The sequence below is a fragment of the Podarcis vaucheri genome, assembly GCF_965113315.1.
Source record: "Podarcis vaucheri genome assembly, chromosome: 5".
NCBI classification, from domain to species: Eukaryota; Metazoa; Chordata; class Lepidosauria; order Squamata; family Lacertidae; genus Podarcis; species Podarcis vaucheri.
Genome location: NC_138763.1, coordinates 16,573,697 through 17,150,412, shown reverse-complemented (window position 1 = coordinate 17,150,412; position 576,716 = coordinate 16,573,697). Strand labels below are relative to the sequence as shown.

General features: G+C 43.5%; 16 protein-coding genes, 4 long non-coding RNA genes and 1 pseudogene across 67 annotated transcripts in view; 12 read left to right on the top strand and 9 right to left on the bottom strand.

Annotated features, from left to right (window-relative positions):
• MECOM (MDS1 and EVI1 complex locus) overlaps positions 1–76,658 on the bottom strand; it is a 495,241-nt gene extending 418,583 nt beyond the window's left edge. For 4 of the 13 annotated variants that reach the window (XM_082223910.1, XM_082223909.1, XM_082223914.1 and 1 more), the window contains exon 1: positions 76,575–76,656. In XM_082223910.1, coding sequence (XP_082080036.1) covers positions 76,575–76,611 — 37 coding nt within the window. In that variant the 5' untranslated portion in view covers positions 76,612–76,656. Of the gene's footprint in view, positions 1–76,574 lie in introns of all 13 variants that reach the window. The other 9 variants (XM_082223897.1, XM_082223911.1, XM_082223907.1 and 6 more) reach the window with 5 other exon arrangements.
• Positions 5,193–66,190, top strand: LOC309533372. The gene is made up of 3 exons (XR_014220181.1): positions 5,193–5,341; positions 5,959–6,046; positions 65,954–66,190. It is a non-coding gene; the product is annotated as an uncharacterized lncRNA (long non-coding RNA).
• On the top strand, positions 72,689–73,954 carry LOC309532808. Its single transcript, XR_014220031.1, has 3 exons — positions 72,689–72,889; positions 73,430–73,532; positions 73,640–73,954. It is a non-coding gene; the product is annotated as an uncharacterized lncRNA (long non-coding RNA).
• Positions 76,659–96,361: 19,703 nt separating the features above from the next.
• On the bottom strand, positions 96,362–109,065 carry LOC309532990 (coiled-coil domain-containing protein 112-like). 4 transcript variants are annotated; one of them, XM_082223771.1, is made up of 5 exons: positions 107,503–109,065; positions 104,432–104,816; positions 102,115–102,223; positions 98,711–98,801; positions 96,362–97,838 (listed from the first exon to the last, which is right to left on the bottom strand). In XM_082223771.1, exons 2-5 carry the CDS (start codon positions 104,696–104,698, stop codon positions 97,727–97,729), a joined length of 579 nt encoding a protein of 192 aa, XP_082079897.1. In that variant the 5' UTR covers positions 104,699–104,816; positions 107,503–109,065; the 3' UTR covers positions 96,362–97,726. The 4 variants fall into 4 exon arrangements, with proteins under 4 accessions (XP_082079897.1, XP_082079896.1, XP_082079895.1 ...); XM_082223770.1 differs by lacking the exon at positions 107,503–109,065 and having other exon boundaries at positions 96,362–96,472; positions 97,714–97,838; positions 104,432–106,535; XM_082223769.1 differs by lacking the exon at positions 107,503–109,065 and having other exon boundaries at positions 104,432–106,535.
• Positions 102,422–103,420, bottom strand: LOC309532991. Its single transcript, XR_014220086.1, has 2 exons — positions 103,285–103,420; positions 102,422–103,211 (listed from the first exon to the last, which is right to left on the bottom strand). It is a non-coding gene; the product is annotated as an uncharacterized lncRNA (long non-coding RNA).
• An 80-nt stretch (positions 109,066–109,145) lies between the features above and the next one.
• On the bottom strand, positions 109,146–113,593 carry ACTRT3 (actin related protein T3). Of its 2 annotated transcripts, none has more exons than XM_082223767.1 (2): positions 113,249–113,593; positions 109,146–110,192 (listed from the first exon to the last, which is right to left on the bottom strand). In XM_082223767.1, exons 1-2 carry the CDS (start codon positions 113,449–113,451, stop codon positions 109,274–109,276), a joined length of 1,122 nt encoding a protein of 373 aa, XP_082079893.1. In that variant the 5' UTR covers positions 113,452–113,593; the 3' UTR covers positions 109,146–109,273. The 2 variants fall into 2 exon arrangements, with proteins under 2 accessions (XP_082079893.1, XP_082079894.1); XM_082223768.1 differs by having other exon boundaries at positions 113,448–113,587.
• Positions 113,594–117,108: 3,515 nt separating this feature from the next.
• MYNN (myoneurin) lies at positions 117,109–130,249 on the top strand. 3 transcript variants are annotated; one of them, XM_082224227.1, is made up of 8 exons: positions 117,109–117,207; positions 119,368–119,667; positions 121,377–122,179; positions 124,118–124,277; positions 124,785–124,963; positions 125,597–125,680; positions 126,344–126,430; positions 127,107–130,249. In XM_082224227.1, the coding sequence occupies exons 2-8, from the start codon at positions 119,402–119,404 to the stop codon at positions 127,367–127,369; spliced, it is 1,842 nt and encodes a 613-aa protein (XP_082080353.1). In that variant the 5' UTR covers positions 117,109–117,207; positions 119,368–119,401; the 3' UTR covers positions 127,370–130,249. The 3 variants fall into 3 exon arrangements, with proteins under 3 accessions (XP_082080353.1, XP_082080354.1, XP_082080355.1); XM_082224228.1 differs by having other exon boundaries at positions 117,182–117,261; XM_082224229.1 differs by lacking the exon at positions 117,109–117,207 and having other exon boundaries at positions 119,368–119,458.
• Positions 130,250–133,662: 3,413 nt separating this feature from the next.
• On the bottom strand, positions 133,663–159,376 carry LRRC34 (leucine rich repeat containing 34). 4 transcript variants are annotated; one of them, XM_082224460.1, is made up of 11 exons: positions 159,355–159,376; positions 144,617–144,741; positions 143,066–143,187; positions 139,841–139,905; positions 139,265–139,348; positions 138,688–138,816; positions 138,411–138,506; positions 136,722–136,876; positions 135,396–135,551; positions 134,522–134,648; positions 133,663–134,306 (listed from the first exon to the last, which is right to left on the bottom strand). In XM_082224460.1, the coding sequence occupies exons 2-11, from the start codon at positions 144,730–144,732 to the stop codon at positions 134,103–134,105; spliced, it is 1,254 nt and encodes a 417-aa protein (XP_082080586.1). In that variant the 5' UTR covers positions 144,733–144,741; positions 159,355–159,376; the 3' UTR covers positions 133,663–134,102. The 4 variants fall into 4 exon arrangements, with proteins under 4 accessions (XP_082080586.1, XP_082080583.1, XP_082080584.1 ...); XM_082224457.1 differs by lacking the exon at positions 159,355–159,376 and adding an exon at positions 151,845–151,986; XM_082224458.1 differs by lacking the exon at positions 159,355–159,376 and adding an exon at positions 146,899–146,985.
• Positions 151,936–163,924, top strand: LRRIQ4 (leucine rich repeats and IQ motif containing 4). Its single transcript, XM_082224226.1, has 6 exons — positions 151,936–152,036; positions 153,870–155,038; positions 156,916–157,089; positions 159,583–159,721; positions 162,251–162,447; positions 163,730–163,924. The coding sequence occupies exons 2-6, from the start codon at positions 153,887–153,889 to the stop codon at positions 163,919–163,921; spliced, it is 1,854 nt and encodes a 617-aa protein (XP_082080352.1). The 5' UTR covers positions 151,936–152,036; positions 153,870–153,886; the 3' UTR covers positions 163,922–163,924.
• Positions 163,925–164,268: 344 nt separating this feature from the next.
• On the bottom strand, positions 164,269–208,334 carry LRRC31 (leucine rich repeat containing 31). Of its 17 annotated transcripts, XM_082224219.1 has the most exons (14): positions 199,985–200,089; positions 194,724–194,833; positions 190,770–190,858; positions 181,569–181,663; positions 179,669–179,832; positions 176,787–177,026; positions 175,820–175,939; positions 174,862–175,029; positions 174,034–174,201; positions 171,529–171,696; positions 170,577–170,744; positions 168,959–169,126; positions 166,214–166,381; positions 164,269–164,601 (listed from the first exon to the last, which is right to left on the bottom strand). In XM_082224219.1, the coding sequence occupies exons 4-14, from the start codon at positions 181,592–181,594 to the stop codon at positions 164,270–164,272; spliced, it is 1,890 nt and encodes a 629-aa protein (XP_082080345.1). In that variant the 5' UTR covers positions 181,595–181,663; positions 190,770–190,858; positions 194,724–194,833; positions 199,985–200,089; the 3' UTR covers position 164,269. The 17 variants fall into 17 exon arrangements, 13 of the variants coding, with proteins under 13 accessions (XP_082080345.1, XP_082080347.1, XP_082080340.1 ...); XM_082224221.1 differs by lacking the exons at positions 194,724–194,833; positions 199,985–200,089 and adding an exon at positions 203,525–203,620; XM_082224214.1 differs by lacking the exon at positions 181,569–181,663.
• SAMD7 (sterile alpha motif domain containing 7) lies at positions 192,083–204,578 on the top strand (the record flags this gene model as incomplete). The annotated part of the gene is made up of 8 exons (XM_082224709.1): positions 192,083–192,185; positions 193,344–193,470; positions 194,491–194,627; positions 196,580–196,658; positions 197,710–198,392; positions 200,022–200,143; positions 201,622–201,732; positions 203,548–204,578. 8 exons carry the CDS (start codon positions 192,083–192,085, stop codon positions 203,818–203,820), a joined length of 1,635 nt encoding a protein of 544 aa, XP_082080835.1. The 3' UTR covers positions 203,821–204,578.
• A 165-nt stretch (positions 208,335–208,499) lies between the features above and the next one.
• Positions 208,500–233,167, top strand: SEC62 (SEC62 homolog, preprotein translocation factor). 2 transcript variants are annotated; one of them, XM_082224475.1, is made up of 8 exons: positions 208,500–208,689; positions 217,810–217,918; positions 219,069–219,174; positions 220,070–220,286; positions 227,049–227,141; positions 228,965–229,025; positions 229,346–229,465; positions 231,194–233,167. In XM_082224475.1, the coding sequence occupies exons 1-8, from the start codon at positions 208,654–208,656 to the stop codon at positions 231,664–231,666; spliced, it is 1,215 nt and encodes a 404-aa protein (XP_082080601.1). In that variant the 5' UTR covers positions 208,500–208,653; the 3' UTR covers positions 231,667–233,167. The 2 variants fall into 2 exon arrangements, with proteins under 2 accessions (XP_082080601.1, XP_082080600.1); XM_082224474.1 differs by lacking the exon at positions 208,500–208,689 and adding an exon at positions 214,147–214,335.
• Positions 233,168–253,064: 19,897 nt separating this feature from the next.
• GPR160 (G protein-coupled receptor 160) lies at positions 253,065–287,333 on the top strand. 2 transcript variants are annotated; one of them, XM_082224582.1, is made up of 2 exons: positions 253,065–253,268; positions 285,488–287,333. In XM_082224582.1, the coding sequence occupies exon 2, from the start codon at positions 285,536–285,538 to the stop codon at positions 286,556–286,558; it is 1,023 nt and encodes a 340-aa protein (XP_082080708.1). In that variant the 5' UTR covers positions 253,065–253,268; positions 285,488–285,535; the 3' UTR covers positions 286,559–287,333. The 2 variants fall into 2 exon arrangements, with proteins under 2 accessions (XP_082080708.1, XP_082080707.1); XM_082224581.1 differs by lacking the exon at positions 253,065–253,268 and adding an exon at positions 277,288–277,459.
• An 8,220-nt stretch (positions 287,334–295,553) lies between these two features.
• Positions 295,554–356,279, bottom strand: PHC3 (polyhomeotic homolog 3). Of its 8 annotated transcripts, none has more exons than XM_082224018.1 (15): positions 355,910–356,279; positions 350,094–350,244; positions 348,982–349,140; positions 347,851–347,928; positions 346,758–346,916; positions 338,333–338,431; positions 318,004–318,244; positions 312,653–313,527; positions 311,760–311,910; positions 306,729–306,982; positions 304,961–305,120; positions 300,646–300,760; positions 297,699–297,834; positions 297,371–297,602; positions 295,554–295,779 (listed from the first exon to the last, which is right to left on the bottom strand). In XM_082224018.1, exons 2-15 carry the CDS (start codon positions 350,220–350,222, stop codon positions 295,625–295,627), a joined length of 2,943 nt encoding a protein of 980 aa, XP_082080144.1. In that variant the 5' UTR covers positions 350,223–350,244; positions 355,910–356,279; the 3' UTR covers positions 295,554–295,624. The 8 variants fall into 8 exon arrangements, with proteins under 8 accessions (XP_082080144.1, XP_082080143.1, XP_082080142.1 ...); XM_082224017.1 differs by lacking the exon at positions 355,910–356,279 and adding an exon at positions 353,925–353,962; XM_082224016.1 differs by lacking the exon at positions 355,910–356,279 and adding an exon at positions 353,772–353,918.
• Positions 321,649–324,450, top strand: LOC309533102 (A-kinase anchor protein 4-like). Its single transcript, XM_082224188.1, has one exon. The coding sequence runs from the start codon at positions 321,793–321,795 to the stop codon at positions 323,839–323,841; it is 2,049 nt and encodes a 682-aa protein (XP_082080314.1). The 5' UTR covers positions 321,649–321,792; the 3' UTR covers positions 323,842–324,450.
• Positions 331,946–334,629, top strand: LOC309533070 (A-kinase anchor protein 4 pseudogene; annotated as a pseudogene). The gene has a single exon. The product of its transcript is annotated as an A-kinase anchor protein 4 pseudogene (transcript).
• A 276-nt stretch (positions 356,280–356,555) lies between the features above and the next one.
• PRKCI (protein kinase C iota) lies at positions 356,556–386,710 on the top strand. The gene is made up of 18 exons (XM_082224243.1): positions 356,556–356,719; positions 367,263–367,384; positions 370,040–370,129; positions 371,643–371,693; positions 372,439–372,524; positions 373,889–374,029; positions 374,937–374,982; positions 375,581–375,639; positions 375,845–376,021; positions 376,733–376,830; positions 378,120–378,206; positions 379,165–379,300; positions 380,531–380,618; positions 381,445–381,570; positions 382,071–382,150; positions 382,402–382,491; positions 383,995–384,110; positions 386,520–386,710. Exons 1-18 carry the CDS (start codon positions 356,571–356,573, stop codon positions 386,605–386,607), a joined length of 1,830 nt encoding a protein of 609 aa, XP_082080369.1. The 5' UTR covers positions 356,556–356,570; the 3' UTR covers positions 386,608–386,710.
• A 1,180-nt stretch (positions 386,711–387,890) lies between these two features.
• Positions 387,891–391,632, bottom strand: LOC309533411. The gene is made up of 2 exons (XR_014220225.1): positions 390,763–391,632; positions 387,891–390,345 (listed from the first exon to the last, which is right to left on the bottom strand). It is a non-coding gene; the product is annotated as an uncharacterized lncRNA (long non-coding RNA).
• A 5,557-nt stretch (positions 391,633–397,189) lies between these two features.
• SKIL (SKI like proto-oncogene) lies at positions 397,190–430,750 on the top strand. The gene is made up of 7 exons (XM_082224174.1): positions 397,190–397,419; positions 401,689–403,476; positions 408,859–408,956; positions 412,790–413,037; positions 413,151–413,389; positions 418,136–418,360; positions 422,991–430,750. The coding sequence occupies exons 2-7, from the start codon at positions 402,382–402,384 to the stop codon at positions 423,150–423,152; spliced, it is 2,067 nt and encodes a 688-aa protein (XP_082080300.1). The 5' UTR covers positions 397,190–397,419; positions 401,689–402,381; the 3' UTR covers positions 423,153–430,750.
• Positions 430,751–439,841: 9,091 nt separating this feature from the next.
• Positions 439,842–454,124, top strand: CLDN11 (claudin 11). The gene is made up of 3 exons (XM_082224670.1): positions 439,842–440,243; positions 447,282–447,446; positions 452,976–454,124. The coding sequence occupies exons 1-3, from the start codon at positions 440,018–440,020 to the stop codon at positions 453,206–453,208; spliced, it is 624 nt and encodes a 207-aa protein (XP_082080796.1). The 5' UTR covers positions 439,842–440,017; the 3' UTR covers positions 453,209–454,124.
• A 13,772-nt stretch (positions 454,125–467,896) lies between these two features.
• SLC7A14 (solute carrier family 7 member 14) lies at positions 467,897–521,051 on the bottom strand. The gene is made up of 8 exons (XM_082224120.1): positions 520,405–521,051; positions 497,325–497,825; positions 479,600–479,836; positions 478,202–478,419; positions 475,387–475,533; positions 473,145–473,353; positions 471,025–471,902; positions 467,897–468,923 (listed from the first exon to the last, which is right to left on the bottom strand). Exons 2-8 carry the CDS (start codon positions 497,626–497,628, stop codon positions 468,604–468,606), a joined length of 2,313 nt encoding a protein of 770 aa, XP_082080246.1. The 5' UTR covers positions 497,629–497,825; positions 520,405–521,051; the 3' UTR covers positions 467,897–468,603.
• Positions 521,052–576,716: the final 55,665 nt, after the last annotated feature.

Here is a 576,716-nt window from a genome sequence, read left to right as displayed (position 1 = left end):
GCCTTGTAATGAGCTGCCTGTGGCTATCCTTCCCTTGTTCGGCAACTACTTTTGCCAAAGGGTTACACTGCAAATGAGGCAGGGGTGGGAAGGGAGGGTGGCAGGCCAAGTCCCCACCCTTCAAGAATGTCTGCAGCCAGGCCCCATTGCCATAGATGTTGTTCCCTCGCATTCTTCTTTGGAAACTGGGTTTAATGATTGAGATGCCAGACAGTACTAGTCCACTGGGCTGAATATGGTTTTGCGGGACAGCAGTTATTGACCTGCACCATACACTCCTCTCATCTGCTTTTCCAGGGCTATGTTACTATTTCAACCAATTATCCATGCAGTTAGAGCCAACAGGTAAGGTATCTATAGGTCAATGCTTGAGGACACGCCTAGCTTGCATACAAAACCCCAGATTGAGTCTCTGCATCTGCAGTTGAAAAAGGAGCCTCAGATAAAAGGGCTGAGAAAGGCCTCTGTCTGGGATATAGAACAGAGACTGCTAGTCAGAGTAAACAGTGGCAGGGTAGATAAATGAACCAATTCCCTGTTGGAAGTGCAACAGCAGGAATCATTCAGTTGGAATTTAAGGGGTTAATTCTGATCTCAGCATTAGTTAGCTACTGGGGGTGGGAGTGCAGGTATTGCTTAGCAACCAGGCAGAGTGACGTGATCTTTATTGAAGTAGTGTGTGCTCTGATTGGTTGTGTAGTTCTGAGGGAGTTCTTTCTGCCTATTTGGTTGAATGTCTTCCTGCTGTGTACAAGGCCTGAACTAAGGAAGACAAAACCTCTCTACTCCTTCCTCCTCAAATTATACACACTATCAAAACTTTATACAAATTATCAGGACTTATACAAATTAACAGGACTTTCCCTCTGGACTCTGTTTCCATTATTTAAGTAATTTTGCACAGTCAGAGGCAGCGTAAGATAATTTAGTATGTTTATACTGCTAGTGACTGCACAATTTTCCTTCCCCCTGCACAGTGCTCAACCAAGGCATGTTTGGCAATTCCTTCCCCAATAAGCCAGGCAACATCAAGCCAAAGATTGGAGTTCTGAAGGTTGATGAAAAAACCAAAGTCTCCACAAATTGTGCCACCTGCTGTAGAAAATAACAGACTTTCCACAGATAGAAAACAAAAGGAAGTAAAGGTCCACTTGTAACCACAAAACCTAAAACCAGTAACTACTTATGAATAATGTTTATACACATGTGGATCTACAAAAAAAAAACAGTTTGTAGTACATCAAATGTTAAGTCTGCAGTGCCTTCTTTTCAGTGGAACATGTGGCCATCAAGGTATGTGTTCCACTGAAATCAGTGCAGTTTGGATACACCATTCAATTTACTTAGGATACGTCCCTTGGATGGAGGGAGCGGGACTTGGATTTTGGATGTGCCTAAAGGGGTACATATAGACCTATATATTTATGCCCCATGGGACAAACATGGGGAGCCTGTAGCTCTTTAGATGTTGTTAGACTACAGCTCGCATCAGCCCTGACCTTGGGCATGCTGGCTGGTGCTGATGGGAGCATATTTAAATAGCGGTGAAGAGCCATAGCTCTGTGGTAGAATGCCCAACTTACACACCATATCTTTAAAGCACATGGATTGAAATTGTAGTTTTTAAGGGTGTTGGAACTTGTAGCTCTGTGAGGGGTAAACTATCATTCTCCGGATTTTTGAGGAAGACATGACTGTTAAAGTGACATAACAGTGCTTCAAATGTAAGATGTGGACATGACACTATCATCTCAAGTTATGGCTGGGAAGGACTTCAGAATGAAAAGCTGGATAGCCATTTCCAGTTAGTGTACAGTTACTGAACTAGATGGGCCAATGCTATGAGTCGGCTTCCTATGTCCCAATGAATACAATCAAAGCAACAACAAAAAATGAAAGCAAAATAGCAACAATACCTAGTGTAAAGCAATTATTATACAGCAGAATTAAACACAGAGCAGTAATTAATATTAATCTTAGCTAAAATTAGAGAAGTTTAAAGAAGACCTGGGAAAATAAAGAGAGTTTTGCCTGGTACCAAAATGATTTAGAAGGAAGCACCAGCCAGGCAAGCCTCCCAAAGGAGAGCACTTCTTCAATGGGGTATCATAGTTGAAAAGATCCTCTCAGTAGTTTTCAGCTGCTTAATGCAGAGACACATGGAGATGGGCCTCTGACCTTTGTGAATTCCAATATGAGCTGACTTGATCTGCACCTAGACTAATGTGCTGATGAGAAAGCAATTATCCTTTGATAACTGCAATGTAGTTCTCAGATAAATAGATAGAAATACACAAACACACACATTTTAAAATGTGTATTTTGAGAGAAAATACATTCAAAATATGTATTTAAATGCAAAATGTTCATACACAGCTTAAAAAGTTTGCAGATTAATGTGGAAATGGGATGGAATGTACAAAAATGACCACATGAATCACATATAAACTCATCCAGACATTCCTTAGTGTGTGTTTTTCTTGTATATTTTTAACCCAAATAATAGATGCCTTCTTGGTTTTCTAAAATCAGTGCAGAACATTATTGCAATGCAAGTGCTTATAACAGATAGACTAAGCCTTCAGGAATGGAAGAAACGTGGGAGAACTCGAGCAGCAATGGATCCTTGCAGCAGGAAGACAAGTACAGTATGTCCATAGTTCCTCCTGTGAAATATTGGCAGGCATAGCAATATCATCCGCAGATTTATTTATAAAATTTAGGAGAGCCATGCTGTACAAACCCAGCTACCATAGATATGGTTTGTTGTCACTTTCTATCTTCCAGCTTCATGCTTCGCCTGTGTAACTGCACCTCTTCAGTGAATGGCCTTTTGTTATTCTTATCTCAGGGCCTCCGCATTCCTCAAAACACATCTGTCACAGCACAGCGTGATAACCAGTTGCTAACAACTCCTGTGCATCAACTTCCCTATCTCACTGAAAGACACTGACCTCCCAGGAAGAGACAAGGCAAGCCAAGGAAATGTTCTGTGTATCAGAGTCTGCCTTATTTACCTAGTCAGCACCCTGCTATTTACAGTATTTTGTTTGCCAGCTGCAGTCACAGACCCTAATGTTGATTTTTTTTAAAAAACAAACCATAGAAGCCTTAATAGTATTGTCTTGAGAAGTTATATCTCACTACAGGAAATGGTGCTACAGACATAGCAAACAGGTTTTTGGTTGTTTCAATCATTCCCTCATTATAAAGTCCAGCCAGTTAAGAATCCTATTCATTTGCTCACCCTGTCATCTTGATCGCATTTGAATGTCTGGGGAGCAGGAGGTGCTTAGCGGGCCATGGTTTTCAAAAGTGGGGGCAGAAAAGTCTAGGCAATGTGTTGGAGACACTGAAAGTTTTCATTTTGACTCCTTAATGAGGCCGACCTTTGACCAAAGCTGATGAGTTCCATACCTGTCCTGGTGTGTTTTCTGAAAACATTTGACATGGGTTGAAGCTTTGACGGGGGGTGGGGGTGGATATGACTAATGAAGTCTAGGTATAAAAATAATGGGCTGCAATTGCAAGTCATTTGCGTGAAACCAAACTCCTTAAAAAGTTGTCTCTGCTCACTTTCTGTTTTCTAAATGAGTCAATAATACGAATCAGATGGCTCCAAGGACTAGACCTCCAAATATTTCCTCTCTCAGTCTCCTTTCTATAAATTAGCTGCCATTTTGTGCAATTTTGCTTGCCTCCGGGCATGCCTTAAATTGGTCTGTAGCTACTAAATGGCTGGAGCTATTGCAAAACATGTAGGCTAATACATAATGCCTCATTTTTTGTTAAATGTAGAGTAACAGCTCTTCTTGTGAGGTCAAGAGGCCCATTTTGCTACTACTCAGAAATACACGACAATTATATGCAAAGTGGTGGTAGGAAAAATATTGAGTATATGATTTCTGCTAGAAGTTAAAGAAGATCAAAAGGTAACACAGACTTTTCACCATCTCATTCTGCTTCCTTTGAGGGAAATTATCCCAGCCTCCATTTGCTGGGTTGACCCTTTCACATCTGCGTATCTCCTTCTGAAAGTCATACAAGGGGGAGGGGACCCTAGTTAGTGATTTGAGCAAGACATTAGAGGCCCCACATACAATGAGCCACATCCTAGCCAGTTCATCCCTCCGCCACTTACAGAGATTACGTGATCTTCCTTCTTATAAACCTAATGTATAAATGATTTCCTGTTGCAAAAGACAGGGAATCACTTCTCAGAAGAAATCATAGACCATTTTAGAAATGAGTTGATCTCCTACAAGCCAATGGAGAAATAACTTACTTTAAGAGGCAAAAATAGTGTGAGTTCCTGTACTGGGTTTCTTAAAACATATATGCAAAAGGTTTTTTTATGATGTCAAGGAAGCCAGAGTCTTATGGTTTGTGTTTGATGTCATAGTTTTATGTATTTAGCACAAAGGCACACTTTTGTCCTTTTGTCCTTCTCATAATATTAGAACCTGGGATTATTGAGTGAAATGAAAAGGTTTTCGATTTAGGAAGGCAAAAGGAAGTACATATTCAAATAATGTGTACTGTATTTGATTGTGGTGACGAATCCTATAGTTTAACCCAAATTAATATGGATTTGGGACGCGGGTGGCGCTGTGGGCTAAAGCCTCAACGCCTAGGGCTTGCCGATCGAAAGGTCGGCAGTTCGAATCCCCGCGGCGGGGTGCGCTCCCGCTGTTCGGTCCCAGCGCCTGCCCACCTAGCAGTTCGAAAGCACCCCCGGGTGCAAGTAGATAAATAGGTACCGCTTACCAGCGGGAAGGTAAACGGCGTTCCGTGTGCGGCTCTGGCTCGCCAGAGCAGCGATGTCACGCTGGCCACGTGACCCGGAAGTGTCCCCGGACAGCGCTGGCCCCCGGCCAATAAATGTGAGATGGGCGCACAAACCCCACAGTCTGTCAAGACTGGCCCGTTCGGGCAGGGGTACCTTTACCTTTACCTTTAATATGGATTTGGTGAACAACTGTTCTCCACCTTCTCCTGTCCCCAGGATCAATTAGAAAAATTTACTTATATTCCTATGCCCTGGATACGCTTTTTGGATGATTTTGTCTCAAAAAACACATTTTTAAAATGCATTGTGGTGTGTGTGTGTGTTTGAGCCAAAAAATGCATTGTGGTGTGTGTGTGTGTTTGCAGAATGTGAAGAAGTGTGTAACTACATTCTCATCAGCACATTAGTCCAGGAAGTATGGATCAGCTCAATTTTGCACTGAAATTCACATATCTCAAAGGCCCATCTTCAAATGACCCTGAAATACGTAGCTAGAAACCAGTGAGAGAGCCTTTTCAGCTATGATGCCCCAATTATGAAGTGCTCCCTTTTGTGAGTACTGTGCCCATTTCTGGGTACCACAGTTTAATAATGACACCAACAAACTGGAGTGAATCCAAGGGAGAGCAACAAAAATAGTGAGGATTCTGGAGACAAAATTTTATGAGAAAAGACTGAAGGAGTTGGGCATGTTTAGTAAAGAAGAGGCAATTAAGAAACAACATAGCAGAGCTGTCACACAGACTATGTACCAAATTTACTTTCTGTTGAGCCAGAGGGTAGGACCCATATCAATGGGTTCAGAGAGGCTGATGTCTGTTTGGACTAGTGGGGCAGAAAGCGGGGGCAAGCCCATAGCTGTCAACGCTTCCCTTTTTTAAAGAGAAATTCCCTTATTCCGAATAGGATTCCTCACAAGAAAAGGGAAAGGTTGACAGCTATGGACAAGCCAGACCGGGGGGGGGGGGCACAATTGGCATGGGCCTACAATTTTGAGGAGGATTTCTGAGTTCCCTTGATAGAGGCTAAGGGTGACCCTTTGGTAAAAATTATTGAAATGGGGTCTAGCCTACTACCAGCTTCGCATGGCACTAAAGAGGGAGATCCACAGCAGGTGGAGCCAAAGCCAGTGATAGGCAGAGCCAACTAATTCTAGTTTTGTCCTCCAGCTCCTGCCTGCAGAGTTCTACAATGGCAACACTGAGATTAAGGAGGAATAAGCTGACCAAAACTACCCCCTGGACTGGAGGAAGCCAGGTAGGCAAGTACTGACTTAGGGTTGGTGAACAGAGGTTGGTGGAACAGCACCCCATTAGTCCTAATGGACCAGCCTCCTCTGAATGGGTTCAAATTACACACAGAGAGAGAGGGGGGGGGTTAAATAAACATTCAGAAGAATTTCCTGGTGATATGAAGTGCTCAAGAGGGAAGTAGACCACCTCAGAAGATGGTGGGCTCTCCTTCGCTAGAAGTTTTTAATCAAAGGCTAGATGACCACCTATGCTGTAGTAATGGATTTCCTGCACTAGCAGGAGATTGGACTATATGACTTTTGTGGCTCCTTCCTGCTCTAAGATCCTCTGCATCCATTGTAGGTAATTGTGAGGAGGTGGGTTGTCTGGATTCACAAGAACATAGGGACTGCTTTCCGGGAACAGAGAAAGGTGCAAAGGTCCATTTGAGTGCAAACCTAGCCAGCTAGATGTCTCTGGATGTTCAGAGCTAAAATGAGAATAGCCACTTCCCCACATGTTATAAAAACTGGGGGTTAAAATGTAGAAAGGATAGGTGGGCTAAACCATCTTCACCTGCTCACCATAGTGTAGTGGCAAATTCAGAAGGATCCCTTCATGATAGTTTTAGTCCTGCCCTTCACAGCTATGCCCCTTCTAAGATTATACAATCTTCTATGACTATATAATAATTTTATATTTATACAATAATAATAATTGGAGCTGCATTGCAATGATTGCTACTCATCTCAATGTACAGTACTGCATTTCACCTAGACCTACTATTTTCTATATACATACCCTGAGCAAATGATTTAAAGAGCTCCAGCATCTCTTATTGGAGTGGCTTAAGTTGTGTTTTCTGAGAAGTTCCATTGTAAGTAACAGAACTTGCACACCATTTTCTTGAAATTGAAGCACCTTGTGTTTTCAGTACTCCAAAATGCTTAGCTTTGAATCACACGGTGACTAAAAGCCTCTCCTTTCATGCTGATTGGGTGACTCTAGGATGCTGGAGACAGGAACACTGCAGAGATCCTGCTGCAGAAATAGTAATGTGTATTCAACCCCATGTGACCCCAGACCACAACACCCCTACTCTCCACAAACTGTCTCCCCATGCCATTTCTCACCTAGGGCTACAAGACTAGATAAAGGAAAATATGAAAACTGGAGGAGCTTGGACAGGAAAAAACATAATGGATCAGGCCCTTCTAATCAAGCATCCTGTTCTCACAGTCACCAACCAGATGCCCATGGGAAGCACATGTGTCTCTTCTGTGCTTTAAGCTACCCCTGCCCTTCCCTGCTTTGAAGGTATTTAGCACAAGCTACATGCCAACACATTGGTTATGCTGCCATGCGATTAGAGACCCTCAAGCAATGCATGACAGTCACGCCTCATTCCCTGCCCCTTGACTCTTCAACAGGACTTCTCAGCAAGGCCAAGTTTGCACTGAGGAGGAGGATCAGTCACTTATGCTGTTAATAAATGAGAAGAAGGGGAACAATGTAGAAGGCTGTGGCTCAACTATGTTCAAGTCAACATGCCCTCCTAAATGGAACGGCAAAAGTGTCTACAAAAAGGTGCACATTTTAATTCAATTTTGCACTGGACCAGATATGTTTGACCAGATATGTTGAATGTGACAAATTGTGTACATATGCACTTTAAATTTCTGCATTTACTGTCGTTAGTATTTAAGCTTTATTGACAGTAAGTCAACAGCAATGTTGTGTAAAACTCATATAACTCCACATGGCTGGCTCAAACATTTTACTGCCTAGGTTTCAAGCAACTCAGAAATGTTGCTTTGATCATGTCCCGTCCCCCCCCCCCTTGATTCATTTTGTTTATTTCCAGCAAATTCTGGGCATTTTTCCATAGGACACTACAAATAGCATTTTTTTGCTGTTATAACCAGGGATTGCTTTCTAAAAAGAACAGTGTTAGGGCTGACCTGTGCTTCTGTCTCCTAGAGCATACGCACACAGCCAAATCAACATATAATAATAATAATAATAATAATAATAATAATAATAATAATAATAATAATAATAATTTATTATTTGTACCCCGCCCATCTGGCTGGGTTTCCCCAGCCACTCTGGGCGGCTTCCATAGAAACCAAAAATACAGTAAAATATCACAGATTAAAAACTTCCCTGAACAGGGCTGCCTTAAGATGTCTTCTGAATGTCAGGTAGTTATTTATCGCTTTGACATCTGATGGGAGGGCGTTCCACAGGGCGGGCGCCACTACCGAGAAGGCCCTCTGTCTGGTTCCCTGTAGCTTTGCTTCTCGCAATGAGGGAACCCCCAGAAGGCCCTCGGCGCTGGACCTCAGCATCCGGGCAGAACGATGCGGGTGGAGACGCTCCTTCAGGTATACTGGGCCAAGGCCGTTTAGGGCTTTAAAGGTCAACACCAGCACTTTGAATTGTGCTCGGAAACGTACTGGGAGCCAATGTAGGTCTTTCAAGACCGGTGTTATGTGGTCTCGGCGGCCGCCCCCAATCACCAGTCTAGCTGCCGCATTCTAGATTAGTTGTAGTTTCCGAGTCACCTTCAAAGGTAGCCCCACGTAGAGCGCATTGCAGTAGTCCAAGCGGGAGATAACTAGAGCATGCACCACTCTGGCGAGACAGTCCGCGGGCAGGTAGGGTCTCAGCCTGCGTTCCAGGTGGAGTTGGTAGACAGCTGCCCTGGATACAGAATTGACCTGCGCCTCCATGGACAGCTGTGAGTCCAAAATGACTCCCAGGCTGCGCAGCTGGTCCTTCAGGGGCACAGTTACCCTATTCAGGACCAGGGAGTCCTCCACACCAACCCGCCCCCTGTCTCCCAAAAACAGTACTTCTGTCTTATCAGGATTCAACCTCAATCCATTAGCCGCCATCCATCCTCCAACCGCCTCCAGGCACTCACACAGGACCTTCACCGCCTTCACTGGTTCTGATTTGAAAGAGAGGTAGACCCAGTCCAAACCCCCTGATGATCTCTCCCAGCGGCTTCATATAGATGTTAAAAAGCATGGGGGAGAGGACGGAACCCTGAGGCACCCCACAAGTGAGGGCCCAGGGGTCTGAACACACATCCCCCACACCACTTTCTGAACATGGCCCAGGAGGAAGGAGCGAAACCACTGTATTACAGTGCCTCTAGCTCCCAGCCCCTCTAGACGGTCCAGAAGGATGTTATGGTCGATTGTATCAAAGGCCGCTGAGAGATCCAGCAGAACCAGGAAACAACTCTCACCTTTGTCCCTAGCTCGCCAGAGATCATCAACCAGCGCGACCAAGGCAGTTTCAGTCCCATGGTGAGGCCTGAATCCCGATTGGAAGGGATCCAAATGGTCCGCATCCTCCAGGCGTGCCTGGAGTTGTTCAGCAACCACGCGCTCAATCACCTTGCCCAAGAATGGAAGATTTGAGACTGGGCGATAGTTGGCCATACTGGCCGGGTCTAAAGATGGTTTTTTAAGAAGCGGTTTAATGACTGCCTCTTTCAGCGGATCTGGGAATGTTCCCTCACAGAGGGAAGCATTCACCACCCCGCAGAGCCCATCGCCCAGTCCTTCCCGGCTTGCTTTTATTAGCCAGGATGGGCAAGGATCAAGGAGACAGGTGGTTGGTTTCACGCGTCCAAGCAGCCTGTCCACATCCTCGGGGGTAACGGATTGAACATATACTTGGCAAACACAGACTGAGCTGCTTGTGTCGGACTGGTAATCCTGGAATTGATTTGCTATTTGCAATTCAATCCAAATTTACTATAGCACTGAAAAGTTCACTGAAGTGGGATGATTATGATAGGTATAAGGAAAGACGGGCACATGGCAAATAAATTACGGTACACAGCATCTTCAGCACAAGTAGAAAGCTCACATTTCGTCAACCCATATCACCATGTGCCCACATCTCCAATACAGAAAGAGAACCTTAGCGAAGTAAGCAGCTGAACTAACCTAAAACTGGCTCAAAAATTTGACATGTTAGTTTTAATTTTGAGTAAAAAAACTAAAGATCCAACATGCTCGTTTTGTAGGAGGAAAAGCACATTCCATAGTGATGTCTGTGTAATAGATGAGACTCTTGAATAAATCAGAATTATTTATGTATTTGTTCATCCAGTCATTTGTGTGGCTTTTGAAGAGCAATGGAGAGAGACCTAAAAGTCTAGGTACACATATATATGCATACATGTGCACACATACACAGATTACACAAACATTTTTTAAGAGGAGGTTTGGCTTACTCACCCTTGTTTTTCAGGCACTTTAAATGGAAAGGCTAAGAAAACTCACAATTTCCATTGCAGGTACATTTTCCATAGTTAATTAAACACTTCCCTACCCCTATACCCCACATAAGTAATAGACTTTTCTCTTGGAAAGGACATGATTGCAAATGAGGATCAAGTCAAAGAGGGCATTCTTTGTGATTACATGTAAAAAAATAATAATCCATGTTTTTCCAGTTTAAGAATAAATTATTTACCACATCCTAAGGCAAAGAGCAATATATGTATGCTCAATCTTGGTGAGTTTTCCATACCTGCTTGGTCTCGGTCAGCAGAATAAACAGTGAGCAAGTGAGTAGAGAAATCACAGTTGTGAAGAGTCCTATTTAATTGAGAAATTTAAAGGTATATCCTCACAAAGGGTCACCTTCCAGTATATACCTTCATAGTAAATCAGTTACCTCATCCTGCCAAGAGGACCTTCCTTTTCATTCCATTCTCACATATTGATAAGAATTATTCAAAAGTGTCCAAAGCATGACTCATCATGTTGTATGACTTTTAAAAAATAAAAGTAATAATGAAAAGCCATTATCTTTTTCCTGTTTAGTCTGAGGGTGAGTTTACATAATCAGTTCCACAGAGAAATGTCACAAGGTCCTTGTAATTGTGGTTACATTCATTTGAGGTGAAACAGAAATACAGCCAAACAAACACTAGGACTACTTTTCAGTGCGACAAATTTTCAAATACTTTCCAGGGTAATGGATGCTCTTCCAGTGATGAGTGCAATGCAATATGTGCAATGTAAGAGTCTAACATGATGCACTCCAGATGTTGTCTTGGACTGCAACTGACCATTGGCCATATTTGCTGGAGATGAGTGGAGATGGAGCCCAACACATCTGGAAGCCACCATGATAGCTATCCCCGATATGTCTGGTATGAAAACTCTATACCTTAGGCCAAAATGGAGCAGAACCAAACTGTTCAGTTCTTCTCCTTTAAAAAAAAAGGTGGGGGACTAGAGGACACATCGAGAAGACCATCTTCAGGTGTTCCATTTAAGCTCATGATGAGAAGAAACACATGGAGCTAACCCCTCAGTGACACTGCACTCACCATACCCACTCCCGAGCTACTGTGTAAACATTAATATCAGCATTAATATCTCAAGGACCACCTCCTCATATGAACCAACCTGGAATCTGTGCTCGCCATCTGAGACCCTTCTTCGTGTGCCCTCTCCACTAGAGGTCCAGAGGGTGGCAACACAAGAATGGGCTTTTTCCAAGGTGGCTCCCCACTTGTGGAATGCTCTCCCCAGGGAGGCTCGCCTGGCACCTTCCAAGGCCTTTGGCTAATTAAACAATCTATGGCCTTTTAAAGTGGTGGGGTGTTTTTGTTTGCTTTATGTTATGTATTTTTTGTGTTTTGAATTTTAAACCACTCTATGAGCCTTGGATGAAAGGCGGTATAAAATTATTATTATTATTATTATTATTATTATTATTATTATTATTATTATTATTATCATCATCATTGAAAGCTGCCTTAGTTGTGCAGTGTTTCCAGTTATCGATGAATGTGTATTTAGCATATGCATATCTCATCTTTAAGAAAGATTTCCTAACAAGGTGACAAACACAAATATACAATCTAAGCATACAACAGGAACATATAACGTAATGACCCATACTGTTAAAATATCTAATAAGGGTTCCTGTTCTCCTGTTGGAGAAACTCTAAGGGTAGGTAAAGCAGCTCCCTTCAGACTAATGCTGATTATACTCTAGTCAGGGGGTGCATCTGATGTACACTGTGTCATTGAGAAGGTAGCTGTTCTCCTCTGAAGATGCTTTGCTAAGGTGAAATAGTATATGGTGCTACTATGAGAGATTAAAGCAAGAGTTCACTCTTTGATATGAGAGTTCTAAGCAGAACCTGGGAATTTTGAAGCCTAAAGACAAGAATTGCAACCTGATCATCTGGCAGCAATGAAGAAGATCATCATAAACTCGATGGATGACTACCAGGATGTTTGGCAGGATACATTGTATTTTCAAGAATTAGAGAGTGGGGTATATGTGCCATAAACCTTTCCTTAGAAAGAAGACTAAAAGAAGAATATTTAACTGAATTATTTAAAACTGATCGCTCAGGAGTTCTTATTCATGTGAGTAGCCCTGCTAAAATTCATTCCACCAATAAGGACTACTTCTCTGATTAAACGGTTTCAGGATCAGGCCCTTAATTACTTTTTTAAAAGTACACTACCCACCAACAGTTACCTAATTTAGCAGAATATATTAGCTCTCTGCTGTATAAATCATAATTAAAGCTGTTACCTTACCTATTATACCCTCAAGAAATGCCCCATTAAAGTTAAATAGTTTCTACAAGCAATTTTATACATTATATAAGAGAGCATGTACATGTATATACAGTGTGGTTTAGAATTAGTTTGCATGTTCTTTAAAGAACTATCTATTAAATCAAACTGGTGCAGAATTTCATTACTGTAAGATGTTTTTTAATGTCCCAAAAGCTCAGGCTGTCCCCTAGGAATGTATCTGCTAGAGGCTGCCTTCTTATAATACAATTTATTGCTTACAATCACAACTAAAGTATTTAAGCATTTGCAGAGGTTGTCATAAGTGCTTTTGTTATTTTCTGTCAAATTCAAGGCTACACTTAATACAGTTAACTGTAGTCATTTCATTTCAAAACTCAAGAATCCAATTCTCAAACATTTACAACAATATATAAATTCAGTTACTTTGGTATAGGGTATGTATGCCGCTGAGAAAACCCTATTTCAACAAAAAGGGTGCAATGTGGAGGAGGCCAAATAGAAGCTGCTTTCAAAAGTAAGCTTTATTTCTAATAAAACTAGCCTGGTTTCAAATAATATTTTCTGCTGGATTCTTCAATGGACATATCATTTCATATGTTATGTTTTAACAGATGCCAAATGCTTCCATCTCTGGGGTTCCATTTATATCTTTCCTTATACTTTGTCAAACCTTTTGTAAATGCAAAACAATGGTTCATTTGGATTACTCACAGAGGACAGAACTGCATTAAACAAATACACACTCTCTCTCTCTCTCTCTCTCTCTCTACACACACACACACACACACACACACACACCAGACATCCCTTTAGATTTTGTAGCAAATCTAAAGGGGAGAAATGGAAAAACTGAACATATTCTGCATTTATTGTTCTAACACTGTTAACAAGCAAATAGCAGATGCAAATGTCACAAGTAAAAAAAGAAAAACATATTAAATGGGAAAATACCCTGCTTTCACTGAATGTTGATCTTGTGCATTAAAAAAGAGAGAGTAAAAGAAATAAAGCTGACAATCCAAAGTCTAGCAATGTTTATTATCACCCTTGACAATATATTATGAATTAAAACACTAAGATTGTATTGCGGCAGCAATCAAAATACGGTAATCTCCTGTTTCTCATATGTAAAAAATATTTCAAAATATTAAAAGTCACTGGCAAGTAGATGCAAAAAAGTCACTGGCAAGTAGATGCAAAACCACGCATTTACTGAGCATGCCTTCTGATACATTTACAATTAAGTTATAGTGAAGATGTCGAAAAGATTAAAAACAGTAGCAAGCGTTATTCTCAAACAATGGATAGTGGAGGCATTTTGTTTGTTTTTTTTCTGAATTAAAAATGGAGACATGTTTCACTCTTACACATCCCAGAATACACATTACATGTCTAGAGCAGAAACACATGAAAAGTTCCATGGGGATCCTATGAGGGTGGTATTTTGGCAACACCTCTACATTGAGTGTGATTAGCATAACCACTGACACTTCACAGGTAAAAATAGGAGCTCATTTGCAAGGATGGGCAAATCTCTCAATTTCTCTCAGTTTCTCCGTTTACCAATCTTAAATTCATTTCTCCACATTTCAACTTTTTATAATAAAAAGGTTCTCATGAAAATGCAACAGCATTTTAATGTACATTTATCCCAACATACATATTTTATGTGCAATTTTCTTTCAATATCATGCATTTTTGTATGTTATTTTTATTAATATATGCATGAAATGCACACTTTAATACAGTAATATGTGATGTCTGTACACATTACTTCTCTTCAGAGAAGAGTGAATATTGAAGGTTGACCATTTCAGTTCACATCTGTTTCAGAAGGGGCAAATTACGTAAGTTTGTCTTTAAATACAAACAGAAACTAATTTCTCCCACATCCCTACTCATTTGTAATATCCCTATCCTCACTCCAAGGATCTCTATCTAAGGGCCTTTGCCTTTAATTCCCTGAAAGTGCTCCTCTCTCTCTGCATTCATTATTGCAATAATGAACCATCCTGAACTTCTCTAAACTCTTTTGTCAACCATTCAAAATAAGCCTCATGTTTCTGTGAAATTGCAAATTACGTACATGTCCTACTACATAACACCTCAGTGTTCATACAGGTGTATTTACTTTTATGCACAGTTATTTATTTATTTAAAGTTTGTATATACTCCCTTCAAGGGCATAGCTCTAACAAGGTGACATACAACAATGAGCGGGGATCAATAAATATATATTTGAATGGTCAAACCATAAAACACAGTATTGTAAGGAAGCACATAGCCTCAGGAATTAGCATCATACAAACATTGTGAAAGAAATGCAGTCTGGAACAAATGAGCTCTCAAGGGACATTCAAAGGCTTGTATTGAATGGGCCATGCATAGTACTGCAGGAAGGGAGTTCAACAACCATGCGGCCACCACTGAAAAGGCCCTATCCCCTTGCTCTCACCAACCTAGCTGGCACTTAAGAATGACCTCTGTAGCTAATCTTAATAAACAAGGCACACACAGCACAGAGCACAATCCTATACCTGTTTACTTGGAAATCAGTTATTTTATGCTCAATAGGGTTCAATCCTTATTGTAAGTATATTTAGGATTGCTGCCTTAATCAGAGGTTTTCAGAGATCTCAGAATAGGAGCTAGATCCTGAATAATAACTATGTTAGCAACTCACCCTAACAAAATTGTAACAATATATCCCCAGAAAGCAACATAGAGACAAAATAGGGAAAATTATTACCTGGGACAGTTGCCAGAAAAAAATAGATGGTCACTCTCAGATAGGGATAGTGGGAGCTTATGGATTAGATCAGTCACGCCCAATACCAAGATACAACAGATCTATGTGCCGTCATGGGAGGCACACGCAGGATGTCAGAATCCTTACATTACTGTACTGTATTAGCTTTTTCCGGCAAACACACTTGTGATTCTCTCAAGTCATCCTAGCGTGCCCCAGAATGGTTGCCCTATATTGGCACAAAAATGGATTCAAAAATAGCAGCTAGCATTTCCTTGTTTGATTATTAATATTTTCTTCTCTGTTTTTAATTTTTAAACAGCTGTATAGCTACATAAACAGGAGTATTTCCTGGCATCCTCTACACATCAAACCAAATGTATTTTCCAATATTAAACTTCTACATTCCACTCCATCATTATGGCTCTGAATAAGCTGCAAGTTCACAGAAATGGTCGTTTTTATAGCAATGTGTGATATATATATATATATATATATATATATATATATATATATATATATGCTTTCGTAGATTTTCACGGGTACAGGAATGCAGGTTTTGGTGTCTTCGGGTGTCTTCCCGTGTAAGAGTAGGGGTGTCTGGGCGACGTTTCAACGAGGTCTCACTCGTCATCTTCAGGCTGGTGCTTTCGGCTTCTTGTTACTGGAACAGAGCTCTGTTCCAGTAACAAGAAGCCGAAAGCACCAGCCTGAAGATGACGAGTGAGACCTCGTCGAAACGTCGCCCAGACACCCCTACTCTTACACGGGAAGACACCCGAAGACACCAAAACCTGCATATATATATATATATATATATATATATATATATATATATATATATATATCACACTTTATTAATACAAAGCCACCCTTCTAAAACATTAGCACATTACATGTTCAAGTACAGTATATCGAATTGCAGGTGCTTAAAAGCTGCCAAGACAAATGGAAGGTTTTCTGCCAGCTTCTTTTTTTTCATTCCCCCCCAGGAGGGATTAAATTTCTTACTAAACTTGTGGCAATGAACATAAAATATAATAATAATTGGTTGACATTCCTATCATGGCTTTTTGTCCTAGACCTTATGCCAGTGAAATAAGGAGTTAAAAGACTTTTCAAATGTGCACTACTACAGGAAAAAAAGAAGTTGGTTGATTACTGATACACTTTTAAAAGAATGATAGATTCCAAAGCAAACTGATCAACTTAACTTGAAGTAAGAGAAAGGAAGAAAGAGAAAGGTCTCTACAACCAATCAAACTGAAATGCCAGAGCAGAGGGCAAAGGGGTATGGAAACTGAGAAGATAGACTTCCAAGTCCTTTCCTGAAAGTGCTTGGATTTTGAGGAGAGTCCAACCTCGGCTGACAAAAGTGTCTTTGTATTGCGACACTGGGGAGAATGAAGGAGAGCTCAGGAAACCCAATGAAAACAGGCCAGGCCTTGTACATTAGACCCCATGGAGAATTTTGAATCATAGGAGCTGCAGACAAGCACAGTGTATGTAATGCCAAATTAAAGACCACCAAATATGGGCAGCATCAGAGCAACTGAGGGTCAGATGTGCTCGCCACGTTCAGGAGACAGCTTTGTGTTGCTACTCAAATCACCTTTCTTGTCTACAACTTGAGCTTATAAAATGCTTTTGGGGAGGGGCAGGGGAGAGGGGGGGAAGCAAGAGCCAAGGGGCCTTCATTTTATAGCATTTACTGGCTTCACAGTTTGAGGATCTTTTTCTCAGTTAAAAGAAATGATTCTTTAAAAGGACTTCTTCCTCTTTGTTGCTATTCAGACACGACAGGTCTTTGAAACCGAAGCTGGAGATCTGGTCAATCTGATGTATAGATAAAGTAATCTAAGCAAGTGTGTGCAGTCACTTATAAACTGCACTGGCAGGAAAAGAAGGCTTCTCTTTGTATAATTATGTCTTAGATGAGTAGTTTCATTATTTAATTATTGACTGAAAAATATGGTTAGTATTATTTGCTCAGTATATTAAAAAAAAAACCCCAAAAAATCAATAATCAAAACTTTTAAAAAAACCTTGTGGTCTCATAATCTGTTACACTAATAAAAAGAGAGTACCGGTATATACTAAAATATAGCCAAGAGTTGTCAAGTAAGAGCTTTACCCTTGAGGATTTGACCACTCTCTGTTCCAACATTTCTTTCTGCTGTTGGCAAATTAAAATCCCTTATCATTTGTCTTAATGCGGAGATGGAGAGCCTGTGGTCTCATAGATGTTGTTGGAATCCCACTCCCATAGGCTTCAGCCAAGCATGCCCAACAGTCAAGGTTGATAGGAGAATTTGGGGGACCTCAGCATCTCATTCTATGCTGATCAGCATTAAAGCTCATTAAATTATCAAGAGTTGACTGTGTTACTCTTTTCTCATTTTCAAATGTTGAGATTTCTTCCTTATATATACATCTTGATGTTTTATGGGGCTTCCAGTGGTTTCTCATCCAAACTACTGATCAGGTCTATACCCACCTAACATAAGAATGTAACAGCCCTAATGGGTTAAACTAGTAGTTTTCAACCAGTGTGCCGTGGCACCTGGGGTGCCTTGAATGATGCTCAGGGGTGCCGCAGGGGTGCCTTCCTTCCCTCCCTTCTTTGATGCCCTCTCATGTCTCTGCCTCCCAAAGGCTTGCACAGCTGTTTGTTTCAGCAGCCCTGGCTACTCCGCAGTCAAATGGTGCCTCTGGGGCTGGCCAGGGGGTGCTTCCCAGGCCCTTATGGAGCAGTGTGAGGAGGCACCTCTCTTTGGGGTGTGGCGGGGGCAGCTCAAAGACCAGGCGTGGCAGCTGCACCTGCCTAGAGGACTCCCAGAGATAAGGGAGAGAATATGAAGCTGAGGGCACACTCCACAAGGGAGGGTTTTTGAAAAAAGTTGACAGGCTGCCAGCTCTACAGGCAAGGGGTGACATAACTGGGCTCCTGAGCCCACAGGGGTGCCGCAGAACAAAGGTAGTTGGTCAAGGGAGCACTGGACCCAAAAAGGTTAAAAACCTCTGGGTTAGACCAAAGGCCCATCTAGTTCTGCATGCTGTTCTCATGGTAGTCAACCAGATTTCTATAGGAAGCCCGTAAGCAGAATCCGGGTGCAACAGTACTCTTGCTGCTGCTGATACACAGCAATTCACATTTAGATATTTGTCTAATCCTCTTTTAAAGCCATCCAGGTTGGTAGCCATCCTTATATTTTGTGGGAGCAAAATTGTCCATCGTTTAACCTTGCATTATATGCCCTCTCCATTTGTGCATGTGCTTCTTTTGTTTGGAGATCATTTTCTGAGTCTGTTCATTTTCATGTTTAACATCTGCCGCTTCATCCCTCATTGCACCATTTCACTCCAGCCAACATTCAAAAATGAATGCTCTCATGATAGTAACAGTGATGGCCACCCATACCCATTATGTATCATAAACAAAAGTTAGCTTTGCGCATTAGTGCTAAGCACTCAAGAGACTGCAACATTAAGAGAGAAACGTATGTGTGAAAATGATCAAGATACTAACAAGGATTTCATAAAGTTGTCTGTCAGAGAAGCTTATCTGCTATTCCTGATTTCTTCACTGATAACCCTACACTTCCACCTACAGCAGTACTGTACATTCGACCACCTCATTCTGCTAGTTTATAGTCCAGACTTATCTGTATGCCTCTCTTTTTAGTTTGTATGGCTTTTTGGCTCATTTATCTTATTTTTTATTTATGCATACAGTCTGAATCTCTCAGCATACACCCATACTTCATCTATAATGCCACATTAATTCTTTGCAAAACAGTTCTAAACATTGTTAAACTAAATAATATGTTAGATCCTTTGAGTAATTCAGGGAAATACTATATAAGATAGATAGATGATAGATAGATAGATAGATAGATAGATAGATAGATAGATAGATAGATGATAGATAGATGAATACTAAGAATTCATTCATTGTTACATTTATATCCCACATTTCCCCAAGGAGTTCAAAGTAACATACACTGTTCTCCCCCTTTCCATTTTATCCCCACAACAATCCAGTGCTGAGAGGTGGAGACTGACCTAAGATCACCCAGTAAGTTTCATGACCAAGTGGGGATTTGAGGCCTCCTAAGTTCTAGTCCAGCACTCTAAGCACTGCACCACATTGGAATTGGAATTTCTTTTGCTCTTGAACAATGTGTGTGGAGCCAAGAAAATGGCCCAGATGAGGAGACTATGGACTCTGCTATTCCTTGTAGTATTGTAGTTTGGAATAGAGCAATTTTTAAGGATAGATGCATTTTGGTTCTAGTACTGTCTTAAGACGTGCAAATTAGGTTGGTCTATAATAACTGAGGGGGACGCGGGTGGCGCTGTGGGTAAAAGCCTCAGCGCCTAGGGCTTGCCGATCGAAAGGTCGGCGGTTCGAATCCCCGCGGCGGGGTGCGCTCCTGTTGTTCGGTCCCAGCGCCTGCCAACCTAGCAGTTCGAAAGCACCCTCGGGTGCAAGTAGATAAATAGGGACCGCTTACTAGCGGGAAGGTAAACGGTGTTTCCGTGTGCGGCTCTGGCTCGCCAGAGCAGCGATGTCACGCTAGCCACGTGACCCGGAAGTGTCTGCGGACAGCGCTGGCCCCCGGCCTCTTGAGTGAGATGGGCGCACAACCCTAGAGTCTGTCAAGACTGGCCCGTACGGGCAGGGGTACCTTTACCTTTATAATAACTGAACCAAATTTCTCCCCATCCCTAGGCACCACAGTCAAAAGAGCCCTGTCACTGGTAGCTACACACCTAACTTATCCAGGTGGAAGTACCCACGGCAACCTCTCTTATGATTGCATGGTAGAAATTGGTTCTTCAGATACTATTGGTGATACCCAATGAAGTGCTTCTGCTTGGAACTTCTCCCTCTCCTCTTCCTAAGCACTCACCACATCCTTCCCCAATCTGCTCCAGGTGGGTTAGGAGAACCCCAGAACAAATTTAGAGGATGCATGGTGGGCTCATAGGGAGTTGAGAGGGAAGGGAAGCTCAGTTGCACAGCTAAAGGTCCTTGTGCTACTGGAAGCATTTCATTGGACACTGTCCCTTGTTTGCAAGCCACTTTAGCGCTCTTCTGCCTCAGGATTGGTCTTTGAGGGAAGCATGTGGTTGTACTTGTTGTTAGCCCTGGGTATCTAGTAGCTGATCTCTAATTTACAATCTTAAATTGTAAATATAGCAAAGATTTTTCACTATTACGTTCCCCACATTAAGTTTAAAAAATGTTCATGGGTACCAAATGTACACTGATGCTAATGGTGCTAACAATGCTTTACATCGGTTATAGAATTGGCCCCTTGAAAACTCAAAAGCTCATATTCAAGAAAATATTTCACACTCATTGCTGGCATGTCACTGACACACACTCACACACAAGCACAGTCTTTCAATGCCCAGAAGGCCATCTCCAATTTCAAACATTAGCAAGCATAAATTGCCCCAACTTCATGATTAACATGTCATATCCGTATAAAGGGGGGAAGCAAGCTGGACTAGGTAATATACTGTTGCTCCACAGGCCCACTGCAGCAAAGAGTCCCACAGCATTTCCATCATAAACCACATTTTTCAAGGGTTTACTACTTGGATGTATTTAAATCCCATTGGGTTCAAAGGGAGCACATTAAGTTCTTAGATTGGAAATGCAAAGGGCTTTTGTTTTTTTCTTTGCCCAATTGCCTTTAATCAGTTTGGCTACCTTGCACAAAACCCATAAAGTTCTCATGATACCAGGCGATTATGTACACACACACACACCTCTCATACATGTATATATATGTATATATATCTGCAGAACAATAATGGCCAAATTTTGTGGAAGAGAGTGAAAACAAAAGCTATAGCTAGAAAAAAAGAAAAGTCACTTTTTCTCTTTGAATAATGAACATAAAATTCCATTTATTTAGCATAACGGCAAAGATCTTTCAGATAGAAAAATGGCCGCACTCGCTGCTAAGTCAAATTGTACCTTAAGTTAAAACAATCAGTTCTACCATATTCCGAGAATCGTGATGTGAGATGGGATTGTTGTAAAGGTCAACACCTCACACTGTGGAAAATAGCCTACATGTCTTGGATTAACCAGCTCTTTTCTTCCACATGTTTAGGGTGCCTCCTTATGCATCGCCCCCCCCCAAAAAGAGGACATAGTTTTGTGCACACACACATATGCAAACTAAGAAATAATTACACCAAGTTAAATAGAAATGCCATACATCTCATGGTGGTAAGGGAAACTGTGACCAGGTGACCTATGTGCCTGCTAAGTCTTCCATCTAGGTGCTAATTGCTCCTCCTCCTCTTCCTTCTTATGGTTCTTGTATCTTTAATCTGAACTTACATCACACTTGGACCCAGTGACCAATCAAAAAGAGAACTCCTTCAAAACAGACTGTCCTCAGTAAATCAGAAGACATGGTCAACTGACATATGTCCCAGTCATCCCATATATGAATTTACATGGACTATCACTGTTGGGCAATTACAGATAGAGAAGAAAGAGGGGGCTGGCAACAACCCAAAGAAAAGAAATATAAGAGGCAAAACTTTAGAAAGATTCTCATGGCTGCAATTCTGTGAACTCTTACCTGGAAGCAATCTCCACTAACAACAGCAGGACTTCTGAATTGTGTTGCAATATACTTGGGTGTGAACTCCATCAAACTCCATGGAACTCAATTCAATGTAAGCATGCATAGGACTGCACTGTGCAAATTAGCCATGCATTATTGTTTGAAGATTTAGAAGCTTCAGTTGCTGCTGGAATTCTAATTGACACGGCCCTTTTGGCTCACGTTATGCCAATTCACTTCTAAGTCCAGTTTTAAGTGCTGGCCCTTACCTTTAAAGCCCTTAATGACTCCTTTTTAAGATCATCTGCCAAAGCCCTTCTCCATATACTTCTTTCAACTGAGATGTGCCAGACATCAACTAGGAAGAGGGCTGTTTTTGGAAACATGTCCCTGCTATGAAATGGCCTCCCCAAAGAGGTTTGCCTGGCACCAACATTGCTATTATTTAGGCACCAGGCAAAAACATCTACATCTACCTGAGCATTTTAATTAATGTGTTACCAATAAAGTCTGTTTTTAAGGTTCCACTTGCTGCTTTCATCCTCTATTTTCTGTCATTTTACTGTATGTTTTCCTTTTATGATTTCACACCTCCCAGGATTCTAATATGATGAAGGGCAGTGCATACATATGTTCAATAAATAAACAATTTCGTATATTTCCAGAATGAGTTACTTTACACCAAGGATGGGGAACCTTTTTCATGCCAAGGGACTTGCCCACTTGTGTGGAACCTTAGCGGGGGCCACATGCCAGTGACTGATGGGGCTGGAAGCAAAAATGGGTAGGGTCAGATAAATGGAAGTGACTCCTCCCTTTGTATGGTAGACTACATTCCAGCCATGCCAAAGCCAGAGGTTTCTACACACATACCTCCATTCTCTTATTCCAGCAAGTAAAACTGCTTAGAGATTCCTTTGGTAAACTGAAGCTGTATAGAAATGATTTAAATAAATAACTAAAATAGAAGACAAGAGAACATTTAAGCCTCGCAAAAGTGCATGAAAGAGGGATGGCATAAAGAGTGCAGCCCATGGAGGGGTGTGATGAGCCAGACAGAGAGGACTAGAGGAACACATCCTACTTCTGGAGGCTTTATGTGCAAGTTAGAAGCCTGAGTAGAGTCTCCGTATCACAGAGGTTTGCTTTCCAGAAAGGGCAGACCCAACAGGTTTATTCCCGGTACCTTCCTGCATGCATGGGGTAGTACACCCAGAGAGAGCTTCAGAAATGGAACAGCCCCCATCCATTCCCAGTGGTATTTCCCCTCCCCCTACTGTCCCCATAGGGGCTTCTGAAGGACAATCTTGCCCCAAATGGTGGGAAGAAGCAATTACAACTTGTTCTAAAAACAACCATTCTGCTTCCCTTTTATTATGACATTTTAAAGGGGGGGGGGCGGCTTAGGGAGCACTCCTATGCACAAGAAGCTGCCATAAAGTAAGACAGTGTAAATTAAGCCATCTTAAAATTACACCTACTGAAAACCCCATTCAGCAGCTAGGCTGCCACTTATCTGCCTAAACCTGGCAAGGAAAACAAGACTTTAAATAGTGTTTTTAAAATAGAGCTAAATGGGCTAAGGATCCAGCCTAAGTCCCAGCTCTCAGGCCCTGGCTCTGTCACACACCCCTTTTTGGAATTATACAAGCCTTAGATCAGCTGGCTCCTTTGCATGAGCAAATTATGCTTACATATCTTCAACTGAGCCAGGGTGGGGACAAGTACCCGGTAATCAGCCAGCTGAGCTGGATACCTGGTACATCCTAATCTCATCCTGACAGAACTTTTCATTGTTGCAATAGTCTTTTGTAATACAGTGGTACCTCAGGTTACATACGCTTCAGGTTACAGATGCTTCAGGTTACAGACTCCGCTAACCCAGAAATAGTACCATGGGTTAAGAACTTTGCTTCAGGATGAGAACAGAAATTGTGCAGCGGTGGCACGGCAGCAGCAGGAGGCCCCATTAGCTAAAGTGGTGCTTCAGGTTAAGAACAGTTTCAGGTTAAGAACGGACTTCCAGAACGAATTAAGTTCCTAACCCGAGGTACCACTGTAGTCTTTTGTAAACCACTTTGTGAAGTCCAGCTGAGAAGCGGTATATAATACATACAAGCATGATTGCAAATGCAAGCAAATGCAATATATTCCAAGACAGAAGTTGCATAATTTTAGCATTTCTATGAACTGAAGATATTTCCTGAATGGAACTGTGAACCATCTGGGGGCACAGATCCACTTCTCCTTTCCTTTTTGATATACAGTAGTCAATGTTTATTTATTTATTTATTGAACATGTTTTGGCAAGAGTCTCTTAAAGTTATGAATCTGAAGCAAATTAGCACATGTTATGCGGCCCAATGCTGCCAAACATAGCACTAAGCCAAATTCTCTTTCTTTGTAACACCGTGCTTATTCCATATCCTACCAGCATCATTATTTGAAAGACATGGAGCTAATAATTACAGTCTGTTAGGATGTGGCTTCTTATTTTGTAAAATCCAGACCTACATAGGAAGCTGCCCTATATCAAGTCAGACCATTTGCCCTTCCAGCTCACTATCCACACCGACTAAATGTGGCTCTCCAGTGTTTCAGTCAGGGCTATTTCCCAGCCCTGCCTGAAGACTCTGGGGATTGAACCGGGGACCTTCTGCATGCAAAGCAGATGCTTCACCACTGAGCTACAGTCCTTCCCCACTCCTTCCCACAGGGTCCCAATGTCATGAGATGTTTGTGACTCTGCCCATGCTCCACATCTCTGGCTGCTACTTGCACACAACGTAACAGCTACAGGGCAGAGGGGTAAGTAGTATTAGTTGTTTCAGAAGGAAAAGGAGTGAAATTGCCATGGGACTGCCATTTTCGGTGGTTTAATAACATCTAGTTCCTTCTTAAAAGCAGCACTACCGTTTTATCCCAGAACACCTGCATGTCTCCTTACAAAATGGCATCCTGCCTTTAATTAAAACAAAACCTCTTAAGCACCTATATGTCTCTGTGTCACAAAATGAATAACTGTAGTGGAATTATTTTTTAAAAAATCAGATCCCTACATCTGTTAACATTTGTTTAGCAACAACACCCCATTCCACCACTCCCCTTCAAAGCAGGACCTTTTTCTTTCTTCTCCCTTTGAAAACATGCGTTGTATTTTATAACGCGCAGCCAGCTCTCTGGCAATTCTCCATTCCTTTCGACCTGACAGACTGTTTGTCAGTTAAACTCCCCTTGTCATGTATCCCTACCACTGCCAACTCATGCACGGAGACCTTCACTTTTACAGCTACCACTTGCACCCTCTGCAACCTTTGTCATTGATCACTGATCCAATCCAGTGCCCACATGTTCTTCAAGTGCCTACACAAGTAATGAGGTACTTGTGGTGTAAAATTAAACTGTCAACTGTCAGCGATTGATAACCACAGCGAGAGCTGACCTAGAACACCTGAACTAGTGGCCAAGACAGGTGTGACACGTTTGATCACTGAGGCCTACCAGTCAGTCTGACCCAACAGTGTCCCTTTCATGGATTTTTACTGATGACAAGAGATGGTGGATGGATTTCAGGGCTGGATCTGAAATGTACTAGGCACAGATTGCTGTAAAACTTGGAATGTGTCTGATCAGCAGCAGGCTGGGAGCTAGGAGGAGGAAGGGACCTAAGCTCTACAATCTTCTCAAGACCATCACGGGATATTTGTCCCAGGGCTGCAGTTGCACAGAAGGAGTAAACAACCAACCATGAAAGAAGGAAGGGATGACAGGAACACCCACCACTGCCCCCACCAACCCAGTTGCCTCTGTATTGGTTACAACAACAGATGCCAAACAAAAAGAGGTAGAGGGAGAAGAACTAGCCCTCGAGGAGGGCAGCCATTTTTGGAGTCGAGAGATGAAGGAAGTAACATCATTCTAGGGGCTACTTTGTGTATATTTTTAGATATATAACCGAAATGTTTCAAGTGTATGCTAAAAATGTGAAGAGTGAACACAACAAACAAATGCTGCATTGTAGCCACATACACATTGGGGAGTCACAATTTGCTTAAACCTCTTGTGGAGAGGGCATTTGGTCACAAATCTGGGTTTGCTACAACATAATGTTTGGGGTCGGGGGTGTTTGAATGATCTCTCATGGAGCTCACACGCCTCCAGCTCAGTGACACTGACTAGAAAAAGACCCAGGATTAGCAAGAGCACAGGTACTGGTCCAGCAAGACTTTAGCCCAGTCATGCCTGGGCATGTCCTTGCATTACTAGTGCAGCTGCTACATTTGTGAATGGGCAAAGGTGTGTGTTATGTGTGGGGGGAATGACTCACTGTTTTGTCCTCTGCCTGGCCAGGGAGAGGAAACAAGTTAGCTTGCAGTTTGGGATACAGTCTTGAGGCTGGAGCTGGAAAAAGAGACACAGAGAGACTGGCCTTGCTCTCCGTAAAAATCCAAAGCTATGGCATGGGCATGCGTATAGGCATGGGGGAGTCCCTTTTTTGCTTCACTCAGGCCTGGGAAGTGGATCATAGCTTGCCTGACTATTTAGCCAATGGTAGGCAGGCTACAGCGCTTACCCCACCCCTGGGTCGGGGCGGACTAAGCCAGCAGGCTTCACTCTGGTCCACCCCATAGTGACTTCTTAATCTTTCTTTACTATAGTGTAGGACGTAGGTAGAACTATAGATACATAAAAGAACACAAATTTGTCACTGCATATTTCCGTTTGTTTGTTTAAAGAAGGTAGATTTCCAGGGAGGCGCTGAGTTGTTGGTTTTTTTCTGAAAAGGTGGTAAGCCAAATAAGTCTGGGAACCTCTGCTCCATACGTCTCACCTTCCTTCCACACCCCCACCCCACCCCGCTAGTATCTTTTCCATTCATCAGCATGTTCACCCCTTGTGTCAATGTTTTTGGTGAAATTTGCCAACTCTCACCTGGGGCCCCAGCTTCTTCATGCATGCAAGTGCAAAAAGAAACAAACACTGAGCCTCTGGTTCTGCTTCTGTTTCACACAAGGTAGCATAGCAGCAGCAGAGCGCTCATCATTTCTTTGGCACTGCTTAAGTAAATTGACTTGCTTTTGTTGAAAGCTCCGCCGAAGAGCTCTCTCATTCTTTTGCTTTGTTATATATACCAGCCACAGAAAAGAAAATGATAGGCTCTCTCCCATATATAACAAAATCCTTATTTGGCTAGAGATTATATGAGATTGGTGTAGAGAATCTTGTGAGAATATCTTTGGGCTGGGCCATGCCACGTGTCAGGGAACTGACATCAGAGGAAAGGGAGGTGGTAGGGCTCCCAGAGGCTGGGAGGGAGTCAGCAGCTAAAGCAGGGACCAGCAGGGGGAGAGAGGGTACTCTGGAGGAGGATCTCATGAATGCTGAGAGAGACGCAGCAGCCAAGGCAGGAACTAGCAGGGAAGAGGGAGGGGTGAGAGACACGTCCAGCGAGAACAGCGGGGAGGTGTCAGAAGCAACCATAGGGAGACCCATGCTTCGCCGGAAGCTGCCACGTCGTGAGTCCAGGAGACGCGTTTCCGTTAAGGAGCTTCTTTGCTGGAAGCGCTTCCGCAGACAGCCACTGTCAGACTCTACGAGTGACTAGAGCAGACATGTTTGAGGGGCTCTGTCACACACAGAGGTTTGTGGAGCCGCACAAACTCTGAGGGAGCACGATTTTACGCACAAGCAGCTAATCATCCCATCATAGCAGTCTGACAGTCTCTGTACGCTGCCTGTGCAGGAGAAAGCATCATGAGCGACCCAGCCGGAACCGGAGGAGCAGGGGTTGGAGCTGGTCCAAGCTTGGAAGAAAGGTACCGAGCGTTGGAAGTCCAACTTGCGCTGCAGACGGCGAGGCTTGAGGAGAGAAGGGCTCAGGATGCAGACAAGAAGGGGAGAACCACTCAGTTCCCCAGAAAGGTACCAGGATTGGTGCAGAAGTTTGGGGGGGACCCCAAGGATTACCATGCCTTTAGGACAGAGATGCAATATGCCCTTAATGTGCAGTTTGATGAGTTCCCTGATGAGGAATCGCGAGTTGCTTTCGTAATTGGGCATCTTGAGAAGGGGGCGCGGGACTGGGTTCGACCCCTGATGGCAACGCACAATGACATCCTAAAGGACACTATGAAGTTCTTTCGTGCAATGGATATCATGTTTTCCAGCGATATTGAGGAAGGGGTGGTGCGCAGACAGCTAATGGCTTGCAAGCAGGGAAGCCGATCTGTCCGTGAGTACTGGACTGAATTTACCATGCTGGTTCACAGATTGGGGTGGGATTTATCGGCGGCCCCCATTCAGATGCTATTTGAAGAAGGTCTTTCTTCGGCTGTGAAAGACGAACTGTCCCGGAGCCCCAGGGCGGTGTCTATGGATCAGCTGACCAAATCTGCGCTGACCATAGGAGCGCGCCAGGAGGCAAGAGCCTTGGAGAGGCGGGAAGGGAGAGGGGAACGTTGGAAGGAGTTCCGCATTCCAGACATTCCTGAGCCAGCTTTCCCGCCGGCAGAGCCGATGGAAATCGGAACAGCGCGTGCGCGCGCAGTTTCAAAGCCCAGTGAGGGGGCTAAGAAGGAGGGAAAGGGCGCCCGGAAATGCTATCTCTGCCAACAGCCAGGCCACTTTGCCAGAGTCTGCCCCCAGAGGAAGGAATGGCAAGGGATGGTGGGAGCTGTTGAGGGAGGAGAGCAGGGAGAAACGGAGCAGGTAAAAGCCAACGCCTGGTTGCCACAGTCGGGGCACTGCAGCCAGGCCAAAGAGCAGTGAAAGTGCCCGTGCCAGAAGCTCCTCAACCTGCTCTAGTGATTGAAGTGTCGCTAGAGCTGCAAAATGGACACCCCCTAAAAATAAAGGCGCTGTTGGACTCAGGCAGCTCCTGCAATTTTATGAGCAAGGAGTTTGCTGCTGAACACCAGATACAGACGATCCCTTTAAGCAACCCCCTGCAGGTGACCACGATCGATGGCAGGGAGCTGTTGGGAGGAGGAGTCAGCTTGCAGACCGTCCCAATGATAATGAGGGTGGCAAGGCACACAGAACTGATAGCGTTTAATGTGGCCACCTTGGGAGGCGCTCCCATTATTTTGGGAATGAGCTGGCTAGCCCTACATGATCCGCTGGTGGGCTGGCATCAAAGAGTGGTTTCCTTCGGTTCAGCACATTGCTTAGAACACTGCAAGGGGGAAAAGGGTTCAGCAGGGGCCCAAGCCACCCTAGCAGGGACTGAAGTAATGGAGAAGGTGAAGGTACCACCACAGTATGCAGATCTCAGCGACGTGTTCAGCGAGAAGGAAGCTGACCAACTACCCCCGCATAGGCCCTTTGATTGCCAGATCAATTTACTCCCTGGAGCACAGCTTCCTGTAGGCAAGTTGTATGCCATGTCAGACAGGGAAATGCAGGAGTTGCGAGAGTTCATTGACAAGAACCTGAAGAGAGGCTTCATCAGAGAGTCCAAAGCAGCGGGGGGTAGCCCAGTGTTTTTTGTGGATAAAAAGCACACGGACAAGCCGAGACTTGTATGTGATTTCAGGCGGTTAAATGCAGTGACAGAACCGGTGGCTTTCCCTATGCCCAGGATTGATGATATTTTGACCAGGGTGCGGAAGGGAAAGATTTTTACAAAGCTGGACCTAAGGGGGGCGTACAACCTAATACGTATAAGGAAAGGGGATGAATGGAAAACCACCATGTTCACCCCTTTGGGGGCATTTGAATATCTCGTGATGCCTTTTGGATTACAAGCAGGCTCCGCGTGTTTTCAATCGTTCATGAACCACGTACTGGGGCCTTTGCTCTACAAGAATTGCGTGGCCTTCCTAGATGATGTGTTGGTATATTCGGAGAATGAGGAGCAACATGTGAGAGACGTCAGAGAAGTGTTGAGCAGGCTGCAAGCCAACAGGCTGTGGGTGAAACTGGAGAAGTGTCAGTTTCATACCAAGGAGGTGGAATTCCTGGGGTACCGCCTGTCAGACAAGGGATTGTCCATGGATCCCGGCAAGGTTCAAGCAGTGCTGGAATGGAAAACACCCAAAACCAAGAAGGATGTGCAGAGGTTCCTAGGGTTTGGAAACTTTTATCGTAAGTTCATCCGAAACTTCGCCCACCTGACGGCGCCCATTACGGACTGTCTCAGCAGTAAAAAGAAGTTTGTTTGGACGGCGGAGGCGGAGCGAGCGTTTGAGGAACTGAAAAGGGCCTTCGCCTCTGAAGGACAACTTCTGCATGTGGATTTACAAAAAAAGCTGAGGGTCGAAACAGACGCATCTGACAGAGCCATAGGGGCGGTGCTTCTTCTTCTGCAGCCGGGGAAGGAGGAGTCAGAGTGGCGACCGTGTGCCTTCTTTTCGCGAAAGCTGAACAAATCCGAGAGGAACTACACGGTGTACGACCGGGAACTTCTTGCTATTCATGAGGCTTTCCGGAGATGGAGGCACCTGCTAATTGGTGCACAACATAAGGTGCAAGTGTGCACGGACCATAAGAATCTAGAGTATTGGAGAACTGCGCGAGTGCTCAACCAACGGCAGTTGAGATGGGCCCAGGAGTTCTCCAAATTTAACTTTGAGATTTGTTACGTGCCAGGCCCAGAGAACGTTAGGGCGGACGCTCTCTCACGCAAACCTGAATATTTGGAGGGGGAGGGAGCACCCGAAGAGACCCATGTCATTCCAGAGGACCGCTGGGTGTGTGGGGCGGCATTGGTGGGGCAAAGGGAACTGGTAGAGGGAACGGTGCATACGCCCAGGACAAACTCAGGGGTCTCAGGAGGGAGGGAGACAAACCCGGGGGTTTTGAGGAGAGAAACGGGGCGTTGTACTACAAGGGAGCGTTATATATACCTGAAGGGGAATTGAGGGAAAAGGTACTCAAGCAACTGCACGATAGCCCCACAGCAGGGCATTTTGGGCAACACAAAACCATGTGGCTGGTTACCAGGGAATTCTGGTGGCCCAAGGTCAGGGAAGATGTGCGGGAGTATGTGAGAGGGTGTGACCAATGCCAACGAGCCAAGGGGGAGAGGCGGGCACCGGCAGGTTTATTAGAACCACTACCCACACCTGAAAGACCATGGGAAACAGTGGCAATAGATTTCATGACCGATCTGCCAAGGTCTAGAGGGAAAACAGCCATCATGGTTGTGGTAGACCTGTTAACCAAGATGGCCCACTTTATAGCCTGCTCACATGCGGTCACAGCAGAAGAAACCGCTAAATTGTTTGTAGAAAATGTGTTTAGGTTGCATGGCGCCCCCTTGAGGGTGGTTTCAGACCGAGGGAAACAATTTACTTCCAGGTTCTGGAGGAAGCTCATGAGCTTACTGCATGTAGAGGTTAATTTCTCAACTGCCCGTCATCCAGAAACCAACGGGCAGGCGGAAAGAGCTAATGGTGTCCTCCAGCAATATTTGAGGTGTTATGTGAATGACAGAGAGAATGATTGGGTGGAGAAGCTGGCGTTGGCAGAATTTGCCTACAACAATGCAGAGAACGTGTCCACGGGGATGAGCCCCTTTTTGGCTAATCACGGGTGCCATCCCCGAGCCTTCCCAGGGGGGGAAGGGGAGAACTGGAGCGTTCCAGCTGCAGAACAGTTCGTTGAAGAAATGGAAGCGATCCATCGCCAGCTCCAACTTAACTTAAACAGGGCTAAGGAGGAATATAAGAGGCAGGCAGACAAAAACAGAAGGGAAGGTGAAAGCATTAGGGTGGGGGACCAGGTGTGGCTGTCTACCCAAGGGTTACCATTCAAAGGGGGTTGTAAGAAGTTAAGACCCAAAAGGCTGGGCCCATTTGAAGTCACGCAGCAGGTCAACCCAGTGGCTTTCAGACTCCGGTTACCGAACCACATGAAGCTGCACCCAGTTTTCCACAGGTCGTTGCTGTCACCGTATAAAGGGGACAGAGAAGGGAGGGTCAATAGGGGACCAGCAATGGAGGAAAAGGAACACAGCTACCATGTAGCGGAGATTCTCGATTCCAGGTGGAAGGGAGATCAAGTAGAGTATTTGGTAATGTGGGAAGGGGAGCCGGAGTCGGAAAACACCTGGGTCATGGCAGAGGATGTAGATGACGAGGTTTTAATAGAAACTTTTCATCAGAGATTCCCTCGTAAACCTCAGCCAGTGGCGAGGTTCCGGAGGGAATACTTTGCCACCACCGACGAAGAAGAAGAGTTGGAGGGGTTCTCTGATTCCGAGGCGGAGGAGGATTCAGCGAGCCGGAACGAAGACCGATGGAGGGAAATGTTCGAGACGTCTGAAGATGAAGAGGATTCTTTTCGGGGTTTTATCTCCTCACCGCCCAGAGGAGAGAGTATGGGCGGGGGGGAAGGGGGCCCTGGAGGGGAGGTGGATGTCAGGGAACTGACATCAGAGGAAAGGGAGGTGGTAGGGCTCCCAGAGGCTGGGAGGGAGTCAGCAGCTAAAGCAGGGACCAGCAGGGGGAGAGAGGGTACTCTGGAGGAGGATCTCATGAATGCTGAGAGAGACGCAGCAGCCAAGGCAGGAACTAGCAGGGAAGAGGGAGGGGTGAGAGACACGTCCAGCGAGAACAGCGGGGAGGTGTCAGAAGCAACCATAGGGAGACCCATGCTTCGCCGGAAGCTGCCACGTCGTGAGTCCAGGAGACGCGTTTCCGTTAAGGAGCTTCTTTGCTGGAAGCGCTTCCGCAGACAGCCACTGTCAGACTCTACGAGTGACTAGAGCAGACATGTTTGAGGGGCTCTGTCACACACAGAGGTTTGTGGAGCCGCACAAACTCTGAGGGAGCACGATTTTACGCACAAGCAGCTAATCATCCCATCATACCACGGCTGTGTAGGGAAGCCACAGAACTCACCAGCCCTAGAATCTCTCTCTCATTTAAAACAAGAATTAACTTTCTAGTCCTCATGGTTGAGAAATGTGCTTTTAAGCATGTGGACTACTTGGTGAAGTCACAGAATACAGAAAGGTACATAAAAGTGAAAGCAGGCAGACATTTTTAGATTAAAAATATCCTACACAGTTGGACTGAAAGGGGTGCACAAGGGGGTTCTGGGGCACGCACGCTCAACCCATCCTGCACTGTGCAACCATCTGCATGGTTGGTGATACCAGCAATCTGACAAGAAAAAGAACCAGGTTTGCCCTTTAGGCAGAGCAGGGGGAACCTTCACCAATCCCCTTCCCTCACATTCAAATCTCTACTCATGGGTGATGTTGTGTCATGTGTCCTCTCTCTCTCTCTCTCTCTCTCTCTCTCTCTCTCTTCCTCTCAGCCTAATCTACCTGACATGACTGCTGTGCAAATAAAGTAGGGAAGAGAAAGAATCAGGGATACTGTCCTGAATCACTTGGAGAAAGGATGAGAAATATATAAAGTAAACAAATATCTTAGCTTTTGGATTTGGTTTAGTTTTTAAACAAACCAACATGTTATAATACTATTACTATGCTTATTTAAAAAGCCGTCACAGCAAATGTTGCTGTTGGTTTGCTTGTTTGAAACATACCCTTTATGGGCCCATCTGTACAATACATTTAAAGCAGGGAGCGAGTGGCACTGTGATCTAAACCACTGAGCCTCTTGGGCTTGTTGATCGGAAGGTTGGCGGTTCGAATCTGCGTGATGGGGTGAGTTCCCATTGCTGTGTCCCAGCTTCTGGCAACATAGTAGTTTGAAAGCACATCAGTGCAAGTAGATAAATAGGTGTTTCCATGTGCTCTACCACTTGTCACGGTATCCCGTTGCACCAGAAGCGGTTTAGTCATGCTGGCCACATGACCTGGAAAGCTGTCTGTGCACAAACGCCGGCTCCCTCGGCCTAAAGCGAGATGAGCACTGCACCCCATAGTTGCCTCAACTGTCCAGGGGTCCCTTTACCTTTACCCTTACCTTTAAAGCAGTATTGTGTCACTTTAAGCAGTCATGGCTTCCCCAAAGAATCCTGGGAAGTGTGGTTTGTTAAGAGTGCTGAGAGTTGTTAGAAGACCCTATTTACCGGTACCTCACAGCTACAGTTCTCAGAGTGGTTTAACAGTTAATGCCTCTTCCCGGGGAACTCTAGGAATTGTAGTTCTGTGAGAGGAATAGGGCTCTCCTAACATATCTCAGCACCTTAACAATGTACACTTCTGAGAATTCTTTGGGGGAAGCCATGGCTGTTTAAAGTGGCATTATAGTGCTTTAAATGTATAGTGCAGACAGGGTCTATATGAAAGTGGTTCTTTAAGACTACTTAAAAGTCTTGCCTTTGCCAGACTGAAACCTGAAAAGCTCTCCCTGAAGAAAACCTAATTAAAGGAGGCAGAGCTTGTTATTATAATTGTTAAACACTATCTATAAAGTACATATGAGTTATAAACTTGTCTGTCTACCAACAGTTCATTATTCATGTCCCAATAGGTGTAAATGTCTTGACAGTTATTAGCATTTAAGTCTAACAATGCAATCCTATGCATGTCTACTCAGAAGTAAGGCCCACAGAGTTCTATCAGTTTTACCTAAAAGTAAGTGTGTATAGGACTGCAACGTAAGTTAATTTTGCCTGAATCAAAATACAATATGAAGAAATAACTTTTTTTAACGTGGACCCTAAATGTATTGGGAAACAATGGCAAGAGGGAGAAATTGGTGGGGTGGTTTTCTCCCCTCACACAGTTACACTATATTAAGTTCATGTGATGAGAAGATAAAAATCTATTAACTTGCTGCTGACCTTATCGACACAAGAATCTCCGCAGACATTACAGTAGCCATATCTCTTCTGACTTTACATCCATAACCTCACGCACCAGAGTCCCAAACCAAATGTAAACTCTTCATGATGAGTGAAACAGTGACACCAATTCAGATTCTAGCTCGGCTGGCTGGCAGTAGATGGAAGGTCCTAGGGGGACTGAGGCTGGCCTGTACTTTCAATTTGACTTTAGGGGCGGTTTTTTATGCCATATGCTACTACAGGCGCTGAATCAAAACAGTTTCTGTAGAACCATATGCTACCAGGTACGTAAGCTGAAAAGCGAAAGGCATAAACGTCGCCCGTATCACTATGATGTATTGCAAACATAATTATATCTGAGTAATGTGCAGCCACATTTCAGCTAATCAACACTTATTCCTTTCCCCTAGCCCCACCCTCCACTCTCCCTTTTCAAATTTAAACTAGTGTGAAGCAGACCAATTTTCATGCCATTTCCTAAATTACAGGGACATTCTGCATTTGCATGGATTCTAATTAAATAATTCTGAAAAGCATCCTTGGAAATTCAGCCATATAGTAGGAATAAATCAAAAGCTATGTTTGTTTGTTTTTTTAAAAAGGACATAATTGTATACTAATAGTGATCATTCTCAATTGTTCATGTTCTGGCCTTTATAGAATCATAGAATTGTAGTTAGAAGGCGCCACAAGGGTCACACCCCCCCATCCAATCTGAAACCATACCAGACCCTGATTAACTTTGCAGATGTGCTTAGCAGTTTTATTGCTGCACCACTAGGAGGTACCATAGAGTGATCAGACGGTGGGTCTCTGTGGTATGCAGAACTGTACTTAAGTTTTTTCAAAACCCTCAAGGAGGAACCACCTTCCACCCCCACCCCCAAATCCTACTATGGACCGAGGACGTTCTATGAGCAAAGAATATGGACTGACAGTTGCAGGGAGGGCAGAAAAGAATGGAGAGAGAGTGGCGTGTCTGGAATCTGGAACAGAAGCACTCCACACTGCAACATTTTGTTGCAGGTCCAGTTCTGTTGTAGTGGCCAGGGCTGAAGCCAGGTTTGAGGAGTACTGGGCAGTACATCCTCCAGCACCACCTTGCTGGGCCCTCTCCAAAGTAAGCTTGCTATAGGGCAAAAGGATGGGCACTGGGGATAGGCATTGGCAGGGAGTATTTAGGGATGGTATTTGCATCTCAGTCCAGTGCTATGAAGGTAAGCGTAAGGCCAAGCAGCTGAAACTGCCACCATCTTCATTTCCACAGAATGCCTCTTGGTCCTGATACAGTGTATGTTGGAGGCGGGTCCAAGGAATTGAAGGTCATGCAGATGGCGGCTGCAGATTGGGGCTTCTCTTTACAATTCTAGGCTGTAAATACATTTTTCACAATTGCTGAGACTGAGGAGCTAGCACTGAAGCCAGCGCCTTATAGGGCCGGGGTGTGTTTGCATTGGCCTGTGGCAGATCAGTTGATTGGTTGCCCAGGCAGGCTGGTACTGCAACTAGATGGCACCTTTGATGCCCAGAGCTCCTTCTGCAAGGCTCAGGAACAGAATCATGGTTGTTCAACAGGGGAGCTGGAGCTAGGGGAGCAAAGCCTAAAACTGCACTGTTGCCCAGGCAAGGCCTCAAGCCTGCCTTGGAAACATTTACTGGTGTGCCAGGACAAGGAGCACCAATAGACTTTATGGGGGTGGAGACTGAATAGGATAGTATTGCTCAGGCTTCATCAGGCAGGTTAACTGTTGCCCATTTTTTGATTTACAAAATATGGGGAAAATAGGTTCCAATAACAGTGTAACAATGGTTGGGAGGGAGGGGGGAATCCAGTTCTGTTTGATCAGCAACTGGGCCCTAGTTAGGAAGTAACTAAAACAAAGTAATTTATATGAAACCAAGCCACAATGCAAGCACCTTTAGCGTTACCAAAAAAATACCTATAAGGAAAAGCAAACAACCAAGCTCCCAGTTGTCCCTTCAGACAAAGTCATCTGGAGGTATCACATCAAAAGCAGAGTTGTTTACACATTTCAGAAACCTGCCTGTGTGTTTCTTACCACTGGCTTTTGCAGTATGAAAATATTATTTCAGAGGCAAGGATGTAAAACCTGACTCAAAACAGGATTTCAACCATATCCTGAGAGTGAGGCATCTCTTAGATAGCCTTCCCATGTATGTGGCACTGTGAAGACCTGCTGATTTTAGCTTGCAGCATTTGTTAAGGGGGTCACAATATCAGGAAGCAGGAGATGGCTCATCAAAGAAGGCTTGCTTGCCTCTACCACTCATCAACTGGACAGTAGCTTGTTTTTTAAAAAGTGCAGCGGAAATGCATCTCCAGTGACCCATTGTTAAGAACTTCCTTTTGTCTTCGAGTTTGCTGGAAGACGTGTTGGGGCCCCTTTTTAGACTCTCTTTTTTCCAATAGGTAATTTTCCCTAATTAGGGCTCTGATTACAAGAAAGAATGTGTTTCAAGCATCACAAGAAAGGCATCTTATCTCTTTCCTTTCACCTCTTCAGAGGCATGTTCCAGTTTCCCAGATATATACTGAATCTTCAGATCACAGGAAGAAACAGTCTGGTGTTGTCAGATTTGAATGTGGATATGCACCCAGATTAGAAGCTAGTATGGTTCAGAAGAAAAATAGTGTCAGTTATAGGTAAGGAAAACCTGGGTTCAAACAGCAGTTCTGCCATGCAGTCACTTTGTGTGCCTGTTTGCAAAATTCCTCAGTTACAGATCCTTTCTGTAAAATTGGGAAAGCAGCAACCTCATTCACAGGTGTGCTGTGACAAGGTACATACCCTTTCCTCTTCAAACTCTTTCAAGGAGGAACTCGTCAACAGAGAAGAGCAATTTTTGCCTACCTGTGCCAACAGAGATCTCCATTGCTAACAGCAGTAGGCTTAGAGGTCAACAACTGGAGGAAGTGGCTCAAAAACCTGTCTTCCCTAGAGCCCTACGTTTATCCTGTAGAAAAATTAAAGAACTAGCACCTCTAAGAACTTCTGCAGTTATGAAAATAAGACATAAGGAGCAAGCCTATACTATATACAAGAAGCTGCCCTAAAGCAAACTGGTATAAATTAAGCCAGCGGAAACTCAAGCTGGATCCAAACCCTGTCCAGCAGTAGGGCTGCTGTTGTTCTGCCTAAACCTGGCAGAGGTTGCCACGTCATGTGATCAAGGTGAATGGCATTAGGAGCCAGCCTAAATACCGCTCTCTGGTACCACCCCCGAAGTTTCCCTTTGGAGTTCAGCCAACTTCAGCTAAGCCAGGATGAGCAAGTTACTCCAGAATATCTTTGGCTGAGCTGGGGTTAGGGACTTGAGTCTGGCTGAGCCAGAAATCCACTGTATCCTACCTAAGCTGCTTATCCCAGCACATCTTGCCACAGGAATGCCCCCAGATTTTCCCTCCAAATAATGATGATGATAATAATAATAATAATAATAATAATAATAATAATAATAATAATAATAATAATACCGCCCATCTGGCTGGGTTTCCCCGGCCACTCTGGGCAGCTCCCAACAGAACACTAAAAACAGAATAAAACTTCAAAAATTTAAAACTTCCCTAAACAGGGCTGCCTTCAGATGTCTTCTAAAGGTCAGATATGTGTTTATTTCCTTGGAATCTGATGGGAGGGTGTTCCACAGGGTGGGCGCCACTACAAAGAAAGCCCTCTGCCTGGTTCCATGTAACCTCACTTCTCACAGTGACGGAACCGCCAGAAGGCCCTCAGAACTGGACCTCAGTGTCCAGGCTGATCAATGTTGGTGGAGATGCTCCTTCAGATATACTGGGCCAAGGTCAATTAGGGCTTTAAAGGTCAGCACCAACACTTTGAATTGTGCTCGGAAACATACTTATTATTATAACCATTAGTTCAGAGTTCACAGATCTGCTGACTCTGGCTGTGTACACACTTCTGTTTACTCTGCATCAAGTACACTCCCACTACTGGTTTAGGAAGCAGTGTGCACAAAACATTAGCCACAATCTATCCCTTATTTAGCCTGCTGTTTCTTATGAAATACAGGTGACTCCCCACTTATACAAGGGTTACATTCTGGGCCCCCGCAGGCATGGGTGTAATTACGCAAAGTGGAGAGCACCCTCTAAACGCCCTCTCTTCTGCTCTTTCTTCAATCCATACCAAAAATACTGTATCCAAAAATATCCAAACTAGAATTGAAGCTCTGGAGCCAAGAGGAGGGTGGGGGACATGCAGGAGAGCAGTGATTGCAGCTGTACTACCCTGCACATCAGCTGTTAGGTGGGGAGGCTGAGCAGCATAAACAAAGCATCTCTGGTCTCTTTGGAGCTTCCTCCACCCTCATTGACGTTGTCTTCGGGCTCCAGAGAGGGTCTCCTTGCAAGCCACAAGGACTTTCCAGCCATTTCCGGGTCTGAATTGAATTATTTAACTATTTTCCAGGACCGCACATATATATGGTCACGCACAAGTTGATCACACATAAGTAGAAGGATAGTTGTATTGCATTTTGATGCATTTAATGATGGCCCATCAACAGCGCCTTGACAGGAAACCTGAAGTGGTTATAGTCAGTCAGCATTTCATTTATATTTAAATTATAGTGATTAATTCTAAATTTGCATCTTATACATATAAATTAGGGCATGCAGAATTTATGCAAGTTTGTGTCCTTTTTGTTGATGCATTCTATTTAAATTTTTGTTTCTATTTGCCAGTGCATAAATGGCTACCCTACCATTGTGAAGGCATTCATACAAATTCTGGCTATACCTAGTCCTGATTGGGTCACAAGCCCAGTACTGGCCCTGTGTACAGTCAGAGGCAAATTTAAGAGAGATGCCAGATGTATGAACTGTAAATCTACTAGGAGAATCTTGTCAGTTTCATTATTGTGTTATTCCCAGTACATATTAAATGATGGTAATAATCAGCAGTGGCCAATGTGGTAGGCTGGTGTGGTACTGGTGCACAGATGCACCAGCAGATTGAATCCAGCAGTCATACCAGTACATTCATGCAGCCATGGCCATAACCTTAACAATGCCTTGCTCCATCCTTGCCCCACCCCAGCCCTACCCATGTAACCTGCAGAGACAGTGGTGACAGGAAGGCAGCCCATCCCATCACATTAGCTGCTTCTAGTGATATTTATCTGAATCAGGTGTGCAAAAGCCATGAGTACTGATATATTTAAATTCTGCACTAATCTCCTGTCTGTGAAGTTTGTAATAAAAGAAAAGCTTGCCTATTTTTTTAATATTTAGCTAACCCAAAGCTTCTTAATTGTATTGTTTTTATTATTACAATAGTTTCTGAGTAGCTAATCAATTTGATATTAGATGAATGCCCACGGTTTTAAAAATATGTACAAATATTTTCTAAGAATTTAACTTGCTCAGATTTAGCACAAAAATATCATTATGTAACACATTTTCACTTGTCTTTTATTTGATTTTATTTATTTTCAAAATTCAGAAAGGTTTGTTGCTGAGACAGATAAGATCAAACCTGAATTTTACTTTCCCCATATAATGTTAATCAAGAGCTAAAAAGATAATTTCCTTCAACCAGAAAGCAATTCCATCACGGTGGAACAAACTGTTATCTTAAGTTTCACAGAGCAATTGTTCAATAATTCCTGTTTGTGGCTCCCTTCCAGCTCCTTGAAAATAGCACGGACTGCCAACCCTGGAATAATAATGTATTTAAAAAAGAAGTAAAGGTTCAAACACAGAAATCAACAAGCATTTTCTGTCAGTCAGTAGTTTAGCTGTGCTGTATTTGACTATATTCCTCTGTACTGTCTGTTTGGAAACAATTGCCTGGAAAGTTGCAGGCTCAACGACTGTAAATATGTCAAAGCACAATCATTTGGAGAGGTGTTGCCGTTGGCTGGTGCATTAAACGAAAAGAGAGCTTTAAGGTGGAAAAAATAATAAAGATACTTGATGCTTATGCAAGGCTACATGTGTCTAAATGAAACCTAAAAAGCTATAACTTTTTAATGGGAAAGCATGGAAGAGCATATTTGTTTTTCAGGGATAGACCTCCAGAGGGTGCCTTGCATAGAGGTTCCCATTTTATAGGCCCAGCAAAGAATCCACAACATGAAGAAAAGGAGAGAGCTATCCATAGGTGTCATTTTAAGTGTAGGATGGCCACATATGCATTGTCAAAAAAAGAAAAAGGGTGCAAAATAGGGTTCTGGTTTGCATAACATTTGCATATGCTACTTTACAGGTACAGATGCACATTTAGAATTAAGTACTATAATGTAAATAAAAATGCAATGCATCACACCACCTGTGACCCAGTGGCCTGTTTGGATGCTCAGTCTGCTGCCCAGGTCCTAAATACCAATGAGCATCTCCAAGATAACCTGCTTCTCCTGGTTCTTTATTTTTCATCTGGACTTAAATTGGACTTGGACCCAGCAGCCCTTCAATTGAAAAACTCTTTCAAAGGGAGAACTGCCCTCTGCAAAGCAAGAAACATGCCCACCCTATTTGAGGGTCAGGCTAGACATTATACACAAACACACGTAGTGCTATCCCCAAAGACCCCTTTTCAACAGGAAAACCCAATTCCGGAAGGGTAGTCAGGATCAAAACAGTGTTGAAAACTCCCATTGTTCTAGGCGCATTTTGCGACAGGGAATTTATTTCTAAGCTCTGGGCACAGTACTGCGCCAAAGATTTCAGATTAAAACTGCAGAGTGGAAGGAAAGGGGACCTTTTTCTCCCTCCCCACTTCCAGCTACTCTCTGAAGACTGGAGAAGAGACCCTCTTAAGATTATTAGGGGGTGGGCAGGGGAAGGACTAGACCATGTGAAAAATGAACATAATAATTTAGCTGCAGTTCATTCATTTTCAGCTTTGTATTCTTGTTATAAAATGCGCACCTAGACATTCCGTTGTTGTATCCATAACCTAGGTTTAAGGTGCCATTTAGCTCCTAGCTTTCATATCTCTGTTTCTAACACTGGATCGAAGTGGTAGGAAGGAAGGAGGTACCAAACTTTCTATAACCATGTTCCTCCTCAAAATAAGAACATAAGAGCACTGATGGATTGGGCCAATGGCCCATCTAGTCCAGCATCCTTTTCTCACAATAGTCAATAATAGCCTGTGGGAAACCTGCTAGCAGGATTTGAACATTAGAACTCTCTCTCCTCCTGTAGCTTCTGGCAACTGGTATTCAGAAGCATTGCTATTTCCAACCATAGAGGCACAGCATAGCCATCAACCATTGATAACCTTATGCTCCATGAATTTGTCCAATCCTCTTTTAAAACCATCCAAGTTGGTGGCTATCAGTTTCCCTAGGGGGGCCACCATGTCATGCTGGTTGTTCCCTAGCTCCCACTGCCCTGCCCACAACTGCTTTCTCTCTCCACCACTCCCTGGCACCGCTGCTGCTGTTTCCCTGCTTTGTTTTTTATCTTAGGAGCAGCTACGCAACTCTCCTTTCTCCCTCCCTCCTGCTATCACCACTGCTGTTGTTGCCCTGGGTCACCTTGGGCCCAGTCACTAGCTATCAGGCTAACAGTGGCTATGAGGTTAAATTGAGTGGGGAGAACCATGTATGCCACCTTGAGCTCCCTGGAGGAAGGGCAAGACATAAACGTAGCAAAATAAATGAGCAAATTGCTGCATTTGCCAACTCTAGCTACCTCCCCCCACTTTCATTTCCCAGAATGCCTCTGGGGTATTCTTGGTGAAGCCTAGCCAGCACAACACTTGACTTGGTAGCACCTGCCAAACACTGTTCACACCCACCATCTGCGACTCATCCTCTGCTGATGTTTGCCCCCCCCCATAAGTCCACGCTTAATGGAGCTACACTGACCAAATAGTTATTTCAGTTCATGCAAGGGGGTTGTGCCATGTGCTTTTCCCTTGGAATCTCTAGCTCATGTACAGGTTGCCAGATTCATATACCTTTATGTACAGTAAGCTTTTACACACACATTCACACACCCCTCCTGATCCTTCAACCAGAGAAGCAAGGGCATTATTGGAATTCAAGGCGCATTCCAGTCTGGCAAAAACACTCAGGATGCAAAGCAGGACCAGTGAGGGGTGTGGCTTGGGGAGACAGAAAGGCCCAAAGGGCCAGAGGCGTTCAGTGGGCGCTATCTGCCCTGGGTGTCGTGACTGAGGGGGGGTGACAAAATGGCAGGTGAGTGGGCAGCACACCTCGCGCCCGGCAACAGCAGCTCTTCTGACCCGGTGGCAGAGAGCAGCCATCCTCAGCCATGGCGAGGCACACCCAGCCACAGCAACTCCGATGCCGGGTAATGTCTGACCCGGCTGCGGAGAGCAGGAGGAAAGTGAGCAGCAGCTTTCCCGCCCCTTTCCTACCCTGAACTGTGGCACGTGGGAAGGCACCCCCCCCCGCACCCCTCAGGAGTGCGCCCGCTCTGGGCAGCGCAGGCATATGCTCCACCGCTGCAAGGGCTGCATTCACTCCCTGGGACCGGAGGTTCTCCGCCCTTAGAGTATGGGGGAGAGCTGCTTTTCTTGAAAATCATCAGTAGCTCCATTGGGGCTATGGGACTGGTTTTACAGTTATTTGGATCTTGCTGCCTGCCTGTTGCAGAAACACCAGGAAAGGGTCTGAAAGAATTATCCTTTCTTACTCTGCAACTTTGGGCCTTCCCAATTCAAAAAAGTAAATAAAGACTGTGCATTTCCAGAGAACAATAGCCGGTACTTGTGAAAATGGGAACAGCACCTGTTCAGCAGACATACCAATAAACAATTGGTTTGTTTTTGCTGTGCCTCCAAGCTGATGCAGGCCAGTTTCCTGAAGCCAAAAACTGGGAAACTTATTCTTAGAAGGGCATCACAATTTTTTTTTCAAGAAAGTTCAGGGATGCTGAAGACGGTCATCTTCCTTCCTTCTTTTGTGCTTCATCGGTATGCATCTTTAAAAGCTTTCAACAGCTTTATTTCCATCATAGTTCCAAAAAGCCATCACCCATTCTCATCTGGCAAGGAGGCCCTGTTTTCTCCTTCCTATCACTGAACATCACAAGCTCTTGGCCATTTCAAGTGGGTTTTCAAAAGATTCTCAAGCTATTGAAATAGACTGCACAGAGCTGGAGCCAAAGGAACTTTTTTTTTTCTTTGCCAAACGTTCAATCATCACTAATTCATTTTGTTCTTGCTGGAGCAGGTTAATTATGATGTCTGTTTCAAGTTTATTTATCTTTGCTCAATGCTTGTTTATTGATCAAGCCAGGGCCTTTCTAGAGGAGTTATTTTGCTCAAATAAGGTGCTCTCAAGTGATTGAAATGGGGGGGGGGGTATTTAAAGAGATGAGCCAGGAGCGCAAGAAACAATAAAAGTTTAGTAGAAAAACGTGCAGGAGATATTGATGCCACAGAGCCTGTACTGGTTTCTGCAAGAAATATGTCCATTGATATTAATGAAGCAAGTTCATAAATTAACCAGGACAAAGTTGCCACACAGAGAGGCTTGTCTAGGGCATTACATAAATTTACTTCCTTTACTTCCTTGTCTATTATTCAGGATAATTCTTCTCTCGGACATACAGGTCTGCAGTACAAGGATCTTTGCAGAGATATGAGCTGAGCCTACACAACACAAGTGAAGATCTAGGCTGGCCAGCTGCACATTTACCAAGAAAGGGACTGCATTACCAAAAGAGGACAAAAAGGACCACAGATGTAGTAAACACTATCAAGAACATGCATACTCTCCAACTCCTGTAAATGGGAACTATTTGTCCACAGGGTCTCCATCTTATCAGGATTCGGATTCATCTTATTGGCCCTCATTCAGCCCACCACTGTGTCTTGGCATTAGTCCAGGGCTTGTAGGGCCACACCTAATTAAGATGTAAGAGAGAAACAGAGCTGAGTATCAACAGTAAACTGATGACACTGTGCTCCATCTCCTTAATACCCATTCTCAATTACTTATATAGTTGTTAAACAGCACTGGACCCCACGGCATAACTGTCAGGGAGCCAAAAAACAATCACCCCGTGCTACTATCCAAGACTGGCCCCATAGTTAGGCAGAAACAGACCCACAGTGCCTCCAGCTCTCAGCTCATGGAGATGGTTCAGGAGGATACCATGGTCCATGGCATCAAAAGCCACTGCAAGATCAAGCAAGACTTACCAGTGTTGCACTCCCCCTATTCTGCACCCTCCCATGCAGTCCTGCACTTTCAAGTTCTGTTCTCAACCTTACATCAGGAAATTTACGTATAGCCTCAATCAAATGGTCAGCAATTTCAGCACCAATCACCTTGGGTGGGGGGAGCACTGGGATAAACATGCAACAGAATGAAGTGGGGATGGACTGGGAGAATCCTGAGATGTTAGAAAGAACTGTGTAATCTTTTCTTTTTAAAACTATTTATATTCTCTTATACTGCTTATTAGTATTGGGCTGTATATTTTTAATGATACTGGGTTTTCTTTTTAAAGAAAGAAATGTACATACACCACTTAAGATTTTTAAAATATCAAGCGGTTTATACATGCTTCAAAATAAATAATGAAAATAAATAGAAAGATATTAATTAATGCGTGCAGATTTCATGCATATCAGTGCCCTCTTTTGACCTTGTTTTTGGTGACTGTGGAGGGATGTGTAAGCAGCTACCCTATATGCAACCTACCATCCACTGTTGCATATAGATCTGCCTGAAACAGAGTCTGTAGCAATATACCTACACAGATATGGTCCTGGCCAGTAACTGGTGCAACTGACAGATGCAACTACCAACCGGGAACTGCTTTCCCTTTCAGGAACGTTTGCTGTATTCTGAAGCAGCCCAGTTCTGCAGATGGTGACTGAATGCTGCTCTTCCAGCTGCAACCACAACTCTCTCCAGCACCTGTTCTAACCACTAGAGAGCTCTTCCTACCCTTATTATCAGCCAGCCTCATTGATTGAATGCTATCAATTGACAGGTTTAAAGCGGAAGGAATTGTATAAATTAAAGAGAGTCGGCAGCAAATATACCGAGAAGCTAAAATTTATATACATTCTAGATATGAGAGCCCATAGTTATTACCCACTTAAGACTGTGTCACTGATGAATGATAAGCCCAACCTATCCCTGAAGGCACTTTTCATTATCGCTAGCATAGGAATATGGAGAGAGCATGGATCAGGCAAGGCTGCTCATTTCCATAGTTCTCCATCGGGTTTGCATTTCAGTTTATAACATAAAAAATTACTCTTTGGACATTTTTCACTCAGTCCTGAATCTTCTCTCTCTCTAGTGCTCGCACTCTCTTTCACACACACACACACCCCAAATGCTTCTGGGAGAAGAGGGAGGCACAAGTCAGAAAAATCAATGAGCTGCATAGAAGGACTGCAGCACCTGCTTTGCACCCAGAATGTTCCAGGTTCAACCTCTGGCATCTCCCATTAAAATCAGCCTTCCTCTATCTGCAGCCTTGCAGAGATGTTGAACTATCATTCCCATCATCCCTGACCATTAGCCATACTGGCTGGGACTGGTAGGAATTGTAGTTCAAAACTTCTAGAAGGCACCAGGGTTGGGGAAGCCTAGATTAGACAACACTGGGCTAGAGGGACAATAAATCTGACCTAGAATAAGGCAGCTTTCTACTTATAAGGCACCCAGATATCATCATCATAATCATTTATTACGGTCAAAGACCAGCTCGAAAAGCTTTCACAAGAATAAAATATACATGTAAAGCAGTGTACAACAACAGCTTAAAGATTAAAATCTAAGATAAGACCATATACACATAAAGACCTAAAAATTTGGGCTACCATACAAATTGGCCCTAACACCCTGCAGACCGATTTCAACTGTTTTCCTAGCGAAATAATTTGTTTTGGGGGGTGGTCTGTGCCTGCCAATCTGCACGCAGAATCTGGCGACCATCCAGGTCATCTTATGGTCTTTGCCTAAGAGGAGAAAATTGAGTTTAGAATTATCCGGAAGGTCAGCAAGCCTCATCAGCTGGGGGTCAATGGTATCTCTGCGTACCTCCTCATAAAAAGAACATCTAAAAAATAAATGTTTGGGGCCTCCTATTTCCCCTAATGGGCAGGCACAAAGTCTCTGAGCATACGGGACTTTTCTAAATGCTCCTTCCAAAACCAGCAAGGGCAAGGCCGAGCTTCTGGCGAGAGTAAAGGCCCTTCTTATGTTTCTTGATACGAGAAAAGAGAGGTATGCTGCTGGGGCACCCAGATATAAAGAGCTCCTGCATCTTTAATGACCATGTAGAATGACTACCAGTATGCAGAAGAGGGAGTTTCGCCCTTCCTCCAAAGAGCTCAGGCTGGCATGGATGGTCTCCACTTTAGCCTTGCAATATCCCCGTGAGGGAGGTTAGGTACCCCAACAACATCTGGAAGACAGCAGGTTCTCCATCACTGCATTAAGAGCATAGCTTGGCCCAGGGGCTGCTAACTACCGATGCCTACCATTCACATTCTCTCCCAAGCCATTTCCATTCCTCTTATGAACCCCATTTCTCTATATAGCAGATGCTTCTAGGTCCAATGACTCTTATTGACTGAAACCACTTAATGATTGCCAGTACACAACAATGTGAACTTTAGCCTTGACTGATCCATCTGATCCCATTTTCACTGATGACCTTTAATGGACAACACATCTAAGTCATGTTGGTCACCTCACTCTGGAGCTGACAGGCGCCCAGGTCACAATGATAAAGATGTTGGGACGCTAATCGACTATGTTAATCTGCCCATTGTTTTAATACCTTCTCTCAATCAGTTTTGATAACTGGGCAAAAAGCCAGCCTTCCCTGTCTCGTTTGGGTCTGAAAACTTCTTTCCTTGGCAATAAATCACAATGGAAGGTTCTGAATAGCTCCCAGTTAACATAATTGGTGCCTCAGACAGCTCAATATACTTCTCTTTGATGTAGGGACAAGGAGAGGAATTTAGGAATTCAATTCCAGACACAAGAAGGCCAAGCACTCTCTGTATTCCCCATCTTGGAGGGCCCATCTCTAAAGGGAGCTTAATTAGGGAAAGTAAAAAAACAACTTGAGATTCACCAAGGTAACACTCTGACAAGTACATGGCTTTTTCTGAATAAAGCTCAAGTCCTGGACATGCCATCTTCGTTTCTTTCTAAAAGCAGTTTGTAACCTGTTCCCCCCACCTCAAAAAAAGGCAAAATGTAACTCAGCTTTTGAAATGGAAACAGAACCATCTCGAAGGAGGAAAAATATTGATTTAAATAATGATCTGTGCAGCTTAATATCACATCCATATCATACATTTAAATCAATCTTATGTCATTTTAACAGTCATGGTTTCCCCCCAAGAATACTGGGGACTGCAGTTTGTTAAAGGTACTAAGAATTGTAGCTCTATGACAAACTACAGTTCCCAGAATTCTTTGGGGGAAGCCATGACTGTTACAGTGGTATAAGTACTTTAAACATACAGTGTAGCTGTAACCATGGGTTTAGGTCAGGTCATCATTATTTCAATATGCCCATCATTATGATAGGTGGTTTATGTGCAAAGGCAGGTTTTGCATAATTCAAGAGCCATACCCTGACAAATCCAATATCCTTAAGAGGCCTTCTTCTCTTCTATACCACCATCATGACCTATTTGATCAATCACCTCTGGAACTCCATTTGAGGTTCCTCGATGCCCAAACTCAGACTTCTTCTGGAAACAATGTAAGACTTTTATGCTCATACAGTACAAGTATTTAATGGTGAGAGCAGATAAAATGCCGGATTAAGAGTTCTGGAGAACTAGAAAGTTTGTGCATTATTTTGTGGCACTTTGGTTGCTCTAATAATGGATTTACCCTAACTCAGAATTTGAGGATCCTTTTTTAAGGGGCCAACACAGCTCCCTTTACTTTCTGTGTGTCTTCACACAGTGTATGAGTACTGTAATGTGTTCCATACATAAAGTGTTTCCTTTCGCATTTACACTAAGCCATGTACCTGCCATACACCACAGGTTTAGGGGAAAGTGCGCTCTTCATTCATTAACTTGGGAACCAAAAAGCTTAAGCATTCCAGCAGAGAAGTTTTTAACTCTCCCCTCCCTTGATCTTTGGTATGCAGACACACACCCCAATGTTGTATCACAAACTGCTTTTGAGAGTCTCCCCAGTTTCCAACCCATTTTGCCATATGGTAAGTAGGGTTGCTGTTTGGCAAATACAAGCCCAAAGCCCCACTGGGCATGTAGAATGACTTGCAGGTTCTTTCAAACCTGTCCGTTTGTTACCACAATCACGTAAGATTTATATTGTGCTTAACTAGTCAATCAAGCAAAGAACTGGCAGTTAATTGGCTAAATAGGATCCTATTTAAAATCTATACTTTACTATGTGATTGATTATTTGATTTGAGCAATCAATCTGTCAAGCCCCCATTTCAGTACTACTTGTGAGCCAGTGTGGTGTAGTGGTTAAGAGCGGTAGTCACGTAATCTGGGTAACCGGGTTCGCGTCTCCGCTCCTCCACATGCAGCTGCTGGGTGACCTTGGGCCAGTCACGCTTCTTTGTAGTCTCTCAGCCCCACTCACCTCACAGAGTGTTTGTTGTGGGGGAGGAAGGGAAAGGAGATTGTTAGCCGCTTTGAGACTCCTGAAGGGGAGTGAAAGGCGGGATATCAAATCCAAACTCTTCTTCTTCTCTTCTTCTTGTCAAATCAGTAACTTGTCCACAGGAATGTAAGAAGAGACTGGTCAGAAGGTCTGTGGGTTTCGGTTAGGGGACAGGATTATAGCTCAGCAGCAAAGCATCTGCTCTGCATGCAGAATGTCCAAATTTCAATTCCCAGCATCTCCTGCTAAGGCTGTGAGAGACTGCTGTTCAAAACTGTGGAGAGTTGCTGCCAGTTAGTGTAGACAGTCCTAAGGCAGTATCCTGAGCTTTCATGCCTACCAAGTCCAGCACCCTGCTTCCTATAATAGCCATCTGAATGCTTTTGTGAAGTCCAGAAGCAGACTGTGGATCTCTTTTGATCTATAGTCAGAGGCATTCAAAGGCATTCTGCCTCTGATCCCAGATGTTCTGATCCCATATAGCCATCTTGACCAATAGCCAAGGTGGTCTGATCCTTCCTGAGCTTGTCTAATCCCCATTTAAACAAGTAGCCATCACCACAAGTTATGGCAGAAAAATTCTATAAATTAAGCATTCTGTGACAAAGAACTTTCTTTTGTCACTCCTGAATGAATCTCGTTGGGCAAAATCCCAAGGGAATTAGAGATGATCCAGTCCCACTTAAAATAATGGGACATGCCTAGGATATCAGCAATATAGTTCAGTCCCAGTGGGATTAGGCAGCATGTCTGACTTTCTCCAGAAAGGGCTAAAACTCAGTGGCAGAACATTTGCTTTGCATGCTGGTGATTCCAGATTCAATCCCTGGAATATCAAGGTAGGGCTGACAAGGACTCCCTGTCTTTGAGACCCACTGTCAGTCAGTGTGAACAATACTGAGCTACATGGACCTAGTGATCTGACTCAGTATAAAGCAGCTTCCTGTACTTACGACTATGCCCAATAACTTTAGCCATTGCATAGAAGAAGCTTATCTAGGTCCAGTTGTTGTTTGTGGTGAAATGCATTCTTAAAATTGCTGATGCTAGCGAGTGCTTATGCCACCTTTTAAAAGGTCTGATCAATTAACCCTTTTACGTTTATCTTGCCAAGAGTTACGACAGTCAGGGAGGGGAGGGAACAGAAAAAACCACAACCTTTTAAACCATGCTAATGTATTTTTGTAAAACAATTCACTGGCAGCTTAAAAAGCCCATCGAGTCTATGGATATAAAACACAAGCCAGTTTGTACAAGGAAGAGCCTGCATTAAGGATAGTTTCCAAGCTTTGGGTGGGTTGGACATATTCAGTTTCCATCACTTGTCAATAGCACTGCAATCCTCTAAATATCTGCTCAGAATTAAGTCCTATTGGAGATCAATAGGGTTTACTCCTAGGTCAGTGTAGGCAAGTAGGACTGAACTCAATGAGACTTGCTTCTGAGAAGGCAGGTATAGGGTTGCATTGTGAATGTGTTAATTTTGTCCAATACCCAATGAAAAAATATGATTTGAATCCAAAAAGGGACCCACACATTTAATATATAGTATCATCTTTTCTGCATGATGTATTTGGTTCCTATATTGATTTTACTCTACTTTTATCATCTGAAAAATGTTCAAGAACACTTTTAACATTTAAATTAAAAAATTAAATTTAAACATGCCCATAAAGCTTGCACAGCATAGTAGCTAAGAACAGAACTCTACATCATACAGGACTGTCCCATACTATCTAGTTCAATGTTCCTACATAATGGTCTCATCATGATGTGCTTCTTTCTGGCTGCTTCTTCATATAACTGTGTCCTGTAACTGGTGATGGGGAAACTTCCTTTGTGTTTATGTTGGTACTTGGTACCTGAGTTAAATTGAACTAGAGAAGGGAGGAATCTGATATTTTCAGAACGGACCTCAGAAGGGCTCTGAATCCCAGTGAAGAGCTCACCAGGTGTTTTCTGAAGACAAGAGAACTCCTGGGGTCCTGAAGACATGAAGAGGGTGGAAGCTCTTGCAACCACCTTGACCTCCATGGAGAAAAGGCAAGATGAAAACGTAGTCAGGGAACAAAAGAATATTATTGTATGGGGGGGGGGGGAGCCATTTTAGTAAATGATTTTATTTTTTGCAGTTCTGGAACCGAAACAAAAAGTTTAGCTGCCGTACTAAACTGTAAGAATTCAAAATTTGAATTTATGTGTGTATTTTAGTCTCACTCACACTCTGTTCCAGCATGTAGATGGGGCACAGTAATTGAGGGCCCAAACTGGCAAGGTAACAAGGGCCTCCACAAATCTAAATCAGAGTCTGCCTTCAGCTGCTGAACTGGGCAAGGATTTATCTTCTTATGTAATATTAAAAGAGAGGAAACTAATGGCCTCCTCCTAATGATTGGTAATGTAAGCCACTCTTGAACAAGTGTCATTAGCAAACGGGGAAAGACCTCGTAAATTAATTTGTGTTTATAAGAAAAAGCATTAAACAAACACACAATTTGCAACTGAAATTTCAAATGACAAGCCACTGGCAGGACGGAGGTCAAATGGCATGTTTTTAACATACATGCACTGCGTGTTTAGCAGGTTGACATCACAAGTTGAGCTCTTCCCTGCAGAGAAATATGTTGAGTTCCTTGCTGCAGGCAAATATGTCAGAGGGAGGGTGGGGAAAAGCAGAGATCACATCAGGACACCATAGCCAAAATAATATCCCTGTTTATACAGTACTCTGCTACTGATGGCTAATGCTCAAAATATTTCACATTAAAAAATGCAACAGAGAATGTGATAAAGAGAAAATGAAGTATACCCCGTTTTTCAGAAGAGGAAAAGCACAGTATGAATTCTCTAAAACTCTCTGGGCTAGAACATTTGACAGAGGGAATGTTTTGTGTTTTGCTTCCTTTTTTTTTTAAGCCAACGACTGGGGGATCTGTAATCCCCAAGATGATGTTGACCTACAGTACATTTTCCATCATCCCTGGCCATTGGCCATGCTGTCTAGAAGTGACAATGTATGAAGGAAAACAACTTCCGTATTCCTGTTTGAAGCAGAGATTCACTTTTTGAACACTAGCTTGTTAAATTTAAAAGCTTCTTCCGATGCCTTTGGGGTAGAATGTTTTCACAGAATTTTTGAAATATTAGCTTCAAGACCTATCTAGTATATTTAGAGATCATAGATTTGTATATAGTACCCAATGCCTCTCTCACAAAATAAAACAACAACAACAACAACAACAACAACAACAACAACAACAACAGGTTCAGAATTCCAAAATACAGTACACAATCTGACAAAATTGTAAAATTCAGTCCTCCAGACAGAAAAGTATCATGTCAGCCAAATAGGCAGGACAACAAGAACAAACACAGCAAATGCCTTTAGGAAAACTTACCAGGTAAGCTCCAATATTAGGTACCAGTTCAGTACACGCAAATCACCTGAACTCTACGATGCTACTAAGCCAGTGGTTCTCAAACATTTCTTCCTAGCGACCACTTGGAAGCTGCTGAGAATCTTGACAGAACACTTAATGCTTTTCTTGCCAGTTGTAGCAATTAATGTGCTGAGCAATACGCTGTATGATTTTAATTGTATTTTTACCATTTATTTTATTTCTTATATAATGTGTTTTACTGTATTCCATAGAATTTAAATTGAAATACAATAAAATACAGTATAAGAAATTAAAGAAGCAATTAAAAGGCAATTAAAAATATATATGAATATTTAATGCAATTGATGTGCTGCTACCATTTTCAACCACAAATCAACAGACATGCCATAGACCACCTGAATGAAGCTTGCAGACCACTGATACTCCATGGACCAGTTTAGGAACCCCAGTGCTAAGCTTTAAAAGTTCAGTGACAGTCTTACTTTTGGGGACACCCCAAATGCTGGGTTATAATTAAAGTCTCCACCACTGACTGACATTGTAAGCGAATGCACCAACCATCACCACTGACCTGTGTCAATCTATACGACATCCCCCCCCCCAAGAGAAATGAATAATGCTATCAACCTTTGGCAGTGAAGTGGAAAGAATCAGAGAGCATCCTTAGGGTCAGGAAGAGAAAATGAGAGTAAGAGATCTGTCACTCAGTCCTGTGACAGAGATGTAGGAGGAGAAGTGGTGAACAGTGAGTTGACAAAGGCATTGGTGGGAGCAACAAAATCTGTGTTCCGCCTAAGTCTCAAGAGGCAGTAATTCAAAGGCAGAATCCCAAAATCATATTTAAACAAACAAACAAACCAGCTTATTTCCATATGCTGTTTTTCCTTCAACTTTTCCAACTCAAGAAGGAGATTAACCTAGATTCTGGCATACGTGCATCAAACATAGGTCCTGTCCTTGACATCTCCACTTAAGGATCTCAGATAGAATTTTTCCAAGGCATTTGGTCACTTTTTAAAATGCTATAACCAAATTTTGTTCCTGAGATCAAGGAGCAAGTTTTTGTCTATGTTTGGATGCAACTGGACACCATGTTGAATCAAGGTGGTGGACAGAACCCTTTAAAACTGCAATAATTTTAACCACTTATTTCAAAGCTGTATACTGATTTTTTATTTTGTAGAATTCCTGAGCAACGCCAGACAAGAGGCTACTGGTTAATTATAAAATTAAGATTTCTGTTGTTTGCTACATATCATACAACAGCCATGATCTGTCTTCACCAGTTTGGTAATAAGTTGGCACAGGGACTATGAGCTTGATGTACAACAAAAATGGATTACAATGAATAATGCAGTCATCAGCTTTTCTTTACCTCAAGAAGTATTTCTTATCTTTGGATTTGAGTTCAAACTAGATGTCTTTTTAGGCAGTTGGTTCAAAACCATGCTTTGGCTGATCACTTCTCTTTGCTGACAAAAAGCTGCCATGGGTACTCCCCATCCTGGTACAAGGGAGAAAGATTATTTTTTTCTGCATGCTGGTCTCCCAATTTCTAATTAAAAAAAAAAAAAAAATAAGGCAGCTGCCCTCAGCTTCCCTTCCCATGTTACATTGGCATAATGTTGTACAATGTGTAATTGGTTTCCACGTTTTGAAAACTCCTTAGAAGCCATCTGGGCACTAAGTGCCATATAAATTCAGAAATAGTAATAATAATATGACTAATTTTGGTTTCTGAGAGATAGAAAACTGGTAGTCCTGAAGCAGTTTCCCTTAGCCTTAGTGGTCCTAATTTAATTTAAGGAGAAATTATTTAAAGTTTTTAAGCAAAACAAATATTGTTTATTAGGTCCACTCATAAGGAAAAGAACCATGCTTTTCATATTGTAACATATTGAGATAGGAAACCCAGCAGAGGGATGTAGAAAAAGAAGGTTGTGTCAAGGACTGGCTCCTCAAAATCCTGGGCCCAGACTCTGGTGTTACAGTCAGGACTACTATTCAGGATCTAACACCAACCCTGCAAGGACGCCCCTAAGATTCAAAAGAAAAAAAAAGAGCTAGAAACAGGTTTCTCTGCGCCCTGAGCCTCAGGTTTACCACTTACACAATAGTAAGCAACCAAGAGGTTAGGAAATGGAGTCAGCACCAAGGCTTTACCCAAATAAACAGACCCCAATTCTGTAGACTTATTAAGAAATAAATAAATAAAAAGAGGGGAAATTAAGAGCATAAAACAGAACCCAAAATACACATTAAAAAGTACAGATATTCCAATTATCAACATAGCTGGGAATTATAAATCAAATTATAATTAGCAAAGCCACCTCATCCTGTACATACCATGGAGCTTTGAATCGATCATCTACAATCCGTAGTGCAAAAGCTGAGGTGTCCCAGGTGTCGCGAAGAAACAGGGTGTGTGAAAGAAAAAGAAGAGGCACAAAAAATGGGCCAGCTTTGGAGTAAAAAAGCATAGCCACTGGGATGAATCCCCTGAACCAGCCAGAAGGCATCTAGAAGCTTCTTAGTACCTTGAAGGGCCTACTTTTTCCACACAGCTGAAAGCGCTTCCCACTCTTCAGGCCTCACTCCCTCCTCCTCCGGCCTTGAGGCAAAGTCAACCTAGATTACCTCAGCCCAATGCATTCATTATAAATGCTGAGAAGCAGCTACTCTCCCAGAAGCCCAGCTTTTATCCAGCGTAGCCTGAGAGAAGGAGCCGTCTTCTTGTCAGCACGTGTACATCGAAGGCCTTTCTGCCAATCCCCTCCACCATCTGAGGAAAAGCCGGGACCTTTCCTGTGGTGGCACCCTAACCTTTGCAGCGTACCAGTGTGGTTTAAACGCGTCAGGCCAGGACTGGGGAAACCCAGGTTCAAATTCACACATGGCTCTATGAAGGACACTGCGGAACTTTGTGCCACTCATTTTCTCTGAGCCTAACCTACCCTCACAAGGTGGTTGTGAAGATGAAAGCAGGAGGGGGCATGCATGCCTCCTTGAGCTCATTGGAAGAAAGGGAGGAGAATCCAGAACTGAAATACCATGATCCAAAGGGAGACTTGCGTAACCCTGGCTTCATTAGGCTTCCTATGCCAGATGAAGACCTTCTTATGCACTCAACCTCATTATGTTCCACAAAGGGAAGGGCTCTCTGCTTTCACTGAAGGCAGCAAGATCCATTGGAAGATCCCAAAGGAGAGATTATTCACAAATTCCTCTTTCCCTCTGCAGTCCCCAGCACTACCTGCCCCACTGTTCTGGAGGGTCAGGAGCATCTTGGGTGGGAGGATATAGATATCTGAATTTATTTCAAATTATTTTCTATTTGAAATTGTAAATTACTTTTATTGCATTGTGAAATTACTTCAAAATGCTTCATCGGAAGCGATTCACAAATGAAATAAACAATAGTAATACAAGGAAGGAGAAGGGGAAAATAAAATAGAAATCACCTCCCCTACTTCTTCCAGTGAATGGGTCCCGTGGGTAGAGTTCTGCCCCCAAGCTGTCTAAATCCAACCCTATATTTTAACTTTACACCTATTTGGCTTTTATAGCAGTTCTCTCCACCGCCCACCATTAGTAGCCTTTTTATTGTATGCATTTATGCATTTATAACTGATGTTCTCCTTGTATACTAGTTCTGTATACCACTTTCAGAGGCTGCCAGGACCAACTGAAGACATTTTCCAAAAGCAAAAGTAGCAAATGAAAACACACACCTTAAGCCAAGGCCCCACAGTACTTGAGGCCTTGTCAAGTTATTTTGGCACCTGGGACCAGAAGTCTCACAAGCACCTCTCCCCTTCCTTGATAGTAAAATAGTAATAATAACAATAATTAAAAAGCAAACAAATAAAAATTTGATGCCTTTTCATGACACTCATACTCAGCTGCCAAAGGCCTGGAATTGGTTCCATACCTCCTCGTCCTGTAATCTGAAAGGCCTTTAAGACACCCTGTTCATTGGGTGGGTGGGTGGGTGGGTGAGTGAGTGGGTGGGTGTATATATATATATATATATATCCATCTTATAATTACAATAAAATAAAATAAAAACCAGCTGCCTGAGGTGGCTGCCTCACTCTACCTAATTGCAGGGCCGGCTCTCTTATACAGTCGTACCTCCATTTACGTAATCCTCTGGTTACATAAACTTTGGGATGCACGCGCAGCAAACCCGGAATTATTTTATTGGGTTTTGCCACATGCGCAGAAGCGGTCCTCAGGTTGCGGAAACCTCGGGATCCAATCGGACCTCCGGAAAGGATCCCGTCCGCAACCAGAGGTACCACTGTACTAGAAAAGTGGTAGTGGAGTACATCTATGTATACGTATGTGATAGATATAGATATAGATGATATAGTTATAGATATACACACACGTATCAGGAATAGGGAACCTTGTGATCTGGATCTGAATGTGGCCCTCCAAGCCTTTCTCTCTGGCCCTCAGGACTCTCCCCATGCCACACCCCTTCTCTCGAGGCCACATACTTCATCAGTCCTCCCTATTACCCTCCCTTGAGTGTCTTTGCCAAGCTAAAACCTGTCCTTTAACTCTGAACATGCTTCTCGCTTGCTTGGATGGTGGATACTGATGGGTGTGTGAATAAATTAATACTTGCAGTTCCACCCACTTTTGCTTCTAGCCCTGCCCGCCACTGGCATATGGCCCCTGGAAGGTTTTCTAAAGAACTGTGAGCTTCAAACTGAAAACAAAAACAAAAACCAACCATCGTACACACGCCCCACACCATGTTAAATAAATAAATACACGGACATTTAGCTCTTTGTATGCAGTGAATATGCTCCATATGTAGTGTAATGGTCAGAGTGTTGGATAAGGACCTGGGAGACCAGGGTTCAAGTTCCTATTCAGCTATGAAGCTCTCTGGGTGATCTTGGGCTGGTCACAGTCTCTCAGGCTACCTTCCAGGGGTGTTGTGAGAATAAAATGAGGAGTGGGGATGAGAACAACATATGCCACCTCAAGCTCCTTGGAGGAAAGGCGGGATATAAATGTAATAAATACATTAAATAACTAATATTTAAGCTGCTAGATAGCACCAATAGGAAGCCCAAGGGTTTAGAATGTGGCAAGAAAAGACACCACTTCCACCCCCTCCCATTATTTAGAAAAGCAAAGAGAGCCCTCACCCCTACACAAAGGAAAGAAAAGCTTACCATCCCTGCTTTAGCTCATAATTTCACCACCACAGTGTTTGATAGGGTTGGCCGTTGCTGCTCAAAAGTGGCCAGGCCCGGAATTAGCAGGGGTTTGGCCGCTGCAGTTTGTGGTTGGCAAATCTCGGCAGGGAAACTTGCATAATGTCAGTTCCCATTATGCCTGGTTGGTTTTGATCAATGCTCCCTGTCCCTCATTCTTGGAAGCAGAGCAATGTTCAAAATAAAAGCAAGCCAGTTATGGCTGAAGGTATCAGGTACAGCCAAGGAATGTGCCCTATCCTGCAGGAAAATGGTAATAGGGCATCCTAACACTTCACTGCATGCAATTAGGTTAGCAAGTTGGGAGGAGAAGAGACTTAAAAGGCAGGGAACAGAATGTGAGTGGAAGGGTATTAATTCAATAAAGATGAAGATTAATCTACAGGGAGGGCGGGGGGCGGAACCTCTGCAACACATCTAATAAAAATTGGCCTGGGCACCTGCAGTGCTTTTAAGGTGCTTTTCTTAATGTAATCATTTTAAGTTTAATTGTATTTTTTACCCAAGTGATTAACTTTCTTCTTTCCACTTGAAACCTTCTTGCAGTTCCACCTTGATGTGGTCACTTTCTATCATTTCCCTTTAATTGCACTTTTTTGATGAATTAAGCCATCATTTTGGTGGTTCCAATCTCTTTGTAGCCAAAGGGGCAAAAGAGGGGAGGAAAAATTGGCTTGAAAGGTGGCTGGAAACTGCATTTCTCTTTGTGAAACACTTCTTGGGATTTTTGGGATCGAAGGAGCTGCCATGGAAGTCACACTAATCACGTGCAATGCCAGAAAACATACTGGATGCTTTGCAGATTTACTTCAGTAGTTGGCAAAAAGCCAGCAAGCTGCAGTGGTTAGAGTAGTGGACTATGGCCTGGAAGGCCAGGGTTAACATCACCCCACTTAGCCATGAAGCTCAGTCAGAATCTCTTAGCCTAACCAACCTCACAGGCTTGTCGTGAGGATGAAATGAGGAGGAGAACCATGTGAAGCACCTTGAGCTCCTTGGAAGAAAAAGGTAGTATACAAATGTAATAAATAAATAGTAAAACTATAAACACAATTGCAATAAAATACCATAGTTGAAAACAATAGTGTACAAGTCTAGCCACCCCAAAATCTATCAAACCTTTAATGGCTCACTTCTTTAAATACAATAGAAAATCCCCACCAGTAGAAAATAATCCAAGGCCAGCCTAAAGAGAAAGCTTCTCAGCTAATCACAGTCTGAAATAAACGTGTTTTCAGAGGCTGTTTGGAAGCCATAACTCAGAGGTCAGTAAGGGAGTTCTGCAAAATGAGGGGTCATAACTGAAAAGGCCCAAGCTCTAGTGCCTACAGGTCATAGCTGCACCTGCATAAGACTTTTATTCTTTTTGCTGAACAGACTAAAAATTGCTACCTATCAGACTTCTAGAGCCCTCCAGATGATGTCAGACTCCAATTCCCATCAGCCCCAGGCAGCATCAGGAATGATGGGAATTGCATTCCAAGGGCTTCAGGTGGGGAAAGCCTGGGCTCGAAGGACCAGTGGTCTGACACAGTGTGAGGATGCTCCACAATACAGCATATTTATCTGTGCCCCTCCACTACTCCATTCCCTTCTGTTATTCTGTCCCATGGCCAAGTGTCCCAAAAAACTATGAAAAGAATCAAAACAGAATAAACTATTCAAATTAAATAAATGTATGTGATGATTATGTTTAATTTGAATAATTCATTCTGGTCACAGGATCTGTGTTTCTTTGATAAAGAATTTGGACTATTGGCAGGCAGAGATTGCCCACAGCCCTGAAGTATGCTATATATTTATTTGCTTTACATTTTCCATCATCTTGTACCAAATATTTTTGTACTAAAACTGGAACATATGCCTATAAATTATTGCACTCTATGGATTAGGTTTATGGTTTATAAACAAAAAAGAATGTTCAGTGACTTTTTATTCTACTGTTTTATGTTTAATGCTCAGCACATTAGCAAAGTAATAATCAATAGTAGACAAAACGACCAGATATTCTAATGTTCCACACTCCTGTCAACTTCTCTGCAATTAAAGTGGGAAAACTAAATATTTTGAAATGCTATGCATAATTGGAGACTCATTCACCCAAAGCAACCACTTTGCAAAGGTCTCTCCTTTTTGGTTTACAACCGATTACAATCAAAAATTGGCACTCGGCATCGTACTGATATGCTGTTTTGTGGGATGCAAGATTATGTTATGAAGCTATAAAATGAAAGGTTGGTTTTATTCCCGTCATAAATATGATTTGTCATGGTTTTCCAGTCATTGAGAAGGTTTAGAATTTACGCTAAAGCTCTGGAAACCAGTTCAATGGAAATAATATCTCCTTCCCAAAAAATTAGAATTAAATAGAGCCGTAATAGCTTTGGTTTATGTATGATATGAAGTGGAGGAATTGCCTTTTGGTTTTGGGTAGGGCAGAATTTGCAACTAGTTGATTATGGCAATCTAAGCTGCATCAGAGAAAGGAGTCCTTAAACCCTCTGTTGTCCTCACCAACAATGCAAAGTGATGGAGGGTCAGCTCCTTTGCTGCTCTAAGCAAATTCAACTTGTGCTGGGCTGTGTTTTAATCAATTTGGCTATGTACACATTACTTACTGGCTTAGAACACAGCTAGGTCATTATTTTTCTAAATTTGGAACTCACTGGCATCCATGGATTTGGTGCAACTTTTGAGAGGAGGAACCTATGCAGTTGTAGCTTGTATGCTTTTCTTTTAAGATGCTGCACTGAACATGCAGACAATGGTGGTAGAGAGGCCAGGAAGTGTGGTCCCCCTTAATACATTCAGTAAACATGGGTGTGTGGGTGAAGAGAGAAGAAGCAAAAAAAGAAGACGCAAAAGAGGATGTAGAAGACAGAATAAATTAGGATGACAGCAGACGCATATTGCAGAATCAGATCATCACCAAATCCCATAATGAGTGTGTATGTGACTTAAACCTTATATTGGGTAGTGGGGGGGGGTGTTACTGTATATTTCCCCTTATAATAATAATAAGAATTCATTTTTTATATCCCGCCCATCTGGCTGGGTTTCCTCAGTCACTCTGGGCAGCTCCCAACAGAATATTAAAAACACAACAAAACATCAAATTTTGGAAACTTCCCTAAACAGGGCTGCCTTCAGATGTCTTCTAAAAGTCAGATATCTGTTTATTTCCTTGACATCTGATGGCAGGTGCCACTACCGAGAAGGCCCTCTACCTGGTTCCCTGTAACCTCACTTATTGCAGTGAGGGAGCTGCCAGGAGGCCCTCGGAGCTGGACCTCAGTGTTCAGGCTGATCAATGGGGGTGGAGACTCTCCTTCAGGCATACTGGGCCAAGACCATTTAGGGCTTTAAAGGTGCTCAGAAACTTACTGGGAGCCAATGTAGGTCTTTCAGGACCGGTGTTATATGGTCTCAGCAGCCACTCCCAGTCACCAGTCTAGCTGCCTCATTCTGGATCAGTTGTAGTTTCTGGGTCACCTTCAAAGGTAGCACCACGTAGAGTGCATTGCAGTAGTCCAAGCGGGAGATAACTAGAGCATGCACCACTCTGGCGAGACAGTCTGCAGGCAGGTAGGGTCTCAGCCTGCATACCAGATGGAGCTGGTAGACACAGAATTGATTGGTACTTTCCTTCAACACCAACATTCACTGCCTCTCTCCCCTTGTTTTTCTTTCCTTTGGACTCTTAGAACAGAAGTACCCTCTACTGTGAGACATCAATGTGGCATAGTGATTAGAGTGTTTGATTAGGACCTAGGAGACCATAGTGCAAATCCCCAATCAGCAATGAAGCTCATGAGATTATCATTGTCTCTCAGCCTAACCAATCTCACAGGCTTGTTGTAAGAATACAGTGAGGAGGGAAAGAAGCATGTGCATTACTTGAACTCTTCTGATGAAATGTGGGATAGAAATATAATACATAAATAAAATGAAATGAAAATAGATGTGAGGAAGCAGCTCAAAAAGGCATCCTTAACCATGATTACTGAGCACTGAATTGCCCAGTCACTTGCTTTATAGCAGGCTTCCTCAACCTTGGCCCTCCAGATGTTTTGAGACTACAATTCCCATCATCCCTCAACACTGGTCCTGCTAGCTAGGGATCATGGGAGTTGTAGGCTGAAAACATCTGGAGGGCAGAGATTGAGGAAGTCTGCTTTATAAGGATTCATCAATATCACTGTTACATCTAGTTTGGGTTTGAACCCTTATCTTGTGACCACTGAATATATTATTCAGCAGCCCATCTAATTAGTGAGATTTCACTGCCCACTGTGCAAGGCTATACACAGCCTTGCATTTTACGCACTTTGAAAAATGCATCACATTTCTCAGGAAACAGGATTCTGCAACCAACATCACAGCCTGCACTTGCATAGAATTGCAGCATATCAAAAGTAACCTCTTTCACATCACAATGTACTGACCAGAAACACAATTAAGAGAAAGAACAGTTTGTTACTACAACTGAGTCCGTCTTCCGACATGACCTCTCCCTGTCCCACCTCATAGTTGTTGTTCAGAAAGGAAATATATACAAAGCCTTTCCATGGTGTGCTTAGAAGTAGCAGTTAATAAACTTGTTGAATATAAAATACAATGAGTTGGACAGTTATTTTGTGGAGTTATTGTCACCACTATTATAATTACTGCAGTGACTCTTGTGTTTAAAGTCCTGGCCATTTTGCAAATTAGCACACATAGGATTGCACCATAGACAACTGATGTTTCAGTGGATGGAGTTTGCACAGGAGAACTTCCCAGTGATATATTGGGATTTCACACAGTGTAAGAAATCTTAACAAATTGTGTTTTAATTCATTATGAATATGAATGCATATAAATTAAAGTACTCATCCTGAAGGGGAGGGGATCTCCTTTCTTTTGAATAGAACTGAAACTTTTAACTGATTCATCTATTTGACCAATCTGTTTTTGTTTTTTCAACTTTTTAATTGACTTAACAAAGGTTTTTCTGGTGGGGTTTACTTCAAAACTATTACTTTGGTAATCTGCAAATAAATGAAGATTACATTTATTACTTGACTGACTGAAGAAAACTGATTTGATTAGCTAGTTTTGTTTGTTTATAAAGGGCATCAGCCATAGTTTTTAGAACATTATAATAGGAACACAGTGCTGCAATATTTTATGGTCATTCTGAAACCAAGATGTCAAGCCAATTTGCTCACAAAGTGGTGTGTTGTTTTTTAAGGAAGAAGGAAGAGCAGCTTGTCTGTCTGTGCTTGCTGTTGCTGCTGGAATCACTCCTGTTATCCATAAAACACTCCCTCTCTTGAGTACTCAGGAGCAGGCTAAGCCAGGGCCTTGAGTATCTTGGATGATGTGGGAGCAGAACCTCTACCCCTTTGCTGCTGATACCTTTCCTGCCACAACAAACATAATATACTCACACACTGCTACTCAGGTGAAGTTTTAGAAGAAGGAGTGCCTCTTTTAACAGTTACCTGCCATTTGTTTAGAAGGATGGCTGGTGTGTTTCATCCATGCATGGCATCACAGCAGGCACAGTCTTTTCTCTCTGGGTTTTTTTTTAAAGTGTTTTTCCCCTTCTTTCACACATGACAGAATGCCTCTTCTAATACTCTCATGCAGTGCCCGCCTGGCCCTAACCGTATGTTAGGGGGTGCAATACTTGCCTTGCCCTGGGTGCTGGCAACCCACGTTACGACACTGCACACACCACACAAACATCTCTCCATCTTCTATCCAGGCAAGAAAGCTTTCAAAGACCCATCCCAGCCATGGGGGGGGGGGGGACAATTGCAGAGAATCCAGAGCAGGGTCATTCAGGGGTGTGTAGCCTGGGAATGGGCACGGCCCAGGAAGAGTCCCAAGGAGAGGTAGATCTGAAGGGGCACTTTTGGCCACCGGAACCTGTGATTCCCCCACCCCATTGCAGCCTGACTGTTCCGATCAAATAGTTTTGAGAGGATGGTTTTGAGAAAAGAATTACGCTGACTCTGGTAACAACCTCAGCATTCCCACTTTGTATCAGCAACTCCTGAGCTTGAAACAACAAGAGTGAAACGGACACCAATCACCATTTATGGCAATAGGAATGAACACTACCCACAGGGCCTGCCTCTTGTTCAGTTATCTGCGGGGTCATGCCAGAGAGATGGCAGGCACACAGGTCTCCTTTTCCAAAGGATTAATATTTAACTGACTTTCTGAACCTGTCTCTGGTGTTAGCTCTGACTAGATATGCATCTGACAGCCACACACTGCCCATCCCTCTCTTCACTTCCCACCCTATGCAGTTACAGGTTGCGTTTAAGTGTATATCTGCTGCGATTCTCTTTGTTTAGAAAGAGCCTGGAAGAAAAAGCCAGGCGGCAAAGCCAGTGTAATAGGACTCCGTCACTTTTTTATTTTTTTTATTTTTACAAAAGAGGTGAAATAATTTTAAAACACAGACAGACAATGAGTTTATTTATTTAGAAACTTGTTAAATAGAGTCTGGGAATTCAAATAGTCAGTGTGGACATTGTACAGAACTGGCGGGGAGCCAAATATTCAATTCCCAAGGGAGAACCTATAAGCAAGAGCCTTCTCCTCTCCCACAAGTGGGGGAATATATTGCAATTAGTTACACGCACAAGCAATATCTAAATCGGAGCCCAACCCTGTTGCTTCAGCCAGAGAACTTCAAATGCCTGTAAGAGTGTTTAGCTTTTTAGTGCTGGAACTAGAGCAATATGTCACACTTTTCAAAGGCCTGTGTAAACAGTTCTTTCCCTTTTGTAGAAACATTTCTTAAGTTTTCCGTACCCCTGTGTAAACAGCATCCATTTACAAGCCTGCCATGTTTCATCTGAAGATAGCGTGATGGGGAGAAGCTATCCCTGAGCCTTCCTCCTCCCCCCCCCCCCGCTTCACCATAAAGGTCATTCCAACTTAAAACGAATGTAAAAGAACAATCTCACATTAAGGAGGATGATTGACAGTAGGCAGCCAAGGCTGGAAGGGGAATCTTGGGGAAAGAACATAGGAAGCTGGCTTGTACCAAGTATGAACATTGGTCCGTCCATTCAGCTCACTACTGTCTATGTTTACTGGCAGTGGCTCTCCAGGGATTCAGGTGGGAGTCTTTGCCAACCATACCTGAAGATGCCAGAGATGGAACCTGGGACCTTTTGCAAGCAAATCACTTGCAAATCACTTTCCACAAAAGGAAAGATGTTGGCAAGGTAATTCAAGGTTTAACGTCTGGGAAAATTTACACACACACAGAGAGAGAGAGAGAGAGAGAGAGAGAGAGAGAGAGAGAGAGAGAGATTAGTGTAGAATATATAGGGATATTAGTGTAGAATTAAAAGAGCTATGTCAGCCTCAATTTGTTCTAGGTGTCTCTGAAAACATACACCAAACCTTTCCACATAGTAGTAGAAAGGTTTATTGCCAAGAGCCTTGCAAAAAATGCACTAATAATAATAATAATAACAATAATATAATAGTGAATAATAATAATAATAATAATAATAATAATAATAATAATAATAATAATAATAATAATTTAAAAATATATAATAACAGGGCTTTTTCGGCTGTGGCTCCGATCTGGTGGAACACTCTGTCACAAGAGACTAGGGCCCTGCGGGACTTGACATCTTTCCGCAGGGCCTGCAAGACAGAGCTGTTCCACCAGGCCTTTGGCTAGGGCACAGCCTGACTCCCTCCCTCGGCAATCTTCGCGGAGCTCTGGCCCAATGGTTGCCAGTGGCTTGATTTGAATTTATTTTATAATGAATGATTTTAGAGTGTTGTTTGTGCTGTACTTTTGTACTGTTTTATTGTTGTTAGCCGCCCTGAGCCCGGCTTCAGCTGGGGAGGGCGGGATATAAATAAATTTATTATTATTATTATTATTATTATTATTATCAACAACATTGGTCTTTATTATGTTTAATTAATTAATTAATTAAACAAAATGTGTATACTGCTTAATTTTGACTAAAAATTCTAAATGGCTTACAGATGCTCTCCCTTTTTCATTCAGATACAAAGTTTGCCATGAGAAAAAGAGAGGCAGCCAAGGTCAGGGATGGGGGTACCCATAGCTTTCTAGATGCTGGTGGCTGACATCTCCCATCACCCCTGCCCAGTGGCCATTCTGGCTAAGAACTAATGGGAACTGGAGTCCAATACCTGATGGGCCAAAGATTCCCCACTCCTGACTAGAGATGAAGGGGCAGTAAAAGAGAGAGAGAGTGAGACTGTTCTGTTACATCTATCATTCTAGTGTGCAGTAGATTGTGAATCTATGAAATATTAAACTTTCTCTTCCAATAACTCTACACTGTATATGTCTGTTACAATATGCCCATTAAAAAGTACAATAGATCATACAAACAGGAAAAGTTACTTGTAATATAATTACAAATGCATTCATGGATCAAGAAGATAATTTTATTCGAGTTTCTATGTTTTACACACATACTTCAGAAACACAGTGTGGTACTACTTGTACTCTTCAATGTTATCTGACTTTCATGAGTCATTTATTCCAAATACCCATGTATGTGTGCAGACCCGTATTATTGTTTCTCAATAAAGTATATGTAACGCAGATGTGTATTTTACGACAGAATAGCTTGCCATGTATTGTATAGTACATTTGCTATATATAGCGTATATAGTTCTAATATATGTTATAGGATATAACATCTACCAGGAGGAAGGAAGTCCCAGGGGTGTTTAAAGGGTCAGTTTCCTTGGGAGAATAGAGCACTGGAGATTTGCGGTATTTTTGGCTGTGCCTATTTATTTACAAAGATGCAGGTAGAGCAGATGGGGAGCAAGGCAGCAAATGCAAGGCATGGCTAATGTTAAAACAACAATAACTTATCAAAAGTTATAGCATACCCCTAAGGCTCCTCAAGGCTGCTTCTTGCCAGGCAGCTCCGAAACTTTTTAAAATTTAATTCAGCATACTTACTGTTTTCCTAGGATAAAAGTCTAGCCTGTTTCAACTTGCACCCAGACAAGTGGGTCTGATCCATGCCTGGCTTTGATGCCTGGCATTCATTATTAGTGGGCAATGCTCGGTCTAAAAGCAGACTTTGAAGAGAAGGACAGCATGGTCCATAACAGCTTATATTAATGCACCGCTGTGTTTCAGAGCACATGCGATTATTGTTCAGAAACGAATGTCCCTTGGCCAGCTCACTAGTTCTACACTCTCATAAACAATGAAACAGATCTGTGTTCTACCTATGCATGTCAAAGGCATACGCCTTTTTGCTTACAGTAAGCTTATTGCTTGGAGAAGAGCCATAGCTCAATGCAGAGCACACACTTTGTATGCAAATGGCATCAGCTTCAGTCCCTGGCATCTCCTAGTAGGACTGCGAAGAACTCTTGTCCAAAATCCTAGAGAGGCACCGTAAGTCAGTGTAAAATACATACAGTACAGAGATGGATTGGTCAGAATGCTGGATTTATCAGTAGCCTGTTTCAGTATAAGGCAGCTTCTTGTGTTCCTAATAATAATAATAATAATAATAATAATAATAATAATTTATTATTTATTCCCCAGCCACTCTGGGCGGCTTCCAAAAGAATATTAAAATACTATGATACATCAAACATTAAAAGCTTCCCTAAACAGGGTTGCCTTCAGATGTCTTCTAAAAGTCTGGTAGTTGTTGTTCTCTTATCATTGCATACTTAAAAATGAGTCACAGCAAATACTCTTCCAACATACTACTTTCTTTTGCAGTTTAATATTGAACGTATCCAACAGCAAGCCTTTGAATCTTATTGCAAATATTGATCCTCCCCTCCTGCAATCTCACTTTAACCTCAAATGCCACTCCTGAATTCACACAAGCTAATCTTGCATGGGCCAGGTTACAACTTTAACAAACGTTGAACCATCTAAAAGACCATGTTGAAATGCATGTATATCATGTTCATCAGAATGAATTTTAAAATGTTATACAAGTCAGCCCTTGTATCAGACATGTGCTAACCTTTCTCTGGGACAAAAGAGGCTTCCCTGTTGCTCAGACTGATTGCTGTCTCACAAACATTACTATTTGAGTGGTTCTTCACATACCAAAAGCAAATGCCAAATCCTGTTAGATCGCAACTCTCTAGTCATCTCTGATTCCTGGTACCACCCAATCTAATCTAATCTCGCAGCAAAGTGGAAAAAATCAAGGGGACAGGCTGAGGATCAGTGGTAGAGCATCTGTTTTGCATGAGGAAAATCCCAGGTTCAGTCCCTGGCATCTCTGGGTAGGGCTGAAAGAGATCCCTGCCTGGAACCCTGAGGAGCTGCTGCCAGTCAGTGTAGACAATACTGAGCTGGATAGACCAGTGACCTGGATTCAGTACAGTGGATGCTCGGGTTGCGAATGTGATCCGTGTGGGATGCACGTTCGCAACCCGCAGCGTCCGCAACCTGCAGCGGCACATCTGTGCATGTGGAAGTTGCGATTTGGCGCTTCTGCGCATGCACAAAGCGCAATTTAGCGCATGCACGGCCGCTGAAACCCGAAAGTAACCCGTTCCAGTACTTCCAGGTTTTGGCGGTCCGCAACCCAAAAAAATGCAACCTGAAGCGTCTGTAACCTGAGGTATGACTATATATATCAACTTCCTATGTGTCTATGTGAATACTGTGTCCCTGGGCCCAGTGACTTTGAGCAATGGATGCAACCTATGTCCCACTGAACCCTCTATAATGTTTATGATTCTGAATTGCAACAGATGCCATCTACTGGAATCCTGGGAATAAATTGCCATTTTACCCTAAGCATGAGCATTCATACTCTGTTCCTTAGGTTGTTTTCATGGCCCCTTCACTGACTATATTTCTCTATCCACTTTTCCTTGCAGGCTCCTAAGCTATATAGTGCACCTGCCCATGTGAATATTCCAGCGCATTCCAGATTTAGGAAAAGGTAGTCCATGCTCACTTCTGGTCTGTAGGGAGAGCATCATGTACATAAACTGGATAGCTCAGTTGGTTACAGTGTTTGGCCAAGGTTGCAGGTTTGATCCCCGTATGGGACAGCTGCATACTGTATTCCTGCATTGCAGAGGACTGGACTAGATGATCCCCATGGTCCCTTCCAACTCTACAATTCTCTGATTCCATGATTCTGACCATAGCTTTATATAATATGCCCTTGCTAAGCCATATTTCCAGTGGCTTACAGTGTGGGATCAAAAGCCAAATCCACTATTTGCCAATGTATGTTCATTCACATGCTCAATGTAGCAGCTATACATATTAAAAAATACTGCTTAACTACCTATCACTGAAACATGCCGGAGTAGCATGCAAAAGTGTGCATAAAACTTATTTGCAACATAAAAAATTTTAAATCGGCATATAATGAAATACAGCATAGCAGGGGGTAAATACAAACCTGAAAAACTACAAAAAAACAGAAGAAAGCAAAATTCCAACAATTATTTTTAAATGCCTGGGCAGATAGGAAGGTGCTTAAAAACTTGTAAAGTCAGCACCAGACTTGCCTCCTTGGGAAGGACATTCCAAAGTCAGGCCACCACTTCTGAAAAGGCCCTCTCCCTTTTGGAAGGACTGTAGCTGAGTGGAAGGACAGATGTGTTGCATGTAGAAAGTCCCAGGTTCAATGCCCTGGGGTTTCCACGTAGGGCTGGGGAAAGTTCCTGCCCAAAATCCTGGAGAGCCACTGCTGGTCAGAGTAGATGGATGAATGATCTGACTCAGTATAAGGCAGCTTTTTTATATTCCTAATAATATTGTCCCTCAACTAGAGGAGGGAAAGCAGAGCAGGTCTCCATTGTGCTTGGGAACGCAGGCCAAGCAAAGTTTCTCCCCATGGCTGTCTTGAACCAAATAGGTCATAAAAATAGCCCCAGCAATATCAGAATCTGTTTTCAGGTGCTGTCCCTACACAGATCCTGAAAACTCCCAGCCCTCACCTCCCAGCATGGCCCTTAAAGGTAAAGGTAAAGGTAAAGGGACCCCTGACCATTAGGTCCAGTCGTGACATTAGTTAGATAGAGTCTTGGTGTTCCTTATTGTTAGTTCCTTCCACTGAAGGTATTCTGCCTTCTCTTGTTTGTAGGGCTTCTCTGCTACCCCTTATTTTAAGGCCCTGGGCTGGAGAGGTTATTAAACTTGTTCCTTAGTTCTCCAAAGACTTTACATAAGGGATCCATGCATGCAGCAGTTGTATGTGTGGGATTAAAAGCAGAATGATCTTGCATATGCAAGTCCACTGGCTCAATTCATAGTCACTCATAGTCAGCCCCACAACCACCAGCATAATTTATCTGCAATTAATTCAAGATCACTTAACGAAGATGAATTATTTCCTAACAGGCTCAATATTCTGCCATATTCAAATAGGAGCAGCTGGAAAAGGTGGATTCTGCACAAACTCATTCAATGCATTCTTATGTGGTTACTATGGCTACTGGGCAAATGCACTTGGGGAAGTAGTTATTCTGGGTTATGGTAATTAAAGTGGAATACAAGAATAGGATTTTACAATATTTTTTGCCATTTTTAAAATTTGGAATAAAAGGTAGATGTTCCTGAAGGCAACTGGTTGGCATGAAGAGATCTTAAATACAGTGGTACCTCGGGTTAAGTACTTAATTTGCTCCAGAGGTCCGTACTTAACCTGAAACTGTTCTTAACCTAAAGCACCACTTTAGCTAATGGGGCCTCCTGCTGCCGTCGCGCCGCCAGAACCCAATTTCTGTTCTCATCCTGAAGCAAAGTTCTTAACCTGAAGCACTATTTCTGGGTTAGCGGAGTCTGTAACCTGAAGTGTATATAACCTGAGGTACCACTGTATGTTCTGCTGTTGCACCTGGGATTTGTGTAGTTTCACCTCCATCTGCCTCTCTTCTGCTCTTCCTTTGAGTTACGCATTGCACTAGTAGCTATACACAGAGAAACAGGCAAACAATAAACCAACACAGATTCAGGTCTGTGCCTCACGGATCATACAGTCTGAACGACCAGAAAGCAGCAATAGGGAACCTTTTTCAACCCTGAAGGCCAGGGACAGAAGTAAAAGCTGGCAGAACGAGGAATGCAAATGCTACCTTTCGTAGTAGGCTGATTTCTACACATTCATGCAGTGGCGTAGCGTGGGGGGTGCAGGGGGGCCCGGCCGCACAGGGCGCAACATCTGGGGGTTAGGGTTAGGGGGCGCAAATCCACGGGTTAGGGGGCGCAAATTACTTGCCTTGCCCCGGGTGCTGACAACCCACGCTACGCCACTGCATTCATGCATTCCTCTTTACTCAGGCAAGCAAGAGGCATTACAGTATCAGAGTTCATGGACACCTCCCAGCCAGGCAGACCCATGTATGAAGGGTGCAGAGCAGAGCCAACGAGGGGCGTGGCTGGCGGAGAGAGTCCCAAGGGCCGCAGAGGAAGCCCTGAAGGACCACATTTGCCCCTGCCGCCCTGTGCCTAGGGGTTGCCCACCACACCGCCATGGAGGAAGAGGAAAGAAAAGAAAATGGAAGGCAAGGAATCCCAAGGGGAAGAATTCCCAGGAAATGAGGGGTTTGAGGATAGCTTTGAGGGAAGAGACAGCCCATCATGCGATCTGGGCAGAAGGAGAAGAGAGGGAGAATAAGCAGGTCCCAGAGCTTCCAAGCAGTCTCAGCTGGGCTAAGGGGGCGGGGGAGGGCGGAGGCGGATGGTTAAGCTAAGTTCTCGCCCAGTGTGCAAACTAGCGATGATGCGCGCTGCGGGCGCGAGGTCTTCACGCTAGACGCCTATTGACTGAACGCCTTGGCATCTTGCTAAGCGATGTTGACACGGAGGGATGCGCCTCTGACTAGGGACCAAGTTCTCCGTCAGCGTGGGAGCCGGCGGTGGCGAAAACACGGGACGCACCCCTCCCTGTCTCGGTGTCTCTCCGCCCCACCAACACCGCCCGCGGTCCATCTTTTGGCCAAGCTCCGCTTCCAAACAGAAAGAGACCTCCGTCCCCACTTCCCAGCGGCGAAAACCAATAGCAACGCCGGACTGTGTTGTTGCTGCTGCTGCTCGATTTTGTTTGCACGAAAGGAGGTTATTTGCGCCCAAGGTGGCCAATGCAAAAATAAAAAAATTAAGCTTGAGAGGATAGTAATGGCAAATAAACAAGCCTTTCCATAAAAAGCACCTCGCGTGTTTGGGACTCATCAGATAGCCCAATATGAGGAGTCCTAACAAAGCGAGGAAATAAAGTCTGGTTCGTCTGCTTTGCTTTTTTACTCAAGCGAGGTGTGTTTTTTTCCTTCTCTTACCCTTTCCTCTTAAAAAAAAGCAAACCCTCACAGGCAGAGGGCAAACTCACAAGCGTCGGAGCGGGAGTGGGGGGGGGACTTGTTGAAACTTGGTAAAGTGTTATCTTACTCTCTCAAAGGGTTGGAGAGACCTGGATCCATCGCGGCTTGCTCCAATTGCCTGGTTTTTTTGGTGGTGTGTTGTGTTTTTTTGTGTGTTTTTTTAGACTGGTGATAAAGTGTAAAAGTACAAGTAACTCCTTTTATAAGGCACGGGTGTTCGCCTAATCTGATCACCTTCTGCTTCTTTACGGGGCTATAGGGTGTCTCTAACCACTACCAGCGGGGTTTGCGCCGGCCGCCTAGTTCGCTTGCGCGGAGTGGGATTTTCTTCTGCAGAAAGTCGCTCTCTCCTCCGTAGGGGATTTTAGGCCCGGGCGGGTGGCGGGTGGGGAGAAGAAGTGGGGGAGAGCCCTAACCCTCCCTGAGCATCCCCTAGAGCCCGAGCAAGAGCGTCGATTCCAGCTGGTTCTCACGTGCGAGCAGAGGCGCCAGAATAGCCCGCGGGGAGAGCCCGATCCAGCCCAAGTGAGACGCGTTCAAAGTCCCACTTATTATTATTTTCATGGGGGAAGAGATCTGAACACGTGCTGAACTCTGCCGTCGAAGTCAAGACGTCCTACTCTTTGCTTCGCTAGTAAGTGCGTTATGTGGATTGGCACCTTGCAATCGGAGTAAATTACGCGGACACATAAGTGCGCCCCACTCTTGTTTGCTTGCTCCCGGGTAAAGTGTAGGCTTGCGACCCCCAAAAGCGCTTCTCTTTGCTCGGATCGTGACCACGTAACGGTAAATGTCACACATAGGCTGCACATTCTGTGGAACTGTTACAGTCTCAGAGTGGCTAGCATGTTGCGAGTTCATTTTTCAGCGACTTAAAATTATGTTTTTCCAAATAATGCGGCCGTTTCCAACTTGCCCCATCATCCACAAGCTTTGTCGCTTTTCTGTTGCTTTTAATTTTTTTAATTAAAAACAGCGAATATCTTTAATATGATCAAGGTTAAAATCAGGCCACATAACCTTAAACTTGCTTTGCTTTCTAAGAACAAACCATTTATCACCTAAAGTGTCTCGCTTTGCTTAAGGAACAGGCCGGACTTGACTGAATTTGGGCATAGACAGCTCTGTTTACTTAGAAATAAGTTTCACGGGTTTCAATTGAACTTGCTTCCAGGTAAAGCGTGCGTATCTTCCAACCTAAGAATCACATTTACAGAACAGCCTGATCGTGGTTTCTCCCGCCCCCAGGCAACCTCATATAACTTCGTAAATGAATAGTAAGTTTATTTGATGGGGGGGGGGTGTAGGGAGGTGCGCAAAAGGGGAAAAGGGAGAAAGCTGGAGACATTTTTAATAAATAAAAATCAACGATTTAATTCTGCAGGCGCCAGCGAAATTGACGTGGTGATCGAAGGCGAAAAGAAACAGGGTTTGTAAACGTGGGAAAGCGGTTTCTGCTGCACTTATTCTCTCCGTTTGCAACCTATGGGTTGCAGAAGGCGGACCACGCAGCTTCCTAAGTGTGCATCTGCACTGCCTTGTACATCTCAAGGCACGTCAGAAAGTTTTGGCGAATGCTCTGCGCCGTATCTAAAGGCAGCAACAGACTATCTCACAGCTGCGATGAACATCAGCCACGGACCGCGCCAGAAATAAGATCCCTGCTGGGTTTGCTACTGGACTTAACTCGGTGCCTTTAGATAAGGGAATCTTTACGCATCTGCTGCGATCGGCGCATCTGCAACTTTCCTTTTTTTATTAAATGAATAACGGATCTGTTTTCAAATTGTGTCGACTGGATACATCTGCTTTTGGGGGAACAAAAACCAGCTAATCAAACGCAGGCGAGGTGGAGGAAGAGGGGGGGGGTTGGTCTGTTTCACAGAAAATTAGACAGTAATCCAATGAGATCTTGTGCTTTCCTCTTTCCTCCCTCCTTCCTCCCCCTCCCCGCGCGCGATTTTCTCCCCAAACAAGCAAATAATCGGCCTTTTAAAAATGTCACACAACGTCTGCACCGTTTTTGCCTGCCCTTCTCGCCGCCACCTTTCTCTCTCTCTCTCCCCACCCCCAGTTGGAAATCAAAGTATCAGTGCAGGGAAACAAACACAAAAATAGCATGAAATAAATAAAGAGGACTTGTCCAGGGGCTAGATAGATGGGTTGAGGAGACAGGACGCACAAGAAATCAGCTCCCTTGCAAAAAACGAAGCAAGGCTGCATCTGTTGCACTGCGGGTTGCAGTCAAGAAAACGTAAAAGAGGTAAACTTGAAATTACTGCGCGGTTTGCATTCGCACAAAGCCCGATGGTGCTTTGAACGTTTGCTAGGAAGTGAATCCCAATTCCCAACATGTTCAAGTGAGTCTCAAGCCCAAGCTAAAGTACAGGAGTGCAGCCCTGAGCACATTTTGTATGTAAGTTTCCATAGCGGTGGAGTCAATGGAAATTTCAGTAAGTTGTATGTATGGCCGGCTGTGCGAGGGGAGGAGGAGAGATGGAGAATCGCACACATAATGTTTGATCGGCTCGTAAGGATAGACGGAGACTCCGGCCCCAATATTGCCAGCCGCCACTGCAGTCTGTAGCAAACTGTTAGAGGAGGACGCGTGAAATTGACAAGATCATCGTGGGTCTCCAAAGATGCCAGAGCAAAAAAAGAAAAGTGCGGCCCAATCGCTTCCACCTCACCGAGCTCGCACTTCAAAACATGCCTTGTAACTGCATCAAGTTAAAATTGAAACCGCCCAGCTCTAGCTGCTTCTTGAGTGGATATTATTATTATTAGTTTTTTTTAATATGTGAAATAAACAGACAGGAAAATAAGGAGATCCAGCTGGGAGCTGCCGCTGAGAATCTCAGGCAGCCCAGTTTGGCCACCTCAACCGAGGACTACCAAGCGGAAAGAGCCGGAACTCCCAAGCGAAGGAAAACTTTGTAAGTCTCCCTTCCGCGACGGAACATATTCCTTTTATTATTGCTGCTGTTATTATTATTTTACGCTTTCAACAAGGAAAAGGAGGCCGCTACTGGTAGGGAAGCCGAGATCGCTCGTTCCTGCTTTGTTATGTAACTCACACACTTGCCCCCACTTAAAAAATATAAATAATAGCACCAGAACTAGAAAAGGAGGACTCGTCGTTGTTTAGGCAACCTTTCCTGGAACAATATTCCAGCCTGTACACGTGTATGCTGCGGGTTGTTCCTTTTGCACGTGCCACAGGAACGGGAGACGCGTGTGCACGGGTCGGGGGGGGGAGGCAGTTGCACACGTGCGCGCGCCGAAGAAGCAGCGCTCACACGCGCAGAGCGCGAATTTGTTTGGCTAAGTTGCGTGTACCGGGGGGGGGGGTGTCTTTCCGCGCTGACCAGAGCGACCCGAGCCAAGGAGGTTCTCCCAAAAGCCCGGAGCGGCTGGATCTTGCCCTGGTGTTGGGGGGGGGAGGCTCAGCTTGAAATGGACAACCCCCAACTCGAGGAGGAAAAACAAAAAATCCCCGTCAGCTGGCGAGGAGTCCCCTGCTGCTGCTGCGTTAAGTGCATGCCTGCTTTCTCCTCTGCACCCAACCTGTCCCAGCAAAGCCATCGCTCCAACTCCTGGGCTGCAGGTTGCCACCATCGTCTCCTCCTCCTGCGGCTGCTTTCGCGGCCTCCCCTCCTTCCCTTCCCCACACGCTTGTTTTTAATGTTTATTTCACAGAGCCGGCAGCGCCCACTAGGGGCGCTCGGCGTCCTTGCAGCCTCTGGCTCCCTCCCTCCCTCGGCGGAGCGAGCGAGCGAGCGAGCAACTTGCGGCGCTCTTCTTCGGCGCGGCTGAACTTTTCCTCAACTCTTTCGCCGCCTCGGCTGAAGTTCACCAGCGATCCTTCCCCGCCCCCCCTCCTCCCTCTCCCTCTCGCCGCCACCCCGGCAGACAAACACACAAACAGCGCCGGGCACAGCCAAGCCAAGCCAGGGAGCCCAGCCGGGACCTCTCCACCCCCCCCCCGGCCCGGCTCCCCGCGTCCGAGGCGAGGAAGTGGGGAGAAAAGAGAGGGGAGAGAAACGCAACGCGCCGCCGCGCACCATCTCTCTCTCTCTCTCCAGCAAACCAGCCGCGAGGTGGATGGATGTTGGGCAGCGGAGGCTCTCGGGGGCCAGTTCTGCGCCGGGGGCGGGCCGGATCTGTGGGGCCAGTGGCTGACCCCCACCCTCCCCGCCCTCTCCATCCCACCCCACGGACCCACATCTTTCCCGGACGCCTAGTGGGGCACAGAAGGGAGCGCGGGGGGCGCAGGGGGGGCGCGGGGGGCGCGCAACAGAAAGAGCGATTGCACCTACTTGCGGCCAGTTTCCTCGCTCTGCCTTTGGATCGCATTGCTGCCAAATCCCGCGGACGCTGCTTGGATGGTTGCTTGTGTGGGGGGGTATCTGGGGTCGGGATGGGGGGGTGGGGAGGGAAATCAATGGAGGGGCTTTCCCCCCGCTATCTCTCTCTCTCCCCCTCTCTCTGTTGTTTTTTCTCTTTTCCTTCCTGCTTCCCCCACTCTTTTCTTTCTCTCTTTCTCACTCACTCTGTTTCTCTCTCTCTCTCCCAACCCCAAAGCTTGCTATCTTCTCCAGCATTGTCAGTTTGGACACCTTCGCACATGCGCAAGGGCGGCTTCTCCCTCTCGCTCTCCTCTCGCTCGCCCTCCCCCCGCGCAATTCCCCCCCCCCCCACTTTCAACATCTCCCGGGCGCCGCCAAAAAGAAAGAAAAAAAGTTTGGAGCGATCTTTCACTTTTGGATTTAAGGGATCTTGGGCAGAAGATCGCAGGAAAGGGACTAAGGCGCGGGGCGGGGGATGTGTGGAGATCTCTCTTTTGCTCGCTTGGGGGAATCTAAGCCAGGCAGAGAAAACCAATTGACATGAGCGCCCATGCAGACTTTTTAAGAGATGCCGGATGATGAGCTGATACGACCTGCGATTTCTTAATTGTGCACGGCGATTCTTCTTCGTGCGCCCTTGGCCGGTGCGCTCCCCCCACCCGCAGACACACACACACACACTTTTCTCACCAGCACAACAATTATTTCGCTTATGTGCAGTGGACCAACCCGGCGTCCCCTGGATCCACCCACCCACCCATAGAGACAGAGAGGTTGGGGGTTGCGGGGGCCCCCTCTCCGATGTTGAGGCTCGCAGCCTCGTCTTTTCAGACGGACACGGGACCTGCCCGAGTTTCCCCGAGGGAGTCTGAGTCTCTCCTCCCCGCACCGCGCGCGCCCCGCCGCCATCCCGGAGAGGCAGAGAGAGAGGGGAGCCTAGTTTTGTATAACCGCAAAGCCGCTTCCTTCTGACACCTATATATCTAAGCGGAGAGGGAGGAGAATAAATATTTATGATTCTCGGTTATCCCTATAGGCCTGGCGATGCAAACTCCCGGGCTCTGAGATACTGCACTGACACTTTCCTGTTAGTGTTTGCAGAAGGCACCGTGAGACGCGCTAAGTGGTCGCACCGTGACTCCAGAGGAGACCCATTGACGCCAATGGGTTCCCCCCTCTGTCCTTTAGCCAAGTACAAACGAAGAGGGTTGTGTGGGGAAGAGTTGATCGGCAGGACTATCCCTTCCAGGCACATTTCTGGCTCTGATCCTCCGCTCCCCTTACTCTAGAGTAGCCCCTCTCTTATCTCATCCCGGTGGGACTTGCGGTGGTTTCCGCGACCTTGCTTCTCTCGGGTTGCAATGCCGTCCGTCGCATCCCAGCGCTCGGGACCCTTAGGTCCCGATCCTAATCTCGTTTACTTGAAAGTAAGCCCCCTTTTGCTTCAGTCGGACTCGCAGTGGAACGCCGCCTCACTCTGGAAGTCAATTCGGGTCGAACTAAGCCAGGAGTAGCCTGATCCTAACCATATTTACTCAGAAATGTTGTGAGGTTTACTCCCAAGTAAGCGTGCATAGGGACTGTAGGAGAAGTCAGCCTTGTTTAGGGCCAAAGGTTCATTCAGTTCCCCGATGAATATACAATTCATAGATGCATTAATATTAAAGCTTACTAGGAGGAAAGTCCCATTGAATTCAGTGGTCTTACTTCCGAGTAAACGTGTTTAGGCTTGGGCTGCGCGGCTGCAGTCCCGAGCACCCTTATACCTCCAAGAAAACGTGCAGGATCGCGCAGCAGTGCAATTCTGCAATATAAACAACACACCCAGGATGTTAAAACAAATTAAAATAAGGGGGTGCATTTAAATCACCTGAAGATACTTCAAAAGTAATACAATAGATGTAGGATCGGGGCAATGGATGCAGATTGGAGCGGGGTGTATTTGCACACCCCTCCTAACCCTTGTTTTTTCACAGGGATCCTATCATATCTTTAATCTTCCCCTGGATACATATTTAACTAGATGGCGATCATGAAATCAGATTCCTTTCACTCGCTTTAATGACAAGGGATGGTTGAAGCGGGGAGCGGCGGCGGGGGCGGGGTGCACATCTATCGAAAACATCTATCGAAAACATGCTTGGGAGAAACTGGCTCCTGTTTGGGGAATGAATCAACCCAAGCTACATAATGATTTTTGCAAAAAAATAAAAAATAAAATAAAAAATTGCTCCAGAACAACCTCCTTGCACTAAACAGTTTTGTTCAATACCTTCTCGGCGCTATTTATGTTCCCATTAATATCTGTAGCAAAATCCTGCCAGACGCCATAAAAGAAAATTACGGTCTCTCAGCCCCGATGCTGAGCCAGTTCTGCGCGAGCAAATTGTTCCGGATTTGGGGGTGCACCTTCTCCTCTGGATTCCCCGTCTCTCCACCCGCCTGGGGGTGGCCCCTGCCTGAACCCTGGGACAGGAGAGGCATCCGATCCTAAACACAATGAATGGAAGCCAGTCGCTGGAATTTGCTTCTGAATTGATGGTCACAGCCCAGCGTCGGAGTCAGTCGCTTTCAAGCTCCATTTCCATACGATTTAGAGCCACATCGATTTAACGCAGATTGGATCATTTGTGGCCAGCATTAGCATCCTCTGCATTCTTGATTTGCAGACAAGTGGGACTTGCCTCGGAGTAAGCACACTTAGAGTCAGGTGCATTGGCAGCTAATCTAAGCACTTGCATGGGCCTAGGTTTCATTGAAATCAGTGGAATTGATTTTTGAGCCATTTTCATCGGATCTAGCTGTAAAAGTGGGAGAGACCCAGGGTCGGGGGTTTTCACTTGTAGCAGCGACCAGCTCGGCAAAAGCGCGAGATCAAAAGCCGAGGGACGCTTGCTAGGAAAGCCCAAGTTTTCTACATTCTTTCCTGAGCGACCTTTGTTGTTTGCTAGCATGGAGACGGCCAAGCGCGCTTCCTAACCCTCAAAGAGGCCGTGGAATATGGGAATGGTGCGAAATATACATTACTAAAATCCCTGAGAGGTGTTGCTTTTTAAAAAATTGAGAACAGGTGGTCTTGCGGGGGGGAAACGAGAGTTCTTTTTTTTTAAAAGTAATAATCCCCTTCTCATAAAAAGGAAAAAAATGCATTGGAATTGAAGCCTATTTGTGTACATTAAAAAAAAAAAAATCTAAAGGGAGAAAATTAAATGAATTGGCAACTCCCTCTAAAGCGTATTAATTTGAAGTGAAACAAATAGGTCGAGAATAACTCGACCAACGGGGGTTGGTGAGAGGTTGAACTAAGTAAAACCTACATATACAGGGGCAGTCTACCTCCGAATAGCAACAACGGGAGGGCTACTGCCTTTAAGCAGGTGAGAGGTGAGTTTCTCAGCGGCATATGGCCTGGCTGCTTTTGAAAAGAGTCTGCTGGGCGTGATCTGTCGAAATATGTTAAAGACCACAGCAGGAAAGACGCAAAAAGCATTGGAAAGGGATCCCCTACAAAGGGAATTATTGGGGGGGGGCTGTTCTAGGTAGACCGAGGGTCCCTTTGGTGGTCCGCCCAAGTTCTAGCCTGAGCTGACCTGCGAGGAAAATATTTCCGTTTGGAAAGGCTGGACTTCGTGTCATAATTAACTTTACAATGCAAGTTTTTGTGCTGATGTCAAATACTACCCGCCCTAACTTCCAGAACAGAGTTTATTTATTTATTTATTTATTTATTGGTTGTTGTTTTTAAAGAGCTAGATGAGACAGAAATCTACACACCGATTCAGTTAGGGTAAAAAGAGAGGGAGGAAAGGGAGAGGGCATGGTCTCCATCTCGGAAGAAATGGGTGGCGACTAAGGTGAGGAGGAGCAAGGAAACAGTTAACTGTGCCCCTCCCTGGCACATCAAAATGCACCTTCTGCTTATGTCTCTCCCCCCCCCCGCCATTTTTTCATTTTTCATTTTTTTTATATGCAAGGGATGCCATTGCCACCTTTCAGATTCTGCGAGCGGGGCTCGCGTGCCTTTTAACAGCCCAGGGCAGGATGGAGAGAGAGTCAAACAGGTGAGATGTTTCTCTCCATTTCTGCCCTACCAGGATTCCTGGAGCTGCTTCACCTGTTGAATGTGCAGCTCTTAAAGGGACAGGAGGCCAGCCGAAGAGGAGGAGGGGCGGCGACGGAGGCGGAGAGGATGGCCGTCTTTCTTCTGCCTGAGCCGCCACCTGTTGGCTTCCCCCGTCGCCTGTGTAAACGGAGGCAGACTTCCAGGATTATCACCTTGAAAGCCTCCTCTCGCAGCGCCTCTTCCGTTCGCCTCCCTTTCTCTCTCGCTCTCTCCAGGCCCGGGCAGACTTTTGGCTGGAGTCTGCTGCGTGGCCGAGAGAGTGGGGCAGGATCCGTCCACTGAAAGCCCCTCTCTCCTCGCTCTCCTGCGTGCTTTAGCTGCCCAAGCCCATGTTGTCCACCCGGAGGTCTCCTTTGTGGAGAGCGCTTGCCCGGAACGAACCTTATAGACTTCCAGCCTGCGGCGTTCCCGATGTTCCCAAGCGCTGCGCAATAACGCAGTCTGGTTTACGCACCCAGCAAAACGGGTGGCGGCTGGCGGGCGCGCGTTAGCGGATCGTGGGAGCCGGAGGCAGTCGGGCATAGTGGGCAGCGTCTTTGGTCTTGACCTAGGACACTCGGTGCTTACACGGGAGGCGGGGTGTGGGAGAGATCCGGGTTCAAAGCCCGGTTCAGGCACGAAGCTCACTTGGGCAAGTCGCTCCCGCGGCGCTCGAACAGACCTACCTCGCCGGGTTGTTGCGAGGATCAAAATGGGGAGGGGGAAAGGCGGGGTGGGCGGGCTCTCTGCCTTGAGCTTCTGGGAATCCAAGACTCGGATGAAAGGAGGGACATAGATTCAATAAAATAAAATTTATGCAGAGAGTCTGACACCTTCTTGGGTGCCCTTGGCAAACGGGCATTGCCTTTCTTTTGACCACGATAGCAAAAGGCTGCAATCTAAGTGCACTGACAGTCCTCACCCAGACGTAAGTCCCGTTCAGTTCAGTGGGCTTACTCGCAAGTAAATGTGCAGGATGGTGGGCAAACCCTGTAGTGGGCACCCTTCCTTACTTGGAAGTTAGACCGACTGAACTGGAGGGGGCATATTTCTGAGTAATCGTGCACAGGATCTGGCTTTTAGAACCCAATCCTAATCATTCTACTCAAGCTCCGTTGAGCTCAATGGGCTTTGCTGTCAGGCGAATTTTCTCACAAATTTAGCTTTCCTTTGTAGTATATGTCACTGAGACCAGTGGGACTTGCATTCTAGTAAACGTGGTTTGCCCCCGGTGCGGGGTTTTACTCTGCAGAAATGATTGCGAATATTCTTCCCCCTTAGGCATACTCCAGATACTGTACTTGGGAGTTTTTTAAAAATAAATATGAACATGTCCTCTTGGTTGTGTCCTTAACTATACAGCAACTACGTTTGCAACCGTTGCCGCGTGAGCTACCTAAGCCGACGCCGGCCGAGCCTCCTATTGTTCTGTCATATGGCACTTATGCACTTATCCACAGCGCTTTTCCTCGAATTTAAGCCCCACTGAATTCAGCTGAGGTTCATACCCGAGTAAGTGTTCACAGGAGTGCAGCACTGGGGCGTGATTTTCAATATATTTAATCCGGAGAGTAAATCCCATTCAATTCAATGGGACTTGTAGCGCCTGCAAGACTGGGTTCCTTAGCCCAAAGGGCAGTGCCCACCCAATATCAAGTACGGTATATACATTATACTTTTGCCTCACTGATTCGACTTCGTGTTTGAAGTTCCCATTGAAATCAATGGGGCGTGCACCTACTAACACCGAGAATGTTTTACTCAGCAAAAAAAGAAGAAAAACAAAACTCTCAATAAGACTTCCTTGCACGTGGAGCATAAGAAGGTAGCATAAGAAAGTTGGCAAAGGTGTCCTCCTTATACTCTCGGGTTTTCTGAACTACCCTTGTGAGCGTTACACTCTTCCCATTTCATAGATGAGGCAACTGAGGCTGGGAGAAAAGTCGCTCGCCGGGGGAGTTTCCGACTTGACAGAGGGGGCCACCTTGCAAAACGTCAAAGGAGGAGGTGGGAGGGGAGCGGGCCTTGAAAGTCCACCCACCTTCCTTTCTCTTCCCAATCCAAGATCAAAGGCGAGGGGAGGTTGGTGTGGCAGCGCATGCGACGCATTTGTAAAGCGTTTCTTCCGACGGACGAAACACCCAATGCAAGGGTTATATATATATATATATATATATATATATATATATATATATATATATATATATAAACTGTCTCAGCTAAATGCGCAAACCCTTGACCTTTCCCCTCGCCCACCCGCTTCCCGGTCCCCCGGGCAGTAAATTCGGGTCCATCTCCAGGCCCCCTGCGCCTGGTCACTTTCACCTGCTCCGAATCTCAAGCGATTTGCAAGCCAGGGAGCCCCAACCAGACGTCGGGGAACCCCTCCCTCTCCCCTGCGCGACTCTCCCTTTCGATTACAGAGCCATCAGGCGGACCGCTCCGGTCTGCATTTATTTCTCGCGCGCCAGAGCCCTATCCTGACGCCTCGAGAGATCCCCAAGCCCTGAGGAACGCGAGGAGGGCGCCGTCCAGGGCTTTTCTACCCATCCTTCCAATCTCACCGACCACGAATCCGTTTCCATGCCGCTTTTAGGGCAAGAGAGGCGGCGTGGGTTTTTCTGTTTGTTGTTTGCTTTTAAGAATAATATAATATACATATATGGCTTATGACGCTCCTTCTCAAACGTCCGAATTTGAGAGGGGTGGTAGGGCGGGTGCAAGGAAAGGATCGATGGCGGCGGTCATAAAGGCTGGGCGCGTTTATTGCCCGACCGAAGGAGACACCCCCCTCCCGCCTCCTGGCTTGTAAAATAAAAAAAAAATACTCCGCCACGTGGCTTAAAGAACGGTGCGCCGTCTCCGGCGTTATAATCCCAGGTTGTTGGAATTGCGGGCACTGGCATGCTTTTAAATGCCTGTTACAGGGAAATGGCCCGACGTCCAGAGTTTTCAATGCCTTCTGCTATGGAACAGGAAATTTTTCTTTTCCTCACATTGAACTTAATTGAACATGCCCCGCAGTCTGTTTGAAAAGCGCGGCGGAGAGAAAGCGAGAGAGAGAGCCGGTTCTTTTCTGCTCTTTCTTTCTTCCTTTCCTCCCCTTGATCATGGCGTTTGTAGCCCCCATTGTTTTTGTGCAATGAACTCTACCTGCTGCTATTCAATCTCGTATAGATATATATTCTCCTAGCTACCAACGCAGGGAGATTAATTTAATCGTTGTAAGGCAATTATTAGTACTGTTTACCCAATGCTTGATTTCAGGTTTTTGCTGTTAAGAAATTAAATCTCTCGCGGGCTGATCGCAGCTGATACTGGGAAGCTCCCCCCAGCCCGGGCAGAAAAGAAACTTTTTATTTTTTAAAAAAATGTTTTTATTATTAATATTAATATTAAAAGTCTCGGGACTCCCAGCATTCAGCCATGGGGCTCAATTAGGCAAAATGGAAACAATTTCCAGCCGTTGCAGCAACTCAGTCTCCTACAGATCGCTTTCAAAATACACACTTTTATTATGATATGCTGACCTCAGTGGCGTGAAGTGGCATTGGCTCGGGAGGGGTGGGTGGGAAGGAACTCTCCCGCCCCCAAGCCCCCTTGGGCTATAATTATTAGAAATTAATTGGGTTCAGGACCCTGGGTTGCATTGGGTAAATTAATAGCGTGTCTGGTTGCTTACAGTTGAATGTGCAGACCACAGGAGAGAGGGAGAGAGAGTCACAAATGGGCCATTCAGACAACACTTTCACCTCCCCCAGGCTCTGGGGTGGTTAAAAGATTTTTTTTTTAAGGTGGTATCTTTTTCCTTTACAAGACCCTCCTCTGTTTTAACTTTACTGATCTGCTTCAATGGGCGTAGAGGGCTGGTGAGGAAGCGGGGTATGAAATGGACCTTAGCTGGCTTTATTTACCTCTGATTTTTCTGCCTCTGCATTGTGGGCTTTTCTCTCTCTCTCTCTCTCCCCTCCCTCCCTCCCCCCTACTCTTTTCTCCTCCTTCTTCAGGGGGCTACTTAGGGGTTAAAATCAAAGCGAAGGCCCCTGTATAGTTGGAACTGTCGCGCTCAGAGTCAAAGTGGGAAAAGGGAGCCCTGGGCGAAAGGAAATTACTGCGAGCTTGCGTGACCTTTCCGAGAGGTAATCAATCAAGTGATCAACAGGGATATTTATCATTTCTCGATGGGGCTACTTTACAAATGCACAAGGAAGGGGTGGGGGGAACGAGAAAGGAGTGAGGCGGACGGGGGGGGGGCGAAAGAGAGAGAGAGAGACACGGGAAAGTTTGAATAAACCCCAGATGCCTAAAGACAAATATGGAGATTTTAATCAATGGGAGGAGGACTCCCCCTCCCTCCGTCCGCCGCCATCACCCACATCACTCTGGAAACTTTTGGAGTGCCAAAAACCTCCCGGAATATATGTTGAATCTCCTGCTCCTCCCACCCCGGGGAGCAAACCGGCCTGGTAAAGCCTATAAAAGGATGGAGGCGAGAATGCGATCGGCTGATTCCGCTTTCGCTTCAGACGTTATAAGGAAGGACCGGGGCAATGCGAAAAGATGCTGCCCTCTAAATACATGCATTTTTCAAAACAAACATATATTTATATACGGTATATTAAAGATCCAGGGGCACGATCCCCTCGATCTGAATGGGCAGCCAGGCCCTGGGTTCAAAAGAGCGCTTCGCACCCCGGGAGAAAGCGCGCGTGTGCAGGAAGGGGGTGGCCAGAAGCGCACGCTCCCCTCCTCCGGAAGCAGAGGCCATTAAACAGCCCGATCCTCCTGCCTGCTCAGATAGTACTCAGTGGGGCTTATTCCCAGGTAGACCAGAGAGCGCACGCTTCCCTCGGAGCCAAGCCCCTTTGAATGGAGCGGGACCTACTCCCGCGTAAACAGCGTGCTCCGCCATCCTGTGCGCGGTGCAGCGTCTCTCGAATTGTGGCTGGTTGGTGTGTGTTTGTTTTTAAGGTAAAGGTACCCCTGCCCGAACGGGCCAGTCTTGACAGACTGTGGGGTTTGTGCGCCCATCTCACATTTATTGGCCGGGGGCCAGCGCTGTCCGGGGACACTTCCGGGTCACGTGGCCAGCGTGACATCGCTGCTCTGGCGAGCCAGAGCCGCACACGGAACGCCGTTTACCTTCCCGCTGGTAAGCGGTACCTATTTATCTACTTGCACCCGGAGGTGCTTTCGAACTGCTAGGTGGGCAGGCGCTGGGACCGAACAGCGGGAGCGCACCCCGCCGCGGGGATTCGAACCGCCGACCTTTCGATCGGCAAGCCCTAGGCGTTGAGGCTTTAGCCCACAGCGCCACTCCCCAGTAAAGCCCGTGCCTGGGCTCGCGTGCACGTGCTTGACTTCGGCTGGATTGCGGCCTTCAACCTCTCCTCTCCCGCGGAGAGAGAGAGAGAGAGCTTTCATTTGTTCTTGGAGAGCATTGCCTAATCCGGGTTTTAGGCGTTCCTGCTTTCTTTCTCCGCCGCGTGTTTCGCCGGCGCCGAAACAACGCCTCCGGATTCGCACCCGCGGCCCTCCAGTCCCCGGGAAGCTGGTCACTCCCTGCCGTGCCAGCAGCGCCCCTTCGGCGGAAAGCGGCGCCTCGCCCCGCGCGGTCGCAGGGAAGCCAAACCCGCCAACTGCTTCTTCCTCCGGCTGCGCAAGAAGGGGCCTTCCTTGAAGCTGCCCGCCCTTCGCCTGGCTTCCTCTTCGCCCAGGGCCTTCCAATCCCGCCTCACCTTCGGGCGAGCCCCACGCCGCTTGTGGTGGCGCAGAATTCGGCGCCCCCTTCCCGGGGCTGATTTTAAAGGTGGAATGAAATAGATGGAGGCTCTGGCGAGGGCAGGTTCCCCCACAGCTTCCCTTGGGCTTCGCGCCAGGCAAATCAGGGGGAGGCTAGGCTTGCAGGCGCGCAATGGTGCCCGAGGTTGGTTTCCTCAACGGCATAGGAGCCAACTCCCCCAATAAAATCTTTGAGGGTACGCCCCCCCCAAAGTTGATGGGCACTGCCATTCAAACGATGCATCATGTGATCAGTTTGCAGGCCGGGGCTTACCTGGGCCACCCCAATATTTTATTCAAGTTGGCACACACACCCCACAGTCAAGTTGCACGTGGTCCCTGCACGACGCCTGCTCCCGAGTAAGTGCGCGCAGGTTTTACACCTTCGATTCGTACACGTGGCTCGCCGCGTAACAGAAGACGGCCGACGGTCGAGATGTTTCTGCTGGACCTTTGGCGAGTCTTGGGCCCAAGGAGAGGGCGATAGTTAAAAGGGTAAAAGGCGGATCCAGCTGATTTTAAACGGATCCTCATGAATTCATATGATTTTTTTTCATGCAAATTAAATAAAACCACCCTGATACTGTAGACCATGTTTTACTCTGTAGGCAGCATCCAAAAAACCATGCATCCACTGTTTCGTGGGGCCGCAGTGGCGCAAAAACATTGTTAAAAAACACGGATCCGTTAAAAGCGCCTCCATAGGCTCTCTCTTACAAGACAGCTTTTCCTGGATCTCGTTTAAAACAAAAACAAAAAAAGCAGGGGCACTTACTCCCAAGTAACAGTACTTATATTCTGGCCTTGTCTGCTCTAATTGTTCGAGGTGGGGGGGGAATACCTCCGATCGCGATGGTGATTTAGGAATCTCGCCTCCCCCCCCCCCCTCTTTAAGGCGAATGAATAAATCTCGGGCTAAATTATTATGAGAAACGCCCTGTGTACGATTTGCGGCCAAAATTCAATCAACTGGATATCAGTGCGGGAGAGATTTCAGCTCGTGCTTTAACTCTTCCCCTGGAAGTATAAGAAGCTGAAAAGACCATCCAGAGACCTGGGTTCTTCCCGTGTGTGTGTGTAGACAGAGCGAGAGAGAGATTTCGGGAGCCTCTGTATAATTCGAAGGAAAATAGAGCCCTTCTGATTCGCGGCGCTCGGGATCTGCGCATCCTAGATAGCGAGAAGAGAAGCTCGTCCTGTCTGCCCGCCGTGGGAATGATGCCTCGTTGCCAAGTCTGCAATGGATCCCGCCAGATGCGGTTGCGTGGCCCGACTTATTTTCCTTTCCTTTTGCAAGAAACAGAACCGTCTCGACTTCACACGCTACTGGTTGAGCGCAAACGGGTTGGTCTGCGCTGCCCCCTCCCGGCCACAACGCGGAACTGCAGGTGGAGGGATGGCAGAAGCGTGAGACTTGGCGAGGGACAGTCTCTCGCCAGGAAGGGTGTGATTTCTACCCTGTTCCGGTGGCTCTTTCCAGAATGTAATTTCTAAAATGTGTGATGCTGGAGGCTTCCTAGGGTGGGGGCCAGATGTGTGCGCATTCACAGACGTTATCTTATTTACATTTGCTTCTCGGGTGCTAAAAGGAGGTTTGGAGACAAGATGGGTGTCTGGACTAATCCTGATTTGTGGCTCTGATAAACCCAACAGTGTCTTTGCATTGTCCCTGCCATGTTTTTCGTCTTAGGAACTGTCTTTTATGTATACAGGGGGAATGGGGGCACATTTCACACATTTTCACACCAGTGCTTTAATTCACACTTAATTTGTGCCAGGGGCATTGCAAAATAAACCAAAAATGGAGAGTGGGGCAACCCAACTAGTTACTATGTCAGAACATTTTCTCTAAAGGATAATATCGCTGGGGCTTTTGTTTTCTTCAGAATTTTTTTTTACAAAGGCAGAGGGACGGAGTTTAAAAAGCGATGTGTGTTGCAGTGCATTGGCATTTATGCACCGCTTTCCCTACGCTTCATGTCAAAAGACACTGGAGAGCAATAAATTGAACTCCTTTCCTGATGAAATTCAGTGTTAAGCACATGATAGAAGCTAGACCTGTCCTCTACCCCGTGTTATGAACGTGGTGTGATGCACAGGGCATTTGTGTCAAGTATTCTGCAAAGGTTATTTCTCCCGAGCCCAAATGATGGTGACGTTCACTCTTGGAGCACATTTAAGAATCTATATTAAGCCAAAGAATTGATGCTTTTGAATTATGGTGCTGGAGGAGACTCTTGAGAGTCCCATGGACTGCAAGAAGATCAAAACTATCCATTCTGAAGGAAATCAGCCCTGAGTGCTCACTGGAAGGACAGATCGTGAAGCTGAGGCTCCAATACTTTGGCCAACTCATGAGAAGAGAAGTCTCCCTGGAAAAGACCCTGATGTTGGGAAAGATTGAGGGCACAAGGAGAAGGGGACGACAAAGGACGAGATGGTTGGACAGTGTTTTCAAAGCTAGGGACATGAGTTTGACCAAACTGCGGGAGGCAGTGGAAGACAGGAGTGACTGGCGTTCTCTGGTCTATGGGGTCACGAAGAATCGGACACGACTAAACGACAACAAATTAAGCCTATCAGTCCACCATGCTCACCTGTTAACCTCTTGAGTTTGTCTACAAAGCGATGTAAGTCCCAAAGGTCCCTGGGAAGTGGGATCGGCTGCTATACCAGTCTGGAACTTGTAGCTCTGTGAGGGAAATAGGGGTCTCCTAACAATTCTCAGCACCCTTGAAAGACTACCCTTCCCAGGATTCATTGTGAGAAGGCATGGCTCTTTAAAGTGGTATGATACTTCTTGAAGTGCACAGTGTATATGGGGCCTTTGGTCTAATTCCTTAAAAAAACAAAACATCCCATGTAAGTCTCCAGCTATCACCACATCTTGAGGCAGTGAGTTCCATAGTTTACTTTTATGTCTCTGAATAAGAATGTTCCAGGTTTAGTTTCTGACATCTCCTGTTAAGATGATTGAGTAGCAAGTAACCGGAGTGTTTGCCAGGCATTTGCAAGACATGGTTTCTAGGGACACAGGTGGCGCTGTGGGTTAAATCACAGAGCCTAGGACTTGCCGATCAGAAGGTCGGCAGTTCGAATCCCCACAACCGGGTGAGCTCCTGCTGCTCGGTCCCTGCTTCTGCCAACCTAGCAGTTCAAAAGCACGTCCAAGTGCAAGTAGATAAATAGGTACCGCTCCGGCGGGAAAGTAAACAGCATTTCCGTGCGCTGCTCTGGTTCGCCAGAAGTGGCTTAGTCATGCTGGCCACATGATCCAGAAGCTGTACGCCGGCTCCCTCAGCCAATAAGGTGAGATGAGCGCTGCAACCCCAGAGTCGGTCACGACTGGACCTAATGGTCAGGGGTCCCTTTACCTTTACCTAAGACATGGTTTAGGGGGGCTTCACATCAAACTGCAGGCCTCAAACCATGCGAGCTGGTTAGGGTTAGGTGACTAACAGTTTCTCTTTCATTTCTCCAGTATTAAATTCATTTTTCCATATTTCCACTTCAGTTTGCATTAACAACAAAAATCCTCATGAAAATTCAGCAGCATTTTACCGCAAAATTCTCCTGACATACACAATTTTGTAGTATTAAATTCATTTTTCCATATTTCCACTTCAGTTTGCATTAACAACAAAAATCCTCATGAAAATTCAGCAGCATTTTACCGCAAAATTCTCCTGACATACACAATTTTGTTTGCAATTCTGCCAAATACAGGGAGTTTTGCAACGCAGTTTTTCATAATGTAACACATTTCTCCATGTTATTTTCACTAATATATACACGTACACTTTCTCTTAGTATCGGCGCCAGATTTAGGGTGTTTCCCCCATACAGGTTGCCAAGTCAAGGGGGAGCAAAATTGAGGCGATCCATAATTGAGAAGATGCATTAGGGAGCACCATATTATGAAAGATGGTCAGAGTCTGCCTCTGCTAGTATATGCATTTTGTACACATTAGTTGACTAGAAAAGACTACTGAAAATTCAGAGGACATGCAAATTACAACAGTTGTCCGTGTTTCAGTCCTTATTGTTTCAGAAAGTGTGACTTGGCGTAGGTTTGCATTTAAATGTGAACCAAGTTGAATTTCTCCCCCATTGCTACTTATGTCCTTAAACTCATCTGGAAGCCAAATAATGTCTCTGACCAGAATGCCCGTTTGAGAATATCACTATTACAGGCCAAGTAATAGCTTGGTGTATTGCAGTCCACCAGGCATTACACCTATACCTACAACTTCCATCATCCCCAGCCATTGGCCATGCTTGCTTCAACTGGTAGCAGTTGTAGTTAAGCAACATCTGTAGGGCTGAAGGTCCAGGGGCGAATGAAGGCGTCATGACACCCGGGGCGGGCGTTGCTACATAAGGCACATGTGTGGTGTCGCTATGTACGATGCATGTGCTGTACGAAGCCTCCGTTCGATCCTCCGTTTGTGGCTGTAGCGGCGACGGAGGGATCCTGGCACCGTCTGTACAGCGCTGGAGTGCCGCCGCCGGCAAACTGCTAAGTACAATGCATGTGCGGCGTCACTACGTACAGCGCATGCATGCGATGCTGCACATGCGCTGTACATAGAGGTTTGCCGCCAGTGCAGGGATCCTCTGCTTGTGGCTGCAGCCACGAACGGAGGACCCTCCACATGTAGCTGCGGCGGCACAATGGCTGCTCGCGAGCCCCTGTGGGGTGCCGCCTTGTCACCCCTGCAGACATGGCACCCGGGGCGCACCACCCCAATTGCGATGCTACTGCAAAGGTCCCCTAGACCTGTAATATATGAAGAAGACATTGTACTAATAAGCACAATCTCAGGGGAAGGCATGCGGACCATATACAGCTTAACAAGAAATGCACTCTTACTGCACAACAGTGGAGAAAAGCATGGAGTGTCTCCATCTATCCTCCAGTTTCTTTCAGCAGAAGATGAGGGCACTCGGCACCTCTCAAGAAACCATCAGCACCTAATAGATGGGGAGGGTGCAATTACCCAGTACTGTCTCTGCAGAGTTAGCCCGCTCTTTTTCCCTTCTCTTTTCTTAAATACAGCTAGCCCCAAACTCATTTCACCAGAGGTCAAATTCACATATGTGACCCAGGTGCCCTTTGCTGCTCTCTGGTGATAACATCTAACATAACATAAGTTGAACTCCTGATCCCTCGGCTGTCCGTGAGTCATCTAACAGTTGCAGGAAAGCTCCATAAATAATACAAATGCATAAAGCTTCATGAGATGGATGACAATGGTAATTAAAATGGTCTTGCCACTGGTGGACACCATTAGCCCAGCAACAGCTGTAGGTAAATTGTTAACTGTAGTCAACGTATTAGAGTTTGTCAAATATATTCCTTGTGGCACTAATACATTCTGGAGATTAAGTAGTACCAAATGAGGGTTAATAATCGGGAACATGCTCCAGTCGGTGTTAGTTACGACTTTTCTTCTTCATATTTTGTTCCTGAGGTCTCTCTTATTTTCTTTAAAAATCCGCTCTTCTGTATGAAAAGAGAAAAACACTTGGAATTCAGCTTACAAATGTAAATTGTAATTTTCAGGGGTGACGTACCCCTATTCATCTCTTGAGGCAAAATGGAAAGTGCTGTCCTGTCTTGCTCTGCTGCCGCCGCCGCCGCTGCCACCATACCTGCCGCCGCCAATGCTGCTCTCCACTTGTCCTGCTGCCTCTTGCTGCTGGTGGAGAAGTGGTGGCCAAAATCAATTTTGGCCAACATCAGTGCCACCTTGGCGGCTTCTGCCACCTGAGGCAGGCGCCTCAGTCTGCCTAATGGCTGAAGCGGCTTGGATACTTCCCAGAATAAGTTGAGAAGCATTCATTGGAGTGGGTAAGAAGTGCTGAATTTCAGAAGCGGAGACCAGGGACCAAATCATCTATAGGGTTTATTAAGTTTTGGGCGAAAGGAGAGTAAGGGGGAACATGATAGAAGTGTTGAGAAAGTGGTTAGAGAGAACTCCCCCCACACCGCCAGTAATAGAACCTGCGACCAGCCAAGAAAGTGGAGTATTGGAAGGTTCAGAACAGTTATAAGTATTTTGTCACATAGCATTGAGTCAAATTAGGGACTCCGCTACCAGAAGACGGACAACAGCTTGTGGCTCTAAAAGGAGGTTGATGATGATGATGATGATGATGTCTCTATCTTGGCTGAACCACTAAGTTCATTGAGTGGCCTTGCGCAAATCCCAGTCTTACAGCCTTATCAGCCACAGAGGATTGTGGCAATTCTCTAACTCATTGTCTTCAGCCATCAATATGCATATCAGAGGCAGGATATAGATAAAGCGTCTTAAACTATACCCAGCGCTTAATCTCGGTACAATCCTAACAAAACAAAAGATGGACCCAACTTTTTACAAACCCGTTCTTGCTCCACTGGAGCCAAAAGAAGCATTAACTGCTTGCTTCAACAACCAGCTGTTATTTTGAAAACAATAGCGCTTTGTTTTTTATTCTTTTCAATAGCATTTCTTTTCAGATGCATTTTTTTTCATATTTATTTTCTGCTTCAAAGGCTAAATTCCAGCCTTGCATAATGTTCATCACTGGAAAAACACACTCAATAGTTGTGATGTGGTTGAAATTGTGTCCATGGTTCATTTAGCATGATCGCTATTTTTTCAGATGAAATAAGTGGTCATAATTAATTACATATCCTTTAGTGCCATGGCATTATTTACTCTCCTAAATCCATTGAGGCTACTTTGAAGCCACACCTTTTACTGTCGCATTGGGAAGCATAAGCAGGATGAGATGGGAGGGGTCTGCTGGCTTTCTTTGAAGAATAAGTCATGTCTACGGTCCTTTACATGCTTTTGACATAATTTGATGTTATTTTGGCACTCAGATACCAGTCACATTTAGAAACATAGGAAGCTGCCTTATGCTGAGTCAGGTCATTGGTCCATCTAACTCAGTATTGTCCACACTGACTGGCAGCAGCTCTCCAGGATTTCAGATTGGAAGTATTTTCCTGCCCTACCTGGGGTTGTTCCTGGGACCTTCCATATGTAAAGCAGATGCTCTACCACCAAGCTATGGTCCTTCATGTTATAGAATCATAGAGTTGGAAGGGACCCTAGTCCAACCCAATGCAGGAATCTCAGCTAAAGCATCCATGACAGATGGCCACCCAACCTCTGCTTAAAAACCTCCAAGGAAGGAGAGTCCACAACCTCTCAAGTGAGACCGTTCCACCGGCAAGCAGCTCTTACTGTCAGAAAGTTCTTCCTGGTTTTATCCAGAATCTCCTTTCTTGTAACTTGAAGCCATTGGTTTGTGTCCTACCCTCCAGAGCAGGAGGAAACAATCTTACCCGTCTTCCATGAGATAGCCCTTGAGATAGTTGAAGATGGTTATCATATCTCCTCTCAGTTTCCTCTTTTCCATTCTAAACAAACCCAGCTCCCTCAACCATTCCTCATAAGGCTTGGTTTCCAGACCTTTGATCATCTTGGTTGCCCTTCTGTGCACACTTTCCAGCTTGTCAACATCTTTATTAAATTGTGGCGCCCAGAACTGGGCACAGCACTCTAGCTGTGGTCTTACCAAGGCAGAGTAGAGTGGTACTATTACTTCCCTTGATCTGGACTTCTGTTGATGCAGCCTAGAATAGCAGACTTATGGAACAGACTGATGATTAAGTCAGTGCTACAAGATTTCAGTGGAAGTGACTCCCACAAAGGCTTGACCTCCCCATGACCAATAGCTGAAAATTCATTTCAGGTCATTGGTAAACAGTGGTTCATTACTGAATCTAATCTAACAGATTCTCACATTTCCCTCCCTGCCCTCACAACACACTCCTTTTAGTCAGTATGGTGTTGGTGTTAGAATTTGAACAAAGAGGCCCTATTGAACATGAAGCTTACTGGATGACAGAGCTGGCCCAGAGTATTTTTTCCTGCCTGAGGCAAAGGACAGGATGGCAACCACCTCCTTCACATTCCATGAACAGCAGCCAAAGTCAACAGGGTTGACTTTGACAGGACAGCATCCTCCACTGCACCTGATGGCAGCAGGATAGCTGTCTTCCAACAGTGGAAGACAGTGTTGACCCACAACACCTGCTACCTGAGGTGCTTGCCTCATAATGTCTAATGGCAGGGCCAGCCCTACTGGGTGACATTAGAATCTTCAGCTTACCTTAACTCATGGGTTGGTGCTAAGCATGAAGAACGAGGAAGCCTGACATACAGTCTTATTGGGGGAATAGTGGGGTTTCAATTTGATAAACATGAATTGATTTTAAAAGGGGGGGGAGGGCTGAATATGGGCAAACTGGCTATTCACTGGATCAAACCAGAGCCCACTGGGCTACCATCTGATGGGCTGCAGTGGGACAGAAAATTGAATCCATACCTCAAAGGAAAGGACACATCAATTGTGCATGGTATTATTTTTTTTGTCCCTTAAAAGGGTAATCAAAATATTTTTATATTTGAAAGCAGCTGGGATCTTATAAAACTATTGTCCCAATAATTATAAACTTATAAAACTATTATAATTATAAAACTATTGATACCAATGGAACAGCTTACTTGCAAATAACTTTAACCCCTTTATTTTCAAATAGTCTTACTACAGCAAGATTTGGGCTCAAAGCTATCATTGTAATTTGCGGGGGTGGGGTGGGGATGTGTGTGAGGATATATATTGCATATATTCTATGCAACAGAAGCCTGCCAAGCTGGAATGTTAGTCAAGGAGAAATAGGGGATAATGTTTTCATAAAAACAAATAAATAAATAAATCTTTCCCTGGTTGCTATATAAAATTCAGTTTTATTAGTCTGAATCTTCTGGGAAGGATCTATTTTAATAAGGCATAAAAGAACTGTCTAGTAGTTGACTCTTGGCATTTGCTTGATACTTAATGTAATCTGTAATTACTCTAGTTGTTTCAGTGTTGGGTAGCAAGCTGAGGTCATTGGCAAGCTATACTATGTAGTACTTGACGTACAAGAACATCCTTACATTGATTAATGTTTAGGCTTTACTGAAGTGCTTTGATTTTGTCCTTGAAGTATGTCTTAAGAAATGCTCTCAGTGTGCATCCTTTCCTATCAAATACTGCACAGTACTTGGAAATCTGAAAACAGATTATGAACTATGAGTGCTCCCGCAAGAAAATCAGGATGAATTGCTCTGTGCTGTAAAATTAGAAGAAAATGCTAAGTTAAGACCTCTAACTGCACATAAGCTTTGTACAAGGAAATCAGGATGGATATAATAGATAGGCCATCTGGAAGGGACCTCAGGTCTAGCAGTGTTAGTACATGCTACAGTGTACAATACTAGAATTTACAAGACTTTTAAATAAATCAGCAAAGTATACAGCAATCTTTTCCCCTTTAATGTTTGAGAACATGAGGCCCATATCTTTCCATTTCATAAAATTAGAATATGGTTATTGTTTAACCCAACTAAATCAGTGGTTCTCACTGTTCATTAATCAGGAGCAAAATGTATGGGGCTGGTCCTCAGAACTTCCATAGTACCTCAAACACAATGGTGTTAATTCTAGTCAGTTTTCACATGTCCAGGAGTTAGTTGTCAAATGAACAAGTAATCAGAGAAACCACCAAATAAATTCACAAGGTATTTCAAGGATAATTGACTAACCATTTTCTTTCCTTGTTTCCGGATACCAATGATAAAATCTTTCCTATTCTGAATTTCAGAACAATTCTAGTTCTCTTACACCTTGGAAATAAATACCTCAGTCTGGTGAAGGGTTAAACACTTTTTTTTTTTTTACACACACAGCTGAATATGTTTTACACACACCCTAATATACCATGACACAGGATGGATGTTTAAGGAGGGTATCTGTGTTTAAACTGTACTTATAAGCAAAGAGTTTATTAGAACAGCAATCAATTAATCTTAGGCCTTATCTTAAGCCTGGACTTGATGCAAGGCCAACACAGATGGAAACAAAATATATTCTTGGTCACCTGTAATGAAAGAGCAGCCCGTGTTTACACAATGCTCTATTTAACTTCTAACTAACAATTCTGTGCATGGAAAGCCAACAAGCTTCTGCCCTTGAAGGAACCGTTTGACGGTCTTTGCTGAAAAATGTGTTTTGTTCTGCCTGTCAGCTGTGTTGCATCATTCTCTTCAGGAACTGTGACAGCACCAAGAACAGGCACATCAAAATAATGACATACAATCTCTAGTTAACAGGATCAAGATCAGACATGTCCAAGACTGAAAGATTGCCCATTTTAACACAAAGAAAAATATACTAAAATCAAGGTAATTACAGGAGGGGCGACTTCTACTCAACCCAGCACCGAAGATCTCTCTACTTATCTGTTAAGATTCCTGCTGTAATCCCAGATAATTTTTTGGAACAGGATCAAAGATGTACACCACTCACTACCAAACGGCCAGGGAAAATATATATTGAAAAAAATGAAAAAATAAATTTTCTTATGTTTGTTTTAGAAGTGCTCAATTAGCACATGAAAAGATCCAGCACAATTTGTCTTACTATTTGAACACTCTCTTGTAAACATGCAGATAAAGACATTTACCTAAGGGAATTGGCTATGGGGCGGGGGAAACAAAATTAGGAGATTTCAGTTTGTTCCTTTAATTTCACTTTTGCAATGCCCTGCTTGTTAAAAGTTGATAATAAAAAGCATAGTATGAAGCATTTGCTAGATTGTAATATAATATAATTTTGGATAATATTTACACATACTTGTCTTTAACCACAGCTACACCTTCCTAGGCAGCACAACAGAGACATTGTGAAATAAGGCAAGAACATTTACTTCACAATTTCTAAATTACTCTGGCTGCTTCCTGCAGAGAACATGCATCTTGTAAATAAACTGCAAGTAAATATTAATAATATTTGAGTGGTTACCTCTTTGGTCTTGAATACAAGCATACACTGGGTTGGACTCAGACATAGTCATGCTTAAATTCATGACCCACTGAGATCAATGAGTTCTATCTACACTTAAGCATGATGAAGTCTAGATCTAACCTATTACCATTATTTTTTTTTTAGTTAGGGGGTTAGCATGTTCTATTTTTCAATTATATATCCCAGTGCAACATATCCACACCTTTTCTGAGACAGCAGCAGCAGATCATCACATTGTTCTTTTAGGACGAGACACCTGTTATTTGACAGCTCAAAAAAACCAAAGGCAATGTTTATATGTCAATACATGCCTACCAGAGCTGCTTTATTAAGACAGACATATTGCAGCTGTCCAGTTTTTCACTGAAGATGAACTCCACCCAGCAGTGTTTTTCAATGATGAAATAATGCATTCCACAGTACAATCAATATCTTTATAGCTGTGGCAAAAAAAAAATCATGCCAAAATCTGCTCACTGACATTGTTCAAAGTACCTACTTTTCTGAAGTAAATAAAGTAAATAACTGGGATGGGGTGGGGGAATCAGCAACAAATTCAATTACTCTGCTGTTTATATGTCAGGCCATTCATATAAGCACAACAGAAGTACAGTGGTACCTCGGGTTACATATGCTTCAGGTTACACACGCTTCAGGTTGCAGACTCCACTAACCCAGAAATAGTGCTTCAGGTTAAGAACTTTGCTTCAGGAAGAGAACAGAAATCGTGCTCCGGCGGCGTGGCGGCAGCAGGAAGCCCCATTAGCTAAAGTGGTGCTTCAGGTTAAGAACAGTTTCAGGTTAAGAACGGACCTCCGGAACGAATTAAGTACTTAACCCGAGGTACCACTGTATTTAGACAAGCACTCTTACTATAAAAGCCAGCCTTCACCAAGCTGGTGCCCTCCAGATGTTCTGGAGTACAGCTCCCTTCAGCTTTGAGAGTTGTAGCTCCAAACATCTGGAGGGCATCAGATTGGCCAGTGCATCTGCCTGCCATACCCTGCACTTTGGAAAGTCTGTCTTGCACACAGACTTGTAAATTCCAAATAACTGGTTGATAATGGACAAGTACAGGCACACAAAATGGAATCCATAGCTCAGAAAACTAGATCAGCAGCGGATCACACTAATTTGACTTTGCCAAGGTCAGTGCTAGAGATTAAGGTCTGGATATGCTGTTCTAATCCAAGTAAGGAATATGTTATATGCAATTCTCTTAAAAGTAAAACACAACTTCTGATTAACTATCATGCTTGCTTCCTCAAGGAAGCAATCCTGCACTATTACACATAGAGTAAGGTGGACTTACTATTGCATGATACAATCTAAGGCGGGCAGCTGGAAATAACTGTGCATACATGGAGCAGTCGTGTGACCATAGTTCTTAATCCCACTGCAGTCTATGGTTTTTAAGAACAATTTAGCAGGTGCTTCCTTAAGCATGTTATCCTGATATTCACTTAGAATGCATTTATTATTTCTTTTCTGACACTTATATCCTGCCCTTCTTCCTTTATGGAACAAAAATGTGCTTCCCAAGAGGTTAACCATCATTGGCCAGACTCAGAATGGCTTAGCTTTAACAAGGGTGTGTGTCTTGTACAGTGTATTTTCATCTCACTTGTTTTGGAACAGGAGACATAGCAATTATTTTATTATTTGTAGTCTGCAAAAAATCCCCCCCAAATCTGAGCTCTCCATAGTTTGCATTAGCAACTACGTAAAAGTTTAGAGGGAAATGTGCTATCATGATCATAGAACTGTATTTTAAATGTTTAACTGTTTTAAGTACTGTACTGTACCTTCAGTCTTGCGAGTTCTGTGAGATCTACACTTTATTTCTACTTCTAGTGAAAGTATGTTGCCATCTGCTGTTGGGGAAAAAAACACGCTCATTCAAAACAGACTGAGTTGAACTTAGTTACCATTGAAATCAACAGGAACAAAATCAATTCGTAACTTGTCCCATTGGTTCAAGGGGAACTAAGAGCAACTAGTCTTCTGGCTCCAACCCAATGGCATATGAGTGTGATTCTGTTTGCAGGATGGTGTTTCCCCTTCCTCTCCTCCACTCTGTGCACTACCAAAAACTGCTTCCATCCTTCTGAAGCTGATTTTTACGGGCACATACAGGGTGGTCCAAAAGTAAGTATACTGCTTTAGAATCCACTTTGTTTTTGACTCAAGTTCGCTGTCATCATTTATGATATCAGTAAAGAAAAATAATCATTTTATCTGACTCCACTATTCTTTCCAAAAGTGAGCCTGAAATTTAACTGCCACTTTGTTGTGTGTCAGTTATGTGTACCCTTTTCATCAGCTGCTGATGAATTTCGTTGATTCAACTGTATACCTACTTTTGGGCCACCCTGTATAGGAGATTGCAGGAGGTGGTGAGAAATCAGTTATGTCAATAGTATTTCATTTCACTGGCATATTGGCACTATTGGATTTCACCCATTTTTTAAAAAATGCAGTGTTCCATCATTTCATTAATAGCTATTCCTGTGTTGTTTCATGAATACATAGTAACCGTTAAGAACGGTTTCAGGTTAAGAACGGACCTCTGGAACGAATTAAGTACTTAACCCAAGATACCACTGTACCATCTTACACTGTCTCAAACCAGTTGTAGCCCAACATCATTTATAGAGTGGAAGCAAGTCCTGGGCCTCAGGCAAAGATCTTCTCCAACCCAATTCCACCCTCTCCAACTGGAGATGCCAGACTGAATCTGGACCCTTCTGCTCAGCTGTTGTCTGACACCATGTCCTGAAATAATGCTAGAGCAGAATGCATCCTCTTAAGTTGTTAAACTATTATACTTGCACATGGTATGCCAATCATGGGGTATTCTACTATAAAAGTGCTGTGGTTTTTAGATGAAAGCTAGGCAGACTATGCATAGTGGATATTTACTAAGAAACACAAGGGCCTTGCCCTAAGTTCTTTGATGATTAATTTGCACAGTAAATCAGCAGCTTTGCCAAACAAACTTATACACCAGCAGCACAATTCTGTACCTGCTTCCATGGGAGTAAGCTCCACAGGGGTTGATTGAGTGAACACATGCAGGACTGACTTGGACAGCACTCAGATGTTTTAGACCAGGCTTCCTCAACCTGGTGCCGTTCCAATGCTTTGGACTATAACCCCCATCTTCCCCAGCCAGCAGTCAAACACAATGATGGAAGTTGCGGATCAAAAATATAGAGGGCACTGTATGGTTTTCGAATTGAGATAAATGTTTATCATTGCCAAAACAGACTATATCTTCCTTGGTATGGCATAACTCTTCACATGCAAAAGTCAACAGGATTGCTGCTCAGACTCTGTGCCTCACATCTCACCTGTAAAAACAGACAATGGATAATTGAATCGCAGATGTCCCTCCCCCCACTTATGTGTGATTGACTAACACACGGCACTGGGAAATAAATCTGGTGAAGCTCACCGCATGTACTTTGTTAAAGGAAAATATTATGAAAATGATGTATAGATGGTATTTGACCCCTGTAAAATTAGCAAAGATGTATCATAATTGTGATAATACATGTTGGAAATGTAAAGAAAAGGAAGGAACATTCTTTCATATGTGGTGGACCTGCTCCAAGGTGAAAGACTTCTGGGAAAAGATTTATAATGAATTGAAAAAAATGTTGAAATATACATTTATAAAGAAACCAGAGGCCTTTCTTCTTGGAATAACAGGTTCGGAATTGCCCAAGAAAGATGTTAATCTATTTTTGTATGTCACAACTGCGGCTCATATTTTGTTAGCTAAAAAGTGGAAAACTCAAGAATTACCAACAGTAGAAGAGTGGCAGATGAAGATGGATTATATGGAGCTAGCCGATCTAACTGGAAGAGTCCGCGACCAGAAGGAGGAACACCACGAAGAATGGAAGAAATTTAATGATTAGTTAAATTTGTTAAGCTAAAATAACTGGAAATAGCATCCAGATACTTAAAGGGCTTAGGATTGTATCTATGTTAATTGATAAAATAATATGTTTAATACAAGAAGGAGAAGATTTAAAGATGTTAATGTTTAATTTAAAGGGTATTAAATTTGGGATTTGGAAAACCGTTATAAGGATACGCAATGAAATTCAACTAAGGTGAAACGAGGAAGTCGTTTTACAAAGTAAATAACTGTTATTTTCAATAAGGTTATGATTTATGTTTGTTATGTTTTGTTTGTTTTATGTTTTTGTTTGTCATTGATATTGTAAAAACTAATATTTTTTTTTGCAAAAAAAGGGGGGGGGAATAAATCTAACCAGGAAATGGAGAAAGAGAGCTGGAGGGTCCTTGTGGCTCACAAGACGACCCTCTCCAGAGCCTAGAGAGGACTTCAGTGAAGGTGGGAAATGGCTGAAAGGGACTGGAGGTGCAATGAGGCTTTGTTTAGGCTGCTCAGCTGCCCCGCCTAGCAGCAGCCACTTTCCCGTGTGTCCTCCAGCTGGCTCTTCCAGGGCTTGAATAATCAGGATGTTCATTTTGAAATGTACAGCTACAACATCAGAGTTGGAATTGAACTCAAACATCATTTGGACTAATCACCTGCAAAAGCAGAAAATCTACAACAGAACCTCGGTTAGGATGCTTTCCAGCCTAGAATTAAAACCAACGAATGAGGTTGCCTGTTCCACTGTCTCCAGTCACTTACGGATTCAATGTTAAGACTGTGTTCATGGAAGACAATCTTACTTGGCTTCGAGTGATCGCCAAAGAAGAAGTAGTCAGTCAACAAGTACATTCTTTCATTAGCTGAAATTCCCTTCTTGTAATTTGAACCCACTGGGTTGAGTGCCACCCTCTAGAACAGAAAACTAATATAATCCAGCATGTGACAGAAACTTAGAAGAAAATATACACATATTTGGTCTCATTTTCTTTAAGTAAAGTGGTTTCCACCTCTTTACTTGTGTTAATATTATAGTATACCACTAGATGACAGCATACTCAAGAGCATACTCCTTGCAATTAGTTGTATTTGATTTTTGATTTTTTTAAAAAAATACAACAAGTTAAAGGTGTTGAGACATTAAGTTTGGTATCTTCTAAATAAAATAACACTTTCCTAACTTAAACCAGCACCATTCCTAATCGTTCTTAAATCTAAAAGTAGCAATTTTTATAAAGACTGTCTTTCTCCAAATTTTCATATTGATAAATTGGCTGCCAGTATGTCAATGCAACTTTATAATGCATTACACCAGTAGCTTATCGTAGCTGACAAGCAGCAAAGTCATTAGGAAAAATCACATGAGCCCATAGGGAATTAAGTTTTAGTACTGGTCTGCAGGATCTTGATATACTGTGAAAGAAGTATTCCAACAAGTATCAGACACGGCACAATTTTATATGCATGCACAGCTGTTTAAGCACACAATTCACAAGAGCTAATGCCATTTTAACAAACAAAGAGGAACAAACATCAGAAGTGCAGAGAAACAAGTTACAAGTTGGGGCAACAAGGGGACTGAGAATTGACGAAACAGCTCTGGTTTGTTTTTTTAAAATGATTTTATAAAATTCAAAATATATAAATACATTTGCATAGACTTACAATTTGGTTACATATGAACATATAGCATAAGAAATAAAATTTCAAAATAGCATCATTTTTAACTTGTAGACTGAATAAAAAGCTCTGTTCTACAGAGATCAGAGGAAGAGAAGGGGCAGGAGAGAGATAAAAATGTATCGTATTTTTCGCTCTATAGGATCCAACCATAGGACGCATCTTGTTTTAGAGGGGGAGAACAAGAAACAAAAATTCTCCCCCTCTCTGCTCAGCGCCCCTTCAGCGAAGCCGCAGGAGAAATGGAGCCCCTTCCATTTCTCCTCCTGCTTGGCCGAAGGGGCGCTGCGCACTCTTCCTCTCTGCTGAAGCCAGGAGAGTCTTGCTCTCCCGACTTCAGCAAAAGGAACCTGAAGCCTCCGGAGCGCAGCGTGAGTTCCTGCTGCACTCCGGAGGCTTCAAGCGCCTATCCCTGAAGCCTGGAGAGCGAGAGGGGTTGATGCACACCGACCCCTCTCGCTCTCCAGGCTTCAGCGAAAGCAACATGAAGCCTCCGGAGCGCTCCCCAACCCATCAACGCGCTTCCTATTTAAACGACGGCAAGTTTTCTGAAGTCGCCTCTGATTGGCGCTCATGCCGGCTGGCCCCACCCTTTAGCCGCAAGCAGAGCGTGCTCGCTCTCCGTGTCACGGGCCTCACGTCGTCCAAAGGCAACGGTGATACGTCAACAATACAGCCCCACCCTGTTTGAGGGCTTGTCACAATGGCTGCCCTAGCATTAGGGGCGGTAACCAGGAGCAACCAGGTAAATACTCCCCATTACCCTCAAACTATATCGAGCTTCGTCTCTGCGTGAGGTTCTGCTTGTGGCCGCGGGAGGAAAGTTGGAGACTGAGGGTTACATGGGACTTTGCTGGTTTCATACACATGTCTGAAAACTACCACCGTTGCTCGATATGCCACCTGGGCCTTGATTAACGTGTCTATTATTCCCGCAAATAAAGGGATCCGGTACCATCAGGACCAGCTCAGCCATGGTGCAGCGGGGATTGGGACCCTTGGAAGGCGGCGGATCTGCAACCGCCCAGCTTATGGGCCTTGTTCGCAGGAACTATTATGTGCGTGAAAGTTCTGGTGTGCTCTGAGTTTGTGAAATTGCAAATAGATAAATAGGTACCGCCCTGGTGGGAAGGTAAACAGCGTTTCTGTGCACTGCTCTGGTTCGCCAGAAGCATCTTAGTCACGCTGGCCACATGACCCAAAAGCTGTACGCTGGCTCCCTCGGCCAATAAAGCGAGATGAGCGCTGCAACCCCAGAGTCGGCCACGACTGGACCTAATGGTCGGGGGTCCCTTTACCTTTAGCATGTCCTGTTTACCAGCAAAGGAAAAGAAAGCCATAGCAGCAGAGCTAGAGATGAAGAAAAGAGGGTGAACTGTCTCATCGCTTTTGACACAAAGTTGTTAAAATGGCAAACGCTAATTAGCAACATTATCTCACCTCCTTTTTTTGTGCTTCTAAAATCAGAAATTCTTGATACCATTTCTCATGCTGCAGAATATCCTCCCTTGTTCTGTCAGGAAGATGATCAAGGACTTCATCAATGTATGATGGTTTTCCTTTATGCTTTGTCCACAGTTTCAAAAATTCTTGGTGATCATATACATCCCAACCTCCTTGCTTCCCCCCTGCCTGTTGAAGGAATTTATCAAGCTCAACTACTCCAGGAGGCAGGTGATTTCGTGTCTTTTTATCCACTACAAGCATGCCTTGATAAAGCCTATTTCCTGTTGCTGAAGTACTTAATGGCCAGAGCTCAATTTTTTTCTCCAATGAATTAATCTCATTAGTAGCTGTCTTCTCCTCTCTCAGAAGCTCCTCAGATCTTAAATAAAAGCATAATTAATAAACCATTAACAATTAGCAAAATAATTATCCAACAATCCTAAAGACAGTCAGATCTGGATAACTATGTACCAACCATGCTTGCCTGGAAAAATATGTTTGAAACTGAGTAGATTTGTAAAAGTAGTTTTGGAAGGCATGCTGTGATCAAAGTCAAAAATCCCACTGAGGATTCCTACATTACTGGATGTGTTCAACAATTGGAGCCTGACAGTGGCAGCAAAACGTTGGAATAGTAAGTTTTCAGACAGTATTTATGCCAAAAGGTCATATAAACACTCTCTTGTCTATGTAGATGTAGGGCGGCATGCATTCCTGAAAACTGGGAAATACCGTTTAAAAATCACCAACAATACAATCCTATCCATAGCTACTCAGAAGTCCTACTGAATTCAAACGGACTTACTCCCAGGTAAGTGTGAATAGGACTGCAGCCTTAAAATCTTAGGTAAGGAACCAAATAATAAACAAACAGTTCTTTTAAAAAACCTATTTAAATACATTTCAATCTTTACAAGATGGTACCAGGTACTGTATTTTTGCTCCATAAGACGCACCTGACCATAAGACGCACCTAGTTTTTAGAGAAGAAAAAAATATTCTGAATCAAATGTTATTGAAGAGGCTTTGCGCAACTATCCCTGAAGCCAGAACAGCAAGAGGAATTGCTGCGCAGCAATCCCTCTTGCTGTTCTGGCCTCAGCGAAAGCAACGCAAAGCCTCTTCAGGGAAGCGGGAGAATGTTCCCGCTGTGCTGAAGAGGCTTCACGCGGCTATACCTGATCACGGGCTGTGCAGCCTGCATTTGCTCCATAAGACGCATACACATTTCCCCTTACTTTTTAGGAGGGAAAAAGTGTGTCTTATAGAGCGAAAAATATGGTAAGTATTATTCTTAATTAAATTTATATACTGCTTTTCATCTTAAGATCAAGTATGGTTTACAGTATAAAAAGGGTGGTTTACAGTATATGTTAAGAATACAGAAATTGAAAAAGGAAAACCAGTCCTTCCACTGCCTTCAGGCTATATTCATTCTTGAGAAAGGCTTTGGGAACAAACCCCAATAACCATACCTTCTGCTATGTGGGACATCTTTGGGAAAAGAAAAGGCTCAGGAGCAAACCCTACACAAATCCAGAGTGAAGCCCCTAAGGGAGTTGGATGGCATATTGTATGCCTCCTTCCAGCAACTCCTGCAGCCATGCTGCTGCCAGATGTATTTCCTTATACCACATGAGCAAGGCCAAGAGGGGGGTGGGTCTTGTGTTTTGGGCTGCTCAGGAGTCAGGACCTCTATACACATTGCCCAGGCTTACACTCCGGAGAGGTGGCAACACAGGAGGCAGCAGTTATGAGCAAATAACAAAACACAGGAATAATGAAATAATAACAATGCACAAAAGAGAAGACTTACTGGAATTAAGGCAAAACACCACATAGGCCAGGCTTCCTCAACCTCGGCCCTCCACATGTTTTTGGCCTACAACTCCCATGATCCCAGCTAGCAGGACCAGTGGTCAGGGATGATGGGAACATCTGAGGGCCGAGGTTGAGGAAGCCTGACATAGGAAGCTGTTAAAACTTGCCTAAAACATATAGAACACAGGCGGAAGAATGGCAAGAAAATGAGAATAACTCTCAGGGGCTTGATGACTCCCAAGTATGTTATAATGCTTTTTTTCTCTCTTTGCAGATTTAAACCCACCAGCATTTAGGAAGGATCAGAAGGTCAGCAGTTCGAATCCCTGCAACGGGGTGAGCTCCCGTTGTTCAGTCCCAGCTCCTGCCCACCTAGCAGTTTGAAAGCACATCAAGTGCAAATAGATAAATACGTACTGCTCCAGCGGGAAGGTAAACGGCGTTTCCATGTGCTGCTCTGGTTTGCCAGAAGCGGCTTAAACATGCTGGCCACATGACCCGGAAGCTGTCTACGGACAAACGCTGACTGCCTCGGCCTATAGAGCAAGATGAGCATGCAACCCCCAGTCATCTGCAACTGGACCTAACGATCAGGGGTACCTTTACCTTTAGGGCAGGCCCAGTTATACAAAAGTCCAACCGGGCAAAATATGAAATTTCAAGGAAGCTTACCCTGCAGTCAGCATGCGTGGGAACCCAGCCAATTGCTACCACCTACATTGGGTAAAAGCCTCAGCGCCTAGGGCTTGCCGATCGAAAGGTCGGCGGTTCGAATCCCCGCGGCGGGGTGCGCTCCCGCTGCTCGGTCCCAGTGCCTGCCAACCTAGCAGTTCGAAAGCACCCCCGGGTGCAAGTAGATAAATAGGTACCGCTTACCAGCGGGAAGGTAAATGGCGTTCCATGTGCTGCGCTGGCTCGCCAGATGCAGCTTTGTCACGCTGGCCACGTGATCCGGAAGTGTCTCCGGACAGCACTGGCCCCCGGCCTCTAGAGTGAGATGGGCGCACAAACCCCAGAGTCTGTCAAGACTGGCCCATTCGGGCAGGGGTACCTTTACATTGAAATTTGTCACTTTAGCAACTTTTAGTGAAAAACTTGCTCTCGAGAACAAGATCTGGGGTGAGCAGAACCAGCAAGGCACTCCCTTGCCCGTAGACTTGCTGACAAAGATACAAAAGAAAAGGAGGAGGGAAGAGAAAAGCTACCAGCAGAGAGCTGCACCTGTACCAAACTTGTCTTCTTACCATCGTGCACCAACAGAGCCTCCCTCCCTTAAGCTCTACAGTCCCCCCCCCATGGTGGGCGTGGGGCTTCTTTTAAGCCAAACTTGAGGGGCCAAGGACACAACTTTCTCCCCGCATTGCTCCTTAAGGCGTATTTATTCCGCGCTCGCCTCCACCACCAGCTCCTCCCCTCCTCCCCTTTCGAGTAGGTGAGGTGGGGTGGGGAAGAGGGCAGATCATAGCAACAGCAACAGCTTTGTGTGTCCGGGCGGCGTTGGCCGCGCGCCCCACTGCTCAGGAGCGCGCGGCACCGGCTCGCGGGGACCCGCAGCACCGCCCGGTCGGTTTGTTTTGCTCTCGCGCCGGTCCCCGCCCCCAAGCTCCTCGACCGCCCTTCAGCCGGCCGCGCCGCTCCCCAAGGCTGACAGGGCCGAACCCTTCGCGGCAGCAGCGGCCCAGGGCCAGGCTGACCGCGGCCTCTTCACCGGGGGTCGGGCTCTGGCCGCTTCAGGAGAAAGGAGTTGGGCGAGAAGGCGCGGCAGGCGGAGGAGGAGGCGCCTCCCCATTGCACGGGTGACGTTTTTTGAAAAAAGAATTCGAATCGCTGAAAGTCAACGGTCAAAACAGCGAATGTGAGCGCGAGCCGTTAACGGCTAATTAGGGTTAGAACAGTGGGGGGGAGGAGCCCCACCCGGGGGAGAGAACCTTTCGGCCGCCTGCGGAGCGAATGTTGCCGACATGCGGTTTTATATAGTCGGTCCGCTTGCCCCGCCTTTCCGGCGTTTGATTGGCTTCTTCCGGCGCTTGCGCGGCCTCCGCGGCGCTTGATTGGTTAGCAGGCGTAGCGTGCGCTGCCTCTCATTGGCTGCGGGTCGTGGGCGGGAACATCATCTGGCGGAAGTTCATGGTGAGGTCGCTCTGCCTTGTAGCAGCATGCCAGGACATGCTTGCTTGCTAGTTTACTGTGTGGAGTTGCTCCAATTTTAAAGGTCCCGCCCCGCCCGTCCCGCCCCCCCCCCGTTTTCGTAGGCTTTGCCTTTGGGGCCCTTATTCGAACTGTTCAGACATGCACGGAGGCATGTTGCAGCACGCCCGTCTTTATACCACTGTTCTCCCATTTCCTTCACAAGCAGGCATGGGTTGTGTGAACACAATTTAAAGTCTAACAAGTGTATCGCAGTATAAGCTTTCCGGACACAAGGCTAGTTCATCTGATACTTTAATGTTAACCTTGATTTGTAGGTATATATACACATCGTTGAAGGCTTCGTCTGCCCTCTTGATTTATCCCCTCCCCTCCCCTCATTTAAAAGCCATGTGGATGGTTCTTTTCGTTCAACAACAACAAACATAAAAAGCCACTGTTGTTGCCGAAAGTATTTTGCTTTGCAGTGCTTCATGGTAAGTCCATTCTGGCTTAATGGTAAAACATGCCAAACTGGGATCTTATGCTGAATGAGGTTGTAAGAAAGGACCTGGTGAACTATATGAAAGAAACATTTAATTAAACCTATACTTGAAACAAAAAACTAGTGCCTTAGTTTGCTTTTTACAACCTTACTCCAAGTCATTTTTTTCCTTATAGATTGCAAGCATGTCATTTTTCATCAATAAACAAGTAGTCTATTCTACAGACAATCCCAAATTTGTACCCTCAACAAGTATGCATGGAAGTGTTACCTTTATTCATCTTTCAGAAAGCTGTGAGGCTAAAAGCCTCACCAAGGATGCCATGAATTTGTGTTTCTTCCCCACAGCTTTTTAAATAAAAATGTTTCAATACAACAGGAATCTAGAAGCACTTCCTGTGTACTATATTGGCCCCAACTTCAGCATATTCTTCCTTGGATATCCACATCTCCTGGAAGGCAGAGAGAGAAGCAAGGATAGATCCTCCCATCCAGACAGAGATCTTCCTGTCAGAAGGTGCTTGGACCATCACCTCCGTGTCCTTGGGAGCCATACGAATCAACTCCTTTGTGAGGCGATCAGAAATGCCAGGAAAGAGACTTGAACCACCAGAAAGGAGTATGTTGGCATACAAAGTGGTCCTCAAATCAATATCACATTTCATTATAGTGTTGAACAGCAGTTTATCAATACCTGGGGCTTCCATGCCAATGTTAGATGGGCGAAAGAGGGTTTCAGGGCAGCGGAACAATTGGTTGTGGATTTTAATGATTTGCCCATCAGGCAATTTCCAGGTTTTCTCAATTGAAGTAGGTTTTTTAGCCATCTCTTCCTCAGGGTTCAAGCACACGTAACACAGAGCCTCCTTGATGATTCGGACAATTTCCCTCTCAGCTGTGCTCACCAACGCAATGCCGCTTTCCCTCAGGATCCTCATGAGATATTCTGTAAGATCCCGGCCTGCCAGGTCAAGCCGAAGAACAGCATGAGGCAAGCAGTAGCCCTCAAATATCGGGACAGTGTGGGTGACGCCGTCGCCAGAATCCATCACACAACCTGTTGTGAGGCCTGCTGCGTAGAGTGCCAAGACAGCCTGGATGGCCACGTAGAGAGCTGGTGCCTCAAATTTTTCAAAGAGCAGCTTTGTCATTTGTTCACGGTTGGCCAGTGGGTTGAGTGGTGCCTCTGTTATCAGAGCTGGTCTTGTGCAAGAGTTTAACCTTAATTCATTATCATAAACGTGCTTCCATATTTTCTCCATGTCAGGCCAGGAAGTGACAATTCCATGTTCCACTGGATATCTATAGAAGAATAAAAGAAGATGGTGGTATTATATTATCATAATCTGTCAAGCCCAAAACCTTTAGCATTCCCAGCTTTAAAATGCAGCATGCCTATGTACCATTGTGAAAGCACATAGCAAACTTCTTGTACTACTAAATTTGCCAGCATCTTATGTACTCTCTATGTATTTCATGTGCAAGTGTATGTAAAAACACATTGAATCAGAAAATAACCAAAGTGCTAAGTGTGTCTAGTGTTGCACTTGAATCTGGAACATCAGGTTTCAAATTCTTTATCAGCTGTGGAGTTCATTGGGTGACCTTGGGCCAGTCACTAACTCTCCACCTAAACTACCTCTTAGGGTTGTTGTGTGGATGAAATGGAAGGGAAGGAGGAACAATATATGCTGCCTTGAGGATAACTGTAGTAAATGAAAATAAATCCCTCATGAAGAATGTGGCTCCATGCTGAATCAGAAGCAGTTTCAAACTTTTTTTTTACTGTCATGGATTTAAGGATTCATTTCTAGATTGATTGATTTTACTTATACACCACTTTCTCACAACAAACTATGCTCAAAGCAGCTTACAACAAACATTCAAAACATTAAATACACAACATATGGAACATGTCAGTTAATTCAAAATACAAAAATCAGTTTAGCAAACACAGAATAAATTCAGCATTCCCCCCCAATACCCCAATTTAGGCTCAAAGCAAACACAAAAGTTAACAAACAATAAAATTTCTGGTAGTGGTCTTGCTACTTTCCAAAGGAGCCTGACTTAAATATGGTTCAGAGTGGGGATATAGATGACATACAAGCAGGGCTCCCACAGAGGAGGCTGACGGCACCAAAAGGTTATTGTCAGGCCGAGCAATGGTGGCAAGTCTCTTCTCCAGCCTCCTGGAAGTGCCAACTGCAGTTGCAGGTCTTATTGCACTTCAATGTACACATCAGCAGCCTGCCATAAATGCTGTTCAGTAGGGAAGAGTCCTCTGACCAGGTTAGATGACATATAGCTGAATCACATATCCTTACTCCAGAGGAGACTCATAGCAGCAATGCACTAAAATGCTGAATGCATTTACCATACATGAGAACTTCATTTTTTTTTAAAAATGCCAACTGATGTAGAAATGTGGGAAACTGAATTTAAGATTGGAAAAACTAAAAACTGAGCAAAACCAACATTGATAGATTCACCCATCCCTCATGGGCCCTAGCTAATAAACCTTGGGAACTGTACCTGTGCCAGGGTGCTTCTCGATGGGGTGAGGTATCCATGACTGTTAAACCAATTTCATTTGTAATATAGATGTGTACCAAAGTCTTTAAAGTGCCAGCCCTTCTACCACCATTTTAAACACAGTATGAGAAAACAAAGCCAAACTGATTTTAGCTACCTTATGTCTATCTTGTATGTGTGGTGGAGTTGAGGTGAAAAGTTCAGTGTGAAACTGGATACACTGCAAACCATAGAGGAATGCTCCAGATAACCATCAATCCATTATAAGCTTTGAAACTCACTCTACCCTGTTACTAGGCATTGCATTGATGGGACCATGACATTTCCAGAACAAATTGCACCCGGACTGTAGATTGCAAAATTGGCTCTTTCCCCCCTGAGTCTGGCCATTTTGAATTTGACTATGAATCTTCTGCAAATAAGTCAATTTGAATGTCAGATGCTTTTACCTGTGAACTAGTCCTATTCATTTATGTTGACCTAATTTGCTAATTAGTGCAGTTAGATGACAGCCTAAATTTTGAATCCTAAACACGTTAACAGAAGCCATGTTGATGTAGGGCTTCCACACACTGGCTTCAGCCTACAAAATTTGGTTAAACCTATAGCAGTGGGACTTTTCATAATTTACCAGACTCATGCACTTGAATAAAATTTCAGGACAACTCTTTGGATCTGGACCATTGTGTTTCTTATTATGAAACCCTCCCAAAACCTGTTTATCCAAATAAGACTATTTTGGCTTCGTTAATTTGGAAAAAGATTTCACACTGCTCCTGTATAGGATATAGAAGATATAGAAACATGATTAGTTGCACCAACAGGGTAAAGAACAGCTTCTATCCGTGGGCTGTTAGGCTGCTGAATGAAAAGATAACAACAGGGCAACTGACTTTCGGGTTTGGTGGGTGTGCGTCAGTAAATGAGGGGAATTAAGACTAAGAGAGCTGAGTGGGGGGTGCTTGTGTAATCTCACTGCATACAAGTTGTACAAGTGACAATAAAGTATTTCAATTTCAATTATATGTAAAAAATAAAAATAAGAAAGTACCAATCAGTGAATAACCTTAAGATTTTACAAAATGTAGTCTTTGTCAAAAAGGGAAATGTAAATTTCAGTTGTATTGGGAGGCTAAGTATTTACAATTGAGCAGATATCCTGACGTAATAATCACTGATCCATTTTGACCTCTAATTTGTTCGTTTTCAAGAGTGACTCACAGCTGCAGATAAAGGGATGCAGCTGTTTCAGCTGGTGGGCGCAGCCCCTCTCTCATTGCTCTTAAACCCCTCCTCCTGGCCATTTCCCCTAATGCCACTGTCCTCCTCCCTGGGCTGCTCCTATCCTTTTTTTTTTTTTGTAACCTTCCATGGGCCACATGCTATTTGTGACTGGAAGAAAAGACAAAAGTGGGTGGAGCAATAAATGCAAACATTTGCCTTTGGCTAGTTTCTGCGCACATTGACACACCTTCTCTCAGGAAAGCAAGAGGCATTATCAGAGTTAAAGGGCACATTCCAGCCAGGCAAAAACACTCAATGCCTGTGTGCAGCAGGGCCAGGGCAAAGTCCCAGGGGCCAGATAATAGAGACTTGGAGGGCTGCATTTGGCCTCCAAGCCTGAAATCACCACCACCGTTCTACCCTATTGTGACCCTATAGCCTTCATGAACCTGAATCACTTTTGGCATGATCTCGCTACTCCCCTTCTGTGTACCATCCCAGGCCACTTGTTTCCCTAGACACCTCCACTCCTAAGAAACTAGCGTAGCCAATATGTATTGCTTCCCTACGGTTCGAAATCCCCCATGTCTTCCAAGCACCTGAGGGAGAGGATCCCTCTCTTGGCTTGCGCTTCATCTCCAATGTAGAAGTCCTTCTGGCCAGCGCCCAACATCACAGACTTGGCCTTGGGGCGGCCTATTAGGTTGGTGAAGATGACACGCGGTTCCTTGTCCCCAGCCACGCCAGCCTTGAGCAGACCTGAGCCATTGTCTATCACCACAGCTGGTGGCAGCTCACCCATCCCTGAGAGTTGGTTCTGCTTCTGCCTAGTTCCTGAGTGGTGGTTCCCTGAGTGATGGTTCTGCTGCTGCCTGTTTCTGCTCAGGGCACTTGACTCTCAGTGGGCTTGTCTTATTTTGGGGGAAGAGTAAGGCTAACAATCTTCCCAGGCATGTGTGGCTGGCTCTATTGTGACTTAGATGTTGCTATGATACCTTCTCCTGAAGCTTTGTAAGGCTGTGAATATCTATATGACTAGGAAATGGGGAAGGATTTTTGTTTTGTTTTGCTTTCTGTGCACATACCGTGAATCATTATTCCAAGCCTCAAGAACCCAGTGGGAGCTGATACATACAATAAGGGAATAAGGGTGAACAGGGCACTACCCCACCAAGTTGTCAATAATTATAATTATAATTATAATTATAATTATTTATTATTTATACCCCACCTATCTGCCTGGGTTTCCCCAGCCACTCTGGGCTGCTACCTTCAGCCAGCCCCCATTATGCAATATAAGCAAAAACAAGACTATGTTCTTAACTGTTAATGATTGTTTGTTGCAAACTGCTATACGTAGTTCTGTAGTGTCAAGCATGAAGCTTCTGGGACAAAAGGGATTCCTATGCCTGGGACTACTTAGAGAGTAACAAATACCAGTACATTTGAAATCGTGTCAGGCCCTGTTTAGCTTTGCAAATGTGCTAGCAGTTTTATTGCTGCACCACTAGGAGGCAGCATGAGCATACTTCGTGTTATTTGAACAACATGTCCTGTCCCCATAATTCAGCTATTCTTGGGGCAGAAATAAAGTTACAGTGATCCATGTTAAGTTGTGGGCGAACATAGCAGATGACACAGTGATTTCTCCAGAGAAGCTCTTTATTGTAAGCTGGACAGAACTGAACAGCAAACAGCTCAGCCGGCCTGCTTTTATAGGCAGCCGGCTATCAACATTGTAGCAACAACAACCCAGGGTTTCCCACCTAAAATAACTGACGTGGACCTGAGTGAAAACTATCTACACTATCCCCCTGCTGGCTCAGGGTGAGAACTTTAGTACATAACAATCCAGATTTGCGTTTTGTTTTATGCATCTGTTTACTTATTTGTAGATTTTTCTATGAATGAGAGAGCTGTAAAGGTGTTAGGGGAAGGTTCATCTGCTGACTAACATGCTCAGCATATAATGCAGATTTTCATGACCCACAAAGGAGAAAAGAAATGAACAAGGTGTGACATGATGAAGGAAGGACAACCAACCAACAGTTCCGCACAGAAGAACCCTAAATTTACATAGTCATAATTAAGTTCCAGTGAGTTCAATTAGAAGCTCTGTAGTCTCGAAATTTGCTGAGTGTTTGTCAGGCTTCTGGGTGCAAGCCTCTACCTTGGTCCACTGCAATGTTCACCTGCTAATTTCTTAAGGGGCTTGCAGTAGGTTATGCCTAGCTACCTGTAGTTGGATAAAATCACCTTGTGAATGTGTTCTTCACGGCTGCCCAAAACTGCACAAATTCCTCTATCCTGGAGGGTCACCTCCTTCCTGGTCACAGTGCCTTAATTTCTTTGAATGTTTGTGATTTATGCAGTAGTTCTTAAAATAATTTATTAGCTGCTTTTCAAGTCCTCAGAGAAGAGAGGCACCCCAGGAGAATTTCAATAACGTTTTTCAAAACCGTGAATTTGGTACAGTATATTTTTAAAGAACAATGCAGTTTTGGAGATCAAGGTCAATTCAGGCTACTGTCTATGCACACTTAACTGGGAGCAAGCCCAACACAGAATGCATCTGAGAGTATAACTCACGAGGAAACATACCGAAGATTGAGATGTCAAATCTTCCTGCATGGACATGGGTGACTGATCTCCAATGATTTCAAGGAAGAAGTTCTTTTTAAAAAAAGTTTGTTTCCGCCCGGTTTCGAACCGGGGACCTTTCGCGTGTTAGGCGAACGTGATAACCACTACACTACGGAAACCTGAATACGAGGACATCTGCTTCCTCTTCCTCCAGTAAGTACAATTGCTGTTAATTTCAGATGTGCGTCCTAAACAAATAGAGCAGATTTAATTTAATTAAAGTGGGGGTTTTGTTATGGGAGAGCTAATAAGCACAATTTCCACAATTAAGATCCCTGGCAAGGTTTTACCTTCTCATTCTGCTTGTGGAGATATATACGTATAAATTAGCATACATCAGGCAACCGCTGGATGGTGGGGTCTGCCGTAGCAATCCCCTGACAAATGCATTGGTCGTTAAAGCTAGAAAAGAGACAAGAGCAACCTTAGTTTTAACTGTAACCCAGCCTCCCCCCACTCCCGGCATGCTGGCCGGCACAGACAGGAGTTGTAATAAGCCCTTTAGAAATATATGCAATCATAAGTAGAAGGGAAAAAACCTCAAAAGCTGCCATTGCAATGATCTGCTCTTTTCATTTAGAGCGCACACCTGAGATTACAGCAATGGTACTTACTAGGGAAAGAGGAGGCGTGGTAAGCTGTATGCAAGTTTCCGTAGTGTAGTGGTTATCACGTTCGCCTAACACGCGAAAGGTCCCCGGTTCGAAACCGGGCGGAAACAGAAAAGGTTTTTTTTTAAAATATGTATACACTATTGGACATCAGCATATGTCCACGGAAGGAACATCTGACAGCTCAGTCTTTGGCATGTTTCCTAGGGAGTTGTAATCTCATTGCGTTCTGTGTGGGGCTTGCTCCCCATATGTTTCGGAGTTCCGCGCATATCTGTCTTTGGGCTTGACTATTGAGCATTATAAATATACTTTGGGAATTCAGTATTAAGTACCATGTATTGTGCTGATGTTTCTATTCATTCGCCCGTTGAGCCACAGGCATATATATAGAATAATTTCAAAGGTTTTCATATAGAGGTTTCCGTAGTGTAGTGGTTATCACGTTCGCCTAACACGCGAAAGGTCCCCGGTTCGAAACCGGGCGGAAACACGCAATGTTTCTTTTTCTTGATTTTATTTTGACCCGTTTATACTGTATTACGGATTTGGGATTACACTTTATTCGCTGCCAAAAGGTGTTTTATTTAGTTCAATATGAAATTGCCTAATACTGGATTGTGGAGGGAGGGGGCAGAACTGGCTGGTAAATCTATTTCAGCTTAATCCAAGTGTGCATTTGTAACCGAACTTTCAACATATCACTTTACATCTGCAGCCATTAGGGCCACATTGGAATCACATTTCCTGCAAAACAGCATTTAAGTGGCCGTTATGTATCTTGATGGCAGTCCAGTCTCGGGATTTTCATTTATTTATTTCCCTCTTCTGCCCAGCATTGCAGTGCCTTCAGCATAAAAACCGCAATAAATGTTGAGAAAAATTATCTTATGCAGCTTTGCGGGTGAGGGGACATTCCTTTGCGTGCTCTGCTGATACAACCTACTTCCTAACAAAGCCTATTCCGATCCGTTCTCATTTCATTCTGTCCTTGGCACCCAAGCAGTTAACCTCGGCGAGGCCCTTAGGAACTACATTTCCCCTCACGCTGAGAGGAAAAACTCGGCCGCTGGCAGAGTTCATTTTTGGTGCTAGGCATCATGGGAAAGGTAGTTTTGTCAGGGGAGGTGGGAGGGAAGAACTTCCCGGCCGGAACCTAATTCGGCCCCTCCCTCCATTTCCACCTTATTTCCCCCCCCCCTCCCCTCCCGCCGCCACTCTTTAGTTGCCGGAGTTCATTTGAGAACGGAAGTGAGATTTCGGCCGCCGGTGCGGGTCGCGTCATCATAAAATGGCGGACTGAGGTGAACAAGGTTCCGCGTCCCCCATCCCCCCACCCCACCCCTGCCCCTTTCCAGGTGTGTTTCCCCCTAGTAGTTCTGAGGGGAGGGAAGAATGGGCGGTTGGACGGGACCAATCTGGCGCGCGGGGGGGGGGGTTCGGGTAGTGGAGAGAAAGGGTGTTTTTTATGTGAGGAAAGATATACAGGAGGTGTATAGGAAGGGCTGCCTCGACGAAGTGCAGGAGGAATGGGGCAGGGCTGGGCCAGTAAATGTGCGGAGTGGTCCTCAGACAGTCAAATCTGGGGGGCGGGTGGAAAGGGGCGCCCCTCGCCCGCAGTCACTTCGTTGGCAAGCCTCTGTCCCGAGCCTGGGGTAGATCAGTCGGTAGAGCGTGATATATGTACTGTATATAGATAATTGGGTAAAGGGTCCCATCAGGGAAGTGATATCTTTAAAAAGGTGGTCTGAAGGACAGGTTTTACTGTACTTTAATAGGCTTATAGATTAATATAAATCTTAATATTCATAATCTTTAACATCCTTTTCCTCAATATTCAGTCCATCTATATATCTTTATCTTAGGGTTATGTTTTGAACCCCATGTTGGACAAAAAGACTCCTGCCTCCATTTGAAGGGGGTTGGACTAGGTGACCGTCGGGGTCCCTTTCAGCTCTGTGATTCTAGGAAGTAGAGCTGCCATCCTAAGCACGATTATATCTTTTTATTTCATCCAATTTATAACCGGAGGATTGGTCAGACAGACAAACAAACCCGCCAAACCCCTCCGAGTGATTTGCAAAAAGAATTAATAAGGAACCGGAGCCACTGAACACAATGGTGTCTGTTGCCCCCAAAGCGCGGAGTGAGCTTGTTGGGAAGAGGCATATTTGGTGTAAGATTACAACATGCAAGTGCAGTTGTGTACACGCTTAGGGTATAGCCGCCAACTTTCCCCTTTTCTTGCGAGGAATCCTATTCGGAATAAGGGAATTTCCCTTTAAAAAAGGGAAACATTGACAGCTATGGCTTGGGGTCATCTAAGCAAGCTGGGAGGAATTTACCTGCTAGCTGAGCAGGCTGAAATTTACAGTTCAGTTGTGATGGTGACTGGATTGGGCCATGTTGCTCTCCACTCTACAGTATGGGAGCAAAATGATGTGCTAAATGGGTGGTAGAATTGATGTAGGTTTTCAGGAGTAGGCTGGCTGAGGTTATTTGGGGGTGTCGGTAACCATCCTTGACAGACTTGCGCTTGGTTGGACTGAAGGGTGGAAGGTTGGTGATAATGATATATGTACTGTATATAGATAATTGGGTAAAGGGAGAGCGATTTATAGGGATTCTTCTCCCCCCCCCCCAATTGATATAAGTGATTGTGTATACTGAAGGAGAGTTAAATTATCCGTGGTGGTTTGAGTGTGTAGTTTCAGACAAAGGCAGTGGTCTGTGAACACTCCAGAATAGTTACATACTGGATTTATTTTTGTCTTTGGGGATTGTTGAATTGGAGCCCAATTCATATTTTACAAAGGTTCTATTTAGGAAGTACTTAAGATTATTTATTTTGAGCATTTGTACCCCACTGTTCAGCTGAAAAGGCTCCCAGAGTAGCTTACCTACAGTCAGTTATTCCAGACTGGAAACTACATAGTTCTAGTTACAGGTAGGTAGCTGTGTTGGTCTGCTGTAGTCGAAACAAAATAAAAAAAATCCTTCCAGTAGCACCTTAGAGACCAACTAAGTTTCTTATTGGTATGAGCTTTCATGTGCATGCACACAAAAGCTCATAACCAATAACTCTTGAGGTGCTACTGGAAGGAAATTTATAATATGGAAAAATAGCTATGAGATACTAATCTTTCATTCTTGTCAGAGTATACAAAGCCTACATGATGCAGTCTGGGACAAAAAAACCCCCACTGAAATGAGGGACATCAAATTTTCAATAAGCTATCATATAAAAATGATAGTTGTGACCCAAACCAGTCTGTAAAATTTAATAATCTGGTTTTAGTGGCAAGTAACAGGAAAACTCACTGCATGTGATGCTATTCATATAATTTGTCCTTAAGTGCAGGATTGCTTAAAAGTTTAAGATCGTTGAGTGGGAACTATAGTACATCTATATTCTATTCTGAGCCTGGCATACTGATACTAAATATGTTCCTTTGCCTTCTCAGAACAAAGCAAGGAAGCTGTGTCTCAATACCCAAAATGCAGTATTCCCATCACTGTGAGCACCTACTGGAGAGACTGAACAAACAGCGAGAGGTGGGCTTCCTTTGTGACTGCACCATCGTTATTGGTGAATGCCAGTTTAAAGCTCACCGAAATGTTCTGGCTTCCTTTAGCGAGTACTTTGGGGCTTTTTACAGGGATACTTCGGAGAGTAACATATTTTTGGATCAGAATCAAGTGAAGGCTGATGGATTTCAGAAACTTCTGGAGTTCATATATACAGGAGATTTAAACCTTGACAGGTAATACAATAAGGCTGGGCATTTGTCTGCAGAGTATTCAAAATAAGACATTCACAGAGAACTAAAAAGACAGGTTGCTGCCTGACGGCTTGCAATTTAAGTAGACATGTCACAAATGGAGCGAGGACAAAGAAGTCAGAAAATACAACTAGGATATGCTAGGATAATACCACCCACCTGATAGTTGATGTCGCTGTGGTTTCAGGCTCCTCATTCAAGGGAGTAACAATTTCATAGGCCAATATTATAACATAAAAAGAGGCAAACACTAATTATAGTTTTGCCAGAGATTATTTACGGGAACAGTTTCTCACCCTAGCGCTTCCTTGCCCCCCCAGAGGGGTATAAATAGCAAATGGAAGGGAACTGAGGGCTAAACTATAAGTGATGCCCTTGAGTGCATTATTTTACTTTCAGAAATGACCAGCATGATCCACCAGACCCAGATCATGACCCTGGTTTAAGGGGGCTTCAGCTCTGTGCCTGCAATTTACACAGAATACAGTTCTCATTGGACTGTGATCATCTTGGGCCTGCACTGCCTCTGTTTTAGTATTATACCGCAGCCTCAGTTGTTGCATTGCAAGCAGCTGCTTAAAGACGTTCCCTATTTCCACACCCTCCCTCCCTAGGGACACAGGTGGCGCTGTGGTCTAAACCACTGAGCCTCTTGGGCCTGCTGATCAGAAGGTTGGCGGTTTGAATCCACACTGTGGCGGGAAGGTAAACGGCGTTTCCATGCACTCTGGCTTCTTTCACGGTGTTCTGTTGCCTCAGAAGCAGTTTAGTCATGCTGGCCACATGATTTGGAATGCCAGCACCCTCAGCCTGAAGCAAGATGGGTGCTGCACCCCATAGTCGCCTTTGACTGGACTTAACCATCCAGGGGTCATTGACCTTACCTTTTTTATTACCCTCCCTCCACTATGCATATCAGCCATTTCCTTCCATGCATCCTGAGGCAAAGGCAAAAGTTATAAGAAGTAAGGGGTCACTGAGGTGACAGAAAAGGTAAGCAGAATTAGAGGCTTTTGCAAAGACTATTCTTGCCTGAGTCAAGACACAGGGAAATTGTGAAAGGAGGGGTGGGGCTTTTCGTGAATTTCAGTAGATTTCCTGGTTGTGAAGGAAATGGGCTTAAGGGGACTTTTGTGCAGCAGCAACGAACCTGTGGGTGAGACCAGTGTTACTTGTCCTTTGGTTTTGACCAGTTTCAAAATACAAACACTTGATCATTTTCAAAATATTAGCATTACTGACTGGTCTTGAGATGTGGTGGCTCATACCTAACACCTTTCCTACGATTTAATATATTTATTTAAATCGAGTTCTTTAGTTCTCATGTTTTATTATGGAAATCTTATGTTTCTAATAACCTGGTTATAAACTGCATCTGAAGGGCACCTTTTGGATAGTGGGATCTGAACCTGAGTCTCTGTTGTGCAAATTAGATGTTCAATCACAGCACCACACTGGAAAAGAGCAGTGGTTGATGAACTCTATTAAATTCAGCTTTTAAACTAGATTATTTTTAAAGGAATATGTAATACATTTGAATTATTTAAAAATATGAAAAAATTCCAATCTAAATTATAAAAATCTAATTGCAAGCTTCATCAGTTTCTATCCACTTAGTATTTATACTAATTCTATAAGACAGCCTGTTTTCTTCAGTTGGTACATTCCCATTTAACCTTTTTCCCTTGCAGCTGGAATGTTAAAGAAATACATCAGGCTGCCGACTATCTCAAAGTGGAGGAGGTGGTCACTAAATGTAAAATAAAGATGGAAGACTTTGCTTTTATTGCTAATCCCTCTTCTACAGAAATCTCTAGTATCACTGGGAATATTGCATTGAACCAGCAGACTTGCCTGCTAACCCTTCGTGACTATAACAGCCAAGAGAGATTGGATGCCCCTTCAGTGGACACGGTGCAGTCCCCAGTCTTAATAGCAACCGCAGGGGAAAAATCTGTTCAAACCAAAAAGCGAAAGAAGGCCTTCAGCTCTCCCAAAAACCTGCCAAACAAGCCAGCACAATATCCAAGTGATGCTGCAGAGAACTCTGCAGTGGAGATGTTTTTAGATGCAAATAAGCTCGCCACAGAGATCACGGAGCAAGCTGCCCAAGGTGGGGATAATTCTGAGCTGCAGCTTACACCTGTGGTGGAGAGTGAAACCTTTGCTGCGCAGGAGATCCTTGTCCAGACGATGACTATGAAGTCCAAACGGGGTAAAGCGCAGCAGGATTGTGCTTTGAAGGAGCACTGCTTGTCCAACATCGCCAGTGACAAGAACTCTTACCAGCTGGAAAGCTCGGGAGAGGAACTGGATCCGAAATACCCCAAGGCCAAGCCAGTGTGTAACACCTGTGGCAAGGTGTTTTCCGAAGCTAGCAGTCTGAGACGGCACATGAGGATCCACAAAGGAGTCAAACCGTACGTGTGCCAGCTCTGTGGGAAGGCCTTTACGCAGTGCAACCAACTGAAAACACATGTAAGAACCCATACAGGTAGGCTCCTTGCTTTGTGTTGGGAGTTGCCTCTTGTGCAAGTCATCAGAAAGACCCTCATTCTCTCCCAGAGAAGTTGCTTTCCCTTCTTCAGTATTGTGGGTTGATAGTTACTTTTGAATGATTATGGCAATATTGTGAGTGGAATATTCTTTACTGCCAGTGTTTTATTTTTAGCTGTTATCAAATTTGTACAATTACCATTTCTTAAGATTTTTTTTTCTACACTGGCATTGCAGGGGACTATTTTCTTCCACATCAAGTTACAAATACCCATAGCTTGCTCATTTATTCAAACCATAAAGAGCCATATCTGTGTGATAGAGCACATGCTCTGCCTGCATAAGGTCGATTCCTGACATATCTAAGTAGGGCTATGGAATACTCCGTTCTGAAACCTAGGTGAGCCAGGGTCCATCAGTGTACAGTAACAGATGAAACAATGCTCAGTATAGGTCAGTTTCATATGTTCATTAACCATATTAGGCATGGATTGTGTGGTTGTACACCATAAACCATATTCATTTTCTTTTGCCTATAGTACAAGCCTGCAGACTTGTGACCAAGCAGCCATGTGTGGCACGTTACTGCTGCTGGCTTGATAAACACCATTTCTTGGTGCCCAGCTGCAACTACAAAGGCAGCAGTGTTAACATACCTCTGCCAGGCGGCATGTTGATGTGCTCAGCTTGGTGACACACAAGTTATGTTGGCAGGCTCTGGTTTAAGCATTAAGTTTACCATTTACCACAAAAGAATTTAAGAGACAATCGGTTTTTTGTGTTTACCTTTTTGGTAGTCTTTTTAAACTGTTTGTTGTGGGAGCTTCATCATCATCATCATTTATACCCTGCCCATCTGGCTGGGTTTCCCCAGCTACTCTGGGTGGCTCCCAACAGAATATCATTATTAATAATAAAAGCAACAACATCAAACATTAAAAACAGGGCTGCCTTCAGATGTCTTCTAAAAGTCAAATAGTTGTCTTATTTCCTTGACATCTGATGGGAGGGCGTTCCACAGGGTGGGCACCACTACTGAGAAGACCTTACCGAGAATATGTAGTCTCTACTTCCATACTTTCCTCATATACACTTAGAATAAAAATAATAATGAGAACTTCCTACATTTCCTTTCATCCTGTGGTAACCACTGATGACATTTGCTTTTGAACAGGTATTTCTGGTGGAATTATCAATAAGCTAATAAGCCCATCAAAGCAGACTCTTTCTTTGTTTCTTTTTAGTCTTGGGAGAACATGGTGCATTTTAGTAATTCAAATGTGGCAGTGATTATTTATTAAATTTATATCTTGCTGATTCTCCCAAAGGCTATATTTATATGCCATTTAATTGGGGAAACAACTGCTTATGAAATTAATGGAACACTTAGATAGCTGCCATATATACATTGATGGTGACTCTGAGACACCATGGGGTAAATGTGTTATCTGAAAATGGTCAAAATGGGAAGGATTCTAACTTAAAAAGACAGTACCTAGAGCTCCTGAACATTTGCCATTGTTTATTTTGTGTGTGTGTGTGTCAAGAAGTCTCCTAGCATCTACATTATTTTTTCAGCCATTCAGAGTAATACCAGCATTTCATCTGTCACCAGTGATAGATGTCGATTTCCAATTGTTTGCTAAACATTGAAAAAAGGCTACTTAGTGAGTTCATGGCTGAGGTGAGTCTTGAACCAGGGACATCCTGAGATGCCAGCTGCTGTGCCACACTAGCTAACATTAATGTTGGCTGGTTTGGAATAGTTATTTAGGGCCCTACCAGCTTAAATTTAGACACGGTCGAGTAGTCTTTGACATACTTTCCCTTTATTCCGAACTTTGCCCCCATCCTCTGGTTTGCTGTCACTTCTCATCTGAAAAACCTCATCCTTCACAAGACACTGCTAAAGCAAGCAGCTCAATTCTCTACACAGGTGAAAAGCCATACAAATGTGAACTCTGCGACAAAGGCTTTGCTCAAAAATGCCAGCTGGTTTTCCACAGCCGCATGCATCACGGGGAGGAGAAACCGTACAAGTGTGATGCCTGCAACCTGCAGTTTGCAACCTCTAGCAATCTGAAGATTCATGCCAGGTGAGTAAAAGGACCTCATCTGAAACTGACCGCTTAAGTTAGGGAGATTAGTTCTCCCCCCCATGCATTCCGAGAATGCATACGGGTATACAATGTGAAGGGGGCACAGGCTGTGTGCATGCACACCATCTGTACCCGTAGTTTCCTTGTCCCCTCTCTGACCTTCCCACATTGAATGGGAAAGTCTGAAGGCGGATACTTCCTGCTTTCAGCTGAGTGTGTGGATAATCCTTCCCATGGTCACAAATCCTGATAATGCAAGGGTTCCCATTCAAGGGGAGGACTCTTAAGTACATTCACCTGAGCACACAATCCCCCTTCAGACCTTCCTGGTCAATGCAGGAAAGTTGGGGGTAGAGCCAACTGGAACATGGAACATTGGAGCGTAGCCTGACATCCCTTTTGCTATTTATGCCTGCATGTGTTCTTTGACGGTTTTAATAAGGCTGTTGTCCAGGGAAACCGATTGGTGCACCAATAGAATCTAACCAGCTCCTTTCCTTTAAGGAAGCACAGTGGAGAAAAGCCATATGTCTGCGATAGATGTGGGCAGCGATTTGCACAGGCAAGCACACTGACATATCATGTGCGGCGACATACAGGAGAAAAGCCGTATGTATGTGACACCTGTGGGAAAGCCTTTGCAGTCTCGAGTTCACTCATCACTCATTCAAGAAAGCATACAGGTGAGATCCAGAGTGGAAGACATGAGAGAGGTGTCGCAACCAAGTTTGCATGGAGTGCTATAGATATGGAATAGGAAGAGTATGGCTTTGTAGAGCAGTGCAACAGGCAAGAAAATCTGCAAATTGTAAATGAGTTGACCTGTTCTTGCCTGCTTTATTGCCTGCTGAGCAGAACACCGTGATAAGCCCAGCTTTCAGTTGGCAACCATTCCACTTTGAACACACCTGATATTAAAAGCTAAGGCGGGGTGGAGATAGTTAGACTGTTTGAGAATACCAGATGCTTTAAATGTTAAATGAGGTGCTTGAGGTCAACAGCAGAGCTCAGCAAAAGAACGCATGCTTTGCATGCATGATTTCCTAGAAATCTCCCGTGAATGAAGCTTAGGCAAAATCTCAGAGATGCTTTAGAACTGCTGCTAGTCTGGGTGGATGTATGTGTGATGTATATGAATCAGATCTTCCAACTGGTGAGCCCAAGGGGCTCAGTGGTTTAGACCACAGCGCTACCTGCATCCGTGCCTACTAATAGGGGAGACTGAAGTGCATCCATACACTTGAGATTTCATGATGTCTTCACATGCATTGTTGCTAGGTCGTGTACTGAGTTCATCCACTTCTTTTTCTCTATAGGAGAGAAACCTTATATATGTGGAATTTGTAGCAAAAGCTTCATTTCTTCAGGAGAGCTCAGCAAGCATTTTCGGTCCCATACAGGTTAGTTTTCAGGCGTGCTCCTCCCTCTTACCTTTTCCATGCCTTGTATGCAGGTATGTGCATACTCAAAGTCATTTAATATCAAATAGTTAAACGATAGTATACTACACATAATCTAGTTTCAATTAGCATGATCCTCCTACCTGCCTTTCTAATTGTCTGCCTGTATTAGAAGGGCCTTGCAAGGAGGAGGTGCTAGGTTCAATTCCTGGCATCTCCAGGCAGGGTTGGGAGAAACTTCTGCCTGAAATCCTGGAGCTTCTGCCAGTCAGTGCAGACAATTCTGAGCTAGATGGACCAACAGTCTGACTTTGTATAAGGGAGCTGCCTATATGTATGTGAACTGGGGATTATGATCTTTATATGCAATTCTCTAATAAAGAATTGTGAAATGATAGCATTTCCACATTAAATGTGCTCTTGTCCTCTGATATTGGACACCAATTTTGAAGGAGCCGAAAAGCTTTATGCCTGAGGATCAAAGTCACTTTGTGACTTGTTATTTCCCAAACATGTAGAACAGCCTTAAGCAACTTTGCCATAAAAACCTGGGTGGAGTTTGAGATGCAGTGGCTATAGAAACTTGTTTTTGGTTGTGGGAAGCCCTGGTTCAGATCCTAGGATTGCAGATCCATGAAGTCTAATTGACAATTTTTGTTGAAGGTGAAAGACCATTTATCTGTGAGCTGTGTGGAAACTCCTACACAGATATAAAAAACCTAAAGAAACACAAAGCAAAGGTTCATGCGGGTAAGTGCTGGTTATTTAAGAACTAATATCTACTACTCATAGAATCATAGGTAAAAAGGTTAGCTGTTCAGCAGTGCTATCCAAAGACAAACTTAGCCACACTAAAATGGTGGATTCTTTGGACTGTGCCTCAGTATGCTCTGTGGTTAACCTAGGCTCCTAAGTGCTGCCAATGGGAGACCCGCTACCCTTTGTCAAGAGTGCCAACTGTGTACGTTAGTAAAGTGATGAAAGAATGGCATTGCTGAACCTGCCTAGGTACATGTTTAGGTACCCTACTAGCTGTCATGTATGAAGATGCACTTGGCTTTAGAGGGCAGATACCTGAAATGAGCTAATCTAGTACCAAATTCTGTCATAATGAAAATATTGGTTTTGAGGTGGTGGTTCTGAGATTCTCTCTCCCTCCACCCAAATCTGTAATGAGATTAGTCCTTGAGGTCAGGGCCATCAGCCATTCAGTTATCAAATTTTGCTGATAATTCTTGTAGCTCAACTGTGAACTTTAAATCAGTTTTGTTTTCAGGTTTACAATAAACCTCTATGAAGGCTTGGAGACTAGTAAATAGTAGTGAGTGTCCTTGAATCGTTTGCAGGGGGAAATCATCTCTTCCTGTGTCTTCCTGTGCAGAACTTTTAGCAATGAACGCAATTTTAGTTCTGTTTGCTTTCACAGGTTCTGAGAACCCCCTGGATCCCATCACACTTGACCATTCCTTCAATGATCAAGACTCCATTCCAAATGAGAAAAGCCCTTTGCTGGAATCTGCTGATGTGAAGCCTTCAGATATAGCATTACCTCTCCCCTTTGGAACAGAGGACCATCAAGTTCTGTTGCCTGTCACAGATAGCCAGTCACCCCAGTCAGACACACTTCTGAGGTCTACCATCACTGGCTATTCAGAACCTCAGTTTATTTTCCTCCAGCAGTTGTATTGACATCCTGCACATGATGAAAACTCGCAAAAAACTTTGGCCACGAGAGCTTCTTTGGTAAAGGGAACGTAATCATGCAAGCTGTTACTGAGCTGGACTTCATATGGGTTTCACATAGGGACATTTGAAAACGCACCTGTTTTTCTTCCGTTTGTTACTCTAGAACAATGGTTGCCATTCTTTTTGTCATGTAGCAAAATCAGGATAGAATTACAGTGGTACCTTGGGTTGCATACGCTTCAGGTTACAGACTCGGCTAACCCAGAAATATTACCTCGGGTTAAGAACTTTGCTTCAGGATGAGAACAGAAATTGTGCTCCAGTGGCACGGCAGCAGCAGGAGGCCCCATTAGCTAAAGTGTTGCTTCAGGTTAAGAACAGTTTCAGGTTAACAACGGACCTCCGGAACAAATTAAGTACTTAACCCGAGGTACCACTGTATTGTATTTCTAGAAGATAGATACTTCCTTTTTTTCTTTAGTAACACATGCCTTAAGAATTCTCAGTTCATGCTGGAGGTCTCCTTCATTGTTCATGCAGAAGCTAATTCTATCTAGCCAAGATGTTTGATCCGTGTTGTCCCCCCTCCACCACATTGGCTTTCTTCAAAGTGAAGATTGCAGATGTGCATGATTTCTCTATTTTGTGTAGATTTTGGTTAGTGATGAGGAAGGGCCAGAAACTATATGTGAGCATTAAAACTGTGTCCCAATGCCTGGAAATCTTTAGTAAATTCCCTAACTTTGGATATTTTTGTAGCTGTTGCCCCCTACACAGTTTTGAATGTATTTTAATAGCTATAAGGATTTTAAACTTTTTATTTACAAGAAGAAATGAAAGTTGAGATTCTCAGGAAGCTAGATTCTGTACCCAGCACCATATTTCGACCCTTTCTCACACTCCTCAGCAGATCTGCAGCAAAGGCACAACCTTCCGAATATGCAGCTGTTTTATACAGGGATTCAGATTCTTGTAGTTATGACCAATGTTGGATTAGTTTTCTGTTGAATGATTTTTAGGAAACACTTATGGAGTGGTTCTTGGCCTTCAAGTTCAGTATTGTAGGACATGGAAATGCCCATGTTGTCTCATCATTTTACAGTGCAAATACCTTCTTTTTCTATTATGTAACAGCATCTTGTCGTTCAAGGTTTCATATTTCTCGCCTTCTGAAGTTCTGGGATTAGAAAGAACGGTCAGTTTTGTTGCAGTGTCAGTGGGAAATCTTCCTTCAGAAGGCTCCCCTCCCCAATGAAAGGGGGGCCTGTTTCAGATCAGGAAGATCAAAGCAGCTTAAGGGGAGTGCAGGCAGTGGTAGAGTGTTGGCAAAAATGGTTCATGGGAAGAAAACAAACACACACTTGGCTATGATAAATCAAGCCCCTGCCCGTTATAAATTCTAAAGTGCCCTGCAAAAAGGGACAGAAAAACAGAAGCCTCATTTGCAAGTAAGAAACATTTTGAGAAGCTGGAGGACAGGTTTTTGCACAGCACTACAGAAAACATTTGTTGGATCCATATTTTAGAGGAAGTCTGATGGCTCTAGCAAGTTACTATCCCGACAAGTCTAGGATTCTGTTCCCAGTTTTGGCTTGTAAGATGCTTTCCAAGAAGCTTGGCATACTGTGTATAGTTCTGGTCTCCTCGCTGCCAAAATGATATTGTAGAGTTGGAAGAGGTTAAGAAAATGTGGAAGGGCTGAATAGAGCGACTCTTCTATGAAGAAAAGTTGCAGCATTTGGATTTTTTTTTTTTTAGTTTAGTGCAAAGGCAAGTAAGAGATGGCATGATAGAAGTTTATAAGATGGTGCATGGCATGGAGAAAGAGGATGGAGAAAAGTTTTACTTCTCTCATAACAGAGTTTGTGGACATCCGGTGGAGCTGAATGTTGGAAGATTCAGGACAGATAAAAGAGAGCATAGCGCATAGTTACACTATGGACCTCACTCCCATAGGAGGCAATGATGGCTACCAGCTTAAATGGCTTTCAAAGAGGATTGGAGAAATTTACGGATAAGGCTATTTGATGGCTACTTGCCACGATGGCTACACTCTGTATCCATGAGCAGAGGCAGAAACATTTCTGAATACCAGTTGCTAGAAAACTGCAGGAGTGGGAAGTACTCTTGTGTTTGGGTCCTGTTTGTGGGTTTTCCACAGGTATTTGGTTGACCACTGAGAAAAGGGTCCAGCAGGCTTTTACGTTCTTAAGCGCCACAGCAGGGCCTGATGGAGATGGCTATCCCTTGTTTGTTCCTAGCTTTTGATAATTGGAGGTATACTGCTTCTGAGTACAGAGGTTGCATTATCAGCTGTTGTATCTAATAGATATTGATGGTCCTATTCTCACTCAATTTCCCTGGAGGTGCTCTGAATTAAGTATGCAAAGTGGAAGTGTCGGAATAAATGGTTATTTTTAGTGGTTCATCGGCATCCATACGAGATCACTTAAAAGTTCCAAGTTATACACTATCTGAACACCCAAAAGAACTTTTTGATCTCCCATGAGATCTTTTTTTAAGTCGAAAAAGCAATTTTATCATGTAGTTCAGCCAGTTACTATTTAGTGTGCTGCTTCATAGGCTCTGCTTCCTAGTCTGTTGGGTGTTTAGGAAGCAACAAGCCAGGTGGCCTGATGGGATAGAAAAGCACCCTTGTAGTGTGCAGTTGTTTTAGAGCTTATCCAGTGCAACAAATGCAAGTTCAGTGTAGAATATAAATAATGAGTTGCCTGTTATGGAGCCAGTTTGGCACTGAAGAGTCTTGAAGCAACCAGCTAGGAAAGAGATAAATTCCAAGATCTGTTTGGGACGGGTTAGTGGTGTCCCCTGGAATAGGGCCGCATGTATGCTGCCCAAATTAAACGCATTTCTGTAGAAAGGTCACCAAATTCCAACATCGGAATACAAGGAGCTATTTCACCCAACATCTTCCCAGTGGTTCCTCTAACCTGGCAAGCAAGTAGCAAGAGCCCTTAATCATCGCTGCAGCTTCTGTCTCTCTTAACTGCATGCCAGCTATTGAACCTGGTTTAATATGCAAAACATATTCTTTGCCATCTGATTGTCTTGCCAATGTTTTCAAGATATTTGGTGACTTTTTGGCATGAGTGAAACCGAGATAAATGGGTGAATGGTTTGAAGCTGTCTGCAAGCATTTCTCTGCAGTTGGAGGGGGGGTTATATTTGGAGAGAAAGGCTGTAGCTTAGTGGTGGAGCCCATGTTTTGCATGCAAAAGGTCCCAGGTTCAACCCCTAGCATCTCCAGAGAGGGATGGGAAAGAACTGTCCAAAATCCTTTAGAGCTACTGCCAGTCAGTGTAGACAATACTGAGCTAGATGGACCAATGATATTAGCCAACTTCCTATGTTCCTATTCGAGCTAGAAATCCCCTTTCCCCCTATGATGCTTCAGAAACCATACCCCATGCCTGATATGCATGCTTGCCTAGTAAATCCACAAGGTATGCAGAATCCTCAATAGCCTCTGGCCCTTGCTTCCACAGCTTCAAGAGAGGCAGCCCAAGTTCTGTCCTCTTAGGCCACAATGCAAAGACTTCAGCACAGCAGCAGGTTGTTCACCTGTATCTGCTTTTGGGGATACTCTTAACCTCTGCTCTAATTAAAGTACTTAGCAACTCTTTTGACATGGTTGGGGGAAGAGAAAGCGGGTTGCATCTATGAGTTTGACACCAGTTTCCCCCAAACAGGTGATCAGCTGCTGGAGCTGATCATCTTTGTATAGTGTTGGAGTATTATGCATGTGACTCCATGGAGGTTAGTTATGGTTGTATCTTCTTTTCTACACCATTTTCTCCAGCCACTTGCTTTTTTGATGAGAGAAATTAAAAAACACACATCAAAACCCTAAATTTTGGTGGAATTTTGTTAAGACCTGATAGTACTAAGTTGCTGTTAGCACAAATGGGCTGTGTCTTCTGCAAAATATTCCGGACCTATTTCTTCACAATATGACTGCAACAGCTAACCATCTTCTTGAAAAAAGCATACTGTAGTGTATGCATATTTGATATGAATGTTTTCGCAATTTTTTTGGTGTCATGGTTTTGGACTTTTAAAAAACCTGTTCTTAGATTTATAGTAGACCTTACTTAGCTATTTAATATTTATAAAGATGTTTTACTTTGTAGAACTCATTTGTCTTTTGTACATGAATATATTTTTTAAGAAACCATTGTTTGATCCCTCTTATAACACTACACAGGCTCTGGGAGAGCTAGAATCTATTGCAGCAATAATTGAATAAACAGCGCTTTTTGTTTCTAAACTGAAGTGTTTACCTGTTATATCAAGAAATCCTGGGCTCTTAAAAATACTTATTCTTTAAATCCTGACCTACTGATAATAAAATACAGTAGTTAAAGAGTGTGATCAGCTTGGTTCTATGAAAGTTGCATCTTAGTAAGCAATATAGGGGTATGTTACACACATTCTTTCTGTCGTTTATTGCTCCTAAGTTTTATTTGGGAGTTTCAAGCTTTCCTGCAGCCATGAGTCGCTCAGCATGGAGACATGTTTAAGAGAAGGGAATACTTAAAGCTTTTTTTGGTTCTTGGAATGTTACTACTAGTTCTGGCACCCTAACAATTCCAAGACTGGACATTCTGTTGTGAATCCTCTCTGGTTTAAATTATTTCCGAAGTACTTTGTCATGGGTGTTTGTGTGTATACAGCTCACCTCCTGCTTTTATACTCCCTTCTGAGGGATTATGTACATAAATTTGCAACATTTTAATGTTTAGACCTGAATAAAACTTTGTTTTGTAACCCTTCTTTGTTCTTCTTGTTGCTCATTTAGCTATAAATAACTGAAGGGGACAAGTGGTTTGAAAAAGCTTCATCCCAGAATGATCTATGAGTGAGTCCTAAGCAAAAGCACAACAATAATTTGACAGGAAAGTAGAATAATGTCTTACAGTCGTAAAGTACATTCTCTTATTGCTTTGACTGTAACAGGCTTTTTCCTCAATCCCATTTAATACCATTGTGGACAGCAGCTAAAGTAAATCAAAGAAACTCTGGCATTTTGGTCTCGTGTTTTGAAAGTGAGTTATTGGGGAACATTGGTTTATAGAGACTTATATAAACATTACCATTGTGCGGTCGGCTGGTTTCTGCACATACACAGCCAGGCAAGGAGGAAGCATTATCAAGAGTACAAGCAGGTATGGGGAACCTCTGGCCACTCGCCATGCTTGCTGGGGCCGATGGAACTTGTAGCTCAGCAACATCTGTAGGGGCAAAGCTTCCCTATACCTGTGGCCAAGAGCACATTTCAGGCACCCAAAAACCCTGAAAGGACCTGGGGGGTGGGGAGTGGCCAGATTAGAGAGGCCTAGAGGACTACATTTGGCCCTGATGCTTAATGAGAAGGGTGCCTGCGACACTGCCAGAGGTCTGGTTCACACATCTAAATATGCAACTGCGAGTGTTGAAAGAACCACAAATGTTCCAGCACCACAGCTACATCGCTAACAGTGACCGAAACATAATGCTTGCCAATGAAGATGGCACATTCAGTACACCAAGGCTTGAGAAATCAAATGATGCCTTTGTACCAGTCCATAGATGGCTAATAGTTTGGAGTAAAAGGGCAGGGACTACAAAGAAGGAGAGGATGCTGCAAGCAAGGCTGATTGTACTAATCAGACCCTTCCTGGTCTCTTGGAGCCTGTATAGCAGGCGTAGGAAACTTGCCGTCTACTGGGTGTTGTTGGACTCCCAACTGCCATCAGCCCCAGCCAGCATAGCAATGATCAAGGATGATTGGAGCTGTAGTGCAGCAACATCGAGTTACAGGTCCGCCCCCCCCCCCCCGTGCACTGTGAATGATGGGCTCGTCACTTAAGATCTTGTCTCTAGCCATGAAGTCTATCTTTGTACAATCCTAATAGCTTGCAAAATATGATTAACAGGAGCATAATGCATTCACTGAAAGCCACTGTCGATGAATGTATAAAATTCAGTGCAGTTCAGACTTAACAGATCAGAACAAACTTTACTGAACATCATTTAGATTACCCCGCCACGCCCCCAATATAGCTCATTTTTAAACAAAATTTATCATTCATAATACCTGGAAAACCTATATTCTTTGAAAATAATGCTGTGTCTCAGTCTAAGTCATGAGCCATAAGCCTGGCACTGCGGCATTGTCACAACTTCCTTCTTGCCCATGCTCCCCCACCCCACAGTCGGCTTCAATGAATTCATTTGCATAGACAAATGTTAATATAAATAATAAACATCCTAAAAACACTTATATTGGCATCATGTTGATTTATATGGTGTTTTATTTCCAAAGAACCATGCCTAGCATAGGAGCCTTACTTTTTAAGCTATTGAACATTCCTTAGTAGCCTCTAAGTGTTTGAATTGTATGAAATCACTTCTACAGGCTGCTTTGTATTATCACAGTAAGTGTTGCTCATGAAGGTCCCAATGCAGTTAAGAACCTATGGAACTCACTGAAAGCTCTGGAACAAGGGAGTCACCAGTAGTTTAAGTTCTGCTTTCAACGGGACCTGAAATTAGCTGCCGCTAGACTGGGATCCAGCACTTTCCCAGTTCAGTTTAATATAGTATTTATGGTACAAAACCTTTTAAAATCAGTTCTCCAAGTAACTACATGTAATTGGTTGCAGGTTTGAAGCACACATTGTTTAAAAAAAAACAACCCCAAGATGCCAAGGCTTAAGAAAAAATATGTTGGCATTTACAAGTTTTCTGCAACAGGAGTTATTGCCAGAGAGGCATTCTCATCGTGGTTATCAGGCTGTCCGTAACTCGGTGTCCAGTAATAGTGCCTCTTAAGGCCATGGGAGACTTCGGCAAAGTATGTGTTCCCATCCACTTCATACGGATCGACATCTGTGCCAGTTGGTTTCAGGCGACCGCTTTTAATTAACTCTGCAAATGCCTGAAACACACAGGGTAGATAGATATCTCTTGGTAAGAGATCCTTGTTCTTTTAAGGGGAAATGCAGCCGTGGGTGGCTGCAACACTGGGAGAGGGAGATCAACCCCCCCCCCCGGCATTGTTTTTCTAATCCAAATCCCTCTTCCTCTATCTATTTTTTTACAGGGTTAGAAGGATGTCAGCTATTTCATTTCATAAGAAGACAACAGACGTACCACACAGCAGTCTTCATCAAATTTGTTTCCCCATATGTAGATATAGGAAAGAACTAGGTTTGTTTTCATTGACTCTGCAAGGGCCACCAGTCCTTTCCCAGATATGTTGTTGTTTGTCACTGCCAGCCTAGAGAGCAGAAGGATATAAGCAAAAAAACCAAGGTCACTGAGTAGATGCAGACAGCCAAGCAATAATAAATTACATAAATCCTTATGTGAGCCATTCTATTCTTTTCTCCCAGCAGCTACCAGCCATGAAGTCCACCCAGTTCCTCCCTTAACAGCCTCTGCTTCTTCCTTCCCACTAGCAAACCCAAGAGAGGAAGGATGTCCTGTTCCTCGTGACTAGAAAACCCTCTGCTGCTGGTTTTTGAGTTTTGAAGCAGTTGTTCTCTTCTATTTTCAACTTTTCCTGATCCACCGTCATATCTGTTTACTGGGTTCACAGCAGGGATGAGGAAGAAGAGTGATTCAGTTTGCATCTCAAGGCAAACTTAAACGCGCAAGAAGAAATCCTTGCACTGATGGGACTCAATAATTGACAACTGCCCAAAATTTCTAAGACAGCCCCCCCCCCCATGCAGTCTCTGATTGCACAAGTGACCCAAGAACTTACTTGGGGAGAGTAATACTTTTATGGTAGTCGCAAGCAGCAGGTGATCTGAAAGGTGCAGTGTAACAGAAGTTGCTGTGGTGGGCCTTTTGGATTGGAAACTGCTTCCCCAGCTAGGCCCACGGGTCACTGTTGTGTTTACTGCAGACACATTTTGGTCTGAAGTATGGGCCATTTTGCTTCGAAAATTCTGTGCTGCCTTATCCAAATGCCTGCGCTCACAGTAATGCATTATGGGAGTTAAGAGTTCTGTATACTAACGCTTGAAGAGTCCGATTATGTGTAGTAAGGGCCTCACTCAGATAGAAAGCACCATCGTCCTCTATCCTGTTAAAATTAAGGTCCAGGATTTCCAGGGTGGCGTTGTGCTTTAACAGCTTTCCCAAAAATTTCATACCATCCCGAGTAATTTTGTTGCTGAAAAGAGACAAGCGTACACATTTGTTTTTGTTCAGAAACATCGTTCAGAGGACAAAGTGGGCTTTGTTGCTATAAGTGAGCTAGTCTTCGCCGTGCCACAAAACTCTTGTTTCTTTTAACTGTTAAGGGGCATTACTTTTTATTATATTTATCAGTCGCCTTGTAAAATAAATGCTGAAGTCATTGTACAAATAATGTGAATAAAAACATGACAATAAAAGCATACTAAAGCCACAATAAACTTAAGAGACAACTGGCATAAAAACCCAAATGCAAAATCTGCAAAATAAAATACTATGTATGTGTAGCACTGAGCAAGAACAGTCATCAAATATTTACAATAAAACCACCAACCACATTACAGGGACTTAAAACCAGATCTTAGGAGCTAGTGCAGTGGATATTGTAATTAAGAGCGTGTACTGGAGAGCTGCCAGTTCAGTCCTGTTACTGTCATGAATACATGAGGTGGCCTTAGACCAGGTGTGGAAAACCTTTGGTCCTCCAGATGTTGCTGAACTACAAGCTCCCATCATCCCTGGCCATTGGCCTCGCTTGCTAGGGCTGATGGAATTGTAATTTAGAGACATATGGAGAGCCAAAGGTTCCCCATCCCTGCATTAGGCAATCCATTATTCTCTCAGCCTTACCCTGCTCCCTCCATTCTGCAAAAAGGCCCACTGCAATAAATACCAGAATAATGTATGTGAAGCACTTTGCATATTTAAACTGCATGATCTAAATCTTAAGCATTATTATTAAACATCGTACAGTCGTACCTAGGTTGACAAACGCCTTGCGGGTCTAACGTTTTGGCTCCCAAACACCACAAATCTGGAAGTGAGTGTTCTGGTTTTCGAATGTTCTTTGGAACCCGAACATCTGACATGGCTTACACAGCTTCCAATTGGCTGCAGGAGCATCATGCAGCCAATCGGAAGCTGCGCCTTGGTTTCCGAATGTTTTGGAAGTCGAACAGACTTCCGGAACGGATTCCATTCAACCTCTGAGGTATGACTGTATATACAAGTACATTTGTTTGAAACACTCAGTTAAAAATTGATCTTAGCTTATTTTGAGAAGTAGGTATCAAGTGCATCAGTTTTCATACACTGCATATCATTCTAATAGCTAAAATGCTATCTTTATAACTCAAGCTTCTCTTACCAGCTGAGATCAAGATATCGCAGGGTGCTGTTTTCATACAATGCATCACACAGTCGTTCCATGCCAAAGTTCTTCATTTCGTGTTTACACAAATGCAGTTCAACAAGAGTGCAGTTGACTTTCAACATGAGGGCTGTGTGGACCGTGGTCTCTTCCTAAAGTTCCGTATTATTGAATTACAACTTGAACATAAGATGTTCTAGAGCCAGTGGGGATGTGTACCCTGCTCACATTACAAAATACATCTGGTCACTTCTATGGGGATAAATGCAGATGTGATGCACATTATCATTTGCTTTACTCCACAGGACAGGTATGTTCCATCCACCAAATTCTATTGTGCGAACATGTAGCATGTAATGCTAAGCCAAACCATTGCTTAGCTTGAATGTGTGAAGATTCCCAGAGAGGAGCTTGTGGCAGCTGTGCCCCTTCCCCAGTCCTTGTGCTCCCACACTGTTCTGAGCTAAGCCATGGTTTGGCTTAGGGCGTCATCTGAACCAGGGCTCATGTATTCTGTTGCTCCAGATAAACCATGATAATAGAACAAACCTTGATGACGGCCCGTGAGACAAACCATGAACCTGGGTTCAGAGGGCACACTTAGACAAACCATGGCTTAGTTCAAAGCAGAATAGCATCAGTAGGGCCAGAGAAGAAGCCAAGCAACCGAAATCTCCTTTCCAGGAGCCCGCATGGTTGCACATCTCCACTAAGCCAGTTTGGCATAGCATTACAGTATGTGCAAACCAGCTCTGTATATAACTAGCTACCCACAACATGAAGGTGTTTGGAGGTGGAGTTGCCCTGTGTTTAAATTCAAATACACTTAACTCTAGGGTCCTGCTTTATGCTGAACCAAGGCTAATTTAATTGAATGTGAAAGCATCCCCTTGCATTGCACCTGAGCATACAACACAACTCTTGCTGAGAGGAATGGGGGAATGGGGAATATTAAGGAATGGGGAAAAGTAAAACTGGAGACTACTTACAGACAATAGGGTTTGAAAATTCTGCTGCCTAGTTTAATCTTTTGGAGATGTGCTTTCTGCCATTTACCTTACAGTAAGGGTGTGTGGATGTCAGGCTAGTGGGGGGTGTGTGTGTGTGTGTTTCTAGATCTCTAAGATCCACCCACTAGAGCCAAGAGTTTGCACAGCGGGGCAGATATGCACTTCAAACAGAAGGATAAAGGATACCTCTGAAAATTTGTCTTTAATATCATAGAATCATAGAATCATAGAATCATAGAGTTGGAAGAGACCACAAGGGCCATCGAGTCCAACCCCCTGCCAAGCAGGAAACACCATCAGAGCACTCCTGACATATGGTTGTCAAGCCTCTGCTTAAAGACCTCCAAAGTAGGAGACTCCACCACACTCCTTGGCAGCAAATTCCACTGTCGAACAGCTCTTACTGTCAGGAAGTTCTTCCTAATGTTTAGGTGGAATCTTCTTTCTTGTAGTTTGGATCCATTGCTCCGTGTCCGCTTCACTGGAGCAGTAGAAAACAACCTTTCTCCCTCCTCTATGTGACATCCTTTTATATATTTGAACATGGCTAAAAACTGTTTAAAACTGTTGAAAAGCTTTGTCAGTGCTTATTCTTATTCCCTAGGCTTGTTTTCGATGCATCATTCCTGGCTCCTGGCTCCCCATTTCAAGGGAAACAATGCAAAATGTTGCTTACCTCTTCACTGTAGAGTATTGGCCGATTTAGATTTATGGCTTTGATTGCAGTATTGTAATTCAAAACTGTTGCTAATGCTATGAGACTCTGTGTGCGCTGAAAATAAAAGACAAAAGACACAATCCAGAGTAAGGCAGGTGCATTTAGCTCCCACTGAGTAAGCCCTCCATCTACAAGAAAGATTACATTTTGTCCCCCCAAACTCACAATGATATGTTTGAAACAGGCTTACATTTCTGTGCATGTAGACGTGTCCTAAAATGGCAATTTTACTCACCAGATCTGTGTCTCCCAAATCTAACTTCTGTAAAGTGTTGTTAACTTGCAACATTGCTGCAAAATACATTCCTCCCTTGTTGTCAATCTTGTTGCCAGTCATTCTTAGATGAAGCAGTGTTTCATTCCTCTAGGTGTGAAAAGTCAATTATTTCCAATATACAGTAACCGTAATCTAAACTCACAGAAATAGATTATCTCCTAGAATACTGTTTAGTGCTATGAAAAATAATAACTTGCTACTGCTACAATCCTGTAACATGCTTAAGAATCATATTTGGGCAGCAGGGGCAGAGCGGTGTGTGTGTGTGTGTGTGTGTAAAGAGTACTAGTGTTAAATAATCCCACAGCTGGGCGGGAGCCTGTGGTTTACCTAATTGATCCCCATTTTCTTAAGCCAAGACAGCCTACACCCAAAGCACTGCTCTCAGTGGCAATTCTAAATAAATATGCTTCTGACTGCAGCTTTAAGCATTAAACAATTTAGTTCTGCAAGCTGATTTCTGAGTTCCAAAGTATTTTGCTTCAAAGGGGAAACTCGTGTAGTGTTCTTTCTTATCCAGCTAAACAATACTTACATGCAATGATTTAGCTATGAATTCTGCTCCCATGGTACCAATGTCATTAAACATCAGATTCAGGTACAGCAGAGTATGATTATCCTAGAATACAAGAAAATTCAGCTTGCTGTCAATGTGTGGGTTCCGCCAGACCCTTCCTTCCCATTCTACCCAAAGCCTTGTCATCTGAAAACTGCAAAGCCATGCCCTTCCCAAGTGGATGTACACTTCATTCCAAGGACACCAAACTCCAGGCAGGCACCGGGACCCCAGAAACCTCTCCGTGCTCTGAGTCTGAGATGCGCATAGCAATGCCGTACCAATGACATTGATTAAGTCGCCCTGCATTTACACATTTCGCTAAACTCCGTTAAGTTCTTTATAATACCGAAACAGTTTGTATTTCTCATTTAAAATAAATTTTTAAAAACGATTTACAAAAAAACCCAAAACGATGACCTGGAAGGAACGCAGTACATTGTAAAGGAGAAAGTTACATGGATAAAGCTCACTTTTGGAAGAACATCACCTTAATAAATCACCTATAAAATTCACAAATATCATTTAGCCTCCCCCGCCCCCCGCAAGAAGTACCTGAAGGAAAGCTGCAATGTGTACTGCGCCAGCATCACTCAAAAGGTTATATCTCAGGTCAAGTCCTGAAAGAGCCGAGGAATACAGAAATGAGCAGGCTCCATGTTAACCTTAATGGATCACTTTTTGCCCAGTCCTTTTGTCTTAGTCACCAAATTCTCTGCACCTTTTCATCTACTTTGGTACCTCGGGTTAATAACTTAATTCGTTCCGGAGGTCTGTTCTTAACCTGAAACTGTTCTTAACCTGAAGCACCACTTTAGCTAATGGGGCCTCCTGCTGCTGCCATGCTGCCGGAGCACGATTTCTGTTCTAATTCCTGAAGCAAAGTTCTTAACCCGAGGTACTATTTCTGGGTGAGCAGAGTCTGTAAACTGAAGCGTCTGTAACCTGAAGCATCTGTAACCCGAGGTACCACTGTAATTGCATTTCCATATAATGAGACTTAGGATAACTGTCAAAGGAAAGAATCGTGGGAACTGTAGTTTACCTCTCAAAGAGCTACAATTACTAGCACCTTTAATAAACTACGCTTTCCGATTTCCTTTTTTTGGGGGGTGGGGGGAGGATATGCTTTAAATGCATGGTGAGTACAAAAGTCGTCTTTCAAAGAAGCAGGTTTGTTGCGCAATACCTCCAAACCAACTGCAATTGCATGTGCTGAATTTGGCGTGACGCGACTGAATCCCACCCGAAAATAGTGACGGTCTGTAAGTGCCCTTAAAGTGGCTCTTGCTTCCTTTAGTTTTCTAATGTGAATATAAAACCTAACCTCTCTTTTGCTTCCACTTATGCAACCCTCATAGGTTGGACACTTTCACTGGAGGGCAAAAAACAGAGCTTCATTATCGTGTGACCCTGAAATTCTGGACTGCCCCCCCAAAAACCTGATGCCAAAGTTTAGTGCTCGTTTAGTGCCATTTTGTGCCGCAAACCCTGCGTTTTGTGCCACCCACAAACGGAGCAATTGACACAGAAAATCGAAGTTAGAAGTTAATGCCAAAAAAGTCCAACCTTCCTGCTTCAGTTGGGCTGGTCAACTGAAGGCAAAACCTTCTCCAGGGAAGAACACTCATTCGTGCGGCAAGTGGCTCTTCTCTCTTTGTCTATTCAGCATGAAATAATGACCTGCAGCCAATATAAGTAACTATGGGAAAGACTCAAAGGTGATTTAAGCCTCCCTTGGCAAAATGCCCCACGTCCTGTTTGCACAAGAGCTGGCTTTTGCTCCAGCCCTGGGTTTGTTCTGTAGAGAATTCATAGGAAGAAAACCAACTCTCAGTATCCAAGGCTCTGGATACCATGCAATGAGCTATTTCATAATGAAAGTTGCCGCTTAGGTTGTGCCTGCATCACGTTTCATTTCAGTATTAATTGCATCCAGTGCTATTTTCCTGGAAAAAGAGGCGGCAGAGCTCACCATGAACACCTCTCTTCTTCTCTTAAAATGGTAATGGCGCCCACCTGAGAGGTGCCGGAACTGAGTTCCAGCAATTTCCGGCTGAAAAAAGCCCCGATTACACAATAGGTAATACTCTTTTTTTTCCTTTTTTGGGCAGGGGGTAAGGAACCATTTCTCACCTGATGTACTTCTGGGAAATTTTCCAGGGGCTGCATGCCCAGAAGCAACAGTGGGAGGAGCAAGGAATATAAATGTTCAGTGGTAACATTTATGCTCATTGCTCCACCCACATGCTCCACACACTTGCATGGCCTCCTCTACCCTCCACCCAGGGAAGCGTGAGGCATTAGCAGAATTCAAGGGCATATTCCAGCCAGGCAAAATCACTCAAGGAGGATGCAAAGCAAGGCCAGTAAGTGGTGTGGCTTGGAAGATCCCTTAGCGCTAAAAAGAGAGGTTTGGAAAGTGGCCCTCAGAAGGTGCTGAAAAAGGTTCCCTATCCCGGTGAAAGACTTCTGGGTGAAGATTTGTAATGAACTGAAAAAAATGTTGAAATATAAATTTATTAAGAAACCAGAGGCCTTTCTTCTTGGAATAACACTTTTGGAATTGCCCAAGAAAGATGTTCAATTATTTTTGTATGCCACAACTGCAGCAAGAATTTTGTTAGCTAAGAACTGGAAAACACAAGAAGTTCCAACAGTGGAAGAATGGCAGATGAAAATGATGAACTTTTTGGAGCTAGCCAACCTGACTGGAAGAGTCCGCGACCAGAAGGAGGAGGAGTACCAGGAGGAATGGATGAAATTTAAAGACTATTTAGTTAAATATGTTAAGATAACTTAATTGGAAAAGCTTGCAATTATCAGATAGGCTTAGGCTTTAAATATGTAATGTTAGGAATTAATATGTTTAAAGCTAAAATAGAAAGAAAGATGTTAAGTGATTAAGTTAATTACTGTATTTTTCGCCCTATAGGACGCACTTTTTCCTCTCCAAAAATGAAGGGGAAATCAGTGTGCGTCCTATGGGGCGAATGCAGACTTTTGCTGAAGCTTGGAGAGCGAGAGGGGTTGGTGCGCACCTAGGCTGCGGATAGCAGCCTGCTGCCCAGAGCGCGGGGCGCGCTGAAGCCGTGGCTGGGAGGGGGGATAATTTTTTTTCTTTATCCCCCCCCCCAAAAAAAGCCTAGGTGCGTCCTATGGGCTGGTGCGTCCTATAGGGCAAAAAATACGGTATATGAGAAAATTGGTTTTGGAAAACTTAAAATGATATACACTGAAATTCAACTAGGGGGATTCGAGGAAGTCACTTAACAATGTCACTAAGATTGGTTCAAATACAGCTGAGATTTATGTCTGTCTGTTTGTTTGTTAAAATTCTTTTTGGAAAATCAATAAAAAAAATTGAGGGGGGAAAAGAAAAAGGTTCCCTATCCCTGGCTTAGAGAAAGGGGGGTATGTGAGTCTGAAAGGCAGTTTCTATAGTGGATCTTGTGCACAAAAACTGCTCTGTGGATCAGGTTGCAAATCCAAAATAAAGATTCTTGATGGTTCTTTGTTTGCTCAGTCCTCCACCCTGGGCTAAGTGCAGGCATGGGTGTGATAAGGAATGTTTTCAGTGCTCACCCACAGCACAGAATAAGCAACAGAGAAAAATTGCCAACATTAGTAGCTTAAGGTAGTTAGTAGCTTACCCCCTGGAAGGCTGAATATTTCTCAATATGCACATATGAAAAGACAGACAAAGGAAGTGGGCAGAGAATGGAACTAAAGCTATCAATTGGTCTGCTTTTCAAAGGCTTAAATAAAAACAAGACATACCTGTAAGAAACATATTATTTGTAAAAATTGTAGCCAGGATTTGAAAATCGTCATCTGTCACCTTCTGCACAGGTATCAAGCGGTTATTTCCAGCAATTTTTATAGTGATTTTCTTTTTCAACCTGTTACGATGTAAATGGGAAAGTTGATTGTTGTTGTGGTTTGGTTTCTCTTAGTGCTTCAAAAATTACTTCTGGACTCATAGAAGCTCCTCTTCAATAAAACTTTTAGTAGAAAGTGATCAATTTATATAATCACAATGTGGATGGCAGTTTAAAAGGAAACTTTATATACAGAATTATCAATTTAGCGTAAGATTACCAGATTTTTTTCAATGAATTTGGGGACACGTTTCAACTTCCTACTAAATACCGTATTTTTCGTCCCATAGGGCACACCGGCCCATAGGACGCACCTAGTTTTTTTTGGGGGGGATAAGGGGGGATTTATTTTTCCCCCAGGCGCGGGGCTGGGGTGGGGGAAGCCCAAGCTTCCCCCGACCCCAGCGCCCAGAACACGCAGCTCTCCGCAAGCGGTGGGAGAGCTGCGCGAAGCCCGAAGCCTGGGGGCGCGGAGCTCAGCGCCCCCAGGCTTCTGGGTCCAGGCAGCTCTCCGCAAAGCGGTGGGAGAGCTGTGTGACTTCGCGCAGCTCTCCCACGGCTTGCGGATAGCTTCTTAAAGCCTGGAGAGCGAGAGGGGTCGGTGCGCACTGACCCCTCTCGCTCTCCAGGCTTCAGCGAAAGCCTGCATTCGCCCCATAGGACGCACACATATTTCCCCTTCATTTTTGGAGGGGAAAAAGTGCGTCCTATAGGGCGAAAAATACGGTAGATGGGTTTTGTCAGGGGGCTGATTTGTAAATCCGGGGATTGTCACCAGGAAATGGGGACATCTTGTAACCTTAATTTAGCTGCTTCAAGGGGAATGAGACCATGATGCAATCTGCCTCCCTTTCTTTTGCATTTTTATTGTACATTCTAGGAAAACTAAGTGCTTCACATCTCAATAATGGTAAAAATATTTCAATAATTTTACAACAGCCGAGTAAAGAATCTCAGCAGAATTTTATTCTCATGTTACAGATGGGGAGGAGGCTGAAGCGAGGTTTCTAGTTATCATGACTGCTGTGGTAATACCTCTTGAAATCTCAGAAGCTGGTGGTTGTGTGAAGAGCAAATGTGGGTGGGTGGGTGGGGTGATGGCTTCAGAAAGATGCAAAGTTTCCTGTCTTTCCTCATACCTAGTAGTGTACAAAATAATGAAGTATAGGCAAGTCTGCATAATTTGCATATTCTATAATGTATCTATATGGGTTTTTTTGTTTGGCTTGGTTGGTTGGTAGTAAGTCGCTTTGGGTTGCCTTGGGCAACATAAAGCAACCAATAAATAAAATAATAATAACAACAACTTGCAGAAGCCAGCTTAATTGCTGCAGAATTTGGTTTTATCTCAGCATATAATGTTTGCATTTTAAAGCACAGCATATAAAAGCCCAACTTAACAGTTCAAAATCGTATTGGTTTAGTCTCCACAATGTAACTATTCGCTTACGTTTCTTCGTCCTGCTTCACTTCTTGGAGAATGCGGACTATGAAGGGGTTCTCAGGGTGTTTTAGTTCTTCACACGCTAGAGAATATTGCTGGTCAAGGCTTATGTATTTTGGCATAGTATCTAACTGAGGGGGGGAAAGACAATTGACTACACATCATGTATGAAGAGAATAATAACAATGCATACAGCAGCAGGAGAAAACGTCTGTCAGCCTCAGGGCGTCATTTCCTTCTGCACAAGTTTCCAAAGGTCACATGTGGCAGCAAAAGTAGGTGGACCAATGAATGTACATTTTACCTTTGTACAGTAGGCTAATTTTTACACATGCTCACACATCCCTCTCTGTTCTACACCCAGGGGAGCAAGAGGTATTATCACAGTTCAAGGCTACATTCCAGCCAGGCAAATGAGGCTGGTGAGTGGCTGAGAGAAAGACAAATTAGGAGGCGCTTTCAGAGAGAGAGAGAGAATGCAGTGGCCCTGCCCATGTCAACATGCGGCCTCCAACAGAGAATGCAATTTCCCTCCCTTCTGTAAGACATAACAACAAGGGAGTTGCTTTTCTATGCAGCCCAATTAGTGCCATCTCTCCAATACAAACTGGGCATTATAGTCCTGGCGGCAGAGTTATTTTGTGTGCACGCCCACTGCTTCACCCAGGGACATAATAACCCCAGAGGAAGTAAGCATAGGGTAGCCAAGATGGTGCCATTCATACGCTGTGGGTCCCAGCTAGCTTGCTCAATAACCAGGGATGATGGGAGTTGTAGTCACCAACACCTGGAGGGCACAGTATTGGGTAACCCTGAAGCTGACCGGGCAAATGCTGCTTCCAGTTACCAATTCTTCTTCACATAGGAGCCAAGGTCCCTTCCTCCCCCCTCCATAAAATATTTTAAGGGGCTGCCCTCCCCCATCAAAGTTGATGGGTATTGCCATTCAAACAGTGTGTGTCTGCTGTGTCATGGGATCAATTATGTGGCACGGGGCTTACTTGCCCCCCCCCGTATTTTATTCAAGTTAGCACTCCTGCTTCTTTATCCATCTAAACAAAACCCTAACAGACCAATTCTAAACACAATTGTTTGGAAGCACATAAACTGGTTCCAGTGGAATTTTTTCCTAAGTAGCTTTGTTCAGGGTTACACCTAGAGCCGGGGTCTGCAACCTTTAAGACAAAAAGAGCCATTTGGACCCTTTTTCCGAAGAAAAAAAACCTGGGAGCCGCAAAACCGGGAAGGTGACGTCGGGACAGTGCGTGACTAATGCACGGACTGCCCCCATGCGACGTCACAGCCAGTACAGCGCCCGCCACAGTGGGGAGTTTCGGGGCGCACAATGCACCTCCTCCCCTCGCTAGTATCCGCTCTGGAGCCGCGGCAAAGGTGTAAAAGAGCCACATGCGGCTCCCGAGCCGCAGGTTGCAGACCCCTGACCTAGAGCATGGAAGGAGAAGGAGCGGGAGGAACACTACTAGGGGAACACTACTGGGGGGGGGTCATATGATCCCAGTTAATCCCTTTGAGCTGAGTAGTACTTGCTTCTAAATTGGCAGGCAAAAGGCTCAGGCTGCCTCCCTGCCCTGGGCTCAATTGGAGTATATACCCTGTTGACAAAGGGTTTTTCCAGACAAATGTTTATTGTGGTACAGGTGCTGCTCATGCACACAAGTTTTCTCCCAGCATCCACACAATAATGTCTTCAGCATCAGGATACCAGTTTGTATCCTTCCCCATTCAATCAGGATTTGCCCTATCTGTACACAGAAGCTGTGGGAATACCCTTTCCCCACGCAGCCCTTCGTTTAAATGTCAGGGAGGGAGGGAGGAGCAGGTCACGTTCTACTCTGTCAGCTGATGCCACCCACAGGATGACAGACACCTCCATCATCTCCTCTCCTTAATCCCCACCCAAAACCTGAAAATAAATTTCTAGCAGCTCCCAACTAAAACTATTGCCCTCCGTTCTAATACAGTACTTCACTGGAATTTCGCGTGGCAACGATTTTCAGATTAATCCCGCAGGAGCCAATCCTTTGCACAGTTGCTTGTGAGCAAACCCCACTAAAAGCAGTACAGTACTTCTAAGTAAACGCGCACAGATTTTGCACACCGACACTGCTTGAACGAAAATAATCCCTTTTGTAAATCTAATTCCGCTTTGTCGATCGCAGGGCAAAAAGTGAGGGCACCGCTGCCTAGAGCCTTGCACCCACCGCGCCTTTGGGGAACCGTGAAACCCCAGGATTAAGACCGCAACCCTCTCCAATTGCGCCACTTACCTCCTGCTGCTGTTGCCACCGAGACGCTTTTTATCTATTTTTTATTTTCTTATTTTTTGCAGAGCGCGCGCGCGCCAAGACAACCAACTCCGCCCCGATCGCGGTTGCTATAGTGACTGGGCACGCGCTTCTTTTTTCGCCTGCGTCCCGGGGGATTCCTGAATGCGCCTGCGCCCCTACAGTTTCAGCGTACAAGATCCCGGGTAAGAAGGGACCTGGCGCCACCCGCCTTTCCCTACAAAGGCAACTAGCAAGAGGGCCTGGCGACCGCCTGATTTCGGGCTCCGTTGGAACTCAGTAAAGCACCATAGCCTACACCACGCGTCTCCTTTGCAAAGCATGCAAAGTATTAGCAAAATGATGAGAAAGCGGCATAGCTCAGTGGGTAGAGCATCTGCTTTGCACGCAGAGGATCCCAGGTTCAATCCCGGCCATCTCCAGGTAGGGCTTGGAAATGTTCGTTGTATGGAACATGGTAGAGCTGCTGCCAGCCAAGGCAAGCAATACTGGGGCAGATCTACCATTTGTTTCATTACAAGGCAGCTTCTTATGTTCATTGATCCGAGACGTCTTTCCTTCATAATGCATTTCCTTTGGCGAAGGTTGGTGGCATCTGAGCCCCGGCACATGGAAAGCAAAGCTAAATGGTGTCCCTGAACATGTACAAGGGCGCCTTTCCTTTATTAGTGAGTTACTACAGCTAGTGCCCCTCCTGTCAACCTAGCAGTTCGAAAGCACATCATAGTGCAAGTAGATCAATAGGTACCACTCCGGCGGGAAGGTAAACGGCGTTTCCGTGCGCTGCTCTGGTTCGCCAGAAGCGGCTTAGTCATGCTGGCCACATGACCCGGAAGCTGTACGCCGGCTCCCTTGGCCAATAAAGTGAGATGAGCGCCACAACCCCAGAGTCGGCCACAACTGGACCTAATGGTCAGGGGTCCCTTTACCTTTACCTTACAGCTAGTGCCCACGCAGATGAGGTTAGCAAGAAGTGCTCATGTGAGGTTGAGAGAGAGGATGACCTCCAAACTACTCATGCTATAAAACGCCTAAAGGGCTGGGTCCATGCCCTTAAGACTTTCAAGGGCAGGGGTGACTAGCCTTTTTCTCGCTGTGTACCCTATTCCCTCCAGGGTTGGGGGGGGGCACGTAGCAGGGGGTGGGGTAGGATGAGATGGAAAAGTGGGCAAAGCAGCAAATGTGATTTTTACCCAGTAGGCTAGTTTCTTCAAGCTTGCATGCCCTTCTCTATCCCCTAAATAAATATTCCTAGCAGCCGAATATACTTGATTGTGCAAAGCAGGGCAGGTGAGCGGTGTGGCTCAGGAGGGAGTGTAGAATGGGTAGAACCTCAAGGACCCGATAGTGAGGCTGAAAGGGCTGGATTTTGAGCCCCAGCACCTGGGACCGGTACCCTGTTGCCCTCCAGATGCTGTGTTGGCATCCGTCTGTCTCTGGAAACCATGGGAGGGAAGTCGAGCTGCGGAAGAATCGCAGCGCCTGAAGTGAGCTGTGTGGAGTGCCAGCCTGGGCAGTGCGTATGGAGGCCCTGGGTTGCCTAGCCCTAGACAACAAAACCACCACCCCTCCCCAGCCTGGCTGACGTGGCCCAAAGGAAATCAAAGCAATACATTTGGCACCAGTATGGCTACAGCTCTCCTTATCCCTCTGACCATTGGCCATGCCAGCTGGGGCTGAGGGAAGTTGAAGTACAACAACCTGTGTCTGCCCTACGTGTTTCAGACGGTTCCGTGAACTATTCCCACAGAGCACATTGAGTTCATGCACTGGGGCTAAGGGAATATCAATAACGACAGACGAGGTGCCCATCATGAAGTTTGTCCACAGTTACCGTATTTTTTGCACCGTAACACTCACATTTTTCCTCCTAGAAAGTAAGGGGAAATGTCTGTGCGTGTTATGGAGGGAATGCCTACAGGTGGCGGGGGGGATCTCCTGCAGTTGTGAGCAGAGGATCCATGGTTCCCCTTCCTTCCCTCCTCCGTGGCTCTCTTTGAAACAGCAAAGCGGGAGAAGAGCCGCTGAGTGGGGAGGAGAGAGGGACAGAGAGCCTGCTTGCTTTAAAGGAGCAAAGCGGGAGAGGAGAGGAGCCGCTTACACTCGTGTCCGCTTACACTCCTGTCTGGTTGGCTCCTTTAAAGCAAGCAGGCTCTCTGTCCCTCTCTCCTCCCCACTCAGCTCGCTAAATAGCATTATTAGCAGCATCCTTCTCCACACACCCCATGCGTGCTCCTTGTCCCTTGAGTGCTTTTCCTTCCCTCCCCACTTAAAACGTGGTTACAAAGCACGGATCCACATGGATCCTCAGGATTTTTGCACTGGGTCACCCCAAATTCACCATCAGATCACATAGCATGTCCATGGCTACATCTTGCACCAAAAAAATCACGCACCCATTGTTGCCTGGGGTCGCAGTGGTGCAAAAACGTGGTTATAAAGCATGGATCCACATGGATCCTCAGGATTTTTGCATTGGGCTACTCCAAACTCACTGTCAGATCACATGTCTGTGGCCACAGCATGAACCACAAAAATCATACATCCACTGTTTCGTTTAGAATATTTTTTTTTCTTGTTTTCCTCCTCTAAAAACTACGTGCGTGTTATGGTCTGGTGCGTGTTATAGTGCGAAAAATACGGTACAGTGGTGCCTCGCAAGACGAAAAGAATCCGTTCTGTGATTCTCTTCGTCTAGCGGTTTTTTCGTCTTGCGAAGCAAGCCCATTGACGGATTAGCGGATTAGCGCTATTAGCGGCTTTTAGCGGCTTATCTGCTGATCGGATCAGCTGATAAGCGGCTTAGCGGCTTAGGAAAAGGGGGGGAGGGAAAAAACCAGCAGGAACTCGCAAGACATTGTCGTCTTGCGAAACAAGCCCATAGGAAATTCGTTTTGCGAAGCACCTCCAAAACGGAAAACTCTTTCGTCTAGCGAGTTTTCCGTCTTGCGAGGCATTCGTCTTGCGGGGCACCACTGTACTTATTTTCAAATTGAGGAACCATAGAGATCTTACCAACAAAGGTCCATATAGTTAAAGCCATGGTTTTCCCCGTAGTGATGTATGGAAGTGAGAGCTGGACCATAAAGAAGGCTGATCGCCGAAGAATTGATGCTTTTGAATTATGGTGCTGGAGGAGACTCTTGAGAGTCCCATGGACTGCAAGAAGATCAAACCTCTCCATTCTGAAGGAAATCAGCCCTGAGTGCTCACTGGAAGGACAGATCGTGAAGCTGAGGCTCCAATACTTTGGCCACCTCATGAGAAGAGAAGACTCCCTGGAAAAGACCCTGATGTTGAGAAAGATTGAGGGCACAAGGAGAAGGGGACGACAGTGGATGAGATGGTTGGATGGTGTTCTCGAAGCTACAAACATGAGTCTGACCAAACTGTGGGAGCAGTGGAAGACAGGAGTGCCTGGCGTGCTCTGGTCCATGGGGTCACGAAGAGTCGGACATGACTAAACAACAACAGAGATCTTGGGTTGCGCAGTGGGCTAGTATGCCTGGCTCTTAACCGGAAGGTTGGCGGTTTGAGCCCACCCTGGGATGGCTGTGAGCAGGAATTTTGCATTGCAGGTGGTTGGACCAGGTGACTCTTGAGACCCCTTCCAACACACAATTCTATGATTCTATGATAAACATCCAAAGAAGTCAGTCTTCCGGAAAAGGTTGAAACCCACTGTTGCAGACTATTGCCCTGTTTTAGATGGGGGTCTGCTGTGCAAAGACAACCGAGGATGGTTACAGGCTGTGCTTTCAAGTCCAAAGTTGAATGCTGAACCCCTTGTAAGTTATGCCAATTTAACACTTTTGTCCATATTTCTTTATTTGGCACTATTAATGATGCTTCTGTTTGTTGGGAAGCAGCAGTGAAATGATGTGCAAGCCACTACAGCCACTTATTCTTGGCCACTGAATAATTTTTCCTCTTTCCCTTGCCCTAGCTTGTAGTTGTTAATAAAAAATTCCAGGCAAAACAGCAGGAGATGCTTGCAAGGTAGTATGAATCTGAAGACATACTATGAAGCTGGTAAACAGCAAAACTTTGGACACAGGATGTCTCTTCCTGATTGGGAACTCTTCCTCTGCAAAGCTATGAAAGCCAATCACCAGGGCACAGATACCTACCATACATTAAAAGCGTATTCAACACACATTTAAATCACACAACTTCCTTCAAAGATTCCTGGGGGCTCTGGTCTGTTAAGCGTGCTGGGGCTTGAAGCTCTGTGAGCAGAAAGGTACAGTTCACAGGATTCTTTGGGGGAAGCCATGTATTTAAAATGTGAATTGGATATGCTTTAAATGTATGGAGAGGATCTGCTGCAGATCCGTTTGTGCCTTCAACATGGACCTGTCTTGGCATTAAACCGTATGCTAATTAATTATTTGTGTTCAGTAGTATAATTAGGTTTGGGTAAACAGAGGAACCTGCCCTTGAGACAGGTTGGACAAGAGCTATAAAATAGCCAACAAAAGTTGTGTAATACATTGGCAGCTGTTAAAAGATCACATTAAATTATGTAAGGCTTTCTTTCCTGTTTGTAATAACTGGACCTGTTTTCAAGGTGCCAGAGGCAAGGCTGCTTGGAGGCTTCGTACAAGCAAGGAAGCCAGGCAAAAACAACAACAAGATTACGCCTTCTCATTATGGAGGGTTATTCTCCCATTCCTCCCAAGAAATGAATGTGGTACATATACCTCAAAACCAACCCGTGAAGTAGATTAGGCTAGGAGAACACAACTTTACATAATGCCACAGTGAGTTTCAGGATCTAGACAACGTCTCCGTGGGCCAAGGCTCTACCCACTGCACCATACTGCCAGTCATTATGCCACCGCCAGGATGCAATTTGGTTGCTATATATTAAATTTTCTCTGACCCTACAGCTCCCCACCCCACCCCACCCCTCCTTTTACTGTTACCTGGGAGGTTGAGGCCAACTCCAAGAGGAAGCTATCCATGGTGGTGGTGGTGGTGGTATTATTATGATATCTGAGGTAAATGTGAGCTCATCAGCCTCTCCTGCTCATAGCTTTCCTTTCCTCTCATATCGGAGCCTGCCTACTGAAGATTAGACAGAGCCATCCATCCCAAGTACTTTTATGACATCAGAGGTACGTGAACGAATCACATTCACTCCGTTTGAATTTTGACAGTTGGGTCAGAATTCAGGAAGAAACTCTGCGGTTAGGGGAAACTGGGGTGGAAGACAACCTCTGGATGCTACTGCCAGCGATTCCCAGTGTTGCATCCATAACAGACATTTAAAACACATGCCCCCTACCACCACCCAAAAGAATCCCCGGAACTCTAGTTTAACCCTCACAGAGCTACAGTTCCCAGCACCCTTAACAAACTACAGTTCCCAATACAAAAAGGGTGGCATTCCACTTAAGTGTTACTCAGAGAAGACCTATTAACATTAATGGATCCCACAGTCAGGGTCATTAATTTCAGTGGGGTCTACTCCGAGCAAATTTTATTGAAGATCATTCCAAGTTTGCAATCAGCCATGCTCCCTTCTCCTCCTCCTCCTCCTTGCCATTGTTTGCTGTTTTATGCAGTAAAGGTAAAGGTACCCCTGACCGTAAGGTCCAGTTGTGGATGACTCTGGGGTTGCAGCACTCATCTCGCTCTATAGGCCGAGGGAGCCGGCATTTGTCCACAGACAGCTTCTGGGTCATGTGGCCAGCATGACTAAGCCGCTTCTGGTGAACCAGAGCAGCGCACGGAAACGCCATTTACCTTCCCGCCGGAGAGGTGTCTGCCTGCACTTTGAAGTGCTTTTGAACTGCTAGGTTGGCAGGAGCTGGGACCGAACAATGAGAGCTCACCCCATCACGGGGATTCGAACTGCCAACCTTCTGATCGGCAAGCCCTATGTTTATACAGTAGGGTGGCTCAAAAGTAGGTATACTGCTTCAGAAGCCACTTTCTTTTTTCTTGATTCAAGTTCTCATCATTCACAATATCTGTAAAGAAAAAATATTTATTTATTTGCTCGTTTGTTTGGATATACTTTACAATTTATCCTCTTCTGCTAGTCACAATGTGGAACAAACCTACTAAATATTACTGTTCGCCTTCCTTTGTTAGTTAATGGTTCAGAATGGTTGGCTGACATTTCCTCAGTGAGAGTGAACGAATGGTTAGGAGATATTTGGAGATTAGCTAAAAGTTGAGGCATTGTGGGGTGTACACATCTCTCTTTTGGGATCTGTGATGTTTCCCCAATGTTACTGGATTATTGCTGTCTGGAGGGGAACTCTTGCACTATTATGCAACAAAAGCAAGACAAAACACACACATTTGTGGTATGAAATGTTTACAGAATTTCAGCAGGAAGCTATAGGACCTGCACTGAATGGAAATAAAGCAGAATATATCCACCCTGAAACTCTTGTAGGGACAGACGATATTGAAAGTAGGATTGCATATAACTACCTCCATGCCTTCATGACCACAAATTATCATGAATGCACTATAAACAGGACACCTGGAGGAGCACCCAGTGTTACAAAAATGCTCCTTTCCCAAGGAAACCAAAACTCAGGGAGTTTGGAACTTTTCACTGCTCAGCAAAGTAGGGAGCATGTAATAATATAACCCAAAAATCTTGATTTGGTTAAGTTCACATGATTAGATTCTTTTACTTCAGCTCAAGAGTAGGTTAAGTGCCAAAAATTCCTCCTATATTTCTCGCAGAACCATTTCTCCACAACAACACTAGTTCAAGCACAACATCCCCAAAATTTGGGAAGAGATCCAAATCCTACCTGAATCTTCCTGGATTCAGTGCCTTATCCTAAACATCATTTACACTGCTCCTTACTCAAGAAATAGTTGGGATTTATGAATGAAAACAACATATTTTGTTTATTCTTCATAAAACGTGGTGTAAAGGAATGTCTCCAAGTTCATTCTGCTTTTTTTTTTTTTTTTTGCAGCCAAAACTAGGTTTACAATGATTGCTACCTCCAAGAGTTTTGTTACCGCTGAAATAGTGTCCCAACTCTCTGAAAAATGGGTCACCATTCCAGAAGGGGATGACGCGGAAGAGACACAAGAAGAGGTAGTTGGTGCTGATGTTGGTGTTGAAGAGGTAATAGAGGAAAGGTTGGCAGATGAAGAACCCAAAGAGGAGGTGTTTGTGCCGGTGCAGATCACAGACCGCATCTTTTTTCTTGATTTGGCCAACAAAAAACTGGAAACCATCCCATGGCAGGTTTTTGAACTGGAAGACTTGGAGGAATTGCATCTGGAGAGAAATATAATCAATAGTATCCCAGAAAGTATAAATCGGCTTAGAAATGTGAAAGTCCTTTATTTGAATAAGAACAACATACAAGACCTATGTGAGGAACTTGGAGAACTGAAAAGTCTTCAGAGCTTGGATTTAAGCAGTAATCCACTCCCTCTGAGTTCACTGAATATCATTAGTAAATTGAGGGCACTTTGCCAGCTCAGATTATATGATGTCAACCTGGAGCAATTTCCAGTGGAAATCTGCAAACACCTCCATCATCTAGAATTGCTGGGACTCTCTAGTAACAATCTGAATTGCCTTCCCAAGGAAATTGTCAATTTGACCAAACTGAAAGAGATTTACCTAAAGAAGAACAAATTTGAAAATTTCCCACCAGAACTTTTTCAACTCTCTAATTTAGAAATAGTAGATCTAGAAGAAAATAGTCTGAGCCTCATTCCAGAAGAGATTTCCTCCCTGCAAAAATTATCCCAGTTCTTTGTCGCAGTTAACAGCCTAGCATCTTTACCCGATACAATGAGTAAATGCCCGAACCTATCTGTGCTTGATTTGTCCAGTAACCTCCTGCGCAAACTTCCACGATCTTTTAAGGAACTGACAGAGATGAAGGAATTTTCAATGTCTCGGAATAGCCTGGCAACTTTTCCGCGCCAGATTCGCCGCTGGAGGTCGCTCATTGTGGTTTACTTGAAAAATTGTGCCCTGGAAGCGCTGCATCCTTCTTTCGCCAAGCTAACCAGCTTAATAATACTAGATCTAAGTGAAAATCTCCTAGAGGTGTTTCCAATAGAGATTTGTTCGTTGGAAAATCTGGAAGTGTTGTTACTTGATGACAATTTACTATGTGAGGTAATTGAAATTCAGTTAAAACCTTATTTTAAAAAGCAGGGGCACCAGGGCAAAACAACACATGTTAGCAGCAGATGTCGCTCACCGGGATGGGTGGAGCCATTATGCTAGCATCTCTGGAGCAGTGTTGCAGAGTGAGACAAGCAAAAAGAAGAAGAAAAAGCCTTAGACCAAGGAGTTTAGAATTTAAAAATTGTAAACTGCTTTTAGAAATCTCTCTTTAATGTTTGCATGCCTGTTTATTTTCCGGATTACCTGAATCCAGGTAATCCTGAACTTCTGTCAGTTTTGGCTTCTCTAAGCAGGCAATTAGACTCTGAGATGCCCTATTATTACCGCACCATCTATGTGGGAGGGGCTCCTCATAGAGATTCAGGTGAGCCCTTCCCAACCTTCATCTTCACAGAGTTAAGGATTTGCAGGCTTGGGCAAACCCAATATTTGAGGAGTGGGGTCTTAAGGGGTAGGTGGGTGTGGGGAGAACTCAAAAAGCATGCTGTGTGGGCAGGAGATACTGACTTGACCAGGGGTTGGCAAGGTTTACCTTGCCTGGGCCGGTTCACTCCAGCAGAGATCCCTCCGGGGACCAGAGCGTGTGAGCACATGTGCCCGTGATTTCTGATGTCTGCATCTGTGCAGACACGATTTCTGGCGCCACACTGTGCCAGTTTAGCGCAGCGCACGGGAACTTGTTGAGTGGGCGGCTCAGTTTGGTGGCGGCTCATGGGCTGGGTTAAACAACCCACATGGGCCGCTTGTGGCCTATGGGCCTTAGGTTGCCGACCCCTGGACTTGACAGTTGGTTGTGTGTGTGCATCATAGGTACCAACTCCCTGAAGGGGTTGAGCACCCACAAATTTCTGTGCAAGGGCCATGCATTCTGCATGGTACCCATGGCCCTGGGCACGCACAGTGGCAGGGCCAAGCTGGCACTCCTTGCCTGCATGCATGTGTATAAGTTCACGGGGAGCCAATAATGGGGGGAAAGGGAGACAGCTGGCTAACTGGAATTCTGTACAGGAGCAGTCCATTTTGTAACATTTTGTTGCATGTCCCACTTCAGCATACTAATAGTGATCTAAGTTCCCCCATTGCTGGTCCCGCCATCCGCAGCCATTCTTATTTATATATTTGTTGCTTTATGATTAGCGGTGTACAGTGGTGCCTCGCAAGACGAAAAGAATCCGTTCTGTGATTCTCTTCGTCTAGCGGTTTTTTTGTCTTGCGAAGCAAGCCCATTGGATTAGAGGATTAGCGCTATTAGCAGCTTTTAGCGGCTTTTAGCGGCTTATCAGCTTATCAGATCAGCTGATAAGCGGCTTAGCGTCTTAGAAAAGGGGGGGAGGGGAAAAAAACCCGCAGGAACTCGCAATACATTTTCGTCTTGCGAAGCAAGCCCATAGGAGATTCGTTTTGTGAAGCACCTCCAAAACGGAAAACTCTTTCGTCTAGCGAGTTTTCCGTCTTGCGAGGCATTCGTCTTGCGGGGCACCACTGTACATAAAAATAAATCATGCAGATAATAAAACAATAAGAATTAGGGAAATGTGGGGAAACTCAAGGCTTGCCCAATTGCAATCAAATTTCTTGTGGTGGTGGTGAAGTCATCTGGGGAGACACTCATCTCTGCAAAACCAGCCCAGTGGGCATGGAATATACTGACAGTTGGGTGTGTGTGGAGTTTTGCAGGTGGAATCCCAAACAGCAGAACTCCCACTTCTTGCCCTAAAATGAGTTTGGGTTTTGTCACAGGAAGATTTGCACCCAGCTTTCTGTACCCTTCTATGGATAACAACGCTCATTTCTTTGACTTGTAGTGGAGTGTTGCAGTTTGAGAAATCTATATATTTATATGTTTCAATAAATTGTGTGTGAAGCTATCTCCAGCAGTGTTCAGGCTTTGTAAGCTGAAATGCCTCAGTCTGACTGGCAACAAGTTCACCTCGTTCCCGGAAGAAATATTTGCAATTGGATCGCTGGAGAAACTGTACATGGGGCAAGACCAGGGAACCAAGCTTACAGTAATACCAGAAGGCATCAGTAAGTTAGAGGTAAGAAAATGAGCAAGGTTTGGATCTCAAAAGTAGCCCTCCCTTGTCGCCCAAAGAAACATATATGTATGTGAATACACAGACAACATATAACGTAAAACCTTTTCAGAGCAGTGGGCGCATTTGAGATTTCAAGAATGCACTGTGGGAGTGAGTCACAAAATGGTTGCCATGGGATGTGTGATATAACAGAAAAGGGCTGCCGTGGGGGTGTGGCATAATGCAAAATTGGTTAATGGCACTTCCATAGTGTTATGTATTCAGTGGTCTGTGTTTGCCTGAGCTTGAGTCTGGACTAAGGATTCTGTGCTGCTATGTTCTGGTTCAATACATGATATCCAATCACAGAACATTTCAGGATTTGGGCCTCTGCCATTGGCCCTTAAACTCTGAGTTATGATTTGCAGCTTGGAAGTTTAGACAGCGAATCATATTGGACCTACCCCACATCAGGTTTCTGATCCAGATCAGCACCCAGTCCTACTTTATCTGCAATTTACTTTTTAAAAAGCAATTTGTGCAATTGTTATTGATGGTATTATGTCTAGATTGGCCCAGAGATGTTAGAAACGGGATATAAAGCATTCCTCCAGGACAGGAGCAGCCAAAGCCTATTTGCTGCCTGAGGCGAAGAACAAAGTGGCACATTCCCCACAAAAACTGACTAGACTGGTAGTTGAGTCTTACTTCAGCACTGATGATGGAGCAGAGTCCCCCACTTCACCCCAGGGCAGCAAGTTAGCTTAGGAGCTGCAGGGTAGAACACATGACATGCCTTTGCAACCACTTTCTGCCCCTCAGAATTTGCTGCCTGAGGCAGCCGCCTCACTTTGTCTTGCTGAAGCCAGAAAGATTAGAAAGACTTCCATGCCATGCAGAAACCTGCAATCTGGTACAGTGGTGCCCCGCAAGACGAATGCCTCGCAAGACGGAAACCCGCTAGACGAAAGGGTTTTCCGTTTTGGAGGTGCTTCGCAAAACGAATTTCCTATGGGCTTGCTTCGCAAGACGAAAATGTCTTGTGAATTCCTGCGGGCTTTTTTCCTCCCCCCCTTTTCCAAGCCGCTAAGCCGCTTATCAGCTGATCCTAAGCCGCTAAGCCGCTTAACAGCTGATCCGCTAAGCCACTTATCAGCTGATCCGCTAAGCCGCTAAACCGCTTATCAGCTGATCCGCTAAGCCCGCTAAGCCGCTAATAGCGCTAATCCGCTAAGCCGCTAATGGGCTTGCTTCGCAAGACGAAAAAACCGCAAGACGAAGAGACTCGCGGAACGGATTCTTTTCGTCTTGCGAGGCACCACTGTACACACATATCTCACAAATAGGGCCACCTTGGGAAGCTTCGCCATGTGATGCAGCTCACCACTGCCACACCCTGGCTGCCTCCTCCATGGCAGAGGAGCTGAGGGTGGGGCAAACCTGAGGCAGAGGCAGCAGAGGAGCCCCTGAGTCGGCAGGGGCACCCATGGTAGCAGAAGAGGTAGGGTGTGCCCTTGGCAGAGGCAGCAGCGAGCCAGGCACTCCTCACGCTGGGCCTGCCCACAACACTGCCTGTTTGCAAGGTCTTTAAAAATTGGGGCACTGGTACAGCTAGCTGTCAAAATATGGGATGCAAATTTTTGCCACTTAATAGAGGTCAGCACTGCAGAACTTACCAAGTCAAGCCAAAAGCATATTCCAGCATTGCAGGCGGTTGGCCTAGATGATTCTCAGGGTCCCTTCTAACTCTATGATTCTATGAAAACATAAGTAGGGGGCTGGGCTGCTGGATTGGAGAGGATTTGTCCAATAGCCAATTTGGATCTATGCTTGAAGAACACAAACTGCATTTTCTAGTAGAGATGCTCTGTATACACTAGAATGCACATTTGAAATTCACAGTGATGCTTTAACTGCAGTGCCCAGAATTCTTTGAGGGAAAGAAACTGCTTTGAATGTTCTTTAAAGGTATAGTGTATGCACTGTTCATGGTTGCAAGTTTAAATTGTTAGAATAATGGTAAACTGATGTTTATTATGGTAAACTGATGTTTATTATGGTTGATGGCATTTAAAATAATCACAATCAGTAATAAACCGATGAGGACCAAAAATTTTAAGCAAAAATTTTGATCCTGTTGTGCTTTTGGTGAGACTCTTCAGAAATATCAGAATTTGCTTTATACTGAATCAGACCCATTGGTCCATCTACTAGTATTTCAGTATTGTCTACAGTGACCACCAGAGGCTTTCCAGGGTTTCAGGCAGGGAAAATAGTTAACCATACCTGGAGTTGCTGGCAATGGATTCTGGAGCCTTTGCATGCAAAGCAGATTCTCTACCACTGAGCTACAGCCCCTTCCCCTGCAAAAATAATGGAGAAGAAAAAAAGATTGGAGATGCCTTCTCCATCTAACAGAGTGGTAGGTTATATTCCATAAATTGTAAGTTACATTACAGAGAACGCAGGTTATATATATTCAAAATGCAAATTATGCGTATTTTCCTCCCCCAGAACCTGAAAGAATTGTACCTTGAGAACAATGATTTGGAGTATCTTCCCCCAAGCATAGGCTCGCTGCATAAGTTGGAAGTACTCGACCTTCACAACAACTATCTCATAGAGCTACCTGATCACATATGCGAACTACAAGGTAAAAGGATAGATCAAAGCAGGCTCTGCACGAAGGCAGAATTCACAGCCATAGCTTCCTTTGCCAAGGGTACCTCTTGTCAACCCCTTATAATGTCTTTCAAGTCCCATTTTCCTCCAAAGCTAAATTTAAAATACATTCTTGCTTTGCATAATTTAGGCTGCAATTCATACTCATGATCTGCCTTGATGTGGGTGGAAGGTGAGGTTTCAGTGGGGCAGAGACCTCCCTCCGCCAGCCCAAAACAGCTCAGTTGGGGTCACCCCTCCAGTGCACAACTCCCTGTTCCACCTGCCAAAAGTGTGGGCAAGAAGAAGTACCCTTCATAGGATTCCCACTGGTGGTAGGCCTACAGAAAGCCTCAAAAAGGGGTGTTCCAGGGGAGAACTCCACAGCTGTCACTTGACATCAAACCCAATCTGATTCTGATAGCTCCATCAGCTCCAGGCTGGCATAAAACAGCAAGATTTTGCCTCCCATCAAACACCTTCTCTCCTAGCTGGCATGTGTCTGGGTGGTGAATAAGCTGCCCTGTCACACCCCTCTTTGCCTGGGGCTAGGATTCCTCTGCTAGACTACTTGTGTAGGACCTATACAGACCACTGAAGCTCCTTGACCACTGGGGATTTTGTTCACCCCTTGCTCCCCTCACCTTTGCATCCTGAAATCCCTCCAGGCATTGCACACACACTTGCTAGCCAGTCTTCTGTACCATAAGGAGAAAGGTCCATTCCCATGTGGACAGAACACAACCCATCCCAATGTTGTGTACATGCAGGAAGAGATCTCTGTAGGTCTTTATTGAGCATTCCTTCCAATTTGCTTGGACTGTTTTTATACGTCTTCTAGTTAATCATAAATTCATCTCACACTATTCAGTGCATTTCCCTGTCATTGGCCTGGTAAAAAAAGGGGGTTTGTTGTGCTAGAATGGTACTGCACTTTGTAAAAAGTGGGTTGGTTGTGCCAGGATGACTTTAATCACCTTTAACTGTGCAAACCTTGATTTCTCGGGATGCACCTGAATCCCTCCTACAAAATACTGACAGTTTGGAGGTGCCCAGAGGGAACACAGACCAGAGTGCTTTTCCCCAAGGCAAGATGCAGGCTATATGAAGGCCAAACTCAGTGACTCCCAGCATCTTTTTCTTTTACAAAAAGCAGGTTCAGTCCAGACTAGGATCACAGCACGTGGGTTAACCATTTATTGTTGAATTTTTCTGCTGGAAATCAGTGTCCCTGCCCCCCCCAAAAAACCTACTATTTGCCACAACTGGGAATAGGGTGGTGGGCCTTAAAAGGTAAAGGTAAAGGTACCCCTGCCCGAACGGGCCAGTCTTGACAGACTCTGGGGTTTGTGCGCCCATCTCACATCTATTGGCCGGGGGCCAGCGCTGTCCGGAGACACTTCCGGGTCACGTGGCCAGCGTGACAACGCTGCTCTGGCGAGCCAGAGCCGCACACGGAACGCCGTTTACCTTCCCGCTGGTAAGCGGTACCTATTTATCTAATTGCCCCCGGGGGTGCTTTAGAACTGCTAGGTTGGCAGGCGCTGGGACCGAGCAGCGGGAGCGCACCCCGCCGATCGGCAAGCCCTAGGCGCTGAGGCTTTAGCCCACAGCGCCACCCGCGTCCCACCCGTGGTGGGCCTTACAGACACACAATTGTGTTTGCATTTTTCCAATCAGGGCAAATGACAGCTTCAGGTCAGGAGTTGATTATCAACAAGGAAATTGTTTGGGGGGAAAGATTAACCCCTCCCCCCCAATGTTAACTCTTCCAAACTTGGTTGGCAGTTCCTGAACCTGCTTTTTGTAAAATCAAAAGTAATTGGGAGATACAAGCCATAGGAAGAACAGGTCACCATCTTATACCATCAGACCACTGATCCATCTAACTCAGTATTGTCTGCACTGACTGGCAGTGGTTCTCCTGGATTTCCAGACGAGGGTTTTTTCCCATCCAATCTGGAGGTGCAGAGGATTGAATCTGGGACCTTCTGCGTTCAAAGCAGATGCTCTGCCACTTAGCTTTGGCCCTTTTGTAGTTTGATCCTGAGCCAACTGTTTCTCTCAGCCCTGCTGACCGTGTCTCATTTAATGCGTGGTGTTCATGGGCTACCATGCTCCTCTGTTTCTGCCCCTCTTCACAACAGGGATTACCCTCCTATGCAATCTTTGGCACTCCAGATGTTGCTGTAGAACCACCATCATCCCTAAGCATTGGCTTTGTTGGTTAGAGCTGATGGGAGTTGAAGTCCAGCAACACCTGGAGGGAACACAGGTTCCCTAGCTGTCCTCTAAGCTACTTGGTACATAAGGAATCTAGAGTCCTTACTTCAGTTGAGCCTATTTTTATTGTCAACCAAAGAAAAAAAGAAAAACCTTGGTAGGTTGGCACTTGTAATAATAATAGTAATAGTAGTAATAATATTAATAATAATAATACTCAAACGTTCAGCTTGCAAATAAACATGAAATGGATGTCGCTTATGCATCATATTCACCTTTATCATTCTCTTGTGTTTAGAGTTGCAAAAGCTATTTCTTCATTCCAATCAGTTATTTCAAGTCCCGGAGAATCTGGATAAGCTAGAGAAACTGCAAGTTCTGACACTTGAAGGAAACCCTCTGATGTTCCCAGCGGTGGAAATCTTTAGCCAAGGGTTGCAAGTCACCATGCAGTACTTGCGAGATGAAAGATACGAAAAGGCCTTGACCATCATGGTACGGAGAACACACACAGAAAGCCACATGGGTCTGCAGCATGTTGTAGTGACAATCCATTGGAACTGTGGGTGGGCCACAGGATTTTAAATAGTGGAAGCAAAGTAGCAGATACCCCCACCGGAAAATATTCTGATTAGGGTGCATTATCTCCCGGTACATTGGTGTGACTTGGTATTAGAGAACAGAGAAAAGAGTCAAGGGGGAAAGGAGCAGGTCTGGTCAGGTAGGAGAGTATTTTCCTCCTGACTTTGAGAAGAAGCTGGTGGGACAAGGCAGGCAGTCAGTAGCAGAACCTTTGAGACCTCCAAGTGAACATGGCAGCTTTTGCTAATCTGGTGTTTTGGACAACCTGATGGGAGTTCTAGCCCAAAGCATGGAGGGCACGAGGCTGGCAAACACCGCCTACTGGTTCCTACAAACTCTAGGACCACTTTTAAAGGGGCAGCCCCCTGGCATATAATCCAGCATACCTCCTCCTCCTGGTTAATTCCCTCAGGGCTCTGCTGATGGCCCAACATAGTGATGTGTAGGGTCCATGATGTTGAGGAGGACAGTTCTTTGGAGAGAACAAGCACAGAGGTTACTGACTCTGGAGAGCTCCTAATTCAGGAGTCCTAATGGTACTGTATGAGGGAGTAGCAGAAGGGGGAGTAGTGCCAGAAGAATTCCTGCAAGAGATTTTTTGTCCACATGACTGAGCCTTGGGAGGAAAGCAGGAACACAGCATCCATTTTATGTGCCAACATTTGAAATCTGAAAAACAAATAGCTAGGAATGGACAGCGCAGCCTAGGTCTGTCCCATTTCAGTTTCATTATTTAATCGTAGGTCTGTTCACCATGAACTTCTTAGAGCGGCCATGGTGCCCACCTGAGAGGTGCCTGAGCTGAGCTCTGGTGAGCTCCAGCTGAAAAAAAGCCCTGGGTCTCTTCCATCCCATATTGTGCAATTCTTAAAAGAATGTATGAAAAGTTCAGTTTAAATTGTATGCCTTATTGTATGTCTTTCCCCTAAAATTTTTTTTTTCAATGCATGTCTCTATAACATGCATTTTGGCAGTAAAATACCTATTTCTGTGTGCACTTTTTTTTTGCACACCAAAACTGCATTGTAAAATCCAGAGAAGCAGAGTTGTGCTCCAATCTGGTAGTAAGTTTGCAGCCCTCAAATTGGTTGGTCTGCTGTAAGAACAAAATGAACTAATTCTTCTCCCATCCCTACAAACAGCTTCTTTTTTTCCATTTTAATGCTTATGTGGTTGTTTCTCCCTCCCCTCAAAGGTCCAGGCTTGGTGGCGTGGCTTGATGGTGCGCAGAGGGATTGGAGCCTTTGGCGAGATCCTGAAAATGATCAGGAGAGGCAAGAAAGAGAAGAAAGAGAAGAAGAAGGAGAAAGACAAAAAGGGAAAAGACAAAGGAAAAGGAAAAGACAAGGGCAAGGAAAAGGACAAAGGCAAGGGCAAGAAGAAATAACTGCATTCTGTGATACCTCAAAGGGTCAGGGGAATAAATACAAGCAAAAAAGAAAAGGACTCATAGAAAGTCATTTTCTCAGATCAAAATAGTATTTTCTATTGCTCAAGTCACAAACTCCTCTTGGTGGGGAGAAATGGTCCAGCAAGGCAAGTCTTGCATCCTGTGTGGCGAAAAATTACTCACAAGGCGGGGCTGAGTAGGATTTTCACTGAGATCAGAGCTTCAGTTTCTCAGTTCTGGTGCTCTTCTCTCTCTACCCCACTGCATTCTGTCAGGTAAGGCTATGGGAACTGCGTGCTGAGCTTCTGGGCCACCAGCTATAGATTGTTACACTGGCACAAGACATCATGCTCCATACCAAATATCAAAGCGAACATTTCGTTCATTGTCCCGATTAAAATGTTCCAGTTGCTTTTGCTGAACTTCGGAAAGAACCCAGCCTTGCAACCCGAGCTCCGTGAACTGGGGCAGCTTCAGCAGTGCTGCCAAAAGTTTGCCCAACCATTCGCCACAGTTGCCACGCGATGACGGACGACGGCTGACATCCAGTTCAGAAAGCTGCTCAAGGCCAACTATGTCTTGATAGAACATTGTCCATCCTTGGTCAGAGATCTGGTTGTTATAACTAAGGTCCAGTTCTTGTAGTTGAGCCAGATGCCCAGCTTGGATGACCAGGCCTGAAAGAAGCAACCAGTTCATCAGTAGGTAACACTGGTTTTCAAAATATACTGTACATGCTTTCAAGTGGTGAAGGGACTTCTGTATCAGGAAAAAAGGAAGTGGTACTTTGGAAGGAGAAAAATCATAGAGAAAAATGAGATTGGGGTGTTCATGCATTACATTGGATGAGTGTGAAGCCTGTGTACCTGTGTTCACCAAAGGTAAGTTGTACACTCATACAGTGGTACTTCAGGTTAAGTACCGTATTTTTCGCTCTATAACACGCACCCGACCATAACACGCACATAGTTTTTAGAGGAGGAAAATCCGTAGGCATGCCACCCGTAGGCATTGCCTCCATAACACGCACAGACATTTTCCCTTACTTTCTAGGAGGAAAAAAGTGAGTGTTATGGTGCAAAAAATACGGTACTTAATTCGTTCCGGAGGTCCGTACTTAACCTGAAACTGTTCTTAACCTGAAGCACCACTTTAGCTAATGGGGCCTCCTGCTGCTGCTGCGCCACCGGAGCATGATCTCTGTTCTCATCCTGAAGCAAAGTTCTTGACCTGAAGCACTATTTCTGTGTTAGCGGAGTCTGTAACCTGAAGCGTATGTAACCTGAAGCATATATAACCCGATTTACCACTGTACTAATTCACATGAAATGTTCAATGGGTGTAGAGTCTGTGTACGTATGTACAAAGTTACAGCAGTACAAATTAACAAGTGTACACATTATCACATAAACATTTGTTCATGCATAGACAGCTTGTATATATGTTCAGTGCATTGTATGGACAAGCCAGAGGGTCCTGAGGGTGACAGCACAAGAACTGGATTTTCTGCAGTGGCTCCCAGCTTGTGAAATGCTCTCCCCAGGGACGCTTGCCTGGCCTGGCGCCATTGTTATACAGTGGTACCTTGGTTCTTGAACTTCATCAGTTTCGGGAGTCCGTTCGACTCCTGAAACCGTTCAGAAACCAAGGCGCGGCTTCCGATTGGCCGTAGGAGCTTCCTGCACTCAAGCAGAAGCCGCGTCGGAAGTTCGGCTTCTGAAAAACGTTCGCAAACAGGAACACTTACTTCCGGGTTTGCGGCGTTTGGGAGCTGATTTGTTCGGGAACCAAGCTGTTCAAGTGCCAAGGTATGACTGTATATCTTTAGGTGCCAGGCAAAAACTTGCCTCTGTAACTATCTCTGGCCTTTTAGAAGTAGGTGGGATGTTTTTAATGTATTTCTTCCACCACTTGGTTTTAATGTACGTACCTCTGTGGGGTTGTTTGGTTGTAAGTTGCTTTGGGATGCCTTGGGCAAAATAAAGAGACTTAAAAATTTAACAAATAAGCCTATAGTGAGCATCACCTGGCATTATTTGTTCTGCATAAGTATTGGTAAAATACATTTATTTCCTATCTCCCACCTTGGTCCATGATCAATAGTCCACTGAGTTGAGTCCACTATAAAGCAAATCGGCATGGTGAAATATCCCATTTGAAAATATACTACTGGCCAGATTTCCTTCCATTTGTGGAAAAGTCTCTCATGTCCAATGAACAAATCAGCTCTGACGTGTAATCTGAAAACAAGGAGTACTAAGGAGAAGGGAAATACAATTTTATACCAACCAAGGCCACCCAGGTCCTCATCCACCAAGCTGCAGCTGCTTAGTCTTAACACTTTGATCTCAGCTCCAAGGTTTAGTGCTTTCAAAATCAGCTTTAGGTTCCCGCCAACGCATTTATTCCAAGAAAGGTCTAATATCTCCAGTTCAGGAAGGTGAAGGGCAGCATCAGCTGAAAAGATTAGCAACAACATCTTGTGCTTACTGAAATAAATAGGCCTGGTCCAATGCCATTCAACCCTCTGCACCCAGCTGCGTATCTTCGAAATAGAACGACCGTATACAACATTCTCTGCCCCCTTCTCCCAACATTCTCTCACACTTCAGTGCTACCAAGAAACAAAACCCAGAATGGGTCTGTGAAGTTCAAGTGACTTGAGTCTCAGCAGCTAGGAGTCCCCCTAAAGGGCAGGTTTGACTCCTCCCCCCCCCCCGGAATCATTGGGTGCAATTCTCCCATGCATATAAACGGTTGTCATTTATTCCAGTGGAAAAGACTGGAGCGCATTGTTGTGGTTAAAGCAAATCTATGTGACTGAGCTTTTCCTGAAAGAAATCATGCAGGAAGGGTGCCAAGAGGAGCTGCACAATGTACCTCCAAGCATTCTCTGTTCACAACCAGCAGGCCTACCTTCAAAAGTTCATCTGAAATTAATGGGAGCTGAGCAGCAACACAACTGCTTATGCACAGCTGCTGTTGCAGCAAACCTCCCTGGCAATTTGGGCTCTATATTGGCAATGAGAAATGTGTTTTTCCTATACTTTTCTAAGAGGGACCTCCCCTGAACCATGCTCAAACATCGAGAAAAAACACATGGGATACAATCCATCCAATGTTGAGTACATTCAACCTCCAATTACTTTCAGTGAGGGATGTGCAACCTAACCATATATGTTTGCGCATGGAACTGTCCCACTGTGCCCTCAATGGGAGTTATCCTCAAGGAAGAGTGCACAGGGTTTTGGCCACAAGTGGGCTAAAATCTCTCTGACAGAAACAACTGCATATATTTTTTCTTGAAATTAAGATTTCTACAAACATGGAAGCATCCACAATGCGGAGGTCCCAGCAAGGGTTACAAAAATTTAAAATTCAGAATTCAGAACAGTTAAATCAGATTAAAGTCAAAAGAATAGGGAGGGTCTTGAAAACACACATCTCAGGTGTCAAAGGTCAGTGTAAAGACTGCATCTGTATTAGCAGTCTCCATCCAGCTGCAGGTTGTCACACAGACCAAGGGATTTTCTCTTTGTTGCATCAAATGTAAAAGGATGCAGAGAAAATATCCTAGCTTGCATGACAAGCTTCTCTGTAGATAGCTGCCAAGGGTGCAGTTTCATGTGACCACCATATGTGTTGAATGGTCACTTTAAAATGTGAAGGTTCATTATTGTTTCACAAGTTGTGTATGTCTTTAAGGGCCAGGGCAAGTAACAAGACCCAGTCTTACAGCTGTGAAACAGCAGGTGCTGCTGAGTTGTTTTAATCAAGCTGTGTCAGCAATTGGGTATAGTATATAAGGAGCAGCACCTAGCTCTCCCTTTACCCTGGGGGATGGGTTGGTGGTTGGGTCTGGTTTGTTGTTGATGTATTTAGTGTATAAGGAGTTTTTGTTTTTGTTATTAAAACCTTGTTTAAGTTATTTTTGAGTCTCTTTTTAATGCATGGTCTCCCCAGCAAGCTCTCTGCAGCGCTACTAAACTGCAAATAGCCAACAATATGAAGTGCACATCATGGACATAATCCAGAGGAAGTTATGTGTGCATGTGTTAACTGCATCACAGATAAGCATTACCTATGTGCATAAAGTTCCACTGATTTTAATTCGACTTGGATGTGCCTAATTTTCACTCTGTGTTGCTCCCTTTCCACAGTACAGATATTTGGATAAGAGAACAACTTTATTATAGCTTTGTTATAGGAAGATCAAACAGAACCAGCCTTGTAGGCAAAACAAAGATAGGAACAAGCCTACAGAGTTTCTGACAATGGAGCAATGTTTTTGTTAATTTGGGAATCAATAAACGATGCAATTATGTCTTAAGAAAGAGCTCATATTGCTTTACAGGACACAGTTCAATGAAGAAAAAGAAAAGAAGTTGCCAACTTCTATAATTAACTGTCAGCAGGACTTGAGATCACAAAAAATATAGCTCTTGATGTCTGGAGACTAGAAGAAAGGGGTTGAAAGAGATTCTTTGGACAGTGGCAAAGCATGATGCTGCTCTCGGTTTGTAGTGTTTTACATTTTTCAAAGCTTTCATTGTACTTTTGATTTAGTACTCTGAGCTGCCACTAGAAACCTATTTGAAGAGTTGGATATAATTTCTTGAGTGAATGTATGAATAATGAATAAACAAAAAAATAGCAAAGCCATCTGGGAAAGAGAGAATGAGAACGAGGGAATGAGAATACTACAATTAAGTATTATCTTATACTGCTCTATGTCTAGCAAAAGATCTTTAATGAAAGGTGGTTATTTCAGTACTGAGAAGCCCTTCAATGAAACGTATTCTCTGCATAGAAATTGAACTTCTGTTCCCCTTTCCATACATTTGATTATATCAGACCTAATGAAAGTAGATGGCTCTGTAATGCACCTCCTGATAAATATTCCCAGGAATGTTTATTCAAATTACTGTCTCTTTCCATTTGACATTCATGCCCAATTGATATACTAGCCCTGTGGATTGGTAAGATGGAGACATAGATAAGGAAAGCTAGAAACATTTGAAGGCATATTCTTACCTAAAGATGCAAATGAATCATGCTTTAAAGAACAATTGCTGAGAAGCACAGATTTCAGTTTTGGTAAAAAACGGAGTCTGCTGAGAAGGTGGTCTGAAGACTTCCCAACGCTTTTATTTAATGATAAATCCAGGTCCTGAAGACTCGACAAAAGGGGAATTACATGGGCTGTAAAAAGATCAAAGGATAGTACAGCTGCAACATAGTAAACATCAACTCCAAAATCAACCTAAAGGAGCTGAAAATATTCAAGTATGTCCCTTCTGCTCATCTCTCTCACTCCCTTTTCTAGGATATTAATATACTATGTTATTTGAAAACTGAAGAGTGGAAGAATGATCAAATTTCATCAAATCCAGTGATGCCACTAAATTAAATAAACCTTAGCCAATAAACTGTCAGTTTTAGTATATTAACCAATTGATTGATTAAATCTGCATAAATTTGAATATGAATAAATATACTTTTGAAGCAAAAAGAATTTTGCTGCTGTTTTCAGATCATGCACCCACATGTTCCAGCAGCCACAAGCTTAGAACAGGCACTACTTCTTTACAGATGCCATCTGCTGCCTCCGTATTTTAGAAGTACTATTTACATTCCATTGGATGATGAACTTTATCAGACTGTGCCAACAGCTTTGTAGCAAAACAGTCCCACCCAAAAGCAAGAAGTGGATATCGTAATGTTTGTGTGAACTCTGAAGTTTGCAGAAGTGTTTGTGTGTGTATACACACACACGAGTGGCCAACCCTGCTCCCACCACTAAACATAGACTTAGGCTCCATTGGCATTATACATTTAAGGCAGCATCATACCACTTTAAACAGTCACAGCTTCCCCCAAACTCTCCTCAGGGAACTTAGAGAATTGTAGCCTCCTGGTTTGTACACAAAACAGAAATCATGACACTAATTAAGCCATGTTGATGGAAACAGCTGGGGTGGAGGGGGGAAGCACTGTGGAACGCACCAAAAAAGCCAATGTCAGTGTGATCCAAGGTGGCAATGTGGACACACCCAAGTGCAAATGTGACTTGAAATGCAGTGGGGAAGGGGAAGACTAAATTGTACCTAGGCATAGCAGCAAGTTAGAAAATATGTTGGAGAACCCGGGGAGCTGGTGCCTGACAATACTGGGCTGGGCTGCTTATATTGCCTATTATAATACCTATTATTTTGCCAAGTAGTAGCCTTCCAGATATGTGGGACTTCAGCTGCCATCACTCCCATGTAGCATTGCCAACAGTCAGGGACAAAGGGAGTTGTTAACCAACATCAGCTGGAGGGCACCTTGTTGGCTAAACTTGCTGTAACTTTAATCAAAGACATTGCTGGTTTGGTCATGTCCACAGAATGGATCCTCAAGGATGCGCTCCTTATGTGGTCCTCTAGATATTGTTGGACTCCAGCTCACATCAGCGCATGCAAACATAGCTAATGAACATTCTGATATTATGGGATTTGTAGTCCAGCAACATCTGGAGGGCCAGAGGTATTTCTGAGCTAGTGGGAGAGATGATTGATTGATTGAAGATAAGATAATCTTCCAATTAAATATTCCACATAATGATTTTGCAAAAACGATTCTACGATTAAATGATTCTGCAATATCTTACTTAAAACAGTCATGTCCTCTTCTGTAATACAACACTGATGAAGATTCAGGGCTTCTAGGTTCCTTAGCTCGGCCAAATGGGATGCTAAGTACTTGAAACCTCCTCCAATCTCTTTATTACATGACAGATCTAATTCTCTTAGTTCCAGCAGGTGCTGCAAGGCACTAGCTGAAATAAAATAGGCACAGGGAGACAACTTGTCAATAATCAATTTGCCATCAAGGAAATCTGTTGTTAGCCTCCTTTAGTCCTTTTGCACATTCCTTCTCTTCGTTGGCAGAGGCTGGCAAAAAAATAAATTAAATCAAATGATGTTGAAATTTGGCAATTTGAAAATTCAAATTTGATATTTTTAATTCCAAATGTTTTCAAATTACACTTAGATAAAACTGGTCAAAATCTTATTGATAAGTAGACCTGAAGCACATTTGGGAAAATATTTTCCAGCATTTTTGTCCTAATTTGGATTTGTGGGTGTGTATATATTTCTAACTCACATTTATTCCAAAATTTCCAGTTATAGATGTTGACAAAAGCATACGCAGAATATATTTAAAGCACATTCAAAGAATTCTGAGTACTGTAGTTTGTTAAGCGTTGCAGGGAATTGTAGCTCTGTGAGGGGCGAACTCTTTGAGGGCGGAAATGTTCTTCAAGTACTTTAAAGGTCTACTGTGAACACAGCTTCAGTTTCCCATCTGCAACAGAGGTATAATCATAGAACCTCAGAGTTGGAAGGGACTCAAGGATCAGCTACTCTAACCCCCTGCAATGCAGAATAATATTCATGTACCTTACAGGGTTGCTGTAAGGATTGCAAGAAGATAATGCATCTGAACAGTCAGAAATTCTGTGCACATGCTAAGTATCATTATTACAAGTCCCAGCTACCAAATCATCACCTGCACTTCACCCCCGAAGACACACCCTTGACAGATGCCAACCAACTTACCTAAACACTTGAATCCATCTAGTTTTAACCCACACCTGTTCAGATTAAGTACTTTCAGTCCTGAGACATGCTTTAATTCCTGGGCAATACTCTCCAGGCTATATCCTATCTTTTTGTTAATTGACAGATCCAGTACTTCAAGGCTGTGGATTTTGTAGAGCTGCCGAGCTGAAAAGAAGCCAAGGGATGAACTGGTCACAACATATTCAGAGCAGATAATGGAAGAGAAATGTAATAAATTTAAAATAGGTTTATTATTAGGAAATCAGGGCACTTGGAATTTAAAACAAAACAAGAAGGTAGTTCTAAATCCAATCAAAAAGGAAATATTATTTGCCTCATGATAAATAAATGGACAATAATTTCATTTATCCAGTTTCTAAATATTCTTTTTAAGGTCATGTCTAAGATGTAGTTGTTATCTGGATGTTGTCTGGACTCCCCAGAATAACCACATAACCTTTATGTAGGCATCTCTCTTAATGGGAGGTGGGGAGAGGGAGGGAGGGTGGAAGAGATACTACACATATCTCATTTTAAAATTTAACCACTTTAGGATTTGAAAAAGGTTATCCTTCTGTAACAAACATGAACCAGTCAATACCTCACACATCTTGAGAGACTGCCCATGCTTCTCAAAAGCCAATCAGACAACATATGCCAATTATGAAGTTTCCTTCCTCATGCTAATGAATGTTAATTTGCCTTAAAGGTAAAGGTAAAGGACCCCTGACAGCTAAGTCCAGTCACGAACGACTCTGGGGTTGCAGTGCTCATCTCGCTTTACTGGCCAAGGGAGCCGGCATTTGTCCGCAGACAGTTTTTCCAGGTAATGTGGCCAGCATTACTAAGCCGTTTCTGTCGAAACCAGAGCTGCGCACGGAAACGCCGTTTACCTTCCCACCGGAGCAGTAGAATCATAGAATCATAGAGTTGGAAGAGACCACAAGGGCCATCGAGTCCAACCCCTGCCAAGCAGGAAACACCATCAGAGCACTCCTGACATATGGTTGTCAAGCCTCTGCTTAAAGACCTCCAAAGTAGGAGACTCCACCACACTCCTTGGCAGCAAATTCCACTGTCGAACAGCTCTTACTATCAGGAAGTTCTTCCTAATGTTTAGGTGGAATCTTCTTTCTTGTAGTTTGGATCCATTGCTCCGTGTCCGCTTCTCTGGAGCAGCAGAAAACAACCTTTCTCCCTCCTCTATGTGACATCCTTTTATATATTTGAACATGGCTATCATATCACCCCTTAACCTCCTCTTCTCCAGGCTAAACATGCCCAGCTCCCTTAGCCGTTCCTCATAAGGCATCGTTTCCAGGCCTTTGACCATTTTGGTTGCCCTCCTCTGGACACGTTCCAGTTTGTCAGTGTCCTTCTTGAATTGTGGTGCCCAGAACTGGACACAGTACTCCAGGTGTGGTCTGACCAGAGCAGAATACAGTGGCACTATTACTTCCCTTGATCTAGATGCTGTACTCCTATTGATGCAGCCCAGAATTGCATTGGCTTTTTTAGCTGCCACGTCACACTGTTGGCTCATGTCAAGTTTGTGGTCAACCAAGACTCCTAGATCCTTTTCACATGTACTGCTCTCAAGCCAGGTGTCACCCATCTTGTATTTGTGCCTCTCATTTTTTTTGCCCAAGTGCAATACCTTACATTTCTCCCTGTTAAAATTCATCTTGTTTGTTTTGGCCCAGTTCTCTAATCTGTCAAGGTCGTTTTGAAGTGTGATCCTGTCCTCTGGGGTGTTAGCCACCCCTCCCAGTTTGGTGTCATCTGCAAATTTGATCAGGATGCCCTTGAGTCCATCATCCAAGTCGTTGATAAAGATGTTGAATAAGACCGGGCCCAAGACAGAACCCTGTGGCACCCCATTTATCTACTTGCACTTTGACATGCTTTCGAACTGCTAGGTTGGCAGGAGCTGGGACCGAACAAAGGGAGCTTAAACTCATTTAAATGTTGAACCAGTAAGGGGGAAATTTTCAAATGTTGATTTGATCTAACTAACTATATTTTTTGATACACCTCCCTAGCCATTTGTTGTTTATATCGTGCTATTCATTTTCATGACATTAAAATGTTTTAAATTGTTTTTAACAGGTTCTTATTTATAATATTAATATTTCTTGCAAAGTGCTTCAAGGTTTTACAGCATACTATAATCAAGCAGTTTGTAGATTTTATCAAATAAATAAACAATGCTTTCATCTCAATCACTAGTGCAAGAAACCAATGAAATAAGTTACTTGCTGAAAGCCACAATAATGACCGTATGGGAAAATTTGGGCAGGCACAATACAAACCATATTTGAAGCCCCCTAACTCATAAATCACAGGGCACAACCTGCCAGTTTTCACACAAATTCTTTAACGCATTCAAGTGCAGCAGGTTTAAAATCTTGATTCCATACAAAGTGGTATTTGGTCTGATAGCTAAATAAAATGCTAAAACAGTATTCAAAGCTGCTACATCACTATGCCATGAGCTCTTACCTAGTGATTCACCATCTTCAGAAGTTAGACTGCAATCCATCACTTTTAGTGTTTTGAGTTTATGGTCTTTGGGGATTTTTTGGATTAGAAGAAAAAGCTTCCCACCAATGTTGGTATTCCATGATAAATCTAGTGTTTCAAGGTGAGGAATTACTTCAAGCGCTTCCCCTGTAAATAAGCATTTGATACTATTTTATACATTGATTTGAAGAAGCGGAAGACAATAATGGTCGCATCATACTTTTTCACTATTTAAACTTTGGTTTAAGAACATGCAAGAATGTAATAATTTCAGGAACATACATACACAGGTTTGTGTATCCAATTACAGCCCTACTTCAGCAAGCTCATATTTGAATAGTCTGGATGCAGCCTTAGGGCTTATCCACATTTACCTTTCCTCTGATCTTTCCAGGCACAGTCTGCACGTTGAAGCTCTTTAAAGCTCTGCACTTTAAAGTGTTTGAGTGCTTCCCCTTTTTGCTCCGGAGCTTTCCCCACAAAAACCCGCTCTTTTAACACTCAGTAGGAACAAGCGTCAGTCCACAGTTAACCAGAACTGCCACTTACTCCAACTGAGGGCTGAAGAGGGGTTTTGCTGGGAAAACTCCAGGGCAAAAAAAATCAACACGCCTGGACACGGTGCTTTAAGCATGGACCTGTGCCTGGAAAGAGCGGGGCAAAAGCTAAGTGTAGACAAGCCCTGTGTCTGAAATGGAATTGCAGGACTAGGTCCCCGCAATCCAGATTAGAATTTACCTAGATCTCTAATGAAATAACCCAGTGTAATAACCTCTCGGAGTAAGTTATGCAATTACTGGATGATACCTAAAAACGAAAGATCCATGGCTGTGAGTCTGCAGTTGTTCAGTCGGAGGACTTTCAGCTCTTGCAGACATTTGAACGGAAGGGTAAGAGACTTTAATGTCCCTCCTATTAAATCATTCCAGGAAAGATCAATCTCTTCCAGGCCTGGCAGCAAATGTATTATGGCAACTAGGGGAGAAAGCAGAGTGAGAGATAAACCACTGCTGATATAAGTGAATGCAGCATGACTGAACTGCGTGTGCACATTAATGTTTATTGAGGCAGATACAAAAAGCTGCAAGGTACTATTGGTACTACAAGTAACTCTGTGTAGCTCTGTTCCTACATCTGCTAAGAAGGGGGTGGGGTTGATATTTTAAGACTAAGATGGCTCCAATCCATTCATCTCCTCCATGCGCCTGGGAAGTCAGGTGGCAGCAGAGAGGTGACCAAAGAAGAGAACCTCCAGCCTGCAGACCAAACTTCACCCACCAGCCCTCCTCATTTGGTCTGTGAGGTCAACTGAGGCAAGTCGCACCCATCCAGCTTAACTCTTATATAATGCCATGTGTGTTGTGGGGGGCAGATATGGCCAGGACTTGGCTGAAAGAGGCTTTGCAGGGGCTACCAACTTTTGTAATTGTTTAGATATTTTGATTATATTAAGGGGCTATATTTTTAAATAAATAAACACACATAGCTGTGGCCAACAGATTGTGATTAGGGCAGAGGGCCGTCTCCAGACACTGTGCATTGAGCTCAGAAAATCCTTTTGGCACACCACAGCTCAGAGTAAATCCCTGACTGCCGAAGCTTGCTTTCCCTTTTGCAAGTGAGCCTAAATTTTCATCTATGCATACAAATGATCACATGTAGATTTTATGTAAATTTGTGCCCTAGGCCTGTGCACTCAAGTATTTAACAATGCCTCTGAAGCCTTTACTAGGGTGAAAAAATACGTATCAAAATGTATACTCACCCAGCTCCATTATATCTGTTGTACTTAATGCACAATTATTTAAGTCCAAAACCTTGCTAGAGGGCTGTTTGCCCAATTTCCCCAGGAAATTCTGGACTCTTTGCGGACACAGCATTGAGTCTGTGGAACCAAGACAATGGAAATGTAGTTACAGATAGGTAGCCGTGTTGGTCTGCCATAGTCAAAATAAAAAAATTCCTTCCAGTAGCACCTTAAAGACCAACTAACTTAGTTCTTGGTATGAGCTTTCGTGTGCATGCACACTTCTTCAGATACACACATACATACATACATACATAGAGTGTGAACTGGCAGTAACGGACCAGAACCAGATTTTGGAGTCATCATGTGAAGATGTAGAACTGCTGTGCAGCAGCTGTGAAGGCATTTTCCATGTTAATGATGATTACGAAAAATATGTTCATGATCTACCAGGAGAGAGTCTCCTGCACGATCAGAAGTATGGTTTGGTTGGTTTTCAGCAAATGTTGGGATTGTTGAAAACCATTCAGGTCACTATTGTGCAGGAGACTCTCTCCTGGTAGATCATGAACATATTTTTCGTAATCATCATTAACATGGAAAATGCCTTCACAGCTGCTGCACAGCAGTTCTACATCTTCACCTGATGACTCCAAAATCTGATTCTGGTCCGTTACTGCCAGTTCACACTCTATTAGTATATATGTGAAATGACTTTTTGCCCCAATGTGCACCACTGTACACTTGCTTACATGGAGTTGCATTTGTCCATTGACTGCCCATTCACCCAGTTTGGAGTTCCTCACAATCCCGTTTGCAAAACATTGGGACAACATGGTGGGTGAAAATGCTACATCAGTCTTCACTCACAGATGTTTCAATGTTACATCTGTCTTCACTCAGAGAGAGCTACGCTTGGAGCACAGGCCCCCTGGGCAGACAGTCCCTGTTCTTCAAGTGCTCTTTCTTATCACTATTACTGTACCTGGTGCAGGGAAAATCTGCTCCACCATTTGAGTTTCTAAACAGGAATCGTTCATTTTGTGTCCTCTGCTTCCTTTTCCACTTTCCTCTTTGGATTCCTCCTGGTCTGAGCCCTGGTACTGTTCACATCCCCCTTTCTCAGCAGAGCGTTTCTTCTTCTGGATCTGACTTCTAAAGAAGTTGAATGGGGATCTCTGAAAAAAGCCATCTGCACCCTTTTCTGTGCTTGTCCACTTTGCGCCTTTCCGAGGAGAGAGAGAAAGAGAGGCAGAAATTGTGTTTCGGATAGCACTTGCTCTTGAGCCTGCCCTAAAAACAAGGCAAAGAAGGCTATGCACTGTGTGCTATGTACGCCCACACAATTTCATCATAAGAGAAAGTTCAGAATGTATTGCAACTCCTGCCATGATATGTACATAGTTATTACTTCCTAGCCATCTCTTCTTATTTTTCTGTATTTCCACACTGTCCAATCATCAAGGTCCTCTGGGCCGTTCACAAACAAAAATACATTTAATCACAACAAAACATTTATGGAAACCATATCAATATATCCAAAATAAAAGCACCGGCACCAAGGACAGGGAGAAATTCAGTTTGTATTTAAAGGCAAACTTACCTTTAAGTTTGGGAATTTTTTACTTTGTGGGGTGTGTGATACTGTGCTTTGAAGCCTGGGTTGTTGGGACTTCAAATTGCAATGCAGGGATGATTGAAAGCCCTGTTGCAAACAGCCCCACACTGCTCTTTAAGGCTCTGAAAACCAGCTGAAGGGTGGTGGGAGCACACCTTGTTCTGGCAAAGGAACAATCAAGAGCTCACTTTAAGCTCCTGGTTCTTCCTTTGCAATACCCACAGCAAACCTGAAATCACATATGGCGTCAGGTGTCAGGGAGGTAGGAATGGTTTGGAGACCAAATCTGGCATAAAAGCCAGAGCTTCCCCACCCCTGTCAAACAATATTTATGCTTGATAACTACTGAACATTTTGATCTGTTGGTTGCACCTGATTTTAAGCATTGCTTCCTGAGTTCTTGGGACAGAGCATGCTAAAGCTTGAAATACATAAAACAGAATAAGCACTGCCAGAGGTTTTAAGAGATACAGTAAAACAACCTACCTTCAGCTTCCATTTTTTTTAATCGAAATGTTGTTTTACCTTTCCAAGTATTTTCATGGCTTATGAAACAAATCAGCTTTGATGCTGATCATGCTTTGAGTTTGCTCTTGATTCAGTTGCTTTATTGCTTGTCTTCAGACACTTTCTGTTCTTATATTAGCTTTCTCATGCAAAATTCTTGCTTTGGTGCGATGGTGAAGCAGGGACATACACTCTTCAGAAGAACTGTGCAGAGTTCAAAAGTATTTTCAAGAGAGATGATGGTCCGGTGGAAAGCATTACCGTAACTTTTTCTTTGATGCGTCTTTTGACGGTTTTGCCTGACTACCTCCTTGAACACTTCATTTGAACAGTCTGGTCAGCATTTTTTTTGTGTAGTGGGGTAGGATCATTCGAAGAGAAAAGAGGAAGTAGTTGTGTAGACTTTGATACCGGAGCCTCTTACATGTGACGGATTGCTGGCAGCTGGGAAGGCTGAGTCACTTTATAGCTCAAGTTACAAGACTACCTGAAGAAAAAAAGGATTGTTGTGTTCCCTTTTAAAAGTAACACTGATGGAGTCTGGGAAAAGCCGAGAGATCAAATAGCTAGCATACTTCTGTGGAGATAAAGCTATGAAGCAATATTATTACAGTGTGTTCATTTCCCAAAAATATCTTATACCTATTGTGATTTAGTCTTCACAGTTAGTCCTCATGGTTAGGGTAGGATTCATAATGAAATCTGCCAAAATCTTTTGAAGAGAGTGATCTGCCAGAAAAATGCTCTGTTTCTTCTGGCCACAATACTTCTGCCATTAATTTAACACATTATTTATTTTTAAATTTACAAAGGTCTTCATCCCGGCTTCGGCTGGGGAGGGCGGGATATAAATAAAAAAATATTATTATTATTATTTCTACTATGTTTGCACAGACAAAATTCATTAAAAATTTTTTTTTTCATTAGGTTTTCCCATAATACATCTTAAGAACATCATATGTTACCATTCTTATTCTTCTGTGACTTCCCATATCACTGCAATGACAAAATGCCTATTAAGCAGATCACTATCATTCCATTTTACAGATTCAGAATTGAGGCTGAGAAATTAGTGACTTGTCCAAGGGCCAAGACCCATGGTTTCTAAACTCAGTACTTTTTCTCAGTACTTTTTCAAAGACAAAGGCACAATTCTTGCCCATCTGGTGCTTTAGAAGGCAAAATCTGTTGGAGCATCTGCCCTGTTATGTACCTTCCCAGACCTACAGATGTTGATCTATGGCCCTTCTCTAGGCGCCCTCTCTGAGGAAGGTTTGGAGGGTGGTGACAAGGGCCTTTTCAGTTGTAGCTCTCTGGTAGTGGAATGCTTTCCCCAGTGAGATCCACCTGGTGCCAGGATAAACATCCTTTTGGTGTCAGGTATTTACTTATCTCTTCTCCCATGCATTTGAGAGATGATTTGTTGGATGACATTTTTTGTTGCCAAAGCTTTTGCTGCAGTTTTAACAGGTCTGTTCTAGGGATTTTTGTATGGTTTTATTGTAATATATTGGGTACCCCCTTCATTTCTTTTTGATTTCATGTTATGCTTTATGTTTTTAAATCTTTGTAAGCTGCTTAGAAACTTTTTACACAGCAAATGCCTAATAAATTGAATTGTTAATAATAGCAATGCAAAAATGTATCTGTCTTTGAATCTAAGAATAAAAAGTAAGAATTACTAGTTGAAGATTCAGGGAAAAATGGGAGTAGCACATCAGATGAACTCATTGGATACTTACTTCTGCACTGCACACCCATGAGATGAAGTGCCAGAAAGTCAAGGAACACACCAAAGTATTGGAGAGATTTCAGTGCAGAGCAACCAAGAGGTGATGGATTGACGAAGGAGTGTGTACATAGCACACTGGTTGAAAGACAGGTAATGTTGGGTAAATACACCATTCTGCAAATATACAAAGGGTGTGTACAGAGTCATGGAATAGCAAAATACTGAAGGCAGTGGGTAGCTGTATTTGGTCTTCAGAACCTCAAGCTTGGCTTAGTCTCTTGCAAGAATCTCCAAGATACCTCCATTCCTTCCAAACAGGCCTGGTTAACAGATGATGTACTTATTTTCTGATGCCTCCAGTTTTGTGGCGTATACAGTATTCATTCAGCTGGTATAATCTTCTGCATTTCACATAGATATGGTGATCACACAACTTTGCTAGTATGTACTAGATGTTAAAATCCCCAGAACTTTACCATTTGAAAGATGAGATGTGCAGCAATACTAAAATGTGCAGCCTTATATGATACCGCAGTAATCCAGAAACACAATGGACCATTGGTCCAGCCAGCACAATATTGTCTGCACTGATTGGCAGTGTCTCCCCAGTTTGAGACCAGGAATTTCATTTCCAGTCCTATCTGGAGATGCCAGGGATTGACCTTTTGCCTGCACCTGTTCTGAGCTACGGCTCTTCCTCTCTCGCATGTGAAAATGGGTACCTCATCACTGGAAGTGAGCTACCTGGCCACCAGGTTTATGCAGCACGAGACCTTTTCATCTCTGGTTGAGGAGGCACTGCCTGGTTAGCCTGTAGCTCCAGCAATGGTGCGGTGGGAAGGCAATGGAGTTAACTGCCCCTTCCCATGGCTTCAGTTAGTATTGAGCTGTCCAAGAGGAGATGCTCCAGCCCCAGAAATGAAATCATGGCGAGGGAGCTGTTTCCCCATATAATTGTGGAACCTTTAAAAAGCAGAGGTTGTTGGAGTAGTTGTTGAGGACGGGCTGTAGCTCACAGGTAGAGCTTCTGCTTTGCATGCAGAAGGTCCTGAGTTCAATCCTTGGCATCTCCAAGTGGGGCTGGGGGGGGGACCCCATCTGAAAGCCTGCCAGACATAAGAACAACCTGCTGGCCACCCAGATGCCCATGGGAAGCCAGTGAACAGAGCATGACACACACACAATACTACTCTTCCCTCTTGTGGTTTCCAGCAGCTGGTATTCAGAAGCACTGATGCCTGCCCACTTGGCCCATGACACCATTTGGGCCAAGCACACCTGCCCTAAACCTAAAAATTGAGGCTAGTATTGTACTGTGCTTGGAAGCTCCAACCATCAGCTGTGGGTGACACTGAGTTCAATAGAACAATGGTCTGACTCTATAAGGCGTGTTCTACAAGCTAGAGATAGCACAGGGGTCTAGGCATTGCAGCACTCACCTCTGCTTACACTACAGAGGGACAGGACTGGGGGTATATCTGGGTTATCAGGCCATGCTTTTGTAGGAATAATATAGTCAGAAAGGGAATGCTAGTGACTATTTTCCTTTCTCAAAGACATGCAGGACATTCTTTTCGAAAAGCAGGTTTTACTCAGGTGCTGAACTTTGCGACTATGATAAGGTCTTGTGCTTTCTTGTGTGATTTTCAGAAGAAAACCTAGCTTCCAAATGCACAAAGAAACAGGTTTCATAAGTTGTCTTGCATTCACATCGTACAAAACACAGAAGCCTTTACAATGGAAGTTATCAAGTTACTAATGACTGATTTCAAGGAGGCCACGGAACTGCTTGGGTGTTTCTTGTGTACACACCATCTACAAATATATTCCTTCCACTTTGTCACCATGATATGCCAGAAGGGGAAGGGACTAGGTGGACAGAAGAAGGACCGACCCTTAATGGGGACAACCTCGTTAGCTGCATCCCACGCAGCATCCTCCTTTGAAAGATTAGCGTGGATTTTTGTACTTTGCCTCATCATGACTCCTTAATCCGGCATATAGTCTAAGGGAATAATGCCATTAGAGGATTAATGCCACAAGTTGATTTGAAAAAAAGGATTTGCAAACACCAAAATCCTATATTGCATGCACTTAATCATGAAGTATTATTTTGAGGATTTCCTTTTCAGTTTAGTAGTGAGTCTAGCCCAGCCTAGGTGGTACTTCGCAAGAAGACACTCAATTCTGCCATCTCAACATAAAAGTTTACAGCTCAAAGGTAAAGAGCCCTCTATAGTATCAGACATACCCTCCAACATTTCTCTGAGGAAAATAAGGACGTCCTATTCTATAATAATAATTTTACTATTTATACCCTGCCCATCTGTCTGGGTTGCCCCAGCCACTTCGGGTGGCTTCCAACATATTTAAAAAAATCATTAAACATTTAAAAAAACTTTCTTATATAGGGCTGCCTTCAGATGGCTTGGGAGTCGAATAACTCCATACCCCCCAACATGTCTCTGATGAAAATAGGGATGTCGTAAGGAAAAGTAGGACATTCTGGGATCAAATCAGAAACTGGGATGGCTTCTGTAAATCTGGGACTATAGGGAAACTTGAAGGGTTTGATCTGATGCACATATATAGTTTCTGTGCAAAGGTACCTCAATGTGGAGACAGCAGCTCCAGTCATGTATTTATTTGTGCCTATGGGTCTCGCCACCCATGAAAAGAACAAGGAAGATTTTGTTGCCCACAGGTGCTCCTTCATTCGCCTTAAGGAATAAAAGGGCTGAGGAAATGAAGGCATTATGCACATGGTACTTTGTCTTACCTTGCATGCCATCAAATCTGTGCTGGAGAATGTGCTGGAGAATGTGAGCATGGGGATGGTGTCCCACTGTACATACACTGTTTCCAAGCGATACATCTAAAACAGACCTGATAAATAAATAAATTGGTGGCTATAAAATATTTTCCACAGAATACATTACTCTCAATTTTACCCATGGACTGCCATCTGTCCAGATTTTAATTTGCTCTGAACTAATTTTTAGATGTATTTTAATTAATTGATTGCCTGTTTTCATGTTCTTTGTATACTGTGTTAGTTTTATGATGTTAGCTGCCCTGAGCCTGGCTCTGGCCAGGGAGGGTGGGGTACAAATAAAAATAATTTATCATCATCATCATCTTTATTATTAGTTGGTCAAAACCATGATTTCCACACAACTGCTTGGAATTACTATAGCATTTCCTAGAGTATTAATTTCCTGGTTTGCACTAAGCCAAGCTATGGCTCAGTGTGAGTGTGTGGGTTCTCAAAGGGAAGCTCAAGACCACTGTACTCTTCATCAGTCCTGTTTCTGCTCCATTAACTGAAGCTAAGCTATGGTTTGGATTGATATGCCATCTGAACCCAGGTTCATGGTTTGCCTCATGCCAAACAAACCACAAGCTGTAACCAAGGTTTCTTCTTGGTTTACAAGCTCATGATTTGTCCAGAGGGGACAGACCACGAGTTTGGATGATATGCTAAGCCAAACTACAACATATTTTGTGAGGTAGTGGGAGAACCAGAGAAGGAACACAGTACCCACGATCTCCTCTCCAGGAACCTGCGCTCTCATATGTGTTTGTGCTATGCCATGATTTGAACTGAGTCATTATTTCACTAATCCTTACGACGACCATGTAAAGTAGGTCAATATTATTACCTCCATTGAGGGTGTTTTGGGGGTTCATATCTTGAGTTTACAGTCAAGGCAAGCTTTGAAAGAGCTTATTTCCAGCTTCATTACTCAGCCTGTTAGTTCCTACACTACATTAGCCCTTAATATATCAAAAGTAATCCCCTTGCACTGAAGCATTTGCATGAATAAGTAATCTGATGAGTTCAATTAAGGCCTGCAAACTACATTAATTGCCAGAGGCTAATTAAAATCATCATGACTAAGGATCACTGATGCTTCCATCTGGAATACAGATGTTTGGCTTGATTAAGGAGAACTCCACTGCCATGGCTGTTTAATAGGTCACATTTTAAATATTACTTATGATGAATATTAATGCCAGCATCACTTTATTTCCAGTTCACGAATCATTAACTAAATAGAGCAATATTAAATATAATTAATATATGGATTTACAGGTCACAGTAAAAATACACAGAGATAATACAGTACTAGAGAATTACTATAACTTTGTAGTGTTAACACTGAATTGTTTTAAAATATTGGATGCCCCTGACTTAAGCTCTTAAGGGCCAGACTGCATGTGACATGAATCACAAGGTTTGACTTGAGTGCATGATCCCTTCCCTCCCAAAATAGATAGTCCAGCAAGGCCTATCCAGATCTGAATCCTTTGATTGGGTTTAGGGGGCTTTAGCCCTTAGCCACTAGCTGTGGCCCTGGTCTCCCTCCCCCCCAATGCACATTGTGGATGAGGGAGAGTCCTGAGGCTTGAAGGGCCATATTTTGCTCTCAGGCCTGAGGTTCCCCACCCCTGACATAAAAGGAGCCCAGCTGGAGTGGGCCCACAGATCTACCTAGTTTAGCATCCTTTTCTCAAGAGCTGCCTGCCAGATGCAGCTGGAAGCACACAAGCCAAGCATGAAGTTGACATTCCTCTTTTGCTCCCTTAGCAGGAAGTGCCCTGGGCAGCACTGTAGAGCAGAGATTCTGATCCTTCTTTTTCACCAATGAAGCAGAAGGCTAAAGATTTTGTTGAACTTTCTGAGAAAGGTTTAAGCAGGTTTAGTGATTTGAACTAGGTTTTAGTGAATGTGCTGAGCAGATATCAGATGATGTCCCTTTCCATAGTTTCAAGTGAAATGTGAATGTTTTCTCCAAGTGTCCCTAGAAACTAAGAAAATGCCTTGGCACTTTTGAAAGATAAACGTTAAGGAAGCAAATGCAAATACCATATTTTTTGCTCTATAAGACGCACCCGACCGTAAGACGCACCTAGTTTTTAGAGGAGGAAAACAAACCAAAAAATAATCTGAACCAGGAAGGTACATTCTTTCACCTTTGGTGGATGTGCCCAAAGATTAAGGCTTTCTGGGAAATGATATATAATGAACTGAAAAAGGTATTTAAATATACCTTCCTGAAGAAACCAGAGGCCTTTCTCCTGGGTATTGTCGGCCAATTGGTGCCAAAGAAGGACAGAACTTTTTTTATGTATGCAACAACAGCAGCAAGAATACTTATTGCAAAGGATTGGAAGACACAAGATCTACCCACCCTGGAAGAATGGCAGATGAAGGTGATTGACTACATGGAATTGGCAGAAATGACTGGCAGAATCTGAGACCAGGGAGAAGAGTCGGTGAAAGAAGACTGGAAGAAATTCAAAGACTACTTACAGAAACATTGTAAAATTAATGAATGTTAGAAGGATGTTGGATAGAAACTAAGCAGTTTCCAGCTGTAATGCTTTAAGAGATATGAAAAAAAAGAGGTTTTACAAATGGGTAAAAGTTTAATGGTAAGGATTTGCTGAACTAACAAATCGAACTGGAATACAAAGAAGGGAGGTATGAGGAGGTCCGAGGAAATAAGTGCATGGAAGTTATGTTATTGAAAATTAATGTGTGTTTTTAACTGTTTTTTTATTTTGTATGTTTATTTTTCTTTTTTCTTGTTATATCTTAAAAACTTTAAATAAATATTTTTTAAAAATAATAATAATAATAATCTGAACCAAATGTTGTTGAAGAGGCTTTGCGTTGCTTTTGCTGAAGCCAGAACAGCAAGAGGGATTGCTGCGCAGCAATCCCTCTTGCTGTTCCGGCTTCAGCAAAAGCAACGCAGCCTGCATTCGCTCCATAAGACACAAACACATTTCCCCTAACTTTTTAGGAGGGAAAAAGTGTGTCTTATAGAGCGAAAAATACGGTATATGGAAAGTAGGTCTGGCACAGCAATAAAGTGCAATGACCAGATCTTCGGACAAAGGCTGGTGTCTCAGTACAGATAGTCAGAAGAGGATGTTTGAATAAAGTGACCTTTAAAAAAAAAATAGCCACAGGAAAGATCCAAGAATGATAAAAACTGGATTTTAAGCTCTTTTGCAGCAACTCTGTTGCACATGCCAACCAGAATGCCACAATTAAGGCAGACAAGAATTAACCTCGGGAGTGTAAAAAAGAAACAGAAAAGCATGCAAGTCCTGCTGGGCTGTTAAGAAGCAATTAATTCAGGTCTCCAGACAAGCTCATCTGTCTGACATTCCCACCCACATGTATGTTTGAACTTAAGAGCATTGTGGTCACTGTTGCCAAGCAGCTTGACAAAGCTTACCCATTGTATCAGATCCAAGCACCATCTAGAATTAAATAAGGTGACTGGAAACAGTAATGGGGGTGGAAGCAGGGCAGTAAACTGAAATTCAGTCCCAAGAAGATGAGGATTTTGTTGGTAGCTCTTTGTTCAGGAAGATGGTATTCAAGATGTCTCAGGTGGGACTGCACTTTCCCTAAAGAATCAGATTAAGAGGGCTGGGCGTACTCCTGGAGGCAGCTTTGACACTGGAAGCCTAGGTAAGCTTGGTAGCCTCTGCAACAAAGAACCACTTGCATCCTCTCCCGGGTAGAGATAACCTGTCCACAGTCATATATGCACCAGTATAATCTAGGATTGACTGCTGTAATTTGTTGTACAGTACATGGGACTGCCTTTGAAGACCATTCAGAAACTTTGGTTTGTTCAAAAAGTGGCCACTAGGCCAGGGGTGGCTAATCTGTGGCCCTCCTGCTGGGTTACAATTCCAACCACCCCTGACTTTTGATCATGCTGGCTGAGCTAGTTGGAAGTTGGAGCCCAAGAACGCCTGAAAGGCCAGAAGCTTCATACCCCGGAGCCAGGCTGTTGACTGGGATCAGTTGGAAGTGTATCTCCCTAGTATTGAAAGAACTGCTCTGGGTTCCACTCTGCCTGCCAGTATATAGTGGTGGGTTTGCAAAACTACTGACTTTACTTCATTATTTATTATTTAGTCCCTGTTCCCCCAATTGCAGCAAATATTATGTGTGTGGAACCTGTTTTAATTCTAAACATATAGGATAGTGGAAGGGTAATGCCTCTTGCTGAATTTCATGAGAGTTTCTATCAGGAACCAGCCTAAGTTCCGTGTTTTACCAGGCCAGAGTCTACTGGACCTTGGCTCACAGCAATGATTTCATCAATCTGTGCTGGAGCTAGGAGGCCTCAGTGCCTGCTGATGTGATGAGTTCCTCGCTCTCATTGCCCTCCCAATCCCTGCACTCTCCTCAGGATGTGCAAAACGTCAGACCCATACCAGGAATGCCACCGCAGTCCCTGAGCTCAATGGGTAGTTTTCTAGGGCTGCCATATGTCCAGATTTTCCTGGACACTACCAGGATTTCAAAGACATAAGTGACGACCAGGGGGAATTTCCTGAAGGCGACAGTTAGCCCTGGATCTTTTGGCATTTTCATTTTAAAAAAAAAGCTTTTTGAAATATGGCAACCCCATTAAGTTTTACCCATGGTATACCTGTTAAAATTAACTAAGTTACGGTAGGTCCATTGATTTCAATGGGTCTATGTAGGGCAAAATTTCATTGAATGCCACCTTGTGGTTCAGTTAGATGCATTCCAAGATGGCATGTATGCATGGAGCACGCTTAGGACCGCATTATTATACCAGTAACTACGTTCTCCTGCATCAATCTACAGGGCCCAAATTTGCATAGAGGCCTTTTAGGACAGGGAACCAATTATCGGCTCAAGGGCCACATTCTCATGTGGGCAATCTTTTGAGTGCCACGTGGCATTGGCGGGAGAGGCCAAAGGAAAAAGAAGGCTGAGCAATGGTTGTTACTCTTACAGACGCATACAGTAATTTACTTTTTACACCCAAACACCTGTCCATCCTCCAACTGACCAAGCAATAGACATGATGACATTTCAGCAGCACTTCCAGCCAGGTAAAAACTCCTGAAGAGGGCATGGTGCAGAGCCAGTGAGGGGCGTTGCCAGGCAGAGAGTTCTGGAGGGCTGAATCTGGCTTCCAGGCCTGACATTTCCCTCCCCTGCTTTAGGGAGTCTGGGGCACATGACGTCAAAAATTGAGGGCAGGCTTAGCATCATCTTGGTATAACAGGTGACCCAGTAGATTAATCTTCTTATTACAGAATGTTTGATTACGAATCCAAGGTACAGACAGTGAAGCAGTATGCATCATTCCCATGCAAATCTGGTGCACGCAAAATAAGTTTGAGCAAGTACAGTAATAGTAGGAAGTGGCATATAACAAGGTATGCAGGTCATTTCTGGGGAAGGTCAAAGCCAGACTTCAGTTAGTGAATACTGTACTGAGAAAAGGGAGATCAGGGCAGAGTTAGCCTTGCGTGGGCTGGGCCAAGTTGTCTTCAACTGACTGCAGCCTCCAGTTATAGGTCCTTGGCAAGGGAGTGCTTCTCTGAAACCAGACAAGGGGGTGTTGTCAGTATTAATCACTCCAGTTCTAATTGTAATGTGTCAGGCTACCTGGAACAGGTAATTTGACCTGTCCCTACATCTCACTAAGAAATGGATAACTTGTGAAGAGGCCCTTAGCATCTCAGTTTAGCCTGAGAGGTGTTAACTAACTGACAGGGAGAATTAAAGAGTAAACTGTGAGCTTGAGCAGTATAACCATCTGATCCGTCTGTTAGCCTCACAGTGTGCTTAACAACACTTTAATCTTTCCAGCCCAACAGGATAAGTAATTATGGGGCAACAGACCTGTCATGTGGCAGAAATAAACAGCTTCTTAAAAAATCAATTGTGGACTGATAACAGTCAGAACAATTCTGATCATTTTTCTGTTGCCAAGTGCATAATTTCAGGAATGATTCAGATTTTCAGAGGACGCACCAATTGCCTTAAAGACTAACACCAGCTTAACAGGTTAAATGTTAAAATAGGTTTATCAGCTCAGTGGAATGTGCTACTTGTAAGTAATTATGTGTTGTTTTTTTACAGCCCTCCTGAGAGATGGTCTGGGAGAAGGGCCTGTGATGTCAGAGTGGGGAGGGCTTAAAGGCAGGGATGAAGGCTAATCAAGATAAATTGAGTTTGTATTTAAAGCAAAGTCATCGTTAGTTAAGAGTTTTTTGATGGGCTAATCCCAATGTGTCTTAAAAGCCAACCAAGCGACACAACCAGCCTGAAGAAAAGATCCACAGCGAAGTCACAAGCTCTTGGATATTCATGCAATCTTGCCCAGTTTCAAAACTGAGGTCTTGGCAATTACTGTAAGTATATACATTGGTTAACGATCTTAACTTATATGGAACATCAGGGTAATAAAGATGCCAGTTGTTTTAATGTTGCCTGTTGAGAAAGTGGTTGTTTTACATATGGAACCTGGCACCAGAAGTAATGTTCAGATTATCATCTAATATTTATGAATAACTGACATTAATTTAAAATTGTTATTTGTTTTTATTGTGTTTGAGTTATTTTCAATCTTATAAATGGGACTGGCCAAATGTGGAAAGGCAGGGCACAGATGTTTTAAACAAATAAACAAAATAACAGCTTGTTGAATTTATAGTACTAATTGTTAGCAATGCTGTAATTATCTCTACATGGTGATGCTGTTGTTGTTGTTGTTTAGTCGTGTCCGACTCTTTGTGACCCCATGGACCAGAGCACACGAGGCACTCCTGTCTTCCACTGCCTCTCGCAGTTTGGTCAAACTCATGCTGGTAGCTTCGAGAACACTGTCCAACCATATTGTCCTCTGCCGTCCCCTTCTCCTTGTGCCCTCCATCTTTCCCAACATCAGGGTCTTTTCCAGGGAGTCTTCTCTTCTCATGAGGTGGCCAAAGGATTGGAGCCTCAGCTTCACGATCTGTCCTTCCAGTGAGCACTCAGGGCTGATTTCCTTAAGAATTGATAAGTTTGATCTTCTTGCGTTCCATGGGACAATCAAGAGTCTCTTCCAGCACTATAATTCAAAAGCATCAATTCTTCGGCAATCAGCCTTCTTTATGGTCCAGCTCTCACTTCCATACATCACTACTGGGAAAACCATAGCTTTAACTATACGGACCTTTGTTGGCAAGGTGATGTCTCTGCTTTTTAAGATGCTGTCTAGGTTTGTCATTGCTTTTCTTCCAAGAAGCAGGCGTCTTTTAATTTTGTGACTGCTGTCACCATCTGCAGTGATTATGGAGCCCAAGAAAGTAAAATCTCTCACTGCCTCCATTTCTTTCCCTTCTATTTGCCAGGAGGTGATGCTATTAGTGGGGTACAAAACAAGCAACCTTTCCACAAGTCAGTTAATTTTGAATCCTTGGACTGGATCACGACAAATTTACATCCCATTGATTGTGATGTGTCTACTGTAAGCATTATTCAAGTCTGGATTCACCCCAATTAATTTAAACCAATGTAACTTTACTAACTACAGAAGCCATTTAAAACCAAGAACTCCAGCTTATGGCTTGAGGATCAATTTGTATAAATTGTATTTTCCCCTGCTTTTTATTGTAAACCACCCTGAGTACTTTGTTATAGGATTGTATGTAAATACACCGCATAATAATTCAAGTATTTTTCTGAGAGAAGGCATGAATGTGGTTGGGATAGGTGCAGAAGTAAGTTCTGAAGCTTTTGTTAAAGGCAGTATATTCTCTGTTGATCCCCATTATCTTACAGGGAATTTACTGAAGAAGCTACTTAAAATCTCTTTCCCATCAATCTAAACACAAGAAAAATTACTCTGAACCTCTCTTACCTAATCTACTATAGCATGCTATGATTCTCGGCTTCACTCACTCAATTTCTGTCTTTGGACAGATCCACACCATACATTTAAAGCACATCCAACACACATGTAAAGCACATGACTTCCCTTAAAGAATCCTGGGAGCTGAGGCTTGGTAAGTATATGCGAATTGTAGTTCTGGGAGGCGAAAACTACAGTTTCAAGAATTCTTTGAGGAGGAGCCATGTTCTTTAAATGTATGGTGTGGATCTGCCCTTTATCTTCTACTTCCTGTCTTTGATCAGCATTAGCTCCCTTTTGTTCTGGGAACACACCAAAGTCATTATCTTGTTCACAGCAAGGTTCCTTTCCTAATAATAATAATAATAATAATAATAATAATAATAATAATAATAATAATGCCTCCACTGTACTTACATTACACCAGGGCTGATGGGAGTTGTAGTCCAAAACAACTGGAGGGCACCAGGCCGGCTGAACTAGAGCCACAAAGATTGAACCTACAACTATATAAATACAAAGCATGAGTTAGCACTTAAATATGCTCTCTTGCGCTAAAGATTCCAAAAAGGTTTCAGAGATGGACCTTGGCTGTACACATAAAACTGAAAGTTAATTGAAGGGAAAAGAGTAGGCATTTTCAACAGTAGAACATATGCCACCAGATAAAGAGCTTAGACTTTTGTTTATTTTCAAAATCTGTTCCTTCAACCCTCTGCGCAGAATGGACACACACACACACACACACACTTTTGGGCTCTCATAACATGATTAACTGTATGGAAGTGCTTTTAGTCCATAAAGATTCTGCCCTTCCACCCTTTGCCTAATAAACCGAGACAGAATTAGCACTAGGTGAGTGGTTCTGCCTGCTGCCAAGAAGGGTTTGCTGAGGGTAAAACTCTAAAAGCAGAGATTAACTTGTCTTCATCCCTATAATGTGCTGTACAGTCCGGATTTACGGAATAGGATCAGCAGAGAGTCCTACACAAATGCAGTCTTGGACAGCTGGTGCATATTCTTTTACACAAACCCAGCTTCAAGGTTCTTAGCTATTTCACAGTCCTTATCTGGAGGGGCCATAGCTCAGGGAAGATCCCCTCGTCTGCATGCGTAAGGTTCCATTTTCAGTACCTACCATCTGTACCGGAAAGGACCTCCAAAAACTGGAGGTCTACAAGAGACCCTTGCCTGAGACCTTAGGTAGTTGCTGCCTCTTGGGCTAGATGGCCCAGTGGACTGGCACCATATAGTCCGGCATCCTGTTTCCCACAGTTGCCAACCTGAGGCCTATGGCAAGTACAAAGCTTGGAGAGGAACAAACCATAAGCGCTGGTTCATATGTAACACTAAGCCAGCCTCTCATTTGTTTCTTCACAGCTTTGGAAAAAGGAGCAGTCTAATACATGCAATGTGACCAGTGTGCAATGCCAGGCTACTTGTTTGTTCAAGCTGTTATACTTCCTCTTACCATGACAAGCACACTGGGTCCGAAAATAACTTTTCATATGTACATGGTACCTCCAGTATTCTTAGCTGATTTCATTCTGGCAGGGCCTGGGAGGTAGTCCTTCAGATAAGCAGGACCTGTACAGTTTTATATTCCTCTCATGTATCATTGATATTTACAACATATCTGTTCTATTATAAATCATGCTCTTTATTTTTCTCTCAGCTCGTACCAGTTTCACCAATAACTAGTGGAAAAGCCATCTGCATCCCTCCATAACATGACTCCTCGAGATCACATGAGAAAAATGTCAGTCCTTGGGGAACAGGGAACCTTGGAAGACAAGCATTTATACCGGTTAGCAAGTGGTATGGCAGCAGGCGGTAAGATGGAATACTGGCCAACATTTCGGCCCAAAATATATCAAAGACCACCCATTTCTCTAGCGATCCTCTTGTGTGTTAAGATCAGCAGAAGGGCCCCTTTTGGAAGTTCTACCACCCCTAGAAGTGAGGGGAGGCAGTGGCCTGGGAAGGGGCAGCTCCTAGGTTGTGAAATTCCCTCCCCAAAGATGTGCCCTCATTATGTAATTTCTGTTGCATACCCTCCAACATCCTACTGGTCAACACTGGGACGCTTGTGGGAGCCAGCTGATTCGCATTAGAAGACCAAAAAATTAGCACCATTTGGTCCAGCACTCTGGTGTGAGGCAGGTGATTTGTACGAGAGCATGAGACCAAAAAACGGAACATTCCAGGATCCAATCAGAAGTGATGATGGCTTCTGTAATTCTGGGATGTCCCACTCAAATCAGAACAGTTGAGGGGTATGCTATCATATGTTGAAGACAAACATCTTTACCCTGGCTTTTAACACATGAGATACATGTTTTCAGGACCCACTCTAAATCTGTGACCTGTTTCAGTTTTCAATATTTAAGTTCAAACTATTGTCCTGGGACCTAATGGTGAAGAGTGGGTAAAAAATAGAAGGGGGAGAGAGGGAGAGAGGGAGAGAGGGAGAGAGGAAGAGAGGAAGAGAGAGAGAGAGAGAGAGAGAGAGAGAGAGAGAGATTAGATAGAATAGAATAGATAGTGATATAATGAGAGAACTTTGGCAGGTTGATATTGAGAGCAATGGCTACCATACTACTCCACCTAATTAAAAGTTTCTCCACATCTCATTATAAATTCACTTTGTTTTTAAATTATATGTGTAATTTATGTGTGGTATCACACGGATATCTGTTGCACAAGAACAATATCTAAGTGGAAAAGTGGGGAAAATTGCAAATTCTTTTACTGATTGCAATTAATCCCATAAAATACCATTTATATGGCAGCAAAATATTTTGTTCTCCTGTTTTTCTTCAACTTTTATTAATGTTAGATAAATTTATCAACTGAATTTAGCAATGGAATTCTTAGAACCTTGAAATAAGGGGGTGAAGATACTATTTCAGATAATTTTCTGTTTGGACTCTGATTTCTGGCATCTATGATGTATATTTACTCAAAGATACATGGTCTGATTTGTGTTAGAACTGCGACAGCGACAAGAGATTATAATGAGAAACCAGATGATGGCAGTAAATCCACAACTAATGGGAGCAGGTCAGCAGAGAATCCAAGCCATTCCTACACAGTTTGAGCCTCGGTTCATGGAAAGGTATTTCTCTTTCAACTGTTAAAGAGGCTTTGCCTAAACTATTAATTATGAAGGAAAAAACACATCCTCTGCCTGCAGCTATCATAATGCTTAACGAATGATTATACTAGTTATGGATTATGAGAACTGTCATCCAAAACATCTGGAGAACACATCTGGATGGAAAAGGCTGACCTCAAGACTAAACTAAGGTCCCATCTGCACCATATATTTACAGTGGTATCATACTACTTTAAAAAGCATTGGCTTATCCAAGGAATCATGGGAACTGTAGTTTGTTACTAAGAGTTGTCAGGAAACCTCCTCCCCACAATTTCTCTTATAAAGCTACAATTCTCAAAATTGTTTAACAGCGAATCCCTCTTCCCAGGAAATGCTGGGATTGGAAGCTCTGTGAAGGGAGCAGGGGTATTCTAACAACTCAGTGCTAGTGGTGGTTTATGTGTTATTGTTACTGAACTTGCCCTTTATGGGTGGTGGGTAAGAAATGTGAGTCTGACATACTTAACATAAATTAGCCTTTAAGTATGCATTGGTTTTCTACAGAGTATAAGCACTGGATGGTAAAAGAACAGTCTTGTTTGATACCCACAAGTTATTGTATTAGTTGCATAATGTCTAAGCATAAAATAGCATATATTTGATTGGCAGTTCTAAAAATGCTTTAAAGCTTCCCCCCCCCCGACTCCCCCCCCTTTGCAAGCTGTGGCACTGTCTCTTTCTACTCTTATCATGCTCTGTCCATCGGCAGGCAATCTGCTCATCAGTAGGAGCAGTGGCTCTGCGAAGTGTTTATTATAGCTGTATTCCAGGGCTCTGGATACCGAATGAGTAACCATAGGCTGTCTGGTCTATTTTGCCAATTAGTGTGCCATTTATATGGCAGCAAAATATTTTGCCATCCTGTTTTTATTCAACTTTTATTAATGTTAGATAAATTTATCAACTGAACAGCTTTCCTCTATAGTAACTGCTGCAAAGATGTCCCTGCCTTAACCAGATACTTCTCTACCATCCTAGAGATTTGTTACCGTCAACTGAGATGTTGGCACCAGCTGATCCCAGGCAGATTCACGTAGCTTCCCACCTTGGCCCTTCGGTTCCACAGCATGCTACCATGCCAAACCTTTTATCCAACCGTGTTTACCAAGGGGCAGGTAAGAGACAATGATGGCTGGAGCATTCACACCCATCAATAATGGATGCCATAGTGCTTGGCTGCGGAACTTGTGGCCTTCCAGATGTTGAATTACCTCTGGTCACTGGCCATGCTGGCTGTGAATCCAAGGACTATGGCAAGGTGACGCAAGCCCTGAAACAGTTCCTTCCTGCCCATGTCTTCCTCTACATTGGGGGATCAAGACTGAAAAAACAAACTTGTAAGGAAAACCAGCTATTGCTACATGTAAAAATGAAAATGAAGGCAGCTTACATCTTGCTTCAACTCTATGATTCTGTGATTCAGAGCTACTGTTTAATACATAGCTGCAAAGCTATGCACATCTCATCAATTAGTTAATCAGCTTGTGTACCCCACATGGTACTTCCCATGCACAAGTGGGAGGTGCCCGTGGGCCCAGCAAAGCACCATAATTTGCAGAAGTACAATTTTTTAAAGAGAAAAAAACCACTACCCCTCCAGTCAGTTGTTGCTTGTCCAGCCATCTACAGGTAGTATGCCCAATGACTGAGCATCCTCAGTGGATATGGACTACTGACTGACGGTTGCAGAGGGGGGTTCAGAAACCGAGGTGGGAGGAGGAATGGAATGGAATAGCGGAGGCTGGCTGGAACACAGAACAGGACCACACCATAGTGCAACATTTTGCTGCAGATAACATTTGTAAATAACATTAGCAGATACGATGAAATATTAAGAACACACTGTCTAACAACCAGAAACACACTCTGAGAGGTAGGAACCATGAGGGGTTGGACCATGTGAAAAGGCTAGACTGCCATCTATGGGTAGAGATATTGAATACATCGTAATCTTTATTACAGGCTGTGGGGAAAGGATGTGCCATGTTAACAAGCAATCAGAATCTGGGTCATTGAGACAGTCCATTCACATGCTTGGAATTCTTCAACTGTCAGACAGATTCCAGAACACATATGCATCTTTCACTTTTCCTCGATGCAATACAAAATATACATTCACTCTTCCTCTTAGCAAAACATTTCTATGCCATGTAACATTTGTCAAATAGTTATCTGTTGCAAGATTTGGACTGAAAACTGGCAATGCATGCAGACCTCAACTGTGGAGTATGGTGGCCAGTGTGCTCCACTAAATTATTTTATGCACCGCAAAATTCACAATATTCAGTGGGGGTAAGGGTGGGGAAAACCACTTAACTTTTGTGTTTAAATGCTACAGTCCAAACAAGCACTTAACTTGGAAGCAAGTTCTATTGGAAATCAGTGGGACTTCTTTACAAGTAATATATACTTCAGATTGTGGTGCCTGTTAATAATGTCAATCTGGTTCTCAGGAAGTGAGGAACTTAAGAACATCAGAAGAGCCCTGCTGGGTGAGGCTAGTGGCACACCTAGTCCAGCATCCCGTTCTCACAGTGGCCAACCAGATGCCTGTGGGAAGCCTGCAAGCCGGACATGAGCACAACAGCATTCTGCCCACCTGCGATTCCCAGCAACTGGTATTTAGTGGCCAGGGAAAATGCTCCTCACCAATGACTGGGTCAGGCCTTTGAGAGGAAGACAGCAGAGCTTTTTTAAATTTTAACTTTTTTAAGTTTTAAGATTTCCCCATTTCGAAGCCCTCATCTAGGGCACTGCATGAGATGAGGTGCAGGCTTAAACAGCAATGCTAGGGAAACTGTGGTGTGACACAGCCCTTGGCAGCAAAGTGCCAGGAAGTTTGCTAGATAGTGAACGAGTCTGCAACTGAAATTCACTTGCCCTATTTCTTTTGCAGAAACCCTTGAGGGTTTTTTAAAAAATGCACATCACTGCATGATTACATGTTGTAGCTATTCTTCTCTCCAATAGCTGCCCCTTCGTTTGTTTTGCGTGCATTAATCTGCATTTACATGACATAACTATTCAACTAATAATATTTAACCCCCTACCCATTTATTTTTTTTAGGCTATAGTTTCCTCCAACCAGAATCCATGGAAGCTGTAACCAGACGGCAGGAATTGGTTCAGAAACAAAATATTGCCAGGTAGAGTAATTTCAATAGAACTTGGAATAATAACGGGGAAGGGCAGGCCTCTTAGTTTTTCTGCTAGTTTTCTTCACTGTCCTACTAGAGTGAATTAAGATAGTGGGCACCTATAACATTTTGACACTTACTCATACTTCACACTTGGGGCCTCCTGGCAGGTTTCCCACGGTCTTCTGGTTGGCCGCTGTGAGAACAGGATGCTGGACTAAATGGGCCATTGGCCTGATCCAGGCGGCTTTTTTATGTTCTCCTTGTAACCTGTTTGTTCAGTATTTATCCTGGTTTGCTGGAACAAAGTTTACATGGTGTTTAGACTATGTCTTGTCTTTACTGAATATTTCTTCTGATTTGTTCACGGGGCAGTTATTCATCTTGATTTGCTTGTTGGGTGCTTACATGCCTTCTTGTTACTCATTTGTTCATCCCACACATTTCTGAGCATTTTCCCAACACTTTCCTGGGCTTTTTTTGTTAAGTGAATTTGTTGTTCTTACAGTGACAGCACACTTTAACTGCACAAACCTAAACCTAAAGTATAGACTTGTATCCCTCCTACAAAAGTAGTGGCAGTCTATCCTCAGTATGAAGTCAGCTAAGCAGTATTATTGGGTTTGTGGGCTGGAACTGGTTAAGAGTTTCAACATGACTCCTCTTCAGGCATTCAGTATGAATCCATGAAGGTGCTCTCAGGCACAACTGAGCTAGCCTGCCCCCTAGACGCTGAAGCATATATCAGCCATGCCCCCTGGCCAACAGAGTCTGCATTAATCTGAAGGGGGCCCTATGCACACTGAGCTTCCTCCGTGGGGAAATGAAGCATGCTCAGTTGGGAAGGGGGCATATAAGTTGGGTCAATGTTCAAGCATGAGAGCTACTCTTTGTTTTCCTGCTTTGGTGAAGTGATCATGTGATTGCCTAACCATATGCTGAACTCACATGAACAGCTGCATTATATAAAGTGGCTCCCTCAAGGCCTCAGGCAGAGAAGGCGAAATAGTTCATCTCCTTTTATGCATTCCTCATTGCTTATACCATGTTCATTGCACAGGATGGAGATGGAAATGAATGCCATTTTCCAACAAAAAGAAATAGAGAAAGCTCACCGCAAGGGATTGTTGGGGCTGGAAGGCCCCTTTCTTTATCACGGCATGCCGGCTAGCCCAGTTGCTTTCCGAGGGAGGCACAGGGTACCCGAAGGCCATCTGCCTAACGACTTGTACGTTCATCGTACTACTCTTGACGAACTTCACGGCAACACCATGGTGATGGCCACCAGCCCGTACCCACCCGTCAGCACTCTGCAAAGAGAGCGAGGCCGTCGGCCTGGCAGAAGAGCTGGGAATCACAAAGCCACTGAGTGTAACACCAATGGCATCAAGAGCCAAGCAGAGGACAAGAGCATAGACCCTTCCTCCGCAACCCCTGAAGAAGAGAAAGAGGACAAAAAAGAAACAGAAGCGGAGATGCTGAGCAAGCATGAACAGAACAAGGTCCAAGCAGAGCCTTCTGCTGCAGCCACCAAAAATGACAAGGAATACGAGCATGGCTTGAGAAAACACTCTGGCAGCCATGAAATGCCCAGCGAAGCAAATGGGTGCAGCAACGGAAATGAGAAAGATCCCAACAGTTCTTGCACAGCCTTTGATGAGAAGTACACTTATCCGTCAGCGTTCACATTCTCTGCTCTGCCATATGGCTTCTCTGTACCCAGCAACCCACTGTTACCGTCAGGTAAGTTAAATCTACCTTCATTTCACACTTTGGAGACCTTCTTTAAAAAGTGAAACAGTAAAAATGCACCCGTTTTCTGTGTTTAGCACTGAGCTGTACATGGGCCTGCTTTTTCAAAACCTCACCTGAAAGCCATGGACATAGCCAGGATTTAAGTTGTGGGGGGCAGGATCACCCACCTATCATCCTCCTCTGTCTTGCAGATTCGGAAGGAAATGTCTCAACAACAGTTGTTTTAAATTTTCTTTTGATCCCAAGTGCTCATAAATACCTGTCAAAATCTTTCTACAATTTCCACTTTTAGTTAAGTATTTTTATCTACTTGATGGTGGGGCAGCTGCCTCCCCCCCCCCGGCTATGCCCAATGTGAAAGCCTTAGGAAAGGATTTTTTTTTGGACAGTGGTGACAGTAGAAGTATGGGTAAGGAAGGATGGGGAACATTTTTCCACCCATAGGTTGCATTCCCTTCTGAACAACCTTCATGGGGGGGGGGTTTGCTAGTGGTGGATGGGAGCAGAGACAAAAGGTAGGCAGAGCAAGCAAATATTATCTTAATTTAAGGACATATTCCAGCCAGGCATAAACTCTCAAGGAGAATGACCTAGGGAGAAGCAAGTGGCGGCGGCAGCGGAAACAGGTGGCCCAAGGGTCAGACAGAGAGGCCTGGAGGGCAGCATTTGGCCTCCAGGCCAGAGGCTCATAATCTCTGGAGTGTGGGATGTAGAACGGAATGGCATCGTGACTGGAGATGTAGGAGGAAGACAGGTAGCAACATGCAGTGCAATTCTGCCACCTCAAGAACTAAGCTTTTTGAAATATACTCAGTGTCGCAAAGTGATTTCATGCTCTTTATTCAGCTCATAGTGGTGAGGAGGAATGAATGAAAGTCCCCTCACAGTATCTGCTTTATATACATTATTTACACAATGGGCTGCACATGATTGGCTAATTCCGGAATTCTACTGTAAGCCAATCAGGTTGTGGATTCACTTCAATCTGGAGCAGGACTGGGTGGTTCCTGCCAACCAATCATACTGCTGCATTGTTCTAGGACCAATCAGACTGCTGCATTCTGAATCCTATTGTTCTAGGACTAATCAGACTGCTGCAATTTGGATCCTATTGTTCTCAGTACATAACACTTTTTATACTAACTACAGGAAGCTTTCTTTTTAAAAAAGTAATCTATTTTTTTCAGGAAATCTAAATTCTGTGTTACATATAGGTTGTGTGTGAAATCCATATGCATGGAATCATAGGTAATAAGGAACAATGGTGATACAGAGTATTGTCATGGATAAACTAAAAGCTGCATCGAAACTGTGTGCAGTGACCCATTTTATTCAAAGCATGACCAGAAAAGGGGAGGCAGAATCCTGGAACCCTGAGGGGGTCAAAAACAGAAGTCAGGAGACCCCTCCCTGTCGCCATGCTCTGCTGCAAATCATCTTGTTCCAAGATTTCTCTGAAGAGGAGAAATGGCTGTTGTGGTTACTTTACACAGAGCTTCAGTGTAATATCTAATTTAACCCCTAGCATACAACATAAATTCAAAACCTGCACGTTAAGATTTGATTTGCTTGCCACTCACTGAATGCAAAAACTATTTTTTGCTTCCATTCCCATAGCCACTTCCAGCCTGATTCTGAATGGAGAAGACATTTCTGCCATTGAAGATATCCGCAAATGGACTGTTGAAGACGTATACAGTTTTATCATCAGCCTTCCAGGATGTTCTGACTATGCACAGGTTATTGCAACAGCTGAGGTTTTCTTAATGAGAATGATGGTTCATGAAGGCTTGACTTCTTTTATTTAACCAACAAACTTCACTAACAACAAAAAGAACTTTGGTGTAAGAACTGTAAGGAAAAGGAAGAAAAGCATAGGAAAATCCAGTTGCATTCAGTTCTCATAAGACTCAATTGGAGTTACAAAAAAGATATTTCCTTTCGGCCTCTCCCTTCCCAAACCATTCCCCTTAAAGGAATAATATAGGTTCAATTCAGGTAGTCATAAAGATTAAATATTTGTTTAATCTTCTACAAAGGGATCTATCAATGGTTTCAAAATATGAAATTGTTGGCTAAGGTTCAGCCAAAAACAAAGATGTTTAAGTTGCCCTCTGAAATTTATGGGTCTTAATTTAATCCAGGTTTTGTGGAGTTGTGCCCCTACATTTTTGTATATTTTGATTAAAAATTTAATTTAAAAAAATATTTTTTTTAAAAATACTTAGAAATACTTAAAATACTTAGAAATACTTGCCATGGAATAAATGTTCCAATAGTGTGAAGAAGAGCTAAAGCATTATTTACATTGGCTCAGAAAATGGTCAAAAAGTACCTGAAGCTGCATCCTTAGTAAAGCTAAGCAGGTCCAGACCTGGTCAAAACCTTGGATGGGAGACTAATGGGAACTCCATGCAAGAAGAGCATTGAAAGGCTGGGGTAGCCAATCTGGTACCCTCCAGATGTTGTTGGACTCTGGCTCTCATCAGCATAGTCAATGGTCAGAGACCATGGGAGTTGCAGTACAACAATATCTGGAAGGCATTACATTGGCTCTCTCTGGGGTAACTAGGGAACCATTGGATAAATTCCTCTCTGAGTGATACCTCTAATGGACACCAACCAAGAGGCACAGAGAATGAAATGCCTGTGGCAAGAAAATGCACAATACTGATTGACTACTAATAAGATGCTTGCATTGCAGGGGGTTGGACCCTTGTGGCCCCTTCCCACTCTACAATTCTAATAGATGTTGTGAGTTGTGGCATAGCCTAGCCACCTCCATTCGCTCACTTCTCAAAGTGACACTCCAGGAAAACTAATTGTTGAGATTTGGACAGGTTACAATTTAAATCCAAAACATAAACTAATCAGTAAAATTAAGTTACTTTTTGGCTGTCGGTCTAAGATCTCCCACATCTAAAAGTGGAACTTTACCTATCAAAATCCAGTCAAAATGAAATGTTCTGGCACTATTTCTACTCAGGTGAATCTCTGAGTGTAGGTATAGGGACAGCATTTGGAATACTTTTCTGCAATACCAAAACTCTGGATTTGGCACACTGATGAAATTTATCCTGGTGACTGTGATTTTCATTAAACAAATATATTTTCCTCTACTCAGAGCATGTGTTTGATACTTTTGATTTGGTAAATGCCACAATGTGGAAAAATTGAAAAGTGTTTTCACCAACCACATTTTCCTTTTTTGTTAAAGATATTTAAAGATCATGCCATTGATGGAGAAACCTTACCACTACTCACAGAAGAACATCTTTTGGAAACAATGGGATTAAAACTTGGACCTGCATTAAAGATTCGGTCTCAGGTACAGCCAGTAGACATAGTGAAAATCAAAATATTGAATGAAAGATGTGTCCTTGAAAATGTGTGTATGTCTAACATTTTCACTCTCTTGTTGTGGCTTGTGTTGAGCTCTCTGCCTGACCCCAAATGATAGGTAGGTAGGAAATTATTTCTGTAACATTTTAAATTCACAACATACTCTGCTCTTTAAAAATGTAACTGGACATAAGACTAGATAGGTCTGCTTAAAAAAGCTGGGATATTACTGAGGATACAGAGGGTATCTTAGTGATATCCACATCTGGCTCAGACATTGAGATGCATGCATCCCCACAATAGGTTTTCAGGATATGATTAAAGAACAGCTTCTATGCTCTTGGTTCATTGTTTCCACACCCAACTGGAAGTGCAAAAGTGGAACAAGAGACCCAGAGAGTCACTAGCACAACATGAAGTTCAGAATCCAGTAGCATTCCAAGACTCACAAAATAAGGCTGAAACTGCCCTGAATTTTAATAGCAAGCATAGCTAGAAACATTTAACCTAGAGACTGAAACATCACTGAGTGTGCATTGCAAAGCCAAGATTGGAATAGTTAAAATTAGTCTAGTTCAGTAAAATTGACCAAAAATCCCATTTACAACATGGTTAACAATAAAACCTATGTTTAACAGATTATTACAACTGGGAAAGGTACAGGATGTACAGGATTTAGAGCGAAAATCCAATATGCCTCCCGTCTATACAACACAATGTGCATGTTGTACAGTATATGCCAATGTCATCAACACTGGCTGTGTGCATGTATGTTAAGACTGCACTCTAACTTTTATGCAGCACACACATTTGGTAGCCCGCATATGATTAAACTGACTTCCAAAACCAAAAAAGAGACGTGTAAATGTTTTTAAAAGAAGCAGCTTCCCCCTTTCCTTCCTTCCCCAGACTAGTAAAATATTGTTTACTTTAGCCTTTATTTCTCTGGCTGTTCTTTTAAAGAAAAAAGGTTAATAAAAATCCACTTCCCTTTTATCTATACAAACAATTAAGATTTAGTGCAAGTCCATCCTACATACCTATCTTCTGTCAGTTTGAATTAACCTTATTGGTCTTGAAATACTGTTGTTTTTCATTTTAATCATTGCACAGCTCTTATTGTCTCCTCAGCTTCTCTCTCCCTTCCTCTCTTTAACCTTATCTGATCAAATCCATGACTTGCACTATTGATGGCTCAGAGCATGATAAATGGCAGTACTTGCAGAGAAGGAAAACACTGAACTATTAAGCAGGGGTGGAGGAAGGGGGTGCGGTGGGGACGGTCCGCCCCAGGTGTCACCACTGAGGGGGGTGACACTCACCATGGGGCCTGCAGAGCGCCCGAGCCACGCGTCTATCCTGGGAGTGACGTGGTGGCTTGGGTGCCCGCAGGCTCCACACTGCCCCAAACAGTTTTCCCTCCACCTCTCCTTCAGCTGTAGGGCGGCTGAGTGGGAGGAGGCAGGCAGACTCCTCGGAGGCCCCACGGAGTGTTCTGCTTGCTCCGCTGCTGCTATTAAGTGCCACTTTTCCTTTTTCAATATAAATTGTGCCAAAGCACTTCAGCCATGCCTAGATTTGGAGGAGAGGGAGAGTCAATGGAAGACATCCCTGATTAATTTACTAGTCCAATTTGCTGCCATGAAATGGCTGGATCACCCAGACCTAGAAGGCCCTAATGTCATGTCCTTATCAGTCCTGTGGACAATTTGCTATAGAATGTATGTGTAAAGTTAAGCTGGGCATCAAATGTAATCATTATTTTTAAAAGTAATTACTGTAATTGCTTATCTCTCTAAAGGTGTCCCGGCGTCTGGGCAATGTATTCTACATGATGAATCTTCCTTTGTCCATGCCCACTCCATCTGCTGCGGGCAAGACTTCTGAACCAACTCCAGATATGCCATTGCCTCTTCAGTGCAACAGTCCTCATGATGCTCTGACCAGTCCTTGCTCCCAGGACCCTGAAACTTCAAAAACAGTTGAACAGATAGTTGCAGAAAGCAGGGAAAATACATCTGATGTAGTTGGAGCTCAGACTGATTTCCAGTTGATCAACTACCAGAAAACTTGAAGCAAGTGACACAGTAGAACAGGCAGTATAATGAAGCCAGTGGATTTGTAAAAAAAAGTTTAAACTTTGGAAATGTGAAGTAACCTGTGTTCACTACAGTTTATTAAATTTATTTTTTTAAAGAACTGAAATCTGCACAATTTATTTAGTAAACATGAATGCATCAAGGGAGTTTTCCTAAGTCCCCAATAGGGACTTTGTATGGGAAGCTTTGTATACTGCTGGCCTCCTGCTCCACTACTGCCCTTAGTATTCCTGGGGTATATGTGCTAAGGGCAAGTGGGAGGCAGGTCAGAAGAGGTACTGATTCTCCCAGGATGATAGTCCATCAAGTGGGTTACAACTGTAAAGACAGGAGGCTCTGCAGATATTATACTTGTTCTCTTCTCGGTCCTCTAGCAATTTTGTTGGACTGCCGACAGGGAAAACAAAACATTATAAAAACAGGAACAAGTAAAAACTGGAATTTTGAAGCGATAGATCCAGTCTTCTGGGTCAGGGAAAGCCTGGGCAAATAAAAGTCTTCACAAGGCATCTGAAGCAATGAATAGACGGTTTGCTCCAGAAGGATGTGGAATCCTTCCGGAGATTACCTGGAAGAATATAGAGAGAAGAATGGACAAAAAATTCCTCCCTCCTTCCCATTAGCAGGACCTTACACAACACTGCATCCTTTTTCACAAACAAAAGGGACCTTCTAAGGATACAAACAAGGACACATTCTGTCTGGTGAACCCACAATTTTTACGCTGGATATTTGACTCACGTTCAGAGTTGCTGTGTGTCAGCAATTGGTTCAGCCTCCTCCTGTCACTGGCCATTCAAAAGTTCTATGAATCTATGCAAAAAAATTAGAATAAAAATAAAAACAATAAAATGATGATGTATTTTACAAGCATTTCCCACAAGCTTTAGAAGCATAAGGGCATTGGAAAAATGAACAGAAACCCATCAGGAGAAAGCAAGCTAAACTGCAGTCCAGACATGTTTTGTTTTCCTAAAGAGAAAAATCTTCCAATTATTATTATTATTATTATTATTATTATTATTATTATTATTATTATTAAAGTTGCCTAAGAATAACTGCTGGAAGTGAGTTGTCAAAAGACGTTACAACATATGAAGAGTTTGTTCTTTTAAACAATCCAGTCTACCACCACCTTGTATATACATCACTGCATCTGCCAGCAACATCACTGTGGTTTTAAACACAAATTGGTAAGAGCATTTGCTCACTCAAAATGGGTAAATATGTTATTAAGTTACTGTAACTGACAATTCTAATATTTTATTTAGTTTGTGGATATACTGTATGCTGTTATTTCAAGTGGTACATCCTTTTTTGTCTCTGTCACTGTAAATAAGGATTATTCTTTAGTTGTTCACCACAAGGCTTTTGTTCAGGAACAGGACACACTTATTCAGTTGTGAATTCAGCCTCTGCTAGTCCCCTACCAGTCTATCATGACCATGCTATTTCTTTGCTTCTGGCTAATCTACTTACAGTTGGTGGCTTATGTTTTCTGTACTTGCTGGACTTGAGGGTCTCAAAGAATGTTGCTTTGTGGCCTGCTATAATCATTTCCCCCTCTGAACTGATATAAACAAAACAATTTTATTACAAGGATTTTAAACAGAACATGGGCTCTCTCCTTCAAAGGAAATTGGCACTACAAAAGCTACCTGATTATTGTGCTGCTCGTAGAAGATTGACCTCATGGAAGAGTGAGAAAAACAGTACCTTTTCCTTTGCTTTTGAAGTAACAATGAACCAAAAACCTTTCATGAAGCTTTTCCAGATAAAAAAAATATTTCCAAATAATGATGAAATCATGAGGAAAGGGAGGTTGAATACAGATCTACTTACAGCAGGGATAAGAAACCTTGTGGCTCTCAAAATGTTTTTGGATTACAGTATAACGTTCATCACCACTGCCCATACTGGCTGGAACCAATGGGAGTTAGAGTCTAACAACATCTGAAGGGCCACAGAATTCCCACCTCTAACTTACAACCTTTTCTTTCTCTCTGAAGAAGAGTTTTAAGATTATTATCATTATTACATTTGTATGCTGCTTAAAGTGGAAATATCTTTTAAGTGGTTTACAAGTATAAAGCCAATTACACATTCATTCAAATATAAACATCCATATTTAACATATGCAAAAAAAACATTCCAGTTGAAACAATACATCAATTAAAACAGGTGACTCAGGTCAATAGATCAAAGGAATGCCTATGTAAACAGGTCCATCTTCCATTCTTCTTTTCAAATGTTTTCATTTCACAAGGAATTGCATTTAGAAATCTTGGGAGTTGTGTGCAAGGACATGCAATTATTTTCTGCCTGTCAGGTCTACATGAAAAGTAAAAATACAGGAAAGCTAAGAACCATGTGCCATTACTGTAGTCATAAGTATGGAATGGGCATCAAGTGGCTTACTTAGGAACACTGGAAACTGCCTTATTCTGAGATAGGCTATTGGTCCATCTAGCTTGGCTTGTTTACACTAACTGGCAGCAGCTCTCCAGCGTTTCAGACTAGGGGAATTCCCAACCCTACCTGGAGATGCTGGGGGCTGAACATGGGACCTTCTGCATACAAAGCAGATACTCTACCACAAAGCTATAACCCTAAAGGAGATACCACAGCCCCGTCCTTAACGTCTTTAACAGCAAGGCAAGCATTATATACAGTGGTCAAGAAAGACCAAGAGACAGAAGCTGCAAACTACACTTTATTTATATGCATGCTACCTGTCAGGCACCACAGTTGTGCATTTTTAACAGTTGTGGAATATTTGTCGAGAACAATAAATATCAATATATTGTTTGCTATTCTCTGGGGAATTACCAAGAGCAAATACTTTTTAACGTAAATTTCCACTGTCTAACCTAGACAGATATTTCAACAAGGTTGTTGGGTTTTAATCAGTTACTTGAGTAAGCTCTTGTAACCACTTCCCGTTACAACTGTTGCTTCAGTTAAAAACCTGCAATTCTTATCGCATTATATTCCTTCCTGCCCAGCAGCAATACATCTCTAGAATGTGAACATTCCTACAATAAACTGCATTGGTTAGGAATAAGCTTTTACATGGGACAGATATTCTATTGCTGTAAGAGAACCTCTACAGAGAAATCAATATTTTTGTTCAAAAACCTGATGTCTAGGATAACAGAAGAACTACCCTATCATCTCTATGAATATTAATATATTTGTAACTTTTTCTTTACCACCCTTTCTTTAAAAATCCAAGAAGATTTACAACACATAGAGTTTAGGATCTAGTGGATCTCTGGCTGAGCTGGTAGGTTCTGGGGTAGCCAGGCTCTGCTGGTGTAATTCCTTAACTGTGGCTCAGCCAGAGATACACTGACATATTTTCCCCATCTCAGATGAGTCAAGCCCTAGCTGATTTTAAGCTGTCATAAGCACTGCAAGAAGGTGTCCTGGAGGTTCAGTGGGACTGGGAACAGAGAGTGGGAAGTTCATGTGACCTGGGTACTATGGTGTCAGTGGCAGCACATACCATTTGCCTCCCGAGGCGAAATGGGAAGGTGCCCCCCCTCGCCTACTGGGGTCACATGGCTGCAAATTGTAGGTTCTTGGTGAGATCCTGCGAGAGGTCGGTGCGATTTTGCAGGAACCTGGAAGCCACATCTCCCTGGCTCTGGCAACAGGGGACAGAGTGTCCCGCACCATGGGAGACTTGAGAAGCCACAGCAGTGACGAGATCTCGCAGAAGTTCTATGAGATCTTGCTGAAAGAGCCGGCCAAACACATTTTTTGCACCTGAGGCAAACCACAAAATGGCATCCCCTCCTTTCAAGGGAAGAAAGGGTGAGCGAACACCTACATCAGGATCTGCTGTCCCTGTGGATCCTGCTGCCCGAGGCGGTTGCCTCACCTTGCCTCATGGGTGGGCAGGCCCTGCCTTAGATCTGGCGAAAAGGATGGTGTTCAAGTCAAATGCTATTTTAAAGGTTCAGCCACCAGCAGCCCCTCCTTCAGGAGTTAGGACCAGGTGTGTACATTGCACCATCCTGTTTTATTCCAGCTTCTTGTGTACAGGGATTTTTCTACCAGCAAGCCTACCAAATGGTAACTTTAACCCTGAGGCCTAGTTTTAGCACTTATGCTTTAGTATTTCAATATAATTCGTTTGCTTTTACCGACACTTCGATTAGCATTTGTTTTGACTGTTCGAAGTCTTTTCTTCCAGTAGCCAGCGGTATACAAATTTGGCTTAATAACCGAAACAAGTAAAAACGCCGCGAAGGGCGACGCGATGACCCAGCGTCCCCGAGCGGCAGTTGCTGTGGGGAGCAGCTGCTTCTCCTCAGGGACAGACGCCCTCTTGGTCATACACAGCTTCAGGCATATTCGACACCACGCCATCCCGGCACATGAAATAAGAAGCGTGAGGGGAAAATAAGTCGCACACAATTTATTCTGAAGCGCCGCATAGTGTTTTCTTTCAAGTCTCTCCCTCAGCGACCCCGTCGCTGCCCCCCACCTGCCCTCGGCGCCCCTCCCTTCCCGCGCGAGAGGAAAACCGGAGGGCGGGAAAGAGCCCGGCAGGCGCCACGCGCCTCGCCGCCCTCCTTTATCCTCCCCTCCCCTCGAGTTACATAATAGCTCGCGCGGCCTCTCGCGAGGTTGCCGGCCGGCTGTCCCTCCCTCCCCTCCTCCCGTCCCTGTGTCTGCGCTTCCCTTTCTCACTCACTCAAACACAGACAAAATCTGCCCCCCCCTTCTCCTCTTCCTCCCAGCCCCCCTCCCCGCGCTCGCCTCAGCCCCACGTCACCGGGAGACCAGACGGGGACAACATGGCGGAGCGGAGGAGACACAGGAAGCGGATTCAGGTACCTCGCTCGCTCCTCTCCTCGCCAACCGCCGGCGGGAACCGCTTCCCTTTTTATCTCCGTCCCCCCCGCCTTCCACACGGACTCCCCCTCCCCTCAGTGCCTCTTGTGGTAGTTTCGCCTTCCTTCTTTTCGGCCTCTTTTATTCCCTCTCTTCTCTCGCCCCCCCCTCCATCTTCCTTTCGCCACAGGGCCAGCCACGTCACTGCTCTCCCCTTCTCTTCAGGGCATCTCTCTCTCTCTCCCTCCCTCCCTCTCCCCACCCTCCACTCGCGCCTCTTTCCTTAGTGGGAGACCGATGGGCGCTCCAGTCCCGCATTCCCACCCCACCCTCCAGTAGCTCCATACTGAGCAGATGTCTCTCCTCAGCCCAGGATGTCTATCTGCCCTTTTCACCCCACCAAACACCTCCCCCCCCCCAGAGCAGTCCCTATGATGGTGACACAGGACTGTCGGGCACCCCAGCGCCAAACGCCAGGACACAGCTGCTCCTTCTCCAGGCGCTGTGCCCCGAGGGACTTAGCGAGCCCCTCTCCCATCTGCGCCTCCCCGCCGTGCTCTTTTTGGGTGCGTCTTGACGGTGCCCCACCTACAGTCCCATCACGACTCATCCTTTCCCCATTTCTGTTCTGCGGTTCGGGTGGTTTTCCCTCCGCAGAGGGGCATCCCGTCGCATTTCTTGGCTATGTGGTTCGAAGCCTAGTGTTCCCCCAAATGGCAGCCCGGCACTCTTTCCCAGTCTCACCCTACAAACAGTGTAAACGTTTCTACCTTCACAACAGCTGTTTGCAATCATCTTTCCATTGTTAATTATCTACACACCCACACCATGTTGTGGCATGGAACTACCCCCCCCCAAAAAAAACCCACTTCATTGCCAAATGTACCTGTGAAACCCTGAGGGAATTCCCCAATAAACTGTCTTCTCTTTACACCAGCATAGTGGGCTATCTACTTCACATACATCTAAAATATAGACTTAGCATGCATGGTTGTCACACATACAACCTGTAACTGTGAGAATTTCCTATTTGGTGAGCACTATACTTAATGCTGTTTAATCACCTCTGCATCATGTGGAGTTTGCTTGTTGCATGCTAGTGGATGCCACCCTGTTGCACTGCAATATCAGTTTTTCACTTCTGCTCAATCCTGCTAATTCTAGCACGCTCGCTCATTTACACGACCTGTATTCATTATCATCTTCTGCGATGCCCTTAGGTTCACAGGCATCCTCACACACACCTAGAAGAGTGTTTCTTCTTGGATGTTCCAGATGTAGTGACAGCATATGAATGAGTCACTTTTTCTGCAGTCAACTGCAGTAATTATTTTTGGTAGTCTCATTATGAGAGGAAGGGAAGGGAAGTTTTTCTCACTTCAAAGCTATGCTATAAAGTCTTCTGCAATAGATGACATATGTTAGGTATGCCACATAGTTATGTGCTCTGTAGTGAACAAATACATCTTTAAAAGTATCTGTGTCAATGAAGCTGTGCTATGTTTGTTAAGGTTATTTAATTCAATATCTTCCAAAACTTGTTCAAATGTGGAAAGGCCAAATAGTGACAATATTGATAAAAGTTTAACTTATGTTGTGTTCAGGGTAAGAATATGCAAAGTCTGTAAAGAATATTAACACTAGGTGGACCATTGTTTTTACAGTTAACAACGCTTGGCAAAAACAAGATATGATATTATTAGCAGTTATAATTTTGTGCAGCCTAAGCATAATGTTTATTTGATTGTAATAATTATGCCAACAAATATTTGAGAAATGTATTCTAAAATATTCATGGCCAACTTGACAGCTACCATCCTGTCTCATTGTGGCTTTGGTAAAACTATTCACCAAACCATAAAGATTGTGAATGAGCTGCAGACACACACTATATACCTCTCTTCCTCCTGTTTTTTTTTTTTTTAATTCTGAAATTCCCTCCCCCTCATTGCCTCCAAAATGTGAGGCTTCTCTCAACACCTCCCCAATTAATATATAGTCTAAAGAAGGTTTAAACTGTAGGACAGTTTGAAGCCTGAGTTACTCACAATTAATACTAAAAATAATCTTGTATGTTATCTAGGTTATAGGAGCTCTTCAGTATTGGAAAATATTCTTTAAAATGTTGTTTGTTGTTTTTACATGCCAGTGGAGATAACATTTCACAAACTGTTCCTAGATAAAGCTGGAGTAATCTCTTGCAAATGTTTATGGACCTTTGCTTTTGAGTGTCACAGTATGAGTATATTGCATCTTTGATTGCCAGGACGTTGATCTCATGCAAAACATTTACTGACAGCTTTGGATACTTAGCATATGCTTTATTAGTAATATGCTAGTTTAGTGTGCAATACATTGTGCAGTCATCTCTTTCTAAATATATTTTGTTTGGGTGCTGGATGGTTTAAAATTTCTTTAATGAGGGAAAAACTAGTTCAAATAAGTTTATATCAAATAGTAACAGCAATTATTTCTCTTCAAGAGTAGCACTATTTCTTGAATTATGACCAGTCAGTGCCACAACTATTGGGGGGGCCTAGCTGGGTTTCTCCCCCCAAGGGGTGCCATTGAGGTTCCCAGCCTGTTTGTGCATGTGTGTACACAAATACACATGAGGGGTTCCAAACCAGGTCTTTGACCTGGGTGAAATAAAGCCTACCTAGTTTTGCCCCTGATTACGCCATTTCCTTTTGCCACTTTTCTAATATTTCTATACAGTATTTCAGTTTAAACACCCCGATTGTCATGTTGCTCTGTTCAAGGTTTGAGATATATATATATATTATTTTGTTTGGTGTCATAATGAATAGCAGGCTAATGAATGATACTATCATAAATTCTTAATAGCTACACCTGGAGCAATAGCACCAGATGGATAGTGACTGAGAGATGTACTGTATTGGAATCATAGAAGTAAAACAAATACAGATCTCTCTATTAGTATAATTATTTGTATAACTAAAACTGGTGTCGTAATACACTTCTGATAGTCTTGGTTAATGAAAACTGAAGTTATCCCCTGTATCACATTTGTGGCCACATTGCCATTAATTGACATACTACAGTAGAAAAATCCATCCCATCAAAAATTACAGTGGTACCTCAAGCTACATACGCTTCAGGTTAAAGACTCTGCTAACCCAGAAATAGTGCTTCAGGTTAAGAACTTTGCTTCAGGATGAGAACAGAAATCGGGCTCCGGTGGCGCGGCAACAGCAGGAGGCCCCATTAGCTAAAGTGGTGCTTCAGGTTAAGAACAGTTTCAAGTTAAGTACAGACCTCCGGAACGAATTCAGTACTTAACCTGAGGTACCACTGTAGTCATATATATTGAGCACCTTCACTTAAGATTTAAACTTCAGACATTTTCATTTCTGTCTTGAAAGAACAGGATATATGATTTACAAACATGATTGACTCAAATCTCAAGTCATTTAAGTTAATTTGGTTCTTGGAGGGCAGTTCATCTCACAAGCGGGGAAGTTGGTACAAAAAATGCTCTTTAAGAACAGACTGTGCGTGCCAGCTTCTTGCATGGGTAACTATGTTAAACTGACCTTTGCTTCAAGTTTCTTTGAAGAAACTGTAAAAACAGCTGTGGCAAACAAAGGCAACACTGGTATTGGGTAGCTATTTTCTGTTGATAAGAGACTGGAGAAGCCAAGGCAACATGATCTCTGCCTCAAATTCACAACACTTCCGCAGTTATCACGTGCTTATTAGTCTGAAAGAACCAAAATCTTGTCACCTGGAAAAGTAGGCAGTGGTTGCTTGGACAAGGAAGGGAGCTACATTCTCTTCTTCCTATCTCTGCATTCCTTTTTAGAGATGTGATCAGGTGCCATTGGTGCAGTTGACCATGTCCCCTGTAACCATCACCTACATTCAGCTGCTTACCATAAGCACTGCTGTTCGTGTGCAAGTCACTTTCCGATTCAAGCGAAATCTGTTATATGCAGTGCTGCTGAGAGGCAGGCACAGAGGTACTGATGTACTGGACCCTTAGTCAGCAGGCCCTCCAGTTGCTGAGTTTTCATTTTTTTAAAAAATGTCTCTAGACTTAAGTTGTGGAGCAAAATGTGCAGGCAGCCTTCTATGCAGTTTCTGTGAGATGAACTATGTTTTTAGTGAGGTGGTATGGTAGGCAACTTTGTGATTCAATATATATGGAAATATGTATATAGGACAGACATTGCGTTCTGTTGATTCTTTATAGGTTGTTGATTGGACTCTAGAAATCTAATAAATTGCTTACATATGGGCTTTAGTGAGTAATGCAAGAGATGAAATTTAATTACATATGGTTATATGTTCAGATGAGCAGTGGTGATCTACCCTGGGCCTGATCCAAACCAGTTCAAGCTTAAACTTGTTAACTAGAACCTATTTCATACCAAATCCAGGGAATCTCACCCATTTCTTTTTTGTTTGTTTGATTTTAGAATGTAGATTTTTAATATTGTGTATTGTGTGGAGTGCCTTTGGCCACAGAGACAATTTATAAAATATTTTGCATTCAGAACAGAAATACAGTTACAGTGGTACCTCGGGTTACATACGCTGCAGGTTACATACGCTTCAGGTTAGAGACTCTGCTAACCCAGAAATAGTACCTCGGGTTAAGAACTTTGCTTCAGGATGAGAACAGAATTCGCTGTGCGGCAGCAGCGGGAGGCCCTATTAGCTAAAGTGGTGCTTCAGGTTAAGAACAGTTTCAGGTTAAGAACGGACCTCCGGAACAAATTAAGTACGCAACCAGAGGTACCACTGTAGTCCTAAAGCAGAAAAGAAAAAGAAAAAAGGCTCCCTATTATTTATTTGTTTGTTTATTCATTGCATTTATATCCTACCTTTTTCTGTAAGGAGCTCAAGGTGCTGTACATGGTTCTCCGCCTTCTCATTTCTCCCACAACAACGCTGTGAGTTAGGCTAGGCTGAGAGATAGTGACTGGCCCAACACCCAGTGAACTTCATGCTCAAGTGAGCTTCAGCCCCACCCCACCCCCTTTGAACTCTGGTCTTGTAGGTCCTAGTTGGACACTCTAATTACTGCACTGCACTGGCTCTCTAAGTAGGTAGTTAGTAGTCTATCATGTTAATTACATGAACTTAGAATATGCTGAAAAAACTGCTAATTGTATTTTTCTAATGTGAGCCTCTGTGCATAACAAGTTGCCTACCTTTGACGTGCAAACAGTATTTTCCAAGCACGTGTAATTAAGTGTCTGAGACAGTACATGATAGAAACATCTATTGTTTTAGTTAGCCTATCATATTGCGCCATTGCTAAACAGCCCTCTTGCAAAAAGAGATTTTAACATACCAAGGTGAACGTGTAAGAATTTAAGATATGATGACATTGTTTCCTTATTTGCATAACATTACTTCCTTACCCGCAGTGGCTTGCATAGGGAAAAGAATAGGCTCCCAAGTAGCTTCTAGCAGCTGCTGCTGTTGTCTTTGCTACGACTTCAGAGCAAACGTGCCTTCTTTGCTCAGTGTAGTGATTAAGGTTTCATCTGGACATACTTTGTTCCACTGGTTCATTTCTGCACAAAGATTTCATGTGGGGATATGAAGATGAGAGTCCAGAGGACACGGCCCCATTCTACCCGCAGCTTCCTCCTGATCTATGTGGAATTGAGGTGCTGGTTTTAGTAATTTTATGGGGATTGGGGGGGATTGGCTTTCTGTAGCTGTTCATATATAATTCTATCCAATAGACATTCTTTTAAGAATATTTATTATTATTATTATTATTATTATTATTATTATTATTATTATTATGTTTGTATTATTTCATTTTATAATTATATAAAACAGAGAAGACAATTATAACAGATAAAAATTAAAATATGAAAAACAAAACTATAAAGTAGGCACGTAGAATAAGTTAAAATAACAAAACCCAAGTAAAGACCTTCAACTTCATCAGCTCATCAAGTACTGTATAGTACTAGATTTGCCAGGCTTGTGACAAGGGTTGTCTTGAAAATGAAGGTTCCGCTGTATATGTCGCAAAGGAATGCCAAATCTCAATTTCTGCATTATTTTTTTCCTATTATAACTATATTCCAGAATGATTGGTATGAAGTGTCCAGTTTAAGATTTTTTACTGTTTTCCATTGAGTTGCAGTTACTATTCATGCTGCCAAGATCATATACTGTATAAGACCAATTCTTTTGACAATATAGTTGCATTGGTATCTTCAAAAATATTCAGGAACATTAATTTTGGACAAGAAGCAATAGTGTTGGTTTTTTTATTAATAATTGTCATTTCTGTCAAAATTACATTCCAAAAATAGTACCAACTAACATTCCCACCATGAATGGTAATAAGTATCAAGTTTATTGCAACCCTTCCAACGATTAGGTGATCTAGAAGGAAATATTTTAGACATTTGCAAAGGAGTGCTATTACCATCTGTGTAATAATTTTAAGGCATTTCCCCCAAGAAAACTGGAAACAGATTTTGAGGTTAATGATACCCAAGTTTTATTCCAATCATTTGGAAGAATTTGTGTGCCATATCTTTTTAAGGGGTTCCATAGATCCATGAATTACATTAAGCAATTTAAAAACTAACCCTTCCCCCTCTTACAGATTAGTTTGATTAGCAAAAAATTCCAGGATTTATCTCTCTTAACACTGTATAGTTTTTGTAGGATTGTTTTTGGATGCTCCAACCTGTTTGCAAAAAGGGAAGAAACAGCTGTGTCATCAATAAACTTGCTTCACAGGCTCAACATGATTTTTCTGTCTTGTAGCAGGTAGAGAATGTTCTGTGGCTTCAGCGTGGTTGCTTCATTTTAATAGTTTGTTCAACCAAACAGAAACTGTCCAGTACTATAACTTTTTTATATTATTTAGCAAGTGTGTATGTGTTTTAACCAGCTTGCATGTTCTTTCCATTCCTTCTTACTACTTAGCTGCCTTGTTGTAGGTGAAACATTAAAAGATAGAAAACAGAGCTAAATACATTGTTTTAAAATCTTGTTAGTTTTAAGAATCCCTAATCACAACTTTTTGACAGACGTTTAGCTACAGCCCTTTCTGTTTTTATTTATTTATTAGCCATTTATAGGTTTGCATTACTTCCAAAAGATCACACACCAAAGCAGAGTATGAAACCACAGTGGTGCCTCGCAAGACGAAATTAATCCATTCTGCGAGTCTCTTCGTCTTGCGGTTTTTTCGTCTTGCGAAGCACGGCTATTAGCGGCTTTAAGAAAAAGGAAACAAACTTGCAAGAACTCGCAAGACGTTTCGTCTTGCGAAGCAAGCCCATAGGGAAATTCGTCTTGCGGAATGACTCAAAAAATGGAAAAATTCTTTCGTCTTGCGCGTTTTTCGTCTTGTGAGGTACCACTGCAATTTAAAGCTACAGTCATCAAATAAAATAATTTAAATAAAACACCCATCTGGAGTAATGAAGCAGTTAATAGAAACCATAATAATAATAATAATTTATTATTTATAGCCTGCCCATCTGGCTGAGTTTCCAGTGCAGCAAAATAAAGAATTTATAACCAGACTAAAAGCAACTGCAATTAAAACACCCAATTAGCTGACACCAGAAGCGTTTTGTAAGAGCTGGGGTTTTCATTTACTACTAAAAGACCAACATTATAGGGACCAAATAGCGGTTCATGTTGTGTTCCCCCACAGAGAATATCAAGCTCTGCACCTTCACAGTTTTGGTTCCCTAAATAGAGGGGACACTGAGCTTTCCCTGTGAACATGGAGAAACAGGGCAGGAAATGCTCCTAAAGAGATGCAGGACCTAACCTAGACAGATTAAGGCCTTAAAAACAATCACCAGCATGTCCAAAGCAAAAATGCAGCCAGTAAAGATGAGCAATGACAAGAGTGACATTCTTTTTGCAACGTGTCCCTGTCAGGTAAACTGCAAACCACCTGCAACTTCTGAACTGTTTTCCAAATTAGCCCTGCATAGAACACATTGTAATTGGCATTATATGACAGAAGTGGCCTCAATACGCTCACCTGTGTTAAGCTGGTAAAATGGCCTCCTGTTATTAGTGCTACTACCTGGGAAGCCCTCAATACCAAAGAGTCTATGATCATTTCCAGACTATGTACTTTGTCATTAAGGGGGAGTATAAAAGGTAACATGAAGGGTAAAGGTAAAGGACCCCTGGACAGTTAAGTCCAGTTAAAGGCAACTATGGGGTGGGCCCTCATCTCGGTTCAGGCTGAGAGAGCTGGCATTTGTCCACAGATAGCTTTCCGGGTCATGTGGCCAGCATAACTAAAACGCTTCTGGCGCAATGGAACACTGTGATGGAAGCCAGAGCGCATGGAAACACCATTTACGTTCCCACCACAGTAGTACCTATTTATCAACTTTCACTGGTGTGCTTTTGAACTGCTAGGTTGTCAGAAGCTGGAGCAGAGCAACGGGAGCTCACCCTGTCACGTGGATTCACACCGCTGACCTTCCGATCAGCAAGCCCAAGAGGCTCAGTGGTTTAAGACCACAGCGCAACCTGTGTCCCAAGGGGAACACATCTAGGGATGACAGAACCACATTTCTCTCCACTTCTCCAAAGCCACCAAATTAGAAAACTGTCCAACATTTTCCCAGTCTTTGAAGTTTCTAAATACAATCAACCAGCTTCATTTGGACACTCTGGTACATAAATCCTGTCAAAAAATAAAGCATGGTGGTGTTCAAATATTCTGCTAGCTCTGTTCCCACCTTGTGGTTGCTTCTGTTATGTGTTAGCATGCTGACCTGCTGATAGAGGCAAAGAATCTAGAATAGTGTCCCACTAACAATTGATGTGGTTACCCATTCTTAACTTTTATATTTGGTCTTGGGAGGTAAATTTCCTCATATTTCCTATATCATGCATCTGATGGACTATTGTCCATGAAATATTATGCTATGATAAATTTGTTAGTCTTTTAAGATTTCTCAAGAGTCTTCATTGATAATGAGGTATTTTCAAAATATTAGCGTTTAACTATCTGAGGCATCATGTTTCACATGCTATGAAAGTGAGTTGAGGAGCTTTGTAAAATTTCAGTACAAATGAAAATACTGTAGCTTTCTGCTTTAAATTTGCATTTGCTCTGCTTTCTCTTAAAGGAGGTGGGTGAGCCATTCAAGGAGGAAAAGGCTGTTGCTAAATACCTGCGTTTCAACTGTCCAACCAAGTCTACCAATATGATGGGTCACAGAGTGGATTACTTCATTGGTAAGGTTAAATATTATCCAAATCATGTGGCAACCTGATTGTCAATATTTGTAGCACTTGGAGGAAAATGTTTTTATTCTTGCTTTTACCTGGGAGATAAGTGGGGATGAGAATCTGATTAAAGCTAATCACAGCCTGATTTCCCCCCCCCCCCATTTTTTTGTTTTTTAATAAGAGCATTTTATGGTCTGCACTTCACCTCAGTGAATTCCAGGGTAGGAGTAGAATCTTTATCTTCTGCAAAGTGTAGAAGTTTCTGGTTCAGACTGTGTTTATTTTTATTCAGATTTGAAAGCCTGAGTGAGTGATGGCGATAACACAACAAACATAGTATTCCTATGGTTTTTGTCATAATAATCTAGTGGAAAATGGATTGATGATGGTTGGTGTCCTCTTATGACAACAGCAGTGATAACAGACAAGATAGTTTTGCCTTCTCCCATACTAACCATTGATGCCATCTCATTAACTGTGACAACTTGTATCTAATACTACAATTTATATCCTAGCTGTACTTCTATGGAACTGCTGCACTGTGTAGCACCCTGAATATCTAACTACCACAGGGCAGCAAGTCTGTAAAACAATTCATTTTTATCTTAGAAAAAGAGAAAAGATATGGAGGAGGCACTCTGCTTTCTGCCAAAATGTCCTCAGCCTACTTAATCCACTAAGCAGTTTATCTTCATAATCACTTGCAGCAGATGGAAGCTTTGGGCTGCACTTCTTGCTCCGTTACCTGGGAGTAAACTCCACTGAACTCAATGCAACTTACATTTGAGTAGACATAACAGTGTGTGGTTCAAATAAAAGGCCCTCAGCTTCCCATTCCTTCAAGAGTATAGAAATTTGGACAAACCTAAAAGGTTTCAAATACTTCCAGACATTGGATTTATGTGTACAAGGTTTATTCATGCTGAAGCCAGAAAAAAGGAAAAGTGAAAATGTCTTAATCAATCAAAACCATTTCCTAGGTTTTCTTTGGACTCAAAAATTGTTGGGTTCTACTGTGGGCGAGCTTTTTAGACAGGCACGTCATCAAATGAGGAACAAAATTATTACTGTTCCAAAATTTCCATTTTCTTTAGGACTGGTCACATTTTTCCAGTGTAGCATTCTTGTGAGAGGTATGGTGTGTTTTTCTTTTTAGCTTCCAAAGCTGTGGATTGCCTTCTGGATTCTAAGTGGGCAAAAGCCAAGAAAGGAGAAGAAGCCCTGTTTACCACTCGAGAGTCTGTAGTTGATTATTGCAACAGGTAGGCCTGGTTGTTTTAATGTTGTTGTAAACACTATGAATACTCCTAAATATAATGTTACAGAATGAATTAAAATGCAATTTCATTGTGTTATGTCCAGGTAATCAGAAATTATTTTTATATCGGGACTAGTCATGGAACCATAGATCCTCCATAGTTGTCTTTGGTCTTTGCAACTACTGCACGGCTTTCCTCATATCCCAACAGCCTATGTAGTTAGGATTATTCTAGTTGAATTACAACATTCAGTTGAAAATTACTTTGTTTCTGCAGTTGCAGAACTCCAAAAACTCAGCAACAAGACCTTATTATCTTGTCAGATTATAGTTTTATGCTTTGTAGGAATAGAAGAAACTGCCTATAATTGTAAAAGTTGGCTGGTTTTTATTATCAGTATTTTTTGAAGAGTTCCCTTGGGTTAGGGTATATTGTCAAAATGTGTTGGAAACAGTGGTCTAATTTTCACTGTCATCTATTACCTTTACCATTTGTCACAGTTTTTTAAATTAATAACATGTGCATATATCTAAGTGTGAAATGGCAACCGATAGGGAAGATTGATATTTTATGTGCTTATAAGAAAATAAGTTTATGTATGGCAAGTATTTTTATACTGCTCTTCAATCCTATTTCCTGAGCATCTTACAAAAATTTCAAGGAGTAATCAAGCTCTGGCACTATTTTAATGATGACTATTTTTTAAATACAATTTTTATTTAAGAGATTCCCCCCCCCCATCTTTCTTAATAACCTGCCAAATGTGATGTAGACTTGCTTTGGTCATAGTTGTAGAATGCTTATTTGATCAAAGTAGTAGTTTGAGTTTACTTTACCATATGACTCCACTTTAGCAGTGGACTCCCAGATTAAGCATGAACTGAATTTTTCTTCTAAGACTTTTAAAGAAGCAGTTTTTCCACCGAGCTCTAAAAGTGATGAAGATGAAGCCAGACAAGGATGCAAAGAAAGAAAAGGAAAAAGAGAAAGGAAAGGCTGAAAGTGGAAAAGAAGATGAGAAAAAGAGCAAAAAAGATGGCGGAAAAGAAGAAAAAGCTAAGAAGGAGAAAGAGAAGGAAAAGAAGAAGGATGGTGAGAAAGAAGAAGGCAAAAAGGTCAGTGTGAATCCCCAAGTCCAGCTGAGATGAAACCATAATATAAACAGTGGATTGAATAGCATTCCATTCAGAGTGAGAGAAAATTAAAAACTGCAAAGAACTAATATTAAAGATTAACTTCTAGTTTGGATTTCTTTACTTACCATAGCTTTTCTCATAATACTTTGGGGTCTTTGTAATATAGTTCCTCATGAGAAAAACTGTACATGTTCAGTGGAGGACATTAACAGTATGGACTTGTTTTTACAGGAAGAAGTGAAAAAAGCTAAAAGAAATTAAAGAATACATAGTGCAAGGTACACACTTAAGAGAGTTTTAGCATTTTTGCTGTCATATTAATAGACATGCTTAATAAAACATATAATAAGATGACTATTACAGAGATAGTTCTGTGAATTTTTTCGGGGTGCTCAAACGGTGTTCAGTATGTTTCAGTGGCCCTTTCTATTACTTATTTCTGAAATAGATTTGTGAGAAGTATTTTCTGCAGTGTACAGTAATCTTCATCCCAATTTGTGTATGAATAAATGTGTTTCTGTCGGGGCACTCTAATTTGGGAAGAGGCAGTAGACATGGTTAGACATAATTTCCTTCTCTTTTTCATCATTAGGTTCAATATTAAAATTTCAAGAATAAATACTAATATATGTGCTTAAGATTGTACCATATGCATACTGTAAACAGTTTCAAGTTCTAAAAAAGTTACTGTTTTGATAACTACCTCTTTTAGTATTGGTTCCAGATTTAAGTTCAAGGAAAACTGAAATCCTTGGGGTGAATTTAACCATAGATGAATATCAGTTTCATTAAAAATACAAGGTCTCTTATTTAGAAATACAGTGGTGCCACGCAAGACGAATGCCTCGCAAGATGGAAAACCCGCTAGACGAAAGGGTTTTCCGTTTTTGAGCTGCTTCGCAAGACGAAAACGTCTTGCAAGTGTTCCGATTTTTTCCCCGCTCCCCCCTTTTGCTAAGCCGCTAATAGCCTTTTAGCCGCTAAGCCTTTAATAGCCGCTAAACCGCTAATAGCGCTAATCCGCTAAGCCGCTAATAGGGTTGCTTCGCAAGACGAAAAACCGCTAAACGAAGAGACTCGTGGAATGGATTAATTTTGTCTTGCGAGGCACCACTGTACAATATACTCAGGTAGGATGCATAAAATAACTGAGTTTACAATTTGTTTGAAACACATATTCCTGTCCTGGAGTTTTCCTGTTCAGGTATCAGCCATGCCCTTTTCTATGACACTACATTTCATCTAGTCCTTCCTCTGTTCTCCCCCCACTCCCAGTTGCCCATTCCAACCACCCCACCACTCAACACAATGTGCTGTAGCAACTGAGAATGCTTAGTCCTTATTGGGCCTGAGAATTTCCCCCTACAGTTTTTTGTTTGTTTTGTATTTCTGCAAAAGATGCAACTGTCAGCTGAAAAAAAATTCAGCTCCTAAAATTGATAGCATGACTCTTAAGTCAGCTAAAGAGGTTTGTGGAAGGAAGGAAAGTTGCTCATCCCGCTATGTGCAGAAGACCCCCTCCAAGCTGTCTGGAGGATCATGCGAATTGTAATGTAGCTGTTTCATGCTGTGGCCTCCTTTGGAAATTCCTTTGTTCAAGTATGGCTACTTTAAGATCACTGGCAAAGTGCCCTAGTGGATTGAAGCATTCTCCTACTGGTCTATGAATATTGCCATTTCTTATGTCAGATATGTATTCATTGATTCTTTTGTGTAGGGATGGGCCTGTTTGTCCTATGTAGAATGCAGAAGGGCATTGCTGGCAGATGACATAATGCATTGGAAGATGAGCAGGTGAATGAACTATTGATGTTATTTTAGGTCCTGTAATACTGTTGCCAGAGAAGGTATGGGAAAAGAATTGGCATCTCGGTTTGTTGCAGGGCCTGGTTCCTGTTTTTGTGTTCTGTTATATGAGCTCTTGTTGGCGAGTAATTGTTATGGGTGTTGTGTGTAAGCAAGAACAGTCCTCCTACCCAAGACCTGTGAGAAGGAAGCAATATTGTCCAAGATGGGCTGTAGATTATTCATGCTTGAGTGGCTATATCTGGGAGCTGTAGGTGGCTATAAATGGTGGTCTGTTGCTTTCTCTTCCTCATCTGTCCTGTAGTTGATTATTTCTGGAAATTGGTCTGACCTTGCTGATTTGCTCTTTCACTCCATTGGATTTGTATTGTAATCTGAGAAATGCCTGGTATAAATTCTTAAATTGTGAGTCTGTGTGATGGGTCAGAGCAGATGTAATGCCTTAAGGCTTTGTTGTTTTTGCTGCAACCAACTATCATGGCTATCCTACTGGAAATGGTTTCCTTCCATGAACTTCGTTAATTTGTTCTAGGATCTAAGATGGATTATGGGCAATTCTGTTGGCTATTTGCAGTTTAGTAGCGCTGCAGAGAGACCATGCATTAAAAAGGGACTCAAAAATAACTTAAACAAGGTTTTAATAACAAAAACAAAAACTCCTTATACACTAAATACATCAACCGCAAACCAGACCCAACGACCAACCCATCCCCCAGGGTAAAGGGAGAGCTAGGTGCTGCTCCTTATATACTACACCCAATTGCTGACACAGCTTGATTAGCACAACTCAGCAGCACCTGCTATGTTTCACAGCAGTAAGACTGGGTCTCGTTATTTGCCCTGGCCCTGGCCCTTAAAGACATACACAACATGTGAAGCAATAATGAACCTTCACATTTTAAAGTGACCATTCAACAGATTCTCCCTTTCCCTCAGAACCCCCCCCCCGACATCACAAACTACATTGTTTAGAAGGGCCCACCAACTCTCTAGATAAGCTTTTTAGGGGGTGCAAGGTAGGGAAGGGAGAGGAGAGGAGACGGTCATTTTGTGAATGTCTTTCAGAGAACATATCTTAGGATTTATACCATTCAACTAAAATCTGGCAAGTAACAAGTTATGAATCTCACAACCTATATTTGAGCCAGAGAGGTATACCAAATGACAGATAGGTTTAGAGAACTGGACTCCATTTGTCTTGTATTAGAACAACAAGCAGCCTCCAAATTTTCATGAGTAAGAAACCTTTTGCACTGCCTAGCTTTTTTATACCCTTTCTCCTCACTGCTGTTTTCTGTGTTCTGGAAAAGCTACTCCTGTGGACAGGGAACCCTCAGAATTAGGATGTTATGTGGAAGGTTACAGATGGGGAAATCATCAGACATTGGACAAAAGTAGTTCCACTTCTGTGAGCTCCCTCTGTCTTTTGGCTATGTCTTCCCTCCCAGCACAACAATCCAGGGTGAACCCTATTTTGAGTGTTCTCTGATTTTACAGAGAATCGTTTTTGGGGCACATTAAGGAGGCAGGTACGGGAAATCAAGCAACCTTCTGCTTGAGTAACGTTTGGCCCAATAAGAACCACAATTAAGTAAAGGTAAAGGGACCCCTGACCATTAGGTCCATTCGTGACCAACTCTGGGGTTGCGGCGCTCATCTCGCTTTATTGGCCGAGGGAGCTGGTGTACAGCTTCCAGGTCATGTGGCCAGCATGACTAAGCTACTTCTTGCGAACCAGAGCAGTGCACGTAAACGCCGTTTACCTTCCCGCCAGAGAAGGTACTTTGACGTGCTTTCGAACTGCTAGGTGGGCAGGAGCTGAGACCGAGCAACGGGAGCTCACCCCGTCACAGGGATTTGAACCGCCGACCTTCTGATTGGCAAATCCTAGGCTCTGTGGTTTAATCCACAGCGCCACCCGCGTCCCTAAGAACCACAATTACTGTACAATAATTACCCATTCACCTAATTTTCATCATCTTATTTATTCCCCCCACCCCTTTTAGGGCAGATGGTTATACAGCCCCTTACAATAAAAATGTGTAAAAAACCAACCAACAAATAGTATAATAAACTAGCAACAGATAAAATCATATCTGGGGTAGGAGTGTCACGGGAAAATCAATAGAAAACTTGACAGGATAAGGACACTTTTAGGGGCCATTTAATACAAAAGGGGCCCAAAGCAGACTTTTCAGGGCAGGATATTTCACAGATGTAGGATCATTCCTGAAAGGGTCCTGTTCCTGACTAATCTGATTGTCTTCAATGGCAAGAACAGGTCCTCTAAGGTTGATTTTAGGGCCTGAGCAGCTTTCTGTGAGTTTGGGTATTTGTCAAATAATCTGGTACCAACCCTTTTGATGCTTTGAATGTTAATGGCAGCACATTAAATTGACCCAGGAAACGAATGGCTGACCAATGCAACTGATGCAAAGTTTGTGTGGTGTGGCCGTACTGCCTATTCCACCCCACACCTTGGCAAGTATTCTGATGGTTGAATTTTTCACTAGCTGAAGTTTCTGGACTGTCTTCAGAGGCAGCCCTATGTAGTTACAGTAGTGTAGTCTGTATGTTGTGTGTGTAGCTGACGCTTTCTCTAGACAGCATTGCAGCTGGTAAAAAGCATTATTATTATTACTGTATATTAAATTTGTATACCACCCTTCATCAGTTGATCTCAAGGTAGTTCTCAACATAAAAATACAAGATAAACATAGCAAATGCATAATAAAAACAAGAACAAAAAAACCAGAAACCAACCCAGAAACCAATAACCCCCCCCCTCCTCCCATCCCCTCCATGTCTACCATCTATACTTTCATAGGTAATACTGGATTCATAAGTACTTTCAAACTGCATTCCTGATTCTTTAGAGACAGGGTAAACCTGTCTAAAATTGTTTGCAAACCTCTATGCAGAGCCCAAACTGTATATCCATTTTATCATGATTAAGTTTCCATTTGTTTGACCTCATTTGTTCCATAGCTGCCCCAAGATACCTGATAAGGTCTCTACTGCCTTTCTGAGAAGCAGAAACGAGAAGCAGAACTGTGTGTTCTCTGCATCTTGGTGACACACCAGCCCAAAACTCTTGCAGAGCTCATCCAGTGATTAGTCTTCCAACACCATGTTCTAGACTCACTCTTCCGGAAAGAACCAGAGCCACTGTAACATTGTGTCTCCAAGCCCCATTCAGACGAGGCAGTTCAGAGGGATGCCATGGTCTGCAGTAATGAAGACATTGGAGAATCAAGAATCAACAGGGTTGTGCTCCTGATGAAGGTCATTAGCTAGAATGATCAAGATAGTTTCAGGGCTATAGCTAGGCTGGAAACCAAATTGTAATACTGTACAAGCAAGGCTCAACTTATGTGGGGGTTATGTTCTGGGGACAGCATATAAAGCCAAATTTGTGTGTAGTCAAAATGCATTGGGTGGAATGGCAGGTGGTATTGCCTAAAATAATTTTTCCCCAGGCAACCCACCCACTTTCAGCCCCTTTTTATTTATATTTTTAAAAATTTGCCAAGCGTGTAAAGTTGAATGCGCACAAGTTAAATGAGTGCAAGTTGTGAGTTAACTGTCGTTATTTTGAGCATTCTTCATTTTTTGTCTGCGATTACCAACTGTAAATTATAATTAACAGCATTCAGCTATAGCTAAGCATATAAAAAGTCCCTTGATTTTAATAAAATACTTTAACAGGTGCTTAAATCTTTCCTTTTGAAATTGGTGAAAATAAAAAGGGCTTAATTTTGGCTGCATTGTGCACTTATTTTTGTAACACACATACTTGAGAGATTCCATAGCACAGGTAAGAATTCATGGCACCCCAGCAGTCTTTTCAGTCCATAGTGATGGAACATTACTGGGGAATCACAAAGGGGTGTGCCAGGGCAAGGACTGTGAGAAGGGGGAGAGTAAAGCTAGGCAGACATGCAGGCAAGAAAGTTTTAAGAATTTATTTGAAAAGATGCACATTAAATAACCTATATAACAGAGGCATGTTTGAGTTAAGATTTTTTGGGGGAATTGGTCTAATAAAGAGGAGGTTAAAGTATAAATTGCCTGTTCTAGAACTTTGTGTTCTAAGGAAGAAAAGAGAATCAGTCAGAACAATTGGTGTCTGTATCTTTCTTTCTGAGTTCTCAGTAATACTAAATAGTAAATTTTAACAAAATGTTTAGCTTTTTGTCAGTGTTGTATCCTTGATTTACATGTAACTGAAATCAGTGGGAGAATTTTAGTGGACCTAAGGCGGGTATGGGGTACCTGTTCAGTTCAGTGGATAAGATCTCTGTATCTCCAGTCCTGGCAGGGCCTACCCACCTGTCAAATTTATCTCTAGGAGAGTAAGTGTCAACGTGTTTTAATTCTTTATGGGGCAATTTTTCTTTCTTTTAGGGGAGGTTTCATAGCCCCTTTGTCCAGGTACTCGGCGCCCAGTGCTTGGGAAGTGTAGCATAAGGGGCATTCCAAACTCTGCTTGCAAAGTGTCTGACAACCTCCTGGTTGTCAGGTGCTTAGGAGCTACTGCATAAAGGGTTTTGTAGGCGCCTTGGATTGGTGGTGCCTGCAAAGCCTCATTTGGCCAAACCCCACCTTTACCTGCCTCTCCATCTGATGTCATATATGACATCAGGTTGAACGGCAGGTTGGCATAGCTTGTTCAACATGGCCCCGTGGGGCAAATGGTGCTGCCAGACAGGCCCACAGACTGGAGGTTCCCCAAAAGGAAATGCCTAGTTAAACCTTTATATCTCAGTCCAAAGACCATGGTCTGAAGTGGAACCATGTCTTTATCCTCAGTGCTGCTTTCGAATCAATATGTGGGAACAAAGGCAGAAGGGAAGGCTCTCTTGTATCCCACCTACATGAGGTGTTCTCATGAGCACAATTTCACTGGCAATTGTTTCCAATATATGTCATTAGGATGAGACTCCTGGCACACCTAAGAAGAAGGAGACAAAGAGAAAATTCAAACTTGAGCCTCATGAAGATCAGGTTTTTCTGGATGGAAATGAGGTACAGTATCTGAATAATCTCTGTTGCTGAAATGTTTTCCTGTCTATAATGTTTACCAGTAATAAAAATGTGGAGAAATCCACTAGTCTGACTAGATTTTTCTTGATGTAGTTGGTCAGAATTGGAGACATCTGGCTCTGGTTTTATGAATGTTTGGTAATGTTTTAAAATACCTGTTTTAGCTGTTTTTATCAGTAATTTTTAAAAAATATATTTTTGTAAACTGCTTAGGGATTTTCTTACAATCACGTGGCTTATACATTCTTTTAAATAAATAAAAATAGGGGAATTCTTGGTTTTGTTTTTTTTATTTTTAAAATATATATTTTTCTGTTCTGTTGTTTTACTGCAGTCTTCTCTAACCTGGTGCCCCCAACTGTTTCAGACTACAATATGTCACCTTTTGGTGCAATAATGCATAAATAAATAAAATCCCTGACCATTGGCTATGCTGGCTGAGGCGGATGGTAATTGTAGTCCAAAACATCTAGAGGGTACTAAGTTGGGAGACACTGTTGTGATATAGTTTACTTGAGTGTAATTTCCTCTGAGACCATTAGGTGAAGAACAGGATATAAATCTTTTAAATAAAATTGGAGTCATAATCTACGGGCTTTTTTCTGTTAAGGTTTCATATTTAGTTTACTTATCACATAATCACAACATGCATAAATTTCATACCAAGGCTAGATAGATTTTGGTCTGATTTAACAGGACAATTCTTATGTCCTGGTACTGTTGGTTATTGCTCCCAAAAATGTGTACGCTTATTCAAAAGCACAGGTTTACTTCTGCCTTAAAGTCCTGAAAAGTGCTGCCATAGACGGACCATTAGTCTTGCTTGAAATAAGGAACAGCACTTTCCAATTGTTCTTCATAGCCATGACAAGAATTACCTGTTGTGGCTGGATTCAATAGATTGCATCTCTAGGCCTGCCCTTCAAATTGCGGGTGCATTGTGGGTTTATGGGATCTCAGATGTTGTTATAAGGCTAATTGAGCATTTGGTGGTGGAACCACACCACTGTTTTTCTGCTGCAAAGGGAAAGGCAGTTTGCAGGGGAGATGTAGCTCTTCTCATGACACCTCTCTACCCTACACGCTACCCCCCCCTCCATTTTGATCCTAGATGTATGTTTGCTGCTCTTGTTGCAGAAAGCAATGGTAGATGGGTGTTGTGCAGAAACAGTGATGGGCAGGGAGGAGAAGCATCCTCACCCAGCCCTGCTTTTCCCCTATACGTCCATCCCCAGCCTACTTTGCAGAGAAGTGCTTATCAGGTTCCCAGATCTATGATAATAACCATAAATACTTAGACCTAGATCTCCTTGAGGAACTAGACCTGTGTCTGAGTTTCATTCCCTCACACTGCAGTACTCTAGTACAGGAGAAAGGAGGGAGGGAGAGCACTAGCTGTCATGGAGAAAGGTTGCAGTTTTCTTCCTGATGCACAGTTTTCTACATGCCAGCAACTTTTTCTATGGAGGAACATTAAAGGATATAAACTTCCATCTCCAGTCTGAAGTGACACAGCCCCAGACATAGAATCATAGAATTGTAGAGTTGGAAGGGACCTGAGGCTCATCTGTTCCAACCCCCTGCAATGCTTAGATAAAATACATAGATTTATTGTTGCACAGAGAACAAGACTTTAGCTCAGCCCATTAATAAGCTGCCTCAGGTCACGGAGAAAATGTTTAGACTTCTTTACATGCTACAGTGATGAACTATTGCAAGCAGAATATATTATTTCCAATCAGCTTCCTCATAAACCTTTGCTTTCTGAACCTGGTTTAATCTTTACATAATCATTTTCCTTCCAGGTATATGTGTGGATTTATGACCCAGTTCATTTTAAAACATTTGCCATGGGACTCATACTTGGTAAGTAAGTGAGCACTGTTGGGTGAAACTGGCAACCCACCCAACTAACGGTCTGCCTCTTAGCACATCTGTGGCTTTCACGGGGGCAAATTCCCCCCCGCCTTCCCATTGAAATAAATGGGGCTTGTTAAGTTCCAATAGATGTTAATTGGTTTTGGGCAGGACAAACACTGCAGTGCATTACAGACAAAGCATCCACTTTTACAAGGCAATTGTGAGGGCTCAAAACATTCCCCCCAAATTAAAGTGGTGCTGTTGTATTTATTTCAGTCCTAAAGCTCCCAGTATTTCTTATGCTTGTGCTGTCTTTCTTTTAACAGTGACTGCTGTTATAGCTGCAACTCTCTTCCCACTCTGGCCTGCAGAGATGCGAGTAGGCGTTTATTATTTGAGCGTAGGTGCAGGGTGTTTTGTGGCTAGTATTCTCCTCCTGGCTGTTGGTAAGTGTGTGTTTCTCTTCTCTTCCTCTCCATCTCTCACAGTTCAGATTTAAGCATCTCATAGACTTGCCTTGCACCATGTGAATGTTTCCCAGGTGGCCACCATATGTCACCATTGTGCCATTTGTAATAAAGCTGACTGCAAGTGTGCATTCATTCTGGTTGCTTTCACGCAGTGGGAGCAGTTCTGATGTTTGTGTTGCCATTTCTGTCTCATGGGAGAAGCTAAGTGCACCAGTCCCTGTACAGTAGTCTTGCTTACATTTCCTCTGACTGCTCTTGCAGCAATGACTTGTTTTAGGACTGTGCTTACCATTTCCCTCTAGCTTTACTGCTTCAATGAGACTTTTTGTCTCCTTACTGACAATTAGAAGTGCTAAACCTACAGGAGGGGTATTCTGTGATGCTTTGCTGTGAGACTTGATTTACAGCATAAAAACGGTATTCTGTGCTTTACTGCACATATGATCACTTCATGGAACCATGTTTTATATGGGGCGGCACCTGGTTGTACAGCTTTATGCTTAACTATCTGCCTCTGGCTACAAGCAGTTCATTTACTTACGTGAAAGCATTCACTGCTGAAACTATTTTTGGTAGTAAAAGGAAGCTAGAAGGAAACATATATATGTATAACGAGGCAGGGGAAAAGGTTAAGAGACAGAATGAGATCCCTTTAACATTCTTGAGATTGTAGTGTGCAAATTAATTAAATTACTGAGCATAGACAGGACAGTAAATACAATTAACTGAAATGGTTCTTTAGAATCAGGTTTTATTCCAGATATTCCTGCATCTGCTCCAGATACCTACAGTCTCTCAGATAGAGGTCTCTCAGATTCTAAAACTTTAAAAATGTCTTGGTTCCTGCTTACCTTAATATATTATTATTACTATTATATTTCCAGTTGTGTTGATTGTGATTGTTCAGAATTCCCTCTTGGTTCTGCTGCATATGTCTATTCCTCAAGGGCATGTAGAGTGGTTGTGGGCTTACACATTTCATTCTTCTAGAGACTTGCCAATCAGTCTCCTTTTGAATGTGCTTAAGCCACATCATTGGAGCTAGATTGCAGTATCCGCAGCCAAGCAAAAATAGGGCTTAAAATTGTTTGGTAATGATGCAATTTGATTTTAAATGTTTTGTTATATGGTATATGTGTAATGCATGTTTTGTTATCTGCCCTGTGAGGTTTAGTGTGGTCTAGAAATGTAAGTAAACAAAAACCAATGAGCATCTTAACCATTTAGGTATTGCTTGTTGGTGGAATTGAAAGGGAATGCTTACTCAATATTATTATATTTTAATGTTTTCAACGTTTACCTTGTAGTTTGAACTGTTAGCCAGCAACCAAAGTTGGTCATTAACTGGCAGTAGAGAATGTACACCATACAGATTTTCAACAAGTGGTGAAGCAGTTTAAGAATGTTAGGGCCTTAATTGGAACTCAGCAGTTGAGTTTGCATTTTAACCCTTGATCTTAATGTAATTAATAGATATGGAAAGCAATTTCTGGAAAAGAATTGGAGGTGGGGAAACCCGGAGCCCTTTAAATTCCTGAGCTGCCTCTTAAGTGTGGGCCCCAAGGTTGCAGTGGCTTACCTAATTTCTCTCACTCAGAATTTTCTGCTTTGCCAGTTCAGGCATTTTGTCATTTGCAAACATAAATGTAGCTCTGTGTTCTGTAAATATTCTGTTTAAGACATTTGGACGTTTTCTTCTTGTAGCCCGCTGCATCCTCTTCCTTATCATCTGGCTGATAACTGGCGGAAGACATCACTTCTGGTTCTTGCCAAACCTGACTGCTGACGTTGGCTTCATTGACTCCTTCAGGCCCCTGTATACACATGAGTACAAAGGACCAAAAGCTGATTCAAAGAAAGATGAGAAGTCCGAATCCAAAAAGCAACCAAAATTCGACAGTGAGGAGAAATCTGATAGTGAGAAAAAAGAAGATGAGGACGGCAAAGCTGATCCACTGGGAGGTTTGGGATCAGAAGCTTCTGGCGGAGAGCGGAATTCGGACACAGACAGTGATAGGCGGGAGGATGACCGGTCCCAGCACAGTAGTGGCAATGGAAATGATTTTGAAATGATCACAAAAGAGGAACTTGACCAGCAAACGGATGAAGAGGATTGTGAAGAGGAGGAAGAGGAAGAGGAGGAGCAAGATACTAGGCCTTTACATGAACAATCTTAATTCAGCTGTAGTTTGGGACTAAATTTTGTGCAGACAGTTGGATTTTCTATGTTGGCTGCTACACCATCTTGACAGCATTCATTTCTTCCTTATTTGCTGAAATATACAGATGCAGCTTAGCCAAACAGCTTTATAACATAGTTCTTAATTTGTTTTACAAACAGAAGAAAACCACTTAACTTGATAGTTGTTGTAAGTAATCTAATATACACTTACAAAAGCCATCTGTTTCACAACTTGTCAGTCAGATATTTTGGTCTGCTTAAGTCATCAAATATACGGAGGAATGTAGTTCTTTTAACAATATTTTGGGAAATTGCATGTTTTCAGTAACTACACTTTTCCAGAATAGTAATTTAAAATGGCACTTGTTGCATTTATTCCTAATAGCTTAATTTGATTGATACTTACAACAACTGAACTTTTCGGTTCATTCTATTTATATTGTTATTAATCTTCATAAAACTGTAAGACTTTTCTTAGAACTTTTTGTTTAAGAATTTTTTTTCCCTTAAGACATATAAGTTAATGCTGACTTGGCTGTAGGGTTTTAAACTTTTTAACTGTGTGTGACCAACTTAGGAAATCCAGACTGTTCTGTCCATCTGGTTCAGAGCAAAGAAGTCATCGTCAACAGGTGGGGGGGGGGGAGAGCATAATTTGGAGGTTATAGCTCTTGTCTTGACTTGCCCCATCATACTACAAGAAGTGTATTCTGTACATAACATACAAATAAAGCAACCCCCTTATTTTACCTGTTACTTATTATTTGGAGGATTTATCCAGTTTTCAGTTTGTATAATTAAAAGCCATTTCAGAATGTGTGTGTGTAAGGGAAATGCAAGTCACAAGGACCTAACAGAATCAGTGAGATTGGCAGCTGTGTTCACTACTGCTTTAGTTTTGTGCCAACATTCCACGTATTCAAGTCCAAGTAAACTGATTCTAATTCAACAAAAGCAGACAGCGTAGCTCTGTGTATGCCTTAATGTTAGTCTTTTATTTCTTTCTGTCTTCAGAAAGTGGAGTACTGTATTTGATGAGTAGACACTGCCATGAGAGAGGATAGACTTGGCTTGAACATTAAAAGAAGCTCATAAAAAAAGATTACCAAGACCAAATAATTTCTTGAAATCTTGAAGGAGTTCTGATTGTTCACTTTCTCTCTTATGCATCCCTCATTTGACTGACTTGGAAGACCATTGTGTGTTTAGTTCTATAAACATTTTTAAAGTTAAGACTTTACATCATTCCTCTGAATCATTGAATTTCAGCCTAAAACTGAAATTATGAATACAGATTCAGTTCTTTCTTAGCAAAGTGACTGTGAAGAGATAATGCTAGTTACTTGCTTGCATTTTCGATAGCTGACGTAACAGATCTCTCCTTTTTTCCTTGAACTGCTTTTTCCATCACCAGTGTTTTGACTGAAGATGTTAATTTTTTCTGATTGTGCAAATATATGCATTTTATGTGTGCATTGATAAAAACCATTCACAAATGTGGTCTGACTTGCTTATTACCTGTTCCTCTCATTTAACAGCTGGGAAAGGAAAATGGTATGTTGTTTCCATTTTTCTGTTCATCTTGATAGCAGTTTTGAGTTAGCAGCATTCAATTATTTCTCTTTTCAAGAGCCCTGTCGCCACCATCTATTGCTTTAAATGTGTGTGTTTTATTTCTCACTGCACTTGCTCAGAATCTTCTTATTCAGCTGTGCAGTAATTCTCAGTAATTCATGGTGTTCATTCAAAAGGTGTTAGAGTCTTACAACACAGTTTAAATATGGATTTGCTAAAACAATTTCTCTCTTTCTCTCTGCCAGCACACCCTTTTTTTACACCGAGCCATTCATGGGTAGTGCAGTGACCAAGGCTTGATGTGGAACTATAGTAGAGAACAGTAACTGAAATGGCATCTGAATCACTTGCAGCTTGTCAAGTATTCAATTCTGAGTAGTGAATGCTGCCTTGGAAAAACTGCTCTTCAGTTTAGTGCAATAAGACAATTAGGCTGAGCTCTTGGAGGTTGATGGCAGATTTTTCACATCAGTGGAGTAAATCACAACTACTTTAGCCAGTTTACCTGGATGTAATCTGATGACCATTTGAGCCCATAGCAGCTGCACTTTCCCCATCTATTCATGCTAACTTATGACAGTATTAACTTGGACTGCGTTTGTTGGTTATTTGTGTTTTGAGTATCAATCAAATCTACTCAGTTGTGACAGTTGGATACCAGCTCCTGACCAATGCTTAGTGTAATATATTTTGTTAACAGGCAATTCAGTCCATTGCATCCCTGGTGGGGGGAAATGTGGCTGCTATGTGCTTAGATGGTAGTTTCACTAGGCCTTCTTTGAGGACTGTTCTTTACCACCTCACTAAGTACCAATGATGCTGCATTTAGGTGAATACAGTCCAGATTTCTGCAGGTCTCTGATTTTTTTTATTATTATTTATACTCCACCCATCTGGCTGGGTTCTTCCAGCCAGTTAATGTTCTATCTGCATGGTGCTACAACATTCAACAACAATGTCATGCAGAGTTCAATGAAGGTATATTATTGCAGCTGTATTTGGAGTGCAGGTTAGCAGTGGTAGTGCAGTTTGGGGTTCAGCCAGCCAGTGTTGCCAGCCAATCTCTGGTCAATTAGGGCAGAGGCAGGGGACCTGTGTCCCTCAGACATTGCTGAACCAACTCCCATTGGTCCTAGCCAATATGGTTAATGGTTAGAACTGATGTGAGTTGCAGTCCAGTAATGTCAGGAGCGGAATAGGTTCCCCACCTCTGGTTTAGGATATCTGAAAAAGGAAGTAAAACTAGATTCTTAAGTTGTATCTACATTTTAAATAGCATTGGAAGAACAGCAACGATGAAAGCCCTTTATTTTATTTTTAAAGTGCTGTATCAGTCATCATAGTGCTGTATATGTGCAGTCATCAAAACTAAGGAAAAATGAATTTGCAGTGATTATCCAGTGATGGGCAGCAGTGAAACTTAATTTTTCATGTAGTTGAATTGTAATTACAAAACTACAAGAAGTAGTACAGATGACAAAGCAAATTACTTGCAGTTTAACTGCTAACACTAAAAATTATTTCATCTAGTTGAGGGGAGAAGGCGCATTTGAAATCATCATCTTGTTGAAAACTCAAAGAAACACCAGGATGATTACTAAGAAGAAAATGGGTGTGCCTACAATTCTTTGCGAAGCATGCAGCAACCTTGTGCATTCCTCCAGAATCCAGATAGCTGCAAGGCGCATGATTAATGTGTAGAACTTCTAAGGGGGCTGGTTTTACTCTGAATATTGTAGCAGTTCAACCAGGCTTAGGTAGAGAGTGGTTGTACCACAAGGGTGGGAAGAACTGTGTGGAATCAGCTGTGTACGAGCCTAGTTTGACTACAGGTAAGTGCTAGTATTCAATACTACTTTTAAAAGATGTTGGTGCCCAATAGTATGTTTGGCTCATTTGGACTGATGTTAAAATTGGTCAGAAATTCTGTCACATAGTTTTAACCCTTTGGGGACTAATAGAGCCCATGATAAAGTCAACAGGGAGCTGGCCCTCTCTTCTGAGGAGCCAAAGCAAAAGTTTAATTACAGCTGCAAAGAACAATTAACAGTAAGACAATATAAAAAGAATGGCAGGACCAAACTCAAAATTGCAGAGGAAATGACAAAGCAGATGTTGAAAGCCTGAAAACTCACAGGCCTGAAACAAACTGTTAAAAGTACCTAGAGGGCAGAAGATGCTAAATATCTGCCCAGCAACAACTAAAAGTGCCTGGTGACAAAAAAATTCCGCCTAACAGTAAGTCCTAGAACCCCTAGCAAGCTAACTGCTACCAAAACTGCCAAATCCCAAAAGTACCAAAGGGGGGGGGAGCAAAAAGCCTTAAACAAACCTCTAAATGGCCAATTACTCTCCCAAAAATGTCCCACCCAAAACAGCTCCCCAGCCCAATTTGCTAAAAAGGCTGCAGGCACACTGGTGCCTTATACCTTTGCACCTGAGACAAAGTGTAAAGGCACTCGGGCCCAGCTCATCCGTGAGGCATGGTAAGGCTGTGGCCTCAAGAAAGCAGGCTCCCAGGGGTGGCATTGCTGCTGCTACATGCCACCAACTGCTGATCGCTGCTGCACACCCCTGCTTTTCCACTGCCAGGTGCTGCTCCTCCACCACATTGCTTCCTCGATGAATGAAGGTTGCTTGGGGAAGCTCTGGTGTGCTGGCATCAAGGGCGCATAGCCATGGGTGGGTGGGTGTGCGGCTGTAGCAGTGGAGGAGCGGAGCACCAGGCAGCAGCAAATGCTTGGTAGAGGACTTGCCGATCAGAAGGTCGCCGGTTCGAATCCCCGCGACGGGGTGAGCTCCCGTTGCTCAGTCCCTGCTCCTGCCAACCTAGCAGTTCAAAAGCACATCAAAGTGCAAGTAGATAAATAGATACCACTCCGGCGGGAAGGTAAACAGCATTTCCGTGTGCTGCTTTGGTTCGTCAGAAGCGGCTTAGTCATGCTGGCCACATGACCCGGAAGCTGTACGCCAGCTCCCTCCGCCAGTAAAGCGAGATGAGCGATGCAACCCCAGAGTTGGTCACGACTGGACCTAATGGTCAGGGGTTGCTTTACCTTTAGTGGCCGCCAGGTGGTGACGGGGTGGAGGGCAGCTCCGGTGCCTTTGCCTCTAGTAGCAGAATGTCTTGGGCCATCCCTGAAGGTACCCTCCGGTAATTGCCTCCAAAGCTGGACTGTGGCTGAGGGAAATAACTCTCCAGCAACAGAAGTGGGGTGGGCATTAAAATTGAAGCACAGGCTAAATGCACTAGCCTCAAAAGGAGATAAATGTGTTTATTAGCATTTTTAAAAGGGTTTGCAAAGTGGCTGCAAAGCTTCCACAACTTACAATACCGTACTGTAGAGAAGATGAAATGCATGAGAATATAGCCAACAAGCCGTGATTTTGTTGAGAGACTTCACTCATGGGAAAAACAATTTCCTACATTCTAATTACTACGACACCTTTGTATGAAACAGGTATAATGTGTCAGATGACAGCAGAGGGCGCTGGTTCAAATAGTGTCATAAAGGAAGTCACATAATATATTTTTTTGTAACTTTTACCTTGTATTTTAACAGTTTTTCATTCCAACACAGCCTACACCCAAAGGTTTAGCAACCCTTCAGGATAGATTTGCAATGCTGTTAGTATATGACTCATTTTGTTGCACATAATATTTACAAGTAATTCATAAAACAGAAAGGTGGTACAGAAACATACTGCTGCCAGATGAGGTGCTTCCGTTTGGTGTGTCTGCAAGCTAGTCAATGCCTTATTTCAAGATACTCCATTCCAGTCTCTCTCTCTGTCATTTCACACCCCAGCTTCACACTGTTGCAAAGCAATTCTTGCAGGCTTAACATCTGGGGGCCTAATGCTGAAAAAGGATGCCTTAATAAGTATGGTTATCATTGCAACTTAACACCAACATTATCTGCAAAAGATTTTTTTAAAATCAAAGTACTGCTTTTGAAGTGAAAGTGCAACTGGTGCAGAATGGTATGGCCAGAATAACAGCTGTTTATCAGAGTGTGTTATCCTGCTATTATTTGATATCTGTTGGTTCTTGGTTTGTTCCATAGTCCAAATCAAAGTGCTGCTTGTCAGTTTTTAAGCCCTAAACCAGGGGTGGCTAACCTGGACTGTAGCTTAGTGGTGATATGTTACTGTATGCTGAGATAATCTGTGCTGGTTGAGTCACCTCTGCCCGACCACAGGCTAGCCACTGTGCCCTAAATGGTTTGGGACTAGGGTATTTATTAAATGGCTGTCTGCTTCTACATCACCCTGCCTCACTGTAGATACCTATAGAACTGTCCTGCTTCACATCTCAACACTGTCAGGAGAGCAGTTGTTAGGAATGCAGGACAAGGCGTTACTGGTTTTAGCCCCCAAGCTGTGGAAGTCCCTCCCTAAGGGAGCTAATCTCATCCTTCGTTGAGGGTTTTGCTCCTGTTTTCTGCTGGTCTTTTGACATTTGTTGTATTTTATTTTCTTGAGGGATTTTCATCAACATTTTAATTGCCTCTTTTGTATGCCACTTTTAGGTAGTATAACAGCTTTATTATTTTATTTATTTATTTCATAAAATTCACACACCGCTTGATTGTTATCCTATGCCAGAGGTCAGCAATCTAAGGCCCATGGGCCACGAGTGGCCCATGGGGGTCGTTTAACTGACCCACGAGCTGCCCCCAAACCAAGCTGCCTGCTCGGCCTGCTGTGCTAAACCGACGCAGTGTGGCACGGGGACTCGCTTCCGCAGCACCGGAAATCGCGTCTGCGCAGATGTTGGAAATTGCAGGCGCATGCCTGATCCAGCCCATGGAGGGATCTCTGCTGGAGTGAACCGGCCCAGGCAAGGTAAACCTTGCTGGTCCCTGTCCTATGCCCTTTTAAATGTGTTTGTGGGAGGGTGCGGGGAGGGATTATTGTCTTGTTGTTTTTATTATGTATTTTGTGTTTTTAATCTTGTATTTTTATGCTGTGAACCGCCCTGAGATCTACGAATGAAGGGCTGTATGCAAATTTAATAAATAGAAGAAGCTCAAAGCAGCTTACAAAAGCAACCAAGTAAAATCAGTAAAAAACAAACATAAAAATACTGTTTAAAACGTTCAAAATATGAAAGAAGAAATAAACTGAGAACATATTAAAACACTCATTCACATTCTACACGCCTGCCTGATGTCATTTAATATAAATAAGTAAATAAATACAAATGTAACCTACTGTAGCTGTTAACTCAAGGCTTCAATAGATTTATGAGCAGCAGTGCGTTTTCTCTGTGACTGAAAGCTTTTTTCGCTTACCAAGGCTACTGATTCCTGCTTTGCACGCACACAAGCCATTAGGTTCCTCTGTCAATACACATGAACCCTTGCACTGGCCAGCTGTGGAGATTAGCATTCTGAACAGAGTTGCCTGGCAGTGGTTGGTGCTATAATTTCATGCGTCTTTAAAAAAATAAAAATTAGCAGTTGAATGATTTTATTTGTAGCATAGCAACATTTCTCTCCATTTCCAACATGTTCATCATACACAGGCACTCAAAGTCCATATTTGGCACATCACATTATTTAGGGAAGATGCTATTTGGTCATTTATTTAGAAGAAAATTTAAATCCTATGCCTTCCATCCCAAACAGGATGGAATAACGTATATAACCTGCTTTCTCCCTCCAAATACAGTGGTACCTCGGGTTAAGTACTTAATTCGTTCTGGAGGTCTGTTCTTAACCTGAAACGGTTCTTAACCTGAAGCACCACTTTAGCTAATGGGGCCCCCCGCTGCTGCCGCGCGATTTCTGTTCTCATCCTGAAGCAAAGTTCTTAACCTGAGGTACTATTTCTGGGTTAGCGGAGTCTGTAACCTGAAGCGTATGTAACCTGAAGTGTATGTAACCCGAGGTACCACTGTAGAGATGAAAAGGTTTGCTCTGTTCACCAGATATCCCTGTTGCTGTTTTCATGTGATTCCCTGTAAGTGGGAATGGTGGGGAGACAAAATAATGGATAGATTTCTGGAGATGCAGCCTTGTGTTTTGCTGAAATACTCCACTGGGTGCAAATTCTTCAGAAGCCATCCTTTGAAGCTGATTCTATGAGACTGGATTCTTTGGAGCCCCAAACAGAATGAAATGTGTCTGAATATGCTTGAAAAATAAGTGCAGGGACGGGAATGGAATCCTCTGTTTCTAATGTTCTAAAGGCACTGTTCTTTATGTAACCAGAGTGGCACCACTCATAAACAAGAGTGAGATAAGAACAGACAGGTCTGAGGGAATCTCTATGTTTCCAGAAATAATACAACACAAACATCTTTAGGCGGGAAAACAAACAGCCAAATGAGGGCTAAGCACGTTCAGTGGCTATGGGATGCTTACTGAGTAATGGACTGGCAGAAGAATGAAGTGGATGGTACCCTAAAGAGTAGAACTTCGCTCTAGGGATGGACAAACTGTTAATTTGCATGTGTAGGGTTTCTGTTCCCTACATTTTTAATGTTTCTAGTTTAAATATCAGTTCTCCAGCAATTTGCAATTAAATAATAATCATCATGAAAATTCATCAGCATTTCAGTGCAGATTTCTCTTAACACATTTTTGTATGCGGTTTTGACTATTAACACATTTTTGCAAGCAATTTTCCTGAATGTATTCCTGTGAGGATAAATGGTTAGATGTACCTTGTTAGCCTGGAGAAGTAGGATTGGATCCACTGAAGAATTATTGACTATGCAGATTTGGAAAGGTTGACCAACTGCATTATTATACGATGTTGCAATACTGTCCGACTTCTCAGTAATGGGCTTGGGAAGGGAATGTAGAGCTATCACAGATAGCAGACTGTTTACATTATTTGAGATGTTTAAGATCTTTAAAAATATTTTGGACTGTTGCAGCCACCAAATTACATTGTGCAGCAAGAAGTACCCTATCACTTGGAGAAGAGATGGCATTTTTTAAACCTTCCTCTCCACTTCAACTTGTATGATTGATATCATTAGTGTTATTAGTATTCCTGACATAACTGCTGGGGCTCTGGCCTTTCCATTTCTATAATGTCAAATCTATTAAAAATAGGAATTGTAGGTTTACTATCATCTGGTATTGACCTACTGGGTCTAAAAATAATATAATAATAAGAATATATTCACAGATACATTCACATATAAATATATATATAGGTACATATAATCAAGTGCTATATCTAGAAAAATTAAATTTAAAACTAACAAATTGTTCAGGAAGAAATGCATTAAGTCTGTTACTTCAGCTTAGGTCTATCCATCAGAGAAGAAACAATTAGTAATAAATGCAAAAGACAGGGCTATATGACCTGACCATATGAAAGGAGTGGTTTTCCCTGAATGGAGCTGACCAGTTCGGGTTTAAGTCCTAGTGTTTGTCTTCAGAAGATTGCTTAGTGGTTCGAAAGTCCCGTAGAAAACATTGGGGGCTCAAAGCTAGAATAGACAGATGTTCTTTCTTCTTTCAAACTTCTTGAAGTTTCCTTTCACCCCAAAGATTGAATTTCTGTTAACATCTTCCTGTCCCAGGAATCAGTTAGGCATGGTCTTTCCCTGCTCAGGATGTCAACTCAGTCTTTAGAGCAGCAACCACAATCCATGGAACTCAGTTCGATATCTTTAACTGGTTACCAGCTACCAGGGAGTAGGGAGTGGTTCCAAATGTCCTATTTTGGGTCCTAATCCCACTGGGGACTCAGCTATACAGCTGCAAATACAGTAAAATGTTTTGAATGTGTTGCAGAGTGCAATATACAATTGTGACACTAGATGGAGACTGTGAGCTATAGTAAATTCGAAGCATTTTTCAAAACGATTGTTTAAAAAGCATTTTCACAACGATTTTAACATGTGTGTTCTTCCTTTTCGACCGGACCACAGATCCACACATCAGTCTGGAGCTCTGACCACCTGTTTACCACCTCCTCCACAGGTCTCAGCAAGTAGGTTCTCAATAGTTATAAGTCAAAGGAGTAAATACTTTGTGAAGCTTAGATTGTAAACATTCCAGGGAGTGGTGACAACTCTTTTTTCTGGGGCTTTTTAAGTTCTTTGGCCAGAGAGTAGAAGAAAGGGTGGGGGGAGAAGCATTTGGGTCAACATTAAGGGAGAGAAGAATAACAGTGACCTCATTGTGGGAGTTTACTATAGATCCCCAAGCCAAACGGAGGACATAGATGATGCCTTCCTGGAACAGATGGCCAAGCATGCAAAAGGAAGGGAGATAGTAGTAATGGGGGACTTCAATTACCCAGATATTTGTTGGATCTTAAACTCAGCCAAGAGCATAAGGTCAAACAGATTCCTCACTGGCCTTGCAGACAACTTCATTGTCCAGAAAGTGGGAGAAGCAACAAGAGGAACAGCCATTTTAGATCTGGTCCTAACCAATGTTGATGACCTGGTTAGTGGGGTAGAAGTGGAAGGATCATTAGGCGCGAGTGATCATGCTCTTCTGAAGTTTACTATACAGCGGAAAGGAGCAGCCAAGCATACTAGGACTCAATTTCTTGACTTTAAGAAAGCCAACTTCATAAAACTTAGGGAAGTGCTGGGTGAGATCCCATGGACAGTAATACTAAAAGGAAAGGGAGTTCATGATGGCTGGGAGTTTGTTAAGAGGGAGATAGTAAAAGCACAACATCAGGCAATACCAATGAGACGGAAACATGGAAGGCGCCTAAAGAAGCCAGGGTGGCTATCTAAAGAACTTTTAACTGAGTTAAGATTAAAAGAGCATGTGTACAAAAAATGGAAAAGGGGGGAAACCACCAAAGAGGAATTTAAGCAAATAGCCAGCACATGTAGACACAAAGTCAGAAAAGCTAAAGCACAGAATGAACTCAGGCTTGCTAGAGAGGTTAAAAGCAACAAAAAAGGCTTTTATGGGTATGTTCGTAGCAAAAGGAAGAACAAAGAAACAGTGGGGTCACTCAGAGGAGAAGATGGTGAAATGCAAACAGGGGACACAGAAAGGGCTGAACTCCTCAATGCCTTCTTTGCCTCAGTCTTCTCCGATAAAGAAAACAATGCCCGACCTGAAGAATTTGGAGCAAATGATTCAGCAGAGGAAACACAGCCCAGAATAACTAAGGAGATAGTACAAGAATACTTGGCTAGTTTAGATGTATTCAAGTCTCCAGGGCCAGTAATCTTTGAGAATTCCTGGAGAACAGGCAAAGTCCCAGCAGACTGGAGGAGGGCAAATGTTGTCCCTATTTTCAAAAAGGGGAAAAGAGAGGACCCAAATAATTACCGCCCAGTCAGTCTGACATCAATACCAGGGAAGATTCTGGAGCAGATCATTAAGCAAACAGTCTGTGAGCACCTAGAAAGGAATGCTGTGATCACCAATAGTCAGCATGGATTTCTGAAATATAAGTCATGTCAGACTAACCTGATCTCGTTTTTTGACAGAATTACAAGCCTGGTAGATGAAGGGAATGCAGTGGATGTAGCCTACCTTGATTTCAGCAAGGCATTTGACAAGGTGCCCCATGATATTCTTGTAAAGAAGCTGGTAAAATGCGGTCTTGACTATGCTACCACTCAGTGGATTTGTAACTGGCTGACTGACTGAACCCAAAGGGTGCTCATCAATGGTTCCTCTTCATCCTGGAGAAGAGTGACTAGTGGGGTGCCACAGGGTTCTGTCTTGGGCCCGGTCTTATTCAACATCTTTATCAACGACTTGGATGATGGACTCAAAGGCATCCTGATCAAATTTGCAGATGACACCAAACTGGGAGGGGTGGCTAACACCCCAGAGGACAGGATCACACTTCAAAACAACCTTGACAGATTAGAGAACTGGGCCAAAACAAACAAGATGAATTTTAACAGGGAGAAATGTAAAGTATCGCACTTGGGCAAAAAAAATGAGAGGCACAAATACAAGATGGGTGACACCTGGCTTGAGAGCAGTACATGTGAAAAGGATCTAGGAGTCTTGGTTGACCACAAACTTGACATGAGCCAACAGTGTGACACGGCAGCTAAAAAAGCCAATGCAATTCTAGGGTGCATCAATAGGAGTATAGCATCTAGATCAAGGGAAGTAATAGTGCCACTGTATTCTGCTCTGGTCAGACCTCACCTGGAGTACTGTGTCCAGTTCTGGGCACCACAGTTCAAGAAGGACACTGACAAACTGGAACGTGTCCAGAGGAGGGCAACCAAAATGGTCAAAGGCCTGGAAACGATGCGTTATGAGGAACGGCTAAGGGAGCTGGGCATGTTTAGCCTGGAGAAGAGGAGGTTAAGGGGTGATATGATAGCCATGTTCAAATATATAAAAGGATGTCATATAGAGGAGGGAGAAAGGTTGTTTTCTGCTGCTCCAGAGAAGCGGACACGGATCAATGGATCCAAACTACAAGAAAGAAGATTCCACCTAAACGTTAGGAGGAACTTCCTGACAGTGAGAGCTGTTCAACAGTGGAATTTGCTGCCAAGGAGTGTGGTGGAGTCTCCTACTTTGGAGGTCTTTAAGCAGAGGCTTGACAACCATATGTCAGGAGTGCTCTGATGGTGTTTCCTGCTTGGCAGGGGGTTGGACTCGATGGCCCTTGTGGTCTCTTCCAACTCTATGATTCTATGATTCTCCTACCCCACTATTAAGCTTTCTCCAGGCGATGCTAAATAGTTATTACAGAGAGGAGGAAACTTCACATTACAGTAAGCAAATGTATGTAACACAATCCCAATGTCTGCTTCTACTACAGAAAATCGGGTTCAGGAAGAGGCGATTTGGAGCGGAGTAATCAGGTGAGTGGGTGTTCCAGTGCTTAATGCCCCCTTCTGTTTCCATAGAACCAATAGCTGGCACCAGGAAGTACTATAAACCGTTGGGGCAATCCTATGGCAAGATCAGGGCCTGCCCAGTATATGTGAAAGTAGAACACATGGGCACCCTACCAGTTCAACAGGAAGATGAGGGTTTCTTGTGTGGCGGGAGATGGTTCCTAGAGTCTCTCCGAGGATGTGGACAGGCTGCCAACCTGTCTCCTGGATCCTTGCCCATCCTGGCTTATAAAAGCTAGCCGGGAGGGACTGGGTGATGGGCTTCGTGGGGGTGGTGAATGCTTCCCTCCGTGAGGGAGCCTTCCCAGACCCGCTGAAAGAGGCAGTTATTAAACCGCTTCTTAAAAAACCATCTTTAGATGCGGCCACGATGGCCAATTATCGCCCAGTCTCAAATCTTCCATTCTTGGGCAAGGTGATTGAGCGAGTGGTTGCTGAACAACTCCAGGCACGCCTGGAAGAAGCAGACCACTTGGATCCCTTCCAGTTGGGATTCAGGCCTCATGATGGGACTGAAACTGCCTTGGTCACACTGGTTGATGATCTCCGGCGGGCTAGGGACAAAGGTGAGAGCTGTTTCCTAGTTCTGCTGGATCTCTCAGCGGCGTTTGATACCATCGACCATAACATCCTTCTGGACCGTCTTGAGGGGCTGGGAGCTGGGGGCACTGTCAAACAGTGGTTCCGCTCCTTCCTCCTGGGCCGTGTTCAGAAAGTGGTGGTGGGGGATGAGTGTTCAGACCCCTGGGCTCTCACTTGTGGGGTGCCTCAGGGTTCTGTCCTCTCCCCCATGCTTTTCAACATTTACATGCAGCCACTGGGAGAGATCATCAGGAGGTTTGGGCTGGGTGTTCATCAGTATGTGGATGATACCCAGCTCTACCTCTCTTTTAAATCAGAACCAGTGAAGGCGGTGAAGGTCCTGTGTGAGTGTCTGGAGGCGGTTGGAGGATGGATGGCGGCTAACAGATTGAGGTTGAATCCTGACAAGACAGAAGTACTGTTTTGGGGGGACAGGAGGCGGACAGGTGTGGAGGATTCCCTGGTCCTGAATGGGGTAACTGTGCCCCTGAAGGACCAGGTACACAGCCTGGGAGTCATTTTGGACTCACAGCTGTCCATGGAGGCACAGGTCAAATCTGTATCCAGGGCAGCTGTTTACCAGCTCCATCTGGTACGTAGGCTGAGACCCTATCTGCCTGCAGACTGTCTCACCAGAGTGGTGCATGCTCTGGTTATCTCCCGCTTGGACTACGTGGGGCTACCTTTGAAGGTGACCTGGAAACTACAACTAATCCAGAATGTGGCAGCTAGACTGGTGACAGGGAGCGGCCGCCAATACCATATAACACCGGTCTTGAAAGACCTACATTGGCTCCCAGTACGTTTCCGAGCACATTTCAAAGTGTTGGTGCTGACCTTTAAAGCCCTAAACGGCCTCGGTCCAGTATATCTGAAGGAGCGTCTCCACCCCCATCGTTCTGCCCGGACACTGAGGTCCAGCTCCGAGGGCCTTCTGGCGGTTCCCTCACTGCGAGAGGCCAAGTTACAGGGAACGAGGCAGAGGGCCTTCTCGGTAGTGGCACCCGCCCTGTGGAACGCCCTCCCATCAGATGTCAAAACGATAAACAACTACCTGACATTCAGAAGACATCTGAAGGCAGCCCTGTTCAGGGAAGTTTTTAATATGTGACATTTTAGTGTATTTTTCATCTTTGTTGGAAGCCACCCAGAGTGGCTGGGGAAACCCAGCCAGATGGGCGGGGTACAAATAATAAATTATTATTATTATCATCATCATCATCATCTCTGGATATCCCAGCTGCGTGGTGCCTAGCTCAGAAGCCGCTGATTCAATGGGATCTGGCTGCACCACAATGAGGCCGGTTGCTCTACCACCAGTGACACTGGCCTGCTGGATCTGGCCCCATTCATCAAAGTGAGAGCCCAAACAGCTGCTCGTGGTGCAGGTCCTGACAATTTTAAAGAAAACATGGAAATGTGAATCCTGTAAAGTCAGAAAGCAAGTACTGTGCAAACTTCTTTTTAAAGTGTTGTCTCCGGCTAGCTATGACTAGATTCTTTTCATGTTGGAATGAGAACTATTTTGCACCTTGATACTCATTCCGGATGTGGATTAATCTTGAGGCCTTACAGACCTGCCTTGGAAAGGTTATGGAATTTGGAACTGTGCAAAAGAATCCACCAGGGTGTTTAACTGAGTGATTACAATTGATGAGAACTAACAAGGAGCAGAGTTGAAATTCAACAAAATATATAAATAACTCCTCCCCTTACAGAAAGCCCAGGTGCAACTACAAGGAAACAGAACATTCAAAATCTCAAAAGGTGCCTCTGACTGCAGAGGTGAGGAAAATCAGTGCTTGGAATGAACCAATTTGGTTTAACAAAGTTCACTGAATTTGTTCAAAAATCTGAACTACTACTGAACATGTAGTTCCCATAATTGCCAGGTGAACCAAACATAAGTTTGCTTTGGGTAGAACTTTGTACAATATCTAGTTCATATTCACATAAATTCTCTAACATTTTTTTTAAAAAAACAACAACACGTTTTAGAGTTTAGATTCTTTGGACCTTTAAGTTCAAAGATCATTATTGTTGGGGGAAACGTATTAAACCATTCGCATTCTACTGTGTGAGAGTTTTGATATTTTATTAGTCTTAAGTATACTTAAGCACAGCAGCTTGGTTACATTCTGGATGCTGGAAAGAAAGAAAGAAAGAAAGAAAGAAAGAAAGAAAGAAAGAAAGAAAGAAAGAAAGAAAGAAAGAAAGAAAGAAAGAAAGAAAGAAAAATAGAAAAATTGCTGGACTTGAACTGTGAACTGAATGTGAGCTGAATTGGTTTGTTTTGTAAAAGGGTGAACAACTTGAGTAAATTATGATTGGGACATATCAAAGTACTTTTTAAAACAAACTTTGCAAGTTCTGAAGAAAGCAAAGTTACATACCGTCGGGAAAATATTTGACTGCAAGTCTCTGCTAGCCATCGCTGGCTTCAGGAAGTATATTCCTCCTGAGGAAGGGACAACTAATACAGCTGTATGAAAGCACCAAATCCTCACACAACAGAAAGGCATCCATGAGGGAGCAGCTGAGGGCTGCACACATCAAGTGAGCAACAAAGGCGACAACCCCCAACCCCCCAGATCAGATGGTGAGGAAAGGTCCTAAAACATTTTTGAGGAGCTACTTAGGGGCAGAATCTTATCTTATACTGGTTAAACAGGTATTTTATATAGACTTTCCTTTCTAGCTTAATCACCACCTCCCCCTATGGGTTCATGCAAAAGTAGTAAGCGTAAGCAAAACCTCATTTGAGAGAGAGTACAAAAATATATAAAGTCGTAACCCAGGGCAGTTTCCCATTGTTTGTGCCTTCAGGGTCACCTGAAGAGCAATAATTTCACTAGCATTCAGCTACATTTTCATCTTAAAGCAGGCAGCCTAATGGGGATAGGTTTGCCAACTAATGAGGAGAAAAAATGGCCTGACCTGCCATTATGAAGGGTGCAGAGCCTTTGGCCTCCAAATGTTGCTGGACTACAGCTCCCATCAGCCCTAGCAAGCATGGCCATTGACCCGGGATGATAGGAGTGTAGTTCAGCAACATCTGGAGGGCCAAAGGCTCCCAGACCTTGTCTTATGACTTAAAAAAAGAAGCCACATGTCTCGTCTAGCAAATGCCATAAATTTTTGCTGAAATGGGCACCCATTACCCTCATTTAGGCTGCAGTCTTTTTTAAAAAAATAATTTTTATTAACCGGCCAATCAAATCAAATCAAATCACATCACATAAATTCCGAATTACAAAGCCGAATTTTAAATTTTGTTGAGGGGACCCATATTTCAAGATCCAAAGGGGGATTCTGATCATCTTCTTGCTACTCCAAATCAGTCCAAACAAAGTTCATAATTCTATCCAGTCTTATCTTGCTGTTTCCACATCACATCTTGTTCATATATTTTCTCTTTTTTCTTTATGATCTCTTCTGATAGTCTCCTTAAGCCGATAAACACCAATAATAATCTTGTGTGAATTTTCCGTTCTTCCAATCCTCAAATTGAGATGGTTTCCATATTTCATCGCCTTCATAGATAACATCGCTCTTTCCATCTTTAATTGCAGAACTGTCGTTCTTAAGTCCCTCTGAGGAGTTTCACCCACAATATAAAAACAGCTCTATTTCTCTATTTCTCCTCCCAGACTTAAGTTCTCCGACAGAACTTCCCAATATGGCGACGGCACTTTTAACTGCGTCATTCCAAAGCCCTTATACATTCCACGCTCTTCTCAAAACATGCTTTGGTTCGAAAGTTTATCTCCACACAGCCTTAAATCCACAGCTTAAGTCCTTAAAACGACATTTCTGACTGGGGGGGGGGATTCTTGTTTAATCACATAAAGGAAAGATAGGAAAGTTTTTTTTCCCTCCCCCATCAGTCCCTTTGCCATACCGAGCCTTGGCGTATCTTCTCATGATTTATACTTGTTCCTCCGACTCGTCTTGTTTTATCAGAGATCTCTTCTGTTAGCAGTCTTTACTCCCCCTTCTTCATTTAGGCTGTAGTCTTAACTCCAGTGACCTGGGAGCAAACCTCATTGAATTCAATGAGACTTCTTTCTGAGTAGACCTGGTTATAATTCTGTTTGTTGCCTCCACCTAAAAGATAAAAATAAGTGTAGGAGGAGATGAGATGAGATCCACGTTCTCACTTTATCCCTCTTAAACATAATGCTCTTTGCCTTAGATGTGGGCAACTCATAATAAATAAACTTTCAATGTCGTTTTTTAACACACACTTCTTTTGAGATATAATACCTTTTCTCCTTTAAAAAAAAATTGATTTCTTTGTCTTCTATGCAAGGGCAAAGAGACTATGCAATCTCCTGCTCCATTTTCTCTAAAATCCATTTAGTTGTTCAAACTATTATGGTATTCTATCTATTGGTTTGATAACATGGGTTTAAAGTCCAGTAAGAACAAATACCATTTTGGCATTACTTAGCACTTATATCTTGTTTCTCAACGTTCAAAGTGTTTCAGATACATTATCTTGCGATTATCCTTACAACAACCCTGTAAAGGTGATTGATTTGAACGAAGAGGAAAGCTTCAGAAGTAATCAGGTTTATTTTAGCTTTGCTCTGAAAATGAAATTAGACCCAGGAAGCTTTGTTGCTCATATTTTATGTCTACAGTATAGTTAATTGCTTTTGTATATGTGTCGGTATGCAGAGGGCTGCGGCTAACAGCTATAGATCTTTCCTTTATCTAATAAGCTTAGCTGTTTGAAGATTGCAGCTTTACACATCCTGCAAAATACACATATTTTCTTTGCTGCAGTTGTGACACTCTGTATTTGCACAGATACAATGATGTTTATAGCTATGTGCCCTGAAGCAGTCTCCCACAGGCACTCTGTGCTGAGGGTCAGCAGCCTATGTGCCATGCTGATCCCAGGTGTTCTCAGTCCCAGCAGCACAACTGGTGGCTCCTATACACCAGCTAGCTACACGGGTGGTGCCTACAGGTTGGCAACAATGGTTTTCCTTGCTTTCGCATCCTCCTCCTGTCCAGGATCACAGCAACTTCCTGGCACGACCAACATACACCTCTGCTGTTCAGGCAATACTCGCCTCGCTTCCCTCTGTCACTGTTGCCTCTGCTACTCTCCCTTTCCTGTACAACCTTCATGTCAAGCAAGCATCCACCCTGGTAAGTTGCTCTCTTCTTATATAGCCCTTAGTTGATGGGGGCGGAGACTCACCACCTGAGTTTTGACTCCATTGGTTCCAGGTGTTGACTCTTAATTGGTTTCAGGTGGTGAGTCATGTGCTCTCAATCCTGCACTCCTTTGTACCAGCCATGGCATTTGTTCTGCCCTGCTAATCGTCCTGGCTCTCAGAGAGTCGGGATAGCAAATAGTCATGTTCCTTCAGGGTTCTAGTTCCCTCTGTGCTGGAAGGCTGTTTGATCTCTTCTTCACTGTATTCCTGGTGTTCTGTGCTATCTTCCTGCTCTTCCAACGGTCCCTCTTCCACCAGCTCCTATGATGTCCCACAGTGGTGTTGAGATCTCCTGAACTAAGTCCCAGTAGCTGCTGGTACCCTCCTCTGGTCTGTCCTTGACCTGGCGCCCCCACCACCCCACAACAAGTATTTAATTATTTGGGAGTCATCAGCTTAAGTGTACAAGGGTGTTTGTTCTTGTATATACAGTCAGGTGGTGCATTCTTAACAATTGTTCACAAGGACTTACTAGGTGGCCTTAGGCATTAGTATTTCTCCTTCACATCTGCACTATGGGACTAATATTTAAGTCTTTTCTGCTTCAGAGCCATCTTTCTTTCGCGTGCCTTCTGAGAAAATATGAAGTGGTTTGAGTTATGCCATGCCTGGCATGCAGAGGGGCTTCCTGTTGTAGATACAGACAAGGAGGCTTCCTGTTTCTCAAGTCAGGTAAAGTTTGAACCATTTCTCCTTTGAGACCTTGTTTACCAAATTTTGAAGTGACTTACGCAATACGCAATACCATTAAAAGCGGGTGGGGTTGGGGCTGTAAAACTATTAAGTCTCCAGAGCCTAAAATCCCCTAATTACAATGCTGCTCCAATATGGAGGACTCTCAGTAAGGAAGCTTGTGTTTGAGCCACACCTTGGATAATGCAATTGCTTGTAACAGCAAAGTATATCAGGCAAGTCCAATCTGTGCCTTGTGCAATTTCCTCTTTCTGTCTCTGAGAGTACCAAATGGAAAGACCTTTGCAAGAATATTCAAGCAGGCTGTAACTTTCACAACAACAGGCTTGGTGATTCAGCAATGGCATTTTTGCACAAGCTTTGGCTTGACTGATTGCTGTGGTTCCTACACGACATTCCATAGAGCAGAAATGAATTTGTTTCACCGGGTCAGTTTAGCTGCTGTCATGCCTAGCCCTGACCTGGTACCAAACACTGACACGTCAGAGGCCAAACTGGACACCCCACAGGTTTGAGTGCTGAGAATCGCCTTGAGGGGCCTTCCGACTGAAGAACCCATGAAGCTGTCAGAGGAAGTGTTGCATCCACCCTTCAATTCTGGAGAACGCTGGTGCCAAAAGGCCTGGGCCTGAAGAGCAATATCACAGCATGCATTGATAGGCTCAGAGTTCTTGCATGGCTCATGAGTAAGGAATCCCTGGAACTCCTTCACTACCAGTAACTGGGGTTAGGGTGTGGTCTAGGAAACCAGAGAGGTCTCTCTCTTCAGCTGCCTTGTTGCTGCCAACAGGACTGGTTCCTGGTACTTTGGCACCTTGTCCCCAATTCCCCCTCCTGGCTGTGTTGTACAGTCAAACCTCGATTGTCGAATGGCTCCATTTTTGAACATTTCAGCTCTCGAATGCTGAAAACCCAGAAGTGAGTGCTCCAGTTGTGTAATGCTTTTCGGAAACTGAACATCCGACGTGGCTTCCATTTGAGTGCATGAAGCTCTTGCAACCAGTCAGAAGCCGGACAGGCTTCCGGAACATATTCGTTAGACAACAGAGGTTTGACTGTACTTTGTTTGAGTATCAGTGGATTGTAAAAGTAATTACAGTGGTACCTCGGTTTAAGAACAGTCCTGTTCATGAACTATTTGGTTTACGAACTCCGCAAAACTGGAAGTAGTGTCCTGGTTTGCGAACTTTACCTTGGTCTAAGAATGGAATCTGAATGGTGGAAGAGCACCAGCGGCGGGAGGCCTCATTAGGGAAAGCGTGCCTCGGTTTAAGAATGGTTTCGGTTTAAGAACGGACTTCCGGAATCGATTAAGTTTGTAAACCGAGGTACCACTGTAATTAATTTGACCCTGCACTATTGACCTTGTACTGTTGTCTGACCTAGTCTCCACATCAGTTTGTATCATCCACACTATACCTTTAAAGCATTCTTATACCATGCTAACTTGCATGAAGAATCTTGTGAATTGTAGTTGCTAAGGATACTGGTAATTGTAGCTCTGCAAGGTCAGCATCCTTAACAAATTACAGTTTCCAGGATTCTTACGGGGGCCCTGTTGCTGTTAAACTGATTCCCTGTGCTTGACCTGGGCTTGTTGAGGTTACACTGCCCTTTGAACCCTGCCGGCCTGGATAAGTGTTCACATAATGCTGTTGGTATCAAAATGACAGCCCATATTTCCCGATTTAATCTGGATCTGTCCTTTTCAGGGAGTAATTTCGTAAGTTGAAAGAACCTGTTGACCTAAAACCAGTTTGTGCTGACTGAACAACCCATTTGCAATATTAAACCTTCATCTGGAAACAACTATTTTCTGAAGAAAAACTGCTTGGGGATGATCCCATTTTTAGCAGAGAAACAGCAGGTGGGAAGTGTTGCATTATAAGCCTTCCCCATCACTAATTTTCCTGCTGTGAATTGCTTCTCTCCCATGGTATTCCTAATGCAAGTGGACATGTACTTAGAACCATGCATCTCATGGGATGCATCAGCCTGGAACTGTACCCAGTTTTGCATCTACATACTATGAAAAGCTTCACTGGCTGAATTTCTGCTTAGCACATTTCAACAAAGGTGGGGTTGAGGAATTCCACTGGGAATTCTAGTGGAGCATGAAAACAACCAGTCTCAGGGGAGCACCAAAAGTAAGGCAAAGAGAAGAAGCCTCATTAGAAATTACCGAGAAACTTCTGAACTCCCAAGACAGCAATCTGGAACTTCCATCAAAATGGATTCTCTGGGAGTGTTTGGCAGCAGATCCTACTGAGGAGGAGGCAACTCTCATTTCCCACAGTGTGGTACTAATGCAGCATCTTAAAATATTGCCACCTTGCCTAGATAGCATAGCTGTTTTCTCAACTGCTGTATTCCACTTCTGCACTCCTTCTTCCAGAGAGCTGCTTTTCAGGAAATGAGCTCCACCTCCTGCTCTGCATGCTTTTGTCCAACCTCCTTCTCCCCTACCTGGACTCTGCCCTTCTTTTTTCACTTGTAAACTGGCACTCATTACACAGACAAGCAGGAGCTTGTTCTCAGATGTTACCTTGGTCACCTTCCCATCTGCTGCTTGCTCGAGTCCACATTCAAAGTTCTTCTGTATTAGGCTTTAAGACCATCTGGCTGGAAAACCCTGGAATGACCTGACTTGCTCCCACCTGAGGATGGTCGCTTCAGTCCCACCCTGCTGTGACAGTGAGTAGCAGAAGCAATTTTGGGAATAGTCCAGAACACTTGTCATTACCTGATCATGCCAAAAGTCATTTGGACTTTCAAAATATCATGAAATGGCATCCCCTGAATCTGTCAGGTATTATGTGGGTTGAGGTTTTTCATTTTGCTACTCTAAAGCTGATACCTGTTGTGGGTTCTGTTTCCTGTGGGCTGTTTTTGTAAGCTTGCCAGACTCATTACATCTCGGGAGCCTCTGACTTTTTAATGTCTCCACTTCTCATGTTCTCAGAAGTACACACTGTACATTTAAAGCACACACACCCAGAAAGAGTTTTCTGGGAACTGCACTTTAGCTCAACATAGCTATAATTCCCAGCATCCTTAACAAATTTAAGCTTCCAAGATTCTTTGGAGGAATGTGCTTTTAATGTATGGTGCATGTGCAGTAATATGTTGGGGAAGAGAATTAACAGAAAACTGGTTGTGCTGTCTAATTGCAATATTGTTGAGCTCTCCTGATATATTTTTTTTTAAGGATATGCTTCACGGTTTCCAAATTGTGAGGTTAGCAATTCTGCTGCCCTTGAAAGATTCAGGTCTACAACTTAAATTGCACAGGAGAGTTTTGTGAAGTCTAATAACATCAAGGCAATAATGATATATGTATATTTATTATACTCACTCCACTTCTCCAGGAAGTGAGATGTTCCAGGGCTAGGGCATGACCTAGTTTTATTTACATTTTGAAGGAGATCGCTTGGAAGGAGCCTTATTGGCACTTCATAATATTCACATCCATTTACAAATCTGCAGATTCATCATAGGTGAAGGCACAGCTTAAATCAGGGGTAGGCAACCTAAGGCCCAGGGGCCGGATGCGGCCCAATCGCCTTCTCAATCCAGCCTGCAGACAGTCTGGGTAGCAGCATGTTTTTACATGAGTAGAATGTGTGCTTTTATTTAAAATGCATCTCTGGGTTATTTGTGGGGCATAGGAATTTGTTCATTCCCCCCCCAAAAAAAATATAGTCCGGCCCACCACATGGTCTGAGGGACGGTGGACCGGCCCTCGGCTGAAAAAGATTGCTGTCCCCTGGCTTAAACATTTCAGCAGACAACCATGGCCAACTGCTTCTACACTGGACATAGCTGTCAAGTGTCCCTTATTTGAAGGGACAGTCCCTTATTCCAGCGCCATGTCCCGCTGCTGTCCCCTATTGATAGATGTCCCTTAAATGATGTCCCTTAAATTTCAAAGGAAGCAGCTCCTCTCCCTCCCTCCCTGCCGGCCAGGGAGGAGGGAGGCTCCAACTGTGTTGCTTGGCTGTGTTGCTCACCCAATAAGAAGTCTAAGAACGACTGGGGGTGGAGCTTGCATGCCTTGTGTGTGGCTAGTTAATGCAAGCTGAGGGGTTTTTTGAATGCTGGACGCCATTTTGTTGCACGTGCTGCTGCAAACTTTGCAGTGCAAAGCCAGGCCGGGGAGCTATCTTAAGCTGAGGCTGCATAGGCCTTGTGGTGCATGTGATTCAGATTCTATTCAGTTGAATCTCTGGTTACAAAGTTGGTTGGACAGTGTTCTCGAAGCTACCAGCATGAGTTTGATCAGACTGCAGGAGGACAGGAAGACTGGATTGCCTGGAACAGGTGAGGCTGCAGGTCCCTTATTTTGGCTGCTGGTCCCTTATTTTCAGGGCTGCTGGTACCTTATTTTCAAGTCTGTAAGTTGACAGCTATGCACTGGAGCTCTAGAGAAAGCACTGTAAGATGCTCACAGACACTGAATTCAGCTCTGTGTGTCTGTGCCTTTCTTAGTCTCTCTTAACTTCCAGCCTGCTTCCTTCACAAACTCCTAGGGTGTGCTCACATTACCCCACTTAGAGCACAGTGAACACCCCAGTGTGTTTCACAGTTCTTCCCCACTGCCAGCTGTTCAAATCAGCCCAACTTCCTCAAACTGTAGTATTTTGTAACAAAGGATGCATATGCACTTTGGATAAATTTCCTGTGAAGCCAGATTAAAAATTCAGCACTTAAAACACAGTGAATGCACAGTAAATGGATGTGTGAACACAGCCTTAGATGACATATTCCTTAGCTAAAAGTGGGGAGCATGTCCCTGTGCCAAAATAGCCCTCTCCTTCTAAAAGAGTCTCAGGGATGGGCAACCTGTGACCCTGCATTACAGAGTCTAGATGACCCCTGGGGTCCCTTCCATCTCTACAACTCTATGATCCCTAAACACTGGCCACACTGGCTGGGGCTGATGAAATCTGTAATCCAACAACATCTGGCAGACCTTGGTTCCCTACGCCACACTATTTGCAAGCCATTGTCAACAGTTTACCTGTAATTTCCGACAAAGGAGATACTTGGCAAATTTGCAAGGACTATTAAGACACCCTTCAGCTCCATTAACCTTCTGCTAGCCAACCCTTCAATTTTAGAAACTTACAGAACAATGGCTGTGACGCAGCAACATCTTGGCAAGGTACATAAAAATACAATTGTATATAAAGCACGCTCTTGTGGGTGCTACTGGGACATTTCCTTAATTTCTTTCTGGGTTATTTTGGACCATTCTGGTATGTGGTAACAGGAAATGTTAATGAACTGAAGTAGGTTTTGGCAGGAGATAAGGGGCAAAATGAAATAGGGCGGTGTTTATGTCAACTCTCTAAACTCTGATTTCAGCATGACAGGCTTCATTTGTAGTTTGGTGTGCATGGTTAGATCAAGAGTGTAAAACTATGGTAAGCTTTATCAAGCTGGGCAGAAATAAGACTCCAGAAATCTGATAATCTAATAATAAAGAAACACACTGGTTTAATTTATAAACATAAAGAAGAGTTATCACAAATGGTATGTGTGTATGCGGTTGCTCTTTGAGAACATGCCAACACCATTGATAAGCTCCACTTGCTAACTAGGGTTGCCATATGTCCTCTCTTTCCAGGACATGTCCTCTTTTTCATGGGTAGAGTCGTCATAGCGATCCATAGTTAAAAATAGAAGTCGGCATACTATGAATCAGCAGCCTTTTGCTGGTTGAAAGAATGGCTACTTCTTGAAAACACAGACATTTTAGACTTAGAAGGTTTTAACAATGTATTTGGGTGGCATGCATATTTATGGTATGATAAGGTCAAAGCACATAAAGCATTCAAAAACCATATTGTTAGGAAAGCATTGTTTAATGTCTGGGTAAGATATAAAGACTTATTGGAAAATAAAACCCCAAGGTGGTTGTCACTAATGGAAGCAAAAGCTCAGAAAAAGCTCAATATGGAGGCCAAATGGCCGACATATTGGGAAATTTCGGAACAAGGAGGAGACAAATTGAAATTGCAGAGTTTCGAAAAATTAAAAAACAAAGTGAGAGATTGGCTTCATTATTATCAGATAATGGAGGCATATAATTTGGACAAGAAAATCAGCTTCCAGGTGGAAAAGTCAAAATTAGAAACAGAACTGTTAGAACCCAAAACTAAGAATCTGTCAAGAATGTATAACTTGCTGTTGAAATGGAATACTCAGGATGAAACGGTGAAATCTGCTATGATTAAATGGGCACAAGATGTTGGACATAATATTATGTTTGCTGACTGGGAACAGTTATGGACCACAGGTATGAAGTTTACGGCATGCAATGCCTTAAGAGAGAATATTATGAAAATGATATACAGGTGGTACATGACCCCAGTCAAGCTTGCAAAAATCTATCATTTGCCCGATAACAAATGTTGGAAATGTAAAGAAATGGAAGGTACATTCTTTCACCTTTGGTGGATGTGCCCAAAGATTAAGGCTTTCTGGGAAATGATATATAATGAACTGAAAAAGGTATTTAAATATACCTTCCTGAGGAAACCAGAGGCCTTTCTTCTGGGCATTGTCGGCCAATTGGTGCCAAAGAAGGACAGAACTTTTTTTATGTATGCTACAACAGCAGCAAGAATACTCATTGCAAAGTATTGGAAGACACAAGATTTACCCACTCTGGAAGAATGGCAGATGAAGGTGATCGACTACATGGAATTGGCAGAAATGACTGGCAGAATCCGAGACCAGGGAGAAGAGTTGGTGAAAGAAGACTGGAAGAAATTTAAAGACTATTTACAGAAATATTGTAAAATTAATGAATGTTAGAAGGATGTTGGATAGAAACTAAGGGGTTTCCAGCTGTAATGCTTTAGGAGATACGAAAAAAAAAGGTTTATAAATGGGTAAAAGCTTAATGGTAAGGATTTGCTGAACTAACAAATTGAAGTGGAATACAAAGAAGGGAGGTATGAGGAGGTCTGGGGAAATAAGCGTAAGGAAGATATGGTATGGAAAATTATTTGTTTTTTAACTGTTTTTATGTTGTATTTTGTTTCTTTTATTTTTATTTTTTTCATTGTTATATTTTTTTAAAAAAACTTTAATAAATATCTTTTGGGGGAAAGAAATAGAAGTCGGCAAATGTGTCCTCTTTTTTGCTCCTCAAAATACGGCAACAGTAGAATGCTAATTTGTCAAAACTGCAGACTTTCCATACTAACCTCTAGAGATTTATGGCTTTCTAAGATGTGGGGAACAGCATATACCGTCAATATTACTTCTCTAATCAAGTAAGAGAAGGCAGATTGAGAGATAAGTTTGAAGAAAAACTGAATTTGCTTAACATTGATTGGAATGATAAATTGCCAATCGTACCTGGAGAGATGTTGGAGGCTGAACTCAAGAGGCTGGAGAGATGTTGGAGGCTGAACTCTTCTATGTGCAGAGCAGATGCTCTACCACTCAGCTATGACCTTGCCCCATGATTTAGACCAAAGCTCTGCCAACTGTACTCTGAGACAACTTTGCAAAATTGTGGCTCTCCTTGTGCCATCTGTTCTTCTCCCTCACCTGTGCTTTAAAACAAGTACAAAGATCAAGTACAGAAAAATCTCTCTTCCTATCAGGGCCAGAATATCATTTGCTTTTGTCATATGTCCTGCTACATTTTTCTTAGGCATATAGCATACAGTGACAAAAGAAAGCCAAAGAATAAACAAGCCTTGGAAATTGTGGCTTGGGTTACCTCTGTAACAGGGTGTGTCAAGCTGGAAAATGATTGTTGCTTAGTGTAAATTATGTTTAGTGGAGGGTGGGAAAATTACTTTTTCTCAGCTATGCAAGTCCAACATAGCTTTTTATTGTTGTGTGTTGCCATGAAGGTAATGAGAATATGGAAGGGTGTGTGCAGCCAAACCACATGTATACTAAAGAAGCTTTTGAGCTTCTTTCCCATGGTGGATGTGCAACTGAAAGCATGCCTGAAAGACAGAAATGCATTTTTATTAGGGGTTTTTTAAAACTGGCTATGCAAGAAGGTAGATTTACAATTACAGCTTGCAGTTTGCAAAATGCACAACATTTGTGAATAGGTGGTGTTCTATACAAAGCACATTTTTAGTCTTTCATCCACTTTCCCCTCCTCCCAGTAAAGAAGTTCACATTTCGGAATGGCCTTTTTTCACAGTTTAAGCTCTCTTCCCTGTGTGACAGAACTGTTTTGATGGTCACCATTCACAGTTATAACCCAATACCTCCTATTCCTCCTTTTTGAATGAATGAATGAATGAATGAATGAATGAATGTATGAATGTGACGGGCATCTGTTCAACACCTTTTCCATTGCCTTTCCTCCCTTTTGAAATAAAACTGACAAGGTCCATGAGAAAGCCCACTAATTCCATTTGCATGTTTTTCTTATACATATACACCAGTGGCAATACACATAGTAATAGCTCAGTTGTGTGTGTGTGTGCTTTTAATGCAAACCCTGAGGAGGCATGGGTGAAATTGACAAGGCTTTCCCCAAACTTGTAAGTTTCAACAGACGGGGGATAATTACCACTAGGTCAGGATGGGATTGCATAGGAATCTAGCTGTAGGCCAGGGATAGCCAACTTGGTACACTCCTGATGTTGTTGGACTACAATTCCCAGCATCCTTGACCATTGCCCACTTTGGCAATACCTGTTACAAGGCAATCTAGGGTTCCTCACTTGGGCGTGGGGGAGGATGTCTACAGTTCAAGTGTCTCTGAAAATGTCCTATCATGCCCACTGGCTTCACATTTCAGCAGGTGGGCATGGAAGTAGAATGAAATAGAATCATTTAGAAGGCTGTGATTCTACATACATACATACATACATACATACATACATACATACATACATACATACGTTGCTGTTCAGGTGGGTACAATTAAGAAATTAAGTGCTGGGAAATGTAAAAAGATACCTTAGACCATGCTGAGGCCCCCGTCACAAGACCTGGTCAGCCAAGGCTGCTAAAGCTACTCTTTTGGCTCATAAGGAATTATTTTAGAGCTCTAGATTAGTGAAAAAACACCTCTGACAGGGGAAAAGGCATTAAGGGTTACAATATATTGCTGTTCATTTGTTTCAAGCTTGTAAATTCCTACTTGCCTAATCGCCTACAGTGGGTAATAACCATTGGGCAACCAGATAGGGGAGCTTCTACATATTGAGAATAACTGGTGATTTTTAAAAAATCTGTCTTTCCCCCCTGCATTTTTATTCACTGTTCCTTCAAGGAGCTCAGGATGCCATACGTACTCCCCCTTACTTTATCCTCACAATAAGCTGAGAGTGAATGGAGGAGTCAGAGTCATGCAGTGAGCTCATATTCCAGCAGGAATGTGAACCCGTGGTCTCCCTCATTTAGGTACCTACACTTCAGTCACTAAATCACAACACCTCTTCCTCCCCCCATTTTTTAAAAGGGTACCAATGTATGTGTGAGAGAGTTGGGTAGTAAAATTTATTGTGCACTACTTTTGGAAACATGTGCGAGGTCACTTATTTCTTTTCTCCTCCCCTTTTGCCTTTTTGTGCATGTGCACATAAATACATGTGAATATAAATATTTGCCTGTGCTCATTGGATTTTTATGGTGTAAGACTTCTGAGAAAACCTGTGGGGGTGGAGATAGGGGGCATGCCTATTATGTATGGCTTACAGTAATATGGTGCTGTTGCTAAGATCTCTGTTCCAAAGAGCAGTGTGGATGAGAGTAAAGGTTTATTGGGTCAGTCGCTGATGAAAAGGTGTTTTCTAGCTACTTTACTAGGTGGTGTGCACACCTATAAAGGCATAAAGATAAGGGGCCCTATATCTTCAGCACACAGCAGTTCCAGGAACAAGCTGTTTTCATTTGACACACACAGCTTCAAAGACTAGTTGAATGGAAGGTAAACGGAATTATCTCTTCCTTACCAGAATAGGAAGTGAGTAGGACCCCTGCCTTCTATAAGGGAGTGAGCATCAAACAAAAGTGTGCCTCTACACATCTCTTCTCCCACAGCCCATCCACATGGAATTCATTCCTGTAACATCCACTTGGGGCCACCTCTTGCCCCTGGGGCCCCTTCAAATCCCTATAACGGAGGTGAGGAACCTTTAACCCTCCAGATGTTGAACTACAGCCCCTACCACCCCCAGCAAGTTTAGCCAGTGGTCAGGGATGACGGCAGTTGTAGTTCAGCAGCATGATAGAAAGCATGGTAGAAGTTTCTAAGATTGTGCACGGCATGGAGGAAATGGATAGAGAAAAGTATTTCTCCCTCTCTCATGACACTAGGACTTGTGGACATCCAGTGATGCTGAATGTGGGAAGATTCAGGGCAGACAGAAGCGAGTGCTTAATCACATAGCATAGTTAAAATAAGGAACTCACTCCCACAGGAGACAGGGATGGCCACCAGCTTGGATGGCTTTAAAGGAGGATAAGACAAATTATTGCAGGGCAAGGCTATCAACAACTACCAGCCATGATGACTATGCTCTATCACCTTCATTGTTAGAGCACTGTAATCATGCTGAAACGCAAGCTTAAGAGGGACAGAGAAAGTGCAAACCACAAGGAAAGTTTTAAGAACGTGCAAGGGTATGACTTTTATAACAAGATTATAAACAGGAAAAAGCTGAGCTAGCTGAGTTGTGGAAACATCTGTATTTGTGGTTAAGCTGGGGTAAAACTGTAGCACTGGGTGTCTTGCATGCATAACTTATATTATTATAAAAAGTCTGTAAACAGAGATCTGGATTCGGCCTCTGAATGCCTTACTGATCGCTTGCTGAAACCTTTCCTGCTCGGCAAGAAATATAACTTTTCTTGGGTGTGATTCATCATCACTGTTATTGAGTAAAGGACTCAATTGTGCAACATCAGTGCTTAATTTAAATGAACTCATGGCAGAAAACTATTGTTACATGTTCCCCACTGGGCTGTCAACTCCCTAAAATCCAAACTCTTATACCTGGTCAGGGCCTAGGATAGAGCCTGTTCAGAAGGCAGTAGGAGAGCTAAAGGTGGAGCTCAATGGGGCCACAGCCCATAGAAAACATACTAATCTAAGACAGGCTTCACCAACCTGGTGCCCTCTAGTTCTTATTGGAGCGTTCTGAAGGAGCGTCTCCTTCCCCTTTGTTCAGCCCAGACACTGAGGTCCAGCCCAGACACTGAGGTCCGCCTTCTGGCGGTTCCCTCACTATGAGGTTCCCTCACTGTGAGGTTACAGGGAGCTAGGCAGAGGGCCTTCTCAGTAATGGCACCCCTTTGTGGAACGCGCTCCCATCAGATGTCAAGGAAATAAAAAAATATCTGAAGTCAACCCTGTATTGGGAAATTTTTAATGTCTAATCCATTCTTAAGGAAATCAGCCCTGAGTGTTCACTGGAAGGACATATCTTGAAGCTGAGGCTCCAATACTTTGGCCACCTCACAAGAAAAGAAGATTCCCTGGAAAAGACCCTGATGTTGGGAAAGATGGAGGGCACAAGGAGAAGGGGACGACAGAGGACGAGATGGTTGGACAGTGTTTTCAAAGCTACCAACATGAGTCTGACCAAACTGCAGGAGGCAGTGAAAGACAGGAGTGCCTGGCGTGCTCTGGTCCATGGGGTCATGAAGAGTCGGACACGACTAAATGACTAAACAACAACAACAATGTTTTACAATTTTTTAATGCCCAGAGTGGCTGGGGAAACCCAGCTGGATGGGTGGGGTATAAATAATAAAGTTATTATTTTTATTATCAAAACTCCTAACAGCCCCAGACAACACTTTAGGAAAGAATAAAACCCTCAACAGAAAAAAAAATCCACAACAGCACGATGAGGACTAAGCATGTTTAGTGGGCACAAAATCCTGGCTGTTAAGGGGGAAGATGGTAGGAGTGGAGGGGAAATGGAATGGAGTATTCTGCAAGAGGTGGTGGCTAGAATTATGAACAGAAGCACTCCACAGCACAACATTTTGTTGCTTTTCCCACTTGTATGAATATATGATGAACAAATATAACATTTAGAAGAGAGGAGGTTGTACAAAAATTTTTTTGCCCACTTTACAGATGAGAGACATTGAGGCAGGGAGGCAGTAGTCTGAAAGGCAATCGGTAAGTAACTTCATAGAAGAAAATGCAAACCCCATGCAAAGCAGATCACACAAGAAAGTGAGCCTGCTTAGCCCAAGATTATACATTAAGTCATTGTTTCACTGTGCACAACCTCTCCCTCCCCAACACACCAGTCTCTCTCTGCATTTTTATGGCCCCGACTCTGACTGATCTCCACTACTAGGTGGTTCCTTCTTGGGTGTATTAGGTCATGTTACTGGTAGCAAGCTGGGGCTGGAAGACTGAAACACCCTCCTCTCCTGCAACAGTCTCCTTGGCTGCAGGGATCACAGCACATGTGATGACACTTGCTCAGAACCCTCCCAAAGGCCTTCCTATTCCATGGGAAGCATGAATGTGCAATGCACATTAGAAAGGCACTGCAGGATCAGCCCAAAAGCTGTTGTGTATGTGTGTGGTGAGAAGCTGGAGTGGGGGGGGGGCGGGAAGAATGGCCTCCTTTATAAAAAAAAATCCTGACCTTGCAACCTGTTCCAAACTTAAAGAACTAGCTAAGCTGTTTAAAAATAAGGTTGTAACTTTTTGTGTTTTTTTAAAGATGAGAACTTTTTAAAACAAATTGTTTGAAATGCTATAATTGACAATCTCTTTATTAGCATCAACCACATTGCCACAAATTAGTGAGCAGGCTTTCCGGTTTTCCAGAACTCTGCATCAAAGTGGATGTTAAACAAAGCTGGAAGGGAGGGAGAGAAAGCAAGAAAACCCCTTCAGCCATCTAGGAAAATCATTAAACTAATAAATGAGAGGGAGAGGTGGGAATGAGCAAGCTTTTCTGCATAGCATTGGGGTTGGGCTAGATGACCCCCAGGATCCCTTCCGACTCTATGCATGTATCATCAGCCCTGCATGTAGAACCCTGATTTCCCAGGGCTGCACACAATGCACGGCCAACCTCATGAATAGAAGTTGACTCCCTGTGGCACACAATTGCCCTCCACCTGACAAATGGCAGTAGGAATGGGGTGGACTACGGCACCTCATTTCAATGCCCACTGCCTCACATGTTAACCACTTTCCGCAACACTTGCAGAGGACAAGTTAGTCTAAAAACTGAGTGTTGCGAGTTGATAGCAAACCTAATTTCTATAAAGATGTAAGGTTGCACCAAGAAAACTGCTCTCTATGTCTTTGAAAAATGTGAAGGTCCCTACCACTAAAGTGCATATTTTCAGAAAAGCCCTGGGGATGATGTGCCATAAATGAGGAAGAGAAAGTGTAGCCTGTTTGGGGGAGGGGCACACAGCTTCCCCTATTCTTGTTGCTTTTAAAGGAGCTTGGTATGCAGGAATTAGCCGATGAAAGCTTTCCACAGCAGGGAGATAAGTATTATGACCTGCTAATTGATGCAAATCAAATGGGACTAGTTCAAAAGCTGGCAACTCTAGAAACAAGTGTGTATTTATTTTACTTCTCAAAAATAGTGTCTTGGTGAAATTTGGTGACCACGAGATGTTCTTCTGTAACCGAATAAAATATTTAATAAAAACAATAAAAAGAGTTTTCTATATACTTTCTTATTGCAGCATGATTCACAATTGCAGAATACTGAAGGGACTTGGGAGGAGCTAATCTGAATTACTGTGCGATGTTGTGTCACTTGGAAATTTGACATTCAAATTTAGAGTCATTGGAGGCCAAAATCAAAAATATAAATTTATTTCAGTATGGTATGGTTTTGTGATGTATGCTAAATTACAGAAACACAGATGGTCTCCATCTTTTAAGCAATTTGGACGATTTGAGTTTTGTAAATATTTGCCAATATTCATATCTCCTTTATAGTGTTCTCAATTTTGTTTTTTGGGGGGAAATCGGACGCTTATTTGATGCACTTACCTCAGCAGATACTTCACATCATGAAAATGTTTATTATGTGCCTGCCTGGAAAGTTAACTTTAATCCAAATTTTATTTGCTGCAATTAGATTTTGCTTTCTTTTTTATATAGCTCATATTAAAATGTATCTTATTTTCCAGAATGGTGAGGGAGGGAGGGGAATGAGGCATCAGCAATGTTTGAACTGAACGCTTCACCAATGGAGCCAATCTGGAGCTCCCAACCTCATCCCTCCCAGTAGGCAGCCGTGATCCTGTTGCCAGGAAGCTATTGCTATGGCTCTGCCCACCGCCAGGCAACGCACTGCTGTGTTGCCAATCTTACTTTTGAAAGTGGTTTTCTTTTAGCAATGGGAGAGGAAGAAGTGCATTTTCTTTGGTTCTGTTTGCTAAAAGAAATTTAGCATCTCTGCAATATGCTAATTTCTATCATTTAAATTACATCATAGCCACAAGGTTCAGTGAACTTGAATATAATGTCTCTGCTTTGGTGCGGATTGCATCATCATCACCACCACCACCATCATTATTATTTTCTAAATAAAACTTGTCTTATTCTTTTAGACGTCTTTGGAGAGGCTGCTCAGGCTAATGTGGAATTTTTGCATGCTGTGGTTGAGTTTCAGACGTGAAGGCTATTTGTATATTAGTAATTCAGTACAGGAAATCACTCCTAGAACAGCACATTTGGCAGCAGCTAGGGGCAGGTGCCTTTGAAAATACGTAAGTTGGGAAGAACACAAGGGAGAGGAAATTTGGGTATGTTCATACCTGCCCTCTCAAACAGTAGTAGTAGTAGTAGTAGTTTCATTACTAAAACACTTCCTTCTGATCTGTTCATGCTGACATTACAGTGAGGAATACATTGCCCCTGTTCACATCAATGTGTCTGCAGAGTTGCATCTGGACTGCCAATATTTTGCAAGAGGCATTCAGTCACATTCTCAAAATTTAGGTTTCCACAATCGAAGTGGGTTGAAGTGCTCTGGCACAACACATTCACATATTTATTTATTTAGAGAAAAGCATACTTTTTGCAATTAGGGGAAATGATGGGAAAACGCACTAAAAAGCATGAGATACTAATAGATGGACAGGAAGACATATAACCTCCAGGCAAACAAACTGGGATGAGTGCTGCTTGTTGTACAAGCTCCCCACAAACCAGTCAGAATGAATGCTCAATAAAGGGTGGACACTGTATAGTCTCCACACACATTTTGTGCAAGCAAATCAGGATGAGCTGAAGGACTTCTACATCAACCAAGATGAGGCATATTATTACTGAACTTACTAATGGAGTAACTATTGCTGTTTGAGGGGATACAGTAGATGCAGATGTACCCTTAACTTGCCCACATCCTGATTTTCAGAGAAGCACTGTGGGACTGCATTAGAGTAGGTAGGTTTGGTGTGTGCATAAAAAGGGTTGCCAATTTCATTTTTGGCAGTGCTTCCTGCAGACATTCTGTCTCTTTTAACAGGTCAGTGGGCTGTATCCAACTATGTCATGCATGGTAGGTTAATTGAAATCAATGAACTTGACTAATGTATTTAATATATCTAGTTTGGCCCACAACTAGTAGTTTTAACATCACCTTCACAGAGTGCATAGTCCTGGTCAAATGCTTAATATATGTTTGTATCAGTCAGACACACCTATGCAGCTGGTTCATGGTTCACTTGTTTATGCAAACTGTGAGGTGGCGTTGATTTCAAGAACAAAATACAACTTCATTTGCTTCAACAATAAATCAGGAAGAGTGCTTTTGACAGAGTTTTGTTCCCATAGGACATTCTGCTGCCCAGCTACCAAGGTGAAGCTTTCCCCTGTTGTTGTTTTTTAAAGACTGTATCCTTAAAAGTAATCCCACACACTTACAGTTTTCAGAACTTGCTCTCCCTTAATGATTAATCCAATTTTTAGGGAGCCGTGCAGTTTCAAACCCTCCCCCAAGGCCAATAGAAATCTGAACCAAGTAATTTGACTCAGTGATAATTAATGACACAGGGTTATTATCTGAATACAAGACAGGGATCCCAAGCAGATGAAGGATTATCTGGGTTACTTTCAGATCTCAGGTATGCTCGTTCAGTACATCTGAACTGCTGAGAGCATCTTTGTATCTCCAACTTGCTTATTGCAGATAGGAAGAGTGCTGCACTGACCTGAGCATGGATGCTACATTTTAAACAGAAATATTAGCAAGAGTAAATCAATGCTACATCATATTTTCTTTCCACTATCTTATTGGATTTCCATGCTCCTAAGGGAGGCATCTGAAGCATGGGAAGGAAAAGTTCTATGCTTGCCAACCTTTTTCTGAATTTTTCTTTGTTCATTCATACCATTGGAGTACATGGTATTTACCCAGTTACAAAGGCAACATAGGTAGGTCCCGGCTCTCAATGTGCTTACACTCTAAGACAGATTGTGGAGCAGCAACGGAAAGAAGGAACAGACAAAAGAAAGCAAGGATGACCATAGGCAAACTGCATGTAAATGAGGGTGATGAGGACAAACAAAAGACTATATGGAAAAAGTGAGTTTTGGATTGTTGTGGACTTTAACTGTGTGTTATCTATACTTTTTCTATGTATACCACTCAGGGATCTCTTTAAGTGATCTATAAATTTTCTGTACACATATATATTACTGAATATATATATATAAAATATTATCATGAGCTAAACTGAAGAAGCATGAAAAACAACATGCTGTGCAGTTAAATATTCAGAACACACCATCAGCTTAAATAGCAGGAAATGAGCAGAGGTCTGTTCATTGCATTAGGCTAATCACCAGGGCTGAGTATGTTGCAATCTAGTAGTTGACACAAAGTATGAACAATTCCAGAGAACCTCCGGTTTAATTTTGAAAAGGAGAAAAAGTTCATTTTTAGAACTGCTGTAGGAAAAAAACTAGCAAAGAGCTTTTTCATGTTGCATCAGACTGTTCATGTACACTATCTGCCTGCTGCTGCTGCCTGTTCTGACTGGCAGCAACTCTCTAAGATACCAAGGCCACACTAACTGGGGTGGTGTGTCTTGTTTTGGGAGATGATGATGATAAGAATAATGATAATTTATATACTGAAAGATGGAGGGCACAGGAAGAAGGGGACGACAGAGGATGAGGTGGTTGGACAGTGTTCTTGAAGCTACGAACATGAGTTTGACTGTGGGAGGCAGTGGAAGACAGGAGTGCCTGGCGTGCTCTGGTCCATGGGGTCACAAAGAGTCGGACACGACTAAACAGCAACAACATATACTGCCTATACCTGGGGGGTCTCAGGGCAGTTCACAGAATAAATGCCACACTGCCCTGCAGCCTCCACTTTGTTCATCCCACTGTCCCTGCCACTGGTAGAGAAGAAGAAGCAGTGCTGATTTCCAGCAAGATCTCACCAGAAATTAGGGCTGCTTCTCTACCACAGTGGTGGGTGCCTGTGGGGGTCACCTTGGGGGCTTCCACCATCTGAGGCAGTTGCTTCACCCCGCCTCATGGATGGGATGGGCTTGCACACTATAAATTACAATGGGAACTCTGTTTACAGTGTAACATTACTAGAAAGCTTGGGAGGGGCTATTTATAGGAAGGATTGTGGGCAGGAAGTGGGTGCTTAACTTGTTCTCTGCTTATTGATTTATCACTGCAAATGCCATTTAGAAAAGTTTTGTCTTCAGTTTTTTTAAACCTGTCATGTGTGGGGAGAACCCTATAATAATAAATGGGGAGGGGATAGGAAACCTGGGGTTTTGACATAGGGGTGGCATATAATGATTGGATAGGAGTCTGTAAATAAACAAACAGCTGTCCCTCAGCTCTCCTTTCAGAGGTAAGAGCTGAAAGGCAAGTTCAGGAAACTGATCCAAACATGAGTACCGTAATAAAACTACATTGCATGCTAATGATGTAGTTTTTAATCCAGCACAATCTTTTTTTGCCCTTATGGATCTATTGAACAATTTTAACTCTCTCAAGATACAAAATTGCTTGATCAAAGTCCACATTACTGAATATACTTGATTTGATTAAAAAATGAAACTGAAGAATTGAAGAGCATAGCACAGCCCAGTGGTACAGTGACTGACTATGACCAGGACAACCCAGATATTCTTTCCTTTGTTTGATGTGTACCCCCCCTTTTATTTAAAAAACGGCTTTATCTGAAATAATGTTTACAGCAATAGCTGAAGACAATTTGGTAAAACTTGCTAAATATATTTTGTAGTAGCATGTTGCATTTTTAAATGTTTCACTTTTTGCATTTCTTTTGACATTTAGGCTTGTGTGCACATACACCTGAGTCTCCTAGGCTGCTTAGCCACAGACAAAAATCTCCTGACCTGAACTCCAACCTATGTTTCTGGGCCTCTCACATACAGAAAGAGGAGGAACAGAGCCGCTTTCTTGGCTTTTGCATTCTAGTAAATTCTTCCCTTATAGGTATTTAGGGCTACCTGGTTGTTATGGAAGTAAGAGGAAGTCCAACTTGCAGGCGGGTTAGGGAGTTACATAGCTCCTGGAACTATGTATATGAAAACATGGTATTAAATGACCACTTGAATAATTTTCTGTCTTAAAACAGGAATAGCGCTGTAGAGCAGCTTTGGAAAGCAGCAGTTAAACTAGTCCCCGCTATGCACCCATGCTTTTTGTATGGATCCATTTCCAGGTGGTACAAGGGAGTTGTGTTTGTGTGTGTGTGTGGGCAGATTCTTACTCTGCCATACTAAATTCATAATTAGTAAGAGTGTACCATAGAGGCCAAGTGCAGGAGAAGAGGATAATAGCTTGCTTTCATCTATTTTGTGGATTTTCATCATGGAGAAAACTTGGGCAGCAGCGGCAGAGAAACAAGCAGATTCTGCTCAAAGCTATGAAAGAGAAAAAAACAGCAGATTTTAGTTGCCTCCTCAGTTATCAGAGAAGCACAGGGCTGCTAACAATATAATATAATAAACATCGTAATAGTTTAATCACTGGCAAATCCAACACTGATAATTCTATACATAAAACAGCAGCAGCACTCAGCAGTACCTTGACCAAGAGACTTGGCTCCTATAACGTCTATAAGGCCTGGACAAATAAATGTATCTAAAGCACGCAACAATAGAATTACAGTTCTGACCTAGTCACCGTGTGTCATTTGGCAGGTGCTGAAAACTTTGCTTTTTAGGAAAGCTTTTAAAACTGCTTCTACTACCACCACTTTTGCTGTGTTCAATATACTTTGCTTTGATTATGATGATGTGTTTACTTTGTTTCTTCACCTCCTTGCTGCTTGTGTGGTTTGTGGTTTTTTAAAAAATGGTTTATTCCCCCCCCACTCTGCTTTATTTTTGTATTTGCTATTTGTAAATTGCCTTGGAGACCCTTTGAATCTCAATAAATAAATAAATATTGGGTTTACATACTAAAGGATGATGTGCAGCTTTTCCACTTCCCTCCTGTAGTGTCTAGCAACAGCTGTCACGTAACTCTTTCCATTTTTAAAATATATTTCTATTAATATGTTTCTTTTCTATTATTCCCTTCCTTTGATGAGCGTAGGGTGGTATACATAGATTTTCTCCTTTAAACATTTATCTCCATAACAACCCTGTGATGCAGATCAAGCTAACTGAGATGTGTGTTTTCAGGACCCACTCTATTACAGTGACTGTAATTTGTCTTCACTGTTTAATACTAAATTTCAAATTGTTGTAGCCTGCCCTGGGACTTGCTGGTGAAGGGTGGGTAATAAATCTAGTAGCTGTGGTGGTAGTAGTAGTAGTAGTAGTAGTAGTAATAGTAGTAATAGTAATAATAAATCACTGGCCCAAGTTTCATAGCTGAGTGACAGTTTGAGCCTGAGTCAGTTTTAGTCCCTACAAATTGTGTGAAGAAAGTCATTTCCTGTAGTTTGTTCTCTGTGCAATGCAATCCTAGCTGTGTCTTAACTGAGTAGAGCTATTCAATGAGGAGGGAACTTTATACATACGCATAAGCAGACTCGTCTTTTCTGTTTAGGATGAGCACTAGCGCTGAAAACAAGCTTTGACACTAAACCCTCATAAGCCTGGGTTGAATTATGTCTTGTATTCTGGTATCCTTTTAACGTGCCACTCACCCACTTTCTTTATCTCTATACCTTCCTGCGTTTCATCTGGGTTCTGTAACATCACAACAAATAAGGCAGTGGTTATAAAGAAGATGAAATTAAATGGACCAGAAAAAAACAGTACAGTAAGGAATGGATGGTTTCTGTCACTATAGTCAATTCTGCAACCTGTGTAAGTTGTGCAAATCAAGGAAATGTGCATGATTCATTTTCTTCTCTAAAATTTATTCTGGTTATGTTATGGAGATAAGCAAGGACCTTTGCAGGCTCCTTTGGTTTAGGAGGCATTTGCCCATACACATTGCTCCCATCCCGCCTGTCATGGGACATATATAGAGTCTATAGCAGCTAGGGGAGGGTAATGGGCAGGCCATAGTCAGTGTACAGTTCCAGCTTAAGTACAATTAATAATTCAAATTATCATTCAAAGCAAGGGGAATGTCAGGAATAAATAGAAATGATAGAAAAAAGAAAATATATATTAAATATATATATTTATATATTTATATTAATTATATATATATATATATATATATATATGCAGGTTTTGGTGTCTTCGGGTGTCTTCCCGTGTAAGAGTCGGGGTGTCTGTGCGACGTTTCGACGAGGTCTCACTCGTCATCTTCAGGCTGGTGCTTTCGGCTTCTTGTTACTGGAACAGAGCAGAATCTGGTGTTTGAGTTCCTATAAATACTGTTGAGGGGTGTGGTGTATAGCCTCCAACGTTCTGGGCAGAGAGGAAGTTCCTAGATTAGTGTGCCTCTTCTTCTTTTGTTCCTTAATTACTTGAGGGATATCTTGAGTGATTTCATGAGTGATATTCTGACTACCACTGGGTGGGTCATTAAGTGTAGATTAGTTGCTAAAGCTTTTGTGTCTTGACCTCTTGAGCTTGTGAAGAGTTTTTCTGAGAAGATGGCTGTGCTGCATTTAGTTGTGCTCTGGCTTGGCTTCGTGTATAGGGGCGAGCTGTGGTTTTGTGCCTTGTGCCAGCCAGATCTGTGTAGGGATTGCAGGGGGGTGCAGCATCCGGAGGTGCCACTATAGTTTGGCTACTGGATGGAGTCTGTAATATGTCTGTGGAGAGGGTCTGGGTTTGGGTCTGGTGTGGTTGATTGGTGACGGCGTTCTGTGTGCCTCTGGTTCTGGTGTCGGTTTTTGTGGGGAGGGCTAATTTCCAGATGTCTGGAAATTGTTGTATCTCTCTTCACTCAAGTGCCCATTAATGAAGCCTTGACAGCCATTCAAAACAAATACAACCCCCCCAAATACATCCTGGACCTGACCAACCACTGCCTAACCAACACGTACTTCATCCACAATGGACAAAGATACAAACAGATAGAAGGAGCACCTATGGGATCACCCCTCTCACCGGTCATCGCAAATTTGTACATGGAACACTTTGAAACCAATGCTTTAGACAAGTCAGAACACAAACCCAAACTTTGGCTCAGATATGTTGACGACACCTTTGTAATTTGGCCACACGGGAAAGAAAAACTAGATAGCTTCCTCACACATCTCAACAGCCTACACCCCAAAATACAATTCACTATGGAAATAGAAGACAACAACCAACTCCCCTTTCTTGACGTCCTAATCTACAAAAAACCTGATGGCTCCCTAGGACACACTATCTACCGGAAAAAAACACACACCAACCGCTACTTACATGCACAATCACACCACCACCCTGCACAAATAAACTCCGTAGCCAAGACTCTCATCTCCAGAACCAAACGCCTGGCTGACAAAGACCACTTGACAACTGAGTTACAGAATCTCTCAAATGTGTTAATCGCCAATGGATACCAGAAAAACAGGGTTACAAAGCTAATCCAAAAAGAAACACCCCCCAAAAACCAAGACACAGAAGAAAACAATGGCATGGCCCTCCTTCCTTATATCAAGGGCACTACAGACAAAATCAGCAAAATCCTCCATAAACACAATATCAAAACAGCCTTCTGCACCAACCAAAAAATAGCCAATATCCTCAGAAACCCAAAAGACAAAATCCAGCTGGAAAACCAAGGGGTCTATGAAATACCCTGCAAAGTCTGCCCAGCCACGTACATTGGACAAACAAACAGACGAATAAATGCACGTATCGCAGAACACAAGAATGCCGTCAAAAAAGAAGAAAAAACTTCCTCTCTTTTCCAACACATGAAAGAAACAGGACACGAAATTAATTTTGCAGATTCCAAATTGCTCTTTAACATGGAACATCACCACAAGAGAATAATCATGGAAGCCATCGAGATAGAGAAACACCCTCACAACATGAACAAGCGTGACGACACGTCCCGCCTGCCAGACATCTGGAAATTAGCCCTCCCCACAAAAACCGACACCAGAACCAGAGGCACACAGAACGCCGTCACCAATCAACCACACCAGACCCAAACCCAGACCCTCTCCACAGACATATTACAGACTCCATCCAGTAGCCAAACTATAGTGGCACCTCCGGATGCTGCACCCCCCTGCAATCCCTACACAGATCTGGCTGGCACAAGGCACAAAACCACAGCTCGCCCCTATACACGAAGCCAAGCCAGAGCACAACTAAATGCAGCACAGCCATCTTCTCAGAAAAACTCTTCACAAGCTCAAGAGGTCAAGACACAAAAGCTTTAGCAACTAATCTACACTTAATGACCCACCCAGTGGTAGTCAGAATATCACTCATGAAATCACTCAAGATATCCCTCAAGTAATTAAGGAACAAAAGAAGAAGAGGCACACTAATCTAGGAACTTCCTCTCTGCCCAGAACGTTGGAGGCTATACACCACACCCCTCAACAGTATTTATAGGAACTCAAACACCAGATTCTGCTCTGTTCCAGTATATATATATGCTTTCGTAGATTTTCACGGGTACAGGAATGCAGGTTTTGGTGTCTTCGGGTGTCTTCCCGTGTAAGAGTCGGGGTGTCTGTGCGACGTTTCGACGAGGTCTCACTCGTCATCTTCAGGCTGGTGCTTTCGGCTTCTTGTTACTGGAACAGAGATGACGAGTGAGACCTCGTCGAAACGTCGCACAGACACCCCGACTCTTACACGGGAAGACACCCGAAGACACCAAAACCTGCATATATATATATATATATATATATATATATATATATATATATATAATATATTTTAAAAACATTTATAAATATTTAAAAATATTTATAATATTTAATATAATATATATTAAAAATACCAGTCAAGTTATCCTGAAGGGTTTATAAGGAACTCACTAGTGATGCTGACAAGGGGAAATAGTAATTTCTGTTCAAGCACAAAATAACCTATGGCAGAAAAAGGCTCGGCTGTTTGAAACATAGGGTGTAAGTGCCAAGCAGAAACTCAAGAACAATTCTGGAATATGTCCAATTAACCCTGCAGGTTAAGGAGTGGACATTTCTGATAACTAGGTGGGGAAATGGGAGTGAAAAGATTCCTCGGTGTTGTTTGCTGCTGTAATGGCTTTAGAGTACCAAGGACTACACTGAATTTATGAAGGAAGTTTTGTTTTGTTCAATGGAAATTATTCCTATGCATAATTATTTGGAAGTAACATCAACCAAGTTCAAAGGGACATAGTGTGATTAAACTTGCATCCTAAACATCAGCCTTCCAGAATCTGATAGTGGAGTTTGGGACTAGGATACTGAAATTAGGGATAGGGGTAGTGCCCCCTTCCTAGTATTAACAAATATATTTACAAAAAAGTAACAACTTCATAGGTTAGCTGCCCAAAGATCATTATTCTTGTCAGACATTTATTCCAGTTTTCCCTTGCCAGAGGGACTCCTTTGCTCTTGGATTGAAATTCTAAAACTGCATCAAATCCAGTTGCAACTTGTTAAAAACCGGTATTTTGTTGGAGGACAACAGATGAGAGTTCTGCCAGTTTGGTTCTGGCAACTCCACATTTGAAAATGGAAATGTGCAACACTATGAGAGGACTTTGTTTAGAAGATCTGGCCAAGTTATTCAAAGAGCCACATGAGGTCCATTTGGGGAAAGGGCTTCAGCTTTGGGAGATAAAAGTTAGGCAAAGCAAAGGGACACGGCTAAACGAGGTGCAAAAATGTGAGACAGATACACTGGTCCCTAGGCCAGGACTTAGGTCCTTTACCCCTTTGAAATAATAAAGTCTGGGCAAAGTTGATGAAGCAGCAATATTTTATTGAAAATAAACACTTGCAAGTGGTTGACCTGAAAAGGCAGGCACACACTCTCTTATCAAAAACATGAATGTTTACCATATTTTTTGCCCTATAGGACGCACTTTCCCCCCTCCAAAAATGAAGGGGAAATGTATGTGCGTCCTATGGGGCGAATGCAAGCCTTCGCTGAAGTCTGGAGAGCGAGAGGGGTCGGTGTGCACCGACCCCTCTCGCTCTCCTGGCTTCAGGGAGCTATCCGCAAGCCTTGGGAGCCCGTGGGAGTTCCCACCGGGCTCCCAAGGCTTGCGGACAGCAGCCTGCAGCCCAAAACCTGGGGAGCGCAGCGGAGCGCGCCCCGGGCTTCGGGCAGCTCTCCACAACCCTTGGGAGCCCGGTGCGACTTCCCGCCGGGCTCCCTAGGCTTGCGGATAGCAGCCTGTTCTGGGGGCTGGGCTCAGGGGAAGCTCGGGCTTCCCCAGCCCCGCGCCTGGGGGGGGAAAAATAATTTTCCCCCCTTTATTCCCCCCCCCAGAACTAGGTGCACCCTATGGGGCGAAAAATACGGTAAACCTTTTCCCCGAGCGCAAGTCCCTCCTTTGCCGCCCACTAGGAAGGGGCGTTCAAAGTTCAACACCTATCATGTCCGTCTATTGCTATATAAATCCAAACCTCCACCCCCTCTTTCATCCCCCAAAGCCCCTTATTTGGTTAATTTTTCCCATTCCCCAAAGCCCCTAATTTGGTCAAGCCTCTGTCCCCTTCATACTGTTTTAGAAATAAGGCTAGGTTCCTTTATTTCACTGAAGTGTGTGACAGCGTGACCTGTTTCAGCTACCTGTTTTGCAAAAAGCCCCTGGCCACGGTTGCTAAAGATACTCTATTTCTTCAGAACAACTTATCTTTCTCAAAAAGTTCCCAGCCTCAAGGTTGCGAATGAAACAACACCCAAAGAACATGTGACCACAGCTAGTTTGAAATATGCTACCAACAGCTACTCCACATCCTGGCTGCAATTTTCCTATAGCCTTACACACCCCTGCTGCAATTTTCTTAAAAGCCCTATGATTTACACGATTAATAAAAACATTTTCCTTTTCTGCAGGAGCAAACCGAAAAGACAACATATACATTTCTCACAAAAAGTCTCAGACTATAAGGTTTGAATATTTCAACTATAAAGATCACCGCATAACTGGGGCAAGTTGCTCATTCTCCCAACTGATATTATATCTCCTTATCTCACTCTGCACACCCACATCCTTCTGCTTTTCTCTCAGATAAAAATGATGGGTGTGCTGCTGATGGGATCCAGCGAGCAATTTTATTGTTAAGGAGAGGGTGAGGTGGGAGATCAGGGCTGCCCAAACGTACCCATTGCTTATGCAGGGCTGGCCCACCCATTAGGCAAGGTGAGGCAACCGCCTCTGGCAGCAGGATCCACAAGGGCAGCAGCAGCAGCAGAGCCCCATGATGTAGGTATTTATTTCCCACCTACCCACCCTTGTTCCTGATGTAAAAAAGGTAAAGGTCCCTCACGCCTCTTCCCTGGTGCTCAGAAGGGCGCCATTTTGTGGTTCGCCTCAGGTGCCAAAATGCCTTGGGCAGGTGACATTTATGCCAGAGAGGCTTTGTTGCGAACGGCGTTCCCTCAGGGGTGAGGTAAAACCTATGAAATGTGGGCAGAGAGCAGGTTGTCGGAGGGGGAATGTATTCGTTATATTTCTTCCCCACCCGTCTGTGGCGGCGAAGGCCACCAGAAGCGGCTCAAGACCACGGCAGAGACGACCAAGTGCTGAGGGAACGTGTGGGGAAAGTCTTTCCCTCCTTTAAAAATAAATAATAATAATATCCATGCGAGACGGCTAATGCGATATAAACTGATCAAGACGTTAGCCCCCTTAGGGGCGCTCAAAATCAGACAGCGGCTTCGATGGACGAGTTAGATTAAACGCCACATGAAACAGGCCGAGAAATCAACGACCAGAAGGCTCTGAGGGCGCTTCCCTCTCTGCCTCCGAGCCTCCACCGTCAGACCGGTTCTGCTCGCGGAGCGAGGCCCGCGAAGCCCCACCCAGGGCCGCCTTTGGGAGTGGCCGCCAGCCAAGCGGCGGGCACCTTTATCCTAGGCAGGCAGCCCGACCGCCTGCTCGCTCGCTCGCCCTCCCGCCGAGCCCAGCGTCTTGCTGGGTCACGGCGTGGGGCTTGGGTGGGTGGCCGCCTGCAAGTTAAAAGTGGCCGCCGAAGGAGCTCGCCCGCCTTCCTTCCCGCCCCACGCGAGCTGAACTCTGAAGACCCGCCCTTAATCCGAAGGCTCGCTTTAAGAGATGACAGCGGAAGATCGGCTTGCGTGTTTGACAGGGTTTCCTCTGAGTCGGGAACCTCCTTTGGGCGCGAGGGATTCGTGAAGAGGAGAGTGCTTCTGAGCGCGTGTAGAGTGCGTCTCTCTCTTTCCAGGGAGCCTAGGTTCGCGTGTGAATTCTGATATAGACAGGCATGAGCCTCTAAATTTAGAAACTTAAGGATTTATGGAAGGCGGGGGTGAGGGGGGAAATGTCCTTTTTTTGGTCCAGCCCTCCTCCTGATGTGCTATCTTGCCTAGAAACTGAAGACCGCTTAAGACAGGTGAGTTCCTGCTTTATGCTCTTTAACCAACTGCGCAGCAGGCAAAAATGGCAATAGGTTAAGCTTCTGTGTGGATCGTGAGAGTTACCGGTAAATCGGTTAGATTTCTGCTTGCCAGGCAATGGCTGAATACGCATGACCTCTGGAAGGAAAAGGTTGCTTACCAGTTGAGTTGTGGCAATGTAGGTGAAAACAAAAGGAGATGATCTGACAAAATAACACTCAGGAAATGTGATCACAAAGGTGTGATTAGGGTCAAATGACATGCGATGGGTAGTTGTAACTTTGTTTAGGTTTGATTTTGATTTTTTAAAGGGACCCCTGACCATTAGGTCCAGTTGTGGCCGACTCTGGGGTTGCGGCGCTCATCTCACTTTACTGGCTGAGGGAGCTGGCCATGTGGCCAGCATGACTAAGCCACTTCTGGCGAACCAGAGCAGAGCACGAAAACGCCGTTTACCTTCCCGCCGGAGCAGTACCTATTTATCTACTTGCACTTTGATGTGCTTTCCAGCTCCTAAGTTGGCAGGAGCAGGGACCGAGCAACGGGAGCTCACCCCGTCGCAGGGATTTGAACCGCCAACCTTCTGATTGGCAAGTCCTAGGCTCTGTGGTTTAACCCACAGTGCCACCCACATCCCTCTGACCCCTGTATAGCAAAGGTGCATTTATGAATCTGCCTAACCAGCACAAAAAAAATCTGAGTCCTTTAAGGGTATTTATACCTGGATGAGTTGAAGCGTCACCTGCCGGAAGGTGAAGAAGAGGCCCAAACAAAGGTGTTATAATGTGGTTTGAGTCGTTTGTAATAAGTAAGAAAACTGAGTGCATTCTACCCGTATATAATTTGTATACATTCTGTCCTTGACATGGCCTGTTATTTAAATGCTTAATAAACACAAAAACCTAAAGTGCCTGATCCTCCTTTTTCAAAACTGCATTTTATCAGCTGTCCAACTGCACAATTCGCCCCCCAACTCCACCTTTTGTGCCAAACTACACTAACCCCACCTGCTTAGAGACTGCTTTACCCTTCCAGCTGCTTTTCTATTGAAAAATCACTCACCTCCACTTCAGCTGCTTTTCTTGGTGTGGGGAGAGCAAGCTAGACTTGAACCTTTCTCCCTGGTCATTTTTGTGTGTACACAATATGATTTTGTATGGATGGAAATTGTTAGCCCCCGCCTTGCAGTCTGAAATAGTATTCCCCGTACACAAATTTTATCACCTCAGAGAGAACAAGATATTTGGTCTACATGAGGCCCTATTATCACCCCATCTGCCTTGATGTGAGACCCAGTGTTGTCTTATTTTGTGGCTCCCAATTGCACACTTAGCTCTTTAACTCCCCTCCACTGATATGAAAATAACCTCCACTTCTCCCTCCCACTCCCCTGACTCCTCCCTCACTTCATTCATAGGCGTGTATTCCCCTTTCTCCTTTACACAACTGAGGCAAGATCACTTCCTTACACTTCATGTTATGATGGTTGCTTCAAACGTCATGAAAACCCACAATTTACATAAGTACTTTCTATTTAAGACCTTTTCTAGGTAACTGTTAGTAAGTAGGTTGTTTCTAAAAAATTGTTTGCGACTTGCTTGGTGTCTGACACTTCCACGAGTGGCTTTTTGCATGTGCTGTACACTCATGTCATGCTTTCCTTGGAGGAATCAGAATAATCACATAATTTGGAATAAGAAAACGGTGTAAAGCACATGACTTGAAGAAAATACTGCTGACCAGTCTTATGAGCTTCTGAAAATTTGATGTTGACATCAACAACCCTTTTCTAGTCAAGGGAGTTTAGTTTGTGTGGCAGTGAGAAATTTATTTATTTTACAAGCCATGTACAACAAGAGAAAATGAGTTAAAATACAAGTTTTAAAAACAATAGAACCATCCCTGCAAACTCTAAAAACAACTGTTTCTACATATGTACAATTAATATTCCATAAATGACTGAGTCACACCTCAGGGAAAGGCTTCTTAAACAAAAATGTCTTCAGTAGGCACCATTGTGCTCTAGGTTAACAGTAATGTCTGATTGCCCCATCAAGGACTCTTAATGATTGGGTTCTTCATGCCATTACTAATCATATTAATGTGAATGTTGGCCTCTATTGAGATTTGAATCTATTTCTCCAGTTTAACATTGCAAACTCAAAACAGCTTATTGCCCTATAATGAGCAAGCTAATTAAGCAATGGGCTAAGGGTGAGACTCCATCCCACTTTTGAAAGGTTTAGTTGGGTTCTGCAGTACCCCTGTGGAGAAGCTGCATGAGGTCCTCTACAGATAGGTTTCTTTGTGACCACCGGTTTTGGTCGAGCTCTGATTCGCATAGTGAATAGCTCTGATTCACCACCATAGCTCTGATTCACCAGACAATCAACTGGAAAATTTGTACGAGTTTAAATTTGTTTTAGTTTATACTATTGTGGTTTTCACTGTAACTTTTTTAGTGGTAATTCTATTGTTTTGTTTTATTTTTTTATAAACCACTTCAAGGTTCTTTTTACAATCAAGTGGTATATAATCATGTGAAGTGGGCACACATGAAGTGGGCTTTCTTGCAGAGGACCCAGTTTCACACTTTTGGCTCACATTTCAGTGTCTGTTGGTCAGGATGGCCGTTTATCACCCTCAGTACTGAAGGCAATATGTGGGAGAGTGCTTTCACACTCCTCTTTGTGAGCTTCTCATAGGTATCTGGTTGGTTGCAGTGGGAGCATAAACCTGGACTTTATAGGCATTTGGCCTGATCCAGCAGAGCTTTCCTGATTTTCTTAATTTATCTGTTTGGTGAATGGAGGGACTCACACTGCTTTTTCACAAGGCTAGTGTAGGATGGCCCTGGGTAAAAGTATGAACCATATCTGACTATGTTCATTGGTATAGTGGGTAGTCTGGATTACTTAGAGGTAAAGGTAAAGGTACCCCTGCCCGTACGGGCCAGTCGTGTCCGACTCTAGGGTTGTGCGCCCATCTCACTTAAGAGGCCGGGGGCCAGCGCTGTCCGGAGACACTTCCGGGTCACGTGCCCAGCGTGACGAAGCTGCTCTGGCGAGCCTGCACCAGCACAGCACACGGAAACGCCGTTTACCTTCCCGCTATAAAGCGGTACCTATTTATCCACTTGCACTTAGGGGTGCTTTCGAACTGCTAGGTGGGCAGGAGCTGGGACCGAATGACGGGAGCTCACCCCGCCGTGGGGATTCGAACTGCCAACCTTACGACCAGCAAGTCCTAGGCACTGAGGTTTTACCCACAGCGCCACCTGTGTCCCTCCTGGATTACTTAACCTGAACTAAAAATGCCACATCTTGTGTAGGCGCCCCAAGGACACATACTCAGAATTGCATAATATTCTGTTCCATAGTCTTCTGTATCCATGTGTAGTTGAAGACTGAATTTTTCCAACTCTTTCAGTGCCTGCTTTTGAAGCGATTATACCAGATGTTGGATTTGAGTATGGGACTAAGAGTATAATCCCGTACCTGCTTCCCACTGCAAATGGAGTCATCCCTTTTATGCAGGCCTAGTTTGCCCTAGAATATTCCCCATTGCCTAACAAATCCAAACCTTTCCTCATAACACCATTATCACATCCATTGCACTGAGACTGAAAGTTCTGTCTGTGTAGCTCGCCCTGTGTATGGAAGCAGTAGCATTGCATAGAAACTACCTTGGAGAACCTTGTTTTTAAACATACTTGGTCCTTAGAGTTCCTTTTTTTAATAAATATTTTATTAAGGATTTTCTTGTTTTACAGAAGTAAGTGTAATGCCTCATATTTTTTCCATGTAACATTTTTACAAATCTGTTTCATTTGTTGAGACATTGGGGGGGGGGGAGAAAAAAAAGGGGAAAAAAGGGGAGTGGAGGGAGGGAAGATGGGTGGGGTTGGGGTTGGGTGGCGATGTTTCTATTATGCTTAATGTATGTAGAGTTTGGTGTCAGTGTTGCTTGTGTTGTTCGCTTGTGTTCCTTGGTGGTGAGAGAGGTTGGGGTTGGCCTAGGGTGTGGTTGTTTATTCCTTGGAGTTCCTTATACAGTGGTGCCTCGCAAGATGAAAAGAATCCGTTCTGTGATTCTCTTCGTCTAGCGGTTTTTTCGTCTTGCGAAGCAAGCCCATTGACGGATTAGCGGATTAGTGCTATTAGCGCTATTAGTGGCTTTTAGCGGCTTATTGGATCAGCTGATAAGCGGCTTAGCGGCTTAGAAAAAGGGGGGGAGGGGAAAAAACCCGCAGGAACTCGCAAGACATTTTCGTCTTGCGAAGCAAGCCCATAGGAGATTCGTTTTGCGAAGCACCTCCAAAATGGAAAACTTTCGTCTAGCGAGTTTTCTGTCTTGCGAGGCATTCGTCTTGCAGGGCACCACTGTATAAAATGCTGGAGGCCTGACCAGGGTGAAGATCAAAATGGTCTCAATCAGCTACATCTTATGACATTTACCCAGCACTGAGATGTTAATATAAACAAAAGCACATGGACCATCATGTGCTGTGTATAATGCAAGAGTTCATTCTCATCTAGTAAATAGACCATTTTCTCTAAAAAAGGAGGATATCTAGTAAATATATATCCTCCTTTTTAGAGAAAATGGTCTACAACGTCCAAAATCTTGCCTGGTCAGGTCAACTGTCTTTCCCTATCCAACAAGTTAATTCAGAGCCTATTCATACAGTCAGTATAAAATGAGATAACCTTTGATTTGTTTAAACATTCAAGAGATGAATCAGAAGTTAAACTAAACTGAAGGAAACTTGACAGCTGCAAACTTGGTCATAACCAATCTCCTTAAGCCATGAAAGCAACAGATTGAATGTCTCCAGCCTCTTCCTACTCCCTTACAATCTGCTTGCAAATCAAACAAAACAAAACAAAACAAGGCAAAACAAAATAAGCATTTGGTCAGGATCCAAAGAAGTGATACATGCATGCCAAGGAGACAACATAGCCGGAGCCTCATTTGTTGCTTTTGCAGCAGCTGATCATATTGGTGAAGAAAAGACAAGCCACAATCATTTGCTTTTTCCCTATGGAAACTTATGGTGACAACCATGAATGATGATGCTATTCCATAATGGCTCTTACACATGATAGAGTCTTTGGATCATGCTATGTGTCTGTCAGGGTCTTTGTCTGTCATGGATCACTTTCTTATTTCTCCTTAGGATAGGGAGACCCTGAGTTCAGCAGTAGGGCAAAGAGAATAATAAATACTAGAGCATCAAAAATACTAAACGCAATTACAATAAACACAATAAATAAAAACAGAAGGCTTTATAAGTTAAATCAGCACTTTAAATTGAGCCAGGAAACTAAATGGTAGCTAATGCAGTTGTTCCAGAATTGGTATTTTATGTCCAGACTGCTCTGTCCCTGTCAACAATCTAGCTGCCAAATTCTGTGCCATCTGCAATTGCTGCAATGTCTTCAAAGGCAGCCCAACATAGAATGCATTGCAGTAATCCAACCTAGAGGTTACTAGAGGTTACCAGAGCATAGACAACAGATGTTAAGGCTATCCCAGTCCAGATAGGGGCACAGCTGCATCATCACTAAAAAGCTGGTGGAAGGCATTCTGTGCCACTGAGGCCACCTGAACCTTAAGCAACCGTGACAGGTCTAGAAGTACCCGCAAGCTATGTACCTACTTCTTTGGAGGGAATGTTACCCCACCCAGAGCCGGCCGTATCCAACCCCTTCTGGTTTAGAGAACCACTTACTAACAGTGCCTAAGTCTTGTCTGGAGTTTAAGTTTTGTTAAATAAAATACGGTAAATGGGGGAAAATTTAAAGTCAATATTTCATCATTATTCACCCTATCTAGAGTATGGAAATAGTCATACTGAACTACTTTGTTGAAAGGGTTATTGCGTGGCCCTGCTTTGGACAGTAATGCTTCTGTTTAATAATGGTAAATTTGTAAGCTGCCTTGAATGATAAGAGGCACAAGGTGGTGTGGGTATAAGGAAGGAAGCTTTGGTTGATCGTTTGACTCTGAGAAGGTACTTTCCCTCTAGGTTAGACTGCCTAGTAGTCCTGCTTTGTTTGCTCCCCACTCCCCAGCTGTTCACAGTCCTCTATTTTTATGCATCTTAAAGGACTTTTCATGCTGTGAAACTCATCAAATCAAGAGAATTGTACACTTGCTTTTTTAAAAGTGTAAGACTGCAATATTGAGGGAAACAGAATTCTGCAGCGGAACGGGACTCGAAAATACTCAGTTTTGTTGCCTTCAAGAGTACAAACACCTGATGTTTCCATTTTAAGCCTTCCAACACAATGGCATTCCTCTAATAGGAATAATCTATGCAAATAAAATGGCTCTTGTGATTTGACCTCGTGAACAGAGTTTTAATGCTGCCCAAGCCTTTTAGGCTGAGTCATAACATTTTAAAAGATAGGAGCGAGGAGCAGGATGGGGGGCGGGGAAGGTTTATAATAGAAATGCTGACACAAGAGTGGCTGAAAACAACTGTTTGAGCCAGAGGTGGTGGGGTCCAGGTCTTTCTTTGGATAAAGGCTGCATTATTCAAGAGTTAATGCCACTGACCTCATTCCTGCTGACTGCAGGTTCTGACTGATAAGGCTGCACCCACCGAGATCAGTGACTTGGTTGAACAGTGGCTACAACATGATGTTCTGCTGGCCTGCAGGATGCGCATCACAATGTATTTTGGTTGACCAAGGGTCTGATTCAGTATAAAGCTGAGAGGTATACATAAATTCATAGACTAGACGATATAAACAAAATATACATGCCCTTTTCTTGCTTCCAAACCCTTCCATGGTTCTATTGCCTTGTGATCTCATGATGCTGGTCAATACTAGGTCAGTGAATGGACTCTGGCTTTGGTTTTCTGCACTGAATTGGATTATGGTGATCTTAGAGTGGAGGAACTTTCTATTGTTCAGTTGTCACGGTCAGATTACTACCTGGTAAAGTTTAGACTTGCTGGAAGTCAGAGACTCTGCAGGGGTGGGGGACTGAATAAGTGTTGCACCCCAGGAGGCTGATGGATCTGGATGGTTTCCTGATGACTCATACAAACCTGCCTGGGTTTTGAGATCTTCAGGGGAGGCCTTCTCTTGTTCCCACCACCCTCACAGGCATGCTTTGTGGGATCATGGGACAGGGACTTCTCGGTAGCTGCTCCCAGTCTTTGAAATTCCCTCCCCAGATAAGCTAGACTGGCTCCCTCCTTGTCCTTCTGCTGGCAGGTGAATACTGTTTTGCTCCATCAGGCTTTTGTGAACCGACTGCCTTTAATAGTAACTTTGTTAATAGGTTTGGTGTCTAGCTCTGAGCCTTACTGTCAAGATTGCATGTACAGAGCTATTTCCCATTTGGGGCTATGGTTTCTTTGTTGAGAAACAAAACCATCATTTCTGACAGTGCACGTCAAGAAACAGGGCAATGGTGTTTTCAGTACTGGGAAATGGGGCTGATTTTTGGGTCCGTCTCAGCCTAGCATTGTTTGTTTTGATTGGCAATGTCTCTTAAAGGTCTGAGGCAGAGGTGTTTCTAGTGGTGCTACTTGACTTTAAAATGGAGATGCCAGGGATTTAATATGAGACTGCATACATGCAAAAGCTTCACCACTATGCTTTCCTAAATGTGATGAGAGCAAAACACAAGACATCTTGGTTTTCTGTGTTTATTCTCTTGACAAGTGAGGAAGGCAGGGAAAATGAAAGAATGGCAACATATGAATATGGCATGATTTAAAGCCTGCTGGATAAGAAAAGGAAAAATTTTATATGGATTCCTCTGGCAGTGGGTTGATTGTGCAATATCTTTTAATATGGATAGATATACCCGATTTTGTGGAGGCGTCGCAGTTGTGGGATCCCTTCCCTGGAGGTATTGATCAGCATCCCCCTTTGTTCTTAGGAAGTCTTTGAAAACATATTTTATTCCAACGAGCTTTTAATGTATAGCTTGTACTGCTATTTTAATTATGTATCTAAGAATCTAGAAATAACTAACCAACCCTTGTTTTTATCTTTTAGGTATGTGTTGGAAATAAAGTTCAATAATACTCAACTCCATCCAAAATAATGGCTGCCATTTTCTGTGAGAACTGTTCCTTTTCATATTTTCAACATGGCCAAGCCTCCCATCATTCTGAAGCTAGTGGAGCTCTTCTGCTCATCATGCTTGGGAAAGTCATGCTCAATCTATTTTTGTTACAAGTCCGAAAACCAAATCTCCGTGAGAGTTATATGGGCTATTTCTGCAATTCGCTAGCCTTTGTTGACTTTGTGCTTCTAGCAACTATGTCCTTCATTGCCTGTTTTCAGGATTTCATGCTTTTAGGCGTCCGATTTACTGTGTATCATATCTGTCTTCTGGCTCAGATAGCAGCCCTTGCCTATGGAATCTTATTTTACCCAGTTTCTTTTGTAGCTGGTTTGGATTACTACCTTACAATAACCCAAACTTCCAAGCGTCCTAACATGTGTTGGCGATCACTATACACAGTTGCTGTTGCCTTCACGTGGATTTCAGTTCTCTGTTATGTTCTGAATCTTCCAGGCAGCTCTATAGGACTTGAGGTAAGCCATTCCAATTCTGCCTACCAGTGCCCTTTCTACACCAGCAGTCAGAGCTACTGGCTGACGGTAGGCATGCTGTTTATCATATGCCTGGTTCTTGTATTCTGTTGGTCAGAAGTTGTGGATATGGTGAAATCAATTAAACTAATTTCCATCGAGAGAGAGGTTGTTTTGTTCTTCCCTTATATGCCTGAGTACAGCCTCAGAGACTCTGCGAAGCATTTTTTGACAAGACTTATTATCTGCTTTATTGGCACTTGGGCACCATTTGTGCTCCTTCAAATGCTAATCCTGTTCCTTGGTGCAGAGATTCCTGCTTGCATAGAGATGAACGTTCCCTGGCTTTATTTTGCCAACAGCTTTATTATTGGAATCGCATTTTGGGTCAGGCGCTGCCAGATTGAAATGACAGAAGAGACTTGGGATGTGGATCCATTTGTCAGCTGGGAATTCTGCTTTGCCCCATTCAACTGCCAAGATGAAGAAAAAACTCAAAAGCCCACCACCCAAAGTTTAATCTGTTAGCAAGCAGCTGCGAGAGGTGAATATTGAGTTACCATAATAGCTTGGGGGAAGATTGTATTATTCTGCAACATTTGTAAACTTTTGTAGGTTTTTTTGGGGAAGGGATCACTAATATGTGTATGTGAGTGGTGCTATAATGTAATTGTGTACTGTTTACCAAGTTGGATTTCCAGTATGGGTGCTTACTTCAAAATAATGACAAATTACTGTCAAAGGTGCCCAACAGTGTTGTTTGTAATAATAACCAAATTCTGCCCTCATCTCATTCAAGGCTCTCAGATCCAGTGGAGGCTACCATGGACGGAAGGAGGCAGTTGTTGAAATTTTCACCTTTCTCTTGCAGCCCTCAATGCCACCTTCCCTGCTCCCACCAAATGCTGTCCCAAAGGTTTCCTCAACCCTTGGAACAGATTTGGGGGTGGGGGCAAGGGCTGTAGAAGGAAGGGGGAATAATAGAAAATTGCCTCCTAGCGCCCCTCCATGGAAGCCTCAACTGGATCAAAGAGCTTCTATGAATGGTTGGGAAAAACACCAATGGCTAAAATGTTTTGATTTGAAAGACAGTTAAATTGATCTTTTAATCCTTGATGATACCTGATGGGCGTGTGTTTTTATATGTTTTATTACAAATATTGTGTATGTGTGCTTTAAATTCTATTTTCCCTCTCTGGTTATTTGCAGGGGGTTATTGGGTTGTTCTTGCTTTTATTTTGATTATATATTTTGTGTTTTTATATTGTATAGGGCGGTATATAAATAAATATAAATAATTTTATTACACAGTGTTTGAGCAACATACTTGAAATAAAGTAATCAGTGGCTGTCACTCTTCCCTCAATGTGAAAAAAGACATCAAACTAGACAAATGGAAGTAGCTTTTATTTCTGCAGCACTGTATTCACACTTTCAATGTAAAGTTCAACTATAAACCAAGTTGGTGATGCTGTAGGTCAAATATTTAACCCCACAGGAAGCAAATATTACCACATAAGAATGCTCAATTTAAAAAAAAGTGTGTGCCAATAACAAAAGGTGCAATTACAAGCAAATTGAAGCAGCAATAGTATAAGGTGCTTTGATTCATCCTTTGTATAATCTGATTATTCATGGACAGATTTAATAACAAGTAAATTTTACATCACTCCTACAGACCATAACAAATATGAGAATCTAAAATTCATCCACATGCTATGTAAATATGAAAGTGCTTTTTATATAAAAAGGATACATATAGATCAATTTTTACCGAAATCACTGTGTGGCTTATTCTTTAAATGTAAAAATGATACAGCTTAATTAGGGGAAGGATAATTTTTCAAAACTTTCACTGGAAACAATGAAAGTGCCAAATTGTTGCTACATATGCTTAAACCACTTGTTTAGGAAAATCGAAGTACCATTCCATGATACAAACACAGACGTACATATATTATTATTATTTATCGAATTTATATACCGCCCTGTACCAAGAGGTTTCAGGGTGGCTCACAGAATAAAATCAAAATATAAAACCACAAAATACATAATCAAAATAAAATCAACAACCCAATAACCCCCCCTCCCCAAAACCCCACATTTTAAAAGGGCATAGGATGTCAATCCAATCAACCAAAGGCCTGGTTAAAAAGGAACATTTTTACCTTGCGCCTAAAGATGTATAATGAAGGTGCCAGGCGAACTTCCCTGGAGAGAACATTCCACAGATGGGGAGCCACTGCAGAGAAGGCCCCGTTCTCATGCTGCCACCCTCTGGACCTCTCAAGGAGGCACACAAGGAAGTGTGATTAATTTTACACAAATTTATATGCAAATATACTCAAAGTCCCATTGTCTCTCAGCCTCACACAAATTTACTAATTCCTCACATAACCCTTGTCTCTGTTGGCTTTCATAGATGTAACAAAAGAGAAGAGAGGGAGAAATTACCCTGGAGAAATACAAAAATGGGGTTCAGAACATAAAGAATTTAGTTTACAAGCTTATAAATTGTAGTTAAGTACTTTATCTGCTTAAACAGCATTTTCAGATATTAGTGCAATAGAAGAGGCAGTAAAGTTAAGATTATGTTTCATCTATTTACTGGTTCACATAACAGAAAAGGGTAAAGAACACAAAATGGTCATTTTTCAGAGTCAGAAATGTTTAAGGGCATAGGGCCAATTTTATCCTATTGGTTTTTTTGGAGAGCACGGTACTTTTGTCAATCTATATAACTAGACACCCATAGAGAGGAAGTATTAACATATTTATAAACCCAACAGATTTATGAAAGGGCAGTATAACAGAGGTACTCTAGCATCAGATGTTTTAAAAGACCATGGATATGAACAAAAAATCCAGAAGTATGTGGAAGAAATATTTCCTAATACAAATGAGATTATATATATAATAAAGAGTTAATATATATATTCAGGTTTTCCCCAATGGCACTGATTCCAGATGATCTTGCTTAATTAAGGTGCCAGTTTGAACATATTGATCCTGGCATTAGAAAACCATATTTAGCTGGAACCAACATTGGGCCGGGACGCGGGTGGCGCTGTGGGCTAAAGCCTCAACGCCTAGGGCTTGCCGACCGAAAGGTCGGCGGTTCGAATCCCCGCGGCGGGGCGCGCTCCCGCTGTTCGGTCCCAGCGCCTGCCCACCTAGCAGTTCGAAAGCACCTCCGGGTGCAAGTAGATAAATAGGTACCGCTTACCAGCGGGAAGGTAAACGGCGTTCCATGTGCGGCTCTGGCTCGCCAGAGCAGCGATGTCACGCTGGCCACGTGACCCGGAAGTGTCCCCGGACAGCGCTGGCCCCCGGCCAATAAATGTGAGATGGGCGCACAAACCCCACAGTCTGTCAAGACTGGCCCTTTCAGGCAGGGGTACCTTTACCTTTACCTTTAACATTGGGCCAACATTCTCCCCCTTCCTCAAACTGCATGCCAACTTTAGTACTTTGATCATAGGATCTTTAATCACAAATTCCCATAAGGTCTGAAATGGGGAAGTATTATTGTAATGTCAGTTTGCTAACAAAGATCTAAAACCACAGGAAAAAGTCGAGAAAGGCTAAGGCTACTTAGGGGACAGCTTGTAGACCACTTACATGGGGTTCTTTTATCTTTTAGTTGTTAGGACACAACAAAGGTTGAAATCTTGTGCTATATGAGGCTTTCATTTACTATAACAGACTAGCTTCAGACACACGCAGGGAACTTTCTCTTACTATTGCAAACAATCTGTTTTTTATGCCTTCATTAGAATCATATTTACTGAAATGTAAACTGTTCATGTTTACTTAGATTTCACTGATAACATCAGAAAGAACATATTTTAGAGTAAGCATTTTTTATTAAAAAAATTACATGCAAATGTTATGGGAAGAATATGTCAATTTGCATTTCAGGAGTGAATATTTACTTTACAGATTTGTGTGAAGAGATAATAACACTGGTGATGAAATATGATGTAAGCTGCTTGTTTATAACTAACTTAGTGCTGCAAGGGAGCTGCAGTTTAAGGGACTGTTCTATCCTGTTAGAGAAAATGAAGGATGTGAAGTAACTTCCATCAAAACTGCACCCAGGACTTGCTTTGCCATCACTCCATTGCTAATGTCCTTTCGCCATTCTCCTAAAATACTGCCTGAGTCAAGTATGACACTTCTCTTCTCCATATACAATAGCTTTAGCCAAGATTTGTTAGTCTGTGTTTAAACCCCTCACATGTCCTTACTCCCAGGATAATGTCAGCAGGCATTGATGCTTGGCTATCTTAACTGCCCAACAAGAAGGTGATCCCATGGAGTTACTCAAACGTAACAAGCATCACTTGGTGCATCACTGATGGGGAGATTATGCAGGTGAATCAAATGATTCTCAAACACTGAAAGGCACTTGAGCCCTCACTCTGGCTCATGTCCTTAATTTTGTTTTAAATATATCAAAAGGCAGTTTTCTATGCCCTTTTCCTGCAGATGACTCCATCACATATACCTGATGCATATTTACATTGCACACTTGTGAAGTCTACTGTCAAGTCTCCATGGCTGTTTACAATCATGGGATTTTAGCCCACATCAATACAAAAAGGTCGAACACTGTGACAAGTCATTAAACTGACAGCGATGAGGGGTGGCTGCTACTACTACTATTACATCTGGCGCCATTTGACATTTCTATTCCTATTACAGCTTGGTATATGGAAAATAGCCATCTAATGTAAAAGTGTTCTGGAGTGTCAGGAGTATAATTTTGTGCAGTCTGTGCCTGAAACCCACATGGGAAATATGCTTTGTCCTTGTGCAGATGCTTGCTAATCTATGAGGAAGACCTGAGGTGTGGCCAACTCAGGTGGCACAGTCTATAAATGATAAGATTGCCCAGAATAGTAGTGCAAGTTTCTGTGTGACTTGGTACATGCTTCTCCCAAACACCTTCAAGCAAACTGTTTCTTGTAGTTCCCATAAGATTCTAAACCTCGCAACTAACAGTGACTGGACACAGCCCAAGTACGACTCAGATTTCTAACTTCTGTAAATGCCATCACTTGACTAGAATCAAGGATGTGATCCAAAGAGGCAGGGAATTTTATTAAAAGGAGAAAACATTGTATTTACCTTAGGACTAAAATTTAAAATACTCCATACTAAGCCTGTAGCTTCAGTAAATAGTCCCCAAACTATCAATGCAACCAATCAAACAAACAAACAAACAACCAATGCAAATTACCACTTCCCATTTCACATCCTGTTCTTTTAGAAGCTGTACAGTGGTGCCCCGCAAGACGAATGCCTCGCAAGACGGAAAACTCGCTAGACGAAAGAGTTTTCCGTTTTGGAGGTGCTTCGCAAAACGAATCTCCTATGGGCTTGCTTCGCAAGACGAAAATGTCTTGTGAGTTCCTGCGGGTTTTTTCCCCTTTCCCCCCTTTTTCTAAGCCGCTAAGCCGCTTATCAGCTGATCCGATAAGCCGCTAATAGCGCTAATCCGTCAATGGGCTTGCTTCGCAAGACGAAAAAACCGCTAGACGAAGAAAATCACAAAACGGATTCTTTTTGTCTTGCGAGGCACCACTGTACTTGAGTACAAAATGTAAAGTGAGAATTAGCCCTGAAATGCTGACGCTGATAATGGTGCTGATAATTGCAAGCAAATAATGTGCTTCCACTTGTTGCTGTATTCACACAAGCACTGAAGATCACTTTTAACAAGCCTTGTGCAATTATTTCTGGGCATCCCCTAAATGCTACAAGCACTACTAAAGGAATCTGAAATCCAAGTGCTATTCCTAACTGGAGGGCAGGATTGAAGCTCAATAACATGTAGTCCATACATGTCCATGTTGCTCCATACAGTGTTAAAATGTCTTCAAGAACACACACCTGCCCCCTTACAAATTACCCATCTTAAAGAATAAATACTAATTATATCCACATCATGATGAGTAACACTTAAAGGCAAACTGAAACGAATTCATTCACTCAGGGCCCAAACTAGCCTATTATATCAAGCTATGAAAACCACTTTAGTTTCTCACTTGATCGTGCTCCTTTTCATGCTGCTAGGAATCAGTGTTTTAGAGTGGCAATTCCCAGACTCTGGGAACTTCCTGCCCATTGCCTTTAGGCAGGTGCCTACACTGCCTCTTTTCAGAGCCTAAAACCTTTTCTGTTTAAGGAAGCCTACCTAGACATGCAAAGTTGATGTGTATTTTAATCAGTAATTCTAGCTCATAACGTATATTTTTAACTCCTTAATTATAATTTGATTTTTTTAAAAAAAGAATTATTTTAAGCCTTACCTTTATTAACTAATTAGTGTATAATTCTGTAACCTGCTTAGGGGTTTCATTTATAATTAAGTGGCATACAAACTTGGTTAAATTAAGAGGGAAACTCCAGAGCATACACAGGAATGGCTTGTGAAACATTGCCTTCTATGGTGGGCGGGGCAGGGGCAGGAATGCTATTGCCATAAAGAGACAAGCTGAGTTGTAGGGGATGAACAAGGAGGAGATGATGTGCTTTCTTTATCTGTCCCAAAGTCAAACTTTACTGTCCCAAGGTCAATGCTGAGAGCAAAAGGCACTGCCTTTTGACAAGAACCAGTCCGCTTTTGCATGATACAGAAACTTCTCTGTATAGCTTTTGCAATTAGTTCAGTGTGGCAATTGTATCAGCTGCTACTGCCAGGGGTGGTGGTGCTATGACAGCAGCTTGCCACAGCACCAGTCTTCTTTGCCGCTCTGTTTGGTCTGCCACCATTGCCACAGCCTGAGTGGGAGGGGAGAGAAAGAAACCCATCAAACTGATAGGCTGACATATTAGGATAAGGTAAGCGCCTGGTTCTTTGAGCAATACATCTCGCTGGACAAACTGGTTTGTTGGAGACAGCTCAAACAAATGTTTCTATTCAGGGCAGAATTATCTGTGCTTCTGTTCTTACTTTTTATCCTCAGGCCCACAGTACTTTAATATACTATATTATTCTATAGTTATTGTCAGCATTCTCTGTGAACCTATACATAGTGCAGCTAATGAAAGTAACTGAGCATTTGGTATAATTTATATAATGTTTATGTAATAATCACTCGGCCATGGATTTTGTGCTCTATTTATAATTACAGGAGATGTAACATTGTTCCAGTTCCCAGATGCTTAAAATAAGAGACTTAAAATAAAAATAAAATAATAATAATAGCAATTTACAAAACAAAATAAGCTTCGTGTAGCACTCAGTTAAATTGAAATATTTTGATTCATATGATTTACAGCCCAGTACACATTTACTGAGAACTGTCACACAGAATTAGAATGGGACTTACTCCCACATAAATACGCATCATACTTCAGCCTTAATCTCTGTGAAGTAAATGAGACTAAAATGGCTCAAATGCTCCCCACCTAAATCCCATGTGAGTAGGACTGAACAACTAATGTCTGTCCATCCTCCAAAATGTGGCAGAAAGCTCTTAATTCTGAAATCCTCCTGTTGTGCTTTCTCAAAAAAACACCTTTACCAGTTTTCTGAACTTACAGTTACTAATACTATTTAGGCAAAGAACCAGTTCAGTTAGCTGTTCACAACTACTATTTCCGTAAAAAACCAGACCATATGATTTGGAGGCAGCTTTAACTACTTGGCATCCTACAACGTTTGCATGTTTCATATGCAAAAGAATCTATGCGCAGTAAATACGAGGAGTTGGAGAATGATTAATACTTTGTAATTTTCAAACCTTTACCATAGGCACCTGTAAATGTTTGGTAGCTCTCCTTAACACTATAAAGAATTTACTTACTTTGAGCTTCTGATAATAATAAACAGATTAATTGTTGAAGGTTAATAATAATACAGTAACTTTCTGAACGCATTCCTAAATTTGAGATAAAAAAACCCAGTAGGGCTAAAACCAGTAGTCTTAAGCAATTTTGCTAATTAAACCACCCTTAAATTAACAGATACAGTGTTAATGCCCAATAAAACAAACAACATTTTACCAGGCCACAAGCCCTTGTGGAAGATTCACATTCAGTTAAATGATGACCACAATCTATAAGACATTTCTTTTGAACAAGCTCTATTAAAATGAACAGAGATCCCTTAGTCTTATGACACACTCATTCATGTTAGTGGGTCTGGCTTAGGAGAAATACTCAGTGAACTGGGCCCCATTTCACTGAAGCATGCTAACTTAATGGTGGGGTAGAAGATCTTCCAAAGAATGATTCAAACTCCTACTCAGATATAGAGGACAAACTTCTGAACACTTACTCTTAATACTTTGGTGCCATTGGTTTAGGGTCCTTGCTGTAACATGAATAACTGCTGCAGATAACACTGGGCTGCGAGGAAATGTTACAAAGAAAAACCATTGTGATTTCAAAAAGTGCTTATTCCCTATGGAGAGGGAAGAACAACGTCCCCAGCAGCGTCCACCAGAACACCTGCAAATGGAGAGGCGAGAGAACTACAGAAAGAAAGCGAAGTCTAGAAACGTCTGCTGATCCAATTTGCCCTTGAGAATTATTCAATAATTCGGAGTTGCACACCAGCGTACGGGCGACACATTTTCATTGAACAGGTGTACATTAACTCCTTTGGTCTAAACCAGCAAAAAGAAGAAGAAAAAAACCAGAACAATAACAACATAATGCCCTCTTCAGTGCATAGCAGCATACAAAGAATCATTGTCATCATGTATGTGCTTTTTACTACTGTCTGGGAAGTGTGTGCCACACTGCCGTTCCAGCTCTCAGCAGTTTTGCCACTATGTGCATCACACCTAACTGTACAACTTCATTTATCAAGAATACCCCCCCACCCCTTCCCCCACCCCCCAAAAAACATTCATAGGTTTGTACACATGAGAGGGATGCTTATGCTGACATGGAATTCAAGTGACCAAGGTTCTGACAGTGGAAGGTATACTGCATTTACAAAATATCTTGCATGTTCACAGAAAAGCTTCAGCACTTAAAAGAGAATACTACAGTGGTGGGGCAGCTGTAGGGTTGAGAGAAGAGGAAGTCAGTTGCAAGTTCCCTTCAAACTATACGCTCAGGATTAATTGAAACTCAAAAGGGCACAATTAAATGCATAGCATTTTACCATAATCAGTGCTTCCACAGACTCTGTGGACTCTTCTGTTAATCCATATTCTTAAAAAGCTTTCTACAAAGGAAAAAGTGTATAGAAACACAATTTGAAACTGTAATCAAGGTTATATCAAGGTTACATTTTCTAAAAAAAAGCTTAAATCTTGAATGTTAAATAATCACCTTTTTGGAATAAGCATCACTCGCAACATCTTACAGAAGCCTCATAGAGCTTTCCACTGACTCTCCTTGCCCTGCATTTGACTACAACAACTTGCCAACACAGCTTATGCTTCCTGATAAGCTGGATAACTACTGGAAGGTTTGGAAGATTACATTAGATATGCTCCTCCAACAGTCTTTATGTGGAAAAGGATGCTTAGCAAAACACAGCAGTAATAATCACATCAAACGTTAAGATGCTGTTTTATTACAAGTCTGTCATATGGTGGAAGCTGTGATTTAAAGCCTTATTTTCCACTAGGATTCCTTCAAGGAGTTGATTCGTGCACAGATTTTCAGTGCAGGTCCTAGCTTAATATTCATTGCACTCATGAGGTGATCCTCTTTTAATAAGAGGAGAGCCTGCCCATCAATCTCCTGGGCTCGAAATTCATCGGCAATATCTTGGCAACCTGCAAAGAAATGACAATTATTAATTTAAAAATAGGCATTGTGATCTTGAAATAAGATTTCCTCCCCCAAAGCTTGGCTTAATGACTTCCACTTTTATCTAAATCTTGCCTATAATTCCATCCCTGTTTGCATTATTGTTGGTAGAAAAGAGCGCACATTCTCAAGGGTTCCAGCTCCTCATTAACCTGGGCCTTCTCTTTCTATTGTTGTAAAACCACTGAAATATTGCAGCAGACACTTCCTGTTCCTTCACATCTCTGCCTGCTCTGAAATAAAATAAAAAAATCCTTCCAGTAGCACCTTAGAGACCAACTAAGTTTGTTATTGGTATGAGCTTTCGTGTGCCATGCACACTTCTTCAGATACACTGAAACAGAAGTCACCAGACCCTTATACATAGTGAGAGGGTGGGGAGCAGTCTTACTCAGAAGGGTGGTGGGAATGGGTGGGAATGGCTGATAGGTGTGGTAATCCTGTTAACAACTGCTATTGGTCTTACAGGAAAAAGCAAGGGGTGAGATGGCTAAAAATAGCTTTATCATATATAATGAGATAAGAAATAGACCTGAAATGCTCTGAAATAGACCATTTATGCCTTCTGGGGTGGGAAACACTAATTTTCTACTTCAGATGAGACACAGGTGCAACAGAACAGGATTCACGTAACACTGTAATGTCTGAAACGTTCACAGATTACAGCTTGATCTTTGAGAATAGGAACCAATGCACAGACCACAACACAAGGATGGGGGGGGGACTCCCCTCTTCCTCCTGGTGGTGGTGTGAGTTAGCCCTGTTGACTGGAGACTTCTTGGCAGTGGAGCGTGGGTGAAACTGGGTCTCTCTCAGGATCCTAGCCGCTACCTAAGCAAACACATTCAGCCAATGCAGTGTTATTTAAACAAGAGATACCTGGGATGTTTAAAAGGAAATCAGGGTTCAGCTGAATAGGGAGGTGTTACCACACTATTGAAGCATAAACCTCTCACTACACAACAGCCTCAATGATGTACCAAGGGATACTGAACAATGCCATAGTGATTATGAAACAGTACTGGTAGACATACTATGGTGTGTGGAAGCAAAATAAAAAGATTTAAGAACTGAAAATAAACCAGCTATTTTTGAAAACTGTCACAACAGTTTCCATCTGAGCGGTTTTAAGTGGCTGTGAGAGAAAAGGCCTACTTAGTGGTGGCACCCTGACTGTGGCGGGCTCACCTGGAACCTACTCTGATGTCATTTTGGAACTAGGCAAATGTCTTTTTAATTTTTCCAGTTTTTAAAAACGTAACTGTTCCCCCCTGTAAATCACTTTAATGTTTGCATTTAATTTGTTTGGACTGAGATTTTATTTTATTTTTGGTAAGCCTGAGAACTTGCTGGAAGTCACCGTATAAATCCCGAAACCCCTCTGCTGCCAAGGATTCTGAAAGTAAACTCTAGCAGCACAAGAGGAAATAGGTGCGATATTAATCCTGTTTCTTTGCAACCCAAACCAGCTCTCCTACGCCTCCTCTGCCTCTCCCCTCAAGGTAGTAATATTGTCATTGGACATTCTTAGCAAACAAATGTGCTCCATTTCCATACCAGGCAAAGAATGTATGAAGGCCCAAACATCTTCCACAGTCCATCCGGATGGATCAGATTGTATCGCTGGTAACAAATCCATGTTGTCTGTTGTTTTCCTAATTCTCAGTTCCCTAAGTTCGCGCTCTCTTTCCCTTTCACTTTGCCTTCGCAAGCGAGTGGTCATGGCAACCGGTACATTGTCTTCCTGAGAAGCCAAGTCTTCTTCTGCAGATGGATAAGTAATTGGAAGCTGGAAAATGCAGTACAGATAAACCACAGTATAACCATTTTCCTTGATTAACTCTTACAAAAGGACACCGTGGAGTTTAGTTAGCATTCCACAGACCTGTCTAAGGAAGTGTTCCCTGGGAGCTCCATCAGAGCTGCTTGGCCGTCGCCCGCGTCGCCCAAGACTCCGGCTCCAACGACTGCTTTTTTCTGAGCCATATAATCCAAATTTCTTACTGCAGCTGACGTTGTACCTAAAAAAAAAAAATATAAATAAAAATAAACACTCTGAAAAATTGCTTCTGGGAGTAGAATGTCAATGCTCAGTGAGAACAAACTTTTTTTTTAAAAAAAAGCAATAGAGCCTTTGGTTCCATAATACAAGAAGGAAATAAATATCATAAACAAATAATTGTTTTCTTATCAAAACTGGTCAAAGTCCATCAATTCATAGTTTAAAATAAATGTTACTTCCCTAAATGTTCCGAGTTAACTGTATCTAATGAGTTCAAGATATGTTAGTTTACTACCTCTTGTGGTTTTATATGATTTCACCCGCAGTTCTTTGGCCCCTAGGAGGGTGAGCCAAGGGTAATAGGAAGTACAGTGGTGCCTCGCAAGACGAAAAGAATCCGTTCTGTGATTTTCTTCGTCTAGCGGTTTTCTCGTCTTGCGAAGCAAGCCCATTGGCGGATTAGCGGATTAGTGCTATTAGCGCTTTTAGCGGCTTATCGGATCAGCTGATAAGCGGCTTAGCGGCTTAGAAAACGGGGGGGGGAGGAAAAAATAACCCGCAGGAACTCGCGAGACATTGTCGTCTTGCGAAGCAAGCCCATAGGAAATTCGTTTTGCGAAGCACCTCCAAAACGGAAAACTCTTTCGTCTAGCGAGTTTTCCGTCTTGCGAGGCATTCGTCTTGCGGGGCACCACTGTATTAGGTCTTCTCTGAGGGTGGGGAGAGTTCTGACTTCAGGGAGGGAGAGCCCATGTCAGATTCCCCTCCTCCTCCTGTCATTACCTCTACAGTCCATACCCTAGCAGTGTTGGAGCTCTGATACAGGTGCAGCTGAAAAGGGGACATACCAGAGGAGGACTGAAGCATGACAGGGGCAAATCCAGGGGGTGGCTTGGATCAAGTGTCCAAAACTACCCCCGTCATTCCACATATCCATGACCCACACCAAAAATAATTTCTGGCCAGGGGCTAGTATAGTTCAGTACTGTTTCTTTCCCTCCATTCCAAAGTTCAAACTATGTGCTACACGAAGAAATACCGTATTTTTCGCTCTATAAGACGCACCTAGTTTTTAGAGGAGGAAAACTAGAAACAAGAAAGCAACACAAAGCCTCTTGAGCGAAGAGGCAAGAGCAGGTGCGCACCAATCCCTCTTGCTATCCTGCCTTCAGTGATAGCTGCGCAGTCTGCATTCGCTCCATAAGACACACACACATTTCTCCTTACTTTTCAGGAGGGGGAAGTGCGTCTTACAGAGCGAAGAATACGGTACTTTCTTTCATCTGTCTTAAATTTTTCAACATTCAGCTTCACTGGAGGCTCATGAGCTCTGCTATTACGAGACGGGGAAAACTTTTCTCTATCCACTTTTTCCATGAGCCGCTGGTGATTGTGTTGTTAATTTCTTTACATTGCTTTTAGAGCACAAAAAGTAGCATGTTTGGGGTTAATTGGTTTTTTTTAAACAACAACAACAGCAACAGCTACTATGATAAATGTTTTAATCAATCATACTGATAAATTGGGTTCTTATTTCCATAAGTGGTGAAACTGCAGTAAGAATGAATTCCTTTGGTAATTAATTATGATTAAAGTACCCTGTGACCCCAAATGTAAGCTTGTTTATCGATTATTTGAAAGACTTAATGTTTAAAGAAGTGTTAATCCTTTTTATGACTGAAGCCAGACAAGTTATAGCAAGGCACTGGAAAACATCTGCTAATTTGACCCTGGAGACTTGGTTGGAACGCTGCTCTTATGGAAAAGTTATCAGAGCAACTTACAGCTCTAAAAAACATGAGAGCTAAGGATGGTTTTGGAGAAACATGGTACATGTTTATTCAGCATGTCAGAAGAGACAGTACAATAACAAAACCACCAGCAGTGCATGACTCTCTCTGGAACAACTTGTTAAGGTAAGAATAGAAAACAATGCCCAACAATCACAACTGTTCAAAATCCAACACGTGAAATTCACTGTAACGTATTTTGGGAGAGAAGGGAAATGGAAATTTGTGTTACATGCTTCATAAACTTGTAGTTTTTTTAATACAGTAGACCAGGGGTCTGCAAACGTTTCAGCAGGGGGCCGGTCCACTGTCCCTCAGACCTTGTGGGGGGCCGGACTATATTTTGAAGGGGTGGGGAAAGAACAAATTCCTATGCCCCACAAATAACGCAGAGATGCATTTTAAATAAAGAAACACATTCTACTCATGTAAAAACATGCTGATTCCCAGACTGTCCATGGGCCGGATTTGGAAGGCGATTGGGCTGGATCCAGCCGCTGTGCCTTAGTTTGCCTACCCATGCAGTAGACTCTCAACTTACATGGGGCTTAAGTTCCAGGGATAGAGCATAAAGCCAAAATCGCACATAGCAAAAACAACCCTTTAAAAACTGCAAAAAGCACAGTGCAGCACTCTCCAACCACCTCCACGCTCTCTTTGAAGGTGATATGCACTCTTCCCAAGGCTGGTGTAGACTTTCCCTGCACCTCTGGATGCTCTCCCAGGGTGAGTGCAGTGGCACGTGGGATTGCCAATGTTCCCCAGGAGTGCAAAACTGTGATTGTGCCAGTTAAATATGTGTAAATTGCAAGTTGACTATATTTTTGAAAATGTAAAAATAAAGCTTATTTAAAAAACAAGCTGATAAACACCACTAGCAAAACTGGAACAAAGAGTCACTAGGCTGGGTAAATCCTATGCTGGGGTCTAACTGAACTATCTGGTTCATAAGATTTTGATCCCAAATCCAGTGCTATGTTTAAAAAGCAGGCCTATACACAATTTTTGGAATATTTGAAATTATAACTAATGAAGAATACCTCTTGGCACAGGACATGGTGCAGAATCGCTTTGACCGCAGAAACTTATTTGCATATCCCATTTTCCCACAAAACTCGCACTTGAGGAGATCCGTTTCCATCTCATCCAGCCCCTCTAAAGGGAAACAGCAACATAAATCAGTCAGTCAGAGCCACTCAGTTATAAAAACATTTTCAAAAGTCCGACAGAAGCTGTGATGAACTGTCAAAGAAAAGATACTCCAAACCGTATTGCCAAGAGAAACGGAATTTGATGGCTTGTATAAATTATGTAGGTGGTGCTGTGGGTTAAACAACAGAGCCTAGGGCTTGCCGATCAGAAGATCAGCGGTTTGAATCCCCGCAATGGGGTGAGCTCCTGTTGCTCGGTCCCAGCTCCTGCCAACCTAGGAGCTGGAAAGCACATCAAAGTGCAAGTAGATAAATAGGTACCTCTCCAGCGGGAAGGAAAACAGCGTTTCCATGCGCTGCTCTCGTTTGCCAGAAGCGGCTTAGTCATGCTGGCCACATGACCCGGAAGCTGTACGCCCGCTCCCTCGGCCAATAAAGCAAGATGAGCACTGCAACCCCAGAGTCGGTCATGACTGGACCTAATGGTCAGGGGTCCTTTTACCTTTACCTTATAAATTAATTTAGATCAAGCGAGTTTGTCTGTAAACATACTTATTTTGCATAATTTAACGAACATTTAAAAGTGCCTGAAGCCGAGTCAGGTCCATTCAGCCTAACTGCTTTGACTAGCAAAGGATTGGATAGGCTGCAGCCTGAACCTAGGATCTTCATGCAAAACATGCATTCTACCAGTGTGTTACCACCCAGAGCTCCAAGGCAGCACAAGGACCCTATGCAGGCAATGGGAAATTGAAAGCTAAGAACACAAAATTTGTCTTGCTAGATCAGGGATGGGGAACCACTGGCCCATGAGCCAATCCTGATCCACCGCGTCGGCGCATGAGGCCACCCTCCTGTCAAAAACTCCCCAGAACTGGATGAACCAGTTCTTTATCTGGTCCTTGGGATGAAAACGTTTTCCTCACTCCTGGGGCAGAACAAGTTGCCAACTGCTGCCTTTAAGCAAATTCATTGTTTGAGTAAATGTTGGCTGAACAGGTTAACTGTAGCATTTGATCACCAGGCTAGCACCACTTGGGCGTAAAGTCCAAACCAAAGAGAAAACAAGGATGCAAATACTTGAGACACCACAAAAGAACAGAAACACTATTTCGTGGAGGTTCGTTGAAGAAAAGCGACTATTAAAACAGAAGCAATCAAATAAATAAATAAATAAATAAATCCTATCGGAAAATATAATACATTCGTGTGGATTACAACAAGCACAGGAAGGCTCATTGTTTGCAGTTCCTCCAATGTTTTAGTTAAGACTGAAACGTAAGACTGAGAAATAACTGTAAGAGCGGGGTGCGTAACAGCATACGTATAAATTTTGGCACAAAACATGAGGAAATGCTTAACACAATGCTACTTTTTTATTTAAAAAAACATAATTTGAGAACTACTTGTCCTTTATGAGAAAGGCCACATGGAATTTTAGTCAAATAAAGTACAACGGGTGACCAACAGCTTATCTTGGAAATATAAGAGATTATTGCATCTTATTTTACTTTTGCTAAACACTACCTGCAGAACAGCTTCTGTAGTATAAAAGCTGTTAACTCTTTGAAATATCCAATAGCTGAACAAAAGGAACTGCTCAATGGCTTATCTGATGGTGTTTACAAAATACGGAGGAATTTAATGACGACACAAAATGCTGCATTTCAGTGGTATGAAAGCCGAACACCTGAAAATTCAGTTCCCTGTACAGACAGAAGTGGCTCTATGAAGATATTTCAGCATAAATCAGGTTATGTCATATTTTTGGCCCATGCTTGCCCTTTTGTTGTAGTGCTCTCCAACCCTATTTCTGCACCAAAGAGATTCACCTTGCCACAGTATATAAATTTGGACTCTCTCTTGTCTATGCTTGTTTCTGGGATTCTACCCATGAAAATTCCCTATTGTCAGCTTGATGAAAAGGGGGAGGGCTTGTCTATAAATCAATGTAGTTCTTATTATGCTGTAGTAGGCTGACTGGAATCTGGCTGTGTACCACCAAAATTGCAGCTATTTTACATAATGAAGCCTGCTGTAATGCACAGTTGCCTGATCAAGCAAGGAAGGGAAGTCCATACATGCTGCTGATGTGCATGTGTTACCATTTGAAGGGGATAAGGATACACATCTGCAGTCAGGGCTGTGACCTCCATGCAACAAAAAGGACAACAGCTAGATCAGGTGCTAAAACATTTATTTACAACTTCGGCATCCACACAAAATATGGCATTGGGTGACAACGCCTGGGAAACTCTCTTTCCTAACATACAGTGGTACCTTGGGTTACAACCTCTCTTTTAAATCAGAACCAGTGAAGGTCCTGTGTGAGTGTCTGGAGGCGGTTGGAGGATGGATGGCGGCTAACAGATTGAGGTTGAATCCTGACAAGACAGAAGTACTGTTTTGGGGGGACAGGAGGCGGGCAGGTGTGGAGGATTCCCTGGTCCTGAATGGGGTAACTGTGCCCCTGAAGGACCAGGTGCGCAGCCTGGGAGTCATTTTGAACTCACAGCTGTCCATGGAGGCACAGGTCAAATCCGTGTCCAGGGCAGCTGTGTACCAGCTCCATCTGGTACGTAGGCTGAGACCCTATCTGCCTGCGGACTGTCTCGCCAGAGTGGTGCATGCTCTGGTTATCTCCTGCTTGGATTACTGCAATGCGCTCTACGTGGGGATACCTCTGAAGGTGACCTGGAAACTACAACTAATCCAGAATGCGGCAGCTAGACTGGTGACAGGGAGCGGCCGCCAATACCATATAACACCGGTCTTGAAAGACCTACATTGGCTCCCAGTACGTTTCCGAGCACAATTCAAAGTGTTGGTGCTGACCTTTAAAGCCCTAAACGGCCTCGGTCCAGTATACCTGAAGGAGCGTCTCCACCCCCATCGTTCTGCCCGGACGCTGAGGTCCAGCGCCGAGGGCCTTCTGGCGGTTCCCTCATTGCGAGAAGCAAAGCTACAGGGAACCAGGCAGAGGGCCTTCTCGGTAGTGGCACCTGCCCTGTGGAACGCCCTTCCAGCAGATGTCAAAGCGATAAACAACTACCTGACATTCAGAAGACATCTTAAGGCAGCCCTGTTCAGGCAAGTGTTTAACGTGTGATATTTTACTGTATTTTTGGTTTCTAGGGAAGCCGCCCAGAGTGGCTGGGGAGGCCCAGCCAGATGGGCGGGGTATAAATAAATTATTATTATTATTATTATTATTATTATTATTATTATTATTATTACATAGACTTCAGGTTGCATACGCTTCAGGTTACAGATTCCGCTAACCCAGAAATAGTGCTTCAGGTTAAGAACTTTGCTTCAGGATGAGAACAGAAATCGTGCTCCAGCAGCACGGCAGCAGCAGGAGGCCCCATGAGCTAAAGTGATGCTTCAGGTTAAGAACAGGTTCAGGTTAAGAACGGACCTCCAGAATGAATTAAGTACTTAACCCGAGGTACCACTGTACTGTATTATTCTGTGTATAAGACGCCCCCATGTATAAGACGCCCCCTATTTTTTTAGCCCAAAATTAAGAAATAAAAATTTTAAACACCAAACAGAACTTTGATATTTTATTAAATTTTCAAAACACCGGTATATTTAGTACCATATATTTAAACATCAAACAGTGAGGCAAGCTGTGTAATGGCGGCTGCTCCTGTCAGCTCAGTGTAACTCCACCGTAGCTACAGCTACAGCTCTCCCACCTGTATGTGGCACTTTTGTCTCAGCATTTACAGTATGTACCGTATTTACTCCAGGAGCGCTGGCAGACGCGAACGCTGATCGAGGAGCTGCGATTGCCAGAGCTGCCTGAGTGAGTGCGCTTGGGGAATGGGGGGGTGGGTGGGTAGCCAGGGGGCGGCTGAGGGAACTGGGTGGAAGGGACAATGTCTGGAGTGGGGGCTGCTGGGGGGGGAGAGTACCAAACCAGGGTTTGTCGTGAGGCCAATAGTGAGGGGAGGTTGGGGGCGGGGTAAGAATATGGATGGCGGCATGTATTTATTTACATATTTAATTGCAGCATTCCACTGTATAAGACAACCCCCAATTTTAAACTTTAAAAAATTGGGAGGAAATCTCATCTTATACATGGTAAAAAGTGATAATTAGAAATCTCAGGAAACAGTCTCTGGCGGAAAAATAGAATAGGCTCAGGTTTCAGAAAATACAGTTGCTCAGCATATGTTAAATAAGATGCACAAACCTTCCGTAATTATATCCTCCAACTCCGTGTCTGAGGAGTTGTCTACGTGTTTTGCATTGTTCTGCAGCTCTGGCTCCACACACATAACGTTCATCGCCTGGCCCTCCACCAGCAGCCTCTTTTTTGCAGGCTGCTCAACTAGAAGAGATGAACAACTTACCTGTTACAAGAGAAAAGAAGAAAATCATGATACAAGAAAACAGTACACATAACCTTGCAAGGTCAGGGCATGTGTTCATTAGACTTATTGCTACACAGAGAGACAAAGAATAGATGTATGCCTTTTGTTGTCTACGGTCCAACTCCGAACCAACATAACAATTTAAACAGATGAAATGATAATGGAAGAATGAGAAGAGAAGCAAATAAATCTATTTTTCATTTGAAATAAATAGTTGCTTATTTTAGACTTCTATCTGCGGCTTTGGAAATCTCAAAACATAGGGGAAAGTATCAAAAGAAGACACCGCAGAAAATATATATGCTATTTTCAATTCATCCAATGCCTGTTATATCAAAAATATCTTCCCACTCCTTTTCTGATAGGTACCTTCCATTGTCTATTTTCTGTCTTTAAATGTGTACAAAGGAAAGAAAAGAGACTCAGGAAGATAATCTGCCTGTTATGAAGGTAGAAGAATTCTGCTGAATGTTATACGTGGAGCTGACTCTAAAGGATGTAACACCAATCCTGGCCCAGCTGCACTGGCTGCTATTTAGCTTCTGCATCCATTTCAAAGTGATGGTTTTGACCTATGATATCTTATGCTGCTCAGGATGCCAATAGCTCATATGAACAGACCCAGTGATCTGTGATGAGGCCTTCCCAGAGAACGGGCCTTTTCTGCGGTGGCTCCCCATTTGTGGAACGCTGTCCCCAGGGAAATAAGTTTAGGCAAAAGCATTCCTCTTCAATTAGGCCTGCAGCTGTTAATCAACCTATAGCCTTTTCAAGGGGGAGGTGGGGACGATGACACAGTATATAAATATAATAATAATAATAATATAAAAAATGGCTTGGAATCTATCTACAAGTATCTATCTATCCTCTTTGCTTATTCTTTCCTCTCTGAAGTTCAATAGATTGACTGAACGTAAGTTGTATTTAACAGCTGACAACAATAACAGCGTGGTATAGGCAAAAAAACTGCCCATTCAGGGTCAGCCTATCCAGAAGTGAATCCATTTAGAAGATTGTGGCAGGATTTGGATTGGGTAAATCAGTCTATATTTCTAGTCCATGACCGTTTTGCATGTTTTGGCATCAATTACAGTACTGGTTCATCTTTCCTTTAATGGTTGCCCCCAAGGAAGAGCCAACTGACTCAGAAGGTCTTGGGACGAATACATAATCTTATCTACCTTTGAGCTCTCCTCTCTACATCCTGACATCGGATGCCTTCCCATTTCCTGCCCCCTTTTTTATACTGAGTCAACACATTGGTTCAGTGAACCCTGAATTACATAATCTGAAGGGCAGGGGTCTTTTGGGACTCATGCAGAGGGCCTTCCTAGCTCTGCTACTTCATGTTCAGAATTGCAGGGAGGCAACACATCTAAACCAAGAAAAAACAGACCCCATTGACCACAGTGAAAGTGTTTCTAATAAGCTATTTGACAGACAGCAGTTACTAGAATCAAGTTATTTGGAGTGAAAAGCTTTAGAGAAGCAATAGCCCCAAATAACCACAACACATTGCCTCCTAAATCAAACCAACCAACCAACCAACCAACAAGATACAAATATGGCTCAACAATGCACACTTACAGGAAATGGCTCTAACCCCTCTTGGATCACAAAGCCCTCAATAACATGGGTCAGGATTTGTGGCTTAACGATAGCCTGTGGAGGTTTGTTTTCTATGCTAGGGTTCTTATGAGACACTGATGCGCTGTTACTCCTTGTTGGGATTGCTGGAAGCAAAAGAGGTGGTTGTGGAACAGAGGCATGTGAAGGGTCTGATGGTGATTTAATTACAGAAGCGCTAACTGATGAGGCCATTGAGGGATGTCCGTCTTGTTCTGGAAAAAAAGTATTATTATTTTTAAAAAACAACTCAAGCATTATTTACATTCATGGCTTCACCACTACAGAATTCCTTCCTAATTCTTGTTTCTTCTACTGACAAATTGCCAAAGTAATTTGGTCTTTTTGTCCAGTGCGCTCTTATCTTAGATAAGAGCCTACCAGTATCACAAATGCACTGTTGGGAGTGGGAACTGCACAACATAGCAATTTGAATAATGTGATTTATCACAATATTGTTTAACTAGCACAGAAATCCATTTCCACTGGCATGAAATTTATTGGTGCAAGGAGGACAATATGCTAGCAGCCTGTTGTGCATAATAATTATCCTTCTTTCTTGCCTAAAGCATTTTTCTAGTCCATTAAACATTATTGTAACATTAAAGGAATCACACTCATATTTTTATTTTTAATAAGCAGAAGATAAATTGTATAACCTAATTTGTGTACATGCTGAGGAATTGAGAAACAACCAGCAAGCATGCCTCCTTCTATGTTTCTGTTCCTTAACTCTAACTGCTACTTGTTCAATTCTATGGTCCATCTTGCCCAATATTCTGCCTGTGACATATTCCATTTCTGAATACTTCTGAGGAAATGCACACCAATGACAGTTTACCTATAGCTACATAGCTACTGACATTCTTGTCTTCTGTTATCTTGTGTTGACGGAGGTTAACAGAAGTGACCAGCAATTGTGAAGCCTGGCTTTGTGACATTGCATTTTTTAAAAAATGGGAACTACCGTATTTTTCGCTCTATAACACGCAGATTTTTTCTCCTAAAAAGGAAGGGGAAATGTCTGTGTGTGTTATGGAGCGAATGTGTGGTCCCTGGAGCCGAAAAATGAGGCAAAAATCAAACCGCGCTTCAGGGAGAAGGGAAGCCTGAAGAGAGGAAGTGGCAGCTTTCCTGCATTCTGCCTCAGGGTCTTACTGCCCGCCCTCTCTGTTTCGTTACTGTGTTTGCTCAAATGGAACAAAGAGCAGGGGAAGCCCCTCCCCTCCAGGCAAGTAGAGGGGAAAGCAGAGCGTCCGTCCTTCTATCCTCTCCCTGCTCCGGAGGAACAATGTTTGTGAAGGGAAGAGAGATTACAGGTTCGGCTTAAAATTCTGATTTGACTTCCTGCTTTTTGTTTTTGGAGACACACAGCATTCAAATATGCTTTCTTCCATTTAAAGAGGGAGAGAGAGAGAGAGAGAGAGAGAGAGCACACGCTGGCTGGCTTGTGTGGGTGGGTGGGTGGAAACTTTTGCCTTCCTTTCCTCACGTTATAGCCCTCTCCTGCATTCTTAGCCTTCTGTGTTTTTCCTTCCCTCCCCACTTAAAATGTGGTTACAAAGCATGGATCCACATGGATCCTCAGGATCTTTGCATTGGGTCACCCCAAATTCACCATCAGAGCACATAGCATGTCCATGGCTACAGCCTGTCCCCCCCCCAAAAAAAAAAAATCACGCACCCACTGTTGCCTGGGGCTGCAATGGTGCAAAAACATGGTTACAAAGCATGGATCCACATGGACCCTCAGGATCTTTGCATTGGGTCAGCCAAAATTCCCCATCAGAGCACATAGCATGTCCATGACTACAGCCTGTCCCCCCCAAAAAAAATCACGCATCCACTGTTGCCTGGGGCTGCAATGGTGCAAAAACGTGGTTAAAAAGTATGGGTCCACATGGATCCTCAGGATCTTTGCATTGGGTCAGCCAAAATTCACCATCAGAGCACACAGCATGTCCATGGCTACAGCCTGCCCCCCCCAAAAAAAAATCATGCACCCACTGTTGCCTGGGGCTGCAATGGTGCAAAAACGTGGTTACAAAGCATGGATCCACAGGGATTCTCAGGATTTTTGCATTGGGTCACCCCAAATTCACCATCAGATCACATGTCTGTGGCCACAGCATGAAGCACAAAAATGATACGTCCACTGTTTCATTCAGAATATTTTTTCCCTTGTTTTCCTCCTCTAAAAACGATGTGCGTGTTATGGTCAGGTGCGTGTTATAGAGCGAAAAATACGGTAACCGAATTATACCCAGTTAAGCAAAGTGCATTGGTGCTTTTCACCAAATCTGATGAATCTGTGGCCTGGGATGGGGCCTGGAATGCAATGTAAGGTGTGGGGGGTTAAAATGCAATGATTATTGACTTCCGGGGTTGACGCGATCTGGGAATGGCGGATTCCCTCCGAGCTCCGGAGGGAATCGGCTCAGCAGGGGACGGGTCTTGCCGTGCCGGCGACACGGGGACCCTTAAAACCGCAGGCGCGGTGCCTGCGGACTGAAGACTCGGCGGGTGCCTTAAGCGCCCCCCCTGATTCGCGAAGAGCCTTTTTAAAGGCTGCGGAGGGGATACGGGGGGTGGCGCGGCACTGAGAGTCCATCGCTACCTCTGCTGAGCGAAGCCGCGAGCCATGACCGGAGAGCGCTGACTTCCTTCCTTGAAATTCGGCTGAAAAAACAACCCGTGAGTAATTTGGACTTGGCTTTTAAGAAATTTATCCACTGAATTTGAGACGATCGGGGGATGTGCTAAAAGGAAGTCCGCACCCCCTACCTTGCAGACGATCTAGAGCAACGAAAAAAGAACTAAGCTGGAGTGCCTACCCTGTAAAGGGTGAGTTTTAAAAAAGACAGTGACTTCCAAGATTTGGAAATTTTGAGCAGGAGAGAGGAGTGTTGGATGTTTTATGCTCTGTGGTAAACAACCCCCCCTCCCGGGCCCGGGAGCGTCCTGCTTTGGAGCTGGTTTAAGAAGTGCAGAGTTTGACAGCTGTCAAAGCTGTCAAACGGACTGTTAATAGTGGAAAATTGCTACCTAAGTTACCTCTGGATTAAAAAGAGTTACAATTGATCTAAAATTGTTGGAAATAAAGAAACAATAACAAGACAGAGGACTGTTGGGGAAAAGAATACTAAGTAACCAGATTCCCTCTAGAGGGAATTCTGTGGAACTACAATGGCTGTGGATGGAAAGATACTGGGAGAAATCGAAAGGATGTTTTATTTGGTTGGAATCTTACAAGAGCAGACTACGGCTATGAGTGAACAATTGATGACCTTGACTTCTGAAACAAGTAGTCCTGCTGAATGTAACGAGGACCTCAATGAGAAAGAATCCACAGCTGAACCAGAAATGATAATAAAAGAAGAGGAGAAGACAAAACAAGAAAGAGAAGAAGTGATGTGGGAAAATACTGAGCAGAAGCTGACGCCTGTGGAATACAAACAAGGAGATTATTGGAGTAAATCTACTATAAATCCACGAAAGATGCAGAAGACGAAAGTGGAGGCCCTGGGAGTCTCTGAAATTAAGGAATTTAAAATAAAGAAATATAATCGGGGCCTCCACATAGACTCTGACTTTGATTACCTTCAAGATTCATGCCTTGTGGAAACTCTTCAGCAGCTGTTTGCAAATATGGGAAGAGACTTTGGATTGATGGTGAAAGAACTCTTTCGAGATGTGACGACTGGCATAAAGGATTACCAACAAGACCGGCGGAGAGGGACTGAAAGAGACTGGAGGGCCTCGGACGTGAGGAACCCGGGCTAATAACTGTTATTTTGGTCATGCTTTGGGAAGGGACGCAAACCGGGGATGGGAGGGAGGGAAAAATTAAGTTCTAACAACACTCATGATTATGGGATTTGGTTAAAAAGATCATTATTCAAGACAAAATGGGAAATCGATGGAAGGGAATTGAGGTCCAACTTAGAAAAAATTAATTTTGTTTGCTTTTATAAAAGGACTAATATTAAGACAGGGAAATGCCAATTTGCTGACATAAATTTGGAAATGGGGATGCAAGAGAGGGGGTAGGGGGAAGTCAATGACCAGGGTTAGGAAATAACATTTTCGGGAAAGTATATATGTTTGTTGTTGTTTTCTTTTTTTTTTCTTTGTTTATGTGTTTACTTGTTTTTTGTGTTTTTGTTTTTGTCTATATAAAATGTGAAAACCCAATAAAAATTTTTTTAAAAAAAATAAATAAAATGCAATGATTATTGAGTTACACCTATTGCCATGTTTTAAGATAGCTGGTTGCAGACATCTGGCTTACAGATGTTAGAGACTGGTAGCTCTAGAGATCTGGGGATCTTAGGGCGGATGAACATTGCTAGTCATTGCCTCTGAGCAAGCAGCAAAAAAAACTGCATTAGGCAAAAGACTCAATCCTACATCCACCTCAAGTCAATAATGCCTGGCTTTGGGGTCTGTGAAACCCTAAGAGGGTGCCCCTGCACCTCTCCCCAATTCCACAATCATGTCACCCATTGGTTGTACCTCAGTGGCTATGTGGCTGCTCACTTATGCTTCCCCTCATATAGAAACTGTTTAGCTCCTTCCTCTTCTGTTCCTACTGATGTTGGATCTGCCTGGCTTCCTCATGTCTGCCTACTATAACAGGCCCTTGAATTCTCTCTTTTTCCTTCAGGGGTCTGAGCTGCAGAAGCACATGTGCAAAAAAAGGAGAGGCTCTTGCCGCTTCCTTCTGCCTTAAGCTACAAACCAGCAGGCTGCCTGCTGCTAAGGTGAACTAGTTGGCGGGTGATCAGTTTCCCCCCGGTCCTCTCCCCACCTTGAATCTAAATCGGTTTCAGCAATCTGCTGAATCCAAGACACAATTCAGACATTCAAGTATACTGGGTGAGATTCTATCCCTTTATCTTGCAGCACAATCAAAACTGCACAAAGAGAAAAGAATGGACACCACTCCGGAATCTGCCCTAAATAATTACACAGCTCCATATTCCTTCTTACCTGAAAAAGGTTCCTCATAGCCAAGTTCGTCTCTATTTCTTAATGTTATAGCTGGAGGCGACAAGGTGGGTGGAGTGGGGGTCCTAACCATATGCACACAGTCTGATTCTTCTGGCATCTCCTCCTCACACATGTCTTCCACTTGATAAATCTGCATTGAAGAAAAAAGCACTTTTAGAATCAAACCCTACAGATATTTTATGGAATTGTTAGTTGCCCTGGGTCTTCTTTATTTATTTTTTTGAAGGGAAATGCAGTACAGCCATACTGAAATAAAGGTTTTGCCAACTTAATCAAAATAAGGCTATTATCAATGTAACTTTAGCTATTATCAATGTAATTTTAGCAAAGATTACAGTCATACCACAGGTTACAGATGTTTCAGGCTGCGCACCGCGCCGAATCCGGAAGTACTGGAATGGGTTACTTCCAGGTTTTGACGCTTGCGCATGCGCAGAAGCACTAAATCACGCTTTGCGCATGCGCAGAAGCACCGAATCGCGACCTGCGCAGACGCGGCGCTGCAGGTTGCAAACGTGCCTCCCGCACGGATCACATTTGCAATCTGAGCGTCCACTGTATAGTGATTACTGCTTCATCATGAAATAAACAGTTGGTGCATACATGACAGGGTTAGGATGCTTTGATTTACATATGCATTCATTCCTTTAGCTATTTCCACCCTGCTCTTGGTCGAGACCTAACAATTTTTAAGTCAAATGTATAATCTTTCACATCAAAATCGTAAAACCGGCAAACGCTTTTGAGAAAAACACTATTTTCAATCCTGAAGAGCTGTAATAAAACAAATATCTAACATCCATCCAGTTTAAACTTGTCAAGTGTTTCATCTCTCATTTCAAAACTGGAGAGGGAAGTTCTCAGATGCTCACCACCGGGGTCTCAACAGGTACTGCTTGTTGCACTTGAAGATTCACTGCAACCGTCTGAGGAGGAGGAAGAGTCTGAAACGGCAGCTGGACCAACGCTTCGGCAGCAGGAAGCTCCTCCTCAGAAACCAACGTGTTCTGCACCAAAACCTGACCCTGGGACAAAATGTCAGGCTGCACTTGTAAAGACTGAACAGGCGGGAGAGGAAGTGGCTGGCTGTGGGCTGGAGATGTTGGCAGCTGGGGAGAGGCTGCCACTGGGATTGGCGTGGGCTGCAAAGCTGGATACTGCTGGTGAGGCGTTGGAGATGTTATATGTTGGCCCGCGGACACCAAGGTAGGCTGATCCGGTGACCCAATGTGAACTATTGGGGAAGGTGGCAGCTGGGCTGGAAGATTAGAAGGCTGCGAGGTTGTTTCTGCTGGCCTATCATTGGCCTGCGCCGGGTGATGCTCTGACTGAAGTGCTGATGATGCTAGTGGATGTGTTTGCGACTGAATAAGAGCCTGGGGGTGCATAATTATTGTTGGCGACTGGCTGGGCGAAGGAGGTGGTGGAGGAGATACCACGACTGACTGCTGGGAGGACTGGGATGGAGTTGGAGAAAGTGGAGGAGGAAGTGGCGGGGGGTGGATGTGGACAGGTGTGCAGTGCTGCGATGAGGCGCTGCTGGGGGCTGGAGGAAGAGCATGGCCTTGGAGAGGGGCACAGTGTTGCGACACAGATGCTTCCTGGTTGGGAGGAAGCTGGAGCGTGATTGGTTGAACTTGTTGCTGCTGGAAGATCAGCTGGTGGTGGGAAATTTTTGAAGGTGGTGAGTGAAGAGGGGACTGCTGGTGCTTTAACAAAGAATGAGGCTGAATAGCAGAATACGAAGCTGCACAGTGAAAAGGGAAATAAAAAGAGAGAATCAATAATCATTTCCTTAAATCCACAAAAAATACGTCCACCCGGCATTTGACCAAATTAAGCAAATAGATCCATTATCTTTATAAATGGCAACTAATATATTCAATACAATACCCTGAATTTGACAAATCCTTAGAGAAACACACCTGTGAACAGTAATTTGAGGGCTGGGGGACAATTTTTCACTAGAAAGTTCTTCATTTTTAGAATTAAATTGGGCAACTGTAATAGACAAAACACTAGTCAAATCTAAAATCAAAGTTGTAGCTAACATTTTTCCAGTGACTATCCCTAGGAAGCAGTTCTTCAGGCATACTAGAATAATTTGTATGTTAACATTTGGTATCTGAAGAAGTGTGCATGCACACGAAAGCTCATACCAATAACAAACTTAGCTGGTCTCTACGGTGCTACTGGAATTTTTTTAAAATTTTGTATGTTAACAGTTTTCACTGCCGTTCGCTGCCTTAAAATCTATATAATTCATACATTTATGGAAGGGCATGTGTTATTGTGCCATCATGTATTAAAATACTTTATTAATATCCTAATAAAAATAATTCCCCAGTAAAGCTTCGAGTTTGTTTGACTGTAACATTCAAACGCTAACCCTAAAATCCTATGGGTCCCTGGGATGGCAACCCATGGGATAGAGGAAGATCAGCTCTCCAGTAGTGGAAAGAGACATCTAACCTTGGAGAGGGAGACCGTATGCCGGCTGCTCCCTTCCTGAAGCTGTGGAAACTGCCACGGTCCTTTGCTTTGCTGACGTCAGAGTTCTGGTGCTTGTAGGGTTGACAAGGGTGTTTTGGGGCCAGACCAGGGCAAGGCTTGGGTATGAATGATCCATTGCTGTCCCAGTTCCCCGACATGCCCCAAACCAGGAGGACAAGTATATTAGCCCTGGGGCCGACATATTTATACCGATTTGATCCCAACAAGAATGGGAGGGAAATTGAAAACAAAAACAGGTAGGTGCAGAAGAGCAATCCTTTACCCAGCAGAGCGCTGGATTGGGATGTTCTGTTCTGTTCTCCTCTCACCCTCAGGAATTGCACAAAGTGAAGTTTATTGAAATGCTTCCCTCTCATCAAATACTTGAGTTCAACTACTGTTGGTAATGGGAAGAAACCTTTCCAGATAGATATACAGTGATGTACCACTAATGTCCAACATGCTACTGGGGAAGAGCGGAGGACAAGTACAAGTAGATCCAGAGCTGATGAAGCGGCTGGGCCAAAGCCGAAAGGACGCTCAGTTGTGGATATGCATGGAAGCGAAAGGAAAGTCCAATGCTGTAAAGAAAAATATTGCATAGGAACCTGGAATGTAAGAACCATGAACCTGGGTAAGTTGGATGTGGTCAAAAATGAGATGGCAAGAATAAATATTGACATCCTGGGCATCAGTGAGCTAAAATGGACGGGAATGGGCGAATTCAGTTCGGATGACTATCATATCTACTACTGTGGGCAAGAAACCCGTAAGAGAAATGGAGTGGCCCTCATAGTCAACAAAAGAGTGGCGAAAGCTGTACTGGGATGCAGTCTCAAAAGTGATAGAATGATCTCGATACGAATCCAAGGCAGACCTTTTAACATCACAGTAATCCAAGTTTATGCACCAACTACTGGTGCTGAAGAAACTGAAATTGACCAATTCTATGAAGACTTACAAGACCTTATAGAAGTGACACCAAAGAAGGATGTTCTGCTCATTATAGGGGATTGGAATGCTAAAGTAGGGAATCAAGAGATAAAAGGAACAACAGGCAAGTTTGGCCTTGGAGATCAAAACGAAGCAGGGCAAAGGCTAATAGAGTTCTGTCAAGAGAACAAACTGGTCATCGCAAACACGCTTTTCCAACAACACAAGAGACGACTCTACACATGGACATCCCCAGATGGGCAACATCGAAATCAGATTGATTATATTCTCTGCAGCCAAAGATGGAGAAGCTCTATACAGTCAACAAAAACAAGACCTGGAGCTGACTGTGGCTCAGATCATCAGCTCCTTATAGCAAAATTCAAGCTTAAACTGAAGAAAGTAGGAAAAACCACTGGACAGGTAAGATACAATCTAAACCAAATCCCTTATGAATACACAGTGGAAGTGAGGAACAGGTTTAAGGATTTAGATTTGCTGGACAGAGTGCCTGAAGAACTATGGGTGGAGGCTCGCAACATTATACAGGAGGCAGCAACTAAAACCATCCCAATGAAAAAGAAATGCAAGAAAGCAAAGTGGCTGTCCAACGAGGCCTTACAAATAGCGGGGGAGAGAAGGCAAGCAAAATGCGAGGGAGATAGTGAAAGATACAGGAAATTGAATGCAGACTTCCAAAGAATAGCAAGGAGAGACAAGAAGGCCTTCTTAAACGAGCAATGCAAAGAAATAGAGGAAAGCAACAGAATGGGAAGAACCAGAGATCTGTTCAAGAAAATCGGAAATATGAAAGGAACATTTCGTACAAAGATTACCATAATAAAGGACAAAAGTGGTAAAGATCTAACTGAAGCAGAAGACATCAAGAAGAGGTGGCAAGAATACACAGAGGAATTATACCAGAAAGATATGGATGTCTCGTACACCCCAGATAGTGTGGTTGCTGACCTTGAGCCAGACATCCTGGAGAGTGAAGTCAAATGGGCCTTAGAAAGCACTGCAAATAACAAGGCTAGTGGAAGTGATGGTATTCCAGCTGAACTGTTTAAAATTTTAAAAGATGATGCTGTTAAGGTGCTACACTCAATATGCCAGCAAGTTTGGAAAACTCAGCAGTGGCCAGAGGATTGGAGAAGATCAGTCTACATCCCAATCCCAAAGAAAGGCAGTGCCAAAGAATGCTCCAACTACCGCACAATTTCACTCATTTCACATGCTAGCAAGGTTATGCTTAAAATTCTACAAGGAAGGCTCAAGCAGTATGTGGACCGAGAACTCCCAGAAGTGCAAGCTGGATTTAGAAGAGGCAGAGGAACCAGAGACCAAATTGCAAACATGCGCTGGATTATGGAGAAAGCTAGAGAGTTCCAGAAAGACATCTACTTCTGCTTCATTGACTATGCAAAAGCCTTTGACTGTGTTGACCACAGCAAACTATGGCAAGTTCTTAAAGAAATGGGAGTGCCTGATCACCTCATCTGTCTCCTGCGAAATCTCTATGTGGGACAAGAAGCTACAGTTAGAACTGGATATGGAACAACTGATTGGTTCCAAATTGGGAAAGGAGTACGGCAAAGCTGTATATTGTCTCCCTGCTTATTTAACTTATATGCAGAATTCATCATGCGAAAGGCTGGGCTGGATGAATCCCAAGCCGGAATTAAGATTGCCGGAAGAAATATCAATAACCTCAGATATGCAGATGATACAACCTTGTTGGCAGAAAGTGAAGAGGAATTAAAGAACCTTTTAATGAGGGTGAAAGAGGAGAGCGCAAAATATGGTCTGAAGCTCAACATCAAAAAAACGAAGATCATGGCCACTGGGCCCATCACCTCCTGGCAAATAGATGGGGAAGAAATGGAGGCAGTGAGAGATTTTACTTTCTTGGGCTCCATGATCAGTGCAGATGGTGACAGCAGTCACAAAATTAAAAGACGCCTGCTCCTTGGGAGAAAGGCGATGGCAAACCTAGACAACATCTTAAAAAGCAGAGACATCACCTTGCCAACAAAGGTCCGTATAGTAAAAGCCATGGTTTTCCCAGTAGTGATGTATGGAAGTGAGAGCTGGACCATAAAGAAGGCTGATCGCCGAAGAATTGATGCTTTTGAATTATGGTGCTGGAGGAGACTCTTGAGAGTCCCATGGACTGCAAGAAGATCAAATCTCTCCATTCTGAAGGAAATCAGCCCTGAGCGCTCACTGGAAGGACAGATCGTGAAGCTGAGGCTCCAATACTTTGGCCACCTCATGAGAAGAGAAGACTCCCTGGAAAAGACCCTGATGTTGGGAAAGATGGAGGGCACAAGGAGAAGGGGACGACAGAGAATGAGATGGTTGGATGGTGTCCTTGAAGCTACTAGCATGAGTTTGATCAAACTGCGGGAGGCAGTGGAGGACAGAAGTGCCTGGCGTGCTCTGGTCCATGGGGTCACGAAGAGTCGGACACGACTAAACGACTAAACAACAACAACAACACCACTAATGTGCCACGCTGTTTCTCCAATATATGAAAAATGAATATGTACGTCACATTTCAATGACTTTAGGCAGAATTTTTCAGTCCAGAATGTGATGGAACGCTGCCGTGTCAGTATATGAGTGCTTATTTTAATGTTCCCACTTACCTAGAGTTTCCTAGAATTTCCTGGGGCTTCAGATTTTGTGGTGCATTCCACACAAGTGACAGGACACAGAAAATATGCACAAAAATCAAACAATACATTGTATTTAAAATGAACACTCTTTGAAGAAGGTGACCTCTCTATCCTACCTGGTGCCATGAGCTGATGAATACTGGATGTGCGTGTGACGGCTGGGCTTCGAGGCTCTGCTGTTGGGCTGTCACCTTTCCGTTTGCTTTCTAGAGGATCTGACTGGCTGGCTTTGGTACTGGTTACAGGTTTATTAGGGCACACAGCTAGTGTCTGGGCATGACCACTGCTTTTTGGAGAGCCGTTCTGTGAACTAGATAATACACCCAACTTCTGGCTGCGTAATGTCAAATTCTGGACCTAAAGAAAGTGATTAAAAATAAATCTAACATGAAGTTTAATAACCAGCTTAATGGCAAACTTTCAATTTGACGATACCAAAATCAGAAAAGCACTACAATGAAGCCCAGTAAGTTTCATGGGAAAAACAGGTCAGAACTGAGCATCTCAATATCTACTGTTTACACAGTGCCAGAGATGTTAAGAATACCGAAGTCCCTACTATCTTGGTCAGAGAGCTATCTTAAAATTTACATTATATTACTATCAGACTGACAATAAATAGTGGAATTCAAATCCATTCACAGTTCCCCCAAGGAAATTACTTTGCTTGGTCTTCTGTCACATCTATAATAGGTTATACAGTTCTGGTTGGGGTAGTGGCAGGATAAAATGAAAAGAGGGAGGAAACATAAATACCCCAATATTACCATACAGAAAGGCCACCTCAAAGTGTATTTAACAAACCATTTAAATATATTGCAAAAAGGGATGTAACATATTTATATTGAACACTAGTTGTAAAAGTGAAACAGCACAGAGGTACGAGATTCTTATAGTTCCACACGATGCTAACTGAATCCTGAAAAGATGAAGTTTCCTGCTGGTAAATAAAATAAAAACACTGCAGGCACTTCACTAGACCACAGCTGGGTCAAAGTCAATGCTCCTCAAATCAGAATGACTTCTCACATTCCAGGAAACTGTTAAGATACCTGCACCTAGCTTGAAATGCCAGGCTGTAAGGTGCTATACTTATAATACAAAGGGAAGGGAAGTCCAACTACAGTGGTACCTCGGGTTACATACGCTTCAGGTTACAGACTCCGCTAATCTAGAAATAGTACCTCGGGTTAAGAACTTTGCTTCAGGATGAGAACAGAAATCATGCTCCAGCGGCACGGTGGCAGAAGGAGGCCCCATTAGCTAAAGTGGTGCTTCAAGTTAAGAACAGTTTCAGGATAAGAACGGACCTCCGGAACGAATTAAGTACTTAACCCGAGGTACCACTGTATATCTGTTTTGAACACTTCCATAATCATGTTGATCAAACAGACAATAAATAAATTTATACCCTTAAGGCCCTGCATAGCTTCACACGAACCACTGTTAACTGACATCCCAAGACATTCCTGTGACCTTTGGGGTCCCTTCCAACTCTACAATTCTATGGTTCTATTAAAAGACTGGAAGAACACGGGAGCAATTCTGTCTTCACAAGAGAGGAATACTGAACATTAAGAAAATTATCAGACCTGCCTGGAGAGAATTTGAATTGTGCTTATCTAAAGGAAAACCAATTCACAATGTTAACCAGCAGGAAATTAGGCGAGAAAAACAATATTGGTGAAAGATCTTAGAATACTTGACTGCTTTGGTCAGAGTTCTTGGCATGTAAAACCTGGCATTCCGTGGTACAACTGAAAAGATTCCAGCAGCTACAACAATACAATTCCCTATTTGGCTTCCTGTATGATATACAGTCAAACCTTGGACGGTGAACGCCTCCATTTTCGAACGTTTCAGCTCCTGAACGCCAAAACCTGGAAGTAAATGCTCCGGTTTTAAATGCTTTTCAGAAGCCGAATGTCTGACGCAGCTTCTGTTTGAGTCCAGGAAGCTCCTGCAACCAACTGGAAGCTGCGCCTTGGTTGTCAAACATTTCAGAAGCCAAACGGATCACCTTCGACAACAGAGGTTTGACTGTATGCAGTATGAACACAAAATCTACTGATGATGTACTGAAGGTCTGCAAAAAATTGGAAAAATCATAGATGCACAATGGAAACAAAAATACTATACTGATGCTGAATATCTTTGCTGTGAATTTATAGCAATAGCTCAAAGACTTCCAAATTCCATGCTGCCACAAGCAGTACTTCTTTTCATACTGAAACAAAAACTCCTGGATAATGTGCCTAATGTTTCTCACACTTGCAGTGTCAGTGGCAAGTGCAGTTTCTCAAAGCTCAAACTTATAAAAACTTACATATGCTCAATCATGTTGCAAAAGAGACTAGTTGGCTTGAGAACTATAACAGTTGAACATGCCGAAGCATCAGCACTTGACCTGAAGGAACTGGTGGCAAAATTAGTAAAGGAAAAGGGACTCAAAGCAAGACACTGATGTGCATGAAATTGAAATTTATGAGACATCTTAATATCATAATTCACAAGATTATTATTCAAAATGATTTGGCTAAAACATTTTCTATTTGAGAAACATAATCAAATATGGATGTATTACATATTCTTTCAAATTAAAATAAATTTAGCAATTTCAAGTTTGTGCTTTTCATTTGTTCTGCAAGACATCTGTTTCTGAAAACTGAAGTTAGCAATTTTTTGAGGTAGTTAGCCTTGCCTAGGGCACAAAGTAGCCTGGCACTCGCACTGCCTATATGCTACTTCCAAGTAGTAGCTTAAAAATAGCAGAACTACCCTGCTCTTTCCTAGAAGGCATAGCCTAAAACAGGCTTCCTCAAACTCGGCCCTCCAGATGTTTTTGGCCTATAACTCCCATGATCCCTAGCTAGCTGGACCAGTGGTCAGGGATGATAGGAATTGCAGTATCAAAACATCTGGAAGGCCGAGTTTGAGGAAGACTAGCCTAAAAGCTGAAATATTCCTTCTCTCCAGGAAGGACAAAAACTCCCCACCTTCATCTTGAAGAGGAATGAACTTTTTGCTGTTTGCTCTGTTACATATTGAGATGGATGATTTTTCTTTTATTTTCTTCTGTTCATTGCTCTGTCTTTTACACAAAACAGTGTCTATGACTAGGTTCCTGACCCTAATATGGTCAAAGTCACAGTCTCACTTTTAAGAAATAATACATTAAGGTATTTAAAACCAAAGAGGAAAATGAACAATGACAAGGAAACTATAAATGAAAATATGAAGACAAGCACTCAAAGGTAACATGCCACAATAAGACTGAAGGTAGTGGTAGAAAAAAGAGGCAGCAGAAAAGCAAGCAGATCAAAAAATTGAGAGGACAGGGTTATTGATGTGGCAACAGTTCTTTGTGAGGTCACTGGAAGCCTTGAGGCCAAAGATCCTACATGAGAAAAGATTGCCCTTAAGCTCTTAATTCTCATACACGCTCAAATATGTGGCACACTGAGCTAATGCAAATGCAATATATTTATTTGTACAAAAATAAAAGCTTATATTGGAACAGTTGGCTGCCTGCTTCCTTGTGTTCTGAAAAGGGGGATTACTTAGGAAGAAAACCAATACACGCCCTTATTTTTCAACATGACTACTAAAATCATTACTTTAATCTTTTGGGTATGCTTTTAGTACAGGTTAACAGGGGAAAAATACAGAACAATCTTATGTTAAGCAGGGCCAAGGCATCACTGGTTGGTGGATGATATCCATGCTTTATGATGTCACTGCTGTCATAGAAACCATGTGTGCACACAAATGAAAATGCCATCAGCCAGTACAAGAGCATGGAAAGCTGAGAGAGGAGGCAACATCTTGAGTGGGGCAGGGTCAGCGAAAACCGAAACAAGAACGCTCCACAACCTGGGGCACAATTCAGATTCTGGGCACATAGTATGGAACAGGAGTTTGACTGGCTACAGAGTCAGTCATCCCTTTGCAAAGTAGACCTCTACAGTCCCGACGAGTCAAGAAACCAAGACCGCAAAGTTATCTGTTTCGTTGATGTTGGCAACCTCAAAGTAACAGACAAACACAAACACAACAGAGGATTATCTGGTGCCGCTGACCCTTGTCTTGACCTTCGTAATCTTGAAGAAAAGGAAGTAATTGTAATAAAGGACAACGAGAACGATCCCCATTGTAATACCGAAGGCGCCGTCTGCCTTTTCAAGCAAGGCTCTTCTGAAGAACTCAACGTTGTTAGCTGGCTCAGCAACGACCTTCAGAAATACGCAGTTGGATTCCAGCATGCACTAACCCCCTCAGGCCCTCGTAAATCTGCTTACAATTCACCTGCGCTTGAGAAGATGTCCCAGACAAGTGATACTTCCTTCCGGGGCAATGGTTGCCCAAGAGGAGGAGATGATCTTTCCTATTATGTTAACAAACTCTGTTCTTTAGTGGTTCAAATGGCACAGAAGGAAATGAAGGATAAATTTGACAGTAGTAAATGCATTCGGCAATCAATCAATCCCCGCGGATCAAACAGCAGTGCAGACTATGGCAAGCTGTCCCCCAAATCTTCTCACGATGACCCCAGAAAAGCTTCCGTCTTTTATGGAGAGATGTGCAATCAGAACGGCTACAGGAATGGTCAGGGAGCGGACAGACAAATGTTGGAAAGGAAACAGTCATGTCCTGGACAGGATGATGGCTCTGTAAGCAAAGGGTTGATGGTATATGCAAACCAGGTTGCTTCAGATATGATGTTCTCATTCATGAAGACAATGAAAGTCCAAAAAGGCAAGCATCCTCCACCAGCTTGCGTGGTGTTAAAGAAGGTGCTTTTGAAGCACACCAGGGATGTCATATCTGACTTAATCGACTCCACTATGAAAAATCTACACAACGTCACAGGAGTGCTCATGACAGACTCTGACTTTGTCAATACAGTAAAGAAGAACCTTTTCAATGCCGGAACCCAGAAGTCAACTGAGATTCTGGAAGCAATGGTGAAACGTTTGTTCAAAGCATTGTCAGGAGACGATAAAAAGCAATGCCTAGCTTTCACAGCACTAAAAGCAGGTACACACACAGACTCCAGAACTCAAGGATTGCAGTTTGCATCACTTAAAGGTGAAATGCAGGGCAGAGGAGGAAATGGACAAATGAGGCCCCATCCCGGTGGAAGCAAAGGTGCAGACAAGCACTGTTCAATGGATGTGTACGCTAAAGACCTTATTGTAACAGCGTTAATGTTAATACAGCAACACCTCTTAGAAAAAAACAAAGATCAAGCACCCACCCGCGAGACAACTACCACATCGTTTTGCTGTTCCCATGACAGAAGCGGTGGGTCCAAATATGGTTCAAGGCCAGGCGGGGGCAGACAGGAAAGCCTGGAATCCCAAAAATGCGATATCTCAAGTATTCTCTTGTCCATCATCCAGAAAGTACTAAGAGAAGCTGGTGTTGCAGATGAGTGTCCCCCTGACAGAGGCTATAAGCAGCCTTCCTTTGCCGAGTGCAGACCACAGAGGGCCTTATCTAAATCATATGGGGGGCCTGATATGAATGACAACATGGAACAGATAAACAAGCAGTTTATTGACCAACTGGTGGAATCGGTGATGAAGCTGTGCATGCTGATGGCTAAAGGTGGCGATGACGGGAAATGTAACGGGATGCCATTGGGTGTGGGCTCTGAGGTGATTGTGAATAACCAGAACTGCAACAACAGTACACAAAACAAAGAACTGCAAGCTGTGCTCCAGTGGTTAGTTGCTTCGCAATTCAATGTGCCAAACCTGACATTCATGAACGATCAAGATGGAGAATTGGCAAGGCTTCCTCAGCTGGCTGACAAAGCAGCCAAGAAGGGCTACAGCGTAGGCGACATTGTTCAGGAGGTAATGAGGTATTATGAAAAACAACAGGTGGATGCCATGTCGGGACAAATGCCTCGGTGTGGACTAGTCGACTGGCTGATTGCTAACCTGTAAGAACTAACTCTTCCCTCTCATGTTACTCTCGTGAGCCCAGTCCAGGCGCCGAAACCACTCTTTGCTGGCGCAACTGAAACCACCAATACAGCCCCACTGCAAGCAACAGTGCACTGAACTGAACTGGGGTAGCTGGGCAAGCTCATCAATAAAAAAGAATAAAAAAAAAGTGAGAGGGGAGACAGGCTGTTTATTGATCACTTCAAACAAATAACCAGGTCCTAATTAGCCGCAACATTATACATAATCCAAGGAGCCCAGAAACAGCATTAAAAAAAATAAATCAAAATGCAGGATGTGTTCAAGGCCTTTCTACTACTACTGTAGGCTGCTAATGAAAATTAGTGATAAGGCACAGAAAGGTGGGGAAAAGAAGGGAGGAGTGGGAGTCCAAGTTTCCGGTCACAGTAGATGAGAAAGTATCAGTTGTGGCAACCGTCTCAACTCGTTACAAATCAGAATGTGCTAAGTTTTAAAACCTTATGTTCACTTCTGCTTTGTGACACCCACTTTGTGCTTTGTACATTCCACCCGCATCTACCGACTGATGTAAAGAAGTATTCTGTCTCCCAAAGGAGCGCTCCAGAAAATAAATGTTAGGACAATGCATTTACGTTGTGTTCACTTCCAGGCCAGTTTATTTTAAAGGAATCTCCATGCTTCTCCTTTGCTGCTGCCCATAACTTTAATAGGGAAGTAGAATGCAATTAACAAACTACTGGGGGCAACCTCTGGCACTTATGGGAGACTCCCTCTACTTCTTAGCTATTTTGAAAGTCAGTTGCCTCTTACATGGTTGCATCCAGGATGTCTGTAACCAAAGACAGACACGCTAAGCTGTATACTGCTGAGGTGGAATCATAGAATATCAAGCATTGGTAGATATTGCTGACCAATTCAGGGCCTCATAAATTAATGTATCTGAAATCAGGAATACTCCCCCCCCTAAAATGCACACAACCCCATGACAGAAAGTTCACGACAATGGGATGAATAGGAGGTCCTCATCTTGAGCATCACGTTATATAGCTAGCTTCGGTCAGTCACCTGGCTAGACCCTTGTTGCAGTTGGAATGGTGCATCTTTTTTTGCATGTCCTTTCTGACATATGAAATTTAATGCTAAATTGTAGGCAACACAGTGAATTAAACAATGACTAAATGACTATCCTGCAATTTTGAGTGTGGTGAGTATTGTTTTAATGCCTTAGTCTCAGCAAGGTAATTTTGGTGTTACTTCTAGCTTAACAAAGTTTAGGATTTTAGACAAGTAACAATAAAAGTAGACCTGCGTCTTCTTTCTACATAATGAAGGACAAAGATGTACCAATTGCAAGGACTGGTTTTGTGATTACACGAAAAATAAGTGTTTTACTTTTTGTAATTTAAGCTCTACCCATTCTGAAATGGTGGATCTCTACAAGGGTATGTCACAACATGTGGCAGAAAAATAAAAAAGTCTCTGTCACTTGATTATGGAAAGATGATGAATGTAAGATTGCACCATAAAATGCTTAAGAAATTTTTACAGTTTAAAAAACCCCAAGTATCTTCATGAGTCTGCATTTAATAATGTTAAAAGAAAATGCAGATCTTTCTGTTATAAAATATAATCCTACATGCACATGCATTATCTTTTAGGACAAACAGTAAGAATAACTTGCAACTACTTTCTCTGTTGGGGCCCAGGCCTCCATCCAAGAACTCTCTCTGCACATTGCTTTTGACCTCACCAGCCCCACATCAAGTACAGTAGTTGTGCATGGTTTACACAATCCCTCCTCCTCGAGATATCTCTCACTGCACAGGTTGCCAAAAGGCTTATCAAACCTGGAACCACCCCTTACCAGAACCAAGGAAAAAAGTTCTTTTATGCAAAACTATATGATGTGGAGACCAATTATTTGCTGCTACAAAACTGATGGAAGCGAACATAAGAGGTGAAAAGCAGTAATAATCAGCACACGGTAAGGAACTGAAGAAATGTTAGGCAACGCTTTGTATGCTTTGCAAGAGACACTGTGCAGAGCATGCAAGTAGAGCCAATATAGTAATCTTATACAGACTGCTGATATCCTTGGAAGAGTTCTGTTTGCAAATTCAGCACTGCTTACTACACACATTGCCAGCTTACCCTTAGCCAGCCTGCTAATATGTGAGTGATTTCAATATAATTAGCAGCATAAATTCATTAAAAATACTATCTATTTCACACACACTTCCCAAACCTACATCAAGCTCACTGAAAGCTTGCTAGAATTAAAGGGTTTACAGTGTTTTGGGAACTGCATCTTCTTAGACTCTGGTAGACCTCCTCAACGCAAGCCTCGGGTGACCCTCATAAAAGAAAACATAGTCTCAAGGCTAACGTTTTCAAAATAATAATAATAATAATAATAATAATAATAATAATAATAATTTTTATTTATACCCCGCCCTCCCCAGCCAAGGCCGGGCTCAGAGCGGCTTACAAGCAATAATAAAAACAAGTTGAATGATTACAACTTAAAAACAAAATTAAAATACAACATTAAAATATTGAAACATTAAAATATTAAAATGTAGCCTCATCGCAGGAGGAGAAGGAAAGGAAAAAAGAGAGGGGGGGGAGGGAATCAAATTGGCTCCAAGCCAAAGGCCAGGCGGAACAACTCTGTCTTACAAGCTCTGCGGAAAGAAATCAGATCCTGCAGGGCCCTGGTCTCATGAGGCAGAGCGTTCCACCAGCCCGGAGCCAGAGTTGAAAAGGCCCTGGCTCTGGTTGAAGCCAATCTAACTTCCTTAGGGCCTGGGACCACTAGGGTGTTGCTATTTATGGACCTTGAGGTTCTCCGTGGGGCATACCGGGAGAGGCGGTCCCATAGATACGAGGGTCCTAGGCCGTGAAGGGCTTTAAAGGTCAAAAGCAGCACCTTAAATCTGACCCTGTACTCTACCGGGAGCCAGTGCAGCTTGAAAAGCACTGGGTGAATGTGCTCCCATGGCAGAGACCCCGTGAGGAGCCTCGCTGCAGCATTCTGCACCCTCTGGAGTTTCTGGGTCAGCTTCAAGGGCAGCCCCGCGTAGAGAGAAATGTGGGGCAAGTCACACTGGGGGAGAAGGAGGGGACACCTGGAGGGTAAACAAAGTTTCAAGAGGAGACTGGTATGCAAGTGTTTATGCTAGAAGTCTCCAAGCCAAGATGGGTCAACTTGAGTGCTTGGACTTAGGAAATGGCATTGATATAGTGAACATCACAAAAACCTGGTGGAATGGAGAGAACCAGTGGGACATGGTTATCTTTGGATATAAATGCTACAGGAAGGACAGATAAGGGCAGACCAGAGGTGGTGTCACTCTGCACCTCAAAGACAGCACTGAATCCAGCAAGCTAGAAATCTCAAAATAGGCAGACTCCACCACAGATCCATTGTGGGTGGCGATACTGGGCCCCCAAAATAATTTAGTACTGGGGACGTGCTATCAAAATGCTCAAGCAGACCTTGAGATGATGAATGAAATCAAGGAAGTCTCTAAAAGAGGAGACATTGCAATAATGTATAGAATGGCTACATATGTGTACCAGTCATGACAAAGAGGTAATATTTCTAGATGCCCTTAATGACTGTGCACTATAACAGCTGGTGTTGGAATTGACCAGAGAGGTGGTGACCCTGGACTTAATATTGAGTGGCACCCAGGACCTGGTAAGCGTTGTCAAGCGAACTGGGAGCAGTGCCTATAGTGCTCTTAAATATACATGCAAATGGTCAGTTGCTTAGAAGGCTCATCTTTTGTTCTTGTGACCTTTAGTAAGGTAATGTGTACCTCCCTTAACAGCTGAAATGTGGGTATTGTTGCCACTGGTGTCTGCAAATAAGTTTGACCTAGTACAAACCAATTCTGTGGGGCATGGTCAGTCACTTTTGGAGCGTGTGGTGAGAATGGACTGGGGAAGCTGATCAGACACAATTAAGATCACATATGCCACTGCTTGGTGATCATTTGCATGTGTGGGGCCGTACATTTTTCAGCCGGTGTGTTCGCTTGCATCACCATCAGTTAAGAGGCTCTGTAACCATGGATGAGCCTGGTCAGATGTTGCTTCACACATATGTATCCATAGGGCCACTCCACTTGGAGGATTTTCCTGTGGTTGAATCAGACCTATAAGTTACCCAGGAGGAAAAATGAAAAGAAGGGAGGATGCTTGCTGAGCCAGATACACAGAGAAATTAGAATGTGCTGCTCCTTCTTGCAGTGCAACTCTGTAACTCATTCCTCAGGTTAGCTTCCATACCCAAGGGCTGGAAAACTGTCAATGCAACACTAGGTTGTGGTTTTTTAAAAAACAATCAAGGTGGATGGGTAGGAATCCAAGAAATTAGACCAGCCAGTTTAACATGTGTTCCAGGAAAAGTGATGGAATGCGCTCTTAAAGATAAAAACACTAAGCATATAGAAGAACAAGTCTCGCTGAAGAAGAATCAGCATAGCTTCCACAAAGGAAAGTTATGTCTAAATTTTCAAAGTTCTTTGTGAGTGTCAGTTAGTCCAATAGTATCAATAAGCAGCAGACATTTCGAATTTTCGACTTTCAAGGAGCTTGATACAGTCCCTCATGAAAGACCCCTAAGTAAGCTTAGCAATCACTGGATAAGAGGAGAGGCCCTCTTATGGACCATAAGGTAAGCAAGGAGAAGCAGAAAGTAGGAATAAATAGATAGTTCTCTTGTGGAGGCGTGTAGAAAGTAAGATTCTGGTGCTTTTTAACCTATTCATAAATGATCTGGAGTTAGGAGTGAGCAGTGAGGTGGCCAATTTTGCTGATGACATAAAAGTGGTAAAATAAAAAGAGGGCTATGAGGAGCGCCAAAAGAATATTTCCAAACTAGCTGAGTTGGCATTAAAACGGCAAATATAGTTCAATGTAAGCAAGCATAAAATGATACACAATAGGGTAAAAAAATCCTAAATTCACATATATACTAAAGGGCTCTAAAAGGGAGGTGACTGACCAGAAAAAGAGAACTTGGGATTGTAGTGCAAAGGTTGGTGCAAATGTTGTCCAATTGTGCAGCAGCTGTGAAAAAGGTGAATTTCACGTTTGGCACCATTCAGAAAGATTGTAAAAATAAAACGGTCAGTATCATAATATCGCATCTAAGATGCAACTGCACTTGTGATATAGTTCTGTATTAAAAATAATATTGCAGAGCTGGGGCATCGGAAGCTGCCTTCTACTGAATCAGACCATTGGTCCATCTAGCTCAATACTGTCTACTCTGACTGGCAGCTGCTCTCCAGGGTTTCAGGCAAGGGGCATTTCCAGCCCTCCACGGAGATGCTGGGGATTGAAATTGGAGCAAAAAATTACACACAATGTCGAGAAAATGAATAGAGGTTTTCCCATCCTCTCACAACGCAAGACATCATGATTATCCAATGAAGTTGAATACTGGAAAATTCAGGAAATACTTCTTCACGTAGTAAACAGTTAAACTATGGAATCTGCTGCCACCAACTATAGTGATGGGTCCCAACTTGGATAGCTTTAAAATGCAGTTAGACAAATTATGGATAAGGCTATCAATGGCTACTAGCCATGATGGCTATATCTCCAGTACACTAGTTCCTGAGGAACACAGGGGTGCAGAGTGCTGTTGGCACTTAGAACCTCTTGTGGCTTTTCCAAAGCATCTAGTTGGCCACTATGAGAACAGGATGCTGGACTAAATGGGCCCTTAATGTGAACCAGAAGGGCACTTACGTTCTATAAACCTTCAGAGTGGATGTAGCATGGGACCTATTACATGATACTTGAGCTACAAGCATCGTTTGGCTTGCATCAAAGTTGATCTTGGCTGGTCCATTTAACAGGTTCCCAGATTCATCAGACAGGTGTGCAAGAGGGATGCTGAGCCCTACTGTATGGTTTGATTCTTCTACTCAGGAAGAGCTCCATGAATTACTATGACTTCAGCTCAAAGTGTCTGAATTTTTTTCACCATTTAAGGCTGCAATCCTATATCCCTACCCAGGATTAAGTGCCACAGAATTTGTTGCTAATGCCACAGCTTGCCGTTCTCTCTACACCCAATCTGACCACCTCCCAGAATGCTGACATGGTATTCAGCGGCGGAGCTAACTGCTCGGGCACCCAGAGTGGCGCATGCGCCGTGCACCTGGGGGCGCTGCGATCCGCCCAAGGGGGCAGCGCAATTGCGATGTGGTGGTGCAATCCTCCCAGTGGAGGTCTCATTGTGGTGTGGAAGTGTGATTCTCCCGGCAGGGGTCCGATCGCGGCACGGTGGTGTGATCTGCCCAGGGTGGATTTTGTCATCCCCCTCTGGGATGACACCTGGGGCAACCGCGCCTGCCGCCCCCTTCCTATGCCCCTGATGCAGAAATTACAACTCCTCCTCATTCATGTTAATGCTCACTCACCCACAGTGAGCAGGAGGCAGGCAACAATAGCAAGTAGTATGAGAAGGCACAGGCCTCAGCCAAATGTCCAGTGATGCCAACCAAAGGCTATAGCCTATTCTGGGTTTCATATGCGTATGTGAGATCATGGCCTAAATCCTGAGAACATGCCTTTTAAGCAGCAGCAGCAGCGGAAGCCTCTCAGGCACCTGGGGCGGCGTGCCCAGGGGCAGGGACAGGGTGTGCCACGGGGCCTCATCTGCCCTACAGCTGGAGGGGAGGCAGCGGGCGGACAGTGCGGAGTCTGTGGCCAGTGCCCACTGGGTGGTGCTCAGGGGGTGGTGTGGCGATCTGCTCAGGGGGCATTTGTCACCCCCCTCAGAGATGACACCCAGGACGGACTGCCCCCCCAATGCCCCCCTTCCTATGCCCCTGCTTTTAAGTGTGTGGGTTCCTGGATCTAGGAATTCGGTAGATTATCTAATGTACACAGGGTTGCACTCCATCTGAAGGAACAAGGCTCCAGGATCCAGCAGGGCCAGCGGAGGCACAAGTGGTTTTCACCACTAGGAGTGTCTTCTGTCAGTTTTGGCTTGTGTACGAGTTACAGCTATTCTTGGACAAAGGATAGCATGGCAACAGAGACCCATGCATTGGTAACCTCAAAGTTGGGTTACTTTAGCACACTGTAGCACTGCAGGGAGCTGACTTCAGGCACCAGGCCCATCGGCACACAAATCCTGTGTTACAAAGATGTCTGCAAATGAGACGTGAAGGCAGGCATCGTTAACTCTGCCGCACAGGAATCCTATGCAGATGACTGCAGGGCCTGAAGACAATCAGGTCACGTATCCACAGCAGTGCCCAGAGGCGGAAGGACTGCTGGGAGGAGTGCAGAGGGAAGAAGCACCATGGTGCATTTACAGCAGCACAACAAGACATCTTAATCTGCCCCAGCTGCAACAAAACATGTCTCTCCCATATTAATCTCTACAGCCACAGCAGACGCTGTGTAACATTCCAACAGTTTGACTTCACCCTGAAAGGCACACTCCTTCATTGTCTCGAGACAGACAGATGACAACCAAGTGCCTCAAGTATTTTGAAGTTGTGACACTTCCTTTGTGGCTATGTTTAGAAACCAATTATGATTAAATCACTGTGGAAGCTTTACTTAAGGTCTGCATAGATTATTTTTTATAGTAAAATAAATGTAGAAACCAACCATTCTTAACTTTCCATTACAGTGGTACCTCTGGTTGCGAACGGGATCGGTTCCAGAGGCCCGTTTGCAACATGAAAAGAGCGCAACCTGAAGCGCCATATCTGTGCAGGTGCGCAGCGCGATTTGGCGCTTGTGCGCATGCGTGAAGTGTGATTTAGCGCTAGTGCGCATACGCGAGTGGCGAAACCCGGAAGTAACCCTTTCCGGTACTTCTGGGTCGCCACGGGACGAAGCCTGAAGAACATAACATGAAGCAAATGTAACATGAGGTATGACTGTATTAGGTTTGAAAATGCACCATTAATTTCCCCCTACACACAACAAATTTCTCATAGACCATGTAGGATAGATAAGGAGAGAAGTTGGGCAACAATATCTTGTTAAATAACTGAAATCACACCACTGGTGGGTGGCAGTGCTGCTTCTTTGTGATGTCATTGCTGCCATAGAAACCATGTGTGCACACAAGTGAAAATGACATCTGGCAGCAGAAGAGCATGGAAAGTTGAGAGAGGAGGCAACATCTTCAGTCTGGCAGGGTCACCAAAGCAGCTGAGCTGAGAAAGAACACCCACTACGGTCCTAGGTGCAATTCCAGTTGTAAACTTCAAAGGATGTCTCAAGAAGTTGACTGGTTACACAGCCAAGCAGGCGTGTGTAAGGTAGACCTCTACAATCCTGATGGAGGGAAGGACCAGGAGCGAAAAGTGATCTGTTTTGTTGATGTCTCCAGCCTGAACATAAAAAACACAGACGATACAGGCAAAGATGCTGCTGGCCAGTCTAAAGGCAATGAAACTGCCACAGGACTTGATCTGGGGAAAATGCAGGACAAAGAGGTGATTGTAATAAAGGATAGTGAGACACCAGAACAGTCTAAGACTGAAGGAGCAGTCTGTCTGTTCAAACAAGGTTCAACTGAAGAACTGAATGTTGTGTCCTGGCTCTTTGACGACCTGCAGAAATATGCATGTGGATTCCAACATGCACTGACCCCTTCTACTGCCCCTCGTCAACAAAAGCCATCAGCGGCTGACAAGATGTCCCAGAACAACAACAACACAGCTTTCAAGTCTGCTGAAGGTCAGAAAGGACCTGCAGATGAAGTAGCAAGCACTGTTCAAAAGTTGTGCTCCTTGGTTATGCAAATGGCAAGTAAAGAGATCTCTGAAAATCTGGAAGATGCCGCCAATAAATGTATACGCCAGGCAATTTATGCCACCAAAGATGGGAAAGCCCTCAATCCTGGTTCTGTAAGTAAAGTTGCATCCAAGATGGTGAATGAGGTGATGGAAAATGCCCAGGATCCTGGTGTTAAATCATCTCAAGAACAGGTTACGGGCAAGAAGGAAGAGGGTAAAGGAAGTCCCAAGAAAACCTCTCTCTTTTATGGTGAGGTATGCTCCAACCAAAGTGAATCCATGCCAGAATGTGATGACGGAAAGCCAGCGTCACATGCTCATTTGATACATCCAAGGAAACAGTCAGGTCGCAATGACTGCGGTTCTTTTAACAAAGGGCTAATGGTTTATGCAAATAAAAATGCTAAGGATATGACCTTCTCATTTGTGAATGCCACAAAGATTCACAAGAGTAGGCAACCACTTCCAGCTTGTGTGATTTTGAAAAGAGTGTTTCTCAAACACACAAAGGATGTCATATCAGACTTAATTGACTCTACTATGAAAAATCTACATAATGTCACTGGGGTCCTCATGACAGACTCTGACTTTGTTACTACAGTGAAGAAAAATCTCTTCAATGCAGGGACCCAGAAGTCAACGGAGATTTTAGAAGCAATGGTACTAAGAATGTACAACGCTTTGATGTCGGAAACTAAGGAGAAAGGGCATAGTCTTGTATATTCTTTATTGAAGACAGGATGTTCGTTAGATCCTAATGCTCCAAATATGCATTTCGCATCTTTGAAAGGTGGATTACACACGAGGGAGAAAGTAAAGCAAGATCCAGCTCAGTCTGCAGCTCAGAAAGTAGGTGAGACAATAATTAAAGATGGAATCAGCATGCTGCGATCAAAAACAGGATGCAAAGGTCCAGACAGGGGATGCCATGACAAGAGACCAGAAAAAAGTAGCTCCACAACTGAGTTTCTAGCAAAAGACCTCATTTTGACAGCTTTAATGTTGATACAGCAGCACCTGCTAACTCAATACAAGGACCCATGTCATGACTCAAACACATCTTCATTTGGGTTCTGTGAAAAGGGAGGCAAACATGGTTCCAAATCTCATGGTTGCAAGGGTGATCCACAACAGCAAGATTACCAGAGGGGAGAAATACAAAGTGCTCTCCTATCAATCATCCAGAAGGTCCTTCAAGAGGCTGGTTTCAACGTGGATGAGTGCGAAATAAGCACCAAGAATTGCAAACCAAGCTCATATGATGATAGGTCTAGCAGAAAATCCTCAAACAAACACTGCAATCCAGAAATGGATTCTGAAAACATGGACCAAATAAACAAGAAATTCATTGATCAGCTGATGGAATCTGTGATGAAGCTGTGTATGTACATGACTAAAAGCCCTGATTTTGTTGTTGAAGATTACTCTGATGATCAAGCTACATACTTTACCGCAAGAAACAAAGGTGTATCAAGTCCAGATTCGATGGCATCCCAGAAACCTCCACAACCTACTAATATTGGAAAGCCACTTGTGCCCGCTGGTTCTGAGGTGATAGTAAACAACCAGTGCGCCAATACCAGCTCACAGAACAAAGAGCTCCAGGCTATCCTCCAATGGATGGCGGCCTCTCACTTCCAAGTGCCCAATCTCACATTCATGAATGAGAATGATGAGGAACTGAAGAAGCTTCCTCAATTGGCTGATAAAGCAGCCAAGAAGGGTGCGAGTGTGGGGGATATTTTACAGGAGGTAATGAAGTATTTCGAAAAACAACAGGTTGATGCCGCTGTGGGAAACATGCCTCGTGGCGGACTTCTTGACTGGTTGCTTGCTAATCTGTAGACAAGTGCCAACACCTCCCTCTCATTAATTCCACCCAGCGAAGTGCCATCTTAATTACCAGATGGAATAACAATACAGCTCATTTTCCATAGACAACAGTTCATCAAATTCCACAGGCTGTCACACTAGCTGGGCAAAATCATCAATAAAAAAATACAAATGTCAACTGTCATTGATTTGTTTATTAATTCATATGCAGATACTATTTACGAGATGGAAAGGTGATACGAAAGCTAGAGGTTGTTTTATTGGAGATTGTTACCAGTGTAGTCGATAGACCATTTGGGTGGTTTTGCCTTTTGACACCTGTTTTTTACTATTAGGGAGATTCTTTCTGGATTCAAGACTGATCACAGATTCTTTCCCTCTTCTTCCCCTTCCCCTTCGACAGACGTCGCAAAGCATTTAAAGTTAGGTGAAAAGGTTTATGTTGCTGAACAGTACTCCTTGTACTTCAGGATTCCACTTTCTGTCAAGCAAAACCCATGAAGTTTAGTAGTTTTGTTAGTAAGATGAAGAAAATTGGTTGGGTTTTGATTTAGCAGTGTTCAGTTTCTCCAACTACACTATCCATAATTTCACATTGGTATTGACAAGTTAAGCAAAGATAGGAGGGTAAATATTTTGATCCACAAAAGGATCATTGATTTATATATTCTGAATCTGCAAAGCTCCCACACCCCTGCTATTTCTAAAGATGTAGCTTTTTGTAAAACTGACAGTCACTCACAGGCTACAAAAGCCCTATTTTCAAAAGCTATTGTAACTGATTCTGCTAAACCTATGACCATGCTTATATAAACATGGAAGAAAAAGAGGCATTTTAACTGTAAGAATGATCAGATGACTCAGGACTTACATGCAGGACTTACAATAAAATGTAAACTTGACATCTGTCTTTGGAATGGGATTCACCAAGGCTGCGAATCGTGTGAGACTTCTACACATAACAGTATCTGATGCAGATGCCTTCACGTTGCTATTACCCAAACTCTGCACATTCCACACCCAATGTCTCTTCCACTGCTCCCGAGCCGGTCATCTAACAGTGCCCTGAATGTGCAACCTTGTTAGACTACACATTTGTTTCATTGTCCTTTTAACACCACTCTGATCTGCTCAAAGGGAAATTAGAGAAGGTGTAGAAATAATACTTTACTGATTGCACATGGTTCTTTTTGTACTAAAGTATTTCTGTTGATGGATTTTTTTCATATTTCATATTTTTACACACACACACACACACGATGGTACCTCTGATTACAAATTTAATTCATTTTGGGGTGCCATGCACACCCTGAAAAATCCATAACTAGAGGCACTGCTTCTGTGCATGCGTGCAGAGCACTTCTGCGCATGCGTCGAAACCCGGAAGTACCGTATTTTTCGCTCTATAACACGCAGATTTTTTCTCCTAAAAAGGAAGGGGAAATGTCTGTGCGTGTTATGCAGCGAATGTGTGGTCCCTGGAGCCGAAAAATAAGGCAAAAATCAAACCGCGCTTCAGGGAGAAGGGAGCTCCGTGAGACAGGAAGTTGCTGCTTTCCTGCATTCTGCCTCAGGGTCTTACTGCCCACCCTCCTCTGTTTCGTTACTGTGTTTGCTCAAATGGAACAAAGAGCAGGGAAAGCCCCTCCCCTCCAGGCAAGCAGAGGGGAAAAGCAGACTGTCGCTCCTTCCTCTCTGTGCTCCGCTCCTTCCTCTCTGTGCTCCGGTGCTGCTGAAAACATGCAGGTGGGAGAGAGAGAGAGAGAGAGAGAGAGAGAGAGAGAGAGAGCTGGCTGGCTTGGGTGGGTGCGTGGGGGAAACTTTTGCCTTCCTTTCCTCCCTCCCGTTATACCCCACTCCTGCATTCTTAGCCCTTCTGTGTTTTTCCTTCCCTCCCCACTTAAAATGTGGTTAAAAAGCATGGATCCACATGGATCCTAAGGATTTTTGCACTGGGTCACCCCAAATTCACCATCAGAGCACATAGCATGTCCATGGCTACAGCCTGCCCCCCAAAAATCATGCACCCACTGTTGCCTGGGGCTGCAATGGTGCAAAAACGTGGTTACAAAGCATGGATCCACATGGATCCTCAGGATCTTTGCATTGGGTCAGCCCAAATTCACCATCAGATCACATGTCTGTGGCCACAGCATGAAGCACAAAAATGATACATCCACTGTTTCGTTCAGAATATTTTTTCCCTTGTTTTCCTCCTCTAAAAACGATGTGCGTGTTATGGTCAGGTGCGTGTTATAGAGCGAAAAATACGGTATACACTTTTGGGTTTGCCGCAGTCATAATCTGAAGATTCCGTAACCTGGAGGTTACGCAACATGAGGTACCACTGTAAACATACACAGTGCTTTTTTTTCTAAAGAAATGTTTAGGGGTACTTTCATTTTGACTCAAGAAAATGACCATTCAATAGTTCAAATCGGGGGGAAATGAATACAGTAAATGGACAAAAGTACAAAGTTTCATAAAATGTTTAGGGGTATGTGTACCCCTGCATCCCCCCAGAAAAAAGCACTGTATATGTGAGTGTGTGAGACATGAGGCCCATTAACTGCAGCGGAACTCATGGCTGTATCCAACTAAGTTATATTCAGAGCAAACCCATTGCAATTAATGGACCTAAGTTAGCCATCTACATTATTTTCAGTGGGTCTACTCTAAGGATTAGCATTAACTGTGACCCTCAGTTTCAAGTAAATGTGTTTAGGATCATCGTTTATGCAGAAATAAATTCAGTTATCAATGTGAGCCGATATACGGAACTGCCATGTTAAAAGCTTATAAAACTTTATTATTCTTCATAGTGAATCCTTTATTTCTTTCAAAGGCTCTTTGGCATTAATATGCACTGGTTAAGTCTGATCTTATACATCAATTCTGGGAGCAAGGGGTTCATCAATACTGCAATATTATTTAGTCATTAGGTTTAAAGTCATTTTACATTGTCATCTTAAAAAAAGCATCTATATCTACCTCTTTGGGAAAATGTATCAAAATGTACCAACCTACAGTACAACTATTTTCTAACAGGTTAAAGAGGGTAAGAGGTCATTGAAATTTAAGCGACACCTTTCTAAGGTGTTTTAGATATATGCTTATTGGGCTCAAGAATACGTTACTGCTAACATAGACTGGCCATGTAATATGGCAAAATACTAATGTAGCTGTAGCAGTTCAAAGTCTTAAGATAAAGATATAGATAACAGTTGAATGAGTGGCCCTATAGTGGCTGTGGTTCAACAGTCATCTTGCTCTGTGAGGAGGAGAAAGAGAGAAAGATGGAACATCCTGGAGAATCGACATCATCCAGCTCTCGGTGCTTCAGCTGGGTAGACCTCTCCCACTCCCAACTACTACTACAGTGGTACCTCGGATTAAGTACTTAATTCGTTCTGGAGGTCCGTACATAACCTGAAGCACCACTTTAGCTAATGGGGCCTCCTGCTGCCGCCGCGCCGCTGCTGCATGATTTCTGTTCTCATCCTGAAGCAAAGTTCTTAACCCGAGGTACTATTTCTGGGTTAGCGGAGTCTGTAACCTGAAGCGTCTGTAACCTGAAGCGTATGTAACACGAGGTACCACTGTACAGAGAAACTCAAGAAGCATCTTGCCCTGAAGGTAAATGGGATCTAGCATTCACAGGCTTCTACACCCCCCTACCCCATAGTTTGTCTGTTGTTGTTTTTAAATTTTATTTATCTTACAGTTTTAATACTTTTATATAAACCCCTTTGCGAGGTCCGCTTGAAAAGCAGTATATAAATAATGCAGCATTAGATACAAAGAGTAGAACAGCATGCCGATCACTCACAATGGATCTGGAAATGGATACACACACACACATGCTCACACGACCCACGTGAGCTCACCTGAGTAGCCGCAGACTGACAGGGAAACGAAGAGGACGACGACACAACAGGAATGTCAGACTGGACAGCCGCCACAGTGGTAGCAGGTGTAAAAATCAGCTGTGGAAGGTAGCAAAAAAGAAAATTGAGACACACACTGTACCATGAATGCACACAAACAAACAAAAGCTTAGATAGAAAATTCTCTCAGGTTTTTGTTTTTTTAAAAAAGCTGCAAAGATTTGCTGCAGTATTCCAGAATAATGCAGCTTTCCAGTCTTTCACCAAGTAGCTCAGCCACAGGAGAGCTAAAGCAGAGAACAGCACCAGGACTGCAGGGAGTGGAAAGGAAGAGTTTTAAGCCTTCCGACTCACCTGCAATGTTCCTGATGGAAATCCCTCCTTCCTCAGAAGCTGCTCTTTGCATCGGAACACAGAGAGGAAAGGGAGGCAAACAACTGATTTGCTCACGCTCTCCAAAAGAAGGAGAAACGCAGAACCAGCAGATCCCTGCATTAATTTATTTATGTGGAGTTGCAAAGTGATATCCAATTCCAAGGAGAGGCAGAGAGGCCAGTGAGATCACAAAGCCTTTTCAAGGGATGGCACATTAGGAATCAGCAGGCTTGACCAGGAATGGAAGAAGCACATGCAACAAGTCCACAAAAGCCATGACCAGAGGATGACAGAAGGAACTGTAAACTGGGCCATTGGTGTTGCATCTCCATATACATCTGAGACATGACTGGTGAGGAGCTGCAGGCAACATCTCTAAAATCCCACAGGTGAAAAAACACAAACTCGGGGATGTCTACAGCAAGAGATGGTGTGCTCCCTTCAGAAATATTCCCCACTATCCTAAGTCTAGCAAGAAAAGTAGCATAGTTATTTTAATTACAGGCCTGAACCAGGTAATCCCCTAACAAAACAAGCAAACAAAAAACAAAACACTTGCTGACCCCACAGATCATCTTTGCCAACTCTTTGTCCCTTCAAATGAATTATTCTAGTCATGCCCCACAACAAACTTCATCAGAGAGATTGATTTAACAAAAACAGAACAGCGTATTTCCCCCGTTAATGCTTAAAATCATTCTCAAAGAGAATCATCAGAAGAAGAAATCAAAAAGGCTCAACAGCACAAACTTTTTTTTAAACAGTTCTTTGCCAATGATTTTACACATCATTTTCAAAGGTTTCCAATTCATACTCATAAAAGTCTTTCACTCATAAGGAACTGGGTTTAAAGATAAACAATCATGGAACTGGCCCTGGTGGATGAACATCCTGGCCTGATGCTACTTAAGAAACAGCTTAGTCCATTTAGTATCTAAGAAAAAGTTATACAGAGGAAGTGGATCAGGGGTATTCCTGCCCATGCAACAGTATGATATCACACAAAGGGCTAGCCAAAAGTTCTTCCCTTAATATACTCCAACTGTTCAATGGCACTTTCTTCTATATAGAACAGGGGTGCAGAACATATGGCCCAGCACAAGTCCCAATCTGGCACATGAGGCTATTTCCCCAAGCCATTTCCATCTGCTACACAGCTCACATCACATGTGGAATCAAGTGTGGGTAAGCAGCAGCATAGCTGCAAAAGAACAAACGGGATCCCCAGTTTTCCCTTGACAAGCGGGGCTTGTTGTCTTAACTATGGATTTGCTTAACCATCCTTTGTTGGGTTACCCTACACCAGATGTTCACCAAGCTACAGAGGAAGAGCAGCTGGAAAACAAAACTGCTGCCAGGGCTAAGTGACTCTCACTTGTGTCCGTCCTGAAAAAGCCCTACTATGAACACCAGACTACATATACTTTGCAAGCAGAGGGAGTAATTTAAAAGGCCCATTCTTCTACTTTAACAATATCTAAGAACATAAGAAGAGCGTCCTGGATGAAGCCAATGGCTCATCTAGTCCAGCGTCGTGTTCTCACAGCGGCCAACCAGACGCCTGTGGGAAACCCACCAGAAGGATTCGAGAACAAGGACACTCTCCCCTCCTGGTGGTTCCAGCTACTGGTATTCAGAAGCACTGCTGCCTCCAACTGCGGCAGCAGAGAATAGCCATCTTAGCTAGTAACCACTGATTGCCCTCTCCCTCCATGAATTTGTCGAATCCTCTTTTATGTTGGAGGTCATCACTGCCTGCCTGTGGAAGCGAGTTCTACAGTTTAACTATGTGTCACATGAAAAAGTATTTTCTTTTATCTCTCCTGAACCTTCCAACACTAAGCTTCATTGGATGCCATGAATTCTAGTATCTGAAGAAGTGTTCATGCACACAAAAGCTCATACCAATAACAAACTTAGTTGGTCTCTAAGGTGCTACTGGAAGGATTTTTTTTATTTTGTTTCGACTACAGCAGACCAACACGGCTACCTACCTGTAACATGAATTCTAGTGTTAGGGGAAGGGGGAAAATTCTGTATCCACTTTCTCTGCACCATGAATAATTTTATAAACTTCATCATGTCACCTCTCACTTGTCTTTTCTCTAAACTTAAAAATCCCAAACACTGCAACCTTTCTTCATAGGGGAGTTGCTTCACCCACTTGATCATTTTGGCTGCCCTTTTCTGAACCTTTTCCAAACCTACTGTCAGGGAACTGACATCAGAGGAAAGGGAGTTGGTAGGGCTCCCAGAGACTGGGAGAGAGTCAGCAGCCAAAGCAGGGACCAGTAGGGGGAGCGAGGGGTCTCTGGAGGAGGATCTCAGTAATGCTGAGAGAGACGCAGCAGCCCAGGCAGGAAACAGCAGGGGAGAGAAAGGGGTGAGAGACACGTCCAGCGAAAATAGCGGGGAGGTGTCAGAAGCAACTGCAGGGAGACCCATGCTTCGCCGGAAGCTGCCACGTCGTGAGTCCAGGAGACGCGTTTCCGTTAAGGAGCTTCTTTGCTGGAAGCGCTTCCGCAGGCAGCCACTGTCAGACTCTACTAGTGACTAGAGCAGACATGTCTGAGGAGCTCTGTCACACACAGAGGTTTGTGGGGCCGCACAAACTCTGAAGGGGCACAATTTTAAGCACAAGCAGCTAATCATCCCCTGACAGCAGTCTGACAGTCTTTGTACGCTGCCTGTGCAGGAGAAAGCATCATGAGCAACCCAGCCGGAACCGGAGAGGCAGGGGTTGGAGCTGGTCCAAGCTTGGAAGAAAGGTATCAAGCTCTGGAGGTCCAACTTGCGCTGCAGACGGCGAGGCTTGAGGAGAGAAGGGCTCAGGATGCTGACAAAAAGGGGAGAACCACTCAGTTCCCCAGAAAGGTACCAGGATTGGTGCAGAAGTTTGGGGGGGACCCCAAGGATTACCATGCCTTTAGGACCGAGATGCAATATGCCCTGAATGTGCAGTTTGATGAGTTCCCTGATGAGGAATCGCGAGTTGCTTTTGTAATTGGGCATCTTGAGAAGGGGGCGCGGGACTGGGTTCGACCCCTGATGGCAACGCACAACGATATCCTAAAGGACACTATGAAGTTCTTTCGTGCAATGGATATCATGTTTTCCAGCGATATTGAGGAAGGGTGGTGCGCAGACAGCTAATGGCTTGCAAGCAGGGAAGCAGATCTGTCCGTGAGTACTGGACTGAATTTACCATGCTGATTCACAGATTGGGGTGGGATTTATCGGCAGCACCCATTCAGATGCTATTTGAAGAAGGTCTTTCTTCGGCTGTGAAAGACGAGCTGTCCAGGAGCCCCAGGGCGGTGTCTATGGATCAGCTGACCAAATCTGCGCTGACCATTGGAGCGCGCCAGGAGGCAAGAGCCTTGGAGAGGCGGGAAGGGAGAGGGGAACGTTGGAAGGAGTTACGCATTCCAGACATTCCTGAGCCAGCTTTCCCGCCGGCAGAGCCGATGGAAATCGGAACAGCCCGCGCGCGCGCAGTTTCAAAGCCCAGTGAGGGGGCGAAGAAGGAGGGAAAGGGAGCCCGGAAATGCTATCTCTGCCAACAGCCAGGCCACTTTGCCAGAGTCTGCCCCCAGAGGAAGGAATGGCAAGGGATGGTGGGAGCAGTTGAGGGGGGAGAGCAGGGAGAAACGGAGCAGGTAAAAGCCAACGCCTGGTTGCCACCGTCAGGGCACTGCAGCCAGGCCAAAGAGCAGTAAAAGTGCCCGTGCCAGAAGCTCCTCGACCTGCTCTAGTAATTGAAGTGTCACTAGAGCTGCAAAATGGACACCCCCTAAAAATAAAGGCGCTGTTGGACTCAGGCAGCTCCTGCAATTTTATGAGCAAGGAGTTTGCTGCTGAACATCAGATACAGACTATCCCTTTAAGCAACCCCCTGCAGCTGACCACGATCGATGGCAGGGAACTGTTGGGAGGAGGAGTCAGCTTGCAGACCGTCCCAATGATAATGAGGGTGGCAAGGCACACAGAACTGATAGCGTTTAATGTGGCCACCTTGGGAGGCGCTCCCATTATTTTGGGAATGAGCTGGCTAGCCCTACATGATCCGCTGGTGGGCTGGCATCAAAGAGTGGTTTCCTTCGGTTCAGCACATTGCTTAGAACACTGCAGGGGGGAAAAGGGGTCAGCAGGGGCCCAAGCCACCCTGGCAGGGACTGAAGTAATGGGGAAGGGGAAGGTGCCACCACAGTATGCTGATCTCAGCGACGTGTTCAGCGAGAAGGAAGCTGACCAACTACCCCCGCATAGGCCCTTTGATTGCCAGATCAATTTACTCCCTGGAGCACAGCTTCCTGTAGGCAAGTTGTATGCCATGTCAGACAGGGAAATGCAGGAGTTGCGAGCGTTCATTGACAAGAACCTGAAGAGAGGCTTCATCAGAGAGTCCAAGGCAGCGGGGGGTAGCCCAGTGTTTTTTGTGGATAAAAAAAACACGGACAAGCCGAGACTTGTATGTGATTTTAGGCGGTTAAATGCAGTGACAGAGCCGGCGGCTTTTCCTATGCCCAGGATTGATGATATTTTGACCAGGGTGCGGAAAGGAAAGATTTTTACAAAGCTGGACCTAAGGGGGGCGTACAACCTGATACGTATAAGGAAAGGGGATGAATGGAAGACCACCATGTTCACCCCTTTGGGGGCATTTGAATACCTCGTTATGCCTTTTGGATTACAAACAGGCTCCGCGTGTTTTCAAGCCTTCATGAACCACGTACTGGGGCCTTTGCTCTACAAGAATTGCGTGGCCTTCTTAGATGACGTGTTGGTGTATTCGGAGAATGAGGAGCAACATGTGAGAGACGTCAGAGAAGTGTTGAGCAGGCTGCAAGCCAACAGGCTGTGGGTGAAACTGGAGAAGTGTCAGTTTCATACCAAGGAGGTGGAATTCCTGGGGTACCGCTTGTCAGACAAGGGGTTGGCCATGGACCCCGGCAAGGTTCAAGCGGTGCTGGAATGGAAAACACCCAAAACCAAGAAGGATGTGCAGAGGTTCCTAGGGTTTGGAAACTTTTATCGTAAGTTCATCCGAAACTTCGCCCACCTGACGGCGCCCATCACGGACTGTCTCAGCAGTAAAAAGAAGTTTGTTTGGACGGGGGAGGCGGAGCGAGCGTTTGAGGAACTGAAAAGGGCCTTCGCCTCTGATGAACAACTTCTACATGTGGATTTACAAAAAAAGCTGAGGGTCGAAACAGACGCTTCTGACAGAGCCATAGGGGCGGTGCTTCTTCTGCAGCCGGGGAAGGAGGGGTCAGAGTGGCGACCGTGTGCCTTCTTTTCGCGAAAGCTGAACAAATCTGAGAGGAACTACACGGTGTACGACCGGGAACTTCTTGCGATTCATGAGGCCTTCCGGAGATGGAGGCACCTGCTAATTGGTGCACAACAGAAGGTGCAAGTGTGCACGGACCATAAGAATCTAGAGTATTGGAGAACTGCGCGAGTGCTCAACCAACGGCAGTTGAGATGGGCCCAGGAGTTCTCCAAATTTAACTTTGAGATTTGTTACGTGCCAGGCCCAGAGAACGTTAGGGCGGACGCTCTCTCACGCAAACCTGAATATTTGGAGGGAGAGGGTGCACCCGAAGAGACCCATGTCATTCCCGAGGACCGCTGGGTGTGTGGGGCGGCATTGGTGGGGCAAAGGGAACTGGTAGAGGGAACGGTGCAGGATGAATACGCCCAGGACAAACTCAGGGGTCTCAGGAGGGAGGGAGACAAACCCGGGGGTTTTGAGGAGAGAAACGGGGCGTTGTACTACAAGGGAGCGTTATACATACCTGAAGGGGAATTGAGGGAAAAGGTACTCAAGCAACTGCATGATAGCCCCACAGCAGGGCATTTTGGGCAACACAAAACCATGTGGCTGGTTACCAGGGAATTCTGGTGGCCCAAGGTCAGGGAAGATGTGCGGGAGTATGTGAGAGGGTGTGACCAATGCCAACGAGCCAAGGGGGAGAGGCGGGCACCGGCAGGTTTATTAGAACCACTACCCACGCCGGAAAGGCCATGGGAGGCAGTGGCAATAGATTTCATGACTGATCTGCCCAGGTCCAAAGGGAAAACAGCCATCATGGTTGTGGTAGACCTGTTAACCAAGATGGCCCACTTTATAGGCTGCTCACATGCGGTCACAGCGGAAGAAAACGCTAAATTGTTTGTGGAAAATGTGTTTAGGCTGCATGGCGCCCCCTTGAGGGTGGTTTCTGACCGAGGAAAACAATTTACTTCCAGGTTCTGGAGGAAGCTCATGAGCTTATTGCATGTAGAGGTGAATTTCTCAACTGCCCGTCATCCAGAAACCAACGGGCAGGCGGAAAGAGCTAATGGTGTCCTCCAGCAATATTTGAGGTGTTATGTGAATGACAGAGAGAATGATTGGGTGGAGAAGCTGGCGTTGGCAGAATTTGCCTACAACAATGCAGAGAACGTGTCCACGGGGATGAGCCCCTTTTTGGCTAATCACGGGTGTCATCCCCGAGCCTTCCCAGGGGGGGAAGGGGAGAACTGGAGCGTTCCAGCCGCAGAACAGTTCGTTGAAGAAATGGAAGCGATCCATCGCCAGCTCCAACTTAATTTAAACAGGGCGAAGGAGGAATATAAGAGGCAGGCAGACAAAACCAGAAGGGAAGGGGAAAGCATTAGGGTGGGGGACCAGGTGTGGCTGTCCACCCAAGGGTTACCATTCAAAGGAGGTTGTAAGAAGTTAAGACCCAAAAGGCTGGGCCCATTTGAAGTCACGCAGCAGGTCAACCCAGTGGCTTTCAGACTCCGGTTACCGAACCACATGAAGTTGCACCCAGTGTTCCACAGGTCGTTGCTGTCACCGTATAAAGGGGACAGAGAAGGGAGGGTCAATAGGGGACCAGCTATGGAGGAAAAAGAACACAGCTACCATGTAGCGGAGATTCTCGATTCCAGGTGGAAGGGAGATCAAGTAGAGTATTTGGTAATGTGGGAAGGGGAGCCGGAGTCGGAAAACACCTGGGTCAGGGCAGAGGATGTAGATGACGAGGTTTTGATAGAAACTTTTCATCAGAGATTCCCTCGTAAACCCCAGCCAGTGGCGAGGTTCCGGAGGGAATACTTCGCCACCACCGACGAAGAAGAAGAGTTGGAGGGGTTCTCTGATTCCGAGGTGGAGGAGGATTCAGCGAGTCGGAACGAAGACCGATGGAGGGAAATGTTCGAGACGTCTGAAGATGAAGAGGATTCTTTTCGGGGTTTCAGCTCCTCACCGCCCAGAGGAGAGAGTAGGGGCGGGGGAGAAGGGGGCCCTGGAGGGGAGGTGGATGTCAGGGAACTGACATCAGAGGAAAGGGAGTTGGTAGGGCTCCCAGAGACTGGGAGAGAGTCAGCAGCCAAAGCAGGGACCAGTAGGGGGAGCGAGGGGTCTCTGGAGGAGGATCTCAGTAATGCTGAGAGAGACGCAGCAGCCCAGGCAGGAAACAGCAGGGGAGAGAAAGGGGTGAGAGACACGTCCAGCGAAAATAGCGGGGAGGTGTCAGAAGCAACTGCAGGGAGACCCATGCTTCGCCGGAAGCTGCCACGTCGTGAGTCCAGGAGACGCGTTTCCGTTAAGGAGCTTCTTTGCTGGAAGCGCTTCCGCAGGCAGCCACTGTCAGACTCTACTAGTGACTAGAGCAGACATGTCTGAGGAGCTCTGTCACACACAGAGGTTTGTGGGGCCGCACAAACTCTGAAGGGGCACAATTTTAAGCACAAGCAGCTAATCATCCCCTGACACCTACGATATCCTTTTTGAGGAAATGCATGCAGGGCTGTTATGTCAAAACCACCAATTATCCGGTACCCACAGAAATGTTCTTGAGATTTCGGCAGGATTCTGCTCCTTTGTAGCCTCGTGATATTTAAACAAGATGCAATTACAAAGCTTAACTGCTAAATTACAGTCACTGTTGGAAACTCAGAAGGGGCAAGGAACCATTAGCCACGAAACAGAAAAGAACAACTAAACCTTAGCAACCATTCAAAAAATAATAATAAAATATAAACTAGCAAGACTTACCATTTGGGCTCGGAGGTACATCTGAGCCTGGCTTGCAGTCAGAGTAGGAGAGGTGCTCCCCAGAAGCATGGTCTGTTGGGTAAGACTGCTGCTACTACTGTTGGAGGTCTGTGAACGGCTTATTAGCTGCGCGGGTGTAGGAGAAGGAGAAAGATTAATCTATGGAAGCAAAAATATTGTTTTATTAACTACCTTCATTCCACAATTTCAAAAAGAGCCCCACAGAAAACAGCGGAACTTGCTTCCAAGTAAACATGTGCAGGGTTGCCAAGCAATATATTGGACTTGCAGTTGTAGTCTGCAGCACAGAATCTAGGTTTGTAAGAAAGTTTATGTCATCTGTCAAAGTTGAATCCTTAAGCACCTGTTTGTTCATCAGGAAGATCACTGCACAAAGCCATAAATTGTAAACTATTGCTAACATGTTAAGAAAAATGTTTAAGTTTAAATATGTAACTTAAACAGACACCAATTCTGATACAGCAGATCTTGCGTTTATCTTCTGATATACCTGATCATAAGGAGGTGTTTCATTTTTATACTAGAGTTTAAAATTATGATTGCAATAAAATGTGCAGCCACATTGCAGAAGATCTGCCTTCTTAGATTTGCCATTTTAATTTTTCCAAATTGCAATTAAAATGTCCAGAATAAGGCTTAATTTAGCCCACACTAAACTCAACGTGTTATTAATAACTGACGTTATCCACCTGTAAAAGTCATGGACACTTATGCTCAAACATTATTATTGATTAAGCCTCTAATTGGTATTCTGCAAAAATTTCCTGTTTTAAGAGATCTGGCAAAATCCACACAAGTACAATCCATGAACATTAAGTTATTCTTGCAAAGCACAATGTCAGGGGGTCACCATAGAGCTTCTTCAATGGCAAATTTATATTTATGTGTTTGCTATTTTTTTCAAACTATTAATGCACTGAGACTCTGTTGCGGACAATTTTTAAAATTGAAGCTTCTGCTCCTCCAGCTATCTGCATGTAAATGTGATCACACAGCTGCATTCCTAACTTTCCGAGAACTGACATGGTAACTTAAGCTAGTTTAAAAGAAAGCACTTTGTTTCGCTACTTACCGATGTCTCCGACATACTTGACTGCTGAGTGACACTGCCATTGGGGGATGCGCACTGCCTCCCACCTGACAGGTTTGCCTAAATAGCAAGCACATCTGTCAAATGTGTCATTTACACTGCAATAAAAAGTATTTAAATAATGTTGAATATGATAAATTGAACATCTAGGCTCAATGGCATTTGCTAGGCAGTCCCATGCTCACATGAAACCCACAATGGTTTTCTCTGTGGCCCGCAGTCTCTTTAACCCTACAGCCAACTCTCTACTTTTTAAGAGGTTGCCAAGTGCTGGATCTGTTATTTTCACTGTGCTGTCTAGAGACCCCAATGAAAGCTTTAGTTTGATGATGGGGCAGGTCCTGTTTAAAAGTCACACATATTCAAAAGAGGATCTAGTTATTGTTTATTAGATCAAACTTCAAGAGCACGAGACTCTTAATTTCAGGGTTGCAGGCTCGAGCCCCATGTTGGGCAAAAGATTCCTGCACTGCAGGGCTTTGGACTAGATGACCCTCATGGCCTCTTCCAATTATACAATTTGATGACTCTTACAATTTTGTGAAGGGCTATGCCCCATGGCAGCCATTTTCTGGGAGGAGCAACAACACTTCCAAATGCTCACAAAGGCCCAGAAAGGTTAGAGACCCATGATTCATGGGAATGTCACAACCAAGAATGTGATATCAGGCTAAAATTGGCGCATTAAATATACATCTCTGATTAAAAACTGACCAGTCACATAGTTAAAATGATTTTGCAAATATTAATTTGATTATTTTGAAGTAGCTGCTGAACTAGCTTAGTCTTCTGTTCCAGATACCCTCTTTACAACATAAAATTGCAAAGTTGAAAAGTCTTTTTAAAATATATCCCCGTGGAAACAACAACACGGTATTGGTTGGCGGTATGATGATCTAGAAGGAGAGAACACTGTCCCTTTTCCCTAGCTGAGCCTCATGCTGCCAGGTAAAACTGTGAACCGAAGCTCTCGCTGATGATTAAAAAACCTGGGGTAAAAAAAAAATCTGTCAAAAACTGTAATTAAGACGAAAGCAGTATCCTGATAATGCATTTTGTGGCACTTTAAGCTTAATTCCCAGATGGTTGCTGTATTTTCTGTTTCAGTCTCACCTGTGGGACACTGGCCAGGCTCTGGAACTGGGTGCTACTTAAATGCTGTTGTTGCAAAGCAGCTGTTTGTAACATGAGATGCTGCTGCTGAGCTGCATACATCTGCTGAAGATACTGCGCTGCTGAGCTTGGCGGACGATGCAAGGCCTGCTGAATAACCTGTGGATTTTAAAGTAACATCATCACAGGGACAGAAATAGAAAACGTGCTGATGCTAGCACATTAAACCATTCAAGAACCTGCGGCTGGTCAGATATACAGGATGCATTTAAAATCAACATATTTCAACTCAACAGTGACCACTAATACACTACAACTGCCATAAATTACTTTATGGATGTTACCGAAAAAGCTGATTTCTTCTCCCACAAAAGGACTTCCCCTCCTTCTCCACTCCCCGCCCCCTCACACTTTGAAAGAGGCTTAGTTGACTGTCAGCTGCCGGAAGCCCCTTTCAAAGCACCATCTTGTGGATCACATTGAAAGGGGCTCTGCAAGTATGGGGCAAAACCATCATCTGAGGTCTCACCCACCTGCAACAGGTTGGAGAAATAAAGATTGCCAGCCAGATCCAGTTCCCCACCAGATATACAGAAATCACCATTGCTTGTCAGGGCTTTTGAATCCTCCATATTTATACTACAGTGGTGCCCCGCAAGACGAATGCCTCGCAAGACGGAAAACTCGCTAGACGAAAGAGTTTTCCGTTTTGGAGGTGCTTTGCAAAATGAATCTCCTATGGGCTTGCTTTGCAAGACGACAATGTCTTGCAAGTTCCTGCTGGGTTTTTTCCCCTCCCCCCTTTTTTCTAAGCCGCTAAGCCGCTTATCAGCTGATCCGATCAGCAGATAAGCCGCTAAAAGCCGCTAATAGCGCTAAGCCGCTTATCAGCTGACCCAATCAGCAGATAAGCCGCTAATAGCGCTAATCCGCTTATCAGCTGATCCGATCAGCAGATAAGCAGCTAAAAGCCTCTAATAACGCTAATCCGCTAATCCTTCAATGGGTTTGCTTCGCAAGACGAAAAAAACCGCTAGACGAAGAGAATCACAGAACGGATTCTTTTCATCTTGCAAGGCACCACTGTATTATTATTGTCAACTACAAAATACCTGCACAGCATGTCGATCTGCACCACTATAGACAGATATCTGAGGTGGCTGAGTACGGGAAGGGGAGGATGTGGTGGTGATAGTAGTTGTGCAGGTAGAACATGTTGTTGTGCTCGGTTCATTCTCCATAGCTGTGAAATTATTCTTCCACCTGGTAAGGAAAAAACGAAAGAAGAACCAATGGCTCAATGTAAGCAACATCCTAGTGTTTGGAAACCAGAGAGGAACATAGATTCTGGTGTGATTCGAATAAGAAAGTCTGCTGGGCATTGCCCTGCGAAATGCAACTTCAAATCGTGGGTCATTCAAGAATGCAAGTTACAATCGCTCACTTGCAGCTCTGCATTTGCAGAACAAGAAAATGGCTTGCCTCAAAAGACTGCTGTGGCTAATTCTTCAGGAAGGAAATCACACCCATTTGAAGACCGAGAGAGGGTGTTACCAGAGTAAGCTATTCAAACTAGTAATTACTGAGTAAGTTTATTTCAGAGTCATAATATTAAAGAAACAAAGTGAAGTTGCCTTATTAATTTGCACTGTACACCCAAAAAGTAACAAATAAAGAACTATTCCAGTTCTTCTGAGCCTAGACTACCTCAAAACCTTTTTTAAAAATCCAGAAGGGATTTGCACTTGAATGGGAATTCTAGATTCTCGCCATGGTTCCAATTTCTGAAAGTGGAGCATTTAAGAGCATTTTATTTGACCAAACTCATGCTTGCTGTCTTAAGAAATGCCTTTATGGAGCTCAGATATGAAGTGATGCCCACAGCAGTCTTGGATAGCCACTACAATAAGGTTGTTAATCTGCCCTTTATATTGGGATCCAAGATATCAATTCCTGAAACCTTTGCTAATTCATGGAAGCAGGCTTACTATGGCAGAAATGGTTTGCTTTCTTTTGTATGACGCTAACAGATCTGTGACACATAAAGAGGCGCTTTCTGCTCTGGCTGAAAGATTGGAAAAAGAGAGGTAGACAATATTGCAATAAATTGCACTGGAGATTCAGAGGTGTAATGGAAGTTAAACTTAATATAAGCTAGCAGATGATACTTAAGAATTCTTACTCCCTTTCTTTAAATCACTGATGCATTGCATTATGCAACTGCTGTATGCTGTATGTTATGATTTGCAGTTTGGCAAACTGTAATGAAATTGTTATGGCCTTTGGTTAATGCAATACACTCTTTGATATGGATTGACCTTTTAAAAAATCATATTGCCTTAGAGGGGAAAATATGATAAAGCAGATGCTATTAACTTGCATATGCTGGATGAATCACCCCATTGTAGTGCTGGATTTAGAGGAGACATTTAAATTTTTCCTTTCAGTCTAGCACTATGATGGGGATGAGTGTGTGTGTGTGTGTGCGCGTGCGCGTGCGAGAGAGAATGTGTGTAGTGTGCTGTGAAATAGACAGTACTGTGTACTTGCATATATGGTGAATGCTGTTAGTGCTGTATGTGTGGCAAGTATGTCTGTGTGCTGCATGAGTGCAAGAGTGCCTTTGGTGCTGGCACACCTGTGAAATACATCATGTGAAAGAATATAGATCATTTAACACATCTCAGCGAGTAACTCAGATACACCTCAGAACGTACACCCAACCAGGAGCTCCAGTTAATCCAAGCTGACAGATGTGCCTGTATCATACGTGTATTCTAAACTACCTATCTGATGTATCCACGCTACAGATTTAAGTATATACTTGAAAAGTAAGAGGTATAACATGAGCAGCAACCCTAACTGTTCATAAAAGGATACCAAGCAGCACAAGCAATCACTTTGATGGGACCTGCTGGCTAGCATAGTCTATGAAATATAGCTGAAAATTCCGATTTTCAATTTATAAATTCTGACTCTGTCTAGATAACACAATTTTCCAGTTTGTACCTCTTTGGAATCTTATGCTTATCTAAGTCCTGCATACAGAAAAACAGAAAACTACAGAATTCCTACACTTTTATTAACATTTCAAATTTTATACTTCTAAGCCAAGAAAGCCGTTTCTTACTAGTTATAAACATATACATTATATATTATTCTCTACACACCAGCAACTACCAGTCTGCTCATTTCTTTAAAAATCTATACATTATCTTCTTGCATTAAGCATTAGCATATATAGAAACACTGGTCCAAGGTTGTTTATAAATTTGTCCTTCTTCCCAAGGAGCTCAGAAAGGTGTTCACCTCAGGACTGCCCTTTGAGGAAGGATGGGCAATACACTGTGGCCTTCTGAACCTGGGTTTTGTGCATTTGTATTTCCGGAGACTCTATAACCAAAGGCTGTAACTGAGTGAATGAGGCTAAACAAGCTGATGCTGAATCCGGATAAGATGGAAGTGATGCTTCTGGGTAATCTTACTGCTCTAAAAAGGGATGTGTTATGCATGTGATAGATGGGGTGGTAATCTCTCCATCTGACCAGAGGGGTACCTTTGGATCAGGACACAGCGGTGGTAATGGCCAAAAGTATATTATCAGGCTCTGACTTGTTTTCAGAGCACTGTTCCACAATTTTGTTTTATGTGGGTTAGGGTTGAAGCTGACTCAGAAGCTACAGTTGGCTCAGGAGGTCTGTAGCATACCTTCTGATAAATACGGGAATGCAAGACATATTGTATACAAGATGAAAACTTCAGCTTCGAAGAGTGGGACCATTTTTTCTGCAATTGTCTTAAGGCTGTGGAATGGTCTCCCTAATAAAGGCAAAAGCCGCTCTCCTCTCATTCTGGAGGGGATGCAAAACTTGCATCCTAGTGGAATTTGGCTTAATTCACCATTATGTTTAATGGTGAATTAAACTTTTTGATGCATATTTGTTTTATTGTTTTCCAAATACGGTTTTATCTTGTTTAACGTAACAAAACTTAACATTTGGGTAGCACTTTCAAGTGTTCAAAGCACTCCACGTGAATAATTAAGTGCTAACCCTTGCAAAAATAACAAACGCTGTCAGTATTATTATACCCCCACATAGCCGGTGGGGTGGCCGAGATAAGAGCGGCTTCCCTAAGGCCACCTACTGCGAGTTCATGGAAAAGGCAAGAGTCAACTTAAGAGACTTCCTGTTTCGTAGCTCCGTCACGACACCAACACCTCCCGCATGTCGCTTGGGATGACTGGGGGTGGGACGTGAATAATTTAAATAAATAAAAACGCACAGCCTGCAGGATCACAGAGCTGGAAGGGTCCCCGGTACCTAGTCCCACCTCCTGAAATGCAAGAATATTTTGCCCAAAGTGGGACCCGAACCCAAGACCCTTATGTCCTACCGACTGAGCTATTCCAACAGCGCGGCAGCTTTCCCCCAGAGCAAGAGGGGCCGAGCTTGGTGCAATCCGCACCTGTTGGATTTCCACCTGCCAAGAGTTTTTCATCCATTTTGCAGAGGGAGAAGCCGCTCTGCCCTAACCACTAACACACGCCGCGGGGAAATGCGTAGACACGGATAGATATACAGAAAGATGGATATAGAACTGAAGGGAGCACCAGCTTCCAGCCAGCCAGCAGGGCCCAGCCTCCCGCTCCCCTCCCGTCCTTAGGCTGGGCCAGGGCACTCCAGGGGTCGTCCAGTCGAGGCAGCCCTCGGTCTTCGCTGCCTGCCCTCAGAGCGAGGCAGCGCCGGGAGAAACCGGTGTCTGGGCCCAGGACCTTCCCCACTCCCTACCTGACAAAGCCCAAGGGGAGGCTGGGGCCGCCACCCGCGGGCCCCGGAGCCAGCAGTCGCCGCGCAGCAGCAGCAGCCCCTCAACAGGCCTCTCCTTTCCCCGCGCACAGCGCCGCCCGCCCGCGAGAAGACGCGCCCGCTTGGCGTACAGACCCTTCACACCGCTTCCGCCATGTTCTCGCCTCCCTCACAGGGAGGTACCGCGCATGCGCCCCTCGGCCGGGAGGCCGGACTCGGCTCGCGCCAAAAGGTCGCGGCGTAGGGATGGGTCGCGCGAGGGTTCTTTCGGCGCCGTTTCGACCGTCGCTTTTGAAGCGCGAGCCTCTCTGTGTAGACATATGCTGGGTATACAGTTGTTTAAGGCGGCGGTGCGGGTTGCGGGGAGGCAAAAGCATTCGGAGGTGTGTGTTTTTGTTTAGTTTAGGGAAAAGGATGTCTTAACAGCGAACGCTGTACATGTCTACTCGGAGGTATGCCCTATTGATTTCAGGTAAGCGGGTGCAGGGTTGCAGTGTGCAAGGGGAAGTGGTAGAGGCTTTTAAAAACTAGTATTTAGGTTGTGGACTGAGAAGAAGATGAAGACGGCGAAAAAGAGTTTGGATTTGATATCCTGCTTTATAACTACCCAAAGGAGTCTCAAAGCAGCTAACAATCTCCTTTCCCTTCCTCCCCCACAACAAACACTCTGTGAGGTGAGTGGGGCTGAGAGACTTCCGAGAAGTGTGACTGGCCCAAGGTCACCCAGCAGCTGCATGTGGAGGAGCAGAGACGCGAACCTGGTTCCCCAGATTACAAGTCTACAAGCTCTTAACTACACTACACCACACTGGCTTTTGCTCCCTTGCTCTAGACGGGGCTGCAATCCTGTACATACTTGCCTTGTGTGAAAGTCTCACTAAATAGGATTTGCTTCCGAGTAGACATGCATAAGAGAACACATAATATTAAAACTCGCAGCAGGCTAATGAAACGAACTGTGTGCCCTTGTACCCCTGCTTGTGAGTTTCCCTTGAGGCATCTGGCTGCCTAGTGTGGTTCATATATAAATTCTAAGCATTAATTGAAATACTTTCATAATAGGCACATGTTTAGTTGGGCTAACTGAAAAGTCTATAATGCAGCAGATGCTCTTAATGTATGCAGTATGATCGCTGCTAGCTGCAAAAGCAGCTGAGATATTAAAAAACGGGTTGTCAATGATCTCAAATGTGCTACCTGTTCATGCAAAAGTCCTCAAGCTAAGGTAGGCTGAACAGGTGTGGGAAGCCTTTGGTCTTTCAGATGTTGATGAACTACAACTCCCATCATCCCTGGCCATTGGTGTGTTGGAGACGTGTTGGAGCTGATGGGAGTTGCCCTTCAGTAACATCTGGAGGACTTGCAGCAATGTAACATAAGCTCCTTTTTGTGTGATTATCAAGTGCAATTCACTTCATGTTTTCTATTTTTTAATTTGTATTTGTTTATTAAATTTGTATACCGCCTTTCATCCAAAGGTTATGTGGATGTCTACAATATAAAATGAAAACACAAAATTCATAAAATAAAAACCCATAACCCCCCTCCCACAAACACATTTAAAAGGCCATAGAATATTAATCAGTCAAAGGAGTAAATCCCTATATTCAATGGGACTTACTACCAGGAAAATAGGAGTGCATTGTTAAATACTGTTTTGCTTCTTGTGATTTGAAGTGGGAATAATACGGGGCTCATTTGCTGGCATATTTTTTTTTTCCATCCAAAAATAGGAAGTCCAAAGATTGAATGCTCAGAGCTTTCTACTGTAAACGAGCTCTAATAGTTCAGTTTCTCATTCATCCAAGGTGCACTGCTGACATTTCCAGTCCAGGTAAAGACAAATCCCTAATCCTCAAACAAGCCTAAACGCGTTTGTGCACATACTTGTAAATATTTGTAACCCTGTTTGGTGTCCTCATGCATCGCAGCGTCATAAATCTCCTCCAAGCCGTAAAATCGGCGCAAGTGTAAGAACGCGCCGGCACCACAAAACACCTGGCGCTTGCACAGCGCCGCCCGCCAGCTGCCTTTGGAAACTCCATTACCCAAAATTATCCGCGGCGCAGGTATTCCCTAGCACTCGGAAGTGCCCACCGGATGCTATGGCCGGTACCAACCTATAACGAGGCTCTGCGGAAGTTTCGGTTTAATATGGCTAGTGTCGGAGTTGAGGTCCGACTCTGCAGCGTCTACCTGCCTTTTGCCCAGTATTTAATGGCCTTGCGTGGTGGTACAACCCATTCGCTAGGCACGAAAGAAGCTGGGGTCGAGGCCAGGCCAGACAACGAGCCTGTCCCCATCTCTCAGCCTCTGGAAATGAATGGCATCCGTTTACGCACAGACATATCCGCGGTGTCCCCTAGCGCGCAAGAGATGGCATCGTCCCTCTCTACCCCCCCATAAGTCTTGAGAAATAGTTTATCCCACAATTCCTTCGGGTCGCTTCCGCTCGGGTTGCTCGGCGCGTTCTGGGAGGAGGATGGGAAGTATGGAGTAGGAGCGGAACCTTCTCCCTCGCGCACGCGCGCTGAGGCGGCTCGAGCCGAGCGAACGTTGGAGCGGCTCGAGGGAGGGAGCGGCGGCTGGCTGACGGGGGGCAGGCGGGAAAGGGAAGAGTTGTGAGGCGGCGGCGGGTGCGCGCAGCTCGCTCCCCCCTCCTCTCCTCTTCTTTTTCTTCTCCTCCCGCTCTTCCCCCTCATTTCTTCTTCCTCTGCCTTCCGCAGCTCCGGGGTGGGGCTGGCAGAGCCGGCGGGCGGGGCCGGGCAAGGCGAGGGGGCGATGCCGACTCAGCGCGAGAGCGGCAGCAACAGCGGCGGCGGGAACAGCATGTCTCTCCCGGGCCTGGGCGGCGGGGGCGGCTCCGGGGGTCTCGGTGGCCCCGGCGGGGACAGCGCCCACCAAGTCCGCGTCAAGGCTTTTTACAAGGGGTGAGTAATTGGGTTGGAGGAAAGCGGGGGGGGGGGGAGACCGACGAGACTATAGACTGAGTAATGTGTGGGGCGGTGGGGGGTGGGTTTAGGGCGTTATACTGGGGTTGTGGGGAGGATGAGGCGCATGGAGTGGCAGAGGCGCGCCGCCCTCCCTTGCGAGAAATCATTCAGTCATATAGATCAGCTGTCGGTTCAGGAGCGAAGCAGCTCTTGTTCACACACTCAGTTTAATTCGTGGGGTTTTATTCGCGCACGATGCAGGCGGAGCCCACTGGCTTCGGGGGAAAGAAAAGAAGAAAAGGTCGGACCTGACCTTCGCGAAGTTGCCAGTCATAGGTACCCTCCTGTTCAGAAGCACCGTACAAGTTGCTTGGGGTGGAGGAAACAGGGAAGGAGGCTTGTCTCCCTGCCCTGCTTGATGACATATGGCCGAGTGCGGTTGGACATTGAATGCTTCACCAAATTGGATGCTTGGTCCCCTCCGCAGCCTTGGATTTCCAGGTGTTGTCCAGGTGCAGCTCTCATTATCCAGAGCCAGTATGGCTAGTGATCGAGGACGAAGGGAGCTGTGATCCAGCAGCTTGGCTGGGGCGAGATACAAGGTGGGGGAGCAGAGTCCTTTTAGGGATAGGGAAGAAATGGGCTACACACATGGTAGGCAAATCTTTCACAAGGTGGAGGATTCAGGGATTAAGGTACCTGGGAAGAGAGTCTGTAGGAATGGGAAATGACCTGTGGTGTAAATTTCAAGTGTAGGGAATGAGATTCAGGTTGCTGCCAATGTGAGGGGGTTTGCACGCTTTTGACTTCTATCTGCTGGGTAGCTATGAGAGGTTGGGTGGCAGCACATTATCTAGGCATGGAAATTGTAGCGACAGTTATTATGGGATGGGCACTGGGGGTTTAATTACTGTGGGAAGAATGTTGGGAAAAGGTAAGATTTATTGCGCCTAGCATGGGGAGCAAATAATGATTCTATAGTAAGGTGATGTGTCTCATGTTCACTGCTCAGGATGCATCTGTGAGATACAAGAGAGTGCTGTATTGTTATGGGGGAGGGGAAACCATGAGTAGGAGGATTGCTCATAGGGTGAGAGAAGCATGCAGAGATCAGAATTCCAAAAATGAAGCACTGAAGCTGTGGGAGTGTAGAGCTTCATGAAAGTATTTAAGGAAGTGGATGGAATCTGTGCCATCTTTTGAAATAGAGGGGGAACTCAGAAAATACAGAAAACAAGGGGCATTTAGCAAATTTAGGAATATGGATCGAAGCTAGACTGTATAAGCTGAATTACCAGTAGTATGCATGGTGCAGTAAATTGTGGTTCTCTATTTATGCTTCATACCAGCTGAATGTGGATAGTTTGGATTTTTCTTGGTAGATGTGGCAGTGCATTATACAGTCTCCCCCCCCCCCATTTTTGTTGTCTTTTTCTGTGTAATCACTTGTCTGCAGTAAAATATATTGCAGGTAAGTGATGCATGTCTTGGAAATGTGTGTGAGGGAAATCCATAGGTATTTCGTTTTTAAAGAAAAAAATCTGCCCTGCTCTTCACCCCATAGTTGCAGTGCAGATTACATCATTTCCAGGGCATATAATAGCAGACTAGTTTCACAGTTCAACAAGAACACAATTAAAATTCAACAATACAAAATGCATATAAAACTTAAGGTCTATTTTAAAGCTGGATGAGCTTCAATCGGTTCTTTTGCTAGAGAATACTGATCAAAATTGATATAGATCTGAATAGGAGCTGGTTCTTGAAATTGAATTTTTGAGATTTTCTTTGCTAGATTTCTGTTAGCATATCTTGCAATGCCAATAGTAGAGGTACTGGTTCAGTAAAATAATGTAAGTAGCAGTGTATAAGAAAGACCACAGAATTGAGTTGTTGGACAAAGATTTAGTTCTGTGGGTGGTGTGTAACTACAGAGTACTTGGAGAACATGATTGCAGCATGCATGAAGCTACGGAAGCATTCCTCCCTGGTTTGGTTTGTTTCCCTTTCCCTGGCATCTAGAACTAAAGATAGAAAAGGAGGAATTTGCTTCTTTTGAATATGGTCAATTTTTGTATACTTATAATAACACGGAGTATTTAAGAACATTTTGGTTAGGTAGAAAGATTTCTAGTATTGATTTCACTTTCAATTTTTAGCCATTGTTCTCATAGCTGTGGAACAAAGGTGTACATACCGCAGGGTTTGGGGATCTGTGGTTGGTTAAAGAGAAGTTGCTATCCCACTTTGGAATCATAGAATTGTAGAGTTGGAAGAGATCCCAAGGGTCATCTGGTCCAACTCCCTGCAATGCAGGAATCTTTGAGAACTGAGATAATTCTTGAATGTTTGACTTAATACTCAGAAGTATCAGTTATTGTGACACAAGGAGTTAAGATGATTTGCTGGCTAGATCTCACATGATGAGATTGTTTTTAAGAGGATTTTACTTTTGTCAGGGTTTTCAGAAGCTGATCAAGTAGACCAGCTTTACCCAACCTGCTGCCTTCTAAGATGATGTTGGACTATCATCCCTGACAGTTGGCCAGCAACATCTAAAGGACTAGGTGAAGACTGAAACAGACCCTTCCAATTATGAACCCTTTGTATTACTCCTACTTTCATATTATAGGGCCAGCTATACTTTCTCTTACCACGTAAGCAGTCCAGAACTGTCTGTGGCCACATGCAAGTTCTGCAGTAAAGCACCCTCTGTTTCTGATTTACAGATTATGATGATTAGAGGGATCTTTTTCTGAGCACAGTATATGTTTGGGCTGATGGGTTTCAGTAAATTCACTTTCATTGTGTTCATCAAATCCATTTACTAATTGCTATTGGTAAAGCCCATGTGACGTTCATATTCTGCAAAACCAAAGTACACAAATGTATAGTGCAAGACTCTGAGACCTTTTGATTATTTTTTTAAATGCTGCAAACCACTCTGTATGTTTTTTTCATTTTTCTAGAAGTGGCATGTGTAGAATATAAATGTACTTAAATATCTGGGCTAGGGAGTTCTACTAATTAATTATGTAGACTGATGAAACACTATTTCCTCATCTTAAATATGCCAATACAATTTCAGTACCTTCCCTAAATTGTGTTTTTCTAGTGAATGATTTCCCCCCTTTTGCTGTCCTTGTGTTCATGGGCATCCTTTTACTCCAGTACCTGTATTAAATGCATTCCGTATTAATTGATTAAATTGGCAAATGAGTAGAGAGAAGCATCAAATATTTGTTTTTGTTGTACATCATCATCATCATTATAATATTTATATCCCACATTTTTTTCCTGACAGGGACTCAAAACAGCTTATAGCAGGTATAGTCTTAGAAAGGGCATTTCTCATTGTGAGAGTCCAGTAATGTGTATTCTATGATGACACTTGCCACTCTGGTTTTTTAAAAAATACTTGTGATTAGAATAAACAGCCCTGCTTTACAAGTGGGGACACCCTTTTAATTTAAAAAAACAACTAGATACTGTGGATCACAAACTACTATATTTTTCGCTCCATAGGGCGCACCGGACCATAGGGCGCACCTAGTTTTGGGAGGCGGAAAACAAGAAAAACTTAGTCTGAACCCCAGAAGCCAGAACAGCAAGAGGGAACTGGCTTCTGGGATACCATGTGGCTGTTCTGGCTTCTGGGATAACCGCGCCAAGCCTCTTCAGGGCAGCGGGATGAAGACTCCCCCTGCCCGAAGAGGCTGCGCAGGGCTAAAGCAGAAGCCAGGACAGGCACGTCGCTGAAGGGGCGCTGTGCCTTCTCTCTCTGCGCAGAGAGGGAGAAGGCGCAGCGCCCTTCAGCGAAGCTGGAGAAGGAACAGAAGGAGACCCTTCTGTTCCTCCTCTGGCTTCGCTGGACAGGTGCGTCGCTGCGAAGCAGGAGAAGGAACAGAAAAGACCCTTCTGTGCCTCCTCGGGCTTCGCTGGACAGGCGCGCCGCTCAAGGGGCTCTGCGCCTTCTCCCTCTCTGCGCAGCGCCTCTCCTTCACAGGAGGGGTGCTGCGCAGAGAGGGAGAAGGCGCAGCGCCCTTCAGCGAAGCTGGAGAAGGAACAGAAGGAGACCCTTCTGTTCCTCCTCCGGCTTCCAGGTCAGGCGCCTCGCAGCGAAGCCGAGGATCCTGCATTCGCTCCATAGGACGCACACATTTCCCCTTCATTTTTGGAGGGGAAAAAGTGCGTCCTATAGAGCTAAAAATACGGTATGTTTTGCCTGTTCACAGTTTTGAAGAAAAATGTATGCGTCATGGAACACTCTCATGTCTGCTTTCAGCTGCTGTTTTGAGAAAAATAATCACATTTTTTCAGACAGTGGTAACTGGATGAAGTTTTATTCTGTGAACGTCTCCTGGCAGCATCAGGCTTCATCACACAGCTGGTTCTGTGTATCCTGATACAGGTTCTTGGTCAACTAGGCTTAGTTGTTAAATAGGCTTTCTCTTAGATTTTTTTTTTAAATGCTTCTATTCCCTACACTTGGATACTTTGGATAACTATTAAAATCCAGCTGCTTAGTAGGTCTGTGGAATTCAAATAAAGATAAAGCTCAGAGCTCTCAACAGTGTGATCATTTTTGTTCTGCATTATTAACCTAAGGCTAAGCAGTAAGTCCATGTCCAGTGATTATATATTGCAAAACATGGGACGAATGGAGGCGAGTGTCACTGAAATGGGAAAAACAAGGGAAAGAATTTGAGTAGCTAAATGTTCTTTTACTATTCACTACATTTAAATAGAAGCATTGACATTTATTTCTCACCTTTGATTTCTATTGTGCCTAGTATTTAGAGGCCACCTGGAGCCACAGTTTTAAGCTTTCTCCAGAAGAATAGGCATCTTTGCCACGTTACAGATCATCAAAAGAATGTTGTACCATGAACTTTTTAAATCAACAACATATTTAATTGGTTCGTAAAACGGTCTGAAGAGCAGCCGTTTAGCTAATTATTGGAGGATGACCATTTTGTTTTTCTGCCACTCTCCTTGTTGTCTTCCAGTTGTGCTGTTTTCCTTAGGGCTAGATTCTCAAAGAAAATATTGATAGTAATGGCCATTCTACTGCTTAATTTGTGTGTGGTTTGCTAGCTTTCTGCTTTAAAGGACTAGTATTTTTGTGTTTTTATCCTGTAAGCTGCCCTGCGATCCTCAGATAAAGGGCAATATATAATTTAAATAAATAAATAAAATAAATCTTTAAGCATCAGACCTGCATACTCAACTGAACAAGACTGTGTCCAGTTGTGTGTGTTATTCTGATCAGCTGGCCATTGATGTGGCTCAGCTTGATTGTCTTACATGTCTGGATGTTGATGATGAGGAACAAGTGGAATAAAACTATAACAAGGTGGTTCTTAACTCTAGCATTGATAAATAAGGTAGACAGAAACTATACTTCTACTTGTGTGTTTTTTAATATAAAATGGAGATCACTACCATTTATGGTGGGAATGGTCTAGTATTGGGAGAAAATTAAATTCATGGTTAATATAAAATTCTATTAGGAAATTATTTTTGATCCAATGTTATATGGAGGGTCCAGTTCCTTGAGTGTGCAAATAAGTGGTGTCTTAAAATTTTACTGCAGCTATTTTTTTGTGGTGTTAGTCAGTTCAAATTCTCATTTTTTTCCATTGGTAAAAGACTAGCTTATTAAGATAGGGGATTTGGGCATTATAGACAAATGAACATATTTTGTAATGAAATAACGAAGCAGAGCTACTTCAAAGTTAATTGGAATCTTTATTTGAATGCTGTAAAAATGATAAAATGTATTGAAATGAAAGACAATACTCAACATTTTGTTTTTAAGGTAAGAAGTTTCTTGTGGTAAAATAAAAACGTTCTTATGTTTTCTAATTGCATATAAGTTATTCATTCATTTAATTTATGATTCACTTTCCATTTATGAATCGCTTTCAAACACAATACAGATACAGACTGGGATTAAAAATTAATTATGTTATGGAAGTTGTTTAGATTTTATTTATGAAAATTAATTAGTTAAAAGAAGGTTAATGTCCATTCCTTCTTCTGTCTCTGAACATACAGTTTATGGCAACTGAAGTAAATATTTGTGGAAGGCGCTCCTGTCTCTAGCTTCCTTGAGAATTTAGGTTGCAAGGCAGTGTGTATGGGTTTTACCCAATGACTGATTTAGATCTATTATGAGTAGAACTAATATTGGGTATATTCCTGTATAAATATTTTAAATAAAAAGTCTAGTGACCTCTTAAATTTATAGTACTGCTTTTGTTGATGATAAAAATTAGCTTTATTAGAACTTTACTGAACTAACCTTTCAGCTCTAAGACCAAGCCTGTTGCTGTCCTTGTAATCATAGTTTAAGTAGGAATCTGTTTTTAGGGCTCTCACTAAGGTAACTTAAACCTCTGTATTCACAGTAGGCTTTCCCAGATAGCTTTCTTAGAACTGTATGCCTTATCTGGCAGACAAGATAGAGGAAAGCACTTCTTGACCACATCACACAATCACTACAGAACTTCAGTGTTTTAATAATACTGTTTCTTCGTGAATTAGAGAACTAAGAACACTTGCATTTGCCTCATTCATAACAAAAGGGGCTTGAAAGAAATATTTTTAAAGTTTTTATTTCTAGTTAACCATAGAGTCAAAACATTTTCTTCTAAAACAGTTGGAAGGTTAAGTAAGCAAACATGTCAAGTCAAGAAGAGCAAACAAAAAAAGGCAAAGGCTTTCTAAGGAGGGACTCTTACTGTGAAAATGCTCTCACCATTGCTCACTAAACTCAGCCTGCAACTTTAACCCTACTTACCTGGGGATAAAGTCCTTTGATTTCAATAGGACTTCTAGTAGATGTGGTTAGAGCTACACTTTTAATGTAATATTCTAGACAAGACCTTCTTCCTAATATAGAGGAATACTTAAAGGTGGCGTTCACTGTAAAATTATTTATTTCTATTTGGGAAATGGCAGAATTGGATAATAGCTCAGTTGGTAGAGCATGACACTCTTAATCTCAGGATCATGGGTTCAAGCAACACATTGGGCAAAACTTTTCTGCTTGGACTAGATGACCCCAATGGTCCCTTCCAACTCTACAATTCTGTGATTCTATGATTTTATCTTCACCCAAAATTCTTAACTGGAAGGAAGTTTAGAAACTCTGCACACTGAATATAAAAGTCTAAGATTTCTAGTCTGAAACACATATATTTGGTGCTTTACAATTTTGTTGGGTCTCTAGAGTGAGATCACTTTAAACTTTGTTTAAAAACTGTTTAGACGTCTGTTTTGTGTGTTGGATATTTAATGCTGTTGATCTTAAAATGTCAGGCAAGAGTAGTATAATGTTGTCATTTGCAGATTGAAAACTTTTGTAACGGAGGTCACTAATAGATGGGAAACTTTCCTTCAGATAGTCTATTAACTTCCACCTGGGACTATAAATGCAGTCTATGGCAAATTAGTACATCTGGAGCTAAAATGAGTCACATAGGGTGTTGGTTCATGATCTTTGCATAAATAGGTTAACAAACTGGAATTACCTTTTGTGGAATTAGTCACAACAAAAGATGCCATCTTTCCTCCAGAGATGGTTGGCCTATAATGATCAGGATTAAACCTTAAGTCTTACAATGTTAAATACTTGGATGATAACTAGCATTAGTCATAATCTGTGTAGACATATTGAGCTCCATGCACTTAAATACAGAAGTCCATGGATTTCACGGGGTTCAGAGTCTGGCTATCACCAATTATACTTATAACATGCTTGTCAAATATATGTTGAGCATTCCATTGAGAAACCTCAAAGAAAAAGGTTGTACAGTTCTCCTCAGCACCTTGTTTAGCAGATAATGTGTGCTTTGCAAGATTCTAGGTAAAGGTAAAGGGACCCCTGACCATTAGGTCCAGTCATGGCTGACTCTGGGGTTGCGGCCCTCATCTCACTTTATTGGCCGAGGGAGCCGGCGTACAGCTTCCAGGTCATGTGGCCAGCATGACTAAGCCACTTCTGGCGAAGCAGAGCAGCACACGGAAACGCTGTTTACCTTCCTGTTTATCTACTCGCACTTTGATGTGCTTTCGAACTGCTAGGTTGGGACCCAGCAACGGGAGCTCACCCTGTCACAAGGATTTGAATCGCCAACCTTCTGATCTGCAAGTCCTAGGCTCTGTGGTTTAACCCACAGTACCACCCGCGTCCCTTGCAAGATTCTACATGCATTCAATTCTGACATGCTATTTATTTGTATATTGTTGCTACACAATAATGCTCCTTTCTAATCTACTATTATGGCCAACTGCATTAGCTATTTTAGCACATCACAATAGCCCAGTTTGTATGTCACATTAAACCAGCATGCTTGTGTATGCTGCTCAAAAATTCTCACTCTGCTTCTCTTCTGCATCTGCTGCTGCTGCTGCACCACTGAGAAACAAGCCAGAGTCCCACTTGTTGTGACATCTGAAACCAAGCTCATGGCTTGTTAGGGGGAAAACATCAAGCCTGCATTCAGACACCTCAACAAGCCAGAATCTGGTGTGTTTCTTGGCTCAGTAGGAGTGTTTACCATCATGCTTCTAATTCATGTGGAACCATAGTCTTTTGACTGTGGTTTCTTGAACTGTGGTGACCTGTGTGTTATGTATATGGCTTGGTTTCAATCTGTGGAGAGAAAGCAATGGCAAATAACTCATTCCTATTAAACTGGGCTAAAGTTGATACTGTTATTCTAGCTGAATGCGATTATAAATTGTTGCTAATTATTACTGTGGAATAGTCAAATTAATGAGCAAGTTCACCAGGTGATTGACTTTCACTCAACATGAGCTAGTTGTTGACTACAGTTTTTACCACTGTAGAATCCTGCTTAAAAATAATTCAGTTCTTGGTTTATGCTGGCTGTACCTCTGCATTAAAAATGGCCATTTGGTAATGATTTAACAGTTGTGTAATGCTTTAGCTAATGGGGCCTCCTGCTGCCACCGCGCCGCAGGAGCACGATTTCTGTTCTTATCCTGAAGCAAAGTTCTTAACCTGAAGCACTATTTCTGGGTTAGCGGAGTCTGTAACCTGAAGCGTATGTAACCTGAAGCGTATGTAACTCAAGGTACCACTGTATTTTAATGCAACACAAACCTATCATGGTGTATAGCCAGACTTGGCTCAGAGATAACAGACCATGGTTTGATACATGAGTAAGTTAGCATAAATTGACAGCTTAACCTAAGTCTCAAGGTTGTTGTGAAGACAAAATGAAGAGGGTGCTCACAGAAGGAAAGGTGAGAGATAATTGTAATAATAAATAATAAGATTTTAAAGCCCCTTTTTAAAAGTTAAAAACTATTTGCAATAAGTGATATGTTTAGGAGGAAATATAGAGGCTACCAGGTTTTGTAAAGTTTGTTCTCATTAGTAAACCCCAACCAGTTCAATAGAACTTAGTTAGAAACTAAGCTCTGTTCAATTTATGCCATAGCTATTCTACTGCCAAATCTGCTCAATTATTCCAAATCCTAGCAAGACCAACAGTCTTACACACCCAACAAGACTGCTAGTGTTTCCTCCACAGTTCATTGTCCCTCTTTTAGCAGCACACTGCCAACACACACACAAAACTTCCAAGGACATATTTTGCAATATTATTCACATTTGTAACAAGTGTTTTATAATGTGATTCTTGCAAGTCATCAGAAAGCCATATCTTTCAGAGCCCAGAACAGAGGAGATAGGATCCATCCCATGGTTAAAGTTGACTTTAAAATGTCACTGTATGGGATATTCTTGCCAATTGGTCATTTACATGTATATTTAATATAACACTGTGGTCACATCTCCCAGTTGGTTCAACAACACTTAACATCTCTCACTGGGTTCAACATTTGTATTTCTCAACAATGACTGGAACACATATGAATCCAGTCTGTGTGAGGGTAGTTGAAGTCACCCATTACTACAAAATTTGCCTTTTTGGATGCTTCTGTGATTACATTCTGCATCTCAAGTATGAACTGTGTAGCCATGAATTTGTTTCATCAGACTTGAAAATGTAGGGTACTTAGAGCATGAGAAAAATATAACATGTATAATTTGTATTGGTCTCTTACCAACTGTTGCTAAGTATCCACATTTTATGGGAAATACTTTTCTATAGTCTCATTAAATACCAAGTATTACTTTCTAAAACCTGAATGATGCCAGGGATCAAATTAGTTAAGAGAAAATGATAGTCTGGTTAGGCTGCTAACTATTTCTGTGGTACAAGCAGAATTGTAGAAATCACGAGCACCTTAACAGTTGATGTTGGTATATAAAACAGAAGTTCTTTTTCAGACATGTGCTGGTGTGTTGCTTAGAAACTGAACTTTTGTACCAAGCCTGGCTTAGATAGCAGGATAGACATTAAGAATAACGCATTCAAGACTCAAACATACAGGTAAACAAATGCATGTTCATTGACAGATGGAAGCAAACAGAGTTGATGCAATATAAATAGGTCCTTAGTTCTGAAATTAATAGACCATTTGTTTGGACTCTTTCCAGTGACATTATGATAACCTACTTTGAACCTTCCATCTCCTTTGAGGGATTGTGTAACGAAGTTCGAGACATGTGCGCCTTTGATAATGAACAGCTTTTTACCATGAAGTGGATCGATGAAGAAGGTAAGATGATACAAAGCAGAACTACATATAATACTAGTATCTTCTACCCAGTGCTTTTTTCTGGGGGAACGCAGGGGTACACATACCCCTAAACATTTTGTGAATCTAAGTTTGGCCTCATTAAGGGGCAGTATTTCAATATGAGTTGGAAAATGAGAGTACCCCTAAACATTTTTTTTTAGAAAAAAAGCACTGCTTCTACCTAATATCCCAGCTTTATTTCCCAGGAACAAAGTAGAAAGCATTTCATTTCATCTGTAGCCTCTATTTGCCAACAAAGAAAGAAAGAAAGAAAGAAAGAAAGAAAGAAAGACCATAGCAGTCTATTTGAACTCTTTCATGTGTCAGATGTAGGCATGTCAGTTTTCAGAGCATTCCAACTATAAACATGGAGAAGGAGAACTCGAGACATCTTAGTACTGTATAAAGTGAGAAGTTTTAAGATTCTCTGTTCTTTAGGGCAGTAAATTCCATAGGCTAATCTAGTTCATTGTCACCAAATTATATGTAATATGAACCAAGAAAGATCGTATTCCTTTCCTAAGCTTTGGTATTGATTTTTGCTGTTTCTGTCATGTGTTTTGATTGTGTCTTATGTAAATGCATTTTCAAGAGATGCCTTCCTTAGTTATAGGTCACTTATTCTTCCAAAATAGCAAACTTTTTAACTATTGCCTGCAGAGGGAAAAAGCTTCCCTGTGTGCTGGTCAGTAAGTTACAATAAAATCATTAGCTCAAGCTGCCGTGGAAATGTACCACAGTTAAGTTTTGAGGGGGAGTATAGAGAAAGAGTGTGCCAGGGAAAACAGATGAAAAAAAAAAATTACAGGATTGGAAAGCTGCAGAACAAGTTCCTTATTTTCCCAAATGACTTGCAATGTAAACTTCCTGGTATTTAATCTCAGTTCAGAGTTACTAGTTCAGTAGAGAAATTATGTGAATTGAAAGTATACAATCGTTGAGTTTCTTTATTTGCATTAGTGAAAGTGACCTAGACACTAGACTGGATTGCAGCCATTGCTTCCATATTTTCCCACTTCTTTGCACTCATGAGAGCTAGAGTCCTAAGTTTTGTAACAAAACTAAGATTGTAGGGTTGAACAATAAACACACCCATGAGTCCGCATACCTGATGTGTTACACTTAATGTAATGGTTTTGTAGGTTGTGAGTCATTGATGATGTGTTCATACTGGAGTGTAAGAGCACAATGTCATCTTCATTTGACTGTTCTTCCTGTTTCCTTCATTCTGAAAGTAAGGATTTTGTTGAGATGGTGAGGTGGAGCAGGCAACTTTTTAACCTTGGCACACCTAGAATCATTGTTATACAAAGTAAACATTAATTCTGGTAAGCACTAAATATCCTCAGGCATACATAAGAACACCTGCCCATATTTCTTTTCTTGTTCTTTGTTTTGCTAAACTTGTACCGCAATTGTTTCTTTGCTTGGCTGAAGAAAAACAGGTTTGTTCTCTTAGTGTCCTTGAATGAAAACGTTCTTTAATTGCTACAATTCATTTCTGTGCAATATTCAGTGTCTGTCTTAGATGCCCTTGTTTAATCAGTTTTGAGCACAGTACAAAGGAAGAGATGTTGTCCTTTAGCTTTGGGTGCCAGTTGTATCTCAAATGACTTAGGATGAATTCCCAAATATACAAATGGTATGTAGGATGGTGAAAATGATATTTTTTACATAAATTGTGAAGTTTGATAAAAGAGAGCCATTACATCTCAAGAGAACTATTTCACATAGTATTATTATGTATCTGTAAATCTGAGTTTGCTGATATTTTCAACAAAAAGTTGTTCTCAATCACAGCTCTTCAGCATGCATACATGTCTGCAAACTTGTTTGTTACAGTCATTAAATGTTTGCATGTAAAAATCATAATGTTTGAAATAGCTCTGAAAAAAAGCTAGTTATTCTTTGTGTAGCTGTGAGAATAACTTTAGCCAGCCTTGAACACAAAGAAAGCCCTGCTGGATCAGGCCCATGGCCCATCTAGTCTAGCATCCTGTTTTTTCTGGTGGCCAACCAAATGCCCATGGGAAGTCTGCAGCAGGGTGTAAGCACCTAAGTTTTCTCCTGTTCTTGTTCCTCAAGCGGCATTCTGCCTCTGATATTGGAGGTAGTATATAGCCATCATAACGAGTAACCATTTGAAGCCCATGTCCTCCATGAATGTAAGCCTTGCAAAGTTAGTTTATGGCTTCTTTTATTGACATATAAAATAGATTAAATCCGCACCTATAAATCTCAAAGGATGGGAGTGGGGAGGAGGAGTGTTTCTCGAGAACTATATTCTTTTTAAAAGACTCACTCTATCATAGAAAATATTGTGAATCTGATATGCTAATGCAACTTCAAGAAACATACTTTTAGAGGAAAATTGGCACATATTTAGTTTATCCAGTGAATGTGGGGGTGTAATGACAGATTTTGTTTGCTAGGCTTAAATCAAAATATTTTAAAAATAAATAATTCATAATTTTCCTTCTTTAGATTGGAAAGCAATTAGGTAGTTTCTCTGAAATCTGAGCTGACATAATCAAGAACTCTAAAGAGAATATTACCCTTGATTATAGGAATATGTTAAGGAGCAGCTTGACTCAAGTTGAGCTATATTCATTGAATGAATTCATTTCTTTCTAGGGGATCCATGTACTGTTTCTTCTCAGCTGGAATTGGAAGAAGCTTTTCGGTTGTATGAACTAAACAAAGATTCAGAACTCCTAATACATGGTAACGTGATATAATACTGTTTTTGTGTGTGTGCATGAGAGAAGGAGGGACAGAGAGGAAGGAAGGAACAAATTCTTCAGCCTGCATGAATGACCTCTATTTTAATATTTAAATGTTCATCAGCTTTGTTTTTTAAAAACACTTAACTTGTGTGCAAAGACTGATGGAGCAAGTTACCGTATTTTTCGCCCTATAGGACACACCGGCCCATAGGACGCACCTAGATTTGGGGGGGGGATAAAGGAAAAAAATATATTTCCCCCCCCAGCCCGAGCTTCCCCCGACCCCAGCTCCCAGAACGGGACCCAGGGCAGCTTCCGCATCGCTCTGGGAGCTTGCGGGGCTGGGGGGGCGGGGAAAGCGGAGCTTCCCCCAGCCCCCAGAACGGGACCCAGAGCCATGCCGAAGCTGCGTGCAGCTTTGGCATTGCTCTGGGAGCTTGCGGGGCTGGGGGAGGGGGAAGCCCTCCGCCAGCCTCCAAACCAGGTCGGGAGAGTTTGCGGGGCTGGCGACAGGGAGGGGCAAGCTTCTCCCCCCTGCCAGCCTTCTAACCAAGTCGGGGGACAGCGGGAAAGGCGCGCTGCGCCTCTCCCACTGTCCCCTGAGTTTGCGGGGCTGGCGACGGGGAGGAGCAGGCTTCTCCCCTCCGCCAGCCTTCTAACCAAGTCGAGGGACAGCGGGATGGCGGCGTTCTGCCTCCCTGCTGTCCCCCAAGCTTGTGGGGCTGGCGGTGGGGCTCTCCTGAAGCCTGGAGAGCGAGAGGGGTCGGTGCGCACCGACCCCTCGCCCTCTCCATGCTTCAGCGAAAACCTGCATTCGCCCTATAGGACGCACACACATTTCCCCTTCATTTTTGGAGGGCAAAAGGTGCGTCCTATAGGGCGAAAAATATGGTACCCTTGTTTAGGGATATTTGTTTTACATACCATATTTGTCCACCTGCCTTCTTACCATGCAAAAGGTTTTCCGGGGAGGGAATAAACAAAAATATTTTTAACTATACTAGACATCACTTTCGCACATCCACTCCTGATTTGAGGAGTGGAGAATACACAGGCTTTCCTCATTAGTGTTTTGTTTAGTGCCAATAAAGTTAGTGCTAGTAAAGTTCTATTGTACTTGAAACAACTGTTGTCTTTGTGACTATTTCTATCGTTACCGATTTTACACTTCTTGCTAGTAGGAAGTTGAGTGGGAGAAATATAAATGCCATGGATAACTTTTTTATTTTTATATGAATGCTAGTTACCGTTCTGAGGCACTTATGTGATCCATTCTTAACTGAAATGAGTCCTTTAGAAACACATTTGGAGATGGCTTTTGAAATGTGACTTCGTATATGTGGCCTGCATGTGCCCTAGACACTGAATGCTCAATTCTCTCCTTTGTAACTTAGGGCCACTGCTCATGCAACCAAGCAGTTTGGCACTGATTTCTGATGCATATTTTATCTTTTCACATATCATTAAAATAATAGCTAATGCAGTATTACTGATTTCCCCCCCTCCCCCAGTGTTTCCTTGTGTACCAGAAAGGCCTGGAATGCCCTGTCCAGGGGAAGATAGTAAGTATAATTATTTGAAATATTCAGTGTTATCATATTTTTAAAATCTGGATCCTTGTTGTGTTTTTGTTTTTGGAGTGAGTTTTGTTTATACTTATTAAATATAAATATACCACTCTTCATCCAAAGATCTCAAGGTGGTTCACAGCATAAAAATCAAAATGAGAACAGAAAATACATAATAAAACAAAAACAAATAACCTCATTCTACAAACACATTTAAAAGGCCATAGAATGTTAATGAGCCAAAGGCCTGGTTATTAAGAACTGTTTTCACCTGCCATCTAAAAATATGTAATGAAAGTGTCAGGCGAGTCTCCCTGAATTTTACCTAAATTAAAAATATACATAACTTTCAATTTTATGACTGACGAGTACAGTATGGTGGTTAATCAAATAAACTGTGACCCAAGAAACTCCAGTTTAAATCTCACTTTATCTGTGATGTTACTGATGGTGATAGGCAAGCTGGTAACTGTCATACAATTATGCTTACACCCAGGATCCATAACATGGGGATAAAAACGCTAGCCAACCTGCAAGGCCAGTTTTAAGGCTTACTGAGATTATGTGATACACAAGAGTAAAAACCTTTATAAATACAAAGTAATTGTTAAATATTTGGGTAATCTATTTACATATGCTTGACTTGCATAATTCTTGAAACTGGGCTCAGTTTGATAGGGACAAAGCAAGCAGCCTTCTCTGGAGTTTTTGTGTGATTGTTTCTGATTTCTCTCCCTAGAGTCTATTTATCGTCGAGGTGCACGGCGATGGCGAAAGCTCTATTGTGCAAATGGTCACACTTTCCAAGCCAAGCGATTCAACAGGGTAGGTTTTAATAGACTTTACTGAGACTGATCTTTCATTTGTAGTTAACCTCTCCTAATAAATATCACCTTTTCGAAATAGACTTTGTCCTCCTGAGATATTAAATGCCTTTTTATATACGTACTGATAATTAGGAAATAGGCCTTAAAAGATCAAATTTACTTTGTCAGCTGCAAGTCCAATCAGAGTTTATTTAGTTTTCCATATAATAGAACTTCATCTGTAGGACTATTTATTTCTGAGCACCCTGTGGTTTTCAACTAAATGTGATGCTTTAAAAATGTGCTAAGTCCTTTAAATGGGAGAAAGCTTTGCTTGTGAGTGTTTATGCTGGGATTCAAAGTATTGGGTTTAAAGCCCAACTTCTACAGAATATTGGGCACCCTTATTTGTTAGTACAGTGTACCTTACAGATGAGTCCGGTGATCATGGATAATGAAGGATCCTGACAACCAAGGAATGTTTACATAGTGCTTTATAACATACAAAGTGCTTCAGACATAGTAACCACCACATTGAGACAAGCGTATTTCTGTTTAATAACCCAGGAGATGAGCCACCCTTTCTCTGATGCAGGCAGCCCCTTTGACTTGTCCCTTCACAACATAAGCAGTCAGTCCTGGAAGCCTCTAAATAATATTTTCCTATTCTAACTGAAACAGGAAACTGTGATTGCCAAAAGAAGCCAGGGTATTAAACCAACTTCATATCATATCAAGCACTCTTGGATGAAACTGATTATCTTGACCCATTTTAATCTGGCTTCAGACATGGTTATGGGACTGAATGAGCCTTTGTAGCTCTGCTAGATAACCTTCATCACAAGGAGAACAGAAGGAGTGAAACTCTTTTATTCTTACTTGATATTTTTGTCAGTGGTTTTTGGTAACCACTGGCAGTTGTATCCTTTTGAACCAACTCAGTGAGATGGGTATTGGAGGTGCTGTTTTACAGAGATTCAACAAAACTTAAAATTGGGTATTTTTTATGCTCAGAATTTGTTATATATATTATCATTTAATCAGATTGGTTATCTCATCATTGCGTTATAAAAATGTATATATAGTCAAAAAGCCAGAGAATAAATGAAGAGGGGGGAGAATTTTTTTTAAAAAAAAAACCAAATTAACAAAGCTGAGCATTTTAAATGTATGTAGTGGGGAACATAATTTTACCATGAGAAAGCCAGAAAAAAACACAAAAAGAGCACTTGTGAGCTAATTACTTTAACCATAACTTCAGAGCAACAGGTTATCAGATTTTTCAGTGTGGTATTTTGTGAGTAGATACCCTATTGCACGAGTCGTAGTTTGAGACTATCTAGATACTGTTAGTTAATGGTCATTTGCCTGTTTGTTTTTCAGAGAGCCCATTGTGCCATCTGCACTGATAGGATATGGGGATTGGGACGCCAGGGATATAAATGCATCAATTGTAAACTCCTTGTTCACAAAAAATGTCACAAACTGGTCAGCATAGAATGTGGCCGACACGCATTACCACAAGTAAGTGATATTGATAGCTATAACCTTCTCCAATGTGCATATAAATACACAAGTATACATAATGATTTTACTAAGACTGTGATGGGGACCTGGGGTGGGATTAGCCTAACATGCCCCATTAGTGTAAGCCATGTGCTAAGACTTCCACATGCAATGGGGCTTCCCCCCATACCCCCAAAATAGGCTCTGGGGGTTGGAGAACCTTCAGACCAGCGTGGTGGGGGAGATGGGGGGGGGGTTCTGTTTGACAAGCTGATAAATTTGTACAGATGGAACAACTGGAAGAACACAAAAGCTGAATGCCACATTCGACTTTCACTTCTTTGATTCTGGTTTTGATGTCTGATGTTGCCTCACTAAAATATAACACAGCTGGTTTGCTTTACTGTTCTGTGAAAGTGAATTTAGATGCCAATATGGGCACTTCAATAATGCTTGATTTTGGTAAATAAACGATCCTAGCTTTTGAACTTGAGGTGTATATTTTGAGAACCCACCTCATTTTTGTGATTATAAGTTGTTTTAAACTGGTTTTGATACTGGGTTTTATTGTTGTGATCAGGCCTGGGACCGTACTGTGAAGTGTGGGTAATTATTATTAAATAACAACAACAACAATAATAATTTTGAATGAATTTTGAATTTGTGTTTCAATTAATGAAACACAAAAATTGTGAGGCCCTTAAATTTTGCACCAGACCTTGTGGCTTCTGATCAAAGATCAGTCTGGTCTGTGCATTAATTATTTTGAAGAATGCCCTACTCTGTTTAGTGGGATTTACTCCCATGTACAAGAGCATAGGATTGAAACCTTAGATTTAGACTGCCAGTTTTGCAATTTGATACAATGACATAGCTCCTTGTAGAAAACAGAAAAGTTGTAATCTTATTCTTTGACTTTTTGTAGGAGTCTATGGATCCTTCATCAGTGCATCTTGATAACATGGAACCAGGTAAGAACAGTGCTTTCTGTAATTATATTGAAAGGACCAAATGTGACACCCCCCAAAAAAAATGAATTAGCGCTTATTTGCATAATTATTTCTGGGTTTTATCCAACACTACATGTAGTGTTCCACTTATACAGCAGGACTTTTCCTGGAACAGATTTTGAGGGTTCAAGGGAGAGGAAGTTCCATCGTGCAGGCAAAAGTATGCTGCATGAGCAGAATGGCGGTGTTGAATACAATCTTCTGTTTTTTAAATCTACTGTGAGCAAGAAGCAAAACTATGTATTCTTCACTGACTTTAAATGAATCGTTTATTTGTGATCTCTATATAAAAGCATCTTTAGAAGTGTGTTCTATTAACTGCAGGGAACGGGCACAGCCATGCCTACTCATTTAATTTCATGTAATTTACTGTGTGGTTCCCTGTGGATGTACAGAAGATGACTTAATAATATGTCCGTGTTTGGGATAACGTTCTAGCAGACTTTGCCAATTTACCATCTTAGAAGCATAAAAGCAAAGAGGAATTTCCAATCACTTGCAGAAAGGAATTGCATTTGCCTGTAATTTTGATACTATCCTTACATTTTTTTACTTTTAGTGATTCCTTATCATCCTTCAAGTCATGAAAGTTTGGACCATGTTGGTGAAGAAAAGGAGGTATTCTAATTGTTTAATGTCTTGGTTTTTTACTAAGGTATCTGTGCATTTCTGGAATATTAAGAAACTTACCTGTAACTTCCAACACAACATATGCAGCTCAGTTAGCCTATTGTTAATAGAATTTTTGAGGTCAGAAAAGCTCTCAAAGATCTGACAGTATTACCCAGGGCAATTCTATTTAAATGTTTCCATCTACCCATAGGCAACAAGTATTAGAGAAAGTGGTAAAGTATCTTCCAGTCTGGGTCTCCAAGATTTTGATCTACTTCGAGTTATAGGGAGAGGAAGTTATGCAAAAGTACTTCTGGTTCGGTTAAAGAAGACTGAGCGCATTTATGCAATGAAAGTTGTGAAAAAGGAACTAGTAAATGATGATGAGGTGAGTGGTATTTCTGTTAAATGAACTGTTCTTTAAATTCTGTTTTATATGAATGGTGGCATATTAGAGGTCAGATAACCCCCCTGTAATTTGTGATCATGTTTGGTTGTATTCAAAGTGGCACTTCTGAGTTTGGTTCTTAACAAGTTAATCAGGTTTTCCACTAATTAAAACTCTGTCAGCAATTTAAAAGATATGGAAATGTTGGATCAAATCTCCTTTCAGGAAGAGCCCTTCCTGTTTATGTATAAAGACAATCTTGGGTACTCAAGGTTAGTGTCTCTGCATTGTGACATGATAGTTTTCTTAAACTATTTCTCAGACTTTTAATACACATCTGTATTGGCAAACCTCAAATAACTATTTGTGCTTAAAGACATTGATGGCATAAATGCATTTAAAGGAAGCTATCACCATAAGCAACTTAAAGACCATGGGGAGTTTAAGCCTGTTTTGAAATTGCATTGTTGTATAATTTTGGAAACAAAATTCAATTGTATCCTACGAATTGCTGAATATGGGAGCAGAATATTTGACTTTAGAAATGGGTATGACTTTTTTCAGGATAATTAAGAATCTTATTATCATTGTCTGCCTACAAGAGCCAGGAAATCATATTTCTGCTTATCTGTTGCAAGTTAATTAATATTAGCCGAAAACAACTGTTACAAACAATTACAAAAGCAACTGTTCTGTGTATTTTTATAATAGGATATTGATTGGGTTCAGACAGAGAAACATGTCTTTGAGCAGGCTTCAAATCATCCTTTTCTTGTTGGCCTTCACTCTTGTTTCCAGACAGAAAGCAGGTAATTGTGTAATATGATTTTTGCAGGTTCTTTCACTTGATACTTTTTATAATATGCCATTATTTCCCCCCCCCCAACGCTAAGATATAATTAGCAACATACAGCACTAACACTTATGCAGTTTCATCAAAAAAGACTTGAACAACAGGTTCCTTATGATCAGAGAAAATGGCTGTAAGGAAATCTTGAGCTGCAAAAATGATTTACAAAAGAGAGTTGTTGAACAATGAAGCTATCCGTAGAATAAAGGATAGTAGAATGAAATGTAAAAACAGCATGCAGAAGAGCTGGTTTCTAATTGGGAGTAGGAGAACTATAGTTAATGAAGGTGGAAAGATGGGAACCATGTGTGCAGAGAGATCATAGTCTGCGTTAAAGTTTGAACACAGTACAGATAAGGAGAAAAGCCAGAAGGTGCCAAAACAATTGTTTGCTTTTTCATCGAGTGTTCAAAACCTAAGTAAAATGGATTAGTATAATAAAGAAATTGCTTAAGCATAGGAAAATACTTTGAGGAGTGGTGAAGTGAATATAATACTTCAGTTCAGGCATCCCCAAACTCGGCCCTCCAGCTGTTTTGGGACTACAGTTCCCATCATCCCTGACCACTGGTCCTGTTAGCTAGGGATAATGGGAGTTGTAGTCCCAAAACAGCTGGAGGGCTTAGTTGATCAAATGTCTTGAAAACAAAGCTGCATACAGGAGACACACATGGTGTGATATATTTATTAAAGAAGTTGGTAGTGCAAGGTTGTAAAATAGGAAAAGAAGGAGGAAGGTGATAAACAAGCCTTGAATCATTTTCTCATAGTGGCCTAGGTGCTGCTGTGTCACATACTTCAATATACATGCCTGTTTACTTACCATGGTAAAACACTAGAGAATATATCCTCAGGCAAACCTTTTCGAGGAAGGGTAGAGTTTGACGAAAAGGGAGTACAAGGAAAATCAAAACACAAGTCCTGAAGCATTCAGCGGAGCTGTACTCCCAACTCTACCTATCAGTAAAGGAATAAGATTATAAGATGTATGTTAGAAGATTTATAGTGTAAACTGCCCATTGATCTGCAGAGGAAGGGTGGTATAGGGCTGTGTTCATGTTGAAAATACCTGCAAAGGGAGAATAGATAGGCATGTTTTATTGATGTTTAAGATGGACTAACCAAAGAGGAGAGGGGGAACGCTCTGAAAGCACTTCAGTTGTTAAGTTTGTGTAGGTGACAAGGTGGACCATAATAATAAAAGTATGTAAGAATCAAGCCATTATAGAATTTACTTCTGTGTTCCAGACTATTTTTTGTTATAGAATATGTAAACGGAGGGGACCTCATGTTTCATATGCAGCGCCAAAGGAAATTGCCGGAAGAGCATGCAAGGTATGTGTTCCTGCCATGACTTTTGCACATTGTTATGGATTGAGGGAAAACCCAAAGGTGTCTAATTACATGGAACATCTCCTTTTGCCTCCCAATTTTAATTATTGTTTTGGTCAGCCTAATTATTGAAATGAAAGAGTTGCATTTGGTGGTTCTTATCTTCTCTTTCAGAGATGCTCCCAAATGAATCTAATTTCATTTGCAAAGTACCCTAGAACTCTGAAATGGGTGCCACAGTCATTTTATGTGGCACTGGCTCGTATTCCACTATGTTTTGCTCAAAGGAGACCTATTGAAATTAATGGAGCTAGCGTAGTCATAATCATTTCAGTGGGTTTACTCTGAGTAAAACTTAGTTAAGTACCACCTACTTTCTCCTGTGCTCATTCTTTGCCAGCACAGCTGAGAGAGGTGAATAAAAGTTGTATGTTCTTTACTTGTTTATACCTTCAATTTCTAGATTTACTTTCTCACTCGTCTTAGCTGTTGTTCTTGAATTTCTCAGGCACCACAGTTTGATCTCTTCTGGCAGACATAATTGGCTCCTACTTCAAAAAGCCTTTTAAAACTGCCAAGAGACGGATTTTTAGACATTTAACTTTTTTTTTGCCACTCAGCAGAAATAAGACACAAAAAGGTTAGTTGTGTTCATATGCATCAGTGCTTGGAATTACTGGGGTTCAACTGAAGGGTGGAAGGGTCAGGTCACTACTAATTATACTTAATATATTCCACCTTTCTCAAAGATCTAAAACTCGAATGCCTAATGATGAAAGGTAGAAATAGCTCTTCCACAGAGGATGTAACACTCTAACTTATAGATTTCAGGGAGGCCTGAGATGACTAATAAGCTTAGAAGGGACACCCAGTTTCATAACGTTTGATATACACTGCTGGTGTTGTTGGATCTAGCTATGGAAGCTTAAGAATAAAATAAGGCACTTCAATTTCATTTTAGGTTTTACTCGGCAGAAATCAGTTTAGCATTAAACTACCTTCATGAACGAGGAATAATTTATAGGGATTTGAAACTCGATAATGTGTTGCTAGATTCTGAGGGGCATATCAAACTGACTGACTATGGCATGTGCAAGGTAAGAGGCAAAATCTCCAAACATCTTGAAGTCTTGATTTTCCTAACATGATTTTCCTCCCTAGAATGTGCTGTAGTTTTTGATTAGGTTGGCTTCATTAAAATATGTACAATGATGCAATCAAATTACCAAATAACTGGAGAGAAGAGGAATATCCATGGACTGCAGCTGTCATGGTTTCTCTTGACTCATTTTTTCAAGTTGTTTAGAAGCAGTAGTAAGTCTATGCTGCTAGGTTGGGCTGCCATGCTGTCCTCCCATAAGCACACAAGCTTCAGTTATTGCTGTTTTCCTCTATCCCCTGCAGCCCCAAACATGACTTCCCCCACACTGTTCAGGGGTGGTCTCACAGTCCTTCAATCCAGATTTTCAGGGGGATTTGAGTAGATTGTTAAAAAATTCTGCCACCTCTGGCCACCAGTGAGAGCCTCAAGTAGTTTGGAATTGTGCTAACTAGATTTTCTGCTAATTCAGTAAAATGATTTTTCATGGACTTTAGCTAGCAGCCCAGAACATCTTCAGTTTTTAGAAAGAGCGCTACTTTTATCTCGATCTAGTGCAGTGGTTCTCAAAGAGTGTGGCGCTCCACACTGGTTTGGCAGGAGAGGATGGCAATTGTGGCAGGAAGATTCAAGAACAATCAAAGAAACGTTTAAACTTTTCAGTGTAGTATAATGAAATACAGGAGTATGCCACTGGACTCTTTTTGGATATAGTACCAGAAACAACTCTTCTTCAAGAGCATTCACTATTCTACAGTTCTCCATGACATATTATTGTGAACAATTCTGACAAATATGAAAGATCAGAAGAGAGACTTTTGTCTCAAATTAGATCTAATATGAATAAGATTACCCTGCAAAAGCAAGCTTACACCTCTCATTGAGTGCAAAAGACTTGTTTATAATTCTATTTTGGGAATGATTCCTGTTCTTATGTAGCTGTATTGTTTTATACTTTCTGGCTGTCCCACAATCATATTATAAAGTAGTCGTGATCTATGCTATAGATCAAGCTAGGAGTTGTTTCTTTTTGTTTTCCAATGTATTTCTTATCAATTAAAATTTTTATAATGGAAGTGTGGCGCATGTATGAAAAAGAGCTCGTATGTTTGCTCTTGCCTGTTAAATTAGGTGTTGTGCAGTTAAAACAACTGACTTGCTATTATGATGGGAAGCAGAATAAATATTTGTGTACGATTTTCATTCCCCTTTGTTTCCGTTTTAAAAGGAAGGATTAAGGCCTGGAGACACAACAAGCACATTCTGTGGCACTCCTAACTACATTGCTCCTGAGATCTTGCGTGGAGAAGATTATGGTAAATATTACATGTATAAATACCAAACCTGGAGAGCATGAGTAGTTACCACACAAACCAAATGTCCACCACAGTTTCCCCCTGGCACTGAACCCCTCTTGTACTCAAAATGATTGTGCAATTAAACCTAGCACTTGATCCAAATGCAAAATAAATTGACAGTGACCAGTTCTGCTTCATCAGTTTGATTTCTTAGAATGTGGGAACATGTTTGAGCTCCCTCACAGCACTGCTTATCCTGCAGCCCTCTTAAATATTTCCCCGCCCTGTGCAGAGGATGTGGGGGCCAGAGGTCTGGCAAGAAAGCAAGGAAGTAGAAGGAGTACAGTGGGGTGCAGAGAAAAGAAAAAAAGATAATAAGCAAGAAAAATGGGGAAAGTGTGAGGTTTTTAAAAAGAAAGATGAAGCAGGCTAAGTTCTTAGGGAGCTTGGCAACACCAGACTGGCCACAGCAAGAGGTAGGCCAGTTTGATCAGTGGGATTGCCCTCCCGCCAGGTGAATTGGTCAGTAGATTAGACCCTCCCTGCCTGAGCCGATGGAAGGTGCCATCCCAAGCTGTGGAGCCCACCTGCAACCACTTGGGGAATTGGCTTACTACCTCTTTGGGAGAACTAGGCCATAGCGATCATAAGGATGTCTTTGAAAGCCTGGAATTTCTTATCCACCTAGATTTACCTTGAAATCCTCGATTGTGTAGTCTAACCACTGCTCTTCTTCCTGCCATATCTATTACTTTCCACCACATCTTTAAAGGCTTTGCCAGATAAACATGCTGATTATACCAAATCCTTTTAAAGTAGTGTTTTGCCTTGTTTTAAATCACAGGATTTAGTGTGGACTGGTGGGCTTTAGGTGTCCTGATGTTTGAAATGATGGCAGGCAGATCACCATTTGATATTGTTGGAAGCTCTGATAATCCTGATCAAAATACAGAAGACTATCTTTTCCAAGGTAAGTAATTCAAAAGCACAATTTTTAGTTTGTTCAAGCAGTTGATTCTGTGAAATGTACAATGAGGCAAGGTTTATCTCCTGACGAATGCCTGATTCCCAAGTAGATTTGTGCTTTCTGAACAAACATAGTGCAAAATTAGCTAAAGGACAGCAGTGTATTGGGCTGATTTTCCATTGTCTTTAGAGACCTGAAAGTTTACTTCTGTGGCTAGATCTTAACTTTTAAAATAAAGGAGGGTGCAGTCAAGTTCCTATACCAGAAAAGGAAACCTACATATCTTTTAAAATTATTCTATGTATTTAAAGCACAAAAGAGGTGAAATTTATATCCCATGGTCGAAAAGAATACTACTATTTAGCATAAAAAAACAGCCTTTAATTTAGTTCAACCTTTTATACAGATTGAGTTTTCCGTTGTACATCAGTTCCAAAACACACCTTTAGAATTTTAAAACAGAAAATTCATGAAATTAAAATGTTATTAATTATTTCTTCTAGTTATTCTAGAGAAGCAAATCCGTATCCCACGATCCCTTTCTGTGAAGGCAGCAAGTGTTCTAAAAAGCTTTCTTAACAAGGTAAAAGCTCGTGCCATATTTGGGTTGAACTTTGGTTCTTAAATATACATGTTACAGGTTTAAAACTGGCAAGAGAAAATTAGTATAAAAATATCAAAATACATATTTGGGAATGAATGTAATATGAGCACTTTAACAATTTGTGTACTGAAACTCATTTATATTTACAATCTGTGCCTGTTTACTGGCCCAGTTACAATAGTCTTATTAAGCTTAATTTGACCTTCATGTTACATGTTTTCTTTACCTAGGATCCAAAAGAACGGCTAGGTTGTCATCCTCAAACAGGGTTTGCAGATATTCAGGGACACCCTTTTTTTCGTAACGTTGATTGGGACCTGGTAAGTGGACAGTATAAATATTGCTTTTAAATAGTACTATGCACAGTGAATATCTGAAATCTTGCCTGGATGAGAGAGCCTCTGCCATTGTCAGTGAAAAGTTGCCAAAAAACATTGAGTTTTCCCCATAGATTTTATATTATAAGCAGATAATTAATCTTTTTGGGGCATGAGCAATGTCCTTTCAAGTACGCAAAGTGAGCATGGACTATGCAGTGCAGTAGTCATTTTAGTACTTCAGGAGCTCAGTTCCCTTTTACCATACTACTACTCAGAAGTTTGAGGATTATGTTCAGAGCAAGGGGTTTTAAAGATTTAACAAAACTTATATACTGCTTGATTGTAACAAAATCTCTAGGTGGTTAACAATAAATATTAAAATTTTCATTAAAAAAGTAAAAAACAATTAAAAAGGAGTAAGCTAAAAAGAGATTAAAACATGTCAGCATGTATATGTCTGGATAGATTTGCCTAAACAAAAATAATTTAAGCAGATGCTGAAAAGAATATCGCAAATATGTCTGTTTGATGTCACCTACTACTTAAGTGTAGGTGATGCCACACAAAAATTTCTTAGAAGTATGGGATTATTATTGTGTGGCACTTGTTAACAGTGTCACTTTGGCAGATCGAAGCAGTTGAGTGGGCACATATTGGGTAAGGCCATCCTGCAGATAAACTGGTCCCAGGCTTGTTAAGAGCTTTATATACCAGGAACAGTACCTTGAACCTGATCCTGTAACCAATGAAAATCTCTAAGCAGACATGTTTATAAGTTGGCAGGGTCTCGCTTCTGTCAGCAACCATGCTGCAGTATTCTGTACTAGCTGCAGTTTTCAAATCAAGAGCAAGGGAAGCCCCAGATAGAGTGCATTGCAGTAATTTTATCTTGAAGTCACCAGTGCCTGAACTACTGTGGTCAAATTAAGCTGGTCCAGGAATGGTTGTAGCTGTTGTATCAGGCACAGCTGGTAAAAAGGGCTTCTAGGTACTGAGGCAGTCTGGGCTTCCAGAGACAGAGCTAGGTATAGAAGCACCCTGGACTGTGTAACCTGCTCGTTCATAGGGAATGCAACCCCATCCAGGTTTAGTTTTCTGCCATGGGAACCACCTGCCTGCAGATTTGCCAAACTGGCACCAGTCCAGGTGTTATCCTGATTCCAGTGTAATAAATGGAGAATTTTAGGTGAGTTTCGACAGTGTACTGGTGGCACCTTGGCCCCAAACTCCTGATAACAGTTCCTTGTGGCTTCATGTAGCACTGGGGGATAAAATAGTTCCCCGTGACACCCTGTAGCATAACCACAAGGGGGCCAAAAGCGGTCTACCCATTATACTCTGCAATACAGAGCCTCCAAAGCAATAGGATCATTGTGTGGAATAAAAGCTTACAAACACTATAACCCATAGTTTGTCCTCCTAAGAGAAATGTGAATTATCCTTAATGCACTCTGTATAATTATCCAACAGCAACACTTAAATGCTATGTGAACTTATTCCTAGATGGAGCAAAAGCAAGTGGTTCCTCCCTTTAAACCAAACATATGTGGAGAATTTGGTCTGGACAACTTTGACTCCCAGTTCACGAATGAGCCTGTTCAACTCACCCCTGATGATGAGTAAGTAAATGATTAAGCTACTAAACTGAACGAAATGCTCCCTTGCAATTCTAACAGCTCTTATTGTGGTAGTATTTGCCATGATGGAACTTCAGAACCTCTAACAGTTTCCAGAAGTAGAGACAAACAAAGAAGGCTATCCACATTCTGCCTTGCTTGTAGGTATCCTGGATGATTGGCCATTGCTGGAAGCAGAACACTGAATTGGATAGATGCTTAGTCTGATTCAGCAGAGCTGCTCATATTCCCATGTGACCAAAAATGACTACCCCATTGGGGTGAACAAAATGGCAACTGGTAAATTGCACAATGAATTGTAACTAACATGGTTTCTGAGATTTTGAAAAATATAATTGGGGCCAATCCAGGATTTTGTAACTTCAGATAGTTCAGCACAGGAAGCCACTTTATACCAAAACCAGACTTAGTGTCTGTCTTGCCCAGTATTGCCTGGCACCTACTTTCCAGGGTCTCCAGTAGAGATATATCATATCACCTGTTAGCTGATCACAAGTAGTGATGACATGAATTGACCCTGAAGCCATCTGCATGCAAAGCATCTATGTGTGGCTGGGGAAACCTAGCTAGATGGGTGGGGTGTAAATAAATTATTATTATTATTATTATTATTATTATTATTATTATTATTATTATTTATTGTTAAGGTTATATGAGGACAAGCGTAGATATATTTCTAACTTTGGAGAGTGAATACTTGCTTATAATAAGAACTGGTGGAAATTACCTGGTATTGTTCAGGAATTCTAAGCACCAAAAAATTTAGAAATTTATAAATGGATAGCATAATTTATTAATTTCTAGGCCTGTGCATGCTCCTCCAATCTGACTCCGTTAACAGCTGACCATGAACTCTGAATCAACTCGGAGAGCAGGGCTAATGTTAATTAGGGTTTTTTAAACCCAAGGTAGTCAGGAGGAGGGCTGAGGAAGGAAGACGGTATATCTCCTTAGCCCCCCTCCTCTTGCCACACTGCAGAGAGTGGAAGGGTTCAGTCCTGTTGGGTGCTGTTTCATCAGGGTGTTGCCCACACAGAACACAATAGTGAAGCAGCCAGCAATATAGCACCCTTGGTGGGCAGCTCCTGCACTGCTGCTCCACGTGCTTGGCTATTCTGCCAGGCCTAATTGTCCTCTCCTCTTTGTCTTCGCCTCTCATTGCCCCAGTCCATGGGTGCTGCTTACCTGGCTGCTGCTATCACCGTTATATTACGGGAAGCGGTTGCTTGAGCCCAACTTTCCTCACTTTGCACCACCCCGCAAACCAGCTCTTGCACCAACTATATCACCAGTGGGCCTCTCCCCAGGGTGGCTCGCCTGGCAGCTTCATTTCGCATACCGCATTTTTCGCTCTATAAGACGTACCAGACCATAAGACGCACCTAGTTTTTGGAGGAGGAAAACAAGAAAAAAAATATTCTGAATCCCAGAAGATGAAGGCTCCTTGCTGCCCTGAAGAGGCTTCGCACGGCTATCCCAGAAGCTAGAACAGTGAGAGGGAGCGCTGTTCAGCGATCCCTCTCCCCGTTCTGGCTTCTGGGATAGATGTGCAGCCTGCATTTGCTCTATAAGATGCACACACATTTCCCCTTACTTTTTAGGAGGGAAAAAGTGCGTCTTATAGAGTGAAAAATACGGTATTTAGATACCAAGCGAAAACATTCCTCTTCCCCAGGCCTTTGACTAATTAGTCTACGGCCATTTAAACTGGAAGTTGTGGAGGTATTGTTTTGTTTGTTTGTATTTTTATTTAAAAACTAAACTGCCCTGTCATCCTTGGATGATGCTTGGTATAAAAAATATTATTATTAATAATATTAACAACAGCAACAATAAATGAATATAATAGTTTCTACTCGAATTATAGTTTAGTGATAGGAGAAGTGACTAAAGGAATTCCTGTGTGTACTTTTTGTTCAGTGCATCAGAACCCTGACAAGAGCACATTTCTTTGGGTTCCCTTATTTGTTTTTAACACCTCAGTTTTAAGTTAAAAAGGGGGGGAACTCCCCGAGCAGTTTACAGACATGAATGAAAAGACAGTCCCTGCCCTCAGGCTTACAATCTAAAAGACGCTACACAAGATGGGACTCTGTAAGAGAAGGGGGGAAAGGAAGCTTCTGCACTGGTTCTTAGTTACAGAGGTCTTGTAGACCAGCTTGAATAGAAAGATTCAGAGGGAAAGGGCTAAAAGTTACTACTTTTTCAGCAACCTTTGTCCTTCTGTAGTAGCTTGATGGAATGCTTGCTGATGGACAGTTGAGAGAGTAGCCTGATGAATCTGATGTTTCAGTAGAGCCAGTGCTGAATACAGTAGCTCTCTGGGTTTTTTGCTCAGTAGAAATGTATTGTATTGTTTTTTGAGAATATAAATGCTCTTTTTATTTTCAGTGATATTGTGAAGAAGATTGACCAGTCTGAATTTGAAGGCTTTGAATATATCAATCCCCTTCTGATGTCTGCTGAGGAATGTGTCTGATCTCCCACTTCTGAACTGTGCCATTTGTCGCTGACACATTTTTCTGCATGGATGAACAGTTTGCAGTTGGGATGCAATGAATAAAATGCATTTACCTTTGTCATTTGCTATCAAATACGAACTTTTCATTAACCTGCTATATAAGCTGGATGCTTTTTATTTGACTATAAGGAAATCTAAAACACTAAAACAGATTTTGCCAAAGTTGAACTTGAAACATCAAGGCAACCATTTTCCTACAGGCTGCCTAATGTGAAATAGAGGATGTTGCCACCTATTCCACTTGAAATGTAATGCAGCTCTGGGTTCAAAGTGGTCTAATTAAAGAGCACCTGCTTGCATTAAGTGAAATTAACACATCAAGTCCACCTGTCTTCAGTTTTACATGTGTCTGTTGCCAACCCAGAGTAAAACGAGTATGCTCCCTAATGCATTTGAAGAACCCTTGCTAAACCTGAGTTCTCAGACCTGGCTAAGAAGCTTACTCGCATTGGTGATGATAATGTGTTAGACTGAAAACAAATGAAGAGCAGCAGGAGTTTTTACATGTACTGCCACAGCCCGCTTCCATTCCATGTATATTCCACATTCAGTGTGAACTGGACGTAAAGTTTCATCTTCCATGTTACAATTTTAGCATTGCAATCCTGGGTGCACTTTGAGTAGGCGCCATTGGATTTGGTGGGATTTACTTCTGAGCAAACATGCATAGGATTGTGGTGTAATATTTGCAGTCTCCAGGATACAGTGGTACCTCGGTTTACGAACTCAATCCGTTCTGGAAGTCGGTTCTTAAACTGAAACTGTTCTTAAACCGAGGCATGCTTTCCCTAATGAGGCCTCCTGCCGCCGGTGTCCTTCCACCATTCGGATTCTGTTCTTATGCCGAGGTAAAGTTCTCAAACCAGGACACTATTTCCTGCTTTGCGGAGTTTGTAAACCAAATCGTTCGTAAACCAAGGTACCACTGTAATGCCTTGCTTTTTTTTTTTTTAGACTTGGAAGTGGCACAGCATTTACTTTAGGCTTGACAGAGCCATGGAGAATAGTTGCTTTCTTGACAACGGAGACCATGGCTGCCTCTAAATAGGACTTTTCTTTCAAGCACCATGCAGTAGATTTGACTCCAAAATTACTTGTCATTCGTTTAATCAAAGTTCTTTGGTATACATCCTTGCTATGTAAATGAGTGCCTTCTTATTAAGTCTGTCCTTTTCAAAAGGGCTAATAAAATGTATGGTATCAGTTTGAATTAAAATGAACCAGTAGAGTTTTTTAAAAAATAAAATAAAATAAAATAAGTATTTAGCAGAAATAGGCAGCTAATGTTAACATATACAACCTCATGCAGCCAGCTTTATAATTTTGTAGCTTCTGTTAAGGTAGATCAGAATTTATTTTCACTATGGATTTAAAAGGCTAATAGGCTCATACTGCAGCTGTACAGTTTGAAAAACCATTACACTATACCACTACAAAAGGATCCCTCTATTAATGTGATTAGGGAAGTGTGGCTCCTCTTATGGTCCTATACTTACTGCTCTAAGATGTATGCGAAAGTCTAAATAAAAATTCAAACCAGCTAGGTCAGTGAAGATGGGCGTTCTAAAGGTCTGTATATAATTAATATAATGATGTACCGAGAAAAAGTTGCATGCTTTATCTTAAAAGTCGAGGAACTGCTGGCTGGAGATGTCACTTGTGTATTTTGCTTGATTTTTAAATGCTTGTAAAGACAAGGGATTTTCAAAGTGTTTTCGATAATGTAGAAATGTGGACTTAACTTAATAGTTGTCCAGAACCAAGCACATTCTAGTTAGCCTTCTGTGAGTTATTTTTCTCTGCCATTGTGAACCTAATCTATGGTACATTTGTGCATTAAGGCAAAAATTGCCTCTTTGACTTGTATACATTATCTTCATTGTGCTTTTCAAACACTGGCATGTTGAAGAGGAGGAATTCAACCACTTTGGTACTTTCCCTTGTTAAGCTCATGTCAGTTACAGGGTACATCTAAAAACATTTAATTGTGCTATGTTTTAGATCTGATGAATAGTCTTTCAGTTTTACATTCTTGAAGGGGGAAGGAGACCTCTATAACTTAATAGAGCTAACTTACAACTTGGCTTGTGCCCTCTTATTTTATTTCGTCCTTTCTTAATGTATCTGAAATTAGGCCACTAACAGCGGTTTCACTTCATAAGCTGCATGGTACAGAATGACTTATATAAGAGGTACATTTTCTGACTCACAAACTGTAGGTGAGTGAAATTCTCACATCTAAGACTTTTCTTCAAAGCACAAAAGGAGTAAAATTGCAGATGTTACAATGTGCTTCCCACCCCCTTGTATGTGTGTGTCTTACTTATTTCATCTTATAGTGTCAATTTTTCACAAAGAACTGAGGGATGTTGAAAGCAAATATCAAGTTTTGTTTTATTTTGTTTTTCATGTTTCCAAACAAGTGCCATGGTATTGTTAGTTGTTGTTGTTTTTTTAAAAAAATATATTAAATGTGTAGAGGCTGTCTTAAAATATTGAACAGGGAATTCAGACATGGACAGCTAATTCAGCATGCTTTTCTGAAGGTAGCCTTTTAGTGTAAACATTGAACTAAATGGGTGCTTCCATCCTGTACTATGTACTTCCTTCATTTTGCAGATATTGTACTGTACTGTGTAATCTCTTGTATTTCTGCACACTTTTTTACTTTCCATTTTAAGTTTCAAAATTAAAAAAACCACCAGGGCTTTTTCTTTAAATCCTGTGTTGCACTCATTGTACGCTTTCCTTGAGTATCCTTCTAATTTAGCAATTTTATTTACTTCTCTTTATTACTACTGGAGAACTCTTGAACATTAGACAGTAAACACATAATTAGTTTTCACAGACGATTAACTCCTCAAATCTTAATTCATCATGGGAGTCTATGAACTGGCATCTCTTCTGCAGGGAAGGGTACAATTTAGGTTATAGTAATGCCAATTAGCAGTTAAGAGAAATGTGCATCATAAGACGTTCTTCCATCGTTTGTTTACAGCCCTATTGAAAATGCTGAGTTGCAGACTAGGGGCAGGTCCATACTATACATTTAAAGGTAAAGGGACCCCTGACCGTTAAGTCCAGTCATGGACGACTTGGGTTGCGGCGCTCATCTCGCTTTACTGGCCAAGGGTGCCGGCGTTCGTTTGCAGACAGCTTCTAGGTTATGTGGCCAGCATGTCTAAGATGCTTCTGGCAAACCAGAGCAGTGCACGGAAACGCCGTTTACCTTCCCGCCAGAGTGGTACCTATTTATCTACTTGCACTTTGACGTGCTTTCGAACTGCTAGGTTGGCAGGAGCAGGGACTGAGCAATGGGAGCTCCCCCTGTTGCGGGGATTCGAACCGCCGACCTTCTGATCAGCAAGCCCTAGGCTTTGTGGTTTAGGCCACAGCGCCACCCGTGTCCCATACTATACATTTAAAGCATAGTTTAAATATGCTGGTAATAGCAGCACTCTGGCAGGGAAACTATAGTTCCTAAGATTCTTTAGGGGAGGTCACATCCTTTGAATGTGTGTAGGATGTGCTTTAAAAGTATGGTGTAGAGCTGCCATGGCTCCCGGCCCCCTTCACACATTACTCAGGCCAATCTTGCATTGTGTTTAAGGAGCGCTTCCCACTTGACAGTGAACACTGAATCTCGGGAATGAAGGAAGATCACATTCAGACATGTATCAAAACCAGGTGCAGCACCTGCATACAGTGGTGCCCCGCAAGACGAAATTAATTCGTTCCGCAATTTTTGTCGTCTAGCGAATTTTTCGTCTTGCGAAGCACGAAATCCCATAGGAATGCATTGAAAATCAATTAATGCGTTCCTATGGTCAAAAAAAGTCCAAACAAAGCCAAATTTGGTACAACAACAGTTTATTAACTGCTCTTTAAAGTCACACATACTGTAAAGAGCAGTTCAAAAATTTAAGGGAAAATAAATTAACTTTATAAGCAAAACATGTCTTTGTTTTTAGTCAAAGAAAAAAAGTCGCGAGACGTTTTCGTCTTGCGAAGCAAGCCCATAGGGGAAATTCGTCTTGCGAGGCAAATCGCGAACGGAAAAAACTTTCGTCTAGCGCGTTTTTTGTATTGCGAGGCATTCGTCTTGCGGGGCACCACTGTACTTCCTTGTGCCAGAGAAAGGCATGCCCTCCTTTGCTGTCAACAGAGCTGTGTTTTCACTGTTTGAAGAAGAGAATAACATCCAAATGCCTGTTTTAACTTTAGAATTACAGCCAAACAAGTCCATATGTGCCTGTTTTTACCCTTTGCTGCTAAGATTTTATCTATTGGCTGTCTCTCCTTTTACCTGCAAAATCAAGCATAATAGTGACCTTGTGTGATGGACAGATTTAAGGAGTCTGTTGCCTAATGGAGCAGACATTGTGGGACAGACTTGTGCCCTGGCTAATCCAAAGAGCTAGTAGGCAACCTTGTCATGTTACTCATCAAGACTCCCGTCTTTGGTTGGAACTACCTATTATGGTGCATCTTAAATATCACTCTTTCTGGATTCTGCTTTCCTGACTTCTCTGCGGCCTACTTGAGTAGCAAAACCTCCGCTTCCACCTAGGTGAAAGGTACTGAGATGAAGTTCGTGCGAGAGTTCCTATGTTTCAGTTCATTACATTAATGGGTATCTTGGAAGTTGGAGTTATCAAATCTCATGTTGTGGGGTAGGTCATGTCGATCAACAAAGTATCCTCACCCAAATCTGGAATATATCTTGCCCTAGACATACGGAGCCTAGTTATGATTGTGCAGCGGGGAGGTACTCTGGACATGGCGTAGAGGTCTTTCACATTTCCAGGGCTGAGCCATGGTATTGAAAATAGGGTCTTCTAATGCTAAATTCTGATGGGTTCTGGATCAGAATTTGCTCTTTATTTGTCTATGTGGCTGAAATTCAATTTTAGGAAATGATATTTGTAATTTACAATGGAAGGAGGAGGAGACAGAACCTGGAAAGTATTATAGTTTTTTACTTCTTTTAAAATGCGTTATGACTTTTTAAAATTAAGGAATGATTTAATTTCTAAATGAGAGCTGATTGGATCTATTTATCAAGGAGTTAGGCTCATTCCATCTCACATGAAATCCATTCTCCCTATCTGTGAATATATAGAGAATAGTTTCTTAGTTGGAAGACTATGGGTCTTTGCACATATTTAAATGAGTTATTTCCTTTTTAGTGCTGTAAAAGTCATAAGCAGGAGGGGGACTTAAAAATTTCCAACCCACCAACTCTAGACAGTCGCTGCCATTGCTGCAAGAGACTGTTATTCTTGGGAATTACTAATATTCTGTGTGGTGGTTATAACCATATGCCTCCCTGCTGCCCCTAGACAAGTGATGCTGTTTCTTGGTAACCATGCTGCTAATTATAGATCAAATGCAGACTTATCTCCCTTTACTGTATCTGTAAACTAACATTTTATATCAAATTTAAGGCGTCTTGCACTGGAAATATAGAAAAAAACTTCATTATCAAATGGACACCCAAGGATCTAAGTTTGCAGTACAATCAGAATAATATTTGGCCTGTCAACAGTTGTGTTTTACAACTGGGCTTCTAGAATCTCTTAAATGCACTATCAATGGAGAAAAGAATCTCTGTAAGATTTTGAGATCATTATTGTGCCAATATATTTACTGGTAGGTAGTATTATCACTTCCTTGGCCCAGTATACCTGAAGGAGCGTCTCCACCCCCATCATTCAATCAGGACACTGAGATCCAGCTCCAAGGGCCTTCTGGCGGTTCCCTCACTGCGAGAAGTAAGGTTACAGGGAACCAGGCAGAGGGCCTTTTCGGTAGTGGCGCCTAGCCTGTGGAACGCCCTCCCATCTGATGTCAAGGAAATAAACAACTATCCGACTTTTAGGGAAGTTTTTAATGTTTGAAGTTTTATTCCGTTTTTAATGTTCTGTTGAAAGCTGCCCAGAGTGGCTGCGGAAACCCAGCAGATGGGCTGGGTAGAAATAATAAATTACATTATTATCATTATCATTATTCCTCTTTAACTATTTTAATAAATGTTGCTATAATTCACTTGAACCAGCCACAGGTAGCCTTGGAAAAGGGCAATAGCACAGCTGTAAAGCACATGCTCTGCGTGCAAAATGTCCTAGGTTCAACCCCTGAAATATCCAAGTAGAACTGAGAGTGACTCTTGTTCAAAGCTCCGTGAGCTGCTGTCAAGAGAAACTACTGAGCTCCATGCCCTGTCCGAGTATAAGGTAGACTCCTACGTCCTTAAGTGTCTATAGCAGAACTTTGTAGAAGGTAACAGTGATGATTTTAGGGACTGTAGGGTAACATAATACATGACCTATTTGAGATAACATAAGATAAGTGTTTCAAAATCCACAATAGGAGAATACCTATGTTAGGATTAAATGGGAACTGTCACAAAATAGGGAGCAACGTTTTGAGTTCTCCAACATTCTTCATCAGACTGAATGCTAAGCAAAGTGTGTGTGGGGGGGATGTAGGTTGATGCTAAAGTCATAAAGTCTGCACTGTTCTCAGGTACAATGGAGTGAAAGAAGATAGAGCAAGCTTAATTATGCAAATCTCTGCTCACCTCCAGGATATGAGGATCACCTACCCAAATCTGGGGTTGTTGCCCATGTGTTCTATTATTGGGAGTAAATAGCATATTATGGCTCAACACTTACAGAGAGGCAGTAGGGAAGGATTCTAAATAGCTGGGGCTGATGTCTTAAAGGAATGGGAAGATGAAAAGGGGAATTCTTTGGGTTCAGTCTCAAGTCACCACACTAACACGGAAAAGCCTAATGTAAGTGATGGGAAGCTAGCGTTTGAGTATTATTTTTTATATCTAGGGTTCCTAACCACATGCATCTATACATTTGGACAGTTGGTATCTATTCTGATTCATAGCTTTAGCTCAAGGAATTGTAGTGAATATGTTTTCCATTTCTCTCCTGGTGTGTTAATTAGATTTTCAGATAATGTAGGAAGCACATATCCTTTGTAAGTGGTAGATAATGAGAGATGTTCACAAATGGAAATGATGAATTTGAATTAATTCATAAAACAGTGTGACAAAGTGCCGTATACATCTTAGCAGTTTGAGAAACAGGTTTGGTGTGTATGCTAACCAGTTTGACAGGAAGGTTATTTTTAAGATTTTGTACAACACTAGTCAACACCTCTCTCTTAACATGAAGTAATTTGGAATAGCAATTTTCACTTGTGCATTAAAAATGCAGATCAATTGTCTCACTTCTCCTTTCACGTGTGGGTGAGAGAGACACCACCTATCAGAAACTACATTAAAAGATGTGAAGGGTGAGCTATAAAGAGATTTTAAAATTGCCTTGTGGAGTTTTTTCTGTGTGCCAAGTAGAAAGCTCTTTAAAGGAACTTGATGTGTTTATTTCATCTTGTATGAGAACTGAAAGCTCTAATCTTTGAAGCTTTGCTGGAGAGCCACCAGGGATAATGAAGGATGTGCATTTAAAAAGCTGTCCCCATCCCTTGTGCTGCTTTCAACACCCTGTGCCTGGCAATTTTAACCCCTGACTACTCCCAGTCTTGTGGTTTAAACTAATCCTGTGGCCATGAGTCTTAAGAACAAGTCCTTACAATAAGGCATGAATTACCGGTATTTGAAGGTTGCAAGGTGCCTTTTATTTCAACTTTTAAACACCTGCTGAAAACTTTTCTGTTCCACCAGACCTATGCAGGCAATTAAGAATACATCTTTCTGCAATGGTTAATTTATGTCTGTTTTTACTGTGTGGTTTTATGTGTACAGTATTGTTATATACCCCTATCATTCAGACACTGAGATCCAACTCTACCTTACTGGCAGTTCCCTCATTGTGAGAAGTGAGGCTGCAGGGAACTAGGCAGAGAAAATGAACAACTAGGCAGAGAAAATGAACAACTATCTGACTTTTAGAATAAATCTGAAGGCAGCCCTCTTTAGAGAAGTTTTTAATGTTTGATGTTTTACTGTGCTTAATGTTTTGCCCAGGGGTTGGGGCAATATTATTATTATTAGTTTTAAGTAAATAAATCTAGTAAGAATACACATTTAACACCACATCATCTTAAGTAAGTAGCTCTAATACTCCCAAGTGCTTCTGGATAGGTTTCCCTAGCGACACTTTAGTGTTCAGTTTTAGCAGCTGCTCTTCTTTCTCACTCCAAATTATATTTATACTCTTATTAACAATTCAGTTTTTGATCAGTGTTGATCTGTTTCAAACCTTAGGGCACTATCAGTTTAATAGAATGACTGGCTTCCCCGGTTTCCATTGACTTTCCAGGCCATAGTGATTTTATTAAAATATTAGCTTATTATATCACTATGGGATCAAAGTTTCAAACTTATTTGGTGCTGACATTGAAAATAATTGGAGAGACCAAAAAATCAATAGCCAAAAACCTTCCATCTTCTATTTGCTTCACCAACCAACCTTCCTATTCCAAAGTCAGAACTGCTGAGAAGCTGCATTCCTAAACCCATTTACCTGGGAGTAAGCCTCACTGAGACGCGGGTGGTGAGGCATTCACATACTGAGTGGCTCTGCTCCCTAGCAGTCTTGTTCCCCTGGTTAGGCCAGCCAGGAAAGAGCTGGGAGCTTGACTTGCTTCAGCCAAAGAACTTCTAGGCCAGGTGTTTTTTGTTGTTTTACAATCTAAGAATCAGCATGTATTTGAGTTAAAATAAAGGAATATTTTTAAAATGTTTCTTTTTGTTGTCTGTTAGGTGAACACAATAATCTTGGAATACAGAGATTCCTAGATAAGACCAACTAGATAGGCTGCCCCCAATCCCAATTCCTACCTCTGAATGGAATTGAATAAATTTGGTAAGTATGCATTATACTACCACTTATCTATGTAACTGTGCTTGTAATAGTTAGGTTACTTGGGGGTTAAGGAAGAGCAACAGGATTTTAAGGCAGAGAAGAACTGGAGAATATATACAGTCTCATTTGTTTTACCTACTTCAAGCAACATCAACCAATAAATTGGGGGGGGGAGCTATGTGGGAATCCAGAGCAGTTTGCTTCCCATTGCACCCTGCTGCCTAACCCTTTGGCTCTTACAGCAGCTAAAGTTAAACTATGTCCAGTGTAAATAAATTTTCTTGAATTCATCCTTTTACCTCTCCCTTTGCTTTCCTTTGCCAAAATTTGGAATGGGTAAACTTTAGCAAGGACCTGCCATACATATTGATATGCTGCATTAATTAAAAGAAGCTCAGGGTGGTTTACATTAGAGATGGGAATGTGTCTTCCTAGCAATTTATTGGGCTGCGTGAACCTGTATCTGGATTGTGGCCCATACATTTGATGGCATCTGTTGACAGAAAACAGTGCATGTGCATACATGTGCGTTGCACAAGGTGCAAGCTATTACACGGCCGTTTATTTTCTCCTTCCTTTTCACCCCAATCTTTGTGGCGAAAGCTTAGTGGAAAAGCTAACAGCTGGTGCCCATGAGTCTTCAACTGTGTGTTTACACTTTGGTTGCTGGGCAATATGCTTTTTCAGTTTTAAAAAAGTTGAATTAGTGACAAACTTTCACCCAATTACTGTTTAACCTACTGGCACGTAGGAGCAAAGAAGCAGGCCAAACTGGGCGAAGTGTTTTGACTAGGCAAGCGGAGGACAAACAAGCACAGGCAGTTTCACCGTGAGATAAGGGTGGTCGCCCCGGGAGGCAGACAGACAAAGATGTGAGTCACAGCCACAATCCACTTGGGAAGTCTAGTGCCCTCAAGTTAATTGTTATGCGGGGAATGCTTTCCCTTCCCTCTCTGTTTGCCTGCCTTTGGCTTTCCTGTCTCAGACGCCAAAATCTCCGGGGTAGCTATCCCCGACAACCGCAGCGGAGACGAGCTGACGGATCAGACAAAACCAAGTAAATAACTAGTAAGAAACAACGTGAAAACCGCAGTTTTCAGCTGACTTCCCCTCACTAGCGTTGCTTTCGAGAAGTCCTAAAGCCCGAAAGTGACACAAGACACGTGCACTCCAGAGGGCGCTGCGGCCCACTCCAGTTTATTTTTGCACGCGTCCTGCTGCGGGAAACCCAACCTGGGCTTTTCGATCCCCGCGTAACGTGTGAAGCGGCGCTGAGGCGAAATACGGCACAAGGAAGCGGAGGGCAGACAGGAAGACGCGGGCAGCGGAGCTATTCGGTTGTTGGGCGGCCTGGGAAGAGCGAAGGGAGGGAGGGAGGGATGGTGTGTGTGTGTGTGAGGGGAAGACGTATTCCTGTGTTTATATTCTGGGGGGGGTGGGTGGCCTGGTGGGAAGAGGCGGACACCGGCGGAGCGGGAACAGCTCTATAAATTCCGCGGTTAGTAGGAGGACGCGGCGGCGCAGACGGGCTGGCTTTCTCCCAGGCAAACAGAGAGGGAAGGGAAAGTATTGCCTCACGCGCTCTTTCCCTCTCACACACACACACACACGCAGCGCCAGAGCCAGCGCCAGCCAGCAGCTGGCCCAGACAGTGGGCGGGGCTTGGCGGGGCGCGCGCTCCTGGAGGGTTCGTGCCCGCGCGCCGCCGCCGCCGCCGCCGCCTCAGTCACGGTGGTTTTTCCACCATCGCCGCCGCCGCCGCCTCCTCCTTCCTTCCTTCCTCCTCCTCCTCCTCCTCTGTCTCCGCAGTGAGGTCACGGGTGGGCGGCGCGTCAGCGGCTTCTGCTCCTCTGTCGGGGGCAGCCCGGCTGTGAGGTATGGACGGTGAAGCGGGGGAAAGGACGCTCGCTTCTCTCGGAAGAAGGTGAGGCCGGCCGGCCGGCCGGCGGGACCCTCGATGGGAGGAGGAGGGGGGAAGCGGGGCAGGGGGAGTTGGGCGTGGGGGAGAGAGACTAGGGTGTATGTATTGGGGGGGGGGCCCTCCGTGTTTATACTGAGGCAATGGTGGGGGGGGGGGAGAGAGAAAGGGATGGTCCCGGGGAGGAAGGGTGATGGGGGAGGGGAATGGAGTGGGGTTAGCCGAGAGCAGTTGCAGGGTGTGTGTATGTGTAGGGATGGTGTGTGTGTGTGTATTGCAAATGGGGTGCGGGGGGGGGGAAGGCTCGTCTCCTGTCCGGATGGGGGATGGGAAATAGGCTTCCTTTTTGGAGGTGGGGGTAATTATTACTTAGTGTTGTGTGTGTGTCGGGGAAGGATCGCTTTCGCGATGGGGATCGGACTAACAACCTCCCTCCCCCCCCCAAAAAAAAGAGGGGGGGGAAGGATTTCCTTAAACATTTTATTTAATGCAATAAAGTAGACAAATATGCACGAGTGGGGTGGGTGGAGGGAGGTTGTTCTGGAGAGCAACGTCGGCCTGGGAAGGGAAGCTGTGGCGTCGGGGGGGGGGGAGGACAGAGAGAGAGAAGGGGCGATACGGCTGGAGGGAGGGGAGGAGGTGAAAATCTGAGGGCGTCTTTGGAGAGACTCTTTGCAGACACTCCGCCCCACACGGCCTAACCTTCCCTCTCCACACCCCCCCCCGGTCGCCTCTCTGCTAGCTAGACTTAACCTTCCTCGCCGCCTGTCGGGGGAGGAGCGTCTGCAGCAGCAGGTTAAGTCTGATGCCAGAAGGGAAAGGAGTTTAGTTCAGGGCAGGGCAGGGAAATTCCACGAGAAGAAGAAGAGGAGGAGTTGGGGTTCTGGGGCTGGAGGTGTGGAAGGAGATTCCTAGTAGAAGGCGGTGGGGGGAACCGGGGGTGGGGGCGGGTCAGCAGCAGCAGCAGCTTCTACCAGGAATGATTCAGCGCAGGATGTTGTGGGGTGGGGTGGGGTGGGGGGTGGAGGGCCGCTTTTGTCGGGGTTTGCAAGCAAAGGCACACTCGCATTGGCTGTGGGAATGTTAAGTCATTGCTTTAGGATGTTTCCTGAGAACAGAAGTGTTTGTGGACAAGGAGTTTCCAGACTATAAGGTATTGCGTGGGTGGCTTTTCAAAGATTTCCAGCTGCAGGGAACCTTTTCCACACAGACTGACTTTTCTGCTGAGGAACCCCTTGCTCACCTGCTCTGGAATGCCTGCATATTGCGGAGGATTCTGGGAAATGTTCTAGGGTGTGCACACTGTTCGTGCAGTCTGATGGGCCTCCCCGTTGCTCAGTGTAAACTAAAAAGAGTGGATCTTAGAATAGACAGGTCCAGTTTGCAAAGGCAGGGTGGTGGAAAGTACTGAGTGAGCTTTCAAGGAAGCTTGTTTACCATCTTCTCATTAAGGACGCCCTTATACCTTTCTAAGGAATCCTCTGAAGCAGTTTAGAAATGGAGGGTAGTAGCCTTTTCTGCAGTGGCTCTCTGTTTGTGGAATGTTCTCCTCAGGGAGGTTTGCCTGGCACCTTCATTATACACCTTTAGGTGCCAGATGAAACCGTTCCTCTTCAACCAGGCTTTGAGCTGACTAACATCCTATATAATTTTAAATGTGTTTGTGTTCTTCTTTTGTATTTATTATGCATATTGTGTTTTTATCTTGTATTTTTATGTTGTGAACTGCCCTGAGATCTACGGATGAAGGGTGGTATGCAAATTTAAATAATAATAATACAGGTATTTATATATTTGAGTGTTTCTTCAGGAGGTGGCTTACTGTGGATGGGTGTATAAGAATTACAGTGGTACCTTGGGTTACAGACGCTTCAGGTTACAGACGCTTCAGGTTACAGACTCCACTAACCCAGAAATAGTACCTCGGGTTAAGAACTTTGCTTCAGGATGAGAACAGAAATCTTGTGGTGGCAGTGGGAGGCCTCGTTAGCTAAAGTGGTGCCTCAGGTTAAGAACAGTTTCAGGTTAAGAACGGACCTCCAGAACGAATTAAGTTCTTAACCCGAGGTACCACTGTATTGCAAAAAGACATTGGGAGAAGAAATTCTGTGAGATTTTGCATGTCTTAGGGAGGGTAGACTAAAGGGACTCTTAGGTGGATATTAGTAAGGTTAATGGTTCTTTGTGACATCTTGAATGATTTTTAGGGGAAAGTCTTTCTCTGTGATTTTTTTTTGTAGGGCTAGGTTTGGATGGAGTGTGGTAATTTGACAAAAAGTTACTCTGGGAAGTGGGAAGCTCTGATTGTCTTTGGGGTAAAATAAATCATGTAATTGTGGTATGTGTGTTGAGGAAGTCTGGAGAAAAGACTATTTTGAAAGCATATACATTTAGTCATGGGAGAAGTGAGCTGATTTACATGGTAGATTTTTGAAACTAGTGATGTTAGGGAGTGAGGAACTCCTGTGCTAAATGTGTCCCGTCCCACCCCCCACAAAAAATGCTGAGTATTAACCAAAAGCTAGAAGGGAAGGGTATAGGCAGTTCATGTGTTGAAAGGGAAAATATATTATGTTGGAGTTGCTTTGTCTGAAGCAACAGTAGTGTTGTCATTCTTTATTATTGCATGAGAAACATAAGTTCCAAATGTAAAATGTGTATGGTTGCAGTGCAATTATTTGTGTTTTATATACCAGTTTCAAAAGGCTAAAGGGAACTTTGATTTTCCTAGGATTTCTGCTGTAGATTCTGAATTTACCAAGTATGAGAGAGAAGTGCTCCTTTTTTCAATTCTACAAATTCCAAGAGTATTTTTTTTATTTGTTTCCAAATAATTGTTTTCTCATCACCCCTGTATTTCTAAATAGCTTATATTGTGTAGATTCACTGTGTGATGAAATTGAGAGGCGTTAGCTCCTGGTGATGGGGGTTAGAGACAGCAGAGATAACAAATATGTGAATTGGGAGGGGGTGAGAAATGCATTACAAAGAGAGAGAGAGAGAGAGAGAGATTTATGGGGAAATGTTGGAGAATTCTGAGACCAGGAAATAGCAATTAGGGCAAGAGGAGAAGGGAACAAAACTGGTGGGAGAGAAACTAACACTTGCCTCCCCTATGTTGTTCCATTCCCCTTCAAAATAGGTTATGGGGTAAATACTGAGTGGAATGTGCGTAAAGCAACAGAATATGTAAGGGAGGAGAGGAGAAGTCAAGTGGAATGTCTGCTTTGCTTACATTCTGCCTAGCTAACTTCAGGACCTGTATTATATGCAGGACAGGCTGTCATTTCATAATATGTCTGAACAGTTGATACATTGAAATGGAGGGGGTGGATAAGATATAAGGAGTGCACATGTCTGTATTGTTGAATATGCACAGGTGAATAAATGGGGAACAGGGAGAGGAAATACAAAGATGTGTGCCGGAAGAAAACATGCCTCCTTCCCCCACAAGTAGGGCTAGGCAGCTTTTGGAAATCCTGAGCTGTTCAGGGCTTTATAGGTCAAAACCAGCACTTTGACTTGGGCCTGGGAGCTAATTGGCAGTCAGGATTGGTGGGTCAGGATGTAATATGCTCAAACCATCTTGCCTCAGTGTGCAACCTGGCCACCAATTCCTGCACTAGTTGGAAGTTTCCGGACTGTCTTCAGAAGCAGCCTTATGTATAACACATCACAGTAATCTAACCTAGAGGTTACCAGAGCATAGACAACAGTGGTTAGATAGAGGTGCAGATACGAGTGCAGCTGGGCCACCTGTCAAAGCTGATAGAAGGACCACTGAGGCCACCTGAGCCTCAAGCGACAGTAAAGGATCCAGAAGTACCTCAAACTGCATACCTGCTACTTCTGAGGCAATGCAACCCCTCCAAGAGCAGGTAACCTCCCATCCATCCAGTCTAGGGAACTGCCCTAGATCTGGATTGAGCTTCAGTTTGTTGGCTGTCATCCAGTCCATTACCAAGGCAAGATCTTGAGAGATCATGGATTTCTTGTGAATAGTTTTGGTTCTAAGGGAAAATACGCATAGCAATCTCTTTTATTTGACTATTCTTGATTAAGTGTCTGAAAGTAGTGCCCAGAATATTTTAACAAGATAAAGCTTCTATAACTCAAGCTTGCACTCTCACAGATCAAATTATGTTAGCTCAGGAAACACTATTGCTGTGTTAAGTGTGCATATTTAAAATATATGAATTTAATTTGAAACTGTTTGATTGCTTTAGTACATTTCTGATTATAAAATACCTGTCTGTTTTTCTACCCCTCATTCAGATTTTGTGAAAGGATGAACCCAAGAAATCAATTTTGCTGATGGCTGGGAGCTAATTTTCATTTTTCGCAATGGTCACCTATATACATATAGTTACAACCAACAATCTAGGATCAGCTTCCACTCAAGTGTTTATTGGTGAATTAACACTGAGACTGATGGGACTGGAAAACTTTGTTGGACAGTAAATCCAAAACCTTGTCTATGATAGTGCAAATAACAAGACTTGACACATAAAGCTCCCCCTCTTATAGAAGTGTAGGTTTGAAAGCAGCACATCTCAGACTGTGAGAACTTCTGTGTTCTGATGGAAGAGCCTGTAGACATTGAAATCTCCTTCAAAGCTTAACTTTGTACTAAATCACCGTTTTCTATTGGATCAAAATCACTGGATCAGTTTCAAGACCAGTGACTTGAAGATTTGAGGAAAACCTTTTTATATGTGCATTGGGCTGTTCGTTTTATATTTAGTTAATTAGAGAAAAAGTATTTTTGAATGACATATTTCTAGGCGATTCCTTAACTTCAAAGGCTGTGATTTTAAATGCAAAGTGTTGAACTTTTCATTTACCTACTTTGGTGTCTTATTTAATTAAAAGCAGCCATACTGGTTGAGCAGCTGAGACAACCAGGAATTGAGATCTGAAAGACCTGCCAGTGATCAAACTTCAGAGTCACCTATCTAAAGTTTAGCTATGGCAGCTGCACAGACAAACTTTCCCCGTGGTTGTCAGTCAAAGCAAAAGGGGACTGCAGCAGAAGAAGAGGACAGTCCTCCAGCAAAAAAAGCAATGACAGAAATGCATGTAAAACAAACTGTGGTAAATAAATTGCCAACAATAAAGAAGGAACATTTGGATGAATGTGAAGAAAACTTTATGGAGGACAGAGAGGAAGATGCCAAACCAAACACTGCTTCAGCATCTGAGCCCTTGAACTTAAATCCAGGGCTGAAACATACACTGGCACAATTCCACTTAAGTAGCCAGAGTTCGCTGGGAGGACCAGCAGCATTTTCTGCTCGCCATTCTCAAGAAAGCACGTCTTCTGTCTTTGTACCTCTCCCATCGCCCCAGGTCCTTCCTGGTCCACTGCTTGTTCCTTCCGACAGCTCTACAGAGCTGACACAGACTTTATTGGAAGGGGAGTCTATATCTTGTTTTAACGTTGGAGGGGAACAGAGACTTTGCCTGCCTCAAGTCTTGAATTCTGTGCTCCGTGACTTTTCTTTACAGCAAATTAACACAGTGTGCGATGAACTTTACATCTATTGCTCTAGGTGCACTTCAGACCAGCTTCACATCTTAAAGGTTTTGGGAATCCTTCCGTTTAATGCCCCATCTTGTGGGCTGATCACACTGACTGATGCTCAGAGACTATGCAATGCATTGCTGCGGCCTCGCACTTTCCCTCAAAATGGCAGCCTGCTTCACGCGAAGAATTCACTGGCCCAGCTAAAAGAGACAGGCGGTGCCTTTGAAGTAGAGCATGAATGCTTGGGAAAGTGTCAGGGTTTATTTGCTCCACAGTTTTATCTGCAGCCAGATTCGCCATGTATCCAGTGTTTAGAGTGCTATTCGATGTTTTCTCCCCAAACATTTGTGATGCATTCTCATCGAGCTCCTGACAAGAGGACCTGCCACTGGGGCTTTGAATCAGCTAAATGGCATTGCTATCTTCATATTAACAAAAAATATCTAGGCAAGCCAGAAGAGAGAAATATGAAGCGTCTCTTGGAAGAAATGAAAGAAAAATTCAGTATGAAAAATCAGAAAATAATCCAGGCTAAAGTAAGTTTATTTATAGTTGTAAAATATTTGCATTTAATTAACATTTAAAATTGCCTTAAAAGTATTCTAAATAGGTGTTTCCTAAATGTAAATTGGACCCTTTAAATTTTTGAAAAACTTAAGTTGTTATCAGGAAGTGTTATCATGGCAAATACAACAAAATAACACTTCAGTGTTTTAAAACTCAGGGATATTAGATAAGCTAACAAGTTTGGAATTTTACTTCTTGCTTCCTAACTGACTTAAGTGCATGGAACATCAATTAACATTGATGTACAGACTTGCCTCTTTGATTTTACTTCACACACACGCATGCATGCTTGTTATAAATAGCTTGGCACCATGCAATGATAAATGTAACCATGGAGCACTGTCCATTCTACAAAATATGAGTTACTGTCTTTTTCATTAGGTGTTATATGTTGTAAACTGTTCCACAGTTAAATATGACTAAAGAAAATAGATAGTCATTGTGCTTTATTTAAAAAGAGCACCAAAAGAATACAGATAACGAGGCCCACAGATATCTTTTATGCTGGAGCATAGTGTTTAAATATCTATAATTATCTTTTCTATTACAGATTATTATTGTGTCTACTTTTAAAATCCCAGAAGCACCTCTTATTTTCTGCCTTCTAAATAGAAAAATGTTGTTTGTTTCAATTCAGAGATGTGAACACCTGGAGAAATTTTATATATAAGTAACCTTTAGAAGTTTTTTCATTGTCCGTACTATATACTGTGTCTTTCATAACACATCAAAGAAACTACAAATGCACAAACATACAAAGCTGCTTTGTATCATTTGCCTTGCCTGACAGAGGTTCCCCAATGTTTCAGCCTTTTCCTAGCATGTGTTGCTTGATTTCATCTAAGCTGGCTTGGAAATAGTATGAGTTGAACTTGAGACCTTCTGCATGCAAATTGTGAGCTCTATCACTGAACTATGGTCCTGCTCCAAAAACTTAGCAAAGCTTATTTTGATGGGTGGAGGTTGTCAGAAACTGAGAGCAAGCCAGAAGCACCAACAGAGTCTTTTTAAGCCAGCGTAGATGAGAGGATGGGAATTATGGGCTGGCAGTGGCTCTCCAGGGTTCAGGCAAGGGTCTCTGACAGCCCTACCTGGAGATATGGGGGATTGAACTTGGGACCCTCTGTATGCATAGCAGATGCTCTACCACTGAGCGATGGCCTTTATTGAGAGTGACTCAAGATCAGTCCCTGGAATCTCCCAATTAATAGTCTTGGATAGCAAGCTAGGGAAAAACCCTGCAGAGATGTTGGCAGACAGAGCAGATGGTAATGGGCTAAGAGAGTCAGTAGTTTAATTTGGTTATAAGGCTTCTTCATATGTTTACGTGGCCCCATCTGATGAAGGCAGCAAGCCTCATCCGCAAAGTGCGATGCAGTCATTTCAAAATGCAGTTTGGGCATATCTGTAGCCATTTCATCTTCATGCTTACATGCCTAAGAATTCTTGAGAGGAGGCAATAAAATGGGTGGAATCATTGCGTGTATAAGGGTAGTGGCAAGTTATAACTCAATTGCTTCATGGAGAGCAATTATACTGGTGGTTGCACATACCTACATTGAACTTTCCATATCTGTAAATTTCAAATGTCCATGATATGTAGAACCCCCCCCCCACACTCCCCCCCCCCCGTTATGCTTGATGGGAAAGCAGGAGGTGGGAACTCAGAATTCATAACTAGCAAAAGCTTAACTGGCAGCAAATGAAACAGCACTAACTTACTCCATCTAAAAGACCAGGTTTTCTAGAGGCGAAACTTAGGAGAGGGGGGAAAAGCTAATCACTACCCTTTCCATTTATTGCTTTTCCAATAGTCATAGTAAATAGATAAAAGTTGTAGGATTTTGGTGGATCAACTTCTGTTCATGGATGAGTATATAAATCAGTCCATTTAATCATAGGCTAGCTTCTTCATTTTTTTTATGCTTTCTGCCTGTTGGGAGAAGTGGAGGATAAGTAAAATAAAGTAGCGAGAAGTACAGTTCATGTGAGGTTTTGCCTAGAGGCGTTGTCTCAGCCATGAATTGTCCATTGACTGGCAGTAATACAGCTCTAAATGAATGTTGGACCACAGATGGGTGATTGGGAGCTTACTTGTTCTAGGTACACAGGCCAAGAAGATACTGAACTTGTTATGGCGACAGAAACTATAAATTTCCCAGCTTAATCAGGTTTATATGATCATTAAAGATGTAGCAAGTGTGTTGCTATTCATTAAATGACAACATAGCTTAAGGTATGGTAACTCATTAGACAATATTTTGGCTTACCTTAAAAGAAAATGATTGATACATTGTGTCTCAAGGCTTATAAACAACCTCATTATCGTTTTGTTGCATTCTTGCAATATGGCTAATGAAGGGCTATGTATTACCAAAATATTGTGCTGCATTTACATATTGCTGTATAAATACAGATGACCTTTCCATGAGCCTTCACAATATGAGTTTTAATGAGTGATTTGTGCGAGAGGGGGAATTTAAATAAGGACACAACGACTGCTATGAAGACTATGGTTTTGTTGATGTGCCAATGTGAGACTCCTCATACATAATAGGCCAGGGCTGTCTCGTGGATAGAATATTAAATTACAGTTTCAGGGAATTATATTCTCATCTCATGTGTAGAATAGTGCTTGTTTGGTAATGGGTGGTTACCTAAAATATGGAAGAAGCGTAGAGCTAAGGACCTCTCTATCAGTATTCTACACTCAACACCATTCCAATAACATGCATGTTCACCTATCTACCTTCCTCCCTTCCTGCTGGAGGCAGGGTGTTAGCATGTTTGTAGTTGAGCAACTATGCATTTGCATGAAGAAACAGAAGGGACCGCACTGATCTTAATGTGTATTGAACATACTTCTGAACATCATTCCAAATCCCCTTTCTTTCCCTAGTGGGAGGAAAGAAATATATAACGAAAGCTGGTTACATCTGAGTTGTGGTGATTCCCCCTCTTTATTTCTAGAGGAACTATTGCTGTTGGGTTTGGGCAAGTTATCTGTAAAATGCAAGACAATTAACATTATCCCAGGAGTAATTGTTCATCTGGGGAAGAATGATACAACTATATCCTCTCCTTTAGCTTAACAGAATGTAAAATGCGACTTAAAGCTTTTATAAGGAGAATTTATATGCGTGAGAATAGGAACATCCTTATCCAGCATTAACAGGAATTCTCGAAACACTCTGCTGCTTCAGCAGTGCTTCTAACACTTCTGAGATGTGAAAAGCAAAGTAGCAAAAGAATAGTTAAGATGCAGTGATTCTGGGGATCTTCACATTTTGATGAGAGAAAAAAAGGGTGGAGGAGGGGTAGAGGAATGCCCTTCTGCTAATATGAACTACACCTAACTGGCTTTGGCTGACACCCCCCTCCCCAAGACTCTAAATATATTGTAAGTGCTGAAAATGCAAGAATCAGAGAAGCAGTGCTGCATAAGACTTACTCAGGAGGGTAGGGGGAAATTCAAGACTTCCCTTTATTTTTAAAAAATGTTACTGTTGAAACTTTTGGTCCAATCCTTTTAAAAACATAATGGCGTGGTAAATATTTATTTGACTCTCATAATATGTTTGCATGTGTCAGAACAGGTTTTTAATTAATTATGATTTGGGGAAGGTTGAAAAGCGAATTCAGTACAGTATCCGAAGCCATAGTGCAAGGTGTTGTTGCCTTCAAGTGCAGAGTTGTTAAAAGGATTGGCATTATCTATGGAGCCAAGATGTTCCATCATTTTTTAGTAACCTCATGATGGATATTGTGTCCTCCTTGTGACACAGTTTGGGAGAAACAAATGTTTTTGAAGGCAAGTTCTTATGATTAGGAACTCCAGCTGTTTTTACTTCTTCTGGTGCACATATACATCTCCATGTGTCTTGTGAAAATAGTGTTTTGTCTCCTCCGCATAAAGCATATGAAATGACTCATCATGGTTTAGCACATACATGAAATGTGCAAAGGGGAAGAAAAAGATCTGTGTACAGATGCAAGCGTTCTGATACGCTGAAACGGATTTGCCCCGGGGAGGATCCCTTTCTTGAAGTTTCACCATCTGTGATCTAAACACAAACATACTAAAACTCTGTTTCTGTTCTCTGCTTATCAGTTTCACTATGAATGCTCTCTGCAAAGTTGGTTCTTGGAACAAATTTGCTTTTTAATTTCACAGTATAACTGAGTGGTGAGTAATGAGTAGCCAAAGCACGCGCTGGCTCTCAGGTATTCACAGAAGTGGTTTTTAAGAACTTAGATTTATGCTTTGTTAGCTGGGATAGAACAACGAGAAGGCAATGTCATGGGCTAATGGTAAAACTGAATTAATTCTACATCTCTGAAATTCTCACTCATAGCAATTTGCAGTTATCACACAAGTTGAGATGCTATTTCACATGCAGTAGTGCTTTCCATTTAGGCTTTTCGTCCCATTTGAAGTGGCCCAATTTATCCCAATACAACACTTTTCCTACAGAAGAAATATTGTTTGATGTATGTGTGAAACACATTTTGAAGTGGCAAAGCCATGTGGCTTTTGCAGACAAGGTTTGCATCTAGACTTCTGCCAGCTCCTTCTCGTTACTTTTTTCTATAAAAATCTACCTGACTAATTTGCTTTCTGATTAAAAGAAAGAGGCTGAAGCCAGTAACTAGGCTTCCTGATCGGAGATTTTTCAGTTATTATTCTACGGGTGCTCCTTCACCGAGGGAAGAACAACATGGTTTGTTCATTCTCCGCAGTCATGTCCTATACTTGCTGAACCTTCAGAAATGAAAGTTGAAATTCTCAAGGTTCTTTGAAGCTGTCATATTTGAAATAAGTATTTTATCTGGCCGTGGAAACCCTAGCTCCTTTCCCATCTTTATCCATTATGAAGGTTTCATACTGATATACATTGCTATGATGATGGTATTAAGAACCTTGAATTAAAATTCCACATGCTGCCATTGACGCAATATATGAATATTTCTGAAGCATGTACTTTGATCAAAAGAAGCACAGGATCACTTTTGGTCACTCATGGGATTCTTTCAAGCCCACCCCATGCCAGTATGGGAGCATTGTCCAGAGCAGGGTCCTGTGTGTGGCATAGTATATTTATTGTAGTAAAAAAGGCTGGAAGATGACCAGTTTTCAAGAAAGCTGCTAATTCTTTCATCTGTAATTGGAATGGGGGAAACTGAGGTAATCTTGCTTTTCTACTGTTGCTTCTGTTTTGTTGCCTTGTAATTTCTCCTGCCTGATTTGATGACATTGGAGAAATAATTGTAAAGCAGTTCCTCCAGATCATAACTCTCACAACTGGAATGTTGTATCATAAAACATAAATGCTGATTTTTTCTCTCCTCAGGCAGATTCTCAGTATAACCTAGAATTTCAACAATGGTATCCAGTTGTAAAGCAGGAAGCAGATTCCGTTAATCAGCCGCACTCATTCATGCATCCCAGGTAAACATCCTTTTGTCAAGAATATAAGCAGTGAATGCACAACTTGAAGTTTAGAGGGGTAGTCCATATTTTGCGCAAGGATAAGTGAACGTTCTAGAGTTTGGTCACATATGTAACATGTGTCTTAAGAAATTATTTCTTAAGAAATAATTATAGGCCTCCTGAGCCAGGGATGTGGAGGCTGTGATTCCTCATATATTGTTGGATTCTATCTCCCTTCAGAATTATAAGTATCCTGGCATCAGCCAGGAATTACAGAATTTGTAATCCAAAAGCATATGGAGAGCCAGATATACCCCATTCTGCTCTAGACCAATCTAGAGCTGAATTTTGGTATTATGGGTCACTTCTTCCAAAGCAGTTTCTACTCTTTTTTTTCCTTTCTTCTCCTTTTGGTACACTCACTGCAGTTGCTGTTTTACAACTCTTGATTTCTTTGTAAAACTGAGCTTTTGTGCAAGAGTGATATTTACCTGACTTGTATAAGTTTTGTGCAAGATTCATAGAGGTCTTGTGCAAAAGCACCTTATTAACAAACATATATTAATAGAGCCCAGGTAATCTATTGCATGTGCTCTGTGGCATTCCTGAGAGAACAGTTCCTTCGCACCAGGTTGCTAACATTTATTTGTGACTTCAGCATGGGCAATTGATGGAAATGTTCATACTCAATTATGAAGTTTCAGCCACCAGAAACAAAACAGCTAGCTTGTGTGATCAGGTAAGGAGCAAATGAAAGTATGGTGCAGCGATAAAGGCCACACACCCAAATGTCACCTCACGGGACAAACAGCCCACCCCCCAAAATTTGTTAATGACCTTCCACATCCAGCTGTTATTTTTATGCATTGCATCTTCCACATGAAGGTGAAATCCAGAATAAATGCAAACAATTAATAATAATCAGCTGGCATTTTGGTGATGTCTTGTGAGTATGGTGAAAAACATCTGTGCCTAAGCAGCACTGATTCTGCAATAAACACCTGTCTGGGACCACCTTCATTCTTTTCCTCCAGGGACTTAAACCAGCTGCTAAGAGAAGACTTGCTTGAACACTTAAGGTGCATATGTAGGAAAAATTACTACATAGTTGCTTGAGTGACTGAAGTTGGCTGCCCGGGATATGGGCCTTTTAAGCTTTGTCAAGCGGATGTTGAAAGGAGGAGGCTCAGGAAGTGGATTCTTTGTTCCTTGCTCCTTCCATCTTTTGGGACCAGACCAGCACAAGTGTAACAGCACTTTCACTGTGCTCTTGCAACCTGTTGTGTCTCCTGGCTCTTCTATCCCATCTCTTCAGCCCTTCAGTTACCTGCACCTTTTGCTTTAGAGCTTTCTCTTTACTATGCTATGGACTTACCCCTGCAAGCAATCCAGTTCTGCTCCACTCGCATTTTTCTTCAAGCTGAGCTCTTCCCACTTACCTGCAAGGTTGATTACCCTGCTGTAGTTGACACAGATTTCTCTGTTGCCTCTCTCTTAGATTTGCCAGCATATACAATTTAGGCTAATGTAAAGCTGGATGTGTTACAGCAGCAAGTACCAATGTAGTTAGGAAGCAGATTCCTAAAGTGGATGGCGGTGAGGGGTGATTTGTATCAGCCTGTGAAGGAGCTGCTTTTCTCAGGCTAGATTTGGTCCAGAGTTAATTGGGCATATATTGTTGCACTGTGTATGTGTGTGGGTCTGTGCAATAGCAACTTCAATCTATATTCAAAAGTTGTTTTAACATTAAATTGCTGCATGGGAGACTCCATTTGCGCTGTATAGTTGTCTGTCAGTCTCACAAATTAAATGCAGCTGTCTTTCAACCATGTGAAGAGTTGACACGCTTCACAGCTCACAGAAACCATGGGAAGCTCTGCTCTGCTGATGACATGTCTGTATAATGCTGATGTAGCAGTTGAATTATCACATGCGCCGTTCCTCAGCTAATTTCACAAACAGAGCACATTGCTTCATTATGGTCACATATCTACCAGCCAAAGAGATTCCCTCTGTCCCAAGTATTCGTAATAGCTTTCAAAATGTATCTGGCTTCCATCCCCCAAAGAGAATTTCTTTAAAACATTTTTTTTTAATTGCACATTATTATTTCAGATTTCTGTAGCGTAACACAAATGCAAAAACAGGAAAATGGAAGAGAAAATGTTAAAACAAGCTTAGTTGGTACAGCATGAAGCTGTTAATGTCAGGGTAATGGGTTTGAGCCCCATGTTGCACAAAAGATTCCTGCCTCGCAGGGTGGGCTTGATGACCCTCATATTCCCTTCCAACTATGCAATTCTATGATTCTGTGACTAAAATTTGCTTAGTTAATTGTGTTCTTTGCACCTTCCTTTTCTTAATAGCAGTATGAATTCCCGTGTAGTTGATATTGGGAATAAAATATTATTTAAACTGCATAGGAAATAAGAGTAGTTGAGGCTGCAACGCTGCACTTTTGAAAGTATGCTTTTAGGATTTATATGCTGCTGTTAGTGTTCAAAGCACTTCCATGTACACAGGATTGCCGAGGTAGTGTACAAGAAACCTGCAGGACACGGTGGTGGTGTTATCATTTTCTATATTGCAAATTTTGGAGGGTGGGAAGGATGTGATGAATAGAGGCTTGGACTAGGTTATATGAAGGGTCATCTGCTACAGTATGAGATTACCTGAACTCTTCATTATTCATCCGTGGCCCTCATCTGAGGGTTACACCACTTCCTGAAGTTCAATGGATCGTGAGAAGGCCATATTTAGCATGCCCTCCTTAGAGGATTTCTCCTGGTGCCAGCTCTGATGTCTGGGCAAATACAAATGTCAAGCACTGAAAGGACATTTCAGCATGTTCTGTAACTGGCTTTAGGTTGTGGTTTTATGCTGGACATCTTTTATGCCTGCTACACATAGAATTTTTTTTCATTTCCACTTGAGAATTATTTTATTAGTTTCATCTCCATGAATTGTCTGCCACCATGGGAATCTTATACTAAAGGGTGGTCTTTCTTTAAATGTCTACAAAGCTGATGACAGCTCTTTAGCTGCTGCGGTGCAGCTTCTTTACACTATATAATTTTCCTATATGTGTCTCCACTTCAATCTGAGAACACAGGCATTTATTACCTGCTCTGTAGCAATTTGCTTGCAGATGCAGTTTTTGGGAGCAGAAACACTGGTGCAGCCATTCCCACATAAGAAACTATGCGGTCCTCAGGTAAATAAGCGAAAACTTAAAATGGTAGGGTTCCTTTGTTAGTTAATAAGGGAAGGAACTGGTTTTACTAGGAATTAATCTGCTCTGTCTTTAAACTCACAGCTGTAACCCTGCTGATATTCATCTTTGGGAAAAGCGAAGTTGCTCCATTACTATAATGTGGTTTATTCAGGCAATATGAGTGGCATCTTCTGCACAATTTGAGCACTCATAGTTTTGTATAATATACAGTTAAATCTATGTGATAAAGCAATAGCCTAAAAGCATTATGCAAATTTTCAAGAGCACAGAGTTGAATAAGGTGAGGTACTGTAGTAATACACAAAAACTAAAACTTTCTCTTTATTCATCCTTGCCAATGTGCCATTCATATCTCATGATAGCAACTAGTTGATTTGGTTTCTATCTTGCTTTCCTTAGTTGATTTGTTTTTTATCCTGTTAAACTAAACAATGAATATGCACAACTGCTTTAAAACAGATTTCCATTTTAAATCTGTTCTCGTGTAACCAAAGCCAAATTAATTCATGTTCCCAGGTTTTGAAACCTAAGATGTAATAATAATTCATGCTTGGTTCAAATTCAGTTGATTTAAATAATTTTCATTAATTCTGCTTTTTTATTTTTTTGTTTCCAGCTACTACTTCTACATGTGTGATAAAATGGTTGCTCCCAATGTATCTCTTACCTCTTCTGTGCCACAATGTAAAGAAGCTACTAAAACCGCAGAGAAGATTTCAGAGGTAATTAAATCTCTACCGGGACAGTCAGTGAAGCAACACAGCGGTGGCAAACGTAAAAAAGCCATTTTCTTTCAGGATCTTTCTCTTGAAGTACAAGAGAAAGTTGATTTGAAACTTAGTACAGAAGTGTGTGCTAATTCAGGTGAGTAGGAAAAAGAAACATCTTTCTGTACACTTGCATCTTGTAACGTGCAGCTGCTTTCCAGTGTAGCATTTCAACAATCATTACTTTTCCTACCTTTTTGACTCCTATAGAGCGGCCTGTATCCATTAAACCTGCAAGCAGAAGGAAAGCTGAACAGATCTCTTCCAAAGTGACTACAGAAGACGTGGTAGAAGTAATCAGCAGTGCACAAACTTCATCTCAGACTCTTCCACGTGATACTGGCTGTGATGATGACAAAGGGAAAATGATGGAAGATGTAATGAAAACCTATATAAAACAGCAAGAAAAGCTACATACAATTTTGCAGAAGAAGCAACATCTTCAGATGGTATGGCATGTATTTGATTTAGCTTTGTTCTGTCTTCTAAAACCTGCTTGTCGCATAACATTTTGTAGTGGTTTTAAATCTTGATTACCGTGAAGTGTTAACTACAGTAATACACAGATAGGATCATACAAGGTAAAGGCTTGTCTCCTCATTTCAAGTCACATTAACTTAATATACTATAAACTAATATAATCCTGAAATTGCTGACTTGGCTGCCAAACCTCAGGTGTTACTGGAATAATCTTTAGAGTCTAAAGTCACCACCTGAATATGCTTTTTTATTATTGGATGCTAAAATGCCATGACTACATAATTATAAATTCTTACATTGTAGACTGTGTGTCTGCACTGGAGGAAGTGCTCTGGAAATATTCTGTCCAGAGGTTCCTTACACAAAATGCAAAGGATTGGAAGTCCGGAATGGGGATACCTGAGATAGCATTAGACACAAAACATCTTTATCAACGACTTGGATGATGGACTCAAGGGCATCCTGATCAAATTTGCAGATGACACCAAACTGGGAGGGGTGGCTAACACCCCAGAGGACAGGATCACACTTCAAAACGACCTTGACAGATTAGAGAACTGGGCAAAAACAAACAAGATGAATTTTAACAGGGAGAAATGTAAAGTATTGCACTTGGGCAAAACAAATGAGAGGCACAAATACAAGATGGGGGACACCTGGCTTGAGAGCAGTACATGTGAAAAGGATCTAGGAGTCTTGGTTGACCACAAACTTGACATGAGCCAACAGTGTGACGCGGCAGCTAAAAAAGCCAATGCAATTCTGGGCTGCATCAATAGGAGTATAGCATCTAGATCAAGGGAAGTAATAGTGCCACTGTATTCTGCTCTGGTCAGACCACACCTGGAGTACTGTGTCCAGTTCTGGGCACCACAATTCAAGAAGGACACTGACAAACTGGAACGTGTCCAGAAGAGGGCAACCAAAATGGTCAAAGGCCTGGAAACGATGCCTTATGAGGAACGGCTAAGGGAGCTGGGCATGTTTAGCCTGGAGAAGAGGAGGTTAAGGGGTGATATGATAGCCATGTTCAAATATATAAAAGGATGTCACATAGAGGAGGGAGAAAGGTTGTTTTCTACTGCTCCAGAGAAGCGGACACGGAGCAATGGATCCAAACTACAAGAAAGAAGATTCCACCTAAACATTAGGAAGAACTTCCTGACAGTAAGAGCTGTTCGACAGTGGAATTTGCTGCCAAGGAGTGTGGTGGAGTCTCCTACTTTGGAGGTCTTTAAGCAGAGGCTTGACAACCATATGTCAGGAGTGCTCTGATGGTGTTTCCTGCTTGGCAGGGGGTTGGACTCGATGGCCCTTGTGGTCTCTTCCAACTCTATGATTCTATGATTCTATGATTCTATGATTCTATGAGGTTGTAGATAGCCACTAAGAGTTGCCTATAGGGAATTAAGTAGGGAGTTCTACAACACTGATTGCCACGCCTCCCCTTTTCTACCTCTAGGCCACAAATCACTGGCAACTAGCATAAAGTAAAGGTAAAGGGACCCCTGACCATTAGGTCCAGTCGTGACCGACTCTGGGGTTGCGACGCTCATCTCGCTTTATTGGCCGAGGGAGCCGGCATACAGCTTCCGGGTCATGTGGCCAGCATGACTAAGCCGTTTCTAGCGAACCAAAGCAGCACACGGAAACGCCGTATACCTTCCTGCCGGAGCGGTACCTATTTATCTACTTGCACTTTGACGTATTTATCTACTTGCACTTTGACGTGCTTTCGAACTAGCATAGGCTCCTGTAAATTGATATTGGTGATTAATTTTGTGGATTAAATTACAAGACTGATTTAACCACCGCCAGTACAATTTTGTCTTGAATGTGGGAGAAAGGGTATCATTTAGTATATCAAAAAAACTATCTGAAGCTGTATGGAACAATCTTTCAGCATTCCATATAGTACTCTACTGCTGCAGAATAGGGTTGTGCATCTGGTTCCAGACAAATCCTGGATCCTGAACTGAACCAAGTTTGATTTGACCTGATTCAAGATTTATCTAAAGTGGGCTGAGGCAGCTCCAGATCACCTCAGGTCAGGTCTACCTGGAGCAAACCATAGCTATCAATGGGGTGTGGGGGGAGAAGGAGATTATGGAGGCATTGCCTCTTTCTCACCACTACCAACCACATGTTTAATTAGGGTTTTAAATACTAATTTTTAATTAGGGGCTGTGCAAGCCACCTCATTGCATTTGGGACCTGGACTGGGGCTTGATCAAGTTTTCTGAATTAGGAGTGCCTTGCTGAAGCCTACTGTTTAACACTTGGCTCCAGTATTGTGTAGGAAAAGTGAATCAAGTAGATTTTAGGTGTTTACACAATCTTATGCTTATGTGTAACATTAGCATGTTAAATAAGCATGAAATTCACTCTGCTGCAAAGGATTAAGGGCTTAATTAGTGCGATTATCTTTGTACCAGCTCTCTGCCAGCTTTTCTATTTACTTGTGGTATGAAACCTTAACACAAGAGCCCTTCTGTGGTTTGAGTGTCTATTAATGACTCTTGCTTGCGTTGTTTAAAAGTGTTAAGTATTTCTAGATCGGTGTACACTGCCCTTTGACAGTGTGAGACTTCACTCAGATAAGAGTAAATATGATCAGTGTAAGTTTGAAAGACATATGCTAAACTCCTGATTCTGCAGTGCACCCTAAGTAAGTAGCAAGAGCTGCCTGTGCATAACAAGTGGAGATATCAAATTGAATCATGTAGCCTGTGAGCCAGAGAAGATCTGGGTGCACTGTTGGATACTTCATATCCCCCCTTAAACATTCATGCAGTTCAGGGGTTGTCAACCTAAGGCCCATGTGCCACAAGCAGCCCATGGGGGTTGTTTGACCGGCCCATGAGCCGCCCGCGAACTGAGCCGCCCGCTTGGCGAATCCCCGTGCTCTGCGCTAAACCGGTGCAGCACAGCGCGGGGACTTGCTTCTGCGGCACCGGAAATTACGTCTGTGTATGCGCAGACACCGGAAATTGCATCTGCGCAGACACCGGCAATCGCAGGTGTGCTCAGCTGGAGTGAACCGGCCCAGGTGAGGTAAACCTTGCCGACCCCGATGTAGTTGCTGGCTAGATGTAAATATGCTTGCTAGATTCCATCAGTTAGCGGTGTGCAGTTCCTCCAGGCACATATGTCTCTCCTTGAAGCTGATAGAATTTTATTATTTGTATCCTGCCCATCTGACTGGGTTGCCCAAGCCACTCTGGGCGGCAAAATATTAAAAACATTAAAAGCATTAAACATTAAAAAAAAACTTTCCCATCCCAATATTTGGTTTCAAAATTGAAGGTAGCTTAAAGAAAATGTATAGTGATGGCACTAAATAACATTAGGCTTTGAGAACATTTTAAAGGGTTTGAATGAGAGCACAAAGCGTAGCTGGGTAAAGTGTCAAGGAAGTAAAAGACAATTGTGAGGAGAGACTGAGAGAAGCCCGAACTCTACAAATCTATGGTTCTGTGCTTTAGCTGAGATTCCTGCACTGCAGGGGGTTGAACTAGATGACCTTTGGGATCCCTTCCAACTCTACAATTCTATGAAAACAGTTGTTCCAGTGTTAATGTGGATCATCTGGGGTTTTACAGACATACTGAAAAATAGCTAAAGAAACATTATTGGGTTTTGTAGGCGTACTGGAAAATAGTTACAGAAACATATTATTTGTAAATTGGAATGGTCAGACAGGAGTTTCTCCAGTGAGACAATTAAAACAACGGTGCCAAGGTCAATCTTTTTTCAGTGTTCCTGTTTCATATACATACACCAGGGATTTGAAGGGCTGACTCAGGTTACTCAAATTTTATTGTAACGCTGCTAAACTGGTTTTACTTCACTAGCTGTCAGGTTGACGAACATGATGTGCAAGCCTGTAATAGGTAATACAGTGGTACCTCTGGTTGCGAACGGGATCTGTTCCAGAGGCCCGTTCGCAACATGAAAAGCCTGCAACCTGAAGCGCTGTATCTGCGCAGGTCCGCAGCGCAATTTGGTGCTTCTGCACAGGTGCGAAGCGCGATTTAGCACTTCTGTGCATGCGCGAGCGGCAAAACCCGGAAGTAACCCTTTCTGGTACTTGTGAGTCGCCACGGGACGCAACCTGAAAAAACATATCATGAAGCAAACGTAACATGAGGTATGACTGTACAGCATGTGTGCAAACTTATTGAAATGGTCTGTATTGATGAACAAATTTTGGTAGGACATAGGAAGTTACTGCATACCAAGTCAAGACTGTTGGTCCACCTTGCACAGTATTGCAGAGTTTCATACAGGAGCGAGTCTTTCCCACCCTTACCAGGAGATGTTGTGGATTGAAGCTGGAACATTTTGCATGCAAAGTACATGCTTTTCCACTGAGCCTACAGTATGATTTTTGCACACATCAAACTGAATCTAGTTTTTATGGACTGTAGAAGCCAAACATAATATATATATATATATATATATATATATATATATATATATATATATGTGTGTGTGTGTGTGTGTGTGTGTGTGTGTGTGTGTGTGTGTAAGAAAAGCTGCCAAGAACATGAAATTTATCCATTCTCTGGTTTCAAATAAGTGCCACAAAACTTGAAGCTATATTCTGCATAACAAAAATGACAGTAACCATAGAAGTTTGCAATATAGAAATAAATGCTTTGTGCTTTTGTGGTGTTGCTAACACTGTGCAATTCTGGTCATTTTCTTCACAGGAAGTAGAAATGTTAAGTAGTTCAAAAGCCATGAAGGAGTTAACAGAAGAGCAGCAGAATTTGCAAAAAGAACTTGAATCTTTGCAGACTGAGCATGCTCAAAGAATGCAAGAGTTTTATGTTGAGCAAAGGGACTTGGAGAAGAAGTTAGAGCAGGTAATAAAGCAAAAATGTACCTGCGATTCTAACTTGGAAAAGGACAAAGAAGCAGAATATGCAGCTCAGGTGAGCACAAAACATTAGTTTAACCTGGTTGTTGGAGGTCTTCGCTTGTTAATTACCTATGAAATTGCTGCTGGAACATAGCAAATAGCAGAAAATACTTTATATTGCAAAGGCATGTAAAACTTGTAACAGATACAGAAATTATGCATTTAAATCCATAAATAAATAACAGTGGGTTTGGGTCAATACACCCACACCCACACACCCTCTATAGACAGTTTTAAAGAAGATGGTTTAATGTATGATGATGATGATGCCTGACTTAAATTTTTGATATATTTGGTATGTCCCCTAAATTCTTGTTAAAAAATTATCCTCCCTGATTATAGAATGGGTTTTATTAAGCATTTGGTATCACCACTGGAACCACAAATATCAGCATGCTTTAAAAGACTGGCATATGTTGAGTACGGTTGATTTTCTGTACCAAGCAGGGACTGTAAAAGTATTGCTCATATAGTTTTTATGTTAAATTCATTTTTCAGTTCCAGTCAGTACACTGATTTATTTTTGTGCCTTAGTTCTATTATGGATTAATTTAAGCTTTTTCAGTTTTATTAACTAGGTATGTCTCTCTTCCCCTTCTTCCCCAATTTATCTTCTTAAATAATGGACTAAAGCCCTTATTAGAGATGCTAGTGAGTTGGCTCTACCACAGTCAGCTGACTAATCCAAAAGAACCATAGTTTTGATATATTTAAGGCAGGGGATTTTACTTTCCCACTGAATTGTGGCTTGAGGCTTATACCTTTGGGTGTCATGTATAGTATTCCCTTGAGTGTACTGACTGGCAGATTACAATGAGTTTACAATTCCTCTAGATCTAAGACATCCTTTTTAAAAATAATAATTTTTATTAGTTTTCAATTACAATCCAATAATAGCCTCATTATAACAAAATCAATTTATAATACAATTATTAATACCAATTGTTCAAATTCCATATTATATAATTTAGATAAAGTGCCCCCCCGCATGTTAGATTTGATTATTTTCTATATTTCTGCATGCCAAAATCTTATTAATTTCCATTACATTCCCATCATAATAATAATAATCCCTTATACAACAACTGCAATATTAATAACGCCTTCTAGTGTTGACACATTAAATGATTTATAAAACTACAAGTGAGGAACTCAAACTGTATGCTTGTTCTTCCTGTGTATGGCAATTATTCTGTCTGTGGTGTTTCTTCCTGTCCTTGTAAGATGCTATGTCTTTCTTTACCCCGGTTGTTGCTGTTATTCATCATGCCTTGGTTGGAGCTGATATCTCATTGTTCCAGAAGTTTATCCATAGCTCTGTCCCATGCGTCATTGCTTTGCAACTTTTTGCAGCTGCAAAAGACACTCTGTCCCAGTAAATAACCTGTTTTCACCATTTTTCCTCTCCCCCTGGGAAGAAGAGCAGTCTGTTGAACTGCAGATGACTCAGTAAAGAACCTTATCAGTTCTTTGGCAGTTCACAGACTCCTTCATCCTTCCTTCCAACTGAAGATAAATGAGCAATCATACTTCCAATTAAATTAAATCCCAAGTCCTCTTAGTGTTATTCAGTTCACTTCGTGAATAATAACAGACGGGAAGAGTCAGCTCTAAGTTTCCATTGTAAACCTTTTGCAAAATAGAGCTTCCTTCCCTTTTCCCTTTTTTTACGCACAATTCCATTTGATGTATTCCATATTTATAATCCAATTTCTTCCATCCCTGCTTGTACAACTATAATTTGAACTAACATTCAGAGGAGAGTTGCTGAATCATAAATGTAGAGAAGAAAAATTTAAAGAAACAGTAGGCTCCACTCCCCCCACCATCTTTTGCACCGAATTAAGTCTTATCTCAAGTTCAGACCTTAAAGTCCTTGCAGTTGGTTAGTTCCGCAGTTTGTGATTTCATCTCTTCTAGTACTCGCCTGTACTTTAGTCCAATTAAGCTCTAGTTAACAGGAGAAGCTCTGCTTCTTATTAGCGCTATTGGAGGGTTTTGGCAGGCGAAGTGCTTTTGCACTCAGAGCCTCCCTGCCCCTCTTATTCCATGCTGGAGTGAGAGCCAGTACTGCAAGTGAAGCCCGTTCCCTGCCCCCACCCCTGGGGGGAATTTGCAAGGATAATTACCCTCAATCCTTTGCCAACAATCTCCCATTGTCATGGGGGGCTGCCTCCATTAAGGCAGAGAGGAACTGGAAGCCCAGATCTAAGACATCATTGGGGCATTAGTTCTGAAGAGGAAATTAGAATGATATCTGACAGGGGAAACTAGAGTTAGGCCTTTCTCCCTCTTTTCTTATTTGAATGGGAGTCAAGTCCATACTTCTTTAGTTAGGATAACAACAATAATGGATTGTTATCCTAGTTCGTATCCTAGAATCATAGCGTTAGAAGAAACCCCAAAGGTTATCAAGCCGAATTTCCCCTCGTAAACAAGCTTGCAAATGTTCTTACTAGCCTTGTAGGAGGCCAGGAGTTGGTGTTTCTGTGCTGGTTGAAGAAGAAGGGAAGACCCTTATCCCATTGTTGTCATGGAAACACAAGATGCTAAGCTAGTGTAAAAAAAGTCTTCTGTCAAATGGCCCAGCAGAGGAAGATCAGAACCTGAAGGGGAGGAAAAGGTTTCCTTTCCTCCACAGCCAACTTGGAAACCAAGCAGATTGCTAGAGGAGGAATGGAGACATCCATCCCTCTTGCCTCCCCTCTCACACATCTGTGTTGAATCTATGCATGGAATTCCCGATCAACTATTGCCTCTGGATTGAATCATTAAAACAAGGCTGACTTAATGATGGAGCTGTTCATGTATAAACACTCCAGTTCTCATTAAAGGTTATACAGTGTTACCCTGGTTTTCGAACTTAAATCTGTTCTAGGAGTCCGTTAGACTCCCGGAATCATTCGAAAACCAAGGTGTGGTTTCAGATTGGCTGCAGGAGCTTCCTGCACTCAATCGGAAGCCGCATTGGACATTTGGCTTCCGAAAAATGTTTGCAAACCGGAACACTCATTTCCAGGTTTGTGGCGTTTGGGAGCCGATTTGTTCAACAACTAAGATACCACTGTAACGTAGTAGAAAAGGTCACAATTTTTCCCTGTACATGGGTAGCTTAAGCAATCTGAACCATGCATGAATTGACCCTGTATACCACTGATTTTACTTCGAAGTGGGTTAAACCACAGAGCCTAGGACTTGCTGATCAGAAGGTCGGCTGTTCGAATCCCTGCAACGGGGTGAGCTCCCGTTGTTCAGTCCCTGCTCCTGCCAACCTAGCAGTTCAAAAGCACGTCAAAGTGCAAGTAGATAAATAGGTACCACTCTGGTGGGAAGGTAAACGGCGTTTCCATGTGCTGCTCTGGTTCGCCAGAAGCAGCTTAGTCATGCTGGCCACATGACCCGGAAGCTGTACGCCAGCTCCCTCGGCCAATAAAGCAAGATGAGCACCGCAACCCCAGAGTCGGCCACGACTGGACCTAATGGTCAGGGGTCCCTTTACCTTTTTAAGTGTATGTAAGATCCCATCATTAGATTGTAAATCATTTGTTAGGAACACTTTCTAGTATGCTGGTAGTAAAGAAACCCTGTTACATTTGTGCTGAAATGTAAAATTTATACTAAAGCTCTCCACTAGATGGCTTCTATAGCTCACTAATTCCAGACAAATCTTGGTCTACATATTTCTGTTTGATAAATTGGCTTATGTGTGTCATGAGGAATGCATTTCCCAGAGGACAGAATGGCCCGGTTCTTAATGTTGAACTGTGGTTGAATGTGAATGAGTAATGTGCTGGTGCATGCTTCTTGAAATTCTCCATTTTGGTCCTACCTCACTTTTGGTCACAACAAACCACAAGCCTTTGACTTCTTGTGACATCTGAAGTTAAAACTGTGGTTTATGTCAAGACTAGCCATGACTAGTAGCCAAGGTTAGCTCTTGGTTTACTGCTTCATTGTTTGGGAAAAACAAACCATGAGCTGGATTCAGGCGACACGAGAAGTCATGACTTGTGGTTGTTGCTCCCAGTGTGATGTGGGGAAGAAGCAAGGCGGAAATCTTTGAACTGACTACACCAGCACCCTGCTTGTTTGCATTAAATCGTAATTAAACATGAACTGTGGTTTAATGTTGATTACAGTCATTGTTGCCTTGGATCAAATTATGGCCTTGCACAGGCCAGCATATTACCAAGGTCCACTCCTGCACACATATGTGTGTCTGTTTTTGCCTTTTGCTAAGTTGCTTTGAAGGTAGGGTGAGATACAAGTCAAATAAATAAATAAATAAATAAATAGAAATGTGATGCTGATTATTATGCACTGAATATTCTGCATGTCCTGTTTTGCCGCTTGTGGCCTCCCCTTTGCTGTCACCCCGCCTCTGCACCTCTCTTAACTGTATTGCGTGGTGAGATTTTGCTGGAAACTAGTGCTGCTGGCTGCTAATTGGAGGCGAGTTGGGGACGGCCGCTTGGCTTCCACTTTTTGAAGCAGGCACCTCACATTGCCACGTCAGTGGGCTTGAGTCTGTACATACCTTACTTAATGTTGTTTCAGAAACAACTGCATGGTTTCTAGAGTTGTATGGATGGGGATACATTATGAAGATTTTAAACCTTTTCTCTCCTTTTAAAAATGTGCAGCTGGCAGAGCTCAGGCAGAGGCTGGATCACGCTGAGGCCGATCGACAGGAGCTTCAAGATGAACTGAGACAGGAACGAGAAGCGAGGCAAAAGTTGGAGATGATGATCAAGGAATTAAAACTTCAGATTCAGAAGTCTTCAAAAAACGGCAAAGGGAAATGAAAGTGCCAACGAGATTGTATCTGCACTTTCTCAGCAGGGCTAATAAATGTCCTGCCAAGGGGAAGTCAAGCCATGGATCAGCGAAGGTATTGGGACAATCATGGGGAACTTTTCCTATGTGAGCAGAGCATCAATGGAGTAGGAGTTGTTGCAATTCCCAATCATTTCAATGACGTTTTGCACAAGAGGAGTTCCCAGTAGATTGTGTCCGATTTATGCATTTAAATCTGTAATGATACACCTTTGTAAAACTTCCAGACTGACAAAATCTGTATTTATGTTGCTTTCTTTCCTTCTTTTTTTATGGTTTTCAGCAGTCTTGAAAACACTGGTTGTATCCAGCACTGCTATTCTGCTCGCAAAGCAGACTTTCACTTGTACAGTGGAACTTCCTCCTCTTCTTTTCTCCCCTATAACCCCCTGCATATCCTCAAATCAGCTCTTGTAGGTTGGGGGAGCTTCCAGAGCAGATGTTGGGGGACATGCAAGGAGAGGAAGACGAAGCACTGGATACAACCCGTAGTGTTTTACACTCCGCAGTGTAACTTTATTTTACAAGCTGTTTCGAGGGCTCTATATACTTTTTACTGAGTGCAACTTTGGTTTCTTTCAAAATATGCAGGAACTGCATATTTGCTTTCTATTGCATGCAGTCCATTTTCATAAAATGGTTATTATAGTTCCAAGAATCTAAAGCAGAAAGAAGAGATTGTAGAGAATTTGCTGCCATGCATTGTTCTAGCCTGATACTTCATTTTGATTATTAAAGCTGGATTGAGAACCGCTAACTGGTAATTATTCAACAGCAAACATTTTTCAAAATGCAGATTTTCACACAGTTAACTGTCCGTTATTAACTGTTAAAATGCCAAATGCCAATTCTTTCAGTACCCTGCTGAATCCTGTTATGAAAAGGAGCTGCTGAAGTAGAAACTGAGATATTTTATTTTCAAAGCTTCCCATTCACTCTCAGCTTCTTTGGGTAACTCTTCAAGCAATGATGTCAGAAAAGGTCACTTTTGATACAGTTCTTTGAGGATTCCCAAACACCTTTGGAAGTTTGAAAATGTCAGCCTTATTTTGTAGAGTGGCAATTTTAACCCTCAGCTGAGTGGATTACTTCATTAGCAATAAAGTTCTCCTTCCTGGATTTTCTTTGAGCACAGGAAAGTGGGTGGTCTTGACATTTTAAAAGTATTTTAAAAGTTGAGGGGGAACAAATGGAGTCTGTGATATTGTGAAAGTGATGCTAATAAGGTTCATTTAAACGGCAAAGTAAAATTGCTATCATTTGTAAACAACATAGTTATTAAACCTTTACTTCTTTTGAAAAGAAATGCTAAGATCCTTATTGGGACATCTTGACGTTTAGTGTGCTGATAGGCTGGTGCCAGTAATCAAGTAGTTCAGTTCCAGTGTTTTTTCCAATGGAAACCAAACAGATAAAGTATATTAACAGAAGGGAAATAAATTGGTGGATTATTATTAATATTTTTTTTAGATGCTTACGTATAAACTTCAGTGGACAATCTTTTTGTTGGTGGAAACCTGAGTACAGTTTGGGTTATCCAGAAGGAAAGGCAGCTCTGTTATATAGAAGGTAAAATAGATCAGGTAGACAAATATCTAATTGCTCCAAAGTATTGTATTTGAATGGCTTTTGGTGAAGAGGGGCGGGGAAATCATCTTCAAAACCTAGGCCTACATTCAGATCATTGAACATAAAAAGCAACGTGACCAATATATTTCACAGAAATTCTAGCTTCGTTGCCCTGTCCTAGCTATAGGTGCTGCATGCCATTGAAACCACAGAAATGTGTGTGGGATATGCATTGCATCGTGGGATGGGACGGTGCCTTTGTACAAACAACCAGATCCAGCTCACTGGGTAGGACAGACCTGCTGCTCTAGCTTTCCAGTGAGTGAGTTGCTGTTGCTTACTGGAAATGGGTGGAGATGTCAGATCACAGCAAGCACACATACAGGGTAGCTGCCTTTGCACCCCAACCTCCCTACCACATCCCCTACTCCCTCCTGGTGAACAGCACCCCCACCTGCTAGGAATCTAACATAGTGGTTCTGTCTCACTTGACAAGCCGCTTCTGCAAACGACAACTGCAGATAGTGATGTCCAACTCTGTGTGCATCAAAATCTGATCTGCATGTTGTGGAGGCCTGCTACATGTGTGGACCTGGAGCATTTATGTTTTAATTAAAAAAAAATATTCACTCTTTATTTAGGGACCATTAAAAATACCATTTCCAGTTACGTTTTGCTGGCCTGGGCTTTTTGGGGGGGGGAGTAAGGGTGGGATAGAAACTTAATAAAATACTTTTTTTTCCAGCTCCCCATAGTGATCACAGCAATCTAAATTAATAAAAAGAAACCAATGGCATCATAAAATGATACTATAACACACATAGCAACAAGCAGGCGACAATATAAAATGAAACGGACTAAAATGCCCGGCAAAATAAAATGTATAAGTGCATTTCTGGATTTAAGGGTACAGGATCTGCGCAGTCTGTCTCCTTTGATAAGTCCACAAATCAGGAGCCAGGCTGTCTTTAAGGGCAGCTCCATATAAAGCAAATTATATTAGTTCGGTGAATATGTTACCAGGGCATGCAAAACAATAACAAGGACCTTGCCACCCAGAAAGTAATGCCGCTTTTGCACAAACTGAAGCTGGTACAGCACACTTCTGGCCACATAAAAATGAAAATCCAGAATCCAGGAACCTGGAAAGTTTATATCCTTTTTTTAATTCAAATTTATATTTATATTCAAGGGGAAGTATGACCGTCTTAGAACAGGTAAATCCACAATTTCTTGGGGTGTTAAACCTCTCAACAAAAACAGATCCATCTTAACTGGATTGAATTTGTACATCCAGTGTCTATAATTAGGCCTTAACCATTACACCTGCACCTGTTGCAAAGGCTAAAAGGGTTGAGTGACGTTGATAGCGTAACACCCCATGTTCTTGGACAATTTCCCCAGCAGTTGAATGTAGATGTTAAATAACACAGGGATTGGAAAACAAACTTGTGAGACTCCATAACACAGCTGCCAAGTTTGTGGGTGGAGATCAAGACCTGGTGAAACAATTGTGTGCTTACATCCCAAGCAGTCAGCTTGTACATCACCACAAAGTTGTTTTTTTTTTTTTTAAATGGTTGCTTGGAGCTGAACCTAGTAGAAAACGCAGTCTTGGGATTGGACATTGCTGCCTAAAATGTACATCTTAAGCAGCTAAAAATGCTAAATGCTGTCTCTGCCCACATTTAACTGTTCACCTCATAGTGCTTCTAACATGTAATATGTTTTGCATGCCTTTATTTGCTGTTTCAATAATAGTGCAGTACTACTGAAGAAATAGCTAAATTTTAATGAGAAATATTATGCTCACATGTTTGGGTGTTTTGCATCCTTAAATATTATTGCAGTAGAATATACCAATTTCAATATTTAATTTTGCCAGAATAAATTATGATTGTGTTCATTTTCAAAGCAGGTAAGCATATTCCACTGTTGGTCTTAACAGGTTATTTGTTCATATATTCTACTAGTTCAAGCACAACATGCTTGTGAATTTTTTTTTTTTTTTGGCATGCTAAAGTATTTTGCTGCTATTTAGCACATTTCAGACAAATGGGGGAAGAAGTAGAGCTAAGTATCACACATGCTTGATTAACATTATAAGTTATCTTATTGGTAATAACTCCATACTTGTTTCAGTCTTTAACTTGTTTAGGCATTCAAGTGATCAATCAAAAGTAAATTGATTGGTTGCTCTTGGCACACCTCTTACTTTCCTCTTAGGAAGTATGATCCTATAAACAGAATCAGAAAGACTATTGCCAGTGGCCCAGGGTGGTCAGCAGAGGTAGATTCCTGAAGCAGTTCTTGGGATATGTGGGAAAAGGTTATATTTGGGTCAAAATCACTGAACCTAGATTATTTATCCATTGATTGCACACCTAAAAACTGAAAACTATGGGGAATATCAATGTTAGTCATAGTTGGAATTGACCCACAGAACTCACTCAGATGCATTTATTTCAGTGGGTCTACTCTTGGAGGTATGACTAACATAGGTTATCATCTTTTATTTTGTGATAATGGTAATCCAATAGATCGTTGTGCTTCCCACTAAAATCAGTGAGCACATCTGACTCTGTGTTGAATTGTGGTCACTGTTCTGCTATCGGGTGTCAGAAATGGAAGCTACTGTTTGATTTTTAAAGTTCTGAGTCTGTTTTATCTAGTACTCCCCCCCCCCCTTTGCAAGGTAAAGGTGAGTTCAGACATAAAATTTTGCTTCTCACACAGTTATCTCAGGAGACTGTCTTCCATGTAGAGATGGAAAGCATTAAGTAGATGCTGTGTGTTGTTGACCAGTGGTAATAACTAGTTGTAGGAGCTGGGGAAATCTCCTTTCAATTATGGAGGTGGCTGTTGATCAGTAACCAAGTTAATTTGCTAACACCTTTCATTAGTAATATATGTAATGTTTGAACGGACTCTAAGAGAGTGTTTGAGCCATTTGGTAATTAACTCTTGGGATGCTAGCAGTTAGCCAATGTTTGCTTTCCTGTCCTGAATACAAGGAGAAGTCTGGCCTGATCTTAGTGCAGGAATGGGCCTGTTCTAGATGCTGCAATTCACATCACTCCCTGACCATTCCCAGTTGGCTGGGGTTGATTAGATTTGGAACCCAGCAGCTATTGGAGGACAACAGGTTTTCTGTCCTCTGCTACAGAAAGAGTTGAGCCACCGCTGAACTTTGGACACAATCCTTCCTGAATGTTGCTGCAATATAATGCCTTCCTTCTTTCTGCCCCAATTTTCCATTATAAAAGCAGTTTTATAGAACGAATGATGTCACAATTTGTTATCATGTTTCTATTTAGACAGGATTTGGTAACTAAAATGCAAAGATCAGCAGTGTTTGTCCTAAACGTTGCTATAGTTGCAACACATATCGGAGATGAACATGTGGCAACTTTGACTATATTTTAGATGCGTTCGTAGTAGTAATAATTTGTTGACGTGAGAGGGAGAGAGAGAGTGCCACTTTCAGGTTTGTTTAATGTCTCTGAAAAATTGTAAAACCAAATGACACACCAACTTATAATCAAAGAAATCATAATTGTAACCCTTAAATTGAACAGTTAATTTCAGCCTCCTTTACATAAGACTTCCCTAGATGTTAAGTAATTAATACATAGAAGTGTGCCATAGGTGTCCATAGCCACCAAGAGATAGTTTTGTAGTAAATTGTAAATAGTCTATGTTTTACAGCAGCTAGTTTCTTATGTTTATCTCTTAACATGACGTACCTAATGGGTGATTTACTCCATGCCTATATAGCTTGAATTGCATACAAGGCTTTGCCCATTTACAGAGACCTATGACAAATTTTCCTGTAAATTCAAATTTGCTCTTTTAGACTTAGCATGCTCATTCTGTATGTTAATAATTACTGAAGGCTTTTCTTTAAAAAGTCATCCCTGTGTTGGCCTTTTAGATAGGTTTGTTTCCAATTTGTCTTCTCCATTAATATTTCTGAAAAGCACTAAAAACCATACCATTAGAAGCAAGGCTGCCAAGAATACTTTTAAGAAAAAATCTGCTTCTTGGTATCCCTGCTTTTAAAAAACCCAAATAGTGCAGGGTGCGATAGACTCTGCAGGAAATGTTAGGGAGCGAAGTATCTTACCATTGTGGCAGCCCTAAAGACTTTCATCCGCACTTGAAGACACAACCCCTTTGACATTAGATCAAAAAGCTTTAGCAAAGTGTGTTCAGACAAATTGTTCTTTTACTTTCCAGTAGGTCTTATATCACTTAGCTTGAGTATTTGAGGTAAACATGGTAGTTATGGGGTATATTTTACATTCTTGGATTAATTTTATTATATATTTAATATATTGATAGCTGTAAAATCATTTGTACATAGTTAAGGTATCGTAATGCAACCCCTGCAGTAGACTGGGCTGTGGGGACTGTAGAGTACTATGAAGCAGTTTTGCCTACTCGCTGCTGCTTAGTTCCACATTCTTGGAGCCTCTAGTGACCTGAACTTCCACTTTTCCCTTAGCTTCCGTTTGAAAGGGCAGAATTTGCCGTAAAAACAGCTGTGTGAATGGCTGACTGATGTACCTTGGAGTCATTTTCATAGGGCTATGTAGCTGACCTCCAAACACTTTCCAAGTCAGCTTCCTATGCTAAAGTTCATTTGATCTTAGAAAAGCATAACTTTTTCTTTGCACAGAACGCGGATAAGTATATACCATTAACATGTTTTAAAACCCTGATAATATAATGTAAGAAAATACTTAAATTCTCTTGTAATCCTATGCTTGAAATATTTATGCTGCAGCTGTAAAATATCTCTGTCCAGGAAGTGGCAGCTTGATCTCTTTGTTATACTTGCTCTGCAACGTTTTCATCCATTACATCTGTGGTAATGTGAGGCAGTCCATAATTCCTGTCCTGGAGATCTTTTGATACTTTTGTTGTTGCAGATGCTCTCTATTATAAAAGCAAAAGTCACACATTAAACAGATTGCACAACTTTTTTTTTTGTAAACCCACAATATAGAGGATACTTTGAATTCTCTGGTGCTCTGAAATATTCAAGCACAGTGAAACAAGTTCTTATTTCCCCCCAAATGAATATCCTGATAAGTATAGCAATCCATTATATTCTTTCAAATACCTCACCTTAAAGAGAAAGGAAGCACAGTTGTAATGTATCTAAATCACTCTAATGAATCCATACAAATTATTGGTTTGTAAATGTCTGGATGCAGCTGTATTGCCTTCCAGAATAAGCAAGACTATGACAAACTTCTATTTTGTATGTGTTCATGATGCTTTTGAAAGTATTTATTGATGCTGATACCTTAATATATTTCCACAATCTAGAGCAGCATGTGACCACCTTCTGTTTGCTCAGCAGGACCTTTGGTATTTACCTGGACCAGCAGTTTATCATGCCCATGCAGCAAATCATTTTTGAAGTTTAAAAATTAGTTTGCAATATGTCCTATGGTTTGCTGTTCATATATATCATATATGGTTTGCTGTCCAGCTGGGCGCATACAAAAGTCATTGGATAAACATAAAGTACCTTTCTGGATTGCGACAAGATCTTTAAAGAAAATAATTTATAGACTTAATAGGTCCTGCAAAACATTCAAGGCAACAGGTGGGATTACTGGAGTTAAAAAATAAAATCAAAAGTTTTTTAAAAAGGTTGGTGCATGCCAATAATTTTTGACGTTTTGCCAATGATGTACAGTTCTACGGTTGGAGTTGCTGTAATTGCATTACATGACACACAAAGCTGGGCTCTACCTCATGTGATACAAAAACAGATATTTTGTATGGTTTTAGTAAAACAAGATGCATTTATCTGGTCACTTAGTTTACAAATTTTGAATTCTATTTATTGAAACATAACATACTGTGCTCTTAGCTTATACCTCAATTGTATTTTGTGCAGTTTTCCATTTTTCATGCATTGTAAATATCCTGTATAGATTGTGGATCCACATACAAATAAAAACAATTCTAATCTCAAGCACTTCACGTTTTGTGTACTTTGTACATATAGTATGTGAATTGGGTGTTTGTTCAAGATATTTCTCAATGCTAGTTTTGTGCATTTGACAATGTACCATTCACTCTGGTATTCATAACGGCATAGATCAGCAGACCTGTAAGGCTGGGGACAGACAATAGTTTTAAGAGAGTTGAATGCCGTCGGAGACATCATGTTTGCACATTTCAGTTACCCCATGTCAAAGAGGTTTTTCAGGTATTTCAGTTAATGTAAATAGCTGTACAATGAAGTGGCTTGAACATAAATATCATGAAAGGGGATTCCCTTTCAGTTCCTTGTGTGTGTGTGTGTGTATAGTATTCCTTTTCAAGAAAACTAGTTTATTTCTTTCATTCTTAGTATGTGACAGCAAAAAAAGAATTGTATTTCCTGCAAGTGTGTGTGTGTGTGTGTGAGAGAGAGAGAGAGAATTAAGACATTTTGACCCAATGACAACTGTCCTTAATACATTTTTAATAATACTGCACAAATACTTTCCTACCATAAAGAAGAAACACACCTTTCTGGCTATTCATGAAACTGGCAATTGATCAGTAAGTGAAATTCTGACCAGGCTGGCAAAATTCTGACTGGCTGTCAACGCTGCTCCTCTTACATGTAATGGGTTGGAGCATTTATTATTATTATTACATTCTCTGAGTAGGGAGTGATGCAATTTAAAAGCCAAAAAATAGAATAGATGAAAAGCACCAGCAGAAAATTACATAAAAGAGCATTTAAAAAATCTAAATGAAAAATGCCTTATATGGCAAGGAATGAAATGTATATGTTGTTCCCTTAGACATGATGGGCTGGCTCCATCTGTGCAGGTCCATAACTGCATAGTAATCCTAAGTAGTACCTGCTATGTGAATGAGGCATCACAGATTGAAAAACAGCAGCAGGAATTGTATAAGCAGCAACATGTTCACATGTTCACCTGGCAGTCATCAAGTGTTGAATTCTGCAGCTCTCCAGTTGGTCTTGTGGCTGGGGGAGCAGAGCCCTGGATGTTGGACTTGAGGTCGAACCCTAGTGGAATCACTGATGAATAGTTCATGTGATAGGCACATACAATGTGTGAACCAGGCCTATGTACAGCAAACTTAACTCTCCCGGGCTTGGAGCTGTGTACCTAATCAGTCTGGAGTGCAGTTCCAGAAAAAATCCACTAGTGGTCACTGCAGGCATATTTTATCAGTGGAAAGAAACCCAGATGTTCTTCTGCGGCACGAAGAATATTTGAACATTTGAAGCACCAGAAGAAGCAGATTCTCTTTAGACTGTTCTCATTTGCAATTCAGACAGCCAGGATGCTGAGCGAATTTTGTTCTGTTATTACAGAACTTCTTCATACTAAATTAAAATGCATATTAAAATAGTATGCTTTTAAAAGAATTTATTCTGAGCATCATAAATTACACCTTGATTATAAAAGCATTGTTTCCATATAGCTGTGTTTAGGATTGGAGGTTCAGCTTCCCATCTTCGTTATACGCCAGGCGCCAGACAAAAAAGGTTGTTCTGTAACCAGGCCTTCGGCTGATTAACATCTGATGCCCTCTTAAATTTGTGTGTGGAAAGGAGGGCGGTTATCGGTTTGCTCTTGCTTTTATTATGCATTTTGTGCTTTTTATCCTGTATTTTTGTGTTGTGAGCCGCCTTGGGATCTTTAATTAATAATAAAAATCACTTACATTGGGCGGGGGACCTGTGACCCTCCAGATACTTGCTTCCCCCCCCTGATTTGGGTAAGGCAATAAAAGTGCTGAATTAGAGTTTGAAATTAATAATAAAGTGGATGATGCCCTACCCCTAAAAAAACCACCTCGACCTGATGAGATGGATGCTGTTAATGAGTGGTTGGTTTGTGGATTCAATATTCAACCTGTTTGGACTTCCGGAGGCGGCGCGAAACAAGTAATGGCGGTCCTCTTCGCGCTGCGAAGAGGGGCTCCGCAGAAAAGGGTCGTTCGCTGCGGCAAAGCGACGACCCACTAAGAAAAACCACGAGCAGAGTGAGCTCGTGGCCGTGGGATCCGGCGGGCACCAAGAGCAACCCCCAAAACGAAGAAGGGACCCCGTAAGGGGCTCCGGAAGCGCGGAGGGGAAGCGGTGCTGTGGATTCATCGCTCTTTCTGCGGGAGTGAAGCCGCGCGGCTGTTACGGATGAGCGCCGACCTTTCTTCCTTCTACATTGGATTACAGACCAACTACTCGTGAGTAAGATCTACCTGAGATTGGATTACAAAATTTAAGAATTTGGCTGAAAGCGGGAGACGAGAAAAAGGAAGTCCGTCTCCCGATGGTGCTTAGTGATCAAAGGCAAAGGATTTGACAGGCTGGAAGCAGCACAGAAGGGCTTTAAACCAAGAGAAATCATACGCTTAGAGAAGCTGGAAACTGAAAGGCAAGTTACTTTTATTTCTTTGGGACTGATTTTATCTTTCTTTATGGGGACTTCCTCCTCTGCTAAACTTATTAAAAAATTCTAAAGACTTTAAAAACCCAAGCCCCGGACTTGCAGCGGGACAAAAGGCTGTTTTGCAGATACACTTACAAATCTGAAATGGTTATTTAGAGGCATCATTGTTGGATACAATTTAACAACTGTATTTTGCACCTTTTAAGAGACTTGTGGCAACATTGTGAGAGCTCTGCTTGAGGGAAAAGGTCTTCCCCAAAGACTATTGTTAATTTACTTAATTGCAGGAACTTTAATGGCGACTGAAACTCTGTTTCTTCCTTCCTGAACTGCTACAGTACTCCCTCTAGTGGAGTTTGGGATTTACAATTTCCTGGGAACCAACTTTGCTTTGTCTCTCTGTGGTTTGGTTGTTTACTCCAAGGCCTGCCTTTCCCAGGAAATTTTTGACAGCCTGACCTTGAATCCAAAGACAGGTGGGGAATGAGCGACAGAGTAAAAACAAGAGCTGCGTTGAAGGCAGGGAAAGGCAAACTGACACAAACAACCCTATTTTCTCAGGGACGTAGATCTTCAGTCCCTGCCGTCTTGCAGACTGCACCCTCGCCAACAACTCTAGCTGAAGAAGCTGAACAATTAACAGGTGAGGATATGGCATCTGGAGGGTCTAACACTTTGTTAGAGGAAATGCTACAACAATTTGCAATTTTGAACAAAAAAGTGGATGACCAAACTGCAAAAATTGATTTAGCCACATCCTCAATTACCAAACTTTCAGAACAGGTGGCTAAGCACTCACAAGACATTGGAAATCTAAACGACGCAACATCTGAAAATCGAAAACTGGCGGAGGCTGCGAACCAAAAAGCAGAGGCCGCAGCAAAAGGAGTGGAGGAACTGAAAGGAGAGGTAAGACCCCTCCACAAACATATTACAGACCAGCAGGCCTACCTGTCTTTGGTGGAACTGCGAAACAAGGAAAATAATCTGAGATTACGCTCTATCCCAGAGATTGAGAAAGAGGACTTGACAGGCTTTTTAACAGCAGAATTCTCTAAATTCTGGGGTATTAATGAAGACACAGACTTTAAAATAACAACGGCATTTAGATTGGGAAGAGTTGTTGGAAAGGACAGGCCTAGAGACTGTTTGATCATCTTAAGGACTAAACAGGAGAGAGACAAGCTACTTGACCTACATTTTAACAAAGCACTTGTGATACAGGACAGAAGAGCACAAATCTACAAGGACATCCCTAAGCAATTATTGGATCTCAGATCTAACTATACTGACCTAGCTGGACTTTTGAGAGGTAACGGAATACCATACAGGTGGGAGTTTCCACAAGGTCTTTCATTCAAATACAAAGGAAAGAAGATAAAAATCAAAACGAAAGAGGATAGCCAGAAGTTCCTACACGACAACGGAGAAGACTTGCAGAAAGGAGCAGCAGCTATTTGGCCACCACCTGAGTCTGGGAAAGAGCCACCACCTTCGGATCCGGACAAAAAAGAAGACACCCAATAAAGAGTAACAACAGATCGATACAGGATGTCCCTGCAGCTGTATAGTTGGAACATTAATGGCGCGAATTCCCCAGAAAAACGCAAAAGGATCTTCCATATTCTAAAGAAAGAAAATTTGGATATAATCTGTTTGCAAGAAACTCATGTGACCAGGTTACACAAGAAGGTGTTAATAAATAAAAGACTAGGCCAAGAATTTATTTCATCAGACAGAGTTAAAAAGAGAGGCGTGGTGATCTACGCCAAGGAGAACCTTTCACCAAAATTCTTGTTCAAAGATGAACAAGGAAGAATCCTGGCTATCGAAATATCGACCCAAGGAGAGAAAATATTGATATTAGGAATCTATGCACCAAATGAGGGGAAATCAGAATTTTACAAGAAGCTGCATGAGACATTACTGGACTATCTGGACTACTCTAACATCATTATGATGGGAGATATGAATGGGGCTGTCTCTACTTTAATGGATAAGTCACAGAACCAGAATTTGACCAAAGATGGAAGACTACCAAAAACTTTTTTCGAATTAACTGACAATATGGATTTAATTGATTTATGGAGGACGAGAAACCCCCTTGGTAAAGAAGGAACTTTCTTTTCTGAGGCCCATCTGTCATGGACAAGAATCGACCAAATTTGGACAACTAGAGGGCTGGCACCTAAGACTACAAAAATAGAAATCTGCCCAAAGACATGCTCCGACCATAACGCTTTGAAAATGGAAATGAGACTAACTACTGCCGATTCCTTCAGATGGAAAATGAATGACAATTTATTAAGAGATCAAGAGATTGTAAAGAAGGCCCAAAAAGCTTTAAAGGACTATTTTGAAATTAATTTGAATACCTCGGTGGAAAAAAGAATAATCTGGGACGCGAGTAAAGCTGTTATGAGAGGGTTTCTGATACAACAGAATACGATCAAGAAAAAGTTCTGGAATGGTAAAAAGGATAAGATATTGGAGAAGATAAGAGATGGTGAGAAAAAATTAAGATTAAACCCAAAATCAAAGGAGACTTTAAGAGAAATTAAATTCCACCAGTCACAATATGCGAAACTGATCAATCAAGAAGTGGAATGGAAGATTAAACAAATGAAACAAAGATCCTTTGAGTCGGCGAATAAATGTGGGAAACTGCTAGCTTGGCAGTTGAAAAAGAGACAAAAATTAAATTACGTTACCAATCTAGAAGTTGAAGGAAAGAACATTCAGAAACCGGGAGAAATTAGAAAGTGTTTCCAGAAATATTTTAAAAAATTGTATACACAAGGATCCGAGGATGCGACTGAGATAGAACAATTTTTGAAAGAAAACGGCCTTCCAGAAATATCACAAGAAAAGAGATCAATCTTGAACTGTAAAATAACACAACAGGAAATTGAGGATGCCATTCAGAATATGCAGCTAGGCAAATCTCCAGGCCCTGATGGACTCACCTCCAAATATTATAAGACTTTAAAAGACTACTTGATACAACCATTAATGGAGGTTTGTAACCAGATTATGGGGGGAGGGAGGGCACCAGATACGTGGAAAGAAGCATTCATCACATTGATACCTAAAGTGGAAACTGAAAAGACTCAACTTAAGAACTACCGACCCATCTCACTCCTAAATGTGGATTATAAAATATTTGCGGATGTTTTAGCAAATAGATTTAAAAAAGTATTAAATGAAGTAATTCATAAGGACCAAGCAGGCTTTCTCCCAGGTAGACATTTGTTTGACAACACTAGGAACATTATCGATATTTTGGAACTTTTACAAACAAATATTAATACCAAAGCAGTGTTAATTTTTATTGATGCGGAGAAGGCCTTTGACAACATTTCTTGGAAATTTATGAAGAAAAACTTGGAAGGGATGGGAGTGGGAAGGGGGTTTGAGAATGGAATAGAGGCAATCTATTCAGAACAAAAAGCTAAGTTGATAGTGAACAATGTGGTGACAGAAGAACTTCATATTGAAAAAGGAACACGCCAGGGGTGCCCCCTATCCCCTCTGTTGTTTATTTCGGTTCTGGAGGTTTTGCTGAATATGATAAGGGAGGATCGGCAGGTACAAGGAATACGGGTCGGAGCGAAACAATATAAACTGAAAGCATTCGCAGATGACTTGGTTTTAACATTACAGGAGCCAGAACCTAGTACAAAAAGAGTTTTGGAATTGATTCAGAAATTTGGTCGGGTGGCGGGTTTTAAGTTGAACAAACAAAAAACCAAAGTGTTAGGGAAAAATTTGACGGTTATTGAAACAGAGGGGTTCCAGAGGGAAACGGAACTAAACATTGTTAAAAAAGTGAAATACCTGGGGGTCAATCTGTCTTCTAAGAATTTGAATCTATTCAAAGATAATTATGAAAAATGTTGGTCAGAGGTTAAAAAAGACTTTGAAATTTGGTCAAGACTGAAATTATCCTTGTTAGGCCGAATTGCAGTTATAAAAATGAACGTTTTGCCAAAAATGTTGTTTCTGTTTCAAGCCTTGCAGGTCGTGGACAGAGTGGAATGTTTTGGAAAGTGGCAGAGGGATATCTCTAGGTTCGTCTGGCAGGGCAAAAAGCCCCGAATAAAGTTTAAAATATTAACTGATGCAAAGGAGAGAGGGGGGTTTGCCCTGCCGGACTTAAGGTTATATTATGAAGCTGCGGCCTTCTGCTGGATGAAGGATTGGATCTTATTGGAAAACACTGATGTCCTAGATCTGGAAGGCTTTAACAATTCGTTAGGTTGGCATGCGTATTTGTGGTATGACAAGGGGAAAACATATGGAATGTTCAAAAACCATATTGTCAGGAAAGCAATATATATGGTCTGGAAAAAATACAAAGACTTATTGGAAAGTAAAACTCCGAGGTGGATTTCACCAATAGAGGCCAAAGCTCGGAAAACAGCCAATATGGAGGCACATTGGCCAAAATATTGGGAAATAATAGAAAACATTGGAGGTAATTGGAAGTTGCAGAGCTTTGAAAAACTAAAGGATAAGGTGCAAAATTGGCTACACTATGCCCAAATTAATGAGGTTTTTAAGCTAGATAAAAAGGTAGGATTCCAGGTGGAAAAATCGAAACTTGAGACAGAGTTGTTAGAACCAAAGACCAAGGTATTATCGAGAATGTACAACTTGCTGCTTAAATGGAACACTCAGGATGAGACAGTTAAGTCAGCCATGATAAAATGGGCTCAAGACATTGGTTACAATATTATGTCCGAAGACTGGGAAAGGTTATGGACCACCGGTATGAAATTTACGGCATGTAGTGCCTTGAAAGAAAACATTATGAAAATGGTATACCGGTGGTACATGACCCCAGTCAAACTTGCCAAGATATACCATTTGTCTGACAATAAATGTTGGAAATGTAAGGAGGCTGAAGGGACATTCTTTCACCTCTGGTGGACTTGTCCAAGATTGAAGGCCTTTTGGGAAATGATTTATAACGAGTTAAAAAAGGTGTTTAAGTACACCTTCCCCAAGAAACCAGAGGCCTTCCTTCTGGGCATTGTCGGCCAGAAGGTGTTAAAAAAGGATAGAACTTTTTTTATGTATGCTACAACAGCAGCAAGAATCCTTATTGCTAAGCACTGGAAGACCCAAGATTTGCCCACACTGGAGGACTGGCAGACGCAATTGATGAACTACATGGAACTGGCCGAGATGACTGCAAGGATCCGAGACATGGGAGAAGAGGCAATGGAGGAGGAATGGAAAAAATTTAAAGACTATTTGCAGAAGTATTATAAGTTGTATGAAACATAAGACGTCGTATGATTGGGAACGTTAGCCCCAGCAATGAAATTTTATTATCTATGAAACTGACAATATTCATGAAAGAATCAAAGTTTAAACGGGTAAAAAGGATATTATGTTATATTTTTAGAGTAATTGGAGAATAAGAGATTTAAACTTAAATTGCAACTGAAAATGTAAAGAAACACATGAAATAAGGGTATAATTTGCTGGCAAATTTCATTATCAAGAATGCACTCATGTGGGAGATGTGGGGAAGTCCAAAGGAAATTTGAAATAAGTTGTCGAAATGGTTGAGATTTTCTGTTTTTTCTTTCTTTTTGTCTTTAGCTCTGTCTTTTTTTTGTTCTCTATGTAATTTGGAAAAAATGTAATAAAAATTATTATAAAAAAAAAAAAAACAATATTCAACCTGTTTGGAATGAGTTTGTACCCTTACCTCCCTGCCAAGCATCCAGCTTGCAGTAAATTTTTTTTTTTGGGGGGGAGGGAGGTTCTGGCAGGCCAGCTGGCATCTACAATAAGGTATGCATTTAATCATCTAAGGATGCAAACCCCCCTCAGATAGAGGACACCTCCAGAATGCCAGTGTTTTGCAGGAGTGATACAGGTACATACTGAGGAATTTAGGCTGCACACGTAAAGTGGATTAAAACACTGTTGCTCCACTGTAACAAATCCACTTGGAAAAACAACAACAGACTTTGTGGTCAGGAGACTGATGGAGAAATGCCTTTAAAACTGTGGAATGAAAGAATGATCAATATCATCCATAGTAGGCCTTGTTGGGCATCTGCTGAGGCCCACGCCCCTTGCAATGGGGCCACTGCCATTCATGGGATCTTCCTGGTCTTGCAACTTTCTCTCTAGAAAAAAATAAACCACTGCCTCTCATTCTGGGACCGAGCCAAAAGTGCTTTGCAAAATCTGTCCTCCATCCCCTGCAGTGGATTGAGTTTTGCAATTATTTAATTCTGTTTATGAATCATTTCCCATAAAATATCTCAAAGCCATTTCACACACACAATCAGCAAGCTCCCCGTACAAAATTTCATATATAACAATTGCAAACACTTTCCTATGCAAAAATCATTTCAAATTCAGTACAGACATCGAAGGCTCTTCAGTGTCACACGAAGGCCTGAGCTACTATCTGTGTTGTAGCTTCTTCCTTCTGGCTTTTTTTCTTTTAGTTCAGTAGGCTAACTTCTCCCATTGTTTAGTTGGAGAGATTTTTTTTTTAAAGAAAAGAAGGGGGGAGGGAGATGAAACACGCCCTTGGCATTTTGCATGACACCTCCCATCAAGCTGTGTGGGAGTGGGCTCCTCCCAGAGGCCGAACTAACCGATGTGAGGCATCTTTGTATCCTCCAGCCCCATCATCACATCAGCCTCCAGTCCTCTCTGCTGACAGCTCAAAGGCAGACCCTGCCACTTGTTGCTCCTCAGCCTCTACGCTTCTTTGACTCTTGCAGCAACCCTCAGCCACCTTCTTCTCTTAAGCTGCTGGGTTGCCTGGCTCACCGGCCCGGAGGAGAATCATGGTTGCCACCTGCTTGCACCTTACGGGATTTGTGGCTAGCTTTGTCGGCTGGATTAGCTTGATTGTGGCAACCTCCACCAATGACTGGGTCGTGACTTGCGGCTACACCATCACCACCTGCAGGAAGATGGATGAGCTGGGGTCCAAAGGGCTGTGGGCAGACTGTGTCATGGCAACGGGCCTCTATCACTGCAAGCCGCTGGTGGACATCCTCATCTTGCCAGGTATGGGCTGTCCAAAAACTCCCAAGGGCTGCTTGGGACTTTAGGGCAGATTGAAATCAACAGTGCGGCTCCGATGGCTATTTGGTGGCATTCATGTGCAAGGTGCTTTTACAGAGTAACAAGCAAAAAATAATAATAATGAAAAGTTTCTGTCCCAAGGATCTTACAATCCACTGCTGGGAAAATAACAGGGACTGGAGGGGAGGAGAAAGTTAAGCATTCGGGGAAGTTAAGAAGTTCTACGAAGTGGGGGAAGTGTGTGCAGGTATATTGACTTTGGTAAGTGCAAAATCTGGCTTAGAAATTATTAGCTTTTTTTTTTTTTTTTAAGAGAAGGTTGCTTGGGTTCAGCTTTTTCTGAAAGTTTGACCAGGCAGCATTGGTCTTTAATCTTGTATGTTGTGGTTAGGGAAATGCACTCTGTGCATGCTCAGGCAAGCAGACGGTTATTATTTTGCAGAAGTGGAAATCTTTGAAACTCCACAGACGAAAGATGGATCAGCATATTATTTTACCACCAAACCCCACCCTGGTTCTTACAGTTCAGTCCCAAGTATACACTAATTGGCTTTAAATTCCACTGATTTCAGTGGGAGTAATGATCAAATAAGGTTCCTCACATCTGGATGCTGATAGGGGCCTCTCCAGGTTAAATTTAGTGGGTATGGATGGTTGAATTCAAACTGAGGGCTTCTGTGCTATTACGATGGCTATGGTAGAAGATATTTAAATGTCTGTAGAAGAGCAAATACTGGTTTTGCTCTTTTTTGTTATATTTTCGTGCATGCTGCTTTGACATTCTTTCTTAAACCGATTGGTAGGAGAGACAAAGGAGAGGGCTGCTTCTTCACACAGCTCGCAATGCATTTATGCAACTTGCAGCCACAAGGTGGTGGTGACGGTCGCAAGCTTAGGAATCTTTGGAGAGCAGACAAAATTCACAAAGGGTTAGAGAAGGGTTGTGGTGGATCAGTGAGAGAACATGCCGCGTACACAAAATGTCCCAGGTTCAATTGTGCAAAGAGAAGCCCTTGTACAAGGCTTCCACCAAAGGGGTTCATTCAGGACAGAATATCTGTTTTGCATGCAGAATGCAGAAGGCCTCAAATCTAATCTCCAGCATCTCCAGGCAAAGCTTGGAGAAATCCCTCGTTGATACACTGGGCGCTACTGTCACTGAGGCAATGCTGAGCTAGCTAGACCAGTGGTCTAATTCAGTGTAAGTCTGCTTGCTGCTGACTGACTACCAGTCATAAGGCTGATGTTGTTGTTTAGTCGTTTAGTTGTGTCCGACTCTTCGTGACCCCATGGACCCCACTCCTGTCTCCCACTGCCTTCCGCAGTTTGGTCAAACTCATGCTGGTAGCTTCGAGAACACTATCCAACCATCTCGTCCTCTGTCGTCCCCTTCTCCTTGTGCCCTCCATCTTTCCCAGCATCAGGGTCTTTTCCAGGGAGTCTTCTCTTCTCATGAGGTGGCCAAAGTATTGGAGCCTCAGCTTCCCGATCTGTCCTTCCAGTGAGCACTCAGGGCTGATTACCTTAAGAATGGAGAGGTTTGATCTTCTTGCAGTCCATGGGACTCTCAAGAGTCTCCTCCAGCACCATAATTCAAAAGCATCAATTCTTCGGCAATCAGCCTTCTTTATGGTCCAGCTTTCACTTCCATACATCACTACTGGGAAAACCATAGCTTTTACTATATGGACCTTTGTTGGCAAGGTGATAAGGCTGATATGCAATCTTAAAGTTCAGAGGCACAGTGCTCTGAAGAATATGAGCTTACGGGGAGCAACAGTGGGAGAGGCCTGCTTCTTGGTTTCCAGGGGGCATTGGACTGGCCACTGTGAAATAGGATGCTGGACATGGCCAACCTTTGGTCTGATTCAGAAGGCCTTTTCTTATAATGATACATTTTTGCTGTGCTGATAATGGATAAGATTAGTGTGATGAGCATGAGCCACCTACTATAAGCTCAAAGACGAGGGGAGGTTTGAATCAGAGACCTTTTGGTTTCACACTGTTAGCCCCTGCATGCTGTAAGCTCTCATGGGTGGGCAACTTGTAGGCCTGAAATACAATATGAGGAGCCTATCTGTGCAGGGACTCATGCAGATCAGCACTGCGTTAAAAGTTCCTTGCCATGCTTGCATGCCAGTGCAGTGTTCGAAAGAATATAAGAAGACTGCTTCTGGATCTACCGGTAATCAGTGGTCTGGCTTCATGTGTTTCCCAGTAGGTATGAAGATGGCTCTGGGAAGCTCACAAGCAGCCTATGAATGCTGTAGCCCTCTCCTGCTGTTGCTTCCTAGCAACTGGCATTTAGAGTGCCTCTGAAGCTGGGAATCCCACGTTGCTCTCATGACCAGCATCGCAGCATCATTTAAGTTGTGCATAGAGGCTCCTGCACACTCAGTGTTCCTCTTTGCCAGTCTCTAGTTTGCTAACACGATAGGGCACACAGGTTGACTGCTTAACGTTCACCCAGTGTAAATGTCAGCAGAGGAAGTGTGGTCCATGATGAATCCGAAGACCAAGGGTCAAAGGATGCCTCCTGTTGCACCGTCCTTTGTTGCTTTCTAAACTGTGTGTCTGCCTACGGTGTGTCACACGAATGTTCCCCACGCTCCTCCCGGGGCTGGAAAGGGTTTAGTTGAACCTCCAGTTTCCTAGTAAAACTGGATTACTGTGTCGCGAAATGAGGCATGTCTAAAAAGTGTGTCACCAACATGAAAAGTTTGGAAAGCTCTGTTCTGGGCCTTGTGGTTTTATGCTTGCTTCCCATAGGGAGCTGGTTGGCTGCTGTGAGAACAAGCTTGATCGGTCAGTGAATTGATCCACCTAATATAAATGCTCTTTGCCTTTTGCTTTCTTTTCTTTTTTTTTAAAGGCAGTTGTTGGCCTTCCTTGACAACATTGCTGTAGCAGTGGATCCGACCAAAGGCCCATCTGGGCCAGAATTCTGTTGTCACAGCGGCCAACCAGATGCCCGTGGGAAGACCGCAACAACACTCTCCCCACTCGTGATTCCCAGCAATCACTAATGGCCTTATCCTCCACAAATTTTTCTAAGCTCCTTTTAAAGCTATCCAGGTCAGTGGCCACCACCACATCTTGTGAAGAGGTACCAGGGTCAAGCCAGGACATTTTGCTGGTTGAAGGAAAAAAGAAAATGGCGCCCCCTCCTCTTTCTCTTCTTCTGCAGTCCTCACCACAACCACTGACACACACACAAACACACACAGCTGCCTCTTTGCAGTGGTAGGGGAGTAGAAGGAGGCCAGGGAGGAGTGGGTGGGGGTTGGCAGGGAGAATGGGCTCCTTGGATCTGCTGCCTGAGGCGATTGCCTCACCTCGCCTCATGGCTGGCCCGGTTCTGAGAAGTAGTTTGTTTTGTCTAGCCTGATTCTTCCAGCATTCAGCTTCATTGGATAGCTCTGGATTCTGGTACTATGCCTTCACAATGAAGGCAAACAGATTCAGATGAATCTGCTTGGCCACTGTAGGATACAGAATGTTGGACTAGATGGAACTTTGCTCTGATCCAGAAGGGCTTTCCTTTCAAAATACCAGGTTTTCCTCACTGGATCTGTTCTGGCCTAGACTTCATTCAGGCTCCAGAATATTTAATTTCAAGAGCATGGAACCACATGCATACTTTAGCTACTTTCTCCAGCTATAGCTGGATACGGCCTCCCCCTTTTACAGTCAAGTAACTTTCTGTTTGGACTACTACAATTTGTTGGACGCGGTGCTACCTGTGAAGACAATATGGAGGCTACCACTGGTGCAAAATATAGCAGCCAGAGTCTTAATGGACCACATCACATTAGCCCTAAAAAAATAATCTACTTGCTGCCTATTTGTCACCAAGTCCAATTCAGAGTTTTAGGTTTGAGAATTTGAGTTTTAGGTTTGACTTATACAGGCCTCACCAGGTTAGAACTCATCTACCTGAAGAAGCACTGTAGTTACCAAACCCCTCACCCCATTCTGTTTTGCCTGGGCTCCGAGATCATCTGAAGGGGCCCTATTAGTAATATCATCACTGAGTGGCAGGGCCAGTGCACTAATCTGCTTAGCATCCAAGATGTGTGTTTCTTTATATACCTGAGGCAGAAAATCCCACAAGTACCTCTGCAAGTGCCTTGGAAGTAAAAATACAACAATAACAAATTACATTTTCACTGCCCTTTCATGACATCCAAAATCTGCTGGCTGAGGCAGCCACCTCACTCTGCCTAATGGTAGGGACAGCCCTGCTGGGTGATGTTCTGTGGTTTGCAGGACGGCCTTCTTGGCAATGGTACCCCAGTTTTAGAAAAGCTTCTCCAGTGGGGTTAGGCTGGTGGCAACATTATACACCTTTACATGCCAGCCGAACACTTTCCTCTTCCTCCAGACCAGGGGTCAGTAACCTTTTTCAGCTGTGGGCTCAGACCTTCTGGTGGGCTGGACTATATTTTGGAAAAAACAACAACCATGAACAAATTCCTATGCCCCACAAATAACCCAGAGATGCATTCTAAATAAAAGGACACATTCTACTCATGTAAAAACACGCTGATTCCCAGACCGGATTGAGAAGACGATGTGTGTTTTTTTATATACCTGGGGCAGAAAATCCCGCAAGTGCCTCTGCAAGTGCCTTGGAAGTAAAAATACAACAATAACAAATTACATTTTCGCTGCCCTTTCATGACATCCAAAATCTGCTGGATACCCCTGTTCCAGACCTTTGAGTGATGAGATCTTTTGACCTATCTGGATTATACGGATAGGTGTGTGAGTTTTCCTCATTAAATTATTAAGAGCAATAGTTTGGCTTATCTGTTTTACATGTTGTTACCCATCCTAAGGTCTTTTGATGAAAGGGGTGGGGTATAAATAGGAATAAGTAAATAAAAGCCAAGTCCCCCCACCCCCAGTCTCTCTCTCTCTATAGTGCTCTCATGCTAGTGGAGACAACATTTTCAGAGTGAAAATAATACAGTGCTACCTCGGGTTACATACGCTTCAGGTTACAGACTCCGCTAACCCAGAAATAGTACCCCGGGTTAAGAACTTTGTTTCAGGATGAGAACAGAAATCGTGCTCCGGCAGCGCAGTGGCAGCAGGAGGCCCCATTAGCTAAAGTGGTGCTTCAGGTTAAGAACAGTTTCAGGTTAAGAACGGACCTCTGGAACAAATTAAGTACTTAACCTGAGGTACCACTGTACAGGCTCCATACACACCAGGCATTTAAAGAATCCTCCCTCACATATCCTAGGAACTGTAATTTGCTAAGGGTGCTGGGAATTGTAACTGTGTGGGGATGAAGCTACAGTTCCCAGGATTCAGAGCAGGCTTCCTCAACCTCGGCCCTCCAGATGTTTTTGGCCTACATCTCCCATGATCCCCAGCTAGCAGGACCAGTGGTCAGGGATGATGGGAATTGTAGTCTCAAAACATCTGGAGGGCCGAGGTTGAGGAAGCCTGATTCAGAGTGTGTGTGCGCTTTACTGTAAATATATTGTATGTAGCCGTTGTGGCTTGAGTGCTGGGAAAATGTAGCGTCACTGCAGTGGAATGTCTGAATACACGCAGCCCAGACTTTGGATCTCTTGCAGGTAAGGAGTAACAGTTGCACTTCTGCAGTGCAGAAAGCGAATTGTCTCGAAATACTCTTAGGAGAGTTTGAAAAGTCAAAATTCCAGGCTTTGTTTTCTCGTGGACACACCTTTGGAGAGCTTGCCCTTTCGTTTGCTTCAGAAGCAGAATATCACACACACCAGCTTCTTTTTTTTTTGGAGGCCCCCCCGTGCATCACCAAGAAAAGAGGCCGAAAGAGTGCAGCAGATTTGCATAAAATTTGCATATGCAAATTAGACACATAGATGCACATTAATAAATAAATGTTATAAATTGAAACGCAATGCACCTCATTATAGTGGTGGAGCAGATGCCTAAATCCAGATGCTAATTGCTGATGGACAACTTCAAGCCCCCTACTTGCCCTTCTGAGTGTGAAGCAATCATTTAAAGCATGTGAGATCCCCCCTCCTAAATCCTGGGAACTGCAGCTTACCCCTCACAGAGCTACAATTCCCAGCACCCTCAATAAACTACAGTTCCCAGGATTCTTTTGTAGGGGGAGTCATGCCCTTTAAATGAACAGCATGTGTGCAGCCAGTGGCGTAGCATGGGGGGTGCAGGGGGGGCCGGCCGCACCAGGCGCAACATCTGGGGGTTAGGGTTAGGGGGCACAAATCCACGGGTTAGGGGGCGCAAATCCACGGGTTAGGGGGATCAAATTACTTGCATTGCCCCGGGTGCTGACAACCCACACTACGCCACTGTGTGCAGCCTAAACCTTCAAACTATACTTGAACTGATCAGCACTTCAAACAGTATGTTTCTGAGCACAATTCAAAGTGTTGGTGCTGACCTTTAAAGCCCTAAACGGCCTCGGCCCTGTATACCTGAAGGAGCGTCTCCACCCCCATCGTTCTGCCCGGACACTGAGGTCCAGCGCTGAGGGCCTTCTGGCGGTTCTCTCTTTGCAAGAAGCAAAGCTACAGAGAACCAGGCAGAGGGCCTTCTCAGTAGTGGCGCCCACTCTGTGGAACACCCTCCCTTCAGATGTGAAGGAAATAAGCAGCTATCCTATCTTTAAAATTCATCTGAAGGCAGCCCTGTTCAGGGAAGTTTTTAATATTTAACGCTGTACTGTTTTTAACACTTGATTAGGAGCCGCCCAGAGTGGCTGAGGAAACTCAGCCAGATGGGCGGGGTATAAATAATAAATTATTATATTATTATTATTAAACAGAGGACTCCTTCAAACAGAGGGCTGTGCTCTGCAAAGGAGGACACATGCCCATTACCCAAAGGGCACGGATGAGAGGAAGGGGCGTGCATGCATTCCTCTGTGTAAATGGATAGCCGTCTGGATAAGGCATCTGAACTGTCTCCAGGTTTTCAGATCTCCTGTATGAATATACCTTACTGCATCTTCTAGGAGGCACCTGAGTTCTGAACGCTTTTTCCTTCTGGCAGGGTACGTCCAGGCGTGTCGGGCTCTGATGATTGCAGCCTCTGTTTTGGGACTGCCAGCTGTGTTCCTTCTGGTGACTGTCCTGCCTTGCATCCGGATGGGAAACGAACCTGGAGTGGCCAAGTACCGGCGTTCCCAGCTGGGAGGAATCCTGCTAATACTCTTGGGTAAGATATGGGCACAGCCTGGCTCACTCACTTGCCAGAGACGCCAGCCTAATCTGCAAACGGCCAAGTTTTCCAACTGGGGGATGCAGTAGTATTTTGAGGTTTCCTAAAGGAAAGCCTGACTTTGTAGGAACCTGGGGAGAAAGATAAGGACTTTATAAACATTACAGAACCCAGACTCTCAGAATGACCTAAAGGGTCCATTTTTTAAAAAAATGGAGGCTGGAAAACAGTACACACTAAGGCAGCCTCCCCTATGCCAGTGCTCTCCAAATGTTGCTGGAGTACAATTTCCATAATCACTGAGCACTATCCACCTAGCTGGGGCTGATGGGATTTGTAGTCTAGGGTTGCCAGACCTGCAGGACTGACCTGAAGTCTCCAGGATTGCCTTGCCTCTTCCAGGTGGCAGAGGAAGGGGTTGAATCTCCAGGTGGAAGAAAGTGTGTTAAATCTGTTTGTTTGTTTGTTGAGAAGACTACATGTCCAGCTTGCAAGCTGAAGCCAGCCTCAAATTATTGCATAGACTCTCTAAAGCAGCAGTTCTCAACCTGTGGGTCCCCAGATGTTGTTGGACTACAACTCCCATCATCCCTGAGCTCTGGCCTTGCTAGCTAAGGCTGATGGGAGCTGTAGTTCCACAACATCTGGGCACCCACAAGTTGAGAAAGGCTTCTCTAAAGGGAGGGAGGGTCCTGCCTCCCTGTCCATAGTCGCCTACTTGTTATCAGAGGCCTAGAATCCACATTCCTTTATAAGAAGATATGAAATAACGTGAAACCATTTTTGCAGGCAAAAAACAAAAACAAACCATGTGTGTGTGTGTAGGGGGGTGACAAGAAATTTTCCGCACCGGGTACCACCTGACCTTCCTACGCCTCTGCTCCCCAATTAACCTCCATCTCCAGGGCTCAGTGATGGGAAGGAGAGCAGAGGAAAATCACCAGGGCCTGCTCCCAAAACTCAGTTTGGGGCCTTGAAATCTCAGGGTCTGAGATACTCCTGACCTCGCAATCCTATTGTAGCCCACATCTTGATGACAGCAATTGGGGAAGGCTGCAGGAAGGCTTATTACTATTCCCCTGCCCTATCCCAGGAGCAGCTAACATTTTGCAAACCGAGTGCAAAGGCCTGGTTCACAGCTGTGGACCTTGCTGCTATAAAACCCTGGAGAGGAAGACTTGTCCCTGTGTGCCCTCCACAGCTCTGCTCAGTGTGGGGTGCTCCCCTGGCAGTGCCCTGGAGCATCTCTCAGTCCAGTCTATGTCCCCCCCCCCTTCCAGTGGGGTGGAAGACCCAGTCAGTATCACCCTGATAACAATGAGCTCCACAGTCTTCTCCAGCACCTGCGTATTCTCAAGGCCTCCTCATCTCCTAACAACAGGCCTCGGTGTCTTGTTTTCACCCGCTTGTTTAGCTGAGGGGGAGGTGGGGGGCGGCTGAGGAGAGAGTTGCCTCTTTGTGCCGTCCTGCCCTGAAGTCGGCTCTCTCCCTGTGGCAGCCAGAGCTGACATCATGCCTTATTTATAGCAGGCGCTCTGTGCGGTTCCCCCCAGCACACCAGAGAGGCTAAGCGGAGACGTGTCCATCTGCAGTAGAGGCTTCGAGTTGTCTGCAGGCCACACCATGTAGGCAATAAACCCAGAGTGGTAGGAATTGCCAGGCAAAAACCGGTGGACTAGTTTCTTGCTGTGTCTTGCAGAGATGGACCTAGGGTAGTGCAAAGTGCAATGCAGACTGAGGAGAACATCAAAAATATCCAGGGCTTTGCAGGCCCATAGTTAATGGGGGGCTGCCCCCTAAATGTTATTTGCCCCCCCATTTTTCTTTCACAAACAAATACTTAAGCAAGCAAGCAAGCAAGCAAGCAAGCAAGCAAGCAAGCAAGCAGGAAAGCCTATGTTCAAAAGGTCCTATTGTCATGCTTTTTCCACCTCTTTCCCCCTGCTGAGGAAAAAAATTCCTGGATTAGATGACCCATGTGGTTCCTTCCAACTTTGCAATTCCATGATTCCATGTCTCTTAAGCCAATAGGTACCATGCATTCTAAATGTCTGCATATCCCTGCCTATTTGTAGCAAGCAGGCAACTTCACTGTATTCTCTTCTGTGTCTGCTTAAAAACATTCTTGTTTAGGCAAGCCTAGCCTACCCAGAGGCTTAGAAATGCTGGTGGGAATTTTAATTTTTCAGTATTTTAATTTTTGGTATATTTTTAAGTACTGTAATTTTTTCTTGGATTTCATTGCTTTAACTTTTTGTAACCTGCTTTGAGGTGGTGGACTCTCCTTCCTTGGAGAGCAGAGGCTGGATGGCCATCCCTCATGCACAGACGATCTGGTTGAGATTTGTGCATTGCAGGGGTTTGGACTAGATGACCCTGGGGACCCCTTCTAACTCAACAGTTCTGTGATCCAGTGAGGCATCAGTTGGTCATTGCCTGTACTGAGCTAAATGGACTCATGGTCTTAACAGCGGAAGGCAGGTTCCTCGGTTCCTATGTGCTTCTACTTTTGTTGTAAGCCATGCTGGCTGCTGTGCGAATGGCAAAGAGCACAGCATATTAAATATTTAGATAGTGCCAGCCTCCTAACCACGGTTGGGAGATCCGGCAGCAGTGCATCTGCTCCAGGCCACAGCAGAAGACAGCAGGCAACGCAGAATAGCTGTTGGCGGCTTGCCAGGAAAATAGCAAGCTCTGATCTTCCAGCTGATTTAATGACAGCTGAAAACAGAGGTTGACAATCATATCAGAGGTGCCCACCCTTCCATCCTGCTTGATGGTTTTTAAAATGCCCCCTGTAACCCTGTTTGCTCATCATATCTGACAGCATATTGAAGCTTTAATACACCCAATGAGGCTGGAAACAGAGAAAAGAATTTTCAAAGTGCTTTAGGCAGTGTGGAATGTTTTTTAAATGGTTTGGAAAACCACAATATGATTGATCAAAGGCAGCAATGAGGCATAAACAAATATGCAGTAAGGCAGGGGGGTAACCAATGTGGTACCACCCAGATATTTTGGACTAATAATAATAATAATAATAATTTATTTATATCCTGCCCTCCCCAGCCGAAGCCGGGCTCAGAGCGGCTAACAACAGTAAAATAATACAGCATTCTAAAATCAATTCATTGTAAAATCAGTTCAAATCAAATTAATGGCAACCATTGGGCTAGAGTTCTGTGAGGATTACCAAAGGAGGGGGTCAGACTGTGCCTTGGCCAAAGGCCTGGTGGAACAGCTCTGTCTTGCAGGCCCTGCGGAAAGATGTCAAATTCCTCAGGGCTCTAGTCTCTTGTGACAGTGTTCCACCAGATCGGAGCCACAGCCGAAAAAGACCTGGCTCTGGTTGAGGTCAGCCTAACCTCTCTGTGGCCAGGGACCTCCAAGATGTTTTTATTTGAAGACCGTAAGGTCCTCCATGGGACATACCAGGAGAGACGGTCCCGTAGGTACGAGGGTCCTAAGCCGTATAGGACTACAGCTTCCATTGGCCCCAGCAAGCATTGTCAAGGATGATGAGAGCTGTAGGCCCCAACATCTGGAAGTCACTATTTTGGTCACCCCCAGTCACTTCCAGCAATTCTTCTGCAAGCTTTTTTGTAGGGATTTTCCTTTCGTTCAACAAGCTTTCTTCTCAAACAGACACGTTTTTTTTGGGAAATTTGAATGTGAAAAAGATGCCTTTAATAGGTTTTGAAGATTAAAAGCCTTTCCACAACAGAGAAATGAAATACGTTCTAGAATATCTAGAGAACAGATATCTAGGCATCTACTCAATAACTGCCTGATCAGTGCAAGGATCTCTACTTGCGCAATAGGACTTTCTGCCCTCTCCTCTCCCGTGTGCCCCATGCCCTCCCCAAATCCTGCTCTGAAGTGTTGGGGAAAACCCAGAACGAATTTAAGGGGTGTGTAGGGCATGCAAACCCTATACGTGAGCAAGGTGAGTGAGAACTAGTGTGTTCATTTCCACCCCTCATGCTCAGTTGCCAGAAGTGGCTTGCTGAATGGGATGGAGCTGTGTTGCTCGCTTCCCAGCCGCGGGGGGCTTGCTGCTGGTTCCCAGGAGGGGAAGAGGGAGGGAAGGTTGGTGTGGTGCAAATGTGCTGGAAAGAGCACTTGGTTGGCTCTGCCCTGTGTTTGCACAGCACTGACCTCCCTGCAGCCTCTCCCTCCTGTGAGCCACACAATGATGCACCTGCCAGGATGCAGCAGAGCAGCTCTGTCTCACACCGCGAGCCACTTCTGCTCATTGCTCTCCAGCTCATGCTTCCAGGAACTCGTGACAACATTTCTTCATGCCATTGGTGCCAACATGCACCACAGCTGCTGATTCCTTCCCAGCACTATCTCCTAGGCCATCTAGGCAACAGCAGACCCTCTAAATGCCCCTGTTTCCCAAGGACAGTCCTGGATTTACAGAAGCCATCTGGGTTTCTGATTTGATCCTGGAATGTCCCGCTTTTCCTTAGGAGGTCCCTATTTTCATCGGAAAAATGTTGGAGGGTTTGGGTGCCTGCTCTTCTGCTCCCCCACCTGATGAAATTAGGGTTAAAGGAAGCCAACAGGTAGGAGACAGTGTGTGCTTGGTTCCAGGGATATGTTTGTGTGATGCTCACAGGAGTTCCTCCACCTTGCAAAAGTGCCCAAAGGCCCCCTAAGGCTGGTGTCCCCTTATCTGATGCAACCCGCTCTCACACGGTAATAGCCGCCGCCATTTTGTGTCACATTCTCCCACCGGCTAAATAGTGTGCTTGTTGCTTTTAAACCGAACTTTTGTCCCTGTTTTCTTTTCTCCATTCCCTCCCTCTCTCTCTGTTGTGTAACCTCAGCACTTTGACACTGCCTCAAGACATCTTTCGATGTGGTCTCTGGAACAAATGTAGCTGTACCAAAGTTTTGTTGTTATTTGACTGATTTCTCAGGGACCAAATCCAGCGCTGCTCTCTTCCACAGGAAATAAAAGTATTGCCCAGTTTGATAATTCTCAGATGTGGAAGCTGTTTTCTTTCCCTCTTAAAAAGCATGGTTTTTAAGATGCATATTATCTTTTGAGGGTCTTATTGCCTTTGATTCCTGTGGCTTAAACAGGAAGTGAAGGTATTAGGCACTTTGCCAGGCCCTGGAAGACTTAAAAGGAAAAACCATTCCCATCCCTGAATCGCTACATGAAGAACATCTAATATTTAGAATACTGTGGACAGTTTGGGTTACCCCATATCTTTTCCCGAGGGGTGATCCACCTATTTTAGTGTACTAACTTGATCTACTGTTTTGTGATGTATTTTCTGTTTGTTTCACGGATGCAATTTTATTGTTGATTTTGTGCTGCACATTTCTGTGATCCTTTTCTTAATGTTGGCGGGAGATAATTTTTTTGCAAATAAATGAAAGCAATCCTATCTCAGTGCAGATATCACAGAAAAGAACGATTAAAATTATTACATGTTTGCATGATGTTCTGTGCTCCCTGCTGAACAATGACCATCTTTCTCTTTCCTTTCCCCCCAAATATTTCCCCAGCTCTGTGTGGCGTTGTGGCTACGATTTGGTTCCCCGTGAGTGCTCACCGTGAAACCATGATCATGAGCTTTGGATATTCCCTTTACACAGGCTGGATTGGGTCTGCTCTTTGCCTTTTCGGCGGTTGCATCATCGTCTGCTGCTCGGGCGACGCGGAAACATTTGGCCAGAACCGTTTCTACTATGGGTCAGGATCCAGCTCCCCAACCCATGCTAAAAGCGCCCATGTATAAATGATCCTGAGACTTCCTGCGCCTTTATCACCAAATGTTTCAAAACGGGTGGATGGGTTTTCTTTGTGCTCCAGGTGTTGCGCTTGGTTGCATCTTTGCGCAAAGGTTGACCTCATCCCTTGCAGAAGATTCAAAGAAACAGTGTGATATTTCTTAAGCAATAAACTCCACCGGTTTGCCTTAATAGAAACCTGTAGCAAAAAAAAAAGACCAGGTCAGCCCTTATAGAAGTCTCACTGCCCAAGGCTTATATATTTACCGCTGAAACATTAAGTTTCCCCCTCTTTCCTCCTTCTCCCTCAGTCTAGGAAGGTAGTTAACAAATACACACCTGGATTGTTTGAATTGCCAGTCTTTTTCTCAGAAAAAGTGACCAACGCCTTCCTCTCCCTACTCCCCCAGATCCAAGGTCATCTTTTGGGGCAACGTTACAACAAAAGGGAGAGGAAGACACCGTACTTTCCCATCTGCACAAATGTTTTCTTTTTCACGAGATTAGGGAGTAATCTCTTTGCTTTCTCAGCAAAAGTTTTCAAGGAATTTGATCACTTTAGTAACAGTGTTTTTGTCTAAACGCATCAGTATGAAGGAGATGAAGCGAAAAGTTTCTAATTGCAAGGTAAATAACAGAACACTTGTACATAGCCTTAAAATACCCGCAGTGGGGCCACTCCCCGCAACCTCCCCTTCTTTTGTACAGGTTTGTTGCTAAATGTAGTTTATTTTTATTTTTTACTTTGTTCCAATTAATTTGTATTCTGACATGCACTATTGAAGTGGAACTTATCTTAAAAAATTACTATAATCTATCAGTTGCCAGTTCCGTGAAAAAATCCAATGAATACTGATGATGCTTTTGGTCTTTAAGTGAAATACTGTAAAATACACAGAAATAAATGTTGAAATTACTAGTTTATTTTCTTCTCCTTGTGCTTGTGGCTCTCTTATTGTCCTGTGTGGTTTTCACTCCATCTTTCTAGTAGATCTGAATGTATATATATATTTGTAGGAATAATGATGATAACACAAACAAGAGCAACCCGAGGCACCTTAAAGACTAGCAAATTTAGTGTGATATATGTTTTAATGGACCCTGAGATTCTATCCAGTTTGAACATTTGACCAAGTGAGGGATAGCCATCAAAGCCAATGCTCCAGTGAATTTGCTAGAATTTGCTAGGTGGCAAACTTTACTGGTTTTACTGCAATCAACATAACTACTTCTCTGGAATTTGTAATTCTAATAGCTAAATTATATAATGAATTGAAAGTTAAGTAACCAAATCTCATTGATTTTAGTGTTCGTTACAGGATGCAGATGACTTACCTCACCCAAATCAGCTGAAAAATCTCATTTCATTTCACTTTTAATTTGTATACCGCCTTTGCAGCAACAAAATATGCAGCAAAGAACACCTTATAATAATCTGATCCAATACAAAAAGTCATGATAAAACATAAAACTTTAAAATGGAGCAATTTGATGTGAAAAATGGTAATATCTTGTATCTAAAGTAAGATGCAGAGTTTAAGATAGCCACATTGGCACTGGGTATATTGGCACTGAATTGCCTTTTGCAATCAAGCAGAATCCGAACAAAATGCATGTTTTGTCACTCACTGTAATTTGTTGTGTCAATTTCATATTGTTTTCTCATTCTCCTTCTCCCTCTTGACACAATGTTCACAATGTGAACTATCATTCCACAGATCCTTGGCAGAACATTTGTGCGCATTACATCATAGGCTCCGCGTACAGTTACTTGCTTTATGCCCCGTAAAGAAACAATAAGCGCTGCCATTGTGAGATGTGGGCGCCACAATGGAATGTGTAACACACAGATGTGCAGCTTTGTGAAAACTGGCCTGAGATTGTGGACGGTGTTGTTTTTATGCATGCTGCTCTCTGCTGAATGGATCCCATTCAGATGGCTGGGATGGGGCTGAGCCAAAGCTGTAACGGGACGCATAAGCTGCAAAGCAGCATGGGAATAATGGAAGCTCCATCTCTGAGGGCAATTGGAGCAAGAGACTCCACAGCTGGAATTCATTGACAAATTTGATTGCATTTGTTGATGGCTTCAGCAAGGAGCACATGCAGATCTCTTCTTTCTCACATGGCAAGGTTGTGTTGTTTTCTTGGATATTGCATCCAAGTTTAGTGCTCCAACAATAGTTTCACATGCACATGCAATGCTAACAGCAAGCGTTTGGATTCTGTGAAATGTTCAGACTTGGTGTGTTTCGTATTTCCATTATTTTACTAACCTGGCTTATCTTCCAGTATACTTGAATGTGTATATGAAAAGCACCTGTGGTCTTGAACCAGGTATTTTAGATGAAAGGGAAAGGTGCTTTCCTTAGCTTTCCTGAAGGGAATACTACTGGGCTGGCCTGCTCTCTGCTGGAGTTCAGCACTACCTTTTGGGATCCCTGGAGGGCAGTACTGAGCTACCAGCTCAATAGGGGTCAGGTGATACAAGGCACCAATAGGGTTCCACCTAGTCATATAAAGCTGCTAACTCTGAGCTGCTCCTCTGCCTGACCAGCAAAATGTTCGGTTACAGGTGTTCTCAAGCAGCCTGAGCCTTCTCAACTTACAGTCTGATTACCTGATAGTATAGGTGCATAAATGCGCAAAACCTGCCCTCTGAATGTGACATGAGGTGGTAAAATGAGCAGTGGCTTCTCTAGACATCCCAGCCAGTGTGACATAGTGAGCTGAGTGCCAGACTAAGACTGGGGAGAGCTAGCTTCAAAACTCCACTAAGCCAAGAAGTGGACTGGGTCACATTAAGAAATTGAGGTAGCTCAGTTGGTTAGAGCATGGTGCTGATAATGTCAAGGTCGCAGGTTTGATCCCCATATGGGACAACTGCATATTCCTGCATTGCAGGGGGTGGGTGAGTTTGGGGACCTTGGGGTCCCTTCCATCTGTACGGTTCTGTGATACTAAGATTGAACAAATACTCTCTCTGCCTATCCTACCTCACAGTATGTTTGTGAGGATAAAAGAGCGAATGAGATACTTTGCTAGCCATCCCGAGCTCTTTGGAGGAAGGGTGTCCCACAGCGCAGCTACACCTTGGCCTGTGAAATGGAGACTGGACCAAACAGGGTATCTCCTTCTAGTTTGCCTTTCCTCTCCCACGACCTTTCTGCAGCTACCAGGTGGAAGTCTTTGTTTTCCTTGGCTGCCTCTACCAAACAGCCTAAGCTTCTTTGTGTCTCCTTGAGAAGACCTCAAGGTACTGTGGAGTTTGGTTTTTAAGCGTGCACTGGGGTAAAACCACAGGCAAAGGGACCACAAGGAAGAGCACAAGAACAAACATCACTGGCAAATTTCACAATGGACAAAATATGAGGGCAAGTAAGAGTACCACTTTAAACTTTCTGAACAATTAAATATAATCCTACATTCAGTATTCCACTTTAAACTTTCTGAACAATTAAATATAATCCTACAGTCAGTATTCGAAAAATATGCAAAGTATTTTCAACACACTAATGGGGTGGATTTTATTTGCACGATTCTCATTGCTACTTCTCTTGCTGACTGTCTTTGTTAGGCTCCCCTCCCACCAGCCATTTCTCTCCAATGTCTGAGTTTATTTCTGATAATGGGAGCCTCACTGAAGGAATAGGCCCATGGCCTGATCTCAAGGCATGCAATATGGGAACCTTGCTGAAGCCAGACAGGTTTGGGTGTGGTCAGTGGCTGGACGGGAGCCTTGATATAACTGCAATAAATGAAGAAGTAGAAGTGATGCTGGGGTACAGGCGGCAGATAGGGAAGCAAAGATTCAGCACAACTCACAGTATGTCCTCTTTGGCCTCCAAATTGGACCTCCACCCCCAACTGTACACATCAAAGGTTACCATCTCCTGATCATTGGCTATGTTCATGTTTTCAAGTCAGATCAGAGCTAGGTTTTTTTTGGGTGGGGAATACATCAAAACACAATATTTTTCATGACGCCACAGCATAGATGTGGATTGTGGCTAATTCTGTGTGGACACAACTTCACAAACCAGTGGTGGGAGCACACTGAATGAAGAGTAAATGGGAGTGTACACACAGCCTGCGTCACATCTGAGGCCCTCTGGCACAATGGGTCAGTGCATCTGGCTGCTAACCAGAAGGCTGGTGGTTCGAGCCCACCCAGGGAAGGTTGTGGGCAGGGGTCCCTTCCAATTCTATGATTCCTCCTTCCAGATAGCGATCTACATTTTATCACTCTCCCACACCTAGCAGGACAATGTTGATGGCCAGCTTACCAAGCGATAGCATGCACATTGCCACCTGGTATACAGGTCATCCGTAGAGCAGACTCTTCCATAGCTCCTTCCTTGAATAAACAGGACATTGACTCTTCTGCCTTTGAATTGTCCTCCTCTGGGTTCTTGGGTGCAACATCCACATGCCATGTAGGCTCTGTGTTGTGGAAGTTTATGGATTGTCCATGCCTGATGTATGCATAGGGGGTGGCATGGGAGTGAGGATAATAGCATTCTCTACTGCAACAAAAGCTGACCGCACAAGGGTGGTACTGTGTTCGGCAGGCTATAAATAGTGGCTAGCAGTAGGTCACATGGCTACCCCCAAAAGCTATGTAAAGGTTTAGCAGCCTGATGGGATCACTGAGAGGCATTGTCTTTGGGCAAGAAGCTCCCTTGCTCTCCAAGTGGGTGATGGGGGAGGGGCAGAGTCACAAATGCCAATGGTTTCTGCACCAGCAGCAGCAGCACCTCCTCCTCCCCCTCCCCCACCCTCCAAGCCACTAATGGTGCTAGGCAGGAGTGACTCTTACGCATTGTCTGTAGCTTCAGCTGTGGATACTCTGGAGAAGGAAGACATTCCACGGAGTTTGTTGGCCTTGGAGAAGATGAAATACAAAGGGGGACATTGTTATCAGCTGTGAGGTCAGCTACTGCCGGTGAAAGAGCATGGAGTCAAATTTGCATCGAACGTAATGTGTGACTTTAAATCTTGCAAGCTGCCGCACCAGCAGAAGCAGAACCAGTTCGAATGATGGGTTCATTTCAGCATAAAAGGCACGCCACAATCTTAATTATGACATTGCTTCGTGGTTCTTATTTCTTTGTGATGAGATGTGCCCACCAGCGGCGTAGCGCGAGTTGTCAGCACCCAGGGCAACGCAAGTAATTTGCGCCCCCTAACCCGGGGCAAGGCACGTAATTTGTGCCCCCCCAACCCCTAACCTGCGAGTTGCCACTGGTGCTGCTGCCCAAACGACGCTGCTTGCCTGGAGGAGGAGGGGGGCAGAGCGGCGAGGAAAATGCAATGGCCCAGCAGCTGCAGCAGCAGCGGCAGAGGCGGGGCTGTGAGGAGGGGCTGCCTGGCGCGTCCTCCGCGGCGAGCGCTGAGAGCCGCTGCCTGCCGGGCGCCTTCAGCCGGGCGCCGCGAGACATGCGGCTCTGCTACAGCCTGCGCCCGAGGCTCTTCGGCGACTCCGGAGGCAGCGAGCGCGCCCCCCCCAGATGTTGCGCCCGGTGTGGCCTGCCCCCTTGCACCCCCCACGCTACGCCACTGGTGCCCACCAAAGGGTAGGAAATTACATTTGCAATCTGCAACATGGCCTAGCTTGCCATGTGGAGCTCAGAGTTCTGAGAAGGCAGAAAGACTGAGAAGATTGACTCAGTTCACATTCACAGCATACATTTAAAGATCTATGATACCACTTTAAGCAGTCATGGTTTCCCCCAAAGAATTCTGGGAGCTGTAGTTTGTTAAGGGTGATGGGATTTGTTAGAAAACCCTCCTCCCAGAGCTACAGCTGCCAGAATGGTTTAATCCCTCTTTCTGGGGTTTATGGAAATTCCTTACCACGGATGTGTCACTGGGCACCTTCGCTGTACAGCTTTCATCATATGTTGAAGAATAATAAAACCATAGAATTGTAGAGCTGGAAGAGACCATGAGGGCCATCAGCTCCACCCACATGCAATGCATGAACCTTTTGCCCAACATAGGGCTTGAACCCACAACCTTGAGTCTCACCCTGTACCTACTGAGCTATGTTTCTGGGCACACCTCTTTGCCCTGGCGTGTGACACCTAAGGCCCCTGAGTTATTTGAGACCCACCCTATTCCTTCTTCTCACCTTCGTTGGATGTGTTAAAGCAGTGGCTGGATGGTTATCTGTCATGTATGATGTAGCTGAGATCCCTGCATCCTTCCAACTCTGCAGTTCTCTGATTCCTGTGACCAATATAAGCCACCTTCTATTTTCTAAATTGCGAATGCAGAATGTTATTGTCAGAGCTGCTTCCAGATCCCAGCTCACAGAGGATCACGCTAGCCAGCGTTCACTTTATAAAAGTCTTTATTGAGTTACAGTTTCCATTCTCAAGGCGCAGCGTGCAGCTCTACGTCTTAATAGCTAGACCGGCGAAGCTCTGTCTGAATCCCCGCCTCCTGTGAACCAACTTAATACCCTCGCCTTGCTCCACCTCTTACGTCTTTCCTTCCTTCTCTGGGTCCCTCTGCCCCCCGTGGTCTCTTCCTTCCTGGACTCTTCTGACGCTGACCCCCCGGACCCTTCTGTCTCCTTGCGGCGGGCTTTAGGACCTGGCTCCCTTTCTGGGCTGCTTACTGTGCCGCCTTCCTGTGCATTTGAACTTGGCGCGCGCGCCCAACCTTCCACTTTCCGCTTGACCGTTTCCTCGCTCCCCGATGGGGGTGTGGCCACTCCTGACTCATGCCCTCCCGCCTGCGGCGAGCTGCCGGATCCCGATACCTGGCGCCCTTCCTCCCCGCTGCGCTCTGTTGGGAATGTTGGCCCCGATTTCCAACTGCTGCTCTCTAAGTCCCCTCTGGTCCCTTCTTCCTGGGGTGTCCCCCTAAGCCTCCCCCTTGCTCTGACCACTGGCGCTCCTTTCTGTGAATCTTCCGATTCACTGGAAAGACTCGGGGATCTCGGGTCGTCGTCATCACTCATCTTTCCTTCGGACTCCTCCCCTTCGCTCTCTGTTTCCTCCCTTTCCCGCGCCTCTGCTCCTGAACCCCTGACAGTTATGTTGTTGTAACCCACTTTTGGACCTGCTGGTGAAGGGATAATGAGGAATAGCAATCTAAGTTCTCCAGTTGCCAGCCCTTCTGTAGCCGAGACAGCAGCAGGCACAAGAGGGGAGGTATCAACAGGCTTGGGAGAAGCCTGCGGGTGTGTGGAAGTAGAAAATATATTTGGGAGGGAAGCTGCCGGAACTGCCTAAGTTAAGGGAAGCTTGAACATGCCCATTGGACACAGAATGTCACCTGACTATTGGAGGGAGAATGTGAATACAGTGGTACCTCAGGTTAAGTACTTAATTCCTTCCGGAGGTCCGTACTTAACCTGAAACTGTTCTTAACCTGAAGCACCACTTTAGCTAATGGGGCCTCCTGCTGCTGCTGCGCCGCCGGAGCCCGATTTCTGTTCTCATCCTGAAGCAAAGTTCTTAAGCTGAAGCACTATTTCTGGGTTAGCGGAGTCTGTAACCTGAAGCGTATGTAACCTGAGGTACCACTGTATATGGGAAATGGTTGGAGTGGCAAGGAATGGAATGAAGTGATCCTGGAAACAGGGCATAGCTGAACAGGAACACTGCAGCATTTTGTTGTAGGTTCTGTTTTTCAAACCATTCCCAAAGATCCTTTGAACTTCGTCAGTTAAACTATTAAAATTTTGATACCAGCTTAATGTAGGCGGAGAGAGAGAAAGAGAGAATAAAAAGTAGACAGAGGATGACAGGAATGCCCCTAAAACTCAGTCAGCAGTCATTTCCCCCCATGTTTTATTGTGTAAACGAACAACTACCCCCCCCACAATAATGCAAATAAATTCCAAAATCAGCCCATTTCAATTGTTCCTCTACAAAGGATTCCCTCCCACCCAAGCTCTTAAGGCAAAATTTGTTTACATTTAATTCATTTTAGCATTGAAAAATATCACACCTTCAGATACTGGCAAGTTAAACATATATTTGTATATATCAGCATAGAGGCTGTGGGATTTCTTCCCGCCTCCCTTCTTTTTTTTTGGTTTAATATTTCATTTAAAAGGTATGGACAGTTCAGTTGACGTGTTTTTTCTCTCTGGCTTTCTTTATAAACCCCTGTTTTTTATTTTTGTAAATATAAAGGCACACAATGAAGCTTTATGCATCTATTAAAATATACACATTTGGTAAATTTAGATTTCTTTTCCATGTGTCAGTAAGTCAACATATTTATATTTATATATATTATATAATAGTCAACAACACAATCAGTCTCAAAATAAAGGTCACTCCATTAAGATATCTGCATAAACTTTCGTCATGACACACCACAAAAGCCCATTGCATAGTGCACCAATGGGGTTCAGGAACCACAAAAAAATAAATAAGTCAGAGAACAAACATGTTGTTTCCCTTTTAAACAAATACATCAATTTCATAGCAGAACTGTAGAGAATTGTTACAGCAGGAAATGCTACCTGCAAAAAATAACAATAAAACACAGTTGCAACTTGGACAATCTAGAAACCAAATGAAATGAAAGCAAGAAAGATTTGAATGTCGAACACAAATGCCATTGTTACGTCTACACACACACACACGCACACAGTGACAGTCTTTTGCAGCAACAAAGCTTGAGTGCAGGGCCTTGTAATAACATAATTGTAGTGGCCCCCTCTTCCAGTCCACTTGTACCCTTTGCAGATACAAGGGCTTCACAAGCTCTCAAGGGCCTTCCATTTGCTTTCATAGAGGGAACAGCTTGGAATGTGCAAAAGGTTGCATGCGTCGAGTTACTGTTCATTTCTTGGGATGTGTGGAGCCCTGTCCATCTGGGTTGTGGAAGCTGTGGGCCTCCAGATGCTGTTTCAACTACAACTCCCATCATCCCTGACTGGTTGCCCCATAGAGGCAGGGGCTGCTGGGAGTTGTAGGCAAACAACATCTGGGAGCGCCAAAGTTTCCCATCACTAGTTAAAACTCCTGAGGGCCATTCAGCTCTCATGGGCCTGTTTGCACACAGGCCGATGCACTGCTTGATTTCTCGTCACTTAGCAGCTGAACATGTGAAATGGCTCCATCGCAAAGCATGATTTGAGACTGAGCTGAGGTGGAATTTCCACCCATGCTGTTTGGCCAGTGATAGCTGATGCTGTGAGTTAACTGAGGTACGTATCAACAGTACACTTTCACGATTTTCTTCCAGAAAGAACGGGATAGGTGCATCAAGATGTAGCTATGTTAAGGTAAAGGTAAAGGTACCCCTGCCCGAACGGGCCAGTCTTGACAGACTCTGGGGTTTGTGCGCCCATCTCACATTTATTGGCCGGGGGCCAGCGCTGTCCGGAGACACTTCCGGGTCACGTGGCCAGCGTGACAACGCTGCTCTGGCGAGCCAGAGCCGCACACGGAACGCCGTTTACCTTCTCGCTGGTAAGCGGTACCTATTTATCTACTTGCCCCCGAGGGTGCTTTCGAACTGCTAGGTTGGCAGGCGCTGGGACCGAGCAGCGGGAGCGCACCCCGCCGCGGGGATTCGAACTGCCGACCTTTCGATCGGCAAGCCCTAGGCGCTGAGGCTTTAGCCCACAGCGCCACCCGCGTCCTTGTAGCTATGTTAGTTTCACCCAAAACCTTGGCCTTGTTGTTGTGTCTTTAATAGCTGCAAACGGGGCTCCACCCCCCAGCCGGAACTCGAACTCGGTTCTGGCACCTCTCAGGTGGGCACCCTTGCCATTATAAGAGAACACTCAAATTGGCTTCTATCTGTACAATGATGTCACAACAAGCTGCATTCTAATATCTCCAAATGTTTTTTTCATTCTCTTGAAAACACTGCATTCCAACCCTCACCTCTGTCCCACCCCACCCCCCGCCCCAAACCAATCTCCTATTTTATCATGCAGGAAAAATGCCCACTGTGTACATGCTGTGGTTGGTTGGGAGACTTACGGTCCTTCATATCTACCTGGTCAGCACCTCCCATCCCACTTGGGTGTCTTTGGGTCAGTTGCTGCCTCTCAGGGTTGTTGTGAGGATAAAACAAAGAGAGGGGAAAGTGTGTATGCCACACCTGGGATAGAAATGCAATCAATAAATGAATGATTCCCTGACCAGTGGCCATGCTGTTTGGAAATGATGGGAGTTGCGAGTTCAACAATATCTAGAGGGCCGCAGGTTCACCACCTTGATTTATATCGAAGACGCTGTAGCAGCAAGAAAACACATTTCAGGCTTATCACAGGAACAGGAAATGTGTATTCACTGGATGATTTGCATTTAAGAGTCAAATCTCAAATTTAAAAAGGCAGTTTCTAATGGAGGTCGACCCTTCCAATGTGCTTTTGCTGCTCATTTCATTTGGGCTTCTGTGGGACAAATTCCCAATGAATTTCCTGTCAGGGGTGGATTTATGGGTGTGGAAACAGGGGGCGCTGAGCCAAGAGGGTACCATCTTTGAGAAGGAGCCGGAAGGCTCTGACAGGGTCCTAGAATGCTCCAGCCTCCTTCCCAAGACCTAGTTAGCGCTTTTCCAGCTTTGAAAAAGACGTCAGAGGGCTCCCAGAAACCAAGCTGACAATAAAAATCCCCAGTCAAAACATCCATTAGTCCTGGGATGAAAATTTCCATTCGCGCCAACGGACACTTTTCATCTGGGGTCAAAGCGACTGAGGTGAGGGAAAGGAAAGGAGGTTAGCCCCCTTTCCCACACACTATGGTTTTGATCCTGGTTGGGATCCATAACTATTTGAATTTTAAGAAGCTTTAGGTATGTTAAATGTACATGCACAATTAACATCACATCTGGTGGCTCTGCGCCCCAACAGAAAAATCGGCACTCAGATATTTTGCTATGGCGGGAATCCAATCTGAATTTGTGCCCTCCTGGTACAAGAAAGATCAGAGAGCTGAATTTTAGAAATGTTGTGTATCATTATGATTATACAAAAGAATAAAAAAAAAACAGGTATTGAACTGCATATGTTTCTCTCTTCTGAAATAAAAAGCATTCACGTTATTAACATGAACAGGGTTTGTGTTGAAGCAGAACTGGAGTGCCCTTGACTGCAATATTGGCTTCCTTGCTCCATTAAGGGGGCGAGTCCTTCTCTTCAGTATTCCCACTATAGCAGCCTGTTCATTATAACCGTTACTGAGCAGGAGTGTGAAAAACACACCAAAACACACCTGAACAAGGTGAGCTAAATTTCATCTCCATTCTGACATTTGGTTTGGCTTGTTATGAGTTCCATGATCCCTACAACGTAATCCCTCATGTGTATGTTGTGGGTTAAATTTGATTTCCTGGTATATGAAGGCACTCACCTAGATTATGATATAAACATTACAAACAACAGCAGCCCTGCACTGCTTTCCTCCCCGCCCCCTTTTTAATGGAAAAATGTTGCCATTGCATCATGATTTCGCAAGAAGTGACATAAAATGGGTAAAGAATTTATTTATTTATTTCTACATTTAGAACATGCTTTCAGGGTGTCTGGGACTTTTGCTTCCTTTCGTTCTATGAAAGAAGGTCATACAGGACCTTCTTTCTCTTCTAGGGAAAGGGTGAGGAACCTGTGGTCTCGTGGAAGGTGTTTGACTCCAACTCCCATCAGCCCCAGCTGGCATGGCCAATGGAAACTGGAGTCCAACAACATCTTGAGGACTACAGGTTCTTCATCACTCCTCCAAGGTTTCATTCTCTGAGCTAAAAGGGTAGGATCCTTTGGGAATGGACAACAGCTCAGTAGTAGGCTGCTGCAACCAGGGAAAAGCTTGGCAGAAGAATACAGTAAATGGCACAAATCCCAAAGCCCTTCCTTATTCTTTAGGAAATGTTTATTTTGAGAATTCTTTCTCGTGGTTTTTGCTTTATATGAGCCTCATCCAAGGGCCACCCCCTCTCCTCTTCTTGACCCCGTGGCCACCACTGAGCACTCCATGTGGCTCCGGACCATTTTAGAATCCTACCTATGCAGTATTTGTACAGAACTCTGTGCACACTTGGCTGCGAGTGCTGTTATAAATAAATATATTATGGTTGTTTACGGAGAGGGGCAGTGCTGTTTGTACTAGGGATTGAATCCAAGAAGCTCTCTATTTTTGTACCTTGCAATATTATTAAGCTTTCCTTTAGAAAAGGGATTGAAAGACCCTGAGTTTCATCCTAGAGGTATGTAGTCAGCATTTAAAGTTGCCAAAGGATATTTGACCGGCTTGGAGTTTTTATTTCTTCGGGCAGGTGTGGGTAGCCAGTTGTTGCTGGATTTCAGCATAGGTGCTTATTCTGTCAGCTTTAGTTGTTGTTTGTTTTGTGGCAATCACCTCGAGACTCATGTTGAAAGCAATTCCTAAATTAGATAAATAACAGAGTAAGCGGGACCCATTATCCCTGGCAATTGCCCAATGGGAACCAGAGTCCAACAACATCTGGAGGACCACAGGTTCCTCACCCTGTGGTTGAGATGACCATGATGGTCCAAACTACAACAATGAACAAGGCTCCTCACCCCTGTCTTAGGGGATATGGGTAATAACAGTGACAAGCAAGCAAATGGACAAATAGTTCCATACAGGTGTATCCCATGAGCTCAATCTCAAATGGCCAGATGAAAAAGTAAAGAAGGGCCAATGAATATCTGATAAGCTGTGGATGTTTGATGGATCCCAGTTCCAATGACTTCATTGCACATAGGCTGCAGTGCTTGCTATATCAAGCAGAGGTCTGCAGGACTGCATAAAAGGAAACGCGAAGTTCTTGTTTGCTGTGTAGGATGTGACATCCGAAGCCACATCCTGCACAAGATTGTTTGGAAATAAGCCCTGTTGTATTAATGGGTCTCACTCACCATATGAATTAAGGAAACTCACAAATGGAGAAAAACTTATTAACTCATGGGAACTTAGAAGGATCGCTGCAATGTTTTTTATGCCATGTTAAAGGAGACACAAATTCATGGTTTACCGAGACAGGAATAAGGGAATCTCTATCTCTGAAGAGAAATGGAAATGGAATTATTTGTCACTCAATAAAGTTAGTGAAGAAGATGCAACACCAACGTAAACACCATTGGTACTTAACTCAAGCTCAACATTCTCAACAGCTAGATTTAAATGTTGGAAATACAACGAGTCTCCTTTATATGTGGCAGGAATGTCAACATGTCAAAAGTTATTGGAGACATTTTGGGGGCATAATATTGCAAACTGGGGCTTAAACCCTTCATTGGTCCTATTCAATGTAACTTGGCTTGGTATTCCTGAGATCTAAAAATCATTGATCCTCCACTTAATGATTGATGTTAAAATAATATAGGATTGATATTGGAAAAAACACCAGTCTCCCTCCATTTGGGAATTGGTGTTAAAATGTTTGGACCTAGCTATAATGGAAAAAATGATGGAAAGTATCAAAGATTTGGGACAAAACAGATCATCAATATAGCAGACAAGTAGTTAAGTTGTATTTTTTATTGGAATAATAACTGTGGACATAATAAATGGGACAGAAGTCTGTTTTTTGTAGTATCAAATAATGTAATGTTTAAATTTTAATTTATCACAATAGATTTATTTATTTATTTGGGTTTTAAAGGTAAGTGAGAATTGGACTGTTGCCTCATTGGGAACTGATGCTGCCTTGGGAACCTGTGGTTGGTACTGCACATAAAGCAGGAATCAGCTTTTAGTGTATCAAATATGAAAAGTTGGGAGCTCCAAGGCAACCATTCTACAATATTCAAAGTTAGATACTGAGTGGAGTGGAGTGGAGTGATCTTACATGAGTATTGATTTGTTTGTACCATGGTTATAGATGACCTAAATCCAAGAAGTTCTGATATTGGTCTGAGCTGTGTTTCAGTCCATCTGAAGTAGCCCATGGATATAACATTAGGATTTTAGTCACATTCTAGGTTTAGCCTCCCATCTATTCCTAATGCAGATGTTTGAAATTAGTGTTGAACTACATGTTCAGCAGAATCACATGGTACCATTCTTGCTTGTGCCACATGATTCTGCTAGTCATGAATGTTAGCTTTTAGGGTCATGGTACTGAAATCTGTCACTGTACGGGTCCTGCTTGCTAAATTATTCCGGTTCAGATAAACCAAATCACAGAAATCTGACAACCAAAGTCTCCATTCTTACTTACTAGATAAAATGGCTAAATGGATCAAACAAAATATCCAAAAAGAACTCACCAAGATGCAAATTCCAACTGGTCAATATATTAAATTGTGGTTGAGTCATGTTGTGTCATACCATAGTTCACCAGGAAACAACTGAGACAAAACGAATGGAGAAGGTGACGTGGGAAGTGAAGCACAAGTGTGCCAAAGTGCAAGAATATTTTGCTAAGTGAAAAGGTGAAGTAGTTTTATATAGGTGAAAATGGGGGTGCTGGTCTGCACAGTCTGATCACTGGAGCTCTTTTTATCTCTGGAATATCCTCAGGGAAAAAACTATGGCTCCTGCCTGAATAAACCTACCCATCTAGTTACAGATAGGTAGCCGTGTTGGTCTGCCATAGTCAAAATAAAAAAATTCCTTCCAGTAGCACCTTAAAGACCAACTAAGTTAGTTCTTGAAGAAGTGTGCATGCACACGAAAGCTCATACCAAGAACTAACTTAGTTGGTCTTTAAGGTGCTACTGGAAGGAATTTTTTTTATTTTGACTACCCATCTAGTCAATGTTTGCATTCACAAAATGAAAAACTGACTTGCTCTTTGCCAAATAACTTAACGGTCCTTAGTATGACTGCAATTGAGTATTTTCTTTGGCAGGGATGGGGAATCTGTGGCCCTTCAGATATTGTAGGACTCAGCTTCCTTCTCAACCCCAGTCCACATGGCCAACGGTCATGGATAATGAAATTCCAACAACATCCAGAGGGTAACATGTTTCCCATCCTTCTCCACTGGAAAGCAAAGAGGTCATAGACATGTCCCCTGCCAAGGGAATCTTACTGCATTTCCTTATCAGATACCCACTTCACTGAGTGTGGGTTCCATTGAAACCATACTATTGCTGCAGCAGGAAGTGTCTTATGGAATGGGTTTCCTAGGCCCAGAAAAAACCTCAACAGGCTCAACTAGCCTATCGGAAGCAACATTCAGTGAAAGAGGCCTGTGAATGGTGGTGGTGAGATCAGAAACATGATGTTTTCCTTGATGTGATCTTCTGTTGATTCAGGATGGGCACTTGACAGAACCATCCTGAAGAACAGAAAGGTGTCTGAGTGAGTGAGTGAGTGAGTGATATGACTTCTGGAAACAGAAACTTTACGGGAAAAGATGGGTTTGAAATGAGAGCCGAAAGAAGCCACTGAATTTTAGCCCAAGGTTTAGCTTGGTGACAAAGAGTGGAACTGTCGTGTTTCCATTTCATCTACTCGGGCGAGTAGTCTAACTCGTCATTTGAAATCAGTGCATCCGAGTTCTGTTTGTGTTTGCCTTTGCTCTTTGATTTGCTACTTGTCCGACTGTTTTCCTTTGCTTCTGACATATGCTGGTAAGAGAAACCTTTGTCGTCGGCAGGATCCCAGTCCTGGTAGTTGTCGTTCTCGGCGTAGGCCAAGCAATCGTCGACGGAGAAGGGGTCGACATCAACATCGTAGCGCTGGTATGTGCTCTGATGCAGCGCCTCTTCCCGAGCCGTGATCTCCAGTGTGCTGTTCCATATGCCATAGCCAAAATAAATCAGCAACCCTGTAGGAGAGGGGAGAGTTTGGCTGGTAAAAATATTGTACTGTAGTCTGAATTAGGGTTGCCTTGTAGGCAATCCAACATGAAACGGTTCCAAGTCCTAATGAATCTATAAACACTGCTGCAGAAGTCGAGTGGCTTATTATCTATAATTCCCCATATGGGCTATATACTCTGTGGGATAGTTCCAAAACTATCTTGATTGTGCCGTTCCTTCTCCTTTTGCTGAGCTCTTTTTCTGAAAATACATTTTATTTACTAGATGTTTCAGTTGCAAAGCCAAACCCCCAGGGCAGAAAAGGAAACATGTAAAATAATTACACAACCTGCTGTGCTATATTTTTGTTTTTCACCTGCAGGTTTTCATTGGCACAATATCGAAGCAGGATTTAGTAACAAAACAAACCACATTGCTAATTTTTTTTTTTAAATGAAGAAAAGGAGGATAAACACAAAGAAAAAGATCTCTTGATTATGTTCTTCTGTGGCCTTTGCTTCCTCTCATTTCAATGGCAGACTAGCAGAGGCTGAGAAGGAGGAAAACAAGTTGAGGATAAGGAGCAGGGCAAGAGATGAGAGTCACATGCAAATATAGGAGTTGTATCCCATGTTGTGCCTCATGTTCATAGAAAGGGAACTTCTTTCCAGGCGTGGAAAGGGAAGAGAGGCGTTTCCTCCATTTCCCCTTTCCCTCTGCAGTCTCCCATGCCACCTTCTTCACAGTTCCAAAGGGTCCCCCAGTCCTTTGGAGAAGGTTTTGGGGGCATGTGGGTAAGGGGGATGCAGAGGAAGTGGAAAATGACAAATCATATCCCTCCATATTCAACTTGTGGAAGGCTCTGCTGTATCAAAGATTCTTCTGTTGAACAACAGAGGTTGCCAACGTGGCATTTGCTGGACTATAACTCCCATCATCCTTGACCATTGGCTGATGGGACTGGGGCTGATGGGAGTTGCAGTCCAACAACATCTAGATGGCACCCCACTGACTATTGATATGTTAGCATGAGAAACTCCACAAGGGAAGGGTTTTAGAGCTACTGAATTTCTTTTTATGTAGTTATTCTATTCTGCTGTGAAATGGGACTCCCAGCAGTGACCTATCCAAATGAAGATTTAGTTAGGTGTAGTCACAGATGCTTCAAGCCATTCACTGGGTCCATGCTGATGTTATACAGTAGTGCCTTGTGCTGTCATGCCATAACTCACCAATCAATACTTCATAGGTAGAACTTTTGTAAAGCCAAATGGGGAATGCTTCTTTTAAGACAGGGGTGGGAAACCTGTGACCCCCTAGAAGTTGGTGGACTCCATCTCTCATCCACTGCAACCACCACAGTCTGTGGTCAGGGGTGATGAGAGCTGATGTCCAGCAACATCTGGAGGGCCACCATTTCCCCACATCTGCTCTAAGAAGAGGTTTCCATTCTCCAAACCAATGAAGGTTGGTTGAAATTGAGCACTCTGACATACTCTGGGTGGTCTCTTCAGTGGAATTATCCCATATTGCCAGGGATTGGCTGGATGACAAGGAGTAGTAGGAGGTGCCAGCCAGGGGACCTCTGAGGGAAATTGCAGAGGAGGAAGGTTCAGAGCCTGAGAATTGGTGGTGGTCAGAGGGAGAAGATTGGGGGGAGGAGTTGCATGCTGAATGGACAACAGGGTTTTATGAGCTGGAGGAACCTGTGACAGGGAGCAGTTCAGACTCTGAGGCTGAAGCAGAGGTCAAGAGACTGCTGAAGAATCCAGGGAGTCTCCATCTCCTGCTCTGGCAAGCTCTGCTCCCTATCCCTGTCTCCAAGAATGAGAAGGATAATGAGAAGAGTGGAACAGAGGTCAAAGGTGGGCAGACACAGTTTGAGATTGCTTGGGAAACATCCAGGAGAGGAGGAGTCTTAGAAGGAGTGGAAGGCAGGGACCTTCAGTCCTGGCAACTGCTCTATAGGGGAAAGACCTACTGGGAATTGTTGTTGAGTTGTAAGCCATTTCCTTGAATAAAGTGTTAACTTGACTGACAACTGTCTCTGCTTCTTTGTGCTGACCTGCATCTCACCCTGACACATGCACTGTCCCCAAACCTTCACACCCCACGTTTAGAACCTACCCACAAAACACCAGACAGCAAACCGGATCCAGGTGATCCTTGAAAGTTTCAGCATGAGATAGATGTTCACAAGCATAGCGAAGGCTGGGACAAAAGGCAGGCAGGGAGCCATATAAGGGAGCTTTTTGGGGTTTTCTGGCTGCTGAAGGATGACGAACACCAACACAATGATCAGCAGGACCATCAGGACCACGAGAAGAATTGCCCACCAACTTTGGTCATAGAGGTAGTCCACCCCAAAAATGATGAAAGAGCAGAAGATGAACATTAGGACAAACAGCAAGAGCACACAAGTGGTGACAGTCTGGCCAGTAGCCGCAGTGGGTCGATCCATTTTCCCGGGAAGTCCCAGGTGGATCCTCATCGTGTAGTATCGTGGTCCTATGAGTTTCTTTAGCTTGATGAGGTAGATGTTCTCAGACTCATCTGCCTCTATTCCAGAAGTCATGTCGACCGTGCCATAGTTGGGGTGGTTGACGTTGTAAGCGGATTTGTCCGATTTCCCAATGAGCATCTCGTTGTCACCCAAGGAAGGCAGGTTCTTAGCACCACAAGTGTTGGTGGGCGGGCCTGCAAACTCCTCCCCTTCGCTGACCGGAGAGCAGACTTCCTTCTCGCAGTCTGCTATGATCCCTTCCTTCTTCTTAGTGTGCTCTTCAGAAAGGAACTTGACAAAGCCGTCAATGTCGCTTTCTGGTTGGTACCGAAGAAGCAGGACACACACGGAGACCAAAGTGTAGGCGAGCAACGTGCCGATGGACATCATCTCTATTAGGTCCCTCAGGCTTACCAGCAAGGAAAGCAGGGCTGCGAGAAACCCCGAGACAATGCAGGCGACTACGGGAGTCTCCGTGTAAGAACTTACATGGGACAAGAACCTAGACGTGAAAGAGTTAAAATTAGCATAAACACCATAAACTCTCTATTATTGACTTTTAGGACAGAGGAAGAGAACCTGTGGCCCACCATATGCTTGTTTCTTTATTTTATTTTATTTTATTTTATTTTATTTTATTTATTCCATAAAATTTACACACTGCTTGATGGTAATAAGAAACTTCAAGGAAGGTTTACGGAAAGATAAAACAAGAAAATCAAGAAAAATCTACAACCCTACTTCAAAACATGCAAAAGTTAAAATACTAAAGCAGATGAAAATCACCTCAACTTTCTAAGCTTGTCTAAACACTGCCAAAAAGCAGATGCCAAAAAGAGTACAGTGAAGGCTCAATTTCAATAGGAAGGGAGTATCTCACAAATACGGGCATCTGTAGTAGTAGCACAAATTCTGCTGATCAAAGCGGTTGAGTGGGCACATGTAATGTAAGGTGATCTCATAGGTAAACTGGTCCCAAGTTGTTAAGGGCTTTATATGCCATCTTGGCTGTGAGTCCTGGAAGACCTGCCCCCTTCCTTGCTGGCCTTTTCCTACCTGCCTTGGGAGGGTGGGGCTGGGGTATTGCTTCGGGGTTGTTGTTTATTTTTTTGGCTGCAGTTATTGATGTTATTGTTATTATTTCCATCTTCATTTTTAGATCTTATAACAATTTATGTGGAAATTGTTCCGTTATGGTTGTTTACTTTTTGGTGTGTTGTATTTCTGCTTGTATTTATGTAAATCTTTTCATGTCATAAGCCACCTTGAGCATGGTTTTAACTATGGAAAGGCAGCATACACATTAAATGAGGATGATATGCTATTAGTAACACCCTGAACTCAGCTGGGTAGCAAACTGGTAACCAGTGCAGATCTCTGAGGCCAGGTGTTGTATGCTGACAAGGCCTCACTCCTGTCAGCAATCGTGTTGTAGCATTCTGCACTAACTGCAGCTTCTGGACCAAATGCGAGGGATGTGCCATACAGAGTGTGTGTAGGTAGACTAAAATCCCCATCATTAATTACTGTCCATGCTGACTAGCTGATGGGAGTCTGAACCACCTGGTATAACAGAGGCAGCCACTGTGCTGCCTTCAAGCTGCTGTTGGAGTCCTACCACCCCTGACTATTGGCCATGCTGGCTGGAGCATTGATGGCTAATGGAGCCCAACAACTTTTGGCTAGCCCTGGCAAGGTCTTCCAAGGCCCCTTCTCCAACTGCCTCTGATGACATGGGACTTACCTGAAGAGAAGCCCATCGCCAGCCATAGCATAAATGATCCGAGGCATAGGGAAGAGGGAGCCCAGCAAGCTCACCGTCAACCCAGCCACAGACCCGATGGCAACAATGAACTTGGCAGTGTAGAATCGGTGGGCTGCAAACATCTCCATCAGGGGCGATTCGGTATCAATGTCGGTGTATGGCACCATCAGAGTCAAGATTATGCTCACCTGTTGAGTGGGAAGAGTGAAGGTGATGTACGGTTAGAAGTGGCACGGGGTTTATTTATTTGTTTGTTTTGGGTGCCCCATTGTAGTTCTCTGGGCAACTCACTCCTTTTGTTTCCTACCACCCTTCACCAATTGATCCCCGGCCAGTTTAAAAATCCAATCATAAAAACAGAATAGATAAAACAGCAATATAATCACACACACCCACACCCACACACACACACCAGCAGTACAGGAGAGAGAAGCAGCATCCTATTTTTCTGGACATTATGAAAAGAAAACCAAAACCCGAAGCAATCGTACATTCCGTTCGCAAATGCGGAGCTCCAGCTTCATTTGATTGAAAGAAGCTGCTAAGATCTCATGGAATGTTTATGAATATTCCATTAGTTCAGAAGTTTGTAAAAGGGATAGAAGGAGCTCTTATGGCGGGGTTGCAGAGGAGCCAGGAAGCAGCACTATGACAACAGTAGTTAACTGTTAGGCTGAGTGTGTGGCTGGCATGTGTGGGAGTGCTATGTGATCCGGGGGTGTGAGTAGTATGCACATTGTGCATAAATTGTGTGTGTGTAAGAGTGAGAGAGAATGTGAATGAAGAATGGGCACAGAAAAGATGACCGACTGCAAACCCATCAGCAGGGTTCGCCCAATACATTTTGTTGCTGGAGATGAATCATAGAATCATAGAGTTGGAAGAGACCACAAGGGGCATCGAGTCCAACCCCCTGCCAAGCAGGAAACACCATCAGAGCACTCCTGACATATGGTTGTCAAGCCTCTGCTTAAAGACCTCCAAAGTAGGAGACTCCACCACACTCCTTGGCAGCAAATTCCACTGTCGAACAGCTCTTACTGTCAGGAAGTTCTTCCTAATGTTTAGGTGGAATCTTTTTTCTTAGGTGTTTGGATCCATTGCTCCGTGCCCGCTTCTCTGGAGCAGCAGAAAACAACCTTTCTCCCTCCTCTATGTGACATCCTTTTATATATTTGAACATGGCTATCATATCACCCCTTAACCTCCTCTTCTCCAGGCTAAACATGCCCAGCTCCCTTAGCCGTTCCTCATAAGGCATCGTTTCCAGGCCTTTGACCATTTTGGTTGCCCTCCTCTGGACACGTTCCAGTTTGTCAGTGTCCTTCTTGAATTGTGGTGCCCAGAACTGGACACAGTACTCCAGGTGAGGTCTGACCAGAGCAGAATACAGTGGCACTATTACTTCCCTTGATCTAGATGCTATACTCCTATTGATGCAGCCCAGAATTGCATTGGCTTTTTTAGCTGCCGCGTCACACTGTTGGCTCATGTCAAGTTTGTGGTCAACCAAGACTCCTAGATCCTTTTCACATGTACTGCTCTCAAACCAGGTGTCCCCCATCTTGTATTTGTGCCTCTCATTTTTTTTGCCCAAGTGCAATACTTTACATTTCTCCCTGTTAAGTTCATCTTGTTTGAGATGAAGGAAAAGATGCCCCCACCAACTGCATTCCATGTACCAGATCGGCAGGTGAATTTACCTTGACTCTGGCAATGGGGCAGCACCATCCACTGCACCTGAGGGCCACAGGAGTGTGTGTATACAGGGCAGACCGTGTGGCCCAGATAGGTCTGTCCTCTAGCATCTACTGGCGGAGGCAGCTGCCTCACTCTCCCTAATGGTACGACCAATTCTGCAGTCCACATGGACAAGCAGCCATGAGCCTGGATCAGAAGCTTGTCTTCCTATACACATAAAAATGAAAGGTTGTCTTCACAACAAGGTTCGTGCAGCCATCAATAGGCGGCCATGCCAACCCCAGCGTGACAATGATGCTGGGCAAATGAGCAAGCGAGCAGAGCAGGTGGCCCAAGTGATCTGTTGAATGGAGGAGGGGGAGGCGTGGTTTGCCAAGGTTTCTCCCCCCCCCTTTTAAGCTCAAACAAACACTTTTGTATTGCCACATAGTCCAGACATTCCTCAGCTTGCACCTTACATTCTCAGCCACCACGTTACACCTTCCTGCAAAACGCAGAATCGTACAGAGCGCTTACTTACGGACACATATGCGGTCAGGCATGTGACAAGTGAAGCAGTGATGGCATAAGGGATGGAAGTGTTGGGACTCTTTGCTTCTTCTCCAGTGGTGGCAATGATGTCAAATCCAATGAAGGCGTAGAAGCAGGTGGCTGCACCTTGTAGCACCTGCATGACCAATAGACTTACGTTAGACTGATTGAGGCTTCCAAGTCATATCCATTTATCTGGAACTAACAATGCCTTCTTACATTCCTAATGACAACCTGCAGTTGTCCCATCCTCTTTTGCATGTGACCGCCCTACTTTCATGACACTCCAAACCAGCTGCCCGAGGTGGCTGCCTCATCCTGCCTCAAGGTAGGCAGAGCCCTGACTGGCAATTCAAGAAGGTAGCAAAGAAAGAGAAAATAGAAGGGAATAGGTTAGCCCAGGGGCAACCAATGCAGTGCATTCCAGATGCTGTTGGACTCCAAATCCCATTAGCCTCAGTGGCCAATGGTCCAGACTCATGGGATCTGGAGTCCAAAAACATTTGGGGAGAATTACGCTTGCTACTCTTGGACTAAACAAGGTGAACAATGGGAAGAAGTTGCAGAGATTGGGACAGCACAGGGACAGATGGCCTTGCATGCAACAAATTGAATGCTCATTTGAAAGAAAGATAGTTTCTCCAAACGCCAGGGATGGTTAACTGGTGTCACTCCAGACTCCAACTCCCATCAGCCAGAATGGCCAGGAACCAGGAAATCTCACTTTAGGCCCTGTGGAAGAGTCCTTCCATCTCTTTAAAAATAATCTAGCAAAGTTAGTTTTAAAACTGAAAGCCACCACATCTCTCCTCTTTGCCGCTGCATTTTCTGGGCCAGACATTCAAGAGGCAAGCAGCATAAATCCAACTCACTAGCTTGGCGGCCAGGCCAGAAGACCTGCAGTCTCTGCTCCTCCTTGGAGAAGAATTTGCCTCTGCAAGGCAGGAAATCCAAATCTGTTTGAATTCCCAGCTGAGTTTTAAGCTGACACGTGTGTGACAAGCACTAATTGGGCAGCACTGGGAAGTGCGTATAAAGCAAATGACTTAGGCCCATTGCTATACAGTACTGAGAAACAACCAAAGCAAATATCAGTTCATCCTAGTCTACTTCAGACTTCCCCAATCTGCTGCCCTCCAGGTGTTTTGAACTACAATGCCCATGAGCCCCCGCCAGCTGTGTTAGAAGGTACCAGGTTGGGGGAGACTATTTATTTCAGACCCACTTTAATACACTGGTGCCCATTTAGATACAGTTGAAAGCAAAGGGGTTTGTCGTCCCATTGCTTATAATGGTGTGCATAGCCTGGTCCTAAGCATCAGAAATAAGTCCCACTGAATTTAGTAGTGTTAATGCTCAAGCAAGCATGCATAAGATTACAGCCATGCAGTGCAATCCTGGCCATGTTTAGGGATGTCAGTCCCACCATGTCCGATTAATAGGGCATAATCCCAGAAAAGTGTGCACAAGATTGTAGCCATAGGCATATATACTTCCTTTTAGATTGCACCCACTGACATCATGCTTTTCACCCATGTCATTTTTTGTTCTCAGTAAACCATTTACCTGCCTGTTGGTGCTGTGCGTTTTATTATACACTGCTTATGGGATCAATTGTAATTAGCCTTTAAGTCATCAGCTCTCCAGAGAGCGCAATAATTGTGTTTATGCATTGTTAATTTCACTTGGTTGAGCAATTCTGTTTTAGCCACCTTTAATTTTGCCAGCTGGAGAGTGAAGTGGTGTTTTGTTTTGTTGAAATGAAAATCTGGAACATACTTTGGGGGTGGTATTTATTTCAAACAGACTAGTAAAAGAAAGGAACGTTGATTAAGCAATGGGCTATAAGCCACAATGGCTATGTTTGACCTCTGCCTCTGAAACCACAGGTGGGCAGAAGGCTGTTACACTCATGCCCTGCTTGTGAACTTCTCACAGGCATCTGGTTGGCTATTGTGACAACAGGACGCTGAACTAGAAGGGCCACTCCATCAGTCTCATGTTCTTAGGTATCTAGGTTCAAGGTACCAATGGAGGTTCAATGGAGGTTCAAGGAAATCTTAAGGAAGACATCCAGAAATCTGTCTTGGAAGTGGAGATTGGAGATTTACATCATGGTTTGGTCCAGCAGAGGTGGGGGAACTGTGGGCATCTTATGATATATATCATTTTTATTAAATCTCCAAAAATATTCCAAAACATTTATTGTCATACACACAACCAAAAATCAACATAAATTTCTTCTTGGCTTCCCACCTCTCCTTTCTCGATGCTTGTATTTTTACTTCTTTTTAGGGAAGCTGTGAGCTTCAACATGTGCTTAGACTTCAGGTCCCATCAGTCCCAGTCACGGGGCCAAGGATGGTGGAATTTGCAGTCCCACAAGATAAGGAGACCTATTAGGTATGTTATTGTTGAGTATCGTGGTCATTATTGAGATGACATGAGGAATCAGGCCAAGTAGACGAGAGGAAGTTGTATCCTGTGCTGCAGATCTACCACTGCAGGAGATTTCCTCAGCAGAACTCCCACCACTTCTCTTCTGCAGTCCCCTCCAGACCTGAATATCTACTCCAGAAGAGATGCATGGGGAGAGGGGAGGAAAGAGAAATCCCATTGCTTGAGCCACTTGTATAGCATTGGATATAACCCAGGATCCTTATATGAAAGGGGTGCCTGCTGTGGATTTCTCCTTGCCAATAATAAAAATGGAGATCCATGTAATATGATGCCTTTAACACTTATCCTTTGGTTGCCAGGCTTTTAGGCTGATAATGGCCGAATTCTTTATCTAAATCACTCACCCCCGACCATCCAAATGGCAGGAACTGCCCTTCGGCCCAATATTCTCCATTGACATAGAAGAGTCCAGCAATCATGATGAAGAGCCACACCACCAAGTTAATCACGTTGAGGACGTTGTTAAATCCCACAGAGTTCTTCACTCCCAAAGCGACAATGATCGTTACAATGACAGCAATGAGCAAAGCCAGCAAATCTGGGTAAGATTCTTCTCCTTTACCTATGAGAAGAAAACATAGGTATATATGAAACTTTGGAAATATAGCAGAAACAAAGGAAAGGCAAATAAATGATCTTCTGGGGGATTGTGTCGGTTTAAGAAATCCTTCTGCACTTAGTATTCACGGCACAGCAGACATGCTATGTTAACTCTTTCTCATAGGAGCATCGGCATGGCATTGCCATCAAATGGTTTTGTTCCTGTGTCTTCTCTGCAGTTCTTTTATGCTTTCTTTTCAGAGCACAGAAAGTCTGACTTGTTCCCCAAACAGTGGAAGAGCAGAACCGTCTCCAGAACTGTAGGAAACTTGAGCACCACCTGTTCTATTTCTTATGGCATATTGGGCAGCTGAGCACATTGTCACACATGGACATCTCTGTGCATCTTCACTATTACCTTTCGGTGTTAATCTGCATTTTATTTTTTTTTGGCATACAGTATATATTTAATGAAAATGAAACAAAACATTTCATAGTGCTTAAAGATAAGGGTGGGTTTTTTTTAGTGCAAATAATTTTTTTGATTCCATCTCTTGAAAGGAAACCATCTTTATGACCCTGCATTTATCTCCATGGTGTTTTTTTTAATCTACCAAAAGTGAGTGTTATGGTGCAAAAAATACGGTAGTTTTCTTTCGTTTACTTTTTAATGCTCTTAAAAAGCAAATGCACAATAGTGCTGAAATTTAAAAAGTGCCTTAAACACAAGTGTTGGAAATGTCCGAAAGGTGGGTTCCAGTATGGTGGTCCCTGCTCTGCTTATATCAAGTCCAATGGCAGCAGTTGGTCAAGGGCCCTAGGGTGAGTAAGGTCCCCCAGGGTCCTGACCCTACTACCCAGTCACTCACCATTCCCTTGTTGGACCCAGGACCAGATGTATTTTAGCTGCGGTGTGTGACTGCTGCTCTCGAATATGGCCTGGCCTTGCTGGGACTCTGGGAAGGACCAAACCTTCTAAGTGAGTTGCCACTAAGTTTTTCTGTGGCAGCTGGAAAGCTTTTCAAACTTAGATGCACATTTTCCTAAGCTTGGGGACAGGAAATGTTGAATCAATGCACACAATATTTCAATTTCAAACCATCTTGGTATGCTGTGGTTTCCATTCAGAATCCCATGGCCTCTTGGAGCCTAATTTACATGATCAGGCAAAGACAAGAGTCACAATCCGGGATAATCCTTACCCAGCCCATTCAAAGTCCCAACGGTGTCAATCATCCAGCGACTGATGGTGTGATTGGCCAGGGAGTCGAACATGCTGCTTAGAGCACTGGCGCCTGCTGCTGTGCCGATCAGATACTCCAGGATTAGGTTCCATCCGATGAAAAAGGCCACAAACTCTCCCACCGTGACGTAGCTGTAAGTGTAGGCGGAGCCAGTGGTCTTTGGAACTCGCACACCAAACTCGGCATAGCAAACCCCTGGACAGAGACACAGGAAATGCATATAACCATAAGGAAATGTGGCTGAAGGAAAAGTAATCCGTTATAAGCTGGCGTCAAAACAAGAAAATAGTTGAGCTCTTGTGAAGGAATATCCAACCCCTTAAAGGTTTGTCCCTTTAAGAGTTCCTCTCTTTGTCCAAAGAGTCCCTTCTCTATTAGAGAAGTGGGCAAGATATGCAGCGGCGTAGCGTGGGTTGTCAGCACCCGGGGCAAGGCAAGTAATTTGCGCCCCCTAACCGGGGCAAGGCAAGTAATTTGTGCCCCCTAACCCCTAACCTGCCGCGTCAGGTGATCTGAGGCGAGTTGCTGCTGGCGCTGCCGCCCAAACGATGCCGCTTGCCCGGAGGAGGAGGGCAGAGAGGCGAGGAAAATGCAACATGGCCCAGCAGCTGCAGCAGCAGCGGCGGCGGAGGGGCTGTGAGGAGGGGCTGCCTGGTGCGCCCTCCGCGGCCCTGACGCGCGGGGACCGCAGCGAGCGCTGAGAGCCGCTGCCAGCTCGTCGGTTCCGCGAGACATGGGGCTCTGCTACAGCCTGCGCCCGAGGCTCTTCGGCGACTCCGGAGGCGGCGAGCGCCCCCCCCCAGATGTTGCGCCCGGTGTGGCCGGCCCCCCTTGCACCCCCCATGCTACGCTACTGAAGATATGTATACCTCTTTCTTTCTCTCTAAATCCACAGGAAGAAGCTTGGGGTGCTAAATCAATCTAGCCTTTGTGGAATTGGCATGGTACCATTATTCTTGCTTGCTCTGCCCTTCCTGGCAGTGGTAAGCATCAACTGCTCATCTACTAGGCCAGGGTTTCCCAAACTTGTGTCTCCAGCTGTTTTTCGATTACTACTCCCATCATCCTTAGCTAGCAGGACCAGCGGTCAGGGATGGTGGGAATTGTAGTCCAGTCCCAAAACAGCTGGAGGCCCAAGTTTGAGAAACCCTTTCCTAGGCCATGGCTGGGGAATATGTGGCTCTGCAGATGCTGCTGGACTCAAGTTCCAACCCTCCCCCCCCACGCCTTGAACCCTAAACAAGCCTCTTCAAATCAAATTAGAAGTTGTTTCCATGATTTGCCTAGCCCAAAAGATGTGCCTCACCTATGTGCTAAGCCATAAGGGTCATGCGACATGTTTAGTAGCGGGTGTTTAGGACACGGGTGGCGCTGTGGGTTAAACCACAGAGCCTAGGACTTGCCGATCAGAAGGTCAGTGGTTCGAATCCCCGCGGCGGGATGAACTCCCGTTGTTCAGTCCCAGCTCCTCCCAACCTAGCAGTTTGAAAGCATATCAAGTGCAAGTAGATAAATAGGTGGAAAGGTAAACAGTGTTTCCATGCGCTGCTCTGGTTCGCCAGAAGCGGCTTAGTCATGCTGGCCATATGACCTGGAAGCTGCAGCTCCCTCGGCCGGTAAAGCGAGATGAGCGCCGCAACCCCAGAGTTGTCCGCAACTGGACCTAAAGGTCAGGGGTCCCTTTACCTTTACCTTTACATGTCTAAAGGGAGAGGTACAGGGAAGCACGGCTTGGATTCGGACAGCATGTAAACAGGCAGGAGTTTGGTAACAGTGTTAGCACCATTCAGGTAAATAAAACCACAGGGTTGGCTTTCTCCCTTGTCTAGAATTAGGTTTGGTAGAGGGAATGCTGCCAGAAGGCAAAGAAGTGAATGCTGTGAATGCAAAGGAGGGAATGCTGCCAGAAGGCAAAGAAGTGCACCGCAGTCCAGGATGGGTGGAAGAGCAAGTTAACAGCCACTGACACCCAGTGCTGGCTACGTGAGGCAGCTGCCGCATTCTGCCCAACAGCAGGGCTGTTTACTACAATAATGTACTATTCCAATGAAATGCTAACTTGGAAATGTGCTCCAGGTGTCGGTAAAGGTAAAGGGACCCCTGCCCATTAGGCCCAGGCGTGACTGACTCTGGGGTTGCGGTGCTCATCTTGCTTTATTGGCTGAGGGAGCTGGTGTACAGCTTCCGGGTCATGTGGCCAGCATGACTAAGCCGCTTCTGCCGAACCAGAGCAGCGCAAACTGCTAGGTTGGCAGGAGCAGGGACGGAGCAACGGGAGCTCACCCCGTTGCGGGGATTTGCAACGCCAACCTTCTATACAGCTTGGGACCAGGATACCCATCTGCTCATCTCACTGCTTATATACTTAACTGAACACTGAGCACTGCAGGTGGGAGCCTCCTGTGCAGACCACCTTAAGGTCAGGAGGTCCTTTCCATATGATGCAGGAATCAGGCCTTTAGTGTAGCAACACCTACCCTTTGGAGGTCCTCCTGTTAGATATCAGGAAAGAGTGAATTCCATTAGCCTGGAGAGCTCAGTTGGGTAGAGTGTGGTGCTGATAATGCCAAGATTGCAGGTTTGATTCCTGTATGGGACAACTGCATATTCTTGTACTGCAGGGGGTTGGATATAGATGATCCCCAGGGCTCCTTCCAACTCTCCAATTCTATTATCTTTTTGGTATCTATTAAAGACCTTCCTTTTCAAACAATGCCCCCCCCCAACAATCTGTTTCCATATTGGACTTTAAATTGCTTTCATTTATATTTTCATTGTTGATGTTTCCATTAAATCGTTTCAGGGTGTTTTACGGGAAATAATTGATTAACAAAACAAATAAAACGAATTACTGAAAGCACCAATAAAACCCATCTTTTCGAACCAGTCCCTCCTGGCATTTATAGCCGCAGACTCGTTGCTGGTTCATGTCTGTGCCTCCTCCTCTGTTCTGATAGCGAGACAGACTGTTATTAACATCACTTAGATCAATGGGAACAACACTAACCCCAGCGGTCAATAATACCCTGTAATTGAAATGTGTATGCCCGCCTCTGCTCTTTCATTCTGGAGTATGATAAGCAGGTAGGAAGGATGCAATTTCTAGCCAATTCCATTCTGTTGTAGAGGCATTCATTGGTTCCTCCCACCCCCCACCCCGGCCTTCTGTTTGATTTCACAGTCAATTCCTAAAGTGTATACTGTCACATGGTTGTTATGCTGTCAGAACTTCTAGCATGCTGAAAAGAATATGAATGATTCAAAGCTACCATGAGCAGGCCCAGCCTCTTCATTTACAGAGCAACAAATGGCGCGCGTTTGCATGTGCACACGCACATGCGCACACACACGCATGGTCAATGGATGGAGAAATCCGTCCATTTCCATTTCACATTTTTCCAATTCAATTCATACATCAGTTTGTGATTTTTTTAAATAGTCCTCGTGAAAATTCACCTGCATTTTACGGAGCATTTCCCCTAATATATAAATTTCTGTATGTGATTTTGCTTATTTTTATAAGTGCTTTCCCCTGCATATGGATTTTTGTATATATATTTTCATATTATATTGAGAAGTGTGAATTAGGTAGGCTTGCGTTAAAATTTAATTTCTCCACCCCAGTACTGATGAAGTTATTTTGGCACCTGGCATAGTAAGCCCCATGAGCTTACTAGCAGTACATGTGAAAAGGATCCAGGAGTCTTAGTAGACCACAAGCTTAACATGAGTCAACAGTGTGATGCAGCAGCAGCAGCAAAAAAAGCTAATGCTATTCTAGGCTGCATCAACAGAAGGATAGTATCCAGATCACTTTCTCCTAAGAGGCACATTTTTGTATGCAATTCTGCCCAATGTATGCATTACTGCAAAGCAAATTTCCCCAATACAATGCATTTTTATGCACGTTTTCACTCTAATTTATGCATTTTGTACACATTACTCGGCTGGAGTACTGCCGCTGCAAATCTGGAGAAGCAAAAATGTTGACAGATTGCTGGGTTTCATTTGTCATATTGTTTTGGAAACTGCGAAGTTTGCCTTTGAATGAACACTGAATCAAATTTCTCCCCTATCTGTCCTTCTGAGTTTGCAACTAGCCTGACATCTTGAGAAGATGATTCAAATGACTGTCATTTTCACATTGCCCCAGTTTTCCCACTAAGTCCAGAGAATGTGCTAAATGGCACATGAAGGCACAGGCTGATGATATTAAGTGCTCTTTTTATTGAAGGCCCTCTATATTTCATGCACTTTCATATGCACTTGGATAATGAAAGCTTTGAAGAGGATATCTGAGACTTTTATTTCTACCATGTAGATCAGGAACAAGGAAGAATGAGGTGGGGGAGCAACCAATCCGAATTCCTCTCCTCCTTCCCCGCCGGCCGACCCCTCAACCATTGACTTGCATATAAAGTAATTATTCAAAGCTGATTAAAAATGCATGCAAGCTGCACACACAAGAGACCAGAGAATAAGTACATGTCTGAAAGATTGATGAAACAGATGCCTTGATGAAGACAGGTATTCTATTCCAGGCTTTGACTTGAAAAACCATAACGAAGCTGGTGGCTAACTTTAGCCCACAGGCAGGCAGGCAAGGTTTGTGTTTGATGTGCATAATGAGAACCTGCCAAGTGTCCCTATATTCCAGGGACAGTCCTAGATTTGCAGAAGCCGTCCCAGTTTCTGATTTGATCCCAGAATGTCCTGCTTTTCCTGTTTTCATCTGAGAAATGTTGGAGGGCATGCATAGCGGTAACTAATCGGCTATCTCATTAGTATGCCAAGGTAATTCGAGCTCCTGTTATAATTTTCATATGGAACATTAGCAGAATTTCCTGTGCCTTGGTTATCCAGAGAGGCTCGTTTGTGCACGAAACCACACACACACAGGAAAAGCAGGAAGCATCTCGGCGGGGGAAGATAACAAAGGAGAAACCATCTCAAAGAGGCTGCAGAGTAATGCAGTTTTTATTCATGCCCAGTACATTTAAACAGGCTATCCTCCTGGGCTTTTCTACAAAAATATAGGACAGCGGTGAATAAACAGTGGGTGTTGGGTGGCGCTGTGGGTTAAACCACAGAGCCTAGGACTTGCTGATCAGAAGGTTGGAGGTTTGAATCCCCGCAATGGGGTGAGCTCCCGTTGCTTGGTCCCTGCTCCTGCCAACCTAGCAGTTCGAAAGCACGTCAATGTGCAAGTAGATAAATAGGTACCGCTCCCGCGGGAAGGTAAACAGCATTTCTGTGCGCTGCTCTGGTTCAGCAGAGTCACATGACCCGGCCACATGCTGGCCACATGACCCGGAAGCTGTACGCCAGCTCCCTCGGCCAATAAAGCAAGATGAGCGCCGCAACCCCAGAGTCAGTCACGACTAGACCTAATGGTCAGGGGTCCCTTTACCTTTATGACAAGTGGCATCATGCAGGTGTACAGTCTGAATGGTTTCCTCTGGGTGGCATACAGTCACAGAACTGTAGAGTTGGAAGGGACCCTAAGGGTCATTTAGTCCAACCCCCTGCAATGCAGGAATCTCAGCTAAAGCATCCATGGCAGATGGCCACCCAACCTCTGCTTAAAAACCTCCAAGGAAGGAGAAGTCGACCATCTCCCGAGGGAGACCGTTCCACTGTCGAACAACTCTTACTGTCAGAAAGCTCTTCCAGATGTTTGGTTGGAATCTCCTTTCTTGTAACTTGAAGCCGTTGGGTTGAGTCCTACCCACCAGAGGAGGAGAAAACGAACTGGCTCCATCTTCCATGTGACAATGTGTCCTTAGATGCCAATTTAAAAGTTGTCTTGTGGATGCAGCAGAAGAAGGGAAGAAGAAGAAGGTGCAAGGTGCTGACACTGGGCTGGAGAAGTTGGGCAAATGACCCAGTGTCCTTCAACCCAGTGTTGAAGGAGTTAAGGAGAGAGGGAGTCAACAAGGCTATCCTCAGTGATGCCCACCTTCCACACCTGTCACCCTAGTAAGTATTCAGCTATGATTACCAGAGGGACGCGCGTAGTGCTGTGGGTTAAACCACAGAGCCTAGGGCTTGCCGATCAGAAGGTCAGTGGTTCGAATCCCTGCAACGGGGTGAGCTCCCGTTGCTCAGTCCCAGCTCCTGCCAACCTAGCAGTTCAAAAGCACATCAAAGTGCAAGTAGATAAATAGGTACTGCTCTGGCGGGAAGGGAAACGGAATTTCCGTGTGCTGCTCTGGTTCGCCAGAAGTGGCGTAGTCATGCTGGCCACATGACCCGGAAGCTGTACGCCGGCTCCCTCGGCCAATAAAGCGAGATGAGCACCGCAGCCCCAGAGTCGGCCACGACTGGACCTAATGGTCAGGGGTCCCTCTACCTTTACCTATGATTACCAGGGTCACAAATGCCAGCAGCCAGTAGCCAGCAGCCATTAAGGTCATTTAGCTAATGATAAACCAGTAACTTCTAAAATTGTGTTGGAAAATTGTGTTGGAAAGAGGTGGATGGGTGGAAATGTGCTGCCTGCTATTAATAATGTCTCTAATGAAGCCAATCTAATGTTTTGTGAGCTTCGTTACCCAATGTGTTTCTTTTAGCAAAGTAAAAATATGTTTTGGTCTCTCTTGGATGGAGACAAGTGCCGTTTCTTTTATTTTCTGCAGGAAAACAACACAGATCTAATGCATTCCTGATACCTTGAGGCCAGATGTATCTGCCAGAAACCCAATTATTTTGCATCTGAATCAATTTGTGTATGTGACAGGAATACAGCTTCCTGTTTATTGGCCTATTAAACATTCATGCAGGAAGCCAAGAGCTGGTCCCGATTTTTTACAAAATGACCAGAGCTTTTAGCCAAAGGACCTAACATGACTTTGCAAGATTTTTTCAAATTAGTATTATATTTGCCCAATCTGGCATGGCTGTAGATTTTAAAAATAAGATAAGGTAGAATGAAATAGACCTACAAAGCAGATGATTGGAAATGGATCTATGGGTAATATTTATTTATTTTATGTCTCAGCTCCTAAATAGTGTAACAGAAACTTTGCTGGCATGATAATATGCTTGATGGTATCATTCAGGAACAAATAAACACAGCTGGATAGTTAGGGCTTTCATAAGACTGGCTATAATTTCCTATTTATAGCATCTTCTGCTGCTTCTTTTTAATAATAAAATCCCATTTTCTTCAGTTCCTTAGCAATGCAGTCCTAGCCATGTCGACTCTGAAGCAAGATCTACTGAATTTAATGGTACTTTTTCCATGGTAAATATGTTGGAGACTGCTATTCTATACACACATGTACCTTGGGATAAGTCCCATTGAATTCAGTTAGACTTATTTTTGAGTAGACATGGCTAGGGACTCAGCTAGACTGGTAAAGAAAGTGTTTTATATGTGTTGTATATGCCTTACTACACAGTGTCACCAGATGGCGCTGTTGAGTCCCGTCTTTCCCTACAGGATTTCCCCGTACGAGTTTACAACGTGTTTCACTGAAACGCTTATTTGATGTGTCTAGATCCAGCCTAGGATTGTATGAGGGGCAATAGGTGCCCTCTGTTTTTTGCCTTACAATTTATACACCGCTTGATTGTAAAAACAAACAAGCCTCAAAGCAGTTTACAAAAAGACAAAACAATAAAATCAAGAAAAATTCTCAACCCTGCTTTAAAACATACATGATTTGAATTACTAAAGCAGTTTAACATTACCTCACCTTCCTAAGCATCTGGGCAGGCTTCTCTAAGCGGGAATAAGTTTTAGCAGGCACCAAAAAGAGGGCAGTGAAGGTGGTTCTTGATCTCAATTGTCAGGGAGTTCCAAAGGACAGGTGCTGCCACACCAAACAAATGGGTTCTTACAGATAATAATAATAATAATAATAATAATAATAATAATAATAATAATAATTTTTATTTATACCCCGCCCTCCCCAGCCAAGGCTGGGCTCAGGGCGGCTAACAAGCAATAATAAAAACAAGTTGAATGAATACAACTTAAAAACAAGATTAAAACACAACATTAAAATATTGAAACATTAAAATGCAGCCTCATCACAGGAGGAGAAAGGAAAAAGAAAAGAAGGAGGGGGAGGGAATCAAATTGGCTCCAAGCCAAAGGCCAGGTGGAACAACTCTGTCTTACAGGCACTGCGGAAAGAAATCGGATTCTGCAGGGCCCTGGTCTCATGAGGCAGAGCGTTCCACCAGGCCGGAGCCAGTGTTGAAAAGGCCCTGGCTCTGGTTGAAGCCAATCTAACTTCCTTAGGGCACGGGACCACTAGGGTGTTGCTATTTATGGACTTTGAGGTAGGGCATACCGGGAGAGGCGGTCCCGTAGGTACGAGGGTCCTAGGCCATGAAGGGCTTTAAAGGTCAAAACCAGCACCTTAAATCTGACCCTGTACTCCACCGGGAGCCAGTGCAGCTGGAAAAGCACTGGGTGAATATGCTCCCATGGCAGAGACCCCATGAGGAGCATCGCTGCAGCATTCCGCACCCGCTGGAGTTTCTGGGACAGCTTCAAGGGCAGCCCCACGTAGAGCGAATTACAGTAGTCAAGCCTGGAGGTGACCGTCGAATGGATCACTGTGGCCAGGTCGGGGAATGGTTATTATTTAGCGCCTGCAGCAATGCCAATTCTGCTGATCAAAGTGGTCAAGTGTGCATGTGTGAGGCACATTGTAGTAATCCAGTCTTGAAGTAACCAACACATAAACTACTGTGGCAAATCTTTTCCGGTCCTTGCGTGTATGTTTTGCTGAACAGCTCGAATGCACTCAGCCTATGATTGATAGGGCAGTTGCCTTTTTGGGCAGTTGCCCCTGCAAGGTCATGAGTTAGTGGCAGCAGGTCCAGACTCAGGAGCCATGGGATAGTTCTAGTAAACAACCAGGGACAAGCCTTTACCAAAGACCCTGGGAATGCTGGAATCAGGTGGGAGGAAATGAAGGTAAAAGGACCTGCTTCAGACAACCCTGGGGTGCGGAAGGAGCAAATAGATGAAATCAGGAAAGGCAGGAAGACTTTTTAAAGCAGGGGGAAGGGAGCGCTATTTGGTCTCCACTTCAGCTAGCCAAATATTTCTGGGCCACCACCAGCCACAACCCAGAAATCTGCATACCCTCTGACATTTCTCCAATGAAAATAGGGACATCCCATTCCATACAGATAATTTTATCTTATTGGGTTGCCCCAGGACTCTGGGCAGCTTCCAACATATACAAAAACATAATAAAACATTAAATATATATATATATATATAAACCTTCCCTATACAGGATTGGCTTCAGATGGCTCGAGGGTTAGATAACTCCATACCACCCAACATTTCTCCGATGAAAATAGGGACATCCTAAGGAAAAGTGGGACATTCAGGGATCAAATCAGAAACCGAGACAGATTCTTTAAATCAGGGACATCCTGGAAAATAGGGACATTTGGAGGGTCTGAATCTTGCCTATACGTTTATGCATATTTACCTGGAAAGAATTGTTCTTGACATCTATTCAACTTTATTCTGTGTAAACCTTGATTGTGCTGCAAACATTGTGAAGCAATGCACCAGTTACACTAGTGGAGGTCTTTATCGCGGCTCACATTCAAGCAGGAGAAGAGGCTATGTGTCCTGGGAAAAGGCTCATTCTTATCTCAGTTTATGAAGCTGAGATATGATCACCCAGGCTAGCTCAGGGAAAAGAGAGATGGCTCTTGAAAATAGTAACATGAGAACCCATCCCAAGGTTTTGTTTATATCCCAGATGCTTATGAGAACCGCAGCTAAAAGGTTAAGCAGAAGGTGAAGCGAAAGATTCAGTTTCATGTGCTTTGTGATTTCCTAGCTCAGCCTCACTTTTGCTTTCCAAGAATGCGTTGCTGTTATAAATAACAAAACTCAGGAATGATCAAAAAGGGGGAAATGGCCGAGGAGACTATAAAAATATATCTCAGTGCTTGGGAAAATGTTTTTCTTCAGTGGAATGAAAGCAAATCAAGATGAAAGAAGAAAAGGAATAACCAACACAGCAAACTTGCTATCATCTTAAAATTTTAAAACATAACCCCTGTGGTAGAGATACAATATTGGCAGTTTTGTGTGTTACTCTTGCTTATAGTGTGTAGCTGTGTTGTTTGTACCCAAGTAATATCTTAATGGAAAACCACCAAGGTCATAGGAACAGGTAGTTGAATGGCTTTCTATGATTTCACATGCAGTCCTTCATCTAAGCACTCTTGTGCCACTTTAACAGTCAGGACTACCCTTAAAGAACCCTGGGAACTGTAGTTTGTTAAGGGCCCTGAGAATTCTTAGGAGACCCCTCGCAGGGCTACAATTCCCAGCCCTCTTAACAAACTACCAGGTACCCCAGAAATCCTTCCTGGTACGCGTTAACATGTAAAAGTCACAGACCTCCTTCGTTGCATCCATTTATTCCAATTTGTAATGTAACCGAAACGCTTTCAGCTGGCTAAGAACACCACCTGAGTCGTGTGATCTCTACCTGAAACTGTGATCTGACAAGGTGTGCTGTCGTCCCTTCTCAGCAGCAGTTTGGGTGGTGCCTCACATTTTGCAGTCCAGCTGCTATGATAGCACAGAGGCTTATTTTTATCTCTGTCTCAAAAGAACAAACGCCCGTCAGAAAACATTTTAGTAACTTTGGATCAGTGACAGCTGGCTGTTATATTTACAGAGATGGGGGCGCAGCCATTATGTATTTCTTCTTCCCAGGAGGCCACTGGGCAACATGAAACCTGAAACATCTGAAACTTAAAGTGCCTTATTTGAATGTCTGCTAGCTCCTCCCACTCTGCCTCTTGAAATGCGCCAAATTGAGACATGTATGGCTTGACGAACAACAGCTGACTTTTCTCCCCTCTCCCACAAATTTTTTTTTTTAAACTGATGAAGTGTTTTGGGGAATTCAAAAGCTTGCCCACTAGTTTATGGCATTTTGGTTGACCTAATATAGACTCTGGAATTAATATTATGGCTAGCTTTATTCTTTAGAATTCTGATGCCTAAAAAAGCATTGTCTTTTCATTCAATAGCATTTTCCATTTCTAGGTAAGTCAGAGTTTTAGCTCCTGGTTGTGTTGATTTTTTTATAGGCATGAATTTATGTCATTTCCCCCCCTAAACAGGCTTTAACCTTCTTAAATTTTATAGTTCTGCTTTGTGAGTTCAGATGTTTTGGTCCAGACCCACATAAATACTATCCTATTTGATTCTATGCTTTGTGGATAATACTTATCCATACTTATCTTTTGCCCTCCTCTTTTCAGGCACAGGTCTGTGCTTAAAAGCTCTGTGTCTGAGTCTCTGTTTTTGTTTTGCCCCAAGCTTTCTCCATGAAAACCTGCTCTTTAGTGCTCAATTGGAGCAAACATCAATTTGGGCTTTCTGCGGATTGACATACGCTTTTATTGAGCTTTATAGGTCAGGGTTTCATTTTGGTTTTTTGCAAAAGAGGGGGTGTGCTCAGACACAGAGCTTTAAGCAGTGGGCTGTGCCTGGAAAGAGCGGAGGAAAGGTAATTGTGGATAAGCCCATAATCTGGGTTGGGCAGACCTCAGGAAATACTTGGGTGGGGTTTTTTTAGTAGACCCTGTGATCCACCAACTGGAACCTGCTGCAAAGGATATACACTTAGAATTAAAGAATTCTGAGCCAAAGAATTTATTTTAGGCACCAGATCTAAATGGAGCTCACAGCCCTTCCACACCAAAATCTATCAACAGCCTTCTTCATTTCAGCAGTATAATTTGAGCCAGGGCAGGGGGACTGTCCTTTAGTTGCTACTAGTAAATCAGCTGGGTGTCGGAAGTCCTTGTCAATCATCCAGGGAGCTAATGGCAGATCCATAGTTGTCTTCTGCCCACTGTTGTCTTGACCCACCTTGATAAAAATCTGATCGGTCCCACCAGAGTGGATAAAGTTGCTTCTAGTCCATCCATTGTGGCACCAGTTAGCCATTCCCAGTCCTCACAAACAGTTAAGTGAAACAATGAGTTGAATATTTTCCCTTGATGTTTTGTAGCCAGGCCAGGTGTAGACCTTGGATGAGAAATTCCAATCTCATAAGAGAAAGTAGAATGAAAACAACTATTTTATGCTTGAGAAAAGCATTAGAGAAAAGCTTGTTTTAAAAAGCTAAATTTATCCGGGATATTTCATTGTGTTGCATTTACAATGCAGAATTCAAATCAAGGTTCTTCTGTTATTTATCAGTGTTTCCTTAACTGACACCCACATCAAATTTGAAGCATCAATAACCCGCCTCAGAAGCACAGAATGCTCCTTCCACTGCTTGCGTTGGAACATTGTGTCTGCTTGCTATCATTGAACTGTAAAGGACAAACACCAGCCGTAAATGGGCTCACGTGGAAAACATACATAGACCAATTCATACCCTTGGCTAAATTCAATCAATGAAGCCAGGATTCAGAGACTTTTGTTTTACACTTGTTTACTTCTTCTTATCCATCGTGATCCTTTAAAAACCAAAGCCTGCAATCAAATTTCAAGCAGACAACTCTGAAACCAGCAATCAAATTTCAGGCATGTAAACAGAAGAGTCTTGCTGGTCCAGGATTCTTTTAGTCAACCTGGTCCAGAATGTTGCATCCCAATCGCATCTGGGAAACTTGCAGGCAGGGTACAAATTCAATAGCCTTCCCCTCTTGCTTGTTCCTGACATCTGATATTCAAAAGGATGCTTAACTCTAAACCTTGAGGTGCCATTTAACGATAATGGGTAATAGATTCTGACAGTCCTAGAGGGTCCTGAAAACGTCCTTTCTCTCTTCATTATTATAGGGTAGCGGAAGTGAATGTTAATTAATCTACACAAGTACAGTTTGTACCATATTGCTAGACCAATTACGCTAATTGACTGAGATGGATTACAAATATGTTCGGTGTAGCCGGTGAGTAATCCACAAGCCTTTCTTGCTAGCCAGAGACCCTCTGGAAGTATTTGTTGGCTCTCATGATGTCCGAAAAGGATGGTGTCAATGCAACTCCCCTGATAGTCTAAGCCAGCCTTCCTTAAAGCGATGTCCTCAAAAGGTCATTGGACTACAACTTCCATCAGTCCCAGACAGCATCAGGTTAGGGAAAGCTGGTCTAAGCAATCCTTATCTTAAGCACGGTGTATGTATCTTTGCTTTCTAACTTGACTAAATCCAGTTAAGCTAGGTCATTGAAACAGTCTACGTCTACAACAATGGTCCTCAGCAGGGGTGTCAACTTGAATAAAATATTGGGGGGACCCAAGAAAGCCCTGCCCCACATTACTGATCACAAGATACAGTGCATGCACATCATTTAACGATAATGGGTAATAGATCTGGTCGGGGACAGAGGGTGGCGCTTGGGGGGGGGAACTGTCATCCCGCCACTCCTTGGTGTGTGGAGTGCCCCAGGGTGCGATACTCTCCCCGATGCTTTTTAACATCTTTATGCGCCCCCTTGCCCAGCTTGTCCGGAGTTTTGGGCTGGGCTGCCATCAGTATGCTGATGACACCCAACTCTATCTGTTGATGGATGGCCATCCTGACTCGGCCCCAGACACACTGATCAGATGCTTGGAAGCTTTGGCTGGATGGTTACGTGGGAGCCGGTTGAAGTTAAATCCTTCGAAGACAGAGGTCCTCTGGCTGGGACGGGACGATATGGGATTGAGGGGGCAACTCCCATCTCTTGCGGGGGTGCAATTAGTGCCAGCACCGTCCGTTAAGAGTTTGGGTGTAATCTTCGATACCTCCCTCTCCATGGAGGCGCAGATTGCAGCTATAAGAAAGGCGGCATTTTTTCATCTCCTCCAAGCTAAGCAGTTGGCTCCTTACCTCTCTCGCCCTGACCTAGCCACTGTGATCCACGCGACGGTCACCTCCAGACTGGATTATTGTAACTCGCTCTACGTGGGGCTGCCCCTGAGACTGACCCAGAAACTCCAGCGGGTGCAGAATGCCGCAGCGAGACTCCTTACGGGGTCTTCGCTGTGGGATCACATTCATCCGGTGCTATACCAGCTGCACTGGCTCCCGGTGGAGTACAGGATCAGGTTTAAGGTGCTGGTTTTAACCTTCAAAGCCCTATACGGCCTAGGACCCTCGTATCTACGGGACCGCCTCTCCTGGTATGCCCCACAAAGAAACTTATGGTCTTCAAATAAAAACATCTTGAAGGTCCCAGGCCTCAGAGAGGTTAGGCTGGCCTCAACTAGAGCCAGGGCTTTTTCGGCCGTGGCTCCAACCTGGTGGAACGCTCTGTCACAAGAGACAAGGGCCCTCCAGGACTTGACATCTTTCCGCAGGGCCTGCAAGACAGAGCTGTTCCACCAGGCCTTTGGTCAGGGCGCAGCCTGACTCCCTCCTTTGGCAATCTTTACAATACTTTAGTTTATGGTTGCCATCAATTTTGATTTTAATTAATTCTTTGATGTTTTTATAATGTTGCACTATTTTAGTGTTGTTAGCCGCCCTGAGCCCGGCTTCGGCTGGGGAGGTCGGGATATAAATAAAAATTTATTATTATTATTATTATTATTATTATTATTATTATTATTATTATTATTTGAATAGCAATGCCCATCAACTTGAGTGGGGCAGCAACCCTCAAATGTTTTTGGGGAGCAAAGGGACCTTGACCCTTAGGAGCTGGCTCCAATGGTCCTCAGTTGAGCCCAGGGTACATTTGGAAACCACAAAATACAGAAGGAAAACAGCTGATGGTCAGACCCTTAATTTAAAAAGTTGAAATGTTTACACCCTCCCAAAATACAATACAGACAAACAAAGCAAACACCCCCCCAAAACAGACAGCTCCTTCCAATCATACGGCCTGCCAAGCCAAAAAAAGTCCTCAATTTAAAAAATAAAATAAAAATTGGGAGGGCAAGAGGTTTAGGCAGGAACCAAGAGGAGGTCTGGGGATACCATGGTGGGGACCCCAGGTTTACAAAGATTTAATACTCAGCATAGTGGTTGAGCTGACTCTCATGATATCTGAAAAGGATCTTGGAAACACAACAAAACTCGGTCATGGTTCAGCTAAACCTTAAATGGAGCATAGTTCTAATTGACTGCACTCTATCTTAATATAGAGGCAGAATTCTTACATAGTTATTATGCTATCCAGTTAGGTTTAGGAATGTTTGCGGAGTGCTGTAGTCACAACCAATCAGATGCCATGGTGGACTTACTTGTAAGATCGTCAAACATTCCCACTTGGTAATGCAAAAGGTTTTATCAGTCATTGGCATTAGTCTGGGGCAGAGGTGTTGGTGCTACTAAAGGTGTTGACTCATTAAAAGAATAGTACTTTGCTCTTGTATTTTTTGCCATTCCCCCCCCCTTGAACAAATAGCATGTTTAGGCCCAGAGAGGCATTTAGGGTCAGTGCCATCTAGAGAGTTTCAACAGGTCTCATAAAATGGAAGGCAGGTAATATAAACAAGTTTAATAATGTCCTTAATCAGCTTTCGCACAATTTCACTCATTTCACATGCTAGCAAGGTTATGCTTAAAATTCTACAAGGAAGGCTCAAGCAGTATGTGGACCGAGAACTCCCAGAAGTGCAAGCTGGATTTAGAAGAGGCAGAGGAACCAGAGACCAAATTGCAAACATGCGCTGGATTATGGAGAAAGCCAGAGAGTTCCAGAAAGACATCTACTTCTGCTTCATTGACTATGCAAAAGCCTTTGACTGTGTTGACCACAGCAAACTATGGCAAGTTCTTAAAGAAATGGGAGTGCCTGATCACCTCATCTGTCTCCTGCGAAATCTCTATGTGGGACAAGAAGCTACAGTTAGAACTGGATATGGAACAACTGATTGGTTCCAAATTGGGAAAGGAGTACGGCAAGGCTGTATATTGTCTCCCTGCTTATTTAACTTATATGCAGAATTCATCATGCGAAAGGCTGGGCTGGATGAATCCCAAGCCGGAATTAAGATTGCCGGAAGAAATATCAACAACCTCAGATATGCAGATGACACAACCTTGATGGCAGAAAGTGAAGAGGAATTAAAGAACCTTTTAATGAGGGTGAAAGAGGAGAGCGCAAAATATGGTCTGAAGCTCAACATCAAAAAAACGAAGATCATGGCCACTGGGCCCATCACCTCCTGGCAAATAGATGGGGAAGAAATGGAGGCAGTGAGAGATTTTACTTTCTTGGGCTCCATGATCACTGCAGATGGTGACAGCAGTTACGAAATTAAAAGACGCCTGCTCCTTGGGAGAAAGGCGATGGCAAACCTAGACAACATCTTAAAAAGCAGAGACATCACCTTGCCAACAAAGGTCCGTATAGTAAAAGCCATGGTTTTCCCAGTAGTGATGTATGGAAGTGAGAGCTGGACCATAAAGAAGGCTGATCGCCGAAGAATTGATGCTTTTGAATTATGGTGCTGGAGGAGACTCTTGAGAGTCCCATGGACTGCAAGAAGATCAAATCTCTCCATTCTGAAGGAAATCAGCCCTGAGCGCTCACTGGAAGGACAGATCGTGAAGCTGAGGCTCCAAGACTTTGGCCACCTCATGAGAAGAGAGGACTCCCTGGAAAAGACCCTGATGTTGGGAAAGATGGAGGGCACAAGGAGAAGGGGACGACAGAGAATGAGATGGTTGGATGGTGTTCTTGAAGCTACTAGCATGAGTTTGATCAAACTGCGGGAGGCAGTGGAGGACAGAAGTGCCTGGCGTGCTCTGGTCCATGGGGTCACGAAGAGTCGGACACGACTAAACGACTAAACAACAACAATCAGCTTACTTTCTTTACATTCTGAACATTCAGCATTGCACACCAATGTGTGCCACCCCAATAGCCTTAGACGATTATGCTGCTTCCTGAAAAGTAAAATGACGACTTATGAGCGACTTACATATTCCTTTTGGCTGACAGTTTGAGCACCTGAAGGCAATAGTCGTCCCATCCCTCTTTAATTTTAAAAAGACATTTGGGCTCCCAGGCTGGTGTTTGATCTCAGTATATTATATTTTTAACTCTGCCCTAGTTTTCCATTGCGTTTTCTTCCTGTAGTTTAATGCTGTTTTGACATGTATTTCAATATGGTTGTACACAGCCTGGAGACAGGAAGTGGAAGGCGGCATAAAATGGTTTCTAATAGATAAATACATACATACTTCAAAGAACAATTGCTTATAAAATATGTATTCCTGGCATGCTTAAGAAAAAGAGTGGGGAACCTCATGGCCCATGGTCCGTGGCCAGTGTTGGCCTGCCAGGTGGTCCAGGTTTGTCCTCAGGGCCATTTTCTCCAAACCAACCCCAGCTGTCCGCTCACTGATGACACTGAGTGATGTCAGCTGATGGGCAGGGTTCAGTCCCACTGGGTGCTGCATCAACAGTGTGTTATTTGACCCCTGTAGCCAGCAGGATTGATCCCTTAGCTCATCAGCTGGTCATGATGCCATCATGATATAAGATGATTGATAGATGGGTGGACTTGTCCACTTGTCACAGTGGGTTTGCAGGGGTGGGGATGGGAATAATGATCTGGCACCATGGGCCAAAACGGTACCCCAACCCCTGGATTATGAGCAACGACAATGCTTGATGAAAGAGAAGCTAAAAGGTTTGCCCTAGAGATTCATGAGAAATAGAATCAGCCCTAACTGTTCTTCAGTAAATAGGCATTTAGTAAGCATACAGTTTGGGAAGACTCACCAGACAAAATGGAGGCTACGGCTGCAATGATGAAGGAAACGATGACGCCCGGCCCGGCCATCTCCTTAGCAACCAGGCCAGAGACCACATACATCCCGGTGCCAACACAACTTCCAACACCCAGTGAAACCAGATCCAGGGTAGTGAGCACTTGGGCCAGTTTGGTTCCATGGGATGTGGTGGTGCCTGTCCCCTCCAGCATGGATTCCACTGGCTTGGTGCGGAGGATTCGAGAGTGCATGGCATACCATGTGGCACCCCACTGGATCCGCCGGGGGTCCAAGTGCGAGAGGATGCCGCTCATTGTGATGTCAAGGGATGGAAAGAAAGGCCAAAGAAAACCACAGAGTTCAGTTAGCTCCCGTAACGAAGTCTGACAGCATAGACTTTAGCAGACAGGTAGTCAGTTTCAGAGATGGTCCATGTCAACTCAAAGCCACTGCGGTGTGATTGTAAACTGCAGCTTTAACAACCTGGGTTTCAGTTTCGCCTTGTGAGATCCTATGAAAAAGGGAGAAAGAGGGGGAAAATATATTTCTGTGTGAATGAAAGAAAGTGGGACCACGGAACGTTACTATCCCACTCCTAGGAACCAAGATTACAGCAATATATACGTGAGCAGCATATGCTGGAGGACCAGTCACATTTGGTGTATAGTGTAAGCAATACTAATTTCTAGATGGAATTATGTTCTGACCTGGTAATGGGCAGCTTCTGGTGTTCTTGTTAAGTCCCATACTATAGACCTGCTATGTGTTCATGTGGTGGTGTCATTTTCACAGAAACATAGAATTGGAAGGGATCCCGAGGGTCATGGAGTTCAACTCCCCTGCAATGTAGGAATCTCAGAAGCAATGAAGGTGGCTTCTCTTTCCTTGTCTTCCTTACTATACGGCCTAGGACCCTCGTACCTACGGGACCGCCTCTCCTGGTATGTCCTACGGAGGACCTTATGGTCTTCAAATAAAAACATCTTGGAGATCCCGGGCCACAGGGAGGTTAGGCTGGCCTCAACCAGAGCCAGGGCTTTTTCGGCCATGGCCCTGATCTGGTGGAATGCTCTGTCACAAGAGACTAGGACCCTGCGGGGCTTGACATCTTTCCACAGGGCCTGCAAGACAGAGCTGTTCCACCAGGCCTTTGGCCAAGGCACAGTCTGACCCCCTCTCTCCTTCTGTAATCCTCATAGAACTCTAGCCCAATGGTTGCCATTAATTTGACTCTGAATTGATTTTAGAATGAATTGATTTTAGAATGTATTTCAATTAATTGATTGTGATTTTATGTAAACTGTGTTATTTTTACAGTTGTTTGCCGCTCTGAACCCGGCTTCGGCTGTGGAGGGCGGGATATAAATAATTTATTATTATTTTTATTACTCAAGATACGTGGCACTCAGAATCAGTGGTTAAGCTACATAATTTTAAACGTTGGGCTTAATAGTTGTGTGCGTGCGTGTGTGTGTGTGTGGTAATTAGATGATAATGTGTATTACTCCACTTACTTTAAAATGTGGTAAGAGAGCCCTGCTGGGTTTGGGGGTCCTGCTGAGAGGGCTCTTGACACCTGCCCAGTTGGTGCTATTGTTCAGAATATATTCGAAAAGGATGGGGGAATTGGTCAGCAGCACATCTATGCACATCAGTTGGATTTTTAGCACTTAATTGCTCTACACTTGGGCTGCACTGTGTAGGAATATGAAGCTAATGAGCCTGACTTACGAGTAAATAGGCATAGGACTGTGCTGTAGATACACTGTGTGCTTGCTTCTGCAACCTATTGCTTTTTCTGCTTGAGAAATGATTACTTTGTATATTTGGACATAGATGATTAGAAAGGTAACAAGCTTTCTTCTGTGTTCTCTTCCACAAATGATATTTACTGGGCAAATGGTGCCTTGAACTTTTCACTGTTTAGGAAAGGGGTAGTGTGAAACAATATCTTTCCAGCTGCCTGGGGAAGAAACAATTCTCTCTTTTTTTCATTTTTGGCTAAAAAGAAACTATTTTCCTCCTTTGTATCTAAATGTGTGTTTTTAATACAGTACATACAGAAATTTAGCCAAGTTAGCAAAAACATGGCGTTAAGTTGACTGCTGTTGGTTGACTAAAACCTAGAGAGTTTCCCCAGATATTTACCCCAAGCAATATTTACCCCACGATTAAAGGTTGTAGCATTTAGGATTTTTTAGTTTATAGAAAAGGTGAGGAAGAGGTGGCATGATCAAAGTTTATAAAATTATGCATGGCATAGAAAAAAGTGGCTAGAGAAAACTTTCTCTCTCTCTGTCTCACTCATTACACTAGACAAAATAAAAAAATTCCTTCCAGTAGCACCTTAAAGACCAACTAAGTTAGTTCTTGGTATGAGCTTTCGTGTGCATGCACACTTCTTCAGATACATCTGTATCTGTGTATCTGAAGAATGTGTATCTGAAGAATGTGTGTATCTGAAGAAGTGTGCATGCACACGAAAGCTCATACCAAGAACTAACTTAGTTGGTCTTTAAGGTGCTACTGGAAGGAATTTTTTTATTTTGACTATGGCAGACCAACACGGCTACCTACCTGTAACTCATTACACTAGAATTCGTCCACATCCAACGAAGATGAATGTTGAAAAACTCAAGACAGACAAAGGAAAGTACATATTCATGCAGTGCATAGTTAAACTGTGGAACTCACTCCCACAGCACGCAGAGATGACGGATGGCTTGAAAAGTGGATTAGGCCAATTCATGGAGCATAAGACTTATCAGTAGCTGCTAGCCATAATGGCTATGCTCTGCCTCCACAGCTAAAGGCAGTGTGCTTCTGAATACCAATTGCTGGAAAGGGGAGGGTGCTATTGTCCTGCTAAAGTCCTATAAAAGACTTCAAAAAATTACTGCCAATCAGAATAGATAGCAAGGGGACAAGAGTCTCTAGTTCAGGACAGAGTTAGTATGTGAAAGGGTTAAGAACCACAGACTTCTAAATTGCTAGAGTAGGCTCAGTGATGTCACATCCCCCTTCTCCTGAGAGGGAAGAAATAATTCTTATTTCCTGTTCTCTTTCTCCCTCCCCCCCTCTCGCGTTGCATGTGACGGATCCCTCACCTTAGCTCTCTGTCCCAGACATATGTCTGAGACTGCCCTTGTGGTACTTTTCAACCAAGAACATTTACCAGAAATTTATCGTTGCTGCTAAGAACAATGCATGACTGTAAGTAAAATATATTTTAAACTTCCTTCAACGTATGGTGTGCAGGAGAGGTAAAGGGAGCCAACCGCTTCAAGTAGCTGGAGTGCATTAAAATAAGGCTAAAAAGCCTATTCCTACACTTCACTAAATCTGCCTAATGATGGGATTGTAACTCTGCTACTGGGGCTCTTTATGCACAAGCCCTGCGTTCCTAAAAACCCCCTGGTACCAGCCATTTCTTCTTTTGTTTCCTAACACACACACATGGGTCTGTAGAGGACTAGATATAATTAATATATCCTCTTACCAATACCCATCAACATTGTTATCTTTCAACAGGGCTAGGACTGGACTTTAAATCGGGGACTGTGCTCTATAAAGCAGGATATAAGACCTATTGAATAGGCCTGTTTCCAACCACAGTGACCAACCCGATGCCTGTGGGAAGCTCAAAGGCAGGCAGGAGCACAGTCACCATCTCCTGCTGTTGCTCCCATCAACTGGAATTCAGTGACACACTGCCTTTGATCCTGGATGTGGCAGATGGCCATCCCAACTAGCAGCCAATAGCCATAAGGTTGAGCTCTTCATTCATAGCCAAGTGGTTGAATTCTTACTTCCAATGTGGGAGGCCTAGTCCAGTGTGCTACTGACTGTGCTTTCTGAGGACGGGGGACACGTGCCATAGCTTACTGTTGGAACATAGCTTTCTCTGCACTTGGTTTAGCCCCTGGTACCTGCTATTTTTAAGCAAGGATCTCAGACAGCAGGGCTGGTGGGAACTACATTGGAGTGTCACTGCAGACAGCAGCAGGCATAATGAGCTGGTGATCTGGCTCAGTTTAAGTGCATTCAGAGTTTTAATCCGTGTGGCTTCAAAGAGCACCCAAAGACATCAGTTTCATAACTTCAGCAGTGACATTTAAAACATCTGGATGGGTTTCAACTGAGTGCTTTATAATTAAACTATGTCTGTCTTTTTCAGCTCAAAAGCATCCCACTGTGGGGACATAGAAAACTCAAAGATGTATAATGCTCCCTATGGCCAAATGTTGCATTTTTCACTCATCCACTAATTACCTTCTTGCCCATTAAACACAGCAAATGGCACAAACACGTCGGTGTGGGGCTTTATTAAACACTGGGGGAGAAGGGGAAGGCTGTACAGGTTTATTTTTTCCTGGAGAAAACTTTGTTCATTTCTGGTTTTGCAAATAGCTTCCAAAGATGGTTCCCAACCCACAGGGTTCTTTTCCTTGATGGTGGTGATTTGCATTTACTAGACCAATAAGTGAGGCCACATCTGCACCATGCATTTAAAGCACTAGGATTCCACTTGAACAGTCATGGATTCTTCGGAACTGTAGTTTATTAAGGGTGCTTAAAGGTTGTTAAGGTAAAGGTAAAGGGACCCCTGACCATTAGGTCCAGTCATGGCCGACTCTGGGGTTGCGGCGCTCATCTCGCTTTACTGGCCAAGGGAGCCGGCGTACAGCTTCCGGGTCATGTGGCCAGCATGACTAAGCCGCTTCTGGCGAACCAGAGCAGCGCACGGAAACGCCGTTTACCTTCCCGCCGGAGCGGTACCTATTTATCTACTTGCACTTTGACGTGCTTTCGAACTGCTAGGTTGGCAGGAGCTGGGACAGAGCAATGGGAGCTCACCCCATCGTGGGGATTCGAACCGCCGACCTTCTAATCGGCAAGTCTTAGGCTCTGTGGTTTAACCCACAGCGCCACCCGTTGTTAGGAGGCCACTATTCCCCTCACAGAGCTACAATTCCCAGACTTCCCTGGGAAGAGGGCTCGATTGATAAACCACTCTCCTCACAACTCTCAGTACCCTCAGCAAACTACAGGATACACAAATATGTATTTTTTAATGAAAAAAACTCTGAAAATTTTTTTTATGAAAAAATGGTGTGAGTTTAAAAAAGAAATTGAAAGATTGATGCAGAAATAGGAATAAATGGGCTTATGAGTGGATAAACACAAAATTTGTACAATGATACCCAAAAGCTTAAGAAAAACACTTTGTCAGCCCATGGCCCCCCCACAGCCCAAGAAGAGACAAGAAAACCATCTCTCTTTGAATTCTAATTGGCTTTTTCCATTCTCACTGTCATTAATCAAAAGTCTACCACCTACTGCTGTGATGCCAGACATTATTAGGAAAGGGTTGTTTGCACCACAACAACATTCTTCATTAGGGAAAATTAAACTAAAACAGCAATCATATTGCAGATAGAGAGAGAGAGAAACATGTTTACAGGCACAAATCATCTTTACCTATGGAAACATTTCCTGCATTATTCATATTCAGCGAAGGTTCGATTTGTTGCCATGGCGGCACTTAAAGCCATCCTGGCTACTAGCTTGACTTGTATGAGCCTCCGGATATGTGCAATTGGTTTGACTTACCTAGGCATATATCAAAGGGCCCCGAAATAGCCTCCAGACTAGTTGCATTCTGGCTGACCGCCCACCCAACCCTGTATCTTCTGTCCCCAGGGATACCCATCGCCTGCACTACCGCCTGCTAGACAGGAGGAGAGCTGAACGTTGCTTATGGTAAGCTGAACCACGTACAGAATTCAGAAAGGCAGCCACACCTGGCGGCTGATGGTGCAGGAAGAATGTGCACATGGGAAGGTGGGAGATGGAAAGAGAGACAGAGAGAGATGCAGGGCTATTTTAGTCACTGGTGACACTGGCAGCTGACCCTCAGCTGGCTGGAGCAGATGGTCTTTGTACTAAGACACAGTGAAGGCTGGTCGCTGCTAAAGCTGCATCTGTGGAACGAGTTACGTCATGGACTTGCTAAAAAGGAATTAAATGGCAGAGAGAAACGAGCACAGAGGCTTGTTCCTCTCGTGCTCATTGAAGTAGCTTCTTTCCTGTGAGCTGCCAGTGGGAAACGGATGAGCTTTTCATAGAATCATAGAATCACAGAATTGTAGTGTGGGGAAGGGACTCTGAGGGTCATCTAGTCCTACCCCCTGCAGTGCAGGAATCTCAACTAGATCGTCCATGGCAGATGGCCATCCAACGTTTGCTCTAAGTCTAATACATCTCATAGGAGTCTGTTCCACTGTGGGAAAGTTCTTCCAGATGTTTGTGACTTCAAAAATTGGACATACTTTTCACAACCAGTCCTGCCTCTTTAAGATCTTGTTGGCTGCTAGATTGATCAACAGGACAGGAACCAGCATAGAATGGAGGAGCAACTCCTTCGCCCTTCCTTGCTTTCCCCTCGAACCTCTTCTGAAGACTTTGGAATGACAGGAAGTTGGAATGCAGGAACAGAGGAAGCTGCCACCTCACACAATTGGTGCATCTAGGCTAGTATTGTCTACACTGTCTGGCAGCAGCTCTCCAGGATTGCAGATTGGGCAGATGGAGATGCCAGGATTGAACCTGAGATTTGCTTCATGCAAAGCAGGCGTTGTGCCACTGAGCTTAAGGCTCTTCCTGGAAAAAGCATTATATAGTCAGAGTCTGAGCCCAGAAACAAGTCTCAGAATTATTAGCTGCTGTCTGCCCTGGATTTCTTGCCCACATTGGCACCCCCCTTGGAGAAAGAGTTGCCTTAAGTAGTAGGGACTCCTGTTGGTACCAGCCTGAGATCAGCATATTATGCTGCCTTACACTGACTCAGGCCATTGGTCTACCTGGCTTAGTGCTGACTACTCTGACTGGCAGCCAGGACTCAACCTGGTACATCACATCACCTCTTACCTGATCTTTTTAAGAAGGACAGGAATTATACCTGGGACCTTCTGCATGCAAAGCATATGCTCTGTCACTCAGCTCTGGCAGTCCCCTGCTGCTCCCTTCTTTACTGATCTGAACACAAGGCCCTTTCCCAACTGATCTTTGCCAGCTAGATCAAAGTTCTCTAGTCCCCAGTGCACCAGGCTAATCAGAGTCTTGTGAGTCACTGAGGCATCAAGCACTACGTTTGGTAGGCTTGCCATACGTCAGGGAAATTCCTGACATGTCCTTTTTTTCGGGTGTAAAAATGGCATCACGGCAGAATTTTGCCGAATTGGCAAAATGTCAAGAAAAACCTGGATGTACGGTAACGTGATGGAAAAAGCTTAACATCACTATTTTGCGGGGAGGTTTGCCCAGGGTGTCAGGAATTTTGCTTTTTGAAATATGAGAATCCTATACATTTGGGTAAGCACACCTCTTCCAGGTAACACAAGCTATTAATATTTTCAGGCAGAGGAAGGATAGAAATGCAAATACATAAATTCTAGCACAGTGTTTGCATTCCCCAGCCAGCAATCAATCAACTTGGGTAAGACAATATCATGTTGCACAGATATCAGTTACAAGTGACTGACTTTGCACACTCCATCTCAGAAATGACATTTTGCACTTTGGGAAAGGGCATGAGGCAGGACAGTGCACTGAAAACTGGCTTATACCAAGTCAGTCCATTGGTCCATCTAGAACAGTACTGTCTTCACCAGTGATAGGCAACACTGTGCCCTTCTGATGTTGGCAAGGATGAGCCAAGGTTGAAGCAGAATTGTCTCAGGTGGTGACCATGGGTGCCCTTTGGATCCCTGTTCTCCTTGTTCCTGGGTGGACTGGGCAGGCTGGCCGGCCAATGGGGTCCTTTCTCAGAGCAAGGCATTCTGGGTGTGGTGTCTTGGAGAATGCCTTTGCCAATCCTGTCCTTTCCCCCAGCAGCTATAAATGCCGCTTAAACAAGTTGCAAGAAATATTGAGTCTGCGCTCAAGCTGTCATAGCAAACCACAGCAGCAGCCCAGCCATTCTAGACTTCCTCGCCCAGAATGCCTTACTCTGAGAAAGGAACCCATTGGCCCTTTCTCAGAGCGAGGCTCAGACAGGGCAGAGCATGAAATACATGGACGAATGGGGTGGAGGAAGCAGGTGCTGTTGTCATCAACACAAAACGGAAGAGGTGGTGGGAAGAGAGGGAGGAGGATGTGGGCTGGTTGCACCCACCCTAGTTGTAGGGCTACAATGGCCATCAGTCCAAGCCAGCGATGATGGGAGTTGTAATTATCTAGAGGGCATCATGTTGCCTACTTCTGGGCCACACTCACTGGCAAAAACTTTCCAGGGTTCCACACAGCTCTCCTGCCTCTAACCTAGAGATGCCAGTGGATGAACCCTGGACCTTCTGAGTGCAAAGAACCCATATGATTTACCTCTGAAAACAAGGCTAGGGACGCGGGTGGTGCTGTGGGTTAAACCGCAGAGCCTAGGATCAGAAGGTCGGTGGTTCGAATCCCCGCGACGGGGTGAGCTCCCGTTGCTCGGTCCCTGCTCCTGCCAACCTAGCAGTTCAAAAGCACATCAAAATGCAAGTAGATAAATAGGTACTGCTCTGGCGGGAAGGGAAACGGAATTTCCGTGTGCTGCTCTGGTTCGCCAGAAGTGGCTTAGTCATGCTGGCCACATGACCCGGAAGCTGTATGCCGGCTCCCTCGGCCAATAAAGCGAGATGAGCGCCACAACCCCATAGTCGCTTACGACTGGACCTAACGGTCAGGGGTCCCTTTACCTTTACCTTTATACATTGAGGCATGTAGTATTGCCCATGAGTGGACATATGTTGGTAAAATGCTGAGTCGCTTTCTGTTCCAGAACATCCACCCCATGGGTTCTAGTAGAACATTTTGGGGGCTCTGGCAGCATTGCACCCCAGTGTGTACCCTCTTGGAGCTATTCCACGTGTTTTTGCTCTTACTCTTCGTCTGGTAAAATCTCAGCCTGGCGAGGCAGTTTCTGCTTCCTTTTTTTGGTCAGCTTTTCTAATGTAGGCAAAGGCATGACATCAGCTGTGCAATTCAATATGTCTTCAATAAAATTACATGAGTCAAGCTTCAGCTACCAACCACTAGAGAAAATGTGGAATGCCTGCTTCAGTAGGATACTCATCCACTCATTATCCACTCTTCGGTGCGTCAGCCATGTAATTTGATTCTGCACTTGATATTTTGATGGCCATCAGATCACTGATTTGCTGCATAAGAAATTCCATCCTAAATGTTTTTTTTACATGTGGCTTTTCGATGCAAATCTGTGTCCTCTTTTTGGAGAGCAGTCCTCCATAGTCTCAAGCAGAGATCGTTTTAACTGGAAATGTTAGCAACTGAGCATGGAACTTTTGGCATGTCAAACAGCAGGACCAGCCCAAGGTATTTTGCTGCTTGAAGCTGAGCAGCAAATAGCACCTGCTCCCCACAAATCAAGGTGCGTAGTGACTAAGACCAGTCAAGTTATTTTGGCGCCTGAGTCAGAAAATCTCACAAGTGCCCAGGGCCGGTCCACCCATGAGGCAAGGTGAGGCAACAGCCTTGAGCGGCAGAAGCCCATGAGGTGGTGCATCGGTGGCGGCACCAGTTTCCTGCAAGATCTCATGGAGCACACAAGATCAGATGCAGCACAGCAGTGCATCCCCATTTTGCCTCAAGCAGCAAAATGGGATGCACTCAAATGACAATAATAATGAAGTCCCAAATTAACTGCCTTGAAGTGGCCATTTCTGTCTGCCTAATAACAGGGCCGGCCCTCCTACCAGGAAGCTTTGGCTCCTCTCCCCTGCAGTGCCTCTTGCTCAAGTTAATGCTGAAATTGTTATTTTTTTCATTTTCAGCAAAGGCAGGTTTGAATTGTGACATCTTTCATTTTCAGACCTTTTGCCACAGGTCACTTAGATAAGAGGTTTGTTTTCCTCCTTCCTTAATAAAAGTTCCTCCTTTCAGTAGCCTCCCAGCATTTCCTATGACGATTTAACACAAAGAACACAGCTGAGACTCTCAAAGCGGTGAGCACATTTGTCTTTCAAATGTGATTTTTGTTCCCTCCCCGCAAATGAACTACACCTTCCTTTTGTGAGCTGTGTGGTCTGATTAATGCAAGATCAAGGTCTCCCACTGGTTATACAGCTATGAAGGATTGCAACTCGCTGCTCCACTTCTCTGTTTTCCTTGGCCCATTGATCAAAGCGAGGGGCCACAGAAAGCATGAACCAAAGTAAGGCAGGGTGAAAGAATATGAAAGAAACGTGGACATCCTGCAATTGTGTGCAAATGCTGGAAATGTAAAAAGCATAATACAGAATGCAGAACTCAGCTTCCTAAGACTTCCTATTTTCCCCCTTTTGTTCATGTTCCCTACCTTACTCAAATGCTTCTGCCAGGCGGAAATGTGGCCTTCAACTATGATACTATCTGCCTGGGTGGAGGATGGAAAGGAGTGTGTGTGTGTGTGTGTGTGTGTGTGTGTGTGTGTGTGTATACAGCCTCTAACTTTTGCATGCCTAGAATGTATCCTATTGTATAAAGGAAAGATTCTCATCCTTTCCTTTGGCCATGCCCACCAATGACAGGTGGCACTTAGACAGTCCCCCATGAATAAATGTGGCTCTCAGGCTCTCATGCTTGACATCAATGCTTCTAGCCACAACACCTTTTTGCCCACAGAGTAAAGTATGCTGATTTACACACCATTATTCAAAACCTAATTTCTGTTCTGCTAAACAGAATTCTAGATCCCCTCCCAGTATTTAGCCTAGATCTGTATTATTCCCACGAACCTCTGCATAGATTTCTTTTCTTTTCAGCAATACCACATTGTCCCCCAGCACTGACACATTAATTCCACAATCCTGTTTATTCCAGCAATCATCCACTTTCCTGCTAGGGTTGTAAAAAACCTGCCTGACTCTGTAATTTTGTAGATGTAAATGAATTAAAAAGAGTAGGGTGTGTGGGGGGCAATCCTTGTGTGAGTCATGCCACTGCAATACCTGCTTCTTTCTTAACAGCCTGTCCCGTTGACTTAATTTATAGTATTATAGAGCTCAGTAAATTATTGATAATAATCACATAAAAGGAGAAGAAAACAGGAGCCACGTGATCTGCTTGGACTCCTTCTGGCAGGATTCCCCACTCGCTGTTTTTATTTTCTACGAATGCTAGGGAGGAAGAAAGATCCTGCGGCGATGCTCTATTCCAGAGACATTATGAAGCACAAAATAAGAGGCAGGTTAAGGGACAGCAGGGACCCACCTAACACCCTGGTTTGGGACTGAAACCAAAAACCACATAGCTCACGGGCAAAAGTAATCCTTCGTGAGTGGCAGGCGAGGAGATGGACCAGCTACGAAAATTGTAGCAGCAAGCTGGCTGCAACTTCACCCTCACGGCTCAGTTGTGCCTCAGCCTCCATGAATTAGTAATCGTTTACGAGGCTGTGATGTTTCTAACGCTGACTCATTTCCCTCCCCTTCTCAGCCACCATGGCGTAAAATAGTAGTAGCTTCTGCTGGAGCGATTACTCAGAGAGCAGAACCAAATCATCGGAATAATTCTGAAAAGAATCAGTTGCTGGTCTGGACAGCTGCAGAGTGCTGCTGGAAGCAGAGGACTCTTAATATATATGTAAGTGGGGGCCTGCAAAAATTCTGTTAATATATCTGCAAGTGCGGCCTCCAACAAAATGCTGCTGCCCAGGATCCCATTCTATTCCCTCGCCAGCCACATTTTCCATGCTCCCTTCCTATCAGTCACTCAGCATTCTGTGGCCACTGCGCATGCTCAGTTCTCACTGGGTTGCTTTGTGGCCCAGCCCATCAACACCACCCTTTAGGGTTTCCCCCTCAAAGAACATTGTATGCATCTGCAAACATTTCCCAAGCCTGCTGATACATTTCTCTTGTGAATGGATGGTGCTATTTTGGCAACATAAGGCTCATGGAATAAATAAATTGGGGCGGCCATTCTCTTTGTGTTTCTGCATGTGAGCATCCAGAAATATCAGCTCAGCCTGCTGGAAATTGTAGTCCAAAACTCCCTGGAAGGCCCTATGCTGAGGAAGACCGTTCTAATAATTTGTTTCTACTCTCAGCGGCTCAAGGTGCATGCAGTGAGATGAGGTGGTAGACTTGTAAATTGGTAGAATGTACTCCAGCACTTCAGAATGCTGGTGGTGGTTCCCCATTTTTGAATGCTAGTTATGGTAGAGTCATAGAGTTGAAGGGACCACAAGGGTCATCTAGTCCAACCCCCTGCAATGCAGGGATCTTTGGCCCAATGCGGGGCTCAAACTCATGACCCTGATATTAAGAGTCTCATGCTCTACCAACTGAGGGGATCTGCACTTGCACAATTGCATAGTAAAGTAGTGAGAAAGCGGAGGTTCCATTTATTCTAGGTGTGTTCGTTTTTAAGCATGCTCTCTGAAGGAGTTATAAAATACATATTTGATCAAATATGGCATGACAACCAGATGTCTGAGGTTTATTGGGTTTTTTTGAAAATAGCATCTGTGTCTTAAAAGAAATCCTAAGGTAAACAGTGAAAGTGCAACATAAGAACACACAGCCAGCGGTCTAAAGCATAGAATATGATTTAACCTAGAGAAATGGAGGGGGGGATGCCTGTGAAAGTTCAGCCCCCCCTTCTTATTCATGTAATCAATAAAACAGTACCAATCAGTTGGAAAGGAGTCTTTGTGTCTCTGTCACCTAGCTAGTTGTATTTTGTTGGTCAATTGCTAAACCCTATTAAGCCAATTTGATAAGGATGTCCCTTCCAAATATTGCCAAAACTGGGCCATAACTAGTCCAGCTGCTAACAGCACACAACCAATAAGAGAGATGTGGTTATCACCTCAGGATTTTGAAGGCATGGCAAGCACAGCTCCAGGATAGAAGGCAAGAGACCCACGAGTGGGGACCCTTACTCAGCAAGAGGCAGAGAATGCAGAAGCTGAAGAGATGCTTCCTATTTGGTCCTTCTCTGGCTCTCAACCTTCTCCTGCCAACTCCGCTGCTTCCCAGAAGGCTTTTGCTGCTTCCAGAAGATGACAGGTACAGGTGTCTGGAGTTCTTTGCTCCATAAAAGTACCTGAAATGAGTTATGGTACTGTTGGTTGTAGACAAATGCTACCTCTTGGTGGCTGCTCAAGAGAGGTCTGGAAGACCACAAGTGTGAGCAGACAGAATGGTTCTGCTTGCGTGTCTGCTTCTGAGAAGCTATGGGATGCACTGGTGAGCAATAAGAGAAAGGGCAGATCAGGCAGGAAGTGGAAAGGTAAGAGGTGGCCCATGACTTCTGCTGGAGAATATCACTCCCATTGCACCACACTGTTGTTGGGTGGCAGCAACAAAAGCATCAGAAGGTGTAGCTATGTCAGTCTTCTCAAGCTCTAGTGGCTTTGTATGGAAGTTCAAGCACATGTACTAGGCTGTAACATGGTAGCATTCAATGATATTATGGTCAGTAGCACTGAGCCTCTTGCCAGTAGGGTCAGCTAAGAAGGTGCCTGAAAAGGGGTCTGGGTACAGCAATAAGAACCAAAGGCATTACATTACTCTCAGATTGCTGTAAAAGCTTTTGTCAAGCTTCTGGTCACAAGCCATATTTTGGAAGAGCGGTGAAAAAACAAACATGTATGCATCATACTCACTCCTCGCCCCCCTCCATGCAGTGAGCTCATGTCATAAGCATTGTGGGAGTCATTTCCAAAAAATAAATAAATTGGCAGCCATTTAGTGTTTACTGGAATAAAATCAATTTAGCAGAAATAATGTCCTTAGAAATGCTCTAATGTAGCCTATGCCCACATTAAGTACGGGGAAAATGGAAATCACAGAAGTGGTATTTTCTGTTCTGGTTTTTGGGGGGGTTATCTTGTAATTAACAACATATAAATTATAGGCTGAAAAGCACTTGTATTGGATACTGATACCACACTTGTTCTGCATTTGGAAATATGCCAGAGAACACTTTAAAGGGTGGGGCTCACATTTTGGCCAAAGCTCAAAGATGGCATTTTAGAATGCTTAAAACCATAACAATTACATGTAATTTTCTCTCCCAGTTTGAGCCTTGTCAGGACTGATACTGACATGCATTTAAGACACTGGATTTATGAATCACATCAGTTATTCATAAATAGATACAGACTTTAAATGAACCTTCCCCAATCAGGAGCTTGCTAGATGTTGTGATGAACAACTCTCATCAGCCCCAGCCAGTTGTGGTCCAAAACATCTGGCTAGGGACAATTTGGGGGAAAGCTGCTTTAGACTGTGAGAAATTTGAAGAGAGAAATCCAGCTTCTTCCTCTTTTGCATAACATCATAAATATTTACAGAGAGCCCCTGAGAGCTTGAGATGAAAGCCTAAATAAATTAAATCAAAACTGAAGAGAAACAAGGATGTTACGTGAATCCATTTTCCAATCAACTTTGTAGGCCATAAGCCTAGAGAAACGCTTCAGGCCCTTCTTAGACAATGCTTGTCTCCCACAAGACACCACAACTTTGACAGGTATGTGAGCTGATGCAGCAACTGGTGGATGGATACTTGGTCTAAGGTTTTCTTTTAATTGCTTCTTTCCTGCCTGGGCAATTTGCCTTTCCTGGCTTGCTAATACTAGATTTGTTGACACCACAGAGGCTCTTGGGAAACTCCATTATACCAAGTCAAACTATCTGCCCAACTGGTCTTGAATTGTAGACTCTAATCTGCAGCAGGAACTCAAGCAAAGGTTTTTCATACCACCTGCCACTTCTAACTGGAGACTAAGCTTGGGAACGTCTGCATGAAAAGCGCACACATGTGTTTTGCTAATCAATGATGGAGCTACTTACAAATCTGGGCTCCAGTTCCAGTTCCAACTAGGGATATGGAGAAGAGGAGATTGAGAGGAGATATGATAGCCATCTCCAACTATCTAAAGGGCTGTCACATGGAAGGTGGAGAAAGCTTGTTTTCTCCTGCTCAGGAGGGTAGGGGACCCAAACCAATGGCTTAACATTACAAGAAAGGAGATTCTGACTAAATATCAGGAAGAACTTTCTGACAGTAAGAGCTGTTTGACAGTGGAACTGTCAGGAGGTGGTGGACTCTCCTTCCATGGAGGTTTTTAAGTAGAGGTTGGATGGCCATCTCTCATGGGTGCTTTAGTTGAGATTCCTGCATTGCCGGGGGTTGGACTAGATCACCCTTGGGATCCCTTTCAGTTCTACAGTTCTAAGATTCTGTGACTCTAAGTAGAAGGGTGTTGTGCAATTTATGCTCCACATGTTGCAGCTGTAGCAGTCCTCTTTTGCCAGGAGTTCCTAGTTGTGTGAATAAAATATGTATGTTATATTAAAAATGTATGCCAGTAGAATCTATGGCATTGGTCCTTCCATGTGACTTTGGGCTTCTGGCATTACACGAACAGCGTGAAGGGAAATAAGCACAGCGGCAGCTCCCACTGCTAGCAGTTTTGGGGTCACAAGGGACCCTGAGACCCAGGAGGAATACAAACCTCTCTGCTAGATCATCATTTGGATAAGGCAGCTCATATTCTTCAATCTGGCCGAGACCCAGTGTGCCTCTCTCAGAGTGCTGCAGCTTTGTCCAGATTTTTAAAAAGGTTCTGAGATCATACGAATTCATACAAGCTAATTCATGCAAAAAACGTGCTTTTTTGAAAAAGTTAAAAGAATGCTGGTTAACAGCTGCATTGGTTTTTTGTCCAAATTCACATTGCTTTTAAGATGAATTTGCTGCCTTACCTGTTGATCATGAAAAAAGTGATATATATCCAAAATGTCACCGACACATTGCATGCCATTTAAAATTAATGAGACCGTTGCTCTTTCTTTTCTTCTTTGAGAAAATTCAAAAACAGACCATATTATGAATGGAATATGTAGTGCCACTGATAACAACCTGGGAGCTTACTGGTAAATGGCTATAGATAATTATTGATAAATGGCTTTATACCTGGCATCATTTTGATAGCTAACCTTTCCTTGGCCAATACTGTGTTTTAACTACATATAATGGTGGGAGAAGGTTTTCTGGCAATTAAGTTCCTTTAGAGTTCTGGAGTAGGTCCAGAGGGTAGGGCTTGCTCCTACCATGCAAACAACTACCAGACTTTTAGAAGACATCTGAAGGCAGCCCCGTTTAGGGAATCCTTTAATGTTTGATGCATTACTGTATTTTAATATTTTGTTGGAAGCCGCCCAGAGTGGCTGGGGAAGCCCAGCCAGATGGGTGGGGTATAAATATATTATTATTATTATTATTATTATTATTATTATTATTATTATTATTATTATTAATGGGTGGGGTATAAATATATCATCATCATCATCATCATCATCATCATCATCATCATCATTTACCCCAGAGGACAGGATCACACTTCAAAATGACCTTGACAAATTAGAGAACTGGGCAAAAACAAACAAGATGAATTTTAACAGGGAGAAATGTAAAGTATTGCACTTGGGCAAAAAAAATGAGAGGCACAAATACAAGATGGGGGACACCTGGCTTGAGAGCAGTACATGTGAAAAGGATCTAGGAGTCTTGGTTGACCACAAACTTGACATGAGCCAACAGTGTGACGCGGCAACTAAAAAAGCCAATGCAATTCTGGGATGCATCAATAGGAGTATAGCATCTAGATCAAGGGAAGTAATAGTGCCACTGTATTCTGCTCTGGTCAGACCTCACCTGGTGTACTGTGTCCAGTTCTGGGCACCACAATTCAAGAAGGACACTGACAAACTGGAACGTGTCCAGAGGAGGGCAACCAAAATGGTCAAAGGCCTGGAAACGATGCCTTATGAGGAACGGCTAAGGGAGCTGGGCATGTTTAGCCTGGAGAAGAGGAGGTTAAGGGGTGATATGATAGCCATGTTCAAATATATAAAAGGATGTCACATAGAGGAGGGAGAAAGGTTGTTTTCTGCTGCTCCAGAGAAGCGGACACGGAGCAATGGATCCAAACTACAAGAAAGAAGATTCCACCTAAACATTAGGAAGAACTTCCTGACAGTAAGAGCTGTTCGACAGTGGAATTTGCTGCCAAGGAGTGTGGTGGAGTCTCCTACTTTGGAGGTCTTTAAGCAGAGGCTTGACAACCATATGTCAGGAGTGCTCTGATGGTGTTTCCTGCTTGGCAGGGGGTTGGACTCGATGGCCCTTGTGGTCTCTTCCAACTGTATGATTCTATGATTCTATGATGATTATTATCATTATCATCATCATCATCATCCTCAATTTGCCTTAATAAAATAAAATAATAAAATAAAAATAAAAATTTGCCTTGTTTGAATTTGCATTTGCTAAGGTTGTAAGATCATAAGCAGAATCTTTGCTGCAAGAAACAAAAGATATGTGCAGTCCAGAATTTTGTATCCCACAGTGGTCAACCAGAAAACCTGCAAAAACAGAATAAGAAACCAACAGCTCTCCCACATTCTTGCTGCCTAACAGCAGTCATGCTGCCTCTGGGTGTTAATAGTAACTGATCTTCTGGTGAGATTGCTTCAGATAAAGGACCTATTTTACTGCCCAGCTACAACTATGTTAAATTCCCAGATTTCTCCTCTTGGGGGCTAGTGATCTGCTGCCTCATTTTGTTGCACATCACATGTGTCATGCCTAACACCCATTGATAGGCCTATTATCTAATCCCCTGCTAGTCTAAGTCAGCACGAAAGGCACAGCCTCCCATTTGGCAGAAGTAGTCCACCAGGGACTCAAACCAGCATCTGCGGAAGACATATATCATTTGCTCATCAGATGGCTCCACCAATGAATTTGTCTGAGCGTCACTTGCCACTGTATGCTTGTGTTTACATTTCAGCTAAGATTGAGTGGCAGACCTTTTGCCCAAGCCACTTAAAACTATAGCTATTCAAGTACACATAGGCTTATCACAGGAGGTGGAATGGCCAAACAGAACACGAGACTAGCCTGTGGTACAGAGGAATGCTCAGCATGAGCCGCCTGGTGCAGGAATCCAAAAACCTTGAATGGCAGAAATTGGAAATAAACAGTAGCAGATCACACACAGTTACTATCCTAATACTTAACTATTCTTCTAAAACATTCAGTATCAATACGGTATATATTCTTGCTCTATAGTACAGTTATGAGAATGGGAACTTCAGCACCTAGGACAGCACATCTGCATTTTGATATCCTACCCTACCATTCATCCATTCATCTGGGCACACACATGCATCTTTTACATCACTGCTACTAGCTTTGGTTTAACATAAGCCCAAAGCTAGGGGTTTCTGCCTATGCTCAACTCCTGACATATGACATATGTCTCCGATATATTGGCTCTGATAACTAAATTCTGCTCCCACCAGAGGGACACTATGAAGCTGCCTTTTACCAAATCATTGACTCGTCTAGATCAGTACTAGGGATGGGTAACCTGTGGCCCAGGCCCAGCCAGAATAGCCAATGGTCAGGAATGATGGAAGCTATAGTTCAACAACAGCTGGAGAGGCCACAAGCTTTCCATTTATGGACCATGCTCTTTGGCAGCTGCCGTTCTTCGGGTCTGCAGACAAGGGTCTTTCCTTACCCTGTCTAGAGGTGCTGGTGATTGAACATGGGACCTTCTGCACTCAAAGCATATGCCCTGTCACTAAACCCTTCTCCTAAATGCTGAGCAGATTTCTGACCACTTTGTGCCTCCAGTCATTCCATGTCCATAGCTAAGCACTATGCCATAGTTAGGTATGTATTGTGGTTATTGTGCTATTGTATTTTGGCTGTTTTCTGTGAACCACTTAGAGAACACACAGTATATAATATATATATATATATATATATATATATATACTGGAATACACAGTATTTAAGTAAACTGACTAAGGTTATGGGCAGTGGAGGTTAGGAGCATAAGAGAGCCTGAGTGCTTCAATAACTGAAGATGAAAAAAAGAGAGACAATTTAAAATGGGTTAGGACTTAAATCAAGATGCACATTTCTGAAAAATGCCTGAAGTGGAAACGCAATGGAGAGACACAAAGGCACAAGTGCAGGAGAACATATGCGCTGATGCAAGTGACCATGGAAGAATGGAGTGCCATAAAACCCCAGATAAATGGCACTGCGTTTATGGTGTTTTAAACAAGCACAAATAAAGAAATGTGATTTGATCGGAAGGGGAGCCACGCACCATACACTGGAGGCAACATCACTAAACAAATCACTAATTCCAAAAGCAAAGCAACAACACACGGCAATTGGAGGCACTGCAAATACAGTAATAGGGGACGGAAATGTAAATTGAAAACTGCCTTGTCTACTGGATGACAGAAATGGTGCTGATAATCTGGAAAGTGACATCTAGGTTATATGCAACATAAGAATGAGAGGCTTCACTGTGTCAGACCAAAGCTCCGCCAGCCTGCAGTTTGATTCCAGCTGTGCCTAACTAGATGCCTCCAGGAAGGTTGCAAGCAGGGCGTGAAGACATCAGTCCTCCTTTGCTGGTTCAGAGCTTCTGTTGTTAAGAGGTATGCTGCCTCTAAACATGGAGTCTTAATTTGGCTATCATGTCGCTATGAATTCTCATATTCTCCATGAGCTTGTTTCACCCTTTTAAAAAGCCATCTGAGCCAGATAGGCAAAATGGTGCCTTCCAAATGGTATTGGACTCCAACTCTCATCAGCGCCAGCCAGTCAGGGATGATGGGAATTGTAGTCCACCAACATCTGGAGGGAACCACATTGGCTATCCCTGATCTAATCTTTTGACTGTTACAAGTTCTTTGGTAATGTATTCGGAAAACTAATTATGTGTGAAGCCATGCATACACGTGGTTGTTATCTGAAGTGCTTCATGTGCATCCTCTGAGGGGTGTGTGGAGGGTAGTAACAGAAGAACAGGCATTTTCAGTGGTGGCTCCCGGATTGTGGAATGCTCTCCCCAGAGAGATGTGCCTAGTGCCATCCTTATCAACTCTTAGGCACCAGCCAAAGACATTCCTGACTCGCCTGACATTCCACATATTAGGCTCTTAACTGGGGTCACATGGTATGAAGATACCCTAGCCTACATAGGTGTTCATCTTTTAGCAGGCTGGGGTAGGATTTGCACTTTTTTATATTATTGCAGAATGAGCACTTTTAGTTAATGACCTTCTTTTATCTTTTTGACGTATTCTGCATTACGAATGCTTTTACCATTGTAAGTCCTTTTGAGACCTTAATGTAGTAAGCAATGCATAAATGCAACGAATTAATAACAAAGACTTTCTGTGTGAAAACTGTATTGTATAAAAAGGCCCCCATTTACCTTTTTTAGTTTACCCCAGAGGTAGATCTGGCCCTCACTTCTAAATGAAGCAGTCGCAAGCACATTTGCTTGGTGGCCTATAAGAGTGCTGGTGAAACAGTAAGTAAAAGCCATTTTGAACAATAGGTTGTAGTAAATTGGACATACAACTGAGGGTACCCTCAAGCAGAGCTGGAGCCAATCCCAGTTCCCTTACTATTGTATCTACATAGCACACAGACCTGCAAACATACACCTCCACAGTAATATATTACATTTCTGCACATATTGGCAATATCATTTACAGGTATAACTTCAGCATGTGCAATGAGTGAAGCAGCCCTAAGGCTGTCAACAGCTGGCATGTGAAAGATGCTTCTGAACCACCACTAGCTTCATGCCAGTGAAGATGAGTTCAGCAGGTGAGGGTTTTTCATCCATGACAGTTGTGTCATGGAAAGTTCTGCACCTGTTCATCCTCTCCATGCTCTGAAAGGTATAGGAACCAATTGGATGTTAGGGATTGGAATAAGGCAGATCAACTGGGATAGCCAAGTGAGACATGATAGTTGGGGCCAATATAATTACTCTACGCAGCCGTAAAGAGCCAGATTAGGATGTAGAGGTTAGGATCTAAACCCCACTCAGTCATGAAGCTCCCTGGGTGACCTTGGACCCTGTGTGGTCACACTTCAATCATAGCATTGTAGCGTTGGAAGGGACCCCCAAGGGCTATCTAGTCCAACCCCCTACAATACAGGAATCTCGATTAAAGCATCCATGACAGATGGCTATCCAACCTCTGCTTTAAGACCTCCAAGGAAGGAAAGTCCACAACCTTCAAAACATTTATTCTGGAGTTCTGTTAATGGGACTACTCTGGAGCAAACTACAGGAGGTTTTACAAATCTACCAGTACCACCATAAAAAGCTTTCTTGGATAGGGAAGAGTCTTTTGTTTCCCCCCCTTTTTTTTGCTTTGAGTATCTGTAGCTGATTTTGGCAAGAAGACCCTCAACTCCTTTAACAACAACAGCCTGTATAATAGCAATGGCAGATACAGTCCTTTCCAACATCAGACCTGTCCAATAATCTAGAAGATAGTTCTAATGGATTGAGCCAGATACCTGCAATCTTCTGTCTTTTGCTTATTTCTCTCTCCCCACCCCCAACTCTTTCCCTCTCAATATGTTGATGATTTTGCCATCATCTATATTCTCTGCTTCCATCTGCCCTAGCGTTCCTTACTTTTGCTCTTTTTCAGTTTGTTTCATAATCTGATGCATAGAAGGGGTTTTCTGAGGTGGGGTGGGGGGATGTCAGAGACACATGAAGGATGAATTATTTCTGTGTGATCCGTCTGTGTTTATCCGTTCACTCCACTATCTCTCACTCTCAGTTTCTATTAATCCTCAGCTCATCAGTCTTAAATCCCTCGTGCCCTCTGATTCATTTGCGATGCAGGCGACTAACTATATAAAACAACAACAATAACCCACCCTCTGAGGTGACTCCTGTGAGATCCCTCGAGTTAAGATGTTAGGTAGCCCTCAAAATTATGCCCCTACTTTTTGGATATGGGCCGTGAAAAAAAATGGGTTTGCAACTTGAAATCAAAGGAGCGTGTCCCTGCCTGCTGTGCATGTGTTTGCATGGGGGGCGGTGGGTAGACAGAAAGACACTTGGGGGAAGAACAGTGGCAAATCTCTCCAGCGTTTTCCTCTCTACTGCCCAGAGGGAGGAAACACCACTGCAACCCTCCCCGGCACCCTTCCTGCTGGCAGCGTATTATCATCTACTCTCACAAACGCCAGAGACGGTGTATATGAAGCCATCATAGCCCCTTTCTCCCTTCAGTTATGAAACAGGAATAACAACAACACCCTAAACGGAGCTGGCGAGACTGAACAGCAACTTGGGGAAACCCCTGCTGGAATCAAATTTTCACCTCTGCTATTAGGATTAGGCAAGGCGCTCTGCTTCAAAGCACATCCTTCTTCCTGCAGCACGGCATATATAATAAAACTACACCTTACAAAGTGGTTGCAAAGCGTGCTGAGATAATATAACTAAAGCGATTTGTATATTCGGGGCGGGCGCGACACAAATGCTGCTGCTGCTTCCAATGGTGATGTTGAGGACAGACGAAGCACCCTCGACTGTCCATTGAATGAGCTTCTGCCCATGAGTGGAGTTTTATAGAGCAGGGGACAGAAGGAAGAGATTGCCAGGAGTCCTCTGCAAGTGTGGAAGGAGTCGGACTAAACCCCCTTCTCAACCATGGGGGGAGTGTGTGGGGCGCTCCTCTTACCCCTTCGCCCCAGTGGAACTCCTCCCTTTCCGCAAGCACCAAGAAAGTACTTATAAAAGACCCTCCCTGGAACTCACATGGGAGGCATCCCAAGCAGGGGAAGGGAGCTGAAGGTGGCTCCTGCGTCCTCTTTCATAATTTCCCTCTTCTTCATCATCCAAGGAGTAAGAGGATGTAGCAGAAAACCCTGGGCTGCCCAAACAGACAGCGACTCAACTCTCGGGGGTCCGCTTCCCGTAGGGAACTCTGCACTACGCCTCAATTCAACGGTGGTGTCCCTTGTGGCGTCCCAAATTTGGAATGAGGGAGAGGGCAAAAATAAAACTAATACTAATAGGGTGGATGCATCACCTTTCATCTCTCTCTCACTCTCTCTCTCCCCCTCTGTCTGCCCCCCCTCCCCGCCCCCCAATAATCGCCTTAACAGGCTCTCTGCGGGAGAGGAGAGCCGGAGGGAGGGCGTAAAATGGAAGCGGAGAGAAAAGACCCATCGCTTACCCCGCGCGGATGCTGCTGGATGAGCTCAGGGCTGGAGAGGCGGCGGTGGCGGTGGCGGCGGCGAGGGTGGTCCAGGAGCTGCGCGGGGTCCCGGCGGAGGATGCCGGAGGAGGCTGGTGCTGAGGGAGGGGGCTGGCTGCACCTGCCACTCCAGGATCTCCGCGGCTTCCCTCCCTGGAGAGACCCAAGCGGGGGTGGAGGGGGCGCGGGGAGGATGGCGAGAGGCCGGCTGTCGCTCAGATGCACAGAATCCACCCCCTCCCCTCTCTCCCCGGCTGCCAATCAAGCCCGGGGTGGGAGGATCCAGCTGGGATGGAGGAGGAAGAGGAGGAGGGAGCGGGGCGAACTCCCGAGTTGTTCCAAGGAGAGGAGAGGCTGCTGCAGGCTTTTGAGGCGGGCGCCTCTGATGCCCTGCGCAGGGGCGCTGGCAGGAGACCTCCGGGACGCGGCGCTGCTTTCAGAACCAAGGACAGCTCCCGCGGGCTGCTGGCTTGCAGGCAGGAGGCGAGCGGATCGCTGCAGCCCTCAATTATTCAGCGCTTCTCTCTCTTTCTCTCTCCTCCTCCCTCCCGTGCCCACGTGATCCGCTCAGCAGCACCAGCAGCAGGAGCCGCGAAGACAACCATCCTTCCCCACCACGTGTTAGTCAGACTCAGACAGCGTTAACGTGCCCCCCACGGAGATAACCCTACCACACCCTGGAGCCAGCGGGCCCTCTCTTACCCCTGGCCAACCTCTCGCTTTGGGCTGGATTTCATAGGGTAATCTTGTCTATGTGTGACAAAAAAGGAAGCCAGGCAGTTTCTATCTCTGTGCATATGCTAATACTTTGACAAGGAGCCACCGATCCATTCCTATGAAGTGTTTTCTCTACACCTGCTGCTTGCCCCCTCCTCGCCCCACATTCCTCCTGCCCAATGATGACTTGATAGCATCAGTTACAGATAGGTAGCCGTGTTAGTCTGCCATAGTCAAAATAAAAAAATTCCTTCCTGTAGCACCTTAAAGACCAACTAAGTTAGTTCTTGGTATAAGCTTTCGTGTGCATGCACACTTCTTCAGATACACTGAATACAGTGTATACAGATACACTGAATACAGATACACTGAATACAGTGTATCTGAAGAAGTGTGCATGCACACGAAAGCTTATACCAAGAACTAACTTAGTTGGTCTTTAAGGTGCTACAGGAAGGATTTTTTTTATTTTGATAGCATCAGAAGAGTTGGAGAGGGGCCTTGAAGAGGCCCCCGCCTTCATGCTTTCCAAAGCCAGCGTTGAGAGCATCACCAACCAAGCGGTGCAGCTAGGGAAGCTTAGACTCTGGACTCAGTCCTTTGGAGAATAAGGTGGGCACTTGTCTTTAAATGGAAATGTGTGTTACTTCACTTTCTTCAATTGGTCATAAGTGCCGACACTGCTCCATTCTTCTGATGGTGCTTTGACTGCATTCCATGTTATGTGTCACTGCCCTGGGACCAAATGGTGAAGGGTAGGTTATAAATAAGTAAATAAATAATATGAATGATCAGCCCCAAAGTCCTACCTGGATGTTACCACCGTTCTCACTAAATGGCTGTTCAGTCTCTGCTTGAAGATCTTGACCAGAGGCAGAGTGGGAACCCCACCAATCCTCTAGGCATAGAATCATGGGAAAGTAGCAAGAAAACATAAAGTAAAAAATATCTCCCTTCCGTCCATTCACATAGTGTCTTCTTCTGGCAGCCACCCACAGAGCAGCTGCAAGTTAACTTGTGATGCAGTCTTTGCTGGAAAGGTGTGGGAATTAGGAGTATAGGAAGCTACGTTATGGAGAGTCAGATCATTGGTGCATCTAGTGCAGGACTGTATTGTCTACACTGACTTGCAGTAGCTCCCCAGGGCTTCAAGACATCTTCAAATATCTCAAGGGCTGTCGCATGGAGGAGGGAGCATGCTTGTTTTCTCCTGCCTGGGAGGATAGGACTCGAACTAATGGCTTCAAGTTGCAAGAAAGGAGATTCTGACTAAACATTCAGAAAAACTTTCTGACAGTAATTGCTGCTCAGCAGTGGAACAGACTCCCACGAGAGGTGGTGGACTCTCCTTCCTTGGAGGTTTCTAAACAGACGTTGGGTGGCCATCTGTCACGGATGCTTTAGCTGAGATTCCTGCATTGCAGGGGGTTGGACTAGATGGCACTTGGGGGTTCCCTTCCAGCTCTAAGATTCTATAATTCTATGATAAACAAGACTTAGTGTTTGATCTCTGGTTTTACATGCGGCTGCCATGTCTCAGATCCTTTGATGCCGTCTCTGAATGCCATTCTGTGCTGCTTACTGTATCCCTTCTTAATTTAGTTGTGAACAATTGATGTATGACAAAGCCCATTTAATGTTCACAGGGGCAAGGAATAAGAGACACTCTAGCTCATCTGTAACATATAAGCACTCTGGAGATATTTGTCTGCATGCCAGGCTTGATGGTGACTGATGTATGGTTGTGCACGTGCGTGTGCGTGTGTGTAGGGCCTTTTTAGCAGCATTCAGAATGCTCTTTCTTGAGAAACCTGACTGGTTCTTTTCCATGCCGAGTTAAGATCTTTTCCTCTCTCCCAGGGTTATTAAATGTATAATTTACATTTGATGCTGCTTGAGCCCTGTTTTATTGCTGCATTTATTGCTGTTTTAAACTGCCATTTAATCACAGTTATTCCTGTGTTAGATTTGAAATTGTTTTGTTACTGTTGTTAAATTTTTTTTTGATGTTTTATTGATTTTGGTTATTGGCTCACTTGGAAGCCTTGGCACAAACAAACAAACAAACATTCACATACCACTGAGTGGCAAACTTGAATTTGTCACTATGTGCGTACATTCAACAAGGAACTAGGATCAGGGTTTCCCAAACTTGGGTCCCCAGCTGTTTTTGGACTGCAACTCCCATCACCCATAGCTAGCAGGACCAGTGGTCAGGGATGAGGAGAATTCCATCATGAAACTCAATATGGCATTCATCGGGTGATTCCCATGTGGCCTCTTATCCTGGTATCATTTGAGTAAAGGCTACTGTTGAATGCCTACCATCTCTGAGAGCTGTCCCCAGTCCTGTAGAACCTGACTCTATCCCAGCTCCTTAGAACCTGTTAGAACCTTGAGGATAATAAATCTGTGACACTCTAGATGCAGTTGGACTTAACACTCATCAGCCCCAGCCAGCATGGCCAATGGTCAGGTATGAAGGGAGTTATAGTCTAATAGCATGTTGAAGGCCATAACTTACCCATCTCTGCTGTACCTGCTACCTGCTACATAATGCTGGGTGACTCTCCATAGACTCACACTCTGTGAATGCACAAGACACTGGCTTAAGCTGTTCTCTCACAGAGCTTCCCATGCTCCATGGACTTGAAGAAGTTCCTTACTGAAAATAGAAGACTCCAAGTTGCCCATTACTGAGCAACACTAGCCTTACACAAGCAGTGTGTATCTTACAGGCATTATTCACTCCAACATGTCTGTTCTGTGCAGGACATTTTGCACAGCTCCACACTATGTGCCCGAGTCTCTTTGTATAAGAAGGATTTCAAAATGCAAAATCATTGTTTAGAGGAAGTTGCCAGGAGCAATTATATGATTAGTTTTTGCAGGCCATTCTTTAGGTCTGATGAGTCAGGATGTTCACTGGGCAAAGGTTCTTATTCTAATTTGTTTAAATGGCAGCCAGCAGGATCGTTCCGTGACCAGCCAGTTGCTTCGAGTCATCATTTGTGCTGTGCTTTTGGATGAAGACCAGGTGGAAGCCTGGATTCTAACAGTTATTTTTAGAAAGGTGTCCAGAATGGTGGGACGTGAATGTTTTGTGCAGATTTGTTCAACAATCCACTAAAACCCTCATACTCATGAGTCACGATGGTCTTTTGGAGGTCACGATGACTGCTATACACCATCTGAGGGAAGAAGGATAATTTGTCCTGAATCCCTTTTGGTTTATATTATTATTTATCATGCTCTGTTATAGAACAGCCTTCCTTGACCTGGTGCACTCCCGAAGTCAATGGACTACAACTCCCATCACCCTCAGTCATTGCCCATGCCCATTGAAGTATGCAGGCATTTAAAAATATAAATAGCATCAGCTGTGAATTGGATCACAGGCCTGCAAAGGCAACTTTTCATTTCCAGCCTTTGCTGTGATCCTGAGGGAAATCTCTCTTATGAAACTGGTATTAGCTGGGGGGGGGGGTACCTTATTGACATTGGGGAGAGCATCTTTCCAATGCAAATAGCAGCTTGGGGAGAGGGGTTTCATTCCCCACTGTGTTCCCAATAATTACCAGCTCCCCCTTTTGATGCTATTTACATTTTCAAATACCTGCATGTTAATTGCAAAGGTACAATTAATATTTGTACTGGAAGGACAGATCCTGAAGCTGAAGCTCCAATACTTTGGTCACCTCATGAGAAGAGACGACTCCCTGGAAAAGACCCTGATGTTGGGAAAGATGGAGGGCACAAGGAGAAGGGGACTACAGAGGACGAGATGGTTGGACAGTGTTCTCGAAGCTACCAGCATGAGTTTGACCAAACTGCAGGAGGCAGTGGAAGACAGGAGTGCCTGGCATGCTCTGGTCCATGGGGTCACGAAGAGTCGGACACAACTAAATGACTAAACAACAACAACAATTAATATCATGTCTAGTTTGGTCCTTGCCCTATTTGGTGGTCTTCCAAGAGCTGGCTTGTTTATTTATTATATTTCTCCTGCAAGACCATTGAAGAGTTTGGGCTAGTTCCAGCACTCAGCATTCTGGGGGTACTCACATGTGGGGATTTTTACATCCCCGCAAGCAGGTTCTCTTGAAACCACCCTTTACCAAGCAGAATAATATGAACCATCTTACCATAGTTTCTCTGGATGTGAAAATTTCTTCAGTAAGAAATGTGGGCAGTAAGTTATGAATACCATCTGACAAGTAATACCAGAGGGAAATATGTAAGGAAGCTGTGAAGCATCCATGCGGACGATGTACGAGTCGCACACAGAAATGTGCCTGGTTTTCCTGGAACATTTTAAATATTCATTGGAGGAGTCTGAGTTCCTGAATAAAGCACCTCTATGGAAGCACCTCAATAACTCCATGATATCTTTTTGATGACTAAGGAACACAAATGTGCATGTATGCTCTATTTGTATTTTTTTTAAAAAAATTATAAACCGTCCTGTGATTGAAGGGTGGTATAGAAATATCATCAGCATCAAACCTTTTATTGGCATCACATACAAACATCCAAAACAAATCAATACAGAGTTACCACTTCCCCAGTGGCAGAAAACATTTGCTAAAAGAAAGGAGGCAGAGCAGTCTATCGTCAGATCTCTTGGTCTCCAGGGAGATCAGACGCCTGCAGTGTATTTCGACCAAACCAAATAGAGATATTTAGCCACTAACTTGGTAAGCTCCTGATCATTCCCTAGTAATAGAAAATGTATAACCTCCAACTCTGGTTTTCATTTGGGGATACAGAGTTGATCTAGAAATTGCTGATGGAGATCAGCATATAGTTTACAATTAAGAACCATATGTGTAAGTGGTCTTCACATGGGCAAGTTCTTTCTCCTTCCACCCTGCCGGAGAACCTTTCCCAAAGGAGGTTTGATGGATTTGAATTAAACCTGGCCAGCAAAATGCCCTTCTTTCTTGAGGGTTAAGCAGAAATTCAAGGCAATTGTGGTTAGTTTCATGTGCCCAAGAAAGTTGAAAATAAGAGGGGAACATGTTTTCTCTGCTGCTGCTGTTAGTAATAATGATGATGGTGATGATAGAATCATAGAATTGTAGAGTTGGAGGTGAACCCATGACTCAGAGATTAAGAGTCTCATGTTCTACCAACTGAGCAAGCCTTAACATATTTTCCTCCTTGATGCTGATGCAAGCAACAAACAGGTCAAAATGGTTCCGCTCACAGGGGAATCCCTCCAGCAGTGCAGTAAAGCTTAGACCCTTTGTAAGGCAGTACATGTGAGATATATTTGCTAGTCCCAGGCACTCCACCCTCCCCATCCGGATTTGGGCCTGAAAGACTGGCTTTGTAGAGCAAGAGCTATTGTGAGGTTCTTTTTGATGGCTGACCAAATGCATTGGCCAACTGAGCAGAAAAGCAACCAGTTTGGTCCACTCGTGTTTGCAAAAACCAGCAGACAAAGATAAACATGGTCACTGGTGAGTGTCTCTGAAGGATATTCGGCTGTTAAAGGTGCAGCTGGAAAGGAGAGCTGGAAAGTTGTCAGTTCTTAGAGAAAGTGACTGCTGGGAAGGTCTTAGTGCAGGGTTTACACACACACACACACACACACACACACACACACACACACCAATCCCCAGATTGGAACAATCTCTCTGTCTTTGGGCAGATTTGCTGCAGATATGAAGACAAATGCTTTGAGGAAGCTGAGGGAGACACAGAGCTAGGAGAAGATTAAATGGCTTGATACAGTGAGTGTGGGTTGAAATGCAAAGGACCAGACAGTATTTTTCTTCCTCTCTTTTCTTTTTCTGTTAAAATCCAACAGTGCTATTGGTTACATTTCACATTTTGCTGTTCTACAGACTGGTGCTAATTTATTGGCCAGACTCACAATATTGTGGCAGCTCATCGTGGTGGAAATGTATGACCTGTCAAGCGAACTGCAAAGAAACTCAACAAATCACATCTTCCAAAGGGAGACTTTTTAATCAGCTGGATTTTTTCAGCCAGTTCCTGTGAACCAAATGGTGCATCTGGTTAGCTCAGGAGATGAAATGCAAATAGGATTTACTCCCAATTTAGAGAAGGGGTTGGCATCAGAAAGATTTCCCCATGTGTAAGAAAGAACCTTTTATTGAGGGTGAAAGAGGAGAGCGCAAAATATGGTCTGAAGCTCAACATCAAAAAAACAAAGATCATGGCCACTGGTCCTATCACCTTCTGGCAAATAGAAGGGGAAGAAACGGAGGCAGTGAGAGATTTTACTTTCTTGGGCTCCATGATCACTGTAGATGATGACAGCAGTCAGGAAATTAAAAGACGCCTGCTTCTTGGGAGAAAAGCAATGACAAACCTAGACAGCATCTTAAAAAGTAGAGACATCACCTTGCCAACAAAGGTCCGTATAGTAAAAGCTGTGGTTTTCCCAGTAGTGATGTATGGAAGTGAGACCATAAAGAAAGCTGATTGTTGAAGAATTGATGCTTTTGAATTATGGTGCTGGAGGAGACTCTTGAGAGTCCCATGGACTGCAAGAAGATCAAAACTATCCATTCTGAAGGAAATCAGCCCTGAGTGCTCACTGGAAGGACAGATCCTGAAGCTGGGGCTCCAATACTTTGGCCACCTCATGAGAAGAGAAGACTCCCTGGAAAAGACCCTGATGTTGGGAAAGATGGAGGGCACAAGGAGAAGGGGACGACAGAGGATGAGATGGTTGGATAGTGTTCTCGAAGCTACCAGCATGAGTTTGACCAAACTGCGGGAGGCAGTGCAAGACAGAAGTGCCTGGCGTGCTCTGGTCCATGGGGTCACGAAGAGTCGGACACGACTAAACGACTAAACGACAACAACAACAAATCCATGTCCTGGGTTATGTGCGAAGGTGCACCTTTCAAAACGAGGGAAGGGTCCTAGCTCAGTGATAGAGCACCTACCTTGCACTATGAAGACCCTAAAATCAATCTCCAGGTAGGGGTGAGAAACCCTAGAGAGTTGCTGCCAGTCAGTGTAGACAGTACTGACTTAATTGGGCCTAAGGGAGCTTCCTATGTTCCCATATTCCTAAAACCAATAAGAACTGTCTCGCCCCATTAATAATGCCTGTGCTTCCTGATTTCTCTGAGTGCAAGCAAGTTCCAGGGTAACTTAAGAGGGTCAGTTTCCCTGCGCAGGGACTGGAAAGGTGTCCTGCCTTTATATTCTCTGCAAATAAAAGGGTAAGTGGAAAGAGGCAAGCAGACGCACAGACAGACAGGTGCTAGTCCTAAATTAGATCTGTCCCCCTAAAGCAACAGCATATCGCTGCAGCTGCCAAAGGCTTCTTTTAGTTATCGGGCTCAAAAATCCAAATTGATTCTCTTTCTGCCCATACTCAAAACAGCCTTTCCCTGTTCAGATCATAGACAAATCCTGTTCCAGGAATGTGGGTGCGTACTCCTAGAAGTCAATTGAGGACAAAGCTAACAGGAGACTTGGGTTGCATGCACATTACCAACTTAAAACTTAGATGCAACTTCCTCCTAAACAGTTTGGATTGAATTGAGGGGGAGGGAATGCATCAATATATATATATATATATATATATATATATATATATATATTTATATATATATAGATTTTTAATAGGTTTTTTTTAACGTATCATTTTCAACATAAAAAAATTCCTTTCAGTAGCACCTTAAAGACCAACTAAGTTAGTTCTTGGTATGAGCTTTCGTGTGCATGCACACTTCTTCAGAATGCACACGAAAGCTCATACCAAGAACTAACTTAGTTGGTCTTTAAGGTGCTACTGGAAGGAATTTTTTCATTTTCAACAGTAATTAAACATACTTTTACATCTTATTCAAATTTTTGACTTCCATCAATCCTGTCTGAAAATTTTCCAATCTAATCTCTCCGTATGCATTTCTTATCTTTCCTATTACATTTCAAACTCATAACCAATATCTCTATCTTTTTCTACTTTGTAACACTTTGTATATTTTCCCTTACAAAACTTCTTGTAGTCCTACTAGCATAATTTGTTGATTACAGTTGCTCTTCAAATAATTCATATACTTCTTCCAATCTTCTGTAAATCTCTGGTCCCACAGGTTTCGAATCCTTCCTGTCATTTTATCTAATTCTGCGCAGTCCATTAATTTTGCCTGCCATTCTTCTTTCGTCGGAATTTCTTCTTGTTTCTATTTCTGGGCTAACAATACTGCTGCCGCAGAATGCATCAATATTTCATTTAAAAAGACAGGCTAGATACAGGATAGATGTTGACTGGCCAACCGTGTTTGTACACAGCTTCCCGACCCAACAGTTGGAGTGCACTGGATACACACCCCAAATAAAAAGATAGCATAGGCTCCAACAACCATATCAGCTAGGACTTTTGAGAAATGTGTTTTCTCCTTTTTCTTCTTGGTCTTGAAAAGCTAGAGATGTTTCAAAACTCACAAAGGCAGGAAGGAACAAGGACACAGGTTAAACGAAGCATCTGAGTTTGTCTTCTCTTTCCGGAAACTATAAACAGTGGAAGGCGTAATGTATGAGCGGCAAATAGAATATGTTTGCGGAGGGGCAGCTCAAACCATGAACCGAATAATTTCTGAATGTATTCTGCCTGCAATTAAGATATGAAAACATAATTATTCAAGTCAGATTAATCCTTAGTGAATAGTTTACTGTCCTCGGAAAACAGGCACATCTTTGCTTCTATATGGGGAAAAGCCAACCCAGCCAATTAACAATAGATCTATATTTGCCTTGATGACTTCAAATATTGCTTTACTGTACATCTAGATTGTGAGATTCAATTACCCTTATTTAACCAGCACAACTGCCCATTCCCAAGTTTCTACACAGGACTGTCTTAAATATCTAACAAAACATACACATCCAACCTTAGAACAACGCCCACCATCAGTGTGTTCGGTATAAACATACTTTTCTTCTTCATGGGGTGTGTGTTTGTGTATGAGAGAGAGAAAGAGAGAGAGAGAGAGAGAGAGAGAGAGAGAGAGAGAGAAGGGTTCTGCAAGTCTGAAGAAGAATCTGACTGCTTCGATATAAAGCACTATGGCCACAGAGGCAATAGGACTGGGCAACAACAAATGAATTAGGGAGTTGTGCTTGGTAGTAGAGCATATACTTTTCAAGTTGAGTCTCTAGATAGCTCTGGAAAACTGAGCTATTGGTTGCTCTGGTTCAGCGGCGTAGCGTGGGTTATCAGCACCCGGGGCAAGGCAAGTAATTTGCACCCCCTAACACCTAACCATGGTCATTAATACGCCAAGACGCGCGTCTTTGGGCGTCGCGGCGCAGCCTTCTCGGTCTCCCTCCCCGGCCCGGCTAGTCCCGACGCGGCTTCTTTCTGGCGCGGGGAGGGGGCTTCTTTCTGGCGCGGGGAGGGGGCGGTTCTGGGGCCAGTGCATCGGCCGGCCTCCGGTGCGGGTGGGGGGGCCGCCGGGGCGGGTGGGCGGTCTTGGCGCGCAGGCACTAGAGCGCCGCCGATGGCGCGTTTGGTGGGCTGTGCGCGTCCAGACAGCGACCCGAGCCTGGGCGGCGTGGCGCTTGGTGCCGGAGCCTCCGCCCGCAGCGCCCCGTCGGGAGACCCGGCCGGAAGGAGCCTTGAGCCGGCTGTCGGACGCGGTTGAGGCAGCCAGGGCGGCATGGCAGGCGGCAGCGGCTCCTCGGCGACTCCACGCGGCCAGCCCAGCACGCTGGCCGAGCCCCGCAGGCGAACGCTGCCCGTCGGTGAGGAGGGGCTGCCTGGCGCGCCCTCTGTGGCCCTGACGCGCGGGGACCGCGGCGAGCGCTGAGAGCCGCTGCCAGCTACAGCCTGCGCCCGAGGCTCTTCGGCGACTCCAGAGGCAGCGAGCGCGCCCCCCCAGAAGTTGCGCCCAATGCGGCTGGCACCCCTGGCACCCCCCACGCTATGCCACTGCTCTGGTTAGAATATACTGAACTTCCCTTTTCAGAAAGGAGGTAGAAGGAAAGTGAAGAAGAAGAAGAAGAAGAAGAAGAAGAAGAAGAAGAAGAAGAGGAGGAGGAGGAGTTTGGATTTGATATCCCGCTTTATCACTACCCGAAGGAGTCTCAAAGCGGCTAACATTCTCCTTTCCCTTCCTCCCCCACAACAAACACTCTGTGAGGTGAGTGGGGCTGAGAGACTTCAGAGAAGTGTGACTGGCCCAAGGTCACCCAGCAGCTGCAGGTGGAGGAGAGGGGAATTGAACCCGGTTCCCCAGATTAAGAGTCCACCACTCTTAACCACTACACCACACTGGCTCTCAAGTGAGGATTGCTCACTGTGTCATCACCATGAGGACCAGCAGCTTGCTGTTCCCTGTTTGCTTAACACCCTTTTTTGTTTTGGGTTTCTTGTCTGCCTCTTGCTCACTGCTTCATACTTTGCTAATGAGCACCCTTTGCCATGGGGTGGTAGTCAACTAACCTTTACACATTGAAAGTAATGGATCTAACTTAGTCATGTTCATTAATGGCAGGGTGTCTATTAGGAGAAAAACTCGGTTGAGTACCACCCATGAATTCTGAAGGGGAGTGCCTAAATATTGGGGAGCTGTGATTGACAGTCAAGTGTGAAATGGCCCTCAGCCCCCCTTTTTTCTTTGACTGACTTCAGTTTGGAAGCTCTTCCTGATGTGTATTCCACTTGTAATAAAGAAATAAGATGCAGACAAGGGCGTTTGCATGGATTCTGAGCAGCAACAGAACTTGCGTCACAGTTTTTTTGTTTCAGAGCAGACTGCAGTTAATTAGCTAGCATGTCATATTAGGCTAAATTACTCTTGGTACATCAATCATTTGAAGGAGCCTGATTTACTACATAGCTCAGGCATACGTGTGAGGTTCCCTTGCAGACAGAAATACAGGCAATATATCTGTACTAAATTGTTCTACCTTCACCCTGCATTAAAACAACTTCAGTCATATGGAATCTCATTCTTTTAATTATTATACTGGGTTGTGAATCCATACGAGGCTAGACTCGTATATAAACCTTTTGCCAGTGACATTTCATGCACGTTAGCAAGAAGAGCTCACAGAGCACATCTAAATATTTTAAAGCTGTCTGACTGTAAATCTCCAGCGCCCTCCAGATCTGCCGAACTATCAGCCTAGTTCCTGTGGTCTGCGTTTGTCTAAAATTAATGGGCCTTTCCTATGAGCAGCCACCGTTAATCTTGATACCAAAGGAAATAATCTCCCTTAACTGTATATTAATGACTCCGAAGACAGGTAGAAATGAGCAGATTAGGGAGATCTTGTTAATCGGAATCAGAGCTTTCTCTCTGACAGGTGCTGCAAAGGATTAATGCCTGTTTGCTTGCTGCTCCAAATGGTAGCAGATGTCTGTGAAGGTGGAGGAGGAAGAGTGAGAAATGATTGGCTTCACACACTGACACTGAGTGATAGCCAAGCCTATGATTAAATGTATTGAAGTTGGTTGTTTATGCAATAAAATTGCAAACTGGCCGTATAACTCTTTCAGCATGTTCCATACAGCAAACCAAAAGTGAGGCATGGGCTTGGCAGGCAAGGAGATTGTTTGGGTCTCAGGCAGTGGTGGTTGGTGCCCATTGGTGGGGCAGAACGTGGGTAGCCCACTATTGGGTGGAACCAGAGCCAATGATAGGTGAACCCAACTGAGTCTAGCATTGTGCCCGCCTCCTCTTCCTCCCTTTTGCATTCTACAAGGACAACACAGAGACTTAAGGAGGAGGAAACTGATAGGCAGTGCAACATCCTGGATTGGCTTGTAAGTAAAAAAAGGCCTCCACCTTCCCCAACCCAGGTCCTGTCAGGAGTTCAGCCTACACTTGAGTAGGACTCTGGCAGAGACACATGCCCGACTGACATGTTCCCTCCCTCCTGGTTGATTGTTCGGGAACTTCATAAGCTTTCTTCAGCCTGAACATCACAGCGACTGATGCCAACCAACACCGGCACACTTAGGGATCCGCAGAGTTTGTGCAACTTGCAAGACAGACCTCAGCAACTCAGCACTTTGGCTAATCTTCCTTTATTTACATATAAACACACACAGAGCACTGCAACATGGCTCCCTCTCTCTCTAGCATCAGACAGCAAAAAGAGAAAGAACAAAGGACAATAGTCCCACTTCACAGAACACAGTAACACAAACATCCTGTCTCCATCACTTCCTACTCTGTGGAGTCAAAACATACACCATCATGTGATAGACAAAAACCCCATGACTGCTGTCAGGGGTTCAGGAGCAGAGACGCAGAGAAGGGAGGAAGCAGAGAGCGAGGGGGAGGAATCCGAAGGGAAAATGAGTGATGATGACGACCCGAGATCTCCAAGCCTAAGCAGTGAGTCAGAGGACTCCCAAAAGGGAGCCCCAGTGAGCAGAGCAAGGGGGGGATCCGGGGGGACACCCCAGGAGGAAGGGAACAGAGGAGATTCAGAGAGCAGCAGCTGGAAGTCGGGACCCACGCTCATAACTGAGGGCGGCAGCAGCTGGAAGTCGGGACCCACGCTCAAGACTGAGAGCAGCAGGGAGGAAGGTAGCCAGGCATCGGGTTCCGGAGGCTGTCAGCAGGAGGGAGGGCACGAGTCAGGGGTGGTCACGCCCTCCTCAGAGAGCGAGGCAACGGTTAAGAGGAAAGTAGAGAGTTGGGCGCGCGCGCCAAGTTCAAATGCAGCGGAAACTGGAGCAGTAAGCAGCCCGGAGAGTGAGCCAGGTCCTAAAGCCCGCCGCAAGGAGGCAGAAGGATCAGGGGGGTCAGCGTCAGAGGAGAGTAGAAGGGAGGAGGCCCAGGGGGGCAGAAGGACCCAGAGACGTAGGGAGAGGCGAAGGAGGTGGAGCAAGGCTAGGGTATTAAGCTGGTGTGCAAGAGGCGGGGACTCAGACGGGTCTTCGCCGACCTAGGGCAGAAGGTGTAGAGCTGCACGCTGCAGTTCGGAAATGAAACCTGTAACTTAATAAAGACTCTTATAAAGTGAACGCTGGCGGACTTGGTCCTATGTGAGCTGGGACTGGGTGGCAGCTCTGACAGTAAGACCCGTCTCTCAAAAGCTTCGGACACCTGATATCTCGCAGCGGAGAGAGAGGCAGCTGGAGGAGGGGATCGGTGTTTGGGAGCAAGCTCACGACGGTTAGCAGAGATGACGGAAGCAGAGAAAGTTGCAGCGCTGCAACAGGCAGTTACCCAATTGAACGCGGAGGTACTGGCATCCAAGAAGAGGGAGGAGGATGCGGCAGCAGCCTACAGAGATCTCCACGCCAGGTTTGAAGCATGGGTTAAACACGGGCAGCCAGGACCCAGACCGGAGGGGGTTGGGTTGGCACGGAGAGCAGGAGGGCTTGTGGCTCACTTCGATGGGAATTTACAACAGTACCCCAATTTTCGAGCAGACGTAATGTGCGCACTGCAACTGCTGGCAAAAGACTTTAGAGATGAGGAAGAGAAAGTGGGGTTCATACTATCCCATTTGCATGGGGATGCTAAAGCGTGGCTACGCAATTTGTGGAGGGATAAAGATCCGGCGCTTCAGAATGCAGATGCCTTTATCAAAGCGATGGATGCGTGTTTTTTGTCTACTATTGATGTGGATCTTGCCCGACGGGAGATTCATGGACTGAAACAAGGGAGGGCAAGCGTCCGGCAGTACCACGCCCGCTTTTTTGCGCTGGTCAGTGCCTTAGAGTGGGACCGGGATTCGCCCCCTGTCAGAGACCTGTTCTGGGAGGGTCTAAGCTCAGCGGTCAAGGATGAAATTGCAAGGGGGGAGAGGCCCCGAAGCACGCAGGAGGTGGTCCAAAGGGCGCTGACTGTGGGGGTGAGGCTGGAAGAACGTCCCTGGTGCAGAGATGAAGGACGTGGAGGGCGCGAAGCAGCGAGAAGTTTCTCTTTCGTTCCAAGAGAAGCAGCGCGTGCGCAATCCACACCTCCGCCAGGAGGGGGAGGGGAACCGATGGAGGTTGGAGGTGCAAGGGCTCAGTCAGCAGCCAGAGCCCAAGCACCGACAGCAGTGAAAGCGAAGCCTCCTAGAGGGAACAGGAAGTGTTACATCTGCGAGGATCCAGGCCATTTGGCGAAAGAGTGTCCCCGGAGGCTCCACAAGCACACTGCAGCCTCGGCAATGGTGACTGCAGCAACGCAGCAAGGAGAACCACAGCAGGGAAACGACGATGTCTGGCTGGAGACAGAGGCACTGGGGCCCAGCCAGACGCATCAGTGAAGCAGTCCCCAGCGATCTTGCAACCCACGGACCCCCTCCCACCCAAACCAGTAGTGCAGTTCACAGCATCTCTCCAGCTACCCGATGGCGTCACTATCGAAGTGCCGCTTTCTGTGGATTCTGGAAGCAACGCAGACTTTATAGCGCAGGATTTTGTGGAGCAGCACGCTATACAGCTACTGCCTGCCACTCTGCCCCTGCAAGTCGTCACAGTGGATGGCAGAGAGTTGCTAGGGGGGCAGGTGGTGAAGCAAACGCCACCGATGGTGATGCGCCTTGGCAACCACAGGGAAGTAATCAGTTTTAATGTCACCCAACTGTCGGACACGCCCATTGTGTTGGGCATGAGTTGGCTGGACAGGCACAGTCCGACACTGGCTTGGTACCAGAGACAGCTGATCTTCGGCTCCTCTTATTGCGCAGAACACTGCATCCTGCCCAGACAGGAGGGAGAGGAGGAGGAATCACAACTGCAGTTGGGAACGTTGCAAGCAGTCCCCCACAAATACGCGGACTTTTTGGAGGTCTTCTGCGAGAAAGAGGCTGACAAGCTACCACCGCACAGGCAATATGACTGCAAGATTGACCTCCTACCAGGGGCGACGCTGCCGAAAGGGAAGCTGTATTCCATGTCTGAGGACGAATTACAGGAACTCAAACAGTTCATAGATCACAATTTGCAGCGCGGTTTCATCCGGGAGTCCAGGGCAGTAGGGGGCAGTCCTGTTTTCTTCGTGAGGAAGAAGGACACGCCCCAGAAAAGACTGGTGGTGGATTTTCGCCTCTTAAACAAGATGACCAAGCCTTCTGATTTCCCCATGCCCAGGATTGACGACCTGCTAGCGACGGTGCGCAAGGGACGCGTGTTCACCAAGTTGGACCTGCGAGGTGCGTACAATCTCATCCGCATGAGGGAGGGCGATGAGTGGAAGACAGCCATGTTCACGCCTCTGGGCACCTACGAATACAGAGTGATGCCGTTTGGATTGCAAAACGGTTCTCACTGTTTCCAAGCTTTCATGCATCATGTGTTGGCGGGACTCCTTTACAAGAAGTGCGTCTGCTTTCTGGATGACATCCTGATATTCTCCGACTCGCAGCAAGCCCATGACCAAGATGTTCGGGAGGTGCTGAAGAGGCTGCAGCAGCATAGACTGTACGCCAAACTGGAGAAGTGCCAGTTCGACACGACGGAGGTGGATTTCTTGGGTTACAAGTTGTCGGACAAGGGGCTAGCCATGGACAGCGCCAAGGTTCGTGCGGTGTTGGATTGGAAGAGCCCGCGCAATCGGAAGGAGGTCCAGCGGTTTGTCGGCTTCGCCAACTTCTATCGCAAGTTTATCAAGGGGTTCGCGATGCAGACGGCGGCCATTACGGACACGCTAAGCTCCAAGAAAAAGAAATTCATCTGGACGGAGCAGGCGGAGCAGTCCTTTCAGGCACTCAAGCGTCTCTTCGCGTCGGAAGAGCAACTGCTGCATATCGACCCCAGCAAACCGATGCGGGTAGAGACAGACGCGTCCGATAGAGCAGTGGGAGCTGTCCTGCTGCAAAGGGACCCACAGGGGGTCTGGAGGCCGGGAGCGTTCTACTCCAGAAAGCTCAGCAAGTCGGAGCAGAACTACACCATCTGGGACAGGGAGTTGCTGGCCATTCATGCAGCTTTCAAGGCGTGGAGGCACTTCCTGATCGGCGCCAAGCACACGGTGCAGGTCTGCACGGATCACAAGAATCTGGAGCACTGGCGCACGGCTCAGTTCCTGAACCAGAGGCAGATACGTTGGGCGGAGTTCTTTGCTGACTTCAATTTCCGAATAGAGTACGTCCCAGGCGACACCAACGTCATGGCGGATGCACTGTCCCGCAAACCGCAATACCTCGAAGAGGCGACGCCAGCGGCAGCCATGCACATCTTCGCGCCAACAGCGTGGGCGTGCGCTTCAGCCACAGTAGACCTGGATGCGGTGCGGCGGGCGTTGCAGGACGACTCCTTCGCGCGGGCGAAGATGGCAGAGGTGCACAAGGGCACGGCGAAGGGCGACGAGTTCCAGATACGAGACGGCTTGCTCTTACGTAAAGGGGCCATCTACGTGCCGGGAGACGAACTTCGCGCCAGGGTACTGCAGCAGCTGCACGACGCACCCACGGCCGGGCACTTTGGCACGGAAAAAACGGTGGAATTAGTCGCAAGGGACTTTTGGTGGCCCAGACTGAGAGGGGAAGTCGCGGACTACGTTGCGAGGTGCGACACCTGCCAGAGGGCCAAACCGGTGCACAAACCACCGGCGGGACTGCTGGAACCGCTGCAAACGCCGTTTGAACCGTGGGAGAGAGTGGCCCTGGACTTTGTTACGGATCTACCCAGCTCGAGAGGCAAGACAGCTGTACTAGTGGTGGTGGACTTGTTCACCAAGATGGCACATTTCATTCCGTGTGCGAAGGTGGCCACGGCGGAACAAACCGCCAAACTGTTCATAGATCACGTGTTCAAAGTGCATGGTCTGCCGCGGTCTATCCTGTCCGACCGCGGGCGCCAGTTCGTCTCGAATTTCTGGCAGAAGCTGATGAGTTTTCTAAATGTCAAGGTCGATCTGGCATCAGCAAGACACCCGCAGACCAACGGGCAAGCAGAGAGGGTCAATGCCATCATGCAGCAGTACCTGAGATGCTATGCCAATCAACAACCTGCGACCTGGGTGGATTACCTGCCGCTCGCCGAGTTCGCTTACAACAACACGAAGCACGTGTCCACAGGGGTGACGCCGTTCTTCGCCAACAATGGGAGGAATCCCAGAACCTTCCCGGGACGGGAGAGAGTGGGGGACGGAGAACCACAGACGGCGGACGCGTTCGCGTCAGAGTTGCAGGCGGTACACGATCAACTCAGACGGCAGCTGGAGCTAGCTAAGCACGCCTACAAGGTGCAAGCTGACAAGCACAGGCGGGTTGGCGAAGAGATCCAAGTGGGAGACTGGGTCTGGTTGGCAGCCCACGCAGTGCCGACCAGGTCACTAGCCAAGAAGAAGTTGGGGCACAAGCAAATTGGTCCGTACCAAGTCGAAGCACAGATCAACCCGGTAGCCTTCCGACTGGCGCTGCCGGAGGGTTCCAGAATGCATCCGGTGTTCCACAGGTCGGTGCTCACTCCCTACAAGGCACCTCACAGATTCCAGGAGCCAGGGACGGCACCGAGTCCGTTCCGGGAGCGGACGGAGACGCGAGGGGTGACGCAGCAAGACCCCATCAACGAGGTCACGGAGATTTTGGACTCCAGATGGGGAGAAGAGGGAGTCGAATACCTCCTAGCCAGAGAGGGCACCCGGGCCAGCGCCAATAGCTGGGTGCCAGACTACGCTTTGGAGGAACCCCTGCTCAAGGACGAGTTTCATGCCCTTTTCCCACACAGACCCATGCCAGCGAGCTTCTTCGACGACTGGCTGTTCACGCCCACACTTTCTTCCAGCACGTTCCATGGATTCGACTCGGACGGGGAACCCGCACTGAGCACCCGTTCCCCAGAAGGATCGCCGGCGGGTTCGGCGTCAGACACCTCGTATTGGTGGGACGATCGACCGGAGGAGCAATGGCGCCGGAAGTGGCTGGAGATGCCAGGTCGAGCGACCGACGCAGAGACTGACATGGACGTGTTCGGGGAGGACCTTGGGTTCGAGCACGGCGGTACAGAGATGGAAGCGGAACAGGTCAACGTCGGCGACCGCGAGGAGGAAGACTCGGAGGTCTTCAGTTGGCGGCCAACCACGGGGAGCGAACTGTATCCGGCATTCCCTCCCGTGATGATGGAGCACCCAGCACCCACACCTGAAAGCGGGGAGGGGGGAAGGGGGGGCTTCGAGGGGGGGATGGATGTCAGGGGTTCAGGAGCAGAGACGCAGAGAAGGGAGGAAGCAGAGAGCGAGGGGGAGGAATCCGAAGGGAAAATGAGTGATGATGACGACCCGAGATCTCCAAGCCTAAGCAGTGAGTCAGAGGACTCCCAAAAGGGAGCCCCAGTGAGCAGAGCAAGGGGGGGATCCGGGGGGACACCCCAGGAGGAAGGGAACAGAGGAGATTCAGAGAGCAGCAGCTGGAAGTCGGGACCCACGCTCATAACTGAGGGCGGCAGCAGCTGGAAGTCGGGACCCACGCTCAAGACTGAGAGCAGCAGGGAGGAAGGTAGCCAGGCATCGGGTTCCGGAGGCTGTCAGCAGGAGGGAGGGCACGAGTCAGGGGTGGTCACGCCCTCCTCAGAGAGCGAGGCAACGGTTAAGAGGAAAGTAGAGAGTTGGGCGCGCGCGCCAAGTTCAAATGCAGCGGAAACTGGAGCAGTAAGCAGCCCGGAGAGTGAGCCAGGTCCTAAAGCCCGCCGCAAGGAGGCAGAAGGATCAGGGGGGTCAGCGTCAGAGGAGAGTAGAAGGGAGGAGGCCCAGGGGGGCAGAAGGACCCAGAGACGTAGGGAGAGGCGAAGGAGGTGGAGCAAGGCTAGGGTATTAAGCTGGTGTGCAAGAGGCGGGGACTCAGACGGGTCTTCGCCGACCTAGGGCAGAAGGTGTAGAGCTGCACGCTGCAGTTCGGAAATGAAACCTGTAACTTAATAAAGACTCTTATAAAGTGAACGCTGGCGGACTTGGTCCTATGTGAGCTGGGACTGGGTGGCAGCTCTGACAACTGCAATCATAGATCAGGAATTCTAACAAGTCCAGCACTGTTCACAATATCCCATCGGCCACAAGAAATGTTCTTGACCCCATTCAAAGACCCCGAGGAACACACTAAGAAGAAGAATAGAAGCATAACCACCCAACACCACTCCACTCACCATTCCCTCCTCACCCTCTCCTTCCTTCCTTCCTTCCTTCCTTCCTTCCTTCCTTCCTTCCTTCCTTCCTTCTTAACTGTTTAAACCAATTCATGAACCAAGAACCTGTGCATCGACCACTAATAATGAAACATATGTTGTAGATATTTCCCTACATTTATTAAGCTGTTTTTGTGATATACAAATGACATGAGAAAACCTGTTATACTTGTTTGTGCAGCATTATTCTTGTTTATAAGACCCAATAAAATAAAAGACCCTAGGGAATTGAAGAACCAAAGACTTTCTAGCAGGAATGCCTGTTTTTTTTTGTTTTTTTACAGAGCTATAATCTTCAGCATACCTTTGAGGAAAGAATGACAGCTAAATCAGTTTGAAACCACTTTTGTAGTAGATGCACTTTACTTGCCTCTACCTTTTGTAATGGCTGTGGCAAATCTGTCCCTTAATCCAAGCCAGTAATGCATCATGATCTGGTTCAGTCACAGCTCCAGTCAGTCCATTGCAGAATATATGCGAAACTGGGGAGGACAAGACGGGGTTCCACAGAGCTATGCGAGGATACAACCTCAATGTTAAATTCTACATTTGCTAAGCCTGTTCTGCATCCTATTTTTTATTTCTAAGAGTCTCAGACGCTCAGACTTCTATACCGCCCCAATTTTGGAAAGGGTGTAGTTTAGAGTTGCCATACATCCAGAATTTCCCAGACATAGCGGAATACAGCAGCCGGAAACCGTGTCCGGGCAGAAATCGCTGAATTGCCCTGGAAAATTTGGACATATAGCTACCCATGTCAGAAGTCTAGATTTTGGCTAATTTCCTTTAAAATAGCTCAATAACTTCTTTTTTGAGATTTTGCAACAAAAACAAAACAACCCTCAACTTTTGTGTCTGGGTTTTCACTTTTTGAAATATAGCAACCCAAGTGTACTTACAACATCTTTTCCCTTTCTTACAACCCTCCTTCACACACTCACTCCAGGGCTGAACATGACCAGAAACACACGCTCTCTGCCTTACAAATTGTGCCTGACAATTTCCCAGAAGAGAATGTAATTTTCTCCCCAGATGCAAATGGAGTCATGCAATTTTAATCCCTCTAATGACAGTAATCAATTACACTTTCCCCCCAATTCGTTGCAAACTTACTTCTTCAGTTTTTTCCTCTACACTCACACCTGCAGAGATCTTTTAAAATTCTATTATTTTCCTGTACAGGGTGGCTCCTTGGTACTAGAGGATTTCACCCTTTCTTCTGCTATCCACTGATTTGCTAACTATCATTTTGTAAATAGTGCCATAGCCTTTCCCTGTCACTTCCGTTTAAAGGTGCCACAATGTAAGAGGAAGGCACTAAAGCAGAAAGTGACCCGGTGACTCAAAATATGCTGTACAATACTGCAATTTGATTGCAGCAAACATAAGAGCAAAACAAGCAGACAACAAAAAACCACCCACAAATATACAATTCGCAACACACAGTCCAAGAAGCACTAAGTGAAGCAATCAGGGAGCCATCATAGCAATAATCAACTAGTGAAGCATAAAGAGAAGAAATAAAAATTAACTCACTCAACCTATAATATCACTCCATAAAGCGTCAGGGGCCAATAGAGGAAGCCAATCACGCTCCTTGACCGAAACATAGCTAATAAAACTAAACTATTCCACATAGACTATATCCCCACCCCCTTTGGATTCTTCCTTTCAATCAATTGACAAGTAAGTTGTTGTTTTTCACACCTTCCAGAACTGATTTTATGCTGCTTTTTATGAACTTTATTATATCTCATTCGCATGGGTTGTGTTTTATGGATATTTGGGAGCCAGCCTGGGTGGGGGGGAGTATTTTTGAAGGGTGGGATATAATTTTTAATAATAAAATTCATTTCTGTGACCATGTTGTTTACACGGACCATTTTAGGGTGAAACTACTACCCAAATGTTATGTTAAATTGCAATGCTTGCAGTTTGCACATTTCATTATGTTTATGTTGCCAATATATGTGTCTGGGAATGAGGCAGAGAAATGGATTGTGACTAAACTCCCTCCCCCATCATGGTCTCAATGAAATTCTCTCCTAACCCTGGAAGAAAATATTCCACTGGTAATTAGTGGTGAGTAAATTTGTCCATTTCAGTTTCTCTCAGTTTCTCATTTTTTGAAATGAATTATGCAGTTCATTCTCCATGTTTCGACATCAGTTTGCATTTTAAGAAAACCCCATCAAAATTCCTCAACATTTTAGTGCATATTTCCCCTAATAAGCACATTTTTGTATGTAATTTCACCTAATATCGCATTTTAGCAAAGCAATATTTCCTAATGCAATGCACTTCTGCATGTTATTTTAAATAATATGTGCGTTTCTATGCATGTTTTACTCCAAAGTACACATTTCTGTACTCACTATGTGGAGAACTGCATTGCAAAATTCAGAGATGTGTGAATTTTGGTTTGCATATTATTTTGGACTGTGTGAATTAGGTAAGTTTGCGTGAAAATGTGAACGAAATAAAATTTCTCTTGCAACGCTGCTGGTGATTATGCAAAGACAGCGGTTTGGTGATCACCCACCTTCCCATGTCTGCAATTTAATTTTAAAAGCATGTGAATTGCATCCATGAAATTAACGTAACACGCAGTTTGGCTTTCATTCTGAGCAGTTCTCATATACTGGACCCAAATAAAGAATTTATTTCTTCTGGAGTCCTATTCAATGACAGTCAAACAAAGGTCTTGTGCTGTTTTCTCTGATGTGGCATCTCTGCTCATGTTTGGACACACCCTCCGACTCACTTCTCCCACAACAGATCCTGACTTGGGCATGCTTTGCTAAAAGTTAAGCATCTTTGTACTGAAGATAAAACATTGGCCTCCATTTCCTCTTGTTGTTGTGTTAGTGCAGTTGTACTCCATGACACTGCAGCCTGTTTGCACAGATGGTATTTTTTTTTGTCTGATTTCAGATTTGATTTATTTTTTCATTTTCTTTTTTTCCTTTTCCTTTTTTTTTTTTAGTACAGATGGTTTTCCTCTCCTTGTTTTTCCTGAGGTTTGCATGTTGTCGCTCAGATCATTCCCCCTCTCCTTGGCTTTCACACAAAAAGAACTGCAAACCAGAAACAGTTGTCTAACCACTAAGAAACATATTGTGCCATGATCCTTGAACACTTCCAAGGGAAACAGCCAATCGGGGTGTGGGGGGCTTCTTTGAGAGTTCTAGCAGGGGAATGCAGCTACAGTGGTGCCCTGCAAGACGAATGCCTCGCAAGACGAAAGAAAGGGTTTTTCGGTTTTGCGTTGCTTCGCTAGACGAATTTTCCTATGGGCTTGCTTTGCAAGACAAAAACGTCTTGCACTTTTTTTTTAAAGCCGCTTGAAGAGGCGCAGTTGCGATGGACCGTGCTTTGCAAGACAAAAAACATCGCAAGACGAAAAGACTTGCGGAACGAATTCTTTTCGTCTTGCGAGGCACCACTGTATTGCATATCCTCGACCAAAGAGTGGTACACTTCTTCTATCTGGGATGGTCATCTTCTTCCAACGAGCCCACTTCGTCATCATCATCATCATCACTTTTAATTTGCATACCGTCTTTCTATCTTACAATACCCTAGGCAGTTTACAAGCTGAAGAAACAAAGAATGTACACCTTATAACAATCTAATGCAATACAAAAATGTGATCATAAATAATAAAACACAACTTTAAAATAAGCAACCTACATCAAATAAAGTAACATTCAACCATCATTAGAACAGTATAGAATAATAATACAGTGGTACCTCGGGTTACAGATGCTTCGGGTTACAGATGCTTCAGGTTACAGACTCCGCTAACCCAGAAGTAGTACCTCGGGTTAAGAACTTTGCTTCAGGATGAGAACAGAAATCGCGCCACAGCGGGAGTCCCCATTGGCTAAAGTGGTACCTCAGGTTAAGAACAGTTTCAGGTTAAGAACGGACCTCTGGAACGAATTAAGCTCTTAACCCGAGGTACCACTGTATCAGCATATAAAAATTAAACAGAAACCCACACTTAACAATTACAATAAATAATTTCTAAACCACAGTCAATAAAATAATACAATACAAATTGAGAAGCAGAGACTGGAGGGTGAAGCAAGGCAGGTGGAAGAAGGCCTTGCCTGGCAAAGTCTCTCCTCCCATGGAAGGGGGAGGGAAACACAAGGAGCAGTGAGGAAGGGGTGGTGGACACATGTGCCTAGCTAGCCAGATCAGCTGAATCAACCTTTACAATCAATGGGGTGGCAGATCTCACAGCCAGTTTGCCCTTGCATCCAATCAGAAAAGGGAAGAACCTCTTTCACAATGCAAACATTGAATGAAACCTGCAGGGATGCTAACCTATGCTTGCCTGGAAAGGTATAAGGGTTCAAGCATCTCTTTCTGATAGTGGCACTGCTAAATGATACTGTAGTCATTGATCGATGATGAGAGTTTACAGTAAGGACTATCTGGGTTTCTAACACTCCAGAGGGCAGCCATGTTAGGGAACAATCCTATGACAAAATCCACAGAATGAGCAGCTGAGGGTGCAGTGGATCTCTGCCTCCACTGGCTGGTTCCTGGCTGCTGGTGTGAGAAGCCTATTTTGAGCTGCTGGCAGCATATTGCAGAGCAATTATGTTTTTCTATTATATCAGTTCCCATAAGAACTGTCGCCCTCTGGGGTTTTTCGGGAAGGGAGAGCAGATGAACGCAGCATTCGAAAGTTGTGGAAGGGCCTTCAACAATGTACAGTACTAGAGCTCATAAAGGGTTAGGCTCACACAAATCCAACAGTACCTAGCAAGGTTTTGGAAATATACTCGGAGTTGCGTAGTGATTGCATGCTCTTTATTGCACCTTGTCAAACAGTGAATGAATTTTCCCCCAAACCTCAGGCTTTATATACATTATTTACACAATGAGTCCTGTCTGATTGGCTGATTCTGCTTCCTTCGTGGAGCCTGATTGGGCTGCTCCTGCAGGCCAATCAGTTGTTGCATTCCAGGATCCTACCGGCCAAATAGGCTGATTAACTTCCTCCTGGGGTCTGATTGGGCTGCTCCTGCAGGCCAGTCAGGTTGATGCATTCTAGGATCCTACCTGCCTATTGTTCTAGGATCCAAGCTTAGTACATAATGGTTTTCTATTTAACGCTGCTGTTAAGATTCTGTAGCAGGATCTATTCTGAACACCAGGGCTCACTTCATCCTGGAACAAGTGATGGAACGGTAAATGATGGACAGAGCTCTTTCCCACACTACCTTTGTAGTCACAACCAGGGCCACTTTCATAATCATGGTCAGCTCTCATGCACCTGAGACATTGGCTTCAAAGAGTGAACTAGATTCCTAGCCAGGCCTCAAGCAAATTCATGGAGGATGGGACTCTTGGTGCTATCAGCCACAATAACTCAACATGGAATCCCATCTCGAAGGCCACGGGTTCCCCAGCTCTGCTGTAGTGTGTGAAATAGCAATGTGCACTTATGTCAAACAACACAATTACCTGGGCGTGGGGTGAAGAAAGGAAAACAGAAGATGAGATGCAGAACAGCAGTCTGGAGACAGTCATTTTCTGACAATCTTTTACTGCAGCAACAGATCGTGTCCATGCACCCCTGCTTCCAAGCTGTTATGGTCCTGTGCTAGATGTTATTAGGGAGCATTATTGAAATGTGGCATGCAATGTCAAAAGGTTATTAGCAACCATTTTTCTAATAAAACGAGTGGGGCAGCAAGAAGCAAAGCCACCGTCCTTGTACTCATTTGCAGACATGCATTAAATGTCAAGTAGTTTTATTTTTGGCAATAAATGTTACGCGTGGGGTCTGGCTGCCCCTATCTAAAGAGATGCCAAAGAATGGCTGTTGTGGCCAATCATGAGATGTGCCCAAGTTCTCAAAGCAGTTGCTTGCTTTGTAGTGTAGTCATATCTCTTATGTAAAAGATGACTAATCCCTGCATTCTATTTCCTTAATGCCTCTTTGCTGGTTTGTGTTGACAGTGGGGTGGAAATTTTCATTTCGGCTTCAACTTAAAGGAGCAGCTTTCAAGTCATGCCAGCAAGGAGTCTCAGTTCTGTCAAAAGCAGCTTTACTTGGGGCTGTGAATAATATCTCTTACTTTACATTCACAAAGCACATTTCCAGCTTTCAAAGCGCTTCATGTACATTGTTTGGTAATCTTTAAAACAGCCCTGGGATAGTATGGGTTCAATCAAGAGTCCCACTCACATTGTGAGTTTGGGTGCAATGAATGTAGGTCAGGGAAGATGACGACAGCAGCCCCCCCCACAAACCCCTGACCTATGTGCATTCAGTTAATTGCAATGACATGTGCATCCTGCATACATGTAGACATTCATGCAGGGCTTCTCCAGAGATGGCTTGTTTATTGAACATTCATCCTGATTTGCATGTGTGAAGAAAGAATCTGGCCTGCCCCCCCAATTTGTTGAACGCCGTCCAGTCACACATCTCCCTCCCATTCCATTCAAATGCAAAAAGGGGTGCTAGGAGATATGACCTCCCTGACCCAGCTGACTCTAGCTTTCATTGGTCCGAAAGAGCCAAGGACCACTCCATCCAATAAGAAATGAGAGAGCCTTTAAAAGGTGAGCTGCCTTTGCAGCTTGGTCCCTCTACCATCAGGGTCCAGACTGGGTCTTCCATACCACTGGGAACCTGACCATCATGGCTGCCTGCTTGTCATTAAACCGGAATGACTATATTGTAGTGGATAGGTTCTCACTGGTTCAGTTTTAGGGCCACAGTGCTCGGGTTCATTTTGTTCTCTGTCTGTGGACAAATGCCAGCTCCCTCAGTCTGAAGCGAGATGAGCACCGCACCCCATAGTCGCCTTTGACAGGACTTAACTGTCCAGGGTCCTTTACCTCCCCGCCCCTCTTAGAATGGAAATGGTGTCCACCTGAGAGGTACCAGAACTGAGCTCCAGCAAGCTCTACCTGAAAAAAGGCCATTGATATAATTCTTGTAGAATTCTTGCAGTGTTTCTATTTCCCCCCAATACATTATTTGATGAAAACTGTAAGTAAAGACTGACTGTGTAAGTTGATGATTTACTATTCCCTATTGAATTGGCTCCTTGGAAACAGCTTGCTAAGTACTTTCCTGTAAGACAAGACAAGTAGCTTAAAAAATAGTTGTCAGAATTCTGCCATTCTGGATCAAAACCAGCTTGCACAAGCTTCATGAATCACTGAAACACCTCTCAAGAAGCATGTATGTTTGTGTGAGCAAACATTTTAAATTGCTAAGTATATCTGTGATGTCAATTAACCAATGACCTTCAGCTAGATATTGTAAGAACTGTCACTTTGATTTTACTTTAGCAGTTCTGCAAATAACAAGTTGGGGGGTGGGGAATCTAGACACCACCAACTGTAACAGCCTAGTGTACTCATTGTTCATAAGCATGTCATGCAAATTATGTTAAATTATACACGTACTAATAAAATGCAGTCTGGCTCCAGCTTTCTCTGCTTCGTGATGCATCGGTCCATTGTAGCCGTTAATGATAATATACCTTTATGTAGTAGGGTAAAATGTGCATTAAGCATGCATATATTAGCAAAAAGAGCCCATAAGAATGCATTCTATTAGGTAAAAGTGCATAGAAGAATGTGTCTATAGGAGAAATTTGCATTAAATGCTGATGGATTTTTACGAGGCCTTAAAAAAGTTTAGTCAGAACTAAAGATTGGAAAGATGAGGAACTGAGAGAAACGAAAACTGACAGTGTCACCCATCCCTAAAAAATGAAAAGGACCCCTGACAGTTAAGTCCAGTTGCGAACAACTCTGGGGTTGCGGTGCTCATCTCACTTTATTAGCTGAGGGAGCCGACGTTTGTCCACAGACAGCTTCCAGGTCATGTGGCCAGCATGACTAAGCCACTTCTGGCGAAACCAGAGCAGCGCACGGAAACACCGTTCACCTTTCTGCCAGAGCAGTACCTATATACCTACTTGCACTTTGACATGCTTTCGAACTGCTAGGTTGGCAGGAGCTGGGACCGAGCAACGGGAGCTCACTCCGTCACAGGGATTCGAACTGCCGACTTTCTGATCAGCAAGCCCTAGGCTCAGTGGTTTAGACCACAGTGCCACCCATGTCCCATCCCTAGCAGATATCAAAACAAGCCAATAAAGACCACAACACAGGCCTAGAAGAAGGGCCAGCCCTACTGTTAGGTAGAGTGAGGTGTTCGCCTCAGGTGGCAGATGCTGGGGGGGGGGCAAGGAGTGAGGAGTGGCAGAAAGATGGACCTGTCTGGGCCATGTGACCTGTCACCAGTGCTGAAATAAGATTCAGCTACCAGTCTGGCCTACTTCTATATATGAGATGGGATACAAGCTCCATCTTGTCTTTCGCCTTAGGCAGCAAAATCTCCTGGGCCGTCCCTGGCTGGGAGCTCAGTTTCATATATTGATTTCAACTAATTGGCCAGGGCTTTGTCTATAGGCTTCTGGTTACTTTACAAAACATCTCTTGCAATATAATTTCCTGTTCTCAATCTCCCGTTCTGGCACACTGCATACTAAAGGAGAGGAGATTAATCAGCCAGGGTCTCCAAGCAGAATTTTTAATTGCATTTTATATGAGAACAGATGATAGAGGAAGTCTTATGCTGAACAGGGTACCCTTCATTATATTCAATTCGGAGACATTTTAAAGAGTGTAATTGAAACCGAGACAGAATTCAGCACACTGCCAGCGCCACTCAATTCGTGAGGCCAGGTTAACATCTGCTTATTCAAATATCTCTGAAATGAGCAGTTATCTGAAGTTCCTAAAGTTTCGCCAGTTCCAGCCAGAGATTTGGGAACGGGAAGATCTAAACTCGATAATGCATGGACTGCATGATTGCATTTCACATAGGGTATTCAAAAATTGTGCCTCTCCACTCTGGCTTGGAGTGGCTAGAAGCCTGTCCATCTGCACACTCGCTGGGCTGCTCCTCTGCTCCTCTGGGCAGCCAACATCTCCTTGTCAAGGGTGCAAGGGATGGGGTGCACTGATTAATAATAATAATAATAATAATAATAATAATAATAATAATTTATACCACACCCATCTAGCTGGGCTTCCCCAGCCACTCTGGGCGGCTTCCAACAAAACACTAAAATACCATAATGCATCAAACATTAAAAGCTTCCCTAAACAGGGCTGCCTTCAGATCTCTTCTAAAAGTCTGGTAGTTGTTGTTCTCTTTGACATCTGGTGGGAGGGCGTTCCACAGGGAGGGTGCCACTACCAAGAAGGCCCTCTGCCTGGTTCCCTGTAACTTGACTTCTCGCAATGAGGGAACTGCCAGAAGGCCCTGTGCACTGGACCTCAGTGTCCGGGTAGAATGATGGGGGTGGAGACGCTCCTTCAGATATACTGTGTGTGTGTGTGTACACACACACACACACACACACACACCTCCTTGCCAAGTCAGCTGAAGACATTTTGATGCCTCAGGAGGAACAGACAATGGCATAAGCCCCTCAATCAAGGAACATAATACCCAGCATTCTGGTACCTAAGGCAGAAAATCCCGTAAACACTTTTCTGTGGGAGTAAAAAAAAAAAGTAACAACAATAAATTAAATAATTGCCTTTTCCTCCGCTTTCAAGACAGAAAAAACCAGCTGCCTTGAGGCAACTACCTCATTTCTGCCTAATATCTTATATCACACTTATAAAAACATGTGATAAAATAATTTGGTTTAACTCATGCAGAATTCGTATCTCCTAGAATTCATATCTCCTAGTTCATCCTTCCCGCAGGCTGCTGCTTTCTGAACTGAAGCAATCTTTTGTCTGCAGTGGTTTTTATGTCACTGACAAACAATTATCCATTATGTCCAAATCAAACACTGGCAGCTTTTATTTCCTCTTTGTTCAGTTCAGAGATCCTTGTTTCCCAGTTGGACTCAAGTACCTTATTTCCTCGCTCATGGAAATGTAAATAACACTGAAGTTTCATCTATTTTAATTGCCTCAAGGCTGCCATTTTAATCTAGTGAATCCAACTAGGCAATAAAAGGGAATGTTGCCACGGAAACCAGATCCAGCTGAGAGGATATCTGTGATGGTACCTGAAGAAAATCTGTGATTTATCAATGAAATTCTCATCTTGAACAGCTAAGTATCCCTGTAAGGTTCTGATTTCTTTGAAGTAAAGTTTTGTACGAAAGGCATTTGGAAATCCTGAGGAAGCAAAATTGTTAGCTCAGGTTACGGAAACAAGCTTAATAAGGATAGCTTTGCCAGCATTAAAACTTTCAAATCAATGCCCTCCTCCTCCTCCTCCTCCTCCTCCTCCTTCTTCTTCTTATTTTATTTGAATTTTCAGAAACAGGAACAGAGAGCATATTTAACCCCCCTCCTCTTCCCTCCCCTCCCCCTGTCCCACTTACACATTCATGCCAAATACAGCATGTATACATATATCATTTGACTTCGCTTCCACACTTTTCCTGGTTCCTTTGCTTTTCTACTACTCCACGTAATCCACATCTTTTTAATCATCCAATTTGTTATTTATTAAAAACTATCTGTTTCAACTCTGCTGGATTTACCCGAGACCTGCTAAGCTATGTATTTGTCTATACTGAGTCTTAAAATATTCAATAGACATTATCCATTCCTCTTTATATTCCTTATCTTCGTTTTTTCTTATCTTGTTTGTCAGACCAGCCAGTTCAGCATATTTGAACATTTTACACTGCCATTCTTGCTTATAGAATCATAGAATCATAGAATCATAGAGTTGGAAGAGACCACAAGGGCCATCGAGTCCAACCCCCTGCCAAGCAGGAAACACCATCAGAGCACTCCTGACATATGGTTGTCAAGCCTCTGCTCAAAGACCTCGAAAGGAGGAGACTCCACCACACTCCTTGGCAGCAAATTCCACTGTTGAACAGCTCTTACTGTCAGGAAGTTCTTCCTAATGTTTAGGTGGAATCTTCTTTCTTGTAGTTTGGATCCATTGTTCCGTGTCCGCTTCTCTGGAGCAGCAGAAAACAACCTTTCTCCCTCCTCTATAGGAGGATCTCCTATAGAGATCTCTATACTTGATCTCCACCTTTGTGCCAATAATGTTCTAGCTGGGGCGGTGGCATATACTAATAAACTCTTTTGTCTTTTGGAGGACTTCCGTTGTTACCCAAGAGGAAAATCTCAACTGTTTGGGAGAAAGTTTTTTTAAGTATCTTTTAAAATTAATTATCTATATTTTCCCAATATTCCTTACCACCACATGTGAATAAGAGACCCCTCAATTTCAATGTCCATCTTATACATATAGTAATTTCCATTTCCTCCCCATATTTCTTGGAGGTAAATGAAGACAGGGCCAACAGAACACTGGTGGAATTGTGAGGCAGGGTAGCCTTTTTTTCTGTAAACAATATTTTGCAAATGCGTTCTCTGTATGTTCTTAAGCAGGTTCTGTACACAGAAAGTCATGGGGTCTGCAACTAAATGTTGCTGGGTAGAGAACTGCAAGATTCCAGAAGGTTGTATTCCCAACCGCACCCCCATTTTTTGCCCACCCCCCAACACTCAAGTCTGCATTCCATGGGCACTGGGCATGCTCAGTCCCCCCGGGCTGGTTTGCCTCCTCTTCCCCCATTTGGGTTTTCTTGTACGAATATTTTATACTTCTGCAAACCTTTGGGTTTTCCTGCACAGGCTGATATCTTCGTCTTCTATATGGGTGGTTTTCTTTTAGCCACATATATAACAGTGCTCAGAGCCTGCACTTCGAAAATAGACAGAACGATTCCAGTATTCCAGTAAAAACCAGATCTGAAGCCATTGATGACATCAGTTGTTGTTGTTTTTAAAGTTGAACTGTATCACATTGGGCATTTCTTTTTCAAGACTTAGGTTTGGCCTGGGATGCTTCTGAGTTCTGTGAAGTTCAGTGACAAAGACCGTCTTCAAATACACACTGAGTCATGCAGGATCCAGTTCTCTGGCAATCCACCATACAGCATACCCTCCGACATTTCTCTGGTGAAAATAGGGACGTCACATTTCCTAATGATAATTTTACTATTTATACCCCACAGATCTTACTGGGTTGCCCCAGCCACTCTGGGCAGCTTCCAACATATATAGAAACATAATAAAACATTAAACATTACAAAAACCCACCTTCCCTATACAGGTTTGCCTTCAGACTGCTTGGGGGGTGTTGGATAACTCAATATCCTCCAACATTTCTCCAGTGAAAATAGCAACATCCTAAAGAAAAGTGGGACATTCTGGAATCAGATAAGAAACCAGGATGGCTTCTCTAAATCAGGGATGTCCCTGGAAAATAGGGACACTTGGAGGGTCTGCCTATAGCTGCAATGTGTGATAATAATAGTAATAATAATAATAATAGTAATAATAATAATAATAATAGTAATAATAGTAATGATGATGATGATGATTTATTTATACCCCACCCATCTGGCTGGGCTTCCCCAGTCACTCTGGGTGGCTTCCAACAAAATATTAAAACACCGCAATACATCAAACATTAAAAGCTTCCCTAAACAGGGCTGCTTTCAGATGTCTTCTAAAAGTCTGGTAGTTGTTGTTCTCTTTGATATCTGGTGGGAGGGCGTTCCACAGGACGGGTGCCACTACCAAGAAGGCCCTCTGACTAGTTCCCTGTAGCTTGGCTTCTCGCAGCGAGGGAACCATCAGAAGGCCCTCGGAGCTGGACCTCAGCATCCGGGTAGAACAATGGGGGTGGAGACACTCCTTCAGATATACTGGACTGAGGCAGTTTAGGGCTTTAAAGGTCAGCAAGAGTATGTGTGAATGTTCAGTCCAGGTGGGTGAAGCCAATTCTATGGATCTTTCCCAAGTAGTCAGCCGCCTGCAAGGGAGGGATGGTTCTCATTGGGCTGGAATGGCTTGTGCAGTTGGCACCCTCTATGTTCTTGTTATGTTCACACATATTCACCACAGAGAAAGGCCTCCCACACAGTTCTGTATGCATACAAAAGGGAAACAGATTCTACCCAGGAGCTCAGCTGCCTCTTGAAGCCTTTCATCTGCCATCAGAACTTTGCAAATAAATCTGCAATTTTCCTCCCCCCCCCCCAATTGTGCTGCACAGTCTGTTCATCTCCTCTCAAAGCTGTGCTTCTGTTGTGGGGAAACATTTTCTGCATACTTAAGGCACAATATTTTGTCCTTGGGGGAAACTTCCTACAGATACTTCCCACAGACTGTGTGTCTGTGTATATGTTTGTGCCTGCACTTTGTGCTGCTCCTCACGTATTCCTTTGTGGGCCCGGTTTCCGTGTGAGGAGAGGGTACTGGAGATTTTTATTTTTACAAAATATACACACAGGCACAGGCAAGCACCTAGAGAGGCAATTCTGGTCATCAAAGCAGCACCGATTCCCCAGGTGGCACAACTTTGCCGCCCTTGCTGGTGACATTCCAATTCTAAACACTTTCTCCCTCTAACTACCTACTCAAGGAGGTTGGCTCTGTTTGCCATAGCTAGCAGCCACCAGCCATCAAAACGCATCGAAGAGACCTCTTCTAGTTGTCAGTGCCCACCGAGGAGCACTGAGAGTGCATATAATGCCTAGAGGCCAAGTTGGATGTGATGTGAAGCACATCTCCATCTTTCTTATTTTTGGATCCTTTAAAATAACCGTGGGAGGAAAGGGGCCACCCAGATAGGGACTGCACAGCAATGCAGGGATTTTAATATTTTGCCCCATGCTATTTCCCCACCCAAAATTTCTAGCAGGAAAAGAATGCCAGGTGTGTTTGTGTTAACCTTCAGCTTCCATGCCGCTGGCCTGATCCGGATCTGTGCCTACTTGAGACTTCTGGTTTGTTTGTTTATTAATTTAAAAAGAAAAGGATGGGGCAGTCAGGTGATGACTTGTTTAACGTCACATCTAGTTTGTCCTGGGTATAGAAGATCTAAAGGCAGTGTAACAATCCTGTTCTATTATTAGGTTATTTTAAAAGTGGGTGCCTAATATAGCTAAGGGACGCAGGTGACGCTGTGGGTTAAACCACAGAGCCTAGGACTTGCTGATCAGAAGGTCAGTGGTTCGAATCCCTGCGACGGAGTGAGCTCCCGTTGCTCAGTCCCTGCTCCTGCCAACCTAGCAGTTCGAAAGCACATCAAAGTGCAAGTAGATAAATAGGTACCGCTCCAGCAGAAAGGTAAATGGCGTTTCCGTGCGCTGCTCTGGTTCGCCAGAAGCAGTTTAGTCATGCTGGCCACATGACCCGGAAGCTGTACGCTGGCTCCCTTGGGCAATAAAGCGAGATGAGCGCTGCAACCCCAGAGTCAGCCACGACTGGACCTAATGGTCAGCGGCCCCTTTACCTTTACCTAATATAGCTGCTCCCCCATTGGAATGGCATTAATCACCAGTCTAAGACATTTCCCAATTCTGCTTCATAATGCTATCAAGTTTTCGGAGGAGTCTTTTGATACTGGGCTCATTCCAGTACTCCTTGCATTCTCTGGGGAACACACTGTGTTCCCTTTAGAGATAGCTGCAAATGTTATCTCTGGCAGTGGAGAAAGGTAGCATTCTGCCCATGCAGTGATTGTCCCGCCAACCTCCCCAATTAATTGAGAAATGTGACTGGAATGAAATACTGTTCTGCTGCTCTGTTATTTGATAACAAAGGCAAATAATGTGCTGCTGGTAACAACTGAAGTGTCCAGCACGAGTCCACAAATCATGGTTATTGTATTATAATTGCAAGCAGGTCTCTTATTTTCTGTGAACAGCCTGAAACCCTGGGGGAGTCACTGCCAGTCAGAGTAGACAACATTGAGTTGGATGGACCAATGGTCTGATTATATATAAAGCAGCTTCCTAGGTTGCCAATGCAATATATAAATTAACTATTATAGACATGTATGCCACAAATGATACATAACGTGAATTTCCAATAAAGCAACAGTTAGCCGCAGACATGTTAGTAATGGAGGAGAAATGATCACAAGCACAAAGGAGACGCATGATATGTACCACTGAAAGCAGAAAGCCTTTCAAAACTTTGCCACATTATGCTGATGTGCAGAAAAACTGCACTATCACAACTAACTGCATCTTGAGGAAGCTAAAGGTAAAGGGACCCCTGACCATTAGGTCCAGTCATGACTGACCCTGGGCTTGTGGTGCTCATCTCGCTTTATTGGCCGAGGGAGCCGGCATATAGCTTCCGGGTCATGTGGCCAGCATGACAAAGCTGCTTCTGGCGAACAAGAGCAACACACGGAAACGCAGTTTACCTTCCCACCGGAGCAGTACCTATTTATCTATTTGCACTTTGACGTGCTTTCGAACTGCTAGGTTGGCAGGAGCAGGGACCGAGCAACGGGAGCTCACCCTGTCACAGGGATTCGAACCACCGACCTTCTGATCAGCAAGTCCTAGGCTCTGTGGTTTAACCCACAGCACCACCCACGTCCCCCTTGAGGAAGCTAACACAATGCAATTATTTGCAAACAGATGGCAGATGTTTGTTATCCATTGGAACAGGAAAAATACTCTGGATGGGATTCATTTGCAAAAACTATCAATGTTCTAAACGTCTAAGCTGAATGAAGTAGTTAAAATAATAAAATGGTCAGACAAGAAATGGTGCGTTAAAGATACAGGAGGGAAGAAGAATGGATTTGTGGCAGGAAATAAGGAAACAAGAAAAGAAAATGTTTCTTTTCCAAAGGAATGGCCAAGGAACATTATGTTAAATTATTATTTCAGTCTAGCACTCTCAGTTGTGCCTACAGCTCCTGCTGAGAGTTGCCTTTCCTTTAGCTACCAAATGCCTTTGCTGAGGACATTAGATGACGAATCTGTAGCAGCCCCTCAGTTGTACCTCAGTCCAACTTTTCCTCCTGTGTTGTATCTCTTAGAGGGTAAACTTGAGGACAGATATTGTCTTGTTTGTGAACATTGTAAGCCACTCTGTGATCCTTTTTCAGCTGAGAGCAGGCTAAAAATGGCTTGATATTATTACACAGCCACACAAACAAACATATGTGGGTCCAGTTTTTTCATTCAAGTGTTTGGACAAACAGTATTGCATGCAACTGGCCAAATGCCATCATGAGCACAAATCATGAATGCACAATGAAAAAGGGTTCCTGCAGGGGCTTTGTAGCTCCTCCGATGTGTCCCAGGACATTTACACACTGTTGCTATTTTGTATGTGGAATTTCAGGGCTCGCACACACTTCTGCTCGTTCTACCAATTCCCTGGGAAAATAATAATAATAATTTTTTATACCCCGCCCATCTGGCTGAGTTTCCCCAGCCATTCTAGACGGCTCCCAGTCAAGTGTTAAAAACAATACAGCATTAAATATTCAAAACTTCCCTAAACAGGGCTGCCTTCAGATGTCTTTTAAAAATAGGATAGCTGCTTATTTCCTTGACATCTGGTGAGAGGGTGTTACACAGAGCAGGCACCGCTACCGAAAAGGCCCTCTGCCTGGTTCCCTGTAACCTCACTTCTTGCAATGAGGGAACCGCCAGAAGGCCCTCAGAGCTGGACCTGAGTGTCTGGGCAGAACGATGGGGGCGGAGACGCTCCTTCAGGTATACAGGACTGAGACCGTTTAGGGCTTTAAAGGTCAGCACCAACACTTTGAATTGTGCTTGGAAATGTACTGGGAGCCAATGCAGATCTCTCAGGACCGGTTTCCCCCCCTGCTGATTGATGCACCAATTCTGTGCATACTGAAGATGTAAATAGGTGAACAAACCATATTTCTTGAAGCTACGACAGTCTCTGCCGTGTCTCAATACTCCAAAGGAGCACAGACCCTGGGTGAGGACCTGGAACCTCCAGACTACTTCTCAGCAGAGAGAGGTGGGCGGCATCCAAACTTTGTAACACTATACAGTGGATGCTTGGGTTGCGAACACGATCCATGGGGGAAGCACGTGTGCAGCCTGCAGCTTCCGCAACCTGCAGCGCTGCATCTGCGCACGCACAGGTTGTGATTTGGCGCGTCTGTGCATGCACAAAGTGCGATTTAGCGCTTCTATGCATGTGCAAGCGCCAAAACCCAGAAGTAACCCGTTTCAGTACTTCCGGGTTCAGTGTGGTGCACAACCCGAAATCACGCAACCTGAAGCGTCTGTAACCCGAGGTATGACTGTAAATAAAATCAGTTGAGATGCACCACATAAGACTTCTTTGATTCCCTTTGTCAATCTTGAAGGCTACAAAGTTACAATGCAACACCAAGAGGGAGACCTTCCAAATTACCTACAACCCCTGCAACCCTCACCTCCTTATTTCTAGAGCAGAACATGACATTTTGCTGAATCAGGATGAGGGTCCTGGGTCCATTAGGCAGCGCAGAAGCCCACTGCCCTGAATTACATGTCACTCTTTATTTCTACTGCAAGCCCCTGCGGAGCTGGCTGATGAACAGTTCATTAAACAGAGTTCTTTCTGCTGAGTCAGTTCAGCCTTGTTTAATTAAGACAAGAGAAAATATAACTAGATGGCTTTTTTGGCTGCTTCGTTGAGAAACAGGTCAGCCATATCTGGATGGGAGTATAATGTTGCATACAATATTGAAATGGGGTGTAATGGGATAAACTCCAAGGAGTCTTAAATTTTCCAGCTTCAGGGAGTTTATTGCAGAGCAGCATGTCACAAAATGAAATCCTGGGCCCCGAATGACCCCCGGATCAAGCCAAGGTGAGGATTTTGTTTGTTGACCATAATCTAGGAAACACATTTAATTCACCCAAGGCACTAGCCCGTCATTCCACATGAGCTGAGAAGCACAGTGGATGTGATAAGGCTGTCATTCATATGTCTTTCCTGTTCACACATCAAAAGCAGGGATGGGAGGGGCCTTACTTTAGTCAAAGTGTTATGCCTTGGATCCCATTCCCTCTGCCTGCTCTGAGCCTGCCTCTCTAGACTCCTTTCTCACATCCCAGCTCCATTGCTAGAACTGAGCCAGGATACGATTGAGCCAAACATTCTCCCATTTTATTTTATTTTATTTATTTATTACATTTATATACCGCCCTCCATCGAAAGATCTCAGAGCAGTTCACAGAATAAAATACAAAGTAAAGCACAAGTAAATAATAAAACCAAAACAACAAAACAATAAACCCCCTGCTTCTCACAGTCACATTTAAAAGGGTGTAGGATCAAAATGCTAATCTCGCTCCTCTACATTTACATTCATGTGCACTTGAGGGCCGCATTGTAGGAGTGTAAATTTCCAGAGATGTAGTGATCAGGTGGGATTGCTATGAGGAATTATAACAAACATAGAGTAAGCCATCTGTGTCAGCAATGAAAGCATTGCGTTGACTGGGTTTAAACTATTTTTGATATGACTCTTGATCAATCTACACCTCTGCATCTCTGGCCATTTTCTCTACTGCCCATTTCTCTTGTCACGTACACAGCCCAGTTGCTTAGACAGACAGGCGTCCTGGGTCCTCAAAGATAGGGGGCAAGTTTCTTTTGATGTAGGATGTTAATCTTAGGGCCAGGAAACAGATCTCACATTAAGGGGATAATGGCCACTGTCCTCCTGGCCATCCTCCTTATCATATTGTCAGGGAACTGACATCAGAGGCACGGGAGAAGGAGAGGGTCTCTGATTCTGCAGGAGAAGGTCCCAGCACTAGGGGGAGACTCAGCTGAGAAGAAGGGGAAGAGAATGAGTGTAACACCAGGGATCAGGGAGAGCAACGGGACAGGGAGGTGCAGGGGCTCCAAGACTCTTCGTTGGAAGTTAGCGAGGAGAGCCCCAGCACCCCGCTGCCCACGCCCACCCTGCGCAGGAGACTCCCGCGCAGTGAGAGGCGGAGACGATTGGGCGTCAAACAACTCTTATGTTGGCAACGCTTTAAGAAACGGCCACAGACAGATGCTACGAGTGACTAAGGGCAGCCACGCTGAGATGGGCTGTGCAGTCCGGAGGGTTTAACCAGGCAATCTAATGCTCAAACAGAGCAGGATTACGCACGAGTAACTCCCAACCATTATACATATGTATTGATTGTTTATGACCTCCGGGGTTGCCAGATGCTCTTCTTTGTAGTTCTCAACTTATTTACCCCAGAAATATTTGTGCTTAATTCGTTTTAGTGGTTTAACTTTGTCCCCACGTGGGTTTGTTGAAATGCTCAGAAGAAATCTGATTGGTTCTTTCGAACACTCTGTAAAAAGTTCTTTTGTGAATAAAACACCTGGGCCAGGGGCTGCTGTATTCGGACAGGCACAGGGAGACACGATTTATATGCACCCTTCCCAGAGTCTTGCTGGTTCAAGTCTCTGTGTGTATTCTTATTAATCAGAGTTCAATCCTTCCTTTACTTTGCGAACGCAACACCGCATTAGTTCCTGGGTAGTCTTCTGGGGGCCGCATTGCAGTGGTGGGCAGGGCTAGAGGCAGAAGTGGGTGTGCTCCCTTGCTATAGCATGTGCACGACCCTTTCCCTTCTCTTCCAGGTGCAGGACGCCCCTCAAGCCCTAGCAGCAGCAGTATTAAACGCAGCTCTGCCATTGTTGCTGTCAGTGGGGTTATTAGCAGTTCCTTGAGAATCAGATGTGCCATCTCACTTGGTAGGCCTTCTGTCCACCCATGAAGCCATACTGACACTGCATCCAATGGCTCCTCAGCTGGTTTTCAACCGGCTTGAAAACTGTGGCTCTACTTGGGAGCAAATCCAATGGAAGCCAGTGGGACTCGCTTTAGACATGGATCAGATTGTACTACATGGCTGTTTTCAAAAGCGATGATAAAACTCTTTTTTGCACTCCCTGTATCAAAAATTGAATACTGAAACTAAGATTAGCTAGAATGCACCAGCTACCCATCTGCAGATAGAAAATTGAGAGGGCAATTGCTATGTTTCGGAGGGGGTGCAATTTGTGGTTGAAGGTGGCCAAAACCACATGGCTTTAGTCTCAACACTCCTGAGAGCTGTCACTCCCACACCAACATTTAGCATTGCTCAGATGGAGACAAAACGACAGCATTCCTCTGGGGACTTTAAGGGGGAGGCATCCTGCAACCATTAGAAGTGCTATGGCACCTGCCATGGGTGATTTGTGCAGGTATGTTTAGATAGATAGGCTACTGACACAATGTTCTTCAACTTTGGGTCTTTTGGTTTTATTGGATTGCAACTCCCATCATTCCCAGTCATCTTAGATAACAAGGGATTATAGGAGTTGTCACCCTGCAGCATCCTGGGATCCAAGAACTGGTAGTACACTTTTTGCCTACTCAGAAGTAAGCCCTGCTGAATGCACTGGTGCTGACTTTTCCCCAGGAGAGTGGTTTGTGAAGACTGCAACCTTTTTGCATGCTTATCTGATTTCTTTATGCAGGGCTTGTAAGACAGAGTTGTTCCGCCTGGCCTTTGACTTGGAGCCAATTTGATTCCCTCCCTCCCTCCCTCTCTTTCTTTTTTCCTTTCCTTCTCCTCCTGCGATGAGGCTACATTTTAATATTTTAATGTTTCAATATTTTAATGTTGTATTTTAATTTTGTTTTTTAAAGTTGTAATCATTCAACTTGTTTTTATTATTGCTTGTAAGCCGCTCTGAGCCCGGCCTTGGCTGGGGAGGGCAGGGTATAAATAAAAATTATTATTATTATTATTATTATTATTATTATTATTATTATCTGCAACGCAGTTCCAGGGAGGTTGATAACTTGGTTTGTGGACCTGGCTCTGTTAAACTGAACTATGCAAAAATACCTTTGCATGCGATAGGCTTCCCCCTGGATTTGAAGATAGCAGTCAGTACCAATGATGTGCAATTGAAGTGCTATAATCAGCAGGGGGGGGAGGGCCAGTTTAAATGTTATGGTCCCTGCTTAGAGGCTGGGGCAGGGGGAATAAGTTTGCCATGCTAATGCTCCACAATGCATGCATTAAATAAAGAATCTCTGGCCCATGAATTGTCTCATATGAGGGCAACACTTCCACCCCTGCCAGGGTTGCTCTTCTTTGGAGACCTGCTGCAGAGGCTGTGCACATTTGGTCCAATGCACAGGGCCTGCTGAGACATTTTAAAGTTGATGCCTACCATGTGGAGTCCTGTCAATGACAAAGCAACACCTGAATCCATCATGAAAGGTAAACTATGACGACGATATATGGCTGTGTGAATGACAGCTTCATCTATGTCAGGCATGGCCAATCTTGGCCCTCCAGCTGTTTTGGGACTACAATTCCCATCATCCCTGACCACTGGTCCTGTTAGCTAGGGATGATGGGAGTTGTAGTCCCAAAACAGCTGGAGGGCCAAGTCTGGCAATTCCTGACCTATGCCTTTGTCAGTGGATGACATGGTCAAGGTTCCATGCCCTTCCCCCTAGGCAACAAGCAGGTAGAAGATACAGCTACTGGTAGGCTCTGGGACTGACTAGTGATAAAGGTAACAGCCCACAGAAGCAGCCCATCCATTGATCTAAATTGGGGCAGAGATGCTGCGTTCCTAAATGCACAGTGACCTTAATCCTAACTCATCTCTATACCCATTCACACCCTGCACTTCTGATCCAGCAAGGAAGGGGTTGTAGGTCAGAGGCAGAGACGCTGCTTTGCAGGCAGAAGGTACCAGGCTCAATCTATGTCATTTCCAGGTAGGGCTAGGAATCTCTTCTTCCCAAAGCCCTGGAGAGCTGCTGCCAGTCAGTGTGACCGTACAAAAAGAGACGGACAGTAGAAGGCATCTTCCTTCCCCTTCGAACTGCTGCATACATTGCACAAAAGTTACTGAATGCTTCTCCACATATGCCTAGCAATGGGTATAGAAGATTTATGTCTTTCCAAGCACAGAATTGCTAGCTGTTGTGTGGGTGTTTTGGGGGGCGCGCGAGTAAGGTGTAACTTGATTGTGGTGGGGCTACTCTCTGTCTCCCTCCCCCTTCCCTCTTTGTGTGGCCAAAATGCAATATCTTTGAGCTGCTTTTGCCATTAAATCATTTTCCACTGGGTACGCCGTGTAATTTTCACCTTAAAGTTGTCTGCCATTTTGACCTCTGGCATTTCATCAAAGAGCGTGTTCTATTGATGCGGCTTAATTAAAAGTGTCCCCTAGTGTGGCTTCATTTCAGCTTCGCTGTGTACTTTTCCAGGGACGGCATTTTCTGTCCAATTAGCTCTTTGCAGGGGGAGCTGTGCTTAAGCCCAGGGAAATGGGAAAAAAGGTGGTGGGTAGAGAAATGATCAGCGTGTAACCTCTCCAGTACCCAAGATGATAAATCAGACCTGCCACTCATGTTTGTCCCAAGCCACCCTGCAGCTCTGCCGTTTACTCAGTTCCAGTCTTTAAAAGCAGTTTTTCATTCAGTAATCATGCCGCTCAGAATATATGGGGTGATGTGCTAGCTCTAACTGAAACAGCTGAAAAAATAAAGTGTGTGTGTGTGTGTGTGTGTTGCAGCTGGTTATGGCTCTCTCTGCATCATTAATTTTCCTTTGAGTCTCCATAATCAGAAGATTTGGTCATGGGAACAAACCCAGGCAAACCAAAACACATACAAATCCCATGAGGATCCATTCAATATATGTATTTTGCTCATCCTCTGAGGAGGAGCTCCAGAAGTTTTAAGCTGGGGAAAACAATTGCTGCGGAAGGAGGAGACGATAAAGCTTTATTAAAAATTATGCGGGGTGTGCTTGTGGGATGTAAACACAGGAGCAGTCAATGACAACATTCCTAGAGTGTACATGTTAGAACATGGGGAGCGATGTCTGTCCAGCAAGCAGGTAAACTTCCTGGGGACGGACTTCCTCCGCATGTGACCAGAGGTAGGTGTGGCCTCACCTGTGCAGGTAATGACAAAAGCACAGGGCAGGCAGCCACTCCCTCTCTCTGCCATTTTCCTTCGATGAGGAAACATCTAAGGATGCCTTCTTGGCTCCCAGCCAAGAGAGGAGATAAGGACTATCTTGCTACAAGATAGATTCTGAATGTATGTAACCTTTTTAAGCCTGTCTGCCTTCTGGGATCATATTGTGAACAGAACGTGAGTAAACTCTTTTATACTTTTATAAAGACTGTGTTGTGTCTTGTATTTTAAGAGGGAACAAAGGGGAAATTACCAGAGTAATTATTATAGAGGTTCTAGTGAACCTGTGCAAGCGTTACCGTTGCGAACTTAAAGGGGAATGTCTATAAACTCTGCTGATATTTTGGGAACTTGTTAGCACAAGTTGGATAAGGATATAATCCCACAATATATCCTCTCCCGCACCCCAGAACATTCCCACAGTGCTGACATATTTCTCCTTCTCTCATCCTACTGGAACTTGGGTTCATCCATTGAAACGGACTGGCAGTAGATTCAGCATGGCGAGAATGAGAAACTTCTTCATACACTTAATTAAAGCGACAAATTCACTGCTACAAAGTGTTGTGATGGACACTGACTTAGGGCTAAACTCGACATTACTGAGACTGTGCAGCAGCTGTGTCTATGGTTTCTCTTTATTTATACACTCATGAGATGGGTATCTTCAGGAACACAACACATGGGGAGAGGACCTTAAAGGCCCCTCCCAGGCTGTCAGAATTTTGTGGGAAGGATCCAGGCACATCCTGGAACTTTAGGACTGCACAACTGAAGCGCATTAAAGTGCTGTGTCAATCTGGCACAGCAAATCTATTTTTTTATATTAAAAATATTGCTTAGGAAAGTGTTGGGGAAGTGTTCTGAAGAGTGTGGGATAAGCAAATGATTAATGGGAAGCTGTGTAAACACCACAGCAATCAAATCAATATGAATCCAGGCTGCAATGTTCACTATCATATAGCTTCCCTGCAAACAAATCACAATGAATGCTCAGTGAAGACTGGATTTAGTCTAACCTCCTTGTAAGGTCTGTTCCATCAAATCGACAGGCCATCCAGAAGAGCCATAAACCTTCTCCCTCCAGCCACAATCCTGACAAAAATCTTACACATACACAATCTATGCACAGCTATGTGGCTTGGGGAGGGGGGAGGAAGTTCCCATTGATGCTCATGTAGGGTGATTTTTGTTGGGATCACAGTTGAGAAAGGGTAGATCAAACTTCCCTACACGTTGCAGTTCCAATAAAAATTGTGGGGGAGGACACACCTGTATTTTTTAAAAAAGTATCTGCATGCTGAATGCTCTGCATTTAGCACAATGTGTACTTTGAAACTGTGATGCCTTTCAAAGGGGGAGGGGGGCAGGCTTAGTCAAACTGATGGAGAACAGGCATATCAATTGCTTTCACCATGATGGTTGTAGAAGACCCTCCGTGCTCAAGGCTAGTGTGCCATTGTAGACCAACTGCTGGAAAGGGGGAGCAACAGCAGGAGAGCACTGTTCAGGACCAGCTCAAGACATTTTGTTGCCTGAGACAAAGAACAAGTTGATGCCCAGCCCATAATTCCATGTACAGAAGCAGACAGGAGGACCGGCAGCTAGGGATGGGGAAAAACTTCAAGTCAGTTCCCAAATTTGTGCTTTCTGAAACTGAAACACAACAATCCTTCAAAATCTGCACAAAATTTTGCAATGCACCAGCCAATGAATGTGTACCAAAAAAAAAGGCATATGCGAGGATAACGTGTGCATATAAATGCCTATATTGGCGAATATGGCCTTGGGTAGCCCAGTAGCATCTAGTTGGACATTGTAGGAAACGGGATGTGATTGCCGAAATGGGTCTTTGATGTGATCCATCAGGACTCTTCTTATGAGCTCAGAGCTGCATGCACAGGAGTTAAAACTGCTGCATCCTCACAGTGGACTAGTGAAAGAGGAAACTGGAAAGCAGATTTGTAGTGAGTCCATCGGTCTCATCATGGTCTACACTGACTAGCGGGTTGGTTTTCCACTGTTTCAGAGAGGGGACATGTTGATGCTGGGACCTTTTGCACACTAAGGAAATGCTCTAACATTGAGCTACAGTCCTCCTCCAAAGGGTTAAAAGATCATCCATTGAGTTTCACAACTGAAGGGGCTGTTTGAACCCAGGTCTCCCTGACCCACTCTTTGTACAGCACAGCACCCTGAATCTATTGCCCCCCCAATGTTGTTGGACTCAAAGTACCTTCATTCTAGGCCACTGGCTGGGGCTAATGGATTGCAACACCTGCAATTTCCATCTCCCCGTTTTAATGGAACTGCTAAGCACATACTTTAATTATCTCCCCCTTTATGCTTTCTTTGTCACAGTTTAATCCCTCGGGAAAGCGGGGTATACTCTCCCCCCAAAAATGTTGGAAGGCATGTCTTCCAGACTCAAGCCTGATGAACAAAAGAATCGTTTGTTCTCTTAAGAAAAATATTGTTGAGTTCTTCTGTTCCATTCTCCAAACCTTGGATATTTACATGATGTATTTTCTTTCATGTGACCCTAATATTATCAGACTAAACAATGGAAGCAGAAGTGAGAGTAGGGGAGAGAATGCTTCTTTGGTCTTTGTGCCAAAAAAGTTAACTCAGAAATCTGTTGTGCATTTTTTTAAAAACAAAACACAACACTAAAAACTCCACATTACAACTGCATTTTTAAAAAGTGTATTCCCCCCCGCCCAATATTTTGCAGAGATTGATCCAAGGTTTCAGAGCTTGCATCTATACAGCAAAATAATTTTCTCCTCGCTGACATCTGAGCAATTGTAGAAAGAATTCAAAAACTACGAAAATGTACAGAGGACAGTTTTGAAGGTGTTTTGCCAGACTGATGGCTGATTCATCTGAAAAAATCATTTTTGGGAGTCTTGTGTTTTCTTTGCCAGTGAAGGATGGAGTGTGTTTCATTAAATGGTGAGTGAGGCAGGCGGTGTTAATATTTTTCCAGATCCTTGCAATAGCAAATAATGTTCTATTTACCTGAGACACTCTTTGAGAGAAACGGATGACAAATGTCTGCCATCTCTACACATCCCCTCTACATACACCACTTCCAATTATGTATCAGCAATTCTTACAAAATTGCTTTGATGTCAGGTAGCCAACACTTACTCTCCCCCCCCAATGATAAAGCAAAAAACAAAAACCAGCATTCTGTTGACTGTTATGCTGTTACAACCTTTTTTTAATATAATAATTTTTATTGGTTTTACAGTTTAGTTTTCCATTTACAAAAAATAAAAATACAATCCAAAATTATAGAATTCTCCGAATTCTGACTTCCACCCTTCCTTTCATGGGGTCCACTAATAATCATTTTCACTGCATATTGTATTATCTTATATGTCCATAAATCTCTATTTTCCCCTGTAGTTCCTTTCACATTGTGAGCGTTATTTCCATGCTGACACAACTTGAGACCGAGGGATGCGAAGCAAAAATCCAACTTGCCACAGGAAGGAATTACAGGGAAATGAGCCACCATTGAAATGAAACCTCTTCTCAACAAAAATAGGCCAAAGAGAGTTATGTGGTACCATATGACAGCTATAGGAGCATCTCCACCCCCATCGTTCTGCCCGGACACTGGGGTCCAGCACTGAGGGCCTTCTGGCGGTTCCCTCACTGTAAGAAGCCAAGTTACAGGGAACCAGGCAGAGGGCCTTCTCGGTAGTGGCACCTGCCCTGTGGAATGCCCTCCCACCAGATGTCAAAGAGAACAACAACTACCAGACTTTTAGAAGACATCTGAAGGCAGCCCTGTTTAGGGAAGCTTTTAATGTTTGACAGACCACTGTATTTTAATACCTTGTTGGAAGCCGCCCAGAGTGGCTGGGGAAACCCAGCTAAATGGGCGGGGTATAAATAAATTATTATTATTATTATTATTATTATTATTATTATTATTATTATTAGGCATTGTTTAGACCAGGCTTGCTCACTGGTCTAAGCAATGAGAGAGCTTTCTTGACCCACACTTTTAGGATTTGTTTCATTCACAAACGTCAAATAAAAAGTAAGTATGCTTACCAACCCCTATTTGTTTAACTTGTCTTTAACATCTGTTTTTGAAGGGCAGCTGGGTGGACCAGAAACGAGAAGGGAAATAGGAGTACAGTGGCTGGAATCTGAACAGAGAGCTCTCCAAACTGTAATGTTTTGTTGCAGGCTCCACATGATTCCTTTCCCACAATTACCTCCCAGGGTTCCTTTAGTTGCCCTGTTTAATTCATCCTGATTGGTCCCAATTTGCTTGCACAAAGCTTACACAGCAGTCAGAATCTGCCTCGTCTTTATGGAGTATTTGTTTTCATTTGTTTACAGTGTGATTATATGACAATGAGTATTCATTCTGATTTGCTGGTGTGGTGTTTACACACCTTCCCTTTAGTCAATTCTTCACCTGCCCACTTTTCAATGCATCTCTCCAACATTGAAAAAGAAAAACATGTTATCCTTTAGTTGCGTCTTGTTGCATTGTAATTGATAGCATTGCTTCTTCTTTCATATGCTTTTCTCTGCCACTTTGAACATCACCATTTAAATAATAAAATGAGGATTACAGTGGTACCTCGGGATGCAAATGGGATCCATTCCGGAGCCCTGTTCACATCCTGAATGGAACATAAGACATAACGGCGCGTCTGCGCTTGTGCGGGTCGCGTTTTGGCGCTTCTGCACATGCGTGTGGCATCATTTTGAGCGTCTGCGCATGCGCGAGCGGCAAAACCCGGAAGTAACACACTCCGTCACTTCTGGGTTGCCGCAGAGCGGAACCCAAAAGCGCTCAACCTGAAGCACATTCAACCCAAGGTTTGACTGTATAAGTGTCATTTTAAACATACAAATGCAGACCCATGGGCCATAAGCAGCCCATGGGGGTTGTTTAACTGTCCCATGGACCCCTGCCGCCCGACTGGGGATCCCTGCTGCCTGCTTGGTTGGCTCCCGTGCACTGCGCTAAGCCAACGCAGAGCAGAGTGGGGACCGCCTTCCGCGGTGCTGGAAGCTCCTGCAGCCAATGGGAAGCAGCCTGCGCATGCCTCCTCTGCGCCGGAAGGAGCACCGGAAATAGCGTTTGAGCATGCGCATGTGTGCACGTGCACTCCAGCTCACTGCGGCGTCTGTGGGACCGTGAACTGGCCCAAGCCACACAAACTTTGCCGACCCCTGTACAAATGAGATGTGCCTACCTTGAGCCTGTTATATCCAGCTGATTCTGTAAAAGGTAGTAGGCTGGAGAATCTAAGCAAAATGCTTCATGTCTACTGGACGTGCTGCACAGCAGGAAGCCAATGAACCAAGAGAAAGCACTGACCCTCATAAGGGAAAAGGCCACAAAAAAAGAGGCAGAAGCCTCCGGATATGCACTTTTGACAGCATTCAGCATTGATATGCAAGGGCTGTTTAACACCTTGCAGTCAACTCTGTTCAGCCATCACATTTTGCTCTGGGTCTCTTGCTGAATGATAGGTCTTGCCTTGGTAAGTCAGTCATCTTAAGGAGTCGAGATGAGTTGCTTTGGCAACTCAGCCTCCAAGCTTCGTGGCTCAGTGTCACTCAAACGCCTGAATGAATTAGGATGAAATAAGCTCATAACGCTCCTGACCCAGCCACTAGCACCGCAGACTGACAGCCAAAACAACCCCCCCCCCGGCAATTTTAATGTCTTTGGTGGTTTCCGCATCCTCCTCAAGACAGTGAATATTATGTTGTTTAGCTTCCCCCCACTTTCCCACGTGCTGAGAAATTCTAAGGACCAGCCATACTTTCCGGGGTTCAGCTTCCATTGGAGAAAGGATCCCTGGGAGAACAAGGTGTCACTGTGATGTCTGTGTTCATTTACAAATGCTCAAATTGAGCATAGGTGGGAGCAGACAGGATAGGACTCTTATCAAGCAGCAAACCCACTGCTCCCACATCAGATCTACAAACCTGCATGCTTTTAGTTTACAGCTCCCAGTTCTCTCGCCACCCCTTTCTCGGTGTGCTTCCACACAACACCACTGCCTTATTGTTTTTAGTTGCTTGTGGAAACTGCAGCATACCTTCCACACCATTTGTAGATTTCCATTTCTTTCTTTGACCTGGTGTTGCCATTCCACACTGACGCCAATGGACAGAATATCAACAGAAATAATTCAATAATTCAATGTATTTGTCCCTCCTTCGTACCCTCTTCCCACAGATCTAATTGTGCTCTATAAGCCAGCATGGAAGTGTGTCATACCCATGTGCATGGTGATGATGATTTTCCTCCCAGAATTCCCATATTTCAAAATTTTGATTGGCCATGACTCATGGCAGATCTTGCCCTCCCTTTCTCTGCCTGTACTTCTTTTCGAATCACATTGGCCCTAGCAAATTTGTGTTTCCTTTTGTCTTGGGGTTTTTTTTTAGGGGGAGGGTGCATTTCCTCTTTAGGAGAGATATAGAAGTAGTCACTCTATTCTTACTCTATGCTTGCTAATCCAGAAGCAACTTCTATGGTGGACAAATCACGAATGGTGTTTCCTGCTTGGCAGGGGGTTGGACTCGATGGCCCTTGTGGTCTCTTCCAACTCTATGATTCTATGATTCTATGAATGTGACTGTGGCATAAAACAACCATTTCACTTATTGATAAAGCTCCAAGATTCCTTCCCCATGTACAGATTTTTTTTTTTTAATTGTATGGTAAACTAATGGTGCAGCTGGTGTAAATAGCTTTGGAGTCTTGATTCTTGGTCTTCCTATGAGATATTCAAGTCTGAATGGAAGTGCTGTGTCCGTGCTTGAGAGCAACAGTCCCACAATAATAAAGATACGGGAAAACTCAATCTAACGTCTTGGAATGACTTGGAAAGATCCACTTGACTAACAGGACACACAATATTAGATTCTGACTCAGAAGATAGCCTGTTGCCTGAGGAATTATGCCAGGAAGCATAACTCCACCGCAGACGGACATTGTAATCAATAATAGTGATAAGGAGGTTGAGTCAGAGCTCGATACAAGGGCTAATAACAGACCTGTGGAGGAGTGAACAAAAGCTTGGGCCTTTTACAAAATGTGCACTTTCCCTGCTGATTCAACAGGAACAGAGGTGACTGATCTCATTCTAAACTCTCTCTGACTTCTCATCTGGCGTTTCTTTGATTCACAAGCTGGTTTGACAGAATAGGTGCCCTGAATCACTATTGCATACGTGATATGATTAACTTGAAGATGTAAAGTAAGCTTGCAACTTACACGGGGTTACGTTCCAGGGATCGCACCTAAAGCTGAAATCAGGTATAGTCAAAACACAGTAGTAGTAGTAGCAGCAACAACAACAACAACAACAACAATAATAATAATAATAATAATAATAATAATAATAATAATAATAATAATTTAATAATAATACCCCACCCATCTTGCCGGGTTTCCCCTGCCACCCTGGGTGGCTCCCAACAGAATATTAAAAACACGATGAAACATCAAACATTAAAAACTTCCCTAAACAGGACTGCCTTCAGATGTCTTCTAAAAGTCAGATAGTTGTTTATTTCCTTGACATCTGATGAGAGGGCGTTCTACAGGGTGGGCGCCAACACCAAGAAGGCCCTCTGTCTGGTTCCATGTAACCTAACTTTTCAGAGTGAGGGAACTGCCAGAAGGCCCTCGGAGCTGGACCTCAGTGGGTTCAATGGTGAGTAGGATTTCCCCAGAAACCCCGTTCACTTTCTGTTGTTGTTGTTGCCAAGCACATAAAGCTGAATGTGCACAAGTTAAATGCACGTAAGTTGTGGGCTTACTGCATATCCAGAAACAAAAACAGAGGATAGTTTTCTATTCAGGGATGAGATACAAGGGGTGAGAAATCCCCCACCCTTTAGCTTGCGCTGTTGAGATACATCAAAATATCGAGGTTCATCTCAGCAACGTTATACATCTGCCTTCTTGCCCAGTTGCACCATTTGGATGAGAGGAAGGAGAAGAAGATTTCAGTAGCACAGCTATGCTTTTCAAATGCCAAACACTCAGATAGCAAGTCAACCCGCGGGAAACTAATGAGCCTCTGTGTGAGATTTGCTGAAATCTGGCATAAAGACCCGGGAAGAGCATCCTGTAGAATTCCCCAATCCCCTAAATTTCTGAAATAATCACTGGGAGAACTTTTTGGACGCATATAATAAGCTGACTCATAGAGATGGCTGCCTCTGACTAGAGCCTTTAAATCACCACCATCGGCTGCTTTCAAGCAACAGATGTGACAGGAAGACCTGAGAAATGGGGGGGGGGGAGCAATATTAAGCCTTGCTCAATCATTAGTGTCAACTGCAAAGAGTGAAGACTGGACATAAATATGGAGGTGCAGGGAAAGGCTAAATTGGTGGAGAGAAGTATTATTTACTAAACTCCAAAATGTTTATTTTTGCTTCAGAAGATACTAGTCAGTCACCTTTGCGCCATTTCAAAATAACTTGCTTATTGATATTCAACTCTCACAGGAAAGCAAATGGGCAAATGTCTGCATTTCTGAGGTAAAATACAGCGAGTTCTGATGCCGCTGTGACACCAAGATAAAGCTCTGCTCTTGGGTGTTAAGCTCAGACGGTTATATAACCCTTAAGCTGATAGCAAATGGCAGCCACAAAGGTCTGGTCATTTTTAAAGGAGGCCCAAGCGTCTACTCAGAAGCCACTGGAATAGAATCACAGAAGTGGAGGAGGCCTCATAGATGAGCAGATCCATCCTCCTGCTCAATGCGGCATCCTCAACTGATGGCCTTCCAGGCTTTGCTTAGAAGTTTCAGGTGATGGAGAAGCCGTAACCTCTCTGCCTCAATTATTCTGTTGTCAAACTGCTCAATAAGTTTTGCGCATGGGGAGGCAGAGCTCAGAGGAGCCAGATGTGGGGATTTAAAAAACAAACCAAGAGGAGAGCATGAATAGGGAACATTTTTTTTCAGGATGAGGCCCACAATCCCTTGAGGGAAACATTTCTGGACCACTTGCCGATGCTGCGTGAGGCCAAGGTGAAAGATGGCAGAGCAATCGACGACTTCTACCTTTCTTCAGTAGACTTAAAACCCTTCACACACTGGCATTCAGGCAAAGAAGAAGCATTATCAGAGTCCAAGTATACATTCCAGGCAGACAAAAGCACTCAAGATGGGTCTGAAGCAGTGCTGGTGGTGGGTGTGGCCACATTTGACCCCCAGATGTTCCCCATAGCTTCAGCAGAGTAACACACAGCCTGAAGTATTAAACTGAAAACAGCCACTGACCACAATTCCTTATGGGCAAACAGAGGAGTTTTCCTTCTGGCCTATGTCTCTGTACTGAAAGCCCTTTCCTTGTCTTGTATTTGAAGTGTTCTACAAGGAGCTGGCTTCAGGCACCAGGCCTGTTGGCAGATCAACTCTGCGTTACAAAGATGCCTGCAAATGAGACATGATGGCTGGCAGTGTTATGTACTGAAGTTCTCACCCAAGGCCAGCGGGGGGATACTGTAGATAGTTTTCACCCAGGTCCACATATGCAAATAAGGAATTGAAAGTGACGTTCCGTGATTGGATAAGTTACAGAAAGTTGTTACTGTTGCTTTGTAGTTGAGCTCTATATAAGCAGGTTGGCTGAACCCTTCAGTCCCGTTCTGTTCTGGGCCTGTGAATAAACAAGAGCTGTTTGAAGAATCGCTGTGTCATCTGATATGTTCACCCACAACTTAACAGGCAAGATCAACCCTGCTGTGTGGAAATCCCTTGCAGACAACCGCAGTGCCTGGAGACAGACAGTCAGGTTGCGTATCCACAGCAGTGGCCAGAGGCCGAATGATCACTGGGAGGAGCTCAGAAAGAAGAAATGCCATGGTACACCTGTAGCAGCACAACCGGACACCTTCATTTGTCGCAGCTGCAACAAAGCACGTCTCTCTTGTATTGGTATCTGCAGCCACAGCAGGCGCTGTAACTCTCCAATGGCTTGACTTCCCCCTGAAGGCACACTCTTCCATTGCCTCCCGAGGCAGATGGGTGACAACCATTTGCAGCTGGAGTAGCAACCAGTTCAATTTTGTGTCGGTGGTGGACAGTGGTAAAATTGCACTCACTTGGAGAATGAAAGGAAGTACAGTGGTACCTCGGGTTAAGAACTTAATTCGTTCCAGAGGTCCGTTCTTAACCTGAAACTGTTCTTAACCTGAGGTACCACTTTAGCTAATGGGGCCTCCCGCTGCCGCCGCACGATTTCTGTTCTCATCCTGAAGCAAAGTTCTTAACCTGAGGTAATGTTTCTGGGTTAGCGGAGTCTGTAACCTGAAGCGTCTGTAACCTGAAGTACCACTGTAGAGGGAAAGCAGGCAATGACTTCAAAAAAAGCAGTTCTGCTTGTCTTCTGAGATGTGTCTGAAGGTACAATGGCTCCAGGCTATGTTGTAACAACATGTCTTGGTGCTGGCAGGGGTGTGGGGGCATTTACAAAAAACAAGGCCAGTCTGATAGGGCCCTACTTACAGCACTTATAGTCCTCTCCCAGCAACTGGCATTCAGAGGTATAGTGCCTCCAACAGTGGGTGGTAGAATCATCAGTACAGATTAATTAAGCCACAGGGAGAAATACCAGTATCCCACAATGCCTCGAAATATCAGGACCGGACTAGTAGCAAGGGCAAGGAGCCCTCAAATCATTAAATGACTCAGATGTTACACCTTCGCATTCTGCGCGCACGTCAACATGTGAACTTCCCAGAACCGGTTTGCAACGGGGCTCCATGTTTCCCAGTGATTCATCTCAGCAGCCTTGGAGTTTGTGACTCAAGCGACAACTCCTAAAGCCCCCAACTCGGCGGTTGGTTTTCTCTTTCCCCCTTCATTCTTCATAGAGCTCTGTTCAGTAAAGGATGACCTTGGTTTTTGCTTATCTCTGGCAAGCGTGGCATGATATGTAGCAACAACCCAAAGCCCTAAATCTCTGGAGCTTCTTGCAGCCCACGCAGTGTGACTCCTGGGAAAGTGGCTTGGCCCCCCACTTTGGAGTTACACGAAATTTGAGAGAACTAATTGCTGCAAACACAACACCTCCTACTAATGAATGTCTTGTTTTTCTTAGAACTTGCTATCAACAGCTTCTCTAACGGATAGGAAAGCAGTAACAATGACAATGTTATCTTTGGGTCTGCAGTTGCCTCCCATTGATCAAGCCAGTTTGAAATATGTTTGCCAAGGTTTCTTTGGCCCATTTCTTTTCTTGATCTTAGAACTAGGAAGGGAGTTATGAGAAGGGGCTCCAAGTTGACCGGCAAAAATAAATAAACTATGTTTGTGCATCATTTGTGTAGATTTGCAGTTCCCATGCAAGTCTGGTGGGCTGTGTGGTTGAAGGGGGAAATTTAAGTGAGGGGTATGGGTAGACAAAGCCTGATACCAAACCCATCACACATACTCTCCAACATTTCTTTGATGAAAATAGGGACATCCCATTCCATAATGATATTTTTACTATTTATACCCCTCACATTTTACAGGGTTGCCCCAGCCACTCTGGGCAGCTTCCAATATATATATAAACATAATAAAACATTGGACGCGGGTGGCGCTGTGGGTAAAAGCCTCAGCGCCTAGGGCTTGCCGATCGAAAGGTCGGCGGTTCAAATCCCCGCGGCGGGGTGCGCTCCCGTTGTTCGGTCCCAGCGCCTGCCAACCTAGCAGTTCGAAAGCACCCTCGGGTGCAAGTAGATAAATAGGGACCGCTTACTAGCGGGAAGGTAAACGGCGTTTCCGTGTGCGGCTCTGGCTCGCCAGAGCAGCAATGTCACGCTGGCCACGTGACCCGGAAGTGTCTCCGGACAGCGCTGGCCCCCGGCCTCTTGAGTGAGATGGGCGCACAACCCTAGAGTCTGTCAAGACTGGCCCGTACGGGCAGGGGTACCTTTACCTTTACCTTTAATAAAACATTAAGCATTTTTTGGAAAAACTTCCCTATACAGGATTGCCTTCAGATGGTTTGGGGTTTGGATAACTCTATACTCTCCAACATTTCTCCACCTGAAGCATGGGGGAAGGTGCCAGACCAACAGCTGAGCTGGCCTTTGATTTGCTGGTACCAGGGAGGGGGAAGAAATTTGATTCGGTTTGCATTTAAAGGCGAACCTACCTAGTCTACCCTTTCGGAAATAATAAACAGCCTTCCTTCAGAATTCACACTTACCCACATTTTTGCAATGCAGTTCTACACCCAAGCAATGAGTGCAAAAAATGCATTTGCTACAGTGTGCATCTAAATGCATATGTTCATTAAAATAACATACAAAAATACATTATGATAGGTGAAATTGCATACAAAAAATGTGTATATTAGGCTGAGGAAACCCAGCCAGAGAGGTGGGGTATAATATTATTATTATTATTATTATTATTATTATTATTATTATTATTATTATTAGACAAGTCACACTATAATGCTGAAGAGTTCTCATTAGCATTTTTTTTAAAAAAATGCAAACTGATGTAGAAAAGTGGGGAACTGAATGTAAGATTGGAAAAATGAGAAGCCAAACGACATGTTTGCCTATTCCTCTTGGATGCTGCACACACACACACACACAAAATGCCTGCATGAGAAACACCAATTCTACAATAATTTGCCATGTGGAAGCACCAACACGTCACAGCTTCTGATCAGCAGTTTTGCCTCCAGAACAAGACCCTCTCCATGGGCCTCCCTTCCTTCTGTGATTCTAACTCACCACTACATCCATCGCCAGCTGCTGCTCCTCCTCTTCCTAATCAGTGCTATTACATGCTTGTTTGCCAGACAGAACATCCACGCCATCTACTCCTCCTCCTCCTCCTAACCACCACCAGCATCTGAGTCAGAGCAACAAGTGGACAAACAAGCAGGTAGAAGTGGTCAAGGGGAGCCCAGGGGGTACTCTTGAACGCTGGACCCTCACTATGAGGCCTTTGGCAGGTGCCTGACTCTGCTGAGCATCAATTCCAGCCTGGCTGATCAGAGAGGCTGTATTCACACACTTCCTCTTCCTACAAACAAGAGTGATAGCATTTAACTGTGTGTCTTTATGGCTTCCGCTTCTGTTGCCATGGCCTAAATAGAAGTCTTTTTATCTTGCCTTCCAAAGCGATGCTGTGAAAATCTATGGGGATTTATCACAGGCATATCTTTGTCATGGAGCCACAAGCATATCGGGATTTTAGAAAAAATGCTGCGGCCTGCAGATTGACAGCTAGACCTTTGAAGCGAAAACGCGCCGAGATAGTCATCGCAGAGAGATCAAGCCTGCTTCAGGCTTGTTAATCTCAGATGAGGCTTTAGCATGCATTAGATCATCGCAACGGTGTAACTGCCCATATGTAACTGCGCCATATTTAGAGTGTAGTCGCTGGTCCATCTTATCACAATAGTGTCTACTTTGATTGTAAGGTAGCCACTTATGCATCCCTGAAACAGAGTACAAAAGATGGGGCATATAGCTTTATGATTTCCATCAGCTAAGTTCTATGTATAGATGCACATTTAGGAATAATTCCTATAGTGATGCATCTCCTTAAAGTGAGGAACGCTCTGGCCAGGTGACCTGTGTGACTCTCTTTGTCTGGGGTCAGGTGCTAACTGTTGGTGGACAATTCCTGG

Bases quoted from the DNA above. Each gene is read 5' to 3' on its own strand.
- PHC3 (XM_082224018.1), bottom strand. From the start codon at position 350,222: ATGGAGAATGAACCGAGCACAACAACATGTTCTACCTGCACAACTACT. The intron at 300,761-304,960 runs GTTTGTGCATCT...GTTTCCCTTTAG, and splicing joins GGAGGATATAATTACGGAAG to AGGGGCTGGATGAGATGGAA. The intron at 297,603-297,698 runs GTCTGTGGAATG...TGCATTTTCCAG, and splicing joins GGGAACACTTCCTTAGACAG to CTTCCAATTACTTATCCATC.
- CLDN11 (XM_082224670.1), top strand. From the start codon at position 440,018: ATGGTTGCCACCTGCTTGCACCTTACGGGATTTGTGGCTAGCTTTGTC. The intron at 440,244-447,281 runs GTATGGGCTGTC...TCCTTCTGGCAG, and splicing joins GGACATCCTCATCTTGCCAG to GGTACGTCCAGGCGTGTCGG. The intron at 447,447-452,975 runs GTAAGATATGGG...ATATTTCCCCAG, and splicing joins AATCCTGCTAATACTCTTGG to CTCTGTGTGGCGTTGTGGCT.
- LOC309532990 (XM_082223771.1), bottom strand. From the start codon at position 104,698: ATGCTTGTAGTGGATAAAAAGACACGAAATCACCTGCCTCCTGGAGTA. The intron at 98,802-102,114 runs GTAAGATTGTCT...TAAAAACCATAG, and splicing joins TGGCGATCACTCGAAGCCAA to ACTGCAGTGGGATTAAGAAC. The intron at 97,839-98,710 runs GTAAGTCCACCT...TTTTTGCCACAG, and splicing joins TTAGATTGTATCATGCAATA to CTATAAAGATATTGATTGTA.
- LOC309533102 (XM_082224188.1), top strand. From the start codon at position 321,793: ATGGAACAGGAGTTTGACTGGCTACAGAGTCAGTCATCCCTTTGCAAA.
- LRRC34 (XM_082224457.1), bottom strand. From the start codon at position 151,883: ATGGATAGCTTCCTCTTGGAGTTGGCCTCAACCTCCCAG. The intron at 136,877-138,410 runs GTAAGCAACATT...ACGGAACTTTAG, and splicing joins CAATACTCTACAGTGAAGAG to GAAGAGACCACGGTCCACAC. The intron at 134,649-135,395 runs GTTAGTATACAG...TCTGCTCTCTAG, and splicing joins CATAATCGGACTCTTCAAGC to GCTGGCAGTGACAAACAACA.
- LRRC31 (XM_082224221.1), bottom strand. From the start codon at position 181,594: ATGCTGCGTGGGATGCAGCTAACGAG. The intron at 179,833-181,568 runs GTTGTCCCCATT...GTATATTTGCAG, and splicing joins CGTGGGATGCAGCTAACGAG to AATGGTGTATTTACCCAACA. The intron at 177,027-179,668 runs GTAAGTATCCAA...CTCCTCGGAAAG, and splicing joins CATGGGTGTGCAGTGCAGAA to GCGCAAAGTGGACAAGCACA.
- SKIL (XM_082224174.1), top strand. From the start codon at position 402,382: ATGGCAGCTGCACAGACAAACTTTCCCCGTGGTTGTCAGTCAAAGCAA. The intron at 403,477-408,858 runs GTAAGTTTATTT...TTCTCTCCTCAG, and splicing joins AGAAAATAATCCAGGCTAAA to GCAGATTCTCAGTATAACCT. The intron at 418,361-422,990 runs GTGAGCACAAAA...AAAAATGTGCAG, and splicing joins AAGCAGAATATGCAGCTCAG to CTGGCAGAGCTCAGGCAGAG.
- SLC7A14 (XM_082224120.1), bottom strand. From the start codon at position 497,628: ATGAGCGGCATCCTCTCGCACTTGGACCCCCGGCGGATCCAGTGGGGT. The intron at 479,837-497,324 runs GTGAGTCTTCCC...GTCTCTGTCCAG, and splicing joins CGTAGCCTCCATTTTGTCTG to GGGTTTGCTATGCCGAGTTT. The intron at 468,924-471,024 runs GTAGGTTCTAAA...CCTCTCCTACAG, and splicing joins TGCTGTCTGGTGTTTTGTGG to GGTTGCTGATTTATTTTGGC.
- SEC62 (XM_082224474.1), top strand. From the start codon at position 214,255: ATGTGGGGATATGAAGATGAGAGTCCAGAGGACACGGCCCCATTCTAC. The intron at 214,336-217,809 runs GTGCTGGTTTTA...TTTCTCTTAAAG, and splicing joins CTGATCTATGTGGAATTGAG to GAGGTGGGTGAGCCATTCAA. The intron at 227,142-228,964 runs GTACAGTATCTG...TTTTCCTTCCAG, and splicing joins TTTTTCTGGATGGAAATGAG to GTATATGTGTGGATTTATGA.
- LRRIQ4 (XM_082224226.1), top strand. From the start codon at position 153,887: ATGATTGCTACCTCCAAGAGTTTTGTTACCGCTGAAATAGTGTCCCAA. The intron at 155,039-156,915 runs GTAATTGAAATT...TTGTGTGTGAAG, and splicing joins ATGACAATTTACTATGTGAG to CTATCTCCAGCAGTGTTCAG. The intron at 162,448-163,729 runs GTACGGAGAACA...CTCCCCTCAAAG, and splicing joins AAAAGGCCTTGACCATCATG to GTCCAGGCTTGGTGGCGTGG.
- MYNN (XM_082224227.1), top strand. From the start codon at position 119,402: ATGCAGTATTCCCATCACTGTGAGCACCTACTGGAGAGACTGAACAAA. The intron at 119,668-121,376 runs GTAATACAATAA...TTTCCCTTGCAG, and splicing joins GGAGATTTAAACCTTGACAG to CTGGAATGTTAAAGAAATAC. The intron at 124,278-124,784 runs GTGAGTAAAAGG...CTTTCCTTTAAG, and splicing joins AATCTGAAGATTCATGCCAG to GAAGCACAGTGGAGAAAAGC.
- ACTRT3 (XM_082223767.1), bottom strand. From the start codon at position 113,451: ATGGGTGAGCTGCCACCAGCTGTGGTGATAGACAATGGCTCAGGTCTG. The intron at 110,193-113,248 runs GTGCTTGGAAGA...ATTCTTCTATAG, and splicing joins AGAGGGATCCTCTCCCTCAG to ATATCCAGTGGAACATGGAA.
- PRKCI (XM_082224243.1), top strand. From the start codon at position 356,571: ATGCCGACTCAGCGCGAGAGCGGCAGCAACAGCGGCGGCGGGAACAGC. The intron at 372,525-373,888 runs GTAGGTTTTAAT...TTTGTTTTTCAG, and splicing joins AAGCCAAGCGATTCAACAGG to AGAGCCCATTGTGCCATCTG. The intron at 382,151-382,401 runs GTAAAAGCTCGT...TTCTTTACCTAG, and splicing joins TAAAAAGCTTTCTTAACAAG to GATCCAAAAGAACGGCTAGG.
- GPR160 (XM_082224582.1), top strand. From the start codon at position 285,536: ATGGCTGCCATTTTCTGTGAGAACTGTTCCTTTTCATATTTTCAACAT.